This window comes from Oncorhynchus mykiss, chromosome 21 (assembly GCF_013265735.2).
Source record: "Oncorhynchus mykiss isolate Arlee chromosome 21, USDA_OmykA_1.1, whole genome shotgun sequence".
In the NCBI taxonomy this organism is placed as follows: Eukaryota; Metazoa; Chordata; class Actinopteri; order Salmoniformes; family Salmonidae; genus Oncorhynchus; species Oncorhynchus mykiss.
This window is the reverse complement of record NC_048585.1, coordinates 59,419,537-59,959,821: the sequence shown is the minus strand read 5'-3', so window position 1 is coordinate 59,959,821 and position 540,285 is coordinate 59,419,537. Positions and strand designations below refer to the sequence as shown.

Here is a 540,285-nt window from a genome sequence, read left to right as displayed (position 1 = left end):
AGAGGCAGGTGTTTATCGTTGTCTCTGATTGGGAACCATATTTAGGCAGCCATATTCTTTGAGTGTTTCGTGGGTGATTGTTCCTGTCTCTGTGTTTGTTTGCACCAGATAGGGCTGTTTCGGTTTTTTCACGTTACGTTTTTTTTGTATTTGTTCGTTATCATCTTTATTAAAGATGTATAAAGATAACCACGCTGCATTTTGGTCCTCCTCTCTTTCGACAGAAGAAAACCGTGACACTTCACCTGCGTATAAATTGCCCTTATTTATTTTGTATTGCGTTATTGTGTCTTTAAAGGTCCAATGCAGACGTTTTTATCTCAATATCAAATCATACGGCAGTCATATTGGATTTGAGGCAAAACCAGGGTGGTCCCAAAGATAATCTGTGGTGCCCAACCCCTGATTTAATTAAAAGATGTCATGTTGATGTCTGAGCCCACTTGCTTTCCTCAGAGCAGATTACAATAGTCACAACATTAAAATACATGTGTAATACATGTGTAATACATGTGTAATACATGTGGATCATTGTCATGCATGACCATACAGCACTGAATGAGAGCAACATTACTTGTAAAATGTCTACTAATCAGTTACAAAAAAAGAAAGCTTATATTCATCATAAATATTCAGTTGATATCTCTGTGTAATGAGAAGAGACTTGCTTGGTTCCAACCGCTGTGTCTCTGTTAGACACAGAGTAGGTGAACGGATGATCTCTGCATGTGTGGTTCCCACCGGGAAGCATGGAGGAGGAGGTGTGGTGGTGCTTTGCTGGTGACACTGTCTATGATTTATTTAGAATTCAAGGCACACTTAACCAGCAGGGCTAGTTTGCTAGCATGACTAGTTTGCACATTGATTTATGGATTGGTTTCTTAGTTGATTTATCAGGGGTTCATCGTGTTTGATTATGGAGTAAATCCAGAGTAAAAACGGCATCCAGTCGAAGAAGTTCTTCTGTTGAATGAAAGAAAGACACAAATAAAAAGATTCAGTGATGCGTTTATCACATCACTTCATATGGGTTCATATGTAGACCAGCAGTAGAGTAGACAGGACTCACCGATGGAGGCGGACAGGAAGTGGCAGCAGCCGAGCCAGGCCATCATTACACTGTAGGGGCTGAGGTAGGTTACAGTCAGAGGGTGTGTCCCCATAGTCTACAGTGGCTTCCTCTCTACTATCTCCATAGTCTACAGTGTGTTCCTCTCTACTCTCTCCATAGTCTACAGTGTCTTCCTCTACTATCTCCATAGTCTACAGTGTCTTCCTCTCTACTCTCTCCATAGTCTACAGTGTCTTCCTCTACTATCTCCATAGTCTACAGTGTCTTCCTCTCTACTCTCTCTATAGTCTACAGTGTCTTCCTCTACTATCTCCATAGTCTACAGTGTCTTCCTCTCTACTCTCTCCATAGTCTACAGTGGCTTCCTCTCTACTCTCTCCATAGTCTACAGTGTCTTCCTCTCTACTCTCTCCATAGTCTACTGTGTCTTCCTCTCTACTCTCTCCATAGTCTACTGTGTCTTCCTCTCTACTCTCTCCATAGTCTACAGTGTCTTCCTCTCTACTCTCTCTATAGTCTACAGTGTCTTGCTCTCTACTCTCTCCATAGTCTACTGTGTCTTCCTCTCTACTCTCTCCATAGTCTACAGTGTCTTCCTCTCTACTATCTCCATAGTCTACTGTGTCTTCCTCTCTACTCTCTCCATAGTCTACTGTGTCTTCCTCTCTACTCTCTCTATAGTCTACAGTGTCTTGCTCTCTACTCTCTCCATAGTCTACTGTGTCTTCCTCTCTACTCTCTCCATAGTCTACAGTGTCTTCCTCTCTACTCTCTCCATAGTCTACAGTGTCTTCCTCTCTACTATCTCCATAGTCTACTGTGTCTTCCTCTCTACTCTCTCCATAGTCTACAGTGTCTTCCTCTCTACTATCTCCATAGTCTACAGTGTCTTCCTCTCTACTCTCTCCATGGTCTACAGTGGCTTCATCTCCTCTACCTACATTTCAATCACCTACAAAGGCTTCCTCCTCTCCACCCTCTCTTTTATCTCCCCTATCCTCTTCTTCCTCTCCTCCATCCTCTTCTCCTTCATCTCCTCCTCTGCATCATGTAAAGAGTACAATAGCTTCCCCTCCTCCCTATCATCTCAATAGTTCACAGTGGTGTCGTGACGTTGTATTAGTTAATGTGACGACTGTTGTTCATCGAATGATTAAAAGTTTCTAATTGCGTGATTAACTGAATCAAGCTTTTATTAAGTCATTAACCTGTTAACCAATTATTAAGTCATTAACCTGTTAACCAATTATTAAGTCATTAACCTGTTAACCAATTATTAAGTCATTAACCTGTTAACCAATTATTAACTCATTAACCTGTTAACCAATTATTAACTCATTAATCTGTTAACCAATTATTAACTCATTAACCTGTTAACCAATTATTAACTCATTAACCTGTTAACCAATTATTAACTAATTAACCTGTTAACCAATTATTAACTCATTAACCTGTTAACCAATTATTAACTCATTAACCTGTTAACCAATTATTAACTCATTAACCTGTTAACCAATTATTACCTCATTAACCTGTTAACCAATTATTAACTCATTAACCTGTTAACCAATTATTAACTCATTAACCTGTTAACCAATTATTAACTCATTAACCTGTTAACCAATTATTAACTCATTAACATGTTAACCAATTATTAACTCATTAACCTGTTAACCAATTATTAACTAATTAACCTGTTAACCAATTATTAACTCATTAACCTGTTAACCAATTATTAACTCATTAACTTGTTAACCAATTATTAACTCATTAACCTGTTAACCAATTATTAACTCATTAACCTGTTAACCAATTATTAACTCATTAACCTGTTAACCAATTATTAACTCATTAACCTGTTAACCAATTATTAACTCATTAACCTGTTAACCAATTATTAACTCATTAACCTGTTAACCAATTATTAACTCATTAACCTGGTAACCAATTATTAACTCATTAACCTGTTAACCAATTATTAACTCATTAACCTGTTAACCAATTATTAACTCATTAACCTGTTAACTCATTAACCTGGTAACCAATTATTAACTCATTAACCTGTTAACCAATTATTAACTCATTAACCTGTTAACCAATTATTAAGTCATTAACCTGTTAACCAATTATTAACTCATTAACCTGTTAAGTCATTAACCTGTTAACCAATTATTAACTCATTAACCTGTTAACCAATTATTAAGTCATTAACCTGTTAACCAATTATTAAGTCATTAACCTGTTAACCAATTATTAACTCATTAACCTGTTAACTCATTAACCTGTTAACCAATTATTAACTCATTAACATGTTAACCAATTATTAACTCATTAACCTGTTAACCAATTATTAAGTCATTAACCTGTTAACCAATTATTAACTCATTAACCTGTTAACCAATTATTAACTCATTAACCTGTTAACCAATTATTAAGTCATTAACCTGTTAACCAATTATTAACTCATTAACCTGTTAACTCATTAACCTGTTAACCAATTATTAACTCATTAACCTGTTAACCAATTATTAACTCATTAACCTGTTAACCAATTATTAACTCATTAACCTGTTAACCAATTATTAACTCATTAACCTGTCAACCAATTATTAACTCATTAACCTGTTAACCAATTATTAAGTCATTAACCTGTTAACCAATTATTAACTCATTAACCTGTTAACCAATTATTAACTCATTAACCTGTTAACTCATTAACCTGTTAACCAATCATTAACTCATTTACCTGTTAACCAATCATTAACTCATTAACCTGTTAACTCATTAACCTGTTAACCAATTATTAAGTCATTAACCTGTTAACCAATTATTAACTCATTAACCTGTTAACCAATTATTAACTCATTAACCTGTTAACTCATTAACCTGTTAACCAATTATTAACTCATTAACCTGTTAACCAATTATTAAGTCATTAACCTGTTAACCAATTATTAAGTCATTAACCTGTTAACCAATTATTAACTCATTAACCTGTTAACCAATTATTAACTCATTAACCTGTTAACCAATCATTAACTAATTTACCTGTTAACCAATCATTAACTCATTAACCTGTTAACTCATTAACCTGTTAACCAATTATTAAGTCATTAACCTGTTAACCAATTATTAACTCATTAACCTGTTAATTAATTAACCTGTTAACTCATTAACCTGTTAACTCATTAACCTGTTAACTCATTAACCTGTTAACCAATTATTAACTCATTAACCTGTTAACCAATTATTAACTCATTAACCTGTTAACCAATTATTAAGTCATTAACCTGTTAACCAATTATTAACTCATTAACCTGTTAACTCATTAACCTGTTAACTCATTAACCTGTTAACTCATTAACCTGTTAACTCATTAACCTGTTAACTCATTAACCTGGGGCACCATGGGAAAACTAGTTTTTATTGAGTTTCTATTTCCCAAATGAACTCAAAGAATATCAGAATATCGATTTTACAACAGCCGCTAATTAACCAGTTGCCTCTTCCAATCTCGTTCTGAACGTCGTATAGCCCGTGAATCTGCACGGACCCGGGTCTCACCAATGAGTGAGACCCTTTCTTTCTCTCTCTTTCTCTCTCTCTCTCTTTTTCTCTCTTTTTCGCTTTCTCTCGCTCTCTCCCCCTCGCTCTCTTTCTCTTTCTCTCTCTCTCTCTTTCTTTTTCTCTCTCTCTCTTTTTCTCTCTATCTCTCTCAGCACCACTTAAAGTATCAGCACTTGTTGCAGAAGAGGTATGTGTGTCCTCACCCCTTGTGTGGACGCCTGTTTTGTGTACAGAAACAGCTGTTGCGTCATGCTAAGCACCACACAGGTACTTCAATAGGAGTTTTGGTGGCAGTGCGGCACACACTTCAGCTATCATTTGAGTTCAGTTAGATTTTAAGGGAACTTCCAGCCATGCAATGGCTGCTTCTTTAAACTCACTGGTGGCTGGTGGGCGGAGATATAGGAGGATTGGCTCACTGAAATGTCTTGTAAACCATGTGATTGATACTGCTCCATTAATTCCATTACAATGAGCATGTCCTTCTATAACTTCCTTCCACCAGCCTCCTCTCCTTTAAATACATTCTTTAAAAGTAATATCATGCTTTTGAGGCTCTTAGTGACAGATCTCTATTGACATCCATTTTGTTCTATACATCCCTCTCTTTTGTGCTTGTCGTCTGTATTTCAGACGAGAGGGAATATATCTGTGAGTACTGTTCATCGTGTGATCCACACAGCCTCAGAAGCCAATCCAGTGAGTGCCCCTGACTCCCCTGAGCCAAAACATCAGTTTAGCCCCAAAATACCTTAATACTCACAATACAACGGCAATGATCATGTAATTCTATTACGATGTCCGTGTTCCACTTGCATTGCATTTTTCTGGATATTGTAGCAAAAAAAGTTAAACAATTGTGGTTTCAGCAATATTGTCAGTACTACAGTGTTTTAAGTACAAATTGGTGCATTTCAAAGGAGGTAAAATGGAGCCCAATACATTTTTTTAGATTGAGATTTACCTAAGATTTTGCCAGTCCCAAACTTAACCATGTCTTTGTCTCCCCCCTGTGGCATGTGTGAGATCTGCGGCTTCACCTGCCCCCAGAAGGCCTCACTCAACTGACACATGAAGAAGCACGACTCCGACGCCACCTCTCCTGCTCCATCTGCGGCAAGAAATTTGAGAAGAAGGACAGCGTGATGGCCCACAAGAGCTGAGGCCCTGGCGGCCAAAGCAGGGGCCCTCATCACCAGCCCTGCCCCAATCTGAAAGACTTTACCTGGGGCTGTGCCCCCCCTGCCATGTCCCCTGTCAGCCAGGAAAACCAGGGCCTCGCCGCCCTGCAGAAGGTGGTGGTACCTCTCCCCCCTCAGAATCACCAGATGGACACCTACCAGCCCCGGCTACTACAGCTTGTCCCCCAGCACGAGACTTCCACGCTGCTGCAGCTGAGTGCCCACCTCCTCTCGGGGGCCTCTCCCGTCATCCAGCTGACGGCCCACTCAGCCACAACCACCACCTCTGGCCCACTCACCACCACTTTCCTCACCCTTAGCTCAATTGGTGCCCTGTAAAACCAGTACCATCACGACCCATTAGGCCGTGGAGTGGGTCGGAGAGCCAGAGGGGGAGACCCATAGGGGAGGGGAAAAGGTGACGTGGGAGAAGTTTGTGGTGGGGAGGGAGCATGAAGGGGTAATGGTGTGGGAGGGTGAGGAGGAGACCCAGAGGGGAGGTATAGGGTGATGTGGGAGAGTGTGGTGGTGGGGAGGGAGCATGAAGGGGTAATGGTGTGGGAGGGTGAGGAGGAGACCCAGAGGGGAGGTATAGGGTGATGTGGGAGAGTGTGGTGGTGGGGAGGGAGCATGAAGGGGTAATGGTGTGGGAGGGTGAGGAGGAGACCCAGAGGGGAGGTATAGGGTGATGTGGGAGAGTGTGGTGGTGGGGAGGGAGCATGAAGGGGTAATGGTGTGGGAGGGTGAGGAGGAGACCCAGAGGGGAGGTATAGGGTGATGTGGGAGAGTGTGGTGGTGGGGAGGGAGCATGAAGGGGTAATGGTGTGGGAGGGTGAGGAGGAGACCCAGAGGGGAGGTATAGGGTGATGTGGGAGAGTGTGGTGGTGGGGAGGGAGCATGAAGGGGTAATGGTGTGGGAGGGTGAGGAGGAGACCCAGAGGGGAGGTATAGGGTGATGTGGGAGAGTGTGGTGGTGGGGAGGGAGCATGAAGGGGTAATGGTGTGGGAGGGTGAGGAGGAGACCCAGAGGGGAGGTATAGGGTGATGTGGGAGAGTGTGGTGGTGGGGAGGGAGCATGAAGGGGTAATGGTGTGGGAGGGTGAGGAGGAGACCCAGAGGGGAGGTATAGGGTGATGTGGGAGAGGGTGGTGGTGGGGAGGGAGCATGAAGGGGTAATGGTGTGGGAGGGAAAGGGGAAGGGGGATAGGGCCGATGGGGGGATAGTATGGGAGAGATACTATACTGTTAGGATCCTGTTAGAGAGTGCAGAGGTGAATGTGTCAAACGGGGATAGCTGTGGGTTGATATAGATTGAGTGATCAGGATTGGTTGGTTTACAGGGCCTTCAGAAAATATTCACACCCCTTCACTTTTTCCACATTTTGCCTGAATTTAAAATGGATTAAATTAAGATTGTGTCACTGGCCTACACACAGTACCCCATAATATCAAAGAGGAGTTGTTTTTTTCACATTTTACAATTTTTTTTTTTTTAAACTCAAAGCTGCAATGTCTTCTGTCAATAAATATTCAACCTCCTTGTTATGACAAGCCTAAATCATTTCAGGAGTAAAAATGTGCTTAAGAAATCACCTAAGTTGCATGGACTCACTGTGTGCAATAATAGTGTTTAACATGATTTTTGAATGACCTCCTCATCTCTGTAACCCACACATATAATTATCTGTAAGGTACCTCAGTCGAGCAGTGAATTTCGAACACAGATTCAACCACAAGGACCAGGGAAATTTTTCCAATGCCCTGTAAAGAATGGCACCTATTGGTAGATGGTTAAAAAATGTAAAAAGCAGACATTGAATATCCCTTTGAGCATGATGAAATTATTAAATTACACTTTAGATGGTGTTTTAATATACCAAGTCACTACAAAGATACAGGTGTAGTTCTTAATTAAAAAAGCTGAAGAACATACGCACAACCAGGTACTTTCTGTAGGTGCTGGAGTTGTAGACAAACTCATGGAAAACAGGAAGGAAAACGCTGCACACGCTCATGCTCCAAGGTGATATTTATTTACAAAAAATGTTTTGACCCTTAGGTCTTCATCAGGCATCCATCTCCCAGGTGGGAGTGGAAGGTCCTTTTTATAGAGACAGTACTCAGTGACATCAGTTTGGATGGTGTATCAATACACCCAGTCACTAAAAAGATACAGGCGTCCTTCCTAACCCAGTTGCCTTAGAGGAAGCAAACCACCCAGTGGTTTTACCATGAGGCCAATGGTGACTTTAAAACAGTTACAAAGTTTAATGGCTGTGATAGGAGAGCACTGAGGATGGATCAACAACATTGTAGTTACTCCACAATACTAAACTAGTTGACAGAGTGACAAGAAGGAATCCTGTACAGAATAGAAATATTCATGAAATGCATCCTGTTTGAAATAAGACACTAAAGTAAAACTGCAAAAAATGTGGCAAAGAAATTAACTTTGTCCTGAATACAAAGCATTATGTTTGGGGCAAATCCAACACATCACCAAGTACCACTCTTCATATGTCCAAGCATGGTGTTGGCTGCATCATGTTATGGGTATGTTTTGTCATCGGCAAGCACTAGGGAATATTCTATGACTTTTTTAAAAACGGAATAGAGCTACCCACAGGCAAAATCCTAGAGGAAAACCTGGTTCAGTCTGATTTCCAACAGACACGAGGAGACATTCACCTTCTTTTGGGCAAATTAACCTAAAACACAAGGCCAAATATACACTGGAGTTGATTACAAAGTAGGCATTGAATGTTCCTCAGTGGCCGAGTTAAATCAGCTTGAAAATCTATGGCAAGACTTGAAAATGGCTTTCTAGCAATAATCAAACACCACCTATTCAGACCCATTGACTTTTTCCACATTTTGTTACTTTACAGCCTTACTCAAAAATGTATTAAATTAATTGTTTTTCTCATCAATCTACACATAATACCCCATAATGACAAAGCAAAAACAGGTTTTACCTTATTGACATAAATATTCAGACCCTTTGCTGTGAGACTCAAAATGTATCTAAGATGCATCTTGTTTCCATTGATCATCCTTGAGATGTTTCTACAACTTGATTGGAGTCCACCTGTGGAAAATTCAATTGATTGGACATGATTTGGAAAGGCACACACCTGTCTATATAAGGTCCCACAGTTGACAGTGCATGTCAGAGCAAAAACCAAGCCATGATGTCAAAGGAATTGTCCGTAGAGCTCAGAGAATTGTGTCGAGGCACAGATCTGGGGAAGGGTGCTAAAAGATTTAATTCACTTCTGCCGCGCACATTTATTGGATTTCCACAGAAAATGTGCCACTACGGCATTAAAAAACGACGAATAGTCATAATACTCAACTTCGGTAGACAAGTGGGAAGGTTAGTGTTATGACAAAGACACACATTCCCCTAGGAATGGCAACCTTGTCCAGGTGCTGAGCCTGGTTGATAAGCACATCAGCTGCTGAGCCTGGTTGATAAGCACATCAGCTGCTGAGCCTGGTTGATAAGCACATCAGCTGCTGAGCCTGGTTGATAAGCACATCAGCTGCTGAGCCTGGTTGATAAGCACATCAGGTGCTGAGCCTGGTTGATAAGCACATCAGGTGCTGAGCCTGGTTGATAAGCACATCAGCTGCTGAGCCTGGTTGATAAGCACATCAGCTGCTGAGCCTGGTTGATAAGCACATCAGCTGCTGAGCCTGGTTGATAAGCACATCAGCTGCTGAGCCTGGTTGATAAGCACATCAGGTGCTGCTAATTAGTCAGTGTCCCAGGCATTCTGTTTTCATTTTTGTATATATCTGTTTCCGTCACCATCTGAACTTAATGATCAGCTTGGGCTCACCGACCCAAAGGAGTCAAGACAGAGCTGCCTCCGGACATAGCTAAGGTTGCCGCCTCCCTGGGCACATGTTCATTCAACACCTAGGCGCATATGCTGATTTCTCATATAAATGCACCCATTCATTCAGGTTCCAGACCAGTTAACTAGGCCCAAGACGTCATAACGTAAGACCCCTAGACATAACAAGTCCGGTCACAGGCCAGTTAGCTAGGCATAAGACCCCTAGACATAATGAGTGCAACAAAATCAGTAGGGTTAGTTATGGGTTTTGTAACATAGGAGCATGTCTGGCGTAAATGTTAACACATGTTAGCAATAGTGGTTGTAGTCCGGATGGTTGTGAACCGGTGTGGTTCAGTAGTGTGGTTGTGCATTTGTTGAGAAGGTTTGTAGCAGGTCTTTGTGTCGAGCTAGCATGCTAGGTGAGGTTTGGCGGCAGGCTAATGTTAATCTGATTAATCAGGCTGTAATACATCATTAATTGGTATATACGGCCTGAAACTGTCTGCAAAATCTTGTAAATGTTCCTTACAAGCCAGAAAGTTAAACAATCACATTAAATTTGTAGTTAGTGGTTAGAGTGTTGGACTAGTAACCAAAAGGTTCCTAGATCGAGTCCCTGAGCTGACAAGGTAAAACATCTGTCGTTCTGCCCCTGAACAAGGCAGTTAACCCCACTGTTCCTCTGAACGAGACAGTTGACCCACTGTTCCCCTGAACGAGGCAGTTAACCCCACTGTTCCTCTGAACGAGGCAGTTAACCCACCGTTCCCCTGAAAAAGGCAGTTAACCCACTGTTCCTAGGCAGTTAACCCACTGTTCCTAGGCAGTTAACCCACTGTTCCTAGGCAGTTAACCCCACTGTTCCTAGGCAGTTAACCCACTGTTCCTAGGCAGTTAACCCCACTGTTCCTAGGCAGTTAACCCACTGTTCCTAGGCAGTTAACCCACTGTTCCTAGGCAGTTAACCCACTGTTCCTAGGCAGTTAATCCACTGTTCCTAGCCAGTTAATCCACTGTTCCTAGGCCGTCATTGAAAATAAGAATTTGTTATTAACCTATACGATGTTAAAAGAATAAGCTATAAAAATGTTGTTATTCAGATGCAAATAAATACAAATAAAATAAAAATTGGCTAATTTCCTTGAATCATTCAATGTGGCATTACCATAGATCAACTGTATTTTCACAATGAAATTAGCCTGTTTATTTTGTTTTATTGTACTTAAACTGCTGATAATTAAATTCTAATAATCATATAGGTAATATTCCGGGAATCCTACGTTACATTTGGGGTGGCAGGAAGCCTAGTGGTTAGAGCATTGGGCCAGTAACCAAAAGGTTGCTAGTTTAATTCCCTGAGCTGACAAGGTAAAACATCGGTCGTTCTGCCCCTGAACGAGGCAGTTAACCCACAGTTCCTAGGCCTAGAATTTGTTCTTAACTGACTTGCCTAGTAAAATAAAGTATTCCGGTTGTCTGTGCGGTTTGTCCTTCAGCTGCTTGAAATTTGAGACAAAATATCCACAGGAATGTACTGTTTACCTGAGAGGATAGGTGGCTGGTTCGGCACCGAGGTAAAGTTAGTTTGTTAAAAAAGTTTGAAATATCCAATAAATGTCGTTCCACTTCATGTTTGTGTCCCACTTGTTGTTGAATCTTCACAAAAAAATACAGTTTTATATCTTTATGTTTGAAGCCTGAAATGTGGCAAAAGGTCGCAAAGTTCAAGGGGGCCGAATACTTTCGCAAGGCACTGTTTATATACTGTATTTTTATACCATCTATTGCACCCTGCCGTAGCCGCTCGGCCATCGCTCATCCATATACCTGCATGTTCATATTCTCATTCACCCCTTTAGACTGTGTGTATTAGCTAGTTGTTGGGAAATTGTTAGATTACCTGTTAGATATTACTGCACTGTCGGAACTAGAAGCACAAGCATTTCGCTGCTCTCGCATTAACATCTGCTAACCATGTGTATGTGACATAAAATTTGGTTTGCTTGATACATGTACAGTCTAAAATAAACAGTCATCCGTTTTTACACTGAACATGAAGCATTTGTGTAAAACTAACAATGAAATATGACTCTTCCTCTGGCTTCAAAAGTGTAGTTGCGTGGTAAGAAACTAAAAACACAAGTTCAATCAAAACCTTCTAACCTAGCGGAGCGCTTTCGACACACCCAATCCTTTCCGCACATCTACTACTTGCCTTTCGACACACTCACTTGCCCATACACCGGTCGCCATAGAGCCCCACAGTGGACGCATCATAATACCCATAAAACCTAACGTCCAAACACGGAAATGATTCCCAATCGTTTTTTTTTTCACCATACATTTTTCCAATAAGGGTATTTTATAACCACTTCAAACAAGGTCTGTGTTTCATGTAGGCGTTTCCTGGCCTGACGTTCTGATAATCGTGTAAATCTCTATCGGGCAAGGTAACTTTTATTAATATATTCGGCTCTATTTACTCTCAGATTCGAAAATGCTAATTAGGATCAAAGTAGACATGGAAGATTAAAATCCCTGCAAGCTCCTACACGTCATCTGTAAGATGACATCTTTGGTGTCAGCTAATAGCTACACTACATGACCAAAAGTATGTGGACACCTGCTTGTCGAACATCTCATTCCAAAATCGTGGGCATTAATATGGCGTTGGTCCCCCCTTTGCTGCTATAACAGTCTTCTGGGAAGGCTTTCCACTAGATGTTGGAATATTGTTGACGGGACTTGCTTCCATTTAGCCACAAGAGCATTAGTGAGGTCAACCACTGATGTCGGCAATCCAATTCATCCCAAAGGTGTTCGATAGGGTTGAGGTCAGGGCTCTATGCAGGCCAGACAAGTTCTTCCACACTGATCTCGACAAACCATTTCTGTATGGACAGAATTGTCTAGAATGTCATTGTATGCTGTAGAGTTAAGACTTCCCTTCACTGGAATTTAGAGCCCAGACAGAACCATGAAAACATACAAAACATGTACTGACCTCGCCTTCTGGATGATAGCGGGGTGAACAGGCAGTGGTTGTTGTCCTTGATGATCATTTTGGCCAGGGAGCATGCCTACCATACCTGTATTTGGCCTCTCCAAATACAGGTATGCAAAGCATGTAGCATCATGCCCAAGAAGACTCTAGAGCTGTAATCACTGCCAAAGGTGCTTCGACAAAGTACTGAGTAAAGGGTCTGAATACTTTTTTTCATTTAACCTTTATTTAACTAGGCAAGTCAGTTAAGAACAAATTCTTATTTACAATGACGGCTTAGGAACAGTGGGTTAACGGCCTTGTTCAGGGGCAGAATGACAGATTTGTACCATGTCAGCTCAGGGAATCAATCTAGCAACCTTTGGTTACTGGTCCAATGCTCTAACCACTAGGCTACCTGCCGCCCATTTACGTGTGTAAATGGGATATTTAATATTTTTATTGTTAATACATATTGTGTGTGTATATTGATGGGGGGGACAATTTAATCAATTTTAGAATAAGGCTGTAAAGTAACAAAATGTGGAAAAGTCAAAGAGGCTGAATACTTTCCGAATGCACTGTTTGTACACAGTCTTTTAACCTTAACCTTTTTAAACTGACTATCATACTTGTTGATTTAAATCTGACTATTAATATAATGAGTAATTCAGGAATGTCACGAGTTAATTACACACAAAAAAATATACAGTGCAAGGACTATAATGAATGGTTAAATTACTTCCTGACGCGAAGGGTCTCCACCTCATCACCCTATTGTGCTGCAGCTACCCCTTTCTCAGTTGAGAAGGGCTCATCAGGATGACTGACTGAACCTGTACCTCAGTGCACTGAACCTATACCTCAGTGGACTGAACCTATACCTCAGTGGACTGAACCTATACCTCAGCGGACCGAACCCATACCTCAGCGGACTGAACCTATACCTCAGCGGACTGAACCCATACCTCAGCGGACTGAACCCATACCTCAGCGGACTGAACCTATACCTCAGCGGACTGAACCTATACCTCAGCGGACTGAACCTATACCTCAGCGGACTGAACCCATACCTCAGCGGACTGAACCTATACCTCAGTGGACTGAACCTATACCTCAGCGGACTGAACCTATACCTCAGCGGACTGAACCCATACCTCAGCGGACTGAACCCATACCTCAGCGGACTGAACCTATACCTCAGCGGACTGAACCTATACCTCAGTGGACTGAACCTATACCTCAGCGGACTGAACCTATACCTCAGCGGACCGAACCTATACCTCAGCGGACTGAACCAATGGCTGTGTTCGAGAGCACCAAAACCGTTATGTATTGTGGGTAAATTGTGACTGACTGAATCACTGATCTACAAATAATACAAATAGTAATGAGTCGTTATTTATGATGGAAGGTGATTTGTCGATCAGTACGTCGGCAGTCGCCTGTAATCAATGATTTATATATTCACTAGATGACAGCTAGGAGGCACTGTGTTGAAGCCACCGCGCCTCCATCTTGGCATTAACTTACCATGGTAAAAAAAACAAAAAAAAAACATTTTGGAAGCTGTTTGATTTTTTTTACAATTGATTTGACCTTTATTTAACTAGGCACGCAAGTTATGAACAAATTATTATTTACAAAGACAGCCTACCCTACCCAAGCCAAACCCAGACAACGCTGGGCCAATTGTGCGCCGCCCTATGTGACTCCCAATCACAGCCAGTTGTGATACAGCCTGGAATCAAACCAGGATCTGCAGTGAAGCCTCTAGCACTGAGATGCAGTGCCTTTGACCGTTGCACCATGTGTATTAATGTCTGCATCAATTTCTGCCAAGTTTATTATATTACAGACATCTGAATGCATTTTATTATAATTATTATTGTGTGAGCTAGACATACAAATAAAAAATATATAAACATTTTCCTTAAAGTATCATTTTTTAGAGGCTCTTACTGGTGAGTGCCAATATGGCCGACCGTGGCTTCAAAGCCTTTCAATGGTCAATACATAGCATTAGCAAAACAGGGTTTATATAAATGACGGGCTGCAATGTCGAACAAGCCTACAGACTGGACTGAGCTGAACCGAATCAGTTCGTCTGCGTGTCCGTACCTCTCCGGGTTTGGGTGTAAACAGCTGTGCGTCCCTGAAAAACGCCCCTGTCGCTTCCGGAACCAATTACATTCCCCTGTACGTCGCGTTCATACAACTAAATAAAACAAATGGTCAAATTACTGCGACGACGAAATGGACCTCTAGCTCATTCTGCACGTTTTCAAAATATCGAGGTTGGTAGCTTTAGATAGATAAATTAATAAAAGTCTCCATTTCTGTAGTAGGAGAAAAACACTCCGGCTGCTTTCTGCCTGTTACCACCATTGGTTACCACCGACTCACCGCAAACCACCTCGAGTAAATGGCTGATCAGGAGCACATTGAGATAGACACGCTCCTAGACATGCCTGCGCCGGGGCGATCTAGAACGGGGAGAGCAGCGGCTCTGGCTCGGCTACTGCACCAGGACTGCACTTATCTTCTGGAGCTATATGTGAGTAGTTATTGAGCGAATTTGTCGATATTTGTATATATTTTTTTTAGGGCAGCTTACTGGGTATAAACAACACCACATAGCTTACCTACCACGTCATTCACGACCCGTTAGACCTCAGGCCTATTTCGCTGCACCTGTAAAGGCACCATTTAAGATATTTGTAACTTTCTTGTTTTCATTTTCCCTTCGATTAGTCTCATTAGATAACATTTATATTTTTAAGATCTTGTTTCAGGATAGATCTGTAGCCAGATGGTAAATTCCAACGTTGGTCGTTAGAAATAATTAACTGTCTACTGTAACTGTGCACTTGCCTTGCAAAATATGTAATTAATGCTGCTGCAGTTCCTAATTGAATCATCCTTTTTAAAACCATCCCTCCCTCTCCTCCATGTTCCCAACCCAATCCATTAAACTGTGACCCAGGGGAACCCACCCTAGTCGATTGAGTCACTCAAATTTGGCTCCCATAGACATAAAATACATCTACAGAAATTACCAATATATGTAAATTAATTGTATAGAGTGAATTAATTGTATAGATATTATTTATAAATATACAATCGTTTTGATTGTTTAAAAATTATATTTTATTGGGTTTGAATAAAGATGATGCTTTTCACGGAATAGCCAACACTTTTTTTCCCCCCCCCCACAGAAAACAAAAGTAGATTTCTCCAAAATCAGTGGCAGGTTGGTGTGCACTGTTGGCGCACATCTTAATTTGTAGCAGCGTATGTTACTCATTAGTACTTTTTTTTAAAAATCATTCCGTATTCATGCTTATATTATCTTTTCATTTTCTCCACTCCCTGGCCCTCCCCACCCACCTTTTCTCCTCCTATATCCCCTCAGAGGGAGAGGGAGAGCCTCTTGTCAGACCACACCCCAGCGGGGGACCGCATCGTGTCCCTCTCTCTGTCCTCGCCTGACCTCAGCTCTGACGAGCAGGTTCAGCTTCTACACTCAGCCCTGCGCAAATGCTTGGGACTACTGGAGTGTCTCATCCTACGAGAGGAGGAGGAGATGGGTGAGCTAGAGGGCGAGTATGAGACAGTGAGAAAGGGCGTCCGGGATCGACTCGGACATCTGCTTCACAGCACCAAGGTCCTACTGGAAACCGAGGAGGACGTCACCCCAGACCATCAGTGCAATGAGGTTAAAAATGACAATTTTGAATTACCATTATCATGGGTTATCTTCCATTTAGTCAGGCCAAAATAAATAAAAAAAACTTTGTCCTAATCAGTCTAAAGCACAAAATGATATTTTGGGATAGCAGTTAGCCTAGTGGTTAGAGCATTGGGCCAGTAACCTAAAGGTTGCTAGATCAAATCCCTGAGCCAACAAGGTAGAAATCTGGCGTTCTTCCCCTGAACAAGGCCGTCATTGTAAATAAGAATTTGTTCTTAACTGACTTGCCTTGTTAAACAAAGGTAAAAAATAATTGCTTGTGAGAAAACCTTGATGTTTTTGTAACTACGGACTTTACTTTCTCTTTTAGGAGGTTGATGGAGTTGTGGGTACTTTTGGGGCGAAAATGTGGACCTATCGGGTCCTGCTAGAGCTGATCCATTGGGCCAACTCTGCCTCGCAGACCCTTCACGTCCTCCACTCCGAGAGGGAAGGGAGAGAAGATATCTAGTTCCTCTCTCAGTCTAAGATCAGTCAGCTTTCAATAGCAGACATGTTATTAATGAAAATCCTAAGGTATTATGACATATAGTCCCCAATGCGGGGAAGCTTTACTAAAATCACAACTAACCTCCTTTTATGAAATGCTAAAAATGACTTTCATCAGACGATTGTATTCACTATGTTGAGGTGCACCAGCAAGACTTGTTGCAGTAACATTCCTTTGTCAGAAAGGATGGTCATGACATGGATGATGTGTTAAGGTCCCAGGACAGTTGTTGTTATTGTTGTACAGTCTATTTATTGAAGCGGAACGTCCTTACTGATGAGAAATGTTAAATTATTCTTCCTACTTTTGAGGTAGAATTTGAAGGGGCTTTCTTTAGTTGAAACATTCTAACACTGTTCGAATCATGTCGTAACTAACACTTAAGACTAACGCTAACTGTTAGAATGTAACCAAAAAAAATGACTGATAAACTGTTACTGTGAAAATGTAGCTTACTGATCAATGAAGATAGCTGGTGGTTGACTTGTACCCCATGATGCCAACATATCTCCAGATTCCATTTGTTTAACGTAGGTGAAAAGTGATTCCAACGAAGATAAGGATATGATCATGTAACTGACATACCGATGTTGTGCTCATCTTTTTTTGGTCAGGCAAGTTCAGAAAATAAACTGTGATGGATCACGTTGCTGCATGTTACTGTAATGTCAATGTGGCTATTCACTTACAGTTGGCTAATTGTATGTTCTACATACTTGAAAATGCTGCTAAATTGTTTTAACTTGTTGACGTGTACCTTTTTAGCCAATATTGCTCAGTAGCAAACTGAATGTGTGTGTAGCCCAAACTGTCACACCCTCTTCACCCTCCTTCACAGTCTGACACAGCTTCCAAACTCTGACTGAATATTATGATAATGGAAATAACCTCCAATTTATTTTTTTTGTTATTGTGAGCTTTTCTACTTTGTCAAACATTATCTGTAAATTATTTGGATTTGCACTGAATATTAAACTGAAGTGGGTCTAGAGTGTTGTTGTAGTTTTTCATGAATAGTATTCGGTGCATTTATAAATGTAATAAAAACATGTTATAGACTACTTTATTCTAATTCTAACGCAATAATAATGAAAAGGAAGGGTTGTAAGAGACCGATCTATTGCTTTCTTGCCTCCTTGTCCTGCTATTTCAACCCCCCATTTTACCATATAAATCTCTGCATACTCGCGCATGCGCGTTACGCAATCTACCGGATAGCGAGGTAGGGGAGCTGTACTAATGGCGGAGAACGTACGGTCGCCTTTTGAGTACCGGGAGCCACCGACCCTCGACAGCGACGGGGATGGGAGCAAACCGCCTTTGCCGCCCCGGGGGTGAGATAAATAACGTATTGGGGATTTTTTTTGATCAGTTGTTAGCTACTTGTTTAAAAGTGAAGTCGATTGCAAGCCCTGCCTGAGCGGGTGTGTTTGTTTAGTAGTATCCATCCTTGTGTTGATTCTGCTGAGGAAAAAAAATAAAAACGGCGAAAGTGTTTTTTCGCTTCAGGATCAATAGCTACCTCGTTACTGTTAATTTGTATTATTATTTTTTATTTACACCCTGTCACTGTTGATTATCCGTATGTTTTTGAGCTTTCGTTTGAGAGCTGGCCAGCTGTAATGTCCTGTCTGTTATTTAATTAGCCAGCTAGCTAACTATTAGCCATCTGTTAGTTAGCTAGCTGGCTAGTTACATCTGCACACGGTAGTCATAGCTAGCTAGCTAAACAGATTAAATTGCATTTAGGCTAGTTTTGCTTTATTTTGATAGCTAGCTAACTCGAACGCGATATGGCTCGTTTATTTTAGGAATTTAGGCATTAAAATCACGTTTGCCAGATATTCTGGTACTGTAGTTAGCTATGTGCTACTAGCATCTTCATTCAAACTGATGTTGTTGGGTGGAAATCCGTCAGTTACATTAGGCATCACTTTCACTGTGTAGATCTGACTGACTTGTGGTCTACTGTATAATGAGGGATGCAAAGGCGTACTGTCTCTCAAGTGTGTGTGTGTGTGTGTGTGTGTGTGTGTGTGGGGGGGGGGGGGGGGGGGGGGGGGCATTTTATATATGCCTGGTTATTGGGGTTTGTCAAATGGCTACAATTATTGAAAAGTTTCATATTTCATCAGCTATTATATATACATTTTGTTTCCAATATATTATTTGATTGTCTGATACTTTATGGATTTTATTCCATTTTGTTTTTACTTTTGTAATCAATCAATATAATGGCCCAATTTCCCCAAGAGCATCTAAAAGGCTAAGTTCATCATTAGAATCATTATTAAATCGCCAAGTTGTTTCCAAAAAGCATCATTATTAAAGTTGCACTTGAAAACAAATATTCAGATTATATTTTTCACATGCGCTAGATAAAAAATAAAAAAATAAAGTTTTTATTTAACCGTTATTTAACTGGGCAAGTCGGTTAAGAATACATTCTTATTTACAGTGACGGCCAAACCCGGACGACACAGCCAATTGTGTGCCGCCCTATGGGACTCCCAATCATGGTCGGTTGTGATACAGCCTGGAAATACAACAGGTGTAGACTTTAATGTGAAATGCCTAGTTATGAGCCCTTTCCCAACAATGCAGATTTAAAAAGTAAGAAAATTGAGCCCAAAAAAAAGGGACTTAGTAACACAATAAAATGACAATAACAAGACTATTTACAAGGAGTACTAGTATGGTGTGTGTGTCGGTGTAGTGAGTGTGGATAGAGTCCAGTGAGTGTGCATAGAGCCAATGCAAAAGAAAAAGGGGCTCAATGCAAATCGTCCAGGTAGCCATTTTATTAGCTGTTCAGCATTATTATGGCGTGGGGGTAGAAGCTGTTCAGGAACCTTTTGGGTCAATACTTGGTGCGCTGGTACTGCTTGCTGTGCGGTAATGGAGAGAACAGTCTATGACTTGGGTGGCTGGAGTCTTTGACCATTTTTAGGGCCTTCCTTTGACACCGCCTGGTATAGAGGCCCTGGATCGCAGGGAGCTCGGCCCCAGTGATGTACTGGGCTATACGGTCTACCCACTGTAGCGCCTTGTGGTTGGACGCCACGCATTTGTCATACCAAGCGGTATTGCAGCCAGTCACTCCATTACAGCCCCATCTACAGTGCCTTCAGGAAGTATTCAGACCCCTTGACTTTTTACAACATTTGTTAGGTTACAGCCATATTCTGCATATGCTGTGCATGTCACAGCAAAAACCAAGCCATGAAGTCGATGGAATTGTTCGTAGAGCTCCGAGACAGAATTGTGTCGAGGCACAGATCTGCAATGTGTGCAGCATTGAAGGTCCCCAAGAACAAAAGTGCACTTCCATCATTCTTAAATGGAATAAGTTTGAAACCACCAAGACTCTTTGTAGAGCTGGCCAAACTGAGCAATCGGGGGAGAAGGCCCTTGGTCAGGGAGGTGACCAAAAATCTGATGGTCATTCAGACAGACCTCCAGAGTTCCTCTGTAGAGATGGGAGAACCTTCCAGAAGGACAACCATCTCTGCAGCACTCCCCCAATCAGGCCTTTTATGGTCAAGGGGCCAGACGGAATCCACTCGTCAGCAAAAGGCACATGACAGACTGCTTGGAGTCATCTAAAGACCCTCAGACCATGAGAAACAAGATTCTCTGGTCTGATGAAACCAAGATTGAACTATTATGCCTGAATGCCAAGCGTCACATCTGGAGGAAACCAGGCACCATCCCTACGGTGAAGCATGGTGGTGGCAGCATCATGCTGTGGGGATGTTTTTCACCGGCACGGACTGGGAGACTAGTCAGGATCGAGGCAAATAGATCCTTGATGAAAACCTTCTACAGAGTGCTCGGGACCTCAGACTGGGGCAAAGGTTCACCTTCCAACAGGAAAATTAACCTAAGCACACAGTCAAGACAGTGCAGGATTGGCTTCGGGACAAGTCTCTGAATGTACTTGAGTGGCACAGCCAGAGCTCGGACTTGAACTCGATCCAACATCTCTGGAGAAACCTGAAAATAGCTGTGCATCAATGCTCCCCATCCAACCTGACAGAGCTTGAGAGGATCTGCAGAGAAGAATGGGAGAAATTCCCCAAATACAGATGTGCCAAGCTTGTAGCGTCATACCCAAGAACACTGGAGGCTGTAGTCGCTGCCAAAGGTGCTATAACAAAGGACTGAGTAAAAGGTCTGAATACTTTAGTAAATGTAATATTTCTTTGTTTTTTTAGTGTATACATTTGCAAAGAAAATAAAACCTGTGTAGATTGCGTGACAATATGTCTGCCTGTCTGTCTGTCTCTAGTTCTCTTTCAATTCAAGTTCTCTGTCTGTCTGTCTAAAGTATTCAGACCCCCTTGACTTTTTCCACATTTTGTTAAGTTACAGCCTTATTCTAAAATGGATTTAAACAAAAAAATAGAATAATCCTCAGCAATCTACACACAGGGCAAAGGGATTTCTGTTTTTATTTTTAATACATTTGCAAACATTTCTAAACTTTTTTTTTTTGCTTTGTCATTATGGGGTATTGTGTGTAGATTCATGAGAAAATCTATTTAATCCATTTTTAGAATAAGGCCGGAACGTAACAAAATGTGGGAAAAGAAAAGGGGTCTGAATGCTTTCTGAATGCACTGTGCACGTGTTTTTAATTTGACCTTTTATTTAACTAGGCATGTCGGTTAAGAACAAATTCTTATTTTCAATGACGGCCTAGGAACAGTGGGGTTAACTGCCTTGTTCAGGGGAACAGTGAGTCAACTGCCTTGTTCAGGGGAACAGTGGGGTCAACTGCCTTGTTCAGGGGAACAATGGGGTCAACTGCCTTGTTCAGGGGAACAGTGGGGTCAACTGCCTTGTTCAGGGGAACAGTGGGGTCAACTGCCTTGTTCAGGGGAACAGTGGGGTCAACTGCCTTGTTCAGGGGAACAGTGGGGTCAACTGCCTTGTTCAGGGGAACAGTGGGGTCAACTGCCTTGTTCAGGGGAACAGTGGGGTCAACTGCCTTGTTCAGGGGAACAGTGGGGTCAACTGCCTTGTTCAGGGGAACAGTGGGGTCAACTGCCTTGTTCAGGGGAACAGTGGGGTCAACTGCCTTGTTCAGGGGAACAGTGGGGTCAACTGCCTTGTTCAGGGGAACAGTGGGGTCAACTGCCTTGTTCAGGGGAACAGTGGGGTCAACTGCCTTGTTCAGGGGAACAGTGGGGTCAACTGCCTTGTTCAGGGGAACAGTGGGGTCAACTGCCTTGTTCAGGGGAACAGTGGGGTCAACTGCCTTGTTCAGGGGAACAGTGGGGTCAACTGCCTTGTTCAGGGGAACAGTGGGGTCAACTGCCTTGTTCAGGGGAACAGTGGGGTCAACTGCCTTGTTCAGGGGAACAGTGGGGTCAACTGCCTTGTTCAGGGGAACAGTGGGGTCAACTGCCTTGTTCAGGGGAACAGTGGGGTCAACTGCCTTGTTCAGGGGAACATTGGGGTCAACTGCCTTGTTCAGGGGAACAGTGGGGTCAACTGCCTTGTTCAGGGGAACAGTGGGGTCAACTGCCTTGTTCAGGGGAACAGTGGGGTCAACTGCCTTGTTCAGTGGAACAGTGGGGTCAACTGCCTTGTTCAGGGGAACAGTGGGGTCAACTGCCTTGTTCAGGGGAACAGTGGGGTCAACTGCCTTGCTCAGGGGCAGAACGACAGAGTGTTTTACCTTGTCAGCTCAGGGAATCAAACTAGCGACCTTTTGGTTACTGGCCCAATGCTCTAACCACTAGGCTACCTGCCGCCCAATTACTTGTGTAAATTAGATATTTTAAGATTTGTATTATTAATACATATTGTGTGTGTGTATATTGATGGGGGCCAGCTCGGGGATTCAATCACTAGGCTTCCTGCCACACCAAATGTAACATAGGATTCCCAGAATATTATCTATATGATTATTATAATTTAATTATCAGTAGTTTAAGTACAATAAAACAAAATAAACTGGCTAATTTCATTGTGAAAATACAGTTGATCTAAGGTAATGCCACATTGAATGATTCAAGGAAATTAGCCAATTTCTATTTTATTTTTTATTTATTTGCATCTGAATAACATTTTTATAGCTTATTCTTTTAACATCAAATAGGTTATAAATAAATTATTATTGTTATTAGCTGATCAAACATTTATTTCTCCCCCAGAATGAGGGTGTGATTTGGGAGATTCGGCTCCGTCTGGGCCTTCACCGGGTCCATAGACCTAGACCCTGGCCTGTGTGTGTGCTCTCGCTGTTCACGCCGTTGGCGAGATAGAGATTGTGGCCGAAGCAATTTAGCCAAGGCCAGTTCTGTTGCCTCACTGCAGCCACAATGTTTGCCCCGTTGTCTGTGGTGAGTGATACAGTACACTTTATTTTCGTCAAGGGGCCAGTCAAGTCTATCCCCAACGCGGGACTTCGGCCAGGGTGTCAGCTGTGTGGGATTGTTTTCAAACAGTGGGATTTCAGTGTCCAGTCTTTCAAGAGAGAGTGCACTGTCCGACTCATGTAAGGAGTCATATTTACACTTTAGTGCAGAACAAAAATAATTACACTTTTGTTGTTGTTGTTGCTAGGCGAGACATCTTTTTCACCTCACTCCTCCGATCTACTGTAACAATGGAAAAAGGTCAGAGGTGAAGAGCAGAGGCTACCCACCCACCCCCAGCCTGTAGGCTATAGGCTCTATAGTTGACCTCAGTCCCCACTTTCCACTCCACCCCTCGTCTTTTGGAATGGACTGATTTTGACCTTCAGAGATTCTCTCCTGTCCGCGATAGAGCGGATCTGCTGATTGCGCCACGTTTTTAAAAGATGGTTGGACAGAGGAGGTGACGACGAATACAATTTTAACAGACGGACTTAAGTTAACAAAAACAATACCATACAAATCAATAGTTAAACACTCCTGCTATGAGTGAAGGAGATATATACGTTCAAATAAAGTTGACGAAACATTTTATGGAAGAAAAGAAGAAGAAGAAAAAAGATGGCTGACGGGCTATTTTATTTTCATGATGGTCAACATCCAAAACCGTCAATGTCTCGTCACAGTTATCCAATTATCGTCACAGCCCTAGCTGTAGGCTTTACTTGGGGTTATTATTTTGATGGTAAAAAAAAATGGCCGATTCATAATGTGGCAGATGTAAATGAAATGTATCTAGAAATGTCATTCTTGTCATGTACAAAATAAATCTGTCCGTTCTATTCAGTAAAACGTGTATTTTTTTTTTAAATTAAATTTGAAATGTTCTAAATCTGAAGGAACCCCTGGGGGGGTGTGTTTTGTAGGAGGGGGTGTGTCAGGAAAAGGAAGGGTACCCCTGTGAAGGTGTGTGACCGGGCCTACGTGACAGAGGATGAAGAGGAGGAGGAAGAGGAGAGTCTGTCTGAACACAGCTACAGTCCAGGTAAACACACACACACACACACGTGTTGCATGGTATACCGGTACTACGATAATGTCACCAAAACGTTATGAGACTACCATTTTAGAACACTGTAGAACCGGTGCGTAGGTAGTACTGGCCCCGCCGATCTAAAGAGCCCGCTGGTGCCTGTTTATAGTATTACATTTCAGTAAAAAAACATAATAATAATTTGCACCAGCAGTTAGTTTCCTATATGCGCCGGTCCAATAATGGCCACTTCACATTCATTCACACACCCTCGGTGCAGACCCCAGTAATCATTCTGCTGTAACCTTTGTACATTGGGGCAGCGTAAGCGAAAATGATGCGTTGTATCGGGGATGCAAACCCGTCACTTAGGTTCATCCACGTGAATTGTGTAGTAGAATAAAACACGTTATTGGGGGGGGGGGGTGGGGGGGTTGCACAGACAGTGTATCACCATTGAGCTGTAAGAGGGGCTAATCTTCTCCCTGTGCGATCGCTACCGTCGCTCTTGAAATGAATGACTGAATGCATCCTGAATGCATCCTGAATGACTGAATGCATCCTGAATGCATCCTGAATGACTGAATGCATCCTGAATGACTGAATGCATCCTACAAATAGAATATCAGAGTTCAGATGTCATCTTTTTTTTTTTTTTTTTTCTTGTAAAGGTTATAATTGTATAACTAAGTACAAAGTACATAACTAAGCACACAGGTATTAAGAAAATGAACAAATACTACCAATTTCCCGGGTATAGGTAGTAATATACCTTGTTTCAAAAGTGGCCATGAAAATATTACTCTCAATACATTCAATGAATCTTAGTTCATTCCAAAAGAAAATTGGATGTTAGGTCGTCACAGCCAGGCAATTTATTTAAGGCTGGTTCCTTTGCAGCTGTAGCCAATTCCCCTATTTTAAGCTCTGCCTCGCAAAACTCATTCAATCCTTGTCTATTGTAGGAATATGCCTTTTTGAGTTTTCAAAAAAAAAAAAGTAATTGCCCTTATTAGGGAAGTAGGATGGAAAGATGTCTGTAGTAATCAACTTTGTTTTTTGTTTTTTTTCAATCCCGTTGAACATACAAATAATTAATACCTTTCCTGACACCTTTTTTCAAGGCTGCTAAAGTAAGAGGTGATTTATTCTCGTTTTATCCACTTTGCTGTTGATCATACATCATACGTGATCAGGCGGCAGATATGTCATATCAAAAACAAAGTAATTGCCCTTATTAGGGAAGTAGGATGAGTACTTCGTCATACATCACGCGTGTGAAGCCTAGTTCACATTACCCATAAGCACTCCGTTACGTTGCGCCAGATGTCATGCATTTCAATGGGGACGTCCACAACGGAGTGGAATCGCAACGGCATCCTTGCAGTTGGAGGCTCTGTTACGAGACGGACACCGCATACTCCGGCCGGAGTCGGTCGAAGAACAGGAAGTTACCAAACTACAGAAGAAGATAACAATTTGCTTTTCTGTGATGGCTTTATTGGATAGCTAGCAACAATTATCCATTACTGTAAGTGTGTACAATTCATTTTTTACCTTTATTTAAGTAGGCAAGTCAGTTAAGAACAAATTCTTATTTTCAATGACGGCCTAACTGAACTGTTCAGGGGCAGAACGACAGATTTGTACCTTGTCAGCTGGGGGATTTGAACTTGCAACCTTCCGGTTACTAGTCCAAAGCTCTAACCACTAGGCTACCCAGGAAAAACAATGTTTTTTAAAATTTTTATAGTAATGTTAAATAATACACATTACAGTGTATTCAGACGCCTTGACCTCTTCCACATTTTGTTAGGTTACAGCCTTATTCTAAAACGTATTTAGACCCCTTGAGGTGTTCCACATTTTGTTAGGTTACAGCCTTATTCTAAAACCGTATTTTCTTTTCTTTCTCATCAATCTACACACAATACCCTATAATGACAAAGCAAACACACAGGTTTGTAGAAATTGTTACTAATTTATTCGAACCAAACTGAAATGTCACATTTACATATAGTTAGAAGTTTACATACACTTTTTCAACCACTCCACAACTTTCTTGTTAACAAACTATAGTTTTGGCAAGTCGGTTAGGACATCTACTTTGTGCGTGACACAAGTCATTTTTCCAACAATTGTTTACAGATTATTTCACTTATAAGCTTCATGAGGCAGGGAAATCATGTGGATATATTGAAGAAACAGCTCAAGACATCAGTCAGGAAGTTAAAGCTTGGTTCCAAATGGGTCTTCCAAATGAACAATGACCCCAAGCATCCTTCCAAAGTTGTGGCAAAATGGCTTAAGGACAACAAAGTCCAGGTATTGGAAGTGGCCATCACAAATCCCTGACCTCAATCCTATAGAAGATTTGTGGGCAGAACTGAAAAAAGCACGTGCGAGCAAGGAGGCCTAACCTGACTAACAAATGTAAAACATACGGGGTCTATAAAATGTATAAAGGTTCAGAAATGTTGTGAAATAGCACAGTTACAAATAGAAATCAAACTGGATGGACATCAGAAATAGAGGAAGGCCAGGACTTAAAACAAACACAATATAACTATTGTAAAATAGATTCTGTTAAATGTGTACAATATGTATAAACTGAAGGTAGATGTCTAAGTGTTATTGTTCATTAGTTTACTCCAATTGGGGGAAGGGTGGTAGGGTTTGCAGGGAATAATAAAGGTATATTCTTTTTAAAAAAAGTTGTTTTAAACCAAAAATATATGGATGGGATGACTGGGAATGATGCAGACAATTACATTGAAGGAAGCAACAATCCATCTGCAATATTAAATCTGATTCAAAAAGATCCTTCCCTTAAGCCGAAAAAATAATTAGATATAAATATATCTATCTCTTGTGAATTAGCACACATTTTCATGAATTTTATAAACCAAATCGTAGTCAATTTTAAATGAATCCCGGGCTGCTAATTATTGGTTTGATAACAAACAACGGTGTTCAGTCGTGTTACCCAGCAAGCTAATAACCTGGTTATTAGACCAGTAGGTCTTTCCTATTGAGTACCCCAGTATGAGTCATAATACCCACAAAACCTAGCGGTAAAACCCAGAAATGGTTCAAATCGTTTTTCCACCATTCATTTTTTCCGTTGGGGATTTTTAGAACTATGTCATAAAAGGTGAGGTTTTGAGAACCGTATAAATCTCTCTTGGACAAGTTTTTATTTTAATTTATTCAATATATTTATCTGTAATTGCCACTCCAAAAAAGTCTATGCTAATTAGCCGCCAATGTGGCTCCAGTTGACTGCACCTGGTTGGGCACGGCTGGCTTCCTCCACTCGCATGCCACACCCGTATGGCCGATTTTGTGAACCGCCAAAATAGGCTGCAGGCTACACTGATGAGCTCCACGGAGGCTTTTACATGTTGGAGAGAGAATCCCCTGGTCACCTATAGAAACATGCCAACAGGAAGTGGTCACCTATAGAGACATGCCAACAGGAAGTGGTCACCTATAGAGACCTGCCAACAGGAAGTGGTCACCTATAGAGACCTGCCAACAGGAAGTGGTCACCTATAGAGACCTGCCAACAGGAAGTGGTCACCTATAGAAACATGCCAACAGGAAGTGGTCACCTATAGAGACCTGCCAACAGGAAGGAGGTTAAATGCACCTTGAAATGCCTTTGTTGTAAAAAAAAAAAAAAAAAAGTGCAATATAAGTAAAGTTTGATTTGATGACATTACAGCGTTAGAATATTTTATACAATTCCATTAACCTTTTTGTTTAATTGATAACTTGGGATTTTATCACTTGACAATATCAATCATATAGTGTGAAGGATTCTATAAATCCAGACAGTGAATGCATGTACCACTCTGAATGAATAAATACTGTGCCTGTTGAAGAAGTGTCTCTGGTCATGAAACTACAATACGGACTGAATGTCTAAACTAAGTACATTCTGAATATCTATGCGTTTAGATTCATTCTCATCAATGACAACATTCTAGAACTGAGTTATCATTTATCTAAGTTTGGTATCCGGGTTAATCTGGTTAATGATTAAGTGACTCTTTCCTTGGAGAATGCTGACAGCTGGATAGAACACAGTGTATTGCTAAGATGCACAAACTTAACGTAATAGCTACAGTCACCGACACAGGATGTCCTTTTTCCCCTCACGCTGGCCCTGAGCAAACCGCTAGGTCCCTCACTATAGCTGCACTTCTCCACGTGGCCAGACTGATGCTGGTCTTCTCCACGTGGCCAGACTAATGCTGGTCTTCGTATGGCCAGACTGATGCTGATCTCCTCCACATGGCCAGACTGATAGTGGTCTTCTCCACGTGGCCAGATTAATGCTGGTCTTCACATGGCCAGACTGATGCTGATCTCCTCCACGTGGCCAGACTGAGCCAGACTGATAGTGGTCTTCTCCACGTGGCCAGACTAATGCTGGTCTTCACATGGCCAGACTGATGCTGGTCTCCTCCACGTGGCCAGACTGATGGTGGTCATCCTTGGAAAAAGCCATGTGTGTGAAATAGACACCAATGTCGACATACTGTGCAAACAATTATCAAGGCTAAGTCATCCAAAATATGTGTAACTAGCTAGAGCTAAAGTTTTGTCTGTCGCTAGTTTTAAGACCGAGACATGGGACAGGAGAAGTTCAACACTTTAGTCAATTCGTTTCAATTCAGCACATGTGTTCATCATGGGATTGGGCACCGATCTCTGATCGAGTAGGTGAAGAGTAGCTGACCGTGTCGGCTAGAGGTGACGTGTGGGAGCTTCCTGCAGGAATTCGTGGTGTTTCTGAGGTGTTCTCCGTTTGCTAATTAGCATTTCACTTTATTTTTAATTGAGGCAAATATTATTGATGACTCAAATTGTCAGAGGAGAGAGATTTCCACGGTTATCAAAACGCCAAGCCTAAACCGGACACATACTTGGTGGGAAAATGATTGGAACAATGCATGTGTTTGACTGCAAGGTTTTATGGGTATTATGAAGCGTCCGACTGTAGTGGAGTATATAGGAACACATTTGGAATGGTATTGGCACAGGAAGAAAGGGGTCTGCTACTCATGAGATGTTTATCAAAGGTAGAATTCATATAGGCCTTAATGGTAGAATTCATATAGGCCTTAATGGTAGAATTCATATAGGCCTTAATGGTAGAATTCATATTGGCCTTAATGGTAGAATTCATATTGGCCTTAATGGTAGAATTCATATTGGCCTTAATGGTATAATTCATATTGGCCTTAATGGTAGAATTCATATAGGCCTTAATGGTAGAATTCATATAGGCCTTAATGGTAGAATTCATATAGGCCATAATGGTAGAATTCATATAGGCCTTAATGGTAGAATTCATATAGGCCTTAATGGTAGAATTCATATAGGCCTTAATGGTAGAATTCATATAGGCCTTAATGGTAGAATTCATATAGGCCTTAATGGTAGAATTCATATAGGCCTTAATGGTAGAATTCATATTGGCCTTAATGGTAGAATTCATATTGGCCTTAATGGTAGAATTCATATTGGCCTTAATGGTAGAATTCATATTGGCCTTAATGGTAGAATTCATATAGGCCTTAATGGTAGAATTCATATAGGCCTTAATGGTAGAATTCATATAGGCCTTAATGGTAGAATTCATATAGGCCATAATGGTAGAATTCATATAGGCCTTAATGGTAGAATTCATATAGGCCTTAATGGTAGAATTCATATAGGCCTTAATGGTAGAATTCATATAGGCCTTAATGGTAGAATTCATATAGGCCTTAATGGTAGAATTCATATAGGCCTTAATGGTAGCCTAAGCTTTGTTAAATGAATCTCCTGCTCCTTATTAAATGCTGTTTAACCGGGAGAAGACGTAGGGGCTGTGGGGGTCGACGCCCACTTTCTTAAAAGTTGGGAGCCGTGTGTGTGGCGGAGCGAGAGGGATACTGGTGTTTGTGTGTGTGAGAGAGAGATATAGAAATGAGTAAAGATGGTGTTATGCAGTGTTCTCCCCCTCACTGCCAAAAATGACATGCAGATCATTATACGGTTATCTATTCCGTCCTGCAGCCCTATCATGTGTCAAGTATCCGTTGTGTTGAATGTGTTCTGCTGTTCTTACTTGTTTCTGACTCTCCCAGGTGATGGACAGTACCCGGACGGAGCGGAGGACAGACTGCCTCCGACCGGAAGCCCTTACTACCTCGCCGACCCCTCCCAGCTCTGGTGAGCGAGAGGATCATGGAATAGACAACCAATGACAGACATGTCTTGAGAAATCACTCAAATGTCTGTAGTTGCATTGAGACTGCAGTGTACGGGTCAACCTTACCTATTGCAGTGGTGTGCAGGCTTTTGTTCAAGCCCGGTGCTAACACACCTCACCAAGACCCTTGGTCAGTGAAATCGGGTGCGGTTGCTAGGCTCGAGCAAAAGGCTGTGTCTCCAGTGGATGGTGTGTGACGTTACTTTGTTCCTCCGTCCAGTGTGTCGGAGCTGGGCGAGGAGGGGGCGAGTGGGGTCCGGGGGCCAGTGCTCTTCCACCCCCCGCCCAACTGTAGGATCCGAGAGGTGCACTGCGGGAGTCAGGTGCGGCTGGTCGTCATAGCGATTCGAGACATCGCCAAAGGGGAGGAGATCACAGTGGACTACAGCCTGATGGACTGGGGAGAGAACGCCATGGTAACTAATGACTGATTACATCGCCAGCTTGCCTCGTTGCAAACCCATTTCAGCTATTCTTAAATTTCCTCCGTGAATGAGTGTTGTCAGAGGTCATGACGTCTGACCAACAGAAACCTCATACACATCAAAATTGCCGTTGTTCTGGCATTACTACTAGTTGCTAGTTGTGTTCTTTCCTTGTTCTGTCCAAGTAACGATTGTGATTGGTTGGGCTCCATATTTGATTGTGATTTCATTTTTTCTATTGGTTACTGTGCGGATTTATAAAGTTGCTCATTTGTTATGTTTTTGGATTTGTCTCCGAACAGGATGAAGAGCCTGGCCCCCACCCGCTGTCTCTCTCCGACTACCTCACCCCCTCCTGGTCCCTCTCCCCCTCCTCCTCCCCGCTAACCCACACTGAGCCCAGCGATTCGGACCGAGAGGAGGAGGAGGAAGACGACGATGACGACGAAGAAGAAGAGATGGAGGAGTTGAGGGGCCGCATGCTCCGCCGCCGAAAGAAGCGCAAAATAGCCACCCCCCCCGTCACCGCCAAGAAGAAGAGTGTCGCCACCCCCAGGGCCGGACCCGGGCGCCCCTGCTCATCCTCCTTCTCCCGGCTGGCTGCCTCCTCGACCCCGACCGTGGCCCAGACCCCGTCTCAGCCCGCCACCCCACTGGCGCCCCCCACCACCAACATCAACAACAACATCAACATAAACATCGGCAGCTCCAGCGGGGCCACTGTCAGCCGACGGCAGCACTGCCCCTATTGCGGCCGCCACTACCGCTCTCTGGCACGCCACCTGGAGAAACACCATGCCAACCAGCCAGAGGTCAGGGCTGCCATGGAGCTGTCCGCACTCCACACACACCCTTCCTCCTCTACCTCCTCCTCGCACGGCCACATCTTCGCCTCCCCTCAGCCTTCCTCTTCCTCTACTCCCGCCCCTCCCCCTCTTTTCTCCAGGGAGAGAGAGAGGGATGCGGTGGCCGCTCGAAGTTCCTCGGGGGCGGTCTCCTTTTCACTCTCGCTCTCCCCGCCCTCGGCTTCTCAGTCGGCCGCGGCCAAAAAAGCCTCCAACGTATCGGTTCAGACGCCCAAGCCAGGCTCCGCCCCTGCGGTGGCCCCGGTGAAAAGTCCTCCAACATCCACGCCACCCAGGAGGGGCCGCAAGCCGAAGAGAGAGAAGGAGGAGCAGCAGAAAGCGGAGGAGTCCATCAGGAGCAAAGAGGAAGAGATACCTCCACCTCCTACCCCCAAGCCGGAGGAAGAAGAGCTGGATGAGGAGCTGAGTGGAGCGGGGACCGTAGAGAGTCCTGGGGACTGGAGTACACAGCTGGCTAGGTATGATGGGTAATATGGTTCTGCTACATCGGAAAGAGATGTTTGGGCCTAAATTAAATGTTACATATGAAGTTCTGAATTGTGAAATGCATATTTTGCCGTTCTATCAATATTAAAATGGAGATGTGTGATAAAGACATTTTCACCGGTCTTCTTTTCAGCTCCTTCATCACCTGATTTACTTAATAAAAGGCACATGTCAATAGGTGGTCCAGGTATCCTCATGACATGGCACAAGTGGGTGGGGCTTTCTCTTATGTACTCTACTTCTCCTCTATTGTTCTCAACCGGGGGGAGGGGGGGGGGGGGGGGGGGGGGGGGGCGATGACATCAGACCAACTACTTGAATGGCCTACTCAATGAAGTTTGCAGTTGTCCAAATTTTTTGATTCTGCTCATAACATTTTTTGGTCCTTACGTGTATACGCGGGATGTTGATTTTCAACAGGAAAAGAAAAAAAATTGCTTTCAAATATAACATTTTGACATTTTTTTTTACTCTCTCCCTCTGTCTCCCTCCCTCCCTCCCTCTGTCTCCCTCCCTCCCTCTGTGTCGCTCTCTCTCCCTCTGTGTCGCCCTCTATCTCCCTCCCTCCCTCTCTCCCTCTGTGTCGCTCTCTCTCCCTCTATCTCTTTCTCTCTTTTTTTCTAGCTCCCACAGACAACACATGCCCCCTCTCCTCTCTTCCCTCTCCTGCCTGGTGCTCTACCTGAGCCGGCAGCAGCACTCTTCCTTCTTGTCTCTCACTCGCTCCCCCAGTTCGGCTGAGGCCTGGCGCCTCCTCTGCCATTCCAGCCTGGCGCTGCTCATCCTCTACAACCGCCACCGAGAGTGTGAAGTGGCCAAGCTCACCACCCAGGACTACCACAACCGCACCACCCCCCAAAGCCCCACCCTGACCCAGGCTAACTCGGCCAACACCCCCCCGACAGGCATGGAGGCCATCCTCTCCCCCTTCGAGCATCAGGTCCTCTGCCACCTCCCCCGGGCAGGTGTGCTGGGCAAGCGGGGGCGCATCCAGCCCCTCATCCTGCCCCCGCACTGCGAGTCCTGCCTGGAGCTGCTCCTTCAGACCTCCTCCAACGTGGGCGTCGACCCCCACAGCCCCTACGTCTTCTCCCGGCCCTTCCACTCGCCCGCCACGCCGCTCCGGGGCACCGACCTACTGCGCAACCTGGCGCGGGCCAGCGGCGCCAAGAACCCCCGGGCGTTGACCCAGACACGGGCGCGCCAGCAGGTAGCCATTCTCACCCAGCTACTGCTCCTGGAGGAAGGCGAGGGGCAGGGCCAGCCGGGCGGGGCTGCCGCCAAGCGCCTGGAAGACTTCCTGCAGAGGGAGTACCACGTGACCCAGAGCTGCGCCACGATAGGCCGAGACCCGGCGCTGATGGGCCGTGTGGGCAGGGTGGTGATCTATGGGGAAAAGGAGGGGGTCCTCTTCAGAGGGATGAGTCTGCAGCACATCTGTCTAGAGCTGGATGGTAAGGGGAAACTACACACTGCAAATCCATGGCACAGCTCCATCCCTTATCAGAGAAAGTTGTGTGTGTGTGGGGAGGGGGCAGGGGGGCGTTCTGTTCATGAAGGGTTTGCACCTGATACCTTCTGAAGGGAATAAAGGAGAATAGTTGCATTGCATTTACATGTGAATTAGTAATCTCCCCATCTCATTGGGATGGAAGAGAGGAGGAAACGTTACTGGAGGAATGATGGCTTTGTTACCAGGGAGGCATGGCAAGTATGCTGGTCATGCTCAGTAGGGATATGTTTACGAGCAAGTATACTGGTCATGCTCAGTAGGGATATGTTTACTAACTAGTATACTGGTCATGCTCACTAGGGATATGTTTACTAACTAGTATGCTGGTCATGCTCAGTAGGGATATGTTTACTAACTAGTATGCTGGTCATGCTCAGTAGGGATATGTTTACTAACTAGTATACTGGTCATGCTCACTAGGGATATGTTTACTAACTAGTATGCTGGTCATGCTCAGTAGGGATATGTTTACGAGCAAGTATACTGGTCATGCTCAGTAGGGATATGTTTACTAACTAGTATACTGGTCATGCTCAGTAGGGATATGTTTACTAACTAGTATGCTGGTCATGCTCAGTAGGGATATGTTTACTAACTAGTATGCTGGTCATGCTCAGTAGGGATATGTTTACTAACTAGTATGCTGGTCATGCTCAGTAGGGATATGTTTACTAACTAGTATGCTGGTCATGCTCACTAGGGATATGTTTACTAACTAGTATGCTGGTCATGCTCAGTAGGGATATGTTTACGAGCAAGTATGCTGGTCATGCTCAGTAGGGATATGTTTACTAACTAGTATGCTGGTCATGCTCAGTAGGGATATGTTTACTAACTAGTATGCTGGTCATGCTCACTAGGGATATGTTTACTAACTAGTATGCTGGTCATGCTCACTAGGGATATGTTTACTAACTAGTATGCTGGTCATGCTCACTAGGGATATGTTTACTAACTAGTATGCTGGTCATGCTCACTAGGGATATGTTTACTAACTAGTATGCTGGTCATGCTCACTAGGGATATGTTTACTAACTAGTATGCTGGTCATGCTCACTAGGGATATGTTTACTAACTAGTATGCTGGTCATGCTCACTAGGGATATGTTTACTAACTAGTATGCTGGTCATGCTCAGTAGGGATATGTTTACTAACTAGTATGCTGGTCATGCTCAGTAGGGATATGTTTACTAACTAGTATGCTGGTCATGCTCAGTAGGGATATGTTTACTAACTAGTATGCTGGTCATGCTCAGTAGGGATATGTTTACTAACTAGTATGCTGGTCATGCTCACTAGGGATATGTTTACTAACTAGTATGCTGGTCATGCTCAGTAGGGATATGTTTACGAGCAAGTATGCTGGTCATGCTCACTAGGGATATGTTTACTAACTAGTATGCTGGTCATGCTCACTAGGGATATGTTTACTAACTAGTATGCTGGTCATGCTCACTAGGGATATGTTTACTAACTAGTATGCTGGTCATGCTCACTAGGGATATGTTTACTAACTAGTATGCTGGTCATGCTCACTAGGGATATGTTTACTAACTAGTATGCTGGTCATGCTCAGTAGGGATATGTTTATTAACTAGTATACTGGTCATGCTCACTAGGGATATGTTTACTAACTAGTATGCTGGTCATGCTCACTAGGGATATGTTTACTAACTAGTATGCTGGTCATGCTCACTAGGGATATGTTTACTAACTAGTATACTGGTCATGCTCAGTAGGGATATGTTTACTAACTAGTATGCTGGTCATGCTCACTAGGGATATGTTTACTAACTAGTATGCTGGTCATGCTCACTAGGGATATGTTTACTAACTAGTATACTGGTCATGCTCAGTAGGGATATGTTTACTAACTAGTATGCTGGTCATGCTCAGTAGGGATATGTTTACTAACTAGTATGCTGGTCATGCTCACTAGGGATATGTTTACTAACTAGTATGCTGGTCATGCTCACTAGGGATATGTTTACTAACTAGTATGCTGGTCATGCTCACTAGGGATATGTTTACTAACTAGTATACTGGTCATGCTCAGTAGGGATATGTTTACTAACTAGTATACTGGTCATGCTCACTAGGGATATGTTTACTAACTAGTATGCTGGTCATGCTCACTAGGGATATGTTTACTAACTAGTATGCTGGTCATGCTCAGTAGCGATATGTTTACTAGTTGTAAGTTGGTAATAAAGCTGTCGTAAGCGATTGCATGTTTAGAGTTTTACACATGAAGGATGATTCTCCTCTCACTCGGACACAGCTGGGAACAAACATATTTGTAATTTTTATTTATTTTGGGAAGCCAGCTGGGAGCAAACTTACCAGAACATTTGAAATAGATGGGAACTCTGAACAGGGTACCTTTTTGTAATTGCATTGCCCGCCGTACAACGATCTGTCCTTCTCACAGACATCACGTCTTGGTGTTATATGTTATGGTTTGCTCATTGTGTAAATGAAAGAGGAAAACATTGACCAGAGTCTCCAAGCCTTTTACATTGTATAAGGCAGGTTATAGTGAATGAACAAAGCATGTTGTTCATGCTTTGTTCTTTCACTTTCCATCTTCTATCCCTTCCCAATGCTCTCTCTCTGTCTTCTATCCCTTCCCAATGCTCTCTCTCTGTCTTCTATCCCTTCCCAATGCTCTCTCTCTGTCTTCGAATCCCTTCCCAACGCTCTCTCTCCGTCTTTGATCCCTTCCCAATGCTCTCTCTCTGTCTTCTATCCCTTCCCAATGCTCTCTCCATCTTCTATCCCTTCCCAATGCTCTCTCCATCTTCGATCCCTTCCCAACGCTCTCTCCATCTTCTATCCCTTCCCAACGCTCTCTCTGTCTTCTATCCCTTCCCAATGCTCTCTCTCTGTCTTCTATCCCTTCCCAACGCTCTCTCCATCTTCTATCCCTTCCCAACGCTCTCTCTGTCTTCTATCCCTTCCCAATGCTCTCTCTCTGTCTTCTATCCCTTCCCAACGCTCTCTCCATCTTCTATCCCTTCCCAACATGCTCTCTCCATCTTCTATCCCTTCCCAATGCTCTCTCTCTGTCTTCTATCCCTTCCCAATGCTCTCTCCATCTTCTATCCCTTCCCAACGCTCTCTCTGTCTTCTATCCCTTCCCAATGCTCTCTCTCCATCTTCTATCCCTACCCAACAGTGATGTCAGGAAACTCTGCGGACTCCTTCTCAGACGACTCAGACGTGGAGGCGGAGAAGGTTAAGGAGAAGGTTAAGGAGAAGGTTAAAGAGAAGGTTAAGGAGAAGGTGGAGGAGAAGGTGGGGGAGGTGAAGAAGCAACCAGGTCAACCCCCCAGCAAGAATAAAGCCCCTGCTCCCTCCTCGGTCAACCCCTCGCTCCCTGGTGCCCACAAGAGGAGGGTCATTCAGCCCAAGTCCGGTATGTACAGTCTTATTTCTTCGACCAAATGTATCACCTATTCATACCGATCTGGGTGAATGTGTTTTGAACAATAGCCTCTTTAATACCCAATATTGCGCCGCATCCATGCAAGCCAGTGCGAGGCCAGCGTCAGACATGTTGGAAAATTGAGGGATTCAACAAGCCAATCGATAACTTCCTCGCAGTTATCGAGTCCTTTCAGATCTACTCAAGTGTGCCGGACACATGGCTCCTCAGGCCACTGGGGTTCGAGCCCCGGGTCAGGTGACTCTGTCTACTTTTTGTGCTCCTCTCTCTTTATCCCAACCTGTACTTGTATAAACAAAACAATACCAAAATATGTAAGGAAAAAGATGTCAAAACGATGTTTCATGAATATACAGTATGCACAAGTGTTTTAGGGGTTAGGTACTCAGTGGCTATGGATTTGGAATTGGGAAATTGATGTTCATGACTCTGTCCTGTGTTCCCAGGGAAGCGTGGGGTGCTGAAGCGGCCCTGGTCGGAGGCGGAGCGCATCGCCGTGGAGACGCACCTGAAGAGGAACATCATGGAGCAGCGCGTGCCAGCCAAGGCGGACTGCGAGCGCTGCCTGCAGCTCTGTCCCCTGCTGGTCAGCAACCAGCGAGACTGGAGAGCCATCAAGTTCTACTGCCACAACCGCATCCAGCTACTGAAGAAGCAAGGCAGGAGGGAGAGGGCAGGGAACTCTGTTAGATAGAGATGGGAGAGAGCGAGAGAACTGACTTCAACCATCTGGAGTGACCCTATTCTAGTCCTGGAGAAGTGCAGTCTGCTTGTTTTTCGTCCGAATTTACCTGACCTCTGACCTGACCTTAAGAGGTCGTTCCTGGGACTAGGTGTGCACCATCAGTCCTAGCCCTGTAGCCCAGTAATGCAGTGTTGTCTTCATCAAGAGTCAAGGAGAGAATTAACTGGGATTAGTTGAAATGTCTCCTCTGACCAGGGGACATATCCACATAGTGTCTCAAAAGGGGTCTAGGAATCCTGTTAAAACTGAGTTTTTAAGACCAAAAAAAAGCCTCCCAGCTCACAGTAGGTTTTATGATGTTAAGACACTGAACAGACAAACTCTGAACCAGGAGTAAAATCAACTCCTAAAAAGGGTTCATCTCAGCTGGTCGTCACGACAGTTTGAGGTACCGCAAAGGAAAGATGGTGATGAGTCTCATCGTTGTAAATTATTGGAAATAACCAATCACGAAGAGGCATGGCCAGCTGTGACCTGTATAGCACATTTTCAGACACCCAGATGAATGTGACTTTACATCAAATGTTGCAATGGTAAAACACTTGGTATAATTTCTCTGACACGATCACTTTGCCTAACTCCTAATTATTGCCTAATATGTTGGCATGCATAACCTTCTTCTTTATTTTTATTTTTTTTACCAATTCTGATGTTTTTTTTAAAAAGCGTGAGTTTTAGAATATGGTCGCTAAAACTCTGAACTCCTGGATGATTACTCTAAATGTATTTTGTACAGTACTGTAGGCATCACGTCTCTTACTGATAATGTTGCATTAAAACCTGTCATTTTCAACACCCAATCAAAGTTAACATAGGCCCTAAATACCTTCAGTGGCCCAATATTACTTAGGCATGTTATTTAACAGTGTTGCAGGCATTCAAATGATCAAGACACCTGCCGGTAACTCTTAACTGGTGAGGTCAGATCATGAGGTCTCTTAAATATCTGTCAACTAGTTTAGGTTTAATGCCTAGCTTTTATTTTTTATTTTTTTTTACCCCGTAAGAGTAGGAGTAAAATGTCTCTATTCTCAGCACTTACGACACATTTTCTACTCCTGAGACGCTTTGTGGATACGGGCCCTGGATTACGAAACAACAGTCCTAGAAGTTCCTGGAGAATCCCGAGTTTTAAAACCCTTGTTGTTATTTCAATCTGTTGGGACAGTATACAGGGAAATGACTGAGAAAGTGAGGGAGTTCAGAGGAGTGGACCTCCACCTCCACTGAAAGCTGAAGACCAAATGTGAATATTACGTTGTCTTTACAGAGATGGAGGAAGAAACACATGGATTAAAGAGCTTAAGGAGCTGTTTGATATGGATAACTGACTGTCATATGGATTAAACCAATATGACCCCCCCCCCCCCCCTAGAATGAGCATACATGTCATATGGGAGGAGCTGTTTGAGTCATGTCATATGGGAGGAGCTGTTTGATTCATGTCATATGGGAGGAGCTGTTTGATTCATGTCATATGGGAGGAGCTGTTTGAGTCATGTCATATGGGAGGAGCTGTTTGATTCATGTCATATGGGAGGAGCTGTTTGAGTCATGTCATATGGGAGGAGCTGTTTGAGTCATGTCATATGGGAGGAGCTGTTTGAGTCATGTCATATGGGAGGAGCTGTTTGATTCATGTCATATGGGAGGAGCTGTTTGAGTCATGTCATATGGGAGGAGCTGTTTGATTCATGTCATATGGGAGGAGCTGTTTGATTCATGTCATATGGGAGGAGCTGTTTGAGTCATGTCATATGGGAGGAGCTGTTTGAGTCAAGTCATATGGGAGGAGCTGTTTGAGTCATGTCATATGGGAGGAGCTGTTTGATTCATGTCATATGGGAGGAGCTGTTTGATTCATGTCATATGGGAGGAGCTGTTTGAGTCATGTCATATGGGAGGAGCTGTTTGAGTCAAGTCATATGGGAGGAGCTGTTTGAGTCATGTCATATGGGAGGAGCTGTTTGATTCATGTCATATGGGAGGAGCTGTTTGAGTCATGTCATATGGGAGGAGCTGTTTGAGTCATGTCATATGGGAGGAGCTGTTTGATTCATGTCATATGGGAGGAGCTGTTTGATTCATGTCATATGGGAGGAGCTGTTTGAGTCATGTCATATGGGAGGAGCTGTTTGATTCATGTCATATGGGAGGAGCTGTTTGATTCATGTCATATGGGAGGAGCTGTTTGAGTCATGTCATATGGGAGGAGCTGTTTGAGTCATGTCATATGGGAGGAGCTGTTTGATTCATGTCATATGGGAGGAGCTGTTTGAGTCATGTCATATGGGAGGAGCTGTTTGATTCATGTCATATGGGAGGAGCTGTTTGATTCATGTCATATGGGAGGAGCTGTTTGAGTCATGTCATATGGGAGGAGCTGTTTGAGTCATGTCATATGGGAGGAGCTGTTTGATTCATGTCATATGGGAGGAGCTGTTTGAGTCATGTCATATGGGAGGAGCTGTTTGATTCATGTCATATGGGAGGAGCTGTTTGATTCATGTCATATGGGAGGAGCTGTTTGAGTCATGTCATATGGGAGGAGCTGTTTGAGTCATGTCATATGGGAGGAGCTGTTTGATTCATGTCATATGGGAGGAGCTGTTTGAGTCATGTCATATGGGAGGAGCTGTTTGATTCATGTCATATGGGAGGAGCTGTTTGATTCATGTCATATGGGAGGAGCTGTTTGAGTCATGTCATATGGGAGGAGCTGTTTGAGTCATGTCATATGGGAGGAGCTGTTTGATTCATGTCATATGGGAGGAGCTGTTTGAGTCATGTCATATGGGAGGAGCTGTTTGAATTCATGTCATATGGGAGGAGCTGTTTGATTCATGTCATATGGGAGGAGCTGTTTGATTCATGTCATATGGGAGGAGCTGTTTGAATTCATGTCATATGGGAGGAGCTGTTTGATTCATGTCATATGGGAGGAGCTATGGATAAGTGACTGGCGTGAACTCTAACCATTACCATTAGCTGTGTTTTTAACAGTGTCGATCAAAGTATTGGACCATGATGCACCAGTGAACTTGTTCACGCACAACTCTGTACCACGGTTTCAGTTAAAACGGATATGAAACAAGGCACGCATACTTTACATTGTTTGTCATGTCTTGTTTTTATTTTATTTTATATAATTTGTAGTCATTTTACTCGACAATATAATGTGGTCTTGTTAGTAACAAATGTAAATACGTGTTAATCAAGAATGAAATTTGATGTAGTAGTGGTTCTAAAGTTGGTCGTATTGTGCTAAGGTGTACATATTGTAAATACCGCATTTTGAAGTGTTTTCTGAACCACAAATTGTAACGTGATATTTTGCACTATGGTAACAGAAGTAACAAAAAAAGGTTATCTGCAGTACTGCAAAAACAAAATAAACTAAAAAAAAAATCTGAATAGTCTCGTGAAAATGAACATGTTGTCAGAACAATATTCCTAACGTGTTTTCTGGAAACAACTGTAGCTATAATACTGTTATTAGAATATCTCAGGTTGGGGCTCCAGTAAATGGTTGAACAGGTGATACAGTATACAGTCACTACTACAGATAGAGGGGATACAGTATACAGTCACTACTACAGATACAGTATACAGTCACTACTACAGATAGAGGGGATACAGTATACAGTCACTACTACAGATAGAGGGGATACAGTATACAGTCACTACTACAGATAGAGGGGATACAGTATACAGTCACTACTACAGATAGAGGGGATACAGTATACAGTCACTACTACAGATAGAGGGGATACAGTATACAGTCACTACTACAGATAGAGGGGATACAGTATACAGTCACTACTACAGATAGATGGGATACAGTATACAGTCACTACTACAGATAGAGGGGATACAGTTTACAGTCACTACTACAGATAGATGGGATACAGTATACAGTCACTACTACAGATAGAGGGGATACAGTATACAGTCACTACTACAGATAGATGGGATACAGTATACAGTCACTACTACAGATAGATGGGATACAGTATACAGTCACTACTACAGATAGAGGGGATACAGTTTACAGTCACTACTACAGATAGAGGGGATACAGTTTACAGTCACTACTACAGATAGATGGGATACAGTATACAGTCACTACTACAGATAGAGGGGATACAGTATACAGTCACTACTACAGATACAGTATACAGTCACTACTACAGATACAGTATACAGTCACTACTACAGATACAGTATACAGTCACTACTACATATATAGGGGATACAGTATACAGTCACTACTACAGATAGAGGGGATACAGTATACAGTTACTACTACAGATAGAGGGGATACAGTATACAGTTACTACTACAGATAGAGGGGATACAGTATACAGTCACTACTACAGATAGAGGGGATACAGTATACAGTCACTACTACAGATAGAGGGGATACAGTTTACAGTCACTACTACAGATAGATGGGATACAGTATACAGTCACTACTACAGATAGAGGGGATACAGTATACAGTCACTACTACAGATAGAGGGGATACAGTATACAGTCACTACTACAGATACAGTATACAGTCACTACTACAGATACAGTATACAGTCACTACTACAGATACAGTATACAGTCACTACTACAGATACAGTATACAGTCACTACTACAGATACAGTATACAGTCACTACTACAGATACAGTATACAGTCACTACTACATATATAGGGGATACAGTATACAGTCACTACTACAGATAGAGGGGATACAGTATACAGTTACTACTACAGATAGAGGGGATACAGTATACAGTTACTACTACAGATAGAGGGGATACAGTATACAGTCACTACTACAGATAGAGGGGATACAGTATACAGTCACTACTACAGATAGAGGGGATACAGTTTACAGTCACTACTACAGATAGATGGGATACAGTATACAGTCACTACTACAGATAGAGGGGATACAGTATACAGTCACTACTACAGATAGAGGGGATACAGTATACAGTCACTACTACAGATACAGTATACAGTCACTACTACAGATACAGTATACAGTCACTACTACAGATACAGTATACAGTCACTACTACAGATACAGTATACAGTCACTACTACAGATACAGTATACAGTCACTACTACAGATAGAGGGGATACAGTATACAGTTACTACTACAGATAGAGGGGATACAGTATACAGTCACTACTACAGATAGAGGGGATACAGTATACAGTCACTACTACAGATAGAGGGGATACAGTTTACAGTCACTACTACAGATAGATGGGATACAGTATACAGTCACTACTACAGATAGAGGGGATACAGTATACAGTCACTACTACAGATAGAGGGGATACAGTATACAGTCACTACTACAGATACAGTATACAGTCACTACTACAGATACAGTATACAGTCACTACTACAGATACAGTATACAGTCACTACTACAGATACAGTATACAGTCACTACTACAGATACAGTATACAGTCACTACTACAGATACAGTATACAGTCACTACTACAGATACAGTATACAGTCACTACTACAGATACAGTATACAGTCACTACTACAGATACAGTATACAGTCACTACTACAGATACAGTATACAGTCACTACTACAGATACAGTATACAGTCACTACTACAGATACAGTATACAGTCACTACTACAGATACAGTATACAGTCACTACTACAGATACAGTATACAGTCACTACTACAGATACAGTATACAGTCACTACTACAGATACAGTATACAGTCACTACTACAGATACAGTATACAGTCACTACTACAGATACAGTATACAGTCACTACTACAGATACAGTATACAGTCACTACTACAGATAGAGGGGATACAGTATACAGTCACTACTACAGATAGATGGGATACAGTATACAGTCACTACTACAGATAGATGGGATACAGTATACAGTCACTACTACAGATAGATGGGATACAGTATACAGTCACTACTACAGATAGATGGGATACAGTATACAGTCACTACTACAGATAGAGGGGATACAGTATACAGTCACTACTACAGATAGATGGGATACAGTATACAGTCACTACTACAGATAGAGGGGATACAGTATACAGTCACTACTACAGATACAGTATACAGTCACTACTACAGATACAGTATACAGTCACTACTACAGATACAGTATACAGTCACTACTACAGATACAGTATACAGTCACTACTACAGATACAGTATACAGTCACTACTACAGATACAGTATACAGTCACTACTACAGATACAGTATACAGTCACTACTACAGATACAGTATACAGTCACTACTACAGATACAGTATACAGTCACTACTACAGATAGAGGGGATACAGTATACAGTCACTACTACAGATAGATGGGATACAGTATACAGTCACTACTACAGATAGATGGGATACAGTATACAGTCACTACTACAGATAGATGGGATACAGTATACAGTCACTACTACAGATAGATGGGATACAGTATACAGTCACTACTACAGATAGAGGGGATACAGTATACAGTCACTACTACAGATAGATGGGATACAGTATACAGTCACTACTACAGATAGAGGGGATACAGTATACAGTCACTACTACATATATAGGGGATACAGTATACAGTCACTACTATAGATAGAGGGGATACAGTATACAGTCACTACTACAGATAGAGGGGATACAGTATACAGTCACTACTACAGATAGATGGGATACAGTATATAGTCACTACTACAGATAGATGGGATACAGTATACAGTCACTACTACATATATAGGGGATACAGTATACAGTCACTACTATAGATAGAGGGGATACAGTATACAGTCACTACTATAGATAGAGGGGATACAGTATACAGTCACTACTACAGATAGATGGGATACAGTATACAGTCACTACTACAGATAGAGGGGATACAGTATACAGTCACTACTACAGATAGAGGGGATACAGTTTACAGTCACTACTACAGATAGAGGGGATACAGTTTACAGTCACTACTACAGATAGAGGGGATACAGTATACAGTCACTACTACAGATAGAGGGGATACAGTATACAGTCACTACTACAGATAGAGGGGATACAGTTTACAGTCACTACTACAGATAGAGGGGATACAGTTTACAGTCACTACTACAGATAGAGGGGATACAGTATACAGTCACTACTACAGATAGAGGGGATACAGTATACAGTCACTACTACAGATAGAGGGGATACAGTTTACAGTCACTACTACAGATAGAGGGGATACAGTATACAGTCACTACTACAGATAGATGGGATACAGTATACAGTCACTACTACAGATAGAGGGGATACAGTTTACAGTCACTACTACAGATAGACGGGATACAGTATACAGTCACTACTACAGATAGAGGGGATACAGTATACAGTCACTACTACAGATAGAGGGGATACAGTATACAGTCACTACTACAGATAGAGGGGATACAGTATACAGTCACTACTACAGATAGAGGGGATACAGTATACAGTCACTACTACAGATAGAGGGGATACAGTATACAGTCACTACTACAGATAGATGGGATACAGTATATAGTCACTACTACAGATAGATGGGATACAGTATACAGTCACTACTACATATATAGGGGATACAGTATACAGTCACTACTATAGATAGAGGGGATACAGTATACAGTCACTACTACATATATAGGGGATACAGTATACAGTCACTACTACAGATAGAGGGGATACAGTATACAGTCACTACTACAGATAGAGGGGATACAGTATACAGTCACTACTACAGATAGATGGGATACAGTATACAGTCAGTACTATAGATAGAGGGGATACAGTATACAGTCACTACTACATATAGATGGGATACAGTATACAGTCACTACTACAGATAGATGGGATACAGTATACAGTCACTACTACAGATAGCGGGGGAACAGTATACAGTCACTACTACAGATAGATGGGATACAGTATACAGTCACTACTACAGATAGCGGGGGAACAGTATACAGTCACTACTACAGATAGAGGGGATACAGTATACAGTCACTACTACAGATAGAGGGGATACAGTATACAGTCACTACTACAGATAGATGGGATACAGTATACAGTCACTACTACAGATAGAGGGGATACAGTATACAGTCACTACTACAGATAGCGGGGGAACAGTATACAGTCACTACTACAGATAGAGGGGATACAGTATACAGTCACTACTACAGATAGATGGGATACAGTATACAGTCACTACTACAGATAGAGGGGATACAGTATACAGTCACTACTACAGATAGAGGAGATACAGTATATAGTCACTACTACAGATAGATGGGATACAGTATACAGTCACTACTACAGATAGAGGGGATACAGTATACAGTCACTACTACAGATAGAGGGGATACAGTATACAGTCACTACTACAGATAGCGGGGGAACAGTATACAGTCACTACTACAGATAGATGGGATACAGTATACAGTCACTACTACAGATAGATGGGATACAGTATACAGTCACTACTACAGATAGATGGGATACAGTATACAGTCACTAATACAGATAGATGGGATACAGTATACAGTCACTACTACAGATAGAGGGGGAACAGTATACAGTCACTACTACAGATAGATGGGATACAGTATACAGTCACTACTACAGATAGATGGGATACAGTATACAGTCACTACTACAGATAGATGGGATACAGTATACAGTCACTACTACAGATAGAGGGGGAACAGTATACAGTCACTACTACAGATAGATGGGATACAGTATACAGTCACTACTACAGATACAGGGGATACAGTATACAGTCACTACTACAGATAGAGGGGATACAGTATACAGTCACTACAACAGATAGAGGGGGAACAGTATACAGTCACTACTACAGATACAGGGGATACAGTATACAGTCACTACTACAGATAGAGGGGATACAGTATACAGTCACTACTACAGATACAGGGGATACAGTATACAGTCACTACTACAGATAGATGGGATACAGTATACAGTCACTACTACAGATAGATGGGATACAGTATACAGTCACTACTACAGATAGATGGGATACAGTATACAGTCACTACTACAGATAGCGGGGGAACAGTATACAGTCACTACTACAGATAGAGGGGATACAGTATACAGTCACTACTACAGATAGAGGGGATACAGTTTACAGTCACTACTACAGATAGACGGGATACAGTATACAGTCACTACTACAGATAGAGGGGGAACAGTATACAGTCACTACTACAGATAGAGGGGATACAGTATACAGTCACTACTACAGATAGATGGGATACAGTATACAGTCACTACTACAGATAGAGGGGATACAGTATACAGTCACTACTACAGATAGAGGGGATACAGTATACAGTCACTACTACAGATAGAGGGGATACAGTATACAGTCACTACTACAGATAGAGGGGATACAGTATACAGTCACTACTACAGATAGAGGGGATACAGTATACAGTCACTATTACAGATAGATGGGATACAGTATACAGTCACTATTACAGATAGATGGGATACAGTATACAGTCACTATTACAGATAGATGGGATACAGTATACAGTCACTACTACATATATAGGGGATACAGTATACAGTCACTACTACATATATAGGGGATACAGTATACAGTCACTACTACAGATAGATGGGATACAGTATACAGTCACTACTACAGATAGATGGGATACAGTATACAGTCACTACTACAGATAGAGGGGATACAGTATACAGTTACTACTACAGATAGAGGGGATACAGTATACAGTCACTACTACAGATAGAGGGGATACAGTATACAGTCACTACTACAGATAGAGGGGATACAGTATACAGTCACTACTACAGATAGAGCAGGAAAATGCCCTCTCGCTAGAAACTCATTTTGAAAAGCACTTTTTAAATACTTATTCCTCTACTTTTTCAGGTAGGACTTTAGGACTTTTGTTAGGAACTTTTTCTTAACGTTTTAACCGTAGAACGTAGAATCACGCTGTTTTCACACATGTAGTTAGTGGTATGGAATGTCCCTTTAAAGATAGACATGCCCATTGATATTTGAAGAATTGAATCTGATGATCTTGGTACATACCATATCACAACCCAAAACAGAAGGTTATACAACTCTACTGTATTGCTGAACATAGGTCCTATTTTTAAGCTATACATTATCATCTTGTGAACTGTAGGTCCCTGCATCCATAGCTCCGACTATGAATTAGAAAATAAAAATAAAATCAGATCACATCTTTTGCCAATAACGGGGCAAAAGATCAGAATTGGGCTGCCTGTGTAAATGCAGCCATTATGAACACAGGCACTGATTGTTGAGTCTGGAGCGGCTGATGGGCAACTTTGATGGGGTGGTGGCCACAAAAAAAAACCTGAAGTCAATCATGAGTGGCTGTCTGTCGGGTCTGCCTACCCACATCCATACCGATCCATACCGACAGAAGTTTAGACAGAGCCGGCCTTAGCCTTTTGGAGGTTCTAATTGAAATGTTAAGTTTGAGTTCATTTCCTTGCAATTCTACACATTGCCATGGGGGTGGGGAGAAATGTTTGCAGTTTTTATAGGATATCTGAGTGAGAGTGACTTACAAAATCAATGGGAGCCCCCCCCCCCCCCGGTCGCTAATTCGACCATGATTACTAGTAAGTTTAGACAGCTGGCTAGACTAACTTAACAATAATTTTTTTTTTAAATGTTAGCTGACATGGGCTAATTGAGGGACTGTCAGTGACTGACATCACAAGAGAGAAACAGCTGATTCACAACCAAGTTTCGAAATTGCACCTTGTGTATTCTACTACTCTAACTCTCAACAGTAAGTTGAGACCCCCGACTGAAATTGATCCGTGGGCCTAAAAAAGGGGACGCCAGTTGCCCATCCCTGGTCTGAAGGGTTAGCAGCATGCCACAGAGCCACACACACTGTAGTTACTGACTTTGACCACTTGAGGGAGACAGACCAGATACTAAGTCATGTCTAAAAACTCCAGTAATAAGTCCCGCCCCCAAAATACAGCACATAGCATAAGCCTACAACCAACACACATCTGAGACACCAGGTGGGGGACAGGTAAGAGTCTATGTGGTGGAGGGGGGGCAGGTAATAGTCTATGTGGTAGAAGGGAGGGGGAAAGGTAAGAGTCTTAGTGGTGGAAGGGGGGGACAGGTAAGAATCTTGGTGGTGGAGGGGGGGGGACAGGTAAGAATCTTGGTGGAGGAGGGGGGGGACAGGTAAGAGTCTTAGTGGTGGAAGGGGGGGGGGGCAGGTAAGAGTCTTAGTGGTGGAAGGGGGGGGCAGGTAAGAGTCTTAGTGGTGGAAGGGGGGGACAGGTAAGAGTCTTGGTGGTGGAAGGGGGAGACAGGTGGTGGAAGGAGAGGACAGGTAAGAGTATTTGTGGTGGAAGGGGGGGACAGGTGGTGGAAGGTGGACAGGTGGTGGAGGGAGGACAGGTGGTGGTGGAAGGGGGGGACAGGTAAGAGTCTTTGTGGTGGAAGGGGGGGACAGGTGGTGGTGGAAGGGGGGGACAGGTGGTGGTGGAAGGGGGGGACAGGTGGTGGAAGGTGGACAGGTGGTGGAGGGAGGACAGGTGGTGGTGGAAGGGGGGGACAGGTGATGGAAGGTGGACAGGTGGTGGAAGGAGGACAGGTGGTGGTGGAAGGGGGGGCAGGTAAGAGTCTTTGTGGTGGAAGGGGGGGGACAGGTGATGGAAGGTGGACAGGTGGTGGAGGGAGGACAGGTTGTGGTGGAGGGGGGGGCAGGTAAGAGTCTTTGTGGTGGAAGGGGGGGACAGGTAAGAGTCTTTGTGGTGGAAGGGGGGGACAGGTGGTGGTGGAAGGGGGGGGACAGGTGGTGGAAGGTGGACAGGTGATGGAAGGTGGACAGGTGGTGGAGGGGGGACAGGTGGTGGAGGGGGGGACAGGTAAGAGTCTTTGTGTACGTAGTTGTGTGTATGTAGGCCTATATGTGTATTCAAATGTATTAAAATACACCAAATCCTCTCTTTATACTGTTCAGATCAGAGTTACAGACCAACCACTACAGTGCAACATTTCACCATCAGAGTTTATATTGTGACAGTATATATGAGACGGAGTTGTTTTGTTAAAGAGTTTCAATCAAATTCCCAAAATGTTGTCTGGAACAGTGCTTCTCCCCTGAGTGAATATTGACTCCTCCCCTGAGTGAATATTGACTCCTCCCCTGAGGGACTGTTGACTCCTCCCCCGTGGGACTATTGACTCCTCCCCGGAGGGACTATTGACTCCTCCCCTGAGGGACCGTTGACTCCTCCCCTGAGGGACTGTTGACTCCTCCCCCGTGGGACTATTGACTCCTCCCCGGAGGGACTATTGACTCGTATAATTAAGTGTATTTCACAAACAATGCTTCAACCCACACAACAGAAAAATAACATACTGTAACTCATACTGTAAGTTTGGCACAGGGTTACTTACCTCCCCTCCCAACCTGGTCTTAGAGCTTGTCTTATTATTCTGTACGTAAATCGGGGACACTCCATGTAGTATGATATGTTACGTTTCGTACATAAGACATGGTTACTTAGATCAAAAACTAAAGGAGGGTATTCAGTAGGGGTTGACGGGTATAACGTCTCGCAACATTTTGCTAATTTGCAACTTTTCAAAAAACGTCCTACTTTTTTGTTATTTTGTAGCTACTTAGCATGTTAGCTAATCTTTCCACTATTCATAACCTTAACTCTTTTAGCTAAACCTTCACCTAACCTTAACCCCTCACCCCTAGCCTAGAGAACGCTAGCGAGCTAGCTAACATTAGCCACCAGCTAACATTAGCAACATAGCCAGAAATTGTATCATATTTTACATTTTGCAAATCGTAAAATATAATACTAATTGTAATTTGTAACATATCATACGAAATGGGTGATTGACATCCACAAATGAATATCTCTCTGTAGGTGATGGCTTTGTTATGGAAGTTTTGGCAATCTCTTCCTTTTAGGTATTTGTAGAATTTAACAACTCTTTTCTGGATTTTGATCATTAGTGGGTATTGGTCTAATTCTGCTCTGCATGCATTATTTGGTGTTTTGCGTTTTACACAGAGGATGTTTTTGCTGAATTCTGCACGTAGAGTCTCGATTTGTAAATTCTTGGTTGGTGAGCGGACCACAGACCTCACAACCATAAAGGGCAATGGGTTCTATAACTGATTCAAGTATTTTTTAGCTAGATCCTATTTGGTATGTCAAATTTGACATTCCTTTTGATGGCATAGAAGGCCCTTCTTGCCTCTCAGATCGTTCACAGCTTTGTGGAATTTACCTGTGGCGCTGATGTTTAGGCAAAGATATGTATAGTTTTTTGTGTGCTCTTGGGCAACAGTGTCTAGATGGAATTTGTATTTGTGGTCCTGGTGACTGGACCTTTTGCAAACACCATTATGTTTGTCTTACTGAGATTTACTGTCAGGGCCCAGGTCTGACACAATCTGTGCAGAATATCTAGGTGCTGCTGTAGGCCCTCCTTGGTTGGGGACAGAAGCACCAGATCATCAACAAACAGTAGACATTTGACTTCAGATTCTAGTAGGGTGAGGTCGGGTGCTGCAGACTGTTCTAGTGCCCTCGCCAATTCTTTGAATAATATGTTGAAGAGGGTGGGGCTTAAGCTGCATCCTTGTCTCACCCCACGGCCCCGTGGGAAGATATGTGTGTGTTTTTTTGCCAATTTTAACAGCACACTTGTTGTTTGGGGACACAGATTTTATAATGTCATATATTTTTCCCTCAACATCACTTTCTGTCGATTTGTATAGACACTCATGCCAAATTGAGTCAAAAGCTTTTTTTTTTTTTAAATCAACAAACCATGAGAAGACTTTCCACTTGTTTTGGATTGTTTGTCAATTAGGTTTTGCAGGGTGAATATGTGGTCTGACGTACGGACATTTGGTAAAAAGCCAATTCGACATTAGCTCAATACATTGTTTTCACTGAGGAAATGTACAAGTCTGCTGTTAATGATAATGCAGAGGATTTTCCCAAGGTTGCTGTTGATGTTTATGCCATGGTAGTTATTGGGGTCAAATGTGTCTCCACTTTTGTGGATTACATGGATCAATCCTTGGTCAATCTCTCTCTCTCTCCTCTCTTTCTGCCCTTCATAAAATAAACCTCATTGCCACTTTGTTTCCTCATAGTTTTGTCTAAAAGCGAGTGGAAATAAGGTCTAGATGGGTGTTTTTTTTTTTTACAGTGGAAGTTATATTTATAAAATGTCTGGCTGGGCTAATGGGACAGTGGAGATTATATTTATGAATGGCTGGGCTGATGGGACAGTGGAGATTATATTTATGAATGGCTGGGTTGATGGGACAGTGGAGATTATATTTATGAATGGCTGGGCTGATGGGACAGTGGAGATTATATTTATGAATGGCTGGGCTGATGGGACAGTGGAGATTATATTTATGAATGGCTGGGTTGATGGAACAGTGGAGATTATATTTATGAATGGCTGGGCTGATGGGACAGTGGAGATTATATTTATGAATGGCTGGGCTGATGGGACAGTGGAGATTATATTTATGAATGGCTGGGCTGATGGGACAGTGGAGATTATATTTATGAATGGCTGGGTTGATGGGACAGTGGAGATTATATTTATGAATGGCTGGGTTGATGGGACAGTGGAGATTATATTTATGAATGGCTGGGTTGATGGGACAGTGGAGATTATATTTATGAATGGCTGGGTTGATGGGACAGTGGAGATTATATTTATGAATGGCTGGGTTGATGGGACAGTGGAGATTATATTTATGAATGGCTGGGTTGATGGGACAGTGGAGATTATATTTATGAATGGCTGGGCTGATGGAACAGTGGAGATTATATTTATGAATGGCTGGGTTGATGGGACAGTGGAGATTATATTTATGAATGGCTGGGCTGATGGGACAGTGGCGATTATATTTATGAATGGCTGGGTTGATGGGACAGTGGAGATTATATTTATGAATGGCTGGGCTGATGGGACAGTGGAGATTATATTTATGAATGGCTGGGTTGATGGGACAGTAGAGATTATAGTTATGAATGGCTGGGTTGATGGGACAGTGGAGATTATAGTTATGAATGGCTGGGTTGATGGGACAGTGGAGATTATATTTATGAATGGCTGGGTTGATGGGACAGTGGAGATTATATTTATGAATGGCTGGGTTGATGGGACAGTGGAGATTATATTTATGAATGGCTGGGTTGATGGGACAGTGGAGATTATATTTATGAATGGCTGGGTTGATGGGACAGTGGAGATTATATTTATGAATGGCTGGGTTGATGGGACAGTGGAGATTATATTTATGAATGGCTGGGTTGATGGGACAGTGGAGATTATATTTATGAATGGCTGGGTTGATGGGACAGTAGAGATTATAGTTATGAATGGCTGGGTTGATGGGACAGTGGAGATTATATTTATGAATGGCTGGGTTGATGGGACAGTGGAGATTATATTTATGAATGGCTGGGTTGATGGGACAGTGGAGATTATATTTATGAATGGCTGGGCTGATGGGACAGTGGAGATTATATTTATGAATGGCTGGGTTGATGGGACAGTGGAGATTATATTTATGAATGGCTGGGCTGATGGGACAGTGGAGATTATATTTATGAATGGCTGGGTTGATGGGACAGTGGAGATTATATTTATGAATGGCTGGGCTGATGGGACAGTGGAGATTATATTTATGAATGGCTGGGTTGATGGGACAGTGGAGATTATATTTATGAATGGCTGGGCTGATGGAACAGTGGAGATTATATTTATGAATGGCTGGGTTGATGGAATAGTGGATGCACAGTGATTCCTCAGATAGAACAGTAAATAGGCATGTTGATTGAGGTACAGCCGTGAGTAGTTGTGAAATAGATAATGTCTGACATACTCTTTCAACCAATCGGCATCCAGGATTAGACCCGCCTGTTTTATAATCATTTGTACTTTCGTTCATCCTCACTCTATATTGACTGAAGGTGTGTGTTTGGGGGGGGGGGGGGATTGGTCAACAGAGTAAAGAGGGAATGTGTTCCAGTAACAGCTCACGCGTTCAACTGTTATTCGTATCTCACTACGTGGGCAAAGCCATTCAATACAGTCAGACACTCAGAAGCTGTCTCTCCTATAGAGATCCCTGATAAAGTAGACAGAATGCTCCTTGGACAATCAATTTTGTTCGCCGGTAAGTCTCTTGCTCTTCTAATTTCTCTTTGTTTTTTTCATCCTTTTCCTCTCTTCTCCTCTCAACCTCTGACGGGCTCCAGGGGCACTGCTCCTCCTATGTGTGTATGTCGTTTTTTTTTTTATCAGCAAAAGGACACATTTATAAGGAGTATATTCTCTTGTCTTTTCTTCCAGCGCTGCAGGCCAGCCTCTTTCTGGGTAAGTCTAGTCATCTAACAGTGATTGCTGATGGTAGGTGTAGCTCAAGGCTCAAAACCCTCATCGAGGTGACAGAGAATAAAAAGGTGAAAAAATATCATTTTTTTCCTGTTCCAGGTTATGGAATGTCAGAGATTCAGCGCAGGTTCCTGACGTGTGGTGATCCCAGCCTCCAGTGTGGTAAAGTAACTCCAGTGTGGTAAAGTAACTCTGGTAAAGTAACTCCAGTGTGGTAAAGTAACTCCAGTGTGGTAAAGTAACTCCAGTGCGGTAAAGTAACTCTGGTAAAGTAACTCCAGTGTAGTAAAGTAACTCCAGTGTAGTAAAGTAACTCCAGTGTGGTAAAGTAACTCTGGTAAAGTAACTTCAGTGTGGTAAAGTAACTCTGGTAAAGTAACTCCAGTGTAGTAAAGTAACTCCAGTGTAGTAAAGTAACTCCAGTGTGGTAAAGTATCTCCAGTGTAGTAAAGTAACTCCAGTGTAGTAAAGTAACTCCAGTGTAGTAAAGTAACTCCAGTGCGGTAAAGTAACTCCAGTGCGGTAAAGTAACTCCAGTACGGTAAAGTAACTCCAGTGCGGTAAAGTAACTCCAGTGTAGTAAAGTAACTCCAGTGTGGTAAAGTAACTCTGGTAAAGTAACTCCAGTGTGGTAAAGTAACTCCAGTGTAGTAAAGTAACTCCAGTTGCGGTAAAGTAACTCTGGTAAAGTAATTCCAGTGTAGTAAAGTAACTCCAGTGTGGTAAAGTAACTCCAGTGTAGTAAAGTAACTCCAGTGTAGTAAAGTAACTCCAGTGTTGTAAAGTAACTCCAGTGTAGTAAAGTAACTCCAGTGTGGTAAAGTAACTCCAGTGTGGTAAAGTAACTCCAGTGTGGTAAAGTAACTCCAGTGTGGTAAAGTAACTCCAGTGTGAAGTTGTTATTTACTATAATTATAATTATTATTATCATTATGTTATTATATTTAAACTCTTATTTGTGTGTGTAGATCACGGTGTGATCATGGTGTATGGGGTCAAATTCAGCACTATTGAGTTGTCATCAAACGAGAGACCTAAAGCCTGCTCCGATACAGAGGCCTTCAACGGTGTGTCTAACAGGTCTGTAAACACACGCGCACGCGCGCACACACACACACACACAGACACACGCGCACACGCGCACACACGCACACACGCACACACGCACGAACACACACACACACACACACACACACACACACACACACACACACACACACACACACACACACACACACACACACACACACACACACACACACACACAGCACACCACACAGCACACAACTTCAGTCAATAGCAAGCATGTTTGCTATGTTCTGCTTACAACATTGTTTATTTCCCAACTTCAGTGTCCTGTTGCCATGTTTCCAGCAATTTTACAGTAATCGGGGCATATCCACAAAGCGTCTCAGAGTAGAAAATGTGTTGTAAGTGCTGAAAATAGATACAATTTACACCTACTCTTATGGGTAGAAATAAAAGCTATGCATGAAACCTCTTTAGTCATGAGAGTCACACCTAGTCGACAGATACTGAGGAGACCACATGAGCTGTCCTAACCAGTTCAGAGTTACCAGCAGGTGTGTTGATATAGAAAAAGTAGCCAGTGGTTCATAGAGAGGCAATTGCTTTGGAGATATTATAATAATGTTTAGATACTCTCAGACCATGAGAAACAACATTCTTTGATCTGATGAAACCTAGATTGAACTCTTTGGCCTGAATGCTAAGCGTCATGTCTGGTGGAAATTTGGCACCATCCCTACGGTGAAGCATGGTGGTGGCAGCATCATGCTGTGGGGTTGCTTTTCAGAGGCAAGCACTGAGAGACTAGCCAGGATCGAGGGAAAGATGAACGTAGCAAAGTACAGAGAGATCCTTGATGAAAACCTGCTCCAGAGCTGGAGAGAAGGTTCACCTTCCAACAGGACAACGACTCTAAGCACAAAGCCAAGACAATGCAGGAGTTGCCTCGGTACAAGTCTCTGAATGTCCATGGGTGGCCCAGCAAGAGCCTGGACTTGAACCCGATCGAAAATCTCTGAAGAGACGTGAAAATAGCTGTGCAGCGACACTCCCCGTCCAACCTGACAGAGCTTGAGAAGGTCTGCAGGAAGAATTGTAGATACTCCCCAAATACAGATGTGCCAAGCTTGTAGCGTCATACCCAAGAATACGAGGCTGTAATCGCTGCCAAAGGTGCTTCAACAAAGTACTGAGTAAAGGGTCTGAATACTTATGTAAATGTCATATTTCTGGGGTTTTCTCCTTATAAATTTGAAACAATGTGAAAAATCTGTTTTGCTTTGTCATTATGGGGTATAGCGTGTAGATTAAAGAAGACAAAATATAATTTAATACGTTAGAATAGCGTAACAAAATGTGGAAAAAGTCAAGGGGTCTGAATACCCTAGTTCAGCCAGATGGGAATCTTATCAAGAACAGCTTCACAGAAAAACTGAGCTGCACTGAAAAAGAAAGTGGTCCTAAAACTGATAGCACAGAGAGGGGAAATGGAGAGAAATAACATCATGTTTTAAAAAAAAAAAAAACCTAAGTAAGGTGGTGTTTTAGGTGTGTGACATTACTACTGCTCATCCAGGTGTGATGGAAATGAGAAGTGTGATGTGGCGACCTCCGGCAGTGTGTGTGACCTCTGTAACTCTGCATACCTGACTAATATCTTCCTGGACGTTACCTATGGCTGCCTGGAGAGCAGTGAGTAACCTACACACACACACACACACACACTCACATACACACTCACACACACATACAGTTGAAGCCGGAAGTTTACATACACCTGAGCCAAATACATTTAAACTCAGTTTTTCACAATTCCTGACATTTAATCCAAGTAAAAATTCCCTGGCTTAGGTCAGTTAGGATCACCACTTTATTTTAAGAATGTGAAATTCAGATTAATAATAGAGAGTGATTTATTTCAGCTTTAATATTTATTTCGTCACATTCCCAGTGGGTCAGAAGTTTACATACACTCAATTAGTATTTGGTATCATTGCCTTTGAATTATTTAACTTCAAATGTTTCGGGTAGCCTTCCACAAGCTTCCCACAATAGGTTGGGTGAATTTTGGCCCATTCCTCCTGACAGAGTGTCACGACTTCTGCCGAAGTCGTTGCCTCTCCTTGTTCGGGCGGTGTTCGGCGGTCGACGTCACCGGTCTTCTAGCCATCATTGATCCATTTTTCATTTTCCATTGATTTTGTCTGGTCTTCCCACACACCTGGTTTCAATCCCATTCATAACCCGTTGTGTATTTAACCCTCTGTTTCCCCTCATGTCTTTGTCAGAGATTGTTTTATGTCAAGTGTTGTTTTATGTTGTATCGGTGCGCGACGGGTCCTCGTACCCATGTTTATTTATGTATGTACATATTAGTGTTTGGAGCATGTTAAGTGGGCATTTATTAAAAGACTCCATTTACACTCCGTTTGACTCTCCTGCGCCTGACTTCCTACGACTCTGACACAGAGCTGGTGTAACTGAGTCAGGTTTGTAGGCCTCCTTGCTCGCACACGCTTTTTCAGTTCTGCCAACAAATTTTCTATAGGATTGAGGTCAGGGCTTTGTGATAGCCACTCCAATACCTTGACTTTGTTGTCCTTCAGCCATTTTGCCACAACTTTGGAAGTATGCTTGGGGTCATAGTCCATTTGGAAGACACATTTGCAACCAAACTTTAACTTCCTGACGGATGTCTTGAGATGTTGCTTCAATATATCCACATAATTTTCATCCCTCATGATGCCATCTATTTTGTGAAGTGCACCAGTCCCTCCTGCAGCAAAGCACCCCCACAACATGATGCTGCCACCCCCGTGCTTCACGGTTGGGATGGTGTTCCTCGGCTTGCAAGCCTCCCCCTTTTTCCTCCAAACATAACGATGGTCATTATGTCCGAACAGTTCTATTTTTGTTTCATCAGACCAGAGGACATTTCTCCAAAAAGTATGATCTTTGTCCCCATGTGCGTTTGCAATTTGTAGTCTGACTTTTTTTATGGCGGTTTTGGAGCAGTGGCTTCTACCTTGCTGAGCGGCATTTCAGGTTATGTTGATATAGGACTTGTTTTACTGTGGATATAGATACTTTGTACCTGTTTCTTCCAGCATCTTCTCAAGGTCCTTTGCTGTTGTTTTGGGATTGATTTGCACTTTTTGCACCAAAGTACGTTAATCTCTAGGAGATCCTTCCTGAGCGGTATGACGGCTGCGTGATCCCATGGTGCTTATACTTGCGTACTATTGTTTGTACAGATGAACGCAGTATCTTCAGGAATTTGAAAATTGCTCCCAAGGATGAACCAGACTTGTGGAGGTCTACCATTTTTTTCTGAGGTCTTGGCTGATGTCTATTGATTTTCCCATGATGTCAAGCAAAGAGGCACTGAGTTTGAAGGTAGGCCTTGAAATACATCCACAGGTACACCTCCAATTGACTCAAATGATGTAAATTAGCCTATTAGAAGCTTCTAAAGCCATGACATCATTTTCTGGAATTTTCCAAGCTGTTTAAAGGTACAGTCAACTTAGTGTATGTAAAATTCTGACCCACTGGAATTGTAATACAGTGATTTATAAGTGAAATAATCTGTCTGTAAACAATTGTTGGAATGATTACTTGTCATGAACAAAGTAGATGTCCTAACTGACTTGCCAAAACTATAGTTTGTTAACAAGAAATTTGTGGAGTGGTTGGAAAATGAGTTTTAATGACTCCAACCTAAGTGTATGTAAACTTACGACTTCAACTGTACATTCATGCTCACACACAGAAATATGCTGAATCTTTTTCTCAATATGATGTATGTGTGATGTGTTTGTATGAGTCAAATTTTTGTCGTCCACAGAGAAGGTGACTACCTGTCATGGTGTGGTGCATTTGGAATGTGGTAAGAAACAACACTCTGTGTGCCAATCGGTTACTTAGTTGAGTTGACTCGTGAGTCTCTCATGCTCCCGCTTCTCTTGCTCTCTCTCATAGGAGATGGGGTGGTCTTTCTCCAGAAAGCACTCTATGGACGCATAGACAGCCAGACCTGTAGTCAGGGACGACCTCAGAGTGAGCTGACTAACACAAAGTGTTCCCAGGAAGGAACTCTGGCACTCTGGTCACAGAGGTACACACACGCACGCACACACCCACACACACTATAGTGTGCAGAGCCAAGTCAAATCATTCTAGATTCAAGTTGGAATTTGACATTTTTGAACGTCCTCAGGAAGCTCAGTCAAAACCGTCCACTAGGGTGCAAACAAAACAAGTACCTGGAGCTAGAACCCAGGTCTATATGACAGACTGCTGCTGTTCAGACCACAGCACCATCCATCCACATTTAGTTATCGAGGCAAGTCTTAATACATAGCAAAACTTAACAGGGTAGTCATTTTTCTGTTTTTAAGCTTCATCTAACCAATCGGAATGAATGCCTGAAGTTAATCTTAGTTGTTTGTGTCCCTAAACGCTGAACTTAACCCATGTCGCCACTAGGGGCAACACTATTACCATCAAGTAGGCTTACATTTAAAGTAACTTCAAAATTTGACGTTTGGAGAAATGTGGACAAACGTCTAATTTTGCAGTGAGATTGTGAGAGCTTGTTGATCAAATCAGCGTCAAGTACAGGGGCTCAGAGGGCTCTGAGGCCAACCGCTCAGACAAGCTCCAGATATCCGTTTTTACAGGTTATGTTGGAGTTATGGAGTGGCTTTGTTATGGTTCTACTGGTGTTGCTCTGTGGTTGTTCCAGGTGTGACGGGAAGCAGACGTGTGAGGTGAACATGAGAGTGAATCAAATCTCGGACCCTTGTGTCGGAACCTACAAATATCTGGACGTCACCTACATCTGCCTTCCTGCTAGTCAGTATTCTCCCTCTCCTGTCCAATGGGCTTGTCGTTCACTTGATACCAAGCACAGGTTGTTGTTCACTGACATTCCACTTCTGACACCTGTATTGTACTTGCACAGTGGACAACAACCTGTGTAGGGGTGTCAAATGAACAATTAGTCATTGGAAATGTGCTTGTGCATGATACAAAGTAGTCAACACTTTTTCATGAATGGAGCCCCATACTGGGTTGTCACAATCACTCCTTCCTTCCCATCTCTCTTTGATTGCTCCTCCCACCTCTCTTTGATTGCTCCTCCCACCTCTCTTTCATTCCTACTACCACCTCCTTTTGATTGCTCCTCCCATCTCTCTTTCATTCCTCCTCCCACCTCTCTTTCATTCCTCCTGCCACCTCTCTTTGATTGCTCCTCCCACCTCTCTTTGATTGCTCCTCCCACCTCTCTTTCATTCCTCCTCCCATCTCTCTTTCATTCCTCCCACCTCTTTCATTCCTCCTCCCACCTCTCTTTGATTGCTCCTCCCACCTCTTTCATTCCTCCTCCTACCTCTCTTTGATTGCTCCTCCCACCTCTCTTTGATTGCTCCTCCCACCTCTCTTTCATTCCTCCTCCCACCTCTCTTTGATTGCTCCTCCCACCTCTCTTTCATTCCTCCTCCCATCTCTCTTTCATTCCTCCCACCTCTTTCATTCCTCCTCCCACCTCTCTTTGATTGCTCCTCCCACCTCTTTCATTCCTCCTCCTACCTCTCTTTGATTGCTCCTCCCACCTCTCTTTCTTGCTCTTCATCCTTTTTCTTATCCCCCATCATCTCAACAGCAGGGCTGATGTTGTGTCTGAGCAGCAGGGCTGATGTTGTCTCAACAGCAGGGCTGATGCTGTGTCTCGACAGCAGGGCTGATGTTGTGTGTGTGCGTTGTGTTTTCAGAGACAAGTATCACCTGCGAGGGCTCAACCAGCTCCCTGGACTGTGGTGAGCACATGATTACACCCACAAACACCCTCACCTAACACCCCCCTCAGCAGGTAAGGGTGCAATTTAATTATTGTGTGTGTGTGTGTGTGTAGGTAAGGGTGTGATAAAGGTGTTTCATGCTAACTACGGCCGTAGAGACGGCTCTACCTGTTCTGCTGGACGACACGAGCTCAGCAACCAGAACTGTCTGCAACCCAAAACCCTGGACGTTGTCAAACAATGGTACTTTCTCTATCCATCTCCCCATCTCTCCTCTCTAGTTTGGGGATGTCAGTGGTGTTGAAAGTTGGTTTAAAGTTGGATGTCAGTGGTGTTGAAAGTTGGTTTACAAATATCCCCCCTTGTGTGTTATAATTGTGTTATAAATGTGTAACTCTGCAGGTGTGAGGGAAAGAGTCAGTGCACTGTGGGGCTTGATCCGGTCTTCGGGGACCCCTGCTATGGAACCTACAAATACCTGGAGGTTTCCTACACCTGTCTGGGAGGCTGTGAGTACAAAACAGCTATCAGCTAAGTGCAGAAGAAGGAGATGAGGGAAGGAGAGGAGATGAGGAAGGGGATTAGATGAAGAGAGGAAAGAGAAGAGGAGAGGAAAGAGAAGAGGATGGAGGAAGGAGAGGAGGAGAGGAAGGAGATGAGGGGAGGAGATAAGGAGGGGAAGGTGAGGAAAGAGAGGAGACCAGGAGAGGAAGAAGAACTGGAGACAAAGAGAGGGAGATGAAACAAGAATAGGAAGGAGAGGAGAGATGAGGAAACAATAATAGGAAGGAGAGGAGAGATGAGGAAACAAGAATAGGAAGGAGAGGAGATAAGGAGAGGAGATGAGAGGAGAAACAAGAGGAAGGAGAGAAGATGAGGAAATGAAGAAGCTACTGTAGACTATTGAGATGGAGAGGAAGCTACTGTAGACTATTGAGATGATGGAGAGGAAGCTACTGTAGACTATTGAGATGATAGAGAGGAAGCTACTGTAGACTATTGAGATGATAGAGAGGAAGCTACTGTAGACTATGGAGATGATGGAGAGGAAGCTACTGTAGACTATGGAGATGATAGAGAGGAGAGGAAGCTACTGTAGACTATTGAGATGATAGAGAGGAGAGGAAGCTACTGTAGACTATTGAGATGATGGAGAGGAGAGGAAGCTACTGTGGACTATTGAGATGATGGAGAGGAAGCTACTGTAGACTATTGAGATGATGGAGAGGAAGCTACTGTACTGTTAACATGATGCAGAGAAGAGGATGGAGGAGAGGAAGAAGAGGATGGAGGAGATGAAAGAGAGGAGGCGTAGAGAGGAAGGCTTTGTAGACGATTGAAATGTAGGAGAGGTGATGAAGACACAGTAGACTATGGAGATAGTAGAGAGGAAGACACTGTAGACTATGGAGAGAGTAGACAGGAAGACACTGTAGACTATGGAGATAGTAGAGAGGAAGACACTGTAGACTATGGAGAGAGTAGAGAGGAAGACACTGTAGACTATGGAGAGAGTAGAGAGGAAGACACTAGACTATGGAGAGAGTAGAGAGGGAGACACTGTAGACTATGGAGATAGTAGAGAGGAAGACACTGTAGACTATGGAGACACACCCTCTGACTGTAACCTACCTCAGCCCCTACAGTGTAATGATGGCCTGGCTCGGCTGCTGCCACTTCCTGTCCGCCTCCACCGGTGAGTCCTGTCTACTCTACTGCTGGTCTACATATGAACCCATATGAAGTGATGTGATAAACGCATGACTGAATCTTTTTATTTGTGTCTTTCTTTCATTCAACAGAAGAACTTCTTCGACTGGATGCCCTTTTTACTCTGGATTTACTCCATAATCAAACACGATGAACCCCTGATAAAATCAACTAATAAGAAACCAATCCATAAATCAACGTGCAAACTAGTGACTGAATGTTAATGTGTAGCCGGCTCATTTTCAGACCAGTGTTTTTTTTAGAGAACACAACCCTATGTTATTGATTTGGATGTCAAGAGATACGTTACAATTAAAATCAAATGAATGTGACTTTTTCTTCTGAGACAGAAAAACTTTTTTCTTGACGTTTCACCATGTTAGTAGTGCCTGACTCTAGAAGGCTATTTACACCGAATGGACATTGGTATTACACATTTCAATTGGTATTATTATTACACTTTGCATTGGTATTACACACTTCAATGCTCTGGGAGTGATTATGGCCTTAGATACGAAAAGGGTGTGATTAGCGAATGAAAAATAAATATCTATATTTATGTACAGTTGAAGTCAGAAGTCTACATACACTTAGGTTGGATTCATTAAAACTCGTTTTTCAACCACTCCACTAATTTGTGCATGACACAAGTAATTGTTCCAACAATTGTTTACAGACAGATTATTTCACTTATAATTCACTGTATCACAATTCCAGTGGGTCAGAAATTTAAATAAACTAAGTTGATTGTGCCTTTAAACAGCTTGGAAAATTCCAGAAAATGATGTCATGGCTTTAGAAGCTTCTGATAGGCTAATTGACATAATTTGAGTCAATTGGAGGTGTACTTATGGATGTAATTCAAGGCCTACCTTCAAACTCAGTGCCTCTTTTCTTGACATCATGAGGAAATCAAAATAAAAAAAATTGTAGATCTCCACAAGTTTGGTTCATCCTGCAACAAAACTAGAGCCTTTAGGACCTGCCTGGTTGATAGTGCTGTTAAGGTAGAGCAGCACTTTATTATGGACAGACTTCTCCCCATCTTAGCTAATGTCGTATCAATAAGATTTGACCATGACAGTTTACAATCCAGGGTTATTACAAGCAGTTTAGTCACCTCAACTTGCTCCCAATTTCCACATTATTTAGTACAAGATTTAGTTGAGGTTTAGTGAATGATTTTAAATATTTAGGACCAGCTTATTCCTTGCCACCCACTCTGAAACTAACTGCAGCTCTTTGTTAGGTGTTGCAGTCATTTCAGTCACTGTAGTAGCTGACGTGTATAGTGTTGAGTCATCCGCATACATAGACAGGCTGGCTTTACTCAAAGCCAGTGGTATGTCCTTAGTAAAGATTGATAGGTGGGCTATTTGAGCCAGTGAAGGGGGATTTCCTATTCTTAGGCAGCAGAATTACTTTTTCTTCGCGCACTTTCTAGTAGACTTCAATTGAAGATCTGGCAAATAGGAGTGGCAATATCGTCCGCCATTATCCTCAGTCATTTTCCATCCAAGCGGTCAGACCTCGGTGGCTTGTCATTGTTGAAAAGACAACCATCACTTTCTAGTAGACTTCAATTGAAGATCTGGCAAATAGGAGTGGCAATATCGTCCGCCATTATCCTCAGTCATTTTCCATCCAAGCGGTCAGACCTCGGTGGCTTGTCATTGTTGAAAAGACAACCATCACTTTCTAGTAGACTTCAATTGAAGATCTGGCAAATAGGAGTGGCAATATCGTCCGCCATTATCCTCAGTCATTTTCCATCCAAGCGGTCAGACCTCGGTGGCTTGTCATTGTTGAAAAGACAACCATCACTTTCTAGTAGACTTCAATTGAAGATCTGGCAAATAGGAGTGGCAATATCGTCCGCCATTATCCTCAGTCATTTTCCATCCAAGCGGTCAGACCTCGGTGGCTTGTCATTGTTGAAAAGACAACCATAATTTTCTTACCTCATCCACACTCACTAATTATGGTTTAAACGGTTTCACTGTCCAGATTCATCCACACTTGTGTAAGATATCCAGACACAACGTGTGCCTGATTACCTCACTATACCTCTACCACTGTCTCAGTCAAACTAGTATGAAACAAGGCACACCTACTTGAATTTGTTTATGACGCCATTTGTTTTTTTATTCCTTTTTTTTGTCATTTACAATATCATACTGGCACAGTGTACATAATTACTAATCAACAATAAAAAAAATTAGACAACTTATTAAGTGTAAAAATTCTGAAGTATTTGCTACATTATGTTGACATAATGCAGGAAAAACAGTAGCACTACCACAACATTACTGGTAAAATAAAACCAATAAAAATTCAAAATGTAAAATGTAATATATATTTTTTACATTTACGAGAAACACATTCTTAACTGACACGTTACATTTGACTTGACATTATACAAATGCAGCTAATACATGGAATTAGAAATGATGTCGATACTAAAGAAAAATCACAAAATATATATTTGGAAACACCCTATCAAAAATTAAAACATCCTAACTAATGTGTAAAAAAATATTCCTAACGTGAAAATGTTCCCAGACCTTCAGATTGTGTTCTCAGTCCCCTCCTGTACTCCCTCTGTTCACTCATGACTGCACGGCCAGGCATGACTCCAACACCAACATTAAGTTTGCCGATGACACAACAGTGATCACCAACAATGACGAGACAGCATAAAGGGAGGAGGTCAGAGACCTGGCAGTGTGGTGCCCTCAACGTGATCAAGACTAAGGAGATGATTGTGGACTACAGGAAAAGGAGGACCGAGCAGGCCCCCATTCTCATGGACGGGGCTGTAGTGGAGCAGGTTGAGAGCTTCAAGTTCCACATCACCAACAAACTAACATGGTCCAAGCACACCAAGACAGCCGTGAAGAGGACACGACAAAACCTATTCCCCCTCATGAGACTAAAAAGATTGGGCATGCGTCCTCAGATCCTCAAAAGGATTTACAGCTGCACCATCGAGAGTATGGTTGCATCACTGCCTGATATGGCAACTGCTCGGCCTCCGACCGCAAGGCACTACAGAGTATAGTGCGAACGGCCCAGTATATCACTGGGGCCAAGCTTCCTGCCATCAAGGACCTCTATACCAGTGTAGCTCCCTTCTGTAACCACGAGCACAACCGTTCCTTGATTTTAACTGGCGGTTTTATTCTGTAGTTTTAGTCAGAATTATCACCTTCCGTGAGAACTATAAGGTAAATGAAAAATACAGTTAAGCCCACTCTTACAACCTCCTTATCTTACGAGTGATTTATTAGCTTGGTATAACTCTGAAGTGCCTACATACATAACAGTTTAACCGGCGTTATAACGGGTTCAGATTAAACACGTGAGTAAAGGAAAAATACCTCATTGGCTACTTATTACAGAAGGGAGGAAACCAAACTTCACACTTATTATTCCTGGCATGAATTCACACTTCATCCTAACATACACCCTTCAACCTTTATGAACTACACCCGATGACATGAAAACTTAGCTAACGCAGCACAGGATTGCCTTCCCTCCAAAAGTGTGTCGCTGCAATATGGATCCCCGTTACAACAGTATTAGCTACGTAGTTCCGCTTGTATTATCATTTCTCCCGCACAGCGGACACGTAAAACAATTCAAACAAAAGACAACGACATAACCTGTAAGTCTAACTGTCAGTTACAACCAGGCGGTGTCAAAGGAAGGCCCTAAAAATTGTCATAGACTGTTGACTTTGCTACCGCACGGCAAGTGGTACCGGAGCGCCAAGTCTAGGTTCAAGAGGCTTCTACCCCCATGCTACTCTCTGTTATTATCTATGCATAAGTCACTTTAATAACACTACCTACATGTATAGAATTACCTCAATTATCTCGACTAACCGGTGCCCCCTCACATTGACTCTGTACCGGTACCCCCTGTATATAGATAGCCTCACTATTGTTATTTACTGCTGTTCTTAATTCTTTTTTACTTATATTTATTGTATTTGGGGGGTATTTTTCTTAAAACTGCATTGTTGGTTAAGGGCTTGTAAGTAAGAATTTCACTGTAAGGTTTACACCTGTTGTATTCGGCGCATGTGACAAATACAATTTGATTTGATTTGATTGTGACATGTTGTAAAATTTCTCACAGTGTGAACACTTAATTTTTTTAATATATATTTTTTATTTCACCTTTATTTAACCAGGTAGGCCAGTTGAGAACAAGTTCTCATTTACAACTGCGACCTGGCCAAGACAATTCCACAACAACTACCTAATACACACAAATCTAAGTAAATAAATGGAATAAGAATATGTACACATATGGATGAGCAATGATCGAACGGCATAGATGCAAGAGGCAATAGATGGTATACAGATATGGCAAATAGGAGTGGCCTATTATCCTCAGTAATTCATATTTTTTTCCCACTAATTGGTATTTCGACCAATTACATCAGATATTTTCTCATCAGATCTTTTCAGACCTGGTCTGATTGGTCAAAACACCAAATAGTGTATTGGGCCAGGTGAGACTCCCACAACCAGAAAACATATTGCATGCCGAGATCAACTTTTCAGATTTTTTTTATTTTAAACATGATTTGGAGATTTTTACATTAAAATTATAAAAACAGTTCTGTTAGGAATTAGATTTTTTTCAGGAGGCCTAATACATTATCAGAGGATATTGGCTACGGCCCTAGACTGCCAATAATTGTTCCTCTCAGACAATATTACATTTCAAATCTCAAGCTTTGATTGACAAAATAGATCAGTTGGTGTAGCACTTGCGACGCACAGCTGAGCATAAATTGAAATAATTTGCTTTTTATTTTCCTGAACTGATGGTACCTGCATGTGGTGGTCATGTTGTTTTCAAGATAACTGGGAACTTGGGGGGAAAAAAACGAGGTCAAATCATTAAGTCAATGAACTTCAAGTCGGAAAGATGGAGCTCTAGAAAGATGGCCAAGTTTTCCAGTTGGCTGTTGAAAATGATTTTTCCCAGTAGGATTTTTTTGCTTTCAAATGCACATATTCCAGTCAGTCTAATCTGATATTTTCTAGTGAGCAGTACGTTGCTCTATATTGCAAACTGTAACAGGGAAAAATCCTACGGTTTCAAATGAAATGTCACCAGATGGCTCTACCATTAAAATAATAATGGTGAGCACTATAGAAAGCGGCTATATTGCAAGGAGCTTCTCTTTCCGTCTCCTGTTCTGCACTGCTGTGAAAAACAGGGGATGGTCAAACCAAACACCATGTAGACATCCATCTACTACATCCATCCATCAACTACATCGCTCTACTACGGTACATCCATCAAATTACCACATCCATCCACTATATCCAGCCATCAACTACATCTCTCTACTACGGTACATCCATCAATCCACTACATCCATCTACTACATCCATCCACTATATCCAGCCATCTACTACATCCATCCATCTACTATATCGCTACTACAGCCATAAATACACTACATCCATCTACTATATCGCTACTACATCCATCCAGCCACTACATCCATCTACTACTACATCCATCTACTATATCTCTACTACATCCATCCATCCACTACATCAACCACATCCATCAATCTACCTACTACATCTACCTACTACATCCATAAATCTACAATATATATCCATCCATCCATCCCACTACATCCACCTACTACACTGCTTTCACCAATCATATGTTTCCACGTTAGTCAAATCAAATCCAATTGCACTGCAGACAAAGGAGAAGAGCAAGGAGATGATGATGAATTGGACCAGTGCAGAATACTACGGTACACACCCTAATATGAAGTGCACTAGATACATACAACAATGTGTTAAAATATAGTGCTGTAGTTTTCATCGTGTTACAGACATTTAAAGGCAGTCTTTGGATTCAGAAGTCTGACGATTGCGACTTTGGTTGGAAGCTAGAAGGGCATCAGTCTCAGCCTCTTCAGCAGGTGGAGCGACTTTACTCTCTCTTTCAGAAACAGACACTTCTACAGGTTCTGTTTTATAGTGGCTGACATCTAATATCGTCATAGGGGCTGTGTCACCTTGACCTGGGTTAAAAAGAGGAAACACCTCCCCAATGAACATAGCTCTCACAGTGACAATCAGTTTATTGTCTTTTACGTTGATAAAAGAGAGTACTCCTTGGTCATAGTCAAAATACACCCCTAGTATCTGAGGTCTAGGATTGGCAGGAAGTAGGATGTCGGGGGCCATATTAAGCCGTAAGCCTTTCTCTTTGTCTGAGGACAGGAACCAGAAACCATTGGAAGGTGTGGCTGGTACATCACCATGTCTTTTAACAGGCCCACTTGCCAGTCCAACCCACCAGGATTTTTTACCGCCTACCTGCTCATTATGCAGTCCAACCTCCCAGTAAGCATTGCTGCCCGAGGTAAAACCACGTGTTCCAAGTATACAAGCATGCTCACCCGGAGGACATGGATTATCTTTACTGTCTCTCACAATTTTACCAGTTGAACCAACTGTCAGATAAGGAGGAGCTGTCTTGGGATCCAATGTGACATCCACTGTTGAAGACAAACACAGAATCAGGAGATGCCAATGAACCGTAATAACAACAATAATGATAATAATAATCAGAATGTATCAGAAATATTTCAAAATAGATTACCTCCAGCTTGTCTCATAGTCTCCATATCGACTAAATCTACACAAAAACCAGGAACAATGTGTAAATGTTAAATTAATTTTGTACAGTAAGTGTATTAGGGATCAATATTTGCTATACACTCTTAGAAGTGTAGCATCTTGCATGATAAAGAAAGGCAATATCAGAATAAATTCAGATTCTCTTTGGAAAATGTCAAAATAGATTACCTTCAGGTTGTCTCATAGTCTCGATATCCACTATATCTACACAAAAACAGGGAGAGTAGGAAAATGTTAAACGTATTCTGTACAGTAAGTATTTTTGGATCAATATTTGCCATATGATAAAGAAAGCCAATATCTTACATTGTGGTGACTAAATGCACAGAATATGGTCCATAGGTAGTGTTTATAATTTAGTGTCCATTGACTTGATGTAGTGCTAATTTAGCGTTTTAATTGTATTCTCTTATAGGATCAATGTAGGCCTAGTTACAGTATAAAATACCACAACATTTAGGACACATGGTTATAAAGTTAAGCATTGAAAATCTAATTATGAACACTGACATTGAAAAGTGTGATGTGGATAAATAGATTCCTTACCTCCTGTAATCACACGTGTTGATTTGTTTCCTGAAAAGCAAAACACACATGAGTTTTCAATCGAATCATAGGAGGGATAAAGGTGGCATTAGGAGATGTCTTGATGACTTGCCTAATGTTTTCTCCTGTAGGTAATCCAAATATGGTGGAAAGAGGATTCCATACCCTCTTAGGCTCAAGTTCAAATGTGACCCAGTCTTAACATTTTCATGGCATTGTATGCTTATCAATATATAGTATAACTATCCAAACCAAAACATAGCCCTGACCTGTCTTTTTGTAGAGCACACCGACGAAGACAACGGACAGGAGCAGAAGTAGAGCTAAAATGATGACAGCTGTTTTCAGTCCTGATGAAGTCTCTGTAAGTGGAAAGAAGGTATCCCTTATTTAATTCAACAAACTGGTGGACACACACACACACACCTTGTAATGGGTTCCAGATCAGCATATGCTCATAGCAGAAAGAAACACGGTTATTATCTTTGTTGACCTGGTACAGCCGGAACGTTCCGTAGGTCCACTCTTCCCTCCAACTCCTCTCCTTCAGACAGAACCAGAGAACAGGATACCCAGGGAGCACTGGAGGAGGAAGAGAGGACCCAGCTGTGGGCAGACACCAGACCATGGGCACCACTGCTGTAGTCCAGCTTCTCAGGTTTCAGAGTCTGCCTCCCATCTGACCACTGTAGCCTGGGCCTTGGCTTCCATCCATGGGAAACACAGCTCACATTCACAGAGTCAGCATCTGTTCTGACCGCTGAGAGGAGAGGAGGGGTGCCCATCACTGGGAAGGAGATTAAGTGCACATTAAGGAGGAGGGGATTAAAGTCTCAAATATTTTTTTAATATTTTTTTTATACCTTGGCTAATTCAACTATTTGTGAAAGAATGATGGAGAAAGAATGATGGATATCATTTCATTTCTGTAGCATCATTCCTGGATATGTTTTGCTTGAATGAACTCACCAGTCACATTGAGAAAGACACTGGCAGTCTCATAGTCCTGGTTACTGCTGACGTAACACACATACTCCCCTTGGTCTCTCAGAGTGACATTAACCAGCTTCAAGGTCACATCCCCTCCCTTCAGCCCTTCTGAAGTAACCTCCCGGAGCCCCAGGGAGCTGCGGCCCACGTATTGGGACTGCTGTGATGCTTCCTGGATCTTCCTCTCTCTGTAGTGCAAGACCGGGTTGTCGAAATCTTTGGGCCGGTACCAACGCACCTCCAGGCCCTCTGCGTTCATGGAAGGGGTGAGCCAGCATGGCATGGTGGCAACATGTCCCAACCGTGCCGAGACCGGATCCTCGGGTACCGAACACGTGAACATTTCTGATCGAGGAAGAAGAAAGTGTCACCATCTGCTTATGACACCGTTTTACTTTGTTTTAACTTGGTTAGTTTAAAATGTCAAAAGTCATAAAGTTATTAATACTAAAAGCCTCAGAAATGTGTTGTTTGTTTTTTGTCAAATACATCTCAAGGCACCTCCAAAATTTTGCCTAGAATGCATTTGTGGTCTGGTATCCAAAGATCCGATATCTTCAAATCTGTAACATCCATTAGAAAACCTGTAGCCTTGTAAATACCAGACTGATTCACGCTGCAGATACAACATCAATATTAGCTTGCGGGATCAGGCGCCTTTGCAAAGCTAGAAAACTGTCACTGGATACCACAGCCACAAAGTTCTAACAGCCATCGTGAGCAAATTGATTTTGTCCCCCCACACCAAACGAGATCAAGACACGCAGGTTAATAAAATATCAAAACTAACTCTGAACGAATTATATTAATTTGGGGACAGGTAAAAAAGCATTAAACATTTATGGCAATTAAGTCAGCTAGCTTGCATTTGCTAGCTAATTTGTCCTGGGATATGAACATTGAGTTTTTATTTTACCTGAGATGCACAAGGTCCTCTACTCCGACAATTAATCCACACATAAACCGGTCAACAGAATCGTTTCTAGTCATCTCTCCTCCTTACAGGATTTTTCTTCTTTGGACTTATATGGCAATTGGCAACTAACTTTCTTTTTTTATATATATTTTTAATTGTTTTAATGTATTCATAATACAGATCAACAACTTACATTGCTACATCATGCAAAACAAAACACAGGCACTAACAATAAAATACTAAAACATGCAAAAAATATCAATTAAATAATAAAAATCAACTATTCTAGTGCAATTGTAATCACACTGAAAAAATCTCATTGGCAAATAACTTCCATAAAAGGTTTATTATCACCACTGATGTATTTCAGTCACACAGGAGGGTATAACCAATGAGGAGAAGGCAGATGGGTATCTGCTTCTATAAACCAATGAGGAGATGGGACATGGATATCTGCTTCTATAAACCAATGAGATAGGACATGGGTATCTGCTTCTATAAACCAATGAGGAGATGGGAGAGGCAGGACTTTCAGCGCGATCAGCGTCACAAATAGAACTGACTACTGTTCTTTCCCTTGGCAACGCAGACCATCGTTGGCGCGTGCGAGCAGTGTGGGTGCAATAATTGAATAATTATATGTCGGTGTGACGGGAAGGAATTGCGCCGGCAAAAGATTCCAAATAGGTCTATACAAATACAGTAATTAGTCTATTACAGTTCCTTTATTGATTCATTGTTATAATTCAGTAAAGATTTAAACCGCCACTACTAGTCTTGGCTACTCACCAGAAGTGGCAGTGGAGAGAGATACACCCCAAACTGCCAATATGTACAACCACATAACCTGAAAAAAATGACAAAAAAATGTTAATTTCACTATATTGAAATCCTGCCTATCGTTCGAGGGCACATATTACTTTCACCTTCAAATAGCAATCTAAAATATATTGATTGGGCTATGGTCGATCGTGCAAAAATCATTTAAATACTGTATTTCCGCAATAGTTGTTCGACAAAAAAAAATTCGACAAAGGTAAACCACATTACGCCACGAGGTACCTTTAAAAGCGAAGGTCTACTTACTGTATACAGGGCCCTCGAGCTGTCTTTTTCAATAACGCAAGGTGGCATGTCGTGCGTAAAATCTCTGAAAAATCACGACATCCAAATGAAGTCGGGAAATATTAGTTCAGAAAATAATGATTACAATCCTTTATCATATAATATCTCAATCACACTTATGCGAATAACTAGACCTGATCTTCACCCGACAAGACCGTAGAACAATAAATGTGCTGTGCCTATTGGTCGCAGTGTACTTTCACTTTCGAATTTGTTCAAATGTACTGTAGACTTTCAGAACTAAACCAAGATAGATATGGAACGCCGTTTGGTCTTTGAGTGTCAAAAAAAGACACGCGTCAAATGAATGTGTTTAAAAAATAAAATAAAAACATTCACTCAAATAATCTGAAAAAAAAATCACTATTGTAACACTATGTACATATTGTTGTAGAGTTGAATGGTGAGGTATAGACCATTTCTATTTACAGTATGTATTAAATGATGAACATCTATTTTACATTCGGATGGGTTATAGGTGGAAAGACTAAATCTGGTGTGAAATAACACCTTCAATTCGTTTTTTTTTTTTTTTTTTTTTTTTTTAAATCAAAGTGAAATGCAACTCATGATACACAGTGGTGAAAAAATGACCCAATTGTCATTTTTGAGTAAAAATAAAGATAACTTAATATTAAATGACACTAGTAAAAGTCACCCAGTAAAATACTTAAGTATATTTAAAACCAAATACCTTAAGTATCAAAAGTACATGTAATTGCTAAAATATACTTAATATCAAAAGTGAAAGTAAAAATACATTTCAAATTCCTTAAATTAAGCAAACCAGACTGCACAATTGTCTTGTTTATGTTGTTGATAAAAAAAAAAAAAAATGTAGCCAGGGGCATAATCCAACATTCAGGCTATCAAGGCACAAGGCGAGACCCAGATGCAGACACAGGAGGCAGATGGTTGGAGTCCTACAATGTTAAATAATCCAAAGGGGTCGGTAAGAGAATAGTAGTGGACAGGCACAAAGGTCAAAACCAGATCAGAGTCCAGGAGGTACAGAGTGGCAGACAGGCTCATGATCAAGGCAGACAGAATGGTCAGGCAGGTGGGTACAGAGTCCAGAAACAGGCAAAGGTCAAAACCGGGAGGACAACAAAAATGAGAATCGCGAAAGAGTACAGGAAAAACCACAATGATTGACGAAACATACAAGACAAACTGGCACAGAGAGACAGGAAACACAGGGATAAATACACTGGGGAAAATAAGCCACACCTGGAGGGGGTGGAGACAAGCACAGGAACAGGTGAAACAGATCAGGGCGTGACACAGACATAATTTACAAACAAAGAATTTGCATTTAGTGAGTCTGCCAGATCAGAGGCAGTAGGGATGCCATCTTGATCAGTGCCTGAGTGGACCATTTTCCTGTCCTGCTAAGCACTCAAATGCAACGAGTAGTTTTGGGTGTCAGGTAAAATGTATGGAGAAAAAAAGTACATTATTTTCATTACAAATATAGTGAAGTAAAAGTAAAAGTTGTCAATAATATAAATAATAATGTGTAGTAGATACTGCAAAAAAAACTATTTAAGGAGTACTTTAACTTATTTTTACTTAAGTACTGTAAATAATACACATTGCCTATTTCGCTCATGCTAAACAATGCCAAACCACAGATGTTACATGCAGTACAGGTAATGATACTAGATGGACTCTCAAATTCACACAAAATGTTTAGCCTGGTCTGATGGTTTCCCATGTGGACAACAGGACAAAAATGAAAGACAGCATGAAATGCATGAAAGAGGGCAATTTTAATGTGAAATATTCATCTAACAAACTTACAACCCAAACAGAATGGCATTTGGAGTATACTGTGCTGTAGTTCTGGAGATGGAGGGGTGTCATGATATGTCAGTGTTACCATCATGACTAAGCCAGTTGGACATTACAAAGCATCTCTGCCTAATCTGGATCCTAAAGGAACCCTTCTTCACAGGCCTCTTTTTCTAAACTTGACATTTCTGACAATACAATGTACAAAATTCTAGCTTGGCATGGCAACGTGACAATAATGAAAGCCAGAAAGAAATAATGAAAGAGCCATTTTTACTGTGAGATATTTATTGCATTTCCATGACTGCTCAAATCGTGTTTCCTCATGGGTCTCTCTCGTCCCTCTGCACCACACTCACGGTGGGCAAAATGTTTGGAACATCGAATCGCACCATCAAAATCGCAGTACATATAGAATCGTGAGAATCGCAATACATATCGTATCGGCACCTAAGTATCGAGATATCGTATTGTGAGGTCCCTGGTGACTCAATACATATCGTATTGTGAGGTCCCTGGTGATTCAATACATATCGTATTGTGAGGTCTCTGGTGACTCAATACATATCGTATTGTGAGGTCTCTGGTGACTCAATACATGTCGTATTGTGAGGTCTCTGGTGACTCAATACATATCGTATTGTGAGGTCTCTGGTGACTCAATACATATCGTATTGTGAGGTCTCTGGTGACTCAATACATATCGTATTGTGAGGTCCCTGGTGACTCAATACATATCGTATTGTGAGGTCTCTGGTGACTCAATACATATCGTATTGTGAGGTCCCTGGTGACTCAATACATATCGTATTGTGAGGTCTCTGGTGACTCAATACATATCGTATTGTGAGGTCTCTGGTGACTCAATACATATCGTATTGTGAGGTCTCTGGTGACTCAATACATATCGTATTGTGAGGTCTCTGGTGACTCAATACATATCGTATTGTGAGGTCTCTGGTGACTCAATACATATCGTATTGTGAGGTCCCTGGTGACTCAATACATGTCGTATTGTGAGGTCCCTGGTGACTCAATACATATCGTATTGTGAGGTCTCTGGTGACTCAATACATATCGTATTGTGAGGTCTCTGGTGACTCAATACATATCGTATTGTGAGGTCCCTGGTGATTCAATACTTATCGTATTGTGAGGTCTCTGGTGACTCAATACATATCGTATTGTGAGGTCCCTGGTGATTCAATACTTATCGTATTGTGAGGTCCCTGGTGACTCAATACATATCGTATTGTGAGGTCTCTGGTGACTCAATACATATCGTATTGTGAGGTCCCTGGTGACTCAATACATATCGTATTGTGAGGTCTCTGGTGACTCAATACATATCGTATTGTGAGGTCCCTGGTGACTCAATACATATCGTATTGTGAGGTCCCTGGTGACTCAATACATATCGTATTGTGAGGTCCCTGGTGACTCAATACATATTGTATTGTGAGGTCTCTGGTGACTCAATACATATCGTATTGTGAGGTCCCTGGTGACTCAATACATGTCGTATTGTGAGGTCCCTGGTGACTCAATACATATCGTATTGTGAGGTCCCTGGTGATTCAATACATATCGTATTGTGAGGTCCCTGGTGACTCAATACATATCGTATCGTGAGGTCTCTGGTGACTCAATACACATCGTATTGTGAGGTCCCTGGTGATTCAAAACATATCGTATTGTGAGGTCTCTGGTGACTCAATACATATCGTATTGTGAGGTCTCTGGTGACTCAATACATATCGTATTGTGAGGTCTCTGGTGATTCAATACATATCGTATTGTGAGGTCCCTGGTGATTCAATTCATATCGCATTGTGAGGTCCCTGGTGATTCAATTCATATCGTATTGTGAGGTCCCTGGTGAGTTCCCTGGTGATTTTCTTTCTTTCTGGTTTGTCAAACTTTATTCCCACAAACACATTTGTAGAATGCCCCACCCCTCTGGCTTTGAATGACAGCAGCGTGATCAATGAGCTGCCGGGTGTATTGCTCTGGAACTCCAGGATCACTTGAGCCCGCCTCTTCTCAGTGCCGTCCAGACGCACAAACCTGAAAACTGTCCTCCCAGAGTGGGACCTCCAGCATAGTGAGGAAGTGTGTGAACCGAGACAACCAGACTCTTGATGTGGTTGCCCTCACTGTGCAGTCTGAGCAGGCTAGACAGAGCCTCCACCTTGAAGCGGCTCCTCCAGGTCTCTGAGAGGTTCCTCTCCTCTTCTTCCTGAAGAAACTCCACCAGCTCACTAACCTCTGCAGTAGACGTGTGCACAGTGTGTGATGACGGGCAGACGGACAGTCTAGACACATAGCACACTCTGCCCATCACCAGCCTCAGCCTCTCTGTGACGTCCACTGCCCAAGTGTAGACCTTACCGTGAAATGCTGAATACCACAAGTGTAGACCTTACCGTGAAATGCAGAATACAACAAGTGTCGACCTTACCGTGAAATGCTGAATACCACAAGTGTAGACCTTACCGTGAAATGCTGAATACCACAAGTGTAGAGCTTACCGTGAAATGCAGAATACAACAAGTGTCGACCTTACCGTGAAATGCTGAATACCACAAGTGTAGACCTTACCGTGAAATGCTGAATACCACAAGTGTAGACCTTACCGTGAAATGCTGAATACCACAAGTGTAGACCTTACCGTGAAATGCAGAATATAACAAGTGTCGACCTTACCGTGAAATGCGGAATTCCACAAGTGTAGACTCTACCGTGAGATGCTTACTTACAAGCCCTTAACCAACAGTGCAGTTCAAGAAGAGTTTTAAGAAAATATTTACCAAATAAACTAAAGTAAACAATAATAAAAAGTAACACAATAAAATAATAATGAAGAGGCTATATACAGGTTTTTATTTATTTTTTATTTCACCTTTATTTAACCAGGTAGGCTAGTTGAGAACAAGTTCTCATTTACAATTGCGACCTGGCCAAGATAAAGCAAAGCAGTTCGACACATACGACGACACAGAGTTACACATGGAGTAAAACAAACATACAGTCAATAATACAGTATAAACAAGTCTATATACGATGTGAGCAAATGAGGTGAGCTAAGGGAGGTAAAGGCAAAAAAAAGGCCATGGTGGCAAAGTAAATACAATATAGCAAGTAAAACACTGGAATGGTAGATTTGCAATGGAAGAATGTGCAAAGTAGAAATAAAAAATAATGGGGTGCAAAGGAGCAAAATAAATTAATTAAATACAGTAGGGAAAGAGGTAGTTGTTTGGGCTAAATTATAGGTGGGCTATGTACAGGTGCAGTAATCTGTGAGCTGCTCTGGGTACCGGTACCAAGTCAGTGTGCAGGGGTACAGGTCAGTTGAGGTAATTTGTACATGTAGGTAGGTACCTGCTTTATGAGGTACTACAAACCCATGGCAGGATTAGACAGATGGGTATACAAATTAACTTGGGTCTCAGCCCATGTGGGGGTGGAGGGGAACGAGGCAGTTGATGTACTGGGTAAACAAGCACTTAGTAGTGGGTATGTTGATTTTGTAGTTTCAATGAGAAAGGCAGAAGCAAAAGGTCTGATATGGACAGTGATGGTGCAGAGATGGCAGGAGCAGTGGAATAGAGATACTAAAGGGCAGGCATTTATTTCAAGTACAGAGTAAAGTCGGGGAGGGGAGGACGGCAGGAAGGGACAAGATTAAGGGCGGGACACAGCCAGTTCAATAAGAAATTAAATGTGATAGGGCAGGATCCAACAGGAAAGTGTGATTATTGTCAGGAAACAGAGACCGTGGAGCATGTATTGCTACAGTGTGGGTAGTATCAGAGGGAAAGGGAGGGGCATAGATCGAGTATGAAAGAGAAGGGGATACAGGAAATTAGTTTAAGGAGTATAATTGAGTAGTACGTCATTATATATAGTTATATAGTCTCAAATATTTTGATATCTTTTTTTAAGAGCAACGGGGGATGGCAGGTAGAATTTAGATCCTCCTTGTCGCTAGCCCACACTCCAGTACAGTAGGTGGCGGTAATGCACCATAACGTTGGCTACCAACCGCTGATAAACCCCACCGAATAAGGAAGAAGACGAAGAAGAAGAGCGGTAGGAAGTGTTGACAAATAGCGAATGTAAATCTTGTTTGCAATCAATGCTACTGTAGTCGTTGTACCTTAGCATAATTTGTCAGACTTCCAGAGTCATCTTTTAATTTAACATCATTATTTAATCGTACACATTTTTCAATTATGTGATGTCGTTTAAGTGAATCTAGCAGTCTAACTGTCATCCAAGTAGGACTAATGTTATCTCCCAGAGACATGGCGACTTAATTAATGACCCACCACACGTCTAGACACCTTTAAATTCGGTGACAGCACAACGTAAAATCAACGATGTCTCAATTTATGGATTCCGAAGAGAATACGCCATTGCTCAACGATGATTCTGGCAGGTGTGTTATAGCACAGACTAACGTTAAGTTATTATTCCATAAAGCTTTACTGTATGTGCTCAAAAAGTGTGTCACATTTGTCACTTGCCTCAATCATGTTGTTCTATCATTGTCGAGCTTATGTAGTTTGTCCTTTCCGTCTAGTGATGACTCCCAAAATGATGAATACAAGAGTAGATGGCGGTCAATTCGTGTAATGTACTTCACAATGTTTCTAAGCAGCGTTGGTAAGCACATTTGATACCATTTATTTTATCCTAGCCACATTGCCTACCTTTTTTAAAAGTGAATGACTGAAAGGATACCAGTAACTGCCTCTGGGAAAGTTGTTAGTCGTGGATGTGTGAGTCATAGATGTTAACCAAAGCCCTAAACTGTTAATGGTATGTGACATTTATTAGTCTGTGTTTATGCTGTGCAACATGTTTAACGATGGATATAGCCTAGGCTTCATTTATTTGTGACTTCCTCTAGGTTTCACTATTGTCATCACGTCAGTTTGGCCGTATCTGCAAAAGGTGAAGTTGACGTTGTTTTCCTGCTCTCGTCTTACAACTGTTTGGTTGAATATAAGAACCAACTAACTAACGTGTTCATACTCAATACCATTAATTTCACTTTTAAGTCCAATTTTAGACCTGAAAAGGAGAAGTGTGAGAAAAAAAAATAGCAAAGAAGAACCTCCCTGCTTTACTTCTTAGAAATGCCAGAACACTGTATAAGCCATGTTTTTTTGTTGGAAGTTGTGGGTATGCTATTTCACCCTCTCCCTTTTGAAATATAAACGTGAAGCTCTTGAAATAGCTCTCATGAAGCTCTCAAAACTGTGACAAAATAATAGTGCATGCAAAAAAAAATATATATATTTTTTGAATGGTTAAATAAGAGATAATGTCGCACATGGCATCACAATCTACAGCATGACTGACAGTGGTTCTCATCTACTCTATCTGCCCGTCTAGATTGATGACAGTGCCAATGCTAGCTTCCTGGGCTGGGTGGTGGCGGCCTACAGCCTGGGCCAGATGCTGGCGTCCCCCCTCTTTGGGCTCTGGTCCAATCACAGGCCCAGGAGAGAACCATTGGCCTGCTCTATTTTCATCAACGTCACAGCCAACATCTACTACTCCTACGTCTACCTACCCACATCACAGAACAAGTACCACATGCTCATGTCTCGAGCTTTAGTCGGTTTTGGAGCAGGTGGGCTATGTCTCTGGTTTAGTCAGATGTAAAACAGTATCACCAGTCGAAGTCAAGGGGCTCTTTCACTGCACACATTTTTCCTTTGGTTTTGTTGATTTTCTAAATCAGGGGTAGGCAACCCTGATCCCGGAGTGTCGCAGGCACCTCATATTTTTGATTTAGCCGACGTGGAAGACCGAGGTGTGTTTGAATTTTGGCAATCATTGAACTTATCAATTAGCTCAATTGGGTCAGGTGTGGTGCCTAGTTGTAAACACAATTATTACATTTCACATTTTAGTCATTTAGCAGACGCTCTTATCCAGAGCGACTTACAGCAGTGACTGGATACATCTTCATATTTTTTTTTGTTTGTTTGTTCTTTCTGTACTGGTCCCCTGTGGGAATCGAGCCCATAACCCTGGCGTTGCATGTGCCACGTTCTGTCAACTGAGCCACACGGGACCATGCAGTACCTGCGACACTCCAGGAACATTGCCATTTTTCTCCCACCTGTATTGTTGGAACAAATCTAATTTGGACGTGCCTATCTAATATTTGGTTGTTGGTCTTGTTTTTGTTGTTGTTGTTGCTTTTATAGGGAACGTAGCTGTTGTGAGGTCCTATGTTGCTGGAGCCACCTCACTGAAGGAGAGAAACAGTGCTATGGCTAACACAAGTGCCTGTCAGGCTCTGGGGTTCATTCTGGGTCCAGGTATGGTTGTTCTCCCTTTTCCCCATTACTCAGTCTCACAGTGAGAGTTGGCTGTGTTTCTACATTGGAGCACTGTTTGCTGACCTGGTACAAGTGCACATTGTCAGCATTAGGTATTAACTATACAAGTATGTTCGGTCACAATGAGCCTATTTCGCTATAAGGCTACGTCAATTGAGAGAGGTGTGAAGACTAGTCAACCTGATAGCGATTCAGCAGTTGATTAGCGAGTGTGACGATCTGCGGTAAAACTGAACTATGACGTAAGTGAGAATACAACAAACAAACAAAAACGGAACCAATTTTGTTCAGTTTTGACATTGTACGACGCTAATCTCTGATAATCTCTGTACTAGCCACATAAATATTGTGTTGCAAACATTTAAAAAGGAAATACAGCAAGATAAAGGAATGATTGTGATGAATGCTGGGAATTGCCAGGGACCTCACGATACGATATTGTCACCATTTTTTTTCCCGGGCGCCGATACGATATGTTTAGCAATTCTCACGATTCTATATGTATTGTGATTCGATACTGTGATTTTTATTGAGATTTGATCTTCCAAACATATTGCTCACCATATGTCTTGCTGCAGAGAGACGAGAGAGAGAGAGAGAGAGAGCCACGAGAATATGTTTTTTTTTTTTTATCATTCATGGAAATAAAGTGCTGAAAATAAATTGGCTCCCTGTTTTAAAAAGAAGACGGAGAACAAGCTATGAAGGAGAAATACTGGAGTTTTGGTGAAGCTACAGCCGACTGGCACATAAATAATATTGCAATGTTGTCGATATGATAAATCATCAAATACAATATTCTGATATGTAACTCAATTGACCCCCCCCCCCCCCCCCAAACAGATCATTGTGTACAACGTGACATCATAGTGGAAAAAAGCTCATTAGACAGCAGCTAAGGTGTAATACATTTGAATTTGGTTTTTCAGCTCTCCAGGCCGGTTTGTCATTCATTGGTGAACAAGGTGTTAGCGTGAAGGTCATTGACCTACAGCTGAATATGTACACCGCCCCAGCTCTACTGGCTGCATTATTTGGCGTCATCAATATCCTGCTCGTCGTGTTAGTGCTGAGGTGAGCGGTTACATTTTGACCTTTCTGCTGACGTCTTGGATTTATCCAAATAACATCTTGTAGATTTACCATCTGTTCAAGTGTATGTTCATCTGACGATGTTGACTTGGATAGTACCACGGGTCTCTTTACTGCCATGCTGGGAGCAGGCATGATTCGTGATTTGAGGGGCGGCAGGGTAGCCTAGTGGTTAGAGCGTTGATCGAATCCCCGAGCTGACAAGGTAAAAAAATGATGTCCGTCTACCCCAGAACAAACCAGTTAAACCCTGTTCCTCATTGTAAATGAGAACTTGTTCTTAAACTGACTTGCCTAGTTAAAAATAATTATTTCTTTTCAATAGGGAACACCAAGTTGACGACTATGGAAGACATATCAGAGCCATCAATTATGTGTCTGAAGGTACATACTTTGCCAAAAGGTTGAATAAATCGGAGCCTTGTCTGTTATGTAGTTGATACTACCTTGTATTTAACCAGTAACCGCTTGCATGAAGACCTATAGGACATACCTTTTTTTTTAAAACCAGTTTGGAACATTTGAGTGGTTGTGGATAGATCAGGCATCTTTTTTGTTTCTGTAGCTGAAACAAGATAAAGTAGTATGTTTGCTTTGGCTTGTAAAGTTGTTGAGTGCCATGTCTTCACTCTTCTCTTACAGAAAGAATGGATGTCAGTCAGGAAACAGAAGGGAATATTGATCACGTTGCTGTTTTGACCTCCAATGTTCTATTTTTCATCATCATGTTCATTTTCGCTGTCTTCGAGACGTACGTACTGTTTATAGTCGCCGTGCCAATAACGTAGTATCGTCGGCAATGCATAACAATAATATCAGTATTTGTTGAATGACGTGAAGCTCATTTAGAAACGCACGACTGTCGGAAGTCACAAGTAAAAACCGGTGCAAGTTGTATTTGCTAATTTTCATCCCATTGTTTTTTACAACACGCGTCATCTGTGGACGGGGTTTTCTACACTTTTGATTTTCAGCATAGCCACACCCCTATCTATGGACATGTTCTCTTGGACTAGGAAGGACGCAGTGCTCTACAACGGTATCATACTGTCCTGCGTCGGCTTTGAGTCCATCCTGGTGTTTCTACTTGTGAAGGTTCTCTCTCAAAGGTAAGCCGCTCAAATCTAATTTTATTGGTCACGCAAGTGTTTAGCAGATGTTATTGCGGGGTGTAGCGAAATGCTTGTGTTTATAGCTCCAACAGTGCAGTGATATCTAACAAGTAGTATATACCAATTTCACCACAATACACACAAATCCAAAGTAAAATAATGGAATTAAGAATATATAAATATTAGGATGAGCAATGTCGGAGCGGCATTGACTAAAATACTGTAGAACACTTCAGTGTTCATTTCATAATAATGAAAACAATGACTGACTGTGAGGAGGGGGGGGGGGACACAATGTTAATTTGTGAATGCCACTGTCAGGATATAGTGTTGAGCGTTGACTGTGCGTTGAGTATAAAAAGCACTGTTGTCTTCCAGGATTGGTGATCGTCCTGTGCTCCTTGGAGGCTTGGCTATCATATTCTGTGGCTTCTTTGTCCTGCTCCCATGGGGGAACCATTACCCTGCCATCCAGTGGGCAGGTATGGAATCGCTGGCTTTTCTTTTCTTTACCTTTACGACCTTTAGGTCGTTTAACGTCAGTCATGTGACAAATTAGCAGTCTTCACAATTCTTATAGTTTTTTTTGAAGGGGGGAGGGGTTCAAATTCAACTGTAAATACAGTATGTTAGCAGCGTAGACTGAGCTATAGGACTGCAGGAATGAATATACCGGTAATGAGACCGTGTGTGTTATACTTACAGTGCCTTCTGAAAGTATTCATACCTCTTGACTTTTTGTTGTATTCATACCCCCACATTTTGTTGTTACAGCCTGAATTCAAAGTGGATTAAATTGTTTTGTTTTTCTCACATCTACACAACACAGTGACAAAGTGAAAAACATTTTTTTTAGAAATGGTTGCTAATTTATTGAAAATTAAATACAGAAATATCTAATTTACGTAAGTAGTATTCACACCCCTGAGTGAATACATGTTAGAATCGCCTTTGGCAGCGATTACAGCTGTGAGTCTTTCTAGGTAAGTCTAAGAGCTTTGCACACTTGGATTGTACAATATTTGCACAATATTATTAAAACAGTTATTCAAAGGTTGTCAAGTTGGTGTTTGATCATTGATAGAAAGCAATTTTGAAGTCTTGCCATAGAGGCCACTCAAGAACATTCAATGCCGCCTTGGTAATTAACTCCATATTTGAAAGGTGAATTTGTCTCCCAGTGTCCGTTGGAAAGCAGAGTGAACTAGGTTTTCCTCTATGATTTTGCTTGTGCTTAGCGCTAGTCTGTTTCTTTTGATCATAAAAAAACGTCCTAGTCCTTGCTGATGACAAGCATACCCATAACATGATGCAGCCACCACCATGCTTGAAAATATGAAGAGTGGTACTCAGACTGTTTTAAAGTCACCATTGGCCTCATGGCGAAATCCCTGCGCAGTTTCCTTCCTCTCCGGCAACTGAGTTAGGAAGGACACCTGTATCTTTGTAGTGACTTGGTATATTAATACACCATCCAAAGTGTAATTTAATAATTTCATCATGCTCAAAGGGATATTCGATGTTTGCTTTTTTTTATTTTTTATACCCATCTACCAATAGGTGCCCTTCTTTGCGAGGCATTGGAAAACCTCCCTGGTCTTTGTGGTTGAATCTGTGTTTGAAATTCACTGCTCGACTGAGGGACCTTACAATTATCTGTATGTGTGGGGTACAGAGATAAGGTAGTCATTAAAAAATCATATTAAACACTATTTCACATAGAGTGAGTCCATGCAACTTATTATGTGACTTGTTAAGCAGATTTTTTACACCTAAATGATGTAGGCTTGCCGTAACAAAGGGGTTGAATACTTATTGATTCAAGACATTTCCACTTTTTAATATTTAATTAATTTGTAAAAATGCATAAAAACATGATTCCATTATGGGGTAAGTAAACCAGACGCACACAATCTCAATGTAATCCATTTTAAATTCAGGCTGTAACACAACAAAATGTGGGAAAAAAATCAAGGGTTGTGAATACTTTCTGAAGGCTCTGTAGAGAAGCTCGTCTGGGAGGGAGGTTTCGGGGGGTGGGTACACTGCACAGCACAGCTGGATTTGCCTTTGTAGTCTGAAGTCCTTGCCACAAGGGGTGTGAATACTTTCTGAAGGCACTCTCTCTCAAAACAACACAGACCTCAAGAATTACACTGTCATCCACGAGACGTTTGCCCCAATCCCGGCGTTTGCCCCAACTCCGGTCTCCAACAGCTCCTTCGAGCCGACAGGCTGCCCTGCTGAACAGACATGGTGCCAGTATACCCCCGCCATTCACCTGGCACAGTTCCTTACCGCCGACGTCCTCATTGGAGCGGGCTACCCGGCCTGCAACGTGATATCCTACACGCTCTACTCCAAAATCCTAGGGTCCAAGCCTCAGGTATGTTCACGTGTTCAGAACACAGCTTCACCGTTGACACGTATCGAATTCTAACGCCATCGTACTGAACCAATGAAAGGGGGCATTGAGAGATCTAAGACTCTGTTAGCATTTTTAGCATTCCAACTCATTCATCCACTGTGGCGGGAGTGTGTTCCGAATGACAGTACGTCCATTGTCATGAATGGGGCTCTCATAGGCCATGTTTTCATTGGAATGAGAGCGGATTTTTGTAATGATCTTCTTGCTTGTATGTACCCATACCTCCATTGTGACTCTCTGGACTCCCACTGCTTTGTGTTTTAATATTCTATGCCAGGTTTTTCATAAAGGAATGAGAGGCTGGCACACAGAATAGTGCAGAAGAGTGCTTTATTCATGCAACATAATTAGGCGATGTTTAGACCTGGATTCAAATATTATGCTTGTTGAAGTGTTTGGTTTTTTAAATACTTATTCTGTGTATTAGAGTATTTTCAAATAATGTTCCCGAATCAACTACTTCTATTTGAAAGTACTGTATTTTCAAACAATTTCCTATAAATACTGTTTGATTATTATTATTTTTATTTTTTATTTTTTTAAATGCTTGTTTCCAAATACATTTAAAATACCCCCAGGACCAATCAGACCTGGGCTCGTATCCACAAAGCGTCTCAGAGTAGGAAATTGCACGTAAGTGCTGAGAATATAAATATTTATGTTAAAGGTTCAAAATAAAAGCTAGGCTTTACACCTCTTTAGTCATACGAGTCCTGACCTAGTTGACAGATGTTTTTAGGAGACCTCATGAGCTGTCCTACCCAATTAAGAGTTATCAGCAGGCGACTTGATAATAGAAAAATACAGTGAGTCAGTGGTTCCTGCGCCACATGGAATTTGTTTAGGAGTTGTTAAAAATATTATTTAGATATTTCTATATGATCGATCCATAAATAATCCAGACAATGATTTCTCACAACACCTAAAAAATGTAACATGTTGAGAGGTACTAATTTATTTATTTTTTTCTAGCTTTCAAATAGGCACATTCATCTCCTCTCAACTGAAACTATTCTCCGGGTCCTTAGTGTACAAGCGAAAGTAGTGTTTTTTTTTTTGTCAGTAAAGCTGATAAAAAGTTGATGTTTTGAGTCCATACCAATGCTTTAAATCACATTAAAAGACAGTTTTGTTCAGGTAAAAAAAAAAAAAGGAAGTGTAATTCTAATTGCCCATCTGGCCCTTTTTAGTGGCGCCTCTGGCAATTTAATTGAGAGGGTTTTGGGGAAAGGTTTTCTGTCAACCCACAAGACATCAACTGGCTACACACAGAGTGATACATGAATACACACACACCACACGGACATAGGCAATATCTCTGGAAATGTATTGGTTGATATTGTGTTAGGTTTTGTTTTTTTTAAACCAATAGTGGCTAACCAGGGGTGGGATAATGTCAATGTTGCGTTGATTTAGCTAGTAACTGGGAGCTTGCGTTGTCCCGATACTTTCAGAATTGTTTGGCGAGCTAATCATAGGTGTGCTGTGAGCTACTGGTAGTTCGCAATCGATCTGTTAGAGACCCCTGAGACCTGAGAGATCATATTAGGTTATCCCTTTGGTCATGCCTATAAGTTGGGAAATTGAAAGCATCTAGGGCTTATGTTAAAAGGTAGACTCAGCGAGAGGCTCTACCTCACTGCTGTTTTTGGTCCTGTGGCTTCCATGCTGTACACAGCGTGAACCTAACCCGTGCACATGTGCAGTTACTGTGGGAGAGCGAATTGTTGCGTCTCGCTCATCTCAATATCCTCTCAGGTGCTGCTCGCGGTGGCAACGTCAGTCTAGCTTTAACTCTGTGTTCAAGGGCCGTTCCCCCCGTGTCTCTGTGGAGACAAGGAAGTTGCAAGGGAGGGGCGTGGCCAGCGTAGAGGGAAAAACCTGGTTTCTACCATGAGCCTTTGCAACAGCAACATTGTCGTTAAATGACTTGATGCCTACCGTGTACTGCCAAAATGATTTATTTGTTCAACAGGAGTGATGAGTGTGTTGATATAACGGTAATATTGTCAACATTTATTTTTTAACAAACATCAGAATTGGTAAAAAAAAAAAAAAAGTTGTGCATGCCAACATATTAGGCAATAATTAAGAGTAGAGAAATTATATCAAGTGTTTTACCATTGCAACATTTGATGGAAAGTCACATTCATCTGGGTGTCTGAAATGTGCTATACAGGTCACAGCTGGCCATGCCTCTTCGTGATTGGTTATTTCCCATAATTTACAACGATGAGACTCATCACCATCTTTCCTTTGCGGTACCTCAAACTGTCGTGACGACCAGCTGAGATGAACCCTTTTTAGGAGTTGATGTTACTCCTGGTTCAGAGTTTGTCTGGTCAGTGTCTTACCAAGCGAATACCTACTGTGAGCTGGGAGGCTTTTTGTTGTCGTCTTAAAAACCAAGTTTTAACAGGATTCTTAGGACCTTTTTTATGAGATGCTTTGTGGATACGGGCTCTGGCTTCAAATGCATGGGAGTGTTTTTAAATATTTTGTACTTGAAAATACACTTCTATTTGAGTATTTACAAATAAACGTCCAAATATTCAAAGAAAATATATATCCTAATACTTACTGGATGTAAAATGTATTGAATATTTTAAACCAGGTCTAGTTTATACTTCCCATTTCATCTTTGTCAGGCCAACCACAGGCCTCTCATTCCTTCATATCATTTCAACCCAGCATCGGTATTCACAGGTGTGCATATCATATTTTTCTACTATACCAGGTGTAACGTTTTTAAAAAAAAGTTCTCAGCTGGCTAGACTGGTACAGTGTGTGTAAAAAGGCTAGACTGGTACAGTGTGTGTAAAAAGACTAGACTGGTACAGTGTGTGTGTAAAAAGACTAGACTGGTACAGTGTGTGTAAAAAGCCTGGACTGGTACAGTGTGTGTAAAAAGACTAGACTGGTACAGTGTAAAAAGACTAGACTGGTACAGTGTAAAAAGACTAGACTGGTACAGTGTGTGTGTAAAAAGCTAGACTGGTACAGTGTGTGTAAAAAGACTAGACTGGTACAGTGTGTGTAAAAAGCTAGACTGGTACAGTGTGTTTGTGTAAAAAGCTAGACTGGTACAGTGTGTGTGTGTAAAAAGCTAGACTGGTACAGTGTGTGTAAAAAGACTAGACTCGTACAGTGTGTGTAAAAAGCTAGACTGGTACAGTGTGTGTAAAAAGCTAGACTGGTACAGTGTGTGTAAAAAGCTAGACTGGTACAGTGTGTGTAAAAAGACTAGACTGGTACAGTGTGTGTAAAAAGCTAGACTGGTACAGTGTGTGTGTAAAAAGACTAGACTGGTACAGTGTGTGTAAAAAGACTAGACTGGTACAGTGTGTATAAAAAGACTAGACTGGTACAGTGTGTGTAAAAAGACTAGACTGGTACAGTGTGTGTAAAAAGACTAGACTGGTACAGTGTGTGTAAAAAGACTAGACTGGTACAGTGTGTGTAAAAAGACTAGACTGGTACAGTGTGTATAAAAAGACTAGACTGGTACAGTGTGTATAAAAAGACTAGACTGGTACAGTGTGTGTAAAAAGACTAGACTGGTACAGTGTGTGTAAAAAGACTAGACTGGTACAGTGTGTGTGTAAAAAGACTAGACTGGTACAGTGTGTGTGTAAAAAGACTAGACTGGTACAGTGTGTGTGTAAAAAGACTAGACTGGTACAGTGTGTGTAAAAAGACTAGACTGGTACAGTGTGTGTAAAAAGACTAGACTGGTACAGTGTGTGTGTGTGTAAAAAGACTAGACTGGTACAGTGTGTGTGTAAAAAGACTAGACTGGTACAGTGTGTGTGTGTAAAAAGACTAGACTGGTAGTGTGTGTGTAAAAAGACTAGACTGGTACAGTGTGTGTAAAAAGACTAGACTGGTACAGTGTGTGTAAAAAGACTAGACTGGTACAGTGTGTATAAAAAGACTAGACTGGTACAGTGTGTGTAAAAAGACTAGACTGGTACAGTGTGTGTGTAAAAAGGCTAGACTGGTACAGTGTGTGTGTAAAAAGGCTAGACTGGTACAGTGTGTGTGTAAAAAGGCTAGACTGGTACAGTGTGTGTGTAAAAAGACTAGACTGGTACAGTGTGTGTAAAAAGGCTAGACTGGTACAGTGTGTGTAAAAAGACTAGACTGGTACAGTGTGTGTAAAAAGACTAGACTGGTACAGTGTGTGTAAAAAGGCTAGACTGGTACAGTGTGTGTAGAAAGACTAGACTGGTACAGTGTGTGTAGAAAGACTAGACTGGTACAGTGTGTGTAAAAAGACTAGACTGGTACAGTGTGTGTAAAAAGACTAGACTGTTACAGTGTGTGTGTAAAAAGACTAGACTGGTACAGTGTGTGTAAAAAGACTAGACTGGTACAGTGTGTATAAAAAGACTAGACTGGTACAGTGTGTGTGTGTAAAAAGACTAGACTGGTACAGTGTGTGTGTAAAAAGACTAGACTGGTACAGTGTGTATAAAAAGACTAGACTGGTACAGTGTGTGTGTGTAAAAAGACTAGACTGGTACAGTGTGTGTGTGTGTAAAAAGACTAGACTGGTACAGTGTGTGTTTAAAAAGGCTAGACTGGTACAGTGTGTGTGTAAAAAGACTAGACTGGTACAGTGTGTGTGTAAAAAGACTAGACTGGTACAGTGTGTGTGTAAAAAGACTAGACTGGTACAGTGTGTGTGTAAAAAGACTAGACTGGTACAGTGTGTGTGTAAAAAGACTAGACTGGTACAGTGTGTGTGTAAAAAGACTAGACTGGTACAGTGTGTGTGTAGAAAGACTAGACTGGTACAGTGTGTGTGTAAAAAGACTAGACTGGTACAGTGTGTATAAAAAGATTAGACTGGTACAGTGTGTGTAAAAAGACTAGACTGGTACAGTGTGTGTAAAAAGACTAGACTGGTACAGTGTGTGTAAAAAGACTAGACTGGTACAGTGTGTGTATAAAAAGACTAGACTGGTACAGTGTGTGTAAAAAGCTAGACTGGTACAGTGTGTGTGTAAAAGGCTAGACTGGTACAGTGTGTATAAAAAGACTAGACTGGTACAGTGTGTGTGTAAAAAGACTAGACTGGTACAGTGTGTGTAAAAAGACTAGACTGGTACAGTGTGTGTGTAAAAAGACTAGACTGGTACAGTGTGTGTAAAAAGACTAGACTGGTACAGTGTGTGTAAAAAGACTAGACTGGTACAGTGTGTGTGTAAAAAGACTAGACTGGTACAGTGTGTGTGTAAAAAGACTAGGCTGGTACAGTGTGTGTAAAAAGCCTAGACTGGTACAGTGTGTGTAAAAAGACTAGACTGGTACAGTGTGTGTAAAAAGACTAGACTGGTACAGTGTGTGTAAAAAGACTAGACTGGTACAGTGTGTGTGTAAAAAGCTAGACTGGTACAGTGTGTGTAAAAAGACTAGACTGGTACAGTGTGTGTAAAAAGACTAGACTGGTACAGTGTGTGTAAAAAGACTAGACTGGTACAGTGTGTGTAAAAAGACTAGACTGGTACAGTGTAAAAAGACTAGACTGGTACAGTGTGTGTGTAAAAAGCTAGACTGGTACAGTGTGTGTAAAAAGACTAGACTGGTACAGTGTGTGTAAAAAGCTAGACTGGTACAGTGTGTGTGTGTAAAAAGCTAGACTGGTACAGTGTGTGTGTGTAAAAAGCTAGACTGGTACAGTGTGTGTGTAAAAAGACTAGACTGGTACAGTGTGTGTGTAAAAAGGCTAGACTGGTACAGTGTGTGTGTAAAAAGACTAGACTGGTACAGTGTGTGTAAAAAGGCTAGACTGGTACAGTGTGTGTAAAAAGACTAGACTGGTACAGTGTGTGTAAAAAGACTAGACTGGTACAGTGTGTGTAAAAAGGCTAGACTGGTACAGTGTGTGTAGAAAGACTAGACTGGTACAGTGTGTGTAGAAAGACTAGACTGGTACAGTGTGTGTAAAAAGACTAGACTGGTACAGTGTGTGTAAAAAGACTAGACTGGTACAGTGTGTGTGTAAAAAGACTAGACTGGTACAGTGTGTGTAAAAAGACTAGACTGGTACAGTGTGTGTAAAAAGACTAGACTGGTACAGTGTGTGTGTATAAAAAGACTAGACTGGTACAGTGTGTGTGTGTAAAAAGACTAGACTGGTACAGTGTGTGTGTAAAAAGACTAGACTGGTACAGTGTGTATAAAAAGACTAGACTGGTACAGTGTGTGTGTGTAAAAAGACTAGACTGGTACAGTGTGTGTGTGTGTGTGTGTGTAAAAAGACTAGACTGGTACAGTGTGTGTGTAAAAAGACTAGACTGGTACAGTGTGTGTGTAAAAAGACTAGACTGGTACAGTGTGTGTGTAAAAAGACTAGACTGGTACAGTGTGTGTGTAGAAAGACTAGACTGGTACAGTGTGTGTGTAAAAAGACTAGACTGGTACAGTGTGTATAAAAAGACTAGACTGGTACAGTGTGTGTAAAAAGACTAGACTGGTACAGTGTGTGTAAAAAGACTAGACTGGTACAGTGTGTGTAAAAAGACTAGACTGGTACAGTGTGTATAAAAAGACTAGACTGGTACAGTGTGTGTAAAAAGACTAGACTGGTACAGTGTGTATAAAAAGACTAGACTGGTACAGTGTGTGTAAAAAGCTAGACTGGTACAGTGTGTGTGTGTGTAAAAGGCTAGACTGGTACAGTGTGTATAAAAAGACTAGACTGGTACAGTGTGTGTGTAAAAAGACTAGACTGGTACAGTGTGTGTGTAAAAAGACTAGACTGGTACAGTGTGTGTGTAAAAAGACTAGACTGGTACAGTGTGTGTAAAAAGACTAGACTGGTACAGTGTGTGTAAAAAGACTAGACTGGTACAGTGTGTGTAAAAAGACTAGACTGGTACAGTGTGTGTAAAAAGACTAGACTGGTACAGTGTGTGTAAAAAGCCTAGACTGGTACAGTGTGTGTAAAAAGACTAGACTGGTACAGTGTGTGTAAAAAGACTAGACTGGTACAGTGTGTGTAAAAAGACTAGACTGGTACAGTGTGTGTGTAAAAAGACTAGACTGGTACAGTGTGTGTGTAAAAAGACTAGACTGGTACAGTGTGTGTAAAAAGACTAGACTGGTACAGTGTGTGTAAAAAGACTAGACTGGTACATTGTGTGTAAAAAGACTAGACTGGTACAGTGTGTATAAAAAGACTAGACTGGTACAGTGTGTGTAAAAAGACTAGACTGGTACAGTGTGTATAAAAAGACTAGACTGGTACAGTGTGTGTAAAAAGCTAGACTGGTACAGTGTGTGTGTGTGTGTGTAAAAGGCTAGACTGGTACAGTGTGTATAAAAAGACTAGACTGGTACAGTGTGTGTAAAAGACTAGACTGGTACAGTGTGTGTAAAAAGACTAGACTGGTACAGTATGTGTAAAAAGCTATACTGGTACAGTGTGTGTAAAAAGACGACTGGTACAGTGTGTGTAAAAAGACTAGACTGGTACAGTGTGTAAAAAGACTAGACTGGTACAGTGTGTAAAAAGACTAGACTGGTACAGTGTGTATAAAAAGACTAGACTGGTACAGTGTGTGTAAAAAGCCTAGACTGGTACAGTGTGTGTAGAAAGCTATACTGGTACAGTGTGTGTAAAAAGACTATACTGGTACAGTGTGTGTAGAAAGCTATACTGGTACAGTGTGTGTAAAAAGACTAGACTGGTACAGTGTGTGTAAAAAGACTAGACTGGTACAGTGTGTGTAAAAAGCCTAGACTGGTACAGTGTGTGTAAAAAGACTAGACTGGTACAGTGTGTGTAAAAAGACTAGACTGGTACAGTGTGTGTAGAAAGCTATACTGGTACAGTGTGTGTAAAAAGACTAGACTGGTACAGTGTGTGTGTAAAAAGACTAGACTGGTACAGTGTGTGTAAAAAGACTAGACTGGTACAGTGTGTGTAGAAAGCTAGACTGGTACAGTGTGTGTAAAAAGCCTAGACTGGTACAGTGTGTGTAAAAAGCCTAGACTGGTACAGTGTGTGTAAAAAGACTAGACTGGTACAGTGTGTGTGTGTGTGTAAAAGACTAGACTGGTACAGTGTGTATAAAAAGACTAGACTGGTACAGTGTGTGTAAAAAGCCTAGACTGGTACAGTGTGTGTAAAAAGGCTAGACTGGTACAGTGTGTGTAAAAAGCTAGACTGGTACAGTGTGTAAAAGTGAACAAAATGGAATAAATGTGGGTCTTTTTTTCTCTCCTGTCCCCCAGGGTGTGTACATGGGGTGGTTGACAGCCTCTGGTAGCGGGGCCCGGACCCTGGGGCCCGTGTTCGTCTCCCAGGTGTACACAATCCTGGGTCCACGTTGGGCTTTCAGCCTCATCTGTGTCATGGTGCTTGGGGCCATACTTCTCCTGGGAGCCCTCTACCACAAACTCATCTCCTTCGCCGTGCGTCACGGCAGGATCCTGGAGTAAGAAATGTAGACCCCACACCCATTTTAGGGGGACTTTTTGTCGACTTTAATCCTAAAAATGAGAAGCTTTCACTAATGAAGTTGCTGCCGGGGATGTGGTGACAGTTTCACAATGCCTTATGGTTTGTCACTCAGGTTCGATATTGAAGATGTTTGGTCAAGAACGAAACGGTAGGGCCATTTTATTTTCTCCTGAGTTGAGATGAGAGTCGCTTCTCCAGTTGAAAAAGGAACTACTTATTTTACCACTAAACGTATTGCAGTAACTGCTACTTCTCTGATTTTGTATGGAAAAGCAATTTAAAAATGTGCTCTCTCTCTCTCTCTTTTTGAAAGTGTACTTGGCTTGTTTGGGGGGACCACTGATTTAAACATCGGTTAATTTGTTTGTTTTTATGCTGTAAATGGTTTGAATAATGGTCACTTTTAGTATTGAAAAATATATACGTGCATGTAGTTGAAGTGGCTGATTCCAACTGAGTCACTTGTTATTGAAATAATGGAACACCTGTTATGTGAAATTGTGGGTATAAACTCAGCAAAGAAAAGAAACATCCCTTTTTTCAGGACCCTGTCTTTCAAAGATCATTCGTAAAAATCCAAATAACTTCACAGGTCTTCATTGTAAAGGGTTTAAACACTGTTTCCCATGCTTGTTCTTTTGAATCATAAACAATTAATGAACATGCACCTGTGGAACGGTCGTTAAGACACTGACAGCTTACAGACTGTAGGCAATTAAGGTCACAGTTCTGAAAACTTAAGACACTTACACCGAGGCCTGTACTCTGGAGCGGGATCGATTGAGGTGGAGTGTCCGTCATGGTCTGGGGCGGTGTGTCACAGCATCATTGGACTGAGCTTGTTGTCATTGCAGGCAATCTCAACACTGTGCGTTACAGAGAAGACATCCTTCTCCCTCCATGTGGTACCCTTCCTGCAGGCTCATCCTGACATGACCCTCCAGCATGACTGGAGGGTCATTCTGCTCGTTCTGTGTGTGATTTCCTGCAAGTCAGGAATGTCAGTGTTCTGCCGTGGCCAGCGAAGAGCCCGGATCTCAATCCCATTGAGCACGTCTGGGACCTGTTGGGTCAGAGGGTGAGGACTAGGACCGTTCCCCCCCAGAAATGTCTGGGAACTTGCAGGTGCCTTGGTGGAAGAGTGGGGTAACATCTCACAGCAAGAACTGGCAAATCTGGTGTAGTCCATGAGGAGGAGATGCACTGCAGTACTTAATGCAGCTGGTGGCCACAACCAGATACTGACAGTTACTTTTGATTTTGACCCCGCCCCCTTGTTCAGGGACACATTATTCCATTTCTGTTAGTCACATGTTTGTGGAACTTGTTCAGTTTATGTCTCAGTTGTTGAATCTTATTTTCAAACAAAATAAACACAGTTGACAGTGAGAGGACGTTTATTTTTTTTTTGCTGAGTTTATATTGGAATATGTTATAAGAAGAGGTGCATTTTTGTGAATGTTGAATTAAAAAGAGTATTTAGAAACATATTTTTTGTTATACTAACAAGAGTCCTGCCTCTAGCACAGACTGGTAGGAACATTTCTACCACATCTTGACTTTGTTGTTCTTTGAAGCAGTCTTACATCCTGATAATTATTTGCTATCATGAGATTGTAATTTTTTTTTTACTATACATTGATAATGCCTACAGTAAGAATCCATCAATAAATGCAGTCACATATTAAAATGGACCTGTTGTATTGATTGAAAAAGGAAAGGTCTATTATATTATTCTGAGTGGCTGCGTGACCGGACTTGATACCTCTTCCCGATGGCCAAACAAAAAGTGTCTGGTGCACAGGGGTCGTTCTTTGTAAAGTAGGGGACCAAGTGAGGATTTCCTAAGCTGGACAACTAGTTACAGCTGTTAAGTCATTGATAATAATCAGCAAACATTTGTTATGTCATTACATTAAGATATAAAGGTGGGGATCAAAATTCACAAAGTAGATTTAAAAAAAAATCTGTGTTTAAGTCTTTTATCATGGTTGGTGTCTTTCATGTGTATTTTACTCTGGTAGCTTCTCTGCTGCTTTCCAATCCCTCTTCTCAGACACCCGTGGAGATCAGCCTGTATCATTTTCACAATTCTGTCATCAAAATACATACAGTATATATTGACAGTTAACATTTATAATTTCTATAAATCAATTATTTTGTTTGGTATCATTTAACCTGGAGCACCATAGCATATGACACAGTTCAAACAGTTTATTTTGGATGCTAGGGATATATAGATTTAACTTTTCTTTTGACACTTTACAGCCAAGTTTTGTGCTTTTAATACGGTATGTGTTCTTTATTTGACCACGCTAAAATGTTTTTAAAACCAAATTTTAATCCAAATGTCACTTAATGGGCAAATCTGAGGTTCAAACAATTATGATTACCCCACCTGGTTTTGGTAAAAAAAAAAAAAAAAAAAAAAAGAGGGACTGGGCTGGACAAATATAACCATTCAAATTCAGACGATGGACCCGGGTTTGAGTCCCGGGTTTGAGTCCCGGGTTTGAGTCCCGGGTTTGAGTCCCGGGTTTGAGTCCCGGGTGGGATGGTGCCTGTGAGGCCATCGGAGAGGCGTGTGAGGGATTTAGTATAAAGAACGGTGGGGACACGCTCTGCCGAAGGAAAGGGGGTAGGGTAGCGACCTAGATTGCGGATGCTATGTATTGGCCAATGAGAGGCTTTGAACCAACGTCCGTCCGTATTGGTACTCAGAATCCTCAGAAGGAGCAGTCCTCCATTGGAATGAATGGATTGGATCTCTTGGTGTAACGATTTAGTTGTTGGGTGTCAGTCACTGACTCCCCCCACGTACTTACAATTCCCAACCATACTCCCCTTATGTACAAGTCACAGGTAGCCCAATATGAGCAAATATGAAACCTTATTTCTAAATATGTCTTCTTTTTTTTAACGCTTTTCTACTATGACATAAGGACCTTCATTTTGAGATTTCCAAATAGAAAGTGTTATATAAATATTCATACACATAGCTCATATAAACAAAGACATTCCGTCGTAAGAACACATACACCCAGCCATAAGACTGACCCCCTCTTCCTTGTATAAACACACATCTCATCTCCCTCTACTGGCCGGTCCCAAGAGCAAAGGACTTTTGCTGTGCACCAATGGGGCCCGCTCTGGCTAGAGCAAGGCCCGCCTCCAACCCTCCGACCAGTCAAGAAGACCGAAACGACAAGACTCCACCTACTTTATTCTATGTATAAAAATGAATGTAACCGTAGTATAAGGTCTCTTTTTCACCTGACTCCTTGCCGAGTTATGTGAACTAGGTCCGTGCACGTAAAACTGCGGGACAAGATATCTCTGACTCATTAAAACTGTCTTTTGTTACAACTGAAATCCACTCTGTCCAGCGTCCGTGATTTGGTCTCAACTCTCCAGTATTTAAACACTAACAGAACCCATGACCTGTAAGTGACCCACTGGGATCAAGCCAAACAGAGCAGTTATATGCTCTGACTCATGCCGTGTTAATGAGTCTGCAGACAATCAATCAAATGTATTTATAAAGCTCTTTTTACATCAGCCGATGTAAAAACCCAGCCTAAAACCCCAAACCGCAAGCAATGCAGATGTAGAAACTCTCCCTAGAAAGTCCAGAACCTAGGAAGAAACGGGCTCTGAGGGGTGGCCTGTCCTCTTATGGCTGTCCTGGGTGGAGAGTATAACAGAACATGGCCAAGGTCTTCAAACGTTCATAGATGACCAGCAGGGTCAGATAATAATAATCACAGTGGTTGTAGAGGGTGCAACAGGTCAGCACCTCAGGAGTAAATGTCAGTTGGCTTTTCATAGCTGATCAGAGTTAGAGACAGCAGATGCAGTAGAGAGAGAGTCCAAAAGAGCAGGTCTGGGACAAGGAAGCACGTCCAGTGAACAGGTCAGGGTTCCATAGCCGCAGGTAGAACAGTTGAACACTCGCGCAGCAGCATGACCAGGTGGACTGGGGACAGCAAGGTGACATCAGGCCAAGTAGTTATGGTCATAGGGCTCAGGTCCTGAGAGAACTTACAATGAACACAGGTCCCCGGATAGGACATGATAAATGCTCTCTTCCGCTGAGCTACAGGGAATGACTTGCTTTTGGGGAAACACTAGGCAAAAGTCATAAACTTGGCACAACTGCAGAAAAAGTATTCCTCTTGTGGGCCAGCGACCTAAGGACTGTTTTAATTTGAAGTACTCTCTGCTGCTCTACCAACATTCCTATCAAAGGTCAACAAGTCAACAAGTGAAGATTTCAGCGACCTATGGATTACTGCAATTTCACCTACACTAGTTGCATTTGGGAATAGACAAAAAGTGAGCCGAGGAATAAAATCGCTGTTTAGCCCCCTAGCTTGCGAAATGTATTTTTCTCTCTCCCTGTTGGTCTAGTGGTAAGGATTCGGTTCTTTTACCACCGCGGCCTGGGTTTGATTCCCGCTCAGGGAATGACTTGCTTTTGGGGAAACACTAGGCATAAGTCAAAAACTTGGCACAACTGCAGAAAAAGTTATACTCTTCTGAGTCTGCGACCTAAGGACTGTTGCAATCTCGAGAACTCTCTTGTGCTCTACCAACATTCCTATCAAAGGTCAACAAGTGAAGATTTCTTCTCTCAGGGAAAGATATTTTTTTGTCAAGCACATGTCAAGATGCACTGCTGTCAAACAGTTGGCGTAAGCCACAAGAAAATGTACAATCCTTCGAGCCGGATTTGAACCAGCTACCTAAGGATTACAGCAATTTCATCTACAGTCCTCCGCTCTACCAACTGAGCTATCGAAAGGCGACAAATGTAGTCAAACGCCATTACCTAGATGGTCAGAGGTTCGGCAGAAGCATATGTTCCCTTTAAGAATTTAATCTGCTGAGTTTGGTGGTGTCTTGGAGCTGCTGAGGATTGCCCCCAGGTCTTCGTACGTTCAACTAATGCTCTATTCCTCTGAGCTACATCCCCTTAGATTGCAAGTAGTTGCATTTGGGAATAGACAAAAAGTGAGCCGAGGAATAAATCGCTGTTTAGCCCCCTCACTGCGAAATGTCTTGTTCTCTCTCCCTGTTGGTCTAGTGGTTAGGAATCGGTTCTTTAACCACCGCGGCCTGGGTTTTATTCCCGCTCAGGAAATGACTTGCTTTTGGGGAAACACTAGGCATAAGTCAAAAACTTGGCACAACTGCAGAAAAAGTTATACTCTTCTGAGTCAGCGACCTAAGGACTGTTGCAATCTCGAGAACTCTCTTGTGCTCTACCAACATTCCTATCAAAGGTCAACAAGTGAAGATTTCTTCTCTCAGGGAAAGATATTTTTTTGTCAAGCACATGTCACGGTGCACTGCTGTCAAAAAGTTGGCGTAAGCCACAAGAAAATGTACAATCCTTCGAGCCGGATTTGAACCAGCAACCTAAGGATTACAGCAATTTCATCTACAGTCCTCCGCTCTACCAACTGAGCTATCGAAGGGTGATGAGTGTAGTCAAACGCCATCACCTAGATGGTCAGAGGTTCGGCAGAAGCATATGTTCCCTTTAAGAATTTAATCTGCTGAGTTTGGTGGTGTCTTGGAGCTGCTGAGGATTGCCCCCAGGTCTTCGTACGTTCAACTAATGCTCTATTCCTCTGAGCTACATCCCCTTAGATTGCAAGTAGTTGCATTTGGGAATAGACAAAAAGTGAGCCGAGGAATAAATCGCTGTTTAGCCCCCTCACTGCGAAATGTCTTGTTCTCTCTCCCTGTTGGTCTAGTGGTTAGGAATCGTTTTTTTTACCACCGCGGCCTGGGTTTGATTCCCGCTCAGGGAATGACTTGCTTTTGGGGAAACACTAGGCATAAGTCAAAAACTTGGCACAACTGCAGAAAAAGTTATACTCTTCTGAGTCAGCGACCTAAGGACTGTTGCAATCTCGAGAACTCTCTTGTGCTCTACCAACATTCCTATCATAGTTCAACAAGTGAAGATTTCTTCTCTCAGGGAAAGATATTTTTTTGTCAAGCACATGTCAAGGTGCACTGCTGTCAAAAAGTTGGCGTAAGCCACAAGAAAATGTACAATCCTTCGAGCCGGATTTGAACCAGCGACCTAAGGATTACAGCAATTTCATCTACAGTCCTCCGCTCTACCAACTGAGCTATCGAAGGGTGACGAATGTAGTCAAACGCCATCACCTAGATGGTCAGAGGTTCGGCAGAAGCATATGTTCCCTTTAAGAATTTAATCTGCTGAGTTTGGTGGTGTCTTGGAGCTGCTGAGGATTGCCCCCACGTCTTCGTACGTTCAACTAATGCTCTATTCCTCTGAGCTACATCCCCTTAGATTGCAAGTAGTTGCATTTGGGAATAGACAAAAAGTGAGCCAAGGAATAAAATCGCTGTTTAGCCCCCTCACTGCAAAAAATCTTATTTTCTCTCCCTGTTGGTCTAGTGGTTAGGAATCGGTTCTTTTACCACCGCGGCCTGGGTTTTATTCCCGCTCAGGGAATGACTTGCTTTTGGGGAAACACTAGGCATAAGTCAAAAACTTGGCACAACTGCAGAAAAAGTTATACTCTTTTGAGTCAGCGACCTAAGGACTGTTGCAATCTCGAGAACTCTCTTGTGCTCTACCAACATTCCTATCATAGGTCAACAAGTGAAGATTTCTTCTCTCAGGGAAAGATATTTTTTGTCAAGCACATGTCAAGGTGCACTGCTGCCAAAAAAGTTGGCGTAAGCCACAAGAAAATGTACAATCCTTCGAGCCGGATTTGAACCAGCGACCTAAGGATTACAGCAATTTCATCTACAGTCCTACGCTCTACCAACTGAGCTATCGAAGGGTGACGAATGTATTCAAACGCCATCACCTAGATGGTCAGAGGTTCGGCAGAAGCATATGTTCCCTTTAAGAATTTAATCTGCTGAGTTTGGTGGTGTCTTGGAGCTGCTGAGGATTGCCCCCAGGTCTTCGTACGTTCAACTAATGCTCTATTCCTCTGAGCTACATCCCCTTAGATTGCAGGTAGTTGCATTTGGGAATAGACAAAAAGTGAGCCGAGGAATAAAATCGCTTTTTAGCCCCCTCACTGCAAAATGTCTTATTCTCTCTCCCTGTTGGTCTAGTGGTTAGGAATCGGTTCTTTTAACACCGCGGCCTGGGTTTGATTCCCGCTCAGGGAATGACTTGCTTTTGGGGAAACACTAGGCATAAGTCAAAAACTTGGCACAACTGCAGAAAAAGTTATACTCTTCTGAGTCAGCGACCTAAGGACTGTCGCAATCTCGAGAACTCTCTTGTGCTCTACCAACATTCCTATCAAAGGTCAACAAGTGAAGATTTCTTCTCTCAGGGAAAGATATTTTTTGTCAAGCACATGTCAAGGTGCACTGCTGTCAAAAAGTTGGCGTAAGCCACAAGAAAATGTACAATCCTTCGAGCCGGATTTGAACCAGCGACCTAAGGATTACAGCAATTTCATCTACAGTCCTCCGCTCTACCAACTGAGCTATCGAAGGGTGACGAATGTAGTCAAACGCCATCACCTAGATGGTCAGAGGTTCGGCAGAAGCATATGTTCCCTTTAAGAATTTAATCTGCTGAGTTTGGTGGTGTCTTGGAGCTGCTGAGGATTGCCCCCACGTCTTCGTACGTTCAACTAATGCTCTATTCCTCTGAGCTACATCCCCTTAGATTGCAAGTAGTTGCATTTGGGAATAGACAAAAAGTGAGCCAAGGAATAAAATCGCTGTTTAGCCCCCTCACTGCAAAAAATCTTATTTTCTCTCCCTGTTGGTCTAGTGGTTAGGAATCGGTTCTTTTACCACCGCGGCCTGGGTTTTATTCCCGCTCAGGGAATGACTTGCTTTTGGGGAAACACTAGGCATAAGTCAAAAACTTGGCACAACTGCAGAAAAAGTTATACTCTTTTGAGTCAGCGACCTAAGGACTGTTGCAATCTCGAGAACTCTCTTGTGCTCTACCAACATTCCTATCATAGGTCAACAAGTGAAGATTTCTTCTCTCAGGGAAAGATATTTTTTGTCAAGCACATGTCAAGGTGCACTGCTGCCAAAAAAGTTGGCGTAAGCCACAAGAAAATGTACAATCCTTCGAGCCGGATTTGAACCAGCGACCTAAGGATTACAGCAATTTCATCTACAGTCCTACGCTCTACCAACTGAGCTATCGAAGGGTGACGAATGTATTCAAACGCCATCACCTAGATGGTCAGAGGTTCGGCAGAAGCATATGTTCCCTTTAAGAATTTAATCTGCTGAGTTTGGTGGTGTCTTGGAGCTGCTGAGGATTGCCCCCAGGTCTTCGTACGTTCAACTAATGCTCTATTCCTCTGAGCTACATCCCCTTAGATTGCAGGTAGTTGCATTTGGGAATAGACAAAAAGTGAGCCGAGGAATAAAATCGCTTTTTAGCCCCCTCACTGCAAAATGTCTTATTCTCTCTCCCTGTTGGTCTAGTGGTTAGGAATCGGTTCTTTTAACACCGCGGCCTGGGTTTGATTCCCGCTCAGGGAATGACTTGCTTTTGGGGAAACACTAGGCATAAGTCAAAAACTTGGCACAACTGCAGAAAAAGTTATACTCTTCTGAGTCAGCGACCTAAGGACTGTCGCAATCTCGAGAACTCTCTTGTGCTCTACCAACATTCCTATCAAAGGTCAACAAGTGAAGATTTCTTCTCTCAGGGAAAGATATTTTTTGTCAAGCACATGTCAAGGTGCACTGCTGTCAAAAATTTGGCGTAAGCCACAAGAAAATGTACAATCCTTCGAGCCGGATTTGAACCAGCGACCTAAGGATTACAGCAATTTCATCTACAGTCCTCCGCTCTACCAACTGAGCTATCGAAAGGTGACGAATGTATTCAAACGCCATCACCTAGATGGTCAGAGGTTCGGCAGAAGCATATGTTCCCTTTAAGAATTTAATCTGCTGAGTTTGGTGGTGTCTTGGAGCTGCTGAGGATTGCCCCCAGGTCTTCGTACGTTCAACTAATGCTCTATTCCTCTGAGCTACATCCCCTTAGATTGCAAGTAGTTGCATTTGGGAATAGACAAAAAGTGAGCCAAGGAATAAAATCGCTGTTTAGCCCCCTCACTGCAAAAAATCTTATTTTCTCTCCCTGTTGGTCTAGTGGTTAGGAATCGGTTCTTTTACCACCGCGGCCTGGGTTTTATTCCCGCTCAGGGAATGACTTGCTTTTGGGGAAACACTAGGCATAAGTCAAAAACTTGGCACAACTGCAGAAAAAGTTATACTCTTCTGAGTCAGCGACCTAAGGACTGTCGCAATCTCGAGAACTCTCTTGTGCTCTACCAACATTCCTATCAAAGGTCAACAAGTGAAGATTTCTTCTCTCAGGGAAAGATATTTTTTGTCAAGCACATGTCAAGGTGCACTGCTGTCAAAAAGTTGGCGTAAGCCACAAGAAAATGTACAATCCTTCGAGCCGGATTTGAACCAGCGACCTAAGGATTACAGCAATTTCATCTACAGTCCTCCGCTCTACCAACTGAGCTATCGAAAGGTGACGAATGTATTCAAACGCCATCACCTAGATGGTCAGAGGTTCGGCAGAAGCATATGTTCCCTTTAAGAATTTAATCTGCTGAGTTTGGTGGTGTCTTGGAGCTGCTGAGGATTGCCCCCAGGTCTTCGTACGTTCAACTAATGCTCTATTCCTCTGAGCTACATCCCCTTAGATTGCAAGTAGTTGCATTTGGGAATAGACAAAAAGTGAGCCAAGGAATAAAATCGCTGTTTAGCCCCCTCACTGCAAAAAATCTTATTTTCTCTCCCTGTTGGTCTAGTGGTTAGGAATCGGTTCTTTTACCACCGCGGCCTGGGTTTTATTCCCGCTCAGGGAATGACTTGCTTTTGGGGAAACACTAGGCATAAGTCAAAAACTTGGCACAACTGCAGAAAAAGTTATACTCTTTTGAGTCAGCGACCTAAGGACTGTTGCAATCTCGAGAACTCTCTTGTGCTCTACCAACATTCCTATCATAGGTCAACAAGTGAAGATTTCTTCTCTCAGGGAAAGATATTTTTTGTCAAGCACATGTCAAGGTGCACTGCTGCCAAAAAAGTTGGCGTAAGCCACAAGAAAATGTACAATCCTTCGAGCCGGATTTGAACCAGCGACCTAAGGATTACAGCAATTTCATCTACAGTCCTACGCTCTACCAACTGAGCTATCGAAGGGTGACAAATGTATTCAAACGCCATCACCTAGATGGTCAGAGGTTCGGCAGAAGCATATGTTCCCTTTAAGAATTTAATCTGCTGAGTTTGGTGGTGTCTTGGAGCTGCTGAGGATTGCCCCCAGGTCTTCGTACGTTCAACTAATGCTCTATTCCTCTGAGCTACATCCCCTTAGATTGCAGGTAGTTGCATTTGGGAATAGACAAAAAGTGAGCCGAGGAATAAAATCGCTTTTTAGCCCCCTCACTGCAAAATGTCTTATTCTCTCTCCCTGTTGGTCTAGTGGTTAGGAATCGGTTCTTTTAACACCGCGGCCTGGGTTTGATTCCCGCTCAGGGAATGACTTGCTTTTGGGGAAACACTAGGCATAAGTCAAAAACTTGGCACAACTGCAGAAAAAGTTATACTCTTCTGAGTCAGCGACCTAAGGACTGTCGCAATCTCGAGAACTCTCTTGTGCTCTACCAACATTCCTATCAAAGGTCAACAAGTGAAGATTTCTTCTCTCAGGGAAAGATATTTTTTGTCAAGCACATGTCAAGGTGCACTGCTGTCAAAAAGTTGGCGTAAGCCACAAGAAAATGTACAATCCTTCGAGCCGGATTTGAACCAGCGACCTAAGGATTACAGCAATTTCATCTACAGTCCTCCGCTCTACCAACTGAGCTATCGAAAGGTGACGAATGTATTCAAACGCCATCACCTAGATGGTCAGAGGTTCGGCAGAAGCATATGTTCCCTTTAAGAATTTAATCTGCTGAGTTTGGTGGTGTCTTGGAGCTGCTGAGGATTGCCCCCAGGTCTTCGTACGTTCAACTAATGCTCTATTCCTCTGAGCTACATCCCCTTAGATTGCAAGTAGTTGCATTTGGGAATAGACAAAAAGTGAGCCGAGGAATAAATCGCTGTTTAGCCCCCTCACTGCGAAATGTCTTGTTCTCTCTCCCTGTTGGTCTAGTGGTTAGGATTTGGTTATTTTACCACCGCGGCCTGGGTTTGATTCCCGCTCAGGGAATGACTTGCTTTTGGGGAAACACTAGGCATAAGTCAAAAACTTGGCACAACTGCAGAAAAAGTTATACTCTTCTGAGTCAGCGACCTAAGGACTGTTCCAACCTCGAGAACTCTCTTGTGCTCTACCAACATTCCTACCATAGGTCAACAACTGAAGATTTCTTCTCTCAGGGAAAGATCTTTTTTTGTCAAGCACATGTCAAGGTGCATTGCTGTCAAAAAGTTGGCGTAAGCCACAAGAAAATGTACAATCCTTCGAGCCGGATTTGAACCAGCGACCTAAGGATTACAGCAATTTCACCTACAGTCCTCTGCTCTACCAACTGAGCTATCAAAGAATACAAAATGTAGACAAAAGCCATTACCTAGATGGTCAGAGGTTCGGCAGAAGCATATGTTCCCTTTAAGAAATTAATCTGCTGAGTTTGGTGGTTTCTTGGAGCTGCTGAGGATTGCCCCCAGGTCTTCATACGTTCAACTAATGCTCTATTCCTCTGAGCTACATCCCCTTAGATTGCAAGTAGTTGCATTTGGGAATAGACAAAAAGTGAGCCGAGGAATAAAATCGCTGTTTAGCCCCCTAGCTTGCGAAATGTATTTTTCTCTCTCCCTGTTGGTCTAGTGGTTAGGATTCGGTTCTATTACCACCGCGGCCTGGGTTTGATTCCCGCTCAGGGAATGACTTGCTTTTGGGGAAACACTAGGCATATGTCAAAAACTTGGCACAACTGCAGAAAAAGTTATACTCTTCTGTGTCAGCGACCTAAGGACTGTTGCAATCTCGAGAACTCTCTGCTGCTCTACCAACATTCCTATCAAAGGTCAACAAGTGAAGATTTCTTCTCTCAGGGAAAGATATTTTTTTGTCAAGCACATGTCATGGTACACTGCTGTCAAAAAGTTGGCGTAAGCCACAAGAAAAAGTACAATCCTTCGAGCCGGATTTGAACCAGCGACCTAAGGATTACAGCAATTTCACCTACAGCCCACCGCTCTACCAACTGACCTATCGAAGGATAAAAAATGTATTCAAACGCCATCACCTAGATGGTCAGAGGTTCGGCAGAAGCATATGTTCCCTTTAAGAAATTAATCTGCTGAGTTTGGTGGTTTCTTGGAGCTGCTGAGGATTGCCCCCAGGTCTTCGTACGTTCAACTAATGCTCTATTCCTCTGAGCTACATCCCCTTAGATTGCAAGTAGTTGCATTTGGGAATAGACAAAAAGTGAGCCGAGGAATAAAATCGCTGTTTAGCCCCCTAGCTTGCAAAAAGTATTTTTCTCTCTCCCTGTTGGTCTAGTGGTTAGGATTCAATTATTTTACCACCGCGGCCTGGGTTTGATTCCCGCTCAGGGAATGACTTGCTTTTGGGTAAACACTAGGCATAAGTCAAAAACTTGGCACAACTGCAGAAAAAGTTATACTCTTCTGAGTCAGCGACATACGGACTGTTGCAATCTCGAGAACTCTCTGCTGCTCTACCAACATTCCTATCAAAGGTCAACAAGTGAAGATTTCTTCTCTCAGGGAAAGATATTTTTTTGTCAAGCACATGTCATGGTACACTGCTGTCAATAAGTTGGCGTAAGCCACAAGAAAAAGTACAATACTTCGAGCCGGATTTGAACCAGCGACCTAAGGATTACAGCAATTTCACCTACAGTCCTCCACTCTTCCAACTGAGGTATCGAAGGATAAAAAATGTATTCAAACGCCATCACCTAGATCACATATGTCAGAGTCAAGGCCCGCGGGCCACATCCGGCCCGCAAGAAGGTTTTTTACGGCCCCTGGGATGATCTTGATTTATTATTAGAACCGGCCCGCAGCAAGCCGGCAGCCCGCAGATCTTTTACACGCACCAATACTACATTTCCCACAATGCAAAGGTGACGCACCGAGCAGTAGGCTGCTTCATTTTAATATTTATTGGCACAGCAGTCGTCAGCATCACAGTAAAATTAACTTTCAGATACCCATCAAAAATGGCAAAACGGAAGGTGGATACTGAGAACCGGGGGTTTCAAACAAGGTGGGAGTCGGAGTATATGTTCACGAAGGTAGCTGGAAAACCTGTGTGTCTTCTGTGTGGAGAAAGTGTGGCGGTACTGAAAGAGTATAATCTGAGACGACATTATGAAACGAAACACGCGGACAAAAACAAGAATATGGACATGGAACAAAGGCTACAAAAGGCAGAGGAATTAAAACGAGGCCTCAAATCTCGACAGGCTCTGTTCAAAAAAGCCAAATCACAAGGCCAGGCTGCTGTCAAGGCCAGTTTTATTTTGGCAGAAGAGATCGCTAAATCAGCCCGGCCATTTACGGAGGGGGATTTCATCAAAAACTGCATGATTAAAGTTTGTGACGAAGTTTGCCCAGAAAAAAGGCAACTCTTTTTAAATGTGAGTCTGAGCAGAAACACCATTGCCGAGAGAGTAGACCAGTTGTCCATCAATCTAAAAGAGCAGCTTGTGAAAAAGGGAAAAGATTTTATTGCATATTCCTTGGCTGTGGATGAGAGCACCGACATTTCTGACATTGCCCAGTTGTCAATTTTCATCCGCGGAGTGGACTCCAACCTAAGCGTGACAGAGGAGTTTTTGGCTTTACGTCCTATGCATGGCACAACTACGGGGCATGATTTGTATGAAGAGGTGTCAAGATGTGTAAATGAGATGGAGCTGCCTTGGGAAAAACTCGTGGGTTTGACAACCGACGGAGCACCTGCGATGTGTGGACACAGGAGCGGACTGGTGGCGAAGATACGGGAAAAGATGCAAGAGGAAAACGCGACAGGTGAGCTGACAGCTTATCATTGTATCATACACCAGGAAGCGTTGTGCGGTAAAGCCTTGAAAATGGAGCATGTAATGAGCATCATCACGCGCACAGTTAACTTTATCAGAGCCAAAGGTTTGAATCACCGCCAGTTCAAGGCATTTCTGACGGAGTTAGAAACGGAGCATGGTGATTTGCCTTATCACACAGAGGTGCGATGGCTAAGCCAGGGAAAGGTGCTTCAAAGATGTTTCGAGCTTCGTGAGGAGATTTGTCTGTTCTTGGACAGCAAAGGGAAAGACACAACACAACTCCGAGACGAAATGTTTCTGTGTGAAATGGCTTTTCTGTGTGACATTACGAGTCATCTGAATGCAATAAACTTGCAGCTGCAGGGTCGGGATCGTGTCATCTCTGATATGTACAGTACAGTGAAGGCATTTAAAACCAAACTGACTCTGTGGGAGACGCAGATGCGGAAAGAAAATTTGAGCCACTTTCCCAGCTGCCAGACCATGAAAGAGAAGCTCTCTACCAGTGCGTTCCCGAGCACACAGTTGGCTGATAAAATATGTATGCTTGCCGCTGACTTTCGACGCCGATTTGCTGACTTTGAAGCACAAAAAAGCAGGTTGGAACTGCTCGGTAACCCATTTGCTGTTGACGTGGAAAGCTCACCACCAAACCTCCAAATGGAGTTGATTGACCTCCAATGCAATGATGCACTGAGGGCAAAATATGCGGCAGTGGGTGCTGCGGAGTTCGCCCGTTTCCTCCCCGGCACAATGCCCCAGCTGCGCATCCAGGCTGCTCAAACGTTGTCTATGTTTGGCAGCACATACCTGTGTGAACAACTGTTTTCTTTGATGAACCTGAACAAAACATCACACAGAAGTCGACTTACTGCTGAACACCTCCACTCAATTCTGAGGATTTCTTCAGCTCAGAGCCTTACCCCGAACATTGATGAACTTGTGGAAAAGATGGGACACCACCAAGTATCACCCTCAACCTCAAACAAGTGAACATTACTGTGCAATCACATATTTAGAGTTTTTACTCAGTTCAAGTTTAAAAGTTAAAATTTAATATTTGTTTTCACTGCATGTTACTTCTCCTTAAACAAAGTGTTGTTTTTGATTAATAGATTTTTGCACTTTATTTTTTTGTATTTCAATCCAATTATATTTTAAAAATATTTCAGTTGAGTGGATGATAGAAAATTGCTATTATTGTTTTTTCTTTGAAGTAAATTTAGCCCACTTTTGCTAAAATAGAAAATATAGTCTACTGATGGTGCCTTGAATACCGGTTTCTTTCATTTAATGTTCATGTTATGGGGATATTTATATAAAGGAAATTTGTCTTTTGTGTCTGTTGAAAATTAAAGATTACTGACAGAGCCATAAGAAAATATTGCTTTATTTATCTGATCATATTGTAATATATTTGTTAGGTTTTCAGTAGGTTCAATTAGGTTCACTAGACTATATGCGTCATTTAAAAATTTTTCAATGAACATTCGAACAGTCCGGCCCTCGTCTTGTAGCTGATTTTTTTATTTGGCCCTCCGTCCATTTGACTTTGACACCCCTGACCTAGATGGTCAGAGGTTTGGCAGAAGCATATGTTCCCTTTAAGAAATTAATCTGCTGAGTTTGGTGGTTTCTTGGAGCTGCTAAGGATTGCCCCCAGGTCTTCGTACGTTCAACTAATGCTCTATTCCTCTGAGCTACATCCCCTTAGATTGCAAGTAGTTGCATTTGGAAAAAGACAAAAAGTGAGCCGAGGAATAAAATCGCTGTTTAGCCCCCTAGCTTGCAAAAAGTATTTTTCTCTCTCCCTGTTGGTCTAGTGGTTAGGATTCAGTTCTATTACCACCGCGGCCTGGGTTTGATTCCCGCTCAGGGAATGACTTGCTTTTGGGGAAACACTAGGCATATGTAAAAAACTTGGCACAACTGCAGAAAAAGTTATACTCTTCTGAGTCAGCGACCTAAGGACTGTTGCAATCTCGAGAACTCTCTGCTGCTCTACCAACATTCCTATCAAAGGTCAACAAGTGAAGATTTCTTCTCTCAGGGAAAGATATTTTTTTGTCAAGCACATGTCATGGTACACTGCTGTCAATAAGTTGGCGTAAGCCACAAGAAAAGTACAATCCTTCGAGCCGGATTTGAACCAGCGACCTAAGGATTACAGCAATTTCACCTACAGTCCTCCGCTCTACCAACTGAGCTATCGAAGGATAAAAAATGTAGTCAAACGCCATCACCTAGATGGTCAGAGGTTTGGCAGAAGCATATGTTCCCTTTAAGAAATTAATCTGCTGAGTTTGGTGGTTTCTTGGAGCTGCTAAGGATTGCCCCCAGGTCTTCGTACGTTCAACTAATGCTCTATTCCTCTGAGCTACATCCCCTTAGATTGCAAGTAGTTGCATTTGGGAATAGACAAAAAGTGAGCCGAGGAATAAAATCGCTGTTTAGCCCCCTAGCTTGCGAAATGTCTTTTTCTCTCTCCCTGTTGGTCTAGTGGTTAGGATTCGGTTCTTTTACCACCGCGGCCTGGGTTTGATTCCCGCTCAGGGAATGACTTGCTTTTGGGGAAACACTAGGCATAAGTCAAAAACTTGGCACAACTGCAGAAAAAGTTATACTCTTCTGAATCAGCGACCTAAGGACTGTTGCAATCTCGAGAACTCTCTGCTGCTCTACCAACATTCCTATCAAAGGTCAACAAGTGAAGATTTCTTCTCTCAGGGAAAGATATTTTTTTGTCAAGCACATGTCATGGTTCACTGCTGTCAAAAAGTTGTCGTAAGCCACAAGAAAAAGTACAATCCTTCGAGCCGGATTTGAACCAGCGACCTAAGGATTACAGCAATTTCACCTACAGTCCTCCGCTCTACCAACTGAGCTATCGAAGGATAAAAAATGTAGTCAAACGCCATCACCTAGATGGTCAGAGGTTTGGCAGCAGCATATGTTCCCTTTAAGAAATTAATCTGCTGAGTTTGGTGGTTTCTTGGAGCTGCTAAGGATTGCCCCCAGGTCTTCGTACGTTCAACTAATGCTCTATTCCTCTGAGCTACATCCCCTTAGATTGCAAGTAGTTGCATTTGGGAATAGATAAAAAGTGAGCCGAGGAATAAAATCGCTGTTTAGCCCCCTAGCTTGCGAAATTTATTTTTCTCTCTCCCTGTTGGTCTAGTGGTTAGGATTCGGTTCTTTTACCACCGCGGCCTGGGTTTGATTCCCGCTCAGGGAATGACTTGCTTTTGTGTAAACACTAGGCATAAGTCAAAAACTTGGAACAACTGCAGAATAAGTTATACTCTTCTGAGTCAGCGACATACGGACTGTTGCAATCTCGAGAACTCTCTGCTGCTCTACCAACATTCCTATCAAAGGTCAACAAGTGAAGATTTCTTCTCTCAGGGAAATATATTTTTTTGTCAAGCACATGTCATGGTACACTGCTGTCAAAAAGTTGGCGTAAGCCACAAGAAAAAGTACAATCCTTCGAGCCAGATTTGAACCAGCGACCTAAGGATTACAGCAATTTCACCTACAGTCCTCCGCTCTACCAACTGAGCTATCGAAGGTTAAAATATGTAGTCAAACGCCATCACCTAGATGGTCAGAGGTTTGGCAGCAGCATATGTTCCCTTTAAGAAATTAATCTGCTGAGTTTGGTGGTTTCTTGGAGCTGCTAAGGATTGCCCCCAGGTCTTCGTACGTTCAACTAATGCTCTATTCCTCTGAGCTACATCCCCTTAGATTGCAAGTAGTTGCATTTGGGAATAGATAAAAAGTGAGCCGAGGAATAAAATCGCTGTTTAGCCCCCTAGCTTGCAAAATGTATTTTTCAATCTCCCTGTTGGTCTAGTGGTTAGGATTCGGTTCTTTTACCACCGCTGCCTGGGTTTGATTCCCGCTCAGGGAATGACTTGCTTTAGGGGCAACACTAGGCATAAGTCAAAAACTTGGCACAACTGCAGAAAAAGTTATACTCTTCTGAGTCAGCGACCTAAGGACTGTTGCAATCTCGAGAACTCTCTGCTGCTCTACCAACATTCCTATCAAAGGTCAACAAATGAAGATTTCTTCTCTCAGGGAAAGATATTTTTTTGTCAAGCACATGTCATGGTTCACTGCTGTCAAAAAGTTGCCGTAAGCCACAAGAAAAAGTACAATCCTTCGAGCCAGATTTGAACCAGCGACCTAAGGATTACAGCAATTTCACCTACAGTCCTCCGCTCTACCAACTGAGCTATCGAAGGTTAAAATATGTAGTCAAACGCCATCACCTAGATGGTCAGAGGTTTGGCAGCAGCATATGTTCCCTTTAAGAAATTAATCTGCTGAGTTTGGTGGTTTCTTGGAGCTGCTAAGGATTGCCCCCAGGTCTTCGTACGTTCAACTAATGCTCTATTCCTCTGAGCTACATCCCCTTAGATTGCAAGTAGTTGCATTTGGGAATAGATAAAAAGTGAGCCGAGGAATAAAATCGCTGTTTAGCCCCCTAGCTTGCGAAATGTATTTTTCTCTCTCCCTGTTGGTCTAGTGGTTAGGATTCGGTTCTTTTACCACCGCGGCCTGGGTTTGATTCCCGCTCAGGGAATGACTTGCTTTTGGGGAAACACTAGGCATAAGTCAAAAACTTGGCACAACTGCAGAAAAAGTTATACTCTTCTGAATCAGCGACCTAAGGACTGTTGCAATCTCGAGAACTCTCTGCTGCTCTACCAACATTCCTATCAAAGGTCAACAAGTGAAGATTTCTTCTCTCAGGGAAAGATATTTTTTTGTCAAGCACATGTCATGGTACACTGCTGTCAAAAAGTTGGCGTAAGCCACAAGAAAAAGTACAATCCTTCGAGCCGGATTTGAACCAGCGACCTAAGGATTACAGCAATTTCACCTACAGTCCTCCGCTCTACCAACTGAGCTATCGTAGGATAAAAAATCTAGTCAAACGCCATCACCTAGATGGTCAGAGGTTTGGCAGAAGCATATGTTCCCTTTAAGAAATTAATCTGCTGAGTTTGGTGGTTTCTTGGAGCTGCTAAGCATTGCCCCCAGGTCTTCGTACGTTCAACTAATGCTCTAGTTGCAATCTCGAGAACTCTCTGCTGCTCTACCAACATTCCTATCAAAGGTCAACAAGTGAAGATTTCTTCTCTCAGGGAAAGATATTTTTTTGTCAAGCACATGTCATGGTACACTGCTGTCAAAAAGTTGGCGTAAGGCACAAGAAAAAGTACAATCCTTCGAGCCGGATTTGAACCAGCGACCTAAGGATTACAGCAATTTCACCTACAGTCCTCCGCTCTACCAACTGAGCTATCGAAGGATAAAAAATGTAGTCAAACGCCATCACCTAGATGGTCAGAGGTTTGGCAGAAGCATATGTTCCCTTTAAGAAATTAATCTGCTGAGTTTGGTGGTTTCTTGGAGCTGCTAAGGATTGCCCCCAGGTCTTCGTACGTTCAACTAATGCTCTAGTCCTCTGAGCTACATCCCCTTAGATTGCAAGTTGTTGCATTTGGGAATAGACAAAAAGTGAGCCGAGGAATAAAATCGCTGTTTAGCCCCCTAGCTTGCGAAATGTATTTTTCTCTCTCCCTGTTGGTCTAGTGGTAAGGATTCGGTTCTTTTACCACCGCGGCCTGGGTTTGATTCCCGCTCAGGGAATGACTTGCTTTTGGGGAAACACTAGGCATAAGTCAAAAACTTGGCACAACTGCAGAAAAAGTTATACTCTTCTGAATCAGCGACCTAAGGACTGTTGCAATCTCGAGAACTCTCTGCTGCTCTACCAACATTCCTATCAAAGGTCAACAAGTGAAGATTTCTTCTCTCAGGGAAATATATTTTTTTGTCAAGCACATGTCATGGTACACTGCTGTCAAAAAGTTGGCGTAAGCCACAAGAAAAAGTACAATCCTTCGAGCCGGATTTGAACCAGCGACCTAAGGATTACAGCAATTTCACCTACAGTCCTCCACTCTACCAACTGAGCTATCGAAGGATAAAAAATGTAGTCAAACGCCATCACCTAGATGGTCAGAGGTTTGGCAGAAGCATATGTTCCCTTTAAGAAATTAATCTGCTGAGTTTGGTGGTTTCTTGGAGCTGCTGAGGATTGCCCCCAGGTCTTCGTACGTTCAACTAATGCTCTAGTCCTCTGAGCTAAATCCCCTTAGATTGCAAGTAGTTGCATTTGGGAATAGACAAAAAGTGAGCCGAGGAATAAAATCGCTGTTTAGCCCCCTAGCTTGCGAAAAGTATTTTTCTCTCTCCCTATTGGTCTAGTGGTTAGGATTCGGTTCTTTTACCACCGCGGCCTGGGTTTGATTCCCGCTCAGGGAATGACTTGCTTTTGTGGAAACACTAGGCATAAGTCAAAAACTTGGCACAACTGCAGAAAAAGTTATACTCTTCTGAATCAGCGACCTAAGGACTGTTGCAATCTCGAGAACTCTCTGCTGCTCTACCAACATTCCTATCAAAGGTCAACAAGTGAAGATTTCTTCTCTCAGGGAAAGATATTTTTTTGTCAAGCACATGTCATGGTACACTGCTGTCAAAAAGTTGGCGTAAGGCACAAGAAAAAGTACAATCCTTCGAGCCGGATTTGAACCAGCGACCTAAGGATTACAGCAATTTCACCTACAGTCCTCCGCTCTACCAACTGAGCTATCGAAGGATAAAAAATGTAGTCAAACGCCATCACCTAGATGGTCAGAGGTTTGGCAGAAGCATATGTTCCCTTTAAGAAATTAATCTGCTGAGTTTGGTGGTTTCTTGGAGCTGCTAAGGATTGCCCCCAGGTCTTCGTACGTTCAACTAATGCTCTAGTCCTCTGAGCTACATCCCCTTAGATTGCAAGTTGTTGCATTTGGGAATAGACAAAAAGTGAGCCGAGGAATAAAATCGCTGTTTAGCCCCCTAGCTTGCGAAATGTATTTTTCTCTCTCCCTGTTGGTCTAGTGGTAAGGATTCGGTTCTTTTACCACCGCGGCCTGGGTTTGATTCCCGCTCAGGGAATGACTTGCTTTTGGGGAAACACTAGGCATAAGTCAAAAACTTGGCACAACTGCAGAAAAAGTTATACTCTTCTGAATCAGCGACCTAAGGACTGTTGCAATCTCGAGAACTCTCTGCTGCTCTACCAACATTCCTATCAAAGGTCAACAAGTGAAGATTTCTTCTCTCAGGGAAATATATTTTTTTGTCAAGCACATGTCATGGTACACTGCTGTCAAAAAGTTGGCGTAAGCCACAAGAAAAAGTACAATCCTTCGAGCCGGATTTGAACCAGCGACCTAAGGATTACAGCAATTTCACCTACAGTCCTCCACTCTACCAACTGAGCTATCGAAGGATAAAAAATGTAGTCAAACGCCATCACCTAGATGGTCAGAGGTTTGGCAGAAGCATATGTTCCCTTTAAGAAATTAATCTGCTGAGTTTGGTGGTTTCTTGGAGCTGCTGAGGATTGCCCCCAGGTCTTCGTACGTTCAACTAATGCTCTAGTCCTCTGAGCTAAATCCCCTTAGATTGCAAGTAGTTGCATTTGGGAATAGACAAAAAGTGAGCCGAGGAATAAAATCGCTGTTTAGCCCCCTAGCTTGCGAAAAGTATTTTTCTCTCTCCCTATTGGTCTAGTGGTTAGGATTCGGTTCTTTTACCACCGCGGCCTGGGTTTGATTCCCGCTCAGGGAATGACTTGCTTTTGTGGAAACACTAGGCATAAGTCAAAAACTTGGCACAACTGCAGAAAAAGTTATACTCTTCTGAATCAGCGACCTAAGGACTGTTGCAATCTCGAGAACTCTCTGCTGCTCTACCAACATTCCTATCAAAGGTCAACAAGTGAAGATTTCTTCTCTCAGGGAAAGATATTTTTTTGTCAAGCACATGTCATGGTACACTGCTGTCAAAAAGTTGGCGTAAGCCACAAGAAAAAGTACAATCCTTCGAGCCGGATTTGAACCAGCGACCTAAGGATTACAGCAATTTCACCTACAGTCCTCCGCTCTACCAACTGAGCTATCGAAGGATAAAAAATTTAGTAAAACGCCATCACCTAGATGGTCAGAGGTTTGGCAGAAGCATATGTTCCCTTTAAGAAATTAATCTGCTGAGTTTGGTGGTTTCTTGGAGCTGCTAAGGATTGCCCCCAGGTCTTCGTACGTTCAACTAATGCTCTAGTCCTCTGAGCTACATCCCCTTAGATTGCAAGTTGTTGCATTTGGGAATAGACAAAAAGTGAGCCGAGGAATAAAATCGCTGTTTAGCCCCCTAGCTTGCGAAATGTATTTTTCTCTCTCCCTGTTGGTCTAGTGGTAAGGATTCGGTTCTTTTACCACCGCGGCCTGGGTTTGATTCCCGCTCAGGGAATGACTTGCTTTTGGGTAAACACTAGGCATAAGTCAAAAACTTGGAACAACTGCAGAATAAGTTATACTCTTCTGAGTCAGCGACATACGGACTGTTGCAATCTCGAGAACTCTCTGCTGCTCTACCAACATTCCTATCAAAGGTCAACAAGTGAAGATTTCTTCTCTCAGGGAAATATATTTTTTTGTCAAGCACATGTCATGGTACACTGCTGTCAAAAAGTTGCCGTAAGCCACAAGAAAAAGTACAATCCTTCGAGTCGGATTTGAACCAGCGACCTATGGATTACAGCAATTTCACCTACAGTCCTCCGCTCTACCAACTGAGCTATCGAAGGATAAAAAATGTAGTCAAACGCCATCACCTAGATGGTCAGAGGTTTGGCAGAAGCATATGTTCCCTTTAAGAAATTAATCTGCTGAGTTTGGTGGTTTCTTGGAGCTGCTGAGGATTGCCCCCAGGTCTTCGTACGTTCAACTAATGCTCTAGTCCTCTGAGCTACATCCCCTTAGATTGCAAGTAGTTGCATTTGGGAATAGACAAAAAGTGAGCCGAGGAATAAAATCGCTGTTTAGCCCCCTAGCTTGCGAAAAGTATTTTTCTCTCTCCCTATTGGTCTAGTGGTTAGGATTCGGTTCTTTTACCACCGCGGCCTGGGTTTGATTCCCGCTCAGGGAATGACTTGCTTTTGTGGAAACACTAGGCATAAGTCAAAAACTTGGCACAACTGCAGAAAAAGTTATACTCTTCTGAATCAGCGACCTAAGGATTACAGCAATTTCACCTACAGTCCTCCGCTCTACCAACTGAGCTATCGAAGGATAAAAAATGTAGTCAAACGCCATCACCTAGATGGTCAGAGGTTTGGCAGAAGCATATGTTCCCTTTAAGAAATTAATCTGCTGAGTTTGGTGGTTTCTTGGAGCTGCTGAGGATTGCCCCCAGGTCTTCGTACGTTCAACTAATGCTCTAGTCCTCTGAGCTACATCCCCTTAGATTGCAAGTAGTTGCATTTGGGAATAGACAAAAAGTGAGCCGAGGAATAAAATCGCTGTTTAGCCCCCTAGCTTGCGAAAAGTATTTTTCTCTCTCCCTATTGGTCTAGTGGTTAGGATTCGGTTCTTTTACCACCGCGGCCTGGGTTTGATTCCCGCTCAGGGAATGACTTGCTTTTGTGGAAACACTAGGCATAAGTCAAAAACTTGGCACAACTGCAGAAAAAGTTATACTCTTCTGAATCAGCGACCTAAGGACTGTTGCAATCTCGAGAACTCTCTGCTGCTCTACCAACATTCCTATCAAAGGTCAACAAGTGAAGATTTCTTCTCTCAGGGAAAGATATTTTTTGTCAAGCACATGTCATGGTACACTGCTGTCAAAAAGTTGGCGTAAGCCACAAGAAAAAGTACAATCCTTCGAGCCGGATTTGAACCAGCGACCTAAGGATTACAGCAATGACACCTACAGTCCTCCGCTCTACCAACTGAGCTATCGAAGGTTAAAATATGTAGTCAAACACCATCACCTAGATGGTCAGAGGTTTGGCAGCAGCATATGTTCCCTTTAAGAAATTAATCTGCTGAGTTTGGTGGTTTCTTGGAGCTGCTAAGGATTGCCCCCAGGTCTTCGTACGTTCAACTAATGCTCTATTCCTCTGAGCTACATCCCCTTAGATTGCAAGTAGTTGCATTTGGGAATAGATAAAAAGTGAGCCGAGGAATAAAATCGCTGTTTAGCCCCCTAGCTTGCAAAATGTATTTTTCAATCTCCCTGTTGGTCTAGTGGTTAGGATTCGGTTCTTTTACCACCGCTGCCTGGGTTTGATTCCCGCTCAGGGAATGACTTGCTTTTGGGGAAACACTAGGCATAAGTCAAAAACTTGGCACAACTGCAGAAAAAGTTATACTCTTCTGAGTCAGCGACCTAAGGACTGTTGCAATCTCGAGAACTCTCTGCTGCTCTACCAACATTCCTATCAAAGGTCAACAAGTGAAGATTTCTTCTCTCAGGGAAAGATATTTTTTTGTCAAGCACATGTCATGGTTCACTGCTGTCAAAAAGTTGCCGTAAGGCACAAGAAAAAGTACAATCCTTCGAGCCGGATTTGAACAAGCGACCTAAGGATTACAGCAATTTCACCTACAGTCCTCCGCTCTACCAACTGAGCTATCAAAGGATAAAAAATGTAGTCAAACACCATCACCTAGATGGTCAGAGGTTTGGCAGAAGCATATGTTCCCTTTAAGAAATTAATCTGCTGAGTTTGGTGGTTTCTTGGAGCTGCTGAGGATTGCCCCCAGGTCTTCGTACGTTCAACTAATGCTCTATTCCTCTGAGCTACATCCCCTTAGATTGCAAGTAGTTGCATTTGGGAATAGACAAAAAGTGAGCCGAGGAATAAAATCGCTGTTTAGCCCCCTAGCTTGCGAAATGTATTTTTCTCTCTCCCTGTTGGTCTAGTGGTAAGGATTCGGTTCTTTTACCACCGCGGCCTGGGTTTGATTCCCGCTCAGGGAATGTCTTGCTTTTGGGTAAACACTAGGCATAAGTCAAAAACTTGGAACAACTGCAGAATAAGTTATACTCTTCTGAGTCAGCGACATACGGACTGTTGCAATCTCGAGAACTCTCTGCTGCTCTACCAACATTCCTATCAAAGGTCAACAAGTGAAGATTTCTTCTCTCAGGGAAATATATTTTTTTGTCAAGCACATGTCATGGTACACTGCTGTCAAAAAGTTGCCGTAAGCCACAAGAAAAAGTACAATCCTTCGAGCCGGATTTGAACCAGCGACCTAAGGATTACAGCAATTTCACCTACAGTCCTCCGCTCTACCAACTGAGCTATCGAAGGATAAAAAATGTAGTCAAACGCCATCACCTAGATGGTCAGAGGTTTGGCAGAAGCATATGTTCCCTTTAAGAAATTAATCTGCTGAGTTTGGTGGTTTCTTGGAGCTGCTGAGGATTGCCCCCAGGTCTTCGTACGTTCAACTAATGCTCTATTCCTCTGAGCTACATCCCCTTAGATTGCAAGTAGTTGCATTTGGGAATAGATAAAAAGTGAGCCGAGGAATAAAATCGCTGTTTAGCCCCCTAGCTTGCAAAATGTATTTTTCAATCTCCCTGTTGGTCTAGTGGTTAGGATTCGGTTCTTTTACCACCGCTGCCTGGGTTTGATTCCCGCTCAGGGAATGACTTGCTTTTGGGGAAACACTAGGCATAAGTCAAAAACTTGGCACAACTGCAGAAAAAGTTATACTCTTCTGAGTCAGCGACCTAAGGACTGTTGCAATCTCGAGAACTCTCTGCTGCTCTACCAACATTCCTATCAAAGGTCAACAAGTGAAGATTTCTTCTCTCAGGGAAAGATATTTTTTTGTCAAGCACATGTCATGGTTCACTGCTGTCAAAAAGTTGCCGTAAGGCACAAGAAAAAGTACAATCCTTCGAGCCGGATTTGAACAAGCGACCTAAGGATTACAGCAATTTCACCTACAGTCCTCCGCTCTACCAACTGAGCTATCAAAGGATAAAAAATGTAGTCAAACACCATCACCTAGATGGTCAGAGGTTTGGCAGAAGCATATGTTCCCTTTAAGAAATTAATCTGCTGAGTTTGGTGGTTTCTTGGAGCTGCTGAGGATTGCCCCCAGGTCTTCGTACGTTCAACTAATGCTCTATTCCTCTGAGCTACATCCCCTTAGATTGCAAGTAGTTGCATTTGGGAATAGACAAAAAGTGAGCCGAGGAATAAAATCGCTGTTTAGCCCCCTAGCTTGCGAAATGTATTTTTCTCTCTCCCTGTTGGTCTAGTGGTAAGGATTCGGTTCTTTTACCACCGCGGCCTGGGTTTGATTCCCGCTCAGGGAATGTCTTGCTTTTGGGTAAACACTAGGCATAAGTCAAAAACTTGGAACAACTGCAGAATAAGTTATACTCTTCTGAGTCAGCGACATACGGACTGTTGCAATCTCGAGAACTCTCTGCTGCTCTACCAACATTCCTATCAAAGGTCAACAAGTGAAGATTTCTTCTCTCAGGGAAATATATTTTTTTGTCAAGCACATGTCATGGTACACTGCTGTCAAAAAGTTGCCGTAAGCCACAAGAAAAAGTACAATCCTTCGAGCCGGATTTGAACCAGCGACCTAAGGATTACAGCAATTTCACCTACAGTCCTCCGCTCTACCAACTGAGCTATCGAAGGATAAAAAATGTAGTCAAACGCCATCACCTAGATGGTCAGAGGTTTGGCAGAAGCATATGTTCCCTTTAAGAAATTAATCTGCTGAGTTTGGTGGTTTCTTGGAGCTGCTGAGGATTGCCCCCAGGTCTTCGTACGTTCAACTAATGCTCTATTCCTCTGAGCTACATCCCCTTAGATTGCAAGTAGTTGCATTTGGGAATAGACAAAAAGTGAGCCGAGGAATAAAATAGCTGTTTAGCCCCCTAGTTTGCGAAATGTATTTTTCTCTCTCCCTGTTGGTCTAGTGGTTAGGATTCGGTTCTTTTACCACCGCGGCCTGGGTTTGATTCCCGCTCAGGGAATGACTTGCTTTTGGGGAAACACTAGGCATAAGTCAAAAACTTGGCACAACTGCAGAAAAAGTTATACTCTTCTGAATCAGCGACCAAAGGACTGTTGCAATCTCGAGAACTCTCTGCTGCTCTACCAACATTCCTATCAAAGGTCAACAAGTGAAGATTTCTTCTCTCAGATTAAGATATTTTTTTGTCAAGCACATGTCATGGTACACTGCTGTCAAAAAGTTGGCGTAAGGCACAAGAAAAAGTACAATCCTTCGAGACGGATTTGAACAAGCGACCTAAGGATTACAGCAATTTCACCTACAGTCCTCCGCTCTACCAACTGAGCTATCAAAGGATAAAAAATGTAGTCAAACGCCATCACCTAGATGGTCAGAGGTTTGTCAGAAGCATATGTTCCCTTTCAGAAATTAATCTGCTGAGTTTGGTGGTTTCTTGGAGCTGCTAAGGATTGCCCCCAGGTCTTCGTACGTTCAACTAATGCTCTATTCCTCTGAGCTACATCCCCTTAGATTGCAAGTAGTTGCATTTGGGAATAGACAAAAAGTGAGCCGAGGAATAAAATCGCTGTTTAGCCCCCTAGCTTGCGAAATGTATTTTTCTCTCTCCCTGTTGGTCTAGTGGTTAGGATTCGGTTCTTTTACCACCGCGGCCTGGGTTTGATTCCCGCTCAGGGAATGACTTGCTTTTGGGGAAACACTAGGCATAAGTCAAAAACTTGGAACAACTGCAGAAAAAGTTATACTCTTCTGAATCAGCGACCTAAGGACTGTTGCAATCTCGAGAACTCTCTGCTGCTCTACCAACATTCCTATCAAAGGTCAACAAGTGAAGATTTCTTCTCTCAGGGAAAGATATTTTTTTGTCAAGCACATGTCATGGTTCACTGCTGTCAAAAAGTTGCCGTAAGCCACAAGAAAAAGTACAATCCTTCGAGCCGGATTTGAACCAGCGACCTAAGGATTACAGCAATTTCACCTACAGTCCTCCACTCTACCAACTGAGCTATCGAAGGTTAAAATATGTAGTCAAACGCCATCACCTAGATGGTCAGAGGTTTGGCAGCAGCATATGTTCCCTTTAAGAAATTAATCTGCTGAGTTTGGTGGTTTCTTGGAGCTGCTAAGGATTGCCCCCAGGTCTTCGTACGTTCAACTAATGCTCTATTCCTCTGAGCTACATCCCCTTAGATTGCAAGTAGTTGCATTTGGGAATAGATAAAAAGTGAGCCGAGGAATAAAATCGCTGTTTAGCCCCCACTGCTGTCAAAAAGTTGGCGTAAGCCACAAGAAAAAGTACAATCCTTCGAGCCAGATTTGAACCAGCGACCTAAGGATTACAGCAATTTCACCTACAGTCCTCCGCTCTACCAACTGAGCTATCGAAGGTTAAAATATGTAGTCAAACACCATCACCTAGATGGTCAGAGGTTTGGCAGCAGCATATGTTCCCTTTAAGAAATTAATCTGCTGAGTTTGGTGGTTTCTTGGAGCTGCTAAGGATTGCCCCCAGGTCTTCGTACGTTCAACTAATGCTCTATTCCTCTGAGCTACATCCCCTTAGATTGCAAGTAGTTGCATTTGGGAATAGATAAAAAGTGAGCCGAGGAATAAAATCGCTGTTTAGCCCCCTAGCTTGCAAAATGTATTTTTCAATCTCCCTGTTGGTCTAGTGGTTAGGATTCGGTTCTTTTACCACCGCTGCCTGGGTTTGATTCCCGCTCAGGGAATGACTTGCTTTTGGGGAAACACTAGGCATAAGTCAAAAACTTGGCACAACTGCAGAATAAGTTATACTCTTCTGAGTCAGCGACATACGGACTGTTGCAATCTCGAGAACTCTCTGCTGCTCTACCAACATTCCTATCAAAGGTCAACAAGTGAAGATTTCTTCTCTCAGGGAAATATATTTTTTTGTCAAGCACGTCATGGTACACTGCTGTCAAAAAGTTGCCGTAAGCCACAAGAAAAAGTACAATCCTTCGAGGCGGATTTGAACCAGCGACCTAAGGATTACAGCAATTTCACCTACAGTCCTCCGCTCTACCAACTGAGCTATCGAAGGATAAAAAATGTAGTCAAACGCCATCACCTAGATGGTCAGAGGTTTGGCAGAAGCATATGTTCCCTTTAAGAAATTAATCTGCTGAGTTTGGTGGTTTCTTGGAGCTGCTGAGGATTGCCCCCAGGTCTTCGTACGTTCAACTAATGCTCTAGTCCTCTGAGCTACATCCCCTTAGATTGCAAGTAGTTGCATTTGGGAATAGACAAAAAGTGAGCCGAGGAATAAAATCGCTGTTTAGCCCCCTAGTTTGCGAAATGTATTTTTCTCTCTCCCTGTTGGTCTAGTGGTTAGGATTCGGTTCTTTTACCACCGCGGCCTGGGTTTGATTCCCGCTCAGGGAATGACTTGCTTTTGGGGAAACACTAGGCATAAGTCAAAAACTTGGCACAACTGCAGAAAAAGTTATACTCTTCTGAATCAGCGACCAAAGGACTGTTGCAATCTCGAGAACTCTCTGCTGCTCTACCAACATTCCTATCAAAGGTCAACAAGTGAAGATTTCTTCTCTCAGATTAAGATATTTTTTTGTCAAGCACATGTCATGGTACACTGCTGTCAAAAAGTTGGCGTAAGGCACAAGAAAAAGTACAATCCTTCGAGACGGATTTGAACAAGCGACCTAAGGATTACAGCAATTTCACCTACAGTCCTCCGCTCTACCAACTGAGCTATCAAAGGATAAAAAATGTAGTCAAACGCCATCACCTAGATGGTCAGAGGTTTGTCAGAAGCATATGTTCCCTTTCAGAAATTAATCTGCTGAGTTTGGTGGTTTCTTGGAGCTGCTAAGGATTGCCCCCAGGTCTTCGTACGTTCAACTAATGCTCTATTCCTCTGAGCTACATCCCCTTAGATTGCAAGTAGTTGCATTTGGGAATAGACAAAAAGTGAGCCGAGGAATAAAATCGCTGTTTAGCCCCCACTGCTGTCAAAAAGTTGGCGTAAGCCACAAGAAAAAGTACAATCCTTCGAGCCAGATTTGAACCAGCGACCTAAGGATTACAGCAATTTCACCTACAGTCCTCCGCTCTACCAACTGAGCTATCAAAGGTTAAAATATGTAGTCAAACGCCATCACCTAGATGGTCAGAGGTTTGGCAGCAGCATATGTTCCCTTTAAGAAATTAATCTGCTGAGTTTGGTGGTTTCTTGGAGCTGCTAAGGATTGCCCCCAGGTCTTCGTACGTTCAACTAATGCTCTATTCCTCTGAGCTACATCCCCTTAGATTGCAAGTAGTTGCATTTGGGAATAGACAAAAAGTGAGCCGAGGAATAAAATCGCTGTTTAGCCCCCTAGCTTGCGAAATGTATTTTTCTCTCTCCCTGTTGGTCTAGTGGTTAGGATTCGGTTCTTTTACCACCGCTGCCTGGGTTTGATTCCCGCTCAGGGAATGACTTGCTTTTGGGGAAACACTAGGCATAAGTCAAAAACTTGGCACAACTGCAGAAAAAGTTATACTCTTCTGAATCAGCGACCTAAGGACTGTTGCAATCTCGAGAACTCTCTGCTGCTCTACCAACATTCCTATCAAAGGTCAACAAGTGAAGATTTCTTCTCTCAGGGAAAGATATTTTTTGTCAAGCACATGTCATGGTTCACTGCTGTCAAAAAGTTGCCGTAAGCCACAAGAAAAAGTACAATCCTTCGAGCCGGATTTGAACCAGCAACCTAAGGATTACAGCAATTTCACCTACAGTCCTCCGCTCTACCAACTGAGCTATCTAAGGATAAAGAATGTAGTCAAACGCCATCACCTAGATGGTCAGAGGTTTGTCAGAAGCATATGTTCCCTTTCAGAAATTAATCTGCTGAGTTTGGTGGTTTCTTGGAGCTGCTAAGGATTGCCCCCAGGTCTTCGTACGTTCAACTAATGCTCTATTCCTCTGAGCTACATCCCCTTAGATTGCAAGTAGTTGCATTTGGGAATAGACAAAAAGTGAGCCGAGGAATAAAATCGCTGTTTAGCCCCCTAGCTTGCGAAATGTATTTTTCTCTCTCCCTGTTGGTCTAGTGGTTAGGATTCGGTTCTTTTACCACCGCGGCCTGGGTTTGATTCCCGCTCAGGGAATGACTTGCTTTTGGGGAAACACTAGGCATAAGTCAAAAACTTGGAACAACTGCAGAAAAAGTTATACTCTTCTGAATCAGCGACCTAAGGACTGTTGCAATCTCGAGAACTCTCTGCTGCTCTACCAACATTCCTATCAAAGGTCAACAAGTGAAGATTTCTTCTCTCAGGGAAAGATATTTTTTTGTCAAGCACATGTCATGGTTCACTGCTGTCAAAAAGTTGCCGTAAGCCACAAGAAAAAGTACAATCCTTCGAGCCGGATTTGAACCAGCGACCTAAGGATTACAGCAATTTCACCTACAGTCCTATTCCTCTGAGCTACATCCCCTTAGATTGCAAGTAGTTGCATTTGGGAATAGACAAAAAGTGAGCCGAGGAATAAAATCGCTGTTTAGCCCCCTAGCTTGCGAAATGTATTTTTCTCTCTCCCTGTTGGTCTAGTGGTAAGGATTCGGTTCTTTTACCACCGCGGCCTGGGTTTGATTCCCGCTCAGGGAATGACTTGCTTTTGGGGAAACACTAGGCATAAGTCAAAAACTTGGAACAACTGCAGAAAAAGTTAGACTCTTCTGAGTCAGCGACATAAGGACTGTTGCAATCTCGAGAACTCTCTGCTGCTCTACCAACATTCCTATCAAAGGTCAACAAGTGAAGATTTCTTCTCTCAGGGAAAGATATTTTTTTGTCAAGCACATGTCATGGTTCACTGCTGTCAAAAAGTTGCCGTTAGCCACAAGAAAAAGTACAATCCTTCGAGCCGGATTTGAACCAGCGACCTAAGGATTACAGCAATTTCACCTACAGTCCTCCGCTCTACCAACTGAGCTATCGAAGGATAAAAAATGTAGTCAAACGCCATCACCTAGATGGTCAGAGGTTTGGCAGAAGCATATGTTCCCTTTAAGAAATTCATCTGCTGAGTTTGGTGGTTTCTTGGAGCTGCTAAGGATTGCCCCCAGGTCTTCGTACGTTCAACTAATGCTCTATTCCTCTGAGCTACATCCCCTTAGATTGCAAGTAGTTGCATTTGGGAATAGACAAAAAGTGAGCCGAGGAATAAAATCGCTGTTTAGCCCCCTAGCTTGCGAAATGTATTTTTCTCTCTCCCTGTTGGTCTAGTGGTTAGGATTCGGTTCTTTTACCACCGCGGCCTGGGTTTGATTCCCGCTCAGGGAATGACTTGCTTTTGGGTAAACACTAGGCATAAGTCAAAAACTTGGAACAACTGCAGAATAAGTTATACTCTTCTGAGTCAGCGACATACGGACTGTTGCAATCTCGAGAACTCTCTGCTGCTCTACCAACATTCCTATCAAAGGTCAACAAGTGAAGATTTCTTCTCTCAGGGAAAGATATTTTTTTGTCAAGCACATGTCATGGTTCACTGCTGTCAAAAAGTTGCCGTAAGCCACAAGAAAAAGTACAATCCTTCGAGCCGGATTTGAACCAGCGACCTAAGGATTACAGCAATTTCACCTACAGTCCTCCGCTCTACCAACTGAGCTATCGAAGGATAAAAAATGTAGTCAAACGCCATCACCTAGATGGTCAGAGGTTTGGCAGAAGCATATGTTCCCTTTAAGAAATTAATCTGCTGAGTTTGGTGGTTTCTTGGAGCTGCTAAGGATTGCCCCCAGGTCTTCGTACGTTCAACTAATGCTCTATTCCTCTGAGCTACATCCCCTTAGATTGCAAGTAGTTGCATTTGGGAATAGACAAAAAGTGAGCCGAGGAATAAAATCGCTGTTTAGCCCCCTAGCTTGCGAAATGTATTTTTCTCTCTCCCTGTTGGTCTAGTGGTTAGGATTCGGTTCTTTTACCACCGCGGCCTGGGTTTGATTCCCGCTCAGGGAATGACTTGCTTTTGGGGAAACACTAGGCATAAGTCAAAAACTTGGCACAACTGCAGAAAAAGTTATACTCTTCTGAGTCAGCGACATAAGGACAGTTGCAATCTCGAGAACTCTCTGCTGCTCTACCAACATTCCTATCAAAGGTCAACAAGTGAAGATTTCTTCTCGCAGGGAAATATATTTTTTTGTCAAGCACATGTCATGGTACACTGCTGTCAAAAAGTTGGCGTAAGCCACAAGAAAAAGTACAATCCTTCGAGCCGGATTTGAACCAGCAACCTAAGGATTGCAGCAATTTCACCTACAGTCCTCCGCTCTACCAACTGAGCTATCGAAGGTTAAAATATGTAGTCAAACGCCATCACCTAGATGGTCAGAGGTTTGGCAGAAGCATATGTTCCCTTTAAGAAATTAATCTGCTGAGTTTGGTGGTTTCTTGGAGCTGCTAAGGATTGCCCCCAGGTCTTCGTACGTTCAACTAATGCTCTATTCCTCTGAGCTACATCCCCTTAGATTGCAAGTAGTTGCATTTGGGAATAGACAAAAAGTGAGCCGAGGAATAAAATCGCTGTTTAGCCCCCTAGCTTGCGAAATGTATTTTTCTCTCTCCCTGTTGGTCTAGTGGTTAGGATTCGGTTCTTTTACCACCGCGGCCTGGGTTTGATTCCCGCTCAGGGAATGACTTGCTTTTGGGGAAACACTAGGCATAAGTCAAAAACTTGGCACAACTGCAGAAAAAGTTATACTCTTCTGAGTCAGCGACATAAGGACAGTTGCAATCTCGAGAACTCTCTGCTGCTCTACCAACATTCCTATCAAAGGTCAACAAGTGAAGATTTCTTCTCGCAGGGAAATATATTTTTTTGTCAAGCACATGTCATGGTACACTGCTGTCAAAAAGTTGGCGTAAGCCACAAGAAAAAGTACAATCCTTCGAGCCGGATTTGAACCAGCGACCTAAGGATTGCAGCAATTTCACCTACAGTCCTCCGCTCTACCAACTGAGCTATCGAAGGTTAAAATATGTAGTCAAACGCCATCACCTAGATGGTCAGAGGTTTGGCAGAAGCATATGTTCCCTTTAAGAAATTAATCTGCTGAGTTTGGTGGTTTCTTGGAGCTGCTAAGGATTGCCCCCAGGTCTTCGTACGTTCAACTAATGCTCTATTCCTCTGAGCTACATCCCCTTAGATTGCAAGTAGTTGCATTTGGGAATAGACAAAAAGTGAGCCGAGGAATAAAATCGCTGTTTAGCCCCCTAGCTTGCGAAATGTATTTTTCTCTCTCCCTGTTGGTCTAGTGGTTAGGATTCGGTTCTTTTACCACCGCGGCCTGGGTTTGATTCCCGCTCAGGGAATGACTTGCTTTTGGGGAAACACTAGGCATAAGTCAAAAACTTGGCACAACTGCAGAAAAAGTTATACTCTTCTGAGTCAGCGACATAAGGACAGTTGCAATCTCGAGAACTCTCTGCTGCTCTACCAACATTCCTATCAAAGGTCAACAAGTGAAGATTTCTTCTCGCAGGGAAATATATTTTTTTGTCAAGCACATGTCATGGTACACTGCTGTCAAAAAGTTGGCGTAAGCCACAAGAAAAAGTACAATCCTTCGAGCCGGATTTGAACCAGCGACCTAAGGATTGCAGCAATTTCACCTACAGTCCTCCGCTCTACCAACTGAGCTATCGAAGGTTAAAATATGTAGTCAAACGCCATCACCTAGATGGTCAGAGGTTTGGCAGAAGCATATGTTCCCTTTAAGAAATTAATCTGCTGAGTTTGGTGGTTTCTTGGAGCTGCTAAGGATTGCCCCCAGGTCTTCGTACGTTCAACTAATGCTCTATTCCTCTGAGCTACATCCCCTTAGATTGCAAGTAGTTGCATTTGGGAATAGACAAAAAGTGAGCCGAGGAATAAAATCGCTGTTTAGCCCCCTAGCTTGCGAAATGTATTTTTCTCTCTCCCTGTTGGTCTAGTGGTTAGGATTCGGTTCTTTTACCACCGCGGCCTGGGTTTGATTCCCGCTCAGGGAATGACTTGCTTTTGGGGAAACACTAGGCATAAGTCAAAAACTTGGCACAACTGCAGAAAAAGTTATACTCTTCTGAGTCAGCGACATAAGGACAGTTGCAATCTCGAGAACTCTCTGCTGCTCTACCAACATTCCTATCAAAGGTCAACAAGTGAAGATTTCTTCTCGCAGGGAAATACATTTTTTTGTCAAGCACATGTCATGGTACACTGCTGTCAAAAAGTTGGCGTAAGCCACAAGAAAAAGTACAATCCTTCGAGCCGGATTTGAACCAGCGACCTAAGGATTGCAGCAATTTCACCTACAGTCCTCCGCTCTACCAACTGAGCTATCGAAGGTTAAAATATGTAGTCAAACGCCATCACCTAGATGGTCAGAGGTTTGGCAGAAGCATATGTTCCCTTTAAGAAATTAATCTGCTGAGTTTGGTGGTTTCTTGGAGCTGCTAAGGATTGCCCCCAGGTCTTCGTACGTTCAACTAATGCTCTATTCCTCTGAGCTACATCCCCTTAGATTGCAAGTAGTTGCATTTGGGAATAGATAAAAAGTGAGCCGAGGAATAAAATCGCTGTTTAGCCCCCTAGCTTGCGAAATGTATTTTTCTCTCTCCCTGTTGGTCTAGTGGTAAGGATTCGGTTCTTTTACCACCGCGGCCTGGGTTTGATTCCCGCTCAGGGAATGACTTGCTTTTGGGGAAACACTAGGCATAAGTCAAAAACTTGGCACAACTGCAGAAAAAGTTAGACTCTTCTGAGTCAGCGACATAAGGACAGTTGCAATCTCGAGAACTCTCTGCTGCTCTACCAACATTCCTATCAAAGGTCAACAAGTGAAGATTTCTTCTCTCAGGGAAATATATTTTTTTGTCAAGCACATGTCATGGTACACTGCTGTCAAAAAGTTGGCGTAAGCCACAAGAAAAAGTACAATCCTTCGAGCAGGATTTGAACCAGCGACCTAAGGATTACAGCAATTTCACCTACAGTCCTCCGCTCTACCAACTGAGCTATCGAAGGTTAAAATATGTAGTCAAACGCCATCACCTAGATGGGCAGAGGTTTGGCAGAAGCATATGTTCCCTTTAAGAAATTAATCTGCTGAGTTTGGTGGTTTATTGGAGCTGCTGAGGATTGCCCCCAGGTCTTCGTCCGTTCAACTAATGCTGTATTCCTCTGAGCTACATCCCCTTAGATTAGAAGTAGTTGCATTTGGGAATAGACAAAAAGTGAGCCGAGGAATAAAATCGCTGTTTAGCCCCCTAGCTTGCAAAAAGTATTTTTCTCTCTCCCTGTTGGTCTAGTGGTTACGATTCGGTTCTTTTACCACCGCGGCCTGGGTTTGATTCCCGCTCAGGGAATGACTTGCTTTTGGGGAAACACTAGGCATAAGTCAAAAACTTGGCACAACTGCAGAAAAAGTTATACTCTTCTGAGTCAGCGACATAAGGACAGTTGCAATCTCGAGAACTCTCTGCTGCTCTACCAACATTCCTATCAAAGGTCAACAAGTGAAGATTTCTTCTCGCAGGGAAATATATTTTTTTGTCAAGCACATGTCATGGTACACTGCTGTCAACAAGTTGGCGTAAGCCACAAGAAAAAGTACAATCCTTCGAGCCGGATTTGAACCAGCGACCTAAGGATTACAGCAATTATCACCTACAGTCCTCCGCTCTACCAACTGAGCTATCGAAGGATAAAAAATGTTGTCAAACACCATCACCTAGATGGTCAGAGATGGCAGACGCATATGTTCCCTTTAAGAAATTAATCTGCTGAGTTTGGTGGTGTCTTGGAGCTGCTTAGGATTGCCCCCAGGTCTTCGTACGTTCAACTAATGCTCTATTCCTCTGAGCTACATCCCCTTAGATTGCAAGTAGTTGCATTTGGGAATAGATAAAAAGTGAGCCGAGGAATAAAATCGCTGTTTAGCCCCCTAGCTTGCGAAATGTATTTTTCTCTCTCCCTGTTGGTCTAGTGGTTAGGATTCGGTTCTTTTACCACCGCGGCCTGGGTTTGATTCCCGCTCAGGGAATGACTTGCTTTTGGGTAAACACTAGGCATAAGTCAAAAACTTGGAACAACTGCAGAAAAGTTATACTCTTCTGAGTCAGCGACATACGGACTGTTGCAATCTCGAGAACTCTCTGCTCCTCTACCAACATTCCTATCAAAGGTCAACAAGTGAAGATTTCTTCTCTCAGGGAAATACATTTTTTTGTCAAGCACATGTCATGGTAGACTGCTGTCAAAAAGTTGGCGTAAGCCACAAGAAAAAGTACAATCCTTCGAGCCGGATTTGAACCAGCAACCTAAGGATTACAGCAATTTCACCTACAGTCCTCCGCTCTACCAACTGAGCTATCTAAGGATAAAAATGTAGTCAAACACCATCACCTAGATGGTCAGAGATGGCAGAAGCGTATGTTCCCTTTAAGAAATTAATCTGCTGAGTTTGGTGGTTTCTTGGAGCTGCTGAGGATTGCCCCCAGGTCTTCGTACGTTCAACTAATGCTCTATTCCTCTGAGCTACATCCCCTTAGATTGCAAGTAGTTGCATTTGGGAATAGACAAAAAGTGAGCCGAGGAATAAAATCGCTGTTTAGCCCCCTAGCTTGCAAAAAGTATTTTTCTCTCTTCCTGTTGGTCTAGTGGTTAGGATTCGGTTCTTTTACCACCGCGGCCTGGGTTTGATTCCCGCTCAGGGAATGACTTGCTTTTGGGTAAACACTAGGCATAAGTCAAAAACTTGGCACAACTGCAGAAAAAGTTATACTCTTCTGAGTCAGCGACATACGGACTGTTGCATTCTCGAGAACTCTCTGCTGCTCTACCAACATTCCTATCAAAGGTCAACAAGTGAAGATTTCTTCTCTCAGGGAAATATATTTTTTTGTCAAGCACATGTCATGGTACACTGCTGTCAAAAAGTTGTCGTAAGCCACAAGAAAAAGTACAATCCTTCGAGCTAGATTTGAACCAGCAACCTAAGGATTACAGCAATTTCATCTACAGTCCTCCCCTCTACCAACTGAGCTATCGAAGGGTAAAGAATATAGTCAAACGCCATCACCTAGATGGTCAGAGGTTTGTCAGAAGCATATGTTCCCTTTAAGAAATTAATCTGCTGAGTTTGGTGGTTTCTTGGAGCTGCTGAGGATTGCCCCCAGGTCTTCGTACGTTCAACTAATGCTCTATTCCTCTGAGCTACATCCCCTTAGATTGCAAGTAGTTGCATTTGGGAATAGACAAAAAGTGAGCCGAGGAATAAAATCGCTGTTTAGCCCCCTAGCTTGCGAAATGTATTTTTCTCTCTCCCTGTTGGTCTAGTGGTTAGGATTCGGTTCTTTTACCACCGCGGCCTGGGTTTGATTCCCGCTCAGGGAATGACTTGCTTTTGGGTAAACACTAGGCATAAGTCAAAAACTTGGAACAACTGCAGAATAAGTTATACTCTTCTGAGTCAGCGACATACGGACTGTTGCAATCTCGAGAACTCTCTGCTGCTCTACCAACATTCCTATCAAAGGTCAACAAGTGAAGATTTCTTCTCTCAGGGAAATATATTTTTTTGTCAAGCACATGTCATGGTACACTGCTGTCAAAAAGTTGGCGTAAGCCACAAGAAAAAGTACAATCCTTCGAGCCAGATTTGAACCAGCGACCTAAGGATTACAGCAATTTCACCTACAGTCCTCCGCTCTACCAACTGAGCTATCGAAGGTTAAAATATGTAGTCAAACGCCATCACCTAGATGGTCAGAGGTTTGGCAGCAGCATATGTTCCCTTTAAGAAATTAATCTGCTGAGTTTGGTGGTTTCTTGGAGCTGCTAAGGATTGCCCCCAGGTCTTCGTACGTTCAACTAATGCTCTATTCCTCTGAGCTACATCCCCTTAGATTGCAAGTAGTTGCATTTGGGAATAGATAAAAAGTGAGCCGAGGAATAAAATCGCTGTTTAGCCCCCTAGCTTGCGAAATGTATTTTTCTCTCTCCCTGTTGGTCTAGTGGTTAGGATTCGGTTCTTTTACCACCGCGGCCTGGGTTTGATTCCCGCTCAGGGAATGACTTGCTTTTGGGTAAACACTAGGCATAAGTCAAAAACTTGGCACAACTGCAGAAAAAGTTATACTCTTCTGAGTCAGCGACATACGGACTGTTGCATTCTCGAGAACTCTCTGCTGCTCTACCAACATTCCTATCAAAGGTCAACAAGTGAAGATTTCTTCTCTCAGGGAAATATATTTTTTTGTCAAGCACATGTCATGGTACACTGCTGTCAAAAAGTTGTCGTAAGCCACAAGAAAAAGTACAATCCTTCGAGCTAGATTTGAACCAGCAACCTAAGGATTACAGCAATTTCACCTACAGTCCTCCCCTCTACCAACTGAGCTATCGAAGGGTAAAGAATATAGTCAAACGCCATCACCTAGATGGTCAGAGGTTTGTCAGAAGCATATGTTCCCTTTAAGAAATTAATCTGCTGAGTTTGGTGGTTTCTTGGAGCTGCTGAGGATTGCCCCCAGGTCTTCGTACGTTCAACTAATGCTCTATTCCTCTGAGCTACATCCCCTTAGATTGCAAGTAGTTGCATTTGGGAATAGACAAAAAGTGAGCCGAGGAATAAAATCGCTGTTTAGCCCCCTAGCTTGCGAAATGTATTTTTCTCTCTCCCTGTTGGTCTAGTGGTTAGGATTCGGTTCTTTTACCACCGCGGCCTGGGTTTGATTCCCGCTCAGGGAATGACTTGCTTTTGGGTAAACACTAGGCATAAGTCAAAAACTTGGAACAACTGCAGAATAAGTTATACTCTTCTGAGTCAGCGACATACGGACTGTTGCAATCTCGAGAACTCTCTGCTGCTCTACCAACATTCCTATCAAAGGTCAACAAGTGAAGATTTCTTCTCTCAGGGAAATATATTTTTTTGTCAAGCACATGTCATGGTACACTGCTGTCAAAAAGTTGGCGTAAGCCACAAGAAAAAGTACAATCCTTCGAGCCAGATTTGAACCAGCGACCTAAGGATTACAGCAATTTCACCTACAGTCCTCCGCTCTACCAACTGAGCTATCGAAGGTTAAAGTATGTAGTCAAACGCCATCACCTAGATGGTCAGAGGTTTGGCAGCAGCATATGTTCCCTTTAAGAAATTAATCTGCTGAGTTTGGTGGTTTCTTGGAGCTGCTAAGGATTGCCCCCAGGTCTTCGTACGTTCAACTAATGCTCTATTCCTCTGAGCTACATCCCCTTAGATTGCAAGTAGTTGCATTTGGGAATAGATAAAAAGTGAGCCGAGGAATAAAATCGCTGTTTAGCCCCCTAGCTTGCAAAATGTATTTTTCAATCTCCCTGTTGGTCTAGTGGTTAGGATTCGGTTGTTTTACTACCGCTGCCTGGGTTTGATTCCCGCTCAGGGAATGACTTGCTTTTGGGGCAACACTAGGCATAAGTCAAAAACTTGGCACAACTGCAGAAAAAGTTATACTCTTCTGAGTCAGCGACCTAAGGACTGTTGCAATCTCGAGAACTCTCTGCTGCTCTACCAACATTCCTATCAAAGGTCAACAAGTGAAGATTTCTTCTCTCAGGGAAAGATATTTTTTGTCAAGCACATGTCATGGTACACTGCTGTCAAAAAGTTGCCGTAAGCCACAAGAAAAAGTACAATCCTTCGAGCCGGATTTGAACCAGCGACCTAAGGATTACAGCAATTTCACCTACAGTCCTCCGCTCTACCAACTGAGCTATCGAAGGATAAAAATGTTGTCAAACACCATCACCTAGATGGTCAGAGATGGCAGACGCATATGTTCCCTTTAAGAAATTAATCTGCTGAGTTTGGTGGTGTCTTGGAGCTGCTTAGGATTGCCCCCAGGTCTTCGTACGTTCAACTAATGCTCTATTCCTCTGAGCTACATCCCCTTAGATTGCAAGTAGTTGCATTTGGGAATAGATAAAAAGTGAGCCGAGGAATAAAATCGCTGTTTAGCCCCCTAGCTTGCGAAATGTATTTTTCTCTCTCCCTGTTGGTCTAGTGGTTAGGATTCGGTTCTTTTACCACCGCGGCCTGGGTTTGATTCCCGCTCAGGGAATGACTTGCTTTTGGGTAAACACTAGGCATAAGTCAAAAACTTGGAACAACTGCAGAAAAGTTATACTCTTCTGAGTCAGCGACATACGGACTGTTGCATTCTCGAGAACTCTCTGCTGCTCTACCAACATTCCTATCAAAGGTCAACAAGTGAAGATTTCTTCTCTCAGGGAAAGATATTTTTTGTCAAGCACATGTCATGGTACACTGCTGTCAAAAAGTTGGCGTAAGCCACAAGAAAAAGTACAATCCTTCGAGCCTGATTTGAACCAGCGACCTAAGGATTACAGCAATTTCACCTACAGTCCTCCGCTCTACCAACTGAGCTATCGAAGGATAAAAATGTAGTCAAACACCATCACCTAGATGGTCAGAGATGGCAGAAGCATATGTTCCCTTTAAGAAATTAATCTGCTGAGTTTGGTGGTTTCTTGGAGCTGCTGAGGATTGCCCCCAGGTCTTCGTACGTTCAACTAATGCTCTATTCCTCTGAGCTACATCCCCTTAGATTGCAAGTAGTTGCATTTGGGAATAGACAAAAAGTGAGCCGAGGAATAAAATCGCTGTTTAGCCCCCTAGCTTGCAAAAAGTATTTTTCTCTCTTCCTGTTGGTCTAGTGGTTAGGATTCGGTTCTTTTACCACCGCGACCTGGGTTTGATTCCCGCTCAGGGAATGACTTGCTTTTGGGTAAACACTAGGCATAAGTCAAAAACTTGGCACAACTGCAGAAAAAGTTATACTCTTCTGAGTCAGCGACGTACGGACTGTTGCATTCTCGAGAACTCTCTGCTGCTCTACCAACATTCCTATCAAAGGTCAACAAGTGAAGATTTCTTCTCTCAGGGAAATATATTTTTTTGTCAAGCACATGTCATGGTACACTGCTGTCAAAAAGTTGGCGTAAGCCACAAGAAAAAGTACAATCCTTCGAGCTAGATTTGAACCAGCAACCTAAGGATTACAGCAATTTCACCTACAGTCCTCCCCTCTACCAACTGAGCTATCGAAGGGTAAAGAATATAGTCAAACGCCATCACCTAGATGGTCAGAGGTTTGTCAGAAGCATATGTTCCCTTTAAGAAATTAATCTGCTGAGTTTGGTGGTTTCTTGGAGCTGCTGAGGATTGCCCCCAGGTCTTCGTACGTTCAACTAATGCTCTATTCCTCTGAGCTACATCCCCTTAGATTGCAAGTAGTTGCATTTGGGAATAGACAAAAAGTGAGCCGAGGAATAAAATCGCTGTTTAGCCCCCTAGCTTGCAAAAAGTATTTTTCTCTCTTCCTGTTGGTCTAGTGGTTAGGATTCGGTTCTTTTACCACCGCGGCCTGGGTTTGATTCCCGCTCAGGGAATGACTTGCTTTTGGGTAAACACTAGGCATAAGTCAAAAACTTGGCACAACTGCAGAAAAAGTTATACTCTTCTGAGTCAGCGACATACGGACTGTTGCATTCTCGAGAACTCTCTGCTGCTCTACCAACATTCCTATCAAAGGTCAACAAGTGAAGATTTCTTCTCTCAGGGAAATATATTTTTTTGTCAAGCACATGTCATGGTACACTGCTGTCAAAAAGTTGGCGTAAGCCACAAGAAAAAGTACAATCCTTCGAGCTCGATTTGAACCAGCAACCTAAGGATTACAGCAATTTCACCTACAGTCCTCCCCTCTACCAACTGAGCTATCGAAGGGTAAAGAATATAGTCAAACGCCATCACCTAGATGGTCAGAGGTTTGTCAGAAGCATATGTTCCCTTTAAGAAATTAATCTGCTGAGTTTGGTGGTTTCTTGGAGCTGCTGAGGATTGCCCCCAGGTCTTCGTACGTTCAACTAATGCTCTATTCCTCTGAGCTACATCCCCTTAGATTGCAAGTAGTTGCATTTGGGAATAGACAAAAAGTGAGCCGAGGAATAAAATCGCTGTTTAGCCCACTAGCTTGCGAAATGTATTTTTCTCTCTCCCTGTTGGTCTAGTGGTTAGGATTCGGTTCTTTTACCACCGCGGCCTGGGTTTGATTCCCGCTCAGGGAATGACTTGCTTTTGGGTAAACACTAGGCATAAGTCAAAAACTTGGAACAACTGCAGAAAAGTTATACTCTTCTGAGTCAGCGACATACGGACTGTTGCAATCTCGAGAACTCTCTGCTCCTCTACCAACATTCCTATCAAAGGTCAACAAGTGAAGATTTCTTCTCTCAGGGAAATACATTTTTTTGTCAAGCACATGTCATGGTAGACTGCTGTCAAAAAGTTGGCGTAAGCCACAAGAAAAAGTACAATCCTTCGAGCCGGATTTGAACCAGCGACCTAAGGATTACAGCAATTTCACCTACAGTCCTCCGCTCTACCAACTGAGCTATCTAAGGATAAAAATGTAGTCAAACACCATCACCTAGATGGTCAGAGATGGCAGAAGCGTATGTTCCCTTTAAGAAATTAATCTGCTGAGTTTGGTGGTTTCTTGGAGCTGCTGAGGATTGCCCCCAGGTCTTCGTACGTTCAACTAATGCTCTATTCCTCTGAGCTACATCCCCTTAGATTACAAGTAGTTGCATTTGGGAATAGACAAAAAGTGAGCCGAGGAATAAAATCGCTGTTTAGCCCCCTAGCTTGCAAAAAGTATTTTTCTCTCTTCCTGTTGGTCTAGTGGTTAGGATTCGGTTCTTTTACCACCGCGGCCTGGGTTTGATTCCCGCTCAGGGAATGACTTGCTTTTGGGTAAACACTAGGCATAAGTCAAAAACTTGGCACAACTGCAGAAAAAGTTATACTCTTCTGAGTCAGCGACATACGGACTGTTGCATTCTCGAGAACTCTCTGCTGCTCTACCAACATTCCTATCAAAGGTCAACAAGTGAAGATTTCTTCTCTCAGGGAAAGATATTTTTTTGTCAAGCACATGTCATGGTACACTGCTGTCAAAAAGTTGTCGTAAGCCACAAGAAAAAGTACAATCCTTCGAGCTAGATTTGAACCAGCAACCTAAGGATTACAGCAATTTCACCTACAGTCCTCCCCTCTACCAACTGAGCTATCGAAGGGTAAAGAATATAGTCAAACGCCATCACCTAGATGGTCAGAGGTTTGTCAGAAGCATATGTTCCCTTTAAGAAATTAATCTGCTGAGTTTGGTGGTTTCTTGGAGCTGCTGAGGATTGCCCCCAGGTCTTCGTACGTTCAACTAATGCTCTATTCCTCTGAGCTACATCCCCTTAGATTGCAAGTAGTTGCATTTGGGAATAGACAAAAAGTGAGCCGAGGAATAAAATCGCTGTTTAGCCCCCTAGCTTGCGAAATGTATTTTTCTCTCTCCCTGTTGGTCTAGTGGTTAGGATTCGGTTCTTTTACCACCGCGGCCTGGGTTTGATTCCCGCTCAGGGAATGACTTGCTTTTGGGTAAACACTAGGCATAAGTCAAAAACTTGGAACAACTGCAGAATAAGTTATACTCTTCTGAGTCAGCGACATACGGACTGTTGCAATCTCGAGAACTCTCTGCTGCTCTACCAACATTCCTATCAAAGGTCAACAAGTGAAGATTTCTTCTCTCAGGGAAATATATTTTTTTGTCAAGCACATGTCATGGTACACTGCTGTCAAAAAGTTGGCGTAAGCCACAAGAAAAAGTACAATCCTTCGAGCCAGATTTGAACCAGCGACCTAAGGATTACAGCAATTTCACCTACAGTCCTCCGCTCTACCAACTGAGCTATCGAAGGTTAAAATATGTAGTCAAACGCCATCACCTAGATGGTCAGAGGTTTGGCAGCAGCATATGTTCCCTTTAAGAAATTAATCTGCTGAGTTTGGTGGTTTCTTGGAGCTGCTAAGGATTGCCCCCAGGTCTTCGTACGTTCAACTAATGCTCTATTCCTCTGAGCTACATCCCCTTAGATTGCAAGTAGTTGCATTTGGGAATAGATAAAAAGTGAGCCGAGGAATAAAATCGCTGTTTAGCCCCCTAGCTTGCAAAATGTATTTTTCAATCTCCCTGTTGGTCTAGTGGTTAGGATTCGGTTCTTTTACTACCGCTGCCTGGGTTTGATTCCCGCTCAGGGAATGACTTGCTTTTGGGGCAACACTAGGCATAAGTCAAAAACTTGGCACAACTGCAGAAAAAGTTATACTCTTCTGAGTCAGCGACCTAAGGACTGTTGCAATCTCGAGAACTCTCTGCTGCTCTACCAACATTCCTATCAAAGGTCAACAAGTGAAGATTTCTTCTCTCAGGGAAAGATATTTTTTGTCAAGCACATGTCATGGTACACTGCTGTCAAAAAGTTGCCGTAAGCCACAAGAAAAAGTACAATCCTTCGAGCCGGATTTGAACCAGCGACCTAAGGATTACAGCAATTTCACCTACAGTCCTCCGCTCTACCAACTGAGCTATCGAAGGATAAAAATGTTGTCAAACACCATCACCTAGATGGTCAGAGATGGCAGACGCATATGTTCCCTTTAAGAAATTAATCTGCTGAGTTTGGTGGTGTCTTGGAGCTGCTTAGGATTGCCCCCAGGTCTTCGTACGTTCAACTAATGCTCTATTCCTCTGAGCTACATCCCCTTAGATTGCAAGTAGTTGCATTTGGGAATAGATAAAAAGTGAGCCGAGGAATAAAATCGCTGTTTAGCCCCCTAGCTTGCGAAATGTATTTTTCTCTCTCCCTGTTGGTCTAGTGGTTAGGATTCGGTTCTTTTACCACCGCGGCCTGGGTTTGATTCCCGCTCAGGGAATGACTTGCTTTTGGGTAAACACTAGGCATAAGTCAAAAACTTGGAACAACTGCAGAAAAGTTATACTCTTCTGAGTCAGCGACATACGGACTGTTGCATTCTCGAGAACTCTCTGCTGCTCTACCAACATTCCTATCAAAGGTCAACAAGTGAAGATTTCTTCTCTCAGGGAAAGATATTTTTTGTCAAGCACATGTCATGGTACACTGCTGTCAAAAAGTTGGCGTAAGCCACAAGAAAAAGTACAATCCTTCGAGCCTGATTTGAACCAGCGACCTAAGGATTACAGCAATTTCACCTACAGTCCTCCGCTCTACCAACTGAGCTATCGAAGGATAAAAATGTAGTCAAACACCATCACCTAGATGGTCAGAGATGGCAGAAGCATATGTTCCCTTTAAGAAATTAATCTGCTGAGTTTGGTGGTTTCTTGGAGCTGCTGAGGATTGCCCCCAGGTCTTCGTACGTTCAACTAATGCTCTATTCCTCTGAGCTACATCCCCTTAGATTGCAAGTAGTTGCATTTGGGAATAGACAAAAAGTGAGCCGAGGAATAAAATCGCTGTTTAGCCCCCTAGCTTGCAAAAAGTATTTTTCTCTCTTCCTGTTGGTCTAGTGGTTAGGATTCGGTTCTTTTACCACCGCGACCTGGGTTTGATTCCCGCTCAGGGAATGACTTGCTTTTGGGTAAACACTAGGCATAAGTCAAAAACTTGGCACAACTGCAGAAAAAGTTATACTCTTCTGAGTCAGCGACGTACGGACTGTTGCATTCTCGAGAACTCTCTGCTGCTCTACCAACATTCCTATCAAAGGTCAACAAGTGAAGATTTCTTCTCTCAGGGAAATATATTTTTTTGTCAAGCACATGTCATGGTACACTGCTGTCAAAAAGTTGGCGTAAGCCACAAGAAAAAGTACAATCCTTCGAGCTAGATTTGAACCAGCAACCTAAGGATTACAGCAATTTCACCTACAGTCCTCCCCTCTACCAACTGAGCTATCGAAGGGTAAAGAATATAGTCAAACGCCATCACCTAGATGGTCAGAGGTTTGTCAGAAGCATATGTTCCCTTTAAGAAATTAATCTGCTGAGTTTGGTGGTTTCTTGGAGCTGCTGAGGATTGCCCCCAGGTCTTCGTACGTTCAACTAATGCTCTATTCCTCTGAGCTACATCCCCTTAGATTGCAAGTAGTTGCATTTGGGAATAGACAAAAAGTGAGCCGAGGAATAAAATCGCTGTTTAGCCCCCTAGCTTGCAAAAAGTATTTTTCTCTCTTCCTGTTGGTCTAGTGGTTAGGATTCGGTTCTTTTACCACCGCGGCCTGGGTTTGATTCCCGCTCAGGGAATGACTTGCTTTTGGGTAAACACTAGGCATAAGTCAAAAACTTGGCACAACTGCAGAAAAAGTTATACTCTTCTGAGTCAGCGACATACGGACTGTTGCATTCTCGAGAACTCTCTGCTGCTCTACCAACATTCCTATCAAAGGTCAACAAGTGAAGATTTCTTCTCTCAGGGAAATATATTTTTTTGTCAAGCACATGTCATGGTACACTGCTGTCAAAAAGTTGGCGTAAGCCACAAGAAAAAGTACAATCCTTCGAGCTAGATTTGAACCAGCAACCTAAGGATTACAGCAATTTCACCTACAGTCCTCCCCTCTACCAACTGAGCTATCGAAGGGTAAAGAATATAGTCAAACGCCATCACCTAGATGGTCAGAGGTTTGTCAGAAGCATATGTTCCCTTTAAGAAATTAATCTGCTGAGTTTGGTGGTTTCTTGGAGCTGCTGAGGATTGCCCCCAGGTCTTCGTACGTTCAACTAATGCTCTATTCCTCTGAGCTACATCCCCTTAGATTGCAAGTAGTTGCATTTGGGAATAGACAAAAAGTGAGCCGAGGAATAAAATCGCTGTTTAGCCCACTAGCTTGCGAAATGTATTTTTCTCTCTCCCTGTTGGTCTAGTGGTTAGGATTCGGTTCTTTTACCACCGCGGCCTGGGTTTGATTCCCGCTCAGGGAATGACTTGCTTTTGGGTAAACACTAGGCATAAGTCAAAAACTTGGAACAACTGCAGAAAAGTTATACTCTTCTGAGTCAGCGACATACGGACTGTTGCAATCTCGAGAACTCTCTGCTCCTCTACCAACATTCCTATCAAAGGTCAACAAGTGAAGATTTCTTCTCTCAGGGAAATACATTTTTTTGTCAAGCACATGTCATGGTAGACTGCTGTCAAAAAGTTGGCGTAAGCCACAAGAAAAAGTACAATCCTTCGAGCCGGATTTGAACCAGCGACCTAAGGATTACAGCAATTTCACCTACAGTCCTCCGCTCTACCAACTGAGCTATCTAAGGATAAAAATGTAGTCAAACACCATCACCTAGATGGTCAGAGATGGCAGAAGCGTATGTTCCCTTTAAGAAATTAATCTGCTGAGTTTGGTGGTTTCTTGGAGCTGCTGAGGATTGCCCCCAGGTCTTCGTACGTTCAACTAATGCTCTATTCCTCTGAGCTACATCCCCTTAGATTGCAAGTAGTTGCATTTGGGAATAGACAAAAAGTGAGCCGAGGAATAAAATCGCTGTTTAGCCCCCTAGCTTGCAAAAAGTATTTTTCTCTCTTCCTGTTGGTCTAGTGGTTAGGATTCGGTTCTTTTACCACCGCGGCCTGGGTTTGATTCCCGCTCAGGGAATGACTTGCTTTTGGGTAAACACTAGGCATAAGTCAAAAACTTGGAACAACTGCAGAAAAGTTATACTCTTCTGAGTCAGCGACATACGGACTGTTGCATTCTCGAGAACTCTCTGCTGCTCTACCAACATTCCTATCAAAGGTCAACAAGTGAAGATTTCTTCTCTCAGGGAAAGATATTTTTTGTCAAGCACATGTCATGGTACACTGCTGTCAAAAAGTTGGCGTAAGCCACAAGAAAAAGTACAATCCTTCGAGCCTGATTTGAACCAGCGACCTGAGGATTACAGCAATTTCACCTACAGTCCTCCGCTCTACCAACTGAGCTATCAAAGGATAAAAATGTAGTCAAACACCATCACCTAGATGGTCAGAGATGGCAGAAGCATATGTTCCCTTTAAGAAATTAATCTGCTGAGTTTGGTGGTTTCTTGGAGCTGCTGAGGATTGCCCCCAGGTCTTCGTACGTTCAACTAATGCTCTATTCCTCTGAGCTACATCCCCTTAGATTGCAAGTAGTTGCATTTGGGAATAGACAAAAAGTGAGCCGAGGAATAAAATCGCTGTTTAGCCCCCTAGCTTGCAAAAAGTATTTTTCTCTCTTCCTGTTGGTCTAGTGGTTAGGATTCGGTTCTTTTACCATCGCGGCCTGGGTTTGATTCCCGCTCAGGGAATGACTTGCTTTTGGGTAAACACTAGGCATAAGTCAAAAACTTGGCACAACTGCAGAAAAAGTTATACTCTTCTGAGTCAGCGACATACGGACTGTTGCATTCTCGAGAACTCTCTGCTGCTCTACCAACATTCCTATCAAAGGTCAACAAGTGAAGATTTCTTCTCTCAGGGAAATATATTTTTTTGTCAAGCACATGTCATGGTACACTGCTGTCAAAAAGTTGGCGTAAGCCACAAGAAAAAGTACAATCCTTCGAGCTAGATTTGAACCAGCAACCTAAGGATTACAGCAATTTCACCTACAGTCCTCCCCTCTACCAACTGAGCTATCGAAGGGTAAAGAATATAGTCAAACGCCATCACCTAGATGGTCAGAGGTTTGTCAGAAGCATATGTTCCCTTTAAGAAATTAATCTGCTGAGTTTGGTGGTTTCTTGGAGCTGCTGAGGATTGCCCCCAGGTCTTCGTACGTTCAACTAATGCTCTATTCCTCTGAGCTACATCCCCTTAGATTGCAAGTAGTTGCATTTGGGAATAGACAAAAAGTGAGCCGAGGAATAAAATCGCTGTTTAGCCCCCTAGCTTGCAAAAAGTATTTTTCTCTCTTCCTGTTGGTCTAGTGGTTAGGATTCGGTTCTTTTACCATCGCGGCCTGGGTTTGATTCCCGCTCAGGGAATGACTTGCTTTTGGGTAAACACTAGGCATAAGTCAAAAACTTGGCACAACTGCAGAAAAAGTTATACTCTTCTGAGTCAGCGACATACGGACTGTTGCATTCTCGAGAACTCTCTGCTGCTCTACCAACATTCCTATCAAAGGTCAACAAGTGAAGATTTCTTCTCTCAGGGAAATATATTTTTTTGTCAAGCACATGTCATGGTACACTGCTGTCAAAAAGTTGGCGTAAGCCACAAGAAAAAGTACAATCCTTCGAGCTAGATTTGAACCAGCAACCTAAGGATTACAGCAATTTCACCTACAGTCCTCCCCTCTACCAACTGAGCTATCGAAGGGTAAAGAATATAGTCAAACGCCATCACCTAGATGGTCAGAGGTTTGTCAGAAGCATATGTTCCCTTTAAGAAATTAATCTGCTGAGTTTGGTGGTTTCTTGGAGCTGCTGAGGATTGCCCCCAGGTCTTCGTACGTTCAACTAATGCTCTATTCCTCTGAGCTACATCCCCTTAGATTGCAAGTAGTTGCATTTGGGAATAGACAAAAAGTGAGCCGAGGAATAAAATCGCTGTTTAGCCCCCTAGCTTGCAAAAAGTATTTTTCTCTCTTCCTGTTGGTCTAGTGGTTAGGATTCGGTTCTTTTACCACCGCGGCCTGGGTTTGATTCCCGCTCAGGGAATGACTTGCTTTTGGGTAAACACTAGGCATAAGTCAAAAACTTGGCACAACTGCAGAAAAAGTTATACTCTTCTGAGTCAGCGACATACGGACTGTTGCATTCTCGAGAACTCTCTGCTGCTCTACCAACATTCCTATCAAAGGTCAGCAAGTGAAGATTTCTTCTCTCAGGGAAATATATTTTTTTGTCAAGCACATGTCATGGTACACTGCTGTCAAAAAGTTGGCTTAAGCCACAAGAAAAAGTACAATCCTTCGAGCTCGATTTGAACCAGCAACCTAAGGATTACAGCAATTTCACCTACAGTCCTCCCCTCTACCAACTGAGCTATCGAAGGGTAAAGAATATAGTCAAACGCCATCACCTAGATGGTCAGAGGTTTGTCAGAAGCATATGTTCCCTTTAAGAAATTAATCTGCTGAGTTTGGTGGTTTCTTGGAGCTGCTGAGGATTGCCCCCAGGTCTTCGTACGTTCAACTAATGCTCTATTCCTCTGAGCTACATCCCCTTAGATTGCAAGTAGTTGCATTTGGGAATAGACAAAAAGTGAGCCGAGGAATAAAATCGCTGTTTAGCCCCCTAGCTTGCGAAATGTATTTTTCTCTCTCCCTGTTGGTCTAGTGGTTAGGATTCGGTTCTTTTACCACCGCGGCCTGGGTTTGATTCCCGCTCAGGGAATGACTTGCTTTTGGGTAAACACTAGGCATAAGTCAAAAACTTGGAACAACTGCAGAAAAGTTATACTCTTCTGAGTCAGCGACATACGGACTGTTGCAATCTCGAGAACTCTCTGCTCCTCTACCAACATTCCTATCAAAGGTCAACAAGTGAAGATTTCTTCTCTCAGGGAAATACATTTTTTTGTCAAGCACATGTCATGGTAGACTGCTGTCAAAAAGTTGGCGTAAGCCACAAGAAAAAGTACAATCCTTCGAGCCGGATTTGAACCAGCGACCTAAGGATTACAGCAATTTCACCTACAGTCCTCTGCTCTACCAACTGAGCTATCGAAGGATAAAAATGTAGGCAAACACCATCACCTAGATGGTCAGAGATGGCAGAAGCGTATGTTCCCTTTAAGAAATTAATCTGCTGAGTTTGGTGGTTTCTTGGAGCTGCTGAGGATTGCCCCCAGGTCTTCGTACGTTCAACTAATGCTCTATTCCTCTGAGCTACATCCCCTTAGATTGCAAGTAGTTGCATTTGGGAATAGACAAAAAGTGAGCCGAGGAATAAAATCGCTGTTTAGCCCCCTAGCTTGCAAAATGTATTTTTCTCTCTTCCTGTTGGTCTAGTGGTTAGGATTCGGTTCTTTTACCACCGCGGCCTGGGTTTGATTCCCGCTCAGGGAATGACTTGCTTTTGGGTAAACACTAGGCATAAGTCAAAAACTTGGCACAACTGCAGAAAAAGTTATACTCTTCTGAGTCAGCGACATACGGACTGTTGCATTCTCGAGAACTCTCTGCTGCTCTACCAACATTCCTATCAAAGGTCAACAAGTGAAGATTTCTTCTCTCAGGGAAATATATTTTTTTGTCAAGCACATGTCATGGTACACTGCTGTCAAAAAGTTGTCGTAAGCCACAAGAAAAAGTACAATCCTTTGAGCTAGATTTGAACCAGCAACCTAAGGATTACAGCAATTTCACCTACAGTCCTCCCCTCTACCAACTGAGCTATCGAAGGGTAAAGAATATAGTCAAACGCCATCACCTAGATGGTCAGAGGTTTGTCAGAAGCATATGTTCCCTTTAAGAAATTAATCTGCTGAGTTTGGTGGTTTCTTGGAGCTGCTGAGGATTGCCCCCAGGTCTTCGTACGTTCAACTAATGCTCTATTCCTCTGAGCTACATCCCCTTAGATTGCAAGTAGTTGCATTTGGGAATAGACAAAAAGTGAGCCGAGGAATAAAATCGCTGTTTAGCCCCCTAGCTTGCGAAATGTATTTTTCTCTCTCCCTGTTGGTCTAGTGGTTAGGATTCGGTTCTTTTACCACCGCGGCCTGGGTTTGATTCCCGCTCAGGGAATGACTTGCTTTTGGGTAAACACTAGGCATAAGTCAAAAACTTGGAACAACTGCAGAATAAGTTATACTCTTCTGAGTCAGCGACATACGGACTGTTGCAATCTCGAGAACTCTCTGCTGCTCTACCAACATTCCTATCAAAGGTCAACAAGTGAAGATTTCTTCTCTCAGGGAAATATATTTTTTTGTCAAGCACATGTCATGGTACACTGCTGTCAAAAAGTTGGCGTAAGCCACAAGAAAAAGTACAATCCTTCGAGCCAGATTTGAACCAGCGACCTAAGGATTACAGCAATTTCACCTACAGTCCTCCGCTCTACCAACTGAGCTATCGAAGGTTAAAATATGTAGTCAAACGCCATCACCTAGATGGTCAGAGGTTTGGCAGCAGCATATGTTCCCTTTAAGAAATTCATCTGCTGAGTTTGGTGGTTTCTTGGAGCTGCTAAGGATTGCCCCCAGGTCTTCGTACGTTCAACTAATGCTCTATTCCTCTGAGCTACATCCCCTTAGATTGCAAGTAGTTGCATTTGGGAATAGATAAAAAGTGAGCCGAGGAATAAAATCGCTGTTTAGCCCCCTAGCTTGCAAAATGTATTTTTCAATCTCCCTGTTGGTCTAGTGGTTAGGATTCGGTTCTTTTACTACCGCTGCCTGGGTTTGATTCCCGCTCAGGGAATGACTTGCTTTTGGGGCAACACTAGGCATAAGTCAAAAACTTGGCACAACTGCAGAAAAAGTTATACTCTTCTGAGTCAGCGACCTAAGGACTGTTGCAATCTCGAGAACTCTCTGCTGCTCTACCAACATTCATATCAAAGGTCAACAAGTGAAGATTTCTTCTCTCAGGGAAAGATATTTTTTTGTCAAGCACATGTCATGGTACACTGCTGTCAAAAAGTTGCCGTAAGCCACAAGAAAAAGTACAATCCTTCGAGCCGGATTTGAACCAGCGACCTAAGGATTACAGCAATTTCACCTACAGTCCTCCGCTCTACCAACTGAGCTATCGAAGGATAAAAAATTTAGTCAAACGCCATCACCTAGATGGTCAGAGGTTTGGCAGAAGCATATGTTCCCTTTAAGAAATTAATCTGCTGAGTTTGGTGGTTTCTTGGAGCTGCTAAGGATTGCCCCCAGGTCTTCGTACGTTCAACTAATGCTCTATTCCTCTGAGCTACATCCCCTTAGATTGCAAGTAGTTGCATTTGGGAATAGATAAAAAGTGAGCCGAGGAATAAAATCGCTGTTTAGCCCCCTAGCTTGCGAAATGTATTTTTCTCTCTCCCTGTTGGTCTAGTGGTTAGGATTCGGTTCTTTTACCACCGCGGCCTGGGTTTGATTCCCGCTCAGGGAATGACTTGCTTTTGGGTAAACACTAGGCATAAGTCAAAAACTTGGAACAACTGCAGAAAAGTTATACTCTTCTGAGTCAGCGACATACGGACTGTTGCATTCTCGAGAACTCTCTGCTGCTCTACCAACATTCCTATCAAAGGTCAACAAGTGAAGATTTCTTCTCTCAGGGAAATATATTTTTTTGTCAAGCACATGTCATGGTACACTGCTGTCAAAAAGTTGGCGTAAGCCACAAGAAAAAGTACAATCCTTCGAGCTAGATTTGAACCAGCAACCTAAGGATTACAGCAATTTCTGAGCTACATCCCCTTAGATTGCAAGTAGTTGCATTTGGGAATAGACAAAAAGTGAGCCGAGGAATAAAATCGCTGTTTAGCCCCCTAGCTTGCGAAATGTATTTTTCTCTCTCCCTGTTGGTCTAGTGGTTAGGATTCGGTTCTTTTACCACCGCGGCCTGGGTTTGATTCCCGCTCAGGGAATGACTTGCTTTTGGGTAAACACTAGGCATAAGTCAAAAACTTGGAACAACTCCAGAATAAGTTATACTCTTCTGAGTCAGCGACATACGGACTGTTGCAATCTCGAGAACTCTCTGCTGCTCTACCAACATTCCTATCAAAGGTCAACAAGTGAAGATTTCTTCTCTCAGGGAAATATATTTTTTTGTCAAGCACATGTCATGGTACACTGCTGTCAAAAAGTTGGCGTAAGCCACAAGAAAAAGTACAATCCTTCGAGCCAGATTTGAACCAGCGACCTAAGGATTACAGCAATTTCACCTACAGTCCTCCGCTCTACCAACTGAGCTATCGAAGGTTAAAATATGTAGTCAAACGCCATCACCTAGATGGTCAGAGGTTTGGCAGCAGCATATGTTCCCTTTAAGAAATTAATCTGCTGAGTTTGGTGGTTTCTTGGAGCTGCTAAGGATTGCCCCCAGGTCTTCGTACGTTCAACTAATGCTCTATTCCTCTGAGCTACATCCCCTTAGATTGCAAGTAGTTGCATTTGGGAATAGATAAAAAGTGAGCCGAGGAATAAAATCGCTGTTTAGCCCCCTAGCTTGCAAAAAGTATTTTTCAATCTCCCTGTTGGTCTAGTGGTTAGGATTCGGTTCTTTTACTACCGCTGCCTGGGTTTGATTCCCGCTCAGGGAATGACTTGCTTTTGGGGCAACACTAGGCATAAGTCAAAAACTTGGCACAACTGCAGAAAAAGTTATACTCTTCTGAGTCAGCGACCTAAGGACTGTTGCAATCTCGAGAACTCTCTGCTGCTCTACCAACATTCCTATCAAAGGTCAACAAGTGAAGATTTCTTCTCTCAGGGAAATATATTTTTTTGTCAAGCACATGTCATGGTACACTGCTGTCAAAAAGTTGGCGTAAGCCACAAGAAAAAGTACAATCCTTCGAGCTAGATTTGAACCAGCAACCTAAGGATTACAGCAATTTCACCTACAGTCCTCCCCTCTACCAACTGAGCTATCGAAGGGTAAAGAATATAGTCAAACGCCATCACCTAGATGGTCAGAGGTTTGTCAGAAGCATATGTTCCCTTTAAGAAATTAATCTGCTGAGTTTGGTGGTTTCTTGGAGCTGCTGAGGATTGCCCCCAGGTCTTCGTACGTTCAACTAATGCTCTATTCCTCTGAGCTACATCCCCTTAGATTGCAAGTAGTTGCATTTGGGAATAGACAAAAAGTGAGCCGAGGAATAAAATCGCTGTTTAGCCCCCTAGCTTGCGAAATGTATTTTTCTCTCTCCCTGTTGGTCTAGTGGTTAGGATTCGGTCCTTTTACCACCGCGGCCTGGGTTTGATTCCCGCTCAGGGAATGACTTGCTTTTGGGTAAACACTAGGCATAAGTCAAAAACTTGGAACAACTGCAGAATAAGTTATACTCTTCTGAGTCAGCGACATACGGACTGTTGCAATCTCGAGAACTCTCTGCTGCTCTACCAACATTCCTATCAAAGGTCAACAAGTGAAGATTTCTTCTCTCAGGGAAATATATTTTTTTGTCAAGAACATGTCATGGTACACTGCTGTCAAAAAGTTGGCGTAAGCCACAAGAAAAAGTACAATCCTTCGAGCCAGATTTGAACCAGCTACCTAAGGATTACAGCAATTTCACCTACAGTCCTCCGCTCTACCAACTGAGCTATCGAAGGTTAAAACATGTAGTCAAACACCATCACCTAGATGGTCAGAGGTTTGGCAGCAGCATATGTTCCCTTTAAGAAATTAATCTGCTGAGTTTGGTGGTTTCTTGGAGCTGCTAAGGATTGCCCCCAGGTCTTCGTACGTTCAACTAATGCTCTATTCCTCTGAGCTACATCCCCTTAGATTGCAAGTAGTTGCATTTGGGAATAGATAAAAAGTGAGCCGAGGAATAAAATCGCTGTTTAGCCCCCTAGCTTGCAAAATGTATTTTTCAATCTCCCTGTTGGTCTAGTGGTTAGGATTCGGTTCTTTTACCACCGCTGCCTGGGTTTGATTCCCGCTCAGGGAATGACTTGCTTTTGGGGCAACACTAGGCATAAGTCAAAAACTTGGCACAACTGCAGAAAAAGTTATACTCTTCTGAGTCAGCGACCTAAGGACTGTTGCAATCTCGAGAACTCTCTGCTGCTCTACCAACATTCCTATCAAAGGTCAACAAGTGAAGATTTCTTCTCTCAGGGAAAGATATTTTTTTGTCAAGCACATGTCATGGTACACTGCTGTCAAAAAGTTGCCGTAAGCCACAAGAAAAAGTACAATCCTTCGAGCCGGATTTGAACCAGCGACCTAAGGATTACAGCAATTTCACCTACAGTCCTCCGCTCTACCAACTGAGCTATCGAAGGATAAAAAATGTAGTCAAACGCCATCACCTAGATGGTCAGAGGTTTGGCAGAAGCATATGTTCCCTTTAAGAAATTAATCTGCTGAGTTTGGTGGTTTCTTGGAGCTGCTAAGGATTGCCCCCAGGTCTTCGTACGTTCAACTACTGCTCTATTCCTCTGAGCTACATCCCCTTAGATTGCAAGTAGTTGCATTTGGGAATAGATAAAAAGTGAGCCGAGGAATAAAATCGCTGTTTAGCCCCCTAGCTTGCAAAATGTATTTTTCAATCTCCCTGTTGGTCTAGTGGTTAGGATTCGGTTCTTTTACCACCGCTGCCTGGGTTTGATTCCCGCTCAGGGAATGACTTGCTTTTGGGGCAACACTAGGCATAAGTCAAAAACTTGGCACAACTGCAGAAAAAGTTATACTCTTCTGAGTCAGCGACCTAAGGACTGTTGCAATCTCGAGAACTCTCTGCTGCTCTACCAACATTCCTATCAAAGGTCAACAAGTGAAGATTTCTTCTCTCAGGGAAAGATATTTTTTTGTCAAGCACATGTCATGGTACACTGCTGTCAAAAAGTTGCCGTAAGCCACAAGAAAAAGTACAATCCTTCGAGCCGGATTTGAACCAGCGACCTAAGGATTACAGCAATTTCACCTACAGTCCTCCGCTCTACCAACTGAGCTATCGAAGGATAAAAAATGTAGTCAAACGCCATCACCTAGATGGTCAGAGGTTTGGCAGAAGCATATGTTCCCTTTAAGAAATTAATCTGCTGAGTTTGGTGGTTTCTTGGAGCTGCTAAGGATTGCCCCCAGGTCTTCGTACGTTCAACTAATGCTCTATTCCTCTGAGCTACATCCCCTTAGATTGCAAGTAGTTGCATTTGGGAATAGATAAAAAGTGAGCCGAGGAATAAAATCGCTGTTTAGCCCCCTAGCTTGCAAAATGTATTTTTCAATCTCCCTGTTGGTCTAGTGGTTAGGATTCGGTTCTTTTACCACCGCGGCCTGGGTTTGATTCCCGCTCAGGGAATGACTTGCTTTTGGGGCAACACTAGGCATAAGTCAAAAACTTGGCACAACTGCAGAAAAAGTTATACTCTTCTGAGTCAGCGACCTAAGGACTGTTGCAATCTCGAGAACTCTCTGCTGCTCTACCAACATTCCTATCAAAGGTCAACAAGTGAAGATTTCTTCTCTCAGGGAAAGATATTTTTTTGTCAAGCACATGTCATGGTACACTGCTGTCAAAAAGTTGCCGTAAGCCACAAGAAAAAGTACAATCCTTCGAGCCGGATTTGAACCAGCAACCTAAGGATTACAGCAATTTCACCTACAGTCCTCCGCTCTACCAACTGAGCTATCGAAAGATAAAAAATGTAGTCAAACGCCATCACCTAGATGGTCAGAGGTTTGGCAGAAGCATATGTTCCCTTTAAGAAATTAATCTGCTGAGTTTGGTGGTTTCTTGGAGCTGCTAAGGATTGCCCCCAGGTCTTCGTACGTTCAACTACTGCTCTATTCCTCTGAGCTACATCCCCTTAGATTGCAAGTAGTTGCATTTGGGAATAGATAAAAAGTGAGCCGAGGAATAAAATCGCTGTTTAGCCCCCTAGCTTGCAAAATGTATTTTTCAATCTCCCTGTTGGTCTAGTGGTTAGGATTCGGTTCTTTTACCACCGCTGCCTGGGTTTGATTCCCGCTCAGGGAATGACTTGCTTTTGGGGCAACACTAGGCATAAGTCAAAAACTTGGCACAACTGCAGAAAAAGTTATACTCTTCTGAGTCAGCGACCTAAGGACTGTTGCAATCTCGAGAACTCTCTGCTGCTCTACCAACATTCCTATCAAAGGTCAACAAGTGAAGATTTCTTCTCTCAGGGAAAGATATTTTTTTGTCAAGCACATGTCATGGTACACTGCTGTCAAAAAGTTGCCGTAAGCCACAAGAAAAAGTACAATCCTTCGAGCCGGATTTGAACCAGCGACCTAAGGATTACAGCAATTTCACCTACAGTCCTCCGCTCTACCAACTGAGCTATCGAAGGATAAAAAATGTAGTCAAACGCCATCACCTAGATGGTCAGAGGTTTGGCAGAAGCATATGTTCCCTTTAAGAAATTAATCTGCTGAGTTTGGTGGTTTCTTGGAGCTGCTAAGGATTGCCCCCAGGTCTTCGTACGTTCAACTAATGCTCTATTCCTCTGAGCTACATCCCCTTAGATTGCAAGTAGTTGCATTTGGGAATAGATAAGAAGTGAGCCGAGGAATAAAATCGCTGTTTAGCCCCCTAGCTTGCAAAATGTATTTTTCAATCTCCCTGTTGGTCTAGTGGTTAGGATTCGGTTCTTTTACCACCGCGGCCTGGGTTTGATTCCCGCTCAGGGAATGACTTGCTTTTGGGGCAACACTAGGCATAAGTCAAAAACTTGGCACAACTGCAGAAAAAGTTATACTCTTCTGAGTCAGCGACCTAAGGACTGTTGCAATCTCGAGAACTCTCTGCTGCTCTACCAACATTCCTATCAAAGGTCAACAAGTGAAGATTTCTTCTCTCAGGGAAAGATATTTTTTTGTCAAGCACATGTCATGGTTCACTGCTGTCAAAAAGTTGCCGTAAGCCACAAGAAAAAGTACAATCCTTCGAGCCGGATTTAAACCAGCGACCTAAGGATTACAGCAATTTCACCTACAGTCCTCCGCTCTACCAACTGAGCTATCTAAGGATAAAAAATGTAGTCAAACGCCATCACCTAGATGGTCAGAGGTTTGGCAGAAGCATATGTTCCCTTTAAGAAATTAATCTGCTGAGTTTGGTGGTTTCTTGGAGCTGCTAAGGATTGCCCCCAGGTCTTCGTACGTTCAACTAATGCTCTATTCCTCTGAGCTACATCCCCTTATTTTGCAAGTAGTTGCATTTGGGAATAGACAAAAAGTGAGCCGAGGAATAAAATCGCTGTTTAGCCCCCTAGCTTGCGAAATGTATTTTTCTCTCTCCCTGTTGGTCTAGTGGTAAGGATTCGGTTCTTTTACCACCGAGGCCTGGGTTTGATTCCCGCTCAGGGAATGACTTGCTTTTGGGTAAACACTAGGCATAAGTCAAAAACTTGGAACAACTGCAGAATAAGTTATACTCTTCTGAGTCAGCGACATACGGACTGTTGCAATCTCGAGAACTCTCTGCTGCTCTACCAACATTCCTATCAAAGGTCAACAAGTGAAGATTTCTTCTCTCAGGGAAATATATTTTTTTGTCAAGCACATGTCATGGTACACTGCTGTCAAAAAGTTGGCGTAAGCCACAAGAAAAAGTACAATCTTTCGAGCCAGATTTGAACCAGCGACCTAAGGATTACAGCAATTTCACCTACAGTCCTCCGCTCTACCAACTGAGCTATCGAAGGATAAAAAATGTAGTCAAACGCCATCACCTAGATGGTCAGAGGTTTGGCAGAAGCATATGTTCCCTTTAAGAAATTAATCTGCTGAGTTTGGTGGTTTCTTGGAGCTGCTAAGGATTGCCCCCAGGTCTTCGTACGTTCAACTAATGCTCTATTCCTCTGAGCTACATCCCCTTAGATTGCAAGTAGTTGCATTTGGGAATAGATAAAAAGTGAGCCGAGGAATAAAATCGCTGTTTAGCGCCCTAGCTTGCAAAATGTATTTTTCAATCTCCCTGTTGGTCTAGTGGTTAGGATTCGGTTCTTTTACCACCGCTGCCTGGGTTTGATTCCCGCTCAGGGAATGACTTGCTTTTGGGGCAACACTAGGCATAAGTCAAAAACTTGGCACAACTGCAGAAAAAGTTATACTCTTCTGAGTCAGCGACCTAAGGACTGTTGCAATCTCGAGAACTCTCTGCTGCTCTACCAGCATTCCTATCAAAGGTCAACAAGTGAAGATTTCTTCTCTCAGGGAAAGATATTTTTTGTCAAGCACATGTCATGGTACACTGCTGTCAAAAAGTTGCCGTAAGCCACAAGAAAAAGTACAATCCTTCGAGCCGGATTTGAACCAGCGACCTAAGGATTACAGCAATTTCACCTACAGTCCTCCGCTCTACCAACTGAGCTATCGAAGGATAAAAAATGTAGTCAAACGCCATCACCTAGATGGTCAGAGGTTTGGCAGCAGCATATGTTCCCTTTAAGAAATGAATCTGCTGAGTTTGGTGGTTTCTTGGAGCTGCTAAGGATTGCCCCCAGGTCTTCGTACGTTCAACTAATGCTCTATTCCTCTGAGCTACATCCCCTTAGATTGCAAGTAGTTGCATTTGGGAATAGATAAAAAGTGAGCCGAGGAATAAAATCGCTGTTTAGCCCCCTAGCTTGCAAAATGTATTTTTCAATCTCCCTGTTGGTCTAGTGGTTAGGATTCGGTTCTTTTACCACCGCTGCCTGGGTTTGATTCCCGCTCAGGGAATGACTTGCTTTTGGGGCAACACTAGGCATAATTCAAAAACTTGGCACAACTGCAGAAAAAGTTATACTCTTCTGAATCAGCGACCTAAGGACTGTTGCAATCTCGAGAACTCTCTGCTGCTCTACCAACATTCCTATCAAAGGTCAACAAGTGAAGATTTCTTCTCTCAGGGAAATATATTTTTTTGTCAAGCACATGTCATGGTACACTGCTGTCAAAAAGTTGGCGTAAGCCACAAGAAAAAGTACAATCCTTCGAGCTAGATTTGAACCAGCAACCTAAGGATTACAGCAATTTCACCTACAGTCCTCCCCTCTACCAACTGAGCTATCGAAGGGTAAAGAATATAGTCAAACGCCATCACCTAGATGGTCAGAGGTTTGTCAGAAGCATATGTTCCCTTTAAGAAATTAATCTGCTGAGTTTGGTGGTTTCTTGGAGCTGCTGAGGATTGCCCCCAGGTCTTCGTACGTTCAACTAATGCTCTATTCCTCTGAGCTACATCCCCTTAGATTGCAAGTAGTTGCATTTGGGAATAGACAAAAAGTGAGCCGAGGAATAAAATCGCTGTTTAGCCCCCTAGCTTGCAAAATGTATTTTTCAATCTCCCTGTTGGTCTAGTGGTTAGGATTCGGTTCTTTTACCACCGCTGCCTGGGTTTGATTCCCGCTCAGGGAATGACTTGCTTTTGGGGCAACACTAGGCATAAGTCAAAAACTTGGCACAACTGCAGAAAAAGTTATACTCTTCTGAGTCAGCGACCTAAGGACTGTTGCAATCTCGAGAACTCTCTGCTGCTCTACCAACATTCCTATCAAAGGTCAACAAGTGAAGATTTCTTCTCTCAGGGAAAGATATTTTTTTGTCAAGCACATGTCATGGTACACTGCTGTCAAAAAGTTGCCGTAAGCCACAAGAAAAAGTACAATCCTTCGAGCCGGATTTGAACCAGCGACCTAAGGATTACAGCAATTTCACCTACAGTCCTCCGCTCTACCAACTGAGCTATCGAAGGATAAAAAATGTAGTCAAACGCCATCACCTAGATGGTCAGAGGTTTGGCAGAAGCATATGTTCCCTTTAAGAAATTAATCTGCTGAGTTTGGTGGTTTCTTGGAGCTGCTAAGGATTGCCCCCAGGTCTTCGTACGTTCAACTAATGCTCTATTCCTCTGAGCTACATCCCCTTAGATTGCAAGTAGTTGCATTTGGGAATAGATAAGAAGTGAGCCGAGGAATAAAATCGCTGTTTAGCCCCCTAGCTTGCAAAATGTATTTTTCAATCTCCCTGTTGGTCTAGTGGTTAGGATTCGGTTCTTTTACCACCGCGGCCTGGGTTTGATTCCCGCTCAGGGAATGACTTGCTTTTGGGGCAACACTAGGCATAAGTCAAAAACTTGGCACAACTGCAGAAAAAGTTATACTCTTCTGAGTCAGCGACCTAAGGACTGTTGCAATCTCGAGAACTCTCTGCTGCTCTACCAACATTCCTATCAAAGGTCAACAAGTGAAGATTTCTTCTCTCAGGGAAAGATATTTTTTTGTCAAGCACATGTCATGGTTCACTGCTGTCAAAAAGTTGCCGTAAGCCACAAGAAAAAGTACAATCCTTCGAGCCGGATTTAAACCAGCGACCTAAGGATTACAGCAATTTCACCTACAGTCCTCCGCTCTACCAACTGAGCTATCTAAGGATAAAAAATGTAGTCAAACGCCATCACCTAGATGGTCAGAGGTTTGGCAGAAGCATATGTTCCCTTTAAGAAATTAATCTGCTGAGTTTGGTGGTTTCTTGGAGCTGCTAAGGATTGCCCCCAGGTCTTCGTACGTTCAACTAATGCTCTATTCCTCTGAGCTACATCCCCTTAGATTGCAAGTAGTTGCATTTGGGAATAGACAAAAAGTGAGCCGAGGAATAAAATCGCTGTTTAGCCCCCTAGCTTGCGAAATGTATTTTTCTCTCTCCCTGTTGGTCTAGTGGTAAGGATTCGGTTCTTTTACCACCGAGGCCTGGGTTTGATTCCCGCTCAGGGAATGACTTGCTTTTGGGTAAACACTAGGCATAAGTCAAAAACTTGGAACAACTGCAGAATAAGTTATACTCTTCTGAGTCAGCGACATACGGACTGTTGCAATCTCGAGAACTCTCTGCTGCTCTACCAACATTCCTATCAAAGGTCAACAAGTGAAGATTTCTTCTCTCAGGGAAATATATTTTTTTGTCAAGCACATGTCATGGTACACTGCTGTCAAAAAGTTGGCGTAAGCCACAAGAAAAAGTACAATCTTTCGAGCCAGATTTGAACCAGCGACCTAAGGATTACAGCAATTTCACCTACAGTCCTCCGCTCTACCAACTGAGCTATCGAAGGATAAAAAATGTAGTCAAACGCCATCACCTAGATGGTCAGAGGTTTGGCAGAAGCATATGTTCCCTTTAAGAAATTAATCTGCTGAGTTTGGTGGTTTCTTGGAGCTGCTAAGGATTGCCCCCAGGTCTTCGTACGTTCAACTAATGCTCTATTCCTCTGAGCTACATCCCCTTAGATTGCAAGTAGTTGCATTTGGGAATAGATAAAAAGTGAGCCGAGGAATAAAATCGCTGTTTAGCGCCCTAGCTTGCAAAATGTATTTTTCAATCTCCCTGTTGGTCTAGTGGTTAGGATTCGGTTCTTTTACCACCGCTGCCTGGGTTTGATTCCCGCTCAGGGAATGACTTGCTTTTGGGGCAACACTAGGCATAAGTCAAAAACTTGGCACAACTGCAGAAAAAGTTATACTCTTCTGAGTCAGCGACCTAAGGACTGTTGCAATCTCGAGAACTCTCTGCTGCTCTACCAGCATTCCTATCAAAGGTCAACAAGTGAAGATTTCTTCTCTCAGGGAAAGATATTTTTTGTCAAGCACATGTCATGGTACACTGCTGTCAAAAAGTTGCCGTAAGCCACAAGAAAAAGTACAATCCTTCGAGCCGGATTTGAACCAGCGACCTAAGGATTACAGCAATTTCACCTACAGTCCTCCGCTCTACCAACTGAGCTATCGAAGGATAAAAAATGTAGTCAAACGCCATCACCTAGATGGTCAGAGGTTTGGCAGCAGCATATGTTCCCTTTAAGAAATGAATCTGCTGAGTTTGGTGGTTTCTTGGAGCTGCTAAGGATTGCCCCCAGGTCTTCGTACGTTCAACTAATGCTCTATTCCTCTGAGCTACATCCCCTTAGATTGCAAGTAGTTGCATTTGGGAATAGATAAAAAGTGAGCCGAGGAATAAAATCGCTGTTTAGCCCCCTAGCTTGCAAAATGTATTTTTCAATCTCCCTGTTGGTCTAGTGGTTAGGATTCGGTTCTTTTACCACCGCTGCCTGGGTTTGATTCCCGCTCAGGGAATGACTTGCTTTTGGGGCAACACTAGGCATAATTCAAAAACTTGGCACAACTGCAGAAAAAGTTATACTCTTCTGAATCAGCGACCTAAGGACTGTTGCAATCTCGAGAACTCTCTGCTGCTCTACCAACATTCCTATCAAAGGTCAACAAGTGAAGATTTCTTCTCTCAGGGAAATATATTTTTTTGTCAAGCACATGTCATGGTACACTGCTGTCAAAAAGTTGGCGTAAGCCACAAGAAAAAGTACAATCCTTCGAGCTAGATTTGAACCAGCAACCTAAGGATTACAGCAATTTCACCTACAGTCCTCCCCTCTACCAACTGAGCTATCGAAGGGTAAAGAATATAGTCAAACGCCATCACCTAGATGGTCAGAGGTTTGTCAGAAGCATATGTTCCCTTTAAGAAATTAATCTGCTGAGTTTGGTGGTTTCTTGGAGCTGCTGAGGATTGCCCCCAGGTCTTCGTACGTTCAACTAATGCTCTATTCCTCTGAGCTACATCCCCTTAGATTGCAAGTAGTTGCATTTGGGAATAGACAAAAAGTGAGCCGAGGAATAAAATCGCTGTTTAGCCCCCTAGCTTGCGAAATGTATTTTTCTCTCTCCCTGTTGGTCTAGTGGTTAGGATTCGGTTCTTTTACCACCGCGGCCTGGGTTTGATTCCCGCTCAGGGAATGACTTGCTTTTGGGTAAACACTAGGCATAAGTCAAAAACTTGGAACAACTGCAGAATAAGTTATACTCTTCTGAGTCAGCGACATACGGACTGTTGCAATCTCGAGAACTCTCTGCTGCTCTACCAACATTCCTATCAAAGGTCAACAAGTGAAGATTTCTTCTCTCAGGGAAATATATTTTTTTGTCAAGAACATGTCATGGTACACTGCTGTACACTGCTGTCAAAAAGTTGCCGTAAGCCACAAGAAAAAGTACAATCCTTCGATCCGGATTTGAACCAGCGACCTAAGGATTACAGCAATTTCACCTACAGTCCTCCGCTCTACCAACTGAGCTATCGAAGGATAAAAAATGTAGTCAAACGCCATCACCTAGATGGTCAGAGGTTTGGCAGAAGCATATGTTCCCTTTAAGAAATTAATCTGCTGAGTTTGGTGGTTTCTTGGAGCTGCTAAGGATTGCCCCCAGGTCTTCGTACGTTCAACTAATGCTCTATTCCTCTGAGCTACATCCCCTTAGATTGCAAGTAGTTGCATTTGGGAATAGATAAAAAGTGAGCCGAGGAATAAAATCGCTGTTTAGCCCCCTAGCTTGCAAAATGTATTTTTCAATCTCCCTGTTGGTCTAGTGGTTAGGATTCGGTTCTTTTACCACCGCTGCCTGGGTTTGATTCCCGCTCAGGGAATGACTTGCTTTTGGGGCAACACTAGGCATAAGTCAAAAACTTGGCACAACTGCAGAAAAAGTTATACTCTTCTGAGTCAGCGACCTAAGGACTGTTGCAATCTCGAGAACTCTCTGCTGCTCTACCAACATTCCTATCAAAGGTCAACAAGTGAAGATTTCTTCTCTCAGGGAAAGATATTTTTTTGTCAAGCACATGTCATGGTACACTGCTGTCAAAAAGTTGCCGTAAGCCACAAGAAAAAGTACAATCCTTCGAGCCGGATTTGAACCAGCGACCTAAGGATTACAGCAATTTCACCTACAGTCCTCCGCTCTACCAACTGAGCTATCGAAGGATAAAAAATGTAGTCAAACGCCATCACCTAGATGGTCAGAGGTTTGGCAGAAGCATATGTTCCCTTTAAGAAATTAATCTGCTGAGTTTGGTGGTTTCTTGGAGCTGCTAAGGATTGCCCCCAGGTCTTCGTACGTTCAACTAATGCTCTATTCCTCTGAGCTACATCCCCTTAGATTGCAAGTAGTTGCATTTGGGAATAGATAAAAAGTGAGCCGAGGAATAAAATCGCTGTTTAGCCCCCTAGCTTGCAAAATGTATTTTTCAATCTCCCTGTTGGTCTAGTGGTTAGGATTCGGTTCTTTTACCACCGCGGCCTGGGTTTGATTCCCGCTCAGGGAATGACTTGCTTTTGGGGCAACACTAGGCATAAGTCAAAAACTTGGCACAACTGCAGAAAAAGTTATACTCTTCTGAGTCAGCGACCTAAGGACTGTTGCAATCTCGAGAACTCTCTGCTGCTCTACCAACATTCCTATCAAAGGTCAACAAGTGAAGATTTCTTCTCTCAGGGAAAGATATTTTTTTGTCAAGCACATGTCATGGTTCACTGCTGTCAAAAAGTTGCCGTAAGCCACAAGAAAAAGTACAATCCTTCGAGCCGGATTTAAACCAGCGACCTAAGGATTACAGCAATTTCACCTACAGTCCTCCGCTCTACCAACTGAGCTATCTAAGGATAAAAAATGTAGTCAAACGCCATCACCTAGATGGTCAGAGGTTTGTCAGAAGCATATGTTCCCTTTAAGAAATTAATCTGCTGAGTTTGGTGGTTTCTTGGAGCTGCTAAGGATTGCCCCCAGGTCTTCGTACGTTCAACTAATGCTCTATTCCTCTGAGCTACATCCCCTTATTTTGCAAGTAGTTGCATTTGGGAATAGACAAAAAGTGAGCCGAGGAATAAAATCGCTGTTTAGCCCCCTAGCTTGCGAAATGTATTTTTCTCTCTCCCTGTTGGTCTAGTGGTAAGGATTCGGTTCTTTTACCACCGAGGCCTGGGTTTGATTCCCGCTCAGGGAATGACTTGCTTTTGGGTAAACACTAGGCATAAGTCAAAAACTTGGAACAACTGCAGAATAAGTTATACTCTTCTGAGTCAGCGACATACGGACTGTTGCAATCTCGAGAACTCTCTGCTGCTCTACCAACATTCCTATCAAAGGTCAACAAGTGAAGATTTCTTCTCTCAGGGAAATATATTTTTTTGTCAAGCACATGTCATGGTACACTGCTGTCAAAAAGTTGGCGTAAGCCACAAGAAAATGTACAATCTTTCGAGCCAGATTTGAACCAGCGACCTAAGGATTACAGCAATTTCACCTACAGTCCTCCGCTCTACCAACTGAGCTATTGAAGGTTAAAATATGTAGTCAAACGCCATCACCTAGATGGTCAGAGGTTTGGCAGCAGCATATGTTCCCTTTAAGAAATGAATCTGCTGAGTTTGGTGGTTTCTTGGAGCTGCTAAGGATTGCCCCCAGGTCTTCGTACGTTCAACTAATGCTCTATTCCTCTGAGCTACATCCCCTTAGATTGCAAGTAGTTGCATTTGGGAATAGATAAAAAGTGAGCCGAGGAATAAAATCGCTGTTTAGCCCCCTAGCTTGCAAAATGTATTTTTCAATCTCCCTGTTGGTCTAGTGGTTAGGATTCGGTTCTTTTACCACCGCTGCCTGGGTTTGATTCCCGCTCAGGGAATGACTTGCTTTTGGGGCAACACTAGGCATAATTCAAAAACTTGGCACAACTGCAGAAAAAGTTATACTCTTCTGAATCAGCGACCTAAGGACTGTTGCAATCTCGAGAACTCTCTGCTGCTCTACCAACATTCCTATCAAAGGTCAACAAGTGAAGATTTCTTCTCTCAGGGAAATATATTTTTTTGTCAAGCACATGTCATGGTACACTGCTGTCAAAAAGTTGGCGTAAGCCACAAGAAAAAGTACAATCCTTCGAGCTAGATTTGAACCAGCAACCTAAGGATTACACCAATTTCACCTACAGTCCTCCCCTCTACCAACTGAGCTATCGAAGGGTAAAGAATATAGTCAAACGCCATCACCTAGATGGTCAGAGGTTTGTCAGAAGCATATGTTCCCTTTAAGAAATTAATCTGCTGAGTTTGGTGGTTTCTTGGAGCTGCTGAGGATTGCCCCCAGGTCTTCGTACGTTCAACTAATGCTCTATTCCTCTGAGCTACATCCCCTTAGATTGCAAGTAGTTGCATTTGGGAATAGACAAAAAGTGAGCCGAGGAATAAAATCGCTGTTTAGCCCCCTAGCTTGCGAAATGTGTTTTTCTCTCTCCCTGTTGGTCTAGTGGTTAGGATTCGGTTCTTTTACCACCGCGGCCTGGGTTTGATTCCCGCTCAGGGAATGACTTGCTTTTGGGTAAACACTAGGCATAAGTCAAAAACTTGGAACAACTGCAGAATAAGTTATACTCTTCTGAGTCAGCGACATACGGACTGTTGCAATCTCGAGAACTCTCTGCTGCTCTACCAACATTCCTATCAAAGGTCAACAAGTGAAGATTTCTTCTCTCAGGGAAATATATTTTTTTGTCAAGCACATGTCATGGTACACTGCTGTCAAAAAGTTGGCGTAAGCCACAAGAAAAAGTACAATCTTTCGAGCCAGATTTGAACCAGCGACCTAAGGATTACAGCAATTTCACCTACAGTCCTCCGCTCTACCAACTGAGCTATTGAAGGTTAAAATATGTAGTCAAACGCCATCACCTAGATGGTCAGAGGTTTGGCAGCAGCATATGTTCCCTTTAAGAAATTAATCTGCTGAGTTTGGTGGTTTCTTGGAGCTGCTAAGGATTGCCCCCAGGTCTTCGTACGTTCAACTAATGCTCTATTCCTCTGAGCTACATCCCCTTAGATTGCAAGTAGTTGCATTTGGGAATAGACAAAAAGTGAGCCGAGGAATAAAATCGCTGTTTAGCCCCCTAGCTTGCGAAATGTATTTTTCTCTCTCCCTGTTGGTCTAGTGGTAAGGATTCGGTTCTTTTACCACCGCGGCCTGGGTTTGATTCCCGCTCAGGGAATGACTTGCTTTTGGGTAAACACTAGGCATAAGTCAAAAACTTGGAACAACTGCAGAATAAGTTATACTCTTCTGAGTCAGCGACATACGGACTGTTGCAATCTCGAGAACTCTCTGTTGCTCTACCAACATTCCTATCAAAGGTCAACAAGTGAAGATTTCTTCTCTCAGGGAAATATATTTTTTTGTCAAGCACATGTCATGGTACACTGCTGTCAAAAAGTTGGCGTAAGCCACAAGAAAAAGTACAATCCTTCGAGCCAGATTTGAACCAGCAACCTAAGGATTACAGCAATTTCACCTACAGTCCTCCGCTCTACCAACTGAGCTATCGAAGGTTAAAATATGTAGTCAAACGCCATCACCTAGATGGTCAGAGGTTTGGCAGCAGCATATGTTCCCTTTAAGAAATTAATCTGCTGAGTTTGGTGGTTTCTTGGAGCTGCTAAGGATTGCCCCCAGGTCTTCGTACGTTCAACTAATGCTCTATTCCTCTGAGCTACATCCCCTTAGATTGCAAGTAGTTGCATTTGGGAATAGATAAAAAGTGAGCCGAGGAATAAAATCGCTGTTTAGCCCCCTAGCTTGCAAAATGTATTTTTCAATCTCCCTGTTGGTCTAGTGGTTAGGATTCGGTTCTTTTACCACCGCTGCCTGGGTTTGATTCCCGCTCAGGGAATGACTTACTTTTGGGGCAACACTAGGCATAAGTCAAAAACTTGGCACAACTGCAGAAAAAGTTATACTCTTCTGAGTCAGCGACCTAAGGACTGTTGCAATCTCGAGAACTCTCTGCTGCTCTACCAACATTCCTATCAAAGGTCAACAAGTGAAGATTTCTTCTCTCAGGGAAAGATATTTTTTTGTCAAGCACTTGTCATGGTTCACTGCTGTCAAAAAGTTGCCGTAAGCCACAAGAAAAAGTACAATCCTTCGAGCCGGATTTAAACCAGCGACCTAAGGATTACAGCAATTTCACCTACAGTCCTCCGCTCTACCAACTGAGCTATCTAAGGATAAAAAATGTAGTCAAACGCCATCACCTAGATGGTCAGAGGTTTGTCAGAAGCATATGTTCCCTTTAAGAAATTAATCTGCTGAGTTTGGTGGTTTCTTGGAGCTGCTAAGGATTGCCCCCAGGTCTTCGTACGTTCAACTAATGCTCTATTCCTCTGAGCTACATCCCCTTAGATTGCAAGTAGTTGCATTTGGGAATAGACAAAAAGTGAGCCGAGGAATAAAATCGCTGTTTAGCCCCCTAGCCTGCAAAATGTATTTTCCTCTCTCCCTGTTGGTCTAGTGGTTAGGATTCGGTTCTTTTACCACCGCGGCCTGGGTTTGATTCCCGCTCAGGGAATGACTTGCTTTTGGGTAAACACTAGGCATAATTCAAAAACTTGGAACAACTGCAGAATAAGTTATACTCTTCTGAGTCAGCGACATACGGACTGTTGCAATCTCGAGAACTCTCTGCTGCTCTACCAACATTCCTATCAAAGGTCAACAAGTGAAGATTTCTTCTCTCAGGGAAATATATTTTTTTGTCAAGCACATGTCATGGTACACTGCTGTCAAAAAGTTGGCGTAAGCCACAAGAAAAAGTACAATCTTTCGAGCCAGATTTGAACCAGCGACCTAAGGATTACAGCAATTTCACCTACAGTCCTCCGCTCTACCAACTGAGCTATTGAAGGTTAAAATATGTAGTCAAACGCCATCACCTAGATGGTCAGAGGTTTGGCAGCAGCATATGTTCCCTTTAAGAAATGAATCTGCTGAGTTTGGTGGTTTCTTGGAGCTGCTAAGGATTGCCCCCAGGTCTTCGTACGTTCAACTAATGCTCTATTCCTCTGAGCTACATCCCCTTAGATTGCAAGTAGTTGCATTTGGGAATAGATAAAAAGTGAGCCGAGGAATAAAATCGCTGTTTAGCCCCCTAGCTTGCAAAATGTATTTTTCAATCTCCCTGTTGGTCTAGTGGTTAGGATTCGGTTCTTTTACCACCGCTGCCTGGGTTTGATTCCCGCTCAGGGAATGACTTGCTTTTGGGGCAACACTAGGCATAATTCAAAAACTTGGCACAACTGCAGAAAAAGTTATACTCTTCTGAATCAGCGACCTAAGGACTGTTGCAATCTCGAGAACTCTCTGCTGCTCTACCAACATTCCTATCAAAGGTCAACAAGTGAAGATTTCTTCTCTCAGGGAAAGATATTTTTTTGTCAAGCACATGTCATGGTTCACTGCTGTCAAAAAGTTGCCGTAAGCCACAAGAAAAAGTACAATCCTTCGAGCCGGATTTGAACCAGCGACCTAAGGATTACAGCAATTTCACCTACAGTCCTCCGCTCTACCAACTGAGCTATCGAAGGATAAAAAATGTAGTCAAACGCCATCACCTAGATGGTCAGAGGTTTGGCAGCAGCATATGTTCCCTTTAAGAAATTAATCTGCTGAGTTTGGTGGTTTCTTGGAGCTGCTAAGGATTGCCCCCAGGTCTTCGTACGTTCAACTAATGCTCTATTCCTCTGAGCTACATCCCCTTAGATTGCAAGTAGTTGCATTTGGGAATAGACAAAAAGTGAGCCGAGGAATAAAATCGCTGTTTAGCCCCCTAGCTTGCGAAAATGTATTTTTCTCTCTCCCTGTTGGTCTAGTGGTAAGGATTCAGGTTCTATTACCACCGCGGCCTGGGTTTGATTCCCGCTCAGGGAATGACTTGCTTTTGGGTAAACACTAGGCATAATGTCAAAAACTTGGAACAACTGCAGAATAAGTTATACTCTTCTGAGTCAGCGACATACGGACTGTTGCAATCTCGAGAACTCTTTGTTGCTCTACCAACATTCCTATCAAAGGTCAACAAGTGAAGATTTCTTCTCTCAGGGAAATATATTTTTTTGTCAAGCACATGTCATGGTACACTGCTGTCAATAAGTTGGCGTAAGCCACAAGAAAAAGTACAATCCTTCGAGCCAGATTTGAACCAGCGACCTAAGGATTACAGCAATTTCACCTACAGTCCTCCGCTCTACCAACTGAGCTATCGAAGGTTAAAAATATGTAGTCAAACGCCATCACCTAGATGGTCAGAGGTTTGGCAGCAGCATATGTTCCCTTTAAGAAATTAATCTGCTGAGTTTGGTGGTTTCTTGGAGCTGCTAAGGATTGCCCCCAGGTCTTCGTACGTTCAACTAATGCTCTATTCCTCTGAGCTACATCCCCTTAGATTGCAAGTAGTTGCATTTGGGAAATAGATAAAAAGTGAGCCGAGGAATAAAATCGCTGTTTAGCCCCGTAGCTTGCAAAATGTATTTTTCATCTCTCCCTGTTGGTCTAGTGGTTAGGATTCGGTTCTTTTACCACCGCTGCCTGGGTTTGATTCCCGCTCAGGGAATGACTTACTTTTGGGGCAACACTAGGCATAAGTCAAAAACTTGGCACAACTGCAGAAAAAGTTATACTCTTCTGAGTCAGCGACCTAAGGACTGTTGCAATCTCGAGAACTCTCTACTGCTCTACCAACATTCCTATCAAAGGTCAACAAGTGAAGATTTCTTCTCTCAGGGAAAGATATCTTTTTGTCAAGCACATGTCATGGTTCACTGCTGTCAAAAAGTTGCCGTAAGCCACAAGAAAAAGTACAATCCTTCGAGCCGGATTTGAACCAGCGAACCTAAGGATTACAGCAATTTCACCTACAGTCCTCCAGCTCTACCAACTGAGCTATCGAAGGATCAAAAAATGTAGTCAAACGCCATCACCTAGATGGTCAGAGGTTTGTCAGAAGCATATGTTCCCTTTAAGAAATTAATCTGCTGAGTTTGGTGGTTTCTTGGAGCTGCTGAGGATTGCCCCCAGGTCTTCGTACGTTCAACTAATGCTCTAGTCCTCTGAGCTACATCCCCTTAGATTGCAAGTAGTTGCATTTGGGAATAGATAAAAAGTGAGCCGAGGAATAAAATAGCTGTTTAGCCCCCTAGCTTGCAAAAAGTATTTTTCTCTCTCCCTGTTGGTCTAGTGGTTAGGATTCGGTTCTTTTACCACCAAGGCCTGGGTTTGATTCCCGCTCAGGGAATGACTTGCTTTTGGGGAAACACTAGGCATAAGTCAAAAACTTGGCACAACTGCAGAAAAAGTTATACTCTTCTGAGTCAGCGACCTAAGGACTGTTGCAATCTCGAGAACTCTCTGCTGCTCTACCAACATTCCTATCAAAGGTCAACAAGTGAAGATTTCTTCTCTCAGGGAAAGATATTTTTTGTCAAGCACATGTCATGGTTCACTGCTGTCAAAAAGTTGCCATAAGCCACAAGTACAATCCTTCGAGCCGGATTTGAACCAGCGACCTAAGGATTACAGCAACTTCACCTACAGTCCTCCGCTCTACCAACTGAGCTATCGAAGGATAAAAAATGTAGTCAAACGCCATCACCTAGATGGTCAGAGGTTTGGCAGAAGCATATGTTCCCTTTAAGAAATTAATCTGCTGAGTTTGGTGGTTTCTTGGAGCTGCTAAGGATTGCCCCCAGGTCTTCGTACGTTCAACTAATGCTCTAGTCCTCTGAGCTACATCCCCTTAGATTGCAAGTAGTTGCATTTGGGAATAGACTAAAAAGTGAGCCGAGGAATAAAATCGCTGTTTAGCCCCCTAGCTTGCGAAATGTATTTTTCTCATCTCCCTGTTGGTCTAGTGGTAAGGATTCGGTTCTTTTACCACCGCGGCCTGGGTTTGATTCCCGCTCAGGGAAATGACTTGCTTTTGGGGAAACACTAGGCATAAGTCAAAAACTTGGCACAACTGCAGAAAAAGTTATACTCTTCTGAATCAGCGACCTAAGGACTGTTGCAATCTCGAGAACTCTCTGCTGCTCTACCAACATTCCTATCAAAGGTCAACAAGTGAAGATTTCTTCTCTCAGGGAAAGATATTTTTTTGTCAAGCACATGTCATGGTACACTGCTGTCAAAAAGTTGGCGTAAGCCACAAGAAAAAGTACAATCCTTCGAGCCGGATTTGAACCAGCGACCTAAGGATTACAGCAATTTCACCTACAGTCCTCCGCTCTACCAACTGAGCTATCGAAGGATAAAAAATGTAGTCAAACGCCATCACCTAGATGGTCAGAGGTTTGGCAGAAGCATATGTTCCCTTTAAGAAATTAATCTGCTGAGTTTGGTGGTTTCTTGGTGCTGCTAAGGATTGCCCCCAGGTCTTTGATTTGGCAGAAGCATATGTTCCCTTTAAGAAATTAATCTGCTGAGTTTGGTGGTTTCTTGGAGCTGCTGAGGATTGCCCCCAGGTCTTCGTACGTTCAACTAATGCTCTATTCCTCTGAGCTACATCCCCTTAGATTGCAAGTAGTTGCATTTGGGAATAGACAAAAAGTGAGCCGAGGAATAAAATCGCTGTTTAGCCCCCTAGCTTGCGAAATGTATTTTTCTCTCTCCCTGTTGGTCTAGTGGTAAGGATTCGGTTCTTTTACCACCGCGGCCTGGGTTTGATTCCCGCTCAGGGAATGACTTGCTTTTGGGGAAACACTAGGCATAAGTCAAAAACTTGGCACAACTGCAGAAAAAGTTATACTCTTCTGAATCAGCGACCTAAGGACTGTTGCAATCTCGAGAACTCTCTGCTGCTCTACCAACATTCCTATCAAAGGTCAACAAGTGAAGATTTCTTCTCTCAGGGAAAGATATTTTTTTGTCAAGCACATGTCATGGTACACTGCTGTCAAAAAGTTGGCGTAAGCCACAAGAAAAAGTACAATCCTTCGAGCCGGATTTGAACCAGCGACCTAAGGATTACAGCAATTTCACCTACAGTCCTCCGCTCTACCAACTGAGCTATCGAAGGATAAAAAATGTAGTCAAACGCCATCACCTAGATGGTCAGAGGTTTGGCAGAAGCATATGTTCCCTTTAAGAAATTAATCTGCTGAGTTTGGTGGTTTCTTGGTGCTGCTAAGGATTGCCCCCAGGTCTTTGATTTGGCAGAAGCATATGTTCCCTTTAAGAAATTAATCTGCTGAGTTTGGTGGTTTCTTGGAGCTGCTGAGGATTGCCCCCAGGTCTTCGTACGTTCAACTAATGCTCTATTCCTCTGAGCTACATCCCCTTAGATTGCAAGTAGTTGCATTTGGGAATAGACAAAAAGTGAGCCGAGGAATAAAATCGCTGTTTAGCCCCCTAGCTTGCGAAATGTATTTTTCTCTCTCCCTGTTGGTCTAGTGGTAAGGATTCGGTTCTTTTACCACCGCGGCCTGGGTTTGATTCCCGCTCAGGGAATGACTTGCTTTTGGGGAAACACTAGGCATAAGTCAAAAACTTGGCACAACTGCAGAAAAAGTTATACTCTTCTGAATCAGCGACCTAAGGACTGTTGCAATCTCGAGAACTCTCTGCTGCTCTACCAACATTCCTATCAAAGGTCAACAAGTGAAGATTTCTTCTCTCAGGGAAATATTTTTTTTGTCAAGCACATGTCATGGTAACACTGCTGTCAAAAAGTTGCCGTAAGCCACAAGAAAAAGTACAATCCTTCGAGCCGGATTTGAACCAGCGACCTAAGGATTACAGCAATTACACCTACAGTCCTCCGCTCTACCAACTGAGCTATCGAAGGATAAAAAATGTAGTCAAACGCCATCACCTAGATGGTCAGAGGTTTGGCAGAAGCATATGTTCCCTTTAAGAAATTAATCTGCTGAGTTTGGTGGTTTCTTGGAGCTGCTAAGGATTGCCCCCAGGTCTTCGTACATTCAACTAATGCTCTAGTCCTCTGAGCTACATCCCCTTAGATTGCAAGTAGTTGCATTTGGGAATAGACAAAAAGTGAGCCGAGGAATAAAATCGCTGTTTAGCCCCCTAGCTTGCGAAAAGTATTTTTCTCTCTCCCTGTTGGTCTAGTGGTTAGGATTCATTTATTTTACCACCGCGGCCTGGGTTTGATTCCCGCTCAGGGAATGACTTGCTTTTGGGTAAACACTAGGCATAAGTCAAAAACTTGGCACAACTGCAGAAAAAGTTATACTCTTCTGAGTCAGCGACATACGGACTGTTGCATTCTCGAGAACTCTCTGCTGCTCTACCAACATTCCTATCAAAGGTCAACAAGTGAAGATTTCTTCTCTCAGGGAAATATATTTTTTGTCAAGCACATGTCATGGTACACTGCTGTCAAAAAGTTGGCGTAAGCCACAAGAAAAAGTACAATCCTTCGAGCTAGATTTGAACCAGCAACCTAAGGATTACAGCAATTTCACCTACAGTCCTCCCCTCTACCAACTGAGCTATCGAAGGGTAAAGAATATAGTCAAACGCCATCACCTAGATGGTCAGAGGTTTGGCAGCAGCATATGTTCCCTTTAAGAAATTAATCTGCTGAGTTTGGTGGTTTCTTGGAGCTGCTAAGGATTGCCCCCAGGTCTTCGTACGTTCAACTAATGCTCTATTCCTCTGAGCTACATCCCCTTAGATTGCAAGTAGTTGCATTTGGGAATAGATAAAAAGTGAGCCGAGGAATAAAATCGCTGTTTAGCCCCCTAGCTTGCAAAATGTATTTTTCAATCTCCCTGTTGGTCTAGTGGTTAGGATTCGGTTCTTTTACCACCGCTGCCTGGGTTTGATTCCCGCTCAGGGAATGACTTGCTTTTGGGGCAACACTAGGCATAAGTCAAAAACTTGGCACAACTGCAGAAAAAGTTATACTCTTCTGAATCAGCGACCTAAGGACTGTTGCAATCTCGAGAACTCTCTGCTGCTCTACCAACATTCCTATCAAAGGTCAACAAGTGAAGATTTCTTCTCTCAGGGAAAGATATTTTTTTGTCAAGCACATGTCATGGTTCACTGCTGTCAAAAAGTTGCCGTAAGCCACAAGAAAAAGTACAATCCTTCGAGCCGGATTTGAACCAGCGACCTAAGGATTACAGCAATTTCACCTACAGTCCTCCGCTCTACCAACTGAGCTATCGAAGGATAAAAAATGTAGTCAAACGCCATCACCTAGATGGTCAGAGGTTTGGCAGAAGCATATGTTCCCTTTAAGAAATTAATCTGCTGAGTTTGGTGGTTTCTTGGAGCTGCTAAGGATTGCCCCCAGGTCTTCGTACGTTCAACTAATGCTCTATTCCTCTGAGCTACATCCCCTTAGATTGCAAGTAGTTGCATTTGGGAATAGATAAAAAGTGAGCCGAGGAATAAAATCGCTGTTTAGCCCCCTAGCTTGCAAAATGTATTTTTCAATCTCCCTGTTGGTCTAGTGGTTAGGATTCGGTTCTTTTACCACCGCTGCCTGGGTTTGATTCCCGCTCAGGGAATGACTTGCTTTTGGGGCAACACTAGGCATAAGTCAAAAACTTGGCACAACTGCAGAAAGAGTTATACTCTTCTGAGTCAGCGACCTAAGGACTGTTGCAATCTCGAGAACTCTCTGCTGCTCTACCAACATTCCTATCAAAGGTCAACAAGTGAAGATTTCTTCTCTCAGGGAAAGATATTTTTTTGTCAAGCACATGTCATGGTACACTGCTGTCAAAAAGTTGCCGTAAGCCACAAGAAAAAGTACAATCCTTCGAGCCGGATTTGAACCAGCGACCTAAGGATTACAGCAATTTCACCTACAGTCCTCCGCTCTACCAACTGAGCTATCGAAGGATAAAAAATGTAGTCAAACGCCATCACCTAGATGGTCAGAGGTTTGGCAGAAGCATATGTTCCCTTTAAGAAATTAATCTGCTGAGTTTGGTGGTTTCTTGGAGCTGCTAAGGATTGCCCCCAGGTCTTCGTACGTTCAACTAATGCTCTATTCCTCTGAGCTACATCCCCTTAGATTGCAAGTAGTTGCATTTGGGAATAGATAAAAAGTGAGCCGAGGAATAAAATCGCTGTTTAGCCCCCTAGCTTGCAAAATGTATTTTTCAATCTCCCTGTTGGTCTAGTGGTTAGGATTCGGTTCTTTTACCACCGCTGCCTGGGTTTGATTCCCGCTCAGGGAATGACTTGCTTTTGGGGCAACACTAGGCATAAGTCAAAAACTTGGCACAACTGCAGAAAAAGTTATACTCTTCTGAGTCAGCGACCTAAGGACTGTTGCAATCTCGAGAACTCTCTGCTGCTCTACCAACATTCCTATCAAAGGTCAACAAGTGAAGATTTCTTCTCTCAGGGAAAGATATTTTTTTGTCAAGCACATGTCATGGTACACTGCTGTCAAAAAGTTGCCGTAAGCCACAAGAAAAAGTACAATCCTTCGAGCCGGATTTGAACCAGCGACCTAAGGATTACAGCAACTTCACCTACAGTCCTCCGCTCTACCAACTGAGCTATCGAAGGATAAAAAATGTAGTCAAACGCCATCACCTAGATGGTCAGAGGTTTGGCAGAAGCATATGTTCCCTTTAAGAAATTAATCTGCTGAGTTTGGTGGTTTCTTGGAGCTGCTAAGGATTGCCCCCAGGTCTTCGTACGTTCAACTAATGCTCTATTCCTCTGAGCTACATCCCCTTAGATTGCAAGTAGTTGCATTTGGGAATAGATAAAAAGTGAGCCGAGGAATAAAATCGCTGTTTAGCCCCCTAGCTTGCAAAATGTATTTTTCAATCTCCCTGTTGGTCTAGTGGTTAGGATTCGGTTCTTTTACCACCGCGGCCTGGGTTTGATTCCCGCTCAGGGAATGACTTGCTTTTGGGGCAACACTAGGCATAAGTCAAAAACTTGGCACAACTGCAGAAAAAGTTATACTCTTCTGAGTCAGCGACCTAAGGACTGTTGCAATCTCGAGAACTCTCTGCTGCTCTACCAACATTCCTATCAAAGGTCAACAAGTGAAGATTTCTTCTCTCAGGGAAAGATATTTTTTTGTCAAGCACATGTCATGGTTCACTGCTGTCAAAAAGTTGCCGTAAGCCACAAGAAAAAGTACAATCCTTCGAGCCGGATTTAAACCAGCGACCTAAGGATTACAGCAATTTCACCTACAGTCCTCCGCTCTACCAACTGAGCTATCTAAGGATAAAAAATGTAGTCAAACGCCATCACCTAGATGGTCAGAGGTTTGTCAGAAGCATATGTTCCCTTTAAGAAATTAATCTGCTGAGTTTGGTGGTTTCTTGGAGCTGCTAAGGATTGCCCCCAGGTCTTCGTACGTTCAACTAATGCTCTATTCCTCTGAGCTACATCCCCTTAGATTGCAAGTAGTTGCATTTGGGAATAGATAAAAAGTGAGCCGAGGAATAAAATCGCTGTTTAGCCCCCTAGCTTGCAAAATGTATTTTTCAATCTCCCTGTTGGTCTAGTGGTTAGGATTCGGTTATTTTACCACCGCGGCCTGGGTTTGATTCCCGCTCAGGGAATGACTTGCTTTTGGGGCAACACTAGGCATAAGTCAAAAACTTGGCACAACTGCAGAAAAAGTTATACTCTTCTGAGTCAGCGACCTAAGGACTGTTGCAATCTCGAGAACTCTCTGCTGCTCTACCAACATTCCTATCAAAGGTCAACAAGTGAAGATTTCTTCTCTCAGGGAAATATATTTTTTTGTCAAGCACATGTCATGGTACACTGCTGTCAAAAAGTTGGCGTAAGCCACAAGAAAAAGTACAATCCTTCGAGCTAGATTTGAACCAGCAACCTAAGGATTACAGCAATTTCACCTACAGTCCTCCCCTCTACCAACTGAGCTATCGAAGGGTAAAGAATATAGTCAAACGCCATCACCTAGATGGTCAGAGGTTTGGCAGCAGCATATGTTCCCTTTAAGAAATTAATCTGCTGAGTTTGGTGGTTTCTTGGAGCTGCTAAGGATTGCCCCCAGGTCTTCGTACGTTCAACTAATGCTCTATTCCTCTGAGCTACATCCCCTTAGATTGCAAGTAGTTGCATTTGGGAATAGATAAAAAGTGAGCCGAGGAATAAAATCGCTGTTTAGCCCCCTAGCTTGCAAAATGTATTTTTCAATCTCCCTGTTGGTCTAGTGGTTAGGATTCGGTTCTTTTACCACCGCTGCCTGGGTTTGATTCCCGCTCAGGGAATGACTTGCTTTTGGGGCAACACTAGGCATAAGTCAAAAACTTGGCACAACTGCAGAAAAAGTTATACTCTTCTGAATCAGCGACCTAAGGACTGTTGCAATCTCGAGAACTCTCTGCTGCTCTACCAACATTCCTATCAAAGGTCAACAAGTGAAGATTTCTTCTCTCAGGGAAAGATATTTTTTTGTCAAGCACATGTCATGGTTCACTGCTGTCAAAAAGTTGCCGTAAGCCACAAGAAAAAGTACAATCCTTCGAGCCGGATTTGAACCAGCGACCTAAGGATTACAGCAATTTCACCTACAGTCCTCCGCTCTACCAACTGAGCTATCGAAGGATAAAAAATGTAGTCAAACGCCATCACCTAGATGGTCAGAGGTTTGGCAGAAGCATATGTTCCCTTTAAGAAATTAATCTGCTGAGTTTGGTGGTTTCTTGGAGCTGCTAAGGATTGCCCCCAGGTCTTCGTACGTTCAACTAATGCTCTATTCCTCTGAGCTACATCCCCTTAGATTGCAAGTAGTTGCATTTGGGAATAGATAAAAAGTGAGCCGAGGAATAAAATCGCTGTTTAGCCCCCTAGCTTGCAAAATGTATTTTTCAATCTCCCTGTTGGTCTAGTGGTTAGGATTCGGTTCTTTTACCACCGCTGCCTGGGTTTGATTCCCGCTCAGGGAATGACTTGCTTTTGGGGCAACACTAGGCATAAGTCAAAAACTTGGCACAACTGCAGAAAGAGTTATACTCTTCTGAGTCAGCGACCTAAGGACTGTTGCAATCTCGAGAACTCTCTGCTGCTCTACCAACATTCCTATCAAAGGTCAACAAGTGAAGATTTCTTCTCTCAGGGAAAGATATTTTTTTGTCAAGCACATGTCATGGTACACTGCTGTCAAAAAGTTGCCGTAAGCCACAAGAAAAAGTACAATCCTTCGAGCCGGATTTGAACCAGCGACCTAAGGATTACAGCAATTTCACCTACAGTCCTCCGCTCTACCAACTGAGCTATCGAAGGATAAAAAATGTAGTCAAACGCCATCACCTAGATGGTCAGAGGTTTGGCAGAAGCATATGTTCCCTTTAAGAAATTAATCTGCTGAGTTTGGTGGTTTCTTGGAGCTGCTAAGGATTGCCCCCAGGTCTTCGTACGTTCAACTAATGCTCTATTCCTCTGAGCTACATCCCCTTAGATTGCAAGTAGTTGCATTTGGGAATAGATAAAAAGTGAGCCGAGGAATAAAATCGCTGTTTAGCCCCCTAGCTTGCAAAATGTATTTTTCAATCTCCCTGTTGGTCTAGTGGTTAGGATTCGGTTCTTTTACCACCGCTGCCTGGGTTTGATTCCCGCTCAGGGAATGACTTGCTTTTGGGGCAACACTAGGCATAAGTCAAAAACTTGGCACAACTGCAGAAAAAGTTATACTCTTCTGAGTCAGCGACCTAAGGACTGTTGCAATCTCGAGAACTCTCTGCTGCTCTACCAACATTCCTATCAAAGGTCAACAAGTGAAGATTTCTTCTCTCAGGGAAAGATATTTTTTTGTCAAGCACATGTCATGGTACACTGCTGTCAAAAAGTTGCCGTAAGCCACAAGAAAAAGTACAATCCTTCGAGCCGGATTTGAACCAGCGACCTAAGGATTACAGCAACTTCACCTACAGTCCTCCGCTCTACCAACTGAGCTATCGAAGGATAAAAAATGTAGTCAAACGCCATCACCTAGATGGTCAGAGGTTTGGCAGAAGCATATGTTCCCTTTAAGAAATTAATCTGCTGAGTTTGGTGGTTTCTTGGAGCTGCTAAGGATTGCCCCCAGGTCTTCGTACGTTCAACTAATGCTCTATTCCTCTGAGCTACATCCCCTTAGATTGCAAGTAGTTGCATTTGGGAATAGATAAAAAGTGAGCCGAGGAATAAAATCGCTGTTTAGCCCCCTAGCTTGCAAAATGTATTTTTCAATCTCCCTGTTGGTCTAGTGGTTAGGATTCGGTTCTTTTACCACCGCGGCCTGGGTTTGATTCCCGCTCAGGGAATGACTTGCTTTTGGGGCAACACTAGGCATAAGTCAAAAACTTGGCACAACTGCAGAAAAAGTTATACTCTTCTGAGTCAGCGACCTAAGGACTGTTGCAATCTCGAGAACTCTCTGCTGCTCTACCAACATTCCTATCAAAGGTCAACAAGTGAAGATTTCTTCTCTCAGGGAAAGATATTTTTTTGTCAAGCACATGTCATGGTTCACTGCTGTCAAAAAGTTGCCGTAAGCCACAAGAAAAAGTACAATCCTTCGAGCCGGATTTAAACCAGCGACCTAAGGATTACAGCAATTTCACCTACAGTCCTCCGCTCTACCAACTGAGCTATCTAAGGATAAAAAATGTAGTCAAACGCCATCACCTAGATGGTCAGAGGTTTGTCAGAAGCATATGTTCCCTTTAAGAAATTAATCTGCTGAGTTTGGTGGTTTCTTGGAGCTGCTAAGGATTGCCCCCAGGTCTTCGTACGTTCAACTAATGCTCTATTCCTCTGAGCTACATCCCCTTAGATTGCAAGTAGTTGCATTTGGGAATAGATAAAAAGTGAGCCGAGGAATAAAATCGCTGTTTAGCCCCCTAGCTTGCAAAATGTATTTTTCAATCTCCCTGTTGGTCTAGTGGTTAGGATTCGGTTATTTTACCACCGCGGCCTGGGTTTGATTCCCGCTCAGGGAATGACTTGCTTTTGGGGCAACACTAGGCATAAGTCAAAAACTTGGCACAACTGCAGAAAAAGTTATACTCTTCTGAGTCAGCGACCTAAGGACTGTTGCAATCTCGAGAACTCTCTGCTGCTCTACCAACATTCCTATCAAAGGTCAACAAGTGAAGAGTTCTTCTCTCAGGGAAATATATTTTTTTGTCAAGCACATGTCATGGTACACTGCTGTCAAAAAGTTGGCGTAAGCCACAAGAAAAAGTATAATCTTTCGAGCCAGATTTGAACCAGCGACCTAAGGATTACAGCAATTTCACCTACAGTCCTCCGCTCTACCAACTGAGCTATTGAAGGTTAAAATATGTAGTCAAACGCCATCACCTAGATGGTCAGAGGTTTGGCAGCAGCATATGTTCCCTTTAAGAAATGAATCTGCTGAGTTTGGTGGTTTCTTGGAGCTGCTAAGGATTGCCCCCAGGTCTTCGTACGTTCAACTAATGCTCTATTCCTCTGAGCTACATCCCCTTAGATTGCAAGTAGTTGCATTTGGGAATAGATAAAAAGTGAGCCGAGGAATAAAATCGCTGTTTAGCCCCCTAGCTTGCAAAATGTATTTTTCAATCTCCCTGTTGGTCTAGTGGTTAGGATTCGGTTCTTTTACCACCGCTGCCTGGGTTTGATTCCCGCTCAGGGAATGACTTGCTTTTGGGGCAACACTAGGCATAAGTCAAAAACTTGGCACAACTGCAGAAAAAGTTATACTCTTCTGAGTCAGCGACCTAAGGACTGTTGCAATCTCGAGAACTCTCTGCTGCTCTACCAACATTCCTATCAAAGGTCAACAAGTGAAGATTTCTTCTCTCAGGGAAAGATATTTTTTTGTCAAGCACATGTCATGGTACACTGCTGTCAAAAAGTTGCCGTAAGCCACAAGAAAAAGTACAATCCTTCGAGCCGGATTTGAACCAGCGACCTAAGGATTACAGCAACTTCACCTACAGTCCTCCGCTCTACCAACTGAGCTATCGAAGGATAAAAAATGTAGTCAAACGCCATCACCTAGATGGTCAGAGGTTTGGCAGAAGCATATGTTCCCTTTAAGAAATTAATCTGCTGAGTTTGGTGGTTTCTTGGAGCTGCTAAGGATTGCCCCCAGGTCTTCGTACGTTCAACTAATGCTCTATTCCTCTGAGCTACATCCCCTTAGATTGCAAGTAGTTGCATTTGGGAATAGATAAAAAGTGAGCCGAGGAATAAAATCGCTGTTTAGCCCCCTAGCTTGCAAAATGTATTTTTCAATCTCCCTGTTGGTCTAGTGGTTAGGATTCGGTTCTTTTACCACCGCGGCCTGGGTTTGATTCCCGCTCAGGGAATGACTTGCTTTTGGGGCAACACTAGGCATAAGTCAAAAACTTGGCACAACTGCAGAAAAAGTTATACTCTTCTGAGTCAGCGACCTAAGGACTGTTGCAATCTCGAGAACTCTCTGCTGCTCTACCAACATTCCTATCAAAGGTCAACAAGTGAAGATTTCTTCTCTCAGGGAAAGATATTTTTTTGTCAAGCACATGTCATGGTTCACTGCTGTCAAAAAGTTGCCGTAAGCCACAAGAAAAAGTACAATCCTTCGAGCCGGATTTAAACCAGCGACCTAAGGATTACAGCAATTTCACCTACAGTCCTCCGCTCTACCAACTGAGCTATCTAAGGATAAAAAATGTAGTCAAACGCCATCACCTAGATGGTCAGAGGTTTGTCAGAAGCATATGTTCCCTTTAAGAAATTAATCTGCTGAGTTTGGTGGTTTCTTGGAGCTGCTAAGGATTGCCCCCAGGTCTTCGTACGTTCAACTAATGCTCTATTCCTCTGAGCTACATCCCCTTAGATTGCAAGTAGTTGCATTTGGGAATAGATAAAAAGTGAGCCGAGGAATAAAATCGCTGTTTAGCCCCCTAGCTTGCAAAATGTATTTTTCAATCTCCCTGTTGGTCTAGTGGTTAGGATTCGGTTATTTTACCACCGCGGCCTGGGTTTGATTCCCGCTCAGGGAATGACTTGCTTTTGGGGCAACACTAGGCATAAGTCAAAAACTTGGCACAACTGCAGAAAAAGTTATACTCTTCTGAGTCAGCGACCTAAGGACTGTTGCAATCTCGAGAACTCTCTGCTGCTCTACCAACATTCCTATCAAAGGTCAACAAGTGAAGAGTTCTTCTCTCAGGGAAATATATTTTTTTGTCAAGCACATGTCATGGTACACTGCTGTCAAAAAGTTGGCGTAAGCCACAAGAAAAAGTATAATCTTTCGAGCCAGATTTGAACCAGCGACCTAAGGATTACAGCAATTTCACCTACAGTCCTCCGCTCTACCAACTGAGCTATTGAAGGTTAAAATATGTAGTCAAACGCCATCACCTAGATGGTCAGAGGTTTGGCAGCAGCATATGTTCCCTTTAAGAAATGAATCTGCTGAGTTTGGTGGTTTCTTGGAGCTGCTAAGGATTGCCCCCAGGTCTTCGTACGTTCAACTAATGCTCTATTCCTCTGAGCTACATCCCCTTAGATTGCAAGTAGTTGCATTTGGGAATAGATAAAAAGTGAGCCGAGGAATAAAATCGCTGTTTAGCCCCCTAGCTTGCAAAATGTATTTTTCAATCTCCCTGTTGGTCTAGTGGTTAGGATTCGGTTCTTTTACCACCGCTGCCTGGGTTTGATTCCCGCTCAGGGAATGACTTGCTTTTGGGGCAACACTAGGCATAAGTCAAAAACTTGGCACAACTGCAGAAAAAGTTATACTCTTCTGAATCAGCGACCTAAGGACTGTTGCAATCTCGAGAACTCTCTGCTGCTCTACCAACATTCCTATCAAAGGTCAACAAGTGAAGATTTCTTCTCTCAGGGAAATATATTTTTTGTCAAGCACATGTCATGGTACACTGCTGTCAAAAAGTTGGCGTAAGCCACAAGAAAAAGTACAATCCTTCGAGCCAGATTTGAACCAGCGACCTAAGGATTACAGCAATTTCACCTACAGTCCTCCGCTCTACCAACTGAGCTATTGAAGGTTAAAATATGTAGTCAAACGCCATCACCTAGATGGTCGGAGGTTTGGCAGCAGCATATGTTCCCTTTAAGAAATTAATCTGCTGAGTTTGGTGGTTTCTTGGAGCTGCTAAGGATTGCCCCCAGGTCTTCGTACGTTCAACTAATGCTCTATTCCTCTGAGCTACATCCCCTTAGATTGCAAGTAGTTGCATTTGGGAATAGATAAAAAGTGAGCCGAGGAATAAAATCGCTGTTTAGCCCCCTAGCTTGCAAAATGTATTTTTCAATCTCCCTGTTGGTCTAGTGGTTAGGATTCGGTTCTTTTACCACCGCTGCCTGGGTTTGATTCCCGCTCAGGGAATGACTTGCTTTTGGGGCAACACTAGGCATAAGTCAAAAACTTGGCACAACTGCAGAAAAAGTTATACTCTTCTGAATCAGCGACCTAAGGACTGTTGCAATCTCGAGAACTCTCTGCTGCTCTACCAACATTCCTATCAAAGGTCAACAAGTGAAGATTTCTTCTCTCAGGGAAAGATATTTTTTTGTCAAGCACATGTCATGGTTCACTGCTGTCAAAAAGTTGCCGTAAGCCACAAGAAAAAGTACAATCCTTCGAGCCGGATTTGAACCAGCGACCTAAGGATTACAGCAATTTCACCTACAGTCCTCCGCTCTACCAACTGAGCTATCAAAGGATAAAAAACGTAGTCAAACGCCATCACCTAGATGGTCAGAGGTTTGGCAGCAGCATATGTTCCCTTTAAGAAATTAATCTGCTGAGTTTGGTGGTTTCTTGGAGCTGCTAAGGATTGCCCCCAGGTCTTCGTACGTTCAACTAATGCTCTATTCCTCTGAGCTACATCCCCTTAGATTGCAAGTAGTTGCATTTGGGAATAGACAAAAAGTGAGCCGAGGAATAAAATCGCTGTTTAGCCCCCTAGCTTGCGAAATGTATTTTTCTCTCTCCCTGTTGGTCTAGTGGTAAGGATTCGGTTCTTTTACCACCGCGGCCTGGGTTTGATTCCCGCTCAGGGAATGACTTGCTTTTGGGTAAACACTAGGCATAAGTCAAAAACTTGGAACAACTGCAGAATAAGTTATACTCTTCTGAGTCAGCGACATACGGACTGTTGCAATCTCGAGAACTCTCTGTTGCTCTACCAACATTCCTATCAAAGGTCAACAAGTGAAGATTTCTTCTCTCAGGGAAATATATTTTTTTGTCAAGCACATGTCATGGTACACTGCTGTCAAAAAGTTGGCGTAAGCCACAAGAAAAAGTACAATCCTTCGAGCCAGATTTGAACCAGCGACCTAAGGATTACAGCAATTTCACCTACAGTCCTCCGTTCTACCAACTGAGCTATCGAAGGTTAAAATATGTAGTCAAACGCCATCACCTAGATGGTCAGAGGTTTGGCAGCAGCATATGTTCCCTTTAAGAAATTAATCTGCTGAGTTTGGTGGTTTCTTGGAGCTGCTAAGGATTGCCCCCAGGTCTTCGTACGTTCAACTAATGCTCTATTCCTCTGAGCTACATCCCCTTAGATTGCAAGTAGTTGCATTTGGGAATAGATAAAAAGTGAGCCGAGGAATAAAATCGCTGTTTAGCCCCCTAGCTTGCAAAATGTATTTTTCAATCTCCCTGTTGGTCTAGTGGTTAGGATTCGGTTCTTTTACCACCGCTGCCTGGGTTTGATTCCCGCTCAGGGAATGACTTACTTTTGGGGCAACACTAGGCATAAGTCAAAAACTTGGCACAACTGCAGAAAAAGTTATACTCTTCTGAGTCAGCGACCTAAGGACTGTTGCAATCTCGAGAACTCTCTGCTGCTCTACCAACATTCCTATCAAAGGTCAACAAGTGAAGATTTCTTCTCTCAGGGAAAGATATTTTTTTGTCAAGCACATGTCATGGTTCACTGCTGTCAAAAAGTTGCCGTAAGCCACAAGAAAAAGTACAATCCTTCGAGCCGGATTTAAACCAGCGACCTAAGGATTACAGCAATTTCACCTACAGTCCTCCGCTCTACCAACTGAGCTATCTAAGGATAAAAAATGTAGTCAAACGCCATCACCTAGATGGTCAGAGGTTTGTCAGAAGCATATGTTCCCTTTAAGAAATTAATCTGCTGAGTTTGGTGGTTTCTTGGAGCTGCTAAGGATTGCCCCCAGGTCTTCGTACGTTCAACTAATGCTCTATTCCTCTGAGCTACATCCCCTTAGATTGCAAGTAGTTGCATTTGGGAATAGACAAAAAGTGAGCCGAGGAATAAAATCGCTGTTTAGCCCCCTAGCCTGCAAAATGTATTTTCCTCTCTCCCTGTTGGTCTAGTGGTTAGGATTCGGTTCTTTTACCACCGCGGCCTGGGTTTGATTCCCGCTCAGGGAATGACTTGCTTTTGGGTAAACACTAGGCATAAGTCAAAAACTTGGAACAACTGCAGAATAAGTTATACTCTTCTGAGTCAGCGACATACGGACTGTTGCAATCTCGAGAACTCTCTGCTGCTCTACCAACATTGCTACCAAAGGTCAACAAGTGAAGATTTCTTCTCTCAGGGAAATATATTTTTTTGTCAAGCACATGTCATGGTACACTGCTGTCAAAAAGTTGGCGTAAGCCACAAGAAAAAGTACAATCCTTCGAGCCAGATTTGAACCAGCGACCTAAGGATTACAGCAATTTCACCTACAGTCCTCCGCTCTACCAACTGAGCTATCGAAGGTTAAAATATGTAGTCAAACGCCATCACCTAGATGGTCAGAGGTTTGGCAGCAGCATATGTTCCCTTTAAGAAATTAATCTGCTGAGTTTGGTGGTTTCTTGGAGCTGCTAAGGATTGCCCCCAGGTCTTCGTACGTTCAACTAATGCTCTATTCCTCTGAGCTACATCCCCTTAGATTGCAAGTAGTTGCATTTGGGAATAGATAAAAAGTGAGCTGAGGAATAAAATCGCTGTTTAGCCCCCTAGCTTGCAAAATGTATTTTTCAATCTCCCTGTTGGTCTAGTGGTTAGGATTCGGTTCTTTTACCACCGCTGCCTGGGTTTGATTCCCGCTCAGGGAATGACTTGCTTTTGGGGCAACACTAGGCATAAGTCAAAAACTTGGCACAACTGCAGAAAAAGTTATACTCTTCTGAATCAGCGACCTAAGGACTGTTGCAATCTCGAGAACTCTCTACTGCTCTACCAACATTCCTATCAAAGGTCAACAAGTGAAGATTTCTTCTCTCAGGGAAAGATATCTTTTTGTCAAGCACATGTCATGGTTCACTGCTGTCAAAAAGTTGGCGTAAGCCACAAGAAAAAGTACAATCCTTCGAGCCGGATTTGAACCAGCAACCTAAGGATTACAGCAATTTCACCTACAGTCCTCCACTCTACCAACTGAGCTATCGAAGGACAAAATATGTAGTCAAACGCCATCACCTAGATGGCCAGAGGTTTGGCAGAAGCATATGTTCCCTTTAAGAAATTAATCTGCTGAGTTTGGTGGTTTCTTGGAGCTGCTGAGGATTGCCCCCAGGTCTTCGTACGTTCAACTAATGCACTAGTCCTCTGAGCTACATCCCCTTAGATTGCAAGTAGTTGCATTTGGGAATCGACAAAAAGTGAGCCGAGGAATAAAATAGCTGTTTAGCCCCCTAGCTTGCAAAAAGTATTTTTCTCTCTCCCTGTTGGTCTAGTGGTTAGGATTCGGTTCTTTTACCACCAAGGCCTGGGTTTGATTCCCGCTCAGGGAATGACTTGCTTTTGGGGAAACACTAGGCATAAGTCAAAAACTTGGCACAACTGCAGAAAAAGTTATACTCTTCTGAGTCAGCGACCTAAGGACTGTTGCAATCTCGAGAACTCTCTGCTGCTCTACCAACATTCCTATCAAAGGTCAACAAGTGAAGATTTCTTCTCTCAGGGAAAGATATTTTTTGTCAAGCACATGTCATGGTTCACTGCTGTCAAAAAGTTGCCGTAAGCTACAAGTACAATCCTTCGAGCCGGATTTGAACCAGCGACCTAAGGATTACAGCAATTTCACCTACAGTCCTCCTCTCTACCAACTGAGCTATCGAAGGATAAAAAATGTAGTCAAACGCCATCACCTAGATGGTCAGAGGTTTGGCAGAAGCATATGTTCCCTTTAAGAAATTAATCTGCTGAGTTTGGTGGTTTCTTGGAGCTGCTAAGGATTGCCCCCAGGTCTTCGTACGTTCAACTAATGCTCTATTCCTCTGAGCTACATCCCCTTAGATTGCAAGTAGTTGCATTTGGGAATAGATAAAAAGTGAGCCGAGGAATAAAATCGCTGTTTAGCCCCCTAGCTTGCAAAATGTATTTTTCTCTCTCCCTGTTGGTCTAGTGGTTAGGATTCGGTTCTTTTACCACCGCTGCCTGGGTTTGATTCCCGCTCAGGGAATGACTTGCTTTTGGGGCAACACTAGGCATAAGTCAAAAACTTGGCACAACTGCAGAAAAAGTTATACTCTTCTGAGTCAGCGACCTAAGGACTGTTGCAATCTCGAGAACTCTCTGCTGCTCTACCAACATTCCTATCAAAGGTCAACAAGTGAAGATTTCTTCTCTCAGGGAAAGATATTTTTTTGTCAAGCACATGTCATGGTTCACTGCTGTCAAAAAGTTGCCGTAAGCCACAAGAAAAAGTACAATCCTTCGAGCCGGATTTAAACCAGCGACCTAAGGATTACAGCAATTTCACCTACAGTCCTCCGCTCTACCAACTGAGCTATCGAAGGTTAAAATATGTAGTCAAACGCCATCACCTAGATGGTCAGAGGTTTGGCAGCAGCATATGTTCCCTTTAAGAAATTAATCTGCTGAGTTTGGTGGTTTCTTGGAGCTGCTAAGGATTGCCCCCAGGTCTTCGTACGTTCAACTAATGCTCTATTCCTCTGAGCTACATCCCCTTAGATTGCAAGTAGTTGCATTTGGGAATAGATAAAAAGTGAGCCGAGGAATAAAATCGCTGTTTAGCCCCCTAGCTTGCAAAATGTATTTTTCAATCTCCCTGTTGGTCTAGTGGTTAGGATTCGGTTCTTTTACCACCGCTGCCTGGGTTTGATTCCCGCTCAGGGAATGACTTGCTTTTGGGGCAACACTAGGCATAAGTCAAAAACTTGGCACAACTGCAGAAAAAGTTATACTCTTCTGAGTCAGCGACCTAAGGACTGTTGCAATCTCGAGAACTCTCTGCTGCTCTACCAACATTCCTATCAAAGGTCAACAAGTGAAGATTTCTTCTCTCAGGGAAAGATATTTTTTTGTCAAGCACATGTCATGGTTCACTGCTGTCAAAAAGTTGCCGTAAACCACAAGAAAAAGTACAATCCTTCGAGCCGGATTTGAACCAGCGACCTAAAGATTACAGCAATTTCACCTACAGTCCTCCGCTCTTCCAACTGAGCTATCGAAGGATAAAAAATGTATTCAAACGCCATCACCTAGATGGTCAGAGGTTTGGCAGAAGCATATGTTCCCTTTAAGAAATTAATCTGCTGAGTTTGGTGGTTTCTTGGAGCTGCTAAGGATTGCCCCCAGGTCTTCGTACGTTCAACTAATGCTCTATTCCTCTGAGCTACATCCCCTTAGATTGCAAGTAGTTGCATTTGGAAAAAGACAAAAAGTGAGCCGAGGAATAAAATCGCTGTTTAGCCCCCTAGCTTGCAAAAAGTATTTTTCTCTCTCCCTGTTGGTCTAGTGGTTAGTATTCAGTTCTATTACCACCGCGGCCTGGGTTTGATTCCCGCTCAGGGAATGACTTGCTTTTGGGGAAACACTAGGCATATGTCAAAAACTTGGCACAACTGCAGAAAAAGTTATACTCTTCTGAGTCAGCGACCTAAGGACTGTTGCAATCTCGAGAACTCTCTGCTGCTCTACCAACATTCCTATCAAAGGTCAACAAGTGAAGATTTCTTCTCTCAGGGAAAGATATTTTTTTGTCAAGCACATGTCATGGTACACTGCTGTCAATAAGTTGGCGTAAGCCACAAGAAAAAGTACAATCCTTCGAGCCGGATTTGAACCAGCGACCTAAGGATTACAGCAATTTCACCTACAGTCCTCCGCTCTTCCAACTGAGCTATCGAAGGACAAAAAATGTATTCAAACGCCATCACCTAGATGGTCAGAGGTTTGGCAGAAGCATATGTTCCCTTTAAGAAATTAATCTGCTGAGTTTGTTGGTTTCTTGGAGCTGCTAAGGATTGCCCCCAGGTCTTCGTACGTTCAACTAATGCTCTATTCCTCTGAGCTACATCCCCTTAGATTGCAAGTAGTTGCATTTGGAAAAAGACAAAAAGTGAGCCGAGGAATAAAATCGCTGTTTAGCCCCCTAGCTTGCAAAATGTATTTTTCTCTCTCCCTGTTGGTCTAGTGGTTAGGATTCGGTTCTTTTACCACCGCGGCCTGGGTTTGATTCCCGCTCAGGGAATGACTTGCTTTTGGGGAAACACTAGGCATAAGTCAAAAACTTGGCACAACTGCAGAAAAAGTTATACTCTTCTGAATCAGCGACCTAAGGACTGTTGCAATCTCGAGAACTCTCTACTGCTCTACCAACATTCCTATCAAAGGTCAACAAGTGAAGATTTCTTCTCTCAGGGAAAGATATCTTTTTGTCAAGCACATGTCATGGTTCACTGCTGTCAAAAAGTTGGCGTAAGCCACAAGAAAAAGTACAATCCTTCGAGCCGGATTTGAACCAGCGACCTAAGGATTACAGCAATTTCACCTACAGTCCTCCGCTCTACCAACTGAGCTATCGAAGGATAAAAAATGTAGTCAAACGCCATCACCTAGATGGTCAGAGGTTTGGCAGAAGCATATGTTCCCTTTAAGAAATTAATCTGCTGAGTTTGGTGGTTTCTTGGTGCTGCTAAGGATTGCCCCCAGGTCTTTGATTTGGCAGAAGCATATGTTCCCTTTAAGAAATTAATCTGCTGAGTTTGGTGGTTTCTTGGAGCTACTGAGGATTGCCCCCAGGTCTTCGTACGTTCAACTAATGCTCTATTCCTCTGAGCTACATCCCCTTAGATTGCAAGTAGTTGCATTTGGGAATAGACAAAAAGTGAGCCGAGGAATAAAATCGCTGTTTAGCCCCCTAGCTTGCGAAAAGTATTTTTCTCTCTCCCTGTTGGTCTAGTGGTTAGGATTCATTTCTTTTACCACCGCTGCCTGGGTTTGATTCCCGCTCAGGGAATGACTTGCTTTTGGGGAAACACTAGGCATAAGTCAAAAACTTGGAACAACTGCAGAATAAGTTATACTCTTCTGAGTCAGCGACATACGGACTGTCGCAATCTCGAGAACTCTCTGCTGCTCTACCAACATTCCTATCAAAGGTCAACAAGTGAAGATTTCTTCTCTCAGGGAAAGATATTTTTTTGTCAAGCACATGTCATGGTACACTGCTGTCAAAAAGTTGGCGTAAGCCACAAGAAAAAGTACAATCCTTCGAGCCGGATTTGAACCAGCGACCTAAGGATTACAGCAATTTCACCTACAGTCCTCCGCTCTACCAACTGAGCTATCGAAGGATAAAAAATGTAGTCAAACGCCATCACCTAGATGGTCAGAGGTTTGGCAGAAGCATATGTTCCCTTTAAGAAATTAATCTGCTGAGTTTGGTGGTTTCTTGGAGCTGCTAAGGATTGCCCCCAGGTCTTCGTACGTTCAACTAATGCTCTATTCCTCTGAGCTACATCCCCTTAGATTGCAAGTAGTTGCATTTGGAAATAGACAAAAAGTGAGCCGAGGAATAAAATCGCTGTTTAGCCCCCTAGCTTGTGAAATGTATTTTTCTCTCTCCCTGTTGGTCTAGTGGTTAGGATTCGGTTCTTTTACCACCGCGGCCGGGGTTTGATTCCCGCTCAGGGAATGACTTGCTTTTGGGGAAACACTAGGCATAAGTCAAAAACTTGGCACAACTGCAGAAAAAGTTATACTCTTCTGAATCAGCGACCAAAGGACTGTTGCAATCTCGAGAAGTCTCTGCTGCTCTACCAACATTCCTATCAAAGGTCAACAAGTGAAGATTTCTTCTCTCAGGGAAATATTTTTTTTTGTCAAGCACATGTCATGGTACACTGCTGTCAAAAAGTTGGCATAAGGCACAAGAAAAAGTACAATCCTTTGAGCCGGATTTGAACAAGCGACCTAAGGATTACAGCAATTTCACCTACAGTCCTCCGCTCTACCAACTGAGCTATCGAAGGATAAAAAATGTAGTCAAACGCCATCACCTAGATGGTCAGAGGTTTGGCAGAAGCATATGTTCCCTTTAAGAAATTAATCTGCTGAGTTTGGTGGTTTCTTGGAGCTGCTGAGGATTGCCCCCAGGTCTTCGTACGTTCAACTAATGCTCTATTCCTCTGAGCTACATCCCCTTAGATTGCAAGTAGTTGCATTTGGGAATAGACAAAAAGTGAGCCGAGGAATAAAATCGCTGTTTAGCCCCCTAGCTTGCGAAATGTATTTTTCTCTCTCCCTGTTGGTCTAGTGGTTAGGATTCGGTTCTTTTACCACCGCGGCCTGGGTTTGATTCCCGCTCAGGGAATGTCTTGCTTTTGGGTAAACACTAGGCATAAGTCAAAAACTTGGAACAACTGCAGAATAAGTTATACTCTTCTGAGTCAGCGACATACGGACTGTCGCAATCTCGAGAACTCTCTGCTGCTCTACCAACATTCCTATCAAAGGTCAACAAGTGAAGATTTCTTCTCTCACGGAAATATTTTTTTTTGTCAAGCACATGTCATGGTACACTGCTGTCAAAAAGTTGCCGTAAGCCACAAGAAAAAGTACAATCCTTCGAGCCGGATTTGAACCAGCGACCTAAGGATTACAGCAATTTCACCTACAGTCCTCCGCTCTACCAACTGAGCTATCGAAGGATAAAAAATGTAGTCAAACGCCATCACCTAGATGGTCAGAGGTTTGGCAGAAGCATATGTTCCCTTTAAGAAATTAATCTGCTGAGTTTGGTGGTTCAACTAATGCTCTAGTCCTCTGAGCTACATCCCCTTAGATTGCAAGTAGTTGCATTTGGGAATAGACAAAAAGTGAGCCGAGGAATAAAATCGCTGTTTAGCCCCCTAGCTTGTGAAATGTATTTTTCTCTCTCCCTGTTGGTCTAGTGGTTAGGATTCGGTTCTTTTACCACCGCGGCCTGGGTTTGATTCCCGCTCAGGGAATGACTTGCTTTTGGGGAAACACTAGGCATAAGTCAAAAACTTGGCACAACTGCAGAAAAAGTTATACTCTTCTGAATCAGCGACCAAAGGACTGTTGCAATCTCGAGAACTCTCTGCTGCTCTACCAACATTCCTATCAAAGGTCAACAAGTGAAGATTTCTTCTCTCAGAGAAAGATATTTTTTTGTCAAGCACATGTCATGGTACACTGCTGTCAAAAAGTTGGCATAAGGCACAAGAAAAAGTACAATCCTTTGAGCCGGATTTGAACAAGCGACCTAAGGATTACAGCAATTTCACCTACAGTCCTCCGCTCTACGAACTGAGCTATCGAAGGATAAAAAATGTATTCAAACACCATCACCTAGATGGTCAGAGGTTTGGCAGAAGCATATGTTCCCTTTAAGAAATTAATCTGCTGAGTTTGGTGGTTTCTTGGAGCTGCTGAGGATTGCCCCCAGGTCTTCGTACGTTCAACTAATGCTCTATTCCTCTGAGCTACATCCCCTTAGATTGCAAGTAGTTGCATTTGGGAATAGACAAAAAGTGAGCCGAGGAATAAAATCGCTGTTTAGCCCACTAGCTTGCGAAATGTATTTTTCTCTCTCCCTGTTGGTCTAGTGGTTAGGATTCGGTTCTTTTACCACCGCGGCCTGGGTTTGATTCCCGCTCAGGGAATGTCTTGCTTTTGGGTAAACACTAGGCATAAGTCAAAAACTTGGAACAACTGCAGAATAAGTTATACTCTTCTGAGTCAGCGACATACGGACTGTCGCAATCTCGAGAACTCTCTGCTGCTCTACCAACATTCCTATCAAAGGTCAACAAGTGAAGATTTCTTCTCTCAGGGAAATATTTTTTTTTGTCAAGCACATGTCATGGTACACTGCTGTCAAAAAGTTGCCGTAAGCCACAAGAAAAAGTACAATCCTTCGAGCCGGACTTGAACCAGCGACCTAAGGATTACAGCAATTTCACCTACAGTCCTCCGCTCTACCAACTGAGCTATCGAAGGATAAAAAATGTGGTCAAACGCCATCACCTAGATGGTCAGAGGTTTGGCAGAAGCATATGTTCCCTTTAAGAAATTTATCTGCTGAGTTTGGTGGTTCAACTAATGCTCTAGTCCTCTGAGCTACATCCCCTTAGATTGCAAGTAGTTGCATTTGGGAATAGACAAAAAGTGAGCCGAGGAATAAAATCGCTGTTTAGCCCCCTAGCTTGTGAAATGTATTTTTCTCTCTCCCTGTTGGTCTAGTGGTTAGGATTCGGTTCTTTTACCACCGCGGCCTGGGTTTGATTCCCGCTCAGGGAATGACTTGCTTTTGGGGAAACACTAGGCATAAGTCAAAAACTTGGCACTACTGCAGAAAAAGTTATACTCTTCTGAATCAGCGACCAAAGGACTGTTGCAATCTCGAGAACTCTCTGCTGCTCTACCAACATTCCTATCAAAGGTCAACAAGTGAAGATTTCTTCTCTCAGAGAAAGATATTTTTTTGTCAAGCACATGTCATGGTACACTGCTGTCAAAAAGTTGGCATAAGGCACAAGAAAAAGTACAATCCTTTGAGCCGGATTTGAACAAGCAACCTAAGGATTACAGCAATTTCACCTACAGTCCTCCGCTCTACGAACTGAGCTATCGAAGGATAAAAAATGTATTCAAACACCATCACCTAGATGGTCAGAGGTTTGGCAGAAGCATATGTTCCCTTTAAGAAATTAATCTGCTGAGTTTGGTGGTTTCTTGGAGCTGCTGAGGATTGCCCCCAGGTCTTCGTACGTTCAACTAATGCTCTATTCCTCTGAGCTACATCCCCTTAGATTGCAAGTAGTTGCATTTGGGAATAGACAAAAAGTGAGCCGAGGAATAAAATCGCTGTTTAGCCCCCTAGCTTGCGAAATGTATTTTTCTCTCTCCCTGTTGGTCTAGTGGTAAGGATTCGGTTCTTTTACCACCGCGGCCTGGGTTTGATTCCCGCTCAGGGAATGTCTTGCTTTTGGGTAAACACTAGGCATAAGTCAAAAACTTGGAACAACTGCAGAATAAGTTATACTCTTCTGAGTCAGCGACATACGGACTGTCGCAATCTCGAGAACTCTCTGCTGCTCTACCAACATTCCTATCAAAGGTCAACAAGTGAAGATTTCTTCTCTCAGGGAAATATTTTTTTTTGTCAAGCACATGTCATGGTACACTGCTGTCAAAAAGTTGGCGTAAGCCACAAGAAAAAGTACAATCCTTCGAGCCGGATTTGAACCAGCGACCTAAGGATTACAGCAATTTCACCTACAGTCCTCCGCTCTACCAACTGATCTATCGAAGGTTAAAATATGTAGTCAAACGCCATCACCTACATGGTCAGAGGTTTGGCAGCAGCATATGTTCCCTTTAAGAAATTAATCTGCTGAGTTTGGTGGTTTCTTGGAGCTGCTAAGGATTGCCCCCAGGTCTTTGTACGTTCAACTAATGCTCTATTCCTCTGAGCTACATCCCCTTAGATTGCAAGTAGTTGCATTTGGAAATAGACAAAAAGTGAGCCGAGGAATAAAATCGCTGTTTAGCCCCCTAGCTTGCGAAATGTATTTTTCTCTCTCCCTGTTGGTCTAGTGGTTAGGATTCGGTTCTTTTACCACCGCGGCCTGGGTTTGATTCCCGCTCAGGGAATGACTTGCTTTTGGGGAAACACTAGGCATAAGTCAAAAACTTGGCACAACTGCAGAAAAAGTTATACTCTTCTGAATCAGCGACCAAAGGACTGTTGCAATCTCGAGAACTCTCTGCTGCTCTACCAACATTCCTATCAAAGGTCAACAAGTGAAGATTTCTTCTCTCAGAGAAAGATATTTTTTGTCAAGCACATGTCATGGTACACTGCTGTCAAAAAGTTGGCGTAAGGCACAAGAAAAAGTACAATCCTTCGAGCCGGATTTGAACAAGCGACCTAAGGATTACAGCAATTTCACCTACAGTCCACCGCTCTACCAACTGAGCTATCGAAGGATAAAAAATGTAGTCAAACGCCATCACCTAGATGGTCAGAGGTTTGGCAGAAGCATATGTTCCCTTTAAGAAATTAATCTGCTGAGTTTGGTGGTTTCTTGGAGCTGCTGAGGATTGCCCCCAGGTCTTCGTACGTTCAACTAATGCTCTATTCCTCTGAGCTACATCCCCTTAGATTGCAAGTAGTTGCATTTGGGAATAGATAAAAAGTGAGCCGAGGAATAAAATCGCTGTTTAGCCCCCTAGCTTGCGAAATGTATTTTTCTCTCTCCCTGTTGGTCTAGTGGTTAGGATTCGGTTCTTTTACCACCGCGGCCTGGGTTTGATTCCCGCTCAGGGAATGACTTGCTTTTGGGTAAACACTAGGCATAAGTCAAAAACTTGGAACAACTGCAGAATAAGTTATACTCTTCTGAGTCAGCGACATACGGACTGTTGCAATCTCGAGAACTCTCTGCTGCTATTCCAACATTCCTATCAAAGGTCAACCAGTGAAGATTTCTTCTCTCAGGGAAATATATTTTTTTGTCAAGCACATGTCATGGTACACTGCTGTCAAAAAGTTGGCGTAAGCCACAAGAAAAAGTACAATCCTTCGAGCCAGATTTGAACCAGCGACCTAAGGATTACAGCAATTTCACCTACAGTCCTCCGCTCTACCAACTGAGCTATCGAAGGTTAAAATATATAGTCAAACGCCATCACCTAGATGGTCAGAGGTTTGGCAGCAGCATATGTTCCCTTTAAGAAATTAATCTGCTGAGTTTGGTGGTTTCTTGGAGCTGCTAAGGATTGCCCCCAGGTCTTCGTACGTTCAACTAATGCTCTATTCCTCTGAGCTACATCCCCTTAGATTGCAAGTAGTTGCATTTGGGAATAGATAAAAAGTGAGCCGAGGAATAAAATCGCTGTTTAGCCCCCTAGCTTGCAAAATGTATTTTTCAATCTCCCTGTTGGTCTAGTGGTTAGGATTCGGTTCTTTTACCACCGCTGCCTGGGTTTGATTCCCGCTCAGGGAATGACTTGCTTTTGGGGCAACACTAGGCATAAGTCAAAAACTTGGCACAACTGCAGAAAAAGTTATACTCTTCTGAGTCAGCGACCTAAGGACTGTTGCAATCTCGAGAACTCTCTGCTGCTCTACCAACATTCCTATCAAAGGTCAACAAGTGAAGATTTCTTCTCTCAGGGAAAGATATTTTTTTGTCAAGCACATGTCATGGTTCACTGCTGTCAAAAAGTTGCTGTAAGCCACAAGAAAAAGTACAATCCTTCGAGCCGGATTTGAACCAGCGACCTAAGGATTACAGCAATTTCACCTACAGTCCACCGCTCTACCAACTGAGCTATCGAAGGATAAAAAATGTAGTCAAACGCCATCACCTAGATGGTCAGAGGTTTGGCAGAAGCATATGTTCCCTTTAAGAAATTAATCTGCTGAGTTTGGTGGTTTCTTGGAGCTGCTGAGGATTGCCCCCAGGTCTTCGTACGTTCAACTAATGCTCTATTCCTCTGAGCTACATCCCCTTAGATTGCAAGTAGTTGCATTTGGGAATAGATAAAAAGTGAGCCGAGGAATAAAATCGCTGTTTAGCCCCCTAGCTTGCGAAATGTATTTTTCTCTCTCCCTGTTGGTCTAGTGGTTAGGATTCGGTTCTTTTACCACCGCGGCCTGGGTTTGATTCCCGCTCAGGGAATGACTTGCTTTTGGGTAAACACTAGGCATAAGTCAAAAACTTGGAACAACTGCAGAATAAGTTATACTCTTCTGAGTCAGCGACATACGGACTGTTGCAATCTCGAGAACTCTCTGCTGCTCTACCAACATTCCTATCAAAGGTCAACAAGTGAAGATTTCTTCTCTCAGGGAAATATATTTTTTTGTCAAGCACATGTCATGGTACACTGCTGTCAAAAAGTTGGCGTAAGCCACAAGAAAAAGTACAATCCTTCGAGCCAGATTTGAACCAGCGACCTAAAGATTACAGCAATTTCACCTACAGTCCTCCGCTCTACCAACTGAGCTATCGAAGGTTAAAATATATAGTCAAACGCCATCACCTAGATGGTCAGAGGTTTGGCAGCAGCATATGTTCCCTTTAAGAAATTAATCTGCTGAGTTTGGTGGTTTCTTGGAGCTGCTAAGGATTGCCCCCAGGTCTTCGTACGTTCAACTAATGCTCTATTCCTCTGAGCTACATCCCCTTAGATTGCAAGTAGTTGCATTTGGGAATAGATAAAAAGTGAGCCGAGGAATAAAATCGCTGTTTAGCCCCCTAGCTTGCAAAATGTATTTTTCAATCTCCCTGTTGGTCTAGTGGTTAGGATTCGGTTCTTTTACCACCGCTGCCTGGGTTTGATTCCCGCTCAGGGAATGACTTGCTTTTGGGGCAACACTAGGCATAAGTCAAAAACTTGGCACAACTGCAGAAAAAGTTATACTCTTCTGAGTCAGCGACCTAAGGACTGTTGCAATCTCGAGAACTCTCTGCTGCTCTACCAACATTCCTATCAAAGGTCAACAAGTGAAGATTTCTTCTCTCAGGGAAAGATATTTTTTTGTCAAGCACATGTCATGGTTCACTGCTGTCAAAAAGTTGCTGTAAGCCACAAGAAAAAGTACAATCCTTCGAGCCGGATTTGAACCAGCGACCTAAGGATTACAGCAATTTCACCTACAGTCCACCGCTCTACCAACTGAGCTATCGAAGGAAAAAAAAATGTAGTCAAACGCCATCACCTAGATGGTCAGAGGTTTGGCAGAAGCATATGTTCCCTTTAAGAAATTAATCTGCTGAGTTTGGTGGTTTCTTGGAGCTGCTGAGGATTGCCCCCAGGTCTTCGTACGTTCAACTAATGCTCTATTCCTCTGAGCTACATCCCCTTAGATTGCAAGTAGTTGCATTTGGGAATAGATAAAAAGTGAGCCGAGGAATAAAATCGCTGTTTAGCCCCCTAGCTTGCGAAATGTATTTTTCTCTCTCCCTGTTGGTCTAGTGGTTAGGATTCGGTTCTTTTACCACCGCGGCCTGGGTTTGATTCCCGCTCAGGGAATGACTTGCTTTTGGGTAAACACTAGGCATAAGTCAAAAACTTGGAACAACTGCAGAATAAGTTATACTCTTCTGAGTCAGCGACATACGGACTGTTGCAATCTCGAGAACTCTCTGCTGCTCTACCAACATTCCTATCAAAGGTCAACAAGTGAAGATTTCTTCTCTCAGGGAAATATATTTTTTTGTCAAGCACATGTCATGGTACACTGCTGTCAAAAAGTTGGCGTAAGCCACAAGAAAAAGTACAATCCTTCGAGCCAGATTTGAACCAGCGACCTAAGGATTACAGCAATTTCACCTACAGTCCTCCGCTCTACCAACTGAGCTATCGAAGGTTAAAATATATAGTCAAACGCCATCACCTAGATGGTCAGAGGTTTGGCAGCAGCATATGTTCCCTTTAAGAAATTAATCTGCTGAGTTTGGTGGTTTCTTGGAGCTGCTAAGGATTGCCCCCAGGTCTTCGTACGTTCAACTAATGCTCTATTCCTCTGAGCTACATCCCCTTAGATTGCAAGTAGTTGCATTTGGGAATAGATAAAAAGTGAGCCGAGGAATAAAATCGCTGTTTAGCCCCCTAGCTTGCAAAATGTATTTTTCAATCTCCCTGTTGGTCTAGTGGTTAGGATTCGGTTCTTTTACCACCGCTGCCTGGGTTTGATTCCCGCTCAGGGAATGACTTGCTTTTGGGGCAACACTAGGCATAAGTCAAAAACTTGGCACAACTGCAGAAAAAGTTATACTCTTCTGAGTCAGCGACCTAAGGACTGTTGCAATCTCGAGAACTCTCTGCTGCTCTACCAACATTCCTATCAAAGGTCAACAAGTGAAGATTTCTTCTCTCAGGGAAAGATATTTTTTTGTCAAGCACATGTCATGGTTCACTGCTGTCAAAAAGTTGCTGTAAGCCACAAGAAAATGTACAATCCTTCGAGCCGGATTTGAACCAGCGACCTAAGGATTACAGCAATTTCACCTACAGTCCTCCGCTCTACCAACTGAGCTATCGAAGGATAAAAAATTTAGTCAAACGCCATCACCTAGATGGTCAGAGGTTTGGCAGAAGCATATGTTCCCTTTAAGAAATTAATCTGCTGAGTTTGGTGGTTTCTTGGAGCTGCTAAGGATTGCCCTCAGGTCTTCGTACGTTCAACTAATGCTCTATTCCTCTGAGCTACATCCCCTTAGATTGCAAGTAGTTGCATTTGGGAATAGACAAAAAGTGAGCCGAGGAATAAAATCGCTGTTTAGCCCCCTAGCTTGTGAAATGTATTTTTCTCTCTCCCTGTTGGTCTAGTGGTTAGGATTCGGTTCTTTTACCACCGCGGCCTGGGTTTGATTCCCGCTCAGGGAATGACTTGCTTTTGGGGAAACACTAGGCATAAGTCAAAAACTTGGCACAACTGCAGAAAAAGTTATACTCTTCTGAATCAGCGACCTAAGGACTGTTGCAATCTCGAGAACTCTCTGCTGCTCTACCAACATTCCTATCAAAGGTCAACAAGTGAAGATTTCTTCTCTCAGGGAAAGATATTTTTTTGTCAAGCACATGTCATGGTTCACTGCTGTCAAAAAGTTGCCGTAAGCCACAAGAAAAAGTACAATCCTTCGAGCCGAATTTGAACCAGCGACCTAAGGATTACAGCAATTTCACCTACAGTTCTCCGCTCTACCAACTGAGCTATCGAAGGATAAAAAATGTAGTCAAACGCCATCACCTAGATGGTCAGAGGTTTGGCAGCAGCATATGTTCCCTTTAAGAAATTAATCTGCTGAGTTTGGTGGTTTGTTGGAGCTGCTAAGGATTGCCCCCAGGTCTTCGTACGTTCAACTAATGCTCTATTCCTCTGAGCTACATCCCCTTAGATTGCAAGTAGTTGCATTTGGGAATAGACAAAAAGTGAGCCGAGGAATAAAATCGCTGTTTAGCCCCCTAGCTTGCGAAATGTATTTTTCTCTCTCCCTGTTGGTCTAGTGGTTAGGATTCGGTTCTTTTACCACCGCGGCCTGGGTTTGATTCCCGCTCAGGGAATGACTTGCTTTTGGGTAAACACTAGGCATAAGTCAAAAACTTGGAACAACTGCAGAATAAGTTATACTCTTCTGAGTCAGCGACATACGGACTGTTGCATTCTCGAGAACTCTCTGCTGCTCTACCAACATTCCTATCAAAGGTCAACAAGTGAAGATTTCTTCTCTCAGGGAAAGATATTTTTTTGTCAAGCACATGTCATGGTACACTGCTGTCAAAAAGTTGGCGTAAGCCACAAGAAAAAGTACAATCCTTCGAGCTAGATTTGAACCAGCAACCTAAGGATTACAGCAATTTCACCTACAGTCCTCCCCTCTACCAACTGAGCTATCGAAGGGTAAAGAATATAGTCAAACGCCATCACCTAGATGGTCAGAGGTTTGGCAGAAGCATATGTTCCCTTTAAGAAATTAATCTGCTGAGTTTGGTGGTTTCTTGGAGCTGCTGAGGATTGCCCCCAGGTCTTCGTACGTTCAACTAATGCTCTATTCCTCTGAGCTACATCCCCTTAGATTGCAAGTAGTTGCATTTGGGAATAGACAAAAAGTGAGCCGAGGAATAAAATCGCTGTTTAGCCCCCTAGCTTGCAAAAAGTATTTTTCTCTCTCCCTGTTGGTCTAGTGGTAAGGATTCGGTTCTTTTACCACCGCGGCCTGGGTTTGATTCCCGCTCAGGGAATGACTTGCTTTTGGGTAAACACTAGGCATAAGTCAAAAACTTGGAACAACTGCAGAAAAAGTTATACTCTTCTGAGTCAGCGACATACGGACTGTTGCAATCTCGAGAACTCTCTGCTGCTCTACCAACATTCCTATCAAAGGTCAACAAGTGAAGATTTCTTCTCTCAGGGAAATATATTTTTTGTCAAGCACATGTCATGGTACACTGCTGTCAAAAAGTTGGCGTAAGCCACAAGAAAAAGTACAATCCTTTGAGCCGGATTTGAACCAGCAACCTAAGGATTACAGCAATTTCACCTACAGTCCTCCGCTCTACCAACTGAGCTATCGAAGGATAAAAAATGTAGTCAAACGCCATCACCTAGATGGTCAGAGGTTTGGCAGAAGCATATGTTCCCTTTAAGAAATTAATCTGCTGAGTTTGGTGGTTTCTTGGAGCTGCTGAGGATTGCCCCCAGGTCTTCGTACGTTCAACTAATGCTCTATTCCTCTGAGCTACATCCCCTTAGATTGCAAGTAGTTGCATTTGGGAATAGACAAAAAGTGAGCCGAGGAATAAAATCGCTGTTTAGCCCCCTAGCTTGCAAAAAGTATTTTTCTCTCTCCCTGTTGGTCTAGTGGTTAGGATTCGGTTCTTTTACCACCGCGGCCTGGGTTTGATTCCCGCTCAGGGAATGACTTGCTTTTGGGGAAACACTAGGCATAAGTCAAAAACTTGGCACAACTGCAGAAAAAGTTATTCTCTTCTGAGTCAGCGACCTAAGGACTGTTGCAATCTCGAGAACTCTCTTGTGCTCTACCAACATCTCTACCAACATTCCTATCATAGGTCAACAAGTGAAGATTTCTTCTCTCAGGGAAAGATATTTTTTTGTCAAGCACATGTCAAGGTGCACTGCTGTCAAAAAGTTGGCGTAAGCCACAAGAAAATGTACAATCCTTCGAGCCGGATTTGAACCAGCTACCTAAGGATTACAGCAATTTCATCTACAGTCCTCCGCTCTACCAACTGAGCTATCGAAGGGTGACGCAAGCAGTCAAACGCCCTTAGCTAGATGATCAGAGGTTTGGCAGAAGCATATGTTCCCTTTAAGAAATTTATCTGCTGAGTTTGGTGGTGTCTTGGAGCTGCTGAGGATTGCCCCCAGGTCTTCGTACGTTCAACTAATGCTCTATTCCTCAGAGGTACATCCACTTAGATTGCAAGTAATTGCATTTGGGAATAGACAAAAAGTGAGCCGAGGAATAAAATCGCTGTTTTGCCCTCTAGCTTGCTATAAGTATTTTTCTCTCTCCCTGTTGGTCTAGTGGTTAGGATTCGGTTCTTTTACCACCGCGGCCTGGGTTTGATTCCCGCTCAGGGAATGACTTGCTTTTGGGAATGACTTGCACTAGGCATAAGTCTAAACCAGGCCATAACTTGTCCGTGTAGACCAATTTGGGTTTCCAATCTCTCCAAAACAATGTGGTGATCGATGGTTTCAAAAGCAGCACTAAGGTCTAGGAGCATGAGGACAGCTGCACAGCCTTGGTCTGACGCCATTAAAATGTAATTTACCACCTTCACGAGTGCAGTCTCAGTGCTAGAGGATTGGGAGATTCGATATAGGCTGATAGTTTTTTAAATATTTTCTGGGTCAAGGTTTGGTTTTTTCAAGAGAGGCTTTTATTACTGCCACTTTTAGTGAGTCTGGTACACATCTGGTGGATAGGGAGACATTTTATTATATTCAACATAGGAGGGACAAGCACAGGAATCAGCTCTTTCAATCGTTTAGGTTAATTGGGTCCAGTATGCAGCTTGAAGGTTTAGAGGCCATGACTATTTTCATCAATGTGTCAAGAGATATAGTACTAAAACACTTGAGTGTCTCCTTTGATCCTAGGTCCTAGCAGTGTTGTGCAGATTCAGTATAACTGAGCTTTGGAGAAATATGCCGATTTAAAGAGGAGTCCATAATTTGCTTTCTTTGACAAAAAGTACATGATCTTTTAAAAGTTCATAAATGTATCACTGCTGATGTGAAAGCCGTCCTCTCTTTGGGAATGCTGCTTTTTAGTTAGCTTTGCGACAGCATCAAATCAATTATGGATTGTTCTTATTCTCCTCAATTAAGTTGGAAAAATAGGATGATCGAGCAGCAGTGAGGGCTCTTCAATACTGCACGGTATTGTCTTTCCAAGCTAGTCGGAAGACTTACAGTTGTACTCTGACGTCCTTGGGTAGGTGGAGGGAGTCGAAGGGCATCGAAAAATCTTTGGGTTGTCCGAGAATTTATAGCATGGCTTTTGATACTCCTTGGTTGGGGTCTGAGCAGATTATTTGTTGCGATTGCAAACGTAATAAAATGGTGGTCTGATAGTCCGGGATTATGAGGAACAACATTAAGAGCCACAATATTTATTCCACGGGACAAAACTAGGTCCAGAGTATGACTGTGGCAGTGAGTAGGTCCGGAGACATGTTGGACAAAACCCACTGAGTCGATGATGGCTCTGAAAGCCTTTTGGTGTGGGTTTGTGGACTTTTCCATGTGAATATTAAAGTCTACAAAAATTGAATATCATCTGCTATGACTACAAGGTCCGATAGGAATTCAGGGAACTCGGTGAGGAACGCTGAATATGGCCCGGGAGGCCTGTAAACAGTAGCTATAAAAAGTGATTGAGTAGGCTGCATAGATTTCATGACTAGAAGCTCAAATGACCAAAATGCAGTCTTTTTTTTTTTTTTTTATAAATTGAAATTCGCTATTGTAAATGTTAGCAACACCTTCGCCTTTGCTGGATGCGCGGGGGATATGGTCACTAGTGTAACCAGGAGGTGAGGCCTCATTTAACACAGTAAATTAATCCGGTTTAAGCCATGTTTCAGTCAGGCCAATCACATCAAGATTATGAGCAGACAATACCTGCTATATGGGTACTCCAAATTCATTCCCGGGTGAGACCAATGCCCAGAAGTTATGCTTGGATCTCAGCCCATGTGGGGTTGGAAGGAGAAACACACTTCACACTACAACTGGAATGGTATTTTTCGTAGCATGTTAGGAGAGTTTGGGAAAATGCTCCCCTAACCTGCTACGAAAATCACTTCCGTTTGTAGCTGTATCAAAGCGGCATGAAAGGAGTGTGTCCCTGGGTGGAAGTCTTGTAGATATGCTAGCTAAACAGGTCCTTAGGAGAGAGGAGGTGGATGTGGATTGCCAAAGAGCAAGGCAGAGTTTAAGGGAATGATAAGGACAGTGGTGGTACAGAGATGACAGGAGCAGTGGAACACAGACACTAAGGTCAAGCATGTTTTTTTTATTTAACTAGGCAAGTCAGTTCAGAACAAATTCGTATTTACAATGACGGCCTACACCGGCCTAACTCGGATGATGCTGGGCCAATTGTGTGCCACCCTATGGGACTCCCAATCACGGCCGGTTGTGATACAGCCTGGATTCAAACCAGGGTGTCTGTAGTGACTGAGATGTAGTGCCTTAGCATCTTGCCGATGCCTATCATTAGTCACTTTATATAACACCACTTTAATAATGTTTACGTGTCCTACATCACGCGTCTCGTATATACTGCTCTATTCCATCTGCTGCATCTTGCCTATGCCGCACAGCCATCGCTCATCCATATATACCTATGTACCTATTCATCCCTTACATTTGTGTGTATAAGGTAGTGGTTGTGAATTTGTGACCAATAAAATATGATTTAGATTTCGACATCTGCGACACACACACAGAGTACAACGTAAAGTAAAGTAGGAAAGGATGGCAGAAAGAGACAGAAGAGAGGAGGTCATCTATACAAGGGCTGAGGGTGAGAAACAACGGGTTGAGACTTTTAATGTCACATTTAATGTGATATGAAAGCATCCAACAGGAAGGTGTGATTACTGTCAGGAAACAGAGACAGGGGAGCATGTACTGATACAGTGTGGGAAGTATGAGAGGGAAAGAGAGCCTGAGATCCATGTAGGCCTTCCATCAAACGGAGGGGATACAGCAATTGAGTTTAAAAGAGCAAACGGAGTAAAACGTCATCAGATACAGTCTCATATATTTTTATCAAATTGGGCTGGCGGGTAGGATTTAGTTCCTCCTTGTCTCTGGCCCACGCTCCAGGACAGTAGGAGGCGGCAATGCACCATAACGTTGGATGCCAACAGCAGATAAAAACCACAGAAGAAGAGACCGACATTTTTTGAGGGGGGATTTGAGTTCATTCGACACAAAGGTGGGGGGAAAAAAACGAGGCAAAACATTTCGATGGATACGCCAGCGTCATTAAGCTAGCTAATTTAAAAAAAAAATATATATATATAGCTTGCTCTCATTCGACATGTCTGAAAGAAGACTCGCGAAGGTTTCAGAAGTGGAGCAGCGTAAGAGTACTATTTTTCTCTCTTCCCAAACACCACCTATGTTTGACTCACGAGATATCAGATGTTAGCTAACTCATAACTTTCTGTAAGTTAACTAGCTAGAAGTAGCTAACATTTAGTCTAGCTATTTAGTTTTTTTGGTATAGCTGCGAACACGTTAAGCGGTCGCAGGAAGTAACTTCGATATCTCTTATCTAAAGAACCTAAGCTAGCTGCTAACTATTAGCTAGTAACGTTAGCTAACATTACGTGTGTGCCCTGCTGACATTTTGTATTTTTTTCCTGCTATTAGACCCCGGAGACATCCATAGGATGGTAAGTACCAAGCTGAATGTTTAGTTAGCAATTGTTGTAGGGATTACATTTTAATGTGTGTACTGGCGTTGTTTGAGGCAAGGAGGGGGGAGACACCCGTGTGAAGTGGGGTCTGTCTAAGGGTCATTCTCACGAAAACGTCAACGTCATTTTTCACATTTCCTGGATCTGAGATTAGGACTTGTATGTATATATCTATTTTATAATTGCCTTTTCCAACAATTACATTTTTTTTTTAAGCAAGTTCTCCGTTTGATGGAAGGCCTACATTATGCTCAAATAGCCACAGTTTACTTGGCCATGTAAAACTAACTTGAAAGCGGGTACAGCCTCAGTATTCCCAGTTAACGTGTACTGGATGTTGCACGGAATTCAATGTTCAACTTTGCGCTTAGCAAACCTGAAATATGCTCAGTGCTGGGGGGGGGGGGGTGGGGAGCAGGGAAACCAGGGAGTTGATTTTAAAGTTCCCATAATTGTGCAACCCTATCTAAGAGACACATAAAAATGCATCTGTACTTTACTTTCCTGCCTCCTTTCTTTTTCAGCATGCTGTAATGGATTTTGTAAGAGTGAACTCTCACGGGCTAAACATTGGATATCTTGGTAAGAACTGGTATTAAAAGCAATGCCTAGTGCAGGGTTTCTCCAAACTCTATCCTCAAACCCCAAGGGCTGCACGTTTTTTTGTCCTAGCACCACACAGCTGATTCAAATAATCAACTAATCATCAAGCTTTGATGATTTGAGTCAGGCTGTGTAGAGTTAAGGCGAAACCTAAACGTGCACCACTTTGGGGTCCAGAGGACAGAGTTTGGGAAACGCTGGCCTAGTGCTAGCACAGTATAAATGCAAATAACATCGATGATACGTTTATTAGCATTTTTATACCAAGATGACTTATCAGAATATGTATTAGATGAATAACAAGTTTTGTATCACATCAGTCGCCTTGATTAAAAAAAAAAAAAAATGTCACTGGACCTTGAAAGATGAATCATATTTAAACAAGATGTGCTGAAAAGAAATTCGTTTGAATCTATGCTGTTCCCAGCGTCTAGCTCTATTGTTTACTGTGAATGACAATTCCCATTCTTTTCACCAAGGTTTGGATTTTGTAACCCATGAATATTACTCGGGTGAAGACTTTTATGACAGTGACTATGAAGATCACCATGGTAGAAAGTCATACTGTGGATTTTCCAGAAACTTCTTATCCAACTCAAGCTCTTCATACCAACCCACCTCTCTGCATTACAATCAACCACCTAAAGCAGCCTCTAAACCTTCTCCAGATAATGTCAGTATTTTACAATCTCCTGTTAATCTAATGGAAAAAGAGTATGGCTTTGATTGCTACAAAACCTTTTTGAATAATCTTGTATTCTATTTAAATATGTCTTTGTTCTGCAGCCTGCCGTGAGAGCTCTTGAGGCGTTGAAAGAGTACCGAAAGAGCAAAGTCAAGGCTGAGAAGAAGAAGATTAAGAAAATTGTGAGTTTTGAGGTCAACTAGTCCGACCCCCCCCCCCCCCCCCCCCCCCCCCCAACTTACCCATACTCGTCGGGAGGTTATTGGGTTTAGGAAAGCTCAGACAATTTAAACAAAGTTCTACTTTTATCAATTTCTGTCCTACAGAAACAAAAAGAAAGAAGACTGCTTGAGAAGTTGGAAAAAGAAAAACAGAACCCAGTGACAGAAGTCAAGGTGAGTGCTATATCAACTCCGCTGATTAACAATGTTCATTATATTTAATAAAATCACAATCACACCTGGGTTTATATATATATATATATATATATATATATATCAGTTTAAGCATGTCAATATAATTTAAATGTATGATTTTTCTCTCTTGACATATGAATGTTGAATGTTCACAGGTTGATGCAGAGAGTAAAGTGAATGAAAGTAAGTGTAACAAGACTAGTACCAGCGCTAAAGGGGCTCTCGCTCAGGGCCTGCAGGACTTGTCTGTTACTGATAGCGGAGACAGCAGCGGAGAGTCCAGCGACGCCGAGGAGGAGAGTGAAGAGGAGAGCATACACAGCAACTCGGAGGTAACCAAACTAAAATGATGCCGTTTACATTTTGGTTACATGTGACTCATCGAGCTGCTCCACTGGGAGCGTAGCATTAGCAGGGGTTAGTGATAAATAATGTTTTATGTATGTTTATGTTAAAAACAACCAAACTATAGCATTCCAGTAGCCTGAAACTGATATTTCTGATTCCTCCCCATTGTTTAAGTGAAAGACAGACAGTGTGTGGCAGTCAAGAAAGTTGAGCCTTTTCTGAGAATGTTTTGATGTCAACCAAAATGGAAAGAATTGCAGTATGGATCTTTCTGCTTTATCCCTTCGTGTGTAGGTGAAAGGCAGCAAACGTATGGCTTCTCCCCTATGCATAGGATACATTTTCGGGCAAGTGATCGTAGTAACAGGATAAGTGTCGTTTAGAAGTTAAATGTCACACCCTGCATTTGACATTATGCAGTGTTCATTTAATAAAACATTTTTTTTTAAAAGTACAACATATTATCCTTGGTGAAAATGAATGAATATAATGAGATGCAGTTTAAATTATTTTATTTTTTTAAACATTGTATCATACTAGTTTTTTGTTTCAGTAAAAATGTGAAGAGACAATTCCATGTTGGGCTAAAGAACATTTTAATTTCACATCAAGCTCCCGCCCCTTCTTCTGTGTTGTCCAATCATAAGCATGCATGACTTTGCGGAATATTTCATGCAATCCTCTCATTGGCCGTATTAACCTCTTTCAGTTGCGCAGTCTGATTTGAGCGGGTCTAACCGGCTCTCCCACATAACTCCCTAACGGTTACTTCAGTCACTGAAGCGCAACCAGGAAGCTTCGATTGCAACTGACCTAAACTAGAAACAATGTTTACTCTCTTTCATGTAAGATATTTTTTGCTTTGATCACATCAGAAACTCTTATTTCCCCATGTGCACTGATATTTTTGTTCATCTATCCACAAATGTGAGTGTAGTTTTTACCCCTTTTTGGGGGAAATATTCATGCTATTTGCTAAATATTAGTATTACAGTAATATTTCTGGCATTGTTGGAAAGCTCACTCTCCAATTATTTTCAGTGTCAGGTCATGGTGGGATGAAAAGAGCTGTATCTTTAAATGGTTTAACCTGTAGCCTAGGCTGTAGTTAATCATGGCTTGCATTGGTTACAATCTGCCACAATAGCAATATTTCAAGTTTTTAATGTCATGTGCACAAGTACAGTGAAATGCCTTTTCTTGCAAGCTATAAAATCCAACAGTGCACTAATCAATATCAGTGTAGCACTAAAAATAACATACGGTAGTGTCAGCCATACGAAGAGATAGTAGGCCAAGTTGGACACGGCTATCTGAATGTTCACATGATGGCAAATGCGTTATTTTTTTTTGGGGGGGGGAGAAATGCACGGGCTAAAACTAAACACATTGTCCCGAGTTTAAGTCCAACCAACTAAGAACATATTTACTAAAATGGGACGAAGACTAAAAGTTATTTTAGTCATTAAGACTGAAACTATATCTAAAATAGCTGTCTAAATGAACACTGGTGTAACAGAAGCAGCATGTCATTGTTGGTGTTTAACTCCAGAAGCAAAAAAAAAACACTTTATCAAGTTTCTATTTTGACCCTTTTCTCTTCCCCTATTTCCACCAGGAACTGCAGCTGGATATGACCAGCAGTTTTGTATCCAAGGCTGCTGATATAGCAAAGCGACAACTTGAACAGAAGCCTAGGCCAGAATGGAAGGAGAAAAAGAAAACCAGTCAACCGAAGGAGAAACCAAATAAAGAAATGAAAGATGTACAAAAGGTGTGCTAATCTTTCCTATTGAATGCTTAAGGTGTACACAAAGCCAGGAATACACTGTACAATATTAAACATCCTGGAAATAGATGGCACGCTGTACAATAAACCAGCGGTTAAATCTTGCTGTTGCTATCGGTAGAGTGTACGATGGACTCCCCCCCCCCCTCACTTAGCAGCTGTTTTTCCCCAAATGACATATATACGATTTCAACGAGAGATGGGTAAACAGTTATGAATATTGGCAGGGAGAAATGGAAGTGCATCAAATAATTAGTTGAGGCATTGGGTATGTTGTTGAAGTGGATTGAGTGTAGTGTGAGCTGACTGAAAAATGTTGTATATAACGTATCATACTGATTGAGCAATTCCACAGCGGACCAGTTTATTCACTCATCGTGCATTTCTATTGGCTATCAGAATGCATCACCTGTCGCACTGCAGGAGCTCCGACAAAACATTTAGTTATGAGACTTTTCCTCGTGTGGGGGTCATGATGTTGTCTGGAGAACATGGAGGGAGGGGGGGGGCATTTAATCTACTTCGTTGCCCCCCAACCCCCGGTGACACTATGCTTCAAGATTAAAATACAATCCAGAAAAAGGATCTGCGACAAGTGAAATCGTAGAGAAATATCGTTCTGTCTTATCATTGCAGTGTGTGCCCACTTTTAAGTATTCTGGATGTGTAAACTTGTCTCTTGTTTTATCCTTGCACAGAATTCTCCTGTACCCAACACTGAGGATATAGTTAAAAAGAGTACAGAGCTGGCTGGTGAGTTTCCCTTATTATATTATTAAAGAACTTCCCTCATTATTTCGTAACTTTCTGTCCAAATGTTGCAAAAGTGAGTATTCTAGACCAGAGTTGCTTGAAAGGAACACCCTAGAAGAGGGGGGTACACTGATTTTGAATTTGGCAGCTTTTTTTTCTCTCTCTCTCTCCACAGTAATTGGTAATCAGTTTGCCAGCAGTGGACATTTTGACATGGCTGTTAAGTATTTTACGGATGCAATTAAGTACAACCCTGCAGAGTTTAGGTGAGAAACTACAATCATCTTGAAATGTCAAACTGTTCACCAATTATTTTTTGAATAAATGTGATTTTAAATGGTTTGCAAAATGATTTTTTTCCCTTTACAGTATTGATTGGTTCCTAGGCTGTGCCATCAACTAGGATAATTGATTTGGTTTAAATGACACCACTTTCTCAGGTTTTCAATGTGCTTTTACAACTAAAAACAAACTGCTTTTTGTGTTTCAGGCTGTTTGGCAACCGGTCCTTCTGTTATGAGAAGATCCAGGACTATGAGAAAGCCTTGGCTGATGCGGAGTTAGCCCTCAACATGAGTCCTGGCTGGGTCAAAGGCCTCTACAGAAAAGGCAGAGCTCTGGCAGGGCTGAAGGTAATGTCGTCTGATGCCAGGGTCCAGTTATGGAGCTTTGAACCGTTATCCTCTCTCTTGGATGTCTTTCAAACTTGGATTGCATTTCTGTAGAATTTCTATCGAGAACAAGAAATGTCAACTATCCCTTTTTTTTGTAACCATGCCAAGTTGTGTACTTCCTGTCTTTTCGCCAATCGTGAATCGGTACGTGAGCATGTGCCTCAAAGCGCATTCGCAAACATCTGTGCATATCTTATTGTTTACTATTTAGACTGAGAGTCTTACATTTTAGCGTAGAGAGAATTTACAATAATTTCCCCCACAGAGATACGACGAAGCCGCCCAGGCCTTAAAGGAAGTGCTGCGTTTGGACAGCTCCTGTGCCGATGCCGCCCAGGAACTTATGAGGGTCCAGATAACACAGCTAATGGTCAGCAACATGATGATGCGGAGTTGACAGTTATCACACACCCAAGCTGCATTAGGACAATTTTTTTTTTTTTTTTTTTATAAACATGGAAGGAGACTATTTTAGTCTCTTATGGGTTACTGTAGTAGAAACGATGTACAACTGGTTGGACTCCATAGTAGGCAGATACCATTTGAAAGGTGTTACATATTTCTGATGCAATGTTTCTGGGTTTTGTGGTCTTGTTTGCAGGGGTTTGGCTTTTCCCGGGAACAGAGCTCAAATGCCTTAATAATTCACGGGAACGTGGAGAAATCACTTGAGGCACTGTCCAAAATATCTGGTAAGAGCATCTGAGGTTTCTCCTCTGTGTGGAGGTAGGCAACTTGACATATATATACTGTTGTGGAGTCCAGAGTTATTTGAACTGAGAAACCTCAGACATTTTTAGGGACTTGTTCTTGTTTTAGGAATCCTCTATAACGGCAGTTATCCAACTGCAAGTGTTACCTATCCTGCCAAAGTGGACCGTGTCTACAGCACCTCTACAACATCAGAGTTCCCCTCGGCACCAAAACCTCATCAGGCCCAGCATTCACAAAGCCTTCAGAACAGACCCAAGACCAACACCCCCATAAGGAGATCGGAAAACTTTCCTGTAGCAACGTAAGTTTGAGTTCTATTTGACTGTTTCAATTCCCAGTCCTTGACATGAAAATGTAGTATTAGAGATCGTGTCTGTTTTCGTGTATATTGCTACTGGCTGTAATGTGTGTTGTTGGTAGGTGTAGCAATTTGATATTTGCTTTTACTTACAGTAAATTATACCCTATTTGGGTTGGAAACTTGGTCCCTTCAGCAACGGAGGCTATGATTATAGAGAGATTTGAGGGGTAAGTGAATGCACCACATATTTCAATTGAACCCTCGGGGAAGTGGGGCAGTAAGAAAGATCTCCTTTACACACCATTCATTTAGTTATTGGGGCGGAAGTTAGCTTAGTGGTTAGAGTGTTGGGCCAGTAACCGAAAGGTTGCTGGATCGAATCCTCGAGCTGACACGGTAAACATCTGTCCTGCTCCTGAACAAGGCAGTTAACCCACTGTTCCCTGGTAGGCCGTCATTGTAACTAAGAATTTGTTCCTTACTGACTTGCCTAGTTCAACATTTAAAAAAAATGTATACTGTGTTTTGCCACAGCCAATCACCTTACCCAGTTTCCAGATTTTGTTTGACAACTATGCTTGAGTAGAAAACTAAGCTATGAACGAGGCACTCTTGAAAATATCCTTGTTTAATCAGTCCCCTGCTTGTTTCTGCATCTCTAATCAATGTCTCTTTCATTGCAGAGCTGGGAAAATCCATAGTATTAAGCTTCTGCGCTCCAGACGATGTGCTTTTGTTAACTATTTGGACCCAGACTGTTGTGAGATTGCTTTGACTTTTCATGTAAGTGTCTTTACAACGTGCAGACTTGCACTAAAGGTCCCTGGGTCTTATGCGTGAGTGTCTGCCCCTTTTTGCTCTACTTTATTCTGTATGTTTGAGTAACATGTTTGGTTTCACACACTTATGTTCCCATAAGTTTCTTAATTCATTGTGTTCAGACTTCAATTCCCCTCGATGATTATTGGAGGATGGGCTCTTAAGGTCAGTCAGTGTCTGACCACCTCCTCCAATGCACTTAGAGGATTTGAGGAAACAATGACAGAGAAGGCAAGGATTTGAGACTGCTAGTATAGTTTTCAGGCAGTCTTGGTCTTAATTGGATGTTTCGTGCAAGCCTCTGACCTCTTGGGAAATAATTGTCTGTCTGCCATCTTAAAGGGGATGGAGCTCAATGGGTCCAAGATCTTAGTGCGCTACCCCGACAGGAACCCAACACACCTGGGCATAGCCAAGGATGCCCAGAAAGCTCAGGACCTGCCTTCCCATAGCACGTACGTAGGATCTATTGGACAAATAGCGAAAGGGCAATATACAGTACTGTCCCTGGTTTTTGATCTTGAAATGGTTTGCTTCCTGCTAGCAGTGAGTAGCCTATTGAAAATCATAAATTGTTGGCATAGTAAAAAATATTACTAGAAAAGGTTGTGGTTGGGCCACACCATCCTTTGGGCTGGCATGCATTTATTGGCAGTTTATAGATTTTATTTGTGACTTTTCTATCCTTTTGTAGAAAGGAGTGCTTCTTCTGGAGGAACCTGGGCTGTAACAGGAGGCCAAACTGCCCCTACAGGCACATCCCAGAACACAATGGCGTTGACAAAGGCAAGGACAAGACCTCGGCCCAGTGAACCCGTCAACTTCAACTGGCCCACAGTCAAACTCGTGACTTAGCGCTGCTGGAAGAGGCTACTCATTCAGGATTTTAGATGGTTCATATTATGCTTTTAAGCAGTGATTCCCAAACAGTGCACACAATTTTGGATTGAGGCTATTTCCTAGCTGGAATTAAAAGGCTTTTAGAGGCCAAAAATGTTTGTTTTTATGTACACAGTTTATTTTTAAGATGTAAAGGTGTTTTTAGAACAGACAATCTTGTTTGGCACCTTTTTTTTTTTCCCCTACCCTGTCTACACCAAATGTTAGCTCTTGCTAAAGCCCATATGATGGATCATATTGGAGAAATGTCACTAATGACATTGACTTATCATTGTAGTCGGTGGTTTTCTCTGTTGCCTGCTAATGATGAATGTTGGTCCATATAAACGTATGTTGGGATCGTGTCACAGCTAATAAGTCAAGTAATTCTGCGTTATTCATTAACTGGTACAAATCATTTCCTGACACTTTTTTCTTTTTCCCTTTCGTGTTCCTGTAATTGCGGTCTTATAGTCTCATAGTTTCAATTTAACTTCAACCCCCCCCCCCAATAAATTGACTACTTTGCATCAACGTGGAAAACGGATTTCATTGGCATAATCTCGTCACTGTAGGGCATTTTTGTAAAAAAAAATTAAAAAATCACTCTAAATTTACTGACATGGTGATTTCCCGTAGAATTTGTGTTATTTGACCACTAATATCTGGTAAATCAAAACTAGACATTGAACTGACATCTGTGGCTAGTAGTTTCAAATGTTATATTTTTCTTTTTCCTCGACTATTTTGTACTGATCAGTAAACCTGGCGGTCTATGGTGAAAATGTAACGTTCAAATTAAGATTTTTGTAATGTCTTCGGTTGAATTGGTTCAATAAATTACATTTCGCTTGGTCATTACTTTCAAACTTATATTTCTGAAAATATTAAAGTTGTCATGCATTTACTCTTGTGACATTAACATGTCTTTATGACGGTACAATCACCTATCTGTCCTATAACATCAAACGAGGTGCTTCATGGTTTGTACTGACGTTAACCGTGGTAAGAGCTTGACGGTCACTTTGCAGAAGGAAGAACGCTTACGAGCAATGGTATTGTACTCCGGCAAATCAACCAGTAGGTGGAAGCACAGGCGTGGAATACTGAGGAAGTTGATCGATCAAAATGGTTACCACAAAATCTAGAATCATGCAGTAAGCATGATTCTAGATTTTGTGGTAACCATTTTCAACAAACTGATGTGATGTCACTTTAACCCATACGAGTCTGGGGGGTTATGCTAAGCTATATGGAATTGTTTTAGGGTTATATGAAGGATAATTTAGCTTTTTGATTTGGAACGTTAAGACCCCTTGAAGTATAAAACATTGTGCCAGTCAAAAGTTTGGACAAAATACTCATTCAAGGGTGTTCCTTTATTTGTACTTTTTTAAAAAATATTGTAGAATGATAGTGAAGACATGGACACTAATACATATGGAATTATGTAGTAGTCAAAAAAGTGTTAATAAAATCCAAATCTATTTATATTCTTCAAAGTACCCACCCTTTCTTTGCCTTGATGGAGGCTTTGCACACTCTTGGCATTCTCTCAACCAGCTTCACCTGGAATGCTTTTCTGAATGTTTTGAAGCAGTTTCTTACTAATGCTGAGCACTTGTTGGCTGCCAGGTCATCTGATGCAGCACTCCATCACTCTCCTTGGTTATATAGCCCCTACATAGCCTGGAGGTATGTTGGGTCATTTTCCTATTGAAAATGAAATGATAGTCTCACTAAGTGCAAACCAAATGGGATTGCGTATCGCTGCAGAATGCTGTGGCAGCCATGCTGGTTAAGTGTGCCTTGAATTCTAAATTAATCACAGTGTCACCAGAAAAGCGTCATCACATGTCATCCTCCATGCTTCACTCTGGGAACCACACATGTGGAAATCATGCGTTCACCTACTCCGCGTCTCACAAAGACAAGGTGGTTTGAACCAAAAATCTCATACCAAAGAACAGATTTCCACCAGTCTAATGTCCGTTGCTCGTGTTTCTTGGCCCAAGCAAGTCTCTTATTGGTGTCCTTTAGAGGGGTTAATTTGCAGCAGTTGATGTTGAGTTGTGTCTGTAACTTGAACTCTGTGAAGCATTTATTTGGGCTGCAATTTCTGAGGCTGGTAACTCAAATGAACTTATCCTCTGCAGCAGAGGTAACTCTGGGTCTTCCTTTCCTGTGGTGGTCCTCATGAGAGCCAGTTTCATCATAGAGCTGGATGGTTTTTGCGGCTGCACTTGAAGAAACTTTCAAAGTTCTTAAAATTTTCCATATTGTCTGACCTGCATGTCTTAAAAAAAAGATGGAGTGTCTTGGATGATGGATTTCTCTTTGCTTATTTGAGCTGTTCTTGACATACAGTGCCTTGCGAAAGTATTTGGCCCCCTTGAACTTTGCGACCTTTTGCCACATTTCAGGCTTCAAACATAAAGATATAAAACTGTATTTTTTTGTGAAGAATCAACAAGTGGGACACAATCATGAAGTGGAACGACATTTATTGGATATTTCAAACTTTTTTAACAAATCAAAAACAGAAAAATTGGGCGTGCAAAATTATTCAGCCCCTTTAGTTTCAGTGCAGCAAACTCTCTCCAGAAGTTCAGTGAGGATCTCTGAATGATCCAATGTTGACCTAAATGACTAATGATGATAAATACAATCCACCTGTGTGTAATCAAGTCTCCGTATAAATGCACCTGCACTGTGATAGTCTCAGAGGTCCGTTAAAAGCGCAGAGAGCATCATGAAGAACAAGGAACACACCAGGCAGGTCCGAGATACTGTTGTGAAGAAGTTTAAAGCCGGATTTGGATACAAAAAGATTTCCCAAGCTTTAAACATCCCAAGGAGCACTGTGCAAGCGATAATATTGAAATGGAAGGAGTATCAGACCACTGCAAATCTACCAAGACCTGGCCGTCCCTCTAAACTTTCAGCTCATACAAGGAGAAGACTGATCAGAGATGCAGCCAAGAGGCCCATGATCACTCTGGATGAACTGCAGAGATCTACAGCTGAGGTGGGAGACTCTGTCCATAGGACAACAATCAGTCGTATATTGCACAAATCTGGCCTTTATGGAAGAGTGGCAAGAAGAAAGCCATTTCTTAAAGATATCCATAAAAAGTGTTGTTTAAAGTTTGCCACAAGCCACCTGGACATGTGGAAGAAGGTGCTCTGGTCAGATGAAACCAAAATTGAACTTTTTGGCAACAATGCAAAACATTATGTTTGGCGTAAAAGCAACACAGCTGAACACACCATCCCCACTGTCAAACATGGTGGTGGCAGCATCATGGTTTTGGCCTGCCTTTCTTCAGCAGGGACAGGGAAGATGGTTAAAATTGATGGGAAGATGGATGGAGCCAAATACAGGACCATTCTGGAAGAAAACCTGATGGAGTCTGCAAAAGACCTGAGACTGGGACGGAGATTTGTCTTCCAACAAGACAATGATCCAAAACATAAAGCAAAATCTACAATGGAATGGTTCAAAAATAAACATATCCAGGTGTTAGAATGGCCAAGTCAAAGTCCAGACCTGAATCCAATCGAGAATCTGTGGAAAGAACTGAAAACTGCTGTTCACAAATGCTCTCCATCCAACCTCACTGAGCTCGAGCTGTTTTGCAAGGAGGAATGGGAAGAAATTTCAGTCTCTCGATGTGCAAAACTGATAGAGACATACCCCAACCGACTTACAGCTGTAATCGCAGCAAAAGGTGGCGCTACAAAGTATTAACTTAAGGGGGCTGAATAATTTTGCACGCCCAATTTTTCAGTTTTTGATTTGTTAAAAAAGTTTGAAATATCCAATAAATGTCGTTCCCCTTCATGATTGTGTCCCACTTGTTGTTGATTCTTCACAAAAAAATACAGTTTTATATCTTTATGTTTGAAGCCTGAAATGTGGCAAAAGGTCGCAAAGTTCAAGGGGGCCGAATACTTTCGCAAGGCACTGTATTATGGACCTGGTCTTTTACCAAATAGGGCTATCTTCTGTATACCACCCCTACCGTGTCACAACACAACTAATTGACTCAAAAGCATTAAGAAGGATAGATATTCCACAAATTAACTTTCAACAAGGCACACCTGTTAATTGAAATGCATGCCAGGTGACTACCTCATAAAACTGGTTGAGAGAATGCCAAGAGTGTGCAAAGCTGTCGTCAAGGCCAAGGGTGGCTACTTTGAAGAATCTCAAATATAAAATATATTTGGATTTGTTTAACACTTTTTTGGCTTCTACATGATTCCATATGTGTTATTTCATAGTTTTTACGTCTTCACTATTATTCTACAATGTAGAAAATAGTAAAAATATAGAAAAACCCTTGAATGAGTAGGTGTGTCCAAACTTTGACTGTTACTGTCTATTTGATGGTGGGAAAAAAGTCCATACAAACACAAAGAATCACAAAAATGGAAAGGAAGTTTGTTCTGAAGTGTCCTGTATCTGAGAGATACAGTGTCTCTAGCTTCAAATCAATTACATTTTAATTGTCACATGTGCAGAATACTTACCATGAAATACCATGAAATACTTACCATGAAATACTTACTTCACGAGCCCTAAACCAACAATGCAGTTCAAGAAGAGATAAGAAAATATTTACAATATAAACTAAAGTAAAAAATAAAAATAAAAATTAATACAAAGTAACAATAACGAGGCTATATACAGAGGATGTTGATGCAGATTTTTTTATGCTAATTGTTTTTAGGGTGTTAACTACGTTTGTGGTAACAATGAATACTTTCTGATGAATATCATTTAAATTATGTCATTATTATTATGGGTTATTCGAAAACAACAGGCTTCTTTTGGTGTCCCCGGAGTAGATTTTTAAGACACAATGTTTATTTGAATTTTTGACCCTAAAATAAGCTTAAACTTTTTATTTGTTTTAATTTTCAAATGTTTTTGGGGTCTTTTCAAAAGCATTTTATTTCTGGATTTCACTATTTTGCATTGATAAGGGAATTGTACCACACTGACTTTTGTTCTTCTGCATTTCAACAAGAAAAAGGTTGATAATTAGATTTTTTTTTAAATATCTTTAAAAATAATCGACTAAAAGGGAAATGTGTAGCTCTCGTATTCAATACGCTGTACATTGATAATCAACTATTCCGAGACTCCAAGACTACGGCATGGCACAGAAGGCTGCTGAGGGGAGAACAGCTCATAATAATGGCCGGAACGGACCGAATGGAACGGCATCCAACACCTGGAAACCATGGAAACCATGTGTTTGATGTATTTGATACCATTCCACGGATTCCGCTCCAGCCATTACCAGAATCCCGTTCTCCTCAATTAAGGTGCCACCAACCTCCTGTGTTCCATGGTTATTCTAAATAATGGAATACCCAACACTATCCATGGTAGGGATTGTAGCAAAAAACTGGAAAATATTAAAAGCAACAATTGATAAAGAAAAACTACAATATACTTTTCAAGTTAGGGAATGTTGAAAAATAACGAATTGTCTATTTTTTATTTGTAGTATTTTTAAATATATAAAAGACAGCATTAGAGGAAGGGACACATAAGTAAATCAATCCCCAAATACAAGGAACTGGAACATAAAAGTACTAAAAATCCAGACATTATGCAGAAATCAACAAGTTGGTGTATATGTGGGGGGAGTGTGCTTGTGTGATCGGAAAAGTGTGATGAATTAAGTGAGTGAGCAAAGAAAAAGGTTGAAAATCCAGGAGCCTGTGTGTCTGCGAGCAGGAGTTGTAAACAGAGTGAGAGATTCTTCACTTTCTTCACTTTTGAGCACATACTTTTGAGCACATACATTTTAAAATAAATTACTTTTTTTAAATTATTTTTTGTACATATATTGTTTATTTATTTATTGTCCTATAATGATGGAATGGTGACAACCCTATATCCTAGACATCCACCTGCGCGACTGTTGGTTCCACTTTTCTGGGATCCATTATTTACTTAAAAAATAAGGAATACTCAAAATGGGTACTTATAAATCAGAACTATTTTAATCAAAATACAGCTGTCGACAGAAGTCAAAGATAAAATATCAGACATACAACTGATGTCTCTCCTGAGTTCAACCCCAAACAAAAGAAAGACAGGATCTTATATCCCCGAGATCACACCTTATGGTGCGATCTCCTATGTCAAACCCTGCATGTGCAGCACAAAAAACAAGTTATTCTTAACACAAGGTTTCTGAGAACCTGCCTCAGTGGCATGCAAATCTGCCCTTGTTTCAGAGAAAAACAGATGTTGTCTCTCTGTGTCTCGCTATCACCCTCAGTCCCTTTTCTCACAGACGGCTGCGGGTTTTGGCAGAGAGCGTGACACAGACAGAGGCCTCAATATTCAGCTATACGGTGAGCATAAGTACAATGGCATGTAAGCAAATTAATAACAACATAATCAATGGTGGGGGTCTTTAGAAGACCCCCAAAATCAACTTTAACCCTACACGACCTACCCACTAAGGAAAAGTCATTTTTTGCTTATAGTCCTACTGCAAGTAGCCTATGCAGCCAAGATAGAAAGATGAACGCGGTCAGAGACCCACTAAAGCAGCACCGTCCCCTAGAGAGTCAGCCTGCTTGGCAGGGTTGGTTCAACAAAGCCAATGCCCCCGGATGGGAAAGCAGAATATACAAGGTTTTATCTCAAAGCTGCTAATGAGAACCTTTACGACCTCGTACCTAGCCGGTGGGAATTCGGTGGAGCACTCCCACCCACATAGTGGCAGTGCTGGCAACACTGGCTGCAGTAACCCATAGGGAGGAGGTCACAATCAGACAGGGGGCATATTATTGTGGCCTTGGCTGCACAGAATAATCAAACGGCCTGACTGCACAGTCGTGCTCGGGAAGAAGGGTCACAACGGGGAAACAGCATGTGTATGTTGGGGGAAAGGGGTGTAACAGAGCTCCATCAGCTAGGACTAGACATTGGTTAATCAAATCTCCCCATTCCTTCTCAATCTGGCATGCCTTCTCAAACAGCTGCAACTGTAGTTGGGCTATGGGATGGAACTACTGCTGAGCATCAGAGTTTGTGGTTGTATGAGAGTGTGTGTGTGGGGGTGCATAGCTATATACAATACAACTGAGGCGAAAGACACATGCTGTAGGTTGCTAATCTGTTTCTGTTCTGTAGGTGGCACTATGTGCTCTTTTCAAAAGGTCTCATTCTCTTAAAGGACCTAGGATCAGTACACTACAGGAGTGGTCTATCAGTCACTGGGAAGACAACCCAACTTGGGATGGGGGGGATGTTTAAGCAGGTGGAATATTGGAGGACAACTGGAGACGTACTCAGTCACAAATACAGATACTGCATATGGACACTCAATCATCATTGTACTTTTTAAAGGTACACATGTAAACATGTACTATATCAGTCAAAAGTTTGGACACACCTACTCATTCAAAGGGTTTTTCTTTATTTGTACTATTTTCTACATTGTAGAATAATAGTGAAGACATCAACACTGTGAAATAATAGACAAGGATTTATGTAGTAGCCAAAAAAGTGTCCAAATCCAAATAGATGTTATATTTTATTTTCTTCAAAGTAGCCACCCGTTCTTTGCCTTGATGGCAGCTTTGCACACTCTGGACATTCTCTCAATCAGCTTTACCTGGAATGCTTTTCCAAATGTCTTGAAGAAGTTCCCACTTATGTTGAGCACTTGTTGGCTGCTTTTCCTTCACTCTGCAGTCCAACTCATCTCAAACCATCTCAATTGGGTCGGTGATTGCGGAGGCCAGCTGTTCTTGACATAATATGGACCTTGTCTTTTACCAAATAGGGCTATCTTCTGCATACCACCACTACCATGTCACGACACAATTGATTGGCTCAAATGCATTAAGAAGTAAAGAAATTCCACAAACTTTTAACTTTTAACAAGGCACACCTGTTAATTTAAGTGCATTCCAGGTGTGCCAAGAGCTGGTTGATAGAATGCCAAGGGTGGCTACTTTGAAGAAACTCAAATATAAAATATATTTTGATTTGTTTAACACTTTGTTGGTTACTACATGATTCCATATGTGTTATTTCAAAGTCTTTATTATTATTCTACAATGTAGAAAATAGGAAAATAAAGAAAAACTGTGGAAGGAGTAGGTGTGTCCAAACTTTTGACTGTTACTGTATATTATATTGTAAATATAATTGAAACTTGTATCTCATTATGGTAAGTGGTGAAATAAGTATAGCTAGCTATAATTGTAATGGACTAGCTGATCCTTAACACGGGGGCCCCTCAGGGGTGCGTGCTCAGTCCCCTCCTGTACTCCCTGTTCACTCATGACTGCACGGCCAGGCACGACTCCAACACTAATTAAGTTTGCCGATGACACAACAGTGGTAGGCCTGATCAGAGACCTGGCCTTGCGGTGCCAGGACAACAACCTCTCCCTCAACGTGATCAAGACTAAGGAGATGATTGTGGACTACAGGAAAAGGAGGACAGAGCACGCCCCCATTCTCATGGACAGGGCTGCAGTGTAGCAGGTTGAGCAAGTTCCTTGGTGTCCACAAACAAACTAACATGGTCCAAGCACACCAAGACAGTTGTGAAGAGGGCAGGACAAAACTTATTCCCCTCTGGAGACTTAAAAGATTTGGCATGATCCTTAGAACCTCAAAAGATCTTCAGCTGTACCATTGAGAGCATCCTGACTGGTTGCTTCACTGCCTGGTATGGCAACTGCTCAGCCTCGTCTCCAAGGCACTACAGAGGATAGTGCATACGGCCCAGTACATCACTGGGGCCAAGCTTCCTGACATCCAGGACCTCTACACCAGGCGGTGTCAGAGGAAGGCCCTAATTGTCAAAGACTCCAGCCACCCTAGTCATAGACTGTTCTCTCTGCTACTGCACGGCAAGCGTTACTGGAGCGCCAAGTCTAGGTCCAAGAGGCTTCTAAACAGCTTCTACCCCCAAGCCATAAGACTCCTGAACACCTAATCAAATTCCTATCCAGACTACTTGCATTGCCCCCCCCCCCTCCTCCCCTTTTTACGCAGCTGCTACACTCTGTTGTTATCTATGTATAACTCACTTTAATAACTCTACCCACATGTAAATATTACCTCGACTAACCAGTGCCCCCACACATTAACTCTGTACCGGTACCCCTGTATATAACCTCGCTATTGGTATTTTACTGCTGCTCTTTAATTATTTGTTACTATTTCTTATTTTTGTAGGTATTTTTCTTAAAACAGCATTGTTGGTTAAGGGCATGTAAGTAAGCATTTCACTGTACCTGTTGTATTAGGCGCATGCGACAAATTAAATGTAATTTGATTTGAAAACTTTGAGACCTTATATAAACATGTGTGAGCCATTGCCAATCAGGTACAATCAATTGAATTGACCTCGGGTGGACTCCAATCAAGTTGTAGAAACATCTAAAGGATGCACCTGAGCTCAATTTCGAGTCTCTTAGCAAAGAGTCTGAATTCGTAAATTGGGTCGGAGTATTCGTATTCGTATTCGTGTGACGCAATTGCGGAGCATCAGGAGTCTTGCAGAGGCCATATCCAGCTCTGTACTGCATCACCTCTCAAATTTAGTAACAAGGCCGAGGGCTCCGTATAGCTTCACATTGACATAATTGGTTGACAGTGGGTGAGGACGCAAAGTCCTGTATAAACCCAAACTCAGTCTTTGACAACTTCCTTCACAACAGCCCTGCTCTGACATCTGCGGATGCCGCATTGCAGTAATTGGCCACTGCAGACGTCATATTAACCATGAAGAGCCTTATAGACAAGATTGGTGCAGTGGTCTAAGGCATCACAGTGCTAGAGGTGTTACTTCATTCCCAGGCTGTGACACAACTGGCCGTGGCTGGCAGTCCCATAGGACAGTGCACAATTGGGCTAGAGCTTGGCTGGGAGGGTTTGGCTGGGGGGGGGGGTGGTGCTTTACTTGGCTCATTGCTCTCTAGTGACTCCTTGTGGCTAGCCAGGGTGCCTGCAGGCTGGTCAGGCTGGTCAGCAGTTGCAGTCTGACACATTGGTGCGGCTGGCTTCCGGTTTAAGCTGGTGGGTGTTAAGGAGCGCGTGGTTCGGTGGGTTAGGTTTCAGACAAAACATGACCCCATCTTTACCCGTTTGAGACAAGATCAAACAGCGTTTAAAGCTCATGAGTCTTGATTCTGTGCACCGAAACAACGTTTCACTCTCTTAGGCTAGAGATAGGTAAATAACCACATTAACCACATTAACTATAAAAAGCTTACTGCTATCACAGGTGCTATAGAATAATATAGTCTAATATAAGTATAATGCTAGAAAGAAATGGCAAAATGCATAATGGAAAAATAACATTCTAAAATAGCAGATTATGGCAGATTAGACCATGTGGGCATAAAACCTCATTGTCACACTACCTCATTGCTGTACCCTACACATACAGTTAGTTATCTGTAAGGTCCCTCAGTCGAGCACTGAATTTCAAACACAGATTCAACGAAAAATGAATATCCCTTTGAACTGTTCAAGAGTCTTATGACATATGGGGTAGAAGCTGTAAAGAAGCCTTTTTGACCTCGACTTGGCACTCCGGTACTGCTTGCCGTGTGGTAGCGGAGAGAACAGTCTATGACTAGGGTGGCTGGAGTCCATGGAAATGTTTCTATCCTTCAACCTCTGGGTTATGGGACCAGCTTGCTTCTGCTGCGCAACTCTCAGTTTTTTTTACAACTGCTTCTATCAGTTCGTATAGGTCATGCTGATTACACATTTCCACAGTGACTTAAGACACTGACCGCCTAATCCATTTATTGTGAGTTCAAGTATTGTTTTGGGGTACCTGAAAGTGGAGGGATGAAGTGGAAGTGTGCAGGGCAGAATTTCGTGGGCATGTCTCTGTGATTATTTTTTGACTGCTTCTGTCAGTTTGTACAGGTCATGCTGATTACAGAAGCGAAGCGGAAGCGTGATGTCTACTTTAACCACGTGTACGATCGGTCGAAACCACTCTCTGCTATCCAGTTCATTTTCAGCAAGTACCCCAGTGGCCTAATGGATAAGGCACTGGCCTTCTAAGCCAGGGATTGTGGGTTCGAGTCCCATCTGGGGTGGATGAATGCAAATTCCTGTGGAGGAAGAGAGATCAGCACGTAACACAGAGTTGGATGGATTGAAGCTTTAGAAATGAAGATTTAACAGGGATAAAAAAGGAGAATTTCGTGGGCATGTCTCTGTGCCCTGCGAAATGCAATTTTTTTACAACTGCTTCTATCAGTTCGTATAGGTCATGCTGATCACACATTTCCACAGTGACTTAAGACACTGACGGCCTAATCCATTTATTGTGAGTTCAAGTATTGTTTTGGGGTACCTGAAAGTGGAGGGATGAAGTGGAAGTGTGCAGGGCAGTTAACCAAGTGGTTTAGGAATCGAAACCATCCTCTGCTATCCAGTTTGCTTTTAGCAATGAAGTGCAAACAGAAGAGAAGAGCTTGGCACATAACACAGAGGTTGATGGATCGAAGCTATCCAATTCTAATTTTAGAAATGAAGTGTAAACAGGGATTTTTTTTTAAATTGGAGAATTTCATGTGCATGTCTCTGTGCCCTCCGTGATTATTTTTTTATTACTGCTTCTATCAATCCATATAGGTCATGCTGATCACAGAGAGACACAGTGGCTTGAGACACTGATCTCCTAATCCATGTATTGTGAATTCAAGTATTGTTTTGGGGTACCTGAAAGTGGAGTGATGAAGTGGAAGTGTGCCTGGCAGTTAACCCAGTGATGTATGGATCGAAACCATCCTCTGCTATTCAGTTTGCTTTAGCAATGAAGTGCAAACAGACATATTAAACCATAATTTCATGGGCATGTCTCAGTGCCCTCCGTGATTATTTTTTGACTGCTTCTGTCAGTTTGTACAGGTCATGCTGATTACAGAAGCGAAGCGGAAGCGTGATGTCTACTTTAACCACGTGTACGATCGGTCGAAACCACTCTCTGTTATCCAGTTCATTTTCAGCAAGTACCCCAGTGGCCTAATGGATAAGGCCTTCTAAGCCAGGGATTGTGGGTTCGAGTCCCATCTGGGGTGGATGAATGCAAATTCCTGTGGAGGAAGAGAGATGAGCACGTAACACAGAGTTTGATGGATTGAAGCTTTCTGATTAAATTTTTAGAAATGAAGATTTAACAGGGATAAAAAAGGAGAATTTCGTGGGCATGTCTCTGTGATTATTTTTTGACTGCTTCTGTCAGTTTGTACAGGTAATGCTGATTACAGAAGCGAAGCGGAAGCGTGATGTCTACTTTAACCACGTGTACGATCGGTCGAAACCACTCTCTGCTATCCAGTTCATTTTCAGCAAGTACCCCAGTGGCCTAATGGATAAGTCACTGGCCTTCTCAGCAAGGGATTGTGGGTTTGAGTCCCATCTGGGGTGGATGAATGCAAATTCCTGTGGAGGAAGAGAGATCAGCACGTAACACAGAGTTGGATGGATTGAAGCTTTCTGATTACATTTTTAGAAATGAAGATTTAACAGGGATAAAAAAGGAGAATTTCGTGGGCATGTCTCTGTGCCCTGCGAAATGCAATTTTTTTACAACTGCTTCTATCAGTTCGTATAGGTCATGCTGATCACACATTTCCACAGTGACTTAAGACACTGACCGCCTAATCCATTTATTGTGAGTTCAAGTATTGTTTTGGGGTACCTGAAAGTGGAGGGATGAAGTGGAAGTGTGCAGGGCAGTTAACCAAGTGGTTTAGGAATCGAAACCATCCTCTGCTATCCAGTTTGCTTTTAGCAATGAAGTGCAAACAGAAGAGAAGAGCTGGGCACATAACACAGAGGTTGATGGATCGAAGCTATCCAATTCTAATTTTAGAAATGAAGTGTAAACAGGGATTTTTTTTTTAAATTGGAGAATTTCATGTGCATGTCTCTGTGCCCTCCGTGATTCTTTTTTTATTACTGCTTCTATCAATCCATATAGGTCATGCTGATCACAGAGAGACACAGTGGCTTAAGACACTGATCTCCTAATCCATGTATTGTGAATTCAAGTATTGTTTTGGGGTACCTGAAAGTGGAGTGATGAAGTGGAAGTGTGCCTGGCAGTTAACCCAGTGATGTATGGATCGAAACCATCCTCTGCTATTCAGTTTGCTTTAGCAATGAAGTGCAAACAGACATATTAAACCATAATTTCATGGGCATGTCTCAGTGCCCTCCGTGATTATTTTTTGACTGCTTCTGTCAGTTTGTACAGGTCATGCTGATTACAGAAGCGAAGCGGAAGCGCGACGTCTACTTTAACCACGTGTACGATCGGTCGAAACCACTCTCTGCTATCCAGTTCATTTTCAGCAAGTACCCCAGTGGCCTAATGGATAAGGCACTGGCCTTCTAAACCAGGGATTGTGGGTTTGAGTCCCATCTGGGGTGGATGAATGCAAATTCCTGTGGAGGAAGAGAGATCAGCACGTAACACAGAGTTTGATGGATTGATGCTTTCTGATTAAATTTTTAGAAATGAAGATTTAACAGGGATAAAAAAGGAGAATTTCGTGGGCATGTCTCTGTGATTATTTTTTGACTGCTTCTGTCAGTTTGTACAGGTCATGCTGATTACAGAAGCGAAGCGGAAGCGTGATGTCTACTTTAACCACGTGTACGATCGGTCGAAACCACTCTCTGTTATCCAGTTCATTTTCAGCAAGTACCCCAGTGGCCTAATGGATAAGGCCTTCTAAGCCAGGGATTGTGGGTTCGAGTCCCATCTGGGGTGGATGAATGCAAATTCCTGTGGAGGAAGAGAGATGAGCACGTAACACAGAGTTTGATGGATTGAAGCTTTCTGATTAAATTTTTAGAAATGAAGATTTAACAGGGATAAAAAAGGAGAATTTCGTGGGCATGTCTCTGTGATTATTTTTTGACTGCTTCTGTCAGTTTGTACAGGTAATGCTGATTACAGAAGCGAAGCGGAAGCGTGATGTCTACTTTAACCACGTGTACGATCGGTCGAAACCACTCTCTGCTATCCAGTTCATTTTCAGCAAGTACCCCAGTGGCCTAATGGATAAGTCACTGGCCTTCTCAGCAAGGGATTGTGGGTTTGAGTCCCATCTGGGGTGGATGAATGCAAATTCCTGTGGAGGAAGAGAGATCAGCACGTAACACAGAGTTGGATGGATTGAAGCTTTCTGATTACATTTTTAGAAATGAAGATTTAACAGGGATAAAAAAGGAGAATTTCGTGGGCATGTCTCTGTGCCCTGCGAAATGCAATTTTTTTACAACTGCTTCTATCAGTTCGTATAGGTCATGCTGATCACACATTTCCACAGTGACTTAAGACACTGACCGCCTAATCCATTTATTGTGAGTTCAAGTATTGTTTTGGGGTACCTGAAAGTGGAGGGATGAAGTGGAAGTGTGCAGGGCAGTTAACCAAGTGGTTTAGGAATCGAAACCATCCTCTGCTATCCAGTTTGCTTTTAGCAATGAAGTGCAAACAGAAGAGAAGAGCTGGGCACATAACACAGAGGTTGATGGATCGAAGCTATCCAATTCTAATTTTAGAAATGAAGTGTAAACAGGGATTTTTTTTTTAAATTGGAGAATTTCATGTGCATGTCTCTGTGCCCTCCGTGATTCTTTTTTTATTACTGCTTCTATCAATCCATATAGGTCATGCTGATCACAGAGAGACACAGTGGCTTGAGACACTGATCTCCTAATCCATGTATTGTGAATTCAAGTATTGTTTTGGGGTACCTGAAAGTGGAGTGATGAAGTGGAAGTGTGCCTGGCAGTTAACCCAGTGATGTATGGATCGAAACCATCCTCTGCTATTCAGTTTGCTTTAGCAATGAAGTGCAAACAGACATATTAAACCATAATTTCATGGGCATGTCTCAGTGCCCTCCGTGATTATTTTTTGACTGCTTCTGTCAGTTTGTACAGGTCATGCTGATTACAGAAGCGAAGCGGAAGCGTGATGTCTACTTTAACCACGTGTACGATCGGTCGAAACCACTCTCTGTTATCCAGTTCATTTTCAGCAAGTACCCCAGTGGCCTAATGGATAAGGCCTTCTAAGCCAGGGATTGTGGGTTCGAGTCCCATCTGGGGTGGATGAATGCAAATTCCTGTGGAGGAAGAGAGATGAGCACGTAACACAGAGTTTGATGGATTGAAGCTTTCTGATTAAATTTTTAGAAATGAAGATTTAACAGGGATAAAAAAGGAGAATTTCGTGGGCATGTCTCTGTGATTATTTTTTGACTGCTTCTGTCAGTTTGTACAGGTAATGCTGATTACAGAAGCGAAGCGGAAGCGTGATGTCTACTTTAACCACGTGTACGATCGGTCGAAACCACTCTCTGCTATCCAGTTCATTTTCAGCAAGTACCCCAGTGGCCTAATGGATAAGTCACTGGCCTTCTCAGCAAGGGATTGTGGGTTTGAGTCCCATCTGGGGTGGATGAATGCAAATTCCTGTGGAGGAAGAGAGATCAGCACGTAACACAGAGTTGGATGGATTGAAGCTTTCTGATTACATTTTTAGAAATGAAGATTTAACAGGGATAAAAAAGGAGAATTTCGTGGGCATGTCTCTGTGCCCTGCGAAATGCAATTTTTTTACAACTGCTTCTATCAGTTCGTATAGGTCATGCTGATCACACATTTCCACAGTGACTTAACCTGTCTACGATACTGGTTCCCAATTGGGAATCAACCCTCCCACGTGCAGCTGAAACGGTGGCGCATGGAACGCAAAAATATTCTTAAAAATATTTAACCTCCACACATTAACAAGTCCAATAGCTCAAATGAAAGATAAACATCTTGTTCATTTAGCCAGCAAGTCAGATTTCTAAAATGTTTTACGGCGAAAACATAGCACATATATATGTAAAACCACCACCAGACACAGCTCATTTCAATAGCCAAAACATGCAATCAACAAACGCAGGATTAAAAAATAAATCGCTCACTAACCTTTTGAAAATCTTCATCAGATGACAGTAATATGACATATTACACAGTACATATTTTTTTTTTTCAATAATATGCCATTTATATCCATAAATGTCCATTTACAGTGAGTTCACCTTCAGAAATTACTCAAAAACGCCCGCAGGAAATCTATGTAGCGCGGCAAGATAACGTAAAATAGACATCATAAACTTTGACTAAATATACATGTTCTACATATAGTTAGAAAGATACACTGCTTCTTTATGCAACCGCTGTGTTAGATTTATTTTTAACGTTACAGAAATCGCACACTATTCCATATTGTGAGACAGCGCTCAGTTCCAAGCTACATTTCCACGTAATGTTGGAGTCAACAGAAACACAGATTTAAGCATAAATATTCCCTTACCTTCGATGGTCTTCGTTCAGAATGTTCTGGAAGGCTTCATACTTACCCAATACATCGTTTGGTTTCAAGTCTTGCGTCTTTGTATTAGCTACTGCTAATAACATCAGCTGAAATGCACCCAAAACGTCCTCTGGTCCGGATAAGTTGCGCATCAAAACTTCAAAATTACACATTATATGTCGACTAAACAGGTCAAACTAAGTGCAGAAGCAAGCTTTATGATGTTTTAGACGTGCAAAACAAACTTCAATTCAATCGCCCATCGTCTGCCCTTCTCTTCAGTGCTGGAAACAAAGGAATGACTGTGACCAATTCGCGCCCATACGCACAGCCTATTCTCTCGTGGCACGCACTAATTTCACTCCCATAGGGTCAATTCTCGCGCGATTTGAACGGTTTGAAGCTCTAATGAAAGAGGACATCTAGCGGAAGAGATAGAAAGTGTCCCCAGAATCATAGCTGGTTGGGAAGGGTGGGGGCATGACGTCAAAGTTGCTCCAACTTTCATGGCCACAGAAACTAGTTTGGAAGAATGCCTGCCCTGTGAGTTCTGCTATACTTACAGACATAATTCCAACGGTTTTAGAATCTTTAGAGTGTTTTCTATCCAATAATAATTTTTATTTGCATATATTAACAATTTTTGAAAGATTTTTTTTCCAGTTTACTAGGGGTACCCAATCTCTCCAAAGGGGGCGTATGTCTGCCATATCACTGACCGCCTAATCCATTTATTGTGAGTTCAAGTATTGTTTTGGGGTACCTGAAAGTGGAGGGATGAAGTGGAAGTGTGCAGGGCAGTTAACCAAGTGGTTTAGGAATCGAAACCATCCTCTGCTATCCAGTTTGCTTTTAGCAATGAAGTGCAAACAGAAGAGAAGAGCTGGGCACATAACACAGAGGTTGATGGATCGAAGCTATCCAATTCTAATTTTAGAAATGAAGTGTAAACAGGGATTTTTTTTTTAAATTGGAGAATTTCATGTGCATGTCTCTGTGCCCTCCGTGATTCTTTTTTTATTACTGCTTCTATCAATCCATATAGGTCATGCTGATCACAGAGAGACACAGTGGCTTAAGACACTGATCTCCTAATCCATGTATTGTGAATTCAAGTATTGTTTTGGGGTACCTGAAAGTGGAGTGATGAAGTGGAAGTGTGCCTGGCAGTTAACCCAGTGATGTATGGATCGAAACCATCCTCTGCTATTCAGTTTGCTTTAGCAATGAAGTGCAAACAGACATATTAAACCATAATTTCATGGGCATGTCTCAGTGCCCTCCGTGATTATTTTTTGACTGCTTCTGTCAGTTTGTACAGGTCATGCTGATTACAGAAGCGAAGCGGAAGCGCGACGTCTACTTTAACCACGTGTACGATCGGTCGAAACCACTCTCTGCTATCCAGTTCATTTTCAGCAAGTACCCCAGTGGCCTAATGGATAAGGCACTGGCCTTCTGAACCAGGGATTGTGGGTTTGAGTCCCATCTGGGGTGGATGAATGCAAATTCCTGTGGAGGAAGAGAGATCAGCACGTAACACAGAGTTTGATGGATTGAAGCTTTCTGATTAAATTTTTAGAAATGAAGATTTAACAGGGATAAAAAAGGAGAATTTCGTGGGCATGTCTCTGTGATTATTTTTTGACTGCTTCTGTCAGTTTGTACAGGTCATGCTGATTACAGAAGCGAAGCGGAAGCGTGATGTCTACTTTAACCACGTGTACGATCGGTCGAAACCACTCTCTGCTATCCAGTTCATTTTCAGCAAGTACCCCAGTGGCCTAATGGATAAGGCACTGGCCTTCTAAGCCAGGGATTGTGGGTTCAAGTCCCATATGGGGTGGATGAATGCAAATTCCTGTGGAGGAGGAGAGATCAGCACGTACCACAGAGTTTGATGGATTGAAGCTTTCTGATTAAATTTTTAGAAATGAAGATTTAACAGGGATAAAAAAGGAGAATTTCGTGGGCATGTCTCTGTGATTATTTTTTGACTGCTTCTGTCAGTTTGTACAGGTCATGCTGATTACAGAAGCGAAGCGGAAGCGTGATGTCTACTTTAACCACGTGTACGATCGGTCGAAACCACTCTCTGTTATCCAGTTCATTTTCAGCAAGTACCCCAGTGGCCTAATGGATAAGGCCTTCTAAGCCAGGGATTGTGGGTTCGAGTCCCATCTGGGGTGGATGAATGCAAATTCCTGTGGAGGAAGAGAGATCAGCATGTAACACAGAGTTGGATGGATTGAAGCTTTCTGATTACATTTTTAGAAATGAAGATTTAACAGGGATAAAAAAGGAGAATTTCGTGGGCATGTCTCTGTGCCCTGCGAAATGCAATTTTTTTACAACTGCTTCTATCAGTTCGTATAGGTCATGCTGATCACACATTTCCACAGTGACTTAAGACACTGACCGCCTAATCCATTTATTGTGAGTTCAAGTATTGTTTTGGGGTACCTGAAAGTGGAGGGATGAAGTGGAAGTGTGCAGGGCAGTTAACCAAGTGGTTTAGGAATCGAAACCATCCTCTGCTATCCAGTTTGCTTTTAGCAATGAAGTGCAAACAGAAGAGAAGAGCTGGGCACATAACACAGAGGTTGATGGATCGAAGCTATCCAATTCTAATTTTAGAAATGAAGTGTAAACAGGGATTTTTTTTTTAAATTGGAGAATTTCATGTGCATGTCTCTGTGCCCTCCGTGATTCTTTTTTTATTACTGCTTCTATCAATCCATATAGGTCATGCTGATCACAGAGAGACACAGTGGCTTAAGACACTGATCTCCTAATCCATGTATTGTGAATTCAAGTATTGTTTTGGGGTACCTGAAAGTGGAGTGATGAAGTGGAAGTGTGCCTGGCAGTTAACCCAGTGATGTATGGATCGAAACCATCCTCTGCTATTCAGTTTGCTTTAGCAATGAAGTGCAAACAGACATATTAAACCATAATTTCATGGGCATGTCTCAGTGCCCTCCGTGATTATTTTTTGACTGCTTCTGTCAGTTTGTACAGGTCATGCTGATTACAGAAGCGAAGCGGAAGCGCGATGTCTACTTTAACCACGTGTACGATCGGTCGAAACCACTCTCTGCTATCCAGTTCATTTTCAGCAAGTACCCCAGTGGCCTAATGGATAAGGCACTGGCCTTCTAAGCCAGGGATTGTGGGTTTGAGTCCCATCTGGGGTGGATGAATGCAAATTCCTGTGGAGGAAGAGAGATCAGCACGTAACACAGAGTTTGATGGATTGAAGCTTTCTGATTAAATTTTTAGAAATGAAGATTTAACAGGGATAAAAAAGGAGAATTTCGTGGGCATGTCTCTGTGATTATTTTTTGACTGCTTCTGTCAGTTTGTACAGGTCATGCTGATTACAGAAGCGAAGCGGAAGCGTGATGTCTACTTTAACCACGTGTACGATCGGTCGAAACCACTCTCTGTTATCCAGTTCATTTTCAGCAAGTACCCCAGTGGCCTAATGGATAAGGCCTTCTAAGCCAGGGATTGTGGGTTCGAGTCCCATCTGGGGTGGATGAATGCAAATTCCTGTGGAGGAAGAGAGATGAGCACGTAACACAGAGTTTGATGGATTGAAGCTTTCTGATTAAATTTTTAGAAATGAAGATTTAACAGGGATAAAAAAGGAGAATTTCGTGGGCATGTCTCTGTGATTATTTTTTGACTGCTTCTGTCAGTTTGTACAGGTAATGCTGATTACAGAAGCGAAGCGGAAGCGTGATGTCTACTTTAACCACGTGTACGATCGGTCGAAACCACTCTCTGCTATCCAGTTCATTTTCAGCAAGTACCCCAGTGGCCTAATGGATAAGTCACTGGCCTTCTCAGCAAGGGATTGTGGGTTTGAGTCCCATCTGGGGTGGATGAATGCAAATTCCTGTGGAGGAAGAGAGATCAGCACGTGACACAGAGTTGGATGGATTGAAGCTTTCTGATTACATTTTTAGAAATGAAGATTTAACAGGGATAAAAAAGGAGAATTTCGTGGGCATGTCTCTGTGCCCTGCGAAATGCAATTTTTTTACAACTGCTTCTATCAGTTCGTATAGGTCATGCTGATCACACATTTCCACAGTGACTTAAGACACTGACCGCCTAATCCATTTATTGTGAGTTCAAGTATTGTTTTGGGGTACCTGAAAGTGGAGGGATGAAGTGGAAGTGTGCAGGGCAGTTAACCAAGTGGTTTAGGAATCGAAACCATCCTCTGCTATCCAGTTTGCTTTTAGCAATGAAGTGCAAACAGAAGAGAAGAGCTGGGCACATAACACAGAGGTTGATGGATCGAAGCTATCCAATTCTAATTTTAGAAATGAAGTGTAAACAGGGATTTTTTTTTTAAATTGGAGAATTTCATGTGCATGTCTCTGTGCCCTCCGTGATTCTTTTTTTATTACTGCTTCTATCAATCCATATAGGTCATGCTGATCACAGAGAGACACAGTGGCTTAAGACACTGATCTCCTAATCCATGTATTGTGAATTCAAGTATTGTTTTGGGGTACCTGAAAGTGGAGTGATGAAGTGGAAGTGTGCCTGGCAGTTAACCCAGTGATGTATGGATCGAAACCATCCTCTGCTATTCAGTTTGCTTTAGCAATGAAGTGCAAACAGACATATTAAACCATAATTTCATGGGCATGTCTCAGTGCCCTCCGTGATTATTTTTTGACTGCTTCTGTCAGTTTGTACAGGTCATGCTGATTACAGAAGCGAAGCGGAAGCGCGATGTCTACTTTAACCACGTGTACGATCGGTCGAAACCACTCTCTGCTATCCAGTTCATTTTCAGCAAGTACCCCAGTGGCCTAATGGATAAGGCACTGGCCTTCTAAGCCAGGGATTGTGGGTTTGAGTCCCATCTGGGGTGGATGAATGCAAATTCCTGTGGAGGAAGAGAGATCAGCACGTAACACAGAGTTTGATGGATTGAAGCTTTCTGATTAAATTTTTAGAAATGAAGATTTAACAGGGATAAAAAAGGAGAATTTCGTGGGCATGTCTCTGTGATTATTTTTTGACTGCTTCTGTCAGTTTGTACAGGTCATGCTGATTACAGAAGCGAAGCGGAAGCGCGATGTCTACTTTAACCACGTGTACGATCGGTCGAAACCACTCTCTGCTATCCAGTTCATTTTCAGCAAGTACCCCAGTGGCCTAATGGATAAGGCACTGGCCTTCTAAGCCAGGGATTGTGGGTTTGAGTCCCATCTGGGGTGGATGAATGCAAATTCCTGTGGAGGAAGAGAGATCAGCACGTAACACAGAGTTTGAATGTTTGAAGCTTTCTGATTAAATTTTTAGAAATGAAGATTTAACAGGGATAAAAAAGGAGAATTTCGTGGGCATGTCTCTGTGATTATTTTTTGACTGCTTCTGTCAGTTTGTACAGGTCATGCTGATTACAGAAGCGAAGCGGAAGCGTGATGTCTACTTTAACCACGTGTACGATCGGTCGAAATCACTCTCTGCTATCCAGTTCATTTTCAGCAAGTACCCCAGTGGCCTAATGGATAAGGCCTTCTAAGCCAGGGATTGTGGGTTCGAGTCCCATCTGGGGTGGATGAATGCAAATTCCTGTGGAGGAAGAGAGATCAGCACTTAACACAGAGTTTGATGGATTGAAGCTTTCCGATTCAATTTTTAGAAATGAAGATTTAACAGGGATAAAAAAGGAGAATTTCGTGGGCATGTCTCTGTGCCCTGCGAAATGCAATTTTTTTACAACTGCTTCTATCAGTTCGTATAGGTCATGCTGATCACACATTTCCACAGTGACTTAAGACACTGACCGCCTAATCCATTTATTGTGAGTTCAAGTATTGTTTTAGGGTACCTGAAAGTGGAGGGATGAAGTGGAAGTGTGCAGTTAACCAAGTGAGTTAGGAATCGAAACCATCCTCTGCTATCCAGTTTGCTTTTAGCAATGAAGTGCAAACAGAAGAGAAGAGCTGGGCACATAACACAGAGGTTGATGGATCGAAGCTAACCAATTCTACTTTTAGAAATGAAGTGTAAACAGGGATTTTTTTTTAAAATTGGAGAATTTCATGTGCATGTCTCTGTGCCCTCCGTGATTCTTTTTTTATTACTGCTTCTATCAATCCATATAGGTCATGCTGATCACAGAGAGACACAGTGGCTTAAGACACTGATCTCCTAATCCATGTATTGTGAATTCAAGTATTGTGTTGGGGTACCTGAAAGTGGAGTGATGAAGTGGAAGTGTTCCTGGCAGTTAACCCAGTGATTTATGGATCGAAACCATCCTCTGCTATTCAGTTTGCTTTAGCAATGAAGTGCAAACAGAAATATTAAACCAAAATTTCATGGGCATGTCTCAGTGCCCTCCGTGATTATTTTTTGACTGCTTCTGTCAGTTTGTACAGGTCATGCTGATTACAGAAGCGAAGCGGAAGCGTGATGTCTACTTTAACCACGTGTACGATCGGTCGAAACCACTCTCTGTTATCCAGTTCATTTTCAGCAAGTACCCCAGTGGCCTAATGGATAAGGCCTTCTAAGCCAGGGATTGTGGGTTCGAGTCCCATCTGGGGTGGATGAATGCAAATTCCTGTGGAGGAAGAGAGATCAGCACTTAACACAGAGTTTGATGGATTGAAGCTTTCCGATTCAATTTTTAGAAATGAAGATTTAACAGGGATAAAAAAGGAGAATTTCGTGGGCATGTCTCTGTGCCCTGCGAAATGCAATTTTTTTACAACTGCTTCTATCAGTTCGTATAGGTCATGCTGATCACACATTTCCACAGTGACTTAAGACACTGACCGCCTAATCCATTTATTGTGAGTTCAAGTATTGTTTTAGGGTACCTGAAAGTGGAGGGATGAAGTGGAAGTGTGCAGTTAACCAAGTGAGTTAGGAATCGAAACCATCCTCTGCTATCCAGTTTGCTTTTAGCAATGAAGTGCAAACAGAAGAGAAGAGCTGGGCACATAACACAGAGGTTGATGGATCGAAGCTAACCAATTCTACTTTTAGAAATGAAGTGTAAACAGGGATTTTTTTTTAAAATTGGAGAATTTCATGTGCATGTCTCTGTGCCCTCCGTGATTCTTTTTTTATTACTGCTTCTATCAATCCATATAGGTCATGCTGATCACAGAGAGACACAGTGGCTTAAGACACTGATCTCCTAATCCATGTATTGTGAATTCAAGTATTGTGTTGGGGTACCTGAAAGTGGAGTGATGAAGTGGAAGTGTTCCTGGCAGTTAACCCAGTGATTTATGGATCGAAACCATCCTCTGCTATTCAGTTTGCTTTAGCAATGAAGTGCAAACAGAAATATTAAACCAAAATTTCATGGGCATGTCTCAGTGCCCTCCGTGATTATTTTTTGACTGCTTCTGTCAGTTTGTACAGGTCATGCTGATTACAGAAGCGAAGCGGAAGCGCGATGTCTACTTTAACCACGTGTACGATCGGTCGAAACCACTCTCTGCTATCCAGTTCATTTTCAGCAAGTACCCCAGTGGCCTAATGGATAAGGCCTTCTAAGCCAGGGATTGTGGGTTCGAGTCCCATCTGGGGTGGATGAATGCAAATTCCTGTGGAGGAAGAGAGATCAGCACTTAACACAGAGTTTGATGGATTGAAGCTTTCCGATTCAATTTTTAGAAATGAAGATTTAACAGGGATAAAAAAGGAGAATTTCGTGGGCATGTCTCTGTGCCCTGCGAAATGCAATTTTTTTACAACTGCTTCTATCAGTTCGTATAGGTCATGCTGATCACACATTTCCACAGTGACTTAAGACACTGACCGCCTAATCCATTTATTGTGAGTTCAAGTATTGTTTTAGGGTACCTGAAAGTGGAGGGATGAAGTGGAAGTGTGCAGTTAACCAAGTGAGTTAGGAATCGAAACCATCCTCTGCTATCCAGTTTGCTTTTAGCAATGAAGTGCAAACAGAAGAGAAGAGCTGGGCACATAACACAGAGGTTGATGGATCGAAGCTAACCAATTCTACTTTTAGAAATGAAGTGTAAACAGGGATTTTTTTTTTAAATTGGAGAATTTCATGTGCATGTCTCTGTGCCCTCCGTGATTCTTTTTTTATTACTGCTTCTATCAATCCATATAGGTCATGCTGATCACAGAGAGACACAGTGGCTTAAGACACTGATCTCCTAATCCATGTATTGTGAATTCAAGTATTGTGTTGGGGTACCTGAAAGTGGAGTGATGAAGTGGAAGTGTTCCTGGCAGTTAACCCAGTGATTTATGGATCGAAACCATCCTCTGCTATTCAGTTTGCTTTAGCAATGAAGTGCAAACAGAAATATTAAACCAAAATTTCATGGGCATGTCTCAGTGCCCTCCGTGATTATTTTTTGACTGCTTCTGTCAGTTTGTACAGGTCATGCTGATTACAGAAGCGAAGCGGAAGCGTGATGTCTACTTTAACCACGTGTACGATCGGTCGAAACCACTCTCTGTTATCCAGTTCATTTTCAGCAAGTACCCCAGTGGCCTAATGGATAAGGCCTTCTAAGCCAGGGATTGTGGGTTCGAGTCCCATCTGGGGTGGATGAATGCAAATTCCTGTGGAGGAAGAGAGATCAGCACTTAACACAGAGTTTGATGGATTGAAGCTTTCCGATTCAATTTTTAGAAATGAAGATTTAACAGGGATAAAAAAGGAGAATTTCGTGGGCATGTCTCTGTGCCCTGCGAAATGCAATTTTTTTACAACTGCTTCTATCAGTTCGTATAGGTCATGCTGATCACACATTTCCACAGTGACTTAAGACACTGACCGCCTAATCCATTTATTGTGAGTTCAAGTATTGTTTTAGGGTACCTGAAAGTGGAGGGATGAAGTGGAAGTGTGCAGTTAACCAAGTGAGTTAGGAATCGAAACCATCCTCTGCTATCCAGTTTGCTTTTAGCAATGAAGTGCAAACAGAAGAGAAGAGCTGGGCACATAACACAGAGGTTGATGGATCGAAGCTAACCAATTCTACTTTTAGAAATGAAGTGTAAACAGGGATTTTTTTTTAAAATTGGAGAATTTCATGTGCATGTCTCTGTGCCCTCCGTGATTCTTTTTTTATTACTGCTTCTATCAATCCATATAGGTCATGCTGATCACAGAGAGACACAGTGGCTTAAGACACTGATCTCCTAATCCATGTATTGTGAATTCAAGTATTGTGTTGGGGTACCTGAAAGTGGAGTGATGAAGTGGAAGTGTTCCTGGCAGTTAACCCAGTGATTTATGGATCGAAACCATCCTCTGCTATTCAGTTTGCTTTAGCAATGAAGTGCAAACAGAAATATTAAACCAAAATTTCATGGGCATGTCTCAGTGCCCTCCGTGATTATTTTTTGACTGCTTCTGTCAGTTTGTACAGGTCATGCTGATTACAGAAGCGAAGCGGAAGCGTGATGTCTACTTTAACCACGTGTACGATCGGTCGAAACCACTCTCTGTTATCCAGTTCATTTTCAGCAAGTACCCCAGTGGCCTAATGGATAAGGCCTTCTAAGCCAGGGATTGTGGGTTCGAGTCCCATCTGGGGTGGATGAATGCAAATTCCTGTGGAGGAAGAGAGATCAGCACGTAACACAGAGTTAGATGGATTGAAGCTTTCCGATTCAATTTATAGAAATGAAGATTTAACAGGGATAAAAAAGGAGAATTTCGTGGGCATGTCTCTGTGCCCTGAGAAATGTAAGGGAATACCCCCCTGATTTGGACAAAAACAAATGGCGGTATATTGGCATTGGACAAACCATATACACGATGGTCAATACCACCCAATTTGGCGTTGATTCATGCAAAGTATATTGCAAATGCCATATGGCAATTGGCAATTGTAACACTTCAAAATTCCAATAGGGGGCGTGTGCGTTCCACCGGGGCATTTCATATTGCAAATGGCACCCAAGTCAACATCCAAAAGCCAAATTTTGAAAAATGACATTTTTTAAAAAAAACTTAAAAACCCTTAAAAAAGTGCTTTCTGGACCTTTTTTCGAAATTCTTTCGAGTTTTTTGTCAATTACACATGGGTAAGTACTGTATGAGTATACTTTTGTCATCATATATATATATTTTTTAAGTACATGCGCATAAGGCATATGTTTTGTCCATTTGCAATATGATTTCATAGGAAGTCAAAAGTCAAATGTCAAAATGTCAAAATTTGGTAAAAAACTTCATACATCCTTAAAAAAGTGCTTTCTTGACCTTTTTTCAAAATTCTTTCGATTTTTGTGTCAATAACACATGTATAAGAACTTTATCAACATACTTTAGTCATGCTTTATTATCATATTTTTTTTACTTGTGCATAAGGCATATGTTTTCTCCATTTGCAATATGATGTCATAGGAAGTCAAAAGTCTAAGTCAAAAGTAAATATTTTCCTCCGTGCAACTAATGATCTAAAATGTGCAACAAAATTTTTGGGATTTTTTTTGTTTATGTTTCCTTACTTTTTCAAAGTCACTGTGCATTTGCAATATGTTTTAATGGGCAGATACCATCACGAATTTGTCATGCTCAAAATTCAAACTTTACTTTGCTCAAACTATACCTTGGTCAACTTGTATTACATATTTCTTTTTGTTTTACTTGTGCATAAGGCATATGTTTTCTCCATTTGCAATATGATGTCATAGGAAGTCAAAAGTCAAAGTCAAAAGTAAACATTTTCCTCCGTGCACCTGGTGATCTGAAATGTGCACCTGGTGACCTGAAATGTGCACCTGGTGATCTAAAATATGCAACTGGTAACCCAAAAAAAAAATTTTGGGATGTTTTTTTGTTTATGTTTCCTTACTTTTTCAAAGTCACTGTACATTTGCAATATGTTTTAATGGGCAGGTACCATCACGAATTTGTCATGCTCAAAATTCAAACTTTACTTTGCTCAAACTATACCTTGGTCAACTTGTATTACATATTTCTTTTTGTTTTACTTGTGCATAAGGCATATGTTTTCTCCATTTGCAATATGATGTCATAGGAAGTCAAAAGTCAAAGTCAAAAGTAAATATTTTCCTCCGTGCACCTGGTGATCTGAAATGTGCACCTGGTGACCTGAAATGTGCACCTGGTGATCTAAAATATGCAACTGGTAACCCAAAAAAAAAATTTTGGGATGTTTTTTTGTTTATGTTTCCTTACTTTTTCAAAGTCACTGTGCATTTGCAATATGTTTTAATGGGCAGGTACCATCACGAATTTGTCATGCTCAAAATTCAAACTTTACTTTGCTCAAACTATACCTTGGTCAACTTGTATTACATATTTCTTTTTGTTTTACTTGTGCATAAGGCATATGTTTTCTCCATTTGCAATATGATGTCATAGGAAGTCAAAAGTCAAAGTCAAAAGTAAATATTTTCCTCCGTGCACCTGGTGATCTGAAATGTGCACCTGGTGACCTGAAATGTGCACCTGGTGATCTAAAATATGCAACTGGTAACCCAAAAAAAAATTTTTGGGATGTTTTTTTGTTTATGTTTCCTTACTTTTTCAAAGTCACTGTGCATTTGCAATATGTTTTAATGGGCAGGTACCATCACGAATTTGTCATGCTCAAAATTCAAGCTTGTGATCTAAAATATGCAGCTGGTTACCCAACATTTTTTGGGATGTTTTTTTGTTTATGTTTCCTTACTTTTTCAAAGTCACTGTGCATTTGCAATATGTTTTAATGGGCAGGTACCATCACGAATTTGTTTATCGAATTTGTTTATGTTTCCTTACTTTTTCAAAGTCACTGTGCATTTGCAATATGTTTCAATGGGCAGGTACCATCACGAATTTGTCATGCTCAAAATTTTTTAGATGTATTTTTTTTTGCTTCCTTACTTTTTCAAAGTCACTGTGCATTTGGAATATGTTTTAATGGGCAGGTACCATCACGAATTTGTTTATCGAATTTGTTTATGTTTCCTTACTTTTTCAAAGTCACTGTGCATTTGCAATATGTTTCAATGGGCAGGTACCATCACGAATTTGTCATGCTCAAAATTTTTTAGATGTATTTTTTTTGTTTCCTTACTTTTTCAAAGTCACTGTGCATTTGGAATATGTTTTAATGGGCAGGTACCATCACTAATTTGTTTATCGAATTTGTTTATGTTTCCTTACTTTTTCAAAGTCACTGTGCATTTGCAATATGTTTCAATGGGCAGGTACCATCACGAATTTGTCATGCTCAAAATTTTTTAGATGTATTTTTTTTTGTTTCTTACTTTTTCAAAGTCACTGTGCATTTGGAATATGTTTTAATGGGCAGGTACCATCACGAATTTGTTTATCGAATTTGTTTATGTTTCCTTACTTTTTCAAAGTCACTGTGCATTTGCAATATGTTTCAATGGGCAGGTACCATCACGAATTTGTCATGCTCAAAATTTTTTAGATGTATTTTTTTTTGTTTCTTACTTTTTCAAAGTCACTGTGCATTTGGAATATGTTTTAATGGGCAGGTACCATCACGAATTTGTTTATCGAATTTGTTTATGTTTCCTTACTTTTTCAAAGTCACTGTGCATTTGCAATATGTTTCAATGGGCAGGTACCATCACGAATTTGTCATGCTCAAAATTTTTTAGATGTATTTTTTTTTGTTTTCTTACTTTTTCAAAGTCACTGTGCATTTGGAATATGTTTTAATGGGCAGGTACCATCACGAATTTGTTTATCGAATTTGTTTATGTTTCCTTACTTTTTCAAAGTCACTGTGCATTTGCAATATGTTTCAATGGGCAGGTACCATCACGAATTTGTCATGCTCAAAATTTTTTAGATGTATTTTTTTTTGTTTTCTTACTTTTTCAAAGTCACTGTGCATTTGGAATATGTTTTAATGGGCAGGTACCATCACGAATTTGTTTATCGAATTTGTTTATGTTTCCTTACTTTTTCAAAGTCACTGTGCATTTGCAATATGTTTCAATGGGCAGGTACCATCATGAATTTGTCATGCTCAAAATTTTTTAGATGTATTTTTTTTTGTTTCTTACTTTTTCAAAGTCACTGTGCATTTGGAATATGTTTTAATGGGCAGGTACCATCACGAATTTGTTTATCGAATTTGTTTATGTTTCCTTACTTTTTCAAAGTCACTGTGCATTTGCAATATGTTTCAATGGGCAGGTACCATCACGAATTTGTCATGCTCAAAATTTTTTAGATGTATTTTTTTTTGTTTTCTTACTTTTTCAAAGTCACTGTGCATTTGGAATATGTTTTAATGGGCAGGTACCATCACGAATTTGTTTATCGAATTTGTTTATGTTTCCTTACTTTTTCAAAGTCACTGTGCATTTGCAATATGTTTCAATGGGCAGGTACCATCACGAATTTGTCATGCTAAAAATTTTTTAGATGTATTTTTTTTTTGTTTCTTACTTTTTCAAAGTCACTGTGCATTTGGAATATGTTTTAATGGGCAGGTACCATCACGAATTTGTTTATCGAATTTGTTTATGTTTCCTTACTTTTTCAAAGTCACTGTGCATTTGCAATATGTTTCAATGGGCAGGTACCATCACGAATTTGTTTATCGAATTTGTTTATGTTTCCTTACTTTTTCAAAGTCACTGTGCATTTGCAATATGTTTCAATGGGCAGGTACCATCACGAATTTGTCATGCTCAAAATTTTTTAGATGTATTTTTTTTTGTTTTCTTACTTTTTCAAAGTCACTGTGCATTTGGAATATGTTTTAATGGGCAGGTACCATCACGAATTTGTTTATCGAATTTGTTTATGTTTCCTTACTTTTTCAAAGTCACTGTGCATTTGCAATATGTTTCAATGGGCAGGTACCATCACGAATTTGTCATGCTCAAAATTTTTTAGATGTATTTTTTTTTGTTTCTTACTTTTTCAAAGTCACTGTGCATTTGGAATATGTTTTAATGGGCAGGTACCATCACGAATTTGTTTATCGAATTTGTTTATGTTTCCTTACTTTTTCAAAGTCACTGTGCATTTGCAATATGTTTCAATGGGCAGGTACCATCACGAATTTGTTTATCGAATTTGTTTATGTTTCCTTACTTTTTCAAAGTCACTGTGCATTTGCAATATGTTTCAATGGGCAGGTACCATCACGAATTTGTTTATCGAATTTGTTTATGTTTCCTTACTTTTTCAAAGTCACTGTGCATTTGCAATATGTTTCAATGGGCAGGTACCATCACGAATTTGTCATGCTCAAAATTTTTTAGATGTATTTTTTTTTGTTTCTTACTTTTTCAAAGTCACTGTGCATTTGGAATATGTTTTAATGGGCAGGTACCATCACGAATTTGTTTATCGAATTTGTTTATGTTTCCTTACTTTTTCAAAGTCACTGTGCATTTGCAATATGTTTCAATGGGCAGGTACCATCACGAATTTGTCATGCTCAAAATTTTTTAGATGTATTTTTTTTTGTTTCTTACTTTTTCAAAGTCACTGTGCATTTGGAATATGTTTTAATGGGCAGGTACCATCACGAATTTGTTTATCGAATTTGTTTATGTTTCCTTACTTTTTCAAAGTCACTGTGCATTTGCAATATGTTTCAATGGGCAGGTACCATCACGAATTTGTCATGCTCAAAATTTTTTAGATGTATTTTTTTTTGTTTTCTTACTTTTTCAAAGTCACTGTGCATTTGGAATATGTTTTAATGGGCAGGTACCATCACGAATTTGTTTATCGAATTTGTTTATGTTTCCTTACTTTTTCAAAGTCACTGTGCATTTGCAATATGTTTCAATGGGCAGGTACCATCACGAATTTGTCATGCTCAAAATTTTTTAGATGTATTTTTTTTTGTTTTCTTACTTTTTCAAAGTCACTGTGCATTTGGAATATGTTTTAATGGGCAGGTACCATCACGAATTTGTTTATCGAATTTGTTTATGTTTCCTTACTTTTTCAAAGTCACTGTGCATTTGCAATATGTTTCAATGGGCAGGTACCATCATGAATTTGTCATGCTCAAAATTTTTTAGATGTATTTTTTTTTGTTTCTTACTTTTTCAAAGTCACTGTGCATTTGGAATATGTTTTAATGGGCAGGTACCATCACGAATTTGTTTATCGAATTTGTTTATGTTTCCTTACTTTTTCAAAGTCACTGTGCATTTGCAATATGTTTCAATGGGCAGGTACCATCACGAATTTGTCATGCTCAAAATTTTTTAGATGTATTTTTTTTTGTTTTCTTACTTTTTCAAAGTCACTGTGCATTTGGAATATGTTTTAATGGGCAGGTACCATCACGAATTTGTTTATCGAATTTGTTTATGTTTCCTTACTTTTTCAAAGTCACTGTGCATTTGCAATATGTTTCAATGGGCAGGTACCATCACGAATTTGTCATGCTAAAAATTTTTTAGATGTATTTTTTTTTTGTTTCTTACTTTTTCAAAGTCACTGTGCATTTGGAATATGTTTTAATGGGCAGGTACCATCACGAATTTGTTTATCGAATTTGTTTATGTTTCCTTACTTTTTCAAAGTCACTGTGCATTTGCAATATGTTTCAATGGGCAGGTACCATCACGAATTTGTTTATCGAATTTGTTTATGTTTCCTTACTTTTTCAAAGTCACTGTGCATTTGCAATATGTTTCAATGGGCAGGTACCATCACGAATTTGTCATGCTCAAAATTTTTTAGATGTATTTTTTTTTGTTTTCTTACTTTTTCAAAGTCACTGTGCATTTGGAATATGTTTTAATGGGCAGGTACCATCACGAATTTGTTTATCGAATTTGTTTATGTTTCCTTACTTTTTCAAAGTCACTGTGCATTTGCAATATGTTTCAATGGGCAGGTACCATCACGAATTTGTCATGCTCAAAATTTTTTAGATGTATTTTTTTTTGTTTCTTACTTTTTCAAAGTCACTGTGCATTTGGAATATGTTTTAATGGGCAGGTACCATCACGAATTTGTTTATCGAATTTGTTTATGTTTCCTTACTTTTTCAAAGTCACTGTGCATTTGCAATATGTTTCAATGGGCAGGTACCATCACGAATTTGTTTATCGAATTTGTTTATGTTTCCTTACTTTTTCAAAGTCACTGTGCATTTGCAATATGTTTCAATGGGCAGGTACCATCACGAATTTGTTTATCGAATTTGTTTATGTTTCCTTACTTTTTCAAAGTCACTGTGCATTTGCAATATGTTTCAATGGGCAGGTACCATCACGAATTTGTCATGCTCAAAATTTTTTAGATGTATTTTTTTTTGTTTCTTACTTTTTCAAAGTCACTGTGCATTTGGAATATGTTTTAATGGGCAGGTACCATCACGAATTTGTTTATCGAATTTGTTTATGTTTCCTTACTTTTTCAAAGTCACTGTGCATTTGCAATATGTTTCAATGGGCAGGTACCATCACGAATTTGTCATGCTCAAAATTTTTTAGATGTATTTTTTTTTGTTTCTTACTTTTTCAAAGTCACTGTGCATTTGGAATATGTTTTAATGGGCAGGTACCATCACGAATTTGTTCATCGAATTTGTTTATGTTTCCTTACTTTTTCAAAGTCACTGTGCATTTGCAATATGTTTCAATGGGCAGGTACCATCACGAATTTGTTTATCGAATTTGTTTATGTTTCCTTACTTTTTCAAAGTCACTGTGCATTTGCAATATGTTTCAATGGGCAGGTACCATCACGAATTTGTCATGCTCAAAATTTTTTAGATGTATTTTTTTTTGTTTTCTTACTTTTTCAAAGTCACTGTGCATTTGGAATATGTTTTAATGGGCAGGTACCATCACGAATTTGTTTATCGAATTTGTTTATGTTTCCTTACTTTTTCAAAGTCACTGTGCATTTGCAATATGTTTCAATGGGCAGGTACCATCACGAATTTGTCATGCTCAAAATTTTTTAGATGTATTTTTTTTTGTTTCTTACTTTTTCAAAGTCACTGTGCATTTGGAATATGTTTTAATGGGCAGGTACCATCACGAATTTGTTCATCGAATTTGTTTATGTTTCCTTACTTTTTCAAAGTCACTGTGCATTTGCAATATGTTTCAATGGGCAGGTACCATCACGAATTTGTCATGCTCAAAATTTTTTAGATGTATTTTTTTTTTGTTTCTTACTTTTTCAAAGTCACTGTGCATTTGGAATATGTTTTAATGGGCAGGTACCATCACGAATTTGTTTATCGAATTTGTTTATGTTTCCTTACTTTTTCAAAGTCACTGTGCATTTGCAATATGTTTCAATGGGCAGGTACCATCACGAATTTGTTTATCGAATTTGTTTATGTTTCCTTACTTTTTCAAAGTCACTGTGCATTTGCAATATGTTTCAATGGGCAGGTACCATCACGAATTTGTCATGCTCAAAATTTTTTAGATGTATTTTTTTTTGTTTCTTACTTTTTCAAAGTCACTGTGCATTTGGAATATGTTTTAATGGGCAGGTACCATCACGAATTTGTTTATCGAATTTGTTTATGTTTCCTTACTTTTTCAAAGTCACTGTGCATTTGCAATATGTTTCAATGGGCAGGTACCATCACGAATTTGTCATGCTCAAAATTTTTTAGATGTATTTTTTTTTGTTTCTTACTTTTTCAAAGTCACTGTGCATTTGGAATATGTTTTAATGGGCAGGTACCATCACGAATTTGTTCATCGAATTTGTTTATGTTTCCTTACTTTTTCAAAGTCACTGTGCATTTGCAATATGTTTCAATGGGCAGGTACCATCACGAATTTGTTTATCGAATTTGTTTATGTTTCCTTACTTTTTCAAAGTCACTGTGCATTTGCAATATGTTTCAATGGGCAGGTACCATCACGAATTTGTCATGCTCAAAAAATTTTAGATGTATTTTTTTTTGTTTCCTTACTTTTTCAAAGTCACTGTGCATTTGGAATATGTTTCAATGGGCAGGTACCATCACGAATTTGTCATGCTCAAAAAATTTTAGATGTATTTTTTTTTGTTTCTTACTTTTTCAAAGTCACTGTGCATTTGCAATATGTTTTAATGGGCAGGTACCATCACGAATTTGTCATGCTATAAAAATCCTGCAGGAATGTGAAATTGACTGGCCCGATGAACTCGGGATGGCTTTGCAGTGATTCTGGGTCATCTCAATCGCTCGTTTGGGTTGATTTCAGAATGTCGCTTTTGGTGATGTTTTTTCACTATAGAATCATATTGCAAATGTACAAGAGTCAAGTGGACAAGAGTCCATCAGTCAATTAGATATCATTCTGACCACCAAACTGATACAAACTGACACCAAACCCACTTTTTCCAACTCGTTTAGTAGCCAACTATTACATACTTCAGAGCTGGCCCAAAATTCACAACGCCTTCGGTACAAACCATAAAAAAACCATAAAACACGTAGTTACGTTCTAGCTGCGGGTCCATTTCTTATGTTATGTGTTGGCCTAGCTGAGGCAACCCCGAATCCCAAGTTTCGGCTCGATAGGTCATTTGGTGTCCGAGAAAAACCCTAATTGGTGCTGAAAATCCACTATTTTCCATGACTTGCTACGGGGTCCTTGAATGAGATATCGGACAGAAACGTTGGGGTCTGTCTATATGGGCCGAGACGTTCGCAATGCACCTAGTCTTGCGACTCTGGGACATTTCTAAATGTCGTCATTTTCGTGATGCAAAAATGAATTGAAGTTATTTCAAATGTACGAGGCTGTTTCTCGGTCCGAGAACCTTCTAGAGCCACGTAACTCACCACGCACCATCTACGGGAGGTCTAGAACAGGTTTCTAAAGTTTCGGAACTCTAGGTCCGACGGTTCTTTTTTAGCTCCAACAAAGCTAACTATTGGAGCCACTGTCTGTCTCTACGCACCCCAATACGTCCCTCCATCCAAGTTGTGTTTTAGTGCAATTTTTTTTTCCTTTGATTTTTTTGGGGAAAAATGACTGATTTACAGTTCATGGGGGTTGCCTAATCACACATATGAAGTTTTGGAAAGATCAGACTTTTTTAACCCTTCGAAACAGCCCCTGAGACACCAATTATGGCACTTCCGGTTGGCACAGGAAGTTATAAATCAACACATATCCTCATTGGGGTATGCTGTTACAGAATCCTGAGTTTTAAGTCCTTACGTTAAGAATTGACTGATCTACACAGGGTTGAATGCACTATGTCTATCAAACTGCATGCATTGTATGGGTAAACACTTTTAGGGGCATTTTAACCACTTCCGGTTGGTCCAGGAAGCTTAGAATCAACACAGGTAGACCTCATAGTGGCCTGATGGACTGGTACCGAAGACAGGTTCATACGGCATTCATAACCCACATAGGCCTCAGGTTGAAATTAGGGGTGCAGGCAATGTATTCCTATGGGGAGAGATGACACTGTAATCTGTGAGATCAAAAAACACTGTTTTACTGTGAAGGGTTAATGCCACACGGTCAAGGTTAGGCTTGTTCAGATCGGGAGGACCTTAGGAACATTCCTATGGTGGAATTTTTCTTCTCACCCTAACGGTTCTCTCACTGTCACTCAAAAGCAAATGACATTGTGGGGCAGGCTTCATTTTGGGCCTAATATTCTAATGGTTGCTGCGCCTAGACCGAGCGAGCTACGGTCAAGCGGGATAGCTCGTTGAACTCAGCACAGTCTGGAGACTATGGTGATGCCATTTTTTGTGTTGATTTCAGAATGCCATTTTGGTGATGGTCCCTCTCTGTTTAAACATATTGCAAATGTACAAAAGTCAACTAGCAAGTCAGTGTCCATCAGTCAATTAGATGTCATTATGACACCAAACCCACTGTTTCCTACTCATTTAGATGCCAACTATCATATATGTCAGAGCAGTCCCATAATTCACAGCGCCTCTAGTTGAAAACATAATAAAAAGGTAAAACACATAGTTACGTTCTAGCTGCGGGTCCAGTTCGGACATTATGCGAAGTCCTATGTGAGGCGACCCCGAATCCCGAGTTTCGGCTCGATAGGTCATTTGGTGTCCGAGAAAAACCCTAATTGGTGCTGAAAATCCACTTATTTCCATGCCTTGCTACGGGGTCCTTGAACGAGCTATCGGACAGAAACTTTGGGGTCTGTCTCTATGGGCCGAGCCGGTTTCAACGCACCTAGCCTTGCGTCTCTGAGACTTTTCTAAACGTCGTCATTTTCGTGATGCAAAAATGAATTGAAGTTATTGCGAATGTACGAGGCTGTTTCTCGGTCCGAGAACCATCTAGAGCCACGTAACTCGCCACGCACCATGGCCCGGAGGTCTAGAACAGGTTTCTAAAGTTTCGGAACTCTAGGTCCGACCGTTCTTTTTTAGCTCGAACAAAGCTAACTATTGCGGCCACTGTCTGTCTCTACGCACCCCAATACGTCCCTCCATCCAAGTTGTGTTTTAGTGCAATTTTTTTTTCCTTTGATTTTTTTTGGGAAAAATGACTGATTTACAGTTCATGGGGGTTGCCTAATCACATATATGAAGTTTTGGACAGATCTGACTTTTTTAACCCTTCGAAACAGCCCCTGAGACACCAATTATGGCACTTCCGGTTGGCACAGGAAGCTATAAATCACCACATGTCTTGATTGACATGGCCACTTACAGAATCCTGAGTTTTAAGTCCTTACGTTAAGAATTGACTGATCTACACAGGGTTGAATGCACCATGTCTATCAAACTGCATGCAGTGTATGGGTAAACACTTTTAGGGGCATTTGAACCACTTCCGGTTGGTCCAGGAAGCTTAGAATCGACACAGGTAGACCTCATAGTGGCCTGATGGACTGGTACCGAAGACAGGTTCATACGGCATTCATAACCCACATAGGCCTCAGGTTGAAATTAGGGGTGCAGGCAATGTATTCCTATGGGGAGAGATGACACTGTAATCTGTGAGATCAAAAAACCCTGTTTTACTGTGAAGGGTTAATGCCACACGGTCAAGGTTAGGCTTGTTGAGATCGGGAGGACCTTAGGAACATTCATGTGGTGGAATTTTTCTTCTCACCCTAACGGTTCTCTCACTGTCACTCAAAAGCAAATGACATTGTGGGGCAGGCTTCATTTTGGGCCTACTATTCTAATGGTCGGTTATTGTGTTATTTCAGAAAATCATAGAAAATCACAGAAATGTCGCAGAGCTCCGCAGCACACTTTAAAAAGATTCGTATGAACACCCTGCAACTGGATCTGTAACCGTTGAAAAAAAAAAAACGCCTATTTGTGACCATCACCAATTTGTCATTGTTCCGTTTCTCTTAAATGACGATAGATAAATGGCTGGTTCTTTTTTTATTGACACCGGAGGCTCCTTGGCTTTGACCCGAAGTGGAAAAATAATTTCTCTACTTCCATTTTAAGCCTTTAATCCCAGAAAAATGGCCGTAGCTCAAAAACCGTCGAGGCCTAGACGCCATCCCGTTCGGGGCCAACTGCCCCTTGAGCCAAACCTACGCTCGCCAAGTTTCGGCTTCTAAATATTTTCAGTTTTTGAGATAAGGCCCCGTCGCGATTCGTGATGTTTTGCCAAATTGCCATATGATTCCGTATGCCATCTGGTGGGAGTGTCCGGGACGGCGGAAAAACGGTCCGAAACGTGTTTTTTTTTTTAAACGGGAACCGAAAGTCCGACAAAGTTCATTCGACGACTTCCCGGTAGGTCCGGCCCTACCGCACGTCCCGACGCCGACCGCGAATTTTACAAACGATTTCGGACGTCGGGTAAGGGACCGTACATTTGCAATATGGACTTTCTCACTGATCATACACGAAATGCCGAAATGTTCCCTTAAGGTATGCAATTTTTTTTACAACTGCTTCTATCAGTTCGTATAGGTAATGCTGATCACACATTTCCACAGTGACTTAAGACACTGACCGCCTAATCCATTTATTGTGAGTTCAAGTATTGTTTTGGGGTACCTGAAAGTGGAGGGATGAAGTGGAAGTGTGCAGGGCAGTTAACCAAGTGGTTTAGGAATCGAAACCATCCTCTGCTATCCAGTTTGCTTTTAGCAATGAAGTGCAAACAGAAGAGAAGAGCTGGGCACATAACAAAGAGGTTGATGGATCGAAGCTATCCAATTCTACTTTTAGAAATGAAGTGTAAACAGGGATTTTTTTTTAAATTGGAGAATTTCATGTGCATGTCTCTGTGCCCTCCGTGATTCTTTTTTTATTACTGCTTCTATCAATCCATATAGGTCATGCTGATCACAGAGAGACACAGTGGCTTAAGACACTGATCTCCTAATCCATGTATTGTGAATTCAAGTATTGTTTTGGGGTACCTGAAAGTGGAGTGATGAAGTGGAAGTGTGCCTGGCAGTTAACCCAGTGATTTATGGATCGAAACCATCCTCTGCTATTCAGTTTGCTTTAGTAATGAAGTGCAAACAGAAATATTAAACCATAATTTCATGGGCATGTCTCAGTGCCCTCCGTGATTATTTTTTGACTGCTTCTGTCAGTTTGTACAGGTCATGCTGATTACAGAAGCGAAGCGGAAGCGTGATGTCTACTTTAACCACGTGTACGATCGGTCGAAACCACTCTCTGCTATCCAGTTCGTTTTCAGCAAGTACCCCAGTGGCCTAATGGATAAGGCACTGGCCTTCTAAGCCAGGGATTGTGGGTTCGAGTCCCATCTGGGGTGGATGAATGCAAATTCCTGTGGAGGAAGAGAGATCAGCACGTAACACAGAGTTAGATGGATTGAAGCTTTCCGATTCAATTTATAGAAATGAAGATTTAACAGGGATAAAAAAGGAGAATTTCGTGAGCATGTCTCTGTGCCCTGAGAAATGCAATTTTTTTTACAACTGCTTCTATCAGTTCGTATAGGTAATGCTGATCACACATTTCCACAGTGACTTAAGACACTGACCGCCTAATCCATTTATTGTGAGTTCAAGTATTGTTTTGGGGTACCTGAAAGTGGAGGGATGAAGTGGAAGTGTGCAGGGCAGTTAACCAAGTGGTTTAGGAATCGAAACCATCCTCTGCTATCCAGTTTGCTTTTAGCAATGAAGTGCAAACAGAAGAGAAGAGCTGGGCACATAACACAGAGGTTGATGGATCGAAGCTATCCAATTCTACTTTTAGAAATGAAGTGTAAACAGGGATTTTTTTTTAAATTGGAGAATTTCATGTGCATGTCTCTGTGCCCTCCGTGATTCTTTTTTTATTACTGCTTCTATCAATCCATATAGGTCATGCTGATCACAGAGAGACACAGTGGCTTAAGACACTGATCTCCTAATCCATGTATTGTGAATTCAAGTATTGTTTTGGGGTACCTGAAAGTGGAGTGATGAAGTGGAAGTGTGCCTGGCAGTTAACCCAGTGATTTATGGATCGAAACCATCCTCTGCTATTCAGTTTGCTTTAGCAATGAAGTGCAAACAGAAATATTAAACCATAATTTCATGGGCATGTCTCAGTGCCCTCCGTGATTATTTTTTGACTGCTTCTGTCAGTTTGTACAGGTCATGCTGATTACAGAAGCGAAGCGGAAGCGTGATGTCTACTTTAACCACGTGTACGATCGGTCAAAACCACTCTCTGCTATCCAGCTCATTTTCAGCAAGTACCCCAGTGGCCTAATGGATAAGGCACTGGCCTTCTAAGCCAGGGATTGTGGGTTCGAGTCCCATCTGGGGTGGATGAATGCAAATTCCTTTGGAGGAAGAGAGATCAGCACGTAACACAGAGTTTGATGGATTGAAGCTTTCTGATTCAATTTATAGAAATGAAGATTTAACAGGGATAAAAAAGGAGAATTTCGTGGGCATGTCTCTGTGCCCTGCGAAATGCAATTTTTTTACAACTGCTTCTATCAGTTCGTATAGGTCATGCTGATCACACATTTCCACAGTGACTTAAGACACTGACCGCCTAATCCATTTATTGTGAGTTCAAGTATTGTTTTAGGGTACCTGAAAGTGGAGGGATGAAGTGGAAGTGTGCAGTTAACCAAGTGATTTAGGAATCGAAACCATCCTCTGCTATCCAGTTTGCTTTTAGCAATGAAGTGCAAACAGAAGAGAAGAGCTGGGCACATAACACAGAGGTTGATGGATCGAAGCTATCCAATTCTACTTTTAGAAATGAAGTGTAAACAGGGATTTTTTTTTTAAATTGGAGAATTTCATGTGCATGTCTCTGTGCCCTCCGTGATTCTTTTTTTATTACTGCTTCTATCAATCCATATAGGTCATGCTGATCACAGAGAGACACAGTGGCTTAAGACACTGATCTCCTAATCCATGTATTGTGAATTCAAGTATTGTTTTGGGGTACCTGAAAGTGGAGTGATGAAGTGGAAGTGTGCCTGGCAGTTAACCCAGTGATTTATGGATCGAAACCATCCTCTGCTATTCAGTTTGCTTTAGCAATGAAGTGCAAACAGAAATATTAAACCAAAATTTCATGGGCATGTCTCAGTGCCCTCCGTGATTATTTTTTGACTGCTTCTGTCAGTTTGTACAGGTCATGCTGATTACAGAAGCGAAGCGGAAGCGCGATGTCTACTTTAACCACGTGTACGATCGGTCAAAACCACTCTCTGCTATCCAGCTCATTTTCAGCAAGTACCCCAGTGGCCTAATGGATAAGGCACTGGCCTTCTAAGCCAGGGATTGTGGGTTCGAGTCCCATCTGGGGTGGATGAATGCAAATTCCTTTGGAGGAAGAGAGATCAGCACGTAACACAGAGTTTGATAGATTGAAGCTTTCTGATTCAATTTATAGAAATGAAGATTTAACAGGGATAAAAAAGGAGAATTTCGTGGGCATGTCTCTGTGCCCTGCGAAATGCAATTTTTTTACAACTGCTTCTATCAGTTCGTATAGGTCATGCTGATCACACATTTCCACAGTGACTTAAGACACTGACCGCCTAATCCATTTATTGTGAGTTCAAGTATTGTTTTAGGGTACCTGAAAGTGGAGGGATGAAGTGGAAGTGTGCAGTTAACCAAGTGGTTTAGGAATCGAAACCATCCTCTGCTATCCAGTTTGCTTTTAGCAATGAAGTGCAAACAGAAGAGAAGAGCTGGGCACATAACACAGAGGTTGATGGATCGAAGCTATCCAATTCTACTTTTAGAAATGAAGTGTAAACAGGGATTTTTTTTTTAAATTGGAGAATTTCATGTGCATGTCTCTGTGCCCTCCGTGATTCTTTTTTTATTACTGCTTCTATCAATCCATATAGGTCATGCTGATCACAGAGAGACACAGTGGCTTAAGACACTGATCTCCTAATCCATGTATTGTGAATTCAAGTATTGTTTTGGGGTACCTGAAAGTGGAGTGATGAAGTGGAAGTGTGCCTGGCAGTTAACCCAGTGATTTATGGATCGAAACCATCCTCTGCTATTCAGTTTGCTTTAGCAATGAAGTGCAAACAGAAATATTAAACCAAAATTTCATGGGCATGTCTCAGTGCCCTCTGTGATTATTTTTTGACTGCTTCTGTCAGTTTGTACAGGTCATGCTGATTACAGAAGCGAAGCGGAAGCGCGATGTCTACTTTAACCACGTGTACGATCGGTCGAAACCACTCTCTGCTATCCAGTTCATTTTCAGCAAGTACCCCAGTGGCCTAATGGATAAGGCACTGGCCTTCTAAGCCAGGGATTGTGGGTTCGAGTCCCATCTGGGGTGGATGAATGCAAATTCCTTTGGAGGAAGAGAGATCAGCGCGTAACACAGAGTTTGATTGGTTGAAGCTTTCTGATTCAATTTATAGAAATGAAGATTTAACAGGGATAAAAAAGGAGAATTTCGTGGGCATGTCTCTGTGCCCTGCGAAATGCAATTTTTTTACAACTGCTTCTATCAGTTCGTATAGGTCATGCTGATCACACATTTCCACAGTGACTTAAGACACTGACCGCCTAATCCATTTATTGTGAGTTCAAGTATTGTTTTAGGGTACCTGAAAGTGGAGGGATGAAGTGGAAGTGTGCAGTTAACCAAGTGATTTAGGAATCGAAACCATCCTCTGCTATCCAGTTTGCTTTTAGCAATGAAGTGCAAACAGAAGAGAAGAGCTGGGCACATAACACAGAGGTTGATGGATCGAAGCTATCCAATTCTACTTTTAGAAATGAAGTGTAAACAGGGATTTTTTTTTTAAATTGGAGAATTTCATGTGCATGTCTCTGTGCCCTCCGTGATTCTTTTTTTATTACTGCTTCTATCAATCCATATAGGTCATGCTGATCACAGAGAGACACAGTGGCTTAAGACACTGATCTCCTAATCCATGTATTGTGAATTCAAGTATTGTTTTGGGGTACCTGAAAGTGGAGTGATGAAGTGGAAGTGTGCCTGGCAGTTAACCCAGTGATTTATGGATCGAAACCATCCTCTGCTATTCAGTTTGCTTTAGCAATGAAGTGCAAACAGAAATATTAAACCAAAATTTCATGGGCATGTCTCAGTGCCCTCCGTGATTATTTTTTGACTGCTTCTGTCAGTTTGTACAGGTCATGCTGATTACAGAAGCGAAGCGGAAGCGCGATGTCTACTTTAACCACGTGTACGATCGGTCGAAACCACTCTCTGCTATCCAGTTCATTTTCAGCAAGTACCCCAGTGGCCTAATGGATAAGGCACTGGCCTTCTAAGCCAGGGATTGTGGGTTTGAGTCCCATCTGGGGTGGATGAATGCAAATTCCTTTGGAGGAAGAGAGATCAGCACGTAACACAGAGTTTGATGGATTGAAGCTTTCTAATTCAATTTATAGAAATGAAGATTTAACAGGGATAAAAAAGGAGAATTTCGTGGGCATGTCTCTGTGCCCTGCGAAATGCAATTTTTTTACAACTGCTTCTATCAGTTCGTATAGGTCATGCTGATCACACATTTCCACAGTGACTTAAGACACTGACCGCCTAATCCATTTATTGTGAGTTCAAGTATTGTTTTAGGGTACCTGAAAGTGGAGGGATGAAGTGGAAGTGTGCAGTTAACCAAGTGATTTAGGAATCGAAACCATCCTCTGCTATCCAGTTTGCTTTTAGCAATGAAGTGCAAACAGAAGAGAAGAGCTGGGCACATAACACAGAGGTTGATGGATCGAAGCTATCCAATTCTACTTTTAGAAATGAAGTGTAAACAGGGATTTTTTTTTTAAATTGGAGAATTTCATGTGCATGTCTCTGTGCCCTCCGTGATTCTTTTTTTATTACTGCTTCTATCAATCCATATAGGTCATGCTGATCACAGAGAGACACAGTGGCTTAAGACACTGATCTCCTAATCCATGTATTGTGAATTCAAGTATTGTTTTGGGGTACCTGAAAGTGGAGTGATGAAGTGGAAGTGTGCCTGGCAGTTAACCCAGTGATTTATGGATCGAAACCATCCTCTGCTATTCAGTTTGCTTTAGCAATGAAGTGCAAACAGAAATATTAAACCAAAATTTCATGGGCATGTCTCAGTGCCCTCCGTGATTATTTTTTGACTGCTTCTGTCAGTTTGTACAGGTCATGCTGATTACAGAAGCGAAGCGGAAGCGCGATGTCTACTTTAACCACGTGTACGATCGGTCGAAACCACTCTCTGCTATCCAGTTCATTTTCAGCAAGTACCCCAGTGGCCTAATGGATAAGGCACTGGCCTTCTAAGCCAGGGATTGTGGGTTTGAGTCCCACCTGGGGTGGATGAATGCAAATTCCTGTGGAGGAAGAGAGATCAGCACGTAACACAGAGTTGGATGGATTGAAGCTTTCTGATTAAATTTTTAGAAATGAAGATTTAACAGGGATAAAAAAGGAGAATTTCGTGGGCATGTCTCTGTGCCCTGTGAAATGCAATTTTTTTACAACTGCTTCTATCAGTTCGTATAGGTCATGCTGATCACACATTTCCACAGTGACTTAAGACACTGACCGCCTAATCCATTTATTGTGAGTTCAAGTATTGTTTTAGGGTACCTGAAAGTGGAGGGATGAAGTGGAAGTGTGCAGTTAACCAAGTGATTTAGGAATCGAAACCATCCTCTGCTATCCAGTTTGCTTTTAGCAATGAAGTGCAAACAGAAGAGAAAAGCTGGGCACATAACACAGAGGTTGATGGATCGAAGCTAACCAATTCTACTTTTAGAAATGAAGTGTAAACAGGGATTTTTTTTTTTAATTTGAGAATTTCATGTGCATGTCTCTGTGCCCTCCGTGATTATTTTTTTATTACTGCTTCTATCAATCCATGTAGGTCATGCTGATCACAGAGAGACACAGTGGCGTAAGACACTGATCTCCTAATCCATGTATTGTGAATTCAAGTATTGTTTTGGGGTACCTGAAAGTGGAGTGATGAAGTGGAAGTGTGCCTGGCAGTTAACCCAGTGATTTATGGATCGAAAACATCCTCTGCTATTCAGTTTGCTTTAGCAATGAAGTGCAAACAGAAATATTAAACCATAATTTCATGGGCATGTCTCAGTGCCCTCCGTGATTATTTTTTGACTGCTTCTGTCAGTTTGTACAGGTCATGCTGATTACAGAAGCGAAGCGGAAGCGTGATGTCTACTTTAACCACGTGTAAGATCGGTCGAAACCACTCTCTGCTATCCAGTTCATTTTCAGCAAGTACCCCAGTGGCCTAATGGATAAGGCACTGGCCTTCTAAGCCAGGGATTGTGGGTTCGAGTCCCATCTGGGGTGGATGAATGCAAATTCCTGTGGAGGAAGAGAGATCAGCACGTAACACAGAGTTAGATGGATTGAAGCTTTCCGATTCAATTTATAGAAATGAAGATTTAACAGGGATAAAAAAGGAGAATTTTGTGGGCATGTCTCTGTGCCCTGAGAAATGCAATTTTTTTTACAACTGCTTCTATCAGTTCGTATAGGTCATGCTGATCACACATTTCCACAGTGACTTAAGACACTGACCGCCTAATCCATTTATTGTGAGTTCAAGTATTGTTTTAGGGTACCTGAAAGTGGAGGGATGAAGTGGAAGTGTGCAGTTAACCAAGTGATTTAGGAATCGAAACCATCCTCCGCTATCCAGTTTGCTTTTAGCAATGAAGTGCAAACAGAAGAGAAGAGCTGGGCACATAACACAGAGGTTGATGGATCGAAGCTATCCAATTCTACTTTTAGAAATGAAGTGTAAACAGGGATTTTTTTTTTAAATTGGAGAATTTCATGTGCATGTCTCTGTGCCCTCCGTGATTCTTTTTTTATTACTGCTTCTATCAATCCATATAGGTCATGCTGATCACAGAGAGACACAGTGGCTTAAGACACTGATCTCCTAATCCATGTATTGTGAATTCAAGTATTGTTTTGGGGTACCTGAAAGTGGAGTGATGAAGTGGAAGTGTGCCTGGCAGTTAACCCAGTGATTTATGGATCGAAACCATCCTCTGCTATTCAGTTTGCTTTAGCAATGAAGTGCAAACAGAAATATTAAACCATAATTTCATGGGCATGTCTCAGTGCCCTCCGTGATTATTTTTTGACTGCTTCTGTCAGTTTGTACAGGTCATGCTGATTACAGAAGCGAAGCGGAAGCGTGATGTCTACTTTAACCACGTGTAAGATCGGTCGAAACCACTCTCTGCTATCCAGTTCATTTTCAGCAAGTACCCCAGTGGCCTAATGGATAAGGCACTGGCCTTCTAAGCCAGGGATTGTGGGTTCGAGTCCCATCTGGGGTGGATGAATGCAAATTCCTGTGGAGGAAGAGAGATCAGCACGTAACACAGAGTTAGATGGATTGAAGCTTTCCGATTCAATTTATAGAAATGAAGATTTAACAGGGATAAAAAAGGAGAATTTCGTGGGCATGTCTCTGTGCCCTGCGAAATGCAATTTCTTTACAACTGCTCCTATCAGTTCGTATAGGTAATGCTGATCACACATTTCCACAGTGACTTAAGACACTGACCGCCTAATCAATTTATTGTGAGTTCAAGTATTGTTTTGGGGTACCTGAAAGTGGAGGGATGAAGTGGAAGTGTGCAGTTAACCAAGTGATTTAGGAATCGAAACCATCCTCCGCTATCCAGTTTGCTTTTAGCAATGAAGTGCAAACAGAAGAGAAGAGCTGGGCACATAACACAGAGGTTGATGGATCGAAGCTATCCAATTCTACTTTTAGAAATGAAGTGTAAACAGGGATTTTTTTTTTAAATTGGAGAATTTCATGTGCATGTCTCTGTGCCCTCCGTGATTCTTTTTTTATTACTGCTTCTATCAATCCATATAGGTCATGCTGATCACAGAGAGACACAGTGGCTTAAGACACTGATCTCCTAATCCATGTATTGTGAATTCAAGTATTGTTTTGGGGTACCTGAAAGTGGAGTGATGAAGTGGAAGTGTGCCTGGCAGTTAACCCAGTGATTTATGGATCGAAACCATCCTCTGCTATTCAGTTTGCTTTAGCAATGAAGTGCAAACAGAAATATTAAACCATAATTTCATGGGCATGTCTCAGTGCCCTCCGTGATTATTTTTTGACTGCTTCTGTCAGTTTGTACAGGTCATGCTGATTACAGAAGCGAAGCGGAAGCGTGATGTCTACTTTAACCACGTGTAAGATCGGTCGAAACCACTCTCTGCTATCCAGTTCATTTTCAGCAAGTACCCCAGTGGCCTAATGGATAAGGCACTGGCCTTCTAAGCCAGGGATTGTGGGTTCGAGTCCCATCTGGGGTGGATGAATGCAAATTCCTGTGGAGGAAGAGAGATCAGCACGTAACACAGAGTTAGATGGATTGAAGCTTTCCGATTCAATTTATAGAAATGAAGATTTAACAGGGATAAAAAAGGAGAATTTCGTGGGCATGTCTCTGTGCCCTGCGAAATGCAATTTCTTTACAACTGCTCCTATCAGTTCGTATAGGTAATGCTGATCACACATTTCCACAGTGACTTAAGACACTGACCGCCTAATCAATTTATTGTGAGTTCAAGTATTGTTTTAGGGTACCTGAAAGTGGAGGGATGAAGTGGAAGTGTGCAGTTAACCAAGTGATTTAGGAATCGAAACCATCCTCCGCTATCCAGTTTGCTTTTAGCAATGAAGTGCAAACAGAAGAGAAGAGCTGGGCACATAACACAGAGGTTGATGGATCGAAGCTATCCAATTCTACTTTTAGAAATGAAGTGTAAACAGGGATTTTTTTTTTAAATTGGAGAATTTCATGTGCATGTCTCTGTGCCCTCCGTGATTCTTTTTTTATTACTGCTTCTATCAATCCATATAGGTCATGCTGATCACAGAGAGACACAGTGGCTTAAGACACTGATCTCCTAATCCATGTATTGTGAATTCAAGTATTGTTTTGGGGTACCTGAAAGTGGAGTGATGAAGTGGAAGTGTGCCTGGCAGTTAACCAAGTGATTTAGGAATCGAAACCATCCTCTGCTATCCAGTTTGCTTTTAGCAATGAAGTGCAAACAGAAGAGAAGAGCTGGGCACATAACACAGAGGTTGATGGATCGAAGCTATCCAATTCTACTTTTAGAAATGAAGTGTAAACAGGGATTTTTTTTTTAAATTGGAGAATTTCATGTGCATGTCTCTGTGCCCTCCGTGATTCTTTTTTTATTACTGCTTCTATCAATCCATATAGGTCATGCTGATCACAGAGAGACACAGTGGCTTAAGACACTGATCTCCTAATCCATGTATTGTGAATTCAAGTATTGTTTTGGGGTACCTGAAAGTGGAGTGATGAAGTGGAAGTGTGCCTGGCAGTTAACCCAGTGATTTATGGATCGAAACCATCCTCTGCTATTCAGTTTGCTTTAGCAATGAAGTGCAAACAGAAATATTAAACCATAATTTCATGGGCATGTCTCAGTGCCCTCCGTGATTATTTTTTGACTGCTTCTGTCAGTTTGTACAGGTCATGCTGATTACAGAAGCGAAGCGGAAGCGTGATGTCTACTTTAACCACGTGTACGATCGGTCAAAACCACTCTCTGCTATCCAGTTCAATTTCAGCAAGTACCCCAGTGGCCTAATGGATAAGGCACTGGCCTTCTAAGCCAGGGATTGTGGGTTTGAGTCCCATCTGGGGTGGATGAATGCAAATTCCTGTGGAGGAAGAGAGATCAGCACGTAACACAGAGTTAGATGGATTGAAGCTTTCCGATTCAATTTATAGAAATAAAGATTTAACAGGGATGAAAAAGGAGAATTTCGTGGGCATGTCTCTGTGCCCTGAGAAATGCAATTTTTTTTACAACTGCTTCTATCAGTTCGTATAGGTAATGCTGATCACACATTTCCACAGTGACTTAAGACACTGACCGCCTAATCCATTTATTGTGAGTTCAAGTATTGTTTTAGGGTACCTGAAAGTGGAGGGATGAAGTGGAAGTGTGCAGTTAACCAAGTGATTTAGGAATCGAAACCATCCTCCGCTATCCAGTTTGCTTTTAGCAATGAAGTGCAAACAGAAGAGAAGAGCTGGGCACATAACACAGAGGTTGATGGATCGAAGCTAACCAATTCTACTTTTAGAAATGAAGTGTAAACAGGGATTTTTTTTTTAAATTTGAGAATTTCATGTGCATGTCTCTGTGCCCTCCGTGATTCTTTTTTTATTACTGCTTCTATCAATCCATATAGGTCATGCTGATCACAGAGAGACACAGTGGCGTAAGACACTGATCTCCTAATCCATGTATTGGGAATTCAAGTATTGTTTTGGGGTACCTGAAAGTGGAGTGATGAAGTGGAAGTGTGCCTAATGGATAAGGCACTGGCCTTCTAAGCCAGGGATTGTGGGTTCGAGTCCCATCTGGGGTGGATAAATGCAAATTCCTGTGGAGGAAGAGAGATCAGCACGTAACACAGAGTTAGATGGATTGAAGCTTTCCGATTCAATTTATAGAAATGAAGATTTAACAGGGATAAAAAAGGAGAATTTTGTGGGCATGTCTCTGTGCCCTGAGAAATGCAATTTTTTTTACAACTGCTTCTATCAGTTCGTATAGGTCATGCTGATCACACATTTCCACAGTGACTTAAGACACTGACCGCCTAATCCATTTATTGTGAGTTCAAGTATTGTTTTAGGGTACCTGAAAGTGGAGGGATGAAGTGGAAGTGTGCAGTTAACCAAGTGATTTAGGAATCGAAACCATCCTCCGCTATCCAGTTTGCTTTTAGCAATGAAGTGCAAACAGAAGAGAAGAGCTGGGCACATAACACAGAGGTTGATGGATCGAAGCTATCCAATTCTACTTTTAGAAATGAAGTGTAAACAGGGATTTTTTTTTTAAATTGGAGAATTTCATGTGCATGTCTCTGTGCCCTCCGTGATTCTTTTTTTATTACTGCTTCTATCAATCCATATAGGTCATGCTGATCACAGAGAGACACAGTGGCTTAAGACACTGATCTCCTAATCCATGTATTGTGAATTCAAGTATTGTTTTGGGGAACCTGAATGTGGAGTGATGAAGTGGAAGTGTGCCTGGCAGTTAACCCAGTGATTTATGGATCGAAACCATCCTCTGCTATTCAGTTTGCTTTAGCAATGAAGTGCAAACAGAAATATTAAACCATAATTTCATGGGCATGTCTCAGTGCCCTCCGTGATTATTTTTTGACTGCTTCTGTCAGTTTGTACAGGTCATGCTGATTACAGAAGCGAAGCGGAAGCGTGATGTCTACTTTAACCACGTGTACAATCGGTCGAAACCACTCTCTGCTATCCAGTTCATTTTCAGCAAGTACCCCAGTGGCCTAATGGATAAGGCACTGGCCTTCTAAGCCAGGGATTGTGGGTTCGAGTCCCATCTGGGGTGGATGAATGCAAATTCCTGTGGAGGAAGAGAGATCAGCATGTAACACAGAGTTAGATGGATTGAAGCTTTCCGATTCAATTTATAGAAATGAAGATTTAACAGGGATAAAAAAGGAGAATTTTGTGGGCATGTCTCTGTGCCCTGAGAAATGCAATTTTTTTTACAACTGCTTCTATCAGTTCGTATAGGTCATGCTGATCACACATTTCCACAGTGACTTAAGACACTGACCGCCTAATCCATTTATTGTGAGTTCAAGTATTGTTTTAGGGTACCTGAAAGTGGAGGGATGAAGTGGAAGTGTGCAGTTAACCAAGTGATTTAGGAATCGAAACCATCCTCCGCTATCCAGTTTGCTTTTAGCAATGAAGTGCAAACAGAAGAGAAGAGCTGGGCACATAACACAGAGGTTGATGGATCGAAGCTATCCAATTCTACTTTTAGAAATGAAGTGTAAACAGGGATTTTTTTTTTAAATTGGAGAATTTCATGTGCATGTCTCTGTGCCCTCCGTGATTCTTTTTTTATTACTGCTTCTATCAATCCATATAGGTCATGCTGATCACAGAGAGACACAGTGGCTTAAGACACTGATCTCCTAATCCATGTATTGTGAATTCAAGTATTGTTTTGGGGAACCTGAATGTGGAGTGATGAAGTGGAAGTGTGCCTGGCAGTTAACCCAGTGATTTATGGATCGAAACCATCCTCTGCTATTCAGTTTGCTTTAGCAATGAAGTGCAAACAGAAATATTAAACCAAAATTTCATGGGCATGTCTCAGTGCCCTCCGTGATTATTTTTTGACTGCTTCTGTCAGTTTGTACAGGTCATGCTGATTACAGAAGCGAAGCGGAAGCGCGATGTCTACTTTAACCACGTGTACGATCGGTCGAAACCACTCTCTGCTATCCAGTTCATTTTCAGCAAGTACCCCAGTGGCCTAATGGATAAGGCACTGGCCTTCTAAGCCAGGGATTGTGGGTTCGAGTCCCACCTGGGGTGGATGAATGCAAATTCCTGTGGAGGAAGAGAGATCAGCACGTAACACAGAGTTGGATGGATTGAAGCTTTCTGATTTAATTTTTAGAAATGAAGATTTAACAGGGATAAAAAAGGAGAATTTCGTGGGCATGTCTCTGTGCCCTGTGAAATGCAATTTTTTTACAACTGCTTCTATCAGTTCGTATAGGTCATGCTGATCACACATTTCCACAGTGACTTAAGACACTGACCGCCTAATCCATTTATTGTGAGTTCAAGTATTGTTTTAGGGTACCTGAAAGTGGAGGGATGAAGTGGAAGTGTGCAGTTAACCAAGTGATTTAGGAATCGAAACCATCCTCCGCTATCCAGTTTGCTTTTAGCAATGAAGTGCAAACAGAAGAGAAGAGCTGGGCACATAACACAGAGGTTGATGGATCGAAGCTATCCAATTCTACTTTTAGAAATGAAGTGTAAACAGGGATTTTTTTTTTAAATTGGAGAATTTCATGTGCATGTCTCTGTGCCCTCCGTGATTCTTTTTTTATTACTGCTTCTATCAATCCATATAGGTCATGCTGATCACAGAGAGACACAGTGGCTTAAGACACTGATCTCCTAATCCATGTATTGTGAATTCAAGTATTGTTTTGGGGTACCTGAAAGTGGAGTGATGAAGTGGAAGTGTGCCTAATGGATAAGGCACTGGCCTTCTAAGCCAGGGATTGTGGGTTCGAGTCCCATCTGGGGTGGATGAATGCAAATTCCTGTGGAGGAAGAGAGATCAGCACGTAACACAGAGTTAGATGGATTGAAGCTTTCCGATTCAATTTATAGAAATGAAGATTTAACAGGGATAAAAAAGGAGAATTTTGTGGGCATGTCTCTGTGCCCTGAGAAATGCAATTTTTTTTACAACTGCTTCTATCAGTTCGTATAGGTCATGCTGATCACACATTTCCACAGTGACTTAAGACACTGACCGCCTAATCCATTTATTGTGAGTTCAAGTATTGTTTTAGGGTACCTGAAAGTGGAGGGATGAAGTGGAAGTGTGCAGTTAACCAAGTGATTTAGGAATCGAAACCATCCTCCGCTATCCAGTTTGCTTTTAGCAATGAAGTGCAAACAGAAGAGAAGAGCTGGGCACATAACACAGAGGTTGATGGATCGAAGCTATCCAATTCTACTTTTAGAAATGAAGTGTAAACAGGGATTTTTTTTTTAAATTGGAGAATTTCATGTGCATGTCTCTGTGCCCTCCGTGATTCTTTTTTTATTACTGCTTCTATCAATCCATATAGGTCATGCTGATCACAGAGAGACACAGTGGCTTAAGACACTGATCTCCTAATCCATGTATTGTGAATTCAAGTATTGTTTTGGGGTACCTGAAAGTGGAGTGATGAAGTGGAAGTGTGCCTGACAGTTAACCCAGTGATTTATGGATCGAAACCATCCTCTGCTATTCAGTTTGCTTTAGCAATGAAGTGCAAACAGAAATATTAAACCATAATTTCATGGGCATGTCTCAGTGCCCTCCGTGATTATTTTTTGACTGCTTCTGTCAGTTTGTACAGGTCATGCTGATTACAGAAGCGAAGCGGAAGCGTGATGTCTACTTTAACCACGTTTCTAATCGGTCGAAACCACTCTCTGCTATCCAGTTCATTTTCAGCAAGTACCCCAGTGGCCTAATGGATAAGGCACTGGCCTTCTAAGCCAGGGATTGTGGGTTCGAGTCCCATCTGGGGTGGATGAATGCAAATTCCTGTGGAGGAAGAGAGATCAGCACGTAACACAGAGTTAGATGGATTGAAGCTTTCCGATTCAATTTATAGAAATGAAGATTTAACAGGGATGAAAAAGGAGAATTTCGTGGGCATGTCTCTGTGCCCTGAGAAATGCAATTTTTTTTACAACTGCTTCTATCAGTTCGTATAGGTAATGCTGATCACACATTTCCACAGTGACTTAAGACACTGACCGCCTAATCCATTTATTGTGAGTTCAAGTATTGTTTTGGGGTACCTGAAAGTGGAGGGATGAAGTGGAAGTGTGCCTGGCAGTTAACCCAGTGATTTATGGATCGAAACCATCCTCTGCTATTCAGTTTGCTTTAGTAATGAAGTGCAAACAGAAATATTAAACCATAATTTCATGGGCATGTCTCAGTGCCCTCCGTGATTATTTTTTGACTGCTTCTGTCAGTTTGTACAGGTCATGCTGATTACAGAAGCGAAGCGGAAGCGTGATGTCTACTTTAACCACGTGTACAATCGGTCGAAACCACTCTCTGCTATCCAGTTCATTTTCAGCAAGTACCCCAGTGGCCTAATGGATAAGGCACTGGCCTTCTAAGCCAGGGATTGTGGGTTCGAGTCCCATCTGGGGTGGATGAATGCAAATTCCTGTGGAGGAAGAGAGATCAGCACGTAACACAGAGTTAGATGGATTGAAGCTTTCCGATTCAATTTATAGAAATGAAGATTTAACAGGGATGAAAAAGGAGAATTTCGTGGGCATGTCTCTGTGCCCTGAGAAATGCAATTTTTTTTACAACTGCTTCTATCAGTTCGTATAGGTAATGCTGATCACACATTTCCACAGTGACTTAAGACACTGACCGCCTAATCCATTTATTGTGAGTTCAAGTATTGTTTTGGGGTACCTGAAAGTGGAGGGATGAAGTGGAAGTGTGCCTGGCAGTTAACCCAGTGATTTATGGATCGAAACCATCCTCTGCTATTCAGTTTGCTTTAGTAATGAAGTGCAAACAGAAATATTAAACCATAATTTCATGGGCATGTCTCAGTGCCCTCCGTGATTATTTTTTGACTGCTTCTGTCAGTTTGTACAGGTCATGCTGATTACAGAAGCGAAGCGGAAGCGTGATGTCTACTTTAACCACGTGTACAATCGGTCGAAACCACTCTCTGCTATCCAGTTCATTTTCAGCAAGTACCCCAGTGGCCTAATGGATAAGGCACTGGCCTTCTAAGCCAGGGATTGTGGGTTCGAGTCCCATCTGGGGTGGATGAATGCAAATTCCTGTGGAGGAAGAGAGATCAGCACGTAACACAGAGTTAGATGGATTGAAGCTTTCCGATTCAATTTATAGAAATGAAGATTTAACAGGGATGAAAAAGGAGAATTTCGTGGGCATGTCTCTGTGCCCTGAGAAATGCAATTTTTTTTACAACTGCTTCTATCAGTTCGTATAGGTAATGCTGATCACACATTTCCACAGTGACTTAAGACACTGACCGCCTAATCCATTTATTGTGAGTTCAAGTATTGTTTTAGGGTACCTGAAAGTGGAGGGATGAAGTGGAAGTGTGCAGTTAACCAAGTGATTTAGGAATCGAAACCATCCTCCGCTATCCAGTTTGCTTTTAGCAATGAAGTGCAAACAGAAGAGAAGAGCTGGGCACATAACACAGAGGTTGATGGATCGAAGCTATCCAATTCTACTTTTAGAAATGAAGTGTAAACAGGGATTTTTTTTTTAAATTGGAGAATTTCATGTGCATGTCTCTGTGCCCTCCGTGATTCTTTTTTTATTACTGCTTCTATCAATCCATATAGGTCATGCTGATCACAGAGAGACACAGTGGCTTAAGACACTGATCTCCTAATCCATGTATTGTGAATTCAAGTGTTGTTTTGGGGTACCTGAAAGTGGAGTGATGAAGTGGAAGTGTGCCTGACAGTTAACCCAGTGATTTATGGATCGAAACCATCCTCTGCTATTCAGTTTGCTTTAGCAATGAAGTGCAAACAGAAATATTAAACCATAATTTCATGGGCATGTCTCAGTGCCCTCCGTGATTATTTTTTGACTGCTTCTGTCAGTTTGTACAGGTCATGCTGATTACAGAAGCGAAGCGGAAGCGTGATGTCTACTTTAACCAAGTGTACGATCGGTCGAAACCACTCTCTGCTATCCAGTTCATTTTCAGCAAGTACCCCAGTGGCCTAATGGATAAGGCACTGGCCTTCTAAGCCAGGGATTGTGGGTTCGAGTCCCATCTGGGGTGGATGAATGCAAATTCCTGTGGAGGAAGAGAGATCAGCACGTAACACAGAGTTAGATGGATTGAAGCTTTCCGATTCAATTTATAGAAATGAAGATTTAACAGGGATGAAAAAGGAGAATTTCGTGGGCATGTCTCTGTGCCCTGAGAAATGCAATTTTTTTTACAACTGCTTCTATCAGTTCGTATAGGTAATGCTGATCACACATTTCCACAGTGACTTAAGACACTGACCGCCTAATCCATTTATTGTGAGTTCAAGTATTGTTTTAGGGTACCTGAAAGTGGAGGGATGAAGTGGAAGTGTGCAGTTAACCAAGTGATTTAGGAATCGAAACCATCCTCTGCTATCCAGTTTGCTTTTAGCAATGAAGTGCAAACAGAAGAGAAGAGCTGGGCACATAACACAGAGGTTGATGGATCGAAGCTATCCAATTCTACTTTTAGAAATGAAGTGTAAACAGGGATTTTTTTTTTAAATTGGAGAATTTCATGTGCATGTCTCTGTGCCCTCCGTGATTCTTTTTTTATTACTGCTTCTATCAATCCATATAGGTCATGCTGATCACAGAGAGACACAGTGGCTTAAGACACTGATCTCCTAATCCATGTATTGTGAATTCAAGTATTGTTTTGGGGTACCTGAAAGTGGAGTGATGAAGTGGAAGTGTGCCTGGCAGTTAACCCAGTGATTTATGGATCGAAACCATCCTCTGCTATTCAGTTTGCTTTAGTAATGAAGTGCAAACAGAAATATTAAACCATAATTTCATGGGCATGTCTCAGTGCCCTCCGTGATTATTTTTTGACTGCTTCTGTCAGTTTGTACAGGTCATGCTGATTACAGAAGCGAAGCGGAAGCGTGATGTCTACTTTAACCACGTGTACGATCGGTCGAAACCACTCTCTGCTATCCAGTTCATTTTCAGCAAGTACCCCAGTGGCCTAATGGATAAGGCACTGGCCTTCTAAGCCAGGCATTGTGGGTTTGAGTCCCATCTGGGGTGGATGAATGCAAATTCCTGTGGAGTAAGAGAGATCAGCACGTAACACAGAGTTCGATGGATTGAAGCTTTCCGATTCAATTTATAGAAATGAAGATTTAACAGGGATAAAAAAGGAGAATTTCGTGGGCATGTCTCTGTGCCCTGCGAAATGCAATTTTTTTACAACTGCTTCTATCAGTTCGTATAGGTAATGCTGATCACACATTTCCACAATGACTTAAGACACTGACCGCCTAATCCATTTATTGTGAGTTCAAGTATTGTTTTGGGGTACCTGAAAGTGGAGGGATGAAGTGGAAGTGTGCAGGGCAGTTAACCAAGTGGTTTAGGAATCGAAACCATCCTCTGCTATCCAGTTTGCTTTTAGCAATGAAGTGCAAACAGAAGAGAAGAGCTGGGCACATAACACAGAGGTTGATGGATCGAAGCTATCCAATTCTACTTTTAGAAATGAAGTGTAAACAGGGATTTTTTTTTTAAATTGGAGAATTTCATGTGCATGTCTCTGTGCCCTCCGTGATTCTTTTTTTATTACTGCTTCTATCAATCCATATAGGTCATGCTGATCACAGAGAGACACAGTGGCTTAAGACACTGATCTCCTAATCCATGTATTGTGAATTCAAGTATTGTTTTGGGGTACCTGAAAGTGGAGTGATGAAGTGGAAGTGTGCCTGGCAGTTAACCCAGTGATTTATGGATCGAAACCATAAAGTTTGCTTTAGCAATGAAGTGCAAACAGAAATATTAAACCAAAATTTCATGGGCATGTCTCAGTGCCCTCCGTGATTATTTTTTGACTGCTTCTGTCAGTTTGTACAGGTCATGCTGATTACAGAAGCGAAGCGGAAGCGCAATGTCTACTTTAACCACATGTACGATCGGTCGAAACCACTCTCTGCTATCCAGTTCATTTTCAGCAAGTACCCCAGTGGCCTAATGGATAAGGCACTGGCCTTCTAAGCCAGGGATTGTGGGTTTGAGTCCCACCTGGGGTGGATGAATGCAAATTCCTGTGGAGGAAGAGAGATCAGCACGTAACACAGAGTTTGATGGATTGAAGCTTTCTGATTAAGTTATTAGAAATTAAGATTTAACAGGGATAAAAAAGGAGAATTTCGTGGGCATGTCTCTGTGCCCTGTGAAATGCAATTTTTTTTACAACTGCTTCTATCAGTTCGTATAGGTCATGCTGATCACACATTTCCACAGTGACTTAAGACACTGACCGCCTAATCCATTTATTGTGAGTTCAAGTATTGTTTTAGGGTACCTGAAAGTGGAGGGATGAAGTGGAAGTGTGCAGTTAACCAAGTGATTTAGGAATCGAAACCATCCTCCGCTATCCAGTTTGCTTTTAGCAATGAAGTGCAAACAGAAGAGAAGAGCTGGGCACATAACACAGAGGTTGATGGATCGAAGCTATCCAATTCTACTTTTAGAAATGAAGTGTAAACAGGGATTTTTTTTTTAAATTTGAGAATTTCATGTGCATGTCTCTGTGCCCTCCGTGATTCTTTTTTTATTACTGCTTCTATCAATCCATATAGGTCATGCTGATCACAGAGAGACACAGTGGCTTAAGACACTGATCTCCTAATCCATGTATTGTGAATTCAAGTATTGTTTTGGGGTACCTGAAAGTGGAGTGATAAGTGGAAGTGTGCCTGGCAGTTAACCCAGTGATTTATGGATCGAAAACATCCTCTGCTATTCAGTTTGCTTTAGCAATGAAGTGCAAACAGAAATATTAAACCTTAATTTCATGGGCATGTCTCAGTGCCCTCCGTGATTATTTTTTGACTGCTTCTGTCAGTTTGTACAGGTCATGCTGATTACAGAAGCGAAGCGGAAGCGTGATGTCTACTTTAACCACGTGTACGATCGGTCGAAACCACTCTCTGCTATCCAGTTCATTTTCAGCAAGTACCCCAGTGGCCTAATGGATAAGGCACTGGCCTTCTAAGCCAGGGATTGTGGGTTCGAGTCCCATCTGGGGTGGATGAATGCAAATTCCTTTGGAGGAAGAGAGATCAGCACGTAACACAGAGTTAGATGGATTGAAGCTTTCCGATTCAATTTATAGAAATGAAGATTTAACAGGGATAAAAAAGGAGAATTTTGTGGGCATGTCTCTGTGCCCTGAGAAATGCATTTTTTTTACAACTGCTTCTATCAGTTCGTATAGGTCATGCTGATCACACATTTCCACAGTGACTTAAGACACTGACCGCCTAATCCATTTATTGTGAGTTCAAGTATTGTTTTAGGGTACCTGAAAGTGGAGGGATGAAGTGGAAGTGTGCAGTTAACCAAGTGATTTAGGAATCGAAACCATCCTCTGCTATCCAGTTTGCTTTTAGCAATGAAGTGCAAACAGAAGAGAAGAGCTGGGCACATAACACAGAGGTTGATGGATCGAAGCTATCCAATTCTACTTTTAGAAATGAAGTGTAAACAGGGATTTTTTTTTTAAATTGGAGAATTTCATGTGCATGTCTCTGTGCCCTCCGTGATTCTTTTTTTATTACTGCTTCTATCAATCCATATAGGTCATGCTGATCACAGAGAGACACAGTGGCTTAAGACACTGATCTCCTAATCCATGTATTGTGAATTCAAGTATTGTTTTGGGGTACCTGAAAGTGGAGTGATGAAGTGGAAGTGTGCCTGGCAGTTAACCCAGTGATTTATGGATCGAAACCATCCTCTGCTATTCAGTTTGCTTTAGTAATGAAGTGCAAACAGAAATATTAAACCATAATTTCATGGGCATGTCTCAGTGCCCTCCGTGATTATTTTTTGACTGCTTCTGTCAGTTTGTACAGGTCATGCTGATTACAGAAGCGAAGCGGAAGCGTGATGTCTACTTTAACCACGTGTACGTTCGGTCGAAACCACTCTCTGCTATCCAGTTCATTTTCAGCAAGTACCCCAGTGGCCTAATGGATAAGGCACTGGCCTTCTAAGCCAGGCATTGTGGGTTTGAGTCCCATCTGGGGTGGATGAATGCAAATTCCTGTGGAGGAAGAGAGATCAGCACGTAACACAGAGTTCGATGGATTGAAGCTTTCCGATACAATTTATAGAAATGAAGATTTAACAGGGATAAAAAAGGAGAATTTCGTGGGCATGTCTCTGTGCCCTGCGAAATGCAATTTTTTTACAACTGCTTCTATCAGTTCGTATAGGTAATGCTGATCACACATTTCCACAATGACTTAAGACACTGACCGCCTAATCCATTTATTGTGAGTTCAAGTATTGTTTTGGGGTACCTGAAAGTGGAGGGATGAAGTGGAAGTGTGCAGGGCAGTTAACCAAGTGGTTTAGGAATCGAAACCATCCTCTGCTATCCAGTTTGCTTTTAGCAATGAAGTGCAAACAGAAGAGAAGAGCTGGGCACATAACACAGAGGTTGATGGATCGAAGCTATCCAATTCTACTTTTAGAAATGAAGTGTAAACAGGGATTTTTTTTTTAAATTGGAGAATTTCATGTGCATGTCTCTGTGCCCTCCGTGATTCTTTTTTTATTACTGCTTCTATCAATCCATATAGGTCATGCTGATCACAGAGAGACACAGTGGCTTAAGACACTGATCTCCTAATCCATGTATTGTGAATTCAAGTATTGTTTTGGGGTACCTGAAAGTGGAGTGATGAAGTGGAAGTGTGCCTGGCAGTTAACCCAGTGATTTATGGATCGAAACCATAAAGTTTGCTTTAGCAATGAAGTGCAAACAGAAATATTAAACCAAAATTTCATGGGCATGTCTCAGTGCCCTCCGTGATTATTTTTTGACTGCTTCTGTCAGTTTGTACAGGTCATGCTGATTACAGAAGCGAAGCGGAAGCGCAATGTCTACTTTAACCACATGTACGATCGGTCGAAACCACTCTCTGCTATCCAGTTCATTTTCAGCAAGTACCCCAGTGGCCTAATGGATAAGGCACTGGCCTTCTAAGCCAGGGATTGTGGGTTTGAGTCCCACCTGGGGTGGATGAATGCAAATTCCTGTGGAGGAAGAGAGATCAGCACGTAACACAGAGTTTGATGGATTGAAGCTTTCTGATTAAGTTATTAGAAATTAAGATTTAACAGGGATAAAAAAGGAGAATTTCGTGGGCATGTCTCTGTGCCCTGTGAAATGCAATTTTTTTTACAACTGCTTCTATCAGTTCGTATAGGTCATGCTGATCACACATTTCCACAGTGACTTAAGACACTGACCGCCTAATCCATTTATTGTGAGTTCAAGTATTGTTTTAGGGTACCTGAAAGTGGAGGGATGAAGTGGAAGTGTGCAGTTAACCAAGTGATTTAGGAATCGAAACCATCCTCCGCTATCCAGTTTGCTTTTAGCAATGAAGTGCAAACAGAAGAGAAGAGCTGGGCACATAACACAGAGGTTGATGGATCGAAGCTATCCAATTCTACTTTTAGAAATGAAGTGTAAACAGGGATTTTTTTTTTAAATTTGAGAATTTCATGTGCATGTCTCTGTGCCCTCCGTGATTCTTTTTTTATTACTGCTTCTATCAATCCATATAGGTCATGCTGATCACAGAGAGACACAGTGGCTTAAGACACTGATCTCCTAATCCATGTATTGTGAATTCAAGTATTGTTTTGGGGTACCTGAAAGTGGAGTGATAAGTGGAAGTGTGCCTGGCAGTTAACCCAGTGATTTATGGATCGAAAACATCCTCTGCTATTCAGTTTGCTTTAGCAATGAAGTGCAAACAGAAATATTAAACCTTAATTTCATGGGCATGTCTCAGTGCCCTCCGTGATTATTTTTTGACTGCTTCTGTCAGTTTGTACAGGTCATGCTGATTACAGAAGCGAAGCGGAAGCGTGATGTCTACTTTAACCACGTGTACGATCGGTCGAAACCACTCTCTGCTATCCAGTTCATTTTCAGCAAGTACCCCAGTGGCCTAATGGATAAGGCACTGGCCTTCTAAGCCAGGGATTGTGGGTTCGAGTCCCATCTGGGGTGGATGAATGCAAATTCCTTTGGAGGAAGAGAGATCAGCACGTAACACAGAGTTAGATGGATTGAAGCTTTCCGATTCAATTTATAGAAATGAAGATTTAACAGGGATAAAAAAGGAGAATTTTGTGGGCATGTCTCTGTGCCCTGAGAAATGCATTTTTTTTACAACTGCTTCTATCAGTTCGTATAGGTCATGCTGATCACACATTTCCACAGTGACTTAAGACACTGACCGCCTAATCCATTTATTGTGAGTTCAAGTATTGTTTTAGGGTACCTGAAAGTGGAGGGATGAAGTGGAAGTGTGCAGTTAACCAAGTGATTTAGGAATCGAAACCATCCTCCGCTATCCAGTTTGCTTTTAGCAATGAAGTGCAAACAGAAGAGAAGAGCTGGGCACATAACACAGAGGTTGATGGATCGAAGCTATCCAATTCTACTTTTAGAAATGAAGTGTAAACAGGGATTTCTTTTTTAAATTGGAGAATTTCATGTGCATGTCTCTGTGCCCTCCGTGATTCTTTTTTTATTACTGCTTCTATCAATCCATATAGGTCATGCTGATCACAGAGAGACACAGTGGCGTAAGACACTGATCTCCTAATCCATGTATTGTGAATTCAAGTATTGTTTTGGGGTACCTGAAAGTGGAGTGATGAAGTGGAAGTGTGCCTGGCAGTTAACCCAGTGATTTATGGATCGAAACCATCCTCTGCTATTCAGTTTGCTTTAGCAATGAAGTGCAAACAGAAATATTAAACCTTAATTTCATGGGCATGTCTCAGTGCCCTCCGTGATTATTTTTTGACTGCTTCTGTCAGTTTGTACAGGTCATGCTGATTACAGAAGCGAAGCGGAAGCGTGATGTCTACTTTAACCACGTGTACGATCGGTCGAAACCACTCTCTGCTATCCAGTTCATTTTCAGCAAGTACCCCAGTGGCCTAATGGATAAGGCACTGGCCTTCTAAGCCAGGGATTGTGGGTTCGAGTCCCATCTGGGGTGGATGAATGCAAATTCCTTTGGAGGAAGAGAGATCAGCACGTAACACCGAGTTAGATGGATTGAAGCTTTCCGATTCAATTTATAGAAATGAAGATTTAACAGGGATAAAAAAGGAGAATTTTGTGGGCATGTCTCTGTGCCCTGAGAAATGAATTTTTTTTTACAACTGCTTCTATCAGTTCGTATAGGTCATGCTGATCACACATTTCCACAGTGACTTAAGACACTGACCGCCTAATCCATTTATTGTGAGTTCAAGTATTGTTTTAGGGTACCTGAAAGTGGAGGGATGAAGTGGAAGTGTGCAGTTAACCAAGTGATTTAGGAATCGAAACCATCCTCCGCTATCCAGTTTGCTTTTAGCAATGAAGTGCAAACAGAAGAGAAGAGCTGGGCACATAACACAGAGGTTGATGGATCGAAGCTATCCAATTCTACTTTTAGAAATGAAGTGTAAACAGGGATTTTTTTTTTAAATTGGAGAATTTCATGTGCATGTCTCTGTGCCCTCCGTGATTCTTTTTTTATTACTGCTTCTATCAATCCATATAGGTCATGCTGATCACAGAGAGACACAGTGGCTTAAGACACTGATCTCCTAATCCATGTATTGTGAATTCAAGTATTGTTTTGGGGTACCTGAAAGTGGAGTGATAAGTGGAAGTGTGCCTGGCAGTTAACCCAGTGATTTATGGATCGAAAACATCCTCTGCTATTCAGTTTGCTTTAGCAATGAAGTGCAAACAGAAATATTAAACCTTAATTTCATGGGCATGTCTCAGTGCCCTCCGTGATTATTTTTTGACTGCTTCTGTCAGTTTGTACAGGTCATGCTGATTACAGAAGCGAAGCGGAAGCGTGATGTCTACTTTAACCACGTGTACGATCGGTCGAAACCACTCTCTGCTATCCAGTTCATTTTCAGCAAGTACCCCAGTGGCCTAATGGATAAGGCACTGGCCTTCTAAGCCAGGGATTGTGGGTTCGAGTCCCATCTGGGGTGGATGAATGCAAATTCCTTTGGAGGAAGAGAGATCAGCACGTAACACAGAGTTAGATGGATTGAAGCTTTCCGATTCAATTTATAGAAATGAAGATTTAACAGGGATAAAAAAGGAGAATTTTGTGGGCATGTCTCTGTGCCCTGAGAAATGCATTTTTTTTTACAACTGCTTCTATCAGTTCGTATAGGTCATGCTGATCACACATTTCCACAGTGACTTAAGACACTGACCGCCTAATCCATTTATTGTGAGTTCAAGTATTGTTTTAGGGTACCTGAAAGTGGAGGGATGAAGTGGAAGTGTGCAGTTAACCAAGTGATTTAGGAATCTAAACCATCCTCCGCTATCCAGTTTGCTTTTAGCAATGAAGTGCAAACAGAAGAGAAGAGCTGGGCACATAACACAGAGGTTGATGGATCGAAGCTATCCAATTCTACTTTTAGAAATGAAGTGTAAACAGGGATTTTTTTTTTAAATTGGAGAATTTCATGTGCATGTCTCTGTGCCCTCCGTGATTCTTTTTTTATTACTGCTTCTATCAATCCATATAGGTCATGCTGATCACAGAGAGACACAGTGGCTTAAGACACTGATCTCCTAATCCATGTATTGTGAATTCAAGTATTGTTTTGGGGTACCTGAAAGTGGAGTGATGAAGTGGAAGTGTGCCTGGCAGTTAACCCAGTGATTTATGGATCGAAACCATCCTCTGCTATTCAGTTTGCTTTAGCAATGAAGTGCAAACAGAAATATTAAACCATAATTTCATGGGCATGTCTCAGTGCCCTCCGTGATTATTTTTTGACTGCTTCTGTCAGTTTGTACAGGTCATGCTGATTACAGAAGCGAAGCGGAAGCGTGATGTCTACTTTAACCACGTGTAAGATCGGTCGAAACCACTCTCTGCTATCCAGTTCATTTTCAGCAAGTACCCCAGTGGCCTAATGGATAAGGCACTGGCCTTCTAAGCCAGGGATTGTGGGTTCGAGTCCCATCTGGGGTGGATGAATGCAAATTCCTGTGGAGGAAGAGAGATCAGCACGTAACACAGAGTTAGATGGATTGAAGCTTTCCGATTCAATTTATAGAAATGAAGATTTAACAGGGATAAAAAAGGAGAATTTCGTGGGCATGTCCCTGTGCCCTGCGAAATGCAATTTCTTTACAACTGCTTCTATCAGTTCGTATAGGTAATGCTGATCACACATTTCCACAGTGACTTAAGACACTGACCGCCTAATCCATTTATTGTAAGTTCAAGTATTGTTTTGGGGTACCTGAAAGTGGAGGGATGAAGTGGAAGTGTGCAGGGCAGTTAACCAAGTGGTTTAGGAATCGAAACCATCCTCTGCTATCCAGTTTGCTTTTAGCAATGAAGTGCAAACAGAAGAGAAGAGCTGGGCACATAACACAGAGGTTGATGGATCGAAGCTAACCAATTCTACTTTTAGAAATGAAGTGTAAACAGGGATTTTTTTTTTAAATTTGAGAATTTCATGTGCATGTCTCTGTGCCCTCCGTGATTCTTTTTTTATTACTGCTTCTATCAATCCATATAGGTCATGCTGATCACAGAGAGACACAGTGGCTTAAGACACTGATCTCCTAATCCATGTATTGTGAATTCAAGTATTGTTTTGGGGTACCTGAAAGTGGAGTGATAAGTGGAAGTGTGCCTGGCAGTTAACCCAGTGATTTATGGATCGAAAACATCCTCTGCTATTCAGTTTGCTTTAGCAATGAAGTGCAAACAGAAATATTAAACCTTAATTTCATGGGCATGTCTCAGTGCCCTCCGTGATTATTTTTTGACTGCTTCTGTCAGTTTGTACAGGTCATGCTGATTACAGAAGCGAAGCGGAAGCGTGATGTCTACTTTAACCACGTGTACGATCGGTCGAAACCACTCTCTGCTATCCAGTTCATTTTCAGCAAGTACCCCAGTGGCCTAATGGATAAGGCACTGGCCTTCTAAGCCAGGGATTGTGGGTTCGAGTCCCATCTGGGGTGGATGAATGCAAATTCCTTTGGAGGAAGAGAGATCAGCACGTAACACAGAGTTAGATGGATTGAAGCTTTCCGATTCAATTTATAGAAATGAAGATTTAACAGGGATAAAAAAGGAGAATTTTGTGGGCATGTCTCTGTGCCCTGAGAAACGCAATTTTTTTTACAACTGCTTCTATCAGTTCGTATAGGTAATGCTGATCACACATTTCCACAGTGACTTAAGACACTGACCGCCTAATCCATTTATTGTGAGTTCAAGTATTGTTTTGGGGTACCTGAAAGTGGAGGGATGAAGTGGAAGTGTGCAGGGCAGTTAACCAAGTGGTTTAGGAATCGAAACCATCCTCTGCTATCCAGTTTGCTTTTAGCAATGAAGTGCAAACAGAAGTTAATTTTCAGCAAGTACCCCAGTGGCCTAATGGATAAGGCACTGGCCTTCTAAGCCAGGGATTGTGGGTTCGAGTCCCATCTGGGGTGGATGAATGCAAATTCCTGTGGAGGAAGAGAGATCAGCACGTAACACAGAGTTAGATGGATTGAAGCTTTCCGATTCAATTTATAGAAATGAAGATTTAACAGGGATAAAAAAGGAGAATTTCGTGGGCATGTCTACGTGCCCTGAGAAATGCAATTTTTTTTACAACTGCTTCTATCAGTTCGTATAGGTCATGCTGATTTAACAGGGATAAAAAAGGAGAATTTCGTGGGCATGTCTATGTGCCCTGAGAAATGCAATTTTTTTTACAACTGCTTCTATCAGTTCGTATAGGTCATGCTGATCACACATTTCCACAGTGACTTAAGACACTGACCGCCTAATCCATTTATTGTGAGTTCAAGTATTGTTTTGGGGTACCTGAAAGTGGAGGGATGAAGTGGAAGTGTGCAGGGCAGTTAACCAAGTGGTTTAGGAATCGAAACCATCCTCTGCTATCCAGTTTGCTTTTAGCAATGAAGTGCAAACAGAAGAGAAGAGCTGGGCACATAACACAGAGGTTGATGGATCGAAGCTAACCAATTCTACTTTTAGAAATGAAGTGTAAACAGGGATTTTTTTTTTAAATTTGAGAATTTCATGTGCATGTCTCTGTGCCCTCCGTGATTATTTTTTTATTACTGCTTCTATCAATCCATATAGGTCATGCTGATCACAGAGAGACACAGTGGCTTAAGACACTGATCTCCTAATCCATGTATTGTGAATTCAAGTATTGTTTTGGGGTACCTGAAAGTGGAGTGATGAAGTGGAAGTGTGCCTGGCAGTTAACCCAGTGATTTATGGATCGAAACCATCCTCTGCTTTAGCAATGAAGTGCAAACAGAAATATTAAACCAAAATTTCATGGGCATGTCTCAGTGCCCTCCGTGATTATTTTTTGACTGCTTCTGTCAGTTTGTACAGGTCATGCTGATTACAGAAGCGAAGCGGAAGCGCGATGTCTACTTTAACCACGTGTACGATCGGTCGAAACCACTCTCTGCTATCCAGTTCATTTTCAGCAAGTACCCCAGTGGCCTAATGGATAAGGCACTGGCCTTCTAAGCCAGGTATTGTGGGTTCGAGTCCCATCTGGGGTGGATGAATGCAAATTCCTTTGGAGGAAGAGAGATCAGCACGTAACACAGAGTTTGATGGATTGAAGCTTTCTGATTAAGTTTTTAGAAATGAAGATTTAACAGGGATAAAAAAGGAGAATTTCGTGGGCATGTCTCTGTGCCCTGCGAAATGCAATTTTTTTACAACTGCTTCTATCAGTTCGTATAGGTCATGCTGATCACACATTTCCACAGTGACTTAAGACACTGACCGCCTAATCCATTTATTGTGAGTTCAAGTATTGTTTTAGGGTACCTGAAAGTGGAGGGATGAAGTGGAAGTGTGCAGTTAACCAAGTGATTTAGGAATCGAAACCATCCTCTGCTATCCAGTTTGCTTTTAGCAATGAAGTGCAAACAGAAGAGAAGAGCTGGGCACATAACACAGAGGTTGATGGATCGAAGCTATCCAATTCTACTTTTAGAAATGAAGTGTAAACAGGGATTTTTTTTTTAAATTTGAGAATTTCATGTGCATGTCTCTGTGCCCTCCATGATTCTTTTTTTTATTACTGCTTCTATCAATCCATATAGGTCATGCTGATCACAGAGAGACACAGTGGCTTAAGACACTGATCTCCTAATCCATGTATTGTGAATTCAAGTATTGTTTTGGGGAACCTGAAAGTGGAGTGATGAAGTGGAAGTGTGCCTGGCAGTTAACCCAGTGATTTATGGATCGAAACCATCCTCTGCTATTCAGTTTGCTTTAGCAATGAAGTGCAAACAGAAATATTAAACCAAAATTTCATGGGCATGTCTCAGTGCCCTCCATGATTCTTTTTTTATTACTGCTTCTATCAATCCATATAGGTCATGCTGATCACAGAGAGACACAGTGGCTTAAGACACTGATCTCCTAATCCATGTATTGTGAATTCAAGTATTGTTTTAGGGTACCTGAAAGTGGAGGGATGAAGTGGAAGTGTGCAGGGCAGTTAACCAAGTGGTTTAGGAATCGAAACCATCCTCTGCTATCCAGTTTGCTTTTAGCAATGAAGTGCAAACAGAAGAGAAGAGCTGGGCACATAACACAGAGGTTGATGGATCGAAGCTATCCAATTCTACTTTTAGAAATGAAGTGTAAACAGGGATTTTTTTTTTAAATTGGAGAATTTCATGTGCATGTCTCTGTGCCCTCCGTGATTCCTTTTTTATTACTGCTTCTATCAATCCATATAGGTCATGCTGATCACAGAGAGACACAGTGGCTTAAGACACTGATCTCCTAATCCATGTATTGTGAATTCAAGTATTGTTTTGGGGTACCTGAAAGTGGAGTGATGAAGTGGAAGTGTGCCTGGCAGTTAACCCAGTGATTTATGGATCGAAACCATCCTCTGCAATGAAGTGCAAACAGAAATATTAAACCATAATTTCATGGGCATGTCTCAGTGCCCTCCGTGATTATTTTTTGACTGCTTCTGTCAGTTTGTACAGGTCATGCTGATTACAGAAGCGAAGCGGAAGCGTGATGTCTACTTTAACCACGTGTACAATCGGTCGAAACCACTCTCTGCTATCCAGCTCATTTTCAGCAAGTACCCCAGTGGCCTAATGGATAAGGCACTGGCCTTCTAAGCCAGGGATTGTGGGTTCGAGTCCCATCTGGGGTGGATGAATGCAAATTTCTGTGGAGGAAGAGAGATCAGCACGTAACACAGAGTTAGAATGATTGAAGCTTTCCGATTCAATTTATAGAAATGAAGATTTAACAGGGATAAAAAAGGATAATTTTGTGGGCATGTCTCTGTGCCCTGAGAAATGCAATTTTTTTTACAACTGCTTCTATCAGTTCGTATAGGTCATGCTGATCACACATTTCCACAGTGACTTAAGACACTGACCGCCTAATCCATTTATTGTGAGTTCAAGTATTGTTTTGGGGTACCTGAAAGCGGAGGGATGAAGTGGAAGTGTGCAGGGCAGTTAACCAAGTGGTTTAGGAATCGAAACCATCCTCTGCTATCCAGTTTGCTTTTAGCAATGAAATGCAAACAGAAGAGAAAAGCTGGGCACATAACACAGAGGTTGATGGATCGAAGCTATCCAATTCTACTTTTAGAAATGAAGTGTAAACAGGGATTTTTTTTTTAAATTGGAGAATTTCATGTGCATGTCTCTGTGCACTCCGTGATTCTTTTTTTATTACTGCTTCTATCAATCCATATAGGTCATGCTGATCACAGAGAGACACAGTGGCTTAAGACACTGATCTCCTAATCCATGTATTGTGAATTCAAGTGTTGTTTTGGGGTACCTGAAAGTGGAGTGATGAAGTGGAAGTGTGCCTGGCAGTTAACCCAGTGATTTATGGATCGAAACCATCCTCTGCTATTCAGTTTGCTTTAGCAATGAAGTGCAAACAGAAATATTAAACCAAAATTTCATGGGCATGTCTCAGTGCCCTCCGTGATTATTTTTTGACTGCTTCTGTCAGTTTGTACAGGTCATGCTGATTACAGAAGCGAAGCGGAAGCGCGATGTCTACTTTAACCTGTTTACGATATTGGTTCCCAATTGGGAATCAACCCTCCCACGTGCAGCTGAAACGGTGGCGCATGGAACGCAAAAATATTCTTAAAAATATTTAACCTCCACACATTAACAAGTCCAATAGCTCAAATGAAAGATAAACATCTTGTTCATCTAGCCAGCAAGTCAGATTTCTAAAATGTTTTACGGCGAAAACATAGCACATATATATGTAAAACCACCACCAGACACAGCTCATTTCAATAGCCAAAACATGCAATCAACAAACGCAGGATTAAAAAATAAATCGCTCACTAACCTTTTGAAAATCTTCATCAGATGACAGTAATATGACATATTACACAGTACATATTTTTTTTTTCAATAATATGCCATTTATATCCATAAATGTCCATTTACAGTGAGTTCACCTTCAGAAATTACTCAAAAATGCCCTCAGGAAATCTATGTAGCGCGGCAAGATAACGTAAATAGACATCATAAACTTTGACTAAATATACATGTTCTACATATAGTTAGAAAGATACACTGCTTCTTTATGCAACCGCTGTGTTAGATTTATTTTTAACGTTACAGAAATCGCACACTATTCCATATTGTGAGACAGCGCTCAGTTCCAGGCTACATTTCCACGTAATGTTGGAGTCAACAGAAACACAGATTTAAGCATAAATATTCCCTTACCTTCGATGGTCTTCGTTCAGAATGTTCTGGAAGGCTTCATACTTACCCAATATATCGTTTGGTTTCAAGTCTTGCGTCTTTGTATTAGCTACTGCTAATAACATCAGCTGAAATGCACCCAAAACGTCCTCTGGTCCGGATAAGTTGCGCATCAAAACTTCAAAATTACACATTATATGTCGACTAAACAGGTCAAACTAAGTGCAGAAGCAAGCTTTATGATGTTTTAGACGTGCAAAACAAACTTCAATTCAATCGGCCATCGTCTGCGGGGTGGATGCAAATTCCTGTGGAGGAAGAGAGATCAGCACGTAACACAGAGTTTGATGGTTTGAAGCTTTCTGATTAAATTTTTAGAAATGAAGATTTAACAGGGATAAAAAAGGAGAATTTCGTGGGCATGTCTCTGTGCCCTGCGAAATGCAATTTTTTTACAACTGCTTCTATCAGTTCGTATAGGTCATGCTGATCACACATTTCCACAGTGACTTAAGACACTGACCGCCTAATCCATTTATTGTGAGTTCAAGTATTGTTTTGGGGTACCTGAAAGTGGAGTGATGAAGTGGAAGTGTGCCTGGCAGTTAACCCAGTGATTTATGGATCGAAACCATCCTCTGCAATGAAGTGCAAACAGAAATATTAAACCATAATTTCATGGGCATGTCTCAGTGCCCTCCGTGATTATTTTTTGACTGCTTCTGTCAGTTTGTACAGGTCATGCTGATTACAGAAGCGAAGCGGAAGCGTGATGTCTACTTTAACCACGTGTACAATCGGTCGAAACCACTCTCTGCTATCCAGCTCATTTTCAGCAAGTACCCCAGTGGCCTAATGGATAAGGCACTGGCCTTCTAAGCCAGGGATTGTGGGTTCGAGTCCCATCTGGGGTGGATGAATGCAAATTTCTGTGGAGGAAGAGAGATCAGCACGTAACACAGAGTTAGAATGATTGAAGCTTTCCGATTCAATTTATAGAAATGAAGATTTAACAGGGATAAAAAAGGATAATTTTGTGGGCATGTCTCTGTGCCCTGAGAAATGCAATTTTTTTTACAACTGCTTCTATCAGTTCGTATAGGTCATGCTGATCACACATTTCCACAGTGACTTAAGACACTGACCGCCTAATCCATTTATTGTGAGTTCAAGTATTGTTTTGGGGTACCTGAAAGCGGAGGGATGAAGTGGAAGTGTGCAGGGCAGTTAACCAAGTGGTTTAGGAATCGAAACCATCCTCTGCTATCCAGTTTGCTTTTAGCAATGAAATGCAAACAGAAGAGAAAAGCTGGGCACATAACACAGAGGTTGATGGATCGAAGCTATCCAATTCTACTTTTAGAAATGAAGTGTAAACAGGGATTTTTTTTTTAAATTGGAGAATTTCATGTGCATGTCTCTGTGCACTCCGTGATTCTTTTTTTATTACTGCTTCTATCAATCCATATAGGTCATGCTGATCACAGAGAGACACAGTGGCTTAAGACACTGATCTCCTAATCCATGTATTGTGAATTCAAGTGTTGTTTTGGGGTACCTGAAAGTGGAGTGATGAAGTGGAAGTGTGCCTGGCAGTTAACCCAGTGATTTATGGATCGAAACCATCCTCTGCTATTCAGTTTGCTTTAGCAATGAAGTGCAAACAGAAATATTAAACCAAAATTTCATGGGCATGTCTCAGTGCCCTCCGTGATTATTTTTTGACTGCTTCTGTCAGTTTGTACAGGTCATGCTGATTACAGAAGCGAAGCGGAAGCGCGATGTCTACTTTAACCTGTTTACGATATTGGTTCCCAATTGGGAATCAACCCTCCCACGTGCAGCTGAAACGGTGGCGCATGGAACGCAAAAATATTCTTAAAAATATTTAACCTCCACACATTAACAAGTCCAATAGCTCAAATGAAAGATAAACATCTTGTTCATCTAGCCAGCAAGTCAGATTTCTAAAATGTTTTACGGCGAAAACATAGCACATATATATGTAAAACCACCACCAGACACAGCTCATTTCAATAGCCAAAACATGCAATCAACAAACGCAGGATTAAAAAATAAATCGCTCACTAACCTTTTGAAAATCTTCATCAGATGACAGTAATATGACATATTACACAGTACATATTTTTTTTTTCAATAATATGCCATTTATATCCATAAATGTCCATTTACAGTGAGTTCACCTTCAGAAATTACTCAAAAATGCCCTCAGGAAATCTATGTAGCGCGGCAAGATAACGTAAATAGACATCATAAACTTTGACTAAATATACATGTTCTACATATAGTTAGAAAGATACACTGCTTCTTTATGCAACCGCTGTGTTAGATTTATTTTTAACGTTACAGAAATCGCACACTATTCCATATTGTGAGACAGCGCTCAGTTCCAGGCTACATTTCCACGTAATGTTGGAGTCAACAGAAACACAGATTTAAGCATAAATATTCCCTTACCTTCGATGGTCTTCGTTCAGAATGTTCTGGAAGGCTTCATACTTACCCAATATATCGTTTGGTTTCAAGTCTTGCGTCTTTGTATTAGCTACTGCTAATAACATCAGCTGAAATGCACCCAAAACGTCCTCTGGTCCGGATAAGTTGCGCATCAAAACTTCAAAATTACACATTATATGTCGACTAAACAGGTCAAACTAAGTGCAGAAGCAAGCTTTATGATGTTTTAGACGTGCAAAACAAACTTCAATTCAATCGGCCATCGTCTGCGGGGTGGATGCAAATTCCTGTGGAGGAAGAGAGATCAGCACGTAACACAGAGTTTGATGGTTTGAAGCTTTCTGATTAAATTTTTAGAAATGAAGATTTAACAGGGATAAAAAAGGAGAATTTCGTGGGCATGTCTCTGTGCCCTGCGAAATGCAATTTTTTTACAACTGCTTCTATCAGTTCGTATAGGTCATGCTGATCACACATTTCCACAGTGACTTAAGACACTGACCGCCTAATCCATTTATTGTGAGTTCAAGTATTGTTTTGGGATACCTGAAAGTGGAAGGATGAAGTGGAAGTGTGCAGGGCAGTTAACCAAGTGATTTAGGAATCGAAACCATCCTCTGCTATCCAGTTTGCTTTTAGCAATGAAGTGCAAACAGAAGAGAAGAGCTGGGCACATAAAACAGAGGTTGATGGATCGAAGCTATCCAATTCTACTTTTAGAAATGAAGTGTAAACAGGAATTTTTTTTTTTAAATTGGAGAATTTCATGTGCATGTCTCTGTGCCCTCCGTGATTCTTTTTTTATTACTGCTTCTATCAATCCATATAGGTCATGCTGATCACAGAGAGACACAGTGGCTTAAGACACTGATCTCCTAATCCATGTATTGTGAATTCAAGTATTGTTTTGGGGTACCTGAAAGTGGAGTGATGAAGTGGAAGTGTGCCTGGCAGTTAACCCAGTGATTTATGGATCGAAACCATCCTCTGCTATTCAGTTTGCTTTAGCAATGAAGTGCAAACAGAAATATTAAACCATAATTTCATGGGCATGTCTCAGTGCCCTCCGTGATTATTTTTTGACTGCTTCTGTCAGTTTGTACAGGTCATGCTGATTACAGAAGCGAAGCGGAAGCGTGATGTCTACTTTAACCACGTGTACGATCGGTCAAAACCACTCTCTGCTATCCAGCTCATTTTCAGCAAGTACCCCAGTGGCCTAATGGATAAGGCACTGGCCTTCTAAGCCAGGGATTGTGGGTTCGAGTCCCATCTGGGGTGGATGAATGCAAATTCCTGTGGAGGAAGAGAGATCAGCATGTAACACAGAGTTTGATGGATTGAAGCTTTCTGATTCAATTGTTAGAAATGAAGATTTAACAGGGATAAAAAAGGAGAATTTCGTGGGCATGTCTCTGTGCCCTGTGAAATGCAATTTTTTTACAACTGCTTCTATCAGTTCGTATAGGTCATGCTGATCACACATTTCCACAGTGACTTAAGACACTGACCGCCTAATCCATTTATTGTGAGTTCAAGTATTGTTTTGGGATACCTGAAAGTGGAGGGATGAAGTGGAAGTGTGCAGGGCAGTTAACCAAGTGATTTAGGAATCGAAACCATCCTCTGCTATCCAGTTTGCTTTTAGCAATGAAGTGCAAACAGAAGAGAAGAGCTGGGCACATAAAACAGAGGTTGATGGATCGAAGCTATCCAATTCTACTTTTAGAAATGAAGTGTAAACAGGGATTTTTTTTTTTAAATTGGAGAATTTCATGTGCATGTCTCTGTGCCCTCCGTGATTCTTTTTTTATTACTGCTTCTATCAATCCATATAGGTCATGCTGATCACAGAGAGACACAGTGGCTTAAGACACTGATCTCCTAATCCATGTATTGTGAATTCAAGTATTGTTTTGGGGTACCTGAAAGTGGAGTGATGAAGTGGAAGTGTGCCTGGCAGTTAACCCAGTGATTTATGGATCGAAACCATCCTCTGCTATTCAGTTTGCTTTAGCAATGAAGTGCAAACAGACATATTAAACAATAATTTCATGGGCATGTCTCAGTGCCCTCCGTGATTATTTTTTGACTGCTTCTGTCAGTTTGTACAGGTCATGCTGATTACAGAAGCGAAGCGGAAGCGTGATGTCTACTTTAACCACGTGTACGATCGGTCGAAACCACTCTCTGCTATCCAGCTCATTTTCAGCAAGTACCCCAGTGGCCTAATGGATAAGGCACTGGCCTTCTAAACCAGGGAGTCCCATCTGGGGTGGATGAATGCAAATTCCTGTGGAGGAAGAGAGATCAGCACATAACACAGAGTTCGATGGATTGAACCTTTCCGATTCAATTTTTAGAAATGAAGATTTAACAGGGATAAAAAAGGAGAATTTCGTGGGCATGTAATCCTTAGGTAGTGCAGTGTACCATGACATGTGCTTGACAAAAAAATATCTTTCCCTGAGAGAAGAAGTCTTCACTTGTTGACATTTGATAGGAATGTTGGTAGAGCAGCAGAGAGTTTTCGAGATTGCAACAGTCTTTAGGTCGCTGACTCAGAAGAGTATAACTTTTTCTGCAGTTGTGCCAAGTTTTTGAGTTATGCCTAGTGTTTCCCCAAAAGCAAGTCATTCCCTGAGCGGGAATCAAACCCAGGCAGCGGTGGTAAAATAAATGAATCCTAACCACTCGACCAACAGGGAGAGAGAAAAAGACATTTCGCAAGCTAGGGGGCTAAACAGCGATTTTATTCCTCTGCTCACTTTTTCTCTAATCCCAAATGCAACTACTTGCAATCTAAGGGGATGTAGCTCAGAGGAATAGAGCATTAGTTGAACGTACGAAGACCTCGGGGCAATCGTCAGCAACTCCAAGAAACCACCAAACTCAGCAGATTAATTTCTTAAAGGGAACATATGCTTCTGCCAAACCTCTGACCATCTAGGTGATGGCGTTTGACTATATTTTTTATCCTTCGATAGCTCAGTTGGTAGAGTGGAGGAGTATAGGTGAAATTGCTGTAATCCTTAGGTCGCTGGTTCAAATCCGGCTCGAAGGATTGTACTTTTTCTTGTGGCTTACGCCAACTTTTTGACAGCAGTGTACCATGACATGTGCTTGACAAAAAATATCTTTCCCTGAGAGAAGAAATCTTCACTTGTTGACATTTGATAGGAATGTTGGTAGAGCAGCAGAGAGTTTTCGAGATTGCAACAGTCCTTAGGTCGCTGACTCAGAAGAGTATAACTTTTTCTGCAGTTGTGCCAAGTTTTTGAGTTATGCCTAGTGTTTCCCCAAAAGCAAGTCATTCCCTGAGCGGGAATCAAACCCAGGCAGCGGTGGTAAAATAAATGAATCCTAACCACTAGACCAACAGGGAGAGAGAAAAAGACCTTTCGCAAGCTAGGGGGCTAAACAGCGATTTTATTCCTCTGCTCACTTTTTCTCTAATCCCAAATGCAACTACTTGCAATCTAAGGGGATGTAGCTCAGAGGAATAGAGCATTAGTTGAACGTACGAAGACCTGGGGGCAATCGTCAGCAGCTCCAAGAAACCACCAAACTCAGCAGATTAATTTCTTAAAGGGAACATATGCTTCTGCCAAACCTCTGACCATCTAGGTGATGGCGTTTGACTATATTTTTTATCCTTCGATAGCTCAGTTGGTAGAGCGGAGGACTGTAGGTGAAATTGCTGTAATCCTTAGGTCGCTGGTTCAAATCCGGCTCGAAGGATTGTACTTTTTCTTGTGGCTTACGCCAACTTTTTGACAGCAGTGTACCATGACATGTGCTTGACAAAAAATATCTTTCCCTGAGAGAAGAAATCTTCACTTGTTGACCTTTGATAGGAATGTTGGTAGAGCAGCAGAGAGTTTTCGAGATTGCAACAGTCCTTAGGTCGCTGACTCAGAAGAGTATAACTTTTTCTGCAGTTGTGCCAAGTTTTTGAGTTATGCCTAGTGTTTCCCCAAAAGCAAGTCATTCCCTGAGCGGGAATCAAACCCAGGCAGCGGTGGTAAAATAAATGAATCCTAACCACTAGACCAACAGGGAGAGAGAAAAAGACATTTCGCAAGCTAGGGGGCTAAACAGCGATTTTATTCCTCTGCTCACTTTTTCTCTAATCCCAAATGCAACTACTTGCAATCTAAGGGGATGTAGCTCAGAGGAATAGAGCATTAGTTGAACGTACGAAGACCTCGGGGCAATCGTCAGCAACTCCAAGAAACCACCAAACTCAGCAGATTAATTTCTTAAAGGGAACATATGCTTCTGCCAAACCTCTGACCATCTAGGTGATGGCGTTTGACTATATTTTTTATCCTTCGATAGCTCAGTTGGTAGAGTGGAGGAGTGTAGGTGAAATTGCTGTAATCCTTAGGTCGCTGGTTCAAATCCTGCTCGAAGGATTGTACTTTTTCTTGTGGCTTACGCCAACTTTTTGACAGCAGTGTACCATGACATGTGCTTGACAAAAAATATCTTTCCCTGAGAGAAGAAATCTTCACTTGTTGACCTTTGATAGGAATGTTGGTAGAGCAGCAGAGAGTTTTCGAGATTGCAACAGTCCTTAGGTCGCTGACTCAGAAGAGTATAACTTTTTCTGCAGTTGTGCCAAGTTTTTGAGTTATGCCTAGTGTTTCCCCAAAAGCAAGTCATTCCCTGAGCGGGAATCAAACCCAGGCAGCGGTGGTAAAATAAATGAATCCTAACCACTAGACCAACAGGGAGAGAGAAAAAGACATTTCGCAAGCTAGGGGGCTAAACAGCGATTTTATTCCTCTGCTCACTTTTTCTCTAATCCCAAATGCAACTACTTGCAATCTAAGGGGATGTAGCTCAGAGGAATAGAGCATTAGTTGAACGTACGAAGACCTCGGGGCAATCGTCAGCAACTCCAAGAAACCACCAAACTCAGCAGATTAATTTCTTAAAGGGAACATATGCTTCTGCCAAACCTCTGACCATCTAGGTGATGGCGTTTGACTATATTTTTTATCCTTCGATAGCTCAGTTGGTAGAGTGGAGGAGTGTAGGTGAAATTGCTGTAATCCTTAGGTCGCTGGTTCAAATCCGGCTCGAAGGATTGTACTTTTTCTTGTGGCTTACGCCAACTTTTTGACAGCAGTGTACCATGACATGTGCTTGACAAAAAATATCTTTCCCTGAGAGAAGAAATCTTCACTTGTTGACATTTGATAGGAATGTTGGTAGAGCAGCAGAGAGTTTTCGAGATTGCAACAGTCCTTAGGTCGCTGACTCAGAAGAGTATAACTTTTTCTGCAGTTGTGCCAAGTTTTTGAGTTATGCCTAGTGTTTCCCCAAAAGCAAGTCATTCCCTGAGCGGGAATCAAACCCAGGCAGCGGTGGTAAAATAAATGAATCCTAACCACTAGACCAACAGGGAGAGAGAAAAAGACATTTCGCAAGCTAGGGGGCTAAACAGCGATATTATTCCTCTGCTCACTTTTTCTCTAATCCCAAATGCAACTACTTGCAATCTAAGGGGATGTAGCTCAGAGGAATAGAGCATTAGTTGAACGTACGAAGACCTGGGGGCAATCGTCAGCAGCTCCAAGAAACCACCAAACTCAGCAGATTAATTTCTTAAATGAACATATGCTTCTGCCAAACCTCTGACCATCTAGGTGATGGCGTTTGACTATATTTTTTATCCTTCGATAGCTCAGTTGGTAGAGCGGAGGACTGTAGGTGAAATTGCTGTAATCCTTAGGTCGCTGGTTCAAATCCGGCTCGAAGGATTGTACTTTTTCTTGTGGCTTACGCCAACTTTTTGACAGCAGTGTACCATGACATGTGCTTGACAAAAAATATCTTTCCCTGAGAGAAGAAATCTTCACTTGTTGACATTTGATAGGAATGTTGGTAGAGCAGCAGAGAGTTTTCGAGATTGCAACAGTCCTTAGGTCGCTGACTCAGAAGAGTATAACTTTTTCTGCAGTTGTGCCAAGTTTTTGAGTTATGCCTAGTGTTTCCCCAAAAGCAAGTCATTCCCTGAGCGGGAATCAAACCCAGGCAGCGGTGGTAAAATAAATGAATCCTAACCACTAGACCAACAGGGAGAGAGAAAAAGACATTTCGCAAGCTAGGGGGCTAAACAGCGATTTTATTCCTCTGCTCACTTTTTCTCTAATCCCAAATGCAACTACTTGCAATCTAAGGGGATGTAGCTCAGAGGAATAGAGCATTAGTTGAACGTACGAAGACCTGGGGGCAATCGTCAGCAGCTCCAAGAAACCACCAAACTCAGCAGATTAATTTCTTAAAGGGAACATATGCTTCTGCCAAACCTCTGACCATCTAGGTGATGGCGTTTGACTATATTTTTTATCCTTCGATAGCTCAGTTGGTAGAGCGGAGGACTGTAGGTGAAATTGCTGTAATCCTTAGGTCGCTGGTTCAAATCCGGCTCGAAGGATTGTACTTTTTCTTGTGGCTTACGCCAACTTTTTGACAGCAGTGTACCATGACATGTGCTTGACAAAAAATATCTTTCCCTAAGAGAAGAAATCTTCACTTGTTGACCTTTGATAGGAATGTTGGTAGAGCAGCAGAGAGTTCTCGAGATTGCAACAGTCCTTAGGTCGCTGACTCAGAAGAGTATAACTTTTTCTGCAGTTGTGCAAAGTTTTTGACTTATGCCTAGTGTTTCCCCAAAAGCAAGTCATTCCCTGAGCGGGAATCAAACCCAGGCAGCGGTGGTAAAAGAACCGAATCCTAACCACTTGACCAACAGGGAGAGAGAAAAAATGCATTTTGCAGTGAGGGGGCTAAACAGCGATTTTATTCCTCTGCTAACTTTTTCTCTAATCCCAAACGCAACTACTTGCAATCTAAGGGGATGTAGCTAAGAGGAATAGAGCATTAGTTGAACGTACGAAGACCTGGGGGCAATCGTCAGCAGCTCCAAGAAACCGCCAAACTCAGCAGATTCATTTCTTAAAGGGAACATATGCTTCTGCCAAACCTCTGACCATCTAGGTGATGGCGTTTGACTATATTTTTTATCCTTCGATAGCTCAGTTGGTAGAGTGGAGGACTGTAGGGGAAGTTGCTGTAATCCTTAGGTCGCCGGTTCAAATCCGGCTCGAAGGATTGTACTTTTTCTTGTGGCTTACGCCAACTTTTTGACAGCAGTGTACCATGACATGTGCTTGACAAAAAAATATCTTTCCCTGAGAGAAGAAATGTTCACTTGTTGACCTTTGATAGGAATGTTGGTATAGCAGCAGAGAGTTCTCGAGATTGCAACAGTCCTTAGGTCGCTGACTCAGAAGAGTATAACTTTTTCTGCAGTTGTGCCAAGTTTTTGACTTATGCCTAGTGTTTCCCCAAAAGCAAGTCATTCCCTGAGCGGGAATCAAACCCAGGCAGCGGTGGTAAAATAAATGAATCCTAACCACTCGACCAACAGGGAGAGAGAAAAAGACATTTCGCAAGCTAGGGGGCTAAACAGCGATTTTATTCCTCTGCTCACTTTTTCTCTAATCCCAAATGCAACTACTTGCAATCTAAGGGGATGTAGCTCAGAGGAATAGAGCATTAGTTGAACGTACGAAGACCTCGGGGCAATCGTCAGCAACTCCAAGAAACCACCAAACTCAGCAGATTAATTTCTTAAAGGGAACATATGCTTCTGCCAAACCTCTGACCATCTAGGTGATGGCGTTTGACTATATTTTTTATCCTTCGATAGCTCAGTTGGTAGAGTGGAGGAGTATAGGTGAAATTGCTGTAATCCTTAGGTCGCTGGTTCAAATCCGGCTCGAAGGATTGTACTTTTTCTTGTGGCTTACGCCAACTTTTTGACAGCAGTGTACCATGACATGTGCTTGACAAAAAATATCTTTCCCTGAGAGAAGAAATCTTCACTTGTTGACATTTGATAGGAATGTTGGTAGAGCAGCAGAGAGTTTTCGAGATTGCAACAGTCCTTAGGTCGCTGACTCAGAAGAGTATAACTTTTTCTGCAGTTGTGCCAAGTTTTTGAGTTATGCCTAGTGTTTCCCCAAAAGCAAGTCATTCCCTGAGCGGGAATCAAACCCAGGCAGCGGTGGTAAAATAAATGAATCCTAACCACTAGACCAACAGGGAGAGAGAAAAAGACATTTCGCAAGCTAGGGGGCTAAACAGCGATTTTATTCCTCTGCTCACTTTTTCTCTAATCCCAAATGCAACTACTTGCAATCTAAGGGGATGTAGCTCAGAGGAATAGAGCATTAGTTGAACGTACGAAGACCTGGGGGCAATCGTCAGCAGCTCCAAGAAACCACCAAACTCAGCAGATTAATTTCTTAAAGGGAACATATGCTTCTGCCAAACCTCTGACCATCTAGGTGATGGCGTTTGACTATATTTTTTATCCTTCGATAGCTCAGTTGGTAGAGCGGAGGACTGTAGGTGAAATTGCTGTAATCCTTAGGTCGCTGGTTCAAATCCGGCTCGAAGGATTTTACTTTTTCTTGTGGCTTACGCCAACTTTTTGACAGCAGTGTACCATGACATGTGCTTGACAAAAAATATCTTTCCCTGAGAGAAGAAATCTTCACTTGTTGACCTTTGATAGGAATGTTGGTAGAGCAGCAGAGAGTTTTCGAGATTGCAACAGTCCTTAGGTCGCTGACTCAGAAGAGTATAACTTTTTCTGCAGTTGTGCCAAGTTTTTGAGTTATGCCTAGTGTTTCCCCAAAAGCAAGTCATTCCCTGAGCGGGAATCAAACCCAGGCAGCGGTGGTAAAATAAATGAATCCTAACCACTAGACCAACAGGGAGAGAGAAAAAGACATTTCGCAAGCTAGGGGGCTAAACAGCGATTTTATTCCTCTGCTCACTTTTTCTCTAATCCCAAATGCAACTACTTGCAATCTAAGGGGATGTAGCTCAGAGGAATAGAGCATTAGTTGAACGTACGAAGACCTCGGGGCAATCGTCAGCAACTCCAAGAAACCACCAAACTCAGCAGATTAATTTCTTAAAGGGAACATATGCTTCTGCCAAACCTCTGACCATCTAGGTGATGGCGTTTGACTATATTTTTTATCTTTCGATAGCTCAGTTGGTAGAGTGGAGGAGTATAGGTGAAATTGCTGTAATCCTTAGGTCGCTGGTTCAAATCCGGCTCGAAGGATTGTACTTTTTCTTGTGGCTTACGCCAACTTTTTGACAGCAGTGTACCATGACATGTGCTTGACAAAAAATATCTTTCCCTGAGAGAAGAAATCTTCACTTGTTGACCTTTGATAGGAATGTTGGTAGAGCAGCAGAGAGTTTTCGAGATTGCAACAGTCCTTAGGTCGCTGACTCAGAAGAGTATAACTTTTTCTGCAGTTGTGCCAAGTTTTTGAGTTATGCCTAGTGTTTCCCCAAAAGCAAGTCATTCCCTGAGCGGGAATCAAACCCAGGCAGCGGTGGTAAAATAAATGAATCCTAACCACTAGACCAACAGGGAGAGAGAAAAAGACATTTCGCAAGCTAGGGGGCTAAACAGCGATTTTATTCCTCTGCTCACTTTTTCTCTAATCCCAAATGCAACTACTTGCAATCTAAGGGGATGTAGCTCAGAGGAATAGAGCATTAGTTGAACGTACGAAGACCTCGGGGCAATCGTCAGCAACTCCAAGAAACCACCAAACTCAGCAGATTAATTTCTTAAAGGGAACATATGCTTCTGCCAAACCTCTGACCATCTAGGTGATGGCGTTTGACTATATTTTTTATCCTTCGATAGCTCAGTTGGTAGAGTGGAGGAGTGTAGGTGAAATTGCTGTAATCCTTAGGTCGCTGGTTCAAATCCGGCTCGAAGGATTGTACTTTTTCTTGTGGCTTACGCCAACTTTTTGACAGCAGTGTACCATGACATGTGCTTGACAAAAAATATCTTTCCCTGTGAGAAGAAATCTTCACTTGTTGACATTTGATAGGAATGTTGGTAGAGCAGCAGAGAGTTTTCGAGATTGCAACAGTCCTTAGGTCGCTGACTCAGAAGAGTATAACTTTTTCTGCAGTTGTGCCAAGTTTTTGAGTTATGCCTAGTGTTTCCCCAAAAGCAAGTCATTCCCTGAGCGGGAATCAAACCCAGGCAGCGGTGGTAAAATAAATGAATCCTAACCACTAGACCAACAGGGAGAGAGAAAAAGACATTTCGCAAGCTAGGGGGCTAAACAGCGATTTTATTCCTCTGCTCACTTTTTCTCTAATCCCAAATGCAACTACTTGCAATCTAAGGGGATGTAGCTCAGAGGAATAGAGCATTAGTTGAACGTACGAAGACCTGGGGGCAATCGTCAGCAGCTCCAAGAAACCACCAAACTCAGCAGATTAATTTCTTAAAGGGAACATATGCTTCTGCCAAACCTCTGACCATCTAGGTGATGGCGTTTGACTATATTTTTTATCCTTCGATAGCTCAGTTGGTAGAGCGGAGGACTGTAGGTGAAATTGCTGTAATCCTTAGGTCGCTGGTTCAAATCCGGCTCGAAGGATTGTACTTTTTCTTGTGGCTTACGCCAACTTTTTGACAGCAGTGTACCATGACATGTGCTTGACAAAAAATATCTTTCCCTGAGAGAAGAAATCTTCACTTGTTGACCTTTGATAGGAATGTTGGTAGAGCAGCAGAGAGTTCTCGAGATTGCAACAGTCCTTAGGTCGCTGACTCAGAAGAGTATAACTTTTTCTGCAGTTGTGCCAAGTTTTTGACTTATGCCTAGTGTTTCCCCAAAAGCAAGTCATTCCCTGAGCGGGAATCAAACCCAGGCAGCGGTGGTAAAATAAATGAATCCTAACCACTCGACCAACAGGGAGAGAGAAAAAGACATTTCGCAAGCTAGGGGGCTAAACAGCGATTTTATTCCTCTGCTCACTTTTTCTCTAATCCCAAATGCAACTACTTGCAATCTAAGGGGATGTAGCTCAGAGGAATAGAGCATTAGTTGAACGTACGAAGACCTCGGGGCAATCGTCAGCAACTCCAAGAAACCACCAAACTCAGCAGATTAATTTCTTAAAGGGAACATATGCTTCTGCCAAACCTCTGACCATCTAGGTGATGGCGTTTGACTATATTTTTTATCCTTCGATAGCTCAGTTGGTAGAGTGGAGGAGTATAGGTGAAATTGCTGTAATCCTTAGGTCGCTGGTTCAAATCCGGCTCGAAGGATTGTACTTTTTCTTGTGGCTTACGCCAACTTTTTGACAGCAGTGTACCATGACATGTGCTTGACAAAAAATATCTTTCCCTGAGAGAAGAAATCTTCACTTGTTGACATTTGATAGGAATGTTGGTAGAGCAGCAGAGAGTTTTCGAGATTGCAACAGTCCTTAGGTCGCTGACTCAGAAGAGTATAACTTTTTCTGCAGTTGTGCCAAGTTTTTGAGTTATGCCTAGTGTTTCCCCAAAAGCAAGTCATTCCCTGAGCGGGAATCAAACCCAGGCAGCGGTGGTAAAATAAATGAATCCTAACCACTAGACCAACAGGGAGAGAGAAAAAGACATTTCGCAAGCTAGAGGGCTAAACAGCGATTTTATTCCTCTGCTCACTTTTTCTCTAATCCCAAATGCAACTACTTGCAATCTAAGGGGATGTAGCTCAGAGGAATAGAGCATTAGTTGAACGTACGAAGACCTCGGGGCAATCGTCAGCAACTCCAAGAAACCACCAAACTCAGCAGATTAATTTCTTAAAGGGAACATATGCTTCTGCCAAACCTCTGACCATCTAGGTGATGGCGTTTGACTATATTTTTTATCCTTTGATAGCTCAGTTGGTAGAGTGGAGGAGTGTAGGTGAAATTGCTGTAATCCTTAGGTCGCTGGTTCAAATCCGGCTCGAAGGATTGTACTTTTTCTTGTGGCTTACGCCAACTTTTTGACAGCAGTGTACCATGACATGTGCTTGACAAAAAATATCTTTCCCTGAGAGAAGAAATCTTCACTTGTTGACATTTGATAGGAATGTTGGTAGAGCAGCAGAGAGTTTTCGAGATTGCAACAGTCCTTAGGTCGCTGACTCAGAAGAGTATAACTTTTTCTGCAGTTGTGCCAAGTTTTTGAGTTATGCCTAGTGTTTCCCCAAAAGCAAGTCATTCCCTGAGCGGGAATCAAACCCAGGCAGCGGTGGTAAAATAAATGAATCCTAACCTCTAGACCAACAGGGAGAGAGAAAAAGACATTTCGCAAGCTAGGGGGCTAAACAGCGATTTTATTCCTCTGCTCACTTTTTCTCTAATCCCAAATGCAACTACTTGCAATCTAAGGGGATGTAGCTCAGAGGAATAGAGCATTAGTTGAACATACGAAGACCTGGGGGCAATCGTCAGCAGCTCCAAGAAACCACCAAACTCAGCAGATTAATTTCTTAAAGGGAACATATGCTTCTGCCAAACCTCTGACCATCTAGGTGATGGCGTTTGACTATATTTTTTATCCTTCGATAGCTCAGTTGGTAGAGCGGAGGACTGTAGGTGAAATTGCTGTAATCCTTAGGTCGCTGGTTCAAATCCGGCTCGAAGGATTGTACTTTTTCTTGTGGCTTACGCCAACTTTTTGACAGCAGTGTACCATGACATGTGCTTGACAAAAAATATCTTTCCCTGAGAGAAGAAATCTTCACTTGTTGACCTTTGATAGGAATGTTGGTAGAGCAGCAGAGAGTTCTCGAGATTGCAACAGTCCTTAGGTCGCTGACTCAGAAGAGTATAACTTTTTCTGCAGTTGTGCAAAGTTTTTGACTTATGCCTAGTGTTTCCCCAAAAGCAAGTCATTCCCTGAGCGGGAATCAAACCCAGGCAGCGGTGGTAAAAGAACCGAATCCTAACCACTTGACCAACAGGGAGAGAGAAAAAATGCATTTTGCAGTGAGGGGGCTAAACAGCGATTTTATTCCTCTGCTAACTTTTTCTCTAATCCCAAACGCAACTACTTGCAATCTAAGGGGATGTAGCTAAGAGGAATAGAGCATTAGTTGAACGTACGAAGACCTGGGGGCAATCGTCAGCAGCTCCAAGAAACCGCCAAACTCAGCAGATTCATTTCTTAAAGGGAACATATGCTTCTGCCAAACCTCTGACCATCTAGGTGATGGCGTTTGACTATATTTTTTATCCTTCGATAGCTCAGTTGGTAGAGTGGAGGACTGTAGGGGAAGTTGCTGTAATCCTTAGGTCGCTGGTTCAAATCCGGCTCGAAGGATTGTACTTTTTCTTGTGGCTTACGCCAACTTTTTGACAGCAGTGTACCATGACATGTGCTTGACAAAAAAATATCTTTCCCTGAGAGAAGAAATGTTCACTTGTTGACCTTTGATAGGAATGTTGGTATAGCAGCAGAGAGTTCTCGAGATTGCAACAGTCCTTAGGTCGCTGACTCAGAAGAGTATAACTTTTTCTGCAGTTGTGCCAAGTTTTTGACTTATGCCTAGTGTTTCCCCAAAAGCAAGTCATTCCCTGAGCGGGAATCAAACCCAGGCCTCGGTGGTAAAAGAACCGAATCCTAACCACTTGACCAACAGGGAGAGAAAAAAATGCATTTTGCAGTGAGGGGGCTAAACAGCGATTTTATTCCTCTGCTAACTTTTTCTCTAATCCCAAACGCAACTACTTGCAATCTAAGGGGATGTAGCTAAGAGGAATAGAGCATTAGTTGAACGTACGAAGACCTGGGGGCAATCGTCAGCAGCTCCAAGAAACCGCCAAACTCAGCAGATTCATTTCTTAAAGGGAACATATGCTTCTGCCAAACCTCTGACCATCTAGGTGATGGTCTCTGCTCACTTTTTGTCTATTCCCAAATGCAACTACTTGCAATCTAAGGGGATGTAGCTCAGAGGAATAGAGCATTAGTTGAACGTACGAAGACCTGGGGGCAATCCTCAGCAGCTCCAAGAAACCACCAAACTCAGCAGATTAATTTCTTAAAGGGAACATATGCTTCTGCCAAACCTCTGGCCATCTAGGTGATGGCGTTTGACTACATTTTTTATCCTTCGATAGCTCAGTTGGTAGAGCAGAGGACTGTAGGGGAAATTGCTGTAATCCTTAGGTCGCTGGTTCAAATCCGGCTCGAAGGATAGTACTTTTTCTTGTGGCTTGTGCCAACTTTTTGACAGCAGTGTACCATGACATGTGCTTGACAAAAAAATATCTTTCCCTGAGAGAAGAAATCTTCACTTGTTGACCTTTGATAGTAATGTTGGTATAGCAGCAGAGAGTTCTCGAGATTGCAACAGTCCTTAGGTCGCTGACTCAGAAGAGTATAACTTTTTCTGCAGTTGTGCCAAGTTTTTGAGTTATGCCTAGTGTTTCCCCAAAAGCAAGTCATTCCCTGAGCGGGAATCAAACCCAGGCAGCGGTGGTAAAATAAATGAATCCTAACCACTAGACCAACAGGGAGAGAGAAAAAGACATTTCGCAAGCTAGGGGGCTAAACAGCGATTTTATTCCTCTGCTCACTTTTTCTCTAATCCCAAATGCAACTACTTGCAATCTAAGGGGATGTAGCTCAGAGGAATAGAGCATTAGTTGAACGTACGAAGACCTGGGGGCAATCGTCAGCAGCTCCAAGAAACCACCAAACTCAGCAGATTAATTTCTTAAAGGGAACATATGCTTCTGCCAAACCTCTGACCATCTAGGTGATGGCGTTTGACTATATTTTTTATCCTTTGATAGCTCAGTTGGTAGAGCGGAGGACTGTAGGTGAAATTGCTGTAATCCTTAGGTCGCTGGTTCAAATCCGGCTCGAAGGATTGTACTTTTTTCTTGTGGCTTACGCCAACTTTTTGACAGCAGTGTACCATGACATGTGCTTGACAAAAAAATATCTTTCCCTGAGAGAAGAAATCTTCACTTGTTGACCTTTGATAGGAATGTTGGTAGAGCAGCAGAGAGTTCTCGAGATTGCAACAGTCCTTAGGTCGCTGACTCAGAAGAGTATAACTTTTTCTGCAGTTGTGCCAAGTTTTTGACTTATGCCTAGTGTTTCCCCAAAAGCAAGTAATTCCCTGAGCGGGAATCAAACCCAGGCAGCGGTGGTAAAAGAACCGAATCCTAACCACTAGACCAACAGGGAGAGAGAAAAATACATTTCGCAAGCTAGGGGGCTAAACAGCGATTTTATTCCTCGGCTCACTTTTTGTCTATTCCCAAATGCAACTGCTTGCAATCTAAGGGGATGTAGCTCAGAGGAATAGAGCATTAGTTGAACGTACGAAGACCTGGGGGCAATCCTCAGCAGCTCCAAGAAACCACCAAACTCAGCAGATTAATTTCTAAAAGGGAACATATGCTTCTGCCAAACCTCTGACCATCTAGGTGATGGCGTTTGACTACATTTTTTATCCTTCGATAGCTCAGTTGGTAGAGCGGAGGACTGTAGGTGAAATTGCTGTAATCCTTAGGTCGCTGGTTCAAATCCGACTCGAAGGATTGTACTTTTTCTTGTGGCTTACGCCAACTTTTTGACAGCAGTGTACCATGACATGTGCTTGACAAAAAATATCTTTCCCTGAGAGAAGAAATCTTCACTTGTTGACCTTTGATAGGAATGTTGGTAGAGCAGCAGAGAGTTCTCGAGATTGCAACAGTCCTTAGGTCGCTGACTCAGAAGAGTATAACTTTTTCTGACGTTGTGCCAAGTTTTTGACTTATGCCTAGTGTTTCCCCAAAAGCAAGTCATTCCCTGAGCGGGAATCAAACCCAGGCAGCGGTGGTAAAAGAACCGAATCCTAACCACTAGACCAACAGGGAGAGAGAAAAAGACATTTCGCAAGCTAGGGGGCTAAACAGCGATTTTATTCCTCTGCTCACTTTTTGTCAAATCCAAAATGCAACTACTTGCATTATAAGGGGATGTAGCTCAGAGGAATAGAGCATTAGTTGAACGTACGAAGACCTGGGGGCAATCGTCAGCAGCTCCAAGAAACCGTCAAACTCAGCAGATTAATTTCTTAAAGGGAACATATGCTTCTGCCAAACCTCTGACCATCTAGGTCAGGGGTGTCAAAGTCAAATGGACGGAGGGCCAAATAAAAAAATCAGCTACAAGACGAGGGCCGGACTGTTCGAATGTTCATTGAAAAATTTTTAAATGACGCATATAGTCTAGTGAACCTAATTGAACCTACTGAAAACCTAACAAATATATTACAATATGATCAGATAAATAAAGCAATATTTTCTTATGGCTCTGTCAGTAATCTTTAATTTTCAACAGACACAAAAGACAAATTTCCTTTATATAAATATCCCCATAACATGAACATTAAATGAAAGAAACCGGTATTCAAGGCACCATCAGTAGACTATATTTTCTATTTTAGCAAAAGTGGGCTAAATTTACTTCAAAGAAAAAACAATAATAGCAATTTTCTATCATCCACTCAACTGAAATATTTTTAAAATATAATTGGATTGAAATACAAAAAAATAAAGTGCAAAAATCTATTAATCAAAAACAACACTTTGTTTAAGGAGAAGTAACATGCAGTGAAAACAAATATTAAATTTTAACTTTTAAACTTGAACTGAGTAAAAACTCTAAATATGTGATTGCACAGTAATGTTCACTTGTTTGAGGTTGAGGGTGATACTTGGTGGTGTCCCATCTTTTCCACAAGTTCATCAATGTTCGGGGTAAGGCTCTGAGCTGAAGAAATCCTCAGAATTGAGTGGAGGTGTTCAGCAGTAAGTCGACTTCTGTGTGATGTTTTGTTCAGGTTCATCAAAGAAAACAGTTGTTCACACAGGTATGTGCTGCCAAACATAGACAACGTTTGAGCAGCCTGGATGCGCAGCTGGGGCATTGTGCCGGGGAGGAAACGGGCGAACTCCGCAGCACCCACTGCCGCATATTTTGCCCTCAGTGCATCATTGCATTGGAGGTCAATCAACTCCATTTGGAGGTTTGGTGGTGAGCTTTCCACGTCAACAGCAAATGGGTTACCGAGCAGTTCCAACCTGCTTTTTTGTGCTTCAAAGTCAGCAAATCGGCGTCGAAAGTCAGCGGCAAGCATACCTATTTTATCAGCCAACTGTGTGCTCGGGAACGCACTGGTAGAGAGCTTCTCTTTCATGGTCTGGCAGCTGGGAAAGTGGCTCAAATTTTCTTTCCGCATCTGCGTCTCCCACAGAGTCAGTTTGGTTTTAAATGCCTTCACTGTACTGTACATATCAGAGATGACACGATCCCGACCCTGCAGCTGCAAGTTTATTGCATTCAGATGACTCGTAATGTCACACAGAAAAGCCATTTCACACAGAAACATTTCGTCTCGGAGTTGTGTTGTGTCTTTCCCTTTGCTGTCCAAGAACAGACAAATCTCCTCACGAAGCTCGAAACATCTTTGAAGCACCTTTCCCTGGCTTAGCCATCGCACCTCTGTGTGATAAGGCAAATCACCATGCTCCGTTTCTAACTCCGTCAGAAATGCCTTGAACTGGCGGTGATTCAAACCTTTGGCTCTGATAAAGTTAACTGTGCGCGTGATGATGCTCATTACATGCTCCATTTTCAAGGCTTTACCGCACAACGCTTCCTGGTGTATGATACAATGATAAGCTGTCAGCTCACCTGTCGCGTTTTCCTCTTGCATCTTTTCCCGTGCTCCGTCGGTTGTCAAACCCACGAGTTTTTCCCAAGGCAGCTCCATCTCATTTACACATCTTGACACCTCTTCATACAAATCATGCCCCGTAGTTGTGCCATGCATAGGACGTAAAGCCAAAAACTCCTCTGTCACGCTTAGGTTGGAGTCCACTCCGCGGATGAAAATTGACAACTGGGCAATGTCAGAAATGTCGGTGCTCTCATCCACAGCCAAGGAATATGCAATAAAATCTTTTCCCTTTTTCACAAGCTGCTCTTTTAGATTGATGGACAACTGGTCTACTCTCTCGGCAATGGTGTTTCTGCTCAGACTCACATTTAAAAAGAGTTGCCTTTTTTCTGGGCAAACTTCGTCACAAACTTTAATCATGCAGTTTTTGATGAAATCCCCCTCCGTAAATGGCCGGGCTGATTTAGCGATCTCTTCTGCCAAAATAAAACTGGCCTTGACAGCAGCCTGGCCTTGTGATTTGGCTTTTTTGAACAGAGCCTGTCGAGATTTGAGGCCTCGTTTTAATTCCTCTGCCTTTTGTAGCCTTTGTTCCATGTCCATATTCTTGTTTTTGTCCGCGTGTTTCGTTTCATAATGTCGTCTCAGATTATACTCTTTCAGTACCGCCACACTTTCTCCACACAGAAGACACACAGGTTTTCCAGCTACCTTCGTGAACATATACTCCGACTCCCACCTTGTTTGAAACCCCCGGTTCTCAGTATCCACCTTCCGTTTTGCCATTTTTGATGGGTATCTGAAAGTTAATTTTACTGTGATGCTGACGACTGCTGTGCCAATAAATATTGAAATGAAGCAGCCTACTGCTCGGTGCGTCACCTTTGCATTGTGGGAAATGTAGTATTGGTGCGTGTAAAAGATCTGCGGGCTGCCGGCTTGCTGCAGGCCGGTTCTAATAATAAATCAAGATCATCCCAGGGGCCGTAAAAAACCTTCTTGCGGGCCGGATGTGGCCCGCGGGCCTTGACTCTGACATATGTGATCTAGGTGATGGTGTTTGACTACATTTTTTATCCTTCGATAGCTCAGTTGGTAGAGCGGAGGACTGTAGGGGAAATTGCTGTAATCCTTAGGTCGCTGGTTCAAATCCGGCTCGAAGGATTGTGCTTTTTTCTTGTGGCTTACGCCAACTTTTTGACAGCAGTGTACCATGACATGTGCTTGACAAAAAAATATCTTTCCCTGAGAGAAGAAATCTTCACTTGTTGACCTTTGATAGGAATGTTGGTATAGCAGCAGAGAGTTCTCGAGATTGCAACAGTCCTTAGGTCGCTGACTCAGAAGAGTATAACTTTTTCTGCAGTTGTGCCAAGTTTTTGACTTATGCCTAGTGTTTCCCCAAAAGCAAGTCATTCCCTGAGCGGGAATCAAACCCAGGCAGCGGTGGTAAAAGAACCGAATCCTAACCACTAGACCAACAGGGAGAGAGAAAAATGCATTTCGCAAGCTAGGGGGCTAAACAGCGATTTTATTCCTCGGCTCACTTTTTGTCTATTCCCAAATGCAACTGCTTGCAATCTAAGGGGATGTAGCTCAGAGGAATAGAGCATTAGTTGAACGTACGAAGACCTGGGGGCAATCCTCAGCAGCTCCAAGAAACCACCAAACAAGACATTTCGCAAGCTAGGGGGCTAAACAGCGATTTTATTCCTCTGCTCACTTTTTGTCAAATCCAAAATGCTACTACTTGCATTATAAGGGGATGTAGCTCAGAGGAATAGAGCATTAGTTGAACGTACGAAGACCTGGGGGCAATCCTCAGCAGCTCCAAGAAACCACCAAACTCAGCAGATTAATTTCTAAAAGGGAACATATGCTTCTGCCAAACCTCTGACCATCTAGGTGATGGCGTTTGACTACATTTTTTATCCTTCGATAGCTCAGTTGGTAGAGCGGAGGACTGTAGGTGAAATTGCTGTAATCCTTAGGTCGCTGGTTCAAATCCGGCTCGAAGGATTGTACTTTTTTCTTGTGGCTTACGCCAACTTTTTGACAGCAGTGTACCATGACATGTGCTTGACAAAAAAATATCTTTCCCTGAGAGAAGAAATCTTCACTTGTTGACCTTTGATAGGAATGTTGGTAGAGCAGCAGAGAGTTCTCGAGATTGCAACAGTCCTTAGGTCGCTGACTCAGAAGAGTATAACTTTTTCTGCAGTTGTGCCAAGTTTTTGACTTATGCCTAGTGTTTCCCCAAAAGCAAGTAATTCCCTGAGCGGGAATCAAACCCAGGCAGCGGTGGTAAAAGAACCGAATCCTAACCACTAGACCAACAGGGAGAGAGAAAAATACATTTCGCAAGCTAGGGGGCTAAACAGCGATTTTATTCCTCGGCTCACTTTTTGTCTATTCCCAAATGCAACTGCTTGCAATCTAAGGGGATGTAGCTCAGAGGAATAGAGCATTAGTTGAACGTACGAAGACCTGGGGGCAATCCTCAGCAGCTCCAAGAAACCACCAAACTCAGCAGATTAATTTCTAAAAGGGAACATATGCTTCTGCCAAACCTCTGACCATCTAGGTGATGGCGTTTGACTACATTTTTTATCCTTCGATAGCTCAGTTGGTAGAGCGGAGGACTGTAGGTGAAATTGCTGTAATCCTTAGGTCGCTGGTTCAAATCCGACTCGAAGGATTGTACTTTTTCTTGTGGCTTACGCCAACTTTTTGACAGCAGTGTACCATGACATGTGCTTGACAAAAAATATCTTTCCCTGAGAGAAGAAATCTTCACTTGTTGACCTTTGATAGGAATGTTGGTAGAGCAGCAGAGAGTTCTCGAGATTGCAACAGTCCTTAGGTCGCTGACTCAGAAGAGTATAACTTTTTCTGACGTTGTGCCAAGTTTTTGACTTATGCCTAGTGTTTCCCCAAAAGCAAGTCATTCCCTGAGCGGGAATCAAACCCAGGTCTCGGTGGTAAAAGAAATGAATCCTAACCACTTGACCAACAGGGAGAGAGAAAAAGACATTTCGCAAGCTAGGGGGCTAAACAGCGATTTTATTCCTCTGCTCACTTTTTGTCAAATCCAAAATGCAACTACTTGCATTATAAGGGGATGTAGCTCAGAGGAATAGAGCATTAGTTGAACGTACGAAGACCTGGGGGCAATCCTCAGCAGCTCCAAGAAACCACCAAACTCAGCAGATTAATTTCTTAAAGGGAACATATGCTTCTGCCAAACCTCTGACTATCTAGGTGATGGCGTTTGAATATATTTGTTATCCTTCGATAGCTCAGTTGGTAGAGCGGAGGACTGTAGGTGAAATTGCTGTAATCCTTAGGTCGCTGGTTCAAATCCGGCTCGAAGGATTGTACTTTTTTCTTGTGGCTTACGCCAACTTTTTGACAGCAGTGTACCATGACATGTGCTTGACAAAAAAATATCTTTCCCTGAGAGAAGAAATCTTCACTTGTTGACCTTTGATAGGAATGTTGGTAGAGCAGCAGAGAGTTCTCGAGATTGCAACAGTCCTTAGGTCGCTGACTCAGAAGAGTATAACTTTTTCTGCAGTTGTGCCAAGTTTTTGACTTATGCCTAGTGTTTCCCCAAAAGCAAGTAATTCCCTGAGCGGGAATCAAACCCAGGCAGCGGTGGTAAAAGAACCGAATCCTAACCACTAGACCAACAGGGAGAGAGAAAAATACATTTCGCAAGCTAGGGGGCTAAACAGCGATTTTATTCCTCGGCTCACTTTTTGTCTATTCCCAAATGCAACTGCTTGCAATCTAAGGGGATGTAGCTCAGAGGAATAGAGCATTAGTTGAACGTACGAAGACCTGGGGGCAATCCTCAGCAGCTCCAAGAAACCACCAAACTCAGCAGATTAATTTCTAAAAGGGAACATATGCTTCTGCCAAACCTCTGACCATCTAGGTGATGGCGTTTGACTACATTTTTTATCCTTCGATAGCTCAGTTGGTAGAGCGGAGGACTGTAGGTGAAATTGCTGTAATCCTTAGGTCGCTGGTTCAAATCCGACTCGAAGGATTGTACTTTTTCTTGTGGCTTACGCCAACTTTTTGACAGCAGTGTACCATGACATGTGCTTGACAAAAAAATATCTTTCCCTGAGAGAAGAAATCTTCACTTGTTGACCTTTGATAGGAATGTTGGTAGAGCAGCAGAGAGTTCTCGAGATTGCGACAGTCCGTATGTCGCTGACTCAGAAGAGTATAACTTTTTCTGCAGTTGTGCCAAGTTTTTGACTTATGCCTAGTGTTTCCCCAAAAGCAAGTAATTCCCTGAGCGGGAATCAAACCCAGGCCTCGGTGGTAAAAGAAATGAATCCTAACCACTTGACCAACAGGGAGAGAGAAAAAGACATTTCGCAAGCTAGGGGGCTAAACAGCGATTTTATTCCTCTGCTCACTTTTTGTCAAATCCAAAATGCTACTACTTGCATTATAAGGGGATGTAGCTCAGAGGAATACAGCATTAGTTGAACGTACGAAGACCTCGGGGCAATCCTCAGCAGCTCCAAGAAACCACCAAACTCAGCAGATTAATTTCTTAAAGGGAACATATGCTTCTGCCAAAGAACCCAATCCTAACCACTAGACCAACAGGGAGAGAGAAAAATACATTTCGCAAGCTAGGGGGCTAAACAGCGATTTTATTCCTCGGCTCACTTTTTGTCTATTCCCAAATGCAACTGCTTGCAATCTAAGGGGATGTAGCTCAGAGGAATAGAGCATTAGTTGAACCTACGAAGACCTGGGGGCAATCCTCAGCAGCTCCAAGAAACCACCAAACTCAGCAGATTAATTTCTAAAAGGGAACATATGCTTCTGCCAAACCTCTGACCATCTAGGTGATGGCGTTTGACTACATTTTTTATCCTTCGATAGCTCAGTTGGTAGAGCGGAGGACTGTAGGTGAAATTGCTGTAATCCTTAGGTCGCTGGTTCAAATCCGGCTCGAAGGATTGTACCTTTTTCTTGTGGCTTAGGCCAACTTTTTGACAGCAGTGTACCATGACATGTGCTTGACAAAAAAATATCTTTCCCTGAGAGAAGAAATCTTCACTTGTTGACCTTTGATAGGAATGTTGGTAGAGCAGCAGAGAGTTCTCGAGATTGCAACAGTCCTTAGGTCGCTGACTCAGAAGAGTATAACTTTTTCTGCAGTTGTGCCAAGTTTTTGACTTATGCCTAGTGTTTCCCCAAAAGCAAGTCATTCCCTGAGCGGGAATCAAACCCAGGCCTCGGTGGTAAAAGAAATGAATCCTAACCACTTGACCAACAGGGAGAGAGAAAAAGACATTTCGCAAGCTAGGGGGCTAAACAGCGATTTTATTCCTCTGCTCACTTTTTGTCAAATCCAAAATGCTACTACTTGCATTATAAGGGGATGTAGCTCAGAGGAATAGAGCATTAGTTGAACGTACGAAGACCTGGGGGCAATCCTCAGCAGCTCCAAGAAACCACCAAACTCAGCAGATTAATTTCTAAAAGGGAACATATGCTTCTGCCAAACCTCTGACCATCTAGGTGATGGCGTTTGACTACATTTTTTATCCTTCGATAGCTCAGTTGGTAGAGCGGAGGACTGTAGGTGAAATTGCTGTAATCCTTAGGTCGCTGGTTCAAATCCGGCTCGAAGGATTGTACTTTTTTCTTGTGGCTTACGCCAACTTTTTGACAGCAGTGTACCATGACATGTGCTTGACAAAAAAATATCTTTCCCTGAGAGAAGAAATCTTCACTTGTTGACCTTTGATAGGAATGTTGGTAGAGCAGCAGAGAGTTCTCGAGATTGCAACAGTCCTTAGGTCGCTGACTCAGAAGAGTATAACTTTTTCTGCAGTTGTGCCAAGTTTTTGACTTATGCCTAGTGTTTCCCCAAAAGCAAGTAATTCCCTGAGCGGGAATCAAACCCAGGCAGCGGTGGTAAAAGAACCGAATCCTAACCACTAGACCAACAGGGAGAGAGAAAAATACATTTCGCAAGCTAGGGGGCTAAACAGCGATTTTATTCCTCGGCTCACTTTTTGTCTATTCCCAAATGCAACTGCTTGCAATCTAAGGGGATGTAGCTCAGAGGAATAGAGCATTAGTTGAACGTACGAAGACCTGGGGGCAATCCTCAGCAGCTCCAAGAAACCACCAAACTCAGCAGATTAATTTCTAAAAGGGAACATATGCTTCTGCCAAACCTCTGACCATCTAGGTGATGGCGTTTGACTACATTTTTTATCCTTCGATAGCTCAGTTGGTAGAGCGGAGGACTGTAGGTGAAATTGCTGTAATCCTTAGGTCGCTGGTTCAAATCCGACTCGAAGGATTGTACTTTTTCTTGTGGCTTACGCCAACTTTTTGACAGCAGTGTACCATGACATGTGCTTGACAAAAAATATCTTTCCCTGAGAGAAGAAATCTTCACTTTTTGACCTTTGATAGGAATGTTGGTAGAGCAGCAGAGAGTTCTCGAGATTGCAACAGTCCTTAGGTCGCTGACTCAGAAGAGTATAACTTTTTCTGACGTTGTGCCAAGTTTTTGACTTATGCCTAGTGTTTCCCCAAAAGCAAGTCATTCCCTGAGCGGGAATCAAACCCAGGTCTCGGTGGTAAAAGAAATGAATCCTAACCACTTGACCAACAGGGAGAGAGAAAAAGACATTTCGCAAGCTAGGGGGCTAAACAGCGATTTTATTCCTCTGCTCACTTTTTGTCAAATCCAAAATGCAACTACTTGCATTATAAGGGGATGTAGCTCAGAGGAATAGAGCATTAGTTGAACGTACGAAGACCTGGGGGCAATCCTCAGCAGCTCCAAGAAACCACCAAACTCAGCAGATTAATTTCTTAAAGGGAACATATGCTTCTGCCAAACCTCTGACTATCTAGGTGATGGCGTTTGAATATATTTGTTATCCTTCGATAGCTCAGTTGGTAGAGCGGAGGACTGTAGGTGAAATTGCTGTAATCCTTAGGTCGCTGGTTCAAATCCGGCTCGAAGGATTGTACTTTTTTCTTGTGGCTTACGCCAACTTTTTGACAGCAGTGTACCATGACATGTGCTTGACAAAAAAATATCTTTCCCTGAGAGAAGAAATCTTCACTTGTTGACCTTTGATAGGAATGTTGGTAGAGCAGCAGAGAGTTCTCGAGATTGCAACAGTCCTTAGGTCGCTGACTCAGAAGAGTATAACTTTTTCTGCAGTTGTGCCAAGTTTTTGACTTATGCCTAGTGTTTCCCCAAAAGCAAGTAATTCCCTGAGCGGGAATCAAACCCAGGCAGCGGTGGTAAAAGAACCGAATCCTAACCACTAGACCAACAGGGAGAGAGAAAAATACATTTCGCAAGCTAGGGGGCTAAACAGCGATTTTATTCCTCGGCTCACTTTTTGTCTATTCCCAAATGCAACTGCTTGCAATCTAAGGGGATGTAGCTCAGAGGAATAGAGCATTAGTTGAACGTACGAAGACCTGGGGGCAATCCTCAGCAGCTCCAAGAAACCACCAAACTCAGCAGATTAATTTCTAAAAGGGAACATATGCTTCTGCCAAACCTCTGACCATCTAGGTGATGGCGTTTGACTACATTTTTTATCCTTCGATAGCTCAGTTGGTAGAGCGGAGGACTGTAGGTGAAATTGCTGTAATCCTTAGGTCGCTGGTTCAAATCCGGCTCGAAGGATTGTACTTTTTTCTTGAGGCTTACGCCAACTTTTTGACAGCAGTGTACCATGACATGTGCTCGACAAAAAATATCTTTCCCTGAGAGAAGAAATGTTCACTTGTTGAGCTTTGATAGGAATGTTGGTATAGCAGCAGACAGTTCTCGAGATTGCAACAGTCCTTAGGTCGCTGACTCAGAAGAGTATAACTTTTTCTGCAGTTGTGCCAAGTTTTTGACTTATGCCTAGTGTTTCCCCAAAAGCAAGTCATTCCCTGAGCGGGAATCAAACCCAGGCCTCGGTGGTAAAATAAATGAATCCTAACCACTAGACCAACAGGGAGAGAGAAAAATACATTTCGCAAGCTAGGGGGCTAAACAGCGATTTTATTCCTCGGCTCACTTTTTGTCTATTCCCAAATGCAACTGCTTGCAATCTAAGGGGATGTAGCTCAGAGGAATAGAGCATTAGTTGAACGTACGAAGACCTCGGGGCAATCCTCAGCAGCTCCAAGAAACCACCAAACTCAGCAGATTAATTTCTTAAAGGGAACATATGCTTCTGCCAAACCTCTGACCATCTAGGTGATGGCGCTTGAGTACATTTTTTACCCTTCGATAGCTTAGTTGGTAGAGCGGAGGACTGTAGGTGAAATTGCTGTAATCCTTAGGTCGCTGGTTCAAATCCGTCTCGAAGGATTGTACTTTTTCTTGTGGCTTACGCCAACTTTTTGACAGCAGTGTACCATGACATGTGCTCGACAAAAAAATATCTTTCCCTGAGAGAAGAAATGTTCACTTGTTGACCTTTTATAGGAATGTTGGTATAGCAGCAGAGAGTTCTCGAGATTGCAACAGTCCTTAGGTCGCTGACTCAGAAGAGTATAACTTTTTCTGCAGTTGTGCCAAGTTTTTGACTTATGCCTAGTGTTTCCCCAAAAGCAAGTCATTCCCTGAGCGGGAATCAAACCCAGGCAGCGGTGGTAAAAGAACCGAATCCTAACCACTAGACCAACAGGGAGAGAGAAAAATGCATTTTGCAGTGAGGGGGCTAAACAGCGATTTTATTCCTCTGCTCACTTTTTCTCTAATCCCAAACGCAACTGCTTGCAATCTAAGGGGATGTAGCTCAGAGGAATAGAGCATTAGTTGAACGTACGAAGACCTGGGGGCAATCGTCAGCAGCTCCAAGAAACCGTCAAACTCAGCAGATTAATTTCTTAAAGGGAACATATGCTTCTGCCAAACCTCTGACTATCTAGGTGATGGCGTTTGACTACATTTGTTATCCTTCGATAGCTCAGTTGGTAGAGCGGAGGACTGTAGGGGAAATTGCTGTAATCCTTAGGTCGCTGGTTCAAATCCGGCTCGAAGGATTGTACTTTTTCTTGTGGCTTACGCCAACTTTTTGACAGCAGTGTACCATGACATGTGCTTGACAAATAATATCTTTCCCTGAGAGAAGAAATGTTCACTTGTTGACCTTTGATAGGAATGTTGGTATAGCAGCAGAGAGTTCTCGAGATTGCAACAGTCCTTAGGTCGCTGACTCAGAAGAGTATAACTTTTTCTGCAGTTGTGCCAAGTTTTTGACTTATGCCTAGTGTTTCCCCAAAAGCAAGTTATTCCCTGAGCGGGAATCAAACCCAGGCCTCGGTGGTAAAAGAAATGAATCCTAACCACTAGACCAACAGGGAGAGAGAAAAATACATTTCGCAAGCTAGGGGGCTAAACAGCGATTTTATTCCTCGGCTCACTTTTTGTCTATTCCCAAATGCAACTGCTTGCAATCTAAGGGGATGTAGCTCAGAGGAATAGAGCATTAGTTGAACGTACGAAGACCTCGGGGCAATCCTCAGCAGCTCCAAGAAACCACCAAACTCAGCAGATTAATTTCTTAAAGGGAACATATGCTTCTGCCAAACCTCTGACCATCTAGGTGATGGCGTTTGACTAAATTTTTTGTCCTTCGATAGCTCAGTTGGTAGAGCGGAGGACTGTAGGTGAAATTGCAGTAATCCTTAGGTCGCTGGTTCTAATCTGGCTCGAAGAATTGTACTTTTTTCTTGAGGCTTACGCCAACTTTTTGACAGCAGTGTACCATGACATGTGCTCGACAAAAAAATATCTTTCCCTGAGAGAAGAAATGTTCACTTGTTGACCTTTGATAGGAATGTTGGTATAGCAGCAGAGAGTTCTCGAGATTGCAACAGTCCTTAGGTCGCTGACTCAGAAGAGTATAACTTTTTCTGCAGTTGTGCCAAGTTTTTGACTTATGCCTAGTGTTTCCCCAAAAGCAAGTCATTCCCTGAGCGGGAATCAAACCCAGGCCTCGGTGGTAAAAGAAATGAATCCTAACCACTAGACCAACAGGGAGAGAGAAAAATACATTTCGCAAGCTAGGGGGCTAAACAGCGATTTTATTCCTCGGCTCACTTTTTGTCTATTCCCAAATGCAACTGCTTGCAATCTAAGGGGATGTAGCTCAGAGGAATAGAGCATTAGTTGAACGTACGAAGACCTCGGGGCAATCCTCAGCAGCTCCAAGAAACCACCAAACTCAGCAGATTAATTTCTTAAAGGGAACATATGCTTCTGCCAAACCTCTGACCATCTAGGTGATGGCGCTTGAGTACATTTTTTACCCTTTGATAGCTCAGTTGGTAGAGCGGAGGACTGTGGGTGAAATTGCTGTAATCCTTAGGTCGCTGGTTCAAATACGCCAACTTACGCCAACTTTTTGACAGCAGTGTACCATGACATGTGCTTGACAAAAAAATATCTTTCCCTGAGAGAAGAAATCTTCACTTGTTGACCTTTGATAGGAATGTTGGTAGAGCAGCAGAGAGTTCTCGAGATTGCAACAGTCCTTAGGTCGCTGACTCAGAAGAGTATAACTTTTTCTGCAGTTGTGCCAAGTTTTTGACTTATGCCTAGTGATTCCCCAAAGCAAGTCATTCCCTAAGCGGGAATCAAACCCAGGCAGCGGTGGTAAAAGTACCGAATCCTAACCACTAGACCAACAGGGAGAGAGAAAAATGCATTTTGCAGTGAGGTGGCTAAACAGCGATTTTATTCCTCTGCTCACTTTTTCTCTAATCCCAAACGCAACTGCTTGCAATCTAAGGGGATGTAGCTCAGAGGAATAGAGCATTAGTTGTAAGAAGACCTGGGGGCAATCGTCAGCAGCTCCAAGAAACCGTCAAACTCAGCAGATTAATTTCTTAAAGGGAACATAGGCTTCTGCCAAACCTCTGACCATCTAGGTGATGGCGTTTGACTACATTTTTTATCCTTCGATAGCTCAGTTGGTAGAGCGGAGGACTGTAGGGGAAATTGCTGTAATCCTTAGGTCGCTGTTTCAAATGCGTCTCGAAGGATTGTACTTTTTCTTGTGGCTTACGCCAACTTTTTGACAGCAGTGTACCATGACATGTGCTCGACAAAAAAATATCTTTCCCTGAGAGAAGAAATGTTCACTTGTTGACCTTTGATAGGAATGTTGGTATAGCAGCAGAGAGTTCTCGAGATTGCAACAGTCCTTAGGTCGCTGACTCAGAAGAGTATAACTTTTTCTGCAGTTGTGCCAAGTTTTTGACTTATGCCTAGTGTTTCCCCAAAAGCAAGTCATTCCCTGAGCGGGAATCAAACCCAGGCAGCGTTGGTAAAAGAACCGAATCCTAACCACTAGACAAACAGGGAGAGAGAAAAATGCATTTTGCAGTGAGGGGGCTAAACAGCGATTTTATTCCTCTGCTCACTTTTTTTCTATTCCCAAATGCAACTACTTGCAATCTAAGGGGATGTAGCTCAGAGGAATAGAGCATTAGTTGAACGTACGAAGACCTGGGGGCAATCCTCAGCAGCTCCAAGAAACCACCAAACTCAGCAGATTAATTTCTTAAAGGGAACATATGCTTCTGCCAAACCTCTGACTATCTAGGTGATGGCGTTTAATTACATTTTTTATCCTTCGATAGCTCAGTTGGTAGAGCGGAGGACTGTAGGTGAAATTGCTGTAATCCTTAGGTCGCTGGTTCTAATCTGGCTCGAAGGATTGTACTTTTTCTTGTGGTTTACGCCAACTTTTTGACAGCAGTGTACCATGACATGTGCTTGACAAAAAAATATCTTTCCCTGGAGAATAAATCTTCACTTGTTGACCTTTGATAGGAATGTTGGTATAGCAGCAGAGAGTTCTCGAGATTGCAACAGTCCTTAGGTTGCTGACTCAGAAGAGTATAACTTTTTCTGCAGTTGTGCCAAGTTTTTGACTTATGCCTAGTGTTTCCCCAAAAGCAAGTCATTCCCTGAGCGGGAATCAACGGTGGTAAAAGAACCGAATCCTAACCACTAGACCAACAGGGAGAGAGAAAAATACATTTCGCAAGCTAGGGGGCTAAACAGCGATTTTATTCCTCGGCTCACTTTTTGTCTATTCCCAAATGCAACTGCTTGCAATCTAAGGGGATGTAGCTCAGAGGAATAGAGCATTAGTTGAACGTACGAAGACCTCGGGGCAATCCTCAGCAGCTCCAAGAAACCACCAAACTCAGCAGATTAATTTCTAAAAGGGAACATATGCTTCTGCCTAACCTCTGACCATCTAGGTGATGGCGTTTGACTACATTTTTTATCCTTCGATAGCTCAGTTGGTAGAGCGGAGGACTGTAGGTGAAATTGCTGTAATCCTTAGGTCGCTGGTTCAAATCCGGCTCGAAGGATTGTACTTTTTTCTTGTGGCTTACGCCAACTTTTTGACAGCAGTGTACCATGACATGTGCTCGACAAAAAAATATATTTCCCTGAGAGAAGAAATGTTCACTTGTTGACCTTTGATAGGAATGTTGGTATAGCAGCAGAGAGTTCTCGAGATTGCAACAGTCCTTAGGTCGCTGACTCAGAAGAGTATAACTTTTTCTGCAGTTGTGCCAAGTTTTTGACTTATGCCTAGTGTTTCCCCAAAAGCAAGTCATTCCCTGAGCGGGAATCAAACCCAGGCAGCGGTGGTAAAAGAACCGAATCCTAACCACTAGACCAACAGGGAGAGAGAAAAATGCATTTTGCAGTGAGGGGGCTAAACAGCGATTTTATTCCTCTGCTCACTTTTTCTCTAATCCCAAACGCAAATGCTTGCAATCTAAGGGGATGTAGCTCAGAGGAATAGAGCATTAGTTGAACGTACGAAGACCTGGCGGCAATCGTCAGCAGCTCCCAGAAACCGTCAAACTCAGCAGATTAATTTCTTAAAGGGAACATATGCTTCTGCCAAACCTCTGACTATCTAGGTGATGGCGTTTGACTACATTCGTTATCCTTTGATAGCTCAGTTGGTAGAGCGGAGGACTGTAGGGGAAATTGCTGTAATCCTTAGGTCGCTGGTTCAAATCCGGCTCGAAGGATTGTACTTTTTCTTGTGGCTTACGCCAACTTTTTGACAGCAGTGTACCATGACATGTGCTTGACAAATAATATCTTTCCCTGAGAGAAGAAATGTTCACTTGTTGACCTTTGATAGGAATGTTGGTATAGCAGCAGAGAGTTCTCGAGATTGCAACAGTCCTTAGGTCGCTGACTCAGAAGAGTATAACTTTTTCTGCAGTTGTGCCAAGTTTTTGACTTATGCCTAGTGTTTCCCCAAAAGCAAGTCATTCCCTAAGCGGGAATCAAACCCAGGCAGCGGTGGTAAAATAAATGAATCCTAACCACTAGACCAACAGGGAGAGAGAAAAATACATTTCGCAAGCTAGGGGGCTAAACAGCGATTTTATTCCTCGGCTCACTTTTTGTCTATTCCCAAATGCAACTGCTTGCAATCTAAGGGGATGTAGCTCAGAGGAATAGAGCATTAGTTGAACGTACGAAGACCTCGGGGCAATCCTCAGCAGCTCCAAGAAACCACCAAACTCAGCAGATTAATTTCTTAAAGGGAACATATGCATCTGCCAAACCTCTGACCATCTAGGTGATGGCGCTTGAGTACATTTTTTACCCTTCGATAGCTCAGTTGGTAGAGCGGAGGACTGTAGGTGAAATTGCTGTAATCCTTAGGTCGCTGGTTCAAATCCGTCTCGAAGGATTGTACTTTTTCTTGTGGCTTACGCCAACTTTTTGACAGCAGTGTACCATGACATGTGCTCGACAAAAAAATATCTTTCCCTGAGAGAAGAAATGTTCACTTGTTGACCTTTTATAGGAATGTTGGTATAGCAGCAGAGAGTTCTCGAGATTGCAACAGTCCTTAGGTCGCTGACTCAGAAGAGTATAACTTTTTCTGCAGTTGTGCCAAGTTTTTGACTTATGCCTAGTGTTTCCCCAAAAGCAAGTCATTCCCTGAGCGGGAATCAAACCCAGGCAGCGGTGGTAAAAGAACCGAATCCTAACCACTAGACCAACAGGGAGAGAGAAAAATGCATTTTGCAGTGAGGGGGCTAAACAGCGATTTTATTCCTCTGCTCACTTTTTCTCTAATCCCAAACGCAACTGCTTGCAATCTAAGGGGATGTAGCTCAGAGGAATAGAGCATTAGTTGAACGTACGAAGACCTGGGGGCAATCGTCAGCAGCTCCAAGAAACCGTCAAACTCAGCAGATTAATTTCTTAAAGGGAACATATGCTTCTGCCAAACCTCTGACCATCTAGGTGATGGCGCTTGAGTACATTTTTTACCCTTTGATAGCTCAGTTGGTAGAGCGGAGGACTGTAGGTGAAATTGCTGTAATCCTTAGGTCGCTGGTTCAAATCCGGCTCGAAGGATTGTACTTTTTCTTGTGGCTTACGCCAACTTTTTGACAGCAGTGTACCATGACATGTGCTTGACAAAAAAATATCTTTCCCTGAGAGAAGAAATCTTCACTTGTTGACCTTTGATAGGAATGTTGGTAGAGCAGCAGAGAGTTCTCGAGATTGCAACAGTCCTTAGGTCGCTGACTCAGAAGAGTATAACTTTTTCTGCAGTTGTGCCAAGTTTTTGACTTATGCCTAGTGATTCCCCAAAGCAAGTCATTCCCTAAGCGGGAATCAAACCCAGGCAGCGGTGGTAAAAGTACCGAATCCTAACCACTAGACCAACAGGGAGAGAGAAAAATGCATTTTGCAGTGAGGTGGCTAAACAGCGATTTTATTCCTCTGCTCACTTTTTCTCTAATCCCAAACGCAACTGCTTGCAATCTAAGGGGATGTAGCTCAGAGGAATAGAGCATTAGTTGTAAGAAGACCTGGGGGCAATCGTCAGCAGCTCCAAGAAACCGTCAAACTCAGCAGATTAATTTCTTAAAGGGAACATAGGCTTCTGCCAAACCTCTGACCATCTAGGTGATGGCGTTTGACTACATTTTTTATCCTTCGATAGCTCAGTTGGTAGAGCGGAGGACTGTAGGGGAAATTGCTGTAATCCTTAGGTCGCTGTTTCAAATGCGTCTCGAAGGATTGTACTTTTTCTTGTGGCTTACGCCAACTTTTTGACAGCAGTGTACCATGACATGTGCTCGACAAAAAAATATCTTTCCCTGAGAGAAGAAATGTTCACTTGTTGACCTTTGATAGGAATGTTGGTATAGCAGCAGAGAGTTCTCGAGATTGCAACAGTCCTTAGGTCGCTGACTCAGAAGAGTATAACTTTTTCTGCAGTTGTGCCAAGTTTTTGACTTATGCCTAGTGTTTCCCCAAAAGCAAGTCATTCCCTGAGCGGGAATCAAACCCAGGCAGCGTTGGTAAAAGAACCGAATCCTAACCACTAGACAAACAGGGAGAGAGAAAAATGCATTTTGCAGTGAGGGGGCTAAACAGCGATTTTATTCCTCTGCTCACTTTTTTTCTATTCCCAAATGCAACTACTTGCAATCTAAGGGGATGTAGCTCAGAGGAATAGAGCATTAGTTGAACGTACGAAGACCTGGGGGCAATCCTCAGCAGCTCCAAGAAACCACCAAACTCAGCAGATTAATTTCTTAAAGGGAACATATGCTTCTGCCAAACCTCTGACTATCTAGGTGATGGCGTTTAATTACATTTTTTATCCTTCGATAGCTCAGTTGGTAGAGCGGAGGACTGTAGGTGAAATTGCTGTAATCCTTAGGTCGCTGGTTCTAATCTGGCTCGAAGGATTGTACTTTTTCTTGTGGTTTACGCCAACTTTTTGACAGCAGTGTACCATGACATGTGCTTGACAAAAAAATATCTTTCCCTGGAGAATAAATCTTCACTTGTTGACCTTTGATAGGAATGTTGGTATAGCAGCAGAGAGTTCTCGAGATTGCAACAGTCCTTAGGTTGCTGACTCAGAAGAGTATAACTTTTTCTGCAGTTGTGCCAAGTTTTTGACTTATGCCTAGTGTTTCCCCAAAAGCAAGTCATTCCCTGAGCGGGAATCAACGGTGGTAAAAGAACCGAATCCTAACCACTAGACCAACAGGGAGAGAGAAAAATACATTTCGCAAGCTAGGGGGCTAAACAGCGATTTTATTCCTCGGCTCACTTTTTGTCTATTCCCAAATGCAACTGCTTGCAATCTAAGGGGATGTAGCTCAGAGGAATAGAGCATTAGTTGAACGTACGAAGACCTCGGGGCAATCCTCAGCAGCTCCAAGAAACCACCAAACTCAGCAGATTAATTTCTAAAAGGGAACATATGCTTCTGCCTAACCTCTGACCATCTAGGTGATGGCGTTTGACTACATTTTTTATCCTTCGATAGCTCAGTTGGTAGAGCGGAGGACTGTAGGTGAAATTGCTGTAATCCTTAGGTCGCTGGTTCAAATCCGGCTCGAAGGATTGTACTTTTTTCTTGTGGCTTACGCCAACTTTTTGACAGCAGTGTACCATGACATGTGCTCGACAAAAAAATATATTTCCCTGAGAGAAGAAATGTTCACTTGTTGACCTTTGATAGGAATGTTGGTATAGCAGCAGAGAGTTCTCGAGATTGCAACAGTCCTTAGGTCGCTGACTCAGAAGAGTATAACTTTTTCTGCAGTTGTGCCAAGTTTTTGACTTATGCCTAGTGTTTCCCCAAAAGCAAGTCATTCCCTGAGCGGGAATCAAACCCAGGCAGCGGTGGTAAAAGAACCGAATCCTAACCACTAGACCAACAGGGAGAGAGAAAAATGCATTTTGCAGTGAGGGGGCTAAACAGCGATTTTATTCCTCTGCTCACTTTTTCTCTAATCCCAAACGCAAATGCTTGCAATCTAAGGGGATGTAGCTCAGAGGAATAGAGCATTAGTTGAACGTACGAAGACCTGGCGGCAATCGTCAGCAGCTCCCAGAAACCGTCAAACTCAGCAGATTAATTTCTTAAAGGGAACATATGCTTCTGCCAAACCTCTGACTATCTAGGTGATGGCGTTTGACTACATTCGTTATCCTTTGATAGCTCAGTTGGTAGAGCGGAGGACTGTAGGGGAAATTGCTGTAATCCTTAGGTCGCTGGTTCAAATCCGGCTCGAAGGATTGTACTTTTTCTTGTGGCTTACGCCAACTTTTTGACAGCAGTGTACCATGACATGTGCTTGACAAATAATATCTTTCCCTGAGAGAAGAAATGTTCACTTGTTGACCTTTGATAGGAATGTTGGTATAGCAGCAGAGAGTTCTCGAGATTGCAACAGTCCTTAGGTCGCTGACTCAGAAGAGTATAACTTTTTCTGCAGTTGTGCCAAGTTTTTGACTTATGCCTAGTGTTTCCCCAAAAGCAAGTCATTCCCTAAGCGGGAATCAAACCCAGGCAGCGGTGGTAAAAGAACCGAATCCTAACCACTAGACCAACAGGGAGAGGGAAAAATACATTTCGCAAGCTAGGGGGCTAAACAGCGATTTTATTCCTCGGCTCACTTTTTGTCTATTCCCAAATGCAACTGCTTGCAATCTAAGGGGATGTAGCTCAGAGGAATAGAGCATTAGTTGAACGTACGAAGACCTCGGGGCAATCCTCAGCAGCTCCAAGAAACCACCAAACTCAGCAGATTAATTTCTAAAAGGGAACATATGCTTCTGCCAAACCTCTGACCATCTAGGTGATGGCGCTTGAGTACATTTTTTACCCTTCGATAGCTCAGTTGGTAGAGCGGAGGACTGTAGGTGAAATTGCTGTAATCCTTAGGTCGCTGGTTCAAATCCGGCTCGAAGGATTGTACTTTTTCTTGTGGCTTACGCCAACTTTTTGACAGCAGTGTACCATGACATGTGCTCGACAAAAAAATATCTTTCCCCGAGAGAAGAAATCTTCACTTGTTGACCTTTGATAGGAATGTTGGTATAGCAGCAGAGAGTTCTCGAGATTGCAACAGTCCTTAGGTCGCTGACTCAGAAGAGTAAAACTTTTTCTGCAGTTGTGCCAAGTTTTTGACTTATGCCTAGTGTTTCCCCAAAAGCAAGTCATTCCCTGAGCGGGAATCAAACCCAGGCCTCGGTGGTAAAAGAACCGAATCCTAACCACTAGACCAACAGGGAGAGAGAAAAATACATTTCGCAAGCTAGGGGGCTAAACAGCGATTTTATTCCTCGGCTCACTTTTTGTCTATTCCCAAATGCAACTGCTTGCAATCTAAGGGGATGTAGCTCAGAGGAATAGAGCATTAGTTGAACGTACGAAGACCTCGGGGCAATCCTCAGCAGCTCCAAGAAACCACCAAACTCAGCAGATTAATTTCTAAAAGGGAACATATGCTTCTGCCAAACCTCTGACCATCTAGGTGATGGCGTTTGACTACATTTTTTATCCTTCGATAGCTCAGTTGGTAGAGCGGAGGACTGAAGGTGAAATTGCTGTAATCCTTAGGTTGCTGGTTCAAATCCGGCTCGAAGGATTGTACTTTTTCTTGTGGCTTACGCCAACTTTTTGACAGCAGTGTACCATGACATGTGCTTGACAAAAAAATATCTTTCCCTGAGAGAAGAAATCTTCACTTGTTGACCTTTGATAGGAATGTTGGTATAGCAGCAGAGAGGTCTCGAGATTGCAACAGTCCTTAGGTCGCTGACTCAGAAGAGTATAACTTTTTATGCAGTTGTGCCAAGTTTTTGACTTATGCCTAGTGTTTCCCCAAAAGCAAGTCATTCCCTGGGCGGGAATCAAACCCAGGCAGCGGTGGTAAAAGAACCGAATCCTAACCACTAGACCAACAGGGAGAGAGAAAATTACATTTCGCAAGCTAGGGGGCTAAACAGCGATTTTATTCCTCGGCTCACTTTTTGTCTATTCCCAAATGCAACTGCTTGCAATCTAAGGGGATGTAGCTCAGAGGAATAGAGCATTAGTTGAACGTACGAAGACCTGGGGGCAATCCTCAGCAGCTCCAAGAAACCACCAAACTCAGCAGATTAATTTCTAAAAGGGAACATATGCTTCTGCCAAACCTCTGACCATCTAGGTGATGGCGTTTGACAACATTTTTTATCCTTCGATAGCTCAGTTGGTAGAGCGGAGGACTGTAGGTGAAATTGCTGTAATCCTTAGGTCGCTGGTTCAAATCCAGCTCGAAGGATTGTACTTTTTTCTTGTGGCTTACGCCAACTTTTTGACAGCAGTGTACCATGACATGTGCTCGACAAAAAAAGATCTTTCCCTGAGAGAAGAAATGTTCACTTGTTGACCTTTGATAGGAATGTTGGTATAGCAGCAGAGAGTTCTCGAGATTGCAACAGTCCTTAGGTCGCTGACTCAGAAGAGTATAACTTTTTCTGCAGTTGTGCCAAGTTTTTGACTTATGCCTAGTGTTTCCCCAAAAGCAAGTCATTCCCTAAGCGGGAATCAAACCCAGGCAGCGGTGGTAAAAGAACCGAATCCTAACCACTAGACCAACAGGGAGAGAGAAAAATACATTTCGCAAGCTAGGGGGCTAAACAGCGATTTTATTCCTCGGCTCACTTTTTGTCTATTCCCAAATGCAACTGCTTGCAATCTAAGGGGATGTAGCTCAGAGGAATAGAGCATTAGTTGAACGTACGAAGACCTCGGGGCAATCCTCAGCAGCTACAAGAAACCACCAAACTCAGCAGATTAATTTCTAAAAGGGAACATATGCTTCTGCCAAACCTCTGACCATCTAGGTGATGGCGCTTGAGTACATTTTTTACCCTTTGATAGCTCAGTTGGTAGAGCGGAGGACTGTAGGGGAAATTGCTGTAATCCTTAGGTCGCTGGTTCAAATCCGGCTCGAAGGATTGTACTTTTTCTTGTGGCTTACGCCAACTTTTTGACAGCAGTGTACCATGACATGTGCTTGACAAAAAATATCTTTCCCTGAGAGAAGAAATGTTCACTTGTTGACCTTTGATAGGAATGTTGGTATAGCAGCAGAGAGTTCTCGAGATTGCAACAGTCCTTAGGTCGCTGACTCAGAAGAGTATAACTTTTTCTGCAGTTGTGCCAAGTTTTTGACTTATGCCTAGTGTTTCCCCAAAAGCAAGTCATTCCCTGAGCGGGAATCAAACCCAGGCCTCGGTGGTAAAATAAATGAATCCTAACCACTAGACCAACAGGGAGAGAGAAAAATGCATTTTGCAGTGAGGGAGCTAAACAGCGATTTTATTCCTCTGCTCACTTTTTGTCTATTCCCAAATGCAACTACTTGCAATCTAAGGGGATGTAGCTCAGAGGAATAGAGCATTAGTTGAACGTACGAAGACCTGGGGGCAATCCTCAGCAGCTCCAAGAAACCACCAAACTCAGCAGATTAATTTCTTAAAGGGAACATATGCTTCTGCCAAACCTCTGACTATATAGGTGATGGCGTTTAATTACATTTTTTATCCTTCGATAGCTCAGTTGGTAGAGCGGAGGACTGTAGGTGAAATTGCTGTAATCCTTAGGTCGCTGGTTCTAATCTGGCTCGAAGGATTGTACTTTTTCATGTGGCTTACGCCAACTTTTTGACAGCAGTGTACCATGACATGTGCTTGACAAAAAAATATCTTTCCCTGAGAGAAGAAATCTTCACTTGTTGACCTTTGATAGGAATGTTGGTATAGCAGCAGAGAGTTCTCGAGATTGCAACAGTCCTTAGGTCGCTGACTCAGAAGAGTATAACTTTTTCTGCAGTTGTGCCAAGTTTTTGACTTATGCCTAGTGTTTCCCCAAAAGCAAGTCATTCCCTGAGCGGGAATCAAACCCAGGCAGCGGTGGTAAAAGAACCGAATCCTAACCACTAGACCAACAGGGAGAGAGAAAAATGCATTTTGCAGTGAGGTGGCTAAACAGCGATTTTATTCCTCTGCTCACTTTTTCTCTAATCCCAAACGCAACTACTTGCAATCTAAGGGGATGTAGCTCAGAGGAATAGAGTATTAGTTGAACGTAAGAAGACCTGGGGGCAATCGTCAGCAGCTCCAAGAAACCGTCAAACTCAGCAGATTAATTTCTTAAAGGGAACATATGCTTCTGCCAAACCTCTGACTATCTAGGTGATGGCGTTTCACTACATTCTTTATCCTTCGATAGCTCAGTTGTTAGAGCGGAGGACTGTAGGGGAAATTGCTGTAATCCTTAGGTCGCTGGTTCAAATCCGTCTCGAAGGATTGTACTTTTTCTTGTGTCTTACGCCAACTTTTTGACAGCAGTGTACCATGACATGTGCTCGACAAAAAAATATCTTTCCCTGAGAGAAGAAATGTTCACTTGTTGACCATTGATAGGAATGTTGGTATAGCAGCAGAGAGTTCTCGAGATTGCAACAGTCCTTAGGTCGCTGACTCAGAAGAGTATAACTTTTTATGCAGTTGTGCCAAGTTTTTGACTTATGCCTAGTGTTTCCCCAAAAGCAAGTCATTCCCTGAGCGGGAATCAAACCCAGGCAGCGGTGGTAAAAGAACCGAATCCTAACCACTAGACCAACAGGGAGAGAGAAAAATACATTTTGCAAGCTAGGGGGCTAAACAGCGATTTTATTCCTCGGCTCACTTTTTGTCTATTCCCAAATGCAACTGCTTGCAATCTAAGGGGATGTAGCTCAGAGGAATAGAGCATTAGTTGAACGTACGAAGACCTCGGGGCAATCCTCAGCAGCTCCAAGAAACCACCAAACTCAGCAGATTAATTTCTAAAAGGGAACATATGCTTCTGCCAAACCTCTGACCATCTAGGTGATGGCGTTTGACTGCATTTTTTATCCTTCGATAGCTCAGTTGGTAGAGCGGAGGACTGTAGGTGAAATTGCTGTAATCCTTAGGTCGCTGGTTCAAATCCGGCTCGAAGGATTGTACTTTTTTCTTGTGGCTTACGCCAACTTTTTGACAGCAGTGTACCATGACATGTGCTCGACAAAAAAATATCTTTCCCTGAGAGAAGAAATGTTCACTTGTTGACCTTTGATAGGAATGTTGGTATAGCAGCAGAGAGTTCTCGAGATTGCAACAGTCCTTAGGTCGCTGACTCAGAAGAGTATAACTTTTTCTGCAGTTGTGCCAAGTTTTTGACTTATGCCTAGTGTTTCCCCAAAAGCAAGTCATTCCCTGAGCGGGAATCAAACCCAGGCCTCGGTGGTAAAAGAAATGAATCCTAACCACTAGACCAACAGGGAGAGAGAAAAAGACATTTCGCAAGCTAGGGGGCTAAACAGCGATTTTATTCCTCGGCTCACTTTTTGTCTATTCCCAAATGCAACTGCTTGCAATCTAAGGGGGTGTAGCTCAGAGGAATAGAGCATTAGTTGAACGTACGAAGACCTCGGGGCAATCCTCAGCAGCTCCAAGAAACCACCAAACTCAGCAGATTAATTTCTAAAAGGGAACATATGCTTCTGCCAAATCTCTGACCATCTAGGTGATGGCGTTTGACTACATTTTTTATCCTTCGATATCTCAGTTGGTAGAGCGGAGGACTGTAGGTGAAATTGCTGTAATCCTTAGGTCGCTGGTTCAAATCCGGCTCGAAGGATTGTACTTTTTTCTTGTGGCTTACGCCAACTTTTTGACAGCAGTGTACCATGACATGTGCTCGACAAAAAAATATCTTTCCCTGAGAGAAGAAATGTTCACTTGTTGACCTTTGATAGGAATGTTGGTATAGCAGCAGAGAGTTCTCGAGATTGCAACAGTCCTTAGGTCGCTGACTCAGAAGAGTATAACTTTTTCTGCAGTTGTGCCAAGTTTTTGACTTATGCCTAGTGTTTCCCCAAAAGCAAGTCATTCCCTGAGCGGGAATCAAACCCAGGCCTCGGTGGTAAAAGAAATGAATCCTAACCACTAGACCAACAGGGAGAGAGAAAAATACATTTCGCAAGCTAGGGGGCTAAACAGCGATTTTATTCCTCGGCTCACTTTTTGTCTATTCCCAAATGCAACTGCTTGCAATCTAAGGGGGTGTAGCTCAGAGGAATAGAGCATTAGTTGAACGTACGAAGACCTCGGGGCAATCCTCAGCAGCTCCAAGAAACCACCAAACTCAGCAGATTAATTTCTTAAAGGGAACATATGCTTCTGCCAAACCTCTGACCATCTAGGTGATGGCGCTTGAGTACATTTTTTACCCTTCGATAGCTCAGTTGGTAGAGCGGAGGACTGTAGGTGAAATTGCTGTAATCCTTATGTCGCTGGTTCAAATCCGGCTCGAAGGATTGTACTTTTTCTTGTGGCTTACGCCAACTTTTTGACAGCAGTGTACCATGACATGTGCTTGACAAAAAAATATCTTTCCCTGAGAGAAGAAATCTTCACTTGTTGACCTTTGATAGGAATGTTGGTATAGCAGCAGAGAGTTCTCGAGATTGCAACAGTCCTTAGGTCGCTGACTCAGAAGAGTATAACTTTTTATGCAGTTGTGCCAAGTTTTTGACTTATGCCTAGTGTTTCCCCAAAAGCAAGTCATTCCCTGGGCGGGAATCAAACCCAGGCCTCGGTGGTAAAATAAATGAATCCTAACCACTAGACCAACAGGGAGGGAGAAAAATGCATTTTGCAGTGAGGTGGCTAAACAGCGATTTTATTCCTCTGCTCACTTTTTCTCTAATCCCAAACGCAACTACTTGCAATCTAAGGGGATGTAGCTCAGAGGAATAGAGTATTAGTTGAACGTAAGAAGACCTGGGGGCAATCGTCAGCAGCTCCAAGAAACCGTCAAACTCAGCAGATTAATTTCTTAAAGGGAACATATGCTTCTGCCAAACCTCTGACTATCTAGGTGATGGCGTTTCACTACATTTTTTATCCTTCGATAGCTCAGTTGGTAGAGCGGAGGACTGTAGGGGAAATTGCTGTAATCCTTAGGTCGCTGGTTCAAATCCGTCTCGAAGGATTGTACTTTTTCTTGTGGCTTACGCCAACTTTTTGACAGCAGTGTACCATGACATGTGCTCGACAAAAAAATATCTTTCCCTGAGAGAAGAAATGTTCACTTGTTGACCATTGATAGGAATGTTGGTATAGCAGCAGAGAGTTCTCGAGATTGCAACAGTCCTTAGGTCGCTGACTCAGAAGAGTATAACTTTTTATGCAGTTGTGCCAAGTTTTTGACTTATGCCTAGTGTTTCCCCAAAAGCAAGTCATTCCCTGAGCGGGAATCAAACCCAGGCAGCGGTGGTAAAAGAAATGAATCCTAACCACTAGACCAACAGGGAGAGAGAAAAATACATTTCGCAAGCTAGGGGGCTAAACAGCGATTTTATTCCTCGGCTCACTTTTTGTCTATTCCCAAATGCAACTGCTTGCATTATAAGGGGATGTAGCTCAGAGGAATAGAGCATTAGTTGAACGTACGAAGACCTGGGGGCAATCGTCAGCAGCTCCAAGAAACCGTCAAACTCAGCAGATTAATTTCTTAAAGGGAACATATGCTTCTGCCAAACCTCTGACCATCTAGGTCAGGGGTGTCAAAGTCAAATGGACGGAGGGCCAAATAAAAAAATCAGCTACAAGACGAGGGCCGGACTGTTCGAATGTTCATTGAAAAATTTTTAAATGACGCATATAGTCTAGTGAACCTAATTGAACCTACTGAAAACCTAACAAATATATTACAATATGATCAGATAAATAAAGCAATATTTTCTTATGGCTCTGTCAGTAATCTTTAATTTTCAACAGACACAAAAGACAAATTTCCTTTATATAAATATCCCCATAACATGAACATTAAATGAAAGAAACCGGTATTCAAGGCACCATCAGTAGACTATATTTTCTATTTTAGCAAAAGTGGGCTAAATTTACTTCAAAGAAAAAACAATAATAGCAATTTTCTATCATCCACTCAACTGAAATATTTTTAAAATATAATTGGATTGAAATACAAAAAAATAAAGTGCAAAAATCTATTAATCAAAAACAACACTTTGTTTAAGGAGAAGTAACATGCAGTGAAAACAAATATTAAATTTTAACTTTTAAACTTGAACTGAGTAAAAACTCTAAATATGTGATTGCACAGTAATGTTCACTTGTTTGAGGTTGAGGGTGATACTTGGTGGTGTCCCATCTTTTCCACAAGTTCATCAATGTTCGGGGTAAGGCTCTGAGCTGAAGAAATCCTCAGAATTGAGTGGAGGTGTTCAGCAGTAAGTCGACTTCTGTGTGATGTTTTGTTCAGGTTCATCAAAGAAAACAGTTGTTCACACAGGTATGTGCTGCCAAACATAGACAACGTTTGAGCAGCCTGGATGCGCAGCTGGGGCATTGTGCCGGGGAGGAAACGGGCGAACTCCGCAGCACCCACTGCCGCATATTTTGCCCTCAGTGCATCATTGCATTGGAGGTCAATCAACTCCATTTGGAGGTTTGGTGGTGAGCTTTCCACGTCAACAGCAAATGGGTTACCGAGCAGTTCCAACCTGCTTTTTTGTGCTTCAAAGTCAGCAAATCGGCGTCGAAAGTCAGCGGCAAGCATACCTATTTTATCAGCCAACTGTGTGCTCGGGAACGCACTGGTAGAGAGCTTCTCTTTCATGGTCTGGCAGCTGGGAAAGTGGCTCAAATTTTCTTTCCGCATCTGCGTCTCCCACAGAGTCAGTTTGGTTTTAAATGCCTTCACTGTACTGTACATATCAGAGATGACACGATCCCGACCCTGCAGCTGCAAGTTTATTGCATTCAGATGACTCGTAATGTCACACAGAAAAGCCATTTCACACAGAAACATTTCGTCTCGGAGTTGTGTTGTGTCTTTCCCTTTGCTGTCCAAGAACAGACAAATCTCCTCACGAAGCTCGAAACATCTTTGAAGCACCTTTCCCTGGCTTAGCCATCGCACCTCTGTGTGATAAGGCAAATCACCATGCTCCGTTTCTAACTCCGTCAGAAATGCCTTGAACTGGCGGTGATTCAAACCTTTGGCTCTGATAAAGTTAACTGTGCGCGTGATGATGCTCATTACATGCTCCATTTTCAAGGCTTTACCGCACAACGCTTCCTGGTGTATGATACAATGATAAGCTGTCAGCTCACCTGTCGCGTTTTCCTCTTGCATCTTTTCCCGTATCTTCGCCACCAGTCCGCTCCTGTGTCCACACATCGCAGGTGCTCCGTCGGTTGTCAAACCCACGAGTTTTTCCCAAGGCAGCTCCATCTCATTTACACATCTTGACACCTCTTCATACAAATCATGCCCCGTAGTTGTGCCATGCATAGGACGTAAAGCCAAAAACTCCTCTGTCACGCTTAGGTTGGAGTCCACTCCGCGGATGAAAATTGACAACTGGGCAATGTCAGAAATGTCGGTGCTCTCATCCACAGCCAAGGAATATGCAATAAAATCTTTTCCCTTTTTCACAAGCTGCTCTTTTAGATTGATGGACAACTGGTCTACTCTCTCGGCAATGGTGTTTCTGCTCAGACTCACATTTAAAAAGAGTTGCCTTTTTTCTGGGCAAACTTCGTCACAAACTTTAATCATGCAGTTTTTGATGAAATCCCCCTCCGTAAATGGCCGGGCTGATTTAGCGATCTCTTCTGCCAAAATAAAACTGGCCTTGACAGCAGCCTGGCCTTGTGATTTGGCTTTTTTGAACAGAGCCTGTCGAGATTTGAGGCCTCGTTTTAATTCCTCTGCCTTTTGTAGCCTTTGTTCCATGTCCATATTCTTGTTTTTGTCCGCGTGTTTCGTTTCATAATGTCGTCTCAGATTATACTCTTTCAGTACCGCCACACTTTCTCCACACAGAAGACACACAGGTTTTCCAGCTACCTTCGTGAACATATACTCCGACTCCCACCTTGTTTGAAACCCCCGGTTCTCAGTATCCACCTTCCGTTTTGCCATTTTTGATGGGTATCTGAAAGTTAATTTTACTGTGATGCTGACGACTGCTGTGCCAATAAATATTGAAATGAAGCAGCCTACTGCTCGGTGCGTCACCTTTGCATTGTGGGAAATGTAGTATTGGTGCGTGTAAAAGATCTGCGGGCTGCCGGCTTGCTGCGGGCCGGTTCTAATAATAAATCAAGATCATCCCAGGGGCCGTAAAAAACCTTCTTGCGGGCCGGATGTGGCCCGCGGGCCTTGACTCTGACATATGTGATCTAGGTGATGGTGTTTGACTACATTTTTTATCCTTCGATAGCTCAGTTGGTAGAGCGGAGGACTGTAGGGGAAATTGCTGTAATCCTTAGGTCGCTGGTTCAAATCCGGCTCGAAGGATTGTACTTTTTTCTTGTGGCTTACGCCAACTTTTTGACAGCAGTGTACCATGACATGTGCTTGACAAAAAAATATCTTTCCCTGAGAGAAGAAATCTTCACTTGTTGACCTTTGATAGGAATGTTGGTATAGCAGCAGAGAGTTCTCGAGATTGCAACAGTCCTTAGGTCGCTGACTCAGAAGAGTATAACTTTTTCTGCAGTTGTGCCAAGTTTTTGACTTATGCCTAGTGTTTCCCCAAAAGCAAGTCATTCCCTGAGCGGGAATCAAACCCAGGCAGCGGTGGTAAAAGAACCGAATCCTAACCACTAGACCAACAGGGAGAGAGAAAAATGCATTTCGCAAGCTAGGGGGCTAAACAGCGATTTTATTCCTCGGCTCACTTTTTGTTTATTCCCAAATGCAACTGCTTGCAATCTAAGGGGATGTAGCTCAGAGGAATAGAGCATTAGTTGAACGTACGAAGACCTGGGGGCAATCCTCAGCAGCTCCAAGAAACCACCAAACAAGACATTTCGCAAGCTAGGGGGCTAAACAGCGATTTTATTCCTCTGCTCACTTTTTGTCAAATCCAAAATGCTACTACTTGCAAGCTAGGGGGCTAAACAGCGATTTTATTCCTCTGCTCACTTTTTGTCAAATCCAAAATGCTACTACTTGCATTATAAGGGGATGTAGCTCAGAGGAATAGAGCATTAGTTGAACGTACGAAGACCTGGGGGCAATCCTCAGCAGCTCCAAGAAACCACCAAACTCAGCAGATTAATTTCTAAAAGGGAACATATGCTTCTGCCAAACCTCTGACCATCTAGGTGATGGCGTTTGACTACATTTTTTATCCTTCGATAGCTCAGTTGGTAGAGCGGAGGACTGTAGGTGAAATTGCTGTAATCCTTAGGTCGCTGGTTCAAATCCGGCTCGAAGGATTGTACTTTTTTCTTGTGGCTTACGCCAACTTTTTGACAGCAGTGTACCATGACATGTGCTTGACAAAAAAATATCTTTCCCTGAGAGAAGAAATCTTCACTTGTTGACCTTTGATAGGAATGTTGGTAGAGCAGCAGAGAGTTCTCGAGATTGCAACAGTCCTTAGGTCGCTGACTCAGAAGAGTATAACTTTTTCTGCAGTTGTGCCAAGTTTTTGACTTATGCCTAGTGTTTCCCCAAAAGCAAGTAATTCCCTGAGCGGGAATCAAACCCAGGCCTCGGTGGTAAAAGAAATGAATCCTAACCACTTGACCAACAGGGAGAGAGAAAAAGACATTTCGCAAGCTAGGGGGCTAAACAGCGATTTTATTCCTCTGCTCACTTTTTGTCAAATCCAAAATGCTACTACTTGCATTATAAGGGGATGTAGCTCAGAGGAATACAGCATTAGTTGAACGTACGAAGACCTCGGGGCAATCCTCAGCAGCTCCAAGAAACCACCAAACTCAGCAGATTAATTTCTTAAAGGGAACATATGCTTCTGCCAAAGAACCCAATCCTAACCACTAGACCAACAGGGAGAGAGAAAAATACATTTCGCAAGCTAGGGGGCTAAACAGCGATTTTATTCCTCGGCTCACTTTTTGTCTATTCCCAAATGCAACTGCTTGCAATCTAAGGGGATGTAGCTCAGAGGAATAGAGCATTAGTTGAACCTACGAAGACCTGGGGGCAATCCTCAGCAGCTCCAAGAAACCACCAAACTCAGCAGATTAATTTCTAAAAGGGAACATATGCTTCTGCCAAACCTCTGACCATCTAGGTGATGGCGTTTGACTACATTTTTTATCCTTCGATAGCTCAGTTGGTAGAGCGGAGGACTGTAGGTGAAATTGCTGTAATCCTTAGGTCGCTGGTTCAAATCCGGCTCGAAGGATTGTACCTTTTTCTTGTGGCTTAGGCCAACTTTTTGACAGCAGTGTACCATGACATGTGCTTGACAAAAAAATATCTTTCCCTGAGAGAAGAAATCTTCACTTGTTGACCTTTGATAGGAATGTTGGTAGAGCAGCAGAGAGTTCTCGAGATTGCAACAGTCCTTAGGTCGCTGACTCAGAAGAGTATAACTTTTTCTGCAGTTGTGCCAAGTTTTTGACTTATGCCTAGTGTTTCCCCAAAAGCAAGTCATTCCCTGAGCGGGAATCAAACCCAGGCCTCGGTGGTAAAAGAAATGAATCCTAACCACTTGACCAACAGGGAGAGAGAAAAAGACATTTCGCAAGCTAGGGGGCTAAACAGCGATTTTATTCCTCTGCTCACTTTTTGTCAAATCCAAAATGCTACTACTTGCATTATAAGGGGATGTAGCTCAGAGGAATACAGCATTAGTTGAACGTACGAAGACCTCGGGGCAATCCTCAGCAGCTCCAAGAAACCACCAAACTCAGCAGATTAATTTCTTAAAGGGAACATATTCTTCTGCCAAAGAACCCAATCCTAACCACTAGACCAACAGGGAGAGAGAAAAATACATTTCGCAAGCTAGGGGGCTAAACAGCGATTTTATTCCTCTGCTCACTTTTTGTCAAATCCAAAATGCTACTACTTGCATTATAAGGGGATGTAGCTCAGAGGAATAGAGCATTAGTTGAACGTACGAAGACCTGGGGGCAATCCTCAGCAGCTCCAAGAAACCACCAAACTCAGCAGATTAATTTCTAAAAGGGAACATATGCTTCTGCCAAACCTCTGACCATCTAGGTGATGGCGTTTGACTACATTTTTTATCCTTCGATAGCTCAGTTGGTAGAGCGGAGGACTGTAGGTGAAATTGCTGTAATCCTTAGGTCGCTGGTTCAAATCCGGCTCGAAGGATTGTACTTTTTTCTTGTGGCTTACGCCAACTTTTTGACAGCAGTGTACCATGACATGTGCTTGACAAAAAAATATCTTTCCCTGAGAGAAGAAATCTTCACTTGTTGACCTTTGATAGGAATGTTGGTAGAGCAGCAGAGAGTTCTCGAGATTGCAACAGTCCTTAGGTCGCTGACTCAGAAGAGTATAACTTTTTCTGCAGTTGTGCCAAGTTTTTGACTTATGCCTAGTGTTTCCCCAAAAGCAAGTAATTCCCTGAGCGGGAATCAAACCCAGGCCTCGGTGGTAAAAGAAATGAATCCTAACCACTTGACCAACAGGGAGAGAGAAAAAGACATTTCGCAAGCTAGGGGGCTAAACAGCGATTTTATTCCTCTGCTCACTTTTTGTCAAATCCAAAATGCTACTACTTGCATTATAAGGGGATGTAGCTCAGAGGAATACAGCATTAGTTGAACGTACGAAGACCTCGGGGCAATCCTCAGCAGCTCCAAGAAACCACCAAACTCAGCAGATTAATTTCTTAAAGGGAACATATGCTTCTGCCAAAGAACCCAATCCTAACCACTAGACCAACAGGGAGAGAGAAAAATACATTTCGCAAGCTAGGGGGCTAAACAGCGATTTTATTCCTCGGCTCACTTTTTGTCTATTCCCAAATGCAACTGCTTGCAATCTAAGGGGATGTAGCTCAGAGGAATAGAGCATTAGTTGAACCTACGAAGACCTGGGGGCAATCCTCAGCAGCTCCAAGAAACCACCAAACTCAGCAGATTAATTTCTAAAAGGGAACATATGCTTCTGCCAAACCTCTGACCATCTAGGTGATGGCGTTTGACTACATTTTTTATCCTTCGATAGCTCAGTTGGTAGAGCGGAGGACTGTAGGTGAAATTGCTGTAATCCTTAGGTCGCTGGTTCAAATCCGGCTCGAAGGATTGTACCTTTTTCTTGTGGCTTAGGCCAACTTTTTGACAGCAGTGTACCATGACATGTGCTTGACAAAAAAATATCTTTCCCTGAGAGAAGAAATCTTCACTTGTTGACCTTTGATAGGAATGTTGGTAGAGCAGCAGAGAGTTCTCGAGATTGCAACAGTCCTTAGGTCGCTGACTCAGAAGAGTATAACTTTTTCTGCAGTTGTGCCAAGTTTTTGACTTATGCCTAGTGTTTCCCCAAAAGCAAGTCATTCCCTGAGCGGGAATCAAACCCAGGCCTCGGTGGTAAAAGAAATGAATCCTAACCACTTGACCAACAGGGAGAGAGAAAAAGACATTTCGCAAGCTAGGGGGCTAAACAGCGATTTTATTCCTCTGCTCACTTTTTGTCAAATCCAAAATGCTACTACTTGCATTATAAGGGGATGTAGCTCAGAGGAATACAGCATTAGTTGAACGTACGAAGACCTCGGGGCAATCCTCAGCAGCTCCAAGAAACCACCAAACTCAGCAGATTAATTTCTTAAAGGGAACATATTCTTCTGCCAAAGAACCCAATCCTAACCACTAGACCAACAGGGAGAGAGAAAAATACATTTCGCAAGCTAGGGGGCTAAACAGCGATTTTATTCCTCGGCTCACTTTTTGTCTATTCCCAAATGCAACTGCTTGCAATCTAAGGGGATGTAGCTCAGAGGAATAGAGCATTAGTTGAACCTACGAAGACCTGGGGGCAATCCTCAGCAGCTCCAAGAAACCACCAAACTCAGCAGATTAATTTCTAAAAGGGAACATATGCTTCTGCCAAACCTCTGACCATCTAGGTGATGGCGTTTGACTACATTTTTTATCCTTCGATAGCTCAGTTGGTAGAGCGGAGGACTGTAGGTGAAATTGCTGTAATCCTTAGGTCGCTGGTTCAAATCCGGCTCGAAGGATTGTACCTTTTTCTTGTGGCTTAGGCCAACTTTTTGACAGCAGTGTACCATGACATGTGCTTGACAAAAAAATATCTTTCCCTGAGAGAAGAAATCTTCACTTGTTGACCTTTGATAGGAATGTTGGTAGAGCAGCAGAGAGTTCTCGAGATTGCAACAGTCCTTAGGTCGCTGACTCAGAAGAGTATAACTTTTTCTGCAGTTGTGCCAAGTTTTTGACTTATGCCTAGTGTTTCCCCAAAAGCAAGTCATTCCCTGAGCGGGAATCAAACCCAGGCCTCGGTGGTAAAAGAAATGAATCCTAACCACTTGACCAACAGGGAGAGAGAAAAAGACATTTCGCAAGCTAGGGGGCTAAACAGCGATTTTATTCCTCTGCTCACTTTTTGTCAAATCCAAAATGCTACTACTTGCATTATAAGGGGATGTAGCTCAGAGGAATAGAGCATTAGTTGAACGTACGAAGACCTGGGGGCAATCCTCAGCAGCTCCAAGAAACCACCAAACTCAGCAGATTAATTTCTAAAAGGGAACATATGCTTCTGCCAAACCTCTGACCATCTAGGTGATGGCGTTTGACTACATTTTTTATCCTTCGATAGCTCAGTTGGTAGAGCGGAGGACTGTAGGTGAAATTGCTGTAATCCTTAGGTCGCTGGTTCAAATCCGGCTCGAAGGATTGTACTTTTTTCTTGTGGCTTACGCCAACTTTTTGACAGCAGTGTACCATGACATGTGCTTGACAAAAAAATATCTTTCCCTGAGAGAAGAAATCTTCACTTGTTGACCTTTGATAGGAATGTTGGTAGAGCAGCAGAGAGTTCTCGAGATTGCAACAGTCCTTAGGTCGCTGACTCAGAAGAGTATAACTTTTTCTGCAGTTGTGCCAAGTTTTTGACTTATGCCTAGTGTTTCCCCAAAAGCAAGTAATTCCCTGAGCGGGAATCAAACCCAGGCAGCGGTGGTAAAAGAACCGAATCCTAACCACTAGACCAACAGGGAGAGAGAAAAATACATTTCGCAAGCTAGGGGGCTAAACAGCGATTTTATTCCTCGGCTCACTTTTTGTCTATTCCCAAATGCAACTGCTTGCAATCTAAGGGGATGTAGCTCAGAGGAATAGAGCATTAGTTGAACGTACGAAGACCTGGGGGCAATCCTCAGCAGCTCCAAGAAACCAACAAACTCAGCAGATTAATTTCTAAAAGGGAACATATGCTTCTGCCAAACCTCTGACCATCTAGGTGATGGCGTTTGACTACATTTTTTATCCTTCGATAGCTCAGTTGGTAGAGCGGAGGACTGTAGGTGAAATTGCTGTAATCCTTAGGTCGCTGGTTCAAATCCGACTCGAAGGATTGTACTTTTTCTTGTGGCTTACGCCAACTTTTTGACAGCAGTGTACCATGACATGTGCTTGACAAAAAATATCTTTCCCTGAGAGAAGAAATCTTCACTTGTTGACCTTTGATAGGAATGTTGGTAGAGCAGCAGAGAGTTCTCGAGATTGCAACAGTCCTTAGGTCGCTGACTCAGAAGAGTATAACTTTTTCTGACGTTGTGCCAAGTTTTTGACTTATGCCTAGTGTTTCCCCAAAAGCAAGTCATTCCCTGAGCGGGAATCAAACCCAGGTCTCGGTGGTAAAAGAAATGAATCCTAACCACTTGACCAACAGGGAGAGAGAAAAAGACATTTCGCAAGCTAGGTGGCTAAACAGCGATTTTATTCCTCTGCTCACTTTTTGTCAAATCCAAAATGCTACTACTTGCATTATAAGGGGATGTAGCTCAGAGGAATAGAGCATTAGTTGAACGTACGAAGACCTGGGGGCAATCCTCAGCAGCTCCAAGAAACCACCAAACTCAGCAGATTAATTTCTTAAAGGGAACATATGCTTCTGCCAAACCTCTGACTATCTAGGTGATGGCGTTTGACTATATTTGTTATCCTTCGATAGCTCAGTTGGTAGAGCGGAGGACTGTAGGGGAAATTGCTGTAATCCTTAGGTCGCTGGTTCAAATCTGGCTTGAAGGATTGTACTTTTTCTTGTGGCTTACGCCAACTTTTTGACAGCAGTGTACCATGACATGTGCTTGACAAAAAAATATCTTTCCCTGAGAGAAGAAATCTTCACTTGTTGACCTTTGATAGGAATGTTGGTAGAGCAGCAGAGAGTTCTCGAGATTGCAACAGTCCTTAGGTCGCTGACTCAGAAGAGTATAACTTTTTCTGCAGTTGTGCCAAGTTTTTGACTTATGCCTAGTGTTTCCCCAAAAGCAAGTCATTCCCTGAGCGGGAATCAAACCCAGGCCTCGGTGGTAAAAGAAATGAATCCTAACCACTAGACCAACAGGGAGAGAGAAAAATACATTTTGCAAGCTAGGGGGCTAAACAGCGATTTTATTCCTCGGCTCACTTTTTCTCTAATCCCAAACGCAACTGCTTGCAATCTAAGGGGATGTAGCTCAGAGGAATAGAGCATTAGTTGAACGTACGAAGACCTGGGGGCAATCGTCAGCAGCTCCAAGAAACCGTCAAACTCAGCAGATTAATTTCTTAAAGGGAACATATGCTTCTGCCAAACCTCTGACTATCTAGGTGATGGCGTTTGACTACATTTGTTATCCTTCGATAGCTCAGTTGTTAGAGCGGAGGACTGTAGGGGAAATTGCTGTAATCCTTAGGTCGCTGGTTCAAATCCGGCTCGAAGGATTGTACTTTTTCTTGTGGCTTACGCCAACTTTTTGACAGCAGTGTACCATGACATGTGCTTGACAAATAATATCTTTCCCTGAGAGAAGAAATGTTCACTTGTTGACCTTTGATAGGAATGTTGGTATAGCAGCAGAGAGTTCTCGAGATTGCAACAGTCCTTAGGTCGCTAACTCAGAAGAGTATAACTTTTTCTGCAGTTGTGCCAAGTTTTTGACTTATGCCTAGTCTTTCCCCAAAAGCAAGTTATTCCCTGAGCGGGAATCAAACCCAGGCCTCGGTGGTAAAAGAAATGAATCCTAACCACTAGACCAACAGGGAGAGAGAAAAATACATTTCGCAAGCTAGGGGGCTAAACAGCGATTTTATTCCTCTGCTCACTTTTTGTCTATTCCCAAATGCAACTGCTTGCAATCTAAGGGGATGTAGCTCAGAGGAATAGAGCATTAGTTGAACGTACGAAGACCTCGGGGCAATCCTCAGCAGCTCCAAGAAACCACCAAACTCAGCAGATTAATTTCTTAAAGGGAACATATGCTTCTGCCAAACCTCTGACCATCTAGGTGATGGCGTTTGACTAAATTTTTTGTCCTTCGATAGCTCAGTTGGTAGAGCGGAGGACTGTAGGTGAAATTGCAGTAATCCTTAGGTCGCTGGTTCTAATCTGGCTCGAAGAATTGTACTTTTTTCTTGAGGCTTACGCCAACTTTTTGACAGCAGTGTACCATGACATGTGCTCGACAAAAAAATATCTTTCCCTGAGAGAAGAAATGTTCACTTGTTAACCTTTGATAGGAATGTTGGTATAGCAGCAGAGAGTTCTCGAGATTGCAACAGTCCTTAGGTCGCTGACTCAGAAGAGTATAACTTTTTCTGACGTTGTGCCAAGTTTTTGACTTATGCCTAGTGTTTCCCCAAAAGCAAGTCATTCCCTGAGCGGGAATCAAACCCAGGTCTCGGTGGTAAAAGAAATGAATCCTAACCACTTGACCAACAGGGAGAGAGAAAAAGACATTTCGCAAGCTAGGTGGCTAAACAGCGATTTTATTCCTCTGCTCACTTTTTGTCAAATCCAAAATGCTACTACTTGCATTATAAGGGGATGTAGCTCAGAGGAATAGAGCATTAGTTGAACGTACGAAGACCTGGGGGCAATCCTCAGCAGCTCCAAGAAACCACCAAACTCAGCAGATTAATTTCTTAAAGGGAACATATGCTTCTGCCAAACCTCTGACTATCTAGGTGATGGCGTTTGACTATATTTGTTATCCTTCGATAGCTCAGTTGGTAGAGCGGAGGACTGTAGGGGAAATTGCTGTAATCCTTAGGTCGCTGGTTCAAATCTGGCTTGAAGGATTGTACTTTTTCTTGTGGCTTACGCCAACTTTTTGACAGCAGTGTACCATGACATGTGCTTGACAAAAAAATATCTTTCCCTGAGAGAAGAAATCTTCACTTGTTGACCTTTGATAGGAATGTTGGTAGAGCAGCAGAGAGTTCTCGAGATTGCAACAGTCCTTAGGTCGCTGACTCAGAAGAGTATAACTTTTTCTGCAGTTGTGCCAAGTTTTTGACTTATGCCTAGTGTTTCCCCAAAAGCAAGTCATTCCCTGAGCGGGAATCAAACCCAGGCCTCGGTGGTAAAAGAAATGAATCCTAACCACTAGACCAACAGGGAGAGAGAAAAATACATTTTGCAAGCTAGGGGGCTAAACAGCGATTTTATTCCTCGGCTCACTTTTTCTCTAATCCCAAACGCAACTGCTTGCAATCTAAGGGGATGTAGCTCAGAGGAATAGAGCATTAGTTGAACGTACGAAGACCTGGGGGCAATCGTCAGCAGCTCCAAGAAACCGTCAAACTCAGCAGATTAATTTCTTAAAGGGAACATATGCTTCTGCCAAACCTCTGACTATCTAGGTGATGGCGTTTGACTACATTTGTTATCCTTCGATAGCTCAGTTGTTAGAGCGGAGGACTGTAGGGGAAATTGCTGTAATCCTTAGGTCGCTGGTTCAAATCCGGCTCGAAGGATTGTACTTTTTCTTGTGGCTTACGCCAACTTTTTGACAGCAGTGTACCATGACATGTGCTTGACAAATAATATCTTTCCCTGAGAGAAGAAATGTTCACTTGTTGACCTTTGATAGGAATGTTGGTATAGCAGCAGAGAGTTCTCGAGATTGCAACAGTCCTTAGGTCGCTGACTCAGAAGAGTATAACTTTTTCTGCAGTTGTGCCAAGTTTTTGACTTATGCCTAGTGTTTCCCCAAAAGCAAGTTATTCCCTGAGCGGGAATCAAACCCAGGCCTCGGTGGTAAAAGAAATGAATCCTAACCACTAGACCAACAGGGAGAGAGAAAAATACATTTCGCAAGCTAGGGGGCTAAACAGCGATTTTATTCCTCTGCTCACTTTTTGTCTATTCCCAAATGCAACTGCTTGCAATCTAAGGGGATGTAGCTCAGAGGAATAGAGCATTAGTTGAACGTACGAAGACCTCGGGGCAATCCTCAGCAGCTCCAAGAAACCACCAAACTCAGCAGATTAATTTCTTAAAGGGAACATATGCTTCTGCCAAACCTCTGACCATCTAGGTGATGGCGTTTGACTAAATTTTTTGTCCTTCGATAGCTCAGTTGGTAGAGCGGAGGACTGTAGGTGAAATTGCAGTAATCCTTAGGTCGCTGGTTCTAATCTGGCTCGAAGAATTGTACTTTTTTCTTGAGGCTTACGCCAACTTTTTGACAGCAGTGTACCATGACATGTGCTCGACAAAAAAATATCTTTCCCTGAGAGAAGAAATGTTCACTTGTTAACCTTTGATAGGAATGTTGGTATAGCAGCAGAGAGTTCTCGAGATTGCAACAGTCCTTAGGTCGCTGACTCAGAAGAGTATAACTTTTTCTGCAGTTGTGCCAAGTTTTTGACTTATGCCTAGTGTTTCCCCAAAAGCAAGTCATTCCCTGAGCGGGAATCAAACCCAGGCCTCGGTGGTAAAAGAAATGAATCCTAACCACTAGACCAACAGGGAGAGAGAAAAATACATTTCGCAAGCTAGGGGGCTAAACAGCGATTTTATTCCTCGGCTCACTTTTTGTCTATTCCCAAATGCAACTGCTTGCAATCTAAGGGGATGTAGCTCAGAGGAATAGAGCATTAGTTGAACGTACGAAGACCTCGGGGCAATCCTCAGCAGCTCCAAGAAACCACCAAACTCAGCAGATTAATTTCTTAAAGGGAACATATGCTTCTGCCAAACCTCTGACCATCTAGGTGATGGCGCTTGAGTACATTTTTTACCCTTTGATAGCTCAGTTGGTAGAGCGGAGGACTGTAGGTGAAATTGCTGTAATCCTTAGGTCGCTGGTTCAAATCCGGCTCGAAGGATTGTACTTTTTCTTCTGGCTTACGCCAACTTTTTGACAGCAGTGTACCATGACATGTGCTTGACAAAAAAATATCTTTCCCTGAGAGAAGAAATCTTCACTTGTTGACCTTTGATAGGAATGTTGGTAGAGCAGCAGAGAGTTCTCGAGATTGCAACAGTCCTTAGGTCGCTGACTCAGAAGAGTATAACTTTTTCTGCAGTTGTGCCAAGTTTTTGACTTATGCCTAGTGATTCCCCAAAGCAAGTCATTCCCTAAGCGGGAATCAAACCCAGGCAGCGGTGGTAAAAGTACCGAATCCTAACCACTAGACCAACAGGGAGAGAGAAAAATGCATTTTGCAGTGAGGTGGCTAAACAGCGATTTTATTCCTCTGCTCACTTTTTCTCTAATCCCAAACGCAACTACTTGCAATCTAAGGGGATGTAGCTCAGAGGAATAGAGCATTAGTTGTAAGAAGACCTGGGGGCAATCGTCAGCAGCTCCAAGAAACCGTCAAACTCAGCAGATTAATTTCTTAAAGGGAACATATGCTTCTGCCAAACCTCTGACCATCTAGGTGATGGCGTTTGACTACATTTTTTATCCTTCGATAGCTCAGTTGGTAGAGCGGAGGACTGTAGGGGAAATTGCTGTAATCCTTAGGTCGCTGTTTCAAATGCGTCTCGAAGGATTGTACTTTTTCTTGTGGCTTACGCCAACTTTTTGACAGCAGTGTACCATGACATGTGCTCGACAAAAAAATATCTTTCCCTGAGAGAAGAAATGTTCACTTGTTGACCTTTGATAGGAATGTTGGTATAGCAGCAGAGAGTTCTCGAGATTGCAACAGTCCTTAGGTCGCTGACTCAGAAGAGTATAACTTTTTCTGCAGTTGTGCCAAGTTTTTGACTTATGCCTAGTGTTTCCCCAAAAGCAAGTCATTCCCTGAGCGGGAATCAAACCCAGGCAGCGGTGGTAAAAGAACCGAATCCTAACCACTAGACCAACAGGGAGAGAGAAAAATGCATTTTGCAGTGAGGGGGCTAAACAGCGATTTTATTCCTCTGCTCACTTTTTCACGGAGGACTGTAGGGGAAATTGCTGTAATCCTTAGGTCGCTGTTTCAAATGCGTCTCGAAGGATTGTACTTTTTCTTGTGGCTTACGCCAACTTTTTGACAGCAGTGTGCTCGGCATTTTGCAGTGAGGGAGCTAAACAGCGATTTTATTCCTCTGCTCACTTTTTTTCTATTCCCAAATGCAACTACTTGCAATCTAAGGGGATGTAGCTCAGAGGAATAGAGCATTAGTTGAACGTACGAAGACCTGGGGGCAATCGTCAGCAGCTCCAAGAAACCGTCAAACTCAGCAGATTCATTTCTTAAAGGGAACATATGCTTCTGCCAAACCTCTGACTATCTAGGTGATGGCGTTTGACTACATTTATTATCCTTCGATAGCTCAGTTGTTAGAGCGGAGGACTGTAGGGGAAATTGCTGTAATCCTTAGGTCGCTGGTTCAAATCCGGCTCGAAGGATTGTACTTTTTCTTGTGGCTTACGCCAACTTTTTGACAGCAGTGTACCATGACATGTGCTTGACAAATAATATCTTTCCCTGAGAGAAGAAATGTTCACTTGTTGACCTTTGATAGGAATGTTGGTATAGCAGCAGAGAGTTCTCGAGATTGCAACAGTCCTTAGGTCGCTGACTCAGAAGAGTATAACTTTTTCTGCAGTTGTGCCAAGTTTTTGACTTATGCCTAGTGTTTCCCCAAAAGCAAGTCATTCCCTGAGCGGGAATCAAACCCAGGCCTCGGTGGTAAAATAAATGAATCCTAACCACTAGACCAACAGGGAGAGAGAAAAATGCATTTTGCAGTGAGGGAGCTAAACAGCGATTTTATTCCTCTGCTCACTTTTTTTCTATTCCCAAATGCAACTACTTGCAATCTAAGGGGATGTAGCTCAGAGGAATAGAGCATTAGTTGAACGTAAGAAGACCTGGGGGCTATCGTCAGCAGCTCCAAGAAACCGTCAAACTCAGCAGATTAATTTCTTAAAGGGAACATATGCTTCTGCCAAACCTCTGACTATCTAGGTGATGGCGTTTCACTACATTCTTAATCCTTCGATAGCTCAGTTGGTAGAGCGGAGGACTGTAGGGGAAATTGCTGTAATCCTTAGGTCGCTGGTTCTAATCCGGCTCAAAGGATTGTACTTTTTCTTGTGGCTTACGCCAACTTTTTGACAGCAGTGTACCATGACATGTGCTCGACAAAAAAATATCTTTCCCTGAGAGAAGAAATGTTCACTTGTTGACCATTGATAGGAATGTTGGTATAGCAGCAGAGAGTTCTCGAGATTGCAACAGTCCTTAGGTCGCTGACTCAGAAGAGTATAACTTTTTATGCAGTTGTGCCAAGTTTTTGACTTATGCCTAGTGTTTCCCCAAAAGCAAGTCATTCCCTGAGCGGGAATCAAACCCAGGCAGCGTTGGTAAAAGAACCGAATCCTAACCACTAGACCAACAGGGAGAGAGAAAAATACATTTTGCAAGCTAGGGGGCTAAACAGCGATTTTATTCCTCGGCTCACTTTTTGTCTATTCCCAAATGCAACTGCTTGCAATCTAAGGGGATGTAGCTCAGAGGAATAGAGCATTAGTTGAACGTACGAAGACCTCGGGGCAATCCTCAGCAGCTCCAAGAAACCGTCAAACTCAGCAGATTAATTTCTTAAAGGGAACATATGCTTCTGCCAAACCTCTGACTATCTAGGTGATGGCGTTTCACTACACTCTTTATCCTTCGATAGCTCAGTTGGTAGAGCGGAGGACTGTAGGGGAAATTGCTGTAATCCTTAGGTTGCTGGTTCTAATCCGGCTCGAAGGATTGTACTTTTTCTTGTGGCTTACGCCAACTTTTTGACAGCAGTGTACCGTGACATGTGCTTGACAAAAAAATATCTTTCCCTGAGAGAAGAAATCTTCACTTGTTGACCTTTGATAGGAATGTTGGTAGAGCAGCAGAGAGTTCTCGAGATTGCAACAGTCCTTAGGTCGCTGACTCAGAAGAGTATAACTTTTTCTGCAGTTGTGCCAAGTTTTTGACTTATGCCTAGTGTTTCCCCAAAAGCAAGTCATTCCCTGAGCGGGAATCAAACCCAGGCCTCGGTGGTAAAAGAAATGAATCCTAACCACTAGACCAACAGGGAGAGAGAAAAATACATTTCGCAAGCTAGGGGGCTAAACAGCGATTTTATTCCTCGGCTCACTTTTTGTCTATTCCCAAATACAACTACTTGCAATCTAAGGGGATGTAGCTCAGAGGAATAGAGCATTAGTTGAACGTACGAAGACCTGGGGGCAATCCTCAGCAGCTCCAAGAAACCACCAAACTCAGCAGATTAATTTCTTAAAGGGAACATATGCTCCTGCCAAACCTCTGACTATCTAGGTGATGGCGTTTAAGTACATTTTTTATCCTTCGATAGCTCAGTTGGTAGAGCGGAGGACTGTAGGTGAAATTGCTGTAATCCTTAGGTCGCTGGTTCTAATCTGGCTTGAAGGATTGTACTTTTTCTTGTGGCTTACGCCAACTTTTTGACAGCAGTGTACCATGACATGTGCTTGACAAAAAAAATATCTTTCCCTGAGAGAAGAAATCTTCACTTGTTGACCTTTGATAGGAATGTTGGTATAGCAGCAGAGAGTTCTCGAGATTGCAACAGTCCTTAGGTCGCTGACTCAGAAGAGTATAACTTTTTCTGCAGTTGTGCCAAGTTTTTGACTTATGCCTAGTGTTTCCCCAAAAGCAAGTCATTCCCTGAGCGGGAATCAAACCCAGGCAGCGGTGGTAAAATAACCGAATCCTAACCACTAGACCAACAGGGAGAGAGAAAAATACATTTCGCAAGCTAGGGGGCTAAACAGCGATTTTATTCCTCTGCTCACTTTTTCTCTAATCCCAAACGCAACTGCTTGCAATCTAAGGGGATGTAGCTCAGAGGAATAGAGCATTAGTTGAACATACGAAGACCTGGCGGCAATCGTCAGCAGCTCCCAGAAACCGTCAAACTCAGCAGATTAATTTCTTAAAGGGAACATATGCTTCTGCCAAACCTCTGACTATCTAGGTGATGGCGTTTGACTACATTCGTTATCCTTCGATAGCTCAGTTGGTAGAGCGGAGGACTGTAGGGGAAATTGCTGTAATCCTTAGGTCGCTGGTTCAAATCCGGCTCGAAGGATTGTACTATTCTTGTGGCTTACGCCAACTTTTTGACAGCAGTGTACCGTGACATGTGCTTGACAAATAATATCTTTCCCTGAGAGAAGAAATGTTCACTTGTTGACCTTTGATAGGAATGTTGGTATAGCAGCAGAGAGTTCTCGAGATTGCAACAGTCCTTAGGTCGCTGACTCAGAAGAGTATAACTTTTTCTGCAGTTGTGCCAAGTTTTTGACTTATGCCTAGTGTTTCCCCAAAAGCAAGTCATTCCCTGAGCGGGAATCAAACCCAAGCCTCGGTGGTAAAATAAATGAATCCTAACCACTAGACCAACAGGGAGAGAGAAAAATGCATTTTGCAGTGAGGGAGCTAAACAGCGATTTTATTCCTCTGCTCACTTTTTGTCTATTCCCAAATGCAACTACTTGCAATCTAAGGGGATGTAGCTCAGAGGAATAGAGCATTAGTTGAACGTACGAAGACCTGGGGGCAATCCTCAGCAGCTCCAAGAAACCACCAAACTCAGCAGATTAATTTCTTAAAGGGAACATATGCTTCTGCCAAACCTCTGACTATATAGGTGATGGCGTTTAATTACATTTTTTATCCTTCGATAGCTCAGTTGGTAGAGCGGAGGACTGTAGGTGAAATTGCTGTAATCCGTAGGTCGCTGGTTCTAATCTGGCTCGAAGGATTGTACTTTTTCTTGTGGCTTACGCCAACTTTTTGACAGCAGTGTACCATGACATGTGCTCGACAAAAAAATATCTTTCCCTGAGAGAAGAAATGTTCACTTGTTGACCATTGATAGGAATGTTGGTATAGCAGCAGAGAGTTCTCGAGATTGCAACAGTCCTTAGGTCGCTGACTCAGAAGAGTATAACTTTTTATGCAGTTGTGCCAAGTTTTTGACTTATGCCTAGTGTTTCCCCAAAAGCAAGTCATTCCCTGAGCGGGAATCAAACCCAGGCAGCGGTCGTAAAAGAACCGAATCCTAACCACTAGACCAAAAGGGAGAGAGAAAAATACATTTCGCAAGCTAGGGGGCTAAACAGCGATTTTATTCCTCGGCTCACTTTTTGTCCATTCCCAAATGCAACTGCTTGCAATCTAAGGGGATGTAGCTCAGAGGAATAGAGCATTAGTTGAACGTACGAAGACCTCGGGGCAATCCTCAGCAGCTCCAAGAAACCACCAAGCTCAGTTGGTAGAGCGGAGGACTGTAGGTGAAATTGCTGTAATCCTTAGGTCGCTGGTTCAAATCCGGCTCGAAGGATTGTACTTTTTCTTGTGGCTTACGCCAACTTTTTGACAGCAGTGTACCATGACATGTGCTCGACAAAAAAATATCTTTCCCTGAGAGAAGAAATGTTCACTTGTTGACCATTGATAGGAATGTTGGTATAGCAGCAGAGAGTTCTCGAGATTGCAACAGTCCTTAGGTCGCTGACTCAGAAGAGTATAACTTTTTATGCAGTTGTGCCAAGTTTTTGACTTATGCCTAGTGTTTCCCCAAAAGCAAGTCATTCCCTGAGCGGGAATCAAACCCAGGCAGCGGTGGTAAAAGAACCGAATCCTAACCACTAGACCAACAGGGAGAGAGAAAAATACATTTCGCAAGCTAGGGGGCTAAACAGCGATTTTATTCCTCGGCTCACTTTTTGTCTATTCCCAAATGCAACTGCTTGCAATCTAAGGGGATGTAGCTCAGAGGAATAGAGCATTAGTTGAACGTACGAAGACCTCGGGGCAATCCTCAGCAGCTCCAAGAAACCACCAAACTCAGCAGATTAATTTCTTAAAGGGAACATATGCTTCTGCCAAACCTCTGACCATCTAGGTGATGGCGCTTGAGTACATTTTTTACCCTTCGATAGCTCAGTTGGTAGAGCGGAGGACTGTAGGTGAAATTGCTGTAATCCTTAGGTCGCTGGTTCAAATCCGGCTCGAAGGATTGTACTTTTTCTTGTGGCTTACGCCAACTTTTTGACAGCAGTGTACCATGACATGTGCTCGACAAAAAAATATCTTTCCCTGAGAGAAGAAATGTTCACTTGTTGACCATTGATAGGAATGTTGGTATAGCAGCAGAGAGTTCTCGAGATTGCAACAGTCCTTAGGTCTCTGACTCAGAAGAGTATAACTTTTTATGCAGTTGTGCCAAGTTTTTGACTTATGCCTAGTGTTTCCCCAAAAGCAAGTCATTCCCTGAGCGGGAATCAAACCCAGGCAGCGGTGGTAAAAGAACCGAATCCTAACCACTAGACCAACAGGGAGAGAGAAAAATACATTTCGCAAGCTAGGGGGCTAAACAGCGATTTTATTCCTCGGCTCACTTTTTGTCTATTCCCAAATGCAACTGCTTGCAATCTAAGGGGATGTAGCTCAGAGGAATAGAGCATTAGTTGAACGTACGAAGACCTCGGGGCAATCCTCAGCAGCTCCAAGAAACCACCAAACTCAGCAGATTAATTTCTTAAAGGGAACATATGCTTCTGCCAAACCTCTGACCATCTAGGTGATGGCGCTTGAGTACATTTTTTACCCTTCGATAGCTCAGTTGGTAGAGCGGAGGACTGTAGGTGAAATTGCTGTAATCCTTAGGTCGCTGGTTCAAATCCGGCTCGAAGGATTGTACTTTTTCTTGTGGCTTACGCCAACTTTTTGACAGCAGTGTACCATGACATGTGCTCGACAAAAAAATATCTTTCCCTGAGAGAAGAAATGTTCACTTGTTGACCATTGATAGGAATGTTGGTATAGCAGCAGAGAGTTCTCGAGATTGCAACAGTCCTTAGGTCGCTGACTCAGAAGAGTATAACTTTTTATGCAGTTGTGCCAAGTTTTTGACTTATGCCTAGTGTTTCCCCAAAAGCAAGTCATTCCCTGAGCGGGAATCAAACCCAGGCAGCGGTGGTAAAAGAACCGAATCCTAACCACTAGACCAACAGGGAGAGAGAAAAATACATTTCGCAAGCTAGGGGGCTAAACAGCGATTTTATTCCTCGGCTCACTTTTTGTCTATTCCCAAATGCAACTGCTTGCAATCTAAGGGGATGTAGCTCAGAGGAATAGAGCATTAGTTGAACGTACGAAGACCTCGGGGCAATCCTCAGCAGCTCCAAGAAACCACCAAACTCAGCAGATTAATTTCTTAAAGGGAACATATGCTTCTGCCAAACCTCTGACCATCTAGGTGATGGCGCTTGAGTACATTTTTTACCCTTCGATAGCTCAGTTGGTAGAGCGGAGGACTGTAGGTGAAATTGCTGTAATCCTTAGGTCGCTGGTTCAAATCCGGCTTGAAGGATTGTACTTTTTCTTGTGGCTTACGCCAACTTTTTGACAGCAGTGTACCATGACATGTGCTCGACAAAAAAATATCTTTCCCTGAGAGAAGAAATGTTCACTTGTTGACCATTGATAGGAATGTTGGTATAGCAGCAGAGAGTTCTCGAGATTGCAACAGTCCTTAGGTCGCTGACTCAGAAGAGTATAACTTTTTATGCAGTTGTGCCAAGTTTTTGACTTATGCCTAGTGTTTCCCCAAAAGCAAGTCATTCCCTGAGCGGGAATCAAACCCAGGCAGCGGTGGTAAAAGAACCGAATCCTAACCACTAGACCAACAGGGAGAGAGAAAAATACATTTCGCAAGCTAGGGGGCTAAACAGCGATTTTATTCCTCGGCTCACTTTTTGTCTATTCCCAAATGCAACTGCTTGCAATCTAAGGGGATGTAGCTCAGAGGAATAGAGCATTAGTTGAACGTACGAAGACCTCGGGGCAATCCTCAGCAGCTCCAAGAAACCACCAAACTCAGCAGATTAATTTCTTAAAGGGAACATATGCTTCTGCCAAACCTCTGACCATCTAGGTGATGGCGCTTGAGTACATTTTTTACCCTTCGATAGCTCAGTTGGTAGAGCGGAGGACTGTAGGTGAAATTGCTGTAATCCTTAGGTCGCTGGTTCAAATCCGGCTCGAAGGATTGTACTTTTTCTTGTGGCTTACGCCAACTTTTTGACAGCAGTGTACCATGACATGTGCTCGACAAAAAAATATATTTCCCTGAGAGAAGAAATGTTCACTTGTTGACCATTGATAGGAATGTTGGTATAGCAGCAGAGAGTTCTCGAGATTGCAACAGTCCTTAGGTCGCTGACTCAGAAGAGTATAACTTTTTATGCAGTTGTGCCAAGTTTTTGACTTATGCCTAGTGTTTCCCCAAAAGCAAGTCATTCCCTGAGCGGGAATCAAACCCAGGCAGCGGTGGTAAAAGAACCGAATCCTAACCACTAGACCAACAGGGAGAGAGAAAAATACATTTCGCAAGCTAGGGGGCTAAACAGCGATTTTATTCCTCGGCTCACTTTTTGTCTATTCCCAAATGCAACTGCTTGCAATCTAAGGGGATGTAGCTCAGAGGAATAGAGCATTAGTTGAACGTACGAAGACCTCGGGGCAATCCTCAGCAGCTCCAAGAAACCACCAAACTCAGCAGATTAATTTCTTAAAGGGAACATATGCTTCTGCCAAACCTCTGACCATCTAGGTGATGGCGCTTGAGTACATTTTTTACCCTTCGATAGCTCAGTTGGTAGAGCGGAGGACTGTAGGTGAAATTGCTGTAATCCTTAGGTCGCTGGTTCAAATCCGGCTCGAAGGATTGTACTTTTTCTTGTGGCTTACGCCAACTTTTTGACAGCAGTGTACCATGACATGTGCTCGACAAAAAAATATCTTTCCCTGAGAGAAGAAATGTTCACTTGTTGACCATTGATAGGAATGTTGGTATAGCAGCAGAGAGTTCTCGAGATTGCAACAGTCCTTAGGTCGCTGACTCAGAAGAGTATAACTTTTTATGCAGTTGTGCCAAGTTTTTGACTTATGCCTAGTGTTTCCCCAAAAGCAAGTCATTCCCTGAGCGGGAATCAAACCCAGGCAGCGGTGGTAAAAGAACCGAATCCTAACCACTAGACCAACAGGGAGAGAGAAAAATACATTTCGCAAGCTAGGGGGCTAAACAGCGATTTTATTCCTCGGCTCACTTTTTGTCTATTCCCAAATGCAACTGCTTGCAATCTAAGGGGATGTAGCTCAGAGGAATAGAGCATTAGTTGAACGTACGAAGACCTCGGGGCAATCCTCAGCAGCTCCAAGAAACCACCAAACTCAGCAGATTAATTTCTTAAAGGGAACATATGCTTCTGCCAAACCTCTGACCATCTAGGTGATGGCGCTTGAGTACATTTTTTACCCTTCGATAGCTCAGTTGGTAGAGCGGAGGACTGTAGGTGAAATTGCTGTAATCCTTAGGTCGCTGGTTCAAATCCGGCTCGAAGGATTGTACTTTTTCTTGTGGCTTACGCCAACTTTTTGACAGCAGTGTACCATGACATGTGCTCGACAAAAAAATATCTTTCCCTGAGAGAAGAAATGTTCACTTGTTGACCATTGATAGGAATGTTGGTATAGCAGCAGAGAGTTCTCGAGATTGCAACAGTCCTTAGGTCGCTGACTCAGAAGAGTATAACTTTTTATGCAGTTGTGCCAAGTTTTTGACTTATGCCTAGTGTTTCCCCAAAAGCAAGTCATTCCCTGAGCGGGAATCAAACCCAGGCAGCGGTGGTAAAAGAACCGAATCCTAACCACTAGACCAACAGGGAGAGAGAAAAATACATTTCGCAAGCTAGGGGGCTAAACAGCGATTTTATTCCTCGGCTCACTTTTTGTCTATTCCCAAATGCAACTGCTTGCAATCTAAGGGGATGTAGCTCAGAGGAATAGAGCATTAGTTGAACGTACGAAGACCTCGGGGCAATCCTCAGCAGCTCCAAGAAACCACCAAACTCAGCAGATTAATTTCTTAAAGGGAACATATGCTTCTGCCAAACCTCTGACCATCTAGGTGATGGCGCTTGAGTACATTTTTTATCCTTCGATAGCTCAGTTGGTAGAGCGGAGGACTGTAGGTGAAATTGCTGTAATCCTTAGGTCGCTGGTTCTAATCCGGCTCGAAGGATTGTACTTTTTCTTGTGGCTTACGCCAACTTTTTGACAGCAATGTACCATGACATGTGCTCGACAAAAAAATATCTTTCCCTGAGAGAAGAAATGTTCACTTGTTGACCATTGATAGGAATGTTGGTATAGCAGCAGAGAGTTCTCGAGATTGCAACAGTCCTTAGGTCGCGGACTCAGAAGAGTATAACTTCTTATGCAGTTGTGCCAAGTTTTTGACTTATGCCTAGTGTTTCCCCAAAAGCAAGTCATTCCCTGAGCGGGAATCAAACCCAGGCAGCGGTGGTAAAAGAACCGAATCCTAACCACTAGACCAACAGGGAGAGAGAAAAATACATTTCGCAAGCTAGGGGGCTAAACAGCGATTTTATTCCTCGGCTCACTTTTTGTCTATTCCCAAATGCAACTGCTTGCAATCTAAGGGGATGTAGCTCAGAGGAATAGAGCATTAGTTGAACGTACGAAGACCTCGGGGCAATCCTCAGCAGCTCCAAGAAACCACCAAACTCAGCAGATTAATTTCTAAAAGGGAACATATGCTTCTGCCAAACCTCTGACCATCTAGGTGATGGCGTTTGACTACATTTTTTATCCTTCGATAGCTCAGTTGGTAGAGCGGAGGACTGTAGGTGAAATTGCTGTAATCCTTAGGTCGCTGGTTCAAATCCGGCTCGAAGGATTGTACTTTTTTCGTGTGGCTTACGCCAACTTTTTGACAGCAGTGTACCATGACATGTGCTCGACAAAAAAATATCTTTCCCTGAGAGAAGAAATGTTCACTTGTTGACCTTTGATAGGAATGTTGGTATAGCAGCAGAGAGTTCTCGAGATTGCAACAGTCCTTAGGTCGCTGACTCAGAAGAGTATAACTTTTTCTGCAGTTGTGCCAAGTTTTTGACTTATGCCTAGTGTTTCCCCAAAAGCAAGTCATTCCCTGAGCGGGAATCAAACCCAGGCCTCGGTGGTAAAAGAAATGAATCCTAACCACTAGACCAACAGGGAGAGAGAAAAATACATTTCGCAAGCTAGGGGGCTAAACAGCGATTTTATTCCTCGGCTCACTTTTTGTCTATTCCCAAATGCAACTGCTTGCAATCTAAGGGGATGTAGCTCAGAGGAATAGAGCATTAGTTGAACGTACGAAGACCTCGGGGCAATCCTCAGCAGCTCCAAGAAACCACCAAACTCAGCAGATTAATTTCTTAAAGGGAACATATGCTTCTGCCAAACCTCTGACCATCTAGGTGATGGCGCTTGAGTACATTTTTTACCCTTCGATAGCTCAGTTGGTAGAGCGGAGGACTGTAGGTGAAATTGCTGTAATCCTTAGGTCGCTGGTTCAAATCCGGCTCGAAGGATTGTACTTTTTCTTGTGGCTTACGCCAACTTTTTGACAGCAGTGTACCATGACATGTGCTCGACAAAAAAATATCTTTCCCTGAGAGAAGAAATGTTCACTTGTTGACCATTGATAGGAATGTTGGTATAGCAGCAGAGAGTTCTCGAGATTGCAACAGTCCTTAGGTCTCTGACTCAGAAGAGTATAACTTTTTATGCAGTTGTGCCAAGTTTTTGACTTATGCCTAGTGTTTCCCCAAAAGCAAGTCATTCCCTGAGCGGGAATCAAACCCAGGCAGCGGTGGTAAAAGAACCGAATCCTAACCACTAGACCAACAGGGAGAGAGAAAAATACATTTCGCAAGCTAGGGGGCTAAACAGCGATTTTATTCCTCGGCTCACTTTTTGTCTATTCCCAAATGCAACTGCTTGCAATCTAAGGGGATGTAGCTCAGAGGAATAGAGCATTAGTTGAACGTACGAAGACCTCGGGGCAATCCTCAGCAGCTCCAAGAAACCACCAAACTCAGCAGATTAATTTCTTAAAGGGAACATATGCTTCTGCCAAACCTCTGACCATCTAGGTGATGGCGCTTGAGTACATTTTTTACCCTTCGATAGCTCAGTTGGTAGAGCGGAGGACTGTAGGTGAAATTGCTGTAATCCTTAGGTCGCTGGTTCAAATCCGGCTCGAAGGATTGTACTTTTTCTTGTGGCTTACGCCAACTTTTTGACAGCAGTGTACCATGACATGTGCTCGACAAAAAAATATCTTTCCCTGAGAGAAGAAATGTTCACTTGTTGACCATTGATAGGAATGTTGGTATAGCAGCAGAGAGTTCTCGAGATTGCAACAGTCCTTAGGTCGCTGACTCAGAAGAGTATAACTTTTTATGCAGTTGTGCCAAGTTTTTGACTTATGCCTAGTGTTTCCCCAAAAGCAAGTCATTCCCTGAGCGGGAATCAAACCCAGGCAGCGGTGGTAAAAGAACCGAATCCTAACCACTAGACCAACAGGGAGAGAGAAAAATACATTTCGCAAGCTAGGGGGCTAAACAGCGATTTTATTCCTCGGCTCACTTTTTGTCTATTCCCAAATGCAACTGCTTGCAATCTAAGGGGATGTAGCTCAGAGGAATAGAGCATTAGTTGAACGTACGAAGACCTCGGGGCAATCCTCAGCAGCTCCAAGAAACCACCAAACTCAGCAGATTAATTTCTTAAAGGGAACATATGCTTCTGCCAAACCTCTGACCATCTAGGTGATGGCGCTTGAGTACATTTCTTACCCTTCGATAGCTCAGTTGGTAGAGCGGAGGACTGTAGGTGAAATTGCTGTAATCCTTAGGTCGCTGGTTCAAATCCGGCTTGAAGGATTGTACTTTTTCTTGTGGCTTACGCCAACTTTTTGACAGCAGTGTACCATGACATGTGCTCGACAAAAAAATATCTTTCCCTGAGAGAAGAAATGTTCACTTGTTGACCATTGATAGGAATGTTGGTATAGCAGCAGAGAGTTCTCGAGATTGCAACAGTCCTTAGGTCGCTGACTCAGAAGAGTATAACTTTTTATGCAGTTGTGCCAAGTTTTTGACTTATGCCTAGTGTTTCCCCAAAAGCAAGTCATTCCCTGAGCGGGAATCAAACCCAGGCAGCGGTGGTAAAAGAACCGAATCCTAACCACTAGACCAACAGGGAGAGAGAAAAATACATTTCGCAAGCTAGGGGGCTAAACAGCGATTTTATTCCTCGGCTCACTTTTTGTCTATTCCCAAATGCAACTGCTTGCAATCTAAGGGGATGTAGCTCAGAGGAATAGAGCATTAGTTGAACGTACGAAGACCTCGGGGCAATCCTCAGCAGCTCCAAGAAACCACCAAACTCAGCAGATTAATTTCTTAAAGGGAACATATGCTTCTGCCAAACCTCTGACCATCTAGGTGATGGCGCTTGAGTACATTTTTTACCCTTCGATAGCTCAGTTGGTAGAGTGGAGGACTGTAGGTGAAATTGCTGTAATCCTTAGGTCGCTGGTTCAAATCCGGCTCGAAGGATTGTACTTTTTCTTGTGGCTTACGCCAACTTTTTGACAGCAGTGTACCATGACATGTGCTCGACAAAAAAATATCTTTCCCTGAGAGAAGAAATGTTCACTTGTTGACCATTGATAGGAATGTTGGTATAGCAGCAGAGAGTTCTCGAGATTGCAACAGTCCTTAGGTCGCTGACTCAGAAGAGTATAACTTTTTATGCAGTTGTGCCAAGTTTTTGACTTATGCCTAGTGTTTCCCCAAAAGCAAGTCATTCCCTGAGCGGGAATCAAACCCAGGCAGCGGTGGTAAAAGAACCGAATCCTAACCACTAGACCAACAGGGAGAGAGAAAAATACATTTCGCAAGCTAGGGGGCTAAACAGCGATTTTATTCCTCGGCTCACTTTTTGTCTATTCCCAAATGCAACTGCTTGCAATCTAAGGGGATGTAGCTCAGAGGAATAGAGCATTAGTTGAACGTACGAAGACCTCGGGGCAATCCTCAGCAGCTCCAAGAAACCACCAAACTCAGCAGATTAATTTCTTAAAGGGAACATATGCTTCTGCCAAACCTCTGACCATCTAGGTGATGGCGCTTGAGTACATTTTTTACCCTTCGATAGCTCAGTTGGTAGAGCGGAGGACTGTAGGTGAAATTGCTGTAATCCTTAGGTCGCTGGTTCAAATCCGGCTCGAAGGATTGTACTTTTTTCTTGTGGCTTACACCAACTTTTTGACAGCAGTGTACCATGACATGTGCTCGACAAAAAAATATCTTTCCCTGAGAGAAGAAATGTTCACTTGTTGACCATTGATAGGAATGTTGGTATAGCAGCAGAGAGTTCTCGAGATTGCAACAGTCCTTAGGTCGCTGACTCAGAAGAGTATAACTTTTTATGCAGTTGTGCCAAGTTTTTGACTTATGCCTAGTGTTTCCCCAAAAGCAAGTCATTCCCTGAGCGGGAATCAAACCCAGGCAGCGGTGGTAAAAGAACCGAATCCTAACCACTAGACCAACAGGGAGAGAGAAAAATACATTTCGCAAGCTAGGGGGCTAAACAGCGATTTTATTCCTCGGCTCACTTTTTGTCTATTCCCAAATGCAACTGCTTGCAATCTAAGGGGATGTAGCTCAGAGGAATAGAGCATTAGTTGAACGTACGAAGACCTCGGGGCAATCCTCAGCAGCTCCAAGAAACCACCAAACTCAGCAGATTAATTTCTTAAAGGGAACATATGCTTCTGCCAAACCTCTAACCATCTAGGTGATGGCGCTTGAGTACATTTTTTACCCTTCGATAGCTCATTTGGTAGAGCGGAGGACTGTAGGTGAAATTGCTGTAATCCTTAGGTCGCTGGTTCAAATCCGGCTCGAAGGATTGTACTTTTTCTTGTGGCTTACGCCAACTTTTTGACAGCAGTGTACCATGACATGTGCTCGACAAAAAAATATCTTTCCCTGAGAGAAGAAATGTTCACTTGTTGACCATTGATAGGAATGTTGGTATAGCAGCAGAGAGTTCTCGAGATTGCAACAGTCCTTAGGTCGCTGACTCAGAAGAGTATAACTTTTTATGCAGTTGTGCCAAGTTTTTGACTTATGCCTAGTGTTTCCCCAAAAGCAAGTCATTCCCTGAGCGGGAATCAAACCCAGGCAGCGGTGGTAAAAGAACCGAATCCTAACCACTAGACCAACAGGGAGAGAGAAAAATACATTTCGCAAGCTAGGGGGCTAAACAGCGATTTTATTCCTCGGCTCACTTTTTGTCTATTCCCAAATGCAACTGCTTGCAATCTAAGGGGATGTAGCTCAGAGGAATAGAGCATTAGTTGAACGTACGAAGACCTCGGGGCAATCCTCAGCAGCTCCAAGAAACCACCAAACTCAGCAGATTAATTTCTTAAAGGGAACATATGCTTCTGCCAAACCTCTGACCATCTAGGTGATGGCGCTTGAGTACATTTTTTACCCTTCGATAGCTCAGTTGGTAGAGCGGAGGACTGTAGGTGAAATTGCTGTAATCCTTAGGTCGCTGGTTCAAATCCGGCTCGAAGGATTGTACTTTTTCTTGTGGCTTACGCCAACTTTTTGACAGCAGTGTACCATGACATGTGCTCGACAAAAAAATATCTTTCCCTGAGAGAAGAAATGTTCACTTGTTGACCATTGATAGGAATGTTGGTATAGCAGCAGAGAGTTCTCGAGATTGCAACAGTCCTTAGGTCGCTGACTCAGAAGAGTATAACTTTTTATGCAGTTGTGCCAAGTTTTTGACTTATGCCTAGTGTTTCCCCAAAAGCAAGTCATTCCCTGAGCGGGAATCAAACCCAGGCAGCGGTGGTAAAAGAACCGAATCCTAACCACTAGACCAACAGGGAGAGAGAAAAATACATTTCGCAAGCTAGGGGGCTAAACAGCGATTTTATTCCTCGGCTCACTTTTTGTCTATTCCCAAATGCAACTGCTTGCAATCTAAGGGGATGTAGCTCAGAGGAATAGAGCATTAGTTGAACGTACGAAGACCTCGGGGCAATCCTCAGCAGCTCCAAGAAACCACCAAACTCAGCAGATTAATTTCTTAAAGGGAACATATGCTTCTGCCAAACCTCTGACCATCTGGGTGATGGCGCTTGAGTACATTTTTTACCCTTCGATAGCTCAGTTGGTAGAGCGGAGGACTGTAGGTGAAATTGCTGTAATCCTTAGGTCGCTGGTTCAAATCCGGCTCGAAGGATTGTACTTTTTCTTGTGGCTTACGCCAACTTTTTGACAGCAGTGTACCATGACATGTGCTCGACAAAAAAATATCTTTCCCTGAGAGAAGAAATGTTCACTTGTTGACCATTGATAGGAATGTTGGTATAGCAGCAGAGAGTTCTCGAGATTGCAACAGTCCTTAGGTCGCTGACTCAGAAGAGTATAACTTTTTATGCAGTTGTGCCAAGTTTTTGACTTATGCCTAGTGTTTCCCCAAAAGCAAGTCATTCCCTGAGCGGGAATCAAACCCAGGCAGCGGTGGTAAAAGAACCGAATCCTAACCACTAGACCAACAGGGAGAGAGAAAAATACATTTCGCAAGCTAGGGGGCTAAACAGCGATTTTATTCCTCGGCTCACTTTTTGTCTATTCCCAAATGCAACTGCTTGCAATCTAAGGGGATGTAGCTCAGAGGAATAGAGCATTAGTTGAACGTACGAAGACCTCGGGGCAATCCTCAGCAGCTCCAAGAAACCACCAAACTCAGCAGATTAATTTCTAAAAGGGAACATATGCTTCTGCCAAACCTCTGACCATCTAGGTGATGGCGTTTGACTACATTTTTTATCCTTCGATAGCTCAGTTGGTAGAGCGGAGGACTGTAGGTGAAATTGCTGTAATCCTTAGGTCGCTGGTTCAAATCCGGCTCGAAGGATTGTACTTTTTTCTTGTGGCTTACGCCAACTTTTTGACAGCAGTGTACCATGACATGTGCTCGACAAAAAAATATCTTTCCCTGAGAGAAGAAATGTTCACTTGTTGACCTTTGATAGGAATGTTGGTATAGCAGCAGAGAGTTCTCGAGATTGCAACAGTCCTTAGGTCGCTGACTCAGAAGAGTATAACTTTTTCTGCAGTTGTGCCAAGTTTTTGACTTATGCCTAGTGTTTCCCCAAAAGCAAGTCATTCCCTGAGCGGGAATCAAACCCAGGCCTCGGTGGTAAAAGAAATGAATCCTAACCACTAGACCAACAGGGAGAGAGAAAAATACATTTCGCAAGCTAGGGGGCTAAACAGCGATTTTATTCCTCGGCTCACTTTTTGTCTATTCCCAAATGCAACTGCTTGCAATCTAAGGGGATGTAGCTCAGAGGAATAGAGCATTAGTTGAACGTACGAAGACCTCGGGGCAATCCTCAGCAGCTCCAAGAAACCACCAAACTCAGCAGATTAATTTCTTAAAGGGAACATATGCTTCTGCCAAACCTCTGACCATCTAGGTGATGGCGCTTGAGTACATTTTTTACCCTTCGATAGCTCAGTTGGTAGAGCGGAGGACTGTAGGTGAAATTGCTGTAATCCTTAGGTCGCTGGTTCAAATCCGGCTCGAAGGATTGTACTTTTTCTTGTGGCTTACGCCAACTTTTTGACAGCAGTGTACCATGACATGTGCTCGACAAAAAAATATCTTTCCCTGAGAGAAGAAATGTTCACTTGTTGACCTTTGATAGGAATGTTGGTATAGCAGCAGAGAGTTCTCGAGATTGCAACAGTCCTTAGGTCGCTGACTCAGAAGAGTATAACTTTTTCTGCAGTTGTGCCAAGTTTTTGACTTATGCCTAGTGTTTCCCCAAAAGCAAGTCATTCCCTGAGCGGGAATCAAACCCAGGCCTCGGTGGTAAAAGAAATGAATCCTAACCACTAGACCAACAGGGAGAGAGAAAAATACATTTCGCAAGCTAGGGGGCTAAACAGCGATTTTATTCCTCGGCTCACTTTTTGTCTATTCCCAAATGCAACTGCTTGCAATCTAAGGGGATGTAGCTCAGAGGAATAGAGCATTAGTTGAACGTACGAAGACCTCGGGGCAATCCTCAGCAGCTCCAAGAAACCACCAAACTCAGCAGATTAATTTCTTAAAGGGAACATATGCTTCTGCCAAACCTCTGACCATCTAGGTGATGGCGCTTGAGTACATTTTTTACCCTTCGATAGCTCAGTTGGTAGAGCGGAGGACTGTAGGTGAAATTGCTGTAATCCTTAGGTCGCTGGTTCAAATCCGGCTCGAAGGATTGTACTTTTTCTTGTGGCTTACGCCAACTTTTTGACAGCAGTGTACCATGACATGTGCTTGACAAAAAAATATCTTTCCCTGAGAGAAGAAATCTTCACTTGTTGACCTTTGATAGGAATGTTGGTAGAGCAGCAGAGAGTTCTCGAGATTGCAACAGTCCATAGGTCGCTGACTCAGAAGAGTATAACTTTTTCTGCAGTTGTGCCAAGTTTTTCACTTATGCCTAGTGTTTCCCCAAAAGCAAGTCATTCCCTGAGCGGGAATAAAACCCAGGCCTCGGTGGTAAAATAAATGAATCCTAACCACTAGACCAACAGGGAGAGAAAAAAATGCATTTTGCAGTGAGGGGGCTAAACAGCGATTTTATTCCTCTGCTCACTTTTTGTCTAATCCCAAACGCAACTACTTGCAATCTAAGGGATGTAGCTCAGAGGAATAGAGCATTAGTTGAACGTACGAAGACCTTGGGGCAATCCTCAGCAGCTCCAAGAAACCACCAAACTCAGCAGATTAATTTCTTAAAGGGAACATATGCTTCTGCCAAACCTCTGACCATCTAGGTGATGGCGCTTGAGTACATTTTTTACCCTTCGATAGCTCAGTTGGTAGAGCGGAGGACTGTAGGTGAAATTGCTGTAATCCTTAGGTCGCTGGTTCAAATCCGGCTCGAAGGATTGTACTTTTTCTTGTGGCTTACGCCAACTTTTTGACAGCAGTGTACCATGACATGTGCTCGACAAAAAAATATCTTTCCCTGAGAGAAGAAATGTTCACTTGTTGACCTTTGATAGGAATGTTGGTATAGCAGCAGAGAGTTCTCGAGATTGCAACAGTCCTTAGGTCGCTGACTCAGAAGAGTATAACTTTTTCTGCAGTTGTGCCAAGTTTTTGACTTATGCCTAGTGTTTCCCCAAAAGCAAGTCATTCCCTGAGCGGGAATCAAACCCAGGCCTCGGTGGTAAAAGAAATGAATCCTAACCACTAGACCAACAGGGAGAGAGAAAAATACATTTCGCAAGCTAGGGGGCTAAACAGCGATTTTATTCCTCGGCTCACTTTTTGTCTATTCCCAAATGCAACTGCTTGCAATCTAAGGGGATGTAGCTCAGAGGAATAGAGCATTAGTTGAACGTACGAAGACCTCGGGGCAATCCTCAGCAGCTCCAAGAAACCACCAAACTCAGCAGATTAATTTCTTAAAGGGAACATATGCTTCTGCCAAACCTCTGACCATCTAGGTGATGGCGCTTGAGTACATTTTTTACCCTTCGATAGCTCAGTTGGTAGAGCGGAGGACTGTAGGTGAAATTGCTGTAATCCTTAGGTCGCTGGTTCAAATCCGGCTCGAAGGATTGTACTTTTTCTTGTGGCTTACGCCAACTTTTTGACAGCAGTGTACCATGACATGTGCTTGACAAAAAAATATCTTTCCCTGAGAGAAGAAATCTTCACTTGTTGACCTTTGATAGGAATGTTGGTAGAGCAGCAGAGAGTTCTCGAGATTGCAACAGTCCATAGGTCGCTGACTCAGAAGAGTATAACTTTTTCTGCAGTTGTGCCAAGTTTTTCACTTATGCCTAGTGTTTCCCCAAAAGCAAGTCATTCCCTGAGCGGGAATAAAACCCAGGCCTCGGTGGTAAAATAAATGAATCCTAACCACTAGACCAACAGGGAGAGAAAAAAATGCATTTTGCAGTGAGGGGGCTAAACAGCGATTTTATTCCTCTGCTCACTTTTTGTCTAATCCCAAACGCAACTACTTGCAATCTAAGGGATGTAGCTCAGAGGAATAGAGCATTAGTTGAACGTACGAAGACCTTGGGGCAATCCTCAGCAGCTCCAAGAAACCACCAAACTCAGCAGATTAATTTCTTAAAGGGAACATATGCTTCTGCCAAACCTCTGACCATCTAGGTGATGGCGTTTGACTACATTTTTTATCATACGATAGCTCAGTTGGTAGAGCAGAGGACTGTAGATGAAATTTCTGTAATCCTTAAGTCGCTGTTTCAAATCCGGCTTGAAGGTGAAGGATTGTACTTTTTCTTGTGGCTTACGCCAACTTTTTGACAGCAGTGTACCATGACATGTGCTTGACAAAAAAATATATTTCCCTGAGAGAAGAAATCTTCACTTGTTGACATTTGACAGGAATGTTGGTAGAGCAGCAGATGGTTCTCGAGATTGCAAGAGTCCTTAGGTCGCTGACTCAGAAGAGTATAACTTTTTCTGTAGTTCTTCCAAGTTTTTGACTCATGCCTAGTGTTTACCCAAAAGCAAGTCATTCCCTGAGCGGGAATCAAACCCAGGCCGCGGTGGTAAAATAACCGAATCCTAACCACTAGACCAACAGGGAGAGAGAAAAATACTTTTTGCAAGCTAGGGGGCTAAACAGCGACGCTTCCGCTTCGCTTCTGTAATCAGCATGACCTGTACAAACTGACAGAAGCAGTCAAAAAATAATCACGGAGGGCACTGAGACATGCCCATGAAATTAAGGTTTAATATTTCTGTTTCCACTTCATTGCTAAAGCAAACTGAATAGCAGAGGATGGTTTCGATCCATAAATCACTTGGTTAACTGCCCTGCACACTTCCACTTCATCCCTCCACTTTCAGGTACCCCAAAACAATACTTGAACTCACAATAAATGGATTAGGCGGTCAGTGTCTAAAGTCACTGTGGAAATGTGTGATCAGCATGACCTATATGAACTGATAGAAGCAGTTGTAAAAAAAATTGCATTTCGGAGGGCAACATGCCCATGAAATTCTCCTTTTTTATCCCAGTTAAATCTTCATTTCTAAAAATTGAATCGGAAATCTTCAATCCATCAAACTCTGTGTCACGTGCTGATCTCTCTTCCTCAACAGGAATTTGCATTCATCGATAGAAGCAGTTGTAAAAAAAATTGCATTTCGGATGGCACAGAGACATGCCCATGAAATTCTCCTTTTTTATCCCAGTTAAATCTTTATTTCTAAAAATTGATTTCAAATTATTTTTTTTCCATCATTTCCAAAATTCCAAAATTTCCACAGGAATTTGAATTCATCCACCCCAGATGGGACTCGAACCCACAATCCCTGGCTTAGAAGGCCAGTGCCTTATCCATTAGGCCACTGGGGCACTTTACGAAAATGAAGTGGATAGCAGAGAGTGGTTTTAACTGATCGTACACGTGGCTAAAGTAGACATCACGCTTCCGCTTCGCTTCTGTAATCAGCATGACCTGTACAAACTGACAGAAGCAGTCAAAAAATAATCACGGAGGGCACTGAGACATGCCCATGAAATTAAGGTTTAATATTTCTGTTTCCACTTCATTGCTAAAGGTTTAATATTTCTGTTTCCACTTCATTGCTAAAGCAAACTGAATAGCAGAGGATGGTTTCGATCCATAAATCACTTGGTTAACTGCCCTGCACACTTCCACTTCATCCCTCCACTTTTAGGTACCCCAAAACAATACTTGAACTCACAATAAATGGATTAGGCGGTCAGTGTCTAAAGTCACTGTGGAAATGTGTGATCAGCATGACCTATATGAACTGATAGAAGCAGTTGTAAAAAAAATTGCATTTCGGAGGGCAACATGCCCATGAAATTCTCCTTTTTTATCCCAGTTAAATCTTCATTTCTAAAAATTGAATCGGAAATCTTCAATCCATCAAACTCTGTGTCACGTGCTGATCTCTCTTCCTCCACAGGAATTTGCATTCATTGATAGAAGAAAGTTGTAAAAAAAATTGCATTTCGGATGGCACAGAGACATGCCCATGAAATTCTCCTTTTTTATCCCAGTTAAATCTTCATTTCTAAAAATTGAATTCAAATTATTTTTTTTCCATCAAACTCTTTTTTATGTGCTCATCTCTCTTCCTCCACAGGAATTTGCATTCATCCACCCCAGATGGGGCTCGAACCCACAATCCCTGGCTTAGAAGGCCAGTGCCTTATCCATTAGGCCAGTGCCTTATCCATTAGGCCAGTGCCTTATCCATTAGGCCAGTGCCTTATCCATTAGGCCAGTGCCTTATCCATTAGGCCACTGGGGCACTTGCTGAAAATGAAGTGGATAGCAGAGAGTGGTTTCGACCGATCGTACACGTGGCTAAAGTAGACATCACGCTTCCGCTTCGCTTCTGTAATCAGCATGACCTGTACAAACTGACAGAAGCAGTCAAAAAATAATCACGGAGGGCACTGAGACATGCCCATGAAATTAAGGTTTAATATTTCTGTTTCCACTTCATTGCTAAAGCAAACTGAATTGCAGAGGATGGTTTCGATCCATAAATCACTTGGTTAACTGCCCTGCACACTTCCACTTCATCCCTCCACTTTCAGGTACCCCAAAACAATACTTGAACTCACAATAAATGGATTAGGCGGTCAGTGTCTAAAGTCACTGTGGAAATGTGTGATCAGCATGACCTATATGAACTGATAGAAGCAGTTGTAAAAAAAATTGCATTTCGGAGGGCAACATGCCCATGAAATTCTCCTTTTTTATCCCAGTTAAATCTTCATTTCTGAAAATTGAATTCAAATTATTTTTTTTCCATCAAACTCTTTTTTATGTGCTGATCTCTCTTCCTCGACAGGAATTCACATTCAGATGGGACTCGAACCCACAATCCCTGGCTTAGAAGGCCAGTGCCTTATCCATTAGGCCACTGGGGCACTTGCTGAAAATGAAGTGGATAGCAGAGAGTGGTTTCGACCGATCGTACACGTGGCTAAAGTAGACATCACGCTTCCGCTTCGCTTCTGTAATCAGCATGACCTGTACAAACTGACAGAAGCAGTCAAAAAATAATCACGGAGGGCACTGAGACATGCCCATGAAATTAAGGTTTAATATTTATGTTTCCACTTCATTGCTAAAGCAAACTGAATTGCAGAGGATGGTTTCGATCCATAAATCACTTGGTTAACTGCCCTGCACACTTCCACTTCATCCCTCCACTTTCAGGTACCCCAAAACAATACTTGAACTCACAATAAATGGATTAGGCGGTCAGTGTCTAAAGTCACTGTGGAAATGTGTGATCAGCATGACCTATATGAACTGATAGAAGCAGTTGTAAAAAAAATTGCATTTCGGAGGGCAACATGCCCATGAAATTCTCCTTTTTTATCCCAGTTAAATCTTCATTTCTAAAAATTGAATCGGAAAGCTTCAATCCATCAAACTCTGTATCACGTGCTGATCTCTCTTCCTCCACAGGAATTTGCATTCATTGATAGAAGCAGTTGTAAAAAAAATTGCATTTCGGATGGCACAGAGACATGCCCATGAAATTCTCCTTTTTTATCCCAGTTAAATCTTCATTTCTAAAAATTGAATTCAAATTATTTTTTTTCCATCAAACTCTTTTTTATGTGCTGATCTCTCTTCCTCCACAGGAATTTGCATTCATTTCATCTTCATTTCTAAAAATTGAATTGGAAATCTTCAATCTCTTTTTTATTCCACAGGAATTTGAATTCATCCACCCCAGATGGGACTCGAACCCACAATCCCTGGCTTAGAAGGCCAGTGCCTTATCCATTAGGCCACTGGGGCACTTGCTGAAAATGAAGTGGATAGCAGAGAGTGGTTTTAACTGATCGTACACGTGGCTAAAGTAGACATCACGCTTCCGCTTCGCTTCTGTAATCAGCATGACCTGTACAAACTGACAGAAGCAGTCAAAAAATAATCACGGAGGGCACTGAGACATGCCCATGAAATTAAGGTTTAATATTTCTGTTTCCACTTCATTGCTAAAGGTTTAATATTTCTGTTTCCACTTCATTGCTAAAGCAAACTGAATAGCAGAGGATGGTTTCGATCCATAAATCACTTGGTTAACTGCCCTGCACACTTCCACTTCATCCCTCCACTTTCAGGTACCCCAAAACAATACTTGAACTCACAATAAATGGATTAGGCGGTCAGTGTCTAAAGTCACTGTGGAAATGTGTGATCAGCATGACCTATATGAACTGATAGAAGCAGTTGTAAAAAAAAATGCATTTCGGAGGGCAACATGCCCATGAAATTCTCCTTTTTTATCCCAGTTAAATCTTCATTTCTAAAAATTGAATTGGAAATCTTCAATCTCTTTCTTATTCCACAGGAATTTGAATTCATCCACCCCAGATGGGACTCGAACCCACAATCCCTGGCTTAGAAGGCCAGTGCCTTATCCATTAGGCCACTGGGGCACTTGCTGAAAATGAAGTGGATAGCAGAGAGTGGTTTTAACTGATCGTACACGTGGCTAAAGTAGACATCACGCTTCCGCTTCGCTTCTGTAATCAGCATGACCTGTACAAACTGACAGAAGCAGTCAAAAAATAATCACGGAGGGCACTGAGACATGCCCATGAAATTAAGGTTTAATATTTCTGTTTCCACTTCATTGCTAAAGGTTTAATATTTCTGTTTCCACTTCATTGCTAAAGCAAACTGAATAGCAGAGGATGGTTTCGATCCATAAATCACTTGGTTAACTGCCCTGCACACTTCCACTTCATCCCTCCACTTTTAGGTACCCCAAAACAATACTTGAACTCACAATAAATGGATTAGGCGGTCAGTGTCTAAAGTCACTGTGGAAATGTGTGATCAGCATGACCTATATGAACTGATAGAAGCAGTTGTAAAAAAAATTGCATTTCGGAGGGCAACATGCCCATGAAATTCTCCTTTTTTATCCCAGTTAAATCTTCATTTCTAAAAATTGAATCGGAAATCTTCAATCCATCAAACTCTGTGTCACGTGCTGATCTCTCTTCCTCCACAGGAATTTGCATTCATTGATAGAAGCAGTTGTAAAAAAAATTGCATTTCGGATGGCACAGAGACATGCCCATGAAATTCTCCTTTTTTATCCCAGTTAAATCTTCATTTCTAAAAATTGAATCGGAAAGCTTCAAACCATCAAACTCTGTATCACGTGCTGATCTCTCTTCCTCCAGAAGGCCAGTGCCTTATCCATTAGGCCACTGGGGCACTTGCTGAAAATGAAGTGGATAGCAGAGAGTGGTTTCGACCGATCGTACACGTGGCTAAAGTAGACATCACGCTTCCGCTTCGCTTCTGTAATCAGCATGACCTGTACAAACTGACAGAAGCAGTCAAAAAATAATCACGGAGGGCACTGAGACATGCCCATGAAATTAAGGTTTAATATTTCTGTTTCCACTTCATTGCTAAAGCAAACTGAATTGCAGAGGATGGTTTCGATCCATAAATCACTTGGTTAACTGCCCTGCACACTTCCACTTCATCCCTCCACTTTCAGGTACCCCAAAACAATACTTGAACTCACAATAAATGGATTAGGCGGTCAGTGTCTAAAGTCACTGTGGAAATGTGTGATCAGCATGACCTATATGAACTGATAGAAGCAGTTGTAAAAAAAATTGCATTTCGGAGGGCAACATGCCCATGAAATTCTCCTTTTTTATCCCAGTTAAATCTTCATTTCTAAAAATTGAATCGGAAAGCTTCAATCCATCAAACTCTGTATCACGTGCTGATCTCTCTTCCTCCACAGGAATTTGCATTCATTGATCGAAGCAGTTGTAAAAAAAATTGCATTTCGGATGGCACAGAGACATGCCCATGAAATTCTCCTTTTTTATCCCAGTTAAATCTTCATTTCTAAAAATTGAATTCAAATTATTTTTTTTCCATCAAACTCTTTTTTATGTGCTGATCTCTCTTCCTCCACAGGAATTTGCATTCATCCACCCCAGATGGGACTCGAACCCACAATCCCTGGCTTAGAAGGCCAGTGCCTTATCCATTAGGCCACTGGGGCACTTGCTGAAAATGAAGTGGATAGCAGAGAGTGGTTTCGACCGATCGTACACGTGGCTAAAGTAGACATCACGCTTCCGCTTCGCTTCTGTAATCAGCATGACCTGTACAAACTGACAGAAGCAGTCAAAAAATAATCACGGAGGGCACTGAGACATGCCCATGAAATTAAGGTTTAATATTTCTGTTTCCACTTCATTGCTAAAGCAAACTGAATTGCAGAGGATGGTTTCGATCCATAAATCACTTGGTTAACTGCCCTGCACACTTCCACTTCATCCCTCCACTTTCAGGTACCCCAAAACAATACTTGAACTCACAATAAATGGATTAGGCGGTCAGTGTCTAAAGTCACTGTGGAAATGTTTGATCAGCATGACCTATATGAACTGATAGAAGCAGTTGTAAAAAAAAATGCATTTCGGAGGGCAACATGCCCATGAAATTCTCCTTTTTTATCCCAGTTAAATCTTCATTTCTAAAAATTGAATTGGAAATCTTCAATCTCTTTTTTATTCCACAGGAATTTGAATTCATCCACCCCAGATGGGACTCGAACCCACAATCCCTGGCTTCCACTTCATCCCTCCACTTTCAGGTACCCCAAAACAATACTTGAACTCACAATAAATGGATTGTAGAAGGCCAGTGCCTTATCCATTAGGCCACTGGGGCACTTGCTGAAAATGAAGTGGATAGCAGAGAGTGGTTTTAACTGATCGTACACGTGGCTAAAGTAGACATCACGCTTCCGCTTCGCTTCTGTAATCAGCATGACCTGTACAAACTGACAGAAGCAGTCAAAAAATAATCACGGAGGGCACTGAGACATGCCCATGAAATTAAGGTTTAATATTTCTGTTTCCACTTCATTGCTAAAGGTTTAATATTTCTGTTTCCACTTCATTGCTAAAGCAAACTGAATAGCAGAGGATGGTTTCGATCCATAAATCACTTGGTTAACTGCCCTGCACACTTCCACTTCATCCCTCCACTTTCAGGTACCCCAAAACAATACTTGAACTCACAATAAATGGATTAGGCGGTCAGTGTCTAAAGTCACTGTGGAAATGTGTGATCAGCATGACCTATATGAACTGATAGAAGCAGTTGTAAAAAAAAATGCATTTCGGAGGGCAACATGCCCATGAAATTCTCCTTTTTTATCCCAGTTAAATCTTCATTTCTAAAAATTGAATTGGAAATCTTCAATCTCTTTTTTATTCCACAGGAATTTGAATTCATCCACCCCAGATGGGACTCGAACCCACAATCCCTGGCTTAGAAGGCCAGTGCCTTATCCATTAGGCCACTGGGGCACTTGCTGAAAATGAAGTGGATAGCAGAGAGTGGTTTCGACCGATCGTACACGTGGCTAAAGTAGACATCACGCTTCCGCTTCGCTTCTGTAATCAGCATGACCTGTACAAACTGACAGAAGCAGTCAAAAAATAATCACGGAGGGCACTGAGACATGCCCATGAAATTAAGGTTTAATATTTCTGTTTCCACTTCATTGCTAAAGCAAACTGAATAGCAGAGGATGGTTTCGATCCATAAATCACTTGGTTAACTGCCCTGCACACTTCCACTTCATCCCTCCACTTTCAGGTACCCCAAAACAATACTTGAACTCACAATAAATGGATTAGGCGGTCAGTGTCTAAAGTCACTGTGGAAATGTGTGATCAGCATGACCTATATGAACTGATAGAAGCAGTTGTAAAAAAAATTGCATTTCGGAGGGCAACATGCCCATGAAATTCTCCTTTTTTATCCCAGTTAAATCTTCATTTCTGAAAATTGAATTCAAATTATTTTTTTTCCATCAAACTCTTTTTTATGTGCTGATCTCTCTTCCTCGACAGGAATTCACATTCAGATGGGACTCGAACCCACAATCCCTGGCTTAGAAGGCCAGTGCCTTATCCATTAGGCCACTGGGGCACTTGCTGAAAATGAAGTGGATAGCAGAGAGTGGTTTCGACCGATCGTACACGTGGCTAAAGTAGACATCACGCTTCCGCTTCGCTTCTGTAATCAGCATGACCTGTACAAACTGACAGAAGCAGTCAAAAAATAATCACGGAGGGCACTGAGACATGCCCATGAAATTAAGGTTTAATATTTCTGTTTCCACTTCATTGCTAAAGCAAACTGAATTGCAGAGGATGGTTTCGATCCATAAATCACTTGGTTAACTGCCCTGCACACTTCCACTTCATCCCTCCACTTTCAGGTACCCCAAAACAATACTTGAACTCACAATAAATGGATTAGGCGGTCAGTGTCTAAAGTCACTGTGGAAATGTGTGATCAGCATGACCTATATGAACTGATAGAAGCAGTTGTAAAAAAAATTGCATTTCGGAGGGCAACATGCCCATGAAATTCTCCTTTTTTATCCCAGTTAAATCTTCATTTCTAAAAATTGAATCGGAAAGCTTCAAACCATCAAACTCTGTATCACGTGCTGATCTCTCTTCCTCCAGAAGGCCAGTGCCTTATCCATTAGGCCACTGGGGCACTTGCTGAAAATGAAGTGGATAGCAGAGAGTGGTTTCGACCGATCGTACACGTGGCTAAAGTAGACATCACGCTTCCGCTTCGCTTCTGTAATCAGCATGACCTGTACAAACTGACAGAAGCAGTCAAAAAATAATCACGGAGGGCACTGAGACATGCCCATGAAATTAAGGTTTAATATTTCTGTTTCCACTTCATTGCTAAAGCAAACTGAATTGCAGAGGATGGTTTCGATCCATAAATCACTTGGTTAACTGCCCTGCACACTTCCACTTCATCCCTCCACTTTCAGGTACCCCAAAACAATACTTGAACTCACAATAAATGGATTAGGCGGTCAGTGTCTAAAGTCACTGTGGAAATGTGTGATCAGCATGACCTATATGAACTGATAGAAGCAGTTGTAAAAAAAATTGCATTTCGGAGGGCAACATGCCCATGAAATTCTCCTTTTTTATCCCAGTTAAATCTTCATTTCTAAAAATTGAATCGGAAAGCTTCAATCCATCAAACTCTGTATCACGTGCTGATCTCTCTTCCTCCACAGGAATTTGCATTCATTGATAGAAGCAGTTGTAAAAAAAATTGCATTTCGGATGGCACAGAGACATGCCCATGAAATTCTCCTTTTTTATCCCAGTTAAATCTTCATTTCTAAAAATTGAATTCAAATTATTTTTTTTCCATCAAACTCTTTTTTATGTGCTGATCTCTCTTCCTCCACAGGAATTTGCATTCATCCACCCCAGATGGGACTCGAACCCACAATCCCTGGCTTAGAAGGCCAGTGCCTTATCCATTAGGCCACTGGGGCACTTGCTGAAAATGAAGTGGATAGCAGAGAGTGGTTTTAACTGATCGTACACGTGGCTAAAGTAGACATCACGCTTCCGCTTCGCTTCTGTAATCAGCATGACCTGTACAAACTGACAGAAGCAGTCAAAAAATAATCACGGAGGGCACTGAGACATGCCCATGAAATTAAGGTTTAATATTTCTGTTTCCACTTCATTGCTAAAGCAAACTGAATTGCAGAGGATGGTTTCGATCCATAAACCACTTGGTTAACTGCCCTGCACACTTCCACTTCATCCCTCCACTTTCAGGTACCCCAAAACAATACTTGAACTCACAATAAATGGATTAGGCGGTCAGTGTCTAAAGTCACTGTGGAAATGTGTGATCAGCATGACCTATATGAACTGATAGAAGCAGTTGTAAAAAAAATTGCATTTCGGAGGGCAACATGCCCATGAAATTCTCCTTTTTTATCCCAGTTAAATCTTCATTTCTAAAAATTGAATTGGAAATCTTCAATCTCTTTTTTATTCCACAGGAATTTGAATTCATCCACCCCAGATGGGACTCGAACCCACAATCCCTGGCTTAGAAGGCCAGTGCCTTATCCATTAGGCCACTGGGGCACTTGCTGAAAATGAAGTGGATAGCAGAGAGTGGTTTTAACTGATCGTACACGTGGCTAAAGTAGACATCACGCTTCCGCTTCGCTTCTGTAATCAGCATGACCTGTACAAACTGACAGAAGCAGTCAAAAAATAATCACGGAGGGCACTGAGACATGCCCATGAAATTAAGGTTTAATATTTCTGTTTCCACTTCATTGCTAAAGGTTTAATATTTCTGTTTCCACTTCATTGCTAAAGCAAACTGAATAGCAGAGGATGGTTTCGATCCATAAATCACTTGGTTAACTGCCCTGCACACTTCCACTTCATCCCTCCACTTTCAGGTACCCCAAAACAATACTTGAACTCACAATAAATGGATTAGGCGGTCAGTGTCTAAAGTCACTGTGGAAATGTGTGATCAGCATGACCTATATGAACTGATAGAAGCAGTTGTAAAAAAAAATGCATTTCGGAGGGCAACATGCCCATGAAATTCTCCTTTTTTATCCCAGTTAAATCTTCATTTCTAAAAATTGAATCGGAAAGCTTCAATCCATCAAACTCTGGGTCACGTGCTGATCTCTCTTCCTCCACAGGAATTTGCATTCATTGATAGAAGCAGTTGTAAAAAAAATTGCATTTCAGATGGCAACATGCCCATGAAATTCTCCTTTTTTATCCCAGTTAAATCTTCATTTCTAAAAATTGAATCAGAAAGCTTCAATCCATCAAACTCTGTGTCACGTGCTGATCTCTCTTCCTACACAGGAATTTGCATTCATCCACCCCAGATGGGACTCGAACCCACAATCCCTGGCTTAGAAGGCCAGTGCCTTATCCATTAGGCCACTGGGGCACAATCCCTGGCTTAGAAGGCCAGTGCCTTATCCATTAGGCCACTGGGGTACTTGCTGAAAATGAAGTGGATAGCAGAGAGTGGTTTCGACCGATCGTACACGTGGCTAAAGTAGACATCACGCTTCCGCTTCGCTTCTGTAATCAGCATGAGCTGTACAAACTGACAGAAGCAGTCAAAAAATAATCACGGAGGGCACTGAGACATGCCCATGAAATTAAGGTTTAATATTTCTGTTTCCACTTCATTGCTAAAGCATACTGAATAGCAGAGGATGGTTTCGATCCATAAATCACTTGGTTAACTGCCCTGCACACTTCCACTTCATCCCTCCACTTTCAGGTACCCCAAAACAATACTTGAACTCACAATAAATGGATTAGGCGGTCAGTGTCTAAAGTCACTGTGGAAATGTGTGATCAGCATGACCTATATGAACTGATAGAAGCAGTTGTAAAAAAAATTGCATTTCGGAGGGCAACATGCCCATGAAATTCTCCTTTTTTATCCCAGTTAAATCTTCATTTCTAAAAATTGAATCGGAAAGCTTCAATCCATCAAACTCTGTGTCACGTGCTGATCTCTCTTCCTCCACAGGAATTTGCATTCATTGATAGAAGCAGTTGTAAAAAAAAATTGCATTTCGGAGGGCAACATGCCCATGAAATTCTCCTTTTTTATCCCAGTTAAATCTTCATTTCTAAAAATTGAATCAGAAAGCTTCAATCCATCAAACTCTGTGTCATGTGCTGATCTCTCTTCCTCCACAGGAATTTGCATTCATCCACCCCAGATGGGACTCAAACCCACAATCCCTGGCTTAGAAGGCCAGTGCCTTATCCATTAGGCCACTGGGGCACTTGCTGAAAATGAAGTGGATAGCAGAGAGTGGTTTCGACCGATCGTACACGTGGCTAAAGTAGACATCACGCTTCCGCTTCGCTTCTGTAATCAGCATGAGCTGTACAAACTGACAGAAGCAGTCAAAAAATAATCACGGAGGGCACTGAGACATGCCCATGAAATTAAGGTTTAATATTTCTGTTTCTATCAGTTCTTTTTGGTCATGCTGATCACACATTTCCACAGTGACTTTAGACACTGACCGCCTAATCCATTTTGCTAAACATTGCTAAAGCAAACTGAATAGCAGAGGATGGTTTCGATCCATAAATCACTTGGTTAACTGCCCTGCACACTTCCACTTCATCCCTCCACTTTCAGGTACCCCAAAACAATACTTGAACTCACAATAAATGGATTAGGCGGTCAGTGTCTAAAGTCACTGTGGAAATGTGTGATCAGCATGACCTATATGAACTGATAGAAGCAGTTGTAAAAAAAATTGCATTTCAGAGGGCAACATGCCCATGAAATTCTCCTTTTTTATCCCAGTTAAATCTTCATTTCTAAAAATTGAATCGGAAAGCTTCAATCCATCAAACTCTGTGTCACGTGCTGATCTCTCTTCCTCCACAGGAATTTGCATTCATTGATAGAAGCAGTTGTAAAAAAAAATGCATTTCAGATGGCAACATGCCCATGAAATTCTCCTTTTTTATCCCAGTTAAATCTTCATTTCTAAAAATTGAATCAGAAAGCTTCAATCCATCAAACTCTTTGTCACGTGCTGATCTCTCTTCCTACACAGGAATTTGCATTCATCCACCCCAGATGGGACTCGAACCCACAATCCCTGGCTTAGAAGGCCAGTGCCTTATCCATTAGGCCGCTGGGGCACTTGCTGAAAATGAAGTGGATAGCAGAGAGTGGTTTCGACCGATCGTACACGTGGCTAAAGTAGACATCACGCTTCCGCTTCGCTTCTGTAATCAGCATGAGCTGTACAAACTGACAGAAGCAGTCAAAAAATAATCACGGAGGGCACTGAGACATGCCCATGAAATTAAGGTTTAATATTTCTGTTTCCACTTCATTGCTAAAGCATACTGAATAGCAGAGGATGGTTTCGATCCATAAATCACTTGGTTAACTGCCCTGCACACTTCCACTTCATCCCTCCACTTTCAGGTACCCCAAAACAATACTTGAACTCACAATAAATGGATTAGGCGGTCAGTGTCTAAAGTCACTGTGGAAATGTGTGATCAGCATGACCTATATGAACTGATAGAAGCAGTTGTAAAAAAAATTGCATTTCGGAGGGCAACATGCCCATGAAATTCTCCTTTTTTATCCCAGTTAAATCTTCATTTCTAAAAATTGAATCGGAAAGCTTCAATCCATCAAACTCTGTGTCACGTGCTGATCTCTCTTCCTCCACAGGAATTTGCATTCATTGATAGAAGCAGTTGTAAAAAAAAATTGCATTTCGGAGGGCAACATGCCCATGAAATTCTCCTTTTTTATCCCAGTTAAATCTTCATTTCTAAAAATTGAATCAGAAAGCTTCAATCCATCAAACTCTGTGTCACGTGCTGATCTCTCTTCCTCCACAGGAATTTGCATTCATCCACCCCAGATGGGACTCAAACCCACAATCCCAGGCTTAGAAGGCCAGTGCCTTATCCATTAGGCCACTGGGGCACTTGCTGAAAATGAAGTGGATAGCAGAGAGTGGTTTCGACCGATCGTACACGTGGCTAAAGTAGACATCACGCTTCCGCTTCGCTTCTGTAATCAGCATGAGCTGTACAAACTGACAGAAGCAGTCAAAAAATAATCACGGAGGGCACTGAGACATGCCCATGAAATTAAGGTTTAATATTTCTGTTTCTATCAGTTCATATAGGTCATGCTGATCACACATTTCCACAGTGACTTTAGACACTGACCGCCTAATCCATTTTGCTAAACATTGCTAAAGCAAACTGAATAGCAGAGGATGGTTTCGATCCATAAATCACTTGGTTAACTGCCCTGCACACTTCCACTTCATCCCTCCACTTTCAGGTACCCCAAAACAATACTTGAACTCACAATAAATGGATTAGGCGGTCAGTGTCTAAAGTCACTGTGGAAATGTGTGATCAGCATGACCTATATGAACTGATAGAAGCAGTTGTAAAAAAAATTGCATTTCGGAGGGCAACATGCCCATGAAATTCTCCTTTTTTATCCCAGTTAAATCTTCATTTCTAAAAATTGAATCGGAAAGCTTCAATCCATCAAACTCTGTGTCACGTGCTGATCTCTCTTCCTCCACAGGAATTTGCATTCATTGATAGAAGCAGTTGTAAAAAAAATTGCATTTCAGATGGCAACATGCCCATGAAATTCTCCTTTTTTATCCCAGTTAAATCTTCATTTCTAAAAATTGAATCAGAAAGCTTCAATCCATCAAACTCTGTGTCACGTGCTGATCTCTCTTCCTACACAGGAATTTGCATTCATCCACCCCAGATGGGACTCGAACCCACAATCCCTGGCTCATAAGGCCTTATCCATTAGGCCACTGGGGCACTTGCTGAAAATGAAGTGGATAGCAGAGAGTGATTTCGACCGATCGTACACGTGGCTAAAGTAGACATCACGCTTCCGCTTCGCTTCTGTAATCAGCATGAGCTGTACAAACTGACAGAAGCAGTCAAAAAATAATCACGGAGGGCACTGAGACATGCCCATGAAATTAAGGTTTAATATTTCTGTTTCCACTTCATTGCTAAAGCAAACTGAATAGCAGAGGATGGTTTCGATCCATAAATCACTTGGTTAACTGCCCTGCACACTTCCACTTCATCCCTCCACTTTCAGGTACCCCAAAACAATACTTGAACTCACAATAAATGGATTAGGCGGTCAGTGTCTAAAGTCACTGTGGAAATGTGTGATCAGCATGACCTATATGAACTGATAGAAGCAGTTGTAAAAAAAATTGCATTTCGGAGGGCAACATGCCCATGAAATTCTCCTTTTTTATCCCAGTTAAATCTTCATTTCTAAAAATTGAATCGGAAAGCTTCAATCCATCAAACTCTGTGTCACGTGCTGATCTCTCTTCCTCCACAGGAATTTGCATTCATTGATAGAAGCAGTTGTAAAAAAAATTGCATTTCAGATGGCAACATGCCCATGAAATTCTCCTTTTTTATCCCAGTTAAATCTTCATTTCTAAAAATTGAATCAGAAAGCTTCAATCCATCAAACTCTGTGTCACGTGCTGATCTCTCTTCCTACACAGGAATTTGCATTCATCCACCCCAGATGGGACTCGAACCCACAATCCCTGGCTTAGAAGGCCAGTGCCTTATCCATTAGGCCACTGGGGCACTTGCTGAAAATGAAGTGGATAGCAGAGAGTGATTTCGACCGATCGTACACGTGGCTAAAGTAGACATCACGCTTCCGCTTCGCTTCTGTAATCAGCATGAGCTGTACAAACTGACAGAAGCAGTCAAAAAATAATCACGGAGGGCACTGAGACATGCCCATGAAATTAAGGTTTAATATTTCTGTTTCCACTTCATTGCTAAAGCAAACTGAATAGCAGAGGATGGTTTCGATCCATAAATCACTTGGTTAACTGCCCTGCACACTTCCACTTCATCCCTCCACTTTCAGGTACCCCAAAACAATACTTGAACTCACAATAAATGGATTAGGCGGTCAGTGTCTAAAGTCACTGTGGAAATGTGTGATCAGCATGACCTATATGAACTGATAGAAGCAGTTGTAAAAAAAATTGCATTTCGGAGGGCAACATGCCCATGAAATTCTCCTTTTTTATCCCAGTTAAATCTTCATTTCTAAAAATTGAATCGGAAAGCTTCAATCCATCAAACTCTGTGTCACGTGCTGATCTCTCTTCCTCCACAGGAATTTGCATTCATTGATAGAAGCAGTTGTAAAAAAAATTGCATTTCAGATGGCAACATGCCCATGAAATTCTCCTTTTTTATCCCAGTTAAATCTTCATTTCTAAAAATTGAATCAGAAAGCTTCAATCCATCAAACTCTGTGTCACGTGCTGATCTCTCTTCCTACACAGGAATTTGCATTCATCCACCCCAGATGGGACTCGAACCCACAATCCCTGGCTTAGAAGGCCAGTGCCTTATCCATTAGGCCACTGGGGCACTTGCTGAAAATGAAGTGGATAGCAGAGAGTGGTTTCGACCGATCGTACACGTGGCTAAAGTAGACATCACGCTTCCGCTTCGCTTCTGTAATCAGCATGAGCTGTACAAACTGACAGAAGCAGTCAAAAAATAATCACGGAGGGCACTGAGACATGCCCATGAAATTAAGGTTTAATATTTCTGTTTCCACTTCATTGCTAAAGCAAACTGAATAGCAGAGGATGGTTTCGATCCATAAATCACTTGGTTAACTGCCCTGCACACTTCCACTTCATCCCTCCACTTTCAGGTACCCCAAAACAATACTTGAACTCACAATAAATGGATTAGGCGGTCAGTGTCTAAAGTCACTGTGGAAATGTGTGATCAGCATGACCTATATGAACTGATAGAAGCAGTTGTAAAAAAAATTGCATTTCGGAGGGCAACATGCCCATGAAATTCTCCTTTTTTATCCCAGTTAAATCTTCATTTCTAAAAATTGAATCGGAAAGCTTCAATCCATCAAACTCTGTGTCACGTGCTGATCTCTCTTCCTCCACAGGAATTTGCATTCATTGATAGAAGCAGTTGTAAAAAAAATTGCATTTCGGAGGGCAACATGCCCATGAAATTCTCCTTTTTTATCCCAGTTAAATCTTCATTTCTAAAAATTGAATCGGAAAGCTTCAATCCATCAAACTCTGTGTCACGTGCTGATCTCTCTTCCTCCACAGGAATTTGCATTCATTGATAGAAGCAGTTGTAAAAAAAAAATTCATTTCGGATGGCACAGAGACATGCCCATGAAATTCTCCTTTTTTATCCCAGTTATATCTTCATTTCTAAAAATTGAATCAGAAAGCTTCAATCCATCAAACTCTGTGTCACGTGCTGATCTCTCTTCCTCCACAGGAATTTGCATTCATCCACCCCAGATGGGATTCAAACCCACAATCCCTGGCTTAGAAGGCCAGTGCCTTATCCATTAGGCCACTGGGGCACTTGCTGAAAATGAAGTGGATAGCAGAGAGTGGTTTCGACCGATCGTACACGTGGCTAAAGTAGACATCACGCTTCCGCTTCGCTTCTGTAATCAGCATGAGCTGTACAAACTGACAGAAGCAGTCAAAAAATAATCACGGAGGGCACTGAGACATGCCCATGAAATTAAGGTTTAATATTTCTGTTTCCACTTCATTGCTAAAGCAAACTGAATAGCAGAGGATGGTTTCGATCCATAAATCACTTGGTTAACTGCCCTGCACACTTCCACTTCATCCCTCCACTTTCAGGTACCCCAAAACAATACTTGAACTCACAATAAATGGATTAGGCGGTCAGTGTCTAAAGTCACTGTGGAAATGTGTGATCAGCATGACCTATATGAACTGATAGAAGCAGTTGTAAAAAAAATTGCATTTCGGATGGCACAGAGACATGCCCATGAAATTCTCCTTTTTTATCCCAGTTAAATCTTCATTTCTAAAAATTGAATCGGAAAGCTTCAATCCATCAAACTCAGTGTCACGTGCTGATCTCTCTTCCTCCACAGGAATTTGCATTCATTGATAGAAGCAGTTGTAAAAAAAAATTGCATTTCGGAGGGCAACATGCCCATGAAATTCTCCTTTTTTATCCCAGTTAAATCTTCATTTCTAAAAATTGAATCAGAAAGCTTCAATCCATCAAACTCTGTGTCACGTGCTGATCTCTCTTCCTACACAGGAATTTGCATTCATCCACCCCGGATGGGACTCGAACCCACAATCCCTGGCTTAGAAGGCCAGTGCCTTATCCATTAGGCCACTGGGGAACTTGCTGAAAATGAAGTGGATAGCAGAGAGTGGTTTCGACCGATCGTACACGAGGCTAAAGTAGACATCACGCTTCCGCTTCGCTTCTGTAATCAGCATGACCTGTACAAACTGACAGAAGCAGTCAAAAAATAATCACGGAGGGCACTGAGACATGCCCATGAAATTAAGGTTTAATATTTCTGTTTCCACTTCATTGCTAAAGCAAACTGAATAGCAGAGGATGGTTTCGATCCATAAATCACTTGGTTAACTGCCCTGCACACTTCCACTTCATCCCTCCACTTTCAGGTACCCCAAAACAATACTTGAACTCACAATAAATGGATTAGGCGGTCAGTGTCTAAAGTCACTGTGGAAATGTGTGATCAGCATGACCTATATGAACTGATAGAAGCAGTTGTAAAAAAAATTGCATTTCGGAGGGCAACATGCCCATGAAATTATCCTTTTTTATCCCAGTTAAATCTTCATTTCTAAAAATTGAATCGGAAAGCTTCAATCCATCAAACTCTGTGTCACGTGCTGATCTCTCTTCCTCCACAGGAATTTGCATTCATTGATAGAAGCAGTTGTAAAAAAAATTGCATTTCGGATGGCACAGAGACATGCCCATGAAATTCTCCTTTTTTATCCCAGTTAAATCTTCATTTCTAAAAATTGAATCGGAAAGCTTCAATCCATCAAACTCTGTGTCACGTGCTGATCTCTCTTCCTCCACAGGAATTTGCATTCATCCACCCCAGATGGGACTCGAACCCACAATCCCTGGCTTAGAAGGCCAGTGCCATTAGGCAACTGGGGCACTTGCTGAAAATGAAGTGGATAGCAGAGAGTGGTTTCGACCGATCGTACACGTGGCTAAAGTAGACATCACGCTTCCGCTTCGCTTCTGTAATCAGCATGAGCTGTACAAACTGACAGAAGCAGTCAAAAAATAATCACGGAGGGCACTGAGACATGCCCATGAAATTAAGGTTTAATATTTCTGTTTCCACTTCATTGCTAAAGCAAACTGAATAGCAGAGGATGGTTTCGATCCATAAATCACTTGGTTAACTGCCCTGCACACTTCCACTTCATCCCTCCACTTTCAGGTACCCCAAAACAATACTTGAACTCACAATAAATGGATTAGGCGGTCAGTGTCTAAAGTCACTGTGGAAATGTGTGATCAGCATGACCTATATGAACTGATAGAAGCAGTTGTAAAAAAAATTGCATTTCGGAGGGCAACATGCCCATGAAATTCTCCTTTTTTATCCCAGTTAAATCTTCATTTCTAAAAATTGAATCGGAAAGCTTCAATCCATCAAACTCTGTGTCATGTGCTGATCTCTCTTCATCCACAGGAATTTGCATTCATTGATAGAAGCAGTTGTAAAAAAAATTGCATTTCGGATGGCACAGAGACATGCCCATGAAATTCTCCTTTTTTATCCCAGTTAAATCTTCATTTCTAAAAATTGAATCGGAAAGCTTCAATCCATCAAACTCTGTGTCACGTGCTGATCTCTCTTCCTCCACAGGAATTTGCATTCATTGATAGAAGCAGTTGTAAAAAAAATTGCATTTCGGATGGCACAGAGACATGCCCATGAAATTCTCCTTTTTTATCCCAGTTAAATCTTCATTTCTAAAAATTGAATCGGAAAGCTTCAATCCATCAAACTCTGTGTCACGTGCTGATCTCTCTTCCTCCACAGGAATTTGCATTCATCCACCCCAGATGGGACTCGAACCCACAATCCCTGGCTTAGAAGGCCAGTGCCATTAGGCAACTGGGGCACTTGCTGAAAATGAAGTGGATAGCAGAGAGTGGTTTCGACCGATCGTACACGTGGCTAAAGTAGACATCACGCTTCCGCTTCGCTTCTGTAATCAGCATGAGCTGTACAAACTGACAGAAGCAGTCAAAAAATAATCACGGAGGGCACTGAGACATGCCCATGAAATTAAGGTTTAATATTTCTGTTTCCACTTCATTGCTAAAGCAAACTGAATAGCAGAGGATGGTTTCGATCCATAAATCACTTGGTTAACTGCCCTGCACACTTCCACTTCATCCCTCCACTTTCAGGTACCCCAAAACAATACTTGAACTCACAATAAATGGATTAGGCGGTCAGTGTCTAAAGTCACTGTGGAAATGTGTGATCAGCATGACCTATATGAACTGATAGAAGCAGTTGTAAAAAAAATTGCATTTCGGAGGGCAACATGCCCATGAAATTCTCCTTTTTTATCCCAGTTAAATCTTCATTTCTAAAAATTGAATCGGAAAGCTTCAATCCATCAAACTCTGTGTCATGTGCTGATCTCTCTTCATCCACAGGAATTTGCATTCATTGATAGAAGCAGTTGTAAAAAAAATTGCATTTCGGATGGCACAGAGACATGCCCATGAAATTCTCCTTTTTTATCCCAGTTAAATCTTCATTTCTAAAAATTGAATCGGAAAGCTTCAATCCATCAAACTCTGTGTCACGTGCTGATCTCTCTTCCTCCACAGGAATTTGCATTCATCCACCCCAGATGGGACTCGAACCCACAATCCCTGGCTTAGAAGGCCAGTGCCATTAGGCCACTGGGGCACTTGCTGAAAATGAAGTGGATAGCAGAGAGTGGTTTCGACCGATCGTACACGTGGCTAAAGTAGACATCACGCTTCCGCTTCGCTTCTGTAATCAGCATGACCTGTACAAACTGACAGAAGCAGTCAAAAAATAATCACGGAGGGCACTGAGACATGCCCATGAAATTAAGGTTTAATATTTCTGTTTCCACTTCATTGCTAAAGCAAACTGAATAGCAGAGGATGGTTTCGATCCATAAATCACTTGGTTAACTGCCCTGCACACTTCCACTTCATCCCTCCACTTTCAGGTACCCCAAAACAATACTTGAACTCACAATAAATGGATTAGGCGGTCAGTGTCTAAAGTCACTGTGGAAATGTGTGATCAGCATGACCTATATGAACTGATAGAAGCAGTTGTAAAAAAAATTGCATTTCGGATGGCACAGAGACATGCCCATGAAATTCTCCTTTTTTATCCCAGTTAAATCTTCATTTCTAAAAATTGAATTCAAATATTTTTTTTTCCATCAAACTCTTTTTTATGTGCTGATCTCTCTTCCTCCACAGGAATTCACATTCATCCACCCCAGATGGGACTCGAACCAACAATCCCTGGCTTAGAAGGCCAGTGCCTTATCCATTAGGCCACTGGGGCACTTGCTGAAAATGAAGTGGATAGCAGAGAGTGGTTTCGACCGATCGTACACGTGGCTAAAGTAGACATCACGCTTCCGCTTCGCTTCTGTAATCAGCATGACCTGTACAAACTGACAGAAGCAGTCAAAAAATAATCACAGAGGGCACTGAGACATGCCCATGAAATTAAGGTTTAATATTTCTGTTTCCACTTCATTGCTAAAGCAAACTGAATAGCAGAGGATGGTTTCGATCCATAAATCACTTGGTTAACTGCCCTGCACACTTCCACTTCATCCCTCCACTTTCAGGTACCCCAAAACAATACTTGAACTCACAATAAATGGATTAGGCAGTCAGTGTCTAAAGTCACTGTGGAAATGTGTGATCAGCATGACCTATATGAACTGATAGAAGCAGTTGTAAAAAAAATTGCATTTCGGAGGGCAACATGCCCATGAAATTCTCCTTTTTTATCCCAGTTAAATCTTCATTTCTAAAAATTGAATCGGAAAGCTTCAATCCATCAATCTCTGTGTCACGTGCTGATCTCTCTTCCTCCACAGGAATTTGCATTCATTGATAGAAGCAGTTGTAAAAAAAATTGCATTTCGGATGGCACAGAGACATGCCCATGAAATTCTCCTTTTTTATCCCAGTTAAATCTTCATTTCTAAAAATTGAATCGGAAAGCTTCAATCCATCAAACTCTGTGTCACGTGCTGATCTCTCTTCCTCCACAGGAATTTGCATTCATTGATAGAAGCAGTTGTAAAAAAAATTGCATTTCGGATGGCACAGAGACATGCCCATGAAATTCTCCTTTTTTATCCCAGTTAAATCTTCATTTCTAAAAATTGAATCGGAAAGCTTCAATCCATCAAACTCTGTGTCATGTGCTGATCTCTCTTCCTCCACAGGAATTTGCATTCATCCACCCCAGATGGGACTTGAACCCCCAATCCCTGGCTTAGAAGGCCAGTGCCATTAGGCCACTGGGGCACTTGCTGAAAATGAAGTGGATAGCAGAGAGTGGTTTCGACCGATCGTACACGTGGCTAAAGTAGACATCCCGCTTCCGCTTCGCTTCTGTAATCAGCATGAGCTGTACAAACTGACAGAAGCAGTCAAAAAATAATCACGGAGGGCACTGAGACATGCCCATGAAATTAAGGTTTAATATTTCTGTTTCCACTTCATTGCTAAAGCAAACTGAATAGCAGAGGATGGTTTCGATCCATAAATCACTTGGTTAACTGCCCTGCACACTTCCACTTCATCCCTCCACTTTCAGGTACCCCAAAACAATACTTGAACTCACAATAAATGGATTAGGCGGTCAGTGTCTAAAGTCACTGTGGAAATGTGTGATCAGCATGACCTATATGAACTGATAGAAGCAGTTGTAAAAAAAATTGCATTTCGGAGGGCAACATGCCCATGAAATTCTCCTTTTTTATCCCAGTTAAATCTTCATTTCTAAAAATTGAATCGGAAAGCTTCAATCCATCAAACTCTGTGTCATGTGCTGATCTCTCTTCATCCACAGGAATTTGCATTCATTGATAGAAGCAGTTGTAAAAAAAATTGCATTTCGGATGGCACAGAGACATGCCCATGAAATTCTCCTTTTTTATCCCAGTTAAATCTTCATTTCTAAAAATTGAATCGGAAAGCTTCAATCCATCAAACTCTGTGTCACGTGCTGATCTCTCTTCCTCCACAGGAATTTGCATTCATCCACCCCAGATGGGACTCGAACCCACAATCCCTGGCTTAGAAGGCCAGTGCCATTAGGCCACTGGGGCACTTGCTGAAAATGAAGTGGATAGCAGAGAGTGGTTTCGACCGATCGTACACGTGGCTAAAGTAGACATCACGCTTCCGCTTCGCTTCTGTAATCAGCATGAGCTGTACAAACTGACAGAAGCAGTCAAAAAATAATCACGGAGGGCACTGAGACATGCCCATGAAATTAAGGTTTAATATTTCTGTTTCCACTTCATTGCTAAAGCAAACTGAATAGCAGAGGATGGTTTCGATCCATAAATCACTTGGTTAACTGCCCTGCACACTTCCACTTCATCCCTCCACTTTCAGGTACCCCAAAACAATACTTGAACTCACAATAAATGGATTAGGCGGTCAGTGTCTAAAGTCACTGTGGAAATGTGTGATCAGCATGACCTATATGAACTGATAGAAGCAGTTGTAAAAAAAATTGCATTTCGGAGGGCAACATGCCCATGAAATTCTCCTTTTTTATCCCAGTTAAATCTTCATTTCTAAAAATTGAATCGGAAAGCTTCAATCCATCAATCTCTGTGTCACGTGCTGATCTCTCTTCCTCCACAGGAATTTGCATTCATTGATAGAAGCAGTTGTAAAAAAAATTGCATTTCGGATGGCACAGAGACATGCCCATGAAATTCTCCTTTTTTATCCCAGTTAAATCTTCATTTCTAAAAATTGAATCGGAAAGCTTCAATCCATCAAACTCTGTGTCACGTGCTGATCTCTCTTCCTCCACAGGAATTTGCATTCATTGATAGAAGCAGTTGTAAAAAAAATTGCATTTCGGATGGCACAGAGACATGCCCATGAAATTCTCCTTTTTTATCCCAGTTAAATCTTCATTTCTAAAAATTGAATCGGAAAGCTTCAATCCATCAAACTCTGTGTCACGTGCTGATCTCTCTTCCTCCACAGGAATTTGCATTCATCCACCCCAGATGGGACTCGAACCCACGATCCCTGGCTTAGAAGGCCAGTGCCATTAGGCCACTGGGGCAGTTGCTGAAAATGAAGTGGATAGCAGAGAGTGGTTTCGACCGATCGTACACGTGGCTAAAGTAGACATCACGCTTCCGCTTCGCTTCTGTAATCAGCATGAGCTGTACAAACTGACAGAAGCAGTCAAAAAATAATCACGGAGGGCACTGAGACATGCCCATGAAATTAAGGTTTAATATTTCTGTTTCCACTTCATTGCTAAAGCAAACTGAATAGCAGAGGATGGTTTCGATCCATAAATCACTTGGTTAACTGCCCTGCACACTTCCACTTCATCCCTCCACTTTCAGGTACCCCAAAACAATACTTGAACTCACAATAAATGGATTAGGCGGTCAGTGTCTAAAGTCACTGTGGAAATGTGTGATCAGCATGACCTATATGAACTGATAGAAGCAGTTGTAAAAAAAATTGCATTTCGGAGGGCAACATGCCCATGAAATTCTCCTTTTTTATCCCAGTTAAATCTTCATTTCTAAAAATTGAATCGGAAAGCTTCTATCCATCAAACTCTGTGTCATGTGCTGATCTCTCTTCATCCACAGGAATTTGCATTCATTGAATGAAGCAGTTGTAAAAAAAATTGCATTTCGGATGGCACAGAGACATGCCCATGAAATTCTCCTTTTTTATCCCAGTTAAATCTTCATTTCTAAAAATTGAATCGGAAAGCTTCAATCCATCAAACTCTGTGTCACGTGCTGATCTCTCTTCCTCCACAGGAATTTGCATTCATCCACCCCAGATGGGACTCGAACCCACAATCCCTGGCTTAGAAGGCCAGTGCCATTAGGCCACTGGGGAACTTGCTGAAAATGAAGTGGATAGCAGAGAGTGGTTTCGACCGATCGTACACGTGGCTAAAGTAGACATCACGCTTCCGCTTCGCTTCTGTAATCAGCATGAGCTGTACAAACTGACAGAAGCAGTCAAAAAATAATCACGGAGGGCACTGAGACATGCCCATGAAATTAAGGTTTAATATTTCTGTTTCCACTTCATTGCTAAAGCAAACTGAATAGCAGAGGATGGTTTCGATCCATAAATCACTTGGTTAACTGCCCTGCACACTTCCACTTCATCCCTCCACTTTCAGGTACCCCAAAACAATACTTGAACTCACAATAAATGGATTAGGCGGTCAGTGTCTAAAGTCACTGTGGAAATGTGTGATCAGCATGACCTATACGAACTGATAGAAGCAGTTGTAAAAAAAATTGCATTTCGGAGGGCAACATGCCCATGAAATTCTCCTTTTTTATCCCAGTTAAATCTTCATTTCTAAAAATTGAATCGGAAAGCTTCAATCCATCAAACTCTGTGTCATGTGCTGATCTCTCTTCATCCACAGGAATTTGCATTCATTGATAGAAGCAGTTGTAAAAAAAATTGCATTTCGGATGGCACAGAGACATGCCCATGAAATTCTCCTTTTTTATCCCAGTTAAATCTTCATTTCTAAAAATTGAATCGGAAAGCTTCAATCCATCAAACTCTGTGTCACGTGCTGATCTCTCTTCCTCCACAGGAATTTGCATTCATTGATAGAAGCAGTTGTAAAAAAAAATTGCATTTCGGAGGGCAACATGCCCATGAAATTCTCCTTTTTTATCCCAGTTAAATCTTCATTTCTAAAAATTGAATCAGAAAGCTTCAATCCATCAAACTCTGTGTCACGTGCTGATCTCTCTTCCTACACAGGAATTTGCATTCATCCACCCCAGATGGGACTCGAACCCACAATCCCTAGCTTAGAAGGCCAGTGCCTTATCCATTAGGCCACTGGGGCACTTGCTGAAAATGAAGTGGATAGCAGAGAGTGGTTTCGACCGATCGTACACGTGGCTAAAGTAGACATCACGCTTCCGCTTCGCTTCTGTAATCAGCATGACCTGTACAAACTGACAGAAGCAGTCAAAAAATAATCACGGAGGGCACTGAGACATGCCCATGAAATTAAGGTTTAATATTTCTGTTTCCACTTCATTGCTAAAGCAAACTGAATAGCAGAGGATGGTTTCGATCCATAAATCACTTGGTTAACTGCCCTGCACACTTCCACTTCATCCCTCCACTTTCAGGTACCCCAAAACAATACTTGAACTCACAATAAATGGATTAGGCGGTCAGTGTCTAAAGTCACTGTGGAAATGTGTGATCAGCATGACCTATATGAACTGATAGAAGCAGTTGTAAAAAAAATTGCATTTCGGAGGGCAACATGCCCATGAAATTCTCCTTTTTTATCCCAGTTAAATCTTCATTTCTAAAAATTGAATCGGAAAGCTTCAATCCATCAAACTCTGTGTCACGTGCTGATCTCTCTTCCTCCACAGGAATTTGCATTCATTGATAGAAGCAGTTGTAAAAAAAATTGCATTTCGGATGGCAACATGCCCATGAAATTCTCCTTTTTTATCCCAGTTAAATCTTCATTTCTAAAAATTGAATCAGAAAGCTTCAATCCATCAAACTCTGTGTCACGTGCTGATCTCTCTTCCTCCACAGGAATTTGCATTCATTGATAGAAGCAGTTGTAAAAAAAATTGCATTTCGGAGGGCAACATGCCCATGAAATTCTCCTTTTTTATCCCAGTTAAATCTTCATTTCTAAAAATTGAATCGGAAAGCTTCAATCCATCAAACTCTGTGTCACGTGCTGATCTCTCTTCCTCCACAGGAATTTGCATTCATCCACCCCAGATGGGACTCGAACCCACAATCCCTGGCTTAGAAGGCCAGTGCCATTAGGCAACTGGGGCACTTGCTGAAAATGAAGTGGATAGCAGAGAGTGGTTTCGACCGATCGTACACGTGGCTAAAGTAGACATCACGCTTCCGCTTCGCTTCTGTAATCAGCATGAGCTGTACAAACTGACAGAAGCAGTCAAAAAATAATCACGGAGGGCACTGAGACATGCCCATGAAATTAAGGTTTAATATTTCTGTTTCCACTTCATTGCTAAAGCAAACTGAATAGCAGAGGATGGTTTCGATCCATAAATCACTTGGTTAACTGCCCTGCACACTTCCACTTCATCCCTCCACTTTCAGGTACCCCAAAACAATACTTGAACTCACAATAAATGGATTAGGCGGTCAGTGTCTAAAGTCACTGTGGAAATGTGTGATCAGCATGACCTATATGAACTGATAGAAGCAGTTGTAAAAAAAATTGCATTTCGGAGGGCAACATGCCCATGAAATTCTCCTTTTTTATCCCAGTTAAATCTTCATTTCTAAAAATTGAATCGGAAAGCTTCAATCCATCAAACTCTGTGTCATGTGCTGATCTCTCTTCATCCACAGGAATTTGCATTCATTGATAGAAGCAGTTGTAAAAAAAATTGCATTTCGGATGGCACAGAGACATGCCCATGAAATTCTCCTTTTTTATCCCAGTTAAATCTTCATTTCTAAAAATTGAATCGGAAAGCTTCAATCCATCAAACTCTGTGTCACGTGCTGATCTCTCTTCCTCCACAGGAATTTGCATTCATCCACCCCAGATGGGACTCGAACCCACAATCCCTGGCTTAGAAGGCCAGTGCCATTAGGCCACTGGGGCACTTGCTGAAAATGAAGTGGATAGCAGAGAGTGGTTTCGACCGATCGTACACGTGGCTAAAGTAGACATCACGCTTCCGCTTCGCTTCTGTAATCAGCATGACCTGTACAAACTGACAGAAGCAGTCAAAAAATAATCACGGAGGGCACTGAGACATGCCCATGAAATTAAGGTTTAATATTTCTGTTTCCACTTCATTGCTAAAGCAAACTGAATAGCAGAGGATGGTTTCGATCCATAAATCACTTGGTTAACTGCCCTGCACACTTCCACTTCATCCCTCCACTTTCAGGTACCCCAAAACAATTCTTGAACTCACAATAAATGGATTAGGCGGTCAGTGTCTAAAGTCACTGTGGAAATGTGTGATCAGCATGACCTATATGAACTGATAGAAGCAGTTGTAAAAAAAATTGCATTTCGGAGGGCAACATGCCCATGAAATTCTCCTTTTTTATCCCAGTTAAATCTTCATTTCTAAAAATTGAATCGGAAAGCTTCAATCCATCAAACTCTGTGTCACGTGCTGATCTCTCTTCCTCCACAGGAATTTGCATTCATTGATAGAAGCAGTTGTAAAAAAAATTGCATTTCGGATGGCAACATGCCCATGAAATTCTCCTTTTTTATCCCAGTTAAATCTTCATTTCTAAAAATTGAATCAGAAAGCTTCAATCCATCAAACTCTGTGTCACGTGCTGATCTCTCTTCCTACACAGGAATTTGCATTCATCCACCCCAGATGGGACTCGAACCCACAATCCCTGGCTTAGAAGGCCAGTGCCTTATCCATTAGGCCACTGGGGCACTTGCTGAAAATGAAGTGGATAGCAGAGAGTGGTTTCGACCGATCGTACACGTGGCTAAAGTAGACATCACGCTTCCGCTTCGCTTCTGTAATCAGCATGACCTGTACAAACTGACAGAAGCAGTCCAAAAATAATCACGGAGGGCACTGAGACATGCCCATGAAATTAAGGTTTAATATTTCTGTTTCCACTTCATTGCTAAAGCAAACTGAATAGCAGAGGATGGTTTCGATCCATAAATCACTTGGTTAACTGCCCTGCACACTTCCACTTCATCCCTCCACTTTCAGGTACCCCAAAACAATACTTGAACTCACAATAAATGGATTAGGCAGTCAGTGTCTAAAGTCACTGTGGAAATGTGTGATCAGCATGACCTATATGAAGTGATAGAAGCAGTTGTAAAAAAAATTGCATTTCGGAGGGCAACATGCCCATGAAATTCTCCTTTTTTATCCCAGTTAAATCTTCATTTCTAAAAATTGAATCGGAAAGCTTCAATCCATCAAACTCTGTGTCACGTGCTGATCTCTCTTCCTCCACAGGAATTTGCATTCATCCACCCCAGATGGGACTCAAACCCACAATCCCTGGCTTAGAAGGCCAGTGCCTTATCCATTAGGCCACTGGGGCACTTGCTGAAAATGAAGTGGATAGCAGAGAGTGGTTTCGACCGATCGTACAAGTGGCTAAAGTAGACATCACGCTTCCGCTTCGCTTCTGTAATCAGCATGAGCTGTACAAACTGACAGAAACAGTCAAAAAATAATCACGGAGGGCACTGAGACATGCCCATGAAATTAAGGTTTAATATTTCTGTTTCCACTTCATTGCTAAAGCAAACTGAATAGCAGAGGATGGTTTCGATCCATAAATCACTTGGTTAACTGCCCTGCACACTTCCACTTCATCCCTCCACTTTCAGGTACCCCAAAACAATACTTGAACTCACAATAAATGGATTAGGCGGTCAGTGTCTAAAGTCACTGTGGAAATGTGTGATCAGCATGACCTATATGAACTGCTAGAAGCAGTTGTAAAAAAAATTGCATTTCGGAGGGCAACATGCCCATGAAATTCTCCTTTTTTATCCCAGTTAAATCTTCATTTCTAAAAATTGAATCGGAAAGCTTCAATCCATCAAACTCTGTGTCACGTGCTGATCTCTCTTCCTCCACAGGAATTTGCATTCATTGATAGAAGCAGTTGTAAAAAAAATTGCATTTCGGATGGCACAGAGACATGCCCATGAAATTCTCCTTTTTTATCCCAGTTAAATCTTCATTTCTAAAAATTGAATCAGAAAGCTTCAATCCATCAAACTCTGTGTCACGTGCTGATCTCTCTTCCTACACAGGAATTTGCATTCATCCACCCCAGATGGGACTCGAACCCACAATCCCTGGCTTAGAAGGCCAGTGCCTTATCCATTAGGCCACTGGGGCACTTGCTGAAAATGAAGTGGATAGCAGAGAGTGGTTTCGACCGATCGTACACGTGGCTAAAGTAGACATCACGCTTCCGCTTCGCTTCTGTAATCAGCATGACCTGTACAAACTGACAGAAGCAGTCAAAAAATAATCACGGAGGGCACTGAGACATGCCCATGAAATTAAGGTTTAATATTTCTGTTTCCACTTCATTGCTAAAGCAAACTGAATAGCAGAGGATGGTTTCAATCCATAAATCACTTGGTTAACTGCCCTGCACACTTCCACTTCATCCCTCCACTTTCAGGTACCCCAAAACAATTCTTGAACTCACAATAAATGGATTAGGCGGTCAGTGTCTAAAGTCACTGTGGAAATGTGTGATCAGCATGACCTATATGAACTGATAGAAGCAGTTGTAAAAAAAATTGCATTTCGGAGGGCAACATGCCCATGAAATTCTCCTTTTTTATCCCAGTTAAATCTTCATTTCTAAAAATTGAATCGGAAAGCTTCAATCCATCAAACTCTGTGTCACGTGCTGATCTCTCTTCCTCCACAGGAATTTGCATTCATTGATAGAAGCAGTTGTAAAAAAAATTGCATTTCGGATGGCAACATGCCCATGAAATTCTCCTTTTTTATCCCAGTTAAATCTTCATTTCTAAAAATTGAATCAGAAAGCTTCAATCCATCAAACTCTGTGTCACGTGCTGATCTCTCTTCCTACACAGGAATTTGCATTCATCCACCCCAGATGGGACTCGAACCCACAATCCCTGGCTTAGAAGGCCAGTGCCTTATCCATTAGGCCACTGGGGCACTTGCTGAAAATGAAGTGGATAGCAGAGAGTGGTTTCGACCGATCGTACACGTGGCTAAAGTAGACATCACGCTTCCGCTTCGCTTCTGTAATCAGCATGACCTGTACAAACTGACAGAAGCAGTCCAAAAATAATCACGGAGGGCACTGAGACATGCCCATGAAATTAAGGTTTAATATTTCTGTTTCCACTTCATTGCTAAAGCAAACTGAATAGCAGAGGATGGTTTCGATCCATAAATCACTTGGTTAACTGCCCTGCACACTTCCACTTCATCCCTCCACTTTCAGGTACCCCAAAACAATACTTGAACTCACAATAAATGGATTAGGCAGTCAGTGTCTAAAGTCACTGTGGAAATGTGTGATCAGCATGACCTATATGAAGTGATAGAAGCAGTTGTAAAAAAAATTGCATTTCGGAGGGCAACATGCCCATGAAATTCTCCTTTTTTATCCCAGTTAAATCTTCATTTCTAAAAATTGAATCGGAAAGCTTCAATCCATCAAACTCTGTGTCACGTGCTGATCTCTCTTCCTCCACAGGAATTTGCATTCATCCACCCCAGATGGGACTCAAACCCACAATCCCTGGCTTAGAAGGCCAGTGCCTTATCCATTAGGCCACTGGGGCACTTGCTGAAAATGAAGTGGATAGCAGAGAGTGGTTTCGACCGATCGTACAAGTGGCTAAAGTAGACATCACGCTTCCGCTTCGCTTCTGTAATCAGCATGAGCTGTACAAACTGACAGAAACAGTCAAAAAATAATCACGGAGGGCACTGAGACATGCCCATGAAATTAAGGTTTAATATTTCTGTTTCCACTTCATTGCTAAAGCAAACTGAATAGCAGAGGATGGTTTCGATCCATAAATCACTTGGTTAACTGCCCTGCACACTTCCACTTCATCCCTCCACTTTCAGGTACCCCAAAACAATACTTGAACTCACAATAAATGGATTAGGCGGTCAGTGTCTAAAGTCACTGTGGAAATGTGTGATCAGCATGACCTATATGAACTGCTAGAAGCAGTTGTAAAAAAAATTGCATTTCGGAGGGCAACATGCCCATGAAATTCTCCTTTTTTATCCCAGTTAAATCTTCATTTCTAAAAATTGAATCGGAAAGCTTCAATCCATCAAACTCTGTGTCACGTGCTGATCTCTCTTCCTCCACAGGAATTTGCATTCATTGATAGAAGCAGTTGTAAAAAAAATTGCATTTCGGATGGCACAGAGACATGCCCATGAAATTCTCCTTTTTTATCCCAGTTAAATCTTCATTTCTAAAAATTGAATCAGAAAGCTTCAATCCATCAAACTCTGTGTCACGTGCTGATCTCTCTTCCTACACAGGAATTTGCATTCATCCACCCCAGATGGGACTCGAACCCACAATCCCTGGCTTAGAAGGCCAGTGCCTTATCCATTAGGCCACTGGGGCACTTGCTGAAAATGAAGTGGATAGCAGAGAGTGGTTTCGACCGATCGTACACGTGGCTAAAGTAGACATCACGCTTCCGCTTCGCTTCTGTAATCAGCATGACCTGTACAAACTGACAGAAGCAGTCAAAAAATAATCACGGAGGGCACTGAGACATGCCCATGAAATTAAGGTTTAATATTTCTGTTTCCACTTCATTGCTAAAGCAAACTGAATAGCAGAGGATGGTTTCAATCCATAAATCACTTGGTTAACTGCCCTGCACACTTCCACTTCATCCCTCCACTTTCAGGTACCCCAAAACAATACTTGAACTCACAATAAATGGATTAGGCGGTCAGTGTCTAAAGTCACTGTGGAAATGTGTGATCAGCATGACCTATATGAACTGATAGAAGCAGTTGTAAAAAAAATTGCATTTCGGAGGGCAACATGCCCATGAAATTCTCCTTTTTTATCCCAGTTAAATCTTCATTTCTAAAAATTGAATCAGAAAGCTTCAATCCATCAAACTCTGTGTCACGTGCTGATCTCTCTTCCTACACAGGAATTTGCATTAATCCACCCCAGATGGGACTCGAACCCACAATCCCTGGCTTAGAAGGCCAGTGCCTTATCCATTAGGCCACTGGGGCACTTGCTGAAAATGAAGTGGATAGCAGACAGTGGATTCGACCGATCGTACACGTGGCTAAAGTAGACATCACGCTTCCGCTTCGCTTCTGTAATCAGCATGACCTGTACAAACTGACAGAAGCAGTCCAAAAATAATCACGGAGGGCACTGAGACATGCCCATGAAATTAAGGTTTAATATTTCTGTTTCCACTTCATTGCTAAAGCAAACTGAATAGCAGAGGATGGTTTCGATCCATAAATCACTTGGTTAACTGCCCTGCACACTTCCACTTCATCCCTCCACTTTCAGGTACCCCAAAACAATACTTGAACTCACAATAAATGGATTAGGCAGTCAGTGTCTAAAGTCACTGTGGAAATGTGTGATCAGCATGACCTATATGAAGTGATAGAAGCAGTTGTAAAAAAAATTGCATTTCGGAGGGCAACATGCCCATGAAATTCTCCTTTTTTATCCCAGTTAAATCTTCATTTCTAAAAATTGAATCGGAAAGCTTCAATCCATCAAACTCTGTGTCACGTGCTGATCTCTCTTCCTCCACAGGAATTTGCATTCATTGATAGAAGCAGTTGTAAAAAAAATTACATTTCGGAGGGCAACATGCCCATGAAATTCTCCTTTTTTATCCCAGTTAAATCTTCATTTCTAAAAATTGAATCAGAAAGCTTCAATCCATCAAACTCTGTGTCACGTGCTGATCTCTCTTCCTCCACAGGAATTTGCATTCATTGATAGAAGCAGTTGTAAAAAAAATTGCATTTCGGAGGTCAACATGCCCATGAAATTCTCCTTTTTTATCCCAGTTAAATCTTCATTTCTAAAAATTGAATCGGAAAACTTCAATCCATCAAACTCTGTGTCACGTGCTGATCTCTCTTCCTACACAGGAATTTGCATTCATCCACCCCAGATGGGACTCGAACCCACAATCCCTGGCTTAGAAGGCCAGTGCCTTATCCATTAGGCCACTGGGGCACTTGCTGAAAATGAAGTGGATAGCAGAGAGTGGATTCGACCGATCGTACACGTGGCTAAAGTAGACATCACGCTTCCGCTTCGCTTCTGTAATCAGCATGACCTGTACAAACTGACAGAAGCAGTCCAAAAATAATCACGGAGGGCACTGAGACATGCCCATGAAATTAAGGTTTAATATTTCTGTTTCCACTTCATTGCTAAAGCAAACTGAATAGCAGAGGATGGTTTCGATCCATAAATCACTTGGTTAACTGCCCTGCACACTTCCACTTCATCCCTCCACTTTCAGGTACCCCAAAACAATACTTGAACTCACAATAAATGGATTAGGCAGTCAGTGTCTAAAGTCACTGTGGAAATGTGTGATCAGCATGACCTATATGAAGTGATAGAAGCAGTTGTAAAAAAAAATGCATTTCGGAGGGCAACATGCCCATGAAATTCTCCTTTTTTATCCCAGTTAAATCTTCATTTCTAAAAATTGAATCGGAAAACTTCAATCCATCAAACTCTGTGTCACGTGCTGATCTCTCTTCCTCCACAGGAATTTGCATTCATTGATAGAAGCAGTTGTAAAAAAAATTGCATTTCGGAGGGCAACATGCCCATGAAATTCTCCTTTTTTATCCCAGTTAAATCTTCATTTCTAAAAATTGAATCGGAAAGCTTCAATCCATCAAACTCTGTGTCACGTGCTGATCTCTCTTCCTACACAGGAATTTGCATTCATCCACCCCAGATGGGACTCGAACCCACAATCCCTGGCTTAGAAGGCCTTATCCATTAGGCCACTGGGGCACTTGCTGAAAATGAAGTGGATAGCAGAGAGTGGTTTCAACCGATCGTACACGTGGCTAAAGTAGACATCACGCTTCCGCTTCGCTTCTGTAATCAGCATGACCTGTACAAACTGACAGAAGCAGTCAAAAAATAATCACGGAGGAAACTGAGACATGCCCATGAAATTAACGTTTAATATTTCTGTTTCCACTTCATTGCTAAAGCAAACTGAATAGCAGAGGATGGTTTCAATCCATAAATCACTTGGTTAACTGCCCTGCACACTTCCACTTCATCCCTCCACTTTCAGGTACCCCAAAACAATACTTGAACTCACAATAAATGGATTAGGCGGTCAGTGTCTAAAGTCACTGTGGAAATGTGTGATCAGCATGACCTATATGAAGTGATAGAAGCAGTTGTAAAAAAAATTGCATTTCGGAGGGCAACATGCCCATGAAATTCTCCTTTTTTATCCCAGTTAAATCTTCATTTCTAAAAATTGAATCAGAAAGCTTCAATCCATCAAACTCTGTGTCACGTGCTGATCTCTCTTCCTACACAGGAATTTGCATTCATCCACCCCAGATGGGACTCGAACCCACAATCCCTGGCTTAGAAGGCCAGTGCCTTATCCATTAGGCCACTGGGGCACTTGCTGAAAATGAAGTGGATAGCAGAGAGTGGATTCGACCGACCGTACACGTGGCTAAAGTAGACATCACGCTTCCGCTTCGCTTCTGTAATCAGCATGACCTGTACAAACTGACAGAAGCAGTCAAAAAATAATCACGGAGGGCACTGAGACATGCCCATGAAATTAAGGTTTAATATTTCTGTTTCCACTTCATTGCTAAAGCAAACTGAATAGCAGAGGATGGTTTCGATCCATAAATCACTTGGTTAACTGCCCTGCACACTTCCACTTCATCCCTCCACTTTCAGGTACCCCAAAACAATACTTGAACTCACAATAAATGGATTAGGCAGTCAGTGTCTAAAGTCACTGTGGAAATGTGTGATCAGCATGACCTATATGAAGTGATAGAAGCAGTTGTAAAAAAAATTGCATTTCGGAGGGCAACATGCCCATGAAATTCTCCTTTTTTATCCCAGTTAAATCTTCATTTCTAAAAATTGAATCGGAAAGCTTCAATCCATCAAACTCTGTGTCACGTGCTGATCTCTCTTCCTCCACAGGAATTTGCATTCATTGATAGAAGCAGTTGTAAAAAAAATTGCATTTCGGAGGGCAACATGCCCATGAAATTCTCCTTTTTTATCCCAGTTAAATCTTCATTTCTAAAAATTGAATCAGAAAGCTTCAATCCATCAAACTCTGTGTCACGTGCTGATCTCTCTTCCTCCACAGGAATTTGCATTCATTGATAGAAGCAGTTGTAAAAAAAATTGCATTTCGGAGGGCAACATGCCCATGAAATTCTCCTTTTTTATCCCAGTTAAATCTTCATTTCTAAAAATTGAATCAGAAAGCTTCAATCCATCAAACTCTGTGTCACATGCTGATCTCTCTTCCTACACAGGAATTTGCATTCATCCACCCCAGATGGGACTCAAACCCACAATCCCTGGCTTAGAAGGCCAGTGCCTTATCCATTAGGCCACTGGGGCACTTGCTGAAAATGAAGTGGATAGCAGAGAGTGGTTTCGACCGATCGTACACGTGGCTAAAGTAGACATCACGCTTCCGCTTCGCTTCTGTAATCAGCATGAGCTGTACAAACTGACAGAAGCAGTCAAAAAATAATCACGGAGGGCACTGAGACATGCCCATGAAATTAAGGTTTAATATTTCTGTTTCCACTTCATTGCTAAAGCAAACTGAATAGCAGAGGATGGTTTCGATCCATAAATCACTTGGTTAACTGCCCTGCACACTTCCACTTCATCCCTCCACTTTCAGGTACCCCAAAACAATACTTGAACTCACAATAAATGGATTAGGCGGTCAGTGTCTAAAGTCACTGTGGAAATGTGTGATCAGCATGACCTATATGAACTGATAGAAGCAGTTGTAAAAAAAAATGCATTTCGGAGGGCAACATGCCCATGAAATTCTCCTTTTTTATCCCAGTTAAATCTTCATTTCTAAAAATTGAATCGGAAAGCTTCAATCCATCAAACTCTGTGTCACGTGCTGATCTCTCTTCCTCCACAGGAATTTGCATTCATTGATAGAAGCAGTTGTAAAAAAAATTGCATTTCGGATGGCACAGAGACATGCCCATGAAATTCTCCTTTTTTATCCCAGTTAAATCTTCATTTCTAAAAATTGAATCAGAAAGCTTCAATCCATCAAACTCTGTGTCACCTGCTGATCTCTCTTCCTACACAGGAATTTGCATTCATCCACCCCAGATGGGACTCGAACCCACAATCCCTCAAACTCTGTGTCACGTGCTGATCTCTCTTCCTCCACAGGAATTTGCATTCATTGATAGAAGCAGTTGTAAAAAAAATTGCATTTCGGAGGGCAACATGCCCATGAAATTCTCCTTTTTTATCCCAGTTAAATCTTCATTTCTAAAAATTGAATCAGAAAGCTTCAATCCATCAAACTCTGTGTCACGTGCTGATCTCTCTTCCTCCACAGGAATTTGCATTCATTGATAGAAGCAGTTGTAAAAAAAATTGCATTTCAGATGGCACAGAGACATGCCCATGAAATTCTCCTTTTTTATCCCAGTTAAATCTTCATTTCTAAAAATTCAATCAGAAAGCTTCAATCCATCAAACTCTGTGTCACCTGCTGATCTCTCTTCCTACACAGGAATTTGCATTCATCCACCCCAGATGGGACTCGAACCCACAATCCCTGGCTTAGAAGGCCAGTGCCTTATCCATTAGGCCACTGGGGCACTTGCTGAAAATGAAGTGGATAGCAGAGAGTGGTTTCGACCGATCGTACACGTGGCTAAAGTAGACATCACGCTTCCGCTTCGCTTCTGTAATCAGCATGACCTGTACAAACTGACAGAAGCAGTCAAAAAATAATCACGGAGGGCACTGAGACATGCCCATGAAATTAAGGTTTAATATTTCTGTTTCCACTTCATTGCTAAAGCAAACTGAATAGCAGAGGATGGTTTCAATCCATAAATCACTTGGTTAACTGCCCTGCACACTTCCACTTCATCCCTCCACTTTCAGGTACCCCAAAACAATACTTGAACTCACAATAAATGGATTAGGCGGTCAGTGTCTAAAGTCACTGTGGAAATGTGTGATCAGCATGACCTATATGAACTGATAGAAGCAGTTGTAAAAAAAATTGCATTTCGGAGGGCAACATGCCCATGAAATTCTCCTTTTTTATCCCAGTTAAATCTTCATTTCTAAAAATTGAATCAGAAAGCTTCAATCCATAAAACTCTGTGTCACGTGCTGATCTCTCTTCCTCCACAGGAATTTGCATTCATTGATAGAAGCAGTTGTAAAAAAAATTGCATTTCGGAGGGCAACATGCCCATGAAATTCTCCTTTTTTATCCCAGTTAAATCTTCATTTCTAAAAATTGAATCAGAAAGCTTCAATCCATCAAACTCTGTGTCACGTGCTGATCTCTCTTCCTCCACAGGAATTTGCATTCATTGATAGAAGCAGTTGTAAAAAAAATTGCATTTCGGAGGGCAACATGCCCATGAAATTCTCCTTTTTTATCCCAGTTAAATCTTCATTTCTAAAAATTGAATCAGAAAGCTTCAATCCATCAAACTCTGTGTCACATGCTGATCTCTCTTCCTACACAGGAATTTGCATTCATCCACCCCAGATGGGACTCAAACCCACAATCCCTGGCTTAGAAGGCCAGTGCCTTATCCATTAGGCCACTGGGGCACTTGCTGAAAATGAAGTGGATAGCAGAGAGTGGTTTCGACCGATCGTACACGTGGCTAAAGTAGACATCACGCTTCCGCTTCGCTTCTGTAATCAGCATGAGCTGTACAAACTGACAGAAGCAGTCAAAAAATAATCACGGAGGGCACTGAGACATGCCCATGAAATTAAGGTTTAATATTTCTGTTTCCACTTCATTGCTAAAGCAAACTGAATAGCAGAGGATGGTTTCGATCCATAAATCACTTGGTTAACTGCCCTGCACACTTCCACTTCATCCCTCCACTTTCAGGTACCCCAAAACAATACTTGAACTCACAATAAATGGATTAGGCGGTCAGTGTCTAAAGTCACTGTGGAAATGTGTGATCAGCATGACCTATATGAACTGATAGAAGCAGTTGTAAAAAAAAATGCATTTCGGAGGGCAACATGCCCATGAAATTCTCCTTTTTTATCCCAGTTAAATCTTCATTTCTAAAAATTGAATCGGAAAGCTTCAATCCATCAAACTCTGTGTCACGTGCTGATCTCTCTTCCTCCACAGGAATTTGCATTCATTGATAGAAGCAGTTGTAAAAAAAATTGCATTTCGGATGGCACAGAGACATGCCCATGAAATTCTCCTTTTTTATCCCAGTTAAATCTTCATTTCTAAAAATTGAATCAGAAAGCTTCAATCCATCAAACTCTGTGTCACCTGCTGATCTCTCTTCCTACACAGGAATTTGCATTCATCCACCCCAGATGGGACTCGAACCCACAATCCCTCAAACTCTGTGTCACGTGCTGATCTCTCTTCCTCCACAGGAATTTGCATTCATTGATAGAAGCAGTTGTAAAAAAAATTGCATTTCGGAGGGCAACATGCCCATGAAATTCTCCTTTTTTATCCCAGTTAAATCTTCATTTCTAAAAATTGAATCAGAAAGCTTCAATCCATCAAACTCTGTGTCACGTGCTGATCTCTCTTCCTCCACAGGAATTTGCATTCATTGATAGAAGCAGTTGTAAAAAAAATTGCATTTCAGATGGCACAGAGACATGCCCATGAAATTCTCCTTTTTTATCCCAGTTAAATCTTCATTTCTAAAAATTCAATCAGAAAGCTTCAATCCATCAAACTCTGTGTCACCTGCTGATCTCTCTTCCTACACAGGAATTTGCATTCATCCACCCCAGATGGGACTCGAACCCACAATCCCTGGCTTAGAAGGCCAGTGCCTTATCCATTAGGCCACTGGGGCACTTGCTGAAAATGAAGTGGATAGCAGAGAGTGGTTTCGACCGATCGTACACGTGGCTAAAGTAGACATCACGCTTCCGCTTCGCTTCTGTAATCAGCATGACCTGTACAAACTGACAGAAGCAGTCAAAAAATAATCACGGAGGGCACTGAGACATGCCCATGAAATTAAGGTTTAATATTTCTGTTTCCACTTCATTGCTAAAGCAAACTGAATAGCAGAGGATGGTTTCAATCCATAAATCACTTGGTTAACTGCCCTGCACACTTCCACTTCATCCCTCCACTTTCAGGTACCCCAAAACAATACTTGAACTCACAATAAATGGATTAGGCGGTCAGTGTCTAAAGTCACTGTGGAAATGTGTGATCAGCATGACCTATATGAACTGATAGAAGCAGTTGTAAAAAAAATTGCATTTCGGAGGGCAACATGCCCATGAAATTCTCCTTTTTTATCCCAGTTAAATCTTCATTTCTAAAAATTGAATCAGAAAGCTTCAATCCATAAAACTCTGTGTCACGTGCTGATCTCTCTTCCTACACAGGAATTTGCATTCATCCAACCCAGATGGGACTCGAACCCACAATCCCTGGCTTAGAAGGCCAGTGCCTTATCCATTAGGCCACTGGGGCACTTGCTGAAAATGAAGTGGATAGCAGAGAGTGGATTCGACCGATCGTACACGTGGCTAAAGTAGACATCACGCTTCCGCTTCGCTTCTGTAATCAGCATGACCTGTACAAACTGACAGAAGCAGTCCAAAAATAATCACGGAGGGCACTGAGACATGCCCATGAAATTAAGGTTTAATATTTCTGTTTCCACTTCATTGCTAAAGCAAACTGAATAGCAGAGGATGGTTTCAATCCATAAATCACTTGGTTAACTGCCCTGCACACTTCCACTTCATCCCTCCACTTTCAGGTACCCCAAAACAATACTTGAACTCACAATAAATGGATTAGGCAGTCAGTGTCTAAAGTCACTGTGGAAATGTGTGATCAGCATGACCTATATGAAGTGATAGAAGCAGTTGTAAAAAAAATTGCATTTCGGAGGGCAACATGCCCATGAAATTCTCCTTTTTTATCCCAGTTAAATCTTCATTTCTAAAAATTGAATCGGAAAGCTTCAATCCATCAAACTCTGTGTCACGTGCTGATCTCTCTTCCTCCACAGGAATTTGCATTCATTGATAGAAGCAGTTGTAAAAAAAATTGCATTTCGGAGGGCAACATGCCCATGAAATTCTCCTTTTTTATCCCAGTTAAATCTTCATTTCTAAAAATTGAATCAGAAAGCTTCAATCCATCAAACTCTGTGTCACGTGCTGATCTCTCTTCCTCCACAGGAATTTGCATTCATTGATAGAAGCAGTTGTAAAAAAAATTGCATTTCGGAGGGCAACATGCCCATGAAATTCTCCTTTTTTATCCCAGTTAAATCTTCATTTCTAAAAATTGAATGAGAAAGCTTCAATCCATCAAACTCTGTGTCACGTGCTGATCTCTCTTCCTACACAGGAATTTGCATTCATCCACACCAGATGGGACTCGAACCCACAATCCCTGGCTTAGAAGGCCAGTGCCTTATCCATTAGGCCACTGGGGCACTTGCTGAAAATGAAGTGGATAGCAGAGAGTGGATTCGACCGATCGTACACGTGGCTAAAGTAGACATCACGCTTCCGCTTCGCTTCTGTAATCAGCATGACCTGTACAAACTGACAGAAGCAGTCCAAAAATAATCACGGAGGGCACTGAGACATGCCCATGAAATTAAGGTTTAATATTTCTGTTTCCACTTCATTGCTAAAGCAAACTGAATAGCAGAGGATGGTTTCGATCCATAAATCACTTGGTTAACTGCCCTGCACACTTCCACTTCATCCCTCCACTTTCAGGTACCCCAAAACAATACTTGAACTCACAATAAATGGATTAGGCAGTCAGTGTCTAAAGTCACTGTGGAAATGTGTGATCAGCATGACCTATATGAAGTGATAGAAGCAGTTGTAAAAAAAATTGCATTTCGGAGGGCAACATGCCCATGAAATTCTCCTTTTTTATCCCAGTTAAATCTTCATTTCTAAAAATTGAATCGGAAAGCTTCAATCCATCAAACTCTGTGTCACGTGCTGATCTCTCTTCCTCCACAGGAATTTGCATTCATTGATAGAAGCAGTTGTAAAAAAAATTGCATTTCGGATGGCACAGAGACATGCCCATGAAATTCTCCTTTTTTATCCCAGTTAAATCTTCATTTCTAAAAATTGAATCAGAAAGCTTCAATCCATCAAACTCTGTGTCACCTGCTGATCTCTCTTCCTACACAGGAATTTGCATTCATCCACCCCAGATGGGACTCGAACCCACAATCCCTCAAACTCTGTGTCACGTGCTGATCTCTCTTCCTCCACTGGAATTTGCATTCATTGATAGAAGCAGTTGTAAAAAAAATTGCATTTCGGAGGGCAACATGCCCATGAAATTCTCCTTTTTTATCCCAGTTAAATCTTCATTTCTAAAAATTGAATCAGAAAGCTTCAATCCATCAAACTCTGTGTCACGTGCTGATCTCTCTTCCTCCACAGGAATTTGCATTCATTGATAGAAGCAGTTGTAAAAAAAATTGCATTTCGGATGGCACAGAGACATGCCCATGAAATTCTCCTTTTTTATCCCAGTTAAATCTTCATTTCTAAAAATTGAATCAGAAAGCTTCAATCCATCAAACTCTGTGTCACCTGCTGATCTCTCTTCCTACACAGGAATTTGCATTCATCCACCCCAGATGGGACTCGAACCCACAATCCCTGGCTTAGAAGGCCAGTGCCTTATCCATTAGGCCACTGGGGCACTTGCTGAAAATGAAGTGGATAGCAGAGAGTGGTTTCGACCGATCGTACACGTGGCTAAAGTAGACATCACGCTTCCGCTTCGCTTCTGTAATCAGCATGAGCTGTACAAACTGACAGAAGCAGTCAAAAAATAATCACGGAGGGCACTGAGACATGCCCATGAAATTAAGGTTTAATATTTCTGTTTCCACTTCATTGCTAAAGCAAACTGAATAGCAGAGGATGGTTTCGATCCATAAATCACTTGGTTAACTGCCCTGCACACTTCCACTTCATCCCTCCACTTTCAGGTACCCCAAAACAATACTTGAACTCACAATAAATGGATTAGGCGGTCAGTGTCTAAAGTCACTGTGGAAATGTGTGATCAGCATGACCTATATGAACTGATAGAAGCAGTTGTAAAAAAAATTGCATTTCGGAGGGCAACATGCCCATGAAATTCTCCTTTTTTATCCCAGTTAAATCTTCATTTCTAAAAATTGAATCGGAAAGCTTCAATCCATCAAACTCTGTGTCACGTGCTGATCTCTCTTCCTCCACAGGAATTTGCATTCATTGATAGAAGCAGTTGTAAAAAAAATTGCATTTCGGATGGCACAGAGACATGCCCATGAAATTCTCCTTTTTTATCCCAGTTAAATCTTCATTTCTAAAAATTGAATCAGAAAGCTTCAATCCATCAAACTCTGTGTCACGTGCTGATCTCTCTTCCTCCACAGGAATTTGCATTCATTGATAGAAGCAGTTGTAAAAAAAATTGCATTTCGGATGGCACAGAGACATGCCCATGAAATTCTCCTTTTTTATCCCAGTTAAATCTTCATTTCTAAAAATTGAATCAGAAAGCTTCAATCCATCAAACTCTGTGTCACCTGCTGCTCTCTTCCTACACAGGAATTTGCATTCATCCACCCCAGATGGGACTCGAACCCACAATCCCTGGCTTAGAAGGCCAGTGCCTTATCCATTAGGCCACTGGGGCACTTGCTGAAAATGAAGTGGATAGCAGAGAGTGGATTCGACCGATCGTACACGTGGCTAAAGTAGACATCACGCTTCCGCTTCGCTTCTGTAATCAGCATGACCTGTACAAACTGACAGAAGCAGTCCAAAAATAATCACGGAGGGCACTGAGACATGCCCATGAAATTAAGGTGTAATATTTCTGTTTCCACTTCATTGCTAAAGCAAACTGAATAGCAGAGGATGGTTTCAATCCATAAATCACTTGGTTAACTGCCCTGCACACTTCCACTTCATCCCTCCACTTTCAGGTACCCCAAAACAATACTTGAACTCACAATAAATGGATTAGGCAGTCAGTGTCTAAAGTCACTGTGGAAATGTGTGATCAGCATGACCTATATGAAGTGATAGAAGCAGTTGTAAAAAAAATTGCATTTCGGAGGGCAACATGCCCATGAAATTCTCCTTTTTTATCCCAGTTAAATCTTCATTTCTAAAAATTGAATCGGAAAGCTTCAATCCATCAAACTCTGTGTCACGTGCTGATCTCTCTTCCTCCACAGGAATTTGCATTCATTGATAGAAGCAGTTGTAAAAAAAATTGCATTTCGGAGGGCAACATGCCCATGAAATTCTCCTTTTTTATCCCAGTTAAATCTTCATTTCTAAAAATTGAATCAGAAAGCTTCAATCCATCAAACTCTGTGTCACGTGCTGATCTCTCTTCCTCCACAGGAATTTGCATTCATTGATAGAAGCAGTTGTAAAAAAAATTGCATTTCGGAGGGCAACATGCCCATGAAATTCTTTTTTTATCCCAGTTAAATCTTCATTTCTAAAAATTGAATCAGAAAGCTTCAATCCATCAAACTCTGTGTCACGTGCTGATCTCTCTTCCTACACAGGAATTTGCATTCATCCACCCCAGATGGGACTCGAACCCACAATCCCTGGCTTAGAAGGCCAGTGCCTTATCCATTAAGCCACTGGGGCACTTGCTGAAAATGAAGTGGATAGCAGAGAGTGGTTTCGACCGATCGTACACGTGGCTAAAGTAGACATCACGCTTCCGCTTCGCTTCTGTAATCAGCATGACCTGTACAAACTGACAGAAGCAGTCAAAAAATAATCACGGAGGGCACTGAGACATGCCCATGAAATTAAGGTTTAATATTTCTGTTTCCACTTCATTGCTAAAGCAAACTGAATAGCAGAGGATGGTTTCGATCCACTTCATCCCTCCACTTTCAGGTACCCCAAAACAATACTTGAACTCACAATAAATGGATTAGGCAGTCAGTGTCTAAAGTCACTGTGGAAATGTGTGATCAGCATGACCTATATGAAGTGATAGAAGCAGTTGTAAAAAAAATTGCATTTCGGAGGGCAACATGCCCATGAAATTCTCCTTTTTTATCCCAGTTAAATCTTCATTTCTAAAAATTGAATCGGAAAGCTTCAATCCATCAAACTCTGTGTCACGTGCTGATCTCTCTTCCTCCACAGGAATTTGCATTCATTGATAGAAGCAGTTGTAAAAAAAATTGCATTTCGGAGGGCAACATGCCCATGAAATTCTCCTTTTTTATCCCAGTTAAATCTTCATTTCTAAAAATTGAATCAGAAAGCTTCAATCCATCAAACTCTGTGTCACGTGCTGATCTCTCTTCCTACACAGGAATTTGCATTCATCCACCCAAGATGGGACTCGAATCCACAATCCCTGGCTTAGAAGGCCAGTGCCTTATCCATTAGGCCACTGGGGCACTTGCTGAAAATGAAGTGGATAGCAGAGAGTGGTTTCGACCGATCGTACACGTGGCTAAAGTAGACATCACGCTTCCGCTTCGCTTCTGTAATCAGCATGACCTGTACAAACTGACAGAAGCAGTCAAAAAATAATCACGGAGGGCACTGAGACATGCCCATGAAATTAAGGTTTAATATTTCTGTTTCCACTTCATTGCTAAAGCAAACTGAATAGCAGAGGATGGTTTCGATCCACTTCATCCCTCCACTTTCAGGTACCCCAAAACAATACTTGAACTCACAATAAATGGATTAGGCAGTCAGTGTCTAAAGTCACTGTGGAAATGTGTGATCAGCATGACCTATATGAAGTGATAGAAGCAGTTGTAAAAAAAAATTGCATTTCGGAGGGCAACATGCCCATGAAATTCTCCTTTTTTATCCCAGTTAAATCTTCATTTCTAAAAATTGAATCGGAAAGCTTCAATCCATCAAACTCTGTGTCACGTGCTGATCTCTCTTCCTCCACAGGAATTTGCATTCATTGATAGAAGCAGTTGTAAAAAAAATTGCATTTCGGAGGGCAACATGCCCATGAAATTCTCCTTTTTTATCCCAGTTAAATCTTCATTTCTAAAAATTGAATCGGAAAGCTTCAATCCATCAAACTCTGTGTCACGTGCTGATCTCTCTTCCTCCACAGGAATTTGCATTCATTGATAGAAGCAGTTGTAAAAAAAATTGCATTTCGGAGGGCAACATGCCCATGAAATTCTCCTTTTTTATCCCAGTTAAATCTTCATTTCTAAAAATTGAATCGGAAAGCTTCAATCCATCAAACTCTGTGTCACGTGCTGATCTCTCTTCCTCCACAGGAATTTGCATTCATTGATAGAAGCAGTTGTAAAAAAAATTGCATTTCGGAGGGCAACATGCCCATGAAATTCTCCTTTTTTATCCCAGTTAAATCTTCATTTCTAAAAATTGAATCAGAAAGCTTCAATCCATCAAACTCTGTGTCACGTGCTGATCTCTCTTCCTCCACAGGAATTTGCATTCATTGATAGAAGCAGTTGTAAAAAAATTGCATTTCGGAGGGCAACATGCCCATGAAATTCTCCTTTTTTATCCCAGTTAAATCTTCATTTCTAAAAATTGAATCAGAAAGCTACAATCCATCAAACTCTGTGTCACGTGCTGATCTCTCTTCCTACACAGGAATTTGCATTCATCCACCCCAGATGGGACTCGAACCCACAATCCCTGGCTTAGAAGGCCAGTGCCTTATCCATTAGGCCACTGGGGCACTTGCTGAAAATGAAGTGGATAGCAGAGAGTGGTTTCGACCGATCGTACACGTGGCTAAAGTAGACATCACGCTTCCGCTTCGCTTCTGTAATCAGCATGACCTGTACAAACTGACAGAAGCAGTCAAAAAATAATCACGGAGGGCACTGAGACATGCCCATGAAATTAAGGTTTAATATTTCTGTTTCCACTTCATTGCTAAAGCAAACTGAATAGCAGAGGATGGTTTCGATCCACTTCATCCCTCCACTTTCAGGTACCCCAAAACAATACTTGAACTCACAATAAATGGATTAGGCAGTCAGTGTCTAAAGTCACTGTGGAAATGTGTGATCAGCATGACCTATATGAAGTGATAGAAGCAGTTGTAAAAAAAATTGCATTTCGGAGGGCAACATGCCCATGAAATTCTCCTTTTTTATCCCAGTTAAATCTTCATTTCTAAAAATTGAATCGGAAAGCTTCAATCCATCAAACTCTGTGTCACGTGCTGATCTCTCTTCCTCCACAGGAATTTGCATTCATTGATAGAAGCAGTTGTAAAAAAAAATTGCATTTCGGAGGGCAACATGCCCATGAAATTCTCCTTTTTAATCCCAGTTAAATCTTCATTTCTAAAAATTGAATCGGAAAGCTTCAATCCATCAAACTCTGTGTCACGTGCTGATCTCTCTTCCTACACAGGAATTTGCATTCATTGATAGAAGCAGTTGTAAAAAAAATTGCATTTCGGAGGGCAACATGCCCATGAAATTCTCCTTTTTTATCCCAGTTAAATCTTCATTTCTAAAAATTGAATCAGAAAGCTTCAATCCATCAAACTCTGTGTCACGTGCTGATCTCTCTTCCTCCACAGGAATTTGCATTCATTGATAGAAGCAGTTGTAAAAAAAATTGCATTTCGGAGGGCAACATGCCCATGAAATTCTCCTTTTTTATCCCAGTTAAATCTTCATTTCTAAAAATTGAATCAGAAAGCTTCAATCCATCAAACTCTGTGTCACGTGCTGATCTCTCTTCCTCCACAGGAATTTGCATTCATTGATAGAAGCAGTTGTAAAAAAAAATTGCATTTCGGAGGGCAACATGCCCATGAAATTCTCCTTTTTTATCCCAGTTAAATCTTCATTTCTAAAAATTGAATCGGAAAACTTCAATCCATCAAACTCTGTGTCACGTGCTGATCTCTCTTCCTACACAGGAATTTGCATTCATCCACCCCAGATGGGACTCGAACCCACAATCCCTGGCTTAGAAGGCCAGTGCCTTATCCATTAGGCCACTGGGGCACTTGCTGAAAATGAAGTGGATAGCAGAGAGTGGATTCGACCGATCGTACACGTGGCTAAAGTAGACATCACGCTTCCGCTTCGCTTCTGTAATCAGCATGACCTGTACAAACTGACAGAAGCAGTCCAAAAATAATCACGGAGGGCACTGAGACATGCCCATGAAATTAAGGTTTAATATTTCTGTTTCCACTTCATTGCTAAAGCAAACTGAATAGCAGAGGATGGTTTCGATCCATAAATCACTTGGTTAACTGCCCTGCACACTTCCACTTCATCCCTCCACTTTCAGGTACCCCAAAACAATACTTGAACTCACAATAAATGGATTAGGCAGTCAGTGTCTAAAGTCACTGTGGAAATGTGTGATCAGCATGACCTATATGAAGTGATAGAAGCAGTTGTAAAAAAAATTGCATTTCGGAGGGCAACATGCCCATGAAATTCTCCTTTTTTATCCCAGTTAAATCTTCATTTCTAAAAATTGAATCGGAAAACTTCAATCCATCAAACTCTGTGTCACGTGCTGATCTCTCTTCCTCCACAGGAATTTGCATTCATTGATAGAAGCAGTTGTAAAAAAAATTGCATTTCGGAGGGCAACATGCCCATGAAATTCTCCTTTTTTATCCCAGTTAAATCTTCATTTCTAAAAATTGAATCGGAAAGCTTCAATCCATCAAACTCTGTGTCACGTGCTGATCTCTCTTCCTACACAGGAATTTGCATTCATCCACCCCAGATGGGACTCGAACCCACAATCCCTGGCTTAGAAGGCCTTATCCATTAGGCCACTGGGGCACTTGCTGAAAATGAAGTGGATAGCAGAGAGTGGTTTCAACCGATCGTACACGTGGCTAAAGTAGACATCACGCTTCCGCTTCGCTTCTGTAATCAGCATGACCTGTACAAACTGACAGAAGCAGTCAAAAAATAATCACGGAGGAAACTGAGACATGCCCATGAAATTAACGTTTAATATTTCTGTTTCCGCTTCATTGCTAAAGCAAACTGAATAGCAGAGGATGGTTTCAATCCATAAATCACTTGGTTAACTGCCCTGCACACTTCCACTTCATCCCTCCACTTTCAGGTACCCCAAAACAATACTTGAACTCACAATAAATGGATTAGGCGGTCAGTGTCTAAAGTCACTGTGGAAATGTGTGATCAGCATGACCTATATGAAGTGATAGAAGCAGTTGTAAAAAAAATTGCATTTCGGAGGGCAACATGCCCATGAAATTCTCCTTTTTTATCCCAGTTAAATCTTCATTTCTAAAAATTGAATCGGAAAGCTTCAATCCATCAAACTCTGTGTCACGTGCTGATCTCTCTTCCTCCACAGGAATTTGCATTCATTGATAGAAGCAGTTGTAAAAAAAATTGCATTTCGGAGGGCAACATGCCCATGAAATTCTCCTTTTTTATCCCAGTTAAATCTTCATTTCTAAAAATTGAATCAGAAAGCTTCAATCCATCAAACTCTGTGTCACGTGCTGATCTCTCTTCCTCCACAGGAATTTGCATTCATTGATAGAAGCAGTTGTAAAAAAAATTGCATTTCGGAGGGCAACATGCCCATGAAATTCTCCTTTTTTATCCCAGTTAAATCTTCATTTCTAAAAATTGAATCAGAAAGCTTCAATCCATCAAACTCTGTGTCACATGCTGATCTCTCTTCCTACACAGGAATTTGCATTCATCCACCCCAGATGGGACTCAAACCCACAATCCCTGGCTTAGAAGGCCAGTGCCTTATCCATTAGGCCACTGGGGCACTTGCTGAAAATGAAGTGGATAGCAGAGAGTGGTTTCGACCGATCGTACACGTGGCTAAAGTAGACATCACGCTTCCGCTTCGCTTCTGTAATCAGCATGAGCTGTACAAACTGACAGAAGCAGTCAAAAAATAATCACGGAGGGCACTGAGACATGCCCATGAAATTAAGGTTTAATATTTCTGTTTCCACTTCATTGCTAAAGCAAACTGAATAGCAGAGGATGGTTTCGATCCATAAATCACTTGGTTAACTGCCCTGCACACTTCCACTTCATCCCTCCACTTTCAGGTACCCCAAAACAATACTTGAACTCACAATAAATGGATTAGGCGGTCAGTGTCTAAAGTCACTGTGGAAATGTGTGATCAGCATGACCTATATGAACTGATAGAAGCAGTTGTAAAAAAAAATGCATTTCGGAGGGCAACATGCCCATGAAATTCTCCTTTTTTATCCCAGTTAAATCTTCATTTCTAAAAATTGAATCGGAAAGCTTCAATCCATCAAACTCTGTGTCACGTGCTGATCTCTCTTCCTCCACAGGAATTTGCATTCATTGATAGAAGCAGTTGTAAAAAAAATTGCATTTCGGATGGCACAGAGACATGCCCATGAAATTCTCCTTTTTTATCCCAGTTAAATCTTCATTTCTAAAAATTGAATCAGAAAGCTTCAATCCATCAAACTCTGTGTCACCTGCTGATCTCTCTTCCTACACAGGAATTTGCATTCATCCACCCCAGATGGGACTCGAACCCACAATCCCTCAAACTCTGTGTCACGTGCTGATCTCTCTTCCTCCACAGGAATTTGCATTCATTGATAGAAGCAGTTGTAAAAAAAATTGCATTTCGGAGGGCAACATGCCCATGAAATTCTCCTTTTTTATCCCAGTTAAATCTTCATTTCTAAAAATTGAATCAGAAAGCTTCAATCCATCAAACTCTGTGTCACGTGCTGATCTCTCTTCCTCCACAGGAATTTGCATTCATTGATAGAAGCAGTTGTAAAAAAAATTGCATTTCGGAGGGCAACATGCCCATGAAATTCTCCTTTTTTATCCCAGTTAAATCTTCATTTCTAAAAATTCAATCAGAAAGCTTCAATCCATCAAACTCTGTGTCACCTGCTGATCTCTCTTCCTACACAGGAATTTGCATTCATCCACCCCAGATGGGACTCGAACCCACAATCCCTGGCTTAGAAGGCCAGTGCCTTATCCATTAGGCCACTGGGGCACTTGCTGAAAATGAAGTGGATAGCAGAGAGTGGTTTCGACCGATCGTACACGTGGCTAAAGTAGACATCACGCTTCCGCTTCGCTTCTGTAATCAGCATGACCTGTACAAACTGACAGAAGCAGTCAAAAAATAATCACGGAGGGCACTGAGACATGCCCATGAAATTAAGGTTTAATATTTCTGTTTCCACTTCATTGCTAAAGCAAACTGAATAGCAGAGGATGGTTTCAATCCATAAATCACTTGGTTAACTGCCCTGCACACTTCCACTTCATCCCTCCACTTTCAGGTACCCCAAAACAATACTTGAACTCACAATAAATGGATTAGGCGGTCAGTGTCTAAAGTCACTGTGGAAATGTGTGATCAGCATGACCTATATGAACTGATAGAAGCAGTTGTAAAAAAAATTGCATTTCGGAGGGCAACATGCCCATGAAATTCTCCTTTTTTATCCCAGTTAAATCTTCATTTCTAAAAATTGAATCAGAAAGCTTCAATCCATAAAACTCTGTGTCACGTGCTGATCTCTCTTCCTACACAGGAATTTGCATTCATCCACCCCAGATGGGACTCGAACCCACAATCCCTGGCTTAGAAGGCCAGTGCCTTATCCATTAGGCCACTGGGGCACTTGCTGAAAATGAAGTGGATAGCAGAGAGTGGATTCGACCGATCGTACACTTGGCTAAAGTAGACATCACGCTTCCGCTTCGCTTCTGTAATCAGCATGACCTGTACAAACTGACAGAAGCAGTCCAAAAATAATCACGGAGGGCACTGAGACATGCCCATGAAATTAAGGTTTAATATTTCTGTTTCCACTTCATTGCTAAAGCAAACTGAATAGCAGAGGATGGTTTCAATCCATAAATCACTTGGTTAACTGCCCTGCACACTTCCACTTCATCCCTCCACTTTCAGGTACCCCAAAACAATACTTGAACTCACAATAAATGGATTAGGCAGTCAGTGTCTAAAGTCACTGTGGAAATGTGTGATCAGCATGACCTATATGAAGTGATAGAAGCAGTTGTAAAAAAAATTGCATTTCGGAGGGCAACATGCCCATGAAATTCTCCTTTTTTATCCCAGTTAAATCTTCATTTCTAAAAATTGAATCGGAAAGCTTCAATCCATCAAACTCTGTGTCACGTGCTGATATCTCTTCCTCCACAGGAATTTGCATTCATTGATAGAAGCAGTTGTAAAAAAAATTGCATTTCGGAGGGCAACATGCCCATGAAATTCTCCTTTTTTATCCCAGTTAAATCTTCATTTCTAAAAATTGAATCAGAAAGCTTCAATCCATCAAACTCTGTGTCACGTGCTGATCTCTCTTCCTACACAGGAATTTGCATTCATTGATAGAAGCAGTTGTAAAAAAAATTGCATTTCGGAGGGCAACATGCCCATGAAATTCTCCTTTTTTATCCCAGTTAAATCTTCATTTCTAAAAATTGAATGAGAAAGCTTCAATCCATCAAACTCTGTGTCACGTGCTGATCTCTCTTCCTACACAGGAATTTGCATTCATCCACACCAGATGGGACTCGAACCCACAATCCCTGGCTTAGAAGGCCAGTGCCTTATCCATTAGGCCACTGGGGCACTTGCTGAAAATGAAGTGGATAGCAGAGAGTGGATTCGACCGATCGTACACGTGGCTAAAGTAGACATCACGCTTCCGCTTCGCTTCTGTAATCAGCATGACCTGTACAAACTGACAGAAGCAGTCCAAAAATAATCACGGAGGGCACTGAGACATGCCCATGAAATTAAGGTTTAATATTTCTGTTTCCACTTCATTGCTAAAGCAAACTGAATAGCAGAGGATGGTTTCGATCCATAAATCACTTGGTTAACTGCCCTGCACACTTCCACTTCATCCCTCCACTTTCAGGTACCCCAAAACAATACTTGAACTCACAATAAATGGATTAGGCGGTCAGTGTCTAAAGTCACTGTGGAAATGTGTGATCAGCATGACCTATATGAACTGATAGAAGCAGTTGTAAAAAAAATTGCATTTCGGAGGGCAACATGCCCATGAAATTCTCCTTTTTTATCCCAGTTAAATCTTCATTTCTAAAAATTGAATCAGAAAGCTTCAATCCATAAAACTCTGTGTCACGTGCTGATCTCTCTTCCTACACAGGAATTTGCATTCATCCACCCCAGATGGGACTCGAACCCACAATCCCTGGCTTAGAAGGCCAGTGCCTTATCCATTAGGCCACTGGGGCACTTGCTGAAAATGAAGTGGATAGCAGAGAGTGGATTCGACCGATCGTACACTTGGCTAAAGTAGACATCACGCTTCCGCTTCGCTTCTGTAATCAGCATGACCTGTACAAACTGACAGAAGCAGTCCAAAAATAATCACGGAGGGCACTGAGACATGCCCATGAAATTAAGGTTTAATATTTCTGTTTCCACTTCATTGCTAAAGCAAACTGAATAGCAGAGGATGGTTTCAATCCATAAATCACTTGGTTAACTGCCCTGCACACTTCCACTTCATCCCTCCACTTTCAGGTACCCCAAAACAATACTTGAACTCACAATAAATGGATTAGGCAGTCAGTGTCTAAAGTCACTGTGGAAATGTGTGATCAGCATGACCTATATGAAGTGATAGAAGCAGTTGTAAAAAAAATTGCATTTCGGAGGGCAACATGCCCATGAAATTCTCCTTTTTTATCCCAGTTAAATCTTCATTTCTAAAAATTGAATCGGAAAGCTTCAATCCATCAAACTCTGTGTCACGTGCTGATCTCTCTTCCTCCACAGGAATTTGCATTCATTGATAGAAGCAGTTGTAAAAAAAATTGCATTTCGGAGGGCAACATGCCCATGAAATTCTCCTTTTTTATCCCAGTTAAATCTTCATTTCTAAAAATTGAATCAGAAAGCTTCAATCCATCAAACTCTGTGTCACGTGCTGATCTCTCTTCCTACACAGGAATTTGCATTCATTGATAGAAGCAGTTGTAAAAAAAATTGCATTTCGGAGGGCAACATGCCCATGAAATTCTCCTTTTTTATCCCAGTTAAATCTTCATTTCTAAAAATTGAATGAGAAAGCTTCAATCCATCAAACTCTGTGTCACGTGCTGATCTCTCTTCCTACACAGGAATTTGCATTCATCCACACCAGATGGGACTCGAACCCACAATCCCTGGCTTAGAAGGCCAGTGCCTTATCCATTAGGCCACTGGGGCACTTGCTGAAAATGAAGTGGATAGCAGAGAGTGGATTCGACCGATCGTACACGTGGCTAAAGTAGACATCACGCTTCCGCTTCGCTTCTGTAATCAGCATGACCTGTACAAACTGACAGAAGCAGTCCAAAAATAATCACGGAGGGCACTGAGACATGCCCATGAAATTAAGGTTTAATATTTCTGTTTCCACTTCATTGCTAAAGCAAACTGAATAGCAGAGGATGGTTTCGATCCATAAATCACTTGGTTAACTGCCCTGCACACTTCCACTTCATCCCTCCACTTTCAGGTACCCCAAAACAATACTTGAACTCACAATAAATGGATTAGGCAGTCAGTGTCTAAAGTCACTGTGGAAATGTGTGATCAGCATGACCTATATGAAGTGATAGAAGCAGTTGTAAAAAAAATTGCATTTCGGAGGGCAACATGCCCATGAAATTCTCCTTTTTTATCCCAGTTAAATCTTCATTTCTAAAAATTTAATCGGAAAGCTTCAATCCATCAAACTCTGTGTCACGTGCTGATCTCTCTTCCTCCACAGGAATTTGCATTCATTGATAGAAGCAGTTGTAAAAAAAATTGCATTTCGGAGGGCAACATGCCCATGAAATTCTCCTTTTTTATCCCAGTTAAATCTTCATTTCTAAAAATTGAATCAGAAAGCTTCAATCCATCAAACTCTGTGTCACGTGCTGATCTCTCTTCCTACACAGGAATTTGCATTCATCCACCCCAGATGGGACTCGAACCCACAATCCCTCAAACTCTGTGTCACGTGCTGATCTCTCTTCCTCCACTGGAATTTGCATTCATTGATAGAAGCAGTTGTAAAAAAAATTGCATTTCGGAGGGCAACATGCCCATGAAATTCTCCTTTTTTATCCCAGTTAAATCTTCATTTCTAAAAATTGAATCAGAAAGCTTCAATCCATCAAACTCTGTGTCACGTGCTGATCTCTCTTCCTCCACAGGAATTTGCATTCATTGATAGAAGCAGTTGTAAAAAAAATTGCATTTCGGATGGCACAGAGACATGCCCATGAAATTCTCCTTTTTTATCCCAGTTAAATCTTCATTTCTAAAAATTGAATCAGAAAGCTTCAATCCATCAAACTCTGTGTCACCTGCTGATCTCTCTTCCTACACAGAAATTTGCATTCATCCACCCCAGATGGGACTCGAACCCACAATCCCTGGCTTAGAAGGCCAGTGCCTTATCCATTAGGCCACTGGGGCACTTGCTGAAAATGAAGTGGATAGCAGAGAGTGGTTTCGACCGATCGTACACGTGGCTAAAGTAGACATCACGCTTCCGCTTCGCTTCTGTAATCAGCATGAGCTGTACAAACTGACAGAAGCAGTCAAAAAATAATCACGGAGGGCACTGAGACATGCCCATGAAATTAAGGTTTAATATTTCTGTTTCCACTTCATTGCTAAAGCAAACTGAATAGCAGAGGATGGTTTCGATCCATAAATCACTTGGTTAACTGCCCTGCACACTTCCACTTCATCCCTCCACTTTCAGGTACCCCAAAACAATACTTGAACTCACAATAAATGGATTAGGCGGTCAGTGTCTAAAGTCACTGTGGAAATGTGTGATCAGCATGACCTATATGAACTGATAGAAGCAGTTGTAAAAAAAATTGCATTTCGGAGGGCAACATGCCCATGAAATTCTCCTTTTTTATCCCAGTTAAATCTTCATTTCTAAAAATTGAATCGGAAAGCTTCAATCCATCAAACTCTGTGTCACGTGCTGATCTCTCTTCCTCCACAGGAATTTGCATTCATTGATAGAAGCAGTTGTAAAAAAAATTGCATTTCGGATGGCACAGAGACATGCCCATGAAATTCTCCTTTTTTATCCCAGTTAAATCTTCATTTCTAAAAATTGAATCAGAAAGCTTCAATCCATCAAACTCTGTGTCACGTGCTGATCTCTCTTCCTCCACAGGAATTTGCATTCATTGATAGAAGCAGTTGTAAAAAAAATTGCATTTCGGATGGCACAGAGACATGCCCATGAAATTCTCCTTTTTTATCCCAGTTAAATCTTCATTTCTAAAAATTGAATCAGAAAGCTTCAATCCATCAAACTCTGTGTCACCTGCTGCTCTCTTCCTACACAGGAATTTGCATTCATCCACCCCAGATGGGACTCGAACCCACAATCCCTGGCTTAGAAGGCCAGTGCCTTATCCATTAGGCCACTGGGGCACTTGCTGAAAATGAAGTGGATAGCAGAGAGTGGTTTCGACCGATCGTACACGTGGCTAAAGTAGACATCACGCTTCCGCTTCGCTTCTGTAATCAGCATGAGCTGTACAAACTGACAGAAGCAGTCAAAAAATAATCACGGAGGGCACTGAGACATGCCCATGAAATTAAGGTTTAATATTTCTGTTTCCACTTCATTGCTAAAGCAAACTGAATAGCAGAGGATGGTTTCGATCCATAAATCACTTGGTTAACTGCCCTGCACACTTCCACTTCATCCCTCCACTTTCAGGTACCCCAAAACAATACTTGAACTCACAATAAATGGATTAGGCGGTCAGTGTCTAAAGTCACTGTGGAAATGTGTGATCAGCATGACCTATATGAACTGATAGAAGCAGTTGTAAAAAAAATTGCATTTCGGAGGGCAACATGCCCATGAAATTCTCCTTTTTTATCCCAGTTAAATCTTCATTTCTAAAAATTGAATCGGAAAGCTTCAATCCATCAAACTCTGTGTCACGTGCTGATCTCTCTTCCTCCACAGGAATTTGCATTCATTGATAGAAGCAGTTGTAAAAAAAATTGCATTTCGGATGGCACAGAGACATGCCCATGAAATTCTCCTTTTTTATCCCAGTTAAATCTTCATTTCTAAAAATTGAATCAGAAAGCTTCAATCCATCAAACTCTGTGTCACGTGCTGATCTCTCTTCCTACACAGGAATTTGCATTCATCCACCCCAGATGGGACTCGAACCCACAATCCCTGGCTTAGAAGGCCAGTGCCTTATCCATTAGGCCACTGGGGCACTTGCTGAAAATGAAGTGGATAGCAGAGAGTGGTTTCGACCGATCGTACACGTGGCTAAAGTAGACATCACGCTTCCGCTTCGCTTCTGTAATCAGCATGACCTGTACAAACTGACAGAAGCAGTCAAAAAATAATCACGGAGGGCACTGAGACATGCCCATGAAATTAAGGTTTAATATTTCTGTTTCCACTTCATTGCTAAAGCAAACTGAATAGCAGAGGATGGTTTCGATCCATAAATCACTTGGTTAACTGCCCTGCACACTTCCACTTCATCCCTCCACTTTCAGGTACCCCAAAACAATACTTGAACTCACAATAAATGGATTAGGCAGTCAGTGTCTAAAGTCACTGTGGAAATGTGTGATCAGCATGACCTATATGAAGTGATAGAAGCAGTTGTAAAAAAAATTGCATTTCGGAGGGCAACATGCCCATGAAATTCTCCTTTTTTATCCCAGTTAAATCTTCATTTCTAAAAATTGAATCGGAAAGCTTCAATCCATCAAACTCTGTGTCACGTGCTGATCTCTCTTCCTACACAGGAATTTGCATTCATCCACCCAAGATGGGACTCGAACCCACAATCCCTGGCTTAGAAGGCCAGTGCCTTATCCATTAGGCCACTGGGGCACTTGCTGAAAATGAAGTGGATAGCAGAGAGTGGTTTCGACCGATCGTACACGTGGCTAAAGTAGACATCACGCTTCCGCTTCGCTTCTGTAATCAGCATGACCTGTACAAACTGACAGAAGCAGTCAAAAAATAATCACGGAGGGCACTGAGACATGCCCATGAAATTAAGGTTTAATATTTCTGTTTCCACTTCATTGCTAAAGCAAACTGAATAGCAGAGGATGGTTTCGATCCACTTCATCCCTCCACTTTCAGGTACCCCAAAACAATACTTGAACTCACAATAAATGGATTAGGCAGTCAGTGTCTAAAGTCACTGTGGAAATGTGTGATCAGCATGACCTATATGAAGTGATAGAAGCAGTTGTAAAAAAAATTGCATTTCGGAGGGCAACATGCCCATGAAATTCTCCTTTTTTATCCCAGTTAAATCTTCATTTCTAAAAATTGAATCGGAAAGCTTCAATCCATCAAACTCTGTGTCACGTGCTGATCTCTCTTCCTCCACAGGAATTTGCATTCATTGATAGAAGCAGTTGTAAAAAAAATTGCATTTCGGAGGGCAACATGCCCATGAAATTCTCCTTTTTTATCCCAGTTAAATCTTCATTTCTAAAAATTGAATCAGAAAGCTTCAATCCATCAAACTCTGTGTCACGTGCTGATCTCTCTTCCTCCACAGGAATTTGCATTCATTGATAGAAGCAGTTGTAAAAAAAATTGCATTTCGGAGGGCAACATGCCCATGAAATTCTTTTTTTATCCCAGTTAAATCTTCATTTCTAAAAATTGAATCAGAAAGCTTCAATCCATCAAACTCTGTGTCACGTGCTGATCTCTCTTCCTACACAGGAATTTGCATTCATCCACCCCAGATGGGACTCGAACCCACAATCCCTGGCTTAGAAGGCCAGTGCCTTATCCATTAGGCCACTGGGGCACTTGCTGAAAATGAAGTGGATAGCAGAGAGTGGTTTCGACCGATCGTACACGTGGCTAAAGTAGACATCACGCTTCCGCTTCGCTTCTGTAATCAGCATGACCTGTACAAACTGACAGAAGCAGTCAAAAAATAATCACGGAGGGCACTGAGACATGCCCATGAAATTAAGGTTTAATATTTCTGTTTCCACTTCATTGCTGAAGCAAACTGAATAGCAGAGGATGGTTTCGATCCACTTCATCCCTCCACTTTCAGGTACCCCAAAACAATACTTGAACTCACAATAAATGGATTAGGCAGTCAGTGTCTAAAGTCACTGTGGAAATGTGTGATCAGCATGACCTATATGAAGTGATAGAAGCAGTTGTAAAAAAAATTGCATTTCGGAGGGCAACATGCCCATGAAATTCTCCTTTTTTATCCCAGTTAAATCTTCATTTCTAAAAATTGAATCGGAAAGCTTCAATCCATCAAACTCTGTGTCACGTGCTGATCTCTCTTCCTCCACAGGAATTTGCATTCATTGATAGAAGCAGTTGTAAAAAAAATTGCATTTCGGAGGGCAACATGCCCATGAAATTCTCCTTTTTTATCCCAGTTAAATCCTCATTTCTAAAAATTGAATCAGAAAGCTTCAATCCATCAAACTCTGTGTCACGTGCTGATCTCTCTTCCTACACAGGAATTTGCATTCATCCACCCAAGATGGGACTCGAACCCACAATCCCTGGCTTAGAAGGCCAGTGCCTTATCCATTAGGCCACTGGGGCACTTGCTGAAAATGAAGTGGATAGCAGAGAGTGGTTTCGACCGATCGTACACGTGGCTAAAGTAGACATCACGCTTCCGCTTCGCTTCTGTAATCAGCATGACCTGTACAAACTGACAGAAGCAGTCAAAAAATAATCACGGAGGGCACTGAGACATGCCCATGAAATTAAGGTTTAATATTTCTGTTTCCACTTCATTGCTAAAGCAAACTGAATAGCAGAGGATGGTTTCGATCCACTTCATCCCTCCACTTTCAGGTACCCCAAAACAATACTTGAACTCACAATAAATGGATTAGGCAGTCAGTGTCTAAAGTCACTGTGGAAATGTGTGATCAGCATGACCTATATGAAGTGATAGAAGCAGTTGTAAAAAAAATTGCATTTCGGAGGGCAACATGCCCATGAAATTCTCCTTTTTTATCCCAGTTAAATCTTTATTTCTAAAAATTGAATCGGAAAGCTTCAATCCATCAAACTCTGTGTCACGTGCTGATCTCTCTTCCTCCACAGGAATTTGCATTCATTGATAGAAGCAGTTGTAAAAAAAATTGCATTTCGGAGGGCAACATGCCCATGAAATTCTCCTTTTTTATCCCAGTTAAATCTTCATTTCTAAAAATTGAATCAGAAAGCTTCAATCCATCAAACTCTGTGTCACGTGCTGATCTCTCTTCCTACACAGGAATTTGCATTCATCCACCCCAGATGGGACTCAAACCCACAATCCCTGGCTTAGAAGGCCAGTGCCTTATCCATTAGGCCACTGGGGCACTTGCTGAAAATGAAGTGGATAGCAGAGAGTGGTTTCGACCGATCGTACACGTGGCAAAAGTAGACATCACGCTTCCGCTTCGCTTCTGTAATCAGCATGACCTGTACAAACTGACAGAAGCAGTCAAAAAATAATCACGGAGGGCACTGAGACATGCCCATGAAATTAAGGTTTAATATTTCTGTTTCCACTTCATTGCTAAAGCAAACTGAATAGCAGAGGATGGTTTCGATCCACTTCATCCCTCCACTTTCAGGTACCCCAAAACAATACTTGAACTCACAATAAATGGATTAGGCAGTCAGTGTCTAAAGTCACTGTGGAAATGTGTGATCAGCATGACCTATATGAAGTGATAGAAGCAGTTGTAAAAAAAATTGCATTTCGGAGGGCAACATGCCCATGAAATTCTCCTTTTTTATCCCAGTTAAATCTTCATTTCTAAAAATTGAATCGGAAAGCTTCAATCCATCAAACTCTGTGTCACGTGCTGATCTCTCTTCCTCCACAGGAATTTGCATTCATTGATAGAAGCAGTTGTAAAAAAAAATTGCATTTCGGAGGGCAACATGCCCATGAAATTCTCCTTTTTTATCCCAGTTAAATCTTCATTTCTAAAAATTGAATCGGAAAGCTTCAATCCATCAAACTCTGTGTCACGTGCTGATCTCTCTTCCTACACAGGAATTTGCATTCATTGATAGAAGCAGTTGTAAAAAAAATTGCATTTCGGAGGGCAACATGCCCATGAAATTCTCCTTTTTTATCCCAGTTAAATCTTCATTTCTAAAAATTGAATCAGAAAGCTTCAATCCATCAAACTCTGTGTCACGTGCTGATCTCTCTTCCTCCACAGGAATTTGCATTCATTGATAGAAGCAGTTGTAAAAAAAATTGCATTTCGGAGGGCAACATGCCCATGAAATTCTCCTTTTTTATCCCAGTTAAATCTTCATTTCTAAAAATTGAATCAGAAAGCTTCAATCCATCAAACTCTGTGTCACGTGCTGATCTCTCTTCCTACACAGGAATTTGCATTCATCCACCCAAGATGGGACTCGAACCCACAATCCCTGGCTTAGAAGGCCAGTGCCTTATCCATTAGGCCACTGGGGCACTTGCTGAAAATGAAGTGGATAGCAGAGAGTGGTTTCGACCGATCGTACACGTGGCTAAAGTAGACATCACGCTTCCGCTTCGCTTCTGTAATCAGCATGACCTGTACAAACTGACAGAAGCAGTCAAAAAATAATCACGGAGGGCACTGAGACATGCCCATGAAATTAAGGTTTAATATTTCTGTTTCCACTTCATTGCTAAAGCAAACTGAATAGCAGAGGATGGTTTCGATCCACTTCATCCCTCCACTTTCAGGTACCCCAAAACAATACTTGAACTCACAATAAATGGATTAGGCAGTCAGTGTCTAAAGTCACTGTGGAAATGTGTGATCAGCATGACCTATATGAAGTGATAGAAGCAGTTGTAAAAAAAATTGCATTTCGGAGGGCAACATGCCCATGAAATTCTCCTTTTTTATCCCAGTTAAATCTTCATTTCTAAAAATTGAATCGGAAAGCTTCAATCCATCAAACTCTGTGTCACGTGCTGATCTCTCTTCCTCCACAGGAATTTGCATTCATTGATAGAAGCAGTTGTAAAAAAAATTGCATTTCGGAGGGCAACATGCCCATGAAATTCTCCTTTTTTATCCCAGTTAAATCCTCATTTCTAAAAATTGAATCAGAAAGCTTCAATCCATCAAACTCTGTGTCACGTGCTGATCTCTCTTCCTACACAGGAATTTGCATTCATCCACCCAAGATGGGACTCGAACCCACAATCCCTGGCTTAGAAGGCCAGTGCCTTATCCATTAGGCCACTGGGGCACTTGCTGAAAATGAAGTGGATAGCAGAGAGTGGTTTCGACCGATCGTACACGTGGCTAAAGTAGACATCACGCTTCCGCTTCGCTTCTGTAATCAGCATGACCTGTACAAACTGACAGAAGCAGTCAAAAAATAATCACGGAGGGCACTGAGACATGCCCATGAAATTAAGGTTTAATATTTCTGTTTCCACTTCATTGCTAAAGCAAACTGAATAGCAGAGGATGGTTTCGATCCACTTCATCCCTCCACTTTCAGGTACCCCAAAACAATACTTGAACTCACAATAAATGGATTAGGCAGTCAGTGTCTAAAGTCACTGTGGAAATGTGTGATCAGCATGACCTATATGAAGTGATAGAAGCAGTTGTAAAAAAAATTGCATTTCGGAGGGCAACATGCCCATGAAATTCTCCTTTTTTATCCCAGTTAAATCTTTATTTCTAAAAATTGAATCGGAAAGCTTCAATCCATCAAACTCTGTGTCACGTGCTGATCTCTCTTCCTCCACAGGAATTTGCATTCATTGATAGAAGCAGTTGTAAAAAAAATTGCATTTCGGAGGGCAACATGCCCATGAAATTCTCCTTTTTTATCCCAGTTAAATCTTCATTTCTAAAAATTGAATCAGAAAGCTTCAATCCATCAAACTCTGTGTCACGTGCTGATCTCTCTTCCTACACAGGAATTTGCATTCATCCACCCCAGATGGGACTCAAACCCACAATCCCTGGCTTAGAAGGCCAGTGCCTTATCCATTAGGCCACTGGGGCACTTGCTGAAAATGAAGTGGATAGCAGAGAGTGGTTTCGACCGATCGTACACGTGGCAAAAGTAGACATCACGCTTCCGCTTCGCTTCTGTAATCAGCATGACCTGTACAAACTGACAGAAGCAGTCAAAAAATAATCACGGAGGGCACTGAGACATGCCCATGAAATTAAGGTTTAATATTTCTGTTTCCACTTCATTGCTAAAGCAAACTGAATAGCAGAGGATGGTTTCGATCCACTTCATCCCTCCACTTTCAGGTACCCCAAAACAATACTTGAACTCACAATAAATGGATTAGGCAGTCAGTGTCTAAAGTCACTGTGGAAATGTGTGATCAGCATGACCTATATGAAGTGATAGAAGCAGTTGTAAAAAAAATTGCATTTCGGAGGGCAACATGCCCATGAAATTCTCCTTTTTTATCCCAGTTAAATCTTCATTTCTAAAAATTGAATCGGAAAGCTTCAATCCATCAAACTCTGTGTCACGTGCTGATCTCTCTTCCTCCACAGGAATTTGCATTCATTGATAGAAGCAGTTGTAAAAAAAAATTGCATTTCGGAGGGCAACATGCCCATGAAATTCTCCTTTTTTATCCCAGTTAAATCTTCATTTCTAAAAATTGAATCGGAAAGCTTCAATCCATCAAACTCTGTGTCACGTGCTGATCTCTCTTCCTACACAGGAATTTGCATTCATTGATAGAAGCAGTTGTAAAAAAAATTGCATTTCGGAGGGCAACATGCCCATGAAATTCTCCTTTTTTATCCCAGTTAAATCTTCATTTCTAAAAATTGAATCAGAAAGCTTCAATCCATCAAACTCTGTGTCACGTGCTGATCTCTCTTCCTCCACAGGAATTTGCATTCATTGATAGAAGCAGTTGTAAAAAAAATTGCATTTCGGAGGGCAACATGCCCATGAAATTCTCCTTTTTTATCCCAGTTAAATCTTCATTTCTAAAAATTGAATCAGAAAGCTTCAATCCATCAAACTCTGTGTCACGTGCTGATCTCTCTTCCTACACAGGAATTTGCATTCATCCACCCAAGATGGGACTCGAACCCACAATCCCTGGCTTAGAAGGCCAGTGCCTTATCCATTAGGCCACTGGGGCACTTGCTGAAAATGAAGTGGATAGCAGAGAGTGGTTTCGACCGATCGTACACGTGGCTAAAGTAGACATCACGCTTCCGCTTCGCTTCTGTAATCAGCATGACCTGTACAAACTGACAGAAGCAGTCAAAAAATAATCACGGAGGGCACTGAGACATGCCCATGAAATTAAGGTTTAATATTTCTGTTTCCACTTCATTGCTAAAGCAAACTGAATAGCAGAGGATGGTTTCGATCCACTTCATCCCTCCACTTTCAGGTACCCCAAAACAATACTTGAACTCACAATAAATGGATTAGGCAGTCAGTGTCTAAAGTCACTGTGGAAATGTGTGATCAGCATGACCTATATGAAGTGATAGAAGCAGTTGTAAAAAAAATTGCATTTCGGAGGGCAACATGCCCATGAAATTCTCCTTTTTTATCCCAGTTAAATCTTCATTTCTAAAAATTGAATCGGAAAGCTTCAATCCATCAAACTCTGTGTCACGTGCTGATCTCTCTTCCTCCACAGGAATTTGCATTCATTGATAGAAGCAGTTGTAAAAAAAATTGCATTTCGGAGGGCAACATGCCCATGAAATTCTCCTTTTTTATCCCAGTTAAATCTTCATTTCTAAAAATTGAATCGGAAAGCTTCAATCCATCAAACTCTGTGTCACGTGCTGATCTCTCTTCCTCCACAGGAATTTGCATTCATTGATAGAAGCAGTTGTAAAAAAAAATTGCATTTCGGAGGGCAACATGCCCATGAAATTCTCCTTTTTTATCCCAGTTAAATCTTCATTTCTAAAAATTGAATCAGAAAGCTTCAATCCATCAAACTCTGTGTCACTTCATTGCTAAAGCAAACTGAATAGCAGAGGATGGTTTCGATCCATAAATCACTTGGTTAACTGCCCTGCACACTTCCACTTCATCCCTCCACTTTCAGGTACCCCAAAACAATACTTGAACTCACAATAAATGGATTAGGCAGTCAGTGTCTAAAGTCACTGTGGAAATGTGTGATCAGCATGACCTATATGAAGTGATAGAAGCAGTTGTAAAAAAAATTGCATTTCGGAGGGCAACATGCCCATGAAATTCTCCTTTTTTATCCCAGTTAAATCTTCATTTCTAAAAATTGAATCGGAAAGCTTCAATCCATCAAACTCTGTGTCACGTGCTGATCTCTCTTCCTCCACAGGAATTTGCATTCATTGATAGAAGCAGTTGTAAAAAAAATTGCATTTCGGAGGGCAACATGCCCATGAAATTCTCCTTTTTTATCCCAGTTAAATCTTCATTTCTAAAAATTGAATCGGAAAGCTTCAATCCATCAAACTCTGTGTCACGTGCTGATCTCTCTTCCTCCACAGGAATTTGCATTCATTGATAGAAGCAGTTGTAAAAAAAATTGCATTTCGGAGGGCAACATGCCCATGAAATTCTCCTTTTTTATCCCAGTTAAATCTTCATTTCTAAAAATTGAATCGGAAAGCTTCAATCCATCAAACTCTGTGTCACGTGCTGATCTCTCTTCCTACACAGGAATTTGCATTCATCCACCCCAGATGGGACTCGAACCCACAATCCCTGGCTTAGAAGGCCAGTGCCTTATCCATTAGGCCACTGGGGCACTTGCTGAAAATGAAGTGGATAGCAGAGAGTGGTTTCAACCGATCGTACACGTGGCTAAAGTAGACATCACGCTTCCGCTTCGCTTCTGTAATCAGCATGACCTGTACAAACTGACAGAAGCAGTCAAAAAATAATCACGGAGGGCACTGAGACATGCCCATGAAATTATGGTTTAATATTTCTGTTTCCACTTCATTGCTAAAGCAAACTGAATAGCAGAGGATGGTTTCGATCCATAAATCACTTGGTTAACTGCCCTGCACACTTCCACTTCATCCCTCCACTTTCAGGTACCCCAAAACAATACTTGAACTCACAATAAATGGATTAGGCGGTCAGTGTCTAAAGTCACTGTGGAAATGTGTGATCAGCATGACCTATATGAAGTGATAGAAGCAGTTGTAAAAAAAATTGCATTTCGGAGGGCAACATGCCCATGAAATTCTCCTTTTTTATCCCAGTTAAATCTTCATTTCTAAAAATTGAATCGGAAAGCTTCAATCCATCAAACTCTGTGTCACGTGCTGATCTCTCTTCCTCCACAGGAATTTGCATTCATTGATAGAAGCAGTTGTAAAAAAAATTGCATTTCGGAGGGCAACATGCCCATGAAATTCTCCTTTTTTATCCCAGTTAAATCTTCATTTCTAAAAATTGAATCAGAAAGCTTCAATCCATCAAACTCTGATCTCTCTTCCTACACAGGAATTTGCATTCATCCACCCCAGATGGGACTCGAACCCACAATCCCTGGCTTAGAAGGCCAGGGCCTTATCCATTAGGCCACTGGGGCACTTGCTGAAAATGAAGTGGATAGCAGAGAGTGGTTTCGACCGATCGTACACGTGGCTAAAGTAGACATCACGCTTCCGCTTCGCTTCTGTAATCAGCATGACCTGTACAAACTGACAGAAGCAGTCAAAAAATAATCACGGAGGGCACTGAGACATGCCCATGAAATTAAGGTTTAATATTTCTGTTTCCACTTCATTGCTAAAGCAAACTGAATAGCAGAGGATGGTTTCGATCCATAAATCACTTGGTTAACTGCCCTGCACACTTCCACTTCATCCCTCCACTTTCAGGTACCCCAAAACAATACTTGAACTCACAATAAATGGATTAGGCAGTCAGTGTCTAAAGTCACTGTGGAAATGTGTGATCAGCATGACCTATATGAAGTGATAGAAGCAGTTGTAAAAAAAATTGCATTTCGGAGGGCAACATGCCCATGAAATTCTCCTTTTTTATCCCAGTTAAATCTTCATTTCTAAAAATTGAATCGGAAAGCTTCAATCCATCAAACTCTGTGTCACGTGCTGATCTCTCTTCCTCCACAGGAATTTGCATTCATTGATAGAAGCAGTTGTAAAAAAAATTGCATTTCGGAGGGCAACATGCCCATGAAATTCTCCTTTTTTATCCCAGTTAAATCTTCATTTCTAAAAATTGAATCAGAAAGCTTCAATCCATCAAACTCTGTGTCACGTGCTGATCTCTCTTCCTACACAGGAATTTGCATTCATCCACCCCAGATGGGACTCGAACCCACAATCCCTGGCTTAGAAGGCCAGTGCCTTATCAATTAGGCCACTGGGGCACTTGGTGAAAATGAAGTGGATAGCAGAGAGTGGTTTCGACCGATCGTACACGTGGCTAAAGTAGACATCACGCTTCCGCTTCGCTTCTGTAATCAGCATGACCTGTACAAACTGACAGAAGCAGTCAAAAAATAATCACGGAGGGCACTGAGACATGCCCATGAAATTATGGTTTAATATTTCTGTTTCCACTTCATTGCTAAAGCAAACTGAATAGCAGAGGATGGTTTCGATCCATAAATCACTTGGTTAACTGCCCTGCACACTTCCACTTCATCCCTCCACTTTCAGGTACCCCAAAACAATACTTGAACTCACAATAAATGGATTAGGCAGTCAGTGTCTAAAGTCACTGTGGAAATGTGTGATCAGCATGACCTATATGAAGTGATAGAAGCAGTTGTAAAAAAAATTGCATTTCGGAGGGCAACATGCCCATGAAATTCTCCTTTTTTATCCCAGTTAAATCTTCATTTCTAAAAATTGAATCGGAAAGCTTCAATCCATCAAACTCTGTGTCACGTGCTGATCTCTCTTCCTCCACAGGAATTTGCATTCATTGATAGAAGCAGTTGTAAAAAAAATTGCATTTCGGAGGGCAACATGCCCATGAAATTCTCCTTTTTTATCCCAGTTAAATCTTCATTTCTAAAAATTGAATCGGAAAGCTTCAATCCATCAAACTCTGTGTCACGTGCTGATCTCTCTTCCTCCACAGGAATTTGCATTCATTGATAGAAGCAGTTGTAAAAAAAATTGCATTTCGGAGGGCAACATGCCCATGAAATTCTCCTTTTTTATCCCAGTTAAATCTTCATTTCTAAAAATTGAATCGGAAAGCTTCAATCCATCAAACTCTGTGTCACGTGCTGATCTCTCTTCCTACACAGGAATTTGCATTCATCCACCCCAGATGGGACTCGAACCCACAATCCCTGGCTTAGAAGGCCAGTGCCTTATCCATTAGGCCACTGGGGCACTTGCTGAAAATGAAGTGGATAGCAGAGAGTGGTTTCGACCGATCGTACACGTGGCTAAAGTAGACATCACGCTTCCGCTTCGCTTCTGTAATCAGCATGACCTGTACAAACTGACAGAAGCAGTCAAAAAATAATCACGGAGGGCACTGAGACATGCCCATGAAATTATGGTTTAATATTTCTGTTTCCACTTCATTGCTAAAGCAAACTGAATAGCAGAGGATGGTTTCGATCCATAAATCACTTGGTTAACTGCCCTGCACACTTCCACTTCATCCCTCCACTTTCAGGTACCCCAAAACAATACTTGAACTCACAATAAATGGATTAGGCGGTCAGTGTCTAAAGTCACTGTGGAAATGTGTGATCAGCATGACCTATATGAAGTGATAGAAGCAGTTGTAAAAAAAATTGCATTTCGGAGGGCAACATGCCCATGAAATTCTCCTTTTTTATCCCAGTTAAATCTTCATTTCTAAAAATTGAATCGGAAAGCTTCAATCCATCAAACTCTGTGTCACGTGCTGATCTCTCTTCCTCCACAGGAATTTGCATTCATTGATAGAAGCAGTTGTAAAAAAAATTGCATTTCGGAGGGCAACATGCCCATGAAATTCTCCTTTTTTATCCCAGTTAAATCTTCATTTCTAAAAATTGAATCAGAAAGCTTCAATCCATCAAACTCTGATCTCTCTTCCTACACAGGAATTTGCACCCCAGATGGGACCCGAACCCACAATCCCTGGCTTAGAAGGCCAGGGCCTTATCCATTAGGCCACTGGGGCACTTGCTGAAAATGAAGTGGATAGCAGAGAGTGGTTTCGACCGATCGTACACGTGGCTAAAGTAGACATCACGCTTCCGCTTCGCTTCTGTAATCAGCATGACCTGTACAAACTGACAGAAGCAGTCAAAAAATAATCACGGAGGGCACTGAGACATGCCCATGAAATTAAGGTTTAATATTTCTGTTTCCACTTCATTGCTAAAGCAAACTGAATAGCAGAGGATGGTTTCGATCCATAAATCACTTGGTTAACTGCCCTGCACACTTCCACTTCATCCCTCCACTTTCAGGTACCCCAAAACAATACTTGAACTCACAATAAATGGATTAGGCAGTCAGTGTCTAAAGTCACTGTGGAAATGTGTGATCAGCATGACCTATATGAAGTGATAGAAGCAGTTGTAAAAAAAATTGCATTTCGGAGGGCAACATGCCCATGAAATTCTCCTTTTTTATCCCAGTTAAATCTTCATTTCTAAAAATTGAATCGGAAAGCTTCAATCCATCAAACTCTGTGTCACGTGCTGATCTCTCTTCCTCCACAGGAATTTGCATTCATTGATAGAAGCAGTTGTAAAAAAAATTGCATTTCGGAGGGCAACATGCCCATGAAATTCTCCTTTTTTATCCCAGTTAAATCTTCATTTCTAAAAATTGAATCGGAAAGCTTCAATCCATCAAACTCTGTGTCACGTGCTGATCTCTCTTCCTCCACAGGAATTTGCATTCATTGATAGAAGCAGTTGTAAAAAAAATTGCATTTCGGAGGGCAACATGCCCATGAAATTCTCCTTTTTTATCCCAGTTAAATCTTCATTTCTAAAAATTGAATCGGAAAGCTTCAATCCATCAAACTCTGTGTCACGTGCTGATCTCTCTTCCTACACAGGAATTTGCATTCATCCACCCCAGATGGGACTCGAACCCACAATCCCTGGCTTAGAAGGCCAGTGCCTTATCCATTAGGCCACTGGGGCACTTGCTGAAAATGAAGTGGATAGCAGAGAGTGGTTTCGACCGATCGTACACGTGGCTAAAGTAGACATCACGCTTCCGCTTCGCTTCTGTAATCAGCATGACCTGTACAAACTGACAGAAGCAGTCAAAAAAGAATCACGGAGGGCACTGAGACATGCCCATGAAATTATGGTTTAATATTTCTGTTTCCACTTCATTGCTAAAGCAAACTGAATAGCAGAGGATGGTTTCGATCCATAAATCACTTGGTTAACTGCCCTGCACACTTCCACTTCATCCCTCCACTTTCAGGTACCCCAAAACAATACTTGAACTCACAATAAATGGATTAGGCGGTCAGTGTCTAAAGTCACTGTGGAAATGTGTGATCAGCATGACCTATATGAAGTGATAGAAGCAGTTGTAAAAAAAATTGCATTTCGGAGGGCAACATGCCCATGAAATTCTCCTTTTTTATCCCAGTTAAATCTTCATTTCTAAAAATTGAATCGGAAAGCTTCAATCCATCAAACTCTGTGTCACGTGCTGATCTCTCTTCCTCCACAGGAATTTGCATTCATTGATAGAAGCAGTTGTAAAAAAAATTGCATTTCGGAGGGCAACATGCCCATGAAATTCTCCTTTTTTATCCCAGTTAAATCTTCATTTCTAAAAATTGAATCAGAAAGCTTCAATCCATCAAACTCTGATCTCTCTTCCTACACAGGAATTTGCATTCATCCACCCCAGATGGGACTCGAACCCACAATCCCTGGCTTAGAAGGCCAGTGCCTTATCCATTAGGCCACTGGGGCACTTGCTGAAAATGAAGTGGATAGCAGAGAGTGGTTTCGACCGATCGTACACGTGGCTAAAGTAGACATCACGCTTCCGCTTCGCTTCTGTAATCAGCATGACCTGTACAAACTGACAGAAGCAGTCAAAAAATAATCACGGAGGGCACTGAGACATGCCCATGAAATTAAGGTTTAATATTTCTGTTTCCACTTCATTGCTAAAGCAAACTGAATAGCAGAGGATGGTTTCGATCCACTTCATCCCTCCACTTTCAGGTACCCCAAAACAATACTTGAACTCACAATAAATGGATTAGGCAGTCAGTGTCTAAAGTCACTGTGGAAATGTGTGATCAGCATGACCTATATGAAGTGATAGAAGCAGTTGTAAAAAAAATTGCATTTCGGAGGGCAACATGCCCATGAAATTCTCCTTTTTTATCCCAGTTAAATCTTTATTTCTAAAAATTGAATCGGAAAGCTTCAATCCATCAAACTCTGTGTCACGTGCTGATCTCTCTTCCTCCACAGGAATTTGCATTCATTGATAGAAGCAGTTGTAAAAAAAATTGCATTTCGGAGGGCAACATGCCCATGAAATTCTCCTTTTTTATCCCAGTTAAATCTTCATTTCTAAAAATTGAATCAGAAAGCTTCAATCCATCAAACTCTGTGTCACTTGCTGATCTCTCTTCCTACACAGGAATTTGCATTCATCCACCCCAGATGGGACTCAAACCCACAATCGCCTGGCTTAGAAGGCCAGTGCCTTATCCATTAGGCCACTGGGGCACTTGCTGAAAATGAAGTGGATAGCAGAGAGTGGTTTCGACCGATCGTACACGTGGCAAAAGTAGACATCACGCTTCCGCTTCGCTTCTGTAATCAGCATGACCTGTACAAACTGACAGAAGCAGTCAAAAAATAATCACGGAGGGCACTGAGACATGCCCATGAAATTAAGGTTTAATATTTCTGTTTCCACTTCATTGCTAAAGCAAACTGAATAGCAGAGGATGGTTTCGATCCACTTCATCCCTCCACTTTCAGGTACCCCAAAACAATACTTGAACTCACAATAAATGGATTAGGCAGTCAGTGTCTAAAGTCACTGTGGAAATGTGTGATCAGCATGACCTATATGAAGTGATAGAAGCAGTTGTAAAAAAAATTGCATTTCGGAGGGCAACATGCCCATGAAATTCTCCTTTTTTATCCCAGTTAAATCTTCATTTCTAAAAATTGAATCGGAAAGCTTCAATCCATCAAACTCTGTGTCACGTGCTGATCTCTCTTCCTCCACAGGAATTTGCATTCATTGATAGAAGCAGTTGTAAAAAAAATTGCATTTCGGAGGGCAACATGCCCATGAAATTCTCCTTTTTTATCCCAGTTAAATCTTCATTTCTAAAAATTGAATCAGAAAGCTTCAATCCATCAAACTCTGTGTCACGTGCTGATCTCTCTTCCTACACAGGAATTTGCATTCATCCACCCCAGATGGGACTCGAACCCACAATCCCTGGCTTAGAAAGCCAGTGCCTTATCAATTAGGCCACTGGGGCACTTGGTGAAAATGAAGTGGATAGCAGAGAGTGGTTTCGACCGATCGTACACGTGGCTAAAGTAGACATCACGCTTCCGCTTCGCTTCTGTAATCAGCATGACCTGTACAAACTGACAGAAGCAGTCAAAAAATAATCACGGAGGGCACTGAGACATGCCCATGAAATTATGGTTTAATATTTCTGTTTCCACTTCATTGCTAAAGCAAACTGAATAGCAGAGGATGGTTTCGATCCATAAATCACTTGGTTAACTGCCCTGCACACTTCCACTTCATCCCTCCACTTTCAGGTACCCCAAAACAATACTTGAACTCACAATAAATGGATTAGGCAGTCAGTGTCTAAAGTCACTGTGGAAATGTGTGATCAGCATGACCTATATGAAGTGATAGAAGCAGTTGTAAAAAAAATTGCATTTCGGAGGGCAACATGCCCATGAAATTCTCCTTTTTTATCCCAGTTAAATCTTCATTTCTAAAAATTGAATCGGAAAGCTTCAATCCATCAAACTCTGTGTCACGTGCTGATCTCTCTTCCTCCACAGGAATTTGCATTCATTGATAGAAGCAGTTGTAAAAAAAATTGCATTTCGGAGGGCAACATGCCCATGAAATTCTCCTTTTTTATCCCAGTTAAATCTTCATTTCTAAAAATTGAATCGGAAAGCTTCAATCCATCAAACTCTGTGTCACGTGCTGATCTCTCTTCCTCCACAGGAATTTGCATTCATTGATAGAAGCAGTTGTAAAAAAAAAATGCATTTCGGAGGGCAACATGCCCATGAAATTCTCCTTTTTTATCCCAGTTAAATCTTCATTTCTAAAAATTGAATCAGAAAGCTTCTATCCATCAAACTCTGTGTCACGTGCTGATCTCTCTTCCTACACAGGAATTTGCATTCATCCACCCCAGATGGGACTCGAACCCACAATCCCTGGCTTAGAAGGCCAGTGCCTTATCCATTAGGCCACTGGGGCACTTGCTGAAAATGAAGTGGATAGCAGAGAGTGGTTTCGACCGATCGTACACGTGGCTAAAGTAGACATCACGCTTCCGCTTCGCTTCTGTAATCAGCATGACCTGTACAAACTGACAGAAGCAGTCAAAAAATAATCACGGAGGGCACTGAGACATGCCCATGAAATTATGGTTTAATATTTCTGTTTCCACTTCATTGCTAAAGCAAACTGAATAGCAGAGGATGGTTTCGATCCATAAATCACTTGGTTAACTGCCCTGCACACTTCCACTTCATCCCTCCACTTTCAGGTACCCCAAAACAATACTTGAACTCACAATAAATGGATTAGGCGGTCAGTGTCTAAAGTCACTGTGGAAATGTGTGATCAGCATGACCTATATGAAGTGATAGAAGCAGTTGTAAAAAAAATTGCATTTCGGAGGGCAACATGCCCATGAAATTCTCCTTTTTTATCCCAGTTAAATCTTCATTTCTAAAAATTGAATCGGAAAGCTTCAATCCATCAAACTCTGTGTCACGTGCTGATCTCTCTTCCTCCACAGGAATTTGCATTCATTGATAGAAGCAGTTGTAAAAAAAAAATGCATTTCGGAGGGCAACATGCCCATGAAATTCTCCTTTTTTATCCCAGTTAAATCTTCATTTCTAAAAATTGAATCGGAAAGCTTCAATCCATCAAACTCTGTGTCACGTGCTGATCTCTCTTCCTCCACAGGAATTTGCATTCATTGATAGAAGCAGTTGTAAAAAAAATTGCATTTCGGAGGGCAACATGCCCATGAAATTCTCCTTTTTTATCCCAGTTAAATCTTCATTTCTAAAAATTGAATCGGAAAGCTTCAATCCATCAAACTCTGTGTCACGTGCTGATCTCTCTTCCTCCACAGGAATTTGCATTCATTGATAGAAGCAGTTGTAAAAAAAATTGCATTTCGGAGGGCAACATGCCCATGAAATTCTCCTTTTTTATCCCAGTTAAATCTTCATTTCTAAAAATTGAATCGGAAAGCTTCAATCCATCAAACTCTGTGTCACGTGCTGATCTCTCTTCCTACACAGGAATTTGCATTCATCCACCCCAGATGGGACTCGAACCCACAATCCCTGGCTTAGAAGGCCAGTGCCTTATCCATTAGGCCACTGGGGCACTTGCTGAAAATGAAGTGGATTGCAGAGAGTGGTTTCGACCGATCGTACACGTGGCTAAAGTAGACATCACGCTTCCGCTTCGCTTCTGTAATCAGCATGACCTGTACAAACTGACAGAAGCAGTCAAAAATTAATCACGGAGGGCACTGAGACATGCCCATGAAATTAAGGTTTAATATTTCTGTTTCCACTTCATTGCTAAAGCAAACTGAATAGCAGAGGATGGTTTCGATCCATAAATCACTTGGTTAACTGCCCTGCACACTTCCACTTCATCCCTCCACTTTCAGGTACCCCAAAACAATACTTGAACTCACAATAAATGGATTAGGCAGTCAGTGTCTAAAGTCACTGTGGAAATGTGTGATCAGCATGACCTATATGAAGTGATAGAAGCAGTTGTAAAAAAAATTGCATTTCGGAGGGCAACATGCCCATGAAATTCTCCTTTTTTATCCCAGTTAAATCTTCATTTCTAAAAATTGAATCGGAAAGCTTCAATCCATCAAACTCTGTGTCACGTGCTGATCTCTCTTCCTCCACAGGAATTTGCATTCATTGATAGAAGCAGTTGTAAAAAAAAAATGCATTTCGGAGGGCAACATGCCCATGAAATTCTCCTTTTTTATCCCAGTTAAATCTTCATTTCTAAAAATTGAATCAGAAAGCTTCAATCCATCAAACTCTGTGTCACGTGCTGATCTCTCTTCCTACACAGGAATTTGCATTCATCCACCCCAGATGGGACTCGAACCCACAATCCCTGGCTTAGAAGGCCAGTGCCTTATCCATTAGGCCACTGGGGCACTTGCTGAAAATGAAGTGGATAGCAGAGAGTGGTTTCGACCGATCGTACACGTGGCTAAAGTAGACATCACGCTTCCGCTTCGCTTCTGTAATCAGCATGACCTGTACAAACTGACAGAAGCAGTCAAAAAATAATCACGGAGGGCACTGAGACATGCCCATGAAATTAAGGTTTAATATTTCTGTTTCCACTTCATTGCTAAAGCAAACTGAATAGCAGAGGATGGTTTCGATCCATAAATCACTTGGTTAACTGCCCTGCACACTTCCACTTCATCCCTCCACTTTCAGGTACCCCAAAACAATACTTGAACTCACAATAAATGGATTAGGCAGTCAGTGTCTAAAGTCACTGTGGAAATGTGTGATCAGCATGACCTATATGAAGTGATAGAAGCAGTTGTAAAAAAAATTGCATTTCGGAGGGCAACATGCCCATGAAATTCTCCTTTTTTATCCCAGTTAAATCTTCATTTCTAAAAATTGAATCGGAAAGCTTCAATCCATCAAACTCTGTGTCACGTGCTGATCTCTCTTCCTCCACAGGAATTTGCATTCATTGATAGAAGCAGTTGTAAAAAAAATTGCATTTCGGAGGGCAACATGCCCATGAAATTCTCCTTTTTTATCCCAGTTAAATCTTCATTTCTAAAAATTGAATCGGAAAGCTTCAATCCATCAAACTCTGTGTCACGTGCTGATCTCTCTTCCTCCACAGGAATTTGCATTCATTGATAGAAGCAGTTGTAAAAAAAATTGCATTTCGGAGGGCAACATGCCCATGAAATTCTCCTTTTTTATCCCAGTTAAATCTTCATTTCTAAAAATTGAATCGGAAAGCTTCAATCCATCAAACTCTGTGTCACGTGCTGATCTCTCTTCCTACACAGGAATTTGCATTCATCCACCCCAGATGGGACTCGAACCCACAATCCCTGGCTTAGAAGGCCAGGGCCTTATCCATTAGGCCACTGGGGCACTTGCTGAAAATGAAGTGGATAGCAGAGAGTGGTTTCGACCGATCGTACACGTGGCTAAAGTAGACATCACGCTTCCGCTTCGCTTCTGTAATCAGCATGACCTGTACAAACTGACAGAAGCAGTCAAAAATTAATCACGGAGGGCACTGAGACATGCCCATGAAATTAAGGTTTAATATTTCTGTTTCCACTTCATTGCTAAAGCAAACTGAATAGCAGAGGATGGTTTCGATCCATAAATCACTTGGTTAACTGCCCTGCACACTTCCACTTCATCCCTCCACTTTCAGGTACCCCAAAACAATACTTGAACTCACAATAAATGGATTAGGCAGTCAGTGTCTAAAGTCACTGTGGAAATGTGTGATCAGCATGACCTATATGAAGTGATAGAAGCAGTTGTAAAAAAAATTGCATTTCGGAGGGCAACATGCCCATGAAATTCTCCTTTTTTATCCCAGTTAAATCTTCATTTCTAAAAATTGAATCGGAAAGCTTCAATCCATCAAACTCTGTGTCACGTGCTGATCTCTCTTCCTCCACAGGAATTTGCATTCATTGATAGAAGCAGTTGTAAAAAAAATTGCATTTCGGAGGGCAACATGCCCATGAAATTCTCCTTTTTTATCCCAGTTAAATCTTCATTTCTAAAAATTGAATCGGAAAGCTTCAATCCATCAAACTCTGTGTCACGTGCTGATCTCTCTTCCTCCACAGGAATTTGCATTCATTGATAGAAGCAGTTGTAAAAAAAAAATGCATTTCGGAGGGCAACATGCCCATGAAATTCTCCTTTTTTATCCCAGTTAAATCTTCATTTCTAAAAATTGAATCAGAAAGCTTCTATCCATCAAACTCTGTGTCACGTGCTGATCTCTCTTCCTACACAGGAATTTGCATTCATCCACCCCAGATGGGACTCGAACCCACAATCCCTGGCTTAGAAGGCCAGTGCCTTATCCATTAGGCCACTGGGGCACTTGCTGAAAATGAAGTGGATAGCAGAGAGTGGTTTCGACCGATCGTACACGTGGCTAAAGTAGACATCACGCTTCCGCTTCGCTTCTGTAATCAGCATGACCTGTACAAACTGACAGAAGCAGTCAAAAAATAATCACGGAGGGCACTGAGACATGCCCATGAAATTATGGTTTAATATTTCTGTTTCCACTTCATTGCTAAAGCAAACTGAATAGCAGAGGATGGTTTCGATCCATAAATCACTTGGTTAACTGCCCTGCACACTTCCACTTCATCCCTCCACTTTCAGGTACCCCAAAACAATACTTGAACTCACAATAAATGGATTAGGCGGTCAGTGTCTAAAGTCACTGTGGAAATGTGTGATCAGCATGACCTATATGAAGTGATAGAAGCAGTTGTAAAAAAAATTGCATTTCGGAGGGCAACATGCCCATGAAATTCTCCTTTTTTATCCCAGTTAAATCTTCATTTCTAAAAATTGAATCGGAAAGCTTCAATCCATCAAACTCTGTGTCACGTGCTGATCTCTCTTCCTCCACAGGAATTTGCATTCATTGATAGAAGCAGTTGTAAAAAAAAAATGCATTTCGGAGGGCAACATGCCCATGAAATTCTCCTTTTTTATCCCAGTTAAATCTTCATTTCTAAAAATTGAATCGGAAAGCTTCAATCCATCAAACTCTGTGTCACGTGCTGATCTCTCTTCCTCCACAGGAATTTGCATTCATTGATAGAAGCAGTTGTAAAAAAAATTGCATTTCGGAGGGCAACATGCCCATGAAATTCTCCTTTTTTATCCCAGTTAAATCTTCATTTCTAAAAATTGAATCGGAAAGCTTCAATCCATCAAACTCTGTGTCACGTGCTGATCTCTCTTCCTCCACAGGAATTTGCATTCATTGATAGAAGCAGTTGTAAAAAAAATTGCATTTCGGAGGGCAACATGCCCATGAAATTCTCCTTTTTTATCCCAGTTAAATCTTCATTTCTAAAAATTGAATCGGAAAGCTTCAATCCATCAAACTCTGTGTCACGTGCTGATCTCTCTTCCTACACAGGAATTTGCATTCATCCACCCCAGATGGGACTCGAACCCACAATCCCTGGCTTAGAAGGCCAGTGCCTTATCCATTAGGCCACTGGGGCACTTGCTGAAAATGAAGTGGATTGCAGAGAGTGGTTTCGACCGATCGTACACGTGGCTAAAGTAGACATCACGCTTCCGCTTCGCTTCTGTAATCAGCATGACCTGTACAAACTGACAGAAGCAGTCAAAAATTAATCACGGAGGGCACTGAGACATGCCCATGAAATTAAGGTTTAATATTTCTGTTTCCACTTCATTGCTAAAGCAAACTGAATAGCAGAGGATGGTTTCGATCCATAAATCACTTGGTTAACTGCCCTGCACACTTCCACTTCATCCCTCCACTTTCAGGTACCCCAAAACAATACTTGAACTCACAATAAATGGATTAGGCAGTCAGTGTCTAAAGTCACTGTGGAAATGTGTGATCAGCATGACCTATATGAAGTGATAGAAGCAGTTGTAAAAAAAATTGCATTTCGGAGGGCAACATGCCCATGAAATTCTCCTTTTTTATCCCAGTTAAATCTTCATTTCTAAAAATTGAATCGGAAAGCTTCAATCCATCAAACTCTGTGTCACGTGCTGATCTCTCTTCCTCCACAGGAATTTGCATTCATTGATAGAAGCAGTTGTAAAAAAAAAATGCATTTCGGAGGGCAACATGCCCATGAAATTCTCCTTTTTTATCCCAGTTAAATCTTCATTTCTAAAAATTGAATCAGAAAGCTTCAATCCATCAAACTCTGTGTCACGTGCTGATCTCTCTTCCTACACAGGAATTTGCATTCATCCACCCCAGATGGGACTCGAACCCACAATCCCTGGCTTAGAAGGCCAGTGCCTTATCCATTAGGCCACTGGGGCACTTGCTGAAAATGAAGTGGATAGCAGAGAGTGGTTTCGACCGATCGTACACGTGGCTAAAGTAGACATCACGCTTCCGCTTCGCTTCTGTAATCAGCATGACCTGTACAAACTGACAGAAGCAGTCAAAAAATAATCACGGAGGGCACTGAGACATGCCCATGAAATTAAGGTTTAATATTTCTGTTTCCACTTCATTGCTAAAGCAAACTGAATAGCAGAGGATGGTTTCGATCCATAAATCACTTGGTTAACTGCCCTGCACACTTCCACTTCATCCCTCCACTTTCAGGTACCCCAAAACAATACTTGAACTCACAATAAATGGATTAGGCAGTCAGTGTCTAAAGTCACTGTGGAAATGTGTGATCAGCATGACCTATATGAAGTGATAGAAGCAGTTGTAAAAAAAATTGCATTTCGGAGGGCAACATGCCCATGAAATTCTCCTTTTTTATCCCAGTTAAATCTTCATTTCTAAAAATTGAATCGGAAAGCTTCAATCCATCAAACTCTGTGTCACGTGCTGATCTCTCTTCCTCCACAGGAATTTGCATTCATTGATAGAAGCAGTTGTAAAAAAAATTGCATTTCGGAGGGCAACATGCCCATGAAATTCTCCTTTTTTATCCCAGTTAAATCTTCATTTCTAAAAATTGAATCGGAAAGCTTCAATCCATCAAACTCTGTGTCACGTGCTGATCTCTCTTCCTCCACAGGAATTTGCATTCATTGATAGAAGCAGTTGTAAAAAAAATTGCATTTCGGAGGGCAACATGCCCATGAAATTCTCCTTTTTTATCCCAGTTAAATCTTCATTTCTAAAAATTGAATCGGAAAGCTTCAATCCATCAAACTCTGTGTCACGTGCTGATCTCTCTTCCTACACAGGAATTTGCATTCATCCACCCCAGATGGGACTCGAACCCACAATCCCTGGCTTAGAAGGCCAGGGCCTTATCCATTAGGCCACTGGGGCACTTGCTGAAAATGAAGTGGATAGCAGAGAGTGGTTTCGACCGATCGTACACGTGGCTAAAGTAGACATCACGCTTCCGCTTCGCTTCTGTAATCAGCATGACCTGTACAAACTGACAGAAGCAGTCAAAAATTAATCACGGAGGGCACTGAGACATGCCCATGAAATTAAGGTTTAATATTTCTGTTTCCACTTCATTGCTAAAGCAAACTGAATAGCAGAGGATGGTTTCGATCCATAAATCACTTGGTTAACTGCCCTGCACACTTCCACTTCATCCCTCCACTTTCAGGTACCCCAAAACAATACTTGAACTCACAATAAATGGATTAGGCAGTCAGTGTCTAAAGTCACTGTGGAAATGTGTGATCAGCATGACCTATATGAAGTGATAGAAGCAGTTGTAAAAAAAATTGCATTTCGGAGGGCAACATGCCCATGAAATTCTCCTTTTTTATCCCAGTTAAATCTTCATTTCTAAAAATTGAATCGGAAAGCTTCAATCCATCAAACTCTGTGTCACGTGCTGATCTCTCTTCCTCCACAGGAATTTGCATTCATTGATAGAAGCAGTTGTAAAAAAAAAAATGCATTTCGGAGGGCAACATGCCCATGAAATTCTCCTTTTTTATCCCAGTTAAATCTTCATTTCTAAAAATTGAATCAGAAAGCTTCAATCCATCAAACTCTGTGTCACGTGCTGATCTCTCTTCCTACACAGGAATTTGCATTCATCCACCCCAGATGGGACTCGAACCCACAATCCCTGGCTTAGAAGGCCAGTGCCTTATCCATTAGGCCACTGGGGCACTTGCTGAAAATGAAGTGGATAGCAGAGAGTGGTTTCGACCGATCGTACACGTGGCTAAAGTAGACATCACGCTTCCGCTTCGCTTCTGTAATCAGCATGACCTGTACAAACTGACAGAAGCAGTCAAAAAATAATCACGGAGGGCACTGAGACATGCCCATGAAATTAAGGTTTAATATTTCTGTTTCCACTTCATTGCTAAAGCAAACTGAATAGCAGAGGATGGTTTCGATCCATAAATCACTTGGTTAACTGCCCTGCACACTTCCACTTCATCCCTCCACTTTCAGGTACCCCAAAACAATACTTGAACTCACAATAAATGGATTAGGCAGTCAGTGTCTAAAGTCACTGTGGAAATGTGTGATCAGCATGACCTATATGAAGTGATAGAAGCAGTTGTAAAAAAAATTGCATTTCGGAGGGCAACATGCCCATGAAATTCTCCTTTTTTATCCCAGTTAAATCTTCATTTCTAAAAATTGAATCGGAAAGCTTCAATCCATCAAACTCTGATCTCTCTTCCTACACAGGAATTTGCATTCATCCACCCCAGATGGGACTCGAACCCACAATCCCTGGCTTAGAAGGCCAGGGCCTTATCCATTAGGCCACTGGGGCACTTGCTGAAAATGAAGTGGATAGCAGAGAGTGGTTTCGACCGATCGTACACGTGGCTAAAGTAGACATCACGCTTCCGCTTCGCTTCTGTAATCAGCATGACCTGTACAAACTGACAGAAGCAGTCAAAAATTAATCACGGAGGGCACTGAGACATGCCCATGAAATTAAGGTTTAATATTTCTGTCTCCACTTCATTGCTAAAGCAAACTGAATAGCAGAGGATGGTTTCGATCCATAAATCACTTGGTTAACTGCCCTGCACACTTCCACTTCATCCCTCCACTTTCAGGTACCCCAAAACAATACTTGAACTCACAATAAATGGATTAGGCAGTCAGTGTCTAAAGTCACTGTGGAAATGTGTGATCAGCATGACCTATATGAAGTGATAGAAGCAGTTGTAAAAAAAATTGCATTTCGGAGGGCAACATGCCCATGAAATTCTCCTTTTTTATCCCAGTTAAATCTTCATTTCTAAAAATTGAATCGGAAAGCTTCAATCCATCAAACTCTGTGTCACGTGCTGATCTCTCTTCCTCCACAGGAATTTGCATTCATTGATAGAAGCAGTTGTAAAAAAAAAATGCATTTCGGAGGGCAACATGCCCATGAAATTCTCCTTTTTTATCCCAGTTAAATCTTCATTTCTAAAAATTGAATCAGAAAGCTTCAATCCATCAAACTCTGTGTCACGTGCTGATCTCTCTTCCTACACAGGAATTTGCATTCATCCACCCCAGATGGGACTCGAACCCACAATCCCTGGCTTAGAAGGCCAGTGCCTTATCCATTAGGCCACTGGGGCACTTGCTGAAAATGAAGTGGATAGCAGAGAGTGGTTTCGACCGATCGTACACGTGGCTAAAGTAGACATCACGCTTCCGCTTCGCTTCTGTAATCAGCATGACCTGTACAAACTGACAGAAGCAGTCAAAAAATAATCACGGAGGGCACTGAGACATGCCCATGAAATTAAGGTTTAATATTTCTGTTTCCACTTCATTGCTAAAGCAAACTGAATAGCAGAGGATGGTTTCGATCCATAAATCACTTGGTTAACTGCCCTGCACACTTCCACTTCATCCCTCCACTTTCAGGTACCCCAAAACAATACTTGAACTCACAATAAATGGATTAGGCAGTCAGTGTCTAAAGTCACTGTGGAAATGTGTGATCAGCATGACCTATATGAAGTGATAGAAGCAGTTGTAAAAAAAATTGCATTTCGGAGGGCAACATGCCCATGAAATTCTCCTTTTTTATCCCAGTTAAATCTTCATTTCTAAAAATTGAATCGGAAAGCTTCAATCCATCAAACTCTGTGTCACGTGCTGATCTCTCTTCCTCCACAGGAATTTGCATTCATTGATAGAAGCAGTTGTAAAAAAAATTGCATTTCGGAGGGCAACATGCCCATGAAATTCTCCTTTTTTATCCCAGTTAAATCTTCATTTCTAAAAATTGAATCGGAAAGCTTCAATCCATCAAACTCTGTGTCACGTGCTGATCTCTCTTCCTCCACAGGAATTTGCATTCATTGATAGAAGCAGTTGTAAAAAAAATTGCATTTCGGAGGGCAACATGCCCATGAAATTCTCCTTTTTTATCCCAGTTAAATCTTCATTTCTAAAAATTGAATCGGAAAGCTTCAATCCATCAAACTCTGTGTCACGTGCTGATCTCTCTTCCTCCACAGGAATTTGCATTCATTGATAGAAGCAGTTGTAAAAAAAATTGCATTTCGGAGGGCAACATGCCCATGAAATTCTCCTTTTTTATCCCAGTTAAATCTTCATTTCTAAAAATTGAATCAGAAAGCTTCAATCCATCAAACTCTGTGTCACGTGCTGATCTCTCTTCCTACACAGGAATTTGCATTCATCCACCCCAGATGGGACTCGAACTCACAATCCCTGGCTTAGAAGGCCAGTGCCTTATCCATTAGGCCACTGGGGCACTTCCTGAAAATGAACTGGATAGCAGAGAGTGGTTTCTACCCAATGTACACGTGGCTAAAGTAGACATCACGCTTCTGCTTCGCTTCTGTAATCAGCATTCAGTAATCGGCACTGAGACATGCCCATGAAATTATGGTTTAATATTTCTGTTTCCACTTCATTGCTAAAGCAAACTGAATAGCAGAGGATGGTTTCGATCCATAAATCACTTGGTTAAATGCCCTGCACACTTCCACTTCATCCCTCCACTTTCAGGTACCCCAAAACAATACTTGAACTCACAATAAATGGATTAGGCGGTCAGTGTCTTAAGTCACTGTGGAAATGTGTGATCAGCATGACCTATATGAACTGATGAAAAACTGCATTTCGTGGGCAACATGCCCATGAAATTCTGATCTCTCTTCCTTCACAGGAATTTGCATTCATCCACCCCAGATGGGACTCAAACCCACAATCCCTGGCTTAGAAGGCCAGTGCCTTATCCATTAGGCCACTGGGGCCAATACAGTCCCTCATTAATGCTACTCTGTTATCTTTATTTCAGAAGAATAACTCCCTCTGAATAGGGAGAGGCATTTTCAAACCCCAAAATAATGTGATCCAGCTCATGTTTCTTAAAATAGCCATCACTGCAGGAAGAGCATAGGAAAGTTCAGTATGTCTTATACCTATACAGGAGGAGATAAGCAAAGGCACATCCGCCAGCACCTCAGCCCAGTGCAAGCAGCTCAAAATGGCTTAAAAGGTCTTAAAAAAAACATATACCTATAACATCATAGCTTGTCTCTACTGGAGGGGTAACAGTGCCCTGGGGTTACAGGAGGACCAGTAAGTTAAGGATTGTGGGACTCTTTCAGATGCCATCTCCGTACAGGATAATCTGGCCACAGGGCCACGTATATCTGATGGGTTTTAATAAATGGAGGAATCGATAAGGAGGACTCGATAAGGGTGAGGGAGGGAACGTAACTACTAGATGATACTGTTGGATAAGATCTATGGGACGGTTTCCTAGACACAGATTAAGGGCAGTCGTGGACTAAAAAGCATGTTAAAAAGAGCTGTGGTGATTAATTAGTTATTAAGATACCTTAATAAAAAATGACTCAGGTAAAAGTCACCCAGTAAAATTCTACTTGAGTAATAGTCTTAAAGTATTTAGTATTTAAATATACTTAAGTATCAAAAGTGAATCTCTACATTGTTTCAAATTCCTTATAGTAAGCTAACCAGATGGCGCAATGTTATTGTTTTTTGAATTTACGGATTGCCAGGGGCACACTCCAACACTCGGAAATAAAATAAACAAAGCATTTGTTTAGTGAGTCCGCAAGGGTTGTTATCTTGATGAGTGCGTGAATTGGACAATTTTCCTGTCCTGCTAGGCATTCAAAATGTAACGAGTACTTTTGGGTGTCAAGATTTTTTTTTTTTAAGTACATCATTTTGAAGTAAAAGTAAAAGTTGTCCAAAATCTAAAATAGTAAAGTAAAGTACCAATTTTTGTTTTTACTTAAGTAGTACTCTAAAGTATTTTTTACTTAAGTAGTACTATAAAGTATTTTTTACTTAAGTAGTACTATAAAGTATTTTTTACTTAAGTAGTACTCTAAAGTATTTTTACTTAAGTAGTACTCTAAAGTATTTTTACTTAAGTAGTACTATACAGTATTTTTTACTTAAGTAGTACTCTAAAGTATTTTTACTTAAGTAGTACTCTAAAGTATTTTTACTTAAGTAGTACTCTAAAGTATTTTTACTTAAGTAGTACTCTAAAGTATTTTTACCTAAGTCCTTTACACCACTGAAAAGGAGATTCTCCAGGCTTAATCTGTGTCAGGGAAACCATCCTTATATGAAAATGATTAACCCATATTCTTCTCTAAACCATTTAGCTTTCTTATTGAGCATCATGTTATTTAGATCTGTATGGAAATCAAGTAAAGTGTCAAACTAAATGTTTTTGTATTTACCAGTACCATTACAAATCTTTATCAAACATGTTTTAGTTTAAAGTACAGTACATCGAACATAGAAAACGTAACATTTGAAATGATTTGCACTTTTAAGACAATGGAAAATACAGCAATTCCCATCAAGCATTTATGAAAAACAAACTTAGAAAATTCTAGACTTCTAAAATATAAATGGCAAAATTTGCGCTTTAATTAGTGTGATACAAACTGCCCTTTTTCAAAACTTCACCTCGGAGATCATCTTCTTCGGAGACACAAAGATATTGACAGGCTCGATCATGTTTTCAATCACGCGTTTTCCATAGCAAAGGTGTCTGTGCGTCATCTCTCCCCCAGTTATCTTCTCTCCTTTACAGTGTACTGTATGTATATATATATATATATATATATATATATATATATATATATATATATATATATATATATATATATATATCGTGATTAGTCTGTCATATCACTGTCATTGAATCCAGTATAGAAACAAAATGCAGTACAAAAACAAAGCTCCGCCCTCTGGGCTCAGCTGTTCTGAAACATGGTCCCAGTCCAGTAACAACCCATAGCGCCTTCACTCTAACCCCTAGCCCCTTCACTCATGTATTTCTGAAAGTATTGGATAGGGCATCATGTGCTTGTGGTCCAATATTCGACACGATTGTGTTCAAATGCTTTTGAAGTCTGGAACAATCTACAAACAATAAGATTTTAGCTAAACGTTGCTAACAATAAAGTTAGCTAGCTTGCTTAACATTTAAAATATGGTCTAACTAGTTGCGTTATTCACATTGATACATTTGTAAATGTTCAAAAAAACGATTTGTTGTCATCTTTTGGTTGAAAAGGTGAAAAGGTCAGCGGTGAAAGGTCAGACGTGAACTCGGCACCTCGGGTAAAAAACATTTTAGCTCAAGTGAAACTTCCCAGTCGGAATTCCAAACTTCTGAAAACTCCAACAGCACGTGAACCATTAGTACCATGGTAGTAGGTCCAACTTGCCCTCTGATAGACTGGGTGAAATGTTACATATAGCTTATACTTGACAGGTCTACATCAAGTTAGAGCTAGGTGCTAGTGTTCTGGACGGGGCCAAGGTGTCTCCCCTGTCCTTGTTTTGCTATTATTGATGTTGGAGCAGCAGTGAACATCACAGGTGGTGGAAGAGTGTTCTTTATATCAGTTCCAGAGACAGACGTTGCTTGTGGAATAGCAGCTGGATCTGCTGCCGGCGGGGGAGAGGTACAGCTTGCCGTTGGGGCAGATGCACAGCTCGTACACAGTCTGTTTCTGAGAAGCTGCGTCTGAGGACGGGGAGTAGACACCAAGTGGAAGAAAGCTCCCCAGTCGGATCGCGTTTGCATCTAAAAAGATCTGATTGGAAAATAGAATCAGGATTTGATATTTTGTCTAGCCTAAAGCAATGATACATTCTCTGAAAGGTATATTCATACCAATTCTACTAAATAATGATATGTGAATGGGGGTGATTTGAGTGCATTGGGAATAGGGGAGACCCGGTACAACTGTAACAGGCTAAATTATTCAGATTAGGAAACACTTAGACAGCTGTTATTCAATGTGCCAATGTTAGTGTCTCTACATGGCTAATATATGTATATTTGTTTTTATTTTTGTATTACTGACCTCTGGAACATTATAGACATACAGTATATCATTTTTATCAGTAAGATGAAAATAATAATTGTTGTATTTTCTCACAAGACTAATTAGTAAAGTATCCTATGCTTGGGGTTAGTTGTAACGCAGTGTTTACAACTAACCCCTTGTTACCACTTACCTCTTACATAGAACTGTATACAGGATACAGTATAGACACATTTTATTTCTATGTATTTCTTCCACATCCATCTGCATTCAATATGTTTTTTTATTTGATTTTCTAAAGCATTTCATGTCTGGATTTCACTGTTTTGGACTGTTTTTCTCCTGTCTCACACTCACATGTATTGCTATGTATCAGAGTAGCTCACAGATCACTGCACCTGTACATAGCCCATCTGTAAATAGCCCATCCAACTACCTCATCCCCATACTGTATTTATTTATTAATCTTGCTCGTTTGCAACCCCAGTATCTCTACTTGCACATTCATCTTCTACACATCAATCACTCCAGTGTTTAATTGGTATATTGTTATTAGTTCGCCACCATGGTGTCACGCCCTGGCCATAGAGAGGTTTTTATTCTCTATTTTGGTTAGGTCGGGGTGTGTGACTAGGGTGGGCATTCTAGTTTCCTTATTTCTATGTGAGTGTGGTTCCCAATCAGAGGCAGCTGTCTATCGTTGTCTCTGATTGGGGATCATATATAAGTTGTCATTTTCCGTTTTAGTTTTGTGGGATGTTGTTTTCTGTTTTGCGTCTGTACCTGACAGAACTGTTCGCTTTCGTTTTCGCTTTGTTATTTTGTTTGAGTGTTTTTTTTAATAATAAAAATAATGAACACTTTCCACGCTGCGCTTTGGTCCACTCCTTCAAAACGAGAGCCGTTACACATGGCCTATTTATGTCCTTATACCTCCCTCATCTTAGCTCATTTGCACACACTGTACATATGCTTTTTTCTACGGTATTATTGACTGTATGTTTGTTTTACTCCATGTGCAACTCTGTGTTGTTGTATGTGTCGAACTGCTTTGCTTTATTCTTGGGCCAGGTCGCAGTTGTAAATGAGAACTTGTTCTCAACTAGCCTACCTGGTTAAATAAATGTGAAAAATATATATTTTTGTTTAATTACATGTACAAAAGTCTTGATAATTAGAAAATATTTAATGTTCCTGTTTAAAAATGGAAACTATATTCATATTAGCATAAATTAACAAATTACATGATAATTATGTTTTTTCAAAAGTTGGTCGTCTTGGTTACCATGGATATGAATAGTGACAGTGGAGAACATCAAATCCAAAATCAAAGTTTATTTGTGACGTGCGCCGAATACAACAGGTGAAATGCTTACTTACAGGCGCTAACCAATAGTGCGGAGAAAAAAAAAAAGGATGTGTGTGTGTGTGTGTGTGTGTGTAGGTAAGTTAGAAATAAACAACAGTAAAAAGAAATTTGAAAATAAGAGTAGCAAGGCTATATACAGACACTGGTTAGTCAGGCTTATTGTGGAAGTACAGTGCCTTGCGAAAGTATTCGGCCCCCTTGAACTTTGCGACCTTTTTCCACATTTCAGGCTTCAAACATAAAGATTTAAAACTGTATTTTTTTGTGAAGAATCAACAACAAGTTGATTTTCTTCAGCAGGGACAGGGAAGATGGTTAAAATTGATGGGAAGATGGAGCCAAAGACAGGACCATTCTGGAAGAAAACCTGATGGAGTCTGCAAAAGACCTGAGACTGGGACGGAGATTTGTCTTCCAACAAGACAATGATCCAAAACATAAAGCAAAATCTACAATGGAATGGTTCAAAAATAAACATATCCAGGTGTTAGAATGGCCAAGTCAAAGTCCAGACCTGAATCCAATCGAGAATCTGTGGAAAGAACTGAAAACTGCTTTTCACAAATGCTCTCCATCCAACCTCACTGAGCTCGAGCTGTTTTGCAAGGAGGAATGGGAAAAAATGTCAGTCTCTCGATGTGCAAAACTGATAGAGACATACCCCAAGCGACTTACAGCTGTAATCGCAGCAAAAGGTGGCGCTACAAAGTATTAACTTCAGTTTTTGATTTGTTAAAAAAGTTTGAAATATCCAATAAATGTCGTTCCACTTCATGATTGTGTCCCACTTGTTGTTGATTCTTCACAAAAAAATACAGTTTTACATCTTTATGTTTGAAGCCTGAAATGTTGCAAAAGGTCGCAAAGTTCAAGGGGGCCGAATACTTTCGCAAGGCACTGTATGTATATGTGGGTATAGTTAAAGTGACTATGCATATATGATGAACAGAGAGTAGCAGTAGTGTAAAAAGAGGGTTTGGCGGGTGGTGGGACACAATACAGATAGCCCGGTTAGCCAATGTGCGGGAGCACTGATTGGTCGGGCCAATTGAGGTAGTATGTACATAAATGTATAGTTAAAGTGACTATGCATATAAGATAAACAGAGAGTAGCAGCAGCGTAAAAGAGGGTTTGGGGGGTGGCACACAATGCAAATAGTCCAGGTAACCATTTGGTTACATGTTCAGGAGTCTTATGGCTTGGTGGTAAAAACTGTTGAGGAGCCTTTTTGTCCTAGACTTGGCACTCCGGTACCGCTTGCCTTGCGGTAGTAGAGAGTATAGTCTATGACTTGGATGGCTGGGGTCTTTGACAATTTTCAGGGCCTTCCTCTGACACCGCCTGGTGTAGAGGTCCTGGATGGCAGGCAGCTTTGCCCCAGTGATGTACTGGGCCGTACGCACTACCATCTGAAGTGCCTTGCGGTCTGAGGTCCAGCAATTGCCGTACCAGGCAGCGATGCAACCGGTCTCGATGGTGCAGCTGTAGAACCTTTTGAGGACCCATGACAAATATTTTTAGTCTCCTGAGGGGGAATAGGCTTTGTCGTGCCCTCTTCACGACTGTCTTGGTGTGTTTGGACCATTCTAGTTTGATGTTGATGTGGACACCAATGAATTTGAAGCTCTCAACCTGCTCCACTACAGCCCCGTCAATGAGAATGGGGACGTGCTCGGTGCTCCTTTTCCTGACGTCCACAATCATCTCTTTAGTCTTGGTTACGTTGAGGGATAGGTTGTTATTCTGGAACGACCCGGCCAGGTCTCTGACCTCCTCCCTATCGGCTGTCTCGTCGTTGTCGGTTATCAGGCCTACCACTGTTGTGTCGTCAGCAAACTTAATGATGGTGTTGGAGTCGTGCCTGGCCATGCAGTCGTGGGTGAACAGGGAGTACAGGAGGGGACTGAGCACGAACGCCTGTGGAGCTCCAGTGTTGAGGATCAGCGTTGCAGATGTGTTGCTTCCTACCCTCACCACCTGGGGGCAGCCCGTCAGGATGTCCAGGATCCTGTTGCAGAGGGAGGTGTTTAGTCCCAGGTTCCTTAGCTTAGTGATGAGATTTGAGGGTACTATGGTGTTGAACGCTGAGCTGTCGTCAATGAATAGCATTCTCACATCAGTGTTCCTTTTGTCCAGGTGGGAAAGGGCAGTGTGGAGTGCAATAGAGATTGCATCATCTGTGGATCTGTTTGGGCGGTATGCAAATTCAAATCAAATCAAATGTTATTTGTCACATTCACATGGTTAGCAGATGTTAATGCGAGTGTAGCGAAATGCTTGTGCTTCTAGTTCCGACAATGCAGTAATAACCAACGAGTAATCTAACCTAACAATTCCAAAACTACTACCTTATACACACAAGTGTAAAGGGATAAAGAATATGAACATAAAGATATATGAATGAGTGATGGTAGAGAACGGCATAGGCAAGATGCAGTAGATGGTATCGAGTACAGTATATACATATGAGATGAGTAATGTAGGTTGTGTAAACAAAGTGGCATAGTTTAAAGTGGCTAGTGATACATGTATTACATAAAGATGCAGTAGATGATATAGAGTACAGTATATACAGTGGGGCAAAAAAGTATTTAGTCAGCCACCAATTGTGCAAGTAGAAAAAGATGTGAGGCCTGTAATTTTCATCATAGGTACACTTCAACAATGACAGACAAAATGAGAGAAAAAAATCCACCATCCAAATTACCTACCCTCACCACCTGGGGGCGGCCCGTCAGGAAGTCCAGTACCCAGTTGCACAGGGCGGGGTCGAGACCCAGGGTCTCGAGCTTGATGACGAGTTTGGAAGGTACTATGGTGTTAAATGCTGAGCTGTAGTCGATGAACGGCATTCTCACATAGGTATTCCTCTTGTCCAGATGGGTTAGGGCAGTGTGCAGTGTGGTTGCGATTGCGTCGTCTGTGGACCTATTTGGGCGGTAAGCAAATTGGAGTGGGTCTAGGGTGTCAGGTAGGGTGGAGGTGATATGGTCCTTGACTAGTCTCTCAATGCACTTTATGATGACGGAAGTGAGTGCTACAGGGCGGTAGTCGTTTAGCTCAGTTACCTTAGCTTTCTTGGGAACAGGGACATTGGTGGCCCTCTTGAAGCATGTGGGAACAGCAGACTGGGATAAGGATTGATTGAATATGTCCATAAACACACCAGCCAGTTGGTCTGCGCATGCTCTGAGGACGCGGCTGGGGATGCCATCTAGGCCTGCAGCCCTGCGAGGGTTAACACGTTTAAAATGTTTTACTCACGTCGGCTGAAGTGATGGAGAGTCTGCAGGTTCTGGTTGCGGGCCGTGTCAGTGGCACTCAAAGCGGGCAAAAAAGTAATTTAGTCTGTCTGGGAGCAAGACATCCTGGTCCGTGATGGGGCTGGTTTTCTTTTTGTAATCTGTGATTGACTGTAGACCCTGCCACATACCTCTTGTGTCTGAGCCGTTGAATTGCGACTCTACTTTGTCTCTATACTGATGCTTAGCTTGTTTGATTGCCTTGCGGACGGAATAGCTACACTGTTTGTATTCGGTCATGTTTCCGGTCACCTTGCCCTGGTTAAAAGCAGTGGTTCGACGCTTTCAGTTTCACGCGAATGCTGCCATCAATCCATGGTTTCTGGTTTGGGAATGTTTTAATCATTGCTATGGGAATGACATCGTCAATGCACTTTCTAACGAACTCGCTCACCGAATCAGCGTATTCGTCAATGTTGTTGTTGGAAGCAATGCAGAACATACCCCAATCCACGTGATCGAAGCAGTCTTGAAGCGTGGAGTCAGATTGGTCAGACCAGCGTTGAACAGACCTGAGCGCGGGAGCTTCTTGTTTTAGTTTCTGTCTGTAGGCAGGGAGCAACAAAATTGAGTCGTGGTCAGCTTTTCCGAAAGGAGGGCGGGGGAGGGCCTTATATGCGTTGCGGAAGTTAGAATAGCAATGATCCAGGGATTTACCAGCCCTGGTTGCGCAATCGATATGCTGATACAATTTAGGGAGTCTTGTTTTCAGATTAGTCTTGTTAAAATCCCCAGCTACAATGAATGCAGCCTCAGGATATGTGGTTTCCAGTTTGCAAAGAGTCAAATAAAGTTAATTCAGGGCCATCGATGTGTCTGCTTGGGGGGAATATATACGGCTGTGATTATTATCGAAGACAATTCCCTCGGTAGATAATGCGGTCGAGATTTGATTGTGAGGAATTCTAAGTCAGGTGAACAGAAGGACTTGAGTTCCTGTATGCTGTTATGTTCACACCACGTCTGAGTAATTATAAGGCATAACCCCCCGCCCCTCTTCTTAGCAGAAAGATGGTTGTTTCTGTCGGCGCGATGCGTGAAGAAACCAGCTGGCTTAGCGTCTCTCGAGTGAGCCATGTTTCCGTGAAGCAAAGAACGTTACAGTCTCTGATGTCTCTCTGGAATGCTACCCTTGCTCGGGTTTCATCAACCTTGTTGTCAAGAGACTGGACATTGGCGAGTAGTATGCTAGGGAGTGGTGCGCGATGTGCCCGTCTCCGGAGCCTGACCAGAAGACCGCTTCGTTTGCCTCTTTTACGACGTCGTTATTTTGGGTCGCCGGCTGGGATCCATTCCATTGTCCTGGGTGGAAGGCAGAACACAGGATCCGCTTCGCGAAAGTCATATTCCTGGTAATAATGATGGTGAGTTGACGTTGCTCTTATATTCAGTAGTTCTTCCCGACTGTATGTAATGAAACCTAAGATTACCTGGGGTACCAATGTAAGAAATAACACGTAAAAAAACAAAATACTGCAGTTTCCTAGGAACGCGAAGCGTGGCGGCCATCTCTGTAGGCGCCGGCAGTGGGTCTAGGGTTTCTGGGATAATGGTGATGATGTGAGCCATTACCAGCCTTTCAAAGCACTTCATGGCTACGGATGTGAGTGCCACGGGCCTGTAGTCATTTAGGCAGGTTGCTTTTTTGTTCTTGGGCACAGGGACTATGGTGGTCTGCTTGAAGCATGTTGGTATTACAGACTGAATCAGGGACATGTTGAAAATGTCAGTGAAGACACCTGCCAGTTGGTCAGCACATGCCCGGAGCACACGTCCTGGTAATCCATCTGGCCCCGCAGCCTGTTTAAATGTCTTACTCACGTCAGCTACGGAGAGCGTGATCACACAGTCGTCCGGAACAGCTGATGCTCTAATGCATGCCTCAGTGTTGCTTGACTCGAAGCGAGCATAGAAGTGATTTAGCTCGTCTGGTAGGCTCGTGTCACTGGGCAGCTCGCGGTTTGCTTCCCTTAACCTCTCTGGGATATGTGGGATGCTAGCGTCCCACCTGGCCAGAAGCCAGTGAAAATGCAGAGCGCCAAATTCAAATAAATTACTATAAAATCGAACTTTCATGAAATCACACATATAAGATACCAATTTAAAGCTACATTTGTTGTGAATCCAGCCAACATGTCAGATTTCATAAAGGCTTTTCGGCGAAAGCAAACTATGCTATTATCTGAGGATAGCACCTCCGTAAACAAAGAGAGAAACCATATTTCAACCCTGCAGGTGCGACACAAAACGCAGAAATAAAAATATAATTCTCGCCTTACCTCTGACGAGCTTCTTTTGTTGGCACTCCAATATGTCCCATAAACATCACAAATGGTCATTTTGTTCGATTAATTCCTTCGATATATATCCAAATATCCATTTATTTGGCGCGTTTGATCCAGAAAAACACAGGTTCCAACTTGCGCAACGTGACTACAAAATATCTCAAAAGTTACCTCTAAACTTTGCCAAAACATTTCAAACTACTTTTGTAATACAACTTTAGGTATTTTTTTTACGTAAATAATCATTAAATTTAAGACGGGATGATCTGTGTTCAATACAGGAGGAAAACAAACTGTAGCTAGCTTTCTGGTCACGCGCCTCTAACAGTACACTTGAAGTGACCCTCGTTCTGAACAGGGCTACTTCTTCATTACACAAAGGAAAAACCTCAACCAATTTCTAAAGACTGTCATCCGGGGTAGGCTGTCATTGTAAATATGACATTGTTCTTTACCGACCTGGTTAAATACATTTTTAAAGTGGTGACATCTACAGTTTCCTTCCTGTCCTGCATATTTGATGTGTCTGGGTGGTTTAACGCATCATCTATAGCATACATTTAAATTAACCATGCTTAAAGATATATTCAATGTCAGATTGTCTATTGTTACCCATCTACCAATCACTGCCCTTTCGAAAAGCTCCCTGGTCTTTGTAGTTAAATATGTGCTTAAAATTCAATACTTTACTGAAGGACCTTCCAGATGTTGTATGTACAGTGGGGCAAAAAAGTTTTTAGTCAGCCACCAATTGTGCAAGTTCTCCCAATTAAAAAGATGAGAGAGAGAAATACTTTCATTAAATAAATTCATTAAAAATCCTACAATGGGATTTTTTTTCTCATTTTGTCTGTCATAGTTGGTGTGTACAGGCCTCTCTCATCTTTTTAAGTGGGAGAACTTGCACAATTGGTGGCTGACTAAATACTTTTTTGCCCCACTGTATGGTGGACAGAGGAAGGGATAGTCATTCAAACCTTATTATTTCACAGAGAGTGAGTCCACATGATTTGTTAAACCACATTTGACTTCTGAAATAATTTAAGCTTGCCCAAACAAAGGGGGGTGAATACTTATGCGACAACTATAATTTAGTTACATGTTTTTTATTAATTTGTAACATTTTGTAAAATGTTATTTTCACTTTGACATTATGTAGTATTTTGTGTAGACCAATAACAAATCATGACAATTAAATCAATTTCAATCCCACAATCCCAATTTCAATCCCAGAAATAAGTTCAAGGGCGGGTCATGCCAAATACTATCCCCCGGCCAAAAAGTGTCCCCCTCCGAGTCACAGTGGGATTCAATAAAGGATTAGCGTCCGTTGCTATATCAACAGTGTGATGACCTAATGATTAGAATTTTGGAGATCATTACAGCCTATAATTACGTTCTTTTCATCATCGCTGTACAAACAAGGCAGATTTCCGTGACAATTTCGCTGTTTAAACAAGTTTTGTTTAGCTAATAAAATGAAAACATTACTTCAAAACTACTTTTGGGTACCTCATTAACATTACAACGTGACGTCCATGTCTTAAACGTTGCTATGTTTCAGGAAATGGCAAAGAAAACGTGTCATCTTCTTGACACATTAAGGTTTATACTTACCTTACAGATCACAAAGTCAGCTAATTCCTACTCCATGCAAATCCATTTGATTCATACACTGGCCTGTCTGGCTGTCATGTTTTTAATTTAACCTGCCCTTCCCTTATCTACACTGAAATAATATCATTTCATTCGGCCTCTACTATGATTCATTTTTGTTATGTCTCCCATAGCTCATCAGTACACCCTAGTGGTTGAATATATCTGATCTGCTGTAGGTCCTAATGTGGAACAAATATATATTTTTATTTTATTTATTATTTTATTTCACCTTTATTTAACCAGGTAGGCTAGTTGAGAACACCTTTATTTAACCAGGTAGGCTAGTTGAGAACACCTTTATTTAACCAGGTAGGCTAGTTGAGAACACCTTTATTTAACCAGGTAGGCTAGTTGAGAACACCTTTATTTAACCAGGTAGGCTAGTTGAGAACACCTTTATTTAACCAGGTAGGCTAGTTGAGAACACCTTTATTTAACCAGGTAGGCTAGTTGAGAACACCTTTATTTAACCAGGTAGGCCAGTTGAGAACACCTTTATTTAACCAGGTAGGCCAGTTGAGAACACCTTTATTTAACCAGGTAGGCTAGTTGAGAACACCTTTATTTAACCAGGTAGGCCAGTTGAGAACACCTTTATTTAACCAGGTAGGCTAGTTGAGAACACCTTTATTTAACCAGGTAGGCTAGTTGAGAACACCTTTATTTAACCAGGTAGGCCAGTTGAGAACACCTTTATTTAACCAGGTAGGCTAGTTGAGAACACCTTTATTTAACCAGGTAGGCCAGTTGAGAACACCTTTATTTAACCAGGTAGGCTAGTTGAGAACACCTTTATTTAACCAGGTAGGCTAGTTGAGAACACCTTTATTTAACCAGGTAGGCTAGTTGAGAACACCTTTATTTAACCAGGTAGGCTAGTTGAGAACACCTTTATTTAACCAGGTAGGCTAGTTGAGAACACCTTTATTTAACCAGGTAGGCTAGTTGAGAACACCTTTATTTAACCAGGTAGGCTAGTTGAGAACACCTTTATTTAACCAGGTAGGCTAGTTGAGAACACCTTTATTTAACCAGGTAGGCTAGTTGAGAACACCTTTATTTAACCAGGTAGGCTAGTTGAGAACACCTTTATTTAACCAGGTAGGCTAGTTGAGAACACCTTTATTTAACCAGGTAGGCTAGTTGAGAACACCTTTATTTAACCAGGTAGGCTAGTTGAGAACACCTTTATTTAACCAGGTAGGCTAGTTGAGAACACCTTTATTTAACCAGGTAGGCTAGTTGAGAACACCTTTATTTAACCAGGTAGGCTAGTTGAGAACACCTTTATTTAACCAGGTAGGCTAGTTGAGAACACCTTTATTTAACCAGGTAGGCTAGTTGAGAACACCTTTATTTAACCAGGTAGGCTAGTTGAGAACACCTTTATTTAACCAGGTAGGCTAGTTGAGAACACCTTTATTTAACCAGGTAGGCTAGTTGAGAACACCTTTATTTAACCAGGTAGGCTAGTTGAGAACACCTTTATTTAACCAGGTAGGCTAGTTGAGAACACCTTTATTTAACCAGGTAGGCTAGTTGAGAACACCTTTATTTAACCAGGTAGGCTAGTTGAGAACACCTTTATTTAACCAGGAAGGCTAGTTGAGAACACCTTTATTTAACCAGGTAGGCTAGTTGAGAACACCTTTATTTAACCAGGTAGGCTAGTTGAGAACACCTTTATTTAACCAGGTAGGCTAGTTGAGAACACCTTTATTTAACCAGGTAGGCTAGTTGAGAACACCTTTATTTAACCAGGTAGGCTAGTTGAGAACACCTTTATTTAACCAGGTAGGCTAGTTGAGAACACCTTTATTTAACCAGGTAGGCTAGTTGAGAACACCTTTATTTAACCAGGTAGGCTAGTTGAGAACACCTTTATTTAACCAGGTAGGCTAGTTGAGAACACCTTTATTTAACCAGGTAGGCTAGTTGAGAACACCTTTATTTAACCAGGTAGGCTAGTTGAGAACACCTTTATTTAACCAGGTAGGCTAGTTGAGAACACCTTTATTTAACCAGGTAGGCCAGTTGAGAACACCTTTATTTAACCAGGTAGGCCAGTTGAGAACACCTTTATTTAACCAGGTAGGCTAGTTGAGAACACCTTTATTTAACCAGGTAGGCCAGTTGAGAACACCTTTATTTAACCAGGTAGGCTAGTTGAGAACACCTTTATTTAACCAGGTAGGCTAGTTGAGAACACCTTTATTTAACCAGGTAGGCCAGTTGAGAACACCTTTATTTAACCAGGTAGGCTAGTTGAGAACACCTTTATTTAACCAGGTAGGCCAGTTGAGAACACCTTTATTTAACCAGGTAGGCTAGTTGAGAACACCTTTATTTAACCAGGTAGGCTAGTTGAGAACACCTTTATTTAACCAGGTAGGCTAGTTGAGAACACCTTTATTTAACCAGGTAGGCTAGTTGAGAACACCTTTATTTAACCAGGTAGGCTAGTTGAGAACACCTTTATTTAACCAGGTAGGCTAGTTGAGAACACCTTTATTTAACCAGGTAGGCTAGTTGAGAACACCTTTATTTAACCAGGTAGGCTAGTTGAGAACACCTTTATTTAACCAGGTAGGCTAGTTGAGAACACCTTTATTTAACCAGGTAGGCTAGTTGAGAACACCTTTATTTAACCAGGTAGGCTAGTTGAGAACACCTTTATTTAACCAGGTAGGCTAGTTGAGAACACCTTTATTTAACCAGGTAGGCTAGTTGAGAACACCTTTATTTAACCAGGTAGGCTAGTTGAGAACACCTTTATTTAACCAGGTAGGCTAGTTGAGAACACCTTTATTTAACCAGGTAGGCTAGTTGAGAACACCTTTATTTAACCAGGTAGGCTAGTTGAGAACACCTTTATTTAACCAGGTAGGCTAGTTGAGAACACCTTTATTTAACCAGGTAGGCTAGTTGAGAACACCTTTATTTAACCAGGTAGGCTAGTTGAGAACACCTTTATTTAACCAGGTAGGCTAGTTGAGAACACCTTTATTTAACCAGGTAGGCTAGTTGAGAACACCTTTATTTAACCAGGTAGGCTAGTTGAGAACACCTTTATTTAACCAGGTAGGCTAGTTGAGAACACCTTTATTTAACCAGGTAGGCTAGTTGAGAACACCTTTATTTAACCAGGAAGGCTAGTTGAGAACACCTTTATTTAACCAGGTAGGCTAGTTGAGAACACCTTTATTTAACCAGGTAGGCTAGTTGAGAACACCTTTATTTAACCAGGTAGGCTAGTTGAGAACACCTTTATTTAACCAGGTAGGCTAGTTGAGAACACCTTTATTTAACCAGGTAGGCTAGTTGAGAACACCTTTATTTAACCAGGTAGGCTAGTTGAGAACACCTTTATTTAACCAGGTAGGCTAGTTGAGAACACCTTTATTTAACCAGGTAGGCTAGTTGAGAACACCTTTATTTAACCAGGTAGGCTAGTTGAGAACACCTTTATTTAACCAGGTAGGCTAGTTGAGAACACCTTTATTTAACCAGGTAGGCCAGTTGAGAACACCTTTATTTAACCAGGTAGGCTAGTTGAGAACACCTTTATTTAACCAGGTAGGCTAGTTGAGAACACCTTTATTCAACCAGGTAGGCTAGTTGAGAACACCTTTATTTAACCAGGTAGGCTAGTTGAGAACACCTTTATTCAACCAGGTAGGCTAGTTGAGAACACCTTTATTTAACCAGGTAGGCTAGTTGAGAACACCTTTATTTAACCAGGTAGGCTAGTTGAGAACACCTTTATTTAACCAGGTAGGCTAGTTGAGAACACCTTTATTTAACCAGGTAGGCTAGTTGAGAACACCTTTATTTAACCAGGTAGGCTAGTTGAGAACACCTTTATTTAACCAGGTAGGCTAGTTGAGAACACCTTTATTTAACCAGGTAGGCTAGTTGAGAACACCTTTATTTAACCAGGTAGGCTAGTTGAGAACACCTTTATTTAACCAGGTAGGCTAGTTGAGAACACCTTTATTTAACCAGGTAGACTAGTTGAGAACACCTTTATTTAACCAGGAAGGCTAGTTGAGAACACCTTTATTTAACCAGGTAGGCTAGTTGAGAACACCTTTATTTAACCAGGTAGGCTAGTTGAGAACACCTTTATTTAACCAGGTAGGCTAGTTGAGAACACCTTTATTTAACCAGGTAGGCTAGTTGAGAACACCTTTATTTAACCAGGTAGGCTAGTTGAGAACACCTTTATTTAACCAGGTAGGCTAGTTGAGAACACCTTTATTTAACCAGGTAGGCTAGTTGAGAACACCTTTATTTAACCAGGTAGGCTAGTTGAGAACACCTTTATTTAACCAGGTAGGCTAGTTGAGAACACCTTTATTTAACCAGGTAGGCTAGTTGAGAACACCTTTATTTAACCAGGTAGGCTAGTTGAGAACACCTTTATTTAACCAGGTAGGCTAGTTGAGAACACCTTTATTTAACCAGGTAGGCTAGTTGAGAACACCTTTATTTAACCAGGTAGGCTAGTTGAGAACACCTTTATTTAACCAGGTAGGCTAGTTGAGAACACCTTTATTTAACCAGGTAGGCTAGTTGAGAACACCTTTATTTAACCAGGTAGGCTAGTTGAGAACACCTTTATTTAACCAGGTAGGCTAGTTGAGAACACCTTTATTTAACCAGGTAGGCTAGTTGAGAACACCTTTATTTAACCAGGTAGGCTAGTTGAGAACACCTTTATTTAACCAGGTAGGCTAGTTGAGAACACCTTTATTTAACCAGGTAGGCTAGTTGAGAACACCTTTATTTAACCAGGTAGGCTAGTTGAGAACACCTTTATTTAACCAGGTAGGCTAGTTGAGAACACCTTTATTTAACCAGGTAGGCTAGTTGAGAACACCTTTATTTAACCAGGTAGGCTAGTTGAGAACACCTTTATTTAACCAGGTAGGCTAGTTGAGAACACCTTTATTTAACCAGGTAGGCTAGTTGAGAACACCTTTATTTAACCAGGTAGGCTAGTTGAGAACACCTTTATTTAACCAGGTAGGCTAGTTGAGAATAAGTTCTCATTTGCAACTGCGACCTGGCCAAGATAAAGCATAGCAGTGTGAACAGACAACACAGTTACACATGGAGTAAACAATTAATAAGTCAATAACACAGTAGAAAAAAAAGAGAGTCTATATACATTGTGTGCAAAAGGCATGAGGAGGTAGGCGAATAATTACAATTTTGCAGATTAACACTGGAGTGATAAATGATCAGATGGTCATGTACAGGTAGAGATATTGGTGTGCAAAAGAGCAGAAAAGTAAATAAATATAAACAGTATGGGGATGAGGTAGGTAAAAATGGGTGGGCTATTTACCGATAGACTATGTACAGCTGCAGCGATCGGTTAGCTGCTCAGATAGCAGATGTTTGAAGTTGGTGAGGGAGATAAAAGTCTCCAACTTCAGCGATTTTTGCAATTCGTTCCATCAAAGGAAACCTTAGAACTGGCAATGAACACTTTGTGAAACTGCTGTGAAAACCAAGCAGGCACTATCTTTAAACTTTGGTATTTTTTCTGGTACAGTTGTGTCATCAATTTATTTTCACAGATTGTTTGTACACTCACATGGCAATCATAGACTAAAATACAGGTTTCTGGTGTGTGGAATATAGAGGAAGGTTCAGTGGAAGAACTAGAATTGTATACATGGGGTGTCCAGGGGTTGGCCAAGGCTAGTTCAGGGAGTCCATAGACCATGACAGAAAATTAGTGTGTAACCCTAACCTGGCATCTAAGGAAAGATTACTGTGATTGGCTGATTAGAGGTAGAAGTGATAATTCACTGAACCCGGAGTTCTTCAATGTGGCAGATAGTGAGGTCCATAAGGGTTACTTCACTAGAATTCTTTAACATACTATGAATAGTCAGTGTCTCTACTTTGTACATCCAAAATATTTTCAGAAAATAAAGCTCAAGCACCAAGAGGGTAAGATAACGTTTGTGTGTTACATCAATTGCATTGTTTATTTACAACAACAAAAATAACCATTTACAAAAAAAACACACTGCAATTTGACATACCGTGTATCGAGCAGAAATGGACTTGAAAAATAAAAAATATTTTGGAGCCCATCAAAATTACAAACTTACTCATATTTATGCTCATATATATTATGTTAACTAATAGCAAAGAAACATTTTGGAATTGGCCTAATCAAGACCAAATTAAATCTGTGTGACGTGATATCCTTTGGATGTATCATTTTAGAATGTCAGTGTACTAGCTAGTACATAGAGCAGGTTTTAATCATGATCAGAGGGACCGCCTAAGTGCCAAATTATCCTAGGTAGATTTAAAACAGCATAATTCTGCAGTTCTGGTGAGAACTGGCTAAATGTTTCACAAACTCATCCATGTTGAGGGAGCGTGCCCTCCTTGACTCAACACTAAGAATTCCGAGGTGACTTAACCTGTCGTCAACCATTGCTGTCCTAAAGTGGGGTTTTAATCCGTTTTAGAGCTGAGAAGCTTCTCTCGCAAGAAGCACTGGGGTAACAACAGAAATCTTACAAAGTCAAAATAGCTCATGGAAGACCTCTTTATAAAGGTTCTAGAAACACAACAAAGCCAAGGAGAGTAGACAGTCTGTTCCTTCCACTTTTATCTCTCCTATCAAGAAGTCACTTGGTTGGATGAACCTCATGTTTGAGGTCCTCTAAATCTAACTCAAAGGTCTGAGCAAAGGCAAACAGAGGCTCCTCATTCAAGAATGGTGTACTCTTTGGGTTGAGAGACTGGACCCTTTGCATTATCTCGCAATTCTTCTTTGAAAAACACCTCTGCAGCTCAGCTGTGAGACTGTCAAGCACCTGATAAAAAGATAGCTCTTTGGAAGCTCTCACCATCACGTTGGTCACTATTTTTCTGTCCTACAGTGCTCATCAATGAGTTGTGAAATCTAAGCTTGTTTTAGGCTGTAGTTTACCAACTGTTTGTACACTTATTTTGCAGTGCTCTGTAATCTCTTCAACCCCTTTCCATAGTTCTCCATAGTAACCCTACCTTCTGTAGTCCTGTAATGTGTCTGTAAGGGCACCTGCTAGAGCCACAGCCCTCACTAGGTCAAGAGAGCTTGATTGGAGCATGTCAGAAAGACATTTGGCATCACCAAGCACTTTACAAAAAGGTAACCAAAAGCTTTATGAAATGTACATCTATCTGAGAAAGAAGGCCCCTTGCCTCCACTGATCTATCACCACTATTTTCAAGTGTGCTATCCTGTAACACTCTCAGAACTGCTGGAATCCTGTCCCTCAGATTACGGCATGTCATGTATCTGCAGGCCCACCTTACATCCGTAAGTCTCCGTAGTTCCCTGGGCTGCTGCTGTTGATACAGCTCTTTCTGAACTGCAAGCCACTTGAGACGAACGTACGACACAAAGTTATAAAGCTTCTGCAGGAGAGCAAAAAAGTGAACTGCCTCGGGCACTGATTTTACAGCATCGGCAAGAACCACGTTCAAACAACAATGTGCATTACAGTGCACATAAAATGCAAATCTTGCACTGTTTTTAAATCCGTACAGACACACCAGAATGCTTTCCGCTCACGACGGCTGCACCGTCATAGCCTTGCCCCACAAGATTATTTCTGTAGTCCAGACCATGTTTTTCAAGGCAATCAATTATCATTTTTGCATCTAAGCTTTCAGCTGACTGAAAGTGTAAAAAGATTTTGCTCCGTTGTAGTAGTACTTCACAACTAAAGACATTTGTTATTTTTTTCTTAAAATGTTTGGTTTCATCTGCAATTACACTAAAAACTTCCATTTTTTTTTTTACTTCTCTTATTATTTCACTTTGTACCAGCTCAGCTAAGCCCTCAAGAACTTCCGTTATGGATTTGGTGGCTTGTGTACTTAGCATTGCCACATTCATTCATCCTTTTCTCTATGAGAGCGTCATGCTTTGCTATTTCTTCTAAGATTGTCAAAAATTGACCCTTATTGTGAGAGTCATCAGACTCTCAATGACCTCTCTGCTCTATATTTTGATTGGCAGTTAATAGGAGCACATCTGTAATTGTTTTAATGTAAGTACAGCTTTCCTCCACTTTCTTTTTCCGGTCCTCATTTATGACATCTAATATTGACAAGTTGCTGTCAATAGCCCTTTTATGCTGATTCCAAGCATTGATATGATTTTTTAAATTATTTTTTATTTAACTAGGCAAGTCAGTTAAGAACAAATTCTTATTTTCAATGACAGCCTAGGAACAGTGGGTTAACTGCCTGTTCAGGGGCAGAATGACAGATTTGTACCTTGTCAGCTCGGGGGTTTGAACTTGCAACCTTCCGGTTACAACACTCTAACCACTAGGCTACCCTGCTGTGCCTTCGAATGGAGCTTAAACCCAGAACCTTTAAACAGCGCCTTTTTCCACTTACAAAAACCTGACTGTGATGTGAAGGCAGATTCAGGTATATTGGGCAGTGAAAAATGACTGTGATGTGAAGGCAGATTCAGATGTATTGGGCAGAGAAACATGACTGTGATGTGAAGGCAGATTCAGGTGTATTGGGCAGAGAAACATGACTGTGATGTGAAGGCAGATTCAGGTGTATTGGGCAGAGAAACATGACTGTGATGTGAAGGCAGATTCAGGTGTATTGGGCAGAGAAACATGACTGTGATGTGAAGGCAGATTCAGGTGTATTGGGCAGTGAAACATGACTGTGATGTGAAGGCAGATTCAGGTGTATTGGGCAGAGAAACATGACTGTGATGTGAAGGCAGATTCAGGTGTATTGGGCAGTGAAAAATGACTGTGATGTGAAGGCAGATTCAGGTGTATTGGGCAGAGAAACCTGACTGTGATGTGAAGGCAGATTCAGGTGTATTGGGCAGAGAAACATGACTGTGATGTGAAGGCAGATTCAGGTGTATTGGGCAGAGAAATCTGACTGTGATGTGAAGGCAGATTCAGGTGTATTGGGCAGAGAAAAATGCCTACAGGCGAAACAATAACTCAAATCTTGACAAACAGAATATTCAAGCCATGAATTGTCCTTATACCAGGAGCTGATGAAAGCCCTTTTCCTGGTACCATGCTGAGTTCTGGGAAATGTTTTCAAACACGGCTGTACTGGATCCTCTTCTCTGGATCTTGACATGTCTGAAATACATGTTAAATAATGTGTCATATCTCTATGGAAATGTATAATTAAGGGATCCACAAGATTAGATACTAACAGCTGCTAACTAAAAAGTGTAGTTTAAAGTATAGGCCTGGCCTACCATTGGGTCCTTATGGAACAGAAGTCTAATATCTCTCCCTTTCTTGTCATGTTTAATTGACCCTATGCAACAATAAGACAGTCTATGGTTACATCTAAACATCCAATTGCCCACATTTTAGTCCAATCTCAATCTTAATTACAAATCCCCATTATCATAACTGTGCCTTAAAATCAACTACGAGTCTAAGTTACTAGTTAGATCATGGCTAGCCCTACTCTGCAGTAAGTAACTTAGCTAGCTGTATTTCCTTACACCTTTACAATAGGAAAAACAGGCTATCTGCAAATTGTGGTTATTTTTTGAGTAACGTTAATAACAGATTGATAATAACAATTGTTAGTTTTGAGTCCAAGTTCGAAAATCTAACTGAGTTAAAGGATTTCAAGTTGCTGAATGTTAACTTGCTGAACACTGACAGCTATAGCCTACATTAGCTAAACATTCATATACTGCAATTTACGACACTGCACTGTATATACGCGTGTATTACAAGCTCAGATGTAAACATAATGTTAGGCTAAATTGGGAACCGATCTCTCTTATCTGATTAACTGTCTGTTAATGGTGCCAAAGGTCTAACGTTGATTTACACAGCGACTCAACTTTCGTAAAAGTTGTTCAGGAAACCTAAACCTGATGCTAAACCTTAAAACTTACTTCAAATATGATGCTTTCGCCAATCGCGAAACGAGCTCGTGGAGCTGTGGAAATATTCTCTCTTCTTCTTCTGAATGCTTATTCTTATTCTTCTGTATCTCGCAAACAACGTTAATATTCTATTTTCCTCGTCCTCGATTTTGAAAAATGCACCGCCGAATGTCAAAATAAATGCTTCTTTCAACAAGTGGTGAAATGAGATGTCAATCAGCATCAAACTGCCAGTAGCGAATTACATTTTTGGGTGGCACCCCTCTGGCTCCGTCCCTGGGTGGGTGCTGTGTGGGTGGGAGGTTCTGTTTGTCACTTGTTCTCAACAGGCAGCCAGTCTCAGAAGGGGGACTTGAAGAGGGAGAATGCAAAGTCCAGGCACTGCTGCTCTCTTTGTTCTGAGTGTTTGCAGTGCTAGTGTTTTTTTCGTTAATCTGTGTATCTCACATGTTATGTGCCCAGTATGATAGATCAATGAAACGTTCTTAGCAGATAATGACAACATGACAATAACAGCAGCTGTAGATCAGGTAATGAAAAGTTGGAGGGTGGTTGGTAATGAAGGACATCAGGTGGATCCACGTCTGGGTGTTGGGCAGAACCCTTAGGTCCTGGAGAGCAGGTAATGGAGGACAGCAGGTGGATCCACGTCTGGGTGTTGGGCAGAACCCCTAGGTTCTGGAGAACAGGTAATGGAAGACAGCAGGTGGATCCACGTCTGGGTGTTGGACAGAACCCCCTAGGTCCTGGAGAACTGGAGCAGAGTTAAAGGGAACAGGGTAGGAGACAGAGACGTAAACAAGCAAACACAAAGGTTACACTTTACAGGGATAAAATGTGATGGATTAGTGCAGTGTTGTAAATGGGAGATATGTACTTTTCAACACTTTTAGAAGGTAGAGCCTACTTCAAGCTGTTTCCCCTCCGACTCAGAGCACAGATAATCAGACTGATCCGAACTCACTGGTTCTGGTGGATGGGATACTTCGGACAGTCGATGGTCCTGAAGTCATTCGGACAATTGAAGAGGTGCATTTTTATAAGCTCAGCATAACTACCATTTCTTGCTTGCTCAAATGTCAACCAAAGCTTAACATACTTTGTCTATTGGGCTTCACCGAAGTGTAGAACGTCTGTGCTTTCAGTGGTCGACCATCCAACTGGAGCAGATTGTTGGCTTCCACTGAGGTATCCCGAGTGGCGCAGCGGTCTAAGGCACTGCATCTCAGTGCTAGAGGCATCACTACAGACCCTGGTTTGATTCCAGGCTGTATCACAACCGGCTGTGATTGGGAGTTTCATAGGGCGGCACACAATTGGCCCAGTATCGTTAGGGTTTGGCTGGGGTAGGCTGTCGTTGTAAATAATGATTTATTCTTAACTGACTTGGCTAGTTATATAAATGAAAACAAAGAGACAAATATCAGTGTTAGGGAAACTAAAACTAGCTTCAGGTTATTTTAAATAGTTATTATCTGGAGATATATATTCACTTTAACAGATGTTGACCACAGCTAGGAGCGAAAGAACAGCAAGGTTTCCTAGGTCTCGCCTTCCTTTAAAAAAAAAAAACATTGGTGACAGAATATAAACTATGACATACGTGCCTTGTTCCAGCGTTCATGACCTCGGTCATGACCTCAGGAGAACCGTGGGTGTTGAAGATGAACAACAACCTCGTCCTTGATGGGTATCATACAAAACGAAAATCTATTTTTGGTTCCAAACACCCTTTTAAATTGGTCAGACACCAGCTGTTGCCATTCCTGGATTTAGTGAAGGGTCCAATGAGGTCCACCCCTAACATTTAAAGTGTTAGAGAGAAGATTATTTTATTCTTGTCTGTATCTGTGTCATACAGTCTGCACACTTTCATATTTGTAAGCACATTCTAGAATATTGAACTCTGCTGTGGTCAAAATAAAGTAACCATTACAAAACAACTTATCAGGGAAAAAATTTGAATTGGGACCCTTACCGATCATGTGCCATGGTGGTGAAACAACTTTGATGGGCATCAAGTCCGGCGCCACAGTCTTCGCCCTCTCAAACTTCTGTCAGGCTAGACAGGGTACTGATTTTTAAGCAAAAAGTGACACATTTAAACATTGTGTGATCTCTGATATGACATTCATTGAAATCATAATAATTTCAGATATAATAGAATGTAATTGATAAACAAAAGGTTCATGTACTTGCCCCGCTGTCCACCTCCTTGACAATTCTCTGTCAGAAGAAGAGCAGGTTGATTTGGGCAATCATCCGCTTCACTCCGAAATGGCCAGCATGCATCTCGGTCATGCACGGCCTCCTACTCCTCCTTAGTAAAAAATCACCCTCCTGTGTGGCTGGCCATCCTTTCCCCGTAGGTACATATGAAGCCGAACAAGTTTCTCTGTGTCTGTCTAGCGAAGACACCTAGTTAACTAGTTACGGGCAATTGGAATTACCATAATTGCTTACACCTATCCATTTGATTGATCAGGTGTAACTTATAGCTAGATACCTCAATATGATAGACATATAATTAATTATACCAGTGGAGGCTGCTGAGGGGAGGACAGCTCATAATAATGGCTGGAATGGAGTCAATGGAATGGTATCAACATGGAAACCACGTGTTTGATAGTATTTAATTTACTCAATTCTAGACATTATCATGAGCCGTCCTCCCCTGTATGTATAGCTGGCAACATGTAGATTACCAACTAGCTAGATACCTCAATATGATAGACATATAACTACACCAGTGGAGGCTGCTGAGGGGAGGACAGCTCATAATAATGGCTGGAATGGAGTCAATGGAATGGTATCAACATGGAAACCACGTGTTTGATACTATTTCATTTATTCCATTCTAGACATTATCATGAGCCGTCCTCCCCTCAGCAGCCTCCACTGAACTATATGTAATGCTAGCAACGTGTAGATTACCAACTAGCTAGATGTAAAATAGTTGTTGAAAAATGGTTGTACATAGCTAAATCCGTCCAGTTTTCTAATAGAAGATAACTTCAAGTTCCTTGGTGTCCACATCATCAACAAACTAACATGGACCAAACACACCAAGACAGTCGTGAAGAGGGCACAACAAAACTTATTCCCCCTCAGGAGACTGAAAAGATTTGGCATGGGTCCTCAGATCCTCAAAAGGTTCTACAGCTGCACCATCGAGAGCATCCTGACTGGTTTTATCACTGACTGATATGGCAACTGCTCGGCACTACAGAGGGTAGTGTGAACGGCCCAGTACATCACTGGGGCCAAGCTTCCTACCATCCAGGACCTCTATACCAGGCGGTGTCAGAGGACGGCCCTAGTAAGACTCCAGCCACTTTAGTCATAGACTGTTCCCTCTGCTACCGCACGGCATGTGGTACCGGAGTGCCAAGTCTAGGTCCAAGAGGCTTCTACCCCCAAGCCATAAAACTGCTGAACACCTAATCAAATGGCTACCCAGATTATTTGCATTGCCCCCCCCCTCCCTCTCCTCGAGCGATGCCATTGAAGTGCAAGCTACATACCAACAGAAAGCTACAACAACAGTTACAGTAGCTAGCTAGCAAGCTAACGCTAGCTAAATAAAACTCTGGCTAGCTAGCTGACTAGGCAGACTGGTGAAAATAAGTACAGTAGCCAGCAACGTCAGTCTAAAAACAGCTTAAAGGATTTCTTCCTACTTAACAATATTGTCTTATATGAAGACTTTCCATTATCGTCGGTCCTCTGAACCAACAGGTAGTCAGCGGGTGGTCACCGTCAAAAACACCGTCCTTGGAGAGCAATTCTGAGGTAATAATTTTGCGCTGACTGATCGAGCACTTTTGAGGTGAAATAGAAATACAACTGCCCCTGCGTCCTCCTTGCTTCGCGAACGCTACGAGGTCAAATAGAGCCAGGATAGCAGCGCACGCTTTGATTCATTACGTAATCCAGTCAGAATTTTGCAAGTTCTAGCAACGGGGGACACACAATACAACACTTTTTGGCAGGGTGACTCTATTTGGCGTGACAGGGGTATAGACTTTTTTTTTAGGCACGTATATGGTAGGAGATAACTACAGATGGTATATAGTGCATGTCTGTACCATACATTGACATGTCGAGTCCAAAACGGGAGGTTTTCAAAAATATATATACAATAACAATGTTCAGTCTTTTGTAGTAAGGCTTTAAAGATACAATGAAAATATGTTTTTGTCAATTTTGTGTATTTTTTTTCCTAAATATCAGTTTCAAATCATAACACTTCAATTAACACACATGTTTACTATTAAAGATAGTGTCATAAAATGTTACAACTAAACTTGCTTTTGGGGTTATTTGTAACATCAGGATTTTTACATCTATATGCCAGATTTGTGAAAAGTCCACATTTAACACATTCTGTTCTATTAATTAGCCGACAAATGTACTTTGTTTGTGTGAAATATTGAGATATCTGAATCAAACAATGTTAGAGCAAATAGGGTTTTAAAAAATAACTCTAATCTGTTGTCCCGGTCTCCCCTACAGTACCTTAACACAACAACAAAAACTGACAATGAGAATCGAGGCTGTGGGATGGGAATACCTTAAAACCCATCTATAGACATAGTTATTTTGATAGATGCTGACATCTTAATTCGGGGACAGTTGATTCTGTGCGTGACCTCCTCACCTCTCCCTCTGTTGACTGGAGTTCCAGGTCTTTCCGACATGTGGCCTTCAGTTTCCCCCTGGCTGCAGTGACCTCTACCCCTCTGGGAGCCTCCATGGTCAAGGTCCTTGTTGGAGACTCAAGTCTGACAAACACAACAACTTAATGAAAGCATTTGTGTTCCACTTCATTTTTCAAAAATTATTATTTTGTTTTAAATGTTTATTTTATAACCTGTTAATATAAGATACAGTTTAGTCGTTCCACGAATAGAGAGCGATTGGATCACATACATCTTTGCTTAAAATTCCAATAGCAGTCATTCAAATAAATTGTGTTTTCTCATAGCCATTGTTTAATTTCAAATCCAAACTTTTGGAATATAAAGACAAAATAAGACAAAGTTATTCAGTGCTCCAATTAGTGGGTAGTGTAGAACAACTACTGTGGCAAAATGGCACATAAGCTAGCTGTTAGTATGGCTTTTCTAACTGTACTATTTGAGATGTAAGTTGAATATGTAGTATGTTTATTGGTCATAGTATGGACATAAGAATGTGTTCTTAACTGACTTGCCTAGTTAAATAAAGATTAAATAAAGGTGTTAAAAATATATATATATATATCGGCCAAATCGGTGTCCAAAACTACTGATTTCCGATTGTTACGAAAACTTGAAATCGGCACTAATTAATCGCTCGACCTCTACTACTAATACATCGAACTTGCCAGTATATTTACTTCATGCTAACTAACTATCCAACGTTTATTGACTTGATTATTCATGTCATTCATCGCTTAGCTAAGTGGTATAGTCAGTCGTTCACTCAGATTCTCCTTTTCAGATTCACTTCTATGTGTGAAGTCTAAGCCAACGGTCTGGGATTTGGGAAGCTGTTCAACAGTAATTTAATTTCTTGCTAAATTTACTATTGAACAGTGTTAGCTTTGGGCAATGTCATCAGTATACAACTCACTACAGAGGAATTAGCTACCATAACACTTTTTCTGACAACTTTAATCGGAATCTTCCCTGTAGAACCATGAAGGTAGACTACAAATATACTCATTATTTCAGGTTAATGGATTTACGGCGCCCACTGGCTCAGGCTAAGTGTATTTCGAGAGGAGGAACTGCCTTGTGAGTGCATTTAATCCCACTCATTTTCATGAAAGCCAAATGTAATGCACTTATTTCCAAGTGGAACAACTGATAAATTAGTTTACGCTTGTGCAATTTTCATTATAGTGCATGTTTGATGAGAATTACAGAGAGATTGTATTTGTCAGGGTTTTGAATGAAAAGCATAGAGACAATGAGGAGCGCATGAACTACCAACAGTGCTGCTTAAAATGGTGGTGATAGAAAATGGGACAAATGGCAGAACACAACATTTAAATGAACAAATAACGTATTGAACATTGAGTAATTATGCATTGTCATTTTAATTGAACATGAAAGACAAACGCTTAATTCAGTATGTAAAATACCATGATATAGCTTTTAAACAAAATAGTCCGAATGTGAAGTTTAAATGGGAGCATAAACTTACTTCAGATCTTGAGAGGCGTCTGCCTGGATGTGTGGCGTTTCCACAGAGTGTCCAAAGACCCCTCCGTCTGAGCCTTTCCACAAAGAAAATCACAAATGCAATCAACAGAAGGAAAGACAGATTTTACTGTTTCTAAGTGACCACTTTTCTGTATTCCTTGTGAAAGCGAGGTGTTAGATTACTGTGTATAAACTGGACAGACTGGGCTCTGCAGCGCCTCTTACCAGTTACTCTGACTGTATCTGTTCCTATGCTGATCTTCTTTTCATCTACAGAGAACAGCACCTTCCCTCCATCCCTGGTTCGCACCTCAAATCTCTGACACTGTGCTTCCACTGAATCGGGACCTGAGGAAAGACAAGCAGTAGTTGGCTGTGTGGTATCTATAGGGTTCTATATTAATTTCTACAGTGGAACTAACAATGGCACCAAAATAGTGCCATTTATAACAGTGGCGAAGGAACTGCCAACCTGGGTACCCATTTGGTTGCTGCTATAACTGACTGTAGTCACTAACAAAAGCAATCTGGAATTTCAAAAGCCAGGGTCAGCAGAGGGTGATGGGGCTAAAATCCAGCCTAAGGTAGGGCTGAATCAATATTGGAATGTGAGCCAATATGCAATGATCCTGTTCCAGAATTAATGTCAGTCAAAATATAACTATTTTCACTTTACTCTGTCTAATAATTGTTGTCATGTCATATTTACAAAAGCTAGGCTATATCAGTTTAATCTGCTCAGAAGGTGCTCATAGGATATCCATCAATAAATCCCTTTATGGTTAATTCACATAACTATGGTGCGCAATGACTGTGCATTTTAATTATTCTCACCAAGTTCCATTTTAATTTTGTCCCAAATTACCCAAAATAGTGTTTTCTGCCTAATCGGACACCAGTTTACAATTGAAGGTCAAGTGTGAGGGGATGGCTGCTGTTTTATGGGCTCTTAACCAACCGGGCTATTTATTTATTTATTTTATTTATTTATTTTATTTTTTTGCATTGTTTGTAACTTCTTTTGTACATAATGTTGCTGTTACCGTCTCTTAAGACCGAAAATAGCTTTTGGATATCAGAACAGCGATTACTCACCTCGAACTGGACGAAGATTTTTGCTTTAATGAGTCGACAAGGATATACTGAGGCCCAAATCACCGTCATTCGCGTAAAGATAAGAAGGAAAGGGGCCTCCCGGGTGGCGCAGTGGTTAAGGGTGCTGTACTGCAGCGCCAGCTGTGCCATCAGAGTCCCTGGGTTCGCGCCCAGGCTCTGTCGTAACCGGCCGCGACCGGGAGGTCCGTGGGGCGACGCACAATTGGCCTAGCGTCGCCCGGGTTAGGTCGGTAGGGGTGTCCTTGTCTCATCGCGCACCAGCGACTCCTGTGGCGGGCTGGGCGCAGAGTGCGCTAACCAAGGTGGCCAGGTGCACAGTGTTTCCTCCGGCGCATTGGTGCGGCTGGCTTCCGGGTTGGATGCATGCTGTGTTAAGAAGCAGTGCAGTGGGTTGTGTATCGGAGGAGTGACTTTCAACCTTCGTCTCTCCCGAGCGGGAGTTGTAGCAATGAGACAAGATAGTAGCTACAACAATTGGATACCACGAAATTGGGGAGAAAAAAGGGGTCAAATTCAAAAAAATAAAATAAATAAAAAGATAAGAAGGAAATACAGAGGGCGGAGATCAGGGTGCTTTGTAATGTGGAGAATAAACTGAATGATTTCCGTTTGAGAATTTCCTACCAACGGGACATTAAAAACTGTAATATCTTATGTTTCACCGAGTTGTGGCTGTATGACGATATGGATAATATACAGTTGGCTGGGTTTTCCATGCATCGGCAGGACAGAACAGCTACGGCTGTGTGTGTCTATTTGTAAACAACAGCTGTTGCGCGATGTCTAATAAGGAAGTTTCGAGGTATTGCTCATCTGAGGTAGAGAACCTCGTGATAAGCTGTAGACCACATTATTTACCTTGGTTATCTATATTTTTCATAGCCGTCTATTTACCACCACAAACCGATTCTGTTACTAAGACCACACTCAACCAGCTGTATAAGGCCATAAGCAGACAAAAAATGCTCATCCAGAAGCGGTGCTCCTAGTGGCCGGGGACTGTAATGCAGGCAAACTTAAATCCGTTAAGTTAAATCCGAAAAAAAACTCTAGACCACCTTTACTCCACACACCGAGACCCATACAAACCTCTCCCTTGCCCTCCATTTGGCAAATCTGACCATAATTATATCCTCCTGATTCCTGCTTACAAGCAAAAACTAAAGCAGGGAGTACTAGTGACTCGCTCAATACGGAAGTGGTCAGATGACGCAGATGCTACGCTACAGGACTGTTTTTCTAGCACTGGAAAATGTTCCGGGATTCATTCAATGGCATGGAGGAGTATACCACTTCAGGCACCGGCTTCATCAATAAGTGTATCGACAACATCGTTCCCACAGTGGCCGTGCGTACATATCCCAACCAGAAGCCATGGATTACAGGTAGCATCTGCACAGAGATAAAGGCTAGAGCTGCCGCTATCAAGGAACTGGACACTTATAAGAAATCCCACTATGCCCTCAGACGAACCATCAAACAGGCCAAGGGTCAATATAGGACTAAGATTTGAATCCTACTAATCCGACTCTGGCGATTGTCGGCTGTGGCAGGGCTTGCAAACTATTACGGACAACAAAGGGAAACCCAGCCGTGCGATGCCCAGTGACGCGAGCCTAACAGATAAGCTAAATGCCTTTTATGAACGCGTCGAGGCAAGCATCACTGAAGCATGCATGAGAACTGTTCCGGACGACTGTGTGATCACTGTGTGATCACGCCCTCCATAGCCGATGTGAGCAAGACCCTTCAAACAGGTCAACATTCACAAGGCTGCACAGGGCCAGACGGATTACCTGGACGTGTACTTGGAGCGAGCATGGACCAACTGGCAAGTGTCTTCACTGACATTTTTAACCTGTCCCTGACCAAATCTGTAATACCTACATGTTTCAAGCAGACCCTGGGACTAAACACCTCCCTCTGCAACTGGATCGTGGACTTCCTGACATGCCGTTCCCAGGTGGTAAGGGTAGGCAACAACACATCTGCCAAGCTGATCCTCAACACAGGGCCCCTCAGGGGTGCGTGCTTAGTCCCCTCCTGTACTCCTTGTTCACCCACGATGGAGTGGCCAAGCACAACTCCAACTCCATCATTAAGTTTGCTGACGACACAACAGTGGTGAGGCCTGATCACAGACAACGATGAGACTGCCTACAGGGAGGAGGTCAGAGACCTGGCAGTGTGGTGTCAGGACAACGTCTCTCTCAACGTGAGAGACAAAGGAGATGATTGTGGACAACAGGAAGAGGGCCGAACATGCCCCTGTTCACATCAACAGGCTGCAGTGGAGCGGGTCGAGCGCTTAAAGTTCCTTGCTGTCCACATCACCAACATACTATCATGGTGCAAACACACCAAGACAGTCGTGAAGAGGGCACGACAACACCGTTTCCCCCCTCAGGAGACTTAAAAGGTTTGGCATGGTTCCCCAGATCCAAATAGTTCTACAGCTGCACCATCGAGAGAATCCTGACCAGTTGCATCACCGCCTGGTATTTCAACTGCTTGGCATCAGACCATAAGGCGCTACGGAGGGTAGTGCCTACGGCCCAGTATATCACTGGGGCCAAGCTTCCTGCCATCCAGGACCTATATACTAGGCGGTGTCAGAGGAAGACACAAAGTGTCAAAGAATCCAGCCACCCAAGTCATAGACTGTTCTCTCTGCTACCCAATGGCAAGCAGTGTTTGGAGCACAATTTCTAAAAGGCTCCTTAACAGCATCTACCCCCAAGCCATAAGGCTGCTGAGCAATTAATAAAATGGCCACCCGGACTATTTACATTGACCCCCCCCCCCCCCCCCCCACCTAATTTGTTCTACTTGCTGCTTATTATCTATGCATAGTCACTTTACCCCTACCTACATGTACAAATTACCTCGACTAACCTGTACCACCGCACATTGACTCTGTACTGGTACCCCTGTGTATATAGCCTCCACATTGACTCGGTACTGGTACCCCCTGTGTATATAGCCTCCACATTGACTCTGTACTGGTATCCCCTGTATATAGCCTCCACATTGACTCGGTACTGGTACCCCCTCTCTATATAGCCTCCACATTGACTCGGTACTGGTACCCCCTCTGTATATAGCCTCCACATTGACTCTGTACTGGTACCCCCTCTGTATATAGCCTCCACATTGACTCTGTACCGGTACCCCCTCTGTATATAGCCTCCACATTGACTCTGTACCGGTACCCCCTCTGTATATAGCCTCCACATTGACTCTGTACCGGTACCCCCTGTATATAGCCTCCACATTGACTCGGTACTGGTATCCCCTGTATATAGCCTCCACATTGACTCGGTACTGGTACCCCCTCTGTATATAGCCTCCACATTGACTCTGTACTGGTACCCCCTCTGTATATAGCCTCCACATTGACTCTGTACCGGTACCCCCTCTGTATATAGCCTCCACATTGACTCTGTACCGGTACCCCCTGTATATAGCCTCCACATTGACTCGGTACTGGTACCCCCTGTGTATATAGCCTCCACATTGACTCTGTACTGGTACCCCCTCTGTATATAGCCTCCACATTGACTCGGTACTGGTACCCCCTCTGTATATAGCCTCCACATTGACTCGGTACTGGTACCCCCTCTGTATATAGCCTCCACATTGACTCTGTACTGGTACCCCCTCTGTATATAGCCTCCACATTGACTCTGTACCGGTACCCCCTCTGTATATAGCCTCCACATTGACTCTGTACCGGTACCCCCTGTATATAGCCTCCACATTGACTCGGTACTGGTACCCCCTCTGTATATAGCCTCCACATTGACTCTGTACCGGTACCCCCTCTGTATATAGCCTCCACATTGACTCTGTACCGGTACCCCCTGTATATAGCCTCCACATTGACTCGGTACTGGTACCCCCTGTATATAGCCTCCACATTGACTCTGTACTGGTACCCCCTGTGTATATAGCCTCCACATTGACTCTGTACCGGTACCCCCTGTATATAGCCTCCACATTGACTCGGTACTGGTACCCCCTGTATATAGCCTCCACATTGACTCTGTACCGGTACCCCCTGTATATAGCCTCCACATTGACTCGGTACTGGTACCCCCTGTGTATATAGCCTCATTACTGTTCTTTTATTGTGTTACTTTTCATTAGATCTTTTTTTACTTAAAATATTTACTAAATAAACTAAACTCCTTCTTGAACTGCAGTGTTGGTTACGAGCTTGTAAGTAAGGTTGTTCGGCGCATGTGACAAACATGATTTGACTTGACCAAAAGTGTCACATCACTAGCCTTGATGAATCATCATCATCATTGAAAATCAATAGCTATTAGTGTTAATAAGCAGGTCATTTGCTTTCAAATAGCCATTAATTATGTAAATTAGTCTGGCAATTAGGCCTGACTGATGATTCAACTTGATGATAATGAGAAGAACCTATTTCACTTTTCATATGTGCTTCAAAGGTTAATGTCTCGAACACTTTGCTGTGAGTCCTCCAGGCGAAGAAAGCAGATTAATAATGAGTAAAAGATCAACTCGATTAAAGTCATTAAAAATGAGATCTATTCAGTAGAAGCCATATTCTGCACCGAGTCTTTTGCTAAATTGTGCTGCTGAAAAAACATCAGTACATGTATCAATATTGTATCAATATGGTTAGTCATCTGTTTTAAGTGTTCAGTGAAACAGTTCTGAACTTATCTAACCCACTGTCAGCTGTCCAGTGAGTTGGCCTTGGTCGTTTCGAGCGTTTATGGTCACGTTTCTCTTCGACCGCACGACCAATGGGCTTGCCTAGAGGAAGCATGAGAGAGGTGGGGGGGGAGCAGAAAGGAGAAGAGAAAAAGTAGGGATGTAAAAAGAAATGCAAAAATAAATACAAATGACCTGCAATAAGAGGATTAACTTTCATTCCTACATCATAAACCCCCTGGTAGATACATGTAAATATGTTGGTTCTAACAATTTGATCCAGCAATTTCTGTGAGAAAATCTAAATATTCAGCACCAAAATATTATTAGACCCGAGTTGATTTTCTTGCATCTAGTTTTCATTCATTGCCTGTTCTGACACAAGATCATGAACCAACAGACCAGAGTGAGTGGGGGAATTAAATGTTCCATCTTGTGTCATTTATGTATTGGTTTGGTCTTCAATGGTATCTGACCTGAGGGTCAAACATTAGCACTCCTGAATGATACTCTGTGAACTGATGAACGAGTCCAGTCATTGTGGCTCTTACAGAAAGGTCAGAAGGTCACGTGAACCTCATGGAGTTAATACACATTCACGGAGCATGTTGTGAAAAACTGAAAAACTACCAATGGCTGAAGTGATGCCAAGGGTGCTGCCCTGCATACAAGGACACTTCATAACCAAAGGCAGCAGGATAAGTGGAAGCTTAAGTGGAAGCAAAGGCTAGTGGAACGATATCAACATCTCACTGTAAGAATGACAGAATATTACACTTTACCATTAACAGGAAAAATCTGTTTTGAAACAAACGCTACAACAGTGGTCATCGCGGATTTAATCTTCAATAAAATATATAATAATTGTCATCTATTTTATCAGCAACTCCCTAAAAACTAATCTATTTGAACTAGCTTGTTTTATAAAATCATTGTCCATTATGATTAAGTGAAGAGAGAATTAAGTCATATTACACAGATCCAAAGACTCCACAACAAGGAAGTAGTTTCAGTCCAATGAATTATACACGCTCGAACCTATTTTTAGACCAGCTGACAACTCAAGAGAAAAAGCCACTGCGCACAGTTATCGAATGACATAGATTTGATTCACTTTAAATACTCTCGTGAGCTACCGTATATTGTCTAAGATGGTACAAATGACAAATGAGGTCTTGTCAACATTTAACTGAATTGCACACAGTCCCCCTCCCTGTATTTGCGTTGTAACACATAACAGATATATTTACAATTACATTCAACTGATGGTTCGTGCCAAAGTATTACATAGAAGGCCAATATATTGTATAAAAGGCATGTTAAACAAGACGTCCCCACACAGTACAATACAAAGGCTGGTCCACCGTAATTATTTCTGCGGTAGTGGCTTATTGATTAGAAGTTTAGTCATGTCGGAGCGTGACTAAACTCAACATGTGTCACACCCTGACCATAGTTTGCTTTGTATGTTTCTATGTTTTGTTTGGTCAGGGTGTGATCTGAGTGGGCATTCTATTCTTTGTGTGTCTAGTTTGTCTGTTTCTGTGTTTGGCCTGATGTGGTTCTCAATCAGAGGAAGGTGTTAGTCATTGTCTCTGATTGGGAACCATATTTAGGTAGCCTGTTTGGTGTTGGGGTTTGTGGGTGATTGTTCCTGTCTCTGTGTTTGCACCAGATAGGGCTGTTTTGGTTTTTCACGGTTCTTGTTTTGTTAGTTTGTTCATGTGTAGTTGCTTTATTAAAGAACCATGAATAACAACCACGCTGCGTTTTGGTACGCCTCTCCTTCACCTCAAGAAAACCGTTACAACATGCAACTTACAGTATCTCTTCAACTCAGTGGATAAACACAATCCTCTCGGTGCCTGACATATTTCCTCAGGTGAAAAAATATATATTGAATGACCCTTTCAGAGATTCCCTGTGCTCTCTCTGTCCTGCAAATATCGCCGGTGAGACCGTAACACTCCCCTAGCATAGCTGTCACGTTCTGACCTGTATTTCCTTTGTTTTGTATTTATTTAGTATGGTCAGGGTGTGAGTTGGGTGGGCAGTCTATGTTTGTTTTTCTATGTTTTGGGTTATTTCTATGTTTCGGCCTAGTATGGTTCTCAATCAGAGGCAGGTGTCATTAGTCGTCTCTGATTGAGAATCATACTTAGGTAGCCTGGGTTTCACTGTGTGTTTGTGGGTGATTGTTCCCGTCTCTGTGTTTTGCACCAGATAGGGCTGTTTTGGGTTTTCACATTTCATTGTTTTGTAGTTTATTCATGTATAGTTTTCCTTTATTAAACAAACATGAATCATCACCACGCTGCGTTTTGGTCCGCCTCTACTTCACCCGAAGAGAACCGTTACAACAGCCTTCTAACAGACTGGTAAAAACATCGGTTTAATACTGGTGACCGGTATCCCGGGACTTCCCGACCAAGCTCCTTCTCGTTTCCCGAGAAAAAATAATGACGGGTGCCATGGACCAATAATATATTATTTTTTATAATAAAGCAAAAGTAAAATAAATTGCGTCGCTGACTATAATGTTTAGGCTACAAACGACCTCTCGACGGAGTTACTGAAGGCAATCTCCATCTCACATTAACAAATCTCCAAAACGAGCTTTGTTGGCACTGGCAGAGGCTCAACATATAAACTGCAGCTTTATATTACCGGTATGGTTGCAATTTTGGGAGGGGAAATTTGTAGATTTGTAGAACCCTAATATATTGCGTCAGTGTTTGGACTAAAACAATGCACGTAATAAAGCAAATAGTCATAGATGTCATTTTAATGTCCAACTAACGTTTTGCCAGTTTTATTGCAATGGACTGTTCAGTGTTCAACGACTAGCTGAATATACTGACATTTTAAGACAATATCTTGACCACATCTAAGGAAATATAATTAAAGGGAAATTATACTACCAATTTCAACTGAATTATTAACTTTCAAACTTATCAAGAGTATCAAATCAAGCCCACCATCCAGTCGTTGTCCATGTACAGTCAACAATCATGCAAAGAAAATCTACTTCCATCTAAGGCTTTAAGGCCTGAGCTTGCTATCCAGTTCATAGTGAATCATTGAAGAGCTCGGATGGACCGGGTGTCTAAGAAAAACTGGAGAGTTTGTGCAGGAGTTCAGTTATCCCACTGACATCAAAGGGGAGTGGGAGGCAGGGGGATTTATTGTACCGGCTTGATTGAAAATTCAGCTGGGACTGTGGTCCCCCTGTAATTGTCTGTCATCTACACTTAGGTTGTGTGTGACTTGTGAGAAACGAGTCCCCCGTTATCCATCTTTCTTTTGATGGGTGGGAACCCTGATACAGTTCTGATGGAGGGCAGGAAATTGGGGAGGAGAGGAAGAGTACCGTCTGGAGGAAAAAAACGTGCAATATCCCCCAGGTGCAACAAATAGAAATGTTATAAACTCCATATATAGCAAGTTCTCTATGGCCTAGTTCATAAATCAATCAACATCAAGCATGATCCATCAGAACCTAACAACGGTTCTTGAAGATCTCTAAGATAAAGAGTTCCACTTCCACTTATAGGGAGAATCTGGTATCATCATATGATCATTCAGCCAGTCTAATATGAAATTCCATAGGGTTTTATTCCAGCATCAGCATTAACTCTAGTGACTGATGTTATGGATTTGACTGCCGCTTGCTTAGTGAGTATCCTCTTCCCTTCTGATTCAGCTCACACCGAGACTAGAATCCAGGACTTTGGAGTGAGCTTACTGCGTGTTCTTGACTCCGTTACACTGAGAACAACGGTGGGTTAGTAAACAGAGTAGCTTACCCTTCTTGACTGGATCTCCTTCACATAAAGGGGAAGAAGAAATTCCGATATTCCCTCCAGTCGTATCCCTTCCCCGTTCACCTGAAGGTTTCCCATTCCGTCCTGCAAAATATACAACAAAATCACAGAACAAATAAGCAGGAGAGGAGAGGAATGCCCGTTAAACAGTTGTCCCTCTTTTTTTTTTTACTTCTATTAATGACGTTAACATTCGTAACAATGTCATGTCACACCAGCTTTCACACACAAGCCTCAACACATTACCGACGACCCTGTTTGCCAGCATTGAGTTCGTTTAAATCAAGTGCTGTACCCCAGAAGTCGTGAAAGATGAGTAATTGCCTGTTTTTTTTACTCCCGTGTGTAAATAGAAAGGAAAAAGGGGGATACCTAGTCAATTGTACAACTGAATGCCTTCATCTGAAATGTGTGTTCTGCAAGAGTCAAGCTGCTGAATGTACGTCAATGACATAGCCTGACCTGGACACAGTAAAACACCAGGCTGAGCTGCTGAATGTACGTCAATGACATAGCCTGACCTGGACACAGTAAAACACCAGGCTGAGCTGCTGAATGGACGTCAATGACATAGCCTGACCTGGACACAGTAAAACACCAGGCTGAGCTGCTGAATGTACGTCAATGACATAGCCTGACCTGGACACAGTAAAACACCAGGCTGAGCTGCTGAATGGACGTCAATGACATAGCCTGACCTGGACACAGTAAAACACCAGGCTGAGCTGCTGAATGTACGTCAATGACATAGCCTGACCTGGACACAGTAAAACACCAGGCTGAGCTGCTGAATGTACGTCAATGACATAGCCTGACCTGGACACAGTAAAACACCAGGCTGAGCTGCTGAATGCATGTCAATGACATAGCCTAACCTGGACACAGTAAAACACCAGGCTGAGCTGCTGAATGGACGTCAATGACATAGCCTGACCTGGACACAGTAAAACACCAGGCTGAGCTGCTGAATGTACGTCAATGACATAGCCTGACCTGGACACAGTAAAACACCAGGCTGAGCTGCTGAATGCATGTCAATGACATAGCCTGACCTGGACACAGTAAAACACCAGGCTGAGCTGCTGAATGCATGTCAATGACATAGCCTGACCTGGACACAGTAAAACACCAGGCTGAGCTGCTGAATGCATGTCAATGACATAGCCTGACCTGGACACAGTAAAACACCAGGCTGAGCTGCTGAATGCATGTCAATGACATAGCCTGACCTGGACACAGTAAAACACCAGGCTGAGCTGCTGAATGGACGTCAATGACATAGCCTGACCTGGACACAGTAAAACACCAGGCTGAGCTGCTGAATGGACGTCAATGACATAGCCTGACCTGGACACAGTAAAACACCAGGCTGAGCTGCTGAATGTACGTCAATGACATAGCCTGACCTGGACACAGTAAAACACCAGGCTGAGCTGCTGAATGCATGTCAATGACATAGCCTGACCTGGACACAGTAAAACACCAGGCTGTGGTGACAGCAGCACACAGGGTGAATGGGTCGAGGTAGGGGATCACGCTGAGTGACAGGGTAGAGGCAGGCTATCACGCTGAGTGACAGGGTAGAGGTAGGGGATCACACTGAGTGACAGGGTAGAGGTAGGGGATCACGCTGAGTGACAGGGTAGAGGTAGGGGATCACGCTGAGTGACAGGATAGAGGTAGGGGATCACGCTGAGTGACAGGGTAGAGGTAGGGGATCACGCTGAGTTACAGGGTAGAGGTAGGGGATCACGCTGAGTGACAGGGTAGAGGTAGGGGATCACACTGAGTGACAGGGTAGAGGTAGGGGATCACGTTGCGTGACAGGGTAGAGGTAGGGGATCACACTGAGTGACAGGGTAGAGGCAGGGGATCACACTGAGTGACAGGGTAGAGGTAGGGGATCACGCTGAGTGACAGGGTAGAGGTAGGGGATCACGTTGCGTGACAGGGTAGAGGTAGGGGATCACGTTGCGTGACAGGGTAGAGGTAGGGGATCACACTGAGTGACAGGGTAGAGGCAGGGGATCACACTGAGTGACAGGGTAGAGGTAGGGGATCACGCTGAGTGACAGGGTGTAGCAGAGGCCCTCAGCCCTCCCTCAACGGCGCCAAACAAGCCTGCGTAGATTGAACGGTGACGTGTAACTGTAGGTGTCCTTAAGAATGCATTAGTTGAGGCTACATGATGCGTTATTTTTATTTTATTTTACCTTTATTTAACCAGGCAAGTCAGTTAAGGTTGGTTGGCAGAGCTTTCAATTGAGCTTTCAATTGAGCTGGGGAAGTCTTGAGACAGAGAGTAGTCAAGACACCCACAGCACAGCTGTGATAACATACAGTGCTTTCGGGAAGTATTCAAACCCCTTTTTACACAATTTTTACTTTACAGCCTTGTTCTAAAATGTATTAAATCATTTTTTCCCTTCATCAATCTACACACAATACCCAATAATGACAAAGTGAAAATATGTTTTTAGAATTTGGGGCAAATGTATTGAAAACAAAAAAACAGATTCCTTATTTACCTTATGTATTCAGACACTTTGCTATGAGACTCGAAATTGAGCTCAAGTGCATCCTGTTTCCATTGATCATACTTGAGATGTTTCGACAACTTGATTGATTGGACATGATTTGGAAAGGCACACACCTGTCTATATAAGGTCTCACAGTTGACAGTGCATGTCAGATCAAAAACCAAGCCATGAGGTCCAAGGAATTGTCCTTAGAGCTCCGAGACAGGATTGTGTCGAGGCACAGATCTGGGGAAGGGTACCAAAACATTTCTGCAGCATTGAAGGTCCCCAAGAACACAGTGACCTCCATCCTTCTTAAATGCAAGAAGTTTGGAACCACCAAGACTCCTCCTAGAGCTGGCTTCCAGGCCAAACTGAGCAATCGGGGGAGAAGGCTTTGGTCAGGGAGGTGACCAAACACCGGAGGGTCACTCTGACAGAGCTATGGAGTTCCTCTGTAGAGATGGGAAAACCTTCCAGAAGGACAACCATCTCTGCAACACTCTACCAATTAGGCCTTTATCGCAGAGTGGCCAGACGGAAGTCCACTACTCAGTAAAATGCACATGACAGCACGCTTGGGAGTCTGCCAAATGGCTCCTAAAGAAACAAGATTATCTGGTCTGATGAAACCCAGATTGATCTCTTTGGCCTGAATGCCAAGCATGGTGGTGGCAGCATCATGCTGTGGGGATGTTTTTCAGCGGCAGGGACTGGGAGACTAATCAGGATCAAGGGAAAGATGAACGGAGCAAAGTACTGAAAGATCCTTGATGAAAACCTACTCCAGAGCGATCAGGACCTCAGACTGGGGCGAAGGTTCACCTTCCAACAACGACCCTAAGTACACAGCCAAGACAATGCAGGAGTAGCTTCGGGACAAGTCTCTGAATATCCTTGAGTGGCCCAGCGAAAGCCTGGACTTGAACCCAATCTAACATCTCTGGAGAGACTTGAAAATAGCTGTCCAGCAACGCTCCAAATCCAGCCTGACAGAGATTGAGAGGATCTGCAGAGAAGAATTGGAGAAACTCCCCAAATACAGGTGTGTCAAGCTTGTAGCGTCATACTCAAGAAGACACAAGGCTGTAATCATTGCCAAAAGTGTTTCAACAAAGGACTGAGAAAAGGGTCTAAAGACTAATTGAAATGTGATTTTTCATTTTTTTTTTATATAAATTATCAAACATTTCTAAAAACCCATTTTGCTATGTCATTATGGGGTATTGTGTGTAGATTGATGAGTGAAAAAATGATTAAATCAATTTTAGAATAAGGCTATAACCTAACAAAAGGTGGAAAAAGTCAAGGGGCACTGTAGGTAACTGCCAAAACAAAGGAAACACTTGAGTAAATGACATAAATTGATTGGGAGTCGAGGATAAAGACGGTCCCGGGTGACAGATCCGTCACAGTACGATGCTCTCTTCAGGTTTTTTTTTTAACAAAATGGTTGATTGCATACATTGTCCCTGAATCGCTTTCAAAATTCTGCACTATACAGCTATAAACCTTTTCCCGTTTTGTGTCTTTCCAGTGATATTCTTTGTAGAAGACTTTAGACAATCTGGCGTGAATGCAATTCTTTTCACCAGAGCCAATTCAGCTATTGTTTTAATCTTAATTACATACGTATGTATGTGTGTTATCTTGCAAAACTTCTATTGTACTTATGAATCAAGTATATCTTAACACAGAACATTAATGTTAAATCAATAATTCAATCAAATCTATCCATCTGTCTCTTTAATTTACATTCATTCACCTCATCCATGTAGCACCATCCAAATGTATTTTAGTGGACAAATCCCGCATTAGTATAATAGAGTATGAGCAGGCCTGTGCAAACTGGTTCACAATATACAGTAGGCTACTGTAAAACATTATACAATAGGCTACTATAAAACATTATACAAAAGTTATTGTAAAACATTATACAGTAGGCTACTGTAAAACATTATACAATAGGCTACTATAAAACATTATACATTAAGCTACTGTAAAACATTATATAATAGGCTACTGTAAAACATTATACAAAGGTTATTGTAAAACATTGTACAGTAGGCTACTGTAAAACATTATACAATAGGCTACTATAAAACATTATACATTAAGCTACTGTAAAACAATATACAATAGGTTACTGTAAAACAATATACAAAAGTTATTGTAAAACATTATACAGTAGGCTACTGTAAAACGTTATACGGTAGGCTACCCACCACAGTGAAATGCATGACCTTTACTATCCACACAGTTAAGGCCAGGTTGACCATCATTATGACCAGCAACAGCGAGAGGAAAAAGTAGAGGAATCTCTTCCTCCACCCATAGAGTCCCACGGTGTCGACAGCGTCGCACCTGGGCTGCTGAAGATGGCCCGACTGGGCCTCCAGTACGTACTGTTCCTCAGTCATCTGGAACACAATCAGAGAGAGAGGGGCATCTGAGCATTAGATGCCATGCTAAACATTTTATTTTTGAATGACATACACTACCGTTCAAAAGTTTGGGGTCACTTAGAAATGTCCTTGTTTTCTATGAAAACATACGTGAAATGAGTTGCAAAATGAGTTGGAAATATAGTCTAAATTTTGCCAAGGTTATAAATAACGATTTTTAATTGAAATAATAATTGTGTCCTTCAAACTTTGCTTTCATCAAAGAACCCTCCATTTGCAGCAATTACAGCCTTGCAGACCTTTGGCATTCTAGTTGTCAATTTGTTGAGGTAATCTGAAGAGATTTCACCCATGATTCCTGAAGCACCTCCCACAAATTGGATTGGCTTGATGGGCACTTCTTACGTACCATACGGTCAAGCTGCTCCCACAACAGCTCAATAGTGTTGAGATCCGGTGACTGTGCTGGCCACTCCATTATAGACAGAACACCATTTGACTGCTTCTTCCCTAAGTAGTTATTACATAGTTTGGAGCTGGGCTTTGGGTCATTGTCCTGTTGTAGGAGGAAATTGGCTTCAATTAAGTGCCGTCCACAGGGTATGGCATGGCGTTGCAAAATGGAGTGATAGCCTTCTGTCACGGATCCCTCCGGAATTGTGACATTGTGCACACCTGGCCCCCATTCCCACTGATTGTATTTGTATAAATGTGCCCTTTGTTTCACCATTGGGCTGTCAATTATTGTTACAATGTCCGTTGGTGCGTGTGAATACCTGTAACGTGTGTTTTGGCTTTAGTGCCATTGTGGATTGCGCAGATGATTACGGGTCTCGTCCCATGTGTTAATCATTGTGTGCGTGTCTTATTTAGTCGAGGTACTCCTCGCTCTTTTGTTTGGGTTACTACCCTGTGTTTTGTTACGTGTTTGTTTGGTCTTCGTCCCCGTGTCTTTACACGGCACGCCGTAATTTGGGCTTAATAAAAATAACTATTACGCATTCCTGTGCCTGTCTCCCGAATCATTCATACCAACGTGACACCTTCCTTCGTCAAGATCCCTTTTACCCTGTACAAATCTCCCACTGCGTCTCACGAATGTCCTTCTTTGTGATCCGAACACCTCAAAATTAGATTAGTCTGTCTATAACACTTTTGTTCAATCTTCCTCTGTCCTCTGTCTGTGTTCTTTTGCCCATCTTAATATTTTATTTTTATTGACCAGTCTGAGATATGGCTTTTTCTTTGGCAACTCTGCCTAGAAGGCCAACAGCCCGGAGTGGCCTCTTCACTGTTGACGTTGAGACTGGTGTTTTGCGGGTACTATTTAATGAAGCTGCCAGTTGAGGACTTGTGAGGCATCTGTTTCTCAAACTAGACACTCTAATGTACTTGTCCTCTTGCTCAGTTGTGCACCGGGGCCTACCAACTCCTCTTTCTATTCTGGTTAGAGGCAGTTTGCGTTGTTCTATGAAGGGAGTAGTACACAGCATTGTACGAGATCTTCAGTTTCTTGAAAAGTTCTTGCATGAGGTAGCCTTCATTTCTGAGAACAAGAATAGACTGACGAGTTTCAGAAGAAAGGTCTTTGTTTCGGGCATATGTCTCACCAATGGAAGTTGGGGCTTTGCAGTGAATACAAATGAACCATATCATTGGACTAGAAAGGTCAGTGAGTCTAATTACGCCGCTGATACACTTCACGGAAGATAACTACGAGAGATGAGTGTGAGTGCACCTGAGACCTAGAGGGACAGGCCTTTTGAGTCACACTAAATACCTTCGGTGATTAGATATATAAGACGCTGTAATGTATAGTATTTTGCTCTCAAAACATTTATCCATCAAAATAAATGTATAAAACAAACATTTTACTTAGTCTTGCTTGTTCATTATCATAAATAGTGTACGCATTGCGTAGAGGATAAAAAAAACACACATTCTGTTTGTTAGGAGAATGTCTTTGGCTTGATCAAAATACTTAGATACTAGCAGAATAAAATCCTTTAACAGTAGTGGAATTTAAAGGCCCTCAGAGGTACGGAAACAGTTCACAGTATATCTAAAAAAATATAAAAAAATTGTAAAGTTCTCTCTTTAATCCGACGTGTCACAGCAGGACAACTCCATAGTCTATTTTCAAACCTCTGTTGCTAGGGGAAATGACTCTTCTGCCCCTCTAATTTCTATGGCAACCCACTGTTCCCAAAACGCTGGTAGCTAGATGCTGCAATTTCTTTGCAGAGTTGAATGCATACATTACCCTAGCACGTCATGCATGCTAAAGTTCGGGCATTCACAGAGCAAATGGAATAGAGCACAGCAGGCAGTGGTGGTGCTTTGTCAATCTGTAGACATGTAGAACATGACCCATGGAGTATGAGCCAATAGCACCTATGTTCTACTACGGGCACAAGTGGTTTCTTTCGAGACAACCCTTTACGGAACTGTGAGGATGAAGATTTGCACAAATCGTTCCTCGTATGAAGTCAGGACAGCATCGTTCCCTGTAGGAAGTCAGGACAGCATTGTTCCCTGTATGAAGTCAAGACAGCATCGTTCCCTGTATGAAGTCAAGACAGCATCGTTCCTCGTATGAAGTCAAGACAGCATCATTCCCTGTATGAAGTCAGGACAGCATCGTTCCCTGTATGAAGTCAGAACAGCATTGTTCCCTGTATGAAGTCAAGACAGCATCGTTCCCTGTATGAAGTCAGGACAGCATCGTTCCCTGTATGAAGTCAGAACAGCATTGTTCCCTGTATGAAGTCAAGACAGCATCGTTCCCTGTATGAAGTCAAGACAGCATCGTTCCCTGTATGAAATCAGGGCAGCATTGTTCCCTGTATGAAGTCAGAACAGCATTGTTCCCTGTATGAAGTCGGAACAGCATCGCTCCCTGTATGAAGTTAAGACAGCATTTTGCAGTGTTTTTCTACAGCAATTTCACAACCTCAATGTTTGGCACACTGTAGATGAGGGTATTGAGGTCAAGGTAGAAAATGATTAACATTGAAATATGATGAGTAACTTTCTCTTGCTTTACTTCCCTATCAATCCCTTCAGTCAACGTTTACCAAGGTAACTTGGTGCTGGTTTTGCTTCAGGACGGGGGCTGTGGTGCCCTCCCAGCATTGAGAACATACATTGCAGCCAAGCGAACCAAGCAAATTATTACCCAGCAGTCATTCTACCTCCGTCGGCACAGCTCATCTCCACCAATTAGCGGTGAGAGTGATAGCGTACACACTGTTTTGAATCAAACAGCGACGTGCTGCAAAAGGGGCAGCAAAACGCAGCCGATAAACATTCAATGAAAGAAAATTAGACGCTATTAATGCCTGCTGATATTAATCAGCAGAATCACATCCTGCATGCTCTCTCTCTCTGTGATGCCACGGGCGTCCCACTACAGCTCCTGCATGCTCTCTCTCTCTCTCTCCATGATGCCGCGGGCGTCCCACTACAGCTCCTGCATGCTCTCTCTCTCTCTCCATGATGCCGCGGGCATCCCACTACAGCTCCTGCATGCTCTCTCTCTCTGTGATGCCACGGGCGTCCCACTACAGCTCCTGCATGCTCTCTCTCTCTCTCCATGATGCCACGGGTGTCTCAATCCATCTCCTGCATGCTCTCTCTCTCTGTGATGCCGCGGGTGTCTCAATCCATCTCTTGCATGCTCTCTCTCTCTCTCCATGATGCCACGGGTGTCTCAATCCATCTCCTGCATGCTCTCTCTCTCTCTGTGATGCCACGGGTGTCTCAATCCATCTCCTGCATGCTCTCTCTCCATGATGCCGCGGGTGTCTCAATCCATCTCCTGCATGCTCTCTCTCTCTGTGATGTCGCGGGTGTCTCAATCCATCTCTTGCATGCTCTCTCTCTCTGTGATGCCGCGGGTGTCTCAATCCATCTTCTGCATGCTCTCTCTCTCTGTGATGCCGCGAGTGTCTCAATCCATCTCCTGCATGCTCTCTCTTTCTCTCCATGATGCCACGGGCGTCCCACTACAGCTCCTGCATGCTCTCTCTCTCTCCATGATGCCGCGGGTGTCTCAATCCATCTCCTACATGCTCTCTCTCTCTCCATGATGCCGCGGGAGTCTCAATCCATCTCCTGCATGCTCTCTCTCTCTCTCTCCATGATGCCGCGGGCGTCCCACTACACCTCCTCCGCCAGAGGTAAGAAAACATTGGAGAAGTAGTTAGACGTAAAAAAGCAATACCCCAAAATGTTGACTTGGACTGGTCCTAAATCTATGACTGCCCAAGTTCTTTCAGCAAAAGGCAACAGTTATTCAATTGAATGAAACAATATGGACGCCAGGAAATCAGCTCCAAGTGATTAAAAGGCTCCATCACAGTTGAAATAGACAATAAAGTGAGATATTGCTGCTTTGAACTGTGACTTTTTTGTTCTCTGTGCCCTTTCCCTGTCTACAGACGGCTGTCCATTTCCTGTTTACAGACGGCTGTCCGTTTCCTGTTTACAGACGGCTGTCCTTTTCCTTTCTACAGATGGCTGTCCCTTTCCTGTCTACAGATGGCTGTCCATTTCCTGTTTACAGACGGCTGTCCATTTCCTGTCTACAGACGGCTGTCCTTTTCCTGTCTACAGTTGGCTGTCCATTTCCTGTCTTCAGACGGATGTCCTTTCCCTTTCTACAGATGGCTGTCCATTTCCTGTCTACAGATGGCAGTCCATTTCCTGTTTACAGACGGCTGTCCTTTTCCTGTATACAGATGGCTGTCCATTTCCTGTCTACAGACGGCTGTCCATTTCCTGTTTACAGACGGCTGTCCATTTCCTGTCTACAGACGGCTGTCCTTTTTCTGTCTACAGTTGGCTGTCCATTTCCTGTCTTCAGACGGATGTCCTTTCCCTTTCTACAGATGGCTGTCCATTTCCTGTCTACAGATAGCTGTCCATTTCCTGTCTACAGATGGCTGTCCATTTCCTGTCTACAGATAGCTGTCCATTTCCTGTCTACAGATAGCTGTCCATTTCCTGTTTACAGACGGCTGTCCATTTCCTGTTTACAGACGGCTGTCCATTTCCTGTTTACAGACGGCTGTCCATTTCCTGTCTACAGACAGCTGTGCACTTTTACCAGCTTGTTTTTTTTTAAGAGAAAGCACTCCAATAAGTTCACTGCTAGTGCTAGGAACTTAGCAATAATAAGTTCAATAAGTTCACTGCTAGTGCTAGGAACTTAGCAATAATAAGTTCAATAAGTTCACTGCTAGTGCTAGGAACTTAGCAATAATAAGTTCAATAAGTTCACTGCTAGTGCTAGGAACTTAGCAATAATAAGTTCAATAAGTTCACTGCTAGTGCTAGGAACTTAGCAATAATAAGTTCAATAAGTTCACTGCTAGTGCTAGGAACTGTTATAATAGTGTTATGATCAACAGCTCAAATAAAGTGTTTTTCATTTGCTTAATTATTTTCAGATTCAAATTGACACTTCATGATAGGCTGGTGATGTAAAGCCCACAACATTGTCCCTGCTTTAATTAGGAACTTTGTGGAATTTGGCGCCAACAGCACACAGACAGCCAGCGTAGATGTTGTTGAGGAGGTTAAGAGATTCATTTGTTTCCCCTCTCAGGCTTTTACGGAAGTGAAAATCGAAAGAAACGACAAAGTGCTGATGTAAACAGTCAGACTCTCATCCACAGTACACTGGCTTTCCATGCTAATCCCCAGCAAATCCTCAGGGAGCTCCATTTAGCATGTTGCCCCATGGAGGACACATTTGCATTTATCAAACGATCAGAGAGGAAGTGTCACGTTTACATTATAATTCCAGACAGGAAATTGTTCGTAAAAAAAAGCCTATATATCTCCAGTAACTGTGCAGTTACTGTGGGTAGGCTGTCTATGAACCACAGGATTGGTAAAACGTTTTTTAAATCATTTGTAATATTTACTCTGTTGCCCTAGGTCTTCACTCCTGGTCATGGATTACCAGATAGTGTGCAAGCTTTTGTTCCCATCTAGTGCCAAAACACAAATCTGATGTGCTAGTGCTGGCTTGGAACAAATACCTGCATCCACAGAGCTCCTTCCGGACCTGGGGCAAAGAAAAATGATCGGAAGCACTTCATGCTACGGTACAGAAATAGCTAGTTATTTACTTAGAAAGTACATGGTAAAACAGTAACCAATTAATTAATAACCAATTAATGACTTGTGTGTTTCTTCGAGATTCATTATTAGAATTGGGATGACAACCCAAAAATTATAGACCCCGACCATACCACTTATCGCTGTCACGTTCTGACCTTAGTTCTTTTGTTATGTCTTTGTTTTAAGTATGGTCAGGGCGTGAGTTGGGTGGGTTGTCTATGTTCCTGTTTTCTATGTTGTGTTTTTGCGTTTGGCCTGGTGTGGTTCTCAATCAGAGGCAGGTGTCGTTAGTTGTCTCTGATTGAGAATCATACTTAGGTAGCCTTTACCCACTTGTGTTTAGTGGGTGTTTATTTTCTGTTCTGTGTGTGTTGCACCTAGACGGAGCTGTTTCGTTTGTTCTCTTTCGTTACTTTGTATTTAGTGTTCAGTTCAGTTTATTAAAAGGATGAACACTTACCACGCTGCGTATTGGCCTGACATTTCAAGCGTTACAATCGCAGGCATTTGGCTGATATCGTTCATTACGATAATTAGCCTATACTAGGGAAATGTGAAGTTAGAAATTCAATATTTTTCTAATGTGGGTGATTGTTAGTAGTAGTTTAAAGACTAATAAATAAATAAAAATAGGTGGTGCACATTCATGTTATAAACTGTGCTGCACATTCATGTTATAAACTGTGCTGCACATTCATGTTATAAACTGTGCTGCACATTCATGTTATAAACTGTGCTGCACATTCATGTTATAAACTGTGCTGCACATTCATGTTATAAACTGTGCTGCACATTCATGTTATAAACTGTGCTGCACATTTATGTTATAAACTGTGCTGCACATTCATGTTATAAACTGTGCTGCACATTCATGTTATAAACTGTGCTGCACATTCATGTTATAAACTGTGCTGCACATTCATGTTATAAACTGTGCTGCACATTCATGCTATAAACTGTGCTGCACATTCATGTTATAAACTGTGCTGCACATTCATGTTATAAACTGTGCTGCGCATTCATGTTATAAACTGTGCTGCGAATTCATGTTATAAACTGTGCTGCGCATTCATGTTATAAACTGTGCTGCGCATTCATGTTATAAACTGTGCTGCGCATTCATGTTATAAACTGTGCTGCGCATTCATGTTATAAACTGTGCCGCGCATTCATGTTATAAACTGTGCCGCGCATTCATGTTATAAACTGTGCCGCACATTCATGTTATAAACTGTGCCGCACATTCATGTTATAAACTGTGCCGCACATTCATGTTATAAACTGTGCTGCACATTCATGTTATAAACTGTGCTGCACATTCATGTTATAAACTGTGCTGCGCATTCATGTTATAAACTGTGCTGCGCATTCATGTTATAAACTGTGCTGCGCATTCATGTTATAAACTGTGCTGCACATTCATGTTATAAACTGTGCTGCACATTCATGTTATAAACTGTGCTGCACATTCATGTTATAAACTGTGCTGCACATTCATGTTATAAACTGTGCTGCACATTCATGTTATAAACTGTGCTGCACATTCATGTTATAAACTGTGCTGCACATTCATGTTATAAACTGTGCTGCACATTCATGTTATAAACTGTGCTGCACATTCATGTTATAAACTGTGCTGCACATTCATGTTATAAACTGTGCTGCACATTCATGTTATAAACTGTGCTGCACATTCATGTTATAAACTGTGCTGCACATTCATGTTATAAACTGTGCTGCACATTCATGTTATAAACTGTGCTGCACATTCATGTTATAAACTGTGCTGCACAAACACATTCCGAAATTGCACCTGGTGTATTCTACTATTCTTACTGTCAATAGTAAGTCGAGACTTCGACCGAATTCCAAAAAATAGATTTACAAATAAAAAAGAATTGGTAGGTTACAGACTTATTCTAAAATGTATTAAATTGTTTTTTTCCCTCATCAATCTACACACAATAACCCATAATGACAAAGCAAAAACAGTATTTGAGAATTCAAACCAGGGTGTCTGTAGTGACGCCTCTAGCACTGAGATGCAGTGCCACTCGGGAGAATGATGGAGGCCACAGTGTTCTTGGGGACCTTCAACGCTGCAGACATTTTTTGGTATCCTTCCCCAGATCTGTGCTTCGACACAATCCTGTCTCGGAGCTCTATAGACAATTCCTTCGACCTCATGGCTTGGTTTTTGCTCTGACATGCAATGTCAACAGTGGGATCTTAGATAGGCAGGTGTGTGCCTTTCCAAATCATGTCCAATCAATTGAATTTACCACAGGTGGACTCCAATCAAGTTGTAGAAACATCTCAAGGATGATCAATGGAAACAGGATGCACCTGAGCTCAATTTCGAGTCTCATAGCAAAGGGTCTGAATACTTATGTAAATAAGGAATTTCTGTTTTTATTTTTAAAACATTTGCAAACATTTCTAAAAACCTGTTTTCGCTTTGTCATTATGAGGTATTGTGTGTACATTGTAAGACACAATGCCATTTGTATTGTGTTTTGGTGCAGATATGCGATTAATATACTATATCTAGATAATAAAGTGTCCGTAGAACTCATTCACAGTAAAGGGTATTACAATTCTGATTTCAGATGTTTAATACATACAAAATAAGGAAGACTACATTTTTTTTGTTCGTGTTTCTCTATCAGTTGTTTGGGGGGGAAAAGCATTGGTTTTGGTATTAAGACACATTATTTTTTTGTATAAATAATTAAATGTTAATTATATAAAGCAGCCCGTGTAATAATCTGTCAGAGAGTAGCCCCAATCGGCCAGAGCCACAAGTAATACATTTGGGCCAGATAACTCACACCGGAATCGGCCAGAGCCCCAAGTAATACATTTGGGCCAGATAACTCACACCGGAATCATCCCGAGCTCATTCCCCGCATCCTAGCCATAAGTAATACTGCCGAAGGCGGCCCAGACTCGGGCCCCAGACGTCAGCCGAGTCTGACTCTCAGCCGAGTGCCCCGACTCTCAGCAGGAATCGGCCCAGATCCACTGTGTTAGCTGGGTAGTGTTTCCGTTCCCCTTTAAACATTAGAAGAACTACAACCATATAGTTTGGAATATGATTCATAATTGGGTAAGAGTTGCACAAACCAAAACCAATAAGGAATATTCTTCAAGAATCATAATATCCTCAATTAAATTGACCACCTTTTGCGAATGTTGTCTTGGCGAACGAGGAGTAAGGCTATCATGTTCACTGCTACGCCGTGAGATCAAAGACATGGCAGATGCAGGTGTATCTCTCCAATGAATGTTCTCACTTGCCTGTTGCATATGTGCCAGTGCATAGAATAACAACACACGTATCATATATAGATAGCTTCAATATGAGTACCCTAAGCCTATATTATCAGTGAACATGTAACTTGCAAAAACTTTGAGTATGCTAAAAAAAAAAGACTTACGGAATGAATACGTTTTGTAAACGTGCTCATGTATTGCCAGGTTGAATGTGCTGATGCATTTCTATTCATTTCTATTTTGAAAGTGAATTCTTCAAGATCAGACAACAGGTATGAATTAAAAGTAAAGGCTATCAATTTGCATTTACTTTGACATATCTTACCTTCAGGGCCTCGATATCCAATGACGTTGACTCATCCATATCTTTACAAAACGTAAATAAAGCAATTTGGACAACTTGAATGGTTAGTTCATTGCGCAGTACTCAGACCTATCTATATCTTGGGGCCAGTTGCACTTCAGTCTCATTGGGCTAGTCTATACCACACTGATGAAAAAGGAAAAACCGAATGACTCTTGAAAATTCATGAGAATTTTTCCACTCAATGTAGCCTGATAAATAACTCAGAACATATATAAAAGCATGCTTGCTTGCATTATCAATATAACGTTAGATGCCTCGAAAGAAAAAAACTCAAAGGCGCATATTTAAAAAAAAATTGTAGTCTTGCTGTCATACCTATCTGGTAAATCTATCAGATTCTGAACATCTTCTCATCCAAAGATTGTGGAGTTGAGAGGCCAGCCGGAATTTTTTTTTTCAGTAGGCTACGCAAATCCACCCTAAACTCCTGTTCATCATAAAAATATTTCCCACAAAAAAATGCATAGTCCACTTGCATGGTAGCTTATCTATCCGCACTCCGTAGCCTACCATCTCAAGAAAGACAGGTGCTTGCGTGACACGAGTGTGCGTAAAAAAATCTGTCCATAACGAAAATTGCTCGGCGCGCGCTTTTTGTGTGCTGTGTGCGCGTACCCGCGCGTGCAGTCGGTTTCTCCATAGCACCCAGTTTCAGTGTTACTAATCAAGATTAGTAGATGAATCAGGCGTGTTGCTGATTGGGTCGAACAAGAGCTTGCAACCACACCAGCCTTATGCATAAAAGGTTGGCCACCCCTGGATGAACAACCAGTGAAAATGATATGTACAACCTGTGAAAATGATATGTACAACTTGTAAAAAATAATATCTACAACCTGTGAAAATGATATGTACAACCTGTGAAAATTATATGTACAACCTGTGAAAATGATATGTACAACTTGTAAAAAATAATATCTACAACCTGTGAAAATTATATGTACAACCTGTGAAAATGATATGTACAACCGGTGAAAATGATATGTAGAACCTGTGTCTCTGTGTGTGAAGTAAGTCAATTCATGCTAAGTGCTAAGGAGAAGATGATAGAGTGAGAGGTCAACGTTAAGAAGATGGTGGAGAGAAAGAAGAGTTGAGTCAGATAAGGTAGGAGGGAGATGAAGAGGGTGAGGGAAGGGCAGATTAGAAGAAGAGGTGGAAGACGTGAAGTTCAGTTTGAATCCTATGACCAACTGGAAAAAATCTGTGTGTGTGTGTGTGTGTCAGGAAGTGATTTAAAAAAAAGCGTAAGACATATTGTTGTGGACTATTAGATCAATAACGTATTCTTCTTCTTCATGGGGAGGGTTATCAAGGAGATGTGATGGAAGGGGGAGATCACCAAGAGAGAGCTGGGAGGAGTGAGGGATACAACTAAGGAGAGAAAGAAACACGTGGACAAGGCTAGAGCTGAAGGTTGAGAAGGAGAGGTTGAAGTAGTCAAATATTGTTAAAAAGAAAGCTAAAGACACTTCACATTAATTAACCTCTACGGGATTGGTGCCCCCTCCCCCCAAGGGACGGTTGAGCTAACGTGCGCTAACGTGATTAGCATGAGGGTGTAAGTAACAAGAACATCTTCCAGGACATAGACATATCTGATATGGGCAGAAAGCTTCAATTCATGTTAACCTAACGGCACTGTCCAATTTACAAAGTCCATAGTTATGACTTGAAAATGTGTTAATAAACCAATTAGGCACATTTGGGCAGTCTTGATTCAACATTTTGAACAGAAATGCAATGGTTCATTGGATCAGTCTAAAACTTTGCACATACACTGCTGCCAACTAGTGGGCAAAATCTAAATTGTGCCTAAACTGGAATAATACATGGTGGCCTTTTTCTGGTATTTCAAAGATGATGGAACAAAAAACACGTTTTTTTCTTTGTATTATCTGTTACTAGATCTAAAGTGTTATATTCTCCTACATTAGTTTCACATTTCCACAAACTTCAAAGTGTTTCCTTTCAAATAGTATCAAGAATATGCATATCCTTGCTTCAAGTCCTGAGCTACAGGCAGTTAGATTTGGGCATGTCATTTTAGGCAAAAATCTAAAAAAGGGTCAGATCCTTAAGAGGTTTTAAGAGACACTAATCATTCAGATTTTTCTGTATACCTTGACAGTTATTCTAAGGTCCCCTGAGATCCACGCTGGTTTGTACAGCCAACACAGGGGTATAAGAATAGAATGAGAATACTGGTGCTAAAGGAGGTCCATTCAATCTCAACTGTCTCATGTGAATGCTAAAAGAGTAGCATCTCTGGCTATGTATGCCAGCTAATGTTAGAGAATTTAGCTGGCATACATAGCCAGAGATGCTACTCCTCTAGCATTCACATGAGACAGTCGAGATTGAATGGACCTCCTTTAGCACTTGTTTTTGGATACACAAATCACCTCAGAGTATGTACTGTAACCGCATCAATTATTTTACTGTTTCTTCCGTTCTCAGATTCCTCAGTGTGACAGCCACATGACCGAGCTGGGAGGAATAAGTAGGATGGAGGGAGGAAGAGAGGAGGAATCAGGAGATAGACAGCTATTCCACTACCTACACCACCCACCCCCTTATACTTAAAAGAAACCCCACCCCTTTATACTTAAAAATTAAAACCACTCGCTTATACAGAAAATAAATAAAAACTAAACACCAAACATTCCTATTTGACGGTGGAGAGAAAAATGTAAGCTTGGAACTTCATTTCCCGCAATTCTACACTAGTCTCCTAGTTAATCTAGTCTCCTAGTGTAGAATTGTTGGTAGCCTTCCCCAGATCTGTGCCTCAACACAATCCTGTCTCGGCGCTTTACAAACAATTCCTTTGACCTCATGGCTTGGTTTTGCTCTGACATGCACTGTCGACTGTGGGACCTTATATAGACATGTGTGTGCCTTTCCAAATCATGTCCAATCAATTGAATTTACCACAGGTGGACTCCAATCAAGTTGTAGAAACATCTTAAGGATAATCAATGGAAACAGGATGCACCTGAGCTCAATTTCATAATCTCATGGCAAAGGGTCTGAATACGTATGTAAATAAGGTATCTGTTTTTTTTATTTTTAATACATTTGCAAAACATTTCAAATAAACTGTTTTTGCTTGGTCTTTATGGGGTATTGTGTGTAGATTGATGAGGAAAATATTTCATTTAATCCATTCTAGAATAAATCTGTAACATAACACAATGGTGATAAAGTCTAGGGACACTGAATACTTTCCGAATGCACTGTTTATGATATCTGAGTGAGAATGAACTAACAAAATCAATGTGGGCCCCCTGGAGGTCAGGTTCCCTTGGCATGTGCCCTGTTAATGTATTGATCCTTGGTGTGTTGATCACTGGGTGATGATGTAGGCCTAGACTAGATCATTGGTTCTCTTATATGGAATATATTTAGTTAGACTGTTTTACCTTCTCAACGATAATTGAAGTTCTGCAGACTGCAGCAAGTCTAAAAACTCGGTGATTACAGTAAATAAGCCAAAAAAATGGTGGTATTCCTCTCTGATAAAACTGAAATCAATAGAAATATTGGTGTGACTGAATCGCACCACCAAAGTAATACAGCAGAGTGCAGTAGAGAGGTAGAATTGCGGTATCCAGACATCAACAATCAACCAAGACTGTTTTTTCCCCCCCCCCAAGAATCATAATCAACTGTCGATAGTATCTTCTTCTCTGTCAGGATGGCGGACCCCAACACTAAACAGATGCCACAGAAAAGGTAATATTTGTACTAATTTAGTCACAAGGTTATAATAATAAGCACATTTTCTGGAACAATGTTGCTACAATGCAGCTATAATATGTCAATGTATTTCCTGGCTGGCTATGCTAGCTAGCAAAGAGGCAACACCCAGTAATGTTGTTAGCCATTTAGCTAGCTAGCTAACCAGTGCCGTGCCTCAGTAATATCAAAGATGATAGAATATATTCAGTTGTGTCCTTTACCAGAGATGGACAACGTCTCTGGTCTTAAGTGACGTGTTGTTATCTTGTTGCTTAGCAAACGTAATTGACAGATTTAATGTATCTTTAATGGGGCGGCAAGGTAGCCTAGGGTAGCCGAGTGTTGGACTAGTAACTGCAAGTTCAAATCCCCGAGCTGACAAGGTACAAATCTGTCGTTCTGCCCCTGAACAGGCAGTTAACCCACTGTTCCTAGGCCGTCATTGAAAATAAGAATTTGTTCTTAACTGACTTGCCTACAAAGGTTTAAAAAAAAGACTAACAACTGACGTTTATAAATCGTACATATAAAATATACCCCAAAATGTGTACGCACCAGTTTTTCGTGCAAAAGTTGGTCTTTATAACATTTTTAAAAATGGAACTTGACGTGAGAATGTGCTCACGTCACCGCAAACCTTAGACCATGCTGTAGTTGTTGAAATGTCGTTGGTTACGATGGTTCTAAGTATTTTGATGAAAGCTTAGTCAACAAAAAACAGAAAACATATCAACAAGATTGCAGCCATTTGTCGTTAATGTGTGTTTATTTTTAGAATCTAAAATAGACAGGAATCTTATAATTACACACAGGAATCTTTTTCCTATTTATTTTATTTTCATAACTATAGAGTACCACAGTAAGAGTCATAGTACACATAAAAATTAGCGGTCAAACATGGACATGGTTCCAATTGTCTTTCCACCATACATTTTTTTTCCATAGGGGATTTTTAGAAATACTTAAAGTAAGGGCTGTGTTTCGTGTAGGCTTACCTTGGCATGATGTTTAAATCTCTCTAGGACAAGTTGACTTTTATCAATATATTCACCTGTATTTACCACCCAAAAATGTAATGCTAATTGGTGGCTAATGTGGCTATCATAACGAACTACAAATGCCATGATGACCTGGTCGAGACTGCCGAACCGATGCAAAGGTAAGAATTTCTGGATTAACTATCAAATGTTAGCTAAATGTAGTAATGAATAATTTGGCAACATTTCTTTAAATGGGCAATTCTGTAAACCTTCTTGTAAAATGTACACAATAACTGTTAGTAAATGTTCCAGCTAGAGATGATGCTAATTAGCCATTTTGAATCTGAGACCTTGTCCAAGAGAAGGTTATCAAAACGTCACACCAAAGTAAGCCTACACAAAACAAAACCCTTATTTGAAGTGTTTCTAAAAAAATCCCCAATGGGGAAAAAAATGTATTGTGGAAAAATTATTAGAACCATTTCCCTGTTCGACTGCTAGGTTTGATGGGTATTATGACACCTCTGCTGTGGGGCTCTATTGCAGAATATATTGCTCACCTTTCCTGGCTGTAATGGGTTCATATTCCCCAAGGAGCCTTTACAACAAATAAACATGTTTAATTGGACCTAGTAGGCTAGTAAATAGATAGCTTAGTGTATATGGGGCGGCAGGGTAGCCTAGTGGTTAGAGCGTTGGACTAGTAAGTTCAAACCCCGAGCTGACAAGGTACAAATCTGTCGTTCTGCCCCTGAACAGGCAGTTAACCCACTGTTCCTAGACCAGTTAACTCACTGTTCCTAGACCAGTTAACCCACTGTTCCTAGGCCAGTTAACCCACTGTTCCTAGGCCAGTTAACCCACTGTTCCTAGACCAGTTAACCCACTATTCCTAGACCAGTTAACCCACTGTCATGACTTTGCCTGCCACAGATGTTAGTTTCTCTCAGCATTGGTCGAGTTCGTTTTTGCATGTCCCAGTGCCCCAGGTGGGCGGAGTTTGGACATTTTGGACCATTCTGTTGGTAAGATTGCTACCCGAACTCCTTGCTACGGCCACAGATGTTAGTTTCTCTCAGCATTGGTCGAGTTCGTTTTTGCATGTCCCAGTGCCCCAGGTGGGCGGAGTTTGGACATTTTGGACCATTCTGTTGGTAAGATTGCTACCCGAACTCCTTGCTACGGCCACAGATGTTAGTTTCTCTCAGCATTGGTCGAGTTCGTTTTTGCATGTCCCAGTGCCCCAGGTGGGCGGAGTTTGGACATTTTGGACCATTCTGTTGGTAAGATTGCCACCCATTCGGGGCACCGGGCCATGCAAATCTAACTCCACCATTGATTCTGGATCTGAGTACCTCCCTGACGATTTCTAGAATGGAAATCCACTCTGGATGTCTTATTGTTTGTTTTTTTGTCTGGGACCCCCATCGCAGAACATGTGGGTAAAGCGGCGTTTTGAAATATCCTCATTGGCTTTGATTGGTTAGAGATGATCCAATCGCTGGTTACTTTTTTTGGTACAACACACCCCTCATTTTGACATCACCACAAACGACTTCAACGACGGCGATCTCCAGACTGAAGCATGTAGCAAACGACGGAGTAGCGGAAGAATTCAGTTGGAGTAGTCAGGCAAGTCATGACTAGCTACCATCACAATTTCATGTATTTTCTGCCAACTCTTGCAGTGCCAACATTGCAGCTGGAGCAGTTGTGTGTGTAGAGAGTGAAATTAGAGGAGATGTGACCATTGGTAAGACTTTATTCATACTCCATACTGTTTTTTTTTTTTTTTTGCCATCAAGTATCTTTCAGTGTTTTATCCATTTTCCTCCAAATAAAAATAAGCAAGCTGTGTAGCATTATAGATGTATCAATCGTCTATTCCTTCCGGCAGGTCCAAGAACAGTGGTCCACCCGAAAGCACGTATTATAGCTGAGGCAGGCCCTATTATCATTGGAGAAGGCAACCTGATTGAGGAACAGGCTCTCATCATTAACAGGTAGGTAGGTCTCGACTGCAGTTAGCTGTGTATCCAGTACATCCACGTCAATTTTAACACGCTCTTTTTTTGTTTCTCTACATTTTGCCCTACGACCTTTAGTTATCCAGAAAATATTATGCCTGACACTGAAGGAGTTGAACCCAAGACCATGACGATTGGAATCAACAATGTGTTTGAAGTCGGTTGCGGTATCCTTCTACTACACGTAATCACAATGACCGGTTGTTGTGGACCATTTGCTCAAGAAAACTGCTGTGATGCTATTGCTTTTTTAATGAGGGACATCGCCTAAAGACTAGTTTAACTAATGTCTATACAAGAGGAGTAATAACAAAGTAGTGTAATGACATGTTTGTTTGGTGTTATCTCCCAAATCGTTTTTGGAGCAGTTGAAGAAACTGTCTTAACACTCATCTCCTTTAGCCCTCGACCAACTCCTCACCTTCAACCCTTAACCAACTCCTCACCTTCAACCCTTAACCAACTCCTCACCTTCAACCCTTAACCAACTCCTCACCTTCAACCCTTAACCAACTCGTCACGTTTAACCCTCGACCAACTCCTCACCTTTAGCCCTCGACCAACTCCTCACCTTTAGCCCTCGACCAACTCCTCACCTTTAGCCCTCGACCAACTCCTCACCTTTAGCCCTCGACCAACTCCTCACCTTTAGCCCTCGACCAACTCCTCACCTTTAGCCCTCGACCAACTCCTCACCTTTAGCCCTCGACCAACTCCTCACCTTTAGCCCTCGATCAACTCCTCACCTTTAGCCCTCGACCAACTCCTCACCTTTAGCCCTCGACCAACTCCTCACCTTTAGCCCTCGACCAACTCCTCACCTTTAGCCCTCGACCAACTCCTCACCTTTAGCCCTCGACCAACTCCTCACCTTTAGCCCTCGACCAACTCCTCACCTTTAGCCCTCGACCAACTCCTCACCTTCAACCCTCGACCAACTCCTCACCTTCAACCCTTAACCAACTCCTCACCTTTAGCCCTCGACCAACTCCTCACCTTTAGCCCTCGACCAACTCCTCACCTTCAACCCTCGACCAACTCCTCACCTTCAACCCTTAACCAACTCCTCACCTTCAACCCTTAACCAACTCCTCACCTTCAACCCTTAACCAACTCGTCACGTTTAACCCTCGACCAACTCCTCACCTTTAGCCCTCGACCAACTCCTCACCTTTAGCCCTCGACCAACTCCTCACCTTTAGCCCTCGACCAACTCCTCACCTTTAGCCCTCGACCAACTCCTCACCTTTAACCCTCGACCAACTCCTCACCTTTAACCTTCGACCAACTCCTCACCTTTAACCCTCGACCAGGTTCTCAAGGTTTAGCCCTCGACCAGGTTCTCAAGGTTTTAGCCCTCGACCAGGTTCTCAAGGTTTGAGCCCTCGACCAGGTTCTCAAGGTTTTAACCCTCAACCAACTTCTCATGTTTAACCCTCAACAAACTTCTCAAGTCTCTCAAGCATTGAAAATTGGTGACAACAATGTCATCGAGTCAAAAGGTAGGATATGCTTTTTAAAACACGTGTGGCCTATACATAGGCCATTAATGATGAACCCTTCTGTTGTAATTTGGAAGCCATTTTCGATGCAGTCTGTATGATGACGTACAACCCTCGCTCTCTGTCTCAGCGGACCTAGGGAAGAACGTCATTCTCACCAGTGGCTGTATCGTCGGCGCTTGTTGCCAGGTTAATACGTGTGAGGTCATTCCCGAGAACACAGTCATCTACGGGTCTAACTGCATGAGGCGTGTGCAGACAGAAAGGCCTCAGGTTTGTTCCTACCATGAATTCCACCTAGCTCTTCGCTAAGGAAGATATAATACAAGACAATTACATTTTGAGTAATTTATCCAGAGGTACTTACAGCAGCACTTAAGGGTTAAGTGACTTTTAAAAAAAAAATGTATCTAGTCGGCACGGATTCAAACCAGCAGCCTTTCGGTTACTGGCCCAACGCTCTTACCTGCTAGGCTACCTGCTTACCCCATGTGCCAATGTCCATACTCGCATACCACTGAGAATGCTAGCCCAATACATCACTAAATGCTATGCCAGTGTAGGTACAGAAAGTGATTGTGGTAAAGGACACCAAGAAAATATTTTGTCCTTTAAAAAGTGTATATATATATATGTTCTCTGCAATGCTAGTGCTGGCATTGATATTGTCGTCAGGGGATAGGTTTTTAATTTTATGATTTAAATGCTTAGGAATTGTTTTATCTTCTAATATTGTAACCTCTGACAGTTGATTTAAAATGTTCTAACAAAAATGTATCTTCCAGCCTCAGACGCTTCAGCTAGATTTCCTCATGAAGATCCTGCCCAACTACCATCACATGAAGAAGACTGTCAAAGGAACCTCCACCCCTGTCAGAAATTAACCTCTGACTAACCAAAGATCAGCGTTCTCTGACGCTCACCAGACCTTAACAATGAAAGGTGTAGAGACTAAATGTATCCTAGACCTGATGTCCTACAGCTATTGTCCTAGACCACGTAAGAAGTCGTTTCTCTCCTCTGAGGCATGAGTGCACATTCCTAGCTTTTCTCAATTCCCAATCATAAGAGAGAGAGCCCATATGCAGCACTCCATTGGGTCATTAGCTAAACCAATAGTAATGCAGTTCCTGGTTTTGTTTCTTATTTGTCTATCTTGCACCTTTTTATTGTATCATTTTTTATTTTTTTGTCTGTTCAACTGTCATATGTTGTTTTTCTGTCTTAAATTTAGCCGATTCAGTTATGTTAATGTATATTTTTCAGCTTTGGTTGTTGTGAAATAAAAATATATTTAAAAGAAACAGTACAATTTAACATGGATTCATCAGTTTAGACAAGACAGCAGGCTCAGTAGTCCATGAAAGATTTCCTCAATGTTTATGACGCAATTTGTTTTATTTCCACAAGGAGGTGCCAGTGAGGAATTTCTTGTAGCTTACCCTCCACCCATATCAGTCACAGATACATGACACACTGGGCATGAGACTAGTCACAGGTTGATGTTATTGGCTCAGTGGGCCCTTTTGTTAAGAAGTCAAGAAAGTATTTTCCGATAGCTGAACAGATTAGTCTGACTAATGGGCAAGGTGTTGCCATATATACACTAATGTAACATTATTCAAAGAACATTATACCTCAAAAGTAGGAATATAAATCCCAGAACATGATATCAAGATAAAATGATATATATATATATATATATACATATATACGTATTCAATATTCATGCATGGGTCATTCTGCGAATAGAGTGTCGTTCGTCTATAGTAATTTTGTGAAAAATAGCTATGTATTTGTTCTCATTTTAACATTCTGTCATAAAGAGCACATGTTCAACTTCATAACTAACGTGTTTTCCCATCTCAAGAAGTTCAATTAAGAGAAATTACCATAAAAGTGACAGGGTTGATGATTTAATCCCCTTGTGACGGGGGGGGGGGGGGGGGAGCTTGTTGTGTGCAACATGGAGGGGAAATTGAATGCATTCTTAACAATATTTGAACTTTACACGGTTGACTTTTAAACCTGAGGGACAAATGTAAATTCATCACATTAATTGAATAATAATCTTCAGAACTTCCTTTCTCAAAGCAACAAAATATGGGCTTTTACGACAGTGGTGACATTTTGGGGTTAAGTGGGTTAAAATCTTTCTAGATGTTCGGACAAACATGACGTGGAACATTCATAGAAATCAAATCATTTATTTTAATAAAAACACACTATTTTATTTTTGTTTACTTTAGTTAAAGTGTAGATGTATGTGATTCAACTGGAAAATTGAGTGTTTTATCAAAATGTACACACATAATGTCCGGGTGACACAAAAGGCACTCCATTCGTGAAATGACCCAAATACTGAACAAGACTATTTACACAGTCTTTGTTTGGACCAAATAAACTAGGAGTGGCTAACATTTTGCCGAAGGCATTAATCTTCTAAGGCAGGGGGTTGTCAGCATGACACGGTGCTTCCTATCAGGGGTTGTCAGAGTGGAGCCTTGCACTATAGGCCAACACAGTGGGAGCTCTAGATATACAGCTGGTACACTGTAGTGGGCAGGGGTGTGGCTGCTACCCCTACTCTCACTACAGAGCAGGGTGGAACAATGGCTGCCCCCAAGGCTGTTCTGTAGAGCCCCTTGTGTGGTGTTCCATCTGCACCACAAACAACCCCTCTCCTGTGTGTGTGTGTGTGTGTGTGTGTCAGGGGAGCTTTTTAATGAAACATGTTTTATCTTCCCTACCCGGCACAGACGTCATTTCAACGTCTAATTCACATTTGGTTGAGTTGTCAACTAACGTGAATTCAACGTGAAATCAACAAAACATTTCACATTGTCATTGGATTTAGGTTCAAAGCTGTGTGAAAAAAATGCCATAATGTTGATTACTTTTTTTTTGCAAATCCAATCATATTGTTGAAATGACGTGGAAACGATGTTGATTCAACCAGTTTTTTGCACAGTGGCTATGGCTATGTAGACGAAAGAGAATGGAGTATGTATATCCTGTCATTGCTGCGAGGGCAGCACAAGCTAGAAGCTACTTTTTCTACAAAGCCATGTAAGTAATTCAAGCAACGGATACATTCGAAACGAGGTCAAATGTTTTGTTATGGTAGACACACAGATTAATCCTAGTCCTGGTCTGAAAAGCAGTCAATGGAGAAATTAGGACTAAACTTAATCTGTGTCTGCCCCCAAAATTCATAACATCAACAGAGTGACCAATAGACAGCCCACACACATTTCTCCTATGGAGAATGTTTTGTTGTACTTTTCATGCGGCCGCAATGCAGCAGCTCATGGTAGGAAGCACAGCTGGCGTCTCAAACTGCCAATACTCATTGAATGAGCCCCAGATCAACCAGGGGGCTAATTATTTCACCGGTAGAGTGGAGTGCAGCAGGGGCCCTCACTTTCCACTTTCACTTTTCACCCCCTCTTCTTCAATTTTTAGTTTGGGGTTTGCCCTCCGCAGCGCCAATCAGTTACTTTAATTTTGACAAGGGGGGACAGATGTCCGGCGCATTTGTGCGGATGTGCAGAGCGACATGGACCGTGTGTGTGTGTGTGTGTGTGTGTGCGCGCGCGTGCGCATCTGTGGCTTTTCTAATCTGTGGACGGGTTTTTCTGAAGCTCGAGAGGCAGGGGAATATGTTGATAGGGAGTCGAAGCAGGAAGTCGAAATACAATGCTATATTTGGGAGCTAGTTATTTATACTCCCCAAACACACAGTCTTTTTGAAGAAGACTAGCTTAGCTGTCACGGGTGAATTAAAACATTATTTTTTTTTGTTGTTGTTGTGTCTGAATGATTGTTTTTCCTTGAGTATTTTTGCAGGATTGGACATTCATCAACCATGAAAGAGTTCACATTTTATGTCATGTTTCCATTTTGTGTGCAAAATTATGTCTGTTTTTCTGTGTGCCATAATTAAATCGTAACACTAATATTTAGTCTACTAGAAACTATATCATACATACAGAAAGGCCCCACAGCATGTTATCTTAAAGGTCTTAAAGGTTACCTGTGTTTATATATATTTCCACACTATGAGGTTGGTGAATTGGTGAATTAATGAATAAGAAAATAAATAATGATAATACCCTTTTTAGTGTAAGAGCTGTTTGAGAAGACCTCCTGAAATTTCAGCCTGTTTTAGTAGGATGGAGTTTTGGCCAGCCGGATGACGTCACCAGGCAGTACATGTGTTAATAGACCAATAAGAAAGAGAGTTCCAAACCTCTCTGCCAATAACAGACAGCTTTCAGTATTTCCCTCCCTACTTAGACCACTCCCAGACAGTCCTAGCAAAATTCTTGCTTGATCAATTGCTCGTTGCTAAGAAGCTATCTTTGTTTCTTTTTGACCATTTTAACTGAAAACAAAATCAATGTAAGGTACTTAAATTGTTACTCAAAACATGATTTAATATTGAGATAAAAAAAATAAAGAAATGTTTGCATTGGACCTTTAAGCCACCATAAATATTAGTACCTGAGCATCTGATATAGGAGAACTTGCTCTAGAACTTTCTCTAATTCTATATGTTAAGGCATCAGTAGAAGCCATTTAAACAACATACATTTCCCTTCCACTGTTCTGAAAGCCAACCTCTTTTACAAAATGTTTCACAATTTATTGGGGATGACAGTGTACACCAACCAACCAGCTTAGTAGCCAACCACAAACATAATTTGCAAAATAGATAGAACCTCGTCTATTTCCATAGTCAGTACACGGTTTGAACACACAAACTAGATGCAGTTCAAGTCAAGTTGTTGTCGGTCATGTTGAAAAGAGGCCACTATTAGTCTGGAGGAGATTAAGGCTTTCTGACAGCTGACCTTTGCATCCTGGTCTGCTTCCCTTTTGAAATGTGAAATGTGACCTATAGGGCACAGTGGCATCCATTGCATTTCAACAGGAATAATTAACTTCATCCCTACAGGGACTAAGACTACACTGGTTGTCATGTCCTCGTTCCTTGTCCTTGCCTTTAGATCAACAAGGTTTCCCATATACATGTAGTTCGTCTCTATTGGGACTATGGTTTTGCCCGCAAACCTATTTTATTGAGCATTAATATTTCAGCATTGGTTTCTGCCTTCGAGACATTAGACATGGATATCAAATTGTTGAAGTTGTGCTTGACAAACACAATATTCACAACAGGGGGTTATGCATCTGTTGATATAATCTGTTGATATTGAAAGAAAAATAGATTTCGCAATCAGGAAACTTTCCATAACATGAATCATAACGCCAGTTGCCTGGGATCAGTCTCTATAAATGTCCATTTGAATGATAGTATAAGAAAAAAGGACAACAGCTTTAGCTTTTAAGGAGAAGAAAAGACACATATAATGGAAAGTAAACAGCAACAGCAATTCTGCCTGTGTTTATATACTGTAGCTCCAATCATTTTCCTTCATCAAAATACCTTGTAATTTCTTGCGTACTCTTGTCTTTGTCATTTAAATCAAACGTTATCAGAGATCGCAGTTTATCAAGTCTGGGATAAAGTTGTCAAAAATATAGATGGTATAACGGTATAATCAAACAAGCAGTTATATTCAGTCACAGACAGCTGGTTGTCAGACTAAGCAGACCTCAACATTGTTTTTGTTTTATGTAAAGTCTAAGTCTTTGGTAATTTACATACCTGAAGTCTATCCTGATGAATCCAGAATGAAAGCTAGCTTCACTATTTTGGATTCACCAGGCCTTAGTAAAGTCCCACCCCAAAAAAATGTTTACACTTTCAATGACTGTGATATGTGGTTGTCTTACCTACTGTAGTTGAATGCACTGACTATTGGATAAGCGTCTTTGCTAAATTAGTATTTTTGGAGAAACAAGTTATGACAATTTTTTTTTGATTTACTCTTAACCCTGTACACTTTCTTCACCAGCAAACAAAGGAGAAAGTATAACTTCACTGGTAACCCGTTGTCCTCCCTTTTGAATTACATTCTCTCTCAAGACATTTTTAGGACCTCTCAGAAGCATTCCAAGAGAACGTTATACTCCATTACACGTGTCAACAGAATGGAAGCCAAGCCTAAAGGACACACTTAAGATGTCCTCTGTTCTCTCAACGTTTTATCTACTCTCTGACCCATTGCAGCTTATACTCTCCCAAAAGCACAGAGGGGCCCCCTTACCCCCTCTATTTGAACGGAGATTTATTCTGCTAAACAATTCCAGGTATTCTTCTGATACATGTCAGGTGTGTGTGTGGTGGGGGGGGTGGAGACACAGTTACGTTATTGTTTTTGTTCTGTGCAAGTTTCAGTCTCACATCACTGAGGTGGAGGATCCCTATATTGTCCTTGAGGATAAACCAAATCTCCATGCACAGGGATGCTACATACTTAATCAGCAGAGCTCAGTGGCTGGCATGCCTGCTACCCTGTCAGATATAAAACATATGTTTGGTTGAAAGGAGAAAGAAGCAAACCGGAGAGGAATAAGCGGAGTCCGCCAATTCAGTGTTTAAAAAGTTCAATCCAAATGCATCCGTTGACAATTTTTATAACCACAATGCACGTGACAAAACAGGGCCACACCGAGGTAAAGCCCTTGAACACAGACCTATTTTTGTTCCCCCTGTGCCTTTAAAGAACATGAAGGGACAGACACCTTGGGAAGAAGAACCCATTCCCTCGAGAAGTGACCCGTCCTCCAGCCTCCTACAGCCAATTAGAATAGGTCAATCTTTCTGCAAATTGCTCATTAGTGATGTCAGAGGTAGATTAAAGGGTGGCCAAGCCAGCCAACCATATAGGAACCAGGAATGTGGAGTAACGCTAGTCAAAGGAATGGAATGGTTTTTGCTCTCCGCCCATTGAGACCAACTTACTCTGCATTACTCAGAAGAACAGTGTGTACACTGCCAAATGAACCATGGTCATTGGTTTTGATGGGATGTTTTCCTGGTTTTGTAGCGGTGACTACTGCAACAGTGTGTTGCTTTGGGAGAGAGGAAGTCTGACTGAGGCCACATGCTTAGGGATGGGTTGAAATATACAGAATGGGTACCTGGAGGAAAATGGGGAAGGGTCGTGATTTTTCCATTTCAGTCAAGGGGAAGGTTTAGTATTTTTTTTATCTGGTCCAGGGGAGGGTCATGTCATTTGTAATTGATTACATTTCTATATTTCTCAGTGTTTTAGAATGAGTTACTTATTAAGCTATATATTGACGTGTACCTGATGCCGACCCTCATCTCTGATTCTACACTGCGCACACAATATCAAATGGGCCTATAGGCTATTTGTGTCATCTCAATCAAATGATCCATAGCCTAGGATACGAAGTGCAGGCTTGGTGAAGGCTTGGTGAAGGCTTCTGTGAAGCACAGAACAAAGATAGTTCTAAGATAGCTGCTGGGATGGTGTAAATACAACTAGGCTGCATTACACACTGCAGTTGATATTCCAACCCTGAGCCCAGGCCGGCTCTTTTTGATGTGCTGCCTAACCAATGGCTGTGCTGTGTGCTGCCTAACCAATGGCTGTGCTGTGTGCTGCCTAACTAATAGCTGTGCTGTGTGCTGCCTAACCAATGGCTGTGCTATGTGCTGCCTAACCAATGGCTGTGCTGTGTAGGTTTATGGTGGCAGTTCAGGAGGAGAGTCAAAGGCTTCTTCCCGAAAATAATATTTGATTATGCCTAGTCCAAGAAATACACTATCTTGTGTGCGCAGACTAACCTATATCCTATGTTCTGTTCAGTTTGAGAATGAGAGTGCGAAGAGGCGAAGGAGGACAACTTTGATAGCTTGCTAATACTATAATTGATTTTTATTAAAAACAGTATGTTTCCTGCCCCATGATGTATTTATCCGAGTTATTGACCTCGCAATAAGCCAGAGTCGAGTCGCTCACAATGTGGTGCTGAAACTTGAATCACAGTGCTGAAAGTAGGCATAATTCAAGTAGGCACAATTCAAGTAAGCATAATTCAAGTAGGCTAGATTCAAGTAGACATAATGCAAGTAGGCATAATTCAAGTAAGCATAGTTCAAGTAGGCATAGTTCAAGTAGGCTGGGCTCTGTCTGGGGTGTAAAGGTAGGTCTACTCTGTCTGGGGTGGAAAGGTAGGTCTACTCTTTCTGGGGTGGAAAGGTAGGTCCTACTCTGTCTGGGGTGGAAAGGTAGGTCTACTCTGTCTGGGGTTGAAAGGTAGGTCCTAGTCTGTCTGGGGTGGAAAGGTAGGCCTACTCTGTCTGGGGTGGAAAGGTAGGTCTACTCTTTCTGGGGTGGAAAGGTAGGTCTACTCTTTCTGGGGTGAAAATGTAGGTCTACTCTTTCTGGGGTGGAAAGGTAGGTCCTACTCTGTCTGGGGTGGAAAGGTAGGTCTACTCTTTCTGGGGTGGAAAGGTAGGTCCTAATCTGTCTGGGGTGGAAAGGTAGGTCCTACTCTGTCTGGGGTGGAAAGGTAGATCTACTCTTTCTGGGGTGGAAAGGTAGGTCCTAATCTGTCTGGGGTGGAAAGGTAGGTCCTACTCTGTCTGGGGTGGAAAGGTAGGTCCTACTCTGTCTGGGGTGGAAAGATAGGTCTACTCTTTCTGGGGTGGAAAGGTAGGTCTACTCTGTCTGGGGTGGAAAGGTAGGTCCTACTCTGTCTGGGGTGGAAAGGTAGGCCTACTCTGTCCGGGGTGGAAAGGTAGGTCTACTCTCTGTCTGGGGTGGAAAGATAGACCTAACTTTTGAAAGTACCATGCTCAGATTCCTAATGACATGTCAGATTGAATTATGTGCAAACAGTGACATTTTTGTTGAAAACAAGACACACTGATTTGGCATTGAAACAATAGGATAAGACGAGCACATAGACTTGTCTCTCTGTCCATTCTTAGCCTGTAATTCCAGTCATTTGTGTGGTATTAAAACAGAATCCGCTAATATGTAAATATTATGTAGAATTGCATGAAATGTTTCTAAAAAATAAAAAAATTTCCCCCTGGCCTACAAATATAAGGATAGATTAATGCAATGCTTTGACTATAAAGGATATTATCCCACCCCTACTCTTGTCCACGGTGGTCTGCTGACCCACGACCTTCTGGCCTCCACCACTTGTGCGCTTTCAAAATTCCTGCGTTGCCATGTAATGCTTACAGGACGAAGACCCGTTTTCTAAACTGCATGTCTAAGGCTCCGGTCTGTCCATGAATTGAGGGTAAATGGTAGACACGTTCTCTGCTATTCACTTTATGTCTAAATTATTATTTGGGGTATATGGGAGGGTCACTTGTTTGTTTTTTTCAAGCTTTCAGGGAGGTGTTTAGGTCAAATATATTTTGCTGAAGGGAGAGCCATCCATTGTTCTTTCTAACAGATCTGATATTCTCCATGTAACCCTTATTATAAATAGCGTTCATTCCCTAACATGAAATCAAGGCTGAAAAGATTTGGAAAAGGGTCAAACATGGATTTGTTACCACACTAGTAATTCTTTGGGAAAAGTGTGAAAGAAGACATTGTTAAATATAGATTGCTCTCTCTCTCTCTCTCTCTTTCTCTCTCTCTCTCTTTCTCTCTCTCTCTCTCTCTCTCTCTCTCTCTCTCTCTCTCTCTCACACACACCCTCTCACACACTCTCTCACACACTCTCTCACACACTCTCTCACACTCTCAAGAAACTAAGAAATCACAAACTGCAAGTATCATCATTGATTTTGAGGCTGTGTGGTGTTAAATCTTGCTGACGTGTCCCCCTTGGTCTCCCGGACTAGTTCTTCAGAGGACATCTTTGCTGTCAGAGCAAACCACACAGCTCTGAGACCTGTCAAAAACAGCTGGGACATCTCCCTCCCGCCTCCACTCCCCTCTCATCCCCTTCTTCCCCCACCCCTCTCATCCCCTTCTACTTTCTCCACTCTTCTCTTCTCCTCCCCCTTCCCAACCCCCCCAGAGGAGAAAGCTTTGATAAGGGTCTGTGTACACATCAGAAAGCAGAAGAACATTTACATTTTTATCTGCTTGAAGACCCTCCTCCTCCCCCTTCTCCTCCTCATCCTCCCCCTGCCCCTCTTCTCCTTCCTCCTCCTCCTCTTCCTCCTCCCCACCCTGAATATAACACATGAAAAACGTGTATCTCTTTTGCTGGGTGTGTCTTTCCACTTCATCTACAGTTATACTACAATAAGATGGTATGAATATGTTACACAAAGATACAACTGACAAAGACTTGCCAAAGACAAAGAATATCTTAAACAGTTTTTATACACTGAGTGTACAAATCCTGAGATAGACTGACCAGGTGAATGCTATGATTCCTTGTTGATGTCACTTGTTAAATCCACTTCAATGGGTGTAGATGAAGGGGAGGAGACAGGTCGAGGAAGGATTTTTAAGCCTTGAGACAATTGAGACATGGATTGTGTATGTGTGCCATTCAGAGGGCAAATTTAAGATTCACCCTAAATTTCAGATTTAAGTGCCTTTGAACTGGATGTGGTAGCAGGTGCCAGGCGCACCAGTGTGAGTGTGACAAGAACTGCAACGCTGCTGGGTTTTTCACACTCAACAGTTTCCCCGTGTGCATCAAGAATGGTCCACCACCTAAAGGACATCCAGCCAACCGGACACAACTGTGGGAAGCATTGGAGTCAACATGTTGCCAGCATCCCTGTGGAACGCTTTCGACACCTTGCAGTGTCCATGCCCCGACGAATTGTGACTGTTCTGAGGGCAAAGGGGCTGCAATCAATATTAGAAAGGTGTACTTAATTTTTTTGTGTACACTCAGAGTATATAACTCATCATCTCTGTTTTCACTCAGAAGGGTACAGCTGTTGTTAACTGTCACACACCATAAACATTTGTGACCGACCGGCTCCATTCGGTCTTATGTGGAAAAATATGAAATTGTTGTTTTTTACATTGGATAAAAGTAGAGACTCAGCGCTATAAAATGGTATATCATAAACTGCAGTTAACAAACAATGGGAAAGTAATTCTGCTTTGAAAGTTGATACACTTATAATATCACTTTTGAGAAAATGGCCCTTGAATGTTTTTTGGCACTACTGGAGAGCTCTTCTTTGTCTTCTTTGTCTACACCCATTCAGCATCGTTCACACACTCTGAAGCTTTAGCCCCACCCATTCAGCATCGTTCACACCCTCTAAAGCTTTAAGTCCCACCCATCTCTTTAAGGATTCACAAGTGAGGCAATGTGCTTAACAGTGAGTAGGGTAGTGCACGACCAAAGATTTTCAAGACTGATTTATACTATGTCTATCGACATGTCTGTATACGGTTGTCGCAGTGACATCATTAACATTTTACTGTCATACGACGTTAAACTTGTCATTGTCGACAGCATATATGTATTTTAACACCATTAAACCCATCTATTTAAAGATTAATTTAGTAAATGTCAATCTAGCAAACCAGGCAACTAATAACAACTTTTCTAGCACGTTAGCAGTTTAAAAAAATGACCATATCATATAGCTGCCAACACCTTAACTGTAGCTAATTTGTATAAGTTATTACTGGAAAATAAACTCACAACAAGATCATTATTTACAAGTTAATGGCGAGCTAATGAGTGTGACAAAATATAAGCAGGGCATTCTACCGGAGGATTTTAGAATGTGGACACTGTCTCGTTGGCCTAACGTTATATCCTAATTTGACTTTGGTGCAGGTCATGTTGTTCCTCACATTACCGTCTTTAGTAAACACACAATATATCAAATAAAATCAAAGTTTATTTGTCACATACACAGGATACAGAAGGTGTAAACGGAGTCTTTTGTTTAGACATGTAGCTAGCTAGCTAAACAACGAACCATAATCCCAACTCATAATGATACTACCCTACAATAATCTACAGGTAGCTAAAGCTAACCAAGTAGCAAGGTTCAATGTTAGCTAGCTAGCTAGCTATATAACTAGCAATGCAAATGGCTCTGAGATACAAATAATATAACTACACAGATTGTGCGCGTAACGTTAGCTAGCCAGCCAGCCAGCTAACATTATCATATTCTGATCTTGACTGAATGAGACCAGTTGTTCCTTCACAACTTGGGTGAATACCCAGCCGGTTATGGTCATCATCAATCTGGACAAACAGAGACATGGATGATGTCTTGAGATAACTTTTGCCCGAAACCACACGTGCACTCAGGGGCTTTAAGTGATGGACGCAGCCATCGGAAGGCAAGGTCAAAGTTATGAAAGGCCATGGGGTTTATTTATGGGTTCAAGCATCAAACTTGGGTGAAACCGAAGACAGTACAGGATGGAGATAGGCACAAACTGCTTCTGCATTAGAAATCCCGATCACACTTGTAGGCGATGTCATGACAACGTTGGCTAGCTAAGATCATGAACAGAAACTCATCATCGAGTCTAACGGTTGTCTCGCCGCAATCTGTGCATGTGCAGGCCATCAAATCAAAGGCATTCCTTCAAAATAAAGTTTTGACAAAAATTAAAAGGTGTCAGTTTGTCACATTCACGAGGTTGGAGTAATAACATGTTCAACTACAAAATATAAATGCAGCAAGCAGCAACTTCATTTATTTTACTGAGTTACAGTTCGCATGAGGAAATCAGTCAATTTAAATCAATTCATTAGACTGTAATCTATGGATTTCACATGACTGGGAATACAGATATGCATCTTTTGGTCACAGATACCTTTAAAAAAATGAGCCTCGGCCTCCCGAGTGGCGCAGCGGTCTAAGGCACTGATTCGCTGTGTTGCAGCATCACTACACAGCCTGGGATCGAACCCAGGCTGAGTCATAACCGGCTGTGACCGGGAGTCCCATAGGGCGGCGCACAATTGGCCCAGCGTCGTCCAGGTTAGGGGAGGGTTTGGCCCAGCGTCGTCCGGGTTAGGGGAGGATTTGGCCCAGCATCGTCCGGGTTAGGGGAGGGTTTGGCCCAGCGTCGTCCGGGTTAGGGGAGGATTTGGCCCAGCGTCGTCCGGGTTAGGGGAGGGTTTGGCCCAGCGTCGTCCGGGTTAGGGGAGGGTTTGGCCCAGCGTCGTCCGGGTTAGGGGAGGGTTTGGCCCAGCGTCGTCCGGGTTAGGGGAGGGTTTGGCCCAGCGTCGTCCGGGTTAGGGGAGGGTTTGGCCCAGCGTCGTCCGGGTTAGGGGAGGGTTTGGCTGGTGGGGCCTTTACTTGGCTCATCGCACTCTAGCGACTCCTCGTGGAGGGCCGGTCGCCTGCAGCCTGACTTCGGTCGTCAGTGGAACGGTGTTTCCTCCGACACATTGGTGCAGCTGGCTTCTGGGTTAAGAGGGCGGGTGTTAAGAAGCGCCGCTTGGCTGGTCATGTTTCAGAGGGTGCATGACTCGACCTTTGCCTCTCCCAAGCCTGTTGTGTAGATGCAGCGAAGAGACAAGATCATGATCACGAAATTGGGGAGAAACATTGGGCCTCAGGATCTCGTCACAGTATTTTTGTGCATTAAAACTGCCATTGAAAAAACGCAGTTGTGTTTGTTGTTCGTAGCTTACGGGAAGAGAAATTAACATTGAATCTCTGGTAACTGCTCTGGTGGTCATTCCTGCAGCCAGCATACTAATTGCATGCTCCCTCAAAACTTGAGACATCTGTGGCATTGTGTTGTGTGACAAAAACTACACATTTTTAGAGTGGCGTTTTATTGTCCCCAGCACAAATCAAATCAAAGTTTATATGTCACGTGCGCCGAATTTAACAGCCGTCATTGTAAATAAGAATTTGTTCTTAACTGCCTTGCCTAGTTAAATATAAAATAAACATGGTGGCACTATAACAACACATTGAAAATGCAAACTTTGAAAGGTCACGCCCCTCACCCTGTGTGACAGTCCTGATATTTGGTTCCTTGGTCCCTCTCCTCACAAGGAACACATTTGTCTCAATGACCCTTAAGGTCTGACGTTACGGATTTTCCCCCATTTTGAATTTCGTGAAGAACACTTCAAATGCTACTCCTCTGGTTCTCTTCTTCCTCTTCCTCCTCTGGCACCAAATGACCGGTCTGCACAAAACTTGATACATGGCATCTATGGCTCTCACAAATAACGTTTTCCAGGCTAATGTAACGGATGTGAAACGGCTAGCTTAGTTAGCGGTGCGCGCTAAATAGCGTTTCAATCGGTGACGTCACTTTCTCGCAAGGGCCGCCCGCGGCTTTTGTGGGAGCGATGGTCAACGATGCTTCGTGGGTGACTGTTGTTGATGTGTGCAGAGGGTCCCTGGTTTGCGCCCGGGTACGGGCGAGGGGACGGTCTAAAGTTATACTGTTACACTAACATCTCAAACAACACGGCCAATAAATATTGACCAATAAACATTTGTGTCTGGCACATAAACGGATGTAAATCCGACGGTTATTCATATTGAAACACAACTTGATACACGGTTTCCAAACACTGTCAAGGTTTCAACATATGCAAGAACAATCAACTCCACCACATGGTGGCACTATAACAGGCACATATTTATATCTCTTGATCTGTTTGACTCAGTCATGGAATTTGGCACACGTGCTCAGCAATGTGAGTCTAGCTAACCTGTCGAGTATGATTCAGTTTGGCCTCACGGTGGCACTGTTGGACAGGAAAAAACATTTGCGCAAGCTCATTGGCTTATTATTGTATGAACTAGAGTGTTTGTTGAGTTCTGATATTTGGCAAGTGTGGTAAGGAGTACAGAAGATAGATCATCCGATGATGATGTGTCCAATTTGTTCTGATGGTGGCACAGTGGGCCTACAGCTTGAACCCCGGCATTGCTGCTTCCAGCTTTAATTATTTTTACCTATTTCCATTTGTTTTGGTGTCTTACTGCCTTTGGACTATTGTTCAACCCCTAATACTCGTGTGTGTGTGTGTGTGTGTGTGTGTGTGTGTGTGTCTGAGAGTTTGTTCTCATGTGTGTGCATTTCTCCAAGTTTGAGAAACACAGCTAGTTAAATATGTGAATCTCGAGTTCCTACGTGTATAATTAACAGAAGTCTATGACGGTGTGCAATTTGAGTGGGTTAATGTTTAATCCTATGTCTATACATGTTAGGATATATGAGCTTGAAGCAGTCCACAACGTGAACTAACAATGCTGACTGCATACTGAATAAAAGTATCAAATGATATACAATACCATGTAACAGGCCAAAGCAAATGTCAGTTGGGCTACCTTTACTGATAGGCTTCTGTGCAATACAAAATAATGAAATAACGCCGTGAACGTGTTATTGTTATGTTTTTGTTAAAAGCACGTGAATAGCTAAGCTGTATCCTCGTTTCGAAAACATGTTGGGTCACCTGAAACACGCGTGAGAATCTAAAACGTTCGATAAACGCGTAGATTGCGCTCGAGGCTCAAATAAGTGTTCCTTTGTTGCCTTCCTAGTATGACACCTTATAAAACATTCATAAGCTCGGAGAAACGGCGCATCACACTCCCTATCCCACGCCCCATCCCAGCCCCCCCTCCCTCTTTGAAGGAGATGGGAGAACTTTCCTCGTCAAGGTCTGCCTTGCCGTAGTGCAGTTAAATGAATAGTTATTTTCATCTCACTCCTCGGGGCGCGCAGTGGTTCTGGAAAGATTTCCTGGGAATATTGCATTCTAATGAGGAATATGTCTTCGTGTTAACGGGTTATCTAGATCTATATCCAGAACCATTTCAATATCTATCAGTTTATCTGTCAGTTGACTTTTAACATTGACTTATTTTATTAATGCCGGGAAACTAGGAAAAAGCTAGAGGTACAATAGCTTACACAGGACAGCGGTCGGCACACGGCTTGTTCTTCTGTTTTCTCCGGAGAAGGATAGAACCAAACAAAAGGCGGTCCAAGATAAAGAGATAACTGTCTCAGAATGAATAACAATACTGAGAAAGAGAACGAATCGACTGAATTCACCAGTCATGAAGAGGAGGTATGACGGTCTAATATCCTTTCGGTTTGTCACGTTGTCTGACTAGCGCATCTTCATTCTAAGGGGATTTATTTATGTATTAGTTATTCGATACATAAGAACATTCAAATAGTTGATTGACATGTGATGCATGTGTAAACCTATTCGTTCATGATGTTTCACTTGTGGTTATTCTCAATGACAGAAGACAATGAGATATGAATACTAGTGATGCTCATCTGTTAACTTTTGACCACAAATTAAAACTTTGCTGAATTAGTTTTGAAGAAGAAAAAAAGTCCAACATCATGTTGTTGATGAATATGTGAGACAGATTGAGTAATGTAGGATTTACTTGATAGGGACAATTTGTGTAGGGGTAGATATGTTCTTTCTAAGTAAGCGTATTGGCTGTCAGCTGATCTTCAGATCATCTTCAAACACTGCTGTTGCAACATGCAGGCAATATGCCTTCATACCGCATAAGCACAGAAAAGTATCCAGAGCTAAAAAAAAAAAAGATATATCTCTGAATGCCATTGTCTCTGGTATCCATAATCTAAACACGTGAATGTACGCTGGTAAAGTTATATCTCACTAACTTGACAGTTGTTTTCTTCTCTCTTAAAATAATATGAGCTCCGTTCAGCAATATTGTATCAAATGTCCTAAATACATCTTGCTATCTAAATATGTTTGTAGCGGTATCATTTTCATGGAGTCATTTATTTTGGCAGTGAAAATGACGGCTTTCTAGATGACAGATGTGTTATTGCAATATGCCCGCAGTCTACCCAGCCAAGTGATATAAGAAACATATATCAGATTAAATGAGTTATTTATCTTGAAAGAATTTCATTACGGCCTAAGTATTAGTCACATATGTCTGAATAGGCAAAACAGTCCAACTTGATGCGACCTGATATATGAACAGCCTTGTGTTTAGACCGCTATGGGTGCAATCCAGTTTGCATCACACATATGTGATAGGGGGAAAGACATAGAGGAAAGGTATTATGTGTCTCTCTCTTTGGTTTACTGCAATGTTCCAATAAAGTTTTCCAATAAAGTCCTGAAGGTAAGTGTTTGACTATAAACCTTACATACCTGCAGCACGTGTCACTGACACTTTGGTCCTTTTTTTGCTCCCCCCCCCCCCCCCCCTCCACTCCCATCATAAATGTAACAGTTTAGTTCAAGTCAATCTGGGAAAATGTTACGAGTGACTACTTTTAAAGACTTCTTTTCACGTCAATGATTACAACAGCACCCAAGGCCTTGTATAAATAACACTCTAAATGAACCCTTCATCAAGTATTTGAACTTTGCATCTTCTAATTTTTTTGTCGTTGCTCTCATGAAAGTTCTCACAAAAAGTAAGATAGTGGATCACTGCTCCAGCTGAGGCCTCCTTCTACTACTTGTACAATATAAAGCAAAGCTTGGAGCGAGAGTTTATACAGACTGCATTAAAGAGCACAGGAGAGTTTAATGGGCTTGGCCATGGAGATGTTTGGAAGCTTTCCAGACCACCCAAAGCCTAATATTTACTTATGTATATTGACTTCTAGTTAGACAGTGACACTTCGTATTTTGTGAGATGATATATGTCCTAATATTTGTAAATGGTTGTTCCTCATTTGAAGAAAACATTGTACAATCCAGCACACATGCAAGCGTGCACACACTAACACGCAGATAATAGAGTGATTTGATTATTGCTTTTTTAAGGTTGTTTCTGTTTCAGTTAGATTATTTTTCTAAATAATCAGGGTTTTTCGATTTTGGTTGAGATAAAAAAAATTTTTAAAAACATTAAATGCGCTATGCATTATGGGTTGAATTCTGTAACAACACAGAATAAAACAATGAATAAAAGTCCCCATGATGGTAGTGACTGTAATACAAGTCCCCATGATGGTAGTGACTGTAATAAAAGTCCCCATGATGGTAGTGACTGTAATACAAGTCCCCATGATGGTAGTGACTGTAATAAAAGTCCCCGTGATGGTAGTGACTGTAATAAAAGTCCCCATGATGGTAGTGACTGTAATAAAAGTCCCCATGATGGTAGTGACTGTAATAAAAGTCCCCATGATGGTAGTGACTGTAATACAAGTCCCCATGATGGTAGTGACTGTAATAAAAGTCCCCATGATGGTAGTGACTGTAATAAAAGTCCCCATGATGGTTGTGACTGTAATAAAAGTCCCCATGATGGTTGTGACTGTAATAAAAGTCCCATGATGGTAGTGACTGTAATAAAAGTCCCCATGATGGTAGTGACTGTAATAAAAGTCCCCATGATGGTAGTGACTGTAATAAAAGTCCCCATGATGGTAGTGACTGTAATAAAAGTCCCCATGATGGTTGTGACTGTAATAAAAGTCCCCATGATGGTTGTGACTGTAATAAAAGTCCCCGTGATGGTAGTGACTGTAATAAAAGTCCCCATGATGGTAGTGACTGTAATAAAAGTCCCCATGATGGTTGTGACTGTAATAAAAGTCCCCGTGATGGTAGTGACTGTAATAAAAGTCCCCATGATGGTAGTGACTGTAATAAAAGTCCCCATGATGGTTGTGACTGTAATAAAAGTCCCCATGATGGTGGTGACTGTAATAAAAGTCCCCATGATGGTAGTGACTGTAATAAAAGTCCCCATGATGGTTGTGACTGTAATAAAAGTCCCCATGATGGTTGTGACTGTAATAAAAGTCCCCGTGATGGTTGTGACTGTAATAAAAGTCCCCATGATGGTGGTGACTGTAATAAAAGTCCCCATGATGGTAGTGACTGTAATAAAAGTCCCCATGATGGTAGTGACTGTAATAAAAGTCCCCATGATGGTAGTGACTGTAATAAAAGTCCCCATGATGGTAGTGACTGTAATAAAAGTCCCCATGATGGTAGTGACTGTAATAAAAGTCCCCATGATGGTAGTGACTGTAATAAAAGTCCCCATGATGGTAGTGACTGTAATAAAAGTCCCCATGATGGTAGTGACTGTAATAAAAGTCCCCATGATGGTAGTGACTGTAATAAAAGTCCCCGTGATGGTAGTGACTGTAATAAAAGTCCCCGTGATGGTAGTGACTGTAATAAAAGTCCCCATGATGGTAGTGACTGTAATAAAAGTCCCCATGATGGTAGTGACTGTAATAAAAGTCCCCATGATGGTAGTGACTGTAATAAAAGTCCCCATGATGGTAGTGACTGTAATAAAAGTCCCCATGATGGTAGTGACTGTAATAAAAGTCCCCATGATGGTAGTGACTGTAATAAAAGTCCCATGATGGTAGTGACTGTAATAAAAGTCCCCATGATGGTAGTGACTGTAATAAAAGTCCCCATGATGGTAGTAACTGTAATAAAAGTCCCATGGTGGTAGTGACTGTAATAAAAGTCCCATGATGGTGGTGACTGTAATAAAAGTCCCCATGATGGTAGTAACTGTAATAAAAGTCCCCATGATGGTAGTAACTGTAATAAAAGTCCCATGATGGTAGTGACTGTAATAAAAGTCCCCATGATGGTAGTGACTGTAATAAAAGTCCCCATGATGGTAGTAACTGTAATAAAAGTCCCCATGATGGTAGTAACTGTAATAAAAGTCCCATGATGGTAGTGACTGTAATAAAAGTCCCCATGATGGTAGTGACTGTAATAAAAGTCCCCATGATGGTAGTAACTGTAATAAAAGTCCCCATGATGGTAGTAACTGTAATAAAAGTCCCATGATGGTAGTGACTGTAATAAAAGTCCCCATGATGGTAGTGACTGTAATAAAAGTCCCCATGATGGTAGTGACTGTAATAAAAGTCCCCATGATGGTAGTGACTGTAATAAAAGTCCCCATGATGGTAGTGACTGTAATAAAAGTCCCCATGATGGTAGTGACTGTAATAAAAGTCCCCATGATGGTAGTGACTGTAATAAAAGTCCCCATGATGGTAGTAACTGTAATAAAAGTCCCATGGTGGTAGTGACTGTAATAAAAGTCCCATGATGGTAGTGACTGTAATAAAAGTCCCCATGATGGTAGTGACTGTAATAAAAGTCCCCATGATGGTAGTAACTGTAATAAAAGTCCCATGGTGGTAGTGACTGTAATAAAAGTCCCATGATGGTGGTGACTGTAATAAAAGTCCCCATGATGGTAGTAACTGTAATAAAAGTCCCCATGATGGTAGTAACTGTAATAAAAGTCCCATGATGGTAGTGACTGTAATAAAAGTCCCCATGATGGTAGTGACTGTAATAAAAGTCCCCATGATGGTAGTAACTGTAATAAAAGTCCCCATGATGGTAGTAACTGTAATAAAAGTCCCATGATGGTAGTGACTGTAATAAAAGTCCCCATGATGGTAGTGACTGTAATAAAAGTCCCCATGATGGTAGTGACTGTAATAAAAGTCCCCATGATGGTAGTAACTGTAATAAAAGTCCCCATGATGGTAGTAACTGTAATAAAAGTCCCATGATGGTAGTGACTGTAATAAAAGTCCCCATGATGGTAGTGACTGTAATAAAAGTCCCCATGATGGTAGTGACTGTAATAAAAGTCCCCATGATGGTAGTGACTGTAATAAAAGTCCCCATGATGGTAGTGACTGTAATAAAAGTCCCCATGATGGTAGTGACTGTAATAAAAGTCCCCATGATGGTAGTGACTGTAATAAAAGTCCCCATGATGGTAGTAACTGTAATAAAAGTCCCATGGTGGTAGTGACTGTAATAAAAGTCCCATGATGGTAGTGACTGTAATAAAAGTCCCCATGATGGTAGTGACTGTAATAAAAGTCCCCATGATGGTAGTAACTGTAATAAAAGTCCCATGGTGGTAGTGACTGTAATAAAAGTCCCATGATGGTGGTGACTGTAATAAAAGTCCCCATGATGGTAGTAACTGTAATAAAAGTCCCCATGATGGTAGTAACTGTAATAAAAGTCCCATGATGGTAGTGACTGTAATAAAAGTCCCCATGATGGTAGTGACTGTAATAAAAGTCCCCATGATGGTAGTAACTGTAATAAAAGTCCCCATGATGGTAGTAACTGTAATAAAAGTCCCATGATGGTAGTGACTGTAATAAAAGTCCCCATGATGGTAGTAACTGTAATAAAAGTCCCCATGATGGTAGTAACTGTAATAAAAGTCCCATGATGGTAGTGACTGTAATAAAAGTCCCCATGATGGTAGTGACTGTAATAAAAGTCCCCATGATGGTAGTAACTGTAATAAAAGTCCCCATGATGGTAGTAACTGTAATAAAAGTCCCATGATGGTAGTGACTGTAATAAAAGTCCCCATGATGGTAGTGACTGTAATAAAAGTCCCCATGATGGTAGTGACTGTAATAAAAGTCCCCATGATGGTAGTAACTGTAATAAAAGTCCCATGGTGGTAGTGACTGTAATGAAAGTCCCCATGATGGTAGTAACTGTAATAAAAGTCCCATGGTGGTAGTGACTGTAATGAAAGTCCCCATGATGGTAGTAACTGTAATAAAAGTCCCATGGTGGTAGTGACTGTAATGAAAGTCCCCATGATGGTAGTGACTGTAATAAAAGTCCCCATGATGGTAGTGACTGTAATAAAAGTCCCCATGATGGTAGTAACTGTAATAAAAGTCCCATGGTGGTAGTGACTGTAATAAAAGTCCCATGATGGTGGTGACTGTAATAAAAGTCCCCATGATGGTAGTGACTGTAATAAAAGTCCCCATGATGGTAGTGACTGTAATAAAAGTCCCCATGATGGTAGTGACTGTAATAAAAGTCCCCATGATGGTAGTGACTGTAATAAAAGTCCCCATGATGGTAGTGACTGTAATAAAAGTCCCCATGATGGTAGTAACTGTAATAAAAGTCCCATGGTGGTAGTGACTGTAATAAAAGTCCCATGGTGGTGGTGACTGTAATAAAAGTCCCATGGTGGTAGTGACTGTAATAAAAGTCCCATGGTGGTGGTGACTGTAATAAAAGTCCCATGGTGGTAGTGACTGTAATAAAAGTCCCATGGTGGTGGTGACTGTACATTACTGCTGATCACTTATTAACCACTATTCAGATTCATTTACTTTAATAAAACATTTCAGTTGTTTATTACATTAGTTTTATTTGATGACTTTATTATTGCATTCGGGGCTCCTGAGTGGCACCGCGGTCTAAGGTACTGCATCTCAGTGCAAGAAGTGTCTTTACAGTCCTTGGTTAGAATCCAGGCTGTATCACACCCAGTTGTGATTGGGAGTCCCATAGGGCGGCGCACAGCGTCCGGGGTTGGCCCGGTGTAGGCCTTCATTGTAAATAAGAATTTGATCTTAACTGACGTGCCTAGTTAAGTAAAGGTTCAATTAAAATAGTAATCTCATCTCCATAGAGCTGAACTGACAAAATCACTGTTTTTTGTAGTTCTTCAAAGTAGATAAGGCATACTTGTATGACTGTTGAATACCAACTATCAATCATTTAGATAATGTATTTTCAGATAGCAGGCATAATTGAACACAGACGGACAAGAAGGCATGCAATGGATTATGGTCATTATAGTTAATTGCCACGTTTTCTGTGCCGAACTATGTAGAATATTGGCCTGTTGAAACTACAACTCCCTACTACATCGCACAGTTCGGGCTTGATTTGATTTATCTCTGGAGACACTGTGCAATGTGCGCATTGACATCACAGAAAAAAAATTAACGAAACGGAATATAAATAATTGAACCGATGCCGGTCAATTCCTGGTTTAATTTTTTTTATTTATTTAATTAAAAAATTTTTTTGTTGATATTTTGGTTAAATCGCTCAGCACCAACAGATACAGGCCACACACTCAAACACAGATCAACTAATAGAGACACAAACACACACACAAACACACACACACACACACAGACACAGACTTTGCTTCGAGCTGAAAAACATTTGAATAATTTCAAAGAAATATACTCTCTAGTGTGAATGACTGGCAGCTTTTCCTGCTTGTTCACTAATCTCTAAATAAATTCCCACTGGGCACCGGATGTCAATGTAACATCTATTCCACATTGTTTCCACATCATTTCATTGATTCAACCAGTGTGTGCCCGGTGGATAGGTACCACTGCTTGCAAAGTCGGTATGTGTAGTAGGTATGAGTTATTTTATTCCTAGACTGACACATTACATTTGGAAGTTGCTCAAATTACAGATCTTACACGTTTCCTACAATCTGGGAACATTCACAGAACCAATTTTGGTTTGCTGGGAAAACACTGTCCTCTCATCAAAAACAAGTAATATAGGGTGTCAGTTTACTGTTCAACAACACCACACAGTAACACTAGATCATCATGGTAAAAGCGTCAAAGTTCAACTACCATTCTGGCATCTTCCTCAAAAACAGTTGAAGTAGCAATCACCTGTGCAATTCAGTGCAGTATACACCTGCTTCATTGTTCTTACACACACACACACACACACACACACACACACACACACACACACACACACACACACACCGTGTTCACTGTAAACTAGGGTCGCTTTGAGACTTGACTGGTGCTGGATTATAGTAAACTGTTGATATTCTGTTGATATTCTGTCAACATTCTGTTGATATTCTGTCAACATTCTGTTGATATTCTGTCAACATTCTGTTGATATTCTGTTGATATTCTACCGACATTCTGTTGATATTCTGCCAACATTCTGTTGATATTCTGTCAACATTCTGTTGATATTCTGTTGATATTCTGTCAACATTCTGTTGATATTCTGTTGATATTCTGTCAACATTCTGTTAATATTCTGTTGATTTTCTGTCAACATCCTGTTGAAATTATGTTGATATTCTGTCAACATTCTGTTAATATTCTGTTGATATTCTGCCAACATTCTGTTGATATTCTGTTGATATTCTGTTAATATTCTGTTGATTTTCTGTCCATATTCTGTTGATATTCTGCCAACATTCTGTTGATATTCTGTTGATATTCTGTTAATATTCTGTTGATTTTCTGTCAACATTCTGTTAATATTCTGTTGATATACTGCCAACATTCTGTTGATATTCTGCCAACATTCTGTTGATATTCTGCTGATGACACAATCATTATTGAATGATTCATATATTAGTTGAATTTGTGTTTCAGTACTTGACTAGAACCCCGTACTGTAGCACTTCCCAACCACCAGTACTGGTGATCATTGCTGTAGGCAATGTGAAATAAATTATCATTGTAACTGTGGATTATATGAGGTCAGGATTGACCAGCAGTCCTGGTTACCATTCAAGACGCTCTCAAAACACAATGAATAGCAGAGTGTGGGGAAAAAAAAGTGAAGCGAGACAATGCTTTCTCTAGAACAAAGAAATGGAAGAATTTGCATACATTTCCTGTAGGAGTTTTAGATAAATGTCTCCTTCACCTCTAACCTTCATGCTCCCCTGCACAACCTCCACCCCCCTGCCACATCTCCATATCTCCACATTCCTCAATACATCCACACTCATCTCATCTTCAACCTGGCAATCTGACCTCACTTTAAAACAAGCATTTCATTTGCAACAAAGTGTTACTGTTGAGGCTAATGTTGCATTGTGTCTTTTGAAGGCTTATCAAGTGACCGATTCCTATTTGATCTTAGCCATTACAATTGTATACAATATATTATTGTTATTCATTTATTGATTTAAAACTTTATTTACACAGGATAGTCTCACTGAGATTACGTGTTAGAACAGAGCCCAGCCATAGGTTTATGTGGACATCTGTTGTGTTTGGTCAAGAAGTTACAATAAACCTGAAGAGCTTGGCAGAGAATTGCACTTAACTACAGTCCAACAGATGCAACCATCCCTCCCTGGAGCCTAATTGAATTGTGCAGGCCAGTTTTTGGCTATCTACGTCCTCTTCAAATGGCAGGTCATGTGGCCAGGTTGACCTTTTCAGAGACATCTTAGCAGGGAGTTATGCAGCGGGAAAATGAGGAAGGAGGAAGATGAGTGAAGATGAGTGAAGCCACGATGTCCCCTGTGTGTGTGTGTGTGTGTGTGTCTGTGTGTGTGTGTGTGTGTGTGTGTGTGTGGTGGTGGTGGTGGGTGGGGGGGGTTCTGTTTGTGAAAAGGGCACACAGATACATTAACAAACTATGACGTGGAACATATCAGGGGGGGGGGGGGTACTGGAGCCATAATCTGGTTATGATAGGGTGCGCACACACACACACACACACACACACACACACACACTACCTTCCCCCCCCACCCGATGGGTTGAGTTTATTTATAAAAGCGCTAGGGGAATTGTTATCTTATCTTGGACATTTGTCAGCTGTGTGACAAGAGGTATTTGAAAACACAACAAGGCTTAGTGTCAACAACTGCTGGTTCGACTGTGAAATGTGACGCTGGGAGGAAGAAAAAAGAAAAAAGAAGTGTTTAGAATTGTACAGAAGTCTTCAAAACCATTTGAGAATACTCCAGTGAAAGGAGAAAAGAAGCAGCCGTTGTGTGAATACACTGATCATCTTGGTTTAAAACCCCTCATTGCTGACTTTAAGGTCCATTCATGTCTCATGATGCTGTGTGATCATTGACAGATAGTAGTGTTGGACGACGTGCCAGCCTTTCTGAAATACATCTGGCGCTGTGGTTTGTTTTGTCATGCTGTGTCTATGTGCTTATTCTGTCACCTGCACTTAGTCTCTCTCACTCACATACTATAATTAACCACATCTATCTTAACACCCCCCCCCCCCCCCTCCTTCTCTCCCTCACTATCCCTTTTTCACTCATGCACTCACTAACTACTGGCGTTATAATGACACTCAGTGGCACCAACCACCATCTTAGTCTCTCTCTCATTCAACTACCAACCATCACTTTAGTCTCTCTCATTCAACTACCAACCATCATCTTAGTCTCTCTCTCATTCAACTACCAACCATCATCTTAGTATCTCTCTCATTCAACTACCAACCGTCACTTTAGTCTCTCTCTCATTCAACTACCAACCATCATCTTATTCTCTCTCTCATTCAACTACCAACCATCATCTTAGTCTCTCTCTCATTCAACTACCAACCATCATCTTAGTCTCTCTCTCATTCAACTACCAACCATCATCTTAGTATCTCTCTCATTCAACTACCAACCATCATCTTAGTCTCTCTCTCATTCAACTACCAACCATCATCTTAGTATCTCTCTCATTCAACTACCAACCATCGCCTTAGTCTCTCTCTCATTCAACTACCAACCATCATCTTAGTATCTCTCTCATTCAACTACCAACCGTCACTTTAGTCTCTCTCTCATTCAACTACCAACCATCATCTTAGTCTCTCTCTCATTCAACTACCAACCATCATCTTCGTCTCTCTCATTCATCTACCAACCATCATCTTAGTCTCTTTCTCATTCAACTACCAACCATCACCTTAGTCTCTCTCTCATTCAACTACCAACCATCATCTTTGTATCTCTCTCATTCAACTACCAACCATCATCTTAGTCTCTCTCTCATTCAACTACCAACCATCATCTTTGTATCTCTCTCATTCAACTACCAACCATCATCTTAGTCTCTCTCTCATTCAACTACCAACAATCATCTTTGTCTCTCTCTCTCGATCCAACTCCCCTCCTTCCTCTCTCTCCATTTTCTCTATAACCCATCCCTCCCCATATCCCAGCAGGCCAGCTCTCTATTGGCGTATATCATAATGTGAAGCATGACCCTGAGATGACCCTGAGTGTTTAACAGATGACCCTGAGTGTTTAACAGATGACTCTCAGCATTTAGCAGATGACCCTGAGATGACCCTCAGCATTTAACAGATGACCCTGAGATGACCCTCAGCATTTAACAGATGACCCTCAGCGTTTAGCAGATGACCCTCAGCATTTAACAGATGACCCTCAGCATTTAGCAGATGACCCTGAGATGACCCTCAGCATTTAACAGATGACCCTGAGATGACCCTCAGCGTTTAGCAGATGACCCTCAGCGTTTAGCAGATGACCCTGACTGTTTAACAGATGACCCTGACGGTCTTACCACAGAGAGGGGGGAGGGTCTTATCACAGAGAGGGGGGAGGGTCTTATCACAGAGAGGGGGAGGGTCTTATCACAGAGAGGGGGGAGGGTCTTATCACAGAGAGGGGACGGGTCTTACCACAGAGAGGGGGGAGGGTCTTATCACAGAGAGGGGGGAGGGTCTTATCACAGAGAGGGGGGAGGGTCTTACCACAGAGAGGGGGAGGGTCTTATCACAGAGAGGGGACGGGTCTTACAACAGAGAGGGGGGAGGGTCTTACCACAGAGAGGGGGGAGGGTCTTATCACAGAGAGGGGGGAGGGTCTTATCACAGAGAGGGGGGAGGGTCTTACCACAGAGAGGGGGAGGGTCTTATCACAGAGAAGGGGGGAGGGTCTTACCACAGAGAGGGGGGAGGGTCTTACCACAGAGAGGGGGGAGGGTCTTACCACAGAGAGGGGGGAGGGTCTTATCACAGAGAGGGGGGAGGGTCTAACCACAGAGAGGGGGGAGGGTCTTACCACAGAGAGGGGGGAGGGTCTTATCACAGAGAGGGGGAAGGGTCTTATCACAGAGAGGGGGAAGGGTCTTACCACAGAGAGGGGGAAGGGTCTTATCACAGAGAGGAGGAAGTGTATAGGGAGAGGAAATAGCTATTTAGCATACTGAGGCAGCTATAAATGTAGCCCAAAAACTGACAATCTACTTGACAGTCTGTGAAAATATCCTTCCTGTTGACGTGTTAAAATACCCCTCGCAGCCCCTCTGTGGTAAGACCCTCCCCCCTCCCTGTCTCTGGGTTCAAGATGAACGGCGGTTGATTGACAGGAAATGAAGAAACCTAAAGGCTTAGGACAGGGTTCAGTTTAAATGAGAGGAAGACAAGGAGAACACAACACCTAAAGACAGCTCTTTATTTGCTCTGTCTTCAATCATTTGTTTAAACATTTTCTGGCTTCAATCATTTGTTTAATAAAACAAAAATATATTTTGTTTTAACGTGTTCTGGCTTCAGTCACTTGTTTTAACATTGACAGACCTTTGAGAGGCAGTGATCGGTGGTTCAAACGCCTTTCTTGGTTTTAGTGTATTTGACCTCTCAGTTAACCCATGACCCAAACACTAACCTTGCTATGACCTCTGATCTTGAATGGGGAACTTGACCTTTTGTTTTCACCCTGACTCATGCAGGATTAACAACAGCCTTAGATGGATTCATCCATTTTGGGTCGTTTGACACTTAGAAGGCCTTCAGTTTCTCTTAACCATAAAGACTGACAATAACAGTGAACAGTGACAAAAAAATCTCTCTAATTCACACATGTGTATTAATACACACTTGCGCATTTCAGAAATAGGACAAATGTATACACACACACAAATCAGACCTCACAATGCCAAGTCCAAACTCCAGGGCCAGATCTCTACCTACCACACCTGAGTCCTCTATCTACGGAACTTGGCTCCGACACAAATAATATTCATCCCACTCACACTCCGAGGTCATGTCTCTCATTTTAAACAGAAACGGGTGGTCAAAAAAAAGCACATGAACTCGACTCTGAACACCTATCTGAAGCCATGCATCTCTGACTTGAAGAAAGGACGCATTCCATACATTAGAAATCATCGATTTATGAATATTATAATTGCTTATGAAACAATCAATTGTGACATAGATATAATTCTATGAATTTTATGAGCAGACAGATAATTTAATAATTATACCAAATTGTTTCTAACTCAGAATAAAAGTATTTATCTAAGTCTGCACAGATGGTTCTTTATTTTTCTGTTCATCAGTTGCTCTTCACAAATGAGTTATTATTAATGAATTAATAACCGTTATAATGGGTGAGAAATATCTTTCCCTTTCTACAAACTCAAACTGTTTTGAAAACAGCCTTCATTTTGTGTGAAAAGTGTTACTTATGGCCATTGTTTTGGAAATGGTTTGACATCTCCTCAGTTAGAGCTACAGTTGTAGTTGATGACTTTGTTCTAGAGTCAGGGTGGAAATGGTCAGGGTGGAAATGGTTTGACATCTCCTCAGTTAGAGCTACAGTTGTAGTTGATGACTTTGTTCTAGAGTCAGGGTGGAAATGGTCAGGGTGGAAATGGTTTGACATCTCCTCAGTTAGAGCTACAGTTGTAGTTGATGACTTTGTTCTAGAGTCAGGGTGGAAATGGTCAGGGTGGAAATGGTTTGACATCTCCTCAGTTAGAGCTACAGTTGTAGTTGATGACTTTGTTCTAGAGTCAGGGTGGAAATGGTCAGGGTGGAAATGGTTTGACATCTCCTCAGTTAGAGCTACAGTTGTAGTTGATGACTTTGTTCTAGAGTCAGGGTGGAAATGGTCAGGGTGGAAATGGTTTGACATCTCTTCAGTTAGAGCTACAGTTGTAGTTGATGACTTTGTTCTAGAGTCAGGGTGGAAATGGTCAGGGTGGAAATGGTTTGACATCTCCTCAGTTAGAGCTACAGTTGTAGTTGATGACTTTGTTCTAGAGTCAGGGTGGAAATGGTCAGGGTGGAAATGGTTTGACATCTCCTCAGTTAGAGCTACAGTTGGAGTTGATGACTTTGTTCTAGAATCAGGGTGGAAATGGTCAGGGTGGAAATGGTTTGACATCTCCTCAGTTTGAGCTACAGTTGGAGTTGATGACTTTGTTCCAGTAGTCACAATACCATTTTTAGAGTCTTTAGGTGGCTCTGGGACCCCCAAAAGTTGTCTTTGGCCATCGCAGTTGAGGTGATGACTTCATTCACAGGCAATGGCATCATAGAGGGCTGATTAGAGGTGCATTCCTCCCGCGGGACACACAGCAACAGTGGCCTTAATAGGATCTGATGTTTTTGGCCCCGGTGCGCACCGAGCTTTGCTAACTGTTGCCAGGTAACGGCACTGTGTGCACTTTGTGAAGTTCTCAGCTGGCTGGTGGTGGGTCTGCTGTTTTTGATTGAAGTACGCTCAGCGGGTTGGTGTGCATGAGAGCACCATAAATGGTCAACGATTCCAAGCCAGAAACAGGGCACCTCAGCACTATGGGAATGCAGGTGGAAAACTCACAGTGACTCAGGAGAATGTTCTAAAACATGGCTTAAATCAATTCAATGCCCAGTGCAGTCAAAATTCAGTTGTTTTTTTTGTTGTTGTTTGTTATTGTATCATATTGTACAGCAGCTGATAATATGACCACTATATATACATGTGAAAAAAATGATACAGTTTTATGATAGGGTAGCCTAGTGGTTAGAGCATTGGACTAGTAACCGGAAAGTTGCAAGTTCAAATCCCCGAGCTGACAAGTCAAAAATCTGTTTTTCTGCCCCTGAACAGGCAGTTAACCCACTGTTCCTAGGCCAGTTAACCCACTGTTCCTAGACCAGTTAACTCACTTTTCCTAGACCAGTTAACCCACTCTTCCTAGGCCAGTTAACCCACTATTCCTAGACCAGTTAACCCACTGTTCCTAGACCAGTTAACCCACTGTTCCTAGACCAGTTAACCCACTGTTCCTAGACCAGTTAACCCACTGTTCCTAGACCAGTTAACCCACTGTTCCTAGACCAGTTAACCCACTGTTCCTAGACCAGTTAACCCACTGTTCCTAGGCCAGTTAACCCACTGTTCCTAGACCAGTTAACCCCACTGTTCCTAGACCAGTTAACCCACTGTTCCTAGACCAGTTAACCCCACTGTTCCTAGACCAGTTAACCCACTGTTCCTAGACCAGTTAACCCACTGTTCCTAGACCAGTTAACCCACTGTTCCTAGACCAGTTAACCCACTGTTCCTAGACCAGTTAACCCACTGTTCCTAGACCAGTTAACCCACTGTTCCTAGACCAGTTAACCCACTGTTCCTAGACCAGTTAACCCACTGTTCCTAGACCAGTTAACCCACTGTTCCTAAACCAGTTAACCCACTGTTCCTAGACCAGTTAACCCACTGTTCCTAGACCAGTTAACCCACTATTCCTAGACCAGTTAACCCACTGTTCCTAGACCAGTTAACCCACTGTTCCTAGGCCGTCATTGAAAATAATAGTTTTTTCTTAACTGACTTAATATTCTTAACTGACTTGCCTCATTAAATAAATTTAAAATGTAAAAAAATATTTGCGGGTTAAAAATACAATCTACATAGGACCTTCTAATCAGCCTGTTTGCATTGGCGGGAGTTTGGGTTTGCCTGGTGACATCACTAGACGGTAAATTGGTTAATAGACTACTAAGAAAGAGAGTTCCAAACCTCTCTGCCTAAAACAGCTACTATTCACTTTTCCCTTCCCTCACTCAGACCACTCCCAGACAGTCCTCGCAACATTTTGCTTGAGAAATAAGTGTTTTGCTAAAAATTTGAATGGAAAACTATTACAGTAGGGTACTTACTTGCTACCCAGAAATGATTTGATATTGCTATAAAAAATGTAAAAAAACACTGCATATGTCATATACTTTCATCATATTTAATTGTATTCTCCAGAACCACTGAGTCTGGTTGAGTGCAGCTATAGGCTTCTAATCAGTTTACTGCATAGTAAAAGTGTAATATCTCACCTCACTGGAAACAGTAGGACACCTGTCTACACCCATGTCTTTTCATGGTAGTCTGGGAGAAGAAAAAAAAAAATATATATATATATATAACTAGTCGATAGCAGATGTGTGTGGAGAACTGTTAACACATTTGACCATCATCTGACATCTGACAGTGCACGTACCACAAAACCACACGCGTTCCAGCATATATCATGTAACACAATAACTAACGTCATACTAATAACTCAGTGCAGTAGAGCATGGTCCAACTCAGTTAGGAATGTCCAATTGTTCTGACTGTATAGTGGACTCAATGTTGGGAGTCCTCGTCTTGACACGTCCAGAGTGTTTCAGTAGCCTCATAATAGACTGGTTAGGGATTAAGGCCACAGCAGGACAGTTCAGTAACCTAGTAATGGAGTTGTTAGGGTTTTAACCCACAGCGTGACAGTTCAGTAACCTACTAATGGAGTTGTTAGGAATTAAACCCACAGCAGGACAGTTCAGTAACCTAGTAATGGAGTTGTTAAGGTTTAAACCCACAGCAGGACAGTTCAGTAACCTAGTAATTGAGTTGTTAGGGTTTTAACCCACAGCAGGACAGTTCAGTAACCTACTAATGGAGTTGTTAGGAATTAAACCCACAGCAGGACAGTTCAGTAACCTAGTAATGGAGTTGTTAAGGTTTAAACCCACAGCGTGACAGTTCAGTAACCTACTAATGGAGTTGTTAGGAATTAAACCCACAGCAGGACAGTTCAGTAACCTAGTAATGGAGTTGTTAAGGTTTAAACCCACAGCAGGACAGTTCAGTAATCTAATAAGGGGGTTGTTAGGGTTTAAACCCACAGCAGGACAGTTCAGTAACCTAGTAATTGAGTTGTTAGGGATTAAGGCCACAGCAGGACAGTTCAGTAACCTAGTAATTGAGTTGTTAGGGTTTAAACCCACAGCAGGACAGTTCAGTAATCTAATAAGGGGGTTGTTAGGGTTTAAACCCACAGCAGGACAGTTCAGTAACCTAGTAATGGAGTTGTTAGGGATTAAGGCCACAGCAGGACAGTTCAGTAACCTAGTAATTGAGTTGTTAGGGTTTTAACCCACAGTGTGACAGTTCAGTAACCTAGTAATGGAGTTGTTAGGGATTAAGGCCACAGCAGGACAGTTCAGTAACCTAGTAATGGAGTTGTTAGGAATTAAACCCACAGCAAGACAGTTCAGTAACCTAGTAATGGAGTTGTTAGGGTTTAAACCCACAGCAGGACAGTTCAGTAACCTAGTAATGGAGTTGTTAGGGATTAAGGCCACAGCAGGACAGTTCAGTAACCTAGTAATGGAGTTGTTAGGGATTAAGGCCACAGCAGGACAGTTCAGTAACCTAGTAATGGAGTTGTTAGGGTTTTAACCCACAGCGTGACAGTTCAGTAACTTACTAATGGAGTTGTTAGGGTTTAAACCCACAGCAGGACAGTTCAGTAACCTAGTAATGGAGTTGTTAGGGTTTTAACCCACAGCGTGACAGTTCAGTAACCTAGTAATGGAGTTGTTAGGGATTAAGGCCACAGCACGACAGTTCAGTAACCTAATAATGGAGTTGTTAGGGTTTTAACCCACAGCAGGACAGTTCAGTAACCTAGTAATGGAGTTGTTAGGGATTAAGGCCACAGCACGACAGTTCAGTAACCTAGTAATGGAGTTGTTAGGGATTAAGGCCACAGCACAACAGTTCAGTAACCTAATAATGGAGTTGTTAGGGTTTTAACCCACAGCGTGACAGTTCAGTAACCTAGTAATGGAGTTGTTAGGGTTTAAACCCACAGCAGGACAGTTCAGTAATCTAGTGTTGGAGTTGTTAGGGATTAAGGCCACAGCACGACAGTTCAGTAACCTAATAATGGAGTTGTTAGGGTTTTAACCCACAGCGTGACAGTTCAGTAACCTAGTAATGGAGTTGTTAGGGTTTAAACCCACAGTAGGACAGTTCAGTAACCTAGTAATGGAGTTGTTAGGGTTTAAACCCACAGCAAGATAGTTCAGTAATCTAGTAAGGGGGTTGTTAGGGTTTAAACCAACAGCAAGACAGGTCAGTAACCTAATAATGGAGTTGTTAGGAATTAAACCCACAGCAGGGCAGTTCAGTAACCTACTAATGGAGTTGTTAGGGTTTAAACCCACAGCAGGACAGTTGAGTAATCTAGTAAGGGGGTTGTTAGGGTTTAAACCAACAGCAAGACAGGTCAGTAACCTAATAATGGAGTTGTTAGGGTTTAAACCCACAGCAAGATAGTTCAGTAATCTAGTAAGGGGGTTGTTAGGGTTTAAACCAACAGCAAGACAGGTCAGTAACCTAATAATGGAGTTGTTAGGGTTTAAACCCACAGCAGGATAGTTCAGTAACCTAATAATGGAGGTGTTAGGGTTTAAACCCACAGCAGGAGAGTTCAATAACCTAGTAATGGAGTTGTTAGGGTTTAAACCCACAGCAAGATAGTTCAGTAACTTAATAATGGAGTTGTTAGGGTTTAAACCCACAGCAGGAGAGTTCAATAACCTTGTAATGGAGTTGTTATGGTTTAAACCCACAGCAGGACAGTTCAGTAACCTAATAATGGAGTTGTTAGGGTTTAAACCCACAGCAGGAGAGTTCAATAACCTAGTAATGGAGTTGTTAGGGTTTAAATCCACAGCAGGACAGGTCAGTAACCTAATAATGGAGTTGTTAGGGTTTAAACCCCCAGCAGGACAGTTCAGTAACCTTTCTCAGTTGATGAGAATGAACACATGATAAAAGACCATAAATTGTCACCCCGAAACAGTTAGATGAAAGGTTCAAATAATTCAACTGAACTTTTGGATTGTCTTGAAAATGTGCCAAACTCTCAGTTTTGCCTCACCGCAGTAATTAGGCACCTGAGTAGACTTTTAATCAGATCTCATCTACCCTTATATATTTTTTTTTTCATTTTTTTTGTTTACTCTTCTACTTTTTCACTCATTGTTTTACAGTCCTTACTGGCTGTCAGCAACTGCCTTGATGTTCTAGTGCAGCTATGACACACAACCTGCCGTTGACAGACACCAGTGACAGATCTGTAGAGTTGGCTTGACTCAGAATAAGATAAAAGCTAAGGTGAGAAAGTCATCGAGGTTGAATTAGCCAGCTGGCGGTTCGGCTTGCCAGCTCTGGAGTTGCTAGGCTTCTCTGTTTGTTTCGGTGCAGTTTTGGCATGGGCTTGGGGGTTTCACGTTGCTCTGGATGGCTGTTTTACCGCTACATCTGTTCAGTTCCTGTTGTGCTAAATGGTGAGTTGTGAAATCCACACTCCTCTGAATTTCTACATGGCTAAATTCAGATCTACTTAGACAGCTTTAACTTCGAATACGCGGTCTTAAACTAAAGGCCTGCGTGCCGAATTCGGCCCCCAAAGCTGACATTAATGTGGCATGTGGTAGTCTTAGTAAATGCGTCCGGCGGTTGCACATTTTTTTAAAAATAAAATTATTTTTTTTAATTTGGAAAGTTATCTTTTCTAGCAAATTCATCGGGGATGTCAATGATGTCGTATACATAGTAAGCATTCGCATGAGGCCTGGTAGAAGTAGGCCGTCATTGTAAATAGGAATTTGTTCTTTAACTGACTTGCCTAGTTAAATAAAGGTTAATTTGCACATTTGTTGACACTGGACTAAATGTGTATGCCAAAAAAATACACAAAAAAAAAATACACAAAAAAACTAACATTTTACTTTGCTAGTTGAATATACTGCCAGGTCGCAGTTGTAAATGAGAACTTGTTCTCAACTAGCCTACCTGGTTGAATAAAGGTGTTCTCAACTGACCTACCTGGTTAAATAAAGGTGTTCTCAACTAGCCTACCTGGTTAAATAAAGGTGTTCTCAACTAGCCTACCTGGTTAAATAAAGGTGTTCTCAACTAGCCTACCTGGTTAAATAAAGGTGTTCTCAACTAGCCTACCTGGTTAAATAAAGGTGTTCTCAACTGACCTACCTGGTTAAATAAAGGTGTTCTCAACTAGCCTACCTGGTTAAATAAAGGTGTTCTCAACTAGCCTACCTGGTTGAATAAAGGTGTTCTCAACTAGCCTACCTGGTTGAATAAAGGTGAAATAAAAATAAAATAAAAACCTCCTATTCTTCCCCTTGTCGGGACACAATTCTTCATGTTCATGCACCATTGTACAAATGAAGAGCACTGGTTTTCAATTCACTGCACAGTGAACAATAGTTTTTAGATCATAGATATCCTATCCCTGCTAAGCTTTACCATAACCCTCCTTGTTCTATGTGTTGAATACTATCATAGCATCAAATAGAGTCTACACTCAGGCCACCCCTAAATCTGTTTTAGTGACATCACTTCCTGGTTGTAAAGTGGTTTTCTGTTTAACGAGAGGTCATGTAACAAATGACAAAATCTCTGTTACAACCAGGTTAAATACGTATTTTTCATGACGACAATGTATTTTTCTGGTTACTAAAAAAAATACCGTGACGTCATTGCGACCAGTTTTGCCCCGCCGTTTTACTTCCTGTGTGCTGTAACCAATCCCGTTCCTGAACCTATCTTTGAGCCTATCAATTCCCAGAGCATCACTGTACGAGAAAGAAGCCTCATCATTCTCACGTTGTGTTTTTTTTCTTCTTCTTCACAGTTCAACCTCTTGCTAGAGAAAAACCAGGATCAGAATTCTTCATGTCATTCTAATCTGACATAGTCAGTGGGGCAAAAAAGTATTTAGTCAGCCACCAATTGTGCAAGAGGCCTGTAATTTTCATCATAGGTACACTTCAACTATGACAGACAAAACGAGGGAAAAAAATCCAGAAAATCACATTGTAGGATTGTTAATGAATTTATTTGCAAATTATGGTGGAAAATAAGTATTTGGTCAACAAAAACAAAAGTTAATCTCAACACTTTGTCATTGCCAACAAAGGGTATATAACAGACGTCAAACGTTTTCTGTAAGTCTTCACAAGGTCCTTCACACAC

General features: G+C 42.1%; 9 protein-coding genes, 2 long non-coding RNA genes and 340 other non-coding genes across 357 annotated transcripts in view; 136 read left to right on the top strand and 215 right to left on the bottom strand.

The window, feature by feature from the left end:
* Positions 1–14,746: 14,746 nt before the first annotated feature.
* Positions 14,747–17,885, top strand: LOC100329196 (IL-6 subfamily member ciliary neurotrophic factor-like). Its single transcript, NM_001171854.1, is given in 3 exon segments — positions 14,747–15,208; positions 16,067–16,369; positions 16,716–17,885. Coding segments are annotated over 3 exon segments (576 nt in total). The 5' UTR covers positions 14,747–15,076; the 3' UTR covers positions 16,857–17,885.
* Positions 17,886–17,986: 101 nt separating this feature from the next.
* Positions 17,987–41,462, top strand: LOC110500790. Its single transcript, XM_021578324.2, has 8 exons — positions 17,987–18,229; positions 24,190–24,308; positions 30,440–30,524; positions 30,785–30,980; positions 31,292–32,313; positions 32,966–33,795; positions 37,034–37,273; positions 37,750–41,462. The coding sequence occupies exons 1-8, from the start codon at positions 18,135–18,137 to the stop codon at positions 37,995–37,997; spliced, it is 2,835 nt and encodes a 944-aa protein (XP_021433999.1). The 5' UTR covers positions 17,987–18,134; the 3' UTR covers positions 37,998–41,462.
* A 12,734-nt stretch (positions 41,463–54,196) lies between these two features.
* On the top strand, positions 54,197–63,449 carry stl1 (rhamnose binding lectin STL1). Of its 2 annotated transcripts, none has more exons than XM_036956478.1 (13): positions 54,197–54,356; positions 54,533–54,556; positions 54,674–54,736; positions 55,543–55,654; positions 57,180–57,295; positions 59,451–59,492; positions 59,585–59,720; positions 60,351–60,460; positions 61,381–61,425; positions 61,521–61,650; positions 61,810–61,916; positions 63,045–63,103; positions 63,210–63,449. In XM_036956478.1, exons 1-12 carry the CDS (start codon positions 54,326–54,328, stop codon positions 63,056–63,058), a joined length of 930 nt encoding a protein of 309 aa, XP_036812373.1. In that variant the 5' UTR covers positions 54,197–54,325; the 3' UTR covers positions 63,059–63,103; positions 63,210–63,449.
* Positions 63,450–65,235: 1,786 nt separating this feature from the next.
* Positions 65,236–73,669, bottom strand: LOC110500791 (butyrophilin subfamily 3 member A3). 3 transcript variants are annotated; one of them, XM_036958301.1, is made up of 10 exons: positions 73,521–73,669; positions 73,324–73,411; positions 73,051–73,108; positions 71,325–71,690; positions 70,849–71,142; positions 70,625–70,717; positions 70,356–70,385; positions 69,978–70,013; positions 69,772–69,807; positions 65,236–69,667 (listed from the first exon to the last, which is right to left on the bottom strand). In XM_036958301.1, the coding sequence occupies exons 2-10, from the start codon at positions 73,393–73,395 to the stop codon at positions 69,000–69,002; spliced, it is 1,653 nt and encodes a 550-aa protein (XP_036814196.1). In that variant the 5' UTR covers positions 73,396–73,411; positions 73,521–73,669; the 3' UTR covers positions 65,236–68,999. The 3 variants fall into 3 exon arrangements, with proteins under 3 accessions (XP_036814196.1, XP_036814197.1, XP_036814198.1); XM_036958302.1 differs by having other exon boundaries at positions 73,348–73,411; positions 73,521–73,667; XM_036958303.1 differs by lacking the exons at positions 73,324–73,411; positions 73,521–73,669 and having other exon boundaries at positions 71,325–71,719.
* Positions 73,670–79,274: 5,605 nt separating this feature from the next.
* mfsd8 (major facilitator superfamily domain containing 8) lies at positions 79,275–95,111 on the top strand. 2 transcript variants are annotated; one of them, XM_036958299.1, is made up of 12 exons: positions 79,275–79,624; positions 79,769–79,851; positions 80,099–80,142; positions 80,587–80,827; positions 81,411–81,524; positions 82,475–82,619; positions 82,963–83,021; positions 83,280–83,388; positions 83,612–83,746; positions 84,128–84,231; positions 85,891–86,135; positions 94,422–95,111. In XM_036958299.1, the coding sequence occupies exons 1-12, from the start codon at positions 79,566–79,568 to the stop codon at positions 94,626–94,628; spliced, it is 1,545 nt and encodes a 514-aa protein (XP_036814194.1). In that variant the 5' UTR covers positions 79,275–79,565; the 3' UTR covers positions 94,629–95,111. The 2 variants fall into 2 exon arrangements, with proteins under 2 accessions (XP_036814194.1, XP_036814195.1); XM_036958300.1 differs by lacking the exon at positions 79,769–79,851.
* Positions 95,112–99,367: 4,256 nt separating this feature from the next.
* trnay-gua lies at positions 99,368–99,454 on the bottom strand. Its single transcript is given in 2 exon segments — positions 99,368–99,403; positions 99,418–99,454. It is a non-coding gene; the product is annotated as a tRNA-Tyr (tRNA).
* A 589-nt stretch (positions 99,455–100,043) lies between these two features.
* On the bottom strand, positions 100,044–100,130 carry trnay-gua. The gene is given in 2 exon segments: positions 100,044–100,079; positions 100,094–100,130. It is a non-coding gene; the product is annotated as a tRNA-Tyr (tRNA).
* A 589-nt stretch (positions 100,131–100,719) lies between these two features.
* trnay-gua lies at positions 100,720–100,806 on the bottom strand. The gene is given in 2 exon segments: positions 100,720–100,755; positions 100,770–100,806. It is a non-coding gene; the product is annotated as a tRNA-Tyr (tRNA).
* Positions 100,807–101,396: 590 nt separating this feature from the next.
* trnay-gua lies at positions 101,397–101,483 on the bottom strand. Its single transcript is given in 2 exon segments — positions 101,397–101,432; positions 101,447–101,483. It is a non-coding gene; the product is annotated as a tRNA-Tyr (tRNA).
* Positions 101,484–102,072: 589 nt separating this feature from the next.
* On the bottom strand, positions 102,073–102,159 carry trnay-gua. Its single transcript is given in 2 exon segments — positions 102,073–102,108; positions 102,123–102,159. It is a non-coding gene; the product is annotated as a tRNA-Tyr (tRNA).
* Positions 102,160–102,749: 590 nt separating this feature from the next.
* Positions 102,750–102,836, bottom strand: trnay-gua. Its single transcript is given in 2 exon segments — positions 102,750–102,785; positions 102,800–102,836. It is a non-coding gene; the product is annotated as a tRNA-Tyr (tRNA).
* A 589-nt stretch (positions 102,837–103,425) lies between these two features.
* Positions 103,426–103,512, bottom strand: trnay-gua. The gene is given in 2 exon segments: positions 103,426–103,461; positions 103,476–103,512. It is a non-coding gene; the product is annotated as a tRNA-Tyr (tRNA).
* A 589-nt stretch (positions 103,513–104,101) lies between these two features.
* On the bottom strand, positions 104,102–104,188 carry trnay-gua. The gene is given in 2 exon segments: positions 104,102–104,137; positions 104,152–104,188. It is a non-coding gene; the product is annotated as a tRNA-Tyr (tRNA).
* Positions 104,189–104,778: 590 nt separating this feature from the next.
* trnay-gua lies at positions 104,779–104,865 on the bottom strand. Its single transcript is given in 2 exon segments — positions 104,779–104,814; positions 104,829–104,865. It is a non-coding gene; the product is annotated as a tRNA-Tyr (tRNA).
* Positions 104,866–105,454: 589 nt separating this feature from the next.
* On the bottom strand, positions 105,455–105,541 carry trnay-gua. The gene is given in 2 exon segments: positions 105,455–105,490; positions 105,505–105,541. It is a non-coding gene; the product is annotated as a tRNA-Tyr (tRNA).
* A 589-nt stretch (positions 105,542–106,130) lies between these two features.
* Positions 106,131–106,217, bottom strand: trnay-gua. Its single transcript is given in 2 exon segments — positions 106,131–106,166; positions 106,181–106,217. It is a non-coding gene; the product is annotated as a tRNA-Tyr (tRNA).
* A 1,269-nt stretch (positions 106,218–107,486) lies between these two features.
* On the bottom strand, positions 107,487–107,573 carry trnay-gua. Its single transcript is given in 2 exon segments — positions 107,487–107,522; positions 107,537–107,573. It is a non-coding gene; the product is annotated as a tRNA-Tyr (tRNA).
* Positions 107,574–110,821: 3,248 nt separating this feature from the next.
* Positions 110,822–110,908, bottom strand: trnay-gua. The gene is given in 2 exon segments: positions 110,822–110,857; positions 110,872–110,908. It is a non-coding gene; the product is annotated as a tRNA-Tyr (tRNA).
* A 591-nt stretch (positions 110,909–111,499) lies between these two features.
* trnay-gua lies at positions 111,500–111,586 on the bottom strand. Its single transcript is given in 2 exon segments — positions 111,500–111,535; positions 111,550–111,586. It is a non-coding gene; the product is annotated as a tRNA-Tyr (tRNA).
* Positions 111,587–112,177: 591 nt separating this feature from the next.
* trnay-gua lies at positions 112,178–112,264 on the bottom strand. The gene is given in 2 exon segments: positions 112,178–112,213; positions 112,228–112,264. It is a non-coding gene; the product is annotated as a tRNA-Tyr (tRNA).
* A 591-nt stretch (positions 112,265–112,855) lies between these two features.
* Positions 112,856–112,942, bottom strand: trnay-gua. The gene is given in 2 exon segments: positions 112,856–112,891; positions 112,906–112,942. It is a non-coding gene; the product is annotated as a tRNA-Tyr (tRNA).
* Positions 112,943–113,533: 591 nt separating this feature from the next.
* Positions 113,534–113,620, bottom strand: trnay-gua. The gene is given in 2 exon segments: positions 113,534–113,569; positions 113,584–113,620. It is a non-coding gene; the product is annotated as a tRNA-Tyr (tRNA).
* Positions 113,621–113,928: 308 nt separating this feature from the next.
* On the bottom strand, positions 113,929–114,015 carry trnay-gua. Its single transcript is given in 2 exon segments — positions 113,929–113,964; positions 113,979–114,015. It is a non-coding gene; the product is annotated as a tRNA-Tyr (tRNA).
* Positions 114,016–114,606: 591 nt separating this feature from the next.
* On the bottom strand, positions 114,607–114,693 carry trnay-gua. Its single transcript is given in 2 exon segments — positions 114,607–114,642; positions 114,657–114,693. It is a non-coding gene; the product is annotated as a tRNA-Tyr (tRNA).
* A 591-nt stretch (positions 114,694–115,284) lies between these two features.
* Positions 115,285–115,371, bottom strand: trnay-gua. Its single transcript is given in 2 exon segments — positions 115,285–115,320; positions 115,335–115,371. It is a non-coding gene; the product is annotated as a tRNA-Tyr (tRNA).
* A 591-nt stretch (positions 115,372–115,962) lies between these two features.
* trnay-gua lies at positions 115,963–116,049 on the bottom strand. Its single transcript is given in 2 exon segments — positions 115,963–115,998; positions 116,013–116,049. It is a non-coding gene; the product is annotated as a tRNA-Tyr (tRNA).
* Positions 116,050–116,640: 591 nt separating this feature from the next.
* Positions 116,641–116,727, bottom strand: trnay-gua. The gene is given in 2 exon segments: positions 116,641–116,676; positions 116,691–116,727. It is a non-coding gene; the product is annotated as a tRNA-Tyr (tRNA).
* Positions 116,728–117,318: 591 nt separating this feature from the next.
* On the bottom strand, positions 117,319–117,405 carry trnay-gua. The gene is given in 2 exon segments: positions 117,319–117,354; positions 117,369–117,405. It is a non-coding gene; the product is annotated as a tRNA-Tyr (tRNA).
* Positions 117,406–118,479: 1,074 nt separating this feature from the next.
* Positions 118,480–118,566, bottom strand: trnay-gua. The gene is given in 2 exon segments: positions 118,480–118,515; positions 118,530–118,566. It is a non-coding gene; the product is annotated as a tRNA-Tyr (tRNA).
* A 591-nt stretch (positions 118,567–119,157) lies between these two features.
* On the bottom strand, positions 119,158–119,244 carry trnay-gua. Its single transcript is given in 2 exon segments — positions 119,158–119,193; positions 119,208–119,244. It is a non-coding gene; the product is annotated as a tRNA-Tyr (tRNA).
* A 591-nt stretch (positions 119,245–119,835) lies between these two features.
* Positions 119,836–119,922, bottom strand: trnay-gua. The gene is given in 2 exon segments: positions 119,836–119,871; positions 119,886–119,922. It is a non-coding gene; the product is annotated as a tRNA-Tyr (tRNA).
* Positions 119,923–120,513: 591 nt separating this feature from the next.
* trnay-gua lies at positions 120,514–120,600 on the bottom strand. Its single transcript is given in 2 exon segments — positions 120,514–120,549; positions 120,564–120,600. It is a non-coding gene; the product is annotated as a tRNA-Tyr (tRNA).
* A 591-nt stretch (positions 120,601–121,191) lies between these two features.
* On the bottom strand, positions 121,192–121,278 carry trnay-gua. Its single transcript is given in 2 exon segments — positions 121,192–121,227; positions 121,242–121,278. It is a non-coding gene; the product is annotated as a tRNA-Tyr (tRNA).
* Positions 121,279–122,547: 1,269 nt separating this feature from the next.
* On the bottom strand, positions 122,548–122,634 carry trnay-gua. Its single transcript is given in 2 exon segments — positions 122,548–122,583; positions 122,598–122,634. It is a non-coding gene; the product is annotated as a tRNA-Tyr (tRNA).
* A 286-nt stretch (positions 122,635–122,920) lies between these two features.
* trnay-gua lies at positions 122,921–123,007 on the bottom strand. The gene is given in 2 exon segments: positions 122,921–122,956; positions 122,971–123,007. It is a non-coding gene; the product is annotated as a tRNA-Tyr (tRNA).
* A 589-nt stretch (positions 123,008–123,596) lies between these two features.
* trnay-gua lies at positions 123,597–123,683 on the bottom strand. Its single transcript is given in 2 exon segments — positions 123,597–123,632; positions 123,647–123,683. It is a non-coding gene; the product is annotated as a tRNA-Tyr (tRNA).
* A 964-nt stretch (positions 123,684–124,647) lies between these two features.
* On the bottom strand, positions 124,648–124,734 carry trnay-gua. Its single transcript is given in 2 exon segments — positions 124,648–124,683; positions 124,698–124,734. It is a non-coding gene; the product is annotated as a tRNA-Tyr (tRNA).
* A 590-nt stretch (positions 124,735–125,324) lies between these two features.
* On the bottom strand, positions 125,325–125,411 carry trnay-gua. Its single transcript is given in 2 exon segments — positions 125,325–125,360; positions 125,375–125,411. It is a non-coding gene; the product is annotated as a tRNA-Tyr (tRNA).
* A 1,092-nt stretch (positions 125,412–126,503) lies between these two features.
* Positions 126,504–126,590, bottom strand: trnay-gua. The gene is given in 2 exon segments: positions 126,504–126,539; positions 126,554–126,590. It is a non-coding gene; the product is annotated as a tRNA-Tyr (tRNA).
* A 591-nt stretch (positions 126,591–127,181) lies between these two features.
* Positions 127,182–127,268, bottom strand: trnay-gua. The gene is given in 2 exon segments: positions 127,182–127,217; positions 127,232–127,268. It is a non-coding gene; the product is annotated as a tRNA-Tyr (tRNA).
* A 591-nt stretch (positions 127,269–127,859) lies between these two features.
* trnay-gua lies at positions 127,860–127,946 on the bottom strand. The gene is given in 2 exon segments: positions 127,860–127,895; positions 127,910–127,946. It is a non-coding gene; the product is annotated as a tRNA-Tyr (tRNA).
* Positions 127,947–128,537: 591 nt separating this feature from the next.
* On the bottom strand, positions 128,538–128,624 carry trnay-gua. The gene is given in 2 exon segments: positions 128,538–128,573; positions 128,588–128,624. It is a non-coding gene; the product is annotated as a tRNA-Tyr (tRNA).
* Positions 128,625–129,215: 591 nt separating this feature from the next.
* On the bottom strand, positions 129,216–129,302 carry trnay-gua. Its single transcript is given in 2 exon segments — positions 129,216–129,251; positions 129,266–129,302. It is a non-coding gene; the product is annotated as a tRNA-Tyr (tRNA).
* A 591-nt stretch (positions 129,303–129,893) lies between these two features.
* On the bottom strand, positions 129,894–129,980 carry trnay-gua. The gene is given in 2 exon segments: positions 129,894–129,929; positions 129,944–129,980. It is a non-coding gene; the product is annotated as a tRNA-Tyr (tRNA).
* Positions 129,981–130,571: 591 nt separating this feature from the next.
* Positions 130,572–130,658, bottom strand: trnay-gua. The gene is given in 2 exon segments: positions 130,572–130,607; positions 130,622–130,658. It is a non-coding gene; the product is annotated as a tRNA-Tyr (tRNA).
* A 591-nt stretch (positions 130,659–131,249) lies between these two features.
* On the bottom strand, positions 131,250–131,337 carry trnay-gua. The gene is given in 2 exon segments: positions 131,250–131,285; positions 131,301–131,337. It is a non-coding gene; the product is annotated as a tRNA-Tyr (tRNA).
* Positions 131,338–131,925: 588 nt separating this feature from the next.
* On the bottom strand, positions 131,926–132,012 carry trnay-gua. Its single transcript is given in 2 exon segments — positions 131,926–131,961; positions 131,976–132,012. It is a non-coding gene; the product is annotated as a tRNA-Tyr (tRNA).
* A 588-nt stretch (positions 132,013–132,600) lies between these two features.
* On the bottom strand, positions 132,601–132,687 carry trnay-gua. The gene is given in 2 exon segments: positions 132,601–132,636; positions 132,651–132,687. It is a non-coding gene; the product is annotated as a tRNA-Tyr (tRNA).
* Positions 132,688–133,278: 591 nt separating this feature from the next.
* trnay-gua lies at positions 133,279–133,365 on the bottom strand. The gene is given in 2 exon segments: positions 133,279–133,314; positions 133,329–133,365. It is a non-coding gene; the product is annotated as a tRNA-Tyr (tRNA).
* Positions 133,366–133,956: 591 nt separating this feature from the next.
* On the bottom strand, positions 133,957–134,043 carry trnay-gua. Its single transcript is given in 2 exon segments — positions 133,957–133,992; positions 134,007–134,043. It is a non-coding gene; the product is annotated as a tRNA-Tyr (tRNA).
* A 591-nt stretch (positions 134,044–134,634) lies between these two features.
* On the bottom strand, positions 134,635–134,721 carry trnay-gua. The gene is given in 2 exon segments: positions 134,635–134,670; positions 134,685–134,721. It is a non-coding gene; the product is annotated as a tRNA-Tyr (tRNA).
* A 590-nt stretch (positions 134,722–135,311) lies between these two features.
* Positions 135,312–135,398, bottom strand: trnay-gua. The gene is given in 2 exon segments: positions 135,312–135,347; positions 135,362–135,398. It is a non-coding gene; the product is annotated as a tRNA-Tyr (tRNA).
* Positions 135,399–135,984: 586 nt separating this feature from the next.
* Positions 135,985–136,071, bottom strand: trnay-gua. The gene is given in 2 exon segments: positions 135,985–136,020; positions 136,035–136,071. It is a non-coding gene; the product is annotated as a tRNA-Tyr (tRNA).
* Positions 136,072–136,659: 588 nt separating this feature from the next.
* On the bottom strand, positions 136,660–136,746 carry trnay-gua. Its single transcript is given in 2 exon segments — positions 136,660–136,695; positions 136,710–136,746. It is a non-coding gene; the product is annotated as a tRNA-Tyr (tRNA).
* A 1,268-nt stretch (positions 136,747–138,014) lies between these two features.
* Positions 138,015–138,101, bottom strand: trnay-gua. The gene is given in 2 exon segments: positions 138,015–138,050; positions 138,065–138,101. It is a non-coding gene; the product is annotated as a tRNA-Tyr (tRNA).
* Positions 138,102–138,689: 588 nt separating this feature from the next.
* Positions 138,690–138,776, bottom strand: trnay-gua. The gene is given in 2 exon segments: positions 138,690–138,725; positions 138,740–138,776. It is a non-coding gene; the product is annotated as a tRNA-Tyr (tRNA).
* Positions 138,777–139,367: 591 nt separating this feature from the next.
* Positions 139,368–139,454, bottom strand: trnay-gua. The gene is given in 2 exon segments: positions 139,368–139,403; positions 139,418–139,454. It is a non-coding gene; the product is annotated as a tRNA-Tyr (tRNA).
* A 590-nt stretch (positions 139,455–140,044) lies between these two features.
* On the bottom strand, positions 140,045–140,131 carry trnay-gua. Its single transcript is given in 2 exon segments — positions 140,045–140,080; positions 140,095–140,131. It is a non-coding gene; the product is annotated as a tRNA-Tyr (tRNA).
* Positions 140,132–140,717: 586 nt separating this feature from the next.
* trnay-gua lies at positions 140,718–140,804 on the bottom strand. The gene is given in 2 exon segments: positions 140,718–140,753; positions 140,768–140,804. It is a non-coding gene; the product is annotated as a tRNA-Tyr (tRNA).
* A 588-nt stretch (positions 140,805–141,392) lies between these two features.
* trnay-gua lies at positions 141,393–141,479 on the bottom strand. The gene is given in 2 exon segments: positions 141,393–141,428; positions 141,443–141,479. It is a non-coding gene; the product is annotated as a tRNA-Tyr (tRNA).
* A 591-nt stretch (positions 141,480–142,070) lies between these two features.
* Positions 142,071–142,157, bottom strand: trnay-gua. The gene is given in 2 exon segments: positions 142,071–142,106; positions 142,121–142,157. It is a non-coding gene; the product is annotated as a tRNA-Tyr (tRNA).
* Positions 142,158–142,747: 590 nt separating this feature from the next.
* On the bottom strand, positions 142,748–142,834 carry trnay-gua. Its single transcript is given in 2 exon segments — positions 142,748–142,783; positions 142,798–142,834. It is a non-coding gene; the product is annotated as a tRNA-Tyr (tRNA).
* A 586-nt stretch (positions 142,835–143,420) lies between these two features.
* On the bottom strand, positions 143,421–143,507 carry trnay-gua. Its single transcript is given in 2 exon segments — positions 143,421–143,456; positions 143,471–143,507. It is a non-coding gene; the product is annotated as a tRNA-Tyr (tRNA).
* Positions 143,508–144,095: 588 nt separating this feature from the next.
* Positions 144,096–144,182, bottom strand: trnay-gua. The gene is given in 2 exon segments: positions 144,096–144,131; positions 144,146–144,182. It is a non-coding gene; the product is annotated as a tRNA-Tyr (tRNA).
* Positions 144,183–144,773: 591 nt separating this feature from the next.
* Positions 144,774–144,860, bottom strand: trnay-gua. Its single transcript is given in 2 exon segments — positions 144,774–144,809; positions 144,824–144,860. It is a non-coding gene; the product is annotated as a tRNA-Tyr (tRNA).
* A 1,268-nt stretch (positions 144,861–146,128) lies between these two features.
* trnay-gua lies at positions 146,129–146,215 on the bottom strand. Its single transcript is given in 2 exon segments — positions 146,129–146,164; positions 146,179–146,215. It is a non-coding gene; the product is annotated as a tRNA-Tyr (tRNA).
* A 1,266-nt stretch (positions 146,216–147,481) lies between these two features.
* On the bottom strand, positions 147,482–147,568 carry trnay-gua. The gene is given in 2 exon segments: positions 147,482–147,517; positions 147,532–147,568. It is a non-coding gene; the product is annotated as a tRNA-Tyr (tRNA).
* A 591-nt stretch (positions 147,569–148,159) lies between these two features.
* Positions 148,160–148,246, bottom strand: trnay-gua. The gene is given in 2 exon segments: positions 148,160–148,195; positions 148,210–148,246. It is a non-coding gene; the product is annotated as a tRNA-Tyr (tRNA).
* Positions 148,247–149,318: 1,072 nt separating this feature from the next.
* Positions 149,319–149,405, bottom strand: trnay-gua. The gene is given in 2 exon segments: positions 149,319–149,354; positions 149,369–149,405. It is a non-coding gene; the product is annotated as a tRNA-Tyr (tRNA).
* Positions 149,406–149,996: 591 nt separating this feature from the next.
* On the bottom strand, positions 149,997–150,083 carry trnay-gua. The gene is given in 2 exon segments: positions 149,997–150,032; positions 150,047–150,083. It is a non-coding gene; the product is annotated as a tRNA-Tyr (tRNA).
* A 591-nt stretch (positions 150,084–150,674) lies between these two features.
* trnay-gua lies at positions 150,675–150,761 on the bottom strand. The gene is given in 2 exon segments: positions 150,675–150,710; positions 150,725–150,761. It is a non-coding gene; the product is annotated as a tRNA-Tyr (tRNA).
* Positions 150,762–151,352: 591 nt separating this feature from the next.
* Positions 151,353–151,439, bottom strand: trnay-gua. The gene is given in 2 exon segments: positions 151,353–151,388; positions 151,403–151,439. It is a non-coding gene; the product is annotated as a tRNA-Tyr (tRNA).
* A 591-nt stretch (positions 151,440–152,030) lies between these two features.
* On the bottom strand, positions 152,031–152,117 carry trnay-gua. The gene is given in 2 exon segments: positions 152,031–152,066; positions 152,081–152,117. It is a non-coding gene; the product is annotated as a tRNA-Tyr (tRNA).
* Positions 152,118–152,708: 591 nt separating this feature from the next.
* Positions 152,709–152,795, bottom strand: trnay-gua. Its single transcript is given in 2 exon segments — positions 152,709–152,744; positions 152,759–152,795. It is a non-coding gene; the product is annotated as a tRNA-Tyr (tRNA).
* A 591-nt stretch (positions 152,796–153,386) lies between these two features.
* trnay-gua lies at positions 153,387–153,473 on the bottom strand. Its single transcript is given in 2 exon segments — positions 153,387–153,422; positions 153,437–153,473. It is a non-coding gene; the product is annotated as a tRNA-Tyr (tRNA).
* A 591-nt stretch (positions 153,474–154,064) lies between these two features.
* trnay-gua lies at positions 154,065–154,151 on the bottom strand. The gene is given in 2 exon segments: positions 154,065–154,100; positions 154,115–154,151. It is a non-coding gene; the product is annotated as a tRNA-Tyr (tRNA).
* Positions 154,152–154,742: 591 nt separating this feature from the next.
* trnay-gua lies at positions 154,743–154,829 on the bottom strand. The gene is given in 2 exon segments: positions 154,743–154,778; positions 154,793–154,829. It is a non-coding gene; the product is annotated as a tRNA-Tyr (tRNA).
* Positions 154,830–155,419: 590 nt separating this feature from the next.
* Positions 155,420–155,506, bottom strand: trnay-gua. Its single transcript is given in 2 exon segments — positions 155,420–155,455; positions 155,470–155,506. It is a non-coding gene; the product is annotated as a tRNA-Tyr (tRNA).
* A 591-nt stretch (positions 155,507–156,097) lies between these two features.
* Positions 156,098–156,184, bottom strand: trnay-gua. Its single transcript is given in 2 exon segments — positions 156,098–156,133; positions 156,148–156,184. It is a non-coding gene; the product is annotated as a tRNA-Tyr (tRNA).
* Positions 156,185–156,775: 591 nt separating this feature from the next.
* trnay-gua lies at positions 156,776–156,862 on the bottom strand. Its single transcript is given in 2 exon segments — positions 156,776–156,811; positions 156,826–156,862. It is a non-coding gene; the product is annotated as a tRNA-Tyr (tRNA).
* Positions 156,863–157,453: 591 nt separating this feature from the next.
* Positions 157,454–157,540, bottom strand: trnay-gua. The gene is given in 2 exon segments: positions 157,454–157,489; positions 157,504–157,540. It is a non-coding gene; the product is annotated as a tRNA-Tyr (tRNA).
* A 591-nt stretch (positions 157,541–158,131) lies between these two features.
* trnay-gua lies at positions 158,132–158,218 on the bottom strand. The gene is given in 2 exon segments: positions 158,132–158,167; positions 158,182–158,218. It is a non-coding gene; the product is annotated as a tRNA-Tyr (tRNA).
* A 590-nt stretch (positions 158,219–158,808) lies between these two features.
* Positions 158,809–158,895, bottom strand: trnay-gua. The gene is given in 2 exon segments: positions 158,809–158,844; positions 158,859–158,895. It is a non-coding gene; the product is annotated as a tRNA-Tyr (tRNA).
* Positions 158,896–159,486: 591 nt separating this feature from the next.
* trnay-gua lies at positions 159,487–159,573 on the bottom strand. Its single transcript is given in 2 exon segments — positions 159,487–159,522; positions 159,537–159,573. It is a non-coding gene; the product is annotated as a tRNA-Tyr (tRNA).
* Positions 159,574–160,174: 601 nt separating this feature from the next.
* Positions 160,175–160,261, bottom strand: trnay-gua. Its single transcript is given in 2 exon segments — positions 160,175–160,210; positions 160,225–160,261. It is a non-coding gene; the product is annotated as a tRNA-Tyr (tRNA).
* A 591-nt stretch (positions 160,262–160,852) lies between these two features.
* trnay-gua lies at positions 160,853–160,939 on the bottom strand. Its single transcript is given in 2 exon segments — positions 160,853–160,888; positions 160,903–160,939. It is a non-coding gene; the product is annotated as a tRNA-Tyr (tRNA).
* A 591-nt stretch (positions 160,940–161,530) lies between these two features.
* Positions 161,531–161,617, bottom strand: trnay-gua. Its single transcript is given in 2 exon segments — positions 161,531–161,566; positions 161,581–161,617. It is a non-coding gene; the product is annotated as a tRNA-Tyr (tRNA).
* Positions 161,618–162,208: 591 nt separating this feature from the next.
* trnay-gua lies at positions 162,209–162,295 on the bottom strand. The gene is given in 2 exon segments: positions 162,209–162,244; positions 162,259–162,295. It is a non-coding gene; the product is annotated as a tRNA-Tyr (tRNA).
* A 591-nt stretch (positions 162,296–162,886) lies between these two features.
* Positions 162,887–162,973, bottom strand: trnay-gua. The gene is given in 2 exon segments: positions 162,887–162,922; positions 162,937–162,973. It is a non-coding gene; the product is annotated as a tRNA-Tyr (tRNA).
* A 591-nt stretch (positions 162,974–163,564) lies between these two features.
* On the bottom strand, positions 163,565–163,651 carry trnay-gua. The gene is given in 2 exon segments: positions 163,565–163,600; positions 163,615–163,651. It is a non-coding gene; the product is annotated as a tRNA-Tyr (tRNA).
* A 591-nt stretch (positions 163,652–164,242) lies between these two features.
* Positions 164,243–164,329, bottom strand: trnay-gua. Its single transcript is given in 2 exon segments — positions 164,243–164,278; positions 164,293–164,329. It is a non-coding gene; the product is annotated as a tRNA-Tyr (tRNA).
* A 591-nt stretch (positions 164,330–164,920) lies between these two features.
* On the bottom strand, positions 164,921–165,007 carry trnay-gua. The gene is given in 2 exon segments: positions 164,921–164,956; positions 164,971–165,007. It is a non-coding gene; the product is annotated as a tRNA-Tyr (tRNA).
* A 591-nt stretch (positions 165,008–165,598) lies between these two features.
* trnay-gua lies at positions 165,599–165,685 on the bottom strand. Its single transcript is given in 2 exon segments — positions 165,599–165,634; positions 165,649–165,685. It is a non-coding gene; the product is annotated as a tRNA-Tyr (tRNA).
* Positions 165,686–166,276: 591 nt separating this feature from the next.
* trnay-gua lies at positions 166,277–166,363 on the bottom strand. The gene is given in 2 exon segments: positions 166,277–166,312; positions 166,327–166,363. It is a non-coding gene; the product is annotated as a tRNA-Tyr (tRNA).
* A 594-nt stretch (positions 166,364–166,957) lies between these two features.
* trnay-gua lies at positions 166,958–167,044 on the bottom strand. Its single transcript is given in 2 exon segments — positions 166,958–166,993; positions 167,008–167,044. It is a non-coding gene; the product is annotated as a tRNA-Tyr (tRNA).
* Positions 167,045–167,638: 594 nt separating this feature from the next.
* trnay-gua lies at positions 167,639–167,727 on the bottom strand. Its single transcript is given in 2 exon segments — positions 167,639–167,675; positions 167,690–167,727. It is a non-coding gene; the product is annotated as a tRNA-Tyr (tRNA).
* A 585-nt stretch (positions 167,728–168,312) lies between these two features.
* Positions 168,313–168,399, bottom strand: trnay-gua. Its single transcript is given in 2 exon segments — positions 168,313–168,348; positions 168,363–168,399. It is a non-coding gene; the product is annotated as a tRNA-Tyr (tRNA).
* A 594-nt stretch (positions 168,400–168,993) lies between these two features.
* Positions 168,994–169,080, bottom strand: trnay-gua. Its single transcript is given in 2 exon segments — positions 168,994–169,029; positions 169,044–169,080. It is a non-coding gene; the product is annotated as a tRNA-Tyr (tRNA).
* Positions 169,081–169,761: 681 nt separating this feature from the next.
* Positions 169,762–169,848, bottom strand: trnay-gua. The gene is given in 2 exon segments: positions 169,762–169,797; positions 169,812–169,848. It is a non-coding gene; the product is annotated as a tRNA-Tyr (tRNA).
* A 681-nt stretch (positions 169,849–170,529) lies between these two features.
* On the bottom strand, positions 170,530–170,616 carry trnay-gua. The gene is given in 2 exon segments: positions 170,530–170,565; positions 170,580–170,616. It is a non-coding gene; the product is annotated as a tRNA-Tyr (tRNA).
* A 590-nt stretch (positions 170,617–171,206) lies between these two features.
* On the bottom strand, positions 171,207–171,293 carry trnay-gua. Its single transcript is given in 2 exon segments — positions 171,207–171,242; positions 171,257–171,293. It is a non-coding gene; the product is annotated as a tRNA-Tyr (tRNA).
* A 591-nt stretch (positions 171,294–171,884) lies between these two features.
* trnay-gua lies at positions 171,885–171,971 on the bottom strand. The gene is given in 2 exon segments: positions 171,885–171,920; positions 171,935–171,971. It is a non-coding gene; the product is annotated as a tRNA-Tyr (tRNA).
* A 591-nt stretch (positions 171,972–172,562) lies between these two features.
* trnay-gua lies at positions 172,563–172,649 on the bottom strand. Its single transcript is given in 2 exon segments — positions 172,563–172,598; positions 172,613–172,649. It is a non-coding gene; the product is annotated as a tRNA-Tyr (tRNA).
* Positions 172,650–173,240: 591 nt separating this feature from the next.
* On the bottom strand, positions 173,241–173,327 carry trnay-gua. Its single transcript is given in 2 exon segments — positions 173,241–173,276; positions 173,291–173,327. It is a non-coding gene; the product is annotated as a tRNA-Tyr (tRNA).
* Positions 173,328–173,918: 591 nt separating this feature from the next.
* On the bottom strand, positions 173,919–174,005 carry trnay-gua. Its single transcript is given in 2 exon segments — positions 173,919–173,954; positions 173,969–174,005. It is a non-coding gene; the product is annotated as a tRNA-Tyr (tRNA).
* Positions 174,006–174,596: 591 nt separating this feature from the next.
* trnay-gua lies at positions 174,597–174,683 on the bottom strand. Its single transcript is given in 2 exon segments — positions 174,597–174,632; positions 174,647–174,683. It is a non-coding gene; the product is annotated as a tRNA-Tyr (tRNA).
* A 591-nt stretch (positions 174,684–175,274) lies between these two features.
* On the bottom strand, positions 175,275–175,361 carry trnay-gua. The gene is given in 2 exon segments: positions 175,275–175,310; positions 175,325–175,361. It is a non-coding gene; the product is annotated as a tRNA-Tyr (tRNA).
* A 591-nt stretch (positions 175,362–175,952) lies between these two features.
* Positions 175,953–176,039, bottom strand: trnay-gua. The gene is given in 2 exon segments: positions 175,953–175,988; positions 176,003–176,039. It is a non-coding gene; the product is annotated as a tRNA-Tyr (tRNA).
* A 591-nt stretch (positions 176,040–176,630) lies between these two features.
* On the bottom strand, positions 176,631–176,717 carry trnay-gua. The gene is given in 2 exon segments: positions 176,631–176,666; positions 176,681–176,717. It is a non-coding gene; the product is annotated as a tRNA-Tyr (tRNA).
* A 591-nt stretch (positions 176,718–177,308) lies between these two features.
* trnay-gua lies at positions 177,309–177,395 on the bottom strand. Its single transcript is given in 2 exon segments — positions 177,309–177,344; positions 177,359–177,395. It is a non-coding gene; the product is annotated as a tRNA-Tyr (tRNA).
* Positions 177,396–177,986: 591 nt separating this feature from the next.
* Positions 177,987–178,073, bottom strand: trnay-gua. Its single transcript is given in 2 exon segments — positions 177,987–178,022; positions 178,037–178,073. It is a non-coding gene; the product is annotated as a tRNA-Tyr (tRNA).
* A 591-nt stretch (positions 178,074–178,664) lies between these two features.
* On the bottom strand, positions 178,665–178,751 carry trnay-gua. The gene is given in 2 exon segments: positions 178,665–178,700; positions 178,715–178,751. It is a non-coding gene; the product is annotated as a tRNA-Tyr (tRNA).
* A 591-nt stretch (positions 178,752–179,342) lies between these two features.
* Positions 179,343–179,429, bottom strand: trnay-gua. Its single transcript is given in 2 exon segments — positions 179,343–179,378; positions 179,393–179,429. It is a non-coding gene; the product is annotated as a tRNA-Tyr (tRNA).
* Positions 179,430–180,020: 591 nt separating this feature from the next.
* trnay-gua lies at positions 180,021–180,107 on the bottom strand. The gene is given in 2 exon segments: positions 180,021–180,056; positions 180,071–180,107. It is a non-coding gene; the product is annotated as a tRNA-Tyr (tRNA).
* A 590-nt stretch (positions 180,108–180,697) lies between these two features.
* trnay-gua lies at positions 180,698–180,784 on the bottom strand. Its single transcript is given in 2 exon segments — positions 180,698–180,733; positions 180,748–180,784. It is a non-coding gene; the product is annotated as a tRNA-Tyr (tRNA).
* Positions 180,785–181,375: 591 nt separating this feature from the next.
* On the bottom strand, positions 181,376–181,462 carry trnay-gua. The gene is given in 2 exon segments: positions 181,376–181,411; positions 181,426–181,462. It is a non-coding gene; the product is annotated as a tRNA-Tyr (tRNA).
* Positions 181,463–182,053: 591 nt separating this feature from the next.
* Positions 182,054–182,140, bottom strand: trnay-gua. The gene is given in 2 exon segments: positions 182,054–182,089; positions 182,104–182,140. It is a non-coding gene; the product is annotated as a tRNA-Tyr (tRNA).
* A 591-nt stretch (positions 182,141–182,731) lies between these two features.
* On the bottom strand, positions 182,732–182,818 carry trnay-gua. The gene is given in 2 exon segments: positions 182,732–182,767; positions 182,782–182,818. It is a non-coding gene; the product is annotated as a tRNA-Tyr (tRNA).
* A 591-nt stretch (positions 182,819–183,409) lies between these two features.
* Positions 183,410–183,496, bottom strand: trnay-gua. Its single transcript is given in 2 exon segments — positions 183,410–183,445; positions 183,460–183,496. It is a non-coding gene; the product is annotated as a tRNA-Tyr (tRNA).
* Positions 183,497–184,087: 591 nt separating this feature from the next.
* Positions 184,088–184,174, bottom strand: trnay-gua. Its single transcript is given in 2 exon segments — positions 184,088–184,123; positions 184,138–184,174. It is a non-coding gene; the product is annotated as a tRNA-Tyr (tRNA).
* Positions 184,175–184,758: 584 nt separating this feature from the next.
* Positions 184,759–184,845, bottom strand: trnay-gua. The gene is given in 2 exon segments: positions 184,759–184,794; positions 184,809–184,845. It is a non-coding gene; the product is annotated as a tRNA-Tyr (tRNA).
* A 591-nt stretch (positions 184,846–185,436) lies between these two features.
* On the bottom strand, positions 185,437–185,523 carry trnay-gua. The gene is given in 2 exon segments: positions 185,437–185,472; positions 185,487–185,523. It is a non-coding gene; the product is annotated as a tRNA-Tyr (tRNA).
* Positions 185,524–186,114: 591 nt separating this feature from the next.
* Positions 186,115–186,201, bottom strand: trnay-gua. Its single transcript is given in 2 exon segments — positions 186,115–186,150; positions 186,165–186,201. It is a non-coding gene; the product is annotated as a tRNA-Tyr (tRNA).
* A 591-nt stretch (positions 186,202–186,792) lies between these two features.
* On the bottom strand, positions 186,793–186,879 carry trnay-gua. Its single transcript is given in 2 exon segments — positions 186,793–186,828; positions 186,843–186,879. It is a non-coding gene; the product is annotated as a tRNA-Tyr (tRNA).
* A 591-nt stretch (positions 186,880–187,470) lies between these two features.
* Positions 187,471–187,557, bottom strand: trnay-gua. Its single transcript is given in 2 exon segments — positions 187,471–187,506; positions 187,521–187,557. It is a non-coding gene; the product is annotated as a tRNA-Tyr (tRNA).
* Positions 187,558–188,238: 681 nt separating this feature from the next.
* trnay-gua lies at positions 188,239–188,325 on the bottom strand. Its single transcript is given in 2 exon segments — positions 188,239–188,274; positions 188,289–188,325. It is a non-coding gene; the product is annotated as a tRNA-Tyr (tRNA).
* A 591-nt stretch (positions 188,326–188,916) lies between these two features.
* trnay-gua lies at positions 188,917–189,003 on the bottom strand. Its single transcript is given in 2 exon segments — positions 188,917–188,952; positions 188,967–189,003. It is a non-coding gene; the product is annotated as a tRNA-Tyr (tRNA).
* Positions 189,004–189,594: 591 nt separating this feature from the next.
* Positions 189,595–189,681, bottom strand: trnay-gua. Its single transcript is given in 2 exon segments — positions 189,595–189,630; positions 189,645–189,681. It is a non-coding gene; the product is annotated as a tRNA-Tyr (tRNA).
* A 1,228-nt stretch (positions 189,682–190,909) lies between these two features.
* Positions 190,910–190,996, bottom strand: trnay-gua. Its single transcript is given in 2 exon segments — positions 190,910–190,945; positions 190,960–190,996. It is a non-coding gene; the product is annotated as a tRNA-Tyr (tRNA).
* A 1,228-nt stretch (positions 190,997–192,224) lies between these two features.
* trnay-gua lies at positions 192,225–192,311 on the bottom strand. The gene is given in 2 exon segments: positions 192,225–192,260; positions 192,275–192,311. It is a non-coding gene; the product is annotated as a tRNA-Tyr (tRNA).
* A 590-nt stretch (positions 192,312–192,901) lies between these two features.
* trnay-gua lies at positions 192,902–192,988 on the bottom strand. Its single transcript is given in 2 exon segments — positions 192,902–192,937; positions 192,952–192,988. It is a non-coding gene; the product is annotated as a tRNA-Tyr (tRNA).
* A 591-nt stretch (positions 192,989–193,579) lies between these two features.
* On the bottom strand, positions 193,580–193,666 carry trnay-gua. The gene is given in 2 exon segments: positions 193,580–193,615; positions 193,630–193,666. It is a non-coding gene; the product is annotated as a tRNA-Tyr (tRNA).
* A 591-nt stretch (positions 193,667–194,257) lies between these two features.
* Positions 194,258–194,344, bottom strand: trnay-gua. Its single transcript is given in 2 exon segments — positions 194,258–194,293; positions 194,308–194,344. It is a non-coding gene; the product is annotated as a tRNA-Tyr (tRNA).
* Positions 194,345–194,935: 591 nt separating this feature from the next.
* On the bottom strand, positions 194,936–195,022 carry trnay-gua. The gene is given in 2 exon segments: positions 194,936–194,971; positions 194,986–195,022. It is a non-coding gene; the product is annotated as a tRNA-Tyr (tRNA).
* A 591-nt stretch (positions 195,023–195,613) lies between these two features.
* On the bottom strand, positions 195,614–195,700 carry trnay-gua. Its single transcript is given in 2 exon segments — positions 195,614–195,649; positions 195,664–195,700. It is a non-coding gene; the product is annotated as a tRNA-Tyr (tRNA).
* Positions 195,701–196,292: 592 nt separating this feature from the next.
* trnay-gua lies at positions 196,293–196,379 on the bottom strand. The gene is given in 2 exon segments: positions 196,293–196,328; positions 196,343–196,379. It is a non-coding gene; the product is annotated as a tRNA-Tyr (tRNA).
* A 591-nt stretch (positions 196,380–196,970) lies between these two features.
* On the bottom strand, positions 196,971–197,057 carry trnay-gua. The gene is given in 2 exon segments: positions 196,971–197,006; positions 197,021–197,057. It is a non-coding gene; the product is annotated as a tRNA-Tyr (tRNA).
* A 591-nt stretch (positions 197,058–197,648) lies between these two features.
* On the bottom strand, positions 197,649–197,735 carry trnay-gua. The gene is given in 2 exon segments: positions 197,649–197,684; positions 197,699–197,735. It is a non-coding gene; the product is annotated as a tRNA-Tyr (tRNA).
* Positions 197,736–198,326: 591 nt separating this feature from the next.
* trnay-gua lies at positions 198,327–198,413 on the bottom strand. Its single transcript is given in 2 exon segments — positions 198,327–198,362; positions 198,377–198,413. It is a non-coding gene; the product is annotated as a tRNA-Tyr (tRNA).
* Positions 198,414–199,003: 590 nt separating this feature from the next.
* trnay-gua lies at positions 199,004–199,090 on the bottom strand. The gene is given in 2 exon segments: positions 199,004–199,039; positions 199,054–199,090. It is a non-coding gene; the product is annotated as a tRNA-Tyr (tRNA).
* Positions 199,091–199,693: 603 nt separating this feature from the next.
* trnay-gua lies at positions 199,694–199,780 on the bottom strand. Its single transcript is given in 2 exon segments — positions 199,694–199,729; positions 199,744–199,780. It is a non-coding gene; the product is annotated as a tRNA-Tyr (tRNA).
* A 3,122-nt stretch (positions 199,781–202,902) lies between these two features.
* On the top strand, positions 202,903–212,318 carry LOC110500793 (tetratricopeptide repeat protein 31). Its single transcript, XM_021578327.2, has 18 exons — positions 202,903–203,140; positions 203,433–203,455; positions 204,004–204,061; positions 204,562–204,755; positions 204,869–204,949; positions 205,094–205,162; positions 205,339–205,515; positions 207,150–207,305; positions 208,019–208,073; positions 208,249–208,339; positions 208,564–208,705; positions 209,013–209,117; positions 209,349–209,439; positions 209,567–209,762; positions 209,915–209,989; positions 210,446–210,545; positions 210,924–211,036; positions 211,276–212,318. Exons 1-18 carry the CDS (start codon positions 203,098–203,100, stop codon positions 211,391–211,393), a joined length of 1,887 nt encoding a protein of 628 aa, XP_021434002.1. The 5' UTR covers positions 202,903–203,097; the 3' UTR covers positions 211,394–212,318.
* Positions 212,319–222,502: 10,184 nt separating this feature from the next.
* On the top strand, positions 222,503–222,575 carry trnar-ucu. The gene has a single exon. It is a non-coding gene; the product is annotated as a tRNA-Arg (tRNA).
* A 7,067-nt stretch (positions 222,576–229,642) lies between these two features.
* Positions 229,643–229,715, top strand: trnar-ucu. The gene has a single exon. It is a non-coding gene; the product is annotated as a tRNA-Arg (tRNA).
* Positions 229,716–230,993: 1,278 nt separating this feature from the next.
* trnar-ucu lies at positions 230,994–231,066 on the top strand. The gene has a single exon. It is a non-coding gene; the product is annotated as a tRNA-Arg (tRNA).
* Positions 231,067–232,693: 1,627 nt separating this feature from the next.
* trnar-ucu lies at positions 232,694–232,766 on the top strand. The gene has a single exon. It is a non-coding gene; the product is annotated as a tRNA-Arg (tRNA).
* A 276-nt stretch (positions 232,767–233,042) lies between these two features.
* trnar-ucu lies at positions 233,043–233,115 on the top strand. The gene has a single exon. It is a non-coding gene; the product is annotated as a tRNA-Arg (tRNA).
* Positions 233,116–250,473: 17,358 nt separating this feature from the next.
* Positions 250,474–250,546, top strand: trnar-ucu. Its single transcript has one exon. It is a non-coding gene; the product is annotated as a tRNA-Arg (tRNA).
* A 935-nt stretch (positions 250,547–251,481) lies between these two features.
* Positions 251,482–251,554, top strand: trnar-ucu. The gene has a single exon. It is a non-coding gene; the product is annotated as a tRNA-Arg (tRNA).
* Positions 251,555–252,484: 930 nt separating this feature from the next.
* trnar-ucu lies at positions 252,485–252,557 on the top strand. The gene has a single exon. It is a non-coding gene; the product is annotated as a tRNA-Arg (tRNA).
* Positions 252,558–253,487: 930 nt separating this feature from the next.
* Positions 253,488–253,560, top strand: trnar-ucu. Its single transcript has one exon. It is a non-coding gene; the product is annotated as a tRNA-Arg (tRNA).
* Positions 253,561–254,490: 930 nt separating this feature from the next.
* On the top strand, positions 254,491–254,563 carry trnar-ucu. The gene has a single exon. It is a non-coding gene; the product is annotated as a tRNA-Arg (tRNA).
* Positions 254,564–255,493: 930 nt separating this feature from the next.
* On the top strand, positions 255,494–255,566 carry trnar-ucu. Its single transcript has one exon. It is a non-coding gene; the product is annotated as a tRNA-Arg (tRNA).
* Positions 255,567–256,496: 930 nt separating this feature from the next.
* Positions 256,497–256,569, top strand: trnar-ucu. The gene has a single exon. It is a non-coding gene; the product is annotated as a tRNA-Arg (tRNA).
* Positions 256,570–257,500: 931 nt separating this feature from the next.
* On the top strand, positions 257,501–257,573 carry trnar-ucu. Its single transcript has one exon. It is a non-coding gene; the product is annotated as a tRNA-Arg (tRNA).
* A 930-nt stretch (positions 257,574–258,503) lies between these two features.
* trnar-ucu lies at positions 258,504–258,576 on the top strand. Its single transcript has one exon. It is a non-coding gene; the product is annotated as a tRNA-Arg (tRNA).
* A 1,299-nt stretch (positions 258,577–259,875) lies between these two features.
* trnar-ucu lies at positions 259,876–259,948 on the top strand. The gene has a single exon. It is a non-coding gene; the product is annotated as a tRNA-Arg (tRNA).
* A 1,663-nt stretch (positions 259,949–261,611) lies between these two features.
* trnar-ucu lies at positions 261,612–261,684 on the top strand. The gene has a single exon. It is a non-coding gene; the product is annotated as a tRNA-Arg (tRNA).
* A 931-nt stretch (positions 261,685–262,615) lies between these two features.
* On the top strand, positions 262,616–262,688 carry trnar-ucu. The gene has a single exon. It is a non-coding gene; the product is annotated as a tRNA-Arg (tRNA).
* Positions 262,689–264,350: 1,662 nt separating this feature from the next.
* On the top strand, positions 264,351–264,423 carry trnar-ucu. The gene has a single exon. It is a non-coding gene; the product is annotated as a tRNA-Arg (tRNA).
* A 567-nt stretch (positions 264,424–264,990) lies between these two features.
* Positions 264,991–265,063, top strand: trnar-ucu. The gene has a single exon. It is a non-coding gene; the product is annotated as a tRNA-Arg (tRNA).
* Positions 265,064–265,630: 567 nt separating this feature from the next.
* trnar-ucu lies at positions 265,631–265,703 on the top strand. The gene has a single exon. It is a non-coding gene; the product is annotated as a tRNA-Arg (tRNA).
* A 931-nt stretch (positions 265,704–266,634) lies between these two features.
* On the top strand, positions 266,635–266,707 carry trnar-ucu. The gene has a single exon. It is a non-coding gene; the product is annotated as a tRNA-Arg (tRNA).
* Positions 266,708–267,638: 931 nt separating this feature from the next.
* trnar-ucu lies at positions 267,639–267,711 on the top strand. The gene has a single exon. It is a non-coding gene; the product is annotated as a tRNA-Arg (tRNA).
* Positions 267,712–268,636: 925 nt separating this feature from the next.
* On the top strand, positions 268,637–268,709 carry trnar-ucu. The gene has a single exon. It is a non-coding gene; the product is annotated as a tRNA-Arg (tRNA).
* Positions 268,710–269,639: 930 nt separating this feature from the next.
* trnar-ucu lies at positions 269,640–269,712 on the top strand. Its single transcript has one exon. It is a non-coding gene; the product is annotated as a tRNA-Arg (tRNA).
* Positions 269,713–270,642: 930 nt separating this feature from the next.
* trnar-ucu lies at positions 270,643–270,715 on the top strand. The gene has a single exon. It is a non-coding gene; the product is annotated as a tRNA-Arg (tRNA).
* Positions 270,716–271,640: 925 nt separating this feature from the next.
* Positions 271,641–271,713, top strand: trnar-ucu. The gene has a single exon. It is a non-coding gene; the product is annotated as a tRNA-Arg (tRNA).
* Positions 271,714–272,643: 930 nt separating this feature from the next.
* On the top strand, positions 272,644–272,716 carry trnar-ucu. Its single transcript has one exon. It is a non-coding gene; the product is annotated as a tRNA-Arg (tRNA).
* Positions 272,717–273,646: 930 nt separating this feature from the next.
* trnar-ucu lies at positions 273,647–273,719 on the top strand. Its single transcript has one exon. It is a non-coding gene; the product is annotated as a tRNA-Arg (tRNA).
* Positions 273,720–274,649: 930 nt separating this feature from the next.
* trnar-ucu lies at positions 274,650–274,722 on the top strand. The gene has a single exon. It is a non-coding gene; the product is annotated as a tRNA-Arg (tRNA).
* Positions 274,723–275,653: 931 nt separating this feature from the next.
* Positions 275,654–275,726, top strand: trnar-ucu. The gene has a single exon. It is a non-coding gene; the product is annotated as a tRNA-Arg (tRNA).
* A 934-nt stretch (positions 275,727–276,660) lies between these two features.
* Positions 276,661–276,733, top strand: trnar-ucu. The gene has a single exon. It is a non-coding gene; the product is annotated as a tRNA-Arg (tRNA).
* Positions 276,734–277,137: 404 nt separating this feature from the next.
* On the top strand, positions 277,138–277,210 carry trnar-ucu. The gene has a single exon. It is a non-coding gene; the product is annotated as a tRNA-Arg (tRNA).
* A 1,028-nt stretch (positions 277,211–278,238) lies between these two features.
* On the top strand, positions 278,239–278,311 carry trnar-ucu. The gene has a single exon. It is a non-coding gene; the product is annotated as a tRNA-Arg (tRNA).
* Positions 278,312–279,872: 1,561 nt separating this feature from the next.
* Positions 279,873–279,945, top strand: trnar-ucu. The gene has a single exon. It is a non-coding gene; the product is annotated as a tRNA-Arg (tRNA).
* Positions 279,946–282,329: 2,384 nt separating this feature from the next.
* trnar-ucu lies at positions 282,330–282,402 on the top strand. The gene has a single exon. It is a non-coding gene; the product is annotated as a tRNA-Arg (tRNA).
* Positions 282,403–282,884: 482 nt separating this feature from the next.
* On the bottom strand, positions 282,885–286,195 carry LOC118942794. The gene is made up of 2 exons (XR_005038444.1): positions 286,129–286,195; positions 282,885–283,283 (listed from the first exon to the last, which is right to left on the bottom strand). It is a non-coding gene; the product is annotated as an uncharacterized LOC118942794 (long non-coding RNA).
* On the top strand, positions 285,175–285,247 carry trnar-ucu. Its single transcript has one exon. It is a non-coding gene; the product is annotated as a tRNA-Arg (tRNA).
* A 748-nt stretch (positions 286,196–286,943) lies between the features above and the next one.
* Positions 286,944–287,030, top strand: trnay-aua. Its single transcript is given in 2 exon segments — positions 286,944–286,980; positions 286,995–287,030. It is a non-coding gene; the product is annotated as a tRNA-Tyr (tRNA).
* Positions 287,031–287,620: 590 nt separating this feature from the next.
* Positions 287,621–287,707, top strand: trnay-gua. The gene is given in 2 exon segments: positions 287,621–287,657; positions 287,672–287,707. It is a non-coding gene; the product is annotated as a tRNA-Tyr (tRNA).
* Positions 287,708–288,297: 590 nt separating this feature from the next.
* On the top strand, positions 288,298–288,384 carry trnay-gua. The gene is given in 2 exon segments: positions 288,298–288,334; positions 288,349–288,384. It is a non-coding gene; the product is annotated as a tRNA-Tyr (tRNA).
* Positions 288,385–288,974: 590 nt separating this feature from the next.
* Positions 288,975–289,061, top strand: trnay-gua. Its single transcript is given in 2 exon segments — positions 288,975–289,011; positions 289,026–289,061. It is a non-coding gene; the product is annotated as a tRNA-Tyr (tRNA).
* A 589-nt stretch (positions 289,062–289,650) lies between these two features.
* trnay-gua lies at positions 289,651–289,737 on the top strand. The gene is given in 2 exon segments: positions 289,651–289,687; positions 289,702–289,737. It is a non-coding gene; the product is annotated as a tRNA-Tyr (tRNA).
* A 590-nt stretch (positions 289,738–290,327) lies between these two features.
* trnay-gua lies at positions 290,328–290,414 on the top strand. Its single transcript is given in 2 exon segments — positions 290,328–290,364; positions 290,379–290,414. It is a non-coding gene; the product is annotated as a tRNA-Tyr (tRNA).
* Positions 290,415–291,004: 590 nt separating this feature from the next.
* trnay-gua lies at positions 291,005–291,091 on the top strand. Its single transcript is given in 2 exon segments — positions 291,005–291,041; positions 291,056–291,091. It is a non-coding gene; the product is annotated as a tRNA-Tyr (tRNA).
* Positions 291,092–291,682: 591 nt separating this feature from the next.
* Positions 291,683–291,769, top strand: trnay-aua. Its single transcript is given in 2 exon segments — positions 291,683–291,719; positions 291,734–291,769. It is a non-coding gene; the product is annotated as a tRNA-Tyr (tRNA).
* A 590-nt stretch (positions 291,770–292,359) lies between these two features.
* On the top strand, positions 292,360–292,446 carry trnay-gua. The gene is given in 2 exon segments: positions 292,360–292,396; positions 292,411–292,446. It is a non-coding gene; the product is annotated as a tRNA-Tyr (tRNA).
* Positions 292,447–293,036: 590 nt separating this feature from the next.
* trnay-aua lies at positions 293,037–293,123 on the top strand. Its single transcript is given in 2 exon segments — positions 293,037–293,073; positions 293,088–293,123. It is a non-coding gene; the product is annotated as a tRNA-Tyr (tRNA).
* A 590-nt stretch (positions 293,124–293,713) lies between these two features.
* Positions 293,714–293,800, top strand: trnay-gua. The gene is given in 2 exon segments: positions 293,714–293,750; positions 293,765–293,800. It is a non-coding gene; the product is annotated as a tRNA-Tyr (tRNA).
* Positions 293,801–294,390: 590 nt separating this feature from the next.
* On the top strand, positions 294,391–294,477 carry trnay-gua. Its single transcript is given in 2 exon segments — positions 294,391–294,427; positions 294,442–294,477. It is a non-coding gene; the product is annotated as a tRNA-Tyr (tRNA).
* A 590-nt stretch (positions 294,478–295,067) lies between these two features.
* trnay-aua lies at positions 295,068–295,154 on the top strand. Its single transcript is given in 2 exon segments — positions 295,068–295,104; positions 295,119–295,154. It is a non-coding gene; the product is annotated as a tRNA-Tyr (tRNA).
* Positions 295,155–295,744: 590 nt separating this feature from the next.
* trnay-gua lies at positions 295,745–295,831 on the top strand. Its single transcript is given in 2 exon segments — positions 295,745–295,781; positions 295,796–295,831. It is a non-coding gene; the product is annotated as a tRNA-Tyr (tRNA).
* Positions 295,832–296,421: 590 nt separating this feature from the next.
* On the top strand, positions 296,422–296,508 carry trnay-gua. The gene is given in 2 exon segments: positions 296,422–296,458; positions 296,473–296,508. It is a non-coding gene; the product is annotated as a tRNA-Tyr (tRNA).
* A 590-nt stretch (positions 296,509–297,098) lies between these two features.
* Positions 297,099–297,185, top strand: trnay-gua. The gene is given in 2 exon segments: positions 297,099–297,135; positions 297,150–297,185. It is a non-coding gene; the product is annotated as a tRNA-Tyr (tRNA).
* Positions 297,186–297,975: 790 nt separating this feature from the next.
* On the top strand, positions 297,976–298,062 carry trnay-gua. The gene is given in 2 exon segments: positions 297,976–298,012; positions 298,027–298,062. It is a non-coding gene; the product is annotated as a tRNA-Tyr (tRNA).
* Positions 298,063–298,653: 591 nt separating this feature from the next.
* Positions 298,654–298,740, top strand: trnay-gua. Its single transcript is given in 2 exon segments — positions 298,654–298,690; positions 298,705–298,740. It is a non-coding gene; the product is annotated as a tRNA-Tyr (tRNA).
* A 592-nt stretch (positions 298,741–299,332) lies between these two features.
* On the top strand, positions 299,333–299,419 carry trnay-gua. The gene is given in 2 exon segments: positions 299,333–299,369; positions 299,384–299,419. It is a non-coding gene; the product is annotated as a tRNA-Tyr (tRNA).
* Positions 299,420–302,625: 3,206 nt separating this feature from the next.
* Positions 302,626–302,712, top strand: trnay-gua. The gene is given in 2 exon segments: positions 302,626–302,662; positions 302,677–302,712. It is a non-coding gene; the product is annotated as a tRNA-Tyr (tRNA).
* A 768-nt stretch (positions 302,713–303,480) lies between these two features.
* On the top strand, positions 303,481–303,567 carry trnay-gua. The gene is given in 2 exon segments: positions 303,481–303,517; positions 303,532–303,567. It is a non-coding gene; the product is annotated as a tRNA-Tyr (tRNA).
* Positions 303,568–304,159: 592 nt separating this feature from the next.
* trnay-gua lies at positions 304,160–304,246 on the top strand. The gene is given in 2 exon segments: positions 304,160–304,196; positions 304,211–304,246. It is a non-coding gene; the product is annotated as a tRNA-Tyr (tRNA).
* A 590-nt stretch (positions 304,247–304,836) lies between these two features.
* On the top strand, positions 304,837–304,923 carry trnay-gua. Its single transcript is given in 2 exon segments — positions 304,837–304,873; positions 304,888–304,923. It is a non-coding gene; the product is annotated as a tRNA-Tyr (tRNA).
* A 592-nt stretch (positions 304,924–305,515) lies between these two features.
* On the top strand, positions 305,516–305,602 carry trnay-gua. Its single transcript is given in 2 exon segments — positions 305,516–305,552; positions 305,567–305,602. It is a non-coding gene; the product is annotated as a tRNA-Tyr (tRNA).
* Positions 305,603–306,452: 850 nt separating this feature from the next.
* Positions 306,453–306,539, top strand: trnay-gua. The gene is given in 2 exon segments: positions 306,453–306,489; positions 306,504–306,539. It is a non-coding gene; the product is annotated as a tRNA-Tyr (tRNA).
* Positions 306,540–307,131: 592 nt separating this feature from the next.
* Positions 307,132–307,218, top strand: trnay-gua. Its single transcript is given in 2 exon segments — positions 307,132–307,168; positions 307,183–307,218. It is a non-coding gene; the product is annotated as a tRNA-Tyr (tRNA).
* Positions 307,219–307,810: 592 nt separating this feature from the next.
* trnay-gua lies at positions 307,811–307,897 on the top strand. Its single transcript is given in 2 exon segments — positions 307,811–307,847; positions 307,862–307,897. It is a non-coding gene; the product is annotated as a tRNA-Tyr (tRNA).
* Positions 307,898–308,487: 590 nt separating this feature from the next.
* On the top strand, positions 308,488–308,574 carry trnay-gua. Its single transcript is given in 2 exon segments — positions 308,488–308,524; positions 308,539–308,574. It is a non-coding gene; the product is annotated as a tRNA-Tyr (tRNA).
* A 592-nt stretch (positions 308,575–309,166) lies between these two features.
* trnay-gua lies at positions 309,167–309,253 on the top strand. Its single transcript is given in 2 exon segments — positions 309,167–309,203; positions 309,218–309,253. It is a non-coding gene; the product is annotated as a tRNA-Tyr (tRNA).
* Positions 309,254–309,844: 591 nt separating this feature from the next.
* Positions 309,845–309,931, top strand: trnay-gua. Its single transcript is given in 2 exon segments — positions 309,845–309,881; positions 309,896–309,931. It is a non-coding gene; the product is annotated as a tRNA-Tyr (tRNA).
* Positions 309,932–310,521: 590 nt separating this feature from the next.
* On the top strand, positions 310,522–310,608 carry trnay-gua. The gene is given in 2 exon segments: positions 310,522–310,558; positions 310,573–310,608. It is a non-coding gene; the product is annotated as a tRNA-Tyr (tRNA).
* Positions 310,609–311,198: 590 nt separating this feature from the next.
* trnay-gua lies at positions 311,199–311,285 on the top strand. The gene is given in 2 exon segments: positions 311,199–311,235; positions 311,250–311,285. It is a non-coding gene; the product is annotated as a tRNA-Tyr (tRNA).
* Positions 311,286–312,525: 1,240 nt separating this feature from the next.
* On the top strand, positions 312,526–312,612 carry trnay-gua. Its single transcript is given in 2 exon segments — positions 312,526–312,562; positions 312,577–312,612. It is a non-coding gene; the product is annotated as a tRNA-Tyr (tRNA).
* Positions 312,613–313,202: 590 nt separating this feature from the next.
* Positions 313,203–313,289, top strand: trnay-gua. The gene is given in 2 exon segments: positions 313,203–313,239; positions 313,254–313,289. It is a non-coding gene; the product is annotated as a tRNA-Tyr (tRNA).
* Positions 313,290–313,869: 580 nt separating this feature from the next.
* On the top strand, positions 313,870–313,956 carry trnay-gua. The gene is given in 2 exon segments: positions 313,870–313,906; positions 313,921–313,956. It is a non-coding gene; the product is annotated as a tRNA-Tyr (tRNA).
* Positions 313,957–314,547: 591 nt separating this feature from the next.
* Positions 314,548–314,634, top strand: trnay-gua. Its single transcript is given in 2 exon segments — positions 314,548–314,584; positions 314,599–314,634. It is a non-coding gene; the product is annotated as a tRNA-Tyr (tRNA).
* A 590-nt stretch (positions 314,635–315,224) lies between these two features.
* trnay-gua lies at positions 315,225–315,311 on the top strand. The gene is given in 2 exon segments: positions 315,225–315,261; positions 315,276–315,311. It is a non-coding gene; the product is annotated as a tRNA-Tyr (tRNA).
* Positions 315,312–315,901: 590 nt separating this feature from the next.
* On the top strand, positions 315,902–315,988 carry trnay-gua. The gene is given in 2 exon segments: positions 315,902–315,938; positions 315,953–315,988. It is a non-coding gene; the product is annotated as a tRNA-Tyr (tRNA).
* A 585-nt stretch (positions 315,989–316,573) lies between these two features.
* Positions 316,574–316,660, top strand: trnay-gua. The gene is given in 2 exon segments: positions 316,574–316,610; positions 316,625–316,660. It is a non-coding gene; the product is annotated as a tRNA-Tyr (tRNA).
* A 590-nt stretch (positions 316,661–317,250) lies between these two features.
* trnay-gua lies at positions 317,251–317,337 on the top strand. The gene is given in 2 exon segments: positions 317,251–317,287; positions 317,302–317,337. It is a non-coding gene; the product is annotated as a tRNA-Tyr (tRNA).
* A 580-nt stretch (positions 317,338–317,917) lies between these two features.
* On the top strand, positions 317,918–318,004 carry trnay-gua. Its single transcript is given in 2 exon segments — positions 317,918–317,954; positions 317,969–318,004. It is a non-coding gene; the product is annotated as a tRNA-Tyr (tRNA).
* Positions 318,005–318,595: 591 nt separating this feature from the next.
* On the top strand, positions 318,596–318,682 carry trnay-gua. The gene is given in 2 exon segments: positions 318,596–318,632; positions 318,647–318,682. It is a non-coding gene; the product is annotated as a tRNA-Tyr (tRNA).
* Positions 318,683–319,272: 590 nt separating this feature from the next.
* On the top strand, positions 319,273–319,359 carry trnay-gua. The gene is given in 2 exon segments: positions 319,273–319,309; positions 319,324–319,359. It is a non-coding gene; the product is annotated as a tRNA-Tyr (tRNA).
* A 1,269-nt stretch (positions 319,360–320,628) lies between these two features.
* Positions 320,629–320,715, top strand: trnay-gua. Its single transcript is given in 2 exon segments — positions 320,629–320,665; positions 320,680–320,715. It is a non-coding gene; the product is annotated as a tRNA-Tyr (tRNA).
* A 592-nt stretch (positions 320,716–321,307) lies between these two features.
* Positions 321,308–321,394, top strand: trnay-gua. The gene is given in 2 exon segments: positions 321,308–321,344; positions 321,359–321,394. It is a non-coding gene; the product is annotated as a tRNA-Tyr (tRNA).
* A 589-nt stretch (positions 321,395–321,983) lies between these two features.
* On the top strand, positions 321,984–322,070 carry trnay-gua. Its single transcript is given in 2 exon segments — positions 321,984–322,020; positions 322,035–322,070. It is a non-coding gene; the product is annotated as a tRNA-Tyr (tRNA).
* A 590-nt stretch (positions 322,071–322,660) lies between these two features.
* On the top strand, positions 322,661–322,747 carry trnay-gua. The gene is given in 2 exon segments: positions 322,661–322,697; positions 322,712–322,747. It is a non-coding gene; the product is annotated as a tRNA-Tyr (tRNA).
* A 591-nt stretch (positions 322,748–323,338) lies between these two features.
* trnay-gua lies at positions 323,339–323,425 on the top strand. Its single transcript is given in 2 exon segments — positions 323,339–323,375; positions 323,390–323,425. It is a non-coding gene; the product is annotated as a tRNA-Tyr (tRNA).
* Positions 323,426–324,017: 592 nt separating this feature from the next.
* Positions 324,018–324,104, top strand: trnay-gua. Its single transcript is given in 2 exon segments — positions 324,018–324,054; positions 324,069–324,104. It is a non-coding gene; the product is annotated as a tRNA-Tyr (tRNA).
* A 592-nt stretch (positions 324,105–324,696) lies between these two features.
* trnay-gua lies at positions 324,697–324,783 on the top strand. The gene is given in 2 exon segments: positions 324,697–324,733; positions 324,748–324,783. It is a non-coding gene; the product is annotated as a tRNA-Tyr (tRNA).
* A 590-nt stretch (positions 324,784–325,373) lies between these two features.
* Positions 325,374–325,460, top strand: trnay-gua. Its single transcript is given in 2 exon segments — positions 325,374–325,410; positions 325,425–325,460. It is a non-coding gene; the product is annotated as a tRNA-Tyr (tRNA).
* A 3,249-nt stretch (positions 325,461–328,709) lies between these two features.
* On the top strand, positions 328,710–328,796 carry trnay-gua. Its single transcript is given in 2 exon segments — positions 328,710–328,746; positions 328,761–328,796. It is a non-coding gene; the product is annotated as a tRNA-Tyr (tRNA).
* An 839-nt stretch (positions 328,797–329,635) lies between these two features.
* trnay-gua lies at positions 329,636–329,722 on the top strand. Its single transcript is given in 2 exon segments — positions 329,636–329,672; positions 329,687–329,722. It is a non-coding gene; the product is annotated as a tRNA-Tyr (tRNA).
* Positions 329,723–330,573: 851 nt separating this feature from the next.
* trnay-gua lies at positions 330,574–330,660 on the top strand. The gene is given in 2 exon segments: positions 330,574–330,610; positions 330,625–330,660. It is a non-coding gene; the product is annotated as a tRNA-Tyr (tRNA).
* An 851-nt stretch (positions 330,661–331,511) lies between these two features.
* On the top strand, positions 331,512–331,598 carry trnay-gua. The gene is given in 2 exon segments: positions 331,512–331,548; positions 331,563–331,598. It is a non-coding gene; the product is annotated as a tRNA-Tyr (tRNA).
* An 851-nt stretch (positions 331,599–332,449) lies between these two features.
* Positions 332,450–332,536, top strand: trnay-gua. Its single transcript is given in 2 exon segments — positions 332,450–332,486; positions 332,501–332,536. It is a non-coding gene; the product is annotated as a tRNA-Tyr (tRNA).
* An 851-nt stretch (positions 332,537–333,387) lies between these two features.
* On the top strand, positions 333,388–333,474 carry trnay-gua. Its single transcript is given in 2 exon segments — positions 333,388–333,424; positions 333,439–333,474. It is a non-coding gene; the product is annotated as a tRNA-Tyr (tRNA).
* Positions 333,475–334,066: 592 nt separating this feature from the next.
* Positions 334,067–334,153, top strand: trnay-gua. The gene is given in 2 exon segments: positions 334,067–334,103; positions 334,118–334,153. It is a non-coding gene; the product is annotated as a tRNA-Tyr (tRNA).
* Positions 334,154–334,745: 592 nt separating this feature from the next.
* trnay-gua lies at positions 334,746–334,832 on the top strand. Its single transcript is given in 2 exon segments — positions 334,746–334,782; positions 334,797–334,832. It is a non-coding gene; the product is annotated as a tRNA-Tyr (tRNA).
* A 590-nt stretch (positions 334,833–335,422) lies between these two features.
* Positions 335,423–335,509, top strand: trnay-gua. Its single transcript is given in 2 exon segments — positions 335,423–335,459; positions 335,474–335,509. It is a non-coding gene; the product is annotated as a tRNA-Tyr (tRNA).
* A 591-nt stretch (positions 335,510–336,100) lies between these two features.
* trnay-gua lies at positions 336,101–336,187 on the top strand. Its single transcript is given in 2 exon segments — positions 336,101–336,137; positions 336,152–336,187. It is a non-coding gene; the product is annotated as a tRNA-Tyr (tRNA).
* Positions 336,188–336,777: 590 nt separating this feature from the next.
* Positions 336,778–336,864, top strand: trnay-gua. Its single transcript is given in 2 exon segments — positions 336,778–336,814; positions 336,829–336,864. It is a non-coding gene; the product is annotated as a tRNA-Tyr (tRNA).
* Positions 336,865–337,456: 592 nt separating this feature from the next.
* trnay-gua lies at positions 337,457–337,543 on the top strand. Its single transcript is given in 2 exon segments — positions 337,457–337,493; positions 337,508–337,543. It is a non-coding gene; the product is annotated as a tRNA-Tyr (tRNA).
* Positions 337,544–338,134: 591 nt separating this feature from the next.
* trnay-gua lies at positions 338,135–338,221 on the top strand. The gene is given in 2 exon segments: positions 338,135–338,171; positions 338,186–338,221. It is a non-coding gene; the product is annotated as a tRNA-Tyr (tRNA).
* A 590-nt stretch (positions 338,222–338,811) lies between these two features.
* Positions 338,812–338,898, top strand: trnay-gua. The gene is given in 2 exon segments: positions 338,812–338,848; positions 338,863–338,898. It is a non-coding gene; the product is annotated as a tRNA-Tyr (tRNA).
* A 592-nt stretch (positions 338,899–339,490) lies between these two features.
* On the top strand, positions 339,491–339,577 carry trnay-gua. The gene is given in 2 exon segments: positions 339,491–339,527; positions 339,542–339,577. It is a non-coding gene; the product is annotated as a tRNA-Tyr (tRNA).
* Positions 339,578–340,162: 585 nt separating this feature from the next.
* On the top strand, positions 340,163–340,249 carry trnay-gua. The gene is given in 2 exon segments: positions 340,163–340,199; positions 340,214–340,249. It is a non-coding gene; the product is annotated as a tRNA-Tyr (tRNA).
* A 758-nt stretch (positions 340,250–341,007) lies between these two features.
* trnay-gua lies at positions 341,008–341,094 on the top strand. Its single transcript is given in 2 exon segments — positions 341,008–341,044; positions 341,059–341,094. It is a non-coding gene; the product is annotated as a tRNA-Tyr (tRNA).
* A 589-nt stretch (positions 341,095–341,683) lies between these two features.
* trnay-gua lies at positions 341,684–341,770 on the top strand. Its single transcript is given in 2 exon segments — positions 341,684–341,720; positions 341,735–341,770. It is a non-coding gene; the product is annotated as a tRNA-Tyr (tRNA).
* Positions 341,771–342,361: 591 nt separating this feature from the next.
* On the top strand, positions 342,362–342,448 carry trnay-gua. The gene is given in 2 exon segments: positions 342,362–342,398; positions 342,413–342,448. It is a non-coding gene; the product is annotated as a tRNA-Tyr (tRNA).
* A 591-nt stretch (positions 342,449–343,039) lies between these two features.
* trnay-gua lies at positions 343,040–343,126 on the top strand. Its single transcript is given in 2 exon segments — positions 343,040–343,076; positions 343,091–343,126. It is a non-coding gene; the product is annotated as a tRNA-Tyr (tRNA).
* A 592-nt stretch (positions 343,127–343,718) lies between these two features.
* Positions 343,719–343,805, top strand: trnay-gua. Its single transcript is given in 2 exon segments — positions 343,719–343,755; positions 343,770–343,805. It is a non-coding gene; the product is annotated as a tRNA-Tyr (tRNA).
* A 1,848-nt stretch (positions 343,806–345,653) lies between these two features.
* trnay-gua lies at positions 345,654–345,740 on the top strand. Its single transcript is given in 2 exon segments — positions 345,654–345,690; positions 345,705–345,740. It is a non-coding gene; the product is annotated as a tRNA-Tyr (tRNA).
* Positions 345,741–346,331: 591 nt separating this feature from the next.
* trnay-gua lies at positions 346,332–346,418 on the top strand. Its single transcript is given in 2 exon segments — positions 346,332–346,368; positions 346,383–346,418. It is a non-coding gene; the product is annotated as a tRNA-Tyr (tRNA).
* A 591-nt stretch (positions 346,419–347,009) lies between these two features.
* trnay-gua lies at positions 347,010–347,096 on the top strand. Its single transcript is given in 2 exon segments — positions 347,010–347,046; positions 347,061–347,096. It is a non-coding gene; the product is annotated as a tRNA-Tyr (tRNA).
* A 591-nt stretch (positions 347,097–347,687) lies between these two features.
* trnay-gua lies at positions 347,688–347,774 on the top strand. The gene is given in 2 exon segments: positions 347,688–347,724; positions 347,739–347,774. It is a non-coding gene; the product is annotated as a tRNA-Tyr (tRNA).
* Positions 347,775–348,365: 591 nt separating this feature from the next.
* trnay-gua lies at positions 348,366–348,452 on the top strand. Its single transcript is given in 2 exon segments — positions 348,366–348,402; positions 348,417–348,452. It is a non-coding gene; the product is annotated as a tRNA-Tyr (tRNA).
* Positions 348,453–349,043: 591 nt separating this feature from the next.
* trnay-gua lies at positions 349,044–349,130 on the top strand. Its single transcript is given in 2 exon segments — positions 349,044–349,080; positions 349,095–349,130. It is a non-coding gene; the product is annotated as a tRNA-Tyr (tRNA).
* Positions 349,131–349,721: 591 nt separating this feature from the next.
* On the top strand, positions 349,722–349,808 carry trnay-gua. The gene is given in 2 exon segments: positions 349,722–349,758; positions 349,773–349,808. It is a non-coding gene; the product is annotated as a tRNA-Tyr (tRNA).
* A 591-nt stretch (positions 349,809–350,399) lies between these two features.
* On the top strand, positions 350,400–350,486 carry trnay-gua. The gene is given in 2 exon segments: positions 350,400–350,436; positions 350,451–350,486. It is a non-coding gene; the product is annotated as a tRNA-Tyr (tRNA).
* Positions 350,487–351,078: 592 nt separating this feature from the next.
* Positions 351,079–351,165, top strand: trnay-gua. The gene is given in 2 exon segments: positions 351,079–351,115; positions 351,130–351,165. It is a non-coding gene; the product is annotated as a tRNA-Tyr (tRNA).
* A 591-nt stretch (positions 351,166–351,756) lies between these two features.
* Positions 351,757–351,843, top strand: trnay-gua. Its single transcript is given in 2 exon segments — positions 351,757–351,793; positions 351,808–351,843. It is a non-coding gene; the product is annotated as a tRNA-Tyr (tRNA).
* A 591-nt stretch (positions 351,844–352,434) lies between these two features.
* On the top strand, positions 352,435–352,521 carry trnay-gua. The gene is given in 2 exon segments: positions 352,435–352,471; positions 352,486–352,521. It is a non-coding gene; the product is annotated as a tRNA-Tyr (tRNA).
* Positions 352,522–353,112: 591 nt separating this feature from the next.
* Positions 353,113–353,199, top strand: trnay-gua. Its single transcript is given in 2 exon segments — positions 353,113–353,149; positions 353,164–353,199. It is a non-coding gene; the product is annotated as a tRNA-Tyr (tRNA).
* A 591-nt stretch (positions 353,200–353,790) lies between these two features.
* Positions 353,791–353,877, top strand: trnay-gua. Its single transcript is given in 2 exon segments — positions 353,791–353,827; positions 353,842–353,877. It is a non-coding gene; the product is annotated as a tRNA-Tyr (tRNA).
* Positions 353,878–354,469: 592 nt separating this feature from the next.
* trnay-gua lies at positions 354,470–354,556 on the top strand. Its single transcript is given in 2 exon segments — positions 354,470–354,506; positions 354,521–354,556. It is a non-coding gene; the product is annotated as a tRNA-Tyr (tRNA).
* A 591-nt stretch (positions 354,557–355,147) lies between these two features.
* On the top strand, positions 355,148–355,234 carry trnay-gua. Its single transcript is given in 2 exon segments — positions 355,148–355,184; positions 355,199–355,234. It is a non-coding gene; the product is annotated as a tRNA-Tyr (tRNA).
* A 591-nt stretch (positions 355,235–355,825) lies between these two features.
* trnay-gua lies at positions 355,826–355,912 on the top strand. The gene is given in 2 exon segments: positions 355,826–355,862; positions 355,877–355,912. It is a non-coding gene; the product is annotated as a tRNA-Tyr (tRNA).
* Positions 355,913–356,503: 591 nt separating this feature from the next.
* Positions 356,504–356,590, top strand: trnay-gua. The gene is given in 2 exon segments: positions 356,504–356,540; positions 356,555–356,590. It is a non-coding gene; the product is annotated as a tRNA-Tyr (tRNA).
* Positions 356,591–357,182: 592 nt separating this feature from the next.
* trnay-gua lies at positions 357,183–357,269 on the top strand. The gene is given in 2 exon segments: positions 357,183–357,219; positions 357,234–357,269. It is a non-coding gene; the product is annotated as a tRNA-Tyr (tRNA).
* A 591-nt stretch (positions 357,270–357,860) lies between these two features.
* trnay-gua lies at positions 357,861–357,947 on the top strand. The gene is given in 2 exon segments: positions 357,861–357,897; positions 357,912–357,947. It is a non-coding gene; the product is annotated as a tRNA-Tyr (tRNA).
* A 589-nt stretch (positions 357,948–358,536) lies between these two features.
* trnay-gua lies at positions 358,537–358,623 on the top strand. Its single transcript is given in 2 exon segments — positions 358,537–358,573; positions 358,588–358,623. It is a non-coding gene; the product is annotated as a tRNA-Tyr (tRNA).
* Positions 358,624–359,214: 591 nt separating this feature from the next.
* Positions 359,215–359,301, top strand: trnay-gua. The gene is given in 2 exon segments: positions 359,215–359,251; positions 359,266–359,301. It is a non-coding gene; the product is annotated as a tRNA-Tyr (tRNA).
* A 1,705-nt stretch (positions 359,302–361,006) lies between these two features.
* On the bottom strand, positions 361,007–361,079 carry trnar-ucu. Its single transcript has one exon. It is a non-coding gene; the product is annotated as a tRNA-Arg (tRNA).
* Positions 361,080–363,449: 2,370 nt separating this feature from the next.
* trnar-ucu lies at positions 363,450–363,522 on the bottom strand. The gene has a single exon. It is a non-coding gene; the product is annotated as a tRNA-Arg (tRNA).
* Positions 363,523–364,093: 571 nt separating this feature from the next.
* On the bottom strand, positions 364,094–364,166 carry trnar-ucu. The gene has a single exon. It is a non-coding gene; the product is annotated as a tRNA-Arg (tRNA).
* A 1,531-nt stretch (positions 364,167–365,697) lies between these two features.
* On the bottom strand, positions 365,698–365,770 carry trnar-ucu. The gene has a single exon. It is a non-coding gene; the product is annotated as a tRNA-Arg (tRNA).
* A 537-nt stretch (positions 365,771–366,307) lies between these two features.
* trnar-ucu lies at positions 366,308–366,444 on the bottom strand. Its single transcript has 2 exons — positions 366,408–366,444; positions 366,308–366,343 (listed from the first exon to the last, which is right to left on the bottom strand). It is a non-coding gene; the product is annotated as a tRNA-Arg (tRNA).
* A 571-nt stretch (positions 366,445–367,015) lies between these two features.
* On the bottom strand, positions 367,016–367,088 carry trnar-ucu. Its single transcript has one exon. It is a non-coding gene; the product is annotated as a tRNA-Arg (tRNA).
* Positions 367,089–369,036: 1,948 nt separating this feature from the next.
* trnar-ucu lies at positions 369,037–369,109 on the bottom strand. Its single transcript has one exon. It is a non-coding gene; the product is annotated as a tRNA-Arg (tRNA).
* A 537-nt stretch (positions 369,110–369,646) lies between these two features.
* Positions 369,647–369,719, bottom strand: trnar-ucu. Its single transcript has one exon. It is a non-coding gene; the product is annotated as a tRNA-Arg (tRNA).
* A 768-nt stretch (positions 369,720–370,487) lies between these two features.
* trnar-ucu lies at positions 370,488–370,560 on the bottom strand. Its single transcript has one exon. It is a non-coding gene; the product is annotated as a tRNA-Arg (tRNA).
* Positions 370,561–371,345: 785 nt separating this feature from the next.
* trnar-ucu lies at positions 371,346–371,418 on the bottom strand. The gene has a single exon. It is a non-coding gene; the product is annotated as a tRNA-Arg (tRNA).
* Positions 371,419–372,226: 808 nt separating this feature from the next.
* Positions 372,227–372,299, bottom strand: trnar-ucu. Its single transcript has one exon. It is a non-coding gene; the product is annotated as a tRNA-Arg (tRNA).
* A 2,417-nt stretch (positions 372,300–374,716) lies between these two features.
* On the bottom strand, positions 374,717–374,789 carry trnar-ucu. The gene has a single exon. It is a non-coding gene; the product is annotated as a tRNA-Arg (tRNA).
* A 734-nt stretch (positions 374,790–375,523) lies between these two features.
* trnar-ucu lies at positions 375,524–375,596 on the bottom strand. Its single transcript has one exon. It is a non-coding gene; the product is annotated as a tRNA-Arg (tRNA).
* A 912-nt stretch (positions 375,597–376,508) lies between these two features.
* trnar-ucu lies at positions 376,509–376,581 on the bottom strand. Its single transcript has one exon. It is a non-coding gene; the product is annotated as a tRNA-Arg (tRNA).
* A 3,977-nt stretch (positions 376,582–380,558) lies between these two features.
* On the bottom strand, positions 380,559–380,631 carry trnar-ucu. Its single transcript has one exon. It is a non-coding gene; the product is annotated as a tRNA-Arg (tRNA).
* Positions 380,632–385,121: 4,490 nt separating this feature from the next.
* Positions 385,122–385,194, bottom strand: trnar-ucu. The gene has a single exon. It is a non-coding gene; the product is annotated as a tRNA-Arg (tRNA).
* A 2,513-nt stretch (positions 385,195–387,707) lies between these two features.
* On the bottom strand, positions 387,708–387,780 carry trnar-ucu. The gene has a single exon. It is a non-coding gene; the product is annotated as a tRNA-Arg (tRNA).
* A 562-nt stretch (positions 387,781–388,342) lies between these two features.
* On the bottom strand, positions 388,343–388,415 carry trnar-ucu. The gene has a single exon. It is a non-coding gene; the product is annotated as a tRNA-Arg (tRNA).
* A 739-nt stretch (positions 388,416–389,154) lies between these two features.
* On the bottom strand, positions 389,155–389,227 carry trnar-ucu. The gene has a single exon. It is a non-coding gene; the product is annotated as a tRNA-Arg (tRNA).
* Positions 389,228–389,961: 734 nt separating this feature from the next.
* On the bottom strand, positions 389,962–390,034 carry trnar-ucu. The gene has a single exon. It is a non-coding gene; the product is annotated as a tRNA-Arg (tRNA).
* Positions 390,035–390,596: 562 nt separating this feature from the next.
* On the bottom strand, positions 390,597–390,669 carry trnar-ucu. The gene has a single exon. It is a non-coding gene; the product is annotated as a tRNA-Arg (tRNA).
* A 739-nt stretch (positions 390,670–391,408) lies between these two features.
* Positions 391,409–391,481, bottom strand: trnar-ucu. Its single transcript has one exon. It is a non-coding gene; the product is annotated as a tRNA-Arg (tRNA).
* A 562-nt stretch (positions 391,482–392,043) lies between these two features.
* Positions 392,044–392,116, bottom strand: trnar-ucu. Its single transcript has one exon. It is a non-coding gene; the product is annotated as a tRNA-Arg (tRNA).
* A 906-nt stretch (positions 392,117–393,022) lies between these two features.
* trnar-ucu lies at positions 393,023–393,095 on the bottom strand. The gene has a single exon. It is a non-coding gene; the product is annotated as a tRNA-Arg (tRNA).
* A 1,363-nt stretch (positions 393,096–394,458) lies between these two features.
* trnar-ucu lies at positions 394,459–394,531 on the bottom strand. Its single transcript has one exon. It is a non-coding gene; the product is annotated as a tRNA-Arg (tRNA).
* A 906-nt stretch (positions 394,532–395,437) lies between these two features.
* Positions 395,438–395,510, bottom strand: trnar-ucu. Its single transcript has one exon. It is a non-coding gene; the product is annotated as a tRNA-Arg (tRNA).
* Positions 395,511–396,684: 1,174 nt separating this feature from the next.
* Positions 396,685–396,757, bottom strand: trnar-ucu. The gene has a single exon. It is a non-coding gene; the product is annotated as a tRNA-Arg (tRNA).
* A 906-nt stretch (positions 396,758–397,663) lies between these two features.
* Positions 397,664–397,736, bottom strand: trnar-ucu. Its single transcript has one exon. It is a non-coding gene; the product is annotated as a tRNA-Arg (tRNA).
* Positions 397,737–398,910: 1,174 nt separating this feature from the next.
* trnar-ucu lies at positions 398,911–398,983 on the bottom strand. The gene has a single exon. It is a non-coding gene; the product is annotated as a tRNA-Arg (tRNA).
* Positions 398,984–399,535: 552 nt separating this feature from the next.
* Positions 399,536–399,618, bottom strand: trnar-ucu. The gene has a single exon. It is a non-coding gene; the product is annotated as a tRNA-Arg (tRNA).
* A 906-nt stretch (positions 399,619–400,524) lies between these two features.
* On the bottom strand, positions 400,525–400,597 carry trnar-ucu. Its single transcript has one exon. It is a non-coding gene; the product is annotated as a tRNA-Arg (tRNA).
* Positions 400,598–401,771: 1,174 nt separating this feature from the next.
* Positions 401,772–401,844, bottom strand: trnar-ucu. Its single transcript has one exon. It is a non-coding gene; the product is annotated as a tRNA-Arg (tRNA).
* A 914-nt stretch (positions 401,845–402,758) lies between these two features.
* trnar-ucu lies at positions 402,759–402,831 on the bottom strand. Its single transcript has one exon. It is a non-coding gene; the product is annotated as a tRNA-Arg (tRNA).
* Positions 402,832–403,735: 904 nt separating this feature from the next.
* Positions 403,736–403,808, bottom strand: trnar-ucu. The gene has a single exon. It is a non-coding gene; the product is annotated as a tRNA-Arg (tRNA).
* A 1,989-nt stretch (positions 403,809–405,797) lies between these two features.
* On the bottom strand, positions 405,798–405,870 carry trnar-ucu. Its single transcript has one exon. It is a non-coding gene; the product is annotated as a tRNA-Arg (tRNA).
* A 1,218-nt stretch (positions 405,871–407,088) lies between these two features.
* On the bottom strand, positions 407,089–407,161 carry trnar-ucu. The gene has a single exon. It is a non-coding gene; the product is annotated as a tRNA-Arg (tRNA).
* A 1,707-nt stretch (positions 407,162–408,868) lies between these two features.
* Positions 408,869–408,941, bottom strand: trnar-ucu. Its single transcript has one exon. It is a non-coding gene; the product is annotated as a tRNA-Arg (tRNA).
* A 1,169-nt stretch (positions 408,942–410,110) lies between these two features.
* Positions 410,111–410,183, bottom strand: trnar-ucu. The gene has a single exon. It is a non-coding gene; the product is annotated as a tRNA-Arg (tRNA).
* Positions 410,184–410,745: 562 nt separating this feature from the next.
* Positions 410,746–410,818, bottom strand: trnar-ucu. The gene has a single exon. It is a non-coding gene; the product is annotated as a tRNA-Arg (tRNA).
* A 906-nt stretch (positions 410,819–411,724) lies between these two features.
* trnar-ucu lies at positions 411,725–411,797 on the bottom strand. The gene has a single exon. It is a non-coding gene; the product is annotated as a tRNA-Arg (tRNA).
* A 562-nt stretch (positions 411,798–412,359) lies between these two features.
* On the bottom strand, positions 412,360–412,432 carry trnar-ucu. Its single transcript has one exon. It is a non-coding gene; the product is annotated as a tRNA-Arg (tRNA).
* A 906-nt stretch (positions 412,433–413,338) lies between these two features.
* Positions 413,339–413,411, bottom strand: trnar-ucu. Its single transcript has one exon. It is a non-coding gene; the product is annotated as a tRNA-Arg (tRNA).
* Positions 413,412–414,580: 1,169 nt separating this feature from the next.
* On the bottom strand, positions 414,581–414,653 carry trnar-ucu. Its single transcript has one exon. It is a non-coding gene; the product is annotated as a tRNA-Arg (tRNA).
* Positions 414,654–415,567: 914 nt separating this feature from the next.
* Positions 415,568–415,640, bottom strand: trnar-ucu. Its single transcript has one exon. It is a non-coding gene; the product is annotated as a tRNA-Arg (tRNA).
* A 739-nt stretch (positions 415,641–416,379) lies between these two features.
* On the bottom strand, positions 416,380–416,452 carry trnar-ucu. The gene has a single exon. It is a non-coding gene; the product is annotated as a tRNA-Arg (tRNA).
* A 562-nt stretch (positions 416,453–417,014) lies between these two features.
* trnar-ucu lies at positions 417,015–417,087 on the bottom strand. The gene has a single exon. It is a non-coding gene; the product is annotated as a tRNA-Arg (tRNA).
* An 870-nt stretch (positions 417,088–417,957) lies between these two features.
* On the bottom strand, positions 417,958–418,030 carry trnar-ucu. Its single transcript has one exon. It is a non-coding gene; the product is annotated as a tRNA-Arg (tRNA).
* A 700-nt stretch (positions 418,031–418,730) lies between these two features.
* trnar-ucu lies at positions 418,731–418,803 on the bottom strand. Its single transcript has one exon. It is a non-coding gene; the product is annotated as a tRNA-Arg (tRNA).
* A 700-nt stretch (positions 418,804–419,503) lies between these two features.
* On the bottom strand, positions 419,504–419,576 carry trnar-ucu. The gene has a single exon. It is a non-coding gene; the product is annotated as a tRNA-Arg (tRNA).
* Positions 419,577–420,621: 1,045 nt separating this feature from the next.
* On the bottom strand, positions 420,622–420,694 carry trnar-ucu. Its single transcript has one exon. It is a non-coding gene; the product is annotated as a tRNA-Arg (tRNA).
* Positions 420,695–421,394: 700 nt separating this feature from the next.
* On the bottom strand, positions 421,395–421,467 carry trnar-ucu. Its single transcript has one exon. It is a non-coding gene; the product is annotated as a tRNA-Arg (tRNA).
* A 700-nt stretch (positions 421,468–422,167) lies between these two features.
* trnar-ucu lies at positions 422,168–422,240 on the bottom strand. The gene has a single exon. It is a non-coding gene; the product is annotated as a tRNA-Arg (tRNA).
* A 1,045-nt stretch (positions 422,241–423,285) lies between these two features.
* Positions 423,286–423,358, bottom strand: trnar-ucu. Its single transcript has one exon. It is a non-coding gene; the product is annotated as a tRNA-Arg (tRNA).
* Positions 423,359–424,905: 1,547 nt separating this feature from the next.
* On the bottom strand, positions 424,906–424,978 carry trnar-ucu. Its single transcript has one exon. It is a non-coding gene; the product is annotated as a tRNA-Arg (tRNA).
* Positions 424,979–425,700: 722 nt separating this feature from the next.
* On the bottom strand, positions 425,701–425,773 carry trnar-ucu. The gene has a single exon. It is a non-coding gene; the product is annotated as a tRNA-Arg (tRNA).
* Positions 425,774–426,507: 734 nt separating this feature from the next.
* trnar-ucu lies at positions 426,508–426,580 on the bottom strand. The gene has a single exon. It is a non-coding gene; the product is annotated as a tRNA-Arg (tRNA).
* A 906-nt stretch (positions 426,581–427,486) lies between these two features.
* Positions 427,487–427,559, bottom strand: trnar-ucu. The gene has a single exon. It is a non-coding gene; the product is annotated as a tRNA-Arg (tRNA).
* A 714-nt stretch (positions 427,560–428,273) lies between these two features.
* trnar-ucu lies at positions 428,274–428,346 on the bottom strand. Its single transcript has one exon. It is a non-coding gene; the product is annotated as a tRNA-Arg (tRNA).
* A 906-nt stretch (positions 428,347–429,252) lies between these two features.
* trnar-ucu lies at positions 429,253–429,325 on the bottom strand. The gene has a single exon. It is a non-coding gene; the product is annotated as a tRNA-Arg (tRNA).
* Positions 429,326–430,047: 722 nt separating this feature from the next.
* trnar-ucu lies at positions 430,048–430,120 on the bottom strand. The gene has a single exon. It is a non-coding gene; the product is annotated as a tRNA-Arg (tRNA).
* A 700-nt stretch (positions 430,121–430,820) lies between these two features.
* trnar-ucu lies at positions 430,821–430,894 on the bottom strand. The gene has a single exon. It is a non-coding gene; the product is annotated as a tRNA-Arg (tRNA).
* A 700-nt stretch (positions 430,895–431,594) lies between these two features.
* trnar-ucu lies at positions 431,595–431,667 on the bottom strand. Its single transcript has one exon. It is a non-coding gene; the product is annotated as a tRNA-Arg (tRNA).
* Positions 431,668–432,574: 907 nt separating this feature from the next.
* trnar-ucu lies at positions 432,575–432,647 on the bottom strand. Its single transcript has one exon. It is a non-coding gene; the product is annotated as a tRNA-Arg (tRNA).
* Positions 432,648–433,726: 1,079 nt separating this feature from the next.
* On the bottom strand, positions 433,727–433,799 carry trnar-ucu. Its single transcript has one exon. It is a non-coding gene; the product is annotated as a tRNA-Arg (tRNA).
* Positions 433,800–434,534: 735 nt separating this feature from the next.
* trnar-ucu lies at positions 434,535–434,607 on the bottom strand. Its single transcript has one exon. It is a non-coding gene; the product is annotated as a tRNA-Arg (tRNA).
* Positions 434,608–435,513: 906 nt separating this feature from the next.
* On the bottom strand, positions 435,514–435,586 carry trnar-ucu. The gene has a single exon. It is a non-coding gene; the product is annotated as a tRNA-Arg (tRNA).
* A 907-nt stretch (positions 435,587–436,493) lies between these two features.
* Positions 436,494–436,566, bottom strand: trnar-ucu. The gene has a single exon. It is a non-coding gene; the product is annotated as a tRNA-Arg (tRNA).
* Positions 436,567–437,645: 1,079 nt separating this feature from the next.
* Positions 437,646–437,718, bottom strand: trnar-ucu. Its single transcript has one exon. It is a non-coding gene; the product is annotated as a tRNA-Arg (tRNA).
* Positions 437,719–438,453: 735 nt separating this feature from the next.
* Positions 438,454–438,526, bottom strand: trnar-ucu. The gene has a single exon. It is a non-coding gene; the product is annotated as a tRNA-Arg (tRNA).
* Positions 438,527–439,432: 906 nt separating this feature from the next.
* trnar-ucu lies at positions 439,433–439,505 on the bottom strand. The gene has a single exon. It is a non-coding gene; the product is annotated as a tRNA-Arg (tRNA).
* Positions 439,506–440,241: 736 nt separating this feature from the next.
* Positions 440,242–440,314, bottom strand: trnar-ucu. Its single transcript has one exon. It is a non-coding gene; the product is annotated as a tRNA-Arg (tRNA).
* A 550-nt stretch (positions 440,315–440,864) lies between these two features.
* Positions 440,865–440,937, bottom strand: trnar-ucu. The gene has a single exon. It is a non-coding gene; the product is annotated as a tRNA-Arg (tRNA).
* A 735-nt stretch (positions 440,938–441,672) lies between these two features.
* trnar-ucu lies at positions 441,673–441,745 on the bottom strand. The gene has a single exon. It is a non-coding gene; the product is annotated as a tRNA-Arg (tRNA).
* Positions 441,746–442,823: 1,078 nt separating this feature from the next.
* On the bottom strand, positions 442,824–442,896 carry trnar-ucu. The gene has a single exon. It is a non-coding gene; the product is annotated as a tRNA-Arg (tRNA).
* Positions 442,897–443,328: 432 nt separating this feature from the next.
* Positions 443,329–443,401, bottom strand: trnar-ucu. The gene has a single exon. It is a non-coding gene; the product is annotated as a tRNA-Arg (tRNA).
* Positions 443,402–445,318: 1,917 nt separating this feature from the next.
* LOC110500769 (zeta-sarcoglycan-like) lies at positions 445,319–496,229 on the bottom strand. The gene is made up of 8 exons (XM_021578301.2): positions 495,507–496,229; positions 485,594–485,788; positions 480,832–480,933; positions 477,040–477,127; positions 471,443–471,565; positions 471,219–471,291; positions 469,687–469,810; positions 445,319–446,245 (listed from the first exon to the last, which is right to left on the bottom strand). The coding sequence occupies exons 1-8, from the start codon at positions 495,543–495,545 to the stop codon at positions 446,051–446,053; spliced, it is 939 nt and encodes a 312-aa protein (XP_021433976.2). The 5' UTR covers positions 495,546–496,229; the 3' UTR covers positions 445,319–446,050.
* LOC118942960 lies at positions 461,278–466,333 on the bottom strand. The gene is made up of 2 exons (XR_005038675.1): positions 465,036–466,333; positions 461,278–464,253 (listed from the first exon to the last, which is right to left on the bottom strand). It is a non-coding gene; the product is annotated as an uncharacterized LOC118942960 (long non-coding RNA).
* A 2,909-nt stretch (positions 496,230–499,138) lies between the features above and the next one.
* dctn6 (dynactin subunit 6) lies at positions 499,139–505,107 on the top strand. Of its 2 annotated transcripts, none has more exons than XM_021578302.2 (7): positions 499,139–499,286; positions 501,961–502,025; positions 502,170–502,275; positions 502,378–502,466; positions 503,754–503,801; positions 503,932–504,074; positions 504,587–505,107. In XM_021578302.2, the coding sequence occupies exons 1-7, from the start codon at positions 499,249–499,251 to the stop codon at positions 504,683–504,685; spliced, it is 588 nt and encodes a 195-aa protein (XP_021433977.1). In that variant the 5' UTR covers positions 499,139–499,248; the 3' UTR covers positions 504,686–505,107. The 2 variants fall into 2 exon arrangements, with proteins under 2 accessions (XP_021433977.1, XP_021433978.1); XM_021578303.2 differs by lacking the exon at positions 499,139–499,286 and adding an exon at positions 499,929–500,451.
* A 14,170-nt stretch (positions 505,108–519,277) lies between these two features.
* Positions 519,278–540,285, top strand: part of LOC110500772 (RNA-binding protein with multiple splicing) — a 65,149-nt gene continuing 44,141 nt past the window's right edge. The window contains exon 1 of one of the 2 annotated variants that reach the window (XM_036958298.1): positions 519,278–519,719. In XM_036958298.1, the coding sequence (XP_036814193.1) occupies positions 519,660–519,719 (60 nt within the window). In that variant the 5' untranslated portion in view covers positions 519,278–519,659. The remainder of the gene's footprint in view (positions 519,720–540,285) is intronic. The other variant, XM_036958297.1, reaches the window with a different exon arrangement.

Coding starts and splice junctions, on each gene's coding strand:
- LOC110500790 (XM_021578324.2), top strand. CDS start 18,135: ATGGCGGAGAACGTACGGTCGCCTTTTGAGTACCGGGAGCCACCGACC. Junction 18,230..24,189: donor CCGCCTTTGCCGCCCCGGGG/GTGAGATAAATA, acceptor TGTGTTTTGTAG/GAGGGGGTGTGTCAGGAAAA. Junction 33,796..37,033: donor CATCTGTCTAGAGCTGGATG/GTAAGGGGAAAC, acceptor CCTACCCAACAG/TGATGTCAGGAAACTCTGCG.
- stl1 (XM_036956478.1), top strand. CDS start 54,326: ATGCTCCTTGGACAATCAATTTTGTTCGCCG. Junction 54,737..55,542: donor TGATCCCAGCCTCCAGTGTG/GTAAAGTAACTC, acceptor TTGTGTGTGTAG/ATCACGGTGTGATCATGGTG. Junction 59,721..60,350: donor CTGGCACTCTGGTCACAGAG/GTACACACACGC, acceptor TGGTTGTTCCAG/GTGTGACGGGAAGCAGACGT.
- LOC110500791 (XM_036958301.1), bottom strand. CDS start 73,395: ATGCCACCTTGCGTTATTGAAAAAGACAGCTCGAGGGCCCTGTATACA. Junction 71,691..73,050: donor TCTCTCCACTGCCACTTCTG/GTGAGTAGCCAA, acceptor TTCCTCGATCAG/AAATGTTCACGTGTTCGGTA. Junction 69,808..69,977: donor GACTATGAGACAACCTGAAG/GTAATCTATTTT, acceptor GTTTTTGTGTAG/ATTTAGTCGATATGGAGACT.
- mfsd8 (XM_036958299.1), top strand. CDS start 79,566: ATGTCTCAATTTATGGATTCCGAAGAGAATACGCCATTGCTCAACGAT. Junction 83,389..83,611: donor ATTTTCGCTGTCTTCGAGAC/GTACGTACTGTT, acceptor TTTGATTTTCAG/CATAGCCACACCCCTATCTA. Junction 83,747..84,127: donor GTGAAGGTTCTCTCTCAAAG/GTAAGCCGCTCA, acceptor GTTGTCTTCCAG/GATTGGTGATCGTCCTGTGC.
- LOC110500793 (XM_021578327.2), top strand. CDS start 203,098: ATGTCTGAAAGAAGACTCGCGAAGGTTTCAGAAGTGGAGCAGC. Junction 209,440..209,566: donor GGCACTGTCCAAAATATCTG/GTAAGAGCATCT, acceptor TTCTTGTTTTAG/GAATCCTCTATAACGGCAGT. Junction 210,546..210,923: donor AGATTGCTTTGACTTTTCAT/GTAAGTGTCTTT, acceptor GCCATCTTAAAG/GGGATGGAGCTCAATGGGTC.
- LOC110500769 (XM_021578301.2), bottom strand. CDS start 495,545: ATGGATGAGTCAACGTCATTGGATATCGAGGCCCTGAAG. Junction 480,934..485,593: donor AGGTCATGCATTTCACTGTG/GTGGGTAGCCTA, acceptor TATATTTTGCAG/GACGGAATGGGAAACCTTCA. Junction 471,292..471,442: donor AGATACAGTCAGAGTAACTG/GTAAGAGGCGCT, acceptor CTTTGTGGAAAG/GCTCAGACGGAGGGGTCTTT.
- dctn6 (XM_021578302.2), top strand. CDS start 499,249: ATGGCGGACCCCAACACTAAACAGATGCCACAGAAAAG. Junction 502,276..502,377: donor CAGGCTCTCATCATTAACAG/GTAGGTAGGTCT, acceptor TACGACCTTTAG/TTATCCAGAAAATATTATGC. Junction 503,802..503,931: donor CAATGTCATCGAGTCAAAAG/GTAGGATATGCT, acceptor TCTCTGTCTCAG/CGGACCTAGGGAAGAACGTC.